Source organism: Panthera leo, chromosome C1 (assembly GCF_018350215.1).
Source record: "Panthera leo isolate Ple1 chromosome C1, P.leo_Ple1_pat1.1, whole genome shotgun sequence".
Taxonomy (NCBI): Eukaryota; Metazoa; Chordata; class Mammalia; order Carnivora; family Felidae; genus Panthera; species Panthera leo.
Window position 1 is genome coordinate 51,550,001 of NC_056686.1, and position 448,793 is coordinate 51,998,793.

Genomic DNA, 448,793 nt, shown 5'->3' on the forward strand with positions numbered 1-448,793 from the left:
CTAGAGGAACTAAAGGGGGGATAGTAAACAAGACTCCACACGGATGCACAGATAAAACCAATTTGACTCCATTTTCTGGAATTCCTTAAACAAGCCCTAGGTTCACAGTCTCTTATATCAAGTTACCTACCTGCCTGATATTTCCATTCAGACATCTCAATCTTAACTGTCCCAAATCAAACTCTTCATTGTCACCCTTGCTAAACTTGCTTTTCTTCCAGTTACTCGCGTGCCAATAAGTGGTACCACCACCTACCCTGTTACCCAAACTAAAAAAATAGGAGTCACCCTGAATTTTCCTTCTTTTCTCACAATTCCCCTCCAATTCAACATGGAATTCTACAGGTTTTCCCCACAACTATTTTCCAAATATATTCTCTCTTTCTCTAATCTAACCCAAGCCGACTTCATTTCTTACGTATTGCTACAAGGAACCTCAGCTTCCATATTTCCAACCTTTCTCCACACAGATTTTTTTAAATGAAATCATCCACACACATAAAATAGCAAAAAAGTAATGAATACCCATATATATCAATCACCCAACTTTTAAAAACATCAACATTTTGTTACATTTGCTTCAGCTCTTTTTCTTTAAGAAATAAAATGTAATTGAAGGACCTATGTACTCATCCCCAGCTCAGAGCTGAGTACTCCTACCACAGAGATAATAGCTGTCTTGAATTTTGTGAATTTAGTGATTTCATTTCCATACATGAAATTTTATTTTAATTAAATGTTTAAATTCATGTATATCAGGGTTGGGTTCAGCTGCATGCAACAGAAAACCCAAGGAACAGTAGTTTCAAGAGAAGTAGGAATTTACTTTTCTCATATGATTGAGAGACTTGGAGTGAGCACTTGAGGCAGTGAAATTGGTTTGGTGTAAGGCTAAATTCTTTGGGATTCTCTTGGTTTTCCCCTAATGGCTGCAATACGGTTGCTTCAGCTTCAACCATTGTGATCCATTTCCAGGCAAGGGAAAGAAGAAAGAGCCAATAACAAAAGAGCACGTCAGCTGAATTTTTTCTCCTTTTAAGAATCTTTCCCGGGTCACCTGGTTGGCTCAGTTGGTTGAGCGTCCGACTTCAGCTCAGGTCATGATCTCACAGTTCGTGGGTTCGAGCCCTGCGTCAGGCTCTGTGCTGACAGATCAGAGCCTGGAGCCTGTTTCAGATTCTGTGTCTCCCTCTCTCTCTGCCCCTCCCCTGTTCATGCTCTGTCTCTGTCTTAAGAATAAATAAACATTAAAAAAATAAAAAAAAAAAGAATCTCTCCCATAAGCCCTACTCAACTTCCCCTTACATCCTATTTTTTAGAACATTGTCACAACCTATTTAGCTGCAAGAGAAACTCAGAAATGTAGTTTTTCACATGGATGCTTTCTCACCACAATAAAAGCAGGGTTCTGCTATTATAAAAGAAGGGGAGACTAAGTATTGAGCAGGCAACTAGCTGTTTTTTCTACAATATATGTCCTTAATGGTATGCTGAGTTGAAGGCCTTTAAATTTTATATAAATAAAATCATACTGTGTTACCTTCTACAATTTGCTTTTTTTGCTCAACATCATATTTTTGAAATTCACCTATATTGATAAAATAACTAATTCATTCATTCCCATTACTCTAGAATATTCTCTTTATGGGGGCATCTGGGTGACTCAGTGAGTTAAGCATCCAACTCTTGATTTCAGCTCAGGTCATGATCTCACAGTTCATAAGATCAAGCCCTGAATCAGGCTCTAGGTTGAATCTCAAGCATGAAGCCTACTTAGGATTCTCTCTCTCCCTATTTATCTGCCTCTCTTCTGCTCTCTTGCTCTTTCTCAAAATAAAGAAATAAACATTTAAAATATTCTCTTCATGAATATACCACAATTTAACCCATTTTCTGTTGATGCAAATTAGGTTAAGTTTTTCAATGCATATTCTCTTATATGTCTCCTTCAGGGTAAACATAAGTCAGATTTCATGTCTTCCTTCTTTAAATTTTTTTTTAATCTTTATTTGTTTTTGAGAGAGAGAGACAGAGTATGAGCAGGGGAGGAGCAGAAGGAGGGAGACACAGAATCCAAAGCAGACTCCAGGACCTGAGCTATCAGCACAGAGCCCAACGTGGGGCTCAAACTCATGAACCGTGAGATCATGACCTGAACCAAAGTCTGACGCTCAACCGACTGGGCCACCCAGGCACCCCTTGGTGTCCTCCTTCTTAAAATCCTCCAGTGGTTTCCCATCACACTGAAATAAAATTTAACCTTCTTTCCATATAACATCCTATATGTGCCAGTCCCCATTTATCTCCCCAATCTCGTCTAGTTGTATTCTCCCTTTTGCTCATTCTGCTCCATACATATTGGCCTCTTTTCAATTCCTAATATGCCAACCACTTTCCTTCCTCAGGGTCAGGGGCTGGTCAAGGTTTTGTAGGGCCTAAAGTTTATTCAATTTAGGTACAATGATATAAAATTAAGTGCAAGGCATTGGAAAGGAGGGAGGGAGGTGAAATGCTCTGATACTTAAGTGTCATTTATCTTTATGGAAAATCCACCTCTGCTCAGGGTCTTTGAAATTCTCTTCTTTCTGCTCAGAATGTTATTGTCCAAGATGTTCTTCCCCAGGCTCCATTTAATTATTCAGGTCTGACAGCTAGTCCTCCAATACCCATTCTCCTCTTCTGCCATAGTAATAGAATTTTTAACTGAGTACATGATTACTCAAGTAAAAGTTACATTTTGTAGTAGTTGTGGCCCTGAGACTATGTTGTGACCAGTGGGATATGAGGAAAATGATGTGCTCAGTTTTTTGGTGATTTCTTTAAAGGGGATACATACTCAGAGAGAGATGTCCTCCTTATTCCCTCTCTCCCTTTCCCACTGGCTAGAGTGTAGACCTAGTGGTTATAGCCAACTTGGACCACATGGATGACACTCAAGAAGAGATGGTAGAGAGCTGCCTCGCTGGCTCAGATGATACAGTGTGTGACTCTTGATCTTGGGGTTGTGGGTTCAAGCCCCATGTTGGGTGTAGAGGTTATTTAAAAATAAAATCTTTAACAACAACAACAACAACAAAAGAGATAGTAGAATAGGAAAACTATAGGCCCCAGACATCTTGGTGAAGCAAAACCACAAAAAAAGTTGGTGAGAAAAAATTAACTATCATGTTTTAACTCTCTGTTACATTTGAGTCTCTATCATATTCAGTTAAATCTATATCCAATACACGGTCTTGGCTCAAATATCATTTCCTCACCAAGCCTTCTCTGACTCCCCATCTAAAGTAGCTCCCCCTTCATATATACCAAGTCATTCTCAATCCCATCAGCCTATCTTATTTACATCATCGAATTTATCACCTGAAAATATAGTATTTGTTTACTGTCTATTTTTCCCCACTAAAAAATTAATTTTATAGAGGCAGGGACCTTATATGCCTTGGTAACTGTTTTGTCTTGTTTTTAATTTTTTTTTTAAGTTTATTTAAGTAATCTCTACACACAACATAAGGCTCAAACTCACAACCCAGGGTCAAGAGCCTCACACTCCTCCGACTGAGTCTGATAGGTGCTCCTGCCTTAGTAACTATTGTATGCCCTATGCTTAGAAGGGTGCCTGGTATATAATAAGTACTCAATTATTAGTTGAATAGATGAAAGAATGAATCAACAAAATATAAAATTAATTAGTTCCCACTAGACTCTGAAGGCAAGGATAACATCTGTTTGCTTATAGTCGCATCACCAGGAACTAACAAACTGACCAATACATTTTTGTAGAATGAATGAATATACTGACAAATAAATGAATAAGAAGGAATGCATTCTTGGGGTGCCTGGCTGGTTCAGTCAGTAGAGCGTGTGACTCTTGATCTCAGGGTCGTGAGTTTAAGCCCCACATTTACTTAAAAAAAATATTCTCTTAAAACAAATAATGAATATATTCTCAAAGTATTATTGTTTCTGAAATAATAATCAATAACAAAAATTTTATCATGAATATAATTTCATTTTTTTAATGTTTCAAAGTCTAACTTCCTAGAGAAATCATTTCTTCATTAGGGAATAAGAAAAATAGCAGTATTCCTCTAGATACTAAACATAAAATGTTAAAAGAAAGAAACTTAACTTTCACAAAAAGTTGACATGATTAATTTAAAATATAGGTACCAATAACATTAGCTGACATTAATTAAAGGCTTACTGGATGCCAGGCACTGTGCTAAATGGTTCTTATCTATTATCTCATTTAATCCTCAAACAATCCTATGAGTACGTTATAAAGGTCAACGATCCCTATTTGAACCACTTGAGGGCCAAATATGTTTTGGCACTCAGGACTTTTCCAAAAATTAATAAAATACATATGCTACATGTAGCACCCCTCGCAGGATCTACGTCAGCATCCCATAGTCAAATACACTAATATTTCTGCAGAGAAATATATGAATATTCACCAATTAGTGGGTACAAAAGGCTATAGGTAGCCACATACCCATTCAAGTTAAATTCTTCCTGAGTTCAGATCAGGTCAGGTTTTCCTGGAAAATGAATTTTAAAAACTTGATTTTTAGAGATTTGGGATTTTAGAATTGCAAACAAAAAATTCTGAGTTTGTATAATCATTCCAGATTTATAGGTGACGAAACTAAAACTAAAGAACTTATCCAAGGCAGGTGTGTGGCTGGCTCAGTCCGTAGAGCATGTGACTTTTGATTTTGAGGTTGTGTAGATATTACTTAAAAATAAAATATTAAAAACAAACAAACAAACAAAAACTTGTCCAAGACCACAGAGATAATAAGGAGCAGTGGACTTGAACCCAGACAATCTGGTTGAAATTTTACCATGCCGAGCCATTTTACCATAGTGCCTGAAGAACTGAAGGCAATCAGTCCGAATACATGGGAGATGTTCCATCTTAGGGGACAACCTGACCTTGCAGAGGATATTTACACCTCAGGGTGTGGGATAAAAAACTAAGCGATCCTAAAAGTATTTTCTCATCCTGAGAGTCCACAATCCTCTGAAAACCCATCTGTCTTATGCTTAGTTCATAGACAACATTTGTACATAGCCTATTGTGGTGTGCATAAAACTGGCATCTGCTTTATTCATTTACTTAACAAGTGTGGTTTGAGCATTCAGCATGTGCTAAGCAGTGTAAAAAGATATGAAGCCTTATTGTATGTAGTCTGTGATCTCATAAAGTCTGTAATCTATTTGAAGAGACAAGACATAAAAACAGAAAGAGTTAAATGGTCATACAAATAGGACTGGTTACAAAGCCTAAATGGAAAAAACCACAGGTGTGAGACAGACAGTATGCACCCCTGGAGGTCAAAGAAAGAGAAATCACTGTGGGCTAATGGAATCAGGGAAGACTTCATGGAAAAGATGAAGCTGGGCCTCAAGGGATGGTAAGGATTTATATGGATATAGAAAAGAGGGGTGGCATTTCAGGTATAGGCTGTGACCCACACATATATATCATCTAGTAAAAGGTTACATTTACAGTCAGCATATGCAAATTATTTTTGGAGACTTTCTTCTTAAATGGATGCTTGCTTAAGAACAAATAGTAGACTCTCTCAAATGTGTCTTTCAGTATACATACATTATAAAGGACTCTCATATAAGCAGTTTTACACACCCTAAGAAAAGTTGCTTTGACCATTTTCAACCAGGTAATATTCCAAGCGCTTCTGCAGTAAAAGAATCAGCCCTAAAATCAATCAGGTACCTAAGAAACAAAAGCTGCCTTTAGGATAGAATATTCAACTGAACTCTCTAGGAGAGACTACCTCCTCCACTATTCAGCAACATATCTTGAAGCACTGGATTGATTTATGTTTCCAGTGTCCTCCAAGATTCCATAACTTTAGGGCATCTACATAAATATGTCCTGTGACAAATACATACTACTGCATAAGTATAATATAACCAGTAACATCATATGCATGTATAAATATGCTGATAGAGCTAATATTTATGTATGAAGAGAAGCGTTACCAAGATTTCACCCTAAATTTAAAAGCAAATTGTCACTTTTCAGTACACCCTCTAAAACAAGCTCTCAAATCTCTGGCATTATTCATTTTTAATAAATTGGTAAAATGACTTTAAGCCTAGAAATTACTTCTTTTTGTCTGCAAAAAAAACACAAAACCCACCTGTATAACTACAGTGGTACATATTTTGAAATTAATATGATGTTGAGTCATACCACTTGGGTACATATTAAAAATGATCAGCAGAACCAAATGGTGACCTTGGTAGTTTCCCTCGGATAATCAGAAGGCTGCTATAATTCTGCTTTCTCTGTTTTAGGAGGGCCAAAATAAGATGTGGTTCCAAAGGAACTCAGTCCATCTCTTGATGAGTTCATGACATTTCAAATCAATCCCTTCATATTTTCCAATCCCCTAACAAAGTGTTGCTGCTATCAGTAACATGCATGGAAGTCATAGCGTCTTCCCTTCCACCTTAAATCTTAGTCTTCATTCTTTTTAAAGCTGGCCTTTTCAGGGGCGCCTGGGTGACTCAGTTGGTTAAGCGTCCGACTTTGGCTCAGGTCATGATCTCTCAGTCTGTGAGTTCGAGCCCTGTGTTGGGCTCTGTGCTGACAGCTCAGAGCCTGGAGCCTGTTTCAGATTCTGTGTCTCCCTCTCTCTGACCCTCCCCTGTTCATGCTCTGTCTCTTTCTGTCTCAAAAATAAATAAACGTTAAAAAAAAAACTAAAGCTGGTCTTTTCCTGTTCTGTCATTCACTCCCTATGACACCCTGAAATGCTTCTTTTGGTCTTTTAAAGTAGCTATTCAATATTCTGATTAATACACCAACAGCAGAGGATAATTATGGGGAAATACATATCTTAATAGTATACATGTAGCGAATGCAAATTGATGCAGCCATGTGGAAAACAGTATGGAGGTTAATAAAAAAGTTAAAAATAGAACCACCCTATAATCCAGCAATTGCACTACTAGATATTTGCCCAAGGAACATAAAAATACTAATTCATAGGGATACATGCACCCCAAAGTTTAGAGTAGCATTACTTACAATAGCCAAATTATGGAAACAGCCAAAGTATCCATCAACTGATGAATGGATAAAGAAGATGTCATATATATACACAATGGAATATTACTCAGCCACAAAAAAAAAAGAGAATGAAATCTTGCCATTTGCAACAACATATATGGCACTAAAGAGTATTGTGTCAAGTGAAATAAGTCAGAGAAAGACAAATACCAAATGATTTTACTCATACATAGAATTTAAGAAACAAAACAAATGAGAAAAGGGAAGAAAAGAAAAAAGAGAGAGAGAGGCAAACCAAGAAAATAGACTCAACTATAGAGAACAAACTGATGGTTACCAGAGGAGAGGGGAGTAGGGGGATGGATGAAACAGGTGATGGGGATTAAAGAGGGCACTTGTTATGATGAGCACTGGGTATTGCACAGAAGTGTTGACTCACTGTATTGTATACCTGAAACTAACATTACACTGTATGTTAACTAATTGGAATTTAAATTAAAACTTTAGGGGGCAGGGTGCCTGGGTGGCTCAGTCGGTTAAGCGTCCGACTTTGGCTCAGGTCATGATCTCATGGTCCGTGGGTTCGAGCCCCGCGTCGGGCTCTGTGCTGACCGCTCAGAGCCTGGAGCCCATTTCAGATTCTGTGTCTCCCTCTCTCTCTGCCCCTCCCCTGTTCATGCTCTGTCTCTCTCTGTCTCAAAAATAAATAAACGTTAAAAAAATAAATAAATAAATAAAACTTTAGGGGGCACCTGGGTGGCTCAGTCAGTTAAGTGTCCGACTTCACCTCAGGTCATGATCTCACGGTTCATGAGTTCAAGTCCCACATCAGGCCATCAGGCTCTGTGCTGACAGAACCTGGAGCCTGCTTGGGATTCTGTGTCTCCCTCTCTCTCTGCCCATCTCGTGCTCACACTCTGTCTCTGTCTCTCTGTCTCTCTGTCTCTCTGTCTCTCTCTCTCAAAAATAAATTAACATTAAAAAAAGAAGAAATTCTTACTTAAAAAAAACTTTAGAAAATAGTATATATATAGAATAACATTTTAAAGATTACTCAATGATTTTTTGTTCTTTGAAGTTGCTTTCTTCTTCTACCATTGAAATGAAATCTTGATTCTAAAGCTTATGTACTCAAGGGAAACTAAAATCCAGAAACAAACTCAAGTTCCCTTTGGAAAAAAAAATTCTCTTAAATCTCTAACAGAAACAGTTATCTGGAAAAGCCTACAAATGTTTTGTTTTGTTCGTATGGTTGTTTGTTTAGTTGGTTTTTGAAGAAGAGAAAAGGTTTTCTTTTAAAAAAGTAGGAGCACGGAGGGCACCTGGGTGACTCAGTTGGTTGGGTGTCTGACTTTGGCTCAGGGCATGGTCTTGGGATTCACGAGTTCAAACCCCACATCGGGCTCACTGCTGTCAGTGCAGAGCCCGCTTCAGATCCTTTTTCTGCCTCTCCCTTGCTTGCATCCTCTCAAAAATAAAACATTAAAAAAATTTTTTTAAGTAGGAGCACGAAATCCTCAAGCAATAAACTCCATATTGAAAGAACAAAACTGGAAAGAAGACATAATGATTAGGAGATATATGTTTGAAAGTTAGGCTGAAGAAAGATCTGAGGATGGAAAGAAGAGCATTGAAATTAGCCACTGATGTGAGTCTCTGAGAAGGGAGATGGCACTCTGGCTTCCCTTGGCTCTGCTCCTCATGAGATGACAATAAAAATCTCAGATAGGTTTGGGACATTCTAAGAATAGAGATCTGTACTTTGCTTCCTGGGTAAAGTCCAGAAAGACAGGAAGAGTCAAAAAGAAAACCCCAGTACCAGAAATACATAGCAACAATTTAGCAGAAATTCAACAAGATGTGGGAAAAAAGAACTTGTGACAGTTCTCCAAGTCTTCGTTGGCCCCAGAAGTGGCTGCAAGAAGGCCAGTTAACCTGAAGAACCAAGAAGATACCATAGGTATGAACTGGACAAGCTGGAAGTCATGATAGGACCACAGACATTGAAACAGATGAAAGAGTGACTAATAACTAACAGAGACAAAAGATGATCATTGACCAGATTCTTCCTTCACCTCACACAAATTTAAACCCTGAAGAACTTAGATGTCATCATAGGGAAAACTGAATCCCTAGATCTGGTTGAATTTACATTTGAAATAATCACTTTATAATTAGTGGCAAAAAGAAACAATTAGGGAAGAACTTCCAAAGGCTGCCACCATGATGTGCACAATGCTACCTACACCATACCCACATAACCTACTCCCCCCCACCCAACTACCATAGACAATGTTTATGATTCTCTCTAAAGTCTAGTTCTCAGGGCACCTGGGTGGCTCAGTTGATTGAGCATCTGACTCTTGATTTTGGCTCAGGTCATGATCCCAGGGTTGTGGGATCGAGCCCTGTGACAGGCTCTGCACTGAGCGTGGAGCCTTTTTGGGATTCTCTCTCTCCCTCTGCCTCTCTCCTCTCTCTCTTCCTCTCTCTCTCTCTCTCTTTCCCTCTCTCTGCCACTTGCTCGCTGTAAAATGAATAATAAAATAAAATCTAGTGCTCTGCGACTGGACCCTATCCTCTCTCATCTATTCAAGAACAATGTTCTAGCAACAGTCCCTTCTTTCACCTGTATCATAAAATTTTCATTCTTTTCCAGGTCATTTCCGTCAGTAAATAAATCTGCTGTACTTACTTTTATCTTTAAAACAAGCCCTCTCTTGATGAATGAAATGTGTGTATTGCAATAAAATATTACCCCATAGATTTTTTTTTTCTACTAACTACAAAGTGGAGAAAATACTTTATAATGGAGAAATCTGGAAGTCACCATTTTAACTATGAGATCAAATTTAGCATCACTATAGTGGACAATTAACATTATCTGCCTCCTGATGAAATATGATGTGAAACACATAAAGTAACTTAAGATATTCTTGCCAACAATGTTTAACCTGAATCCTATTATGCTTCTAGACTTAACTTCGAGTTAACAGGATACATAGATGGGAAAGAAACAAACTAAACTATACCATGAATAATTAGAAAATTCCAGAATATAGGATACTCCATAACAACTGACCTGAACTTTCTTTTCTTTTCATTTTTCTTTTCTTTCCTTTTCTCTTCTTTTCTTTTCCTTTCTTTTTTTGTTTAAAGTAGGGTCCATGCCCAACGTGGGGCTTGAACTCACGACCTTGAGATTAAGAGTCTCATGTTCTACTGACTGAGCCAGCCAGGTACCCCTGACATGAACTTTCAAAACAATAAAATTCACTTTTAAAAAATGTAGGAGGACTTTTCTATTAATCAATACTAAGGAGACATAACAATATGCAACATGTAAACTTTGGCTTCCAGATTTAAAAAATATAAAAGATTATATAAAAGATGTTTTGAGACTACTGGGAGAATGTGAACATTAGATGATGTGGAATGATTATTAATTTTCTCAGGATATGAAAGCTGAAGTATTTATGGGTAAAATGTCATGAAATCTGCAACTTGCTTTTAAATGTTTCAATAAGCTACTTAGAAAGCAAAGATGGAAAGATTAAAAATTGGTGAATCTAGGTGAAGATTATGCAATTGTTCATTGTATGATTCTTTCAAATTCTCTGTAGGTTTGAAATTTTCTAAAGTAAAAAATTCTTTCTAAAAGTCTCTGTTGAGGGGCGCCTAGGTGGTTCAGTTGGTTGAGCGTCCAAATCTTGGTTTTGGCTCAGGTCATGATCTCAAGTTCATGGGATCAAGCCTCATGTGGGGCTCTGTGTTGAGCATGGAGCCTGCTTGGAATTCTCTCTCTCCCTCTCACTTGCTGCCCCCACCCCACATTTGTACTCTCATGCTCTTTCTAAAATAAATACATAAACATTAAAAAATAAAAATAAAAGCCTCTGTTGACAGCATAACTCCTTCAAGATAACTAATTCTCCATTTTTCCATTCCCCTTGGAAATTTCCTTGGAAAGAGTTGTCTATACTCAAAGTTTCCATTTCTTCTCTTTCTATTCCTTCTTGAATTTAGGCTAACTCCTCACCTCTTCAAAACAGATCTTGGCAAGGTCACCAATGACCTCGCCACAGATAAATCCAATGGTCAGTTCTCAGTTCTCATCCTATTCAACCTACCCACAGTGTTTGACAAACTTGATTAGTCCTCTTCTTAAAACATTTTTGTACTTAATTCTAAGACACCATACTCCTTTGATTTTCCTCCTCTGCACTGATGCTCCTTCTAGTCTCCTTTGATAGATGTGTCTCATCTCCCTAATCTCTAATATTATAGTCTCACAAAGTTCAGACCTGAGACCTCTTCTCTGTCTAGACTCCTCCTCCAGATAATGCCACACAATCTCTGGTGTTTAAATACCATCTATATATACTACTTGGACTTCTACCCTGAATTCTTATGTTCTTATACCAAGGTGCCTATTTGACAACTCAGCTTGAATGTCTAATAGGCATTCCATACTTAACACCTAACATTCATACTTAATTAAACTCCTAATAGATCCCTGCCCCAATCACCATGAACATGTTTCTCTCACAAGTCCTTATCTCAGTAAATGGCAACTCTACTCTTCCAGTTGCTCAAGCCAAAACCTTGGACTAACTATTTGACTCATCTCTTTTTCTCCCATTACCAATTCTTCAACAAATCTTGTCAGCTCTATCCTAAAAATAGACCTTGGATTTTACATTACTCACTATCACCACTACTATGACCATAATCCAAGCCTCCACTAATCTGGCTGATCATAGTAGCCTTCTAAATGGTCTGCTTTTGCCTCGTATGTTTTATCCTAGAAAAGGCAGCCAAAGTCAGTCTTTTAAAATATAAGTCAGATCATATTATCCCTCTGCTCAAAACCCTCCAATGGCTTCCTATGTCATTCATGGAAAAATCCACTGTTCCTATTGAAAGAAATTAAATAAAAACTAAATAAATAGAAAGATATTCTGTGTTCATAGCCTTACTATTGTGAGGATGTCAATTCTCCCCAAACTGATCTATAGACTTAACTCAATCCCTATCAAAATTCCAGTTGGTCTTTTTATAGAAATTGGCAAGCTAATCTAAAATCCAAAAGGAAATGAAGGTTCAAGGAATTCAGAATAGTCAAAACAATCTTGAGAAGAAAAGAACAAAGTTGGAGGAATCAAATTTCCTGATTTTAAAACTTACTATAAAGCTACAGTAATCAAGCGAGGGTTGTACTGGCATAAGGATAAATATCTAAACTGATGGAATAGAATTGAGAGTCTAGAAATAAATATATGGTCAATTGACTTTTGGCGAGGATGGCAAAATAATTTAACACAGAAAGAATACTGAGGGTTGATGGGGGGTGGGAGGGAGGAGAGGGTGGGTGATGGGTATTGAGGAGGGCACCTTTTGGGATGAGCACTGGGTGTTGTATGAAAACCAATTTGACAATAAATTTCATATACTGAAGAAAAAACCACAGAAAGAATAGTGTTTTCGATGGTGCTGGGATAACTGGATATCCACATACACAAGAATGAAGTTGGACCCTTAATCTTACACCATGTGCAGAAATGAACTCAAAATGAACCACAGACCTAATTATAAGAACAAAAACTTTTTGAATTTTTTTTAATGTTTTATTTATTTTTGAGACAGAGAGAGACAGAGCATGAACGGGGGAGGGTCAGAGAGAGAGGGAGACACAGAATCTGAAGCAGGCTCCAGGCTCTGAGCTGTCAGCACAGAGCCCAACACAGGGCTCGAACTCACGGACCGTGAGATCATGACCTGAGCCGAAGTCGGACGCTTAACCGACTGAGCCACCCAGGCGCCCCGAATAAAAACTTTTTGAAGAAAAATGAATTTTCATGATTTTGGATTAGGTACTGGTTTCTTAAATATAATGCCAAAAGTGCCAAGTGACAAAAGAAAAAATACATAATTTTAGACTTCATCAGAATTAGTTTTTTAAATTTTTAATTTTTACATTTTAATTCCAGTGTAGTCAACATGCAGTGTTACATTAGCTTCAGGTATACAATACAGTGATTCAACAATTCTACTTTTGTTTCCCTTGCTTCAGGAGACAGATCTCTTGAATGTTGCTACAGCTGATGTCAGAGAAATAATTGCCTTTGTTCTCTTCAAGAATTTTTATACTTTTAGGTCTCACATTTAGATCCTGAATCTATTTTGAGTTTATTTTTGTGTATGGTGTGAGAAAGTGGCCCAGTTTCATCATTCTTTTGCATGTAGCTATCCGGTTTTCCCAACACCATTTGTTGAAGAGACTGTCTTTTTCCCACTGCATATTCTTGCCTCCTTTTTGAAGAGTAATTGACCATATAATCATGAGTTTATTTCTGGTCTCTATTCTGTACCATTGATCTATGTGTCTATTTTTGTGCCAGTACCATACTGTTTTGATTACTATAGCTTCGTAGGATATCTTGAAGTCTGAGATGGTGATACCTTTAGTTTTATTCTTCTTTTTCAAGATTGCTCTGGCTATTTGTGGTCTTTTGTGGTTCCATACAAATTTAAGAGTATTTGTTCTAGTTCTGTGAAAAATGCTGTTGGTATTTTGACAGGGATTGCATTAAGTCTGTGGATTTGGGGTAATACATACCTTAAAAAATATATTTATTTATTTTGAGAAAGAGAGAGCAAGTAAGTACAGAGGGATAGAGAGAGAGAGCGAGAGAGAGAAAATCCCTAGCAGGCTCCAAGCTGTCAGTGCAGAGCCCAATGCAGGGCTTGAACTCACAAATTGTGAGATCATGACCTGAGCTGAAATTAGGAGTCAGATGCTTAACTAACTGAACCACCCAGGCGCCCCATGTCTTTAATTTTTTTTAAAGTTTATTTATTTATTTTGAGACAGTGCGTGCGCATGCATGCACACATACAAGTGGGAGGGAGGGCACAGAAAGAGAGAGACAGAATCTGAAGCAGGCCCCCCACTCTCAGTGCATAGCCCAATGTGAGTCTCAAAACCACAAATCATGGGGCGCCTGGGTGGCTCAGTCGGTTAAGCGTCCGACTTCGGCTCAGGTCATGATCTCACGGTCCGTGAGTTTGAGCCCCGCGTCAGGCTCTGTGCTGATGGCTCAGAGCCTGGAGCCTGTTTCAGATTCTGTGTCTCCCTCTCTCTCTGACCCTCCCCTGTTCATGCTCTGTCTCTCTCTGTCTCAAAAATAAATAAACATTAAAAAAAAAAATTAAAAAAAAACAAAAAAACCACAAATCATGAGATCATGACCTGAGACGAAGTCAAGAGCTGGATGCTCAACTGACTGAGGCACCCAGGCGCCCCTTGTCTTTAACTGTTTTCATTGAAACATAATTGACATACAACATATTAGTTTCAGGTGTACATGATTTGCTATTTACATATATTGCAAAAGGATCAGCACAATAAATCTTGTGGACATGTTACCATATACAGTTACAAAAAAAAATTTCTTGTGATGAGAACTTTTAAGATCTACTCCCTTACCAGCTTGCAAATATACAAAACATAATTATTAACTATAGTCACTGTTTTTATTTCTATCTTCATCACTAAGAAAGACATTGTGTCTCTTGATTTTCCCAGAGTTTAGCATAGTACTTGATACATAGTAGCAATTCAATAAATGTTAAATGAATGAAAGCACATTCATTGGTGATTATCAATAGTTTTAATATATTTTATGATGTTTTAACACTTTTAATAATGAAACATTTAGCTTTAATAAAGTATTTGGAGAATTTCCTAAAATAAGCACATAAATATCCTGTGTATACACTGAAAATCTTTTTTACAAAACTGGTAAAATAAAATGATTTTGTGCTTTATTTATGACTTACCCCACAAGCCAGTTATCAGATGGTCAAAAATTTGCCAAAGAAATTCTGAAGATCACCTCATAAGAAGAGCTGAAAAGAGAGATGTGGTTAATTCATCCTTGAGACTATTCTCATTTTGACATTCAGCGATTTATATATGCAACTCCCATTAATGCTAATGGGAATTGTGCACATAAATTCTCACAAACTGAGATGAGAACACATCCCTAAACGTGCAAACCAGGGATACATGCAGATGCTATAATTCCAAAGACTAAAAAACTAAGCCCATAATTAAAACGTGTGGATCTCTTGGTGGCAGCAGATTGAGTTGCTAGCACACTTACAGGCCAAATTCATCACAATATATCTACAGCCTTCCAACTTCTACCAGTCCCGGAAAGCAGCAGATGCTGGTGAACAGCAGACTACCTTGACCAGGAGAAAGGTCAGTCTGCTCTACAAACATCATCTGGAGAAGGGGAAAAGGCAATGGCAAGGTAGAGAACTGTCTGGGGAAGTTGAAAACTTGCCAAAGATCTTTTTGTCTCCTGTTCCCACTGCCTCAAGTCCTTTCACTTGACAGTTATATCTGCTTAGAAGAGGATTTCTGAGTCTAAAACCTTTGAACAAGAGCCAAATAATCTGTTCTGCAAGAGGCTATTTGAAAAGCTGGTTTACTCACAACATAACCTTTAAATATGCTCTACTGGGGAGTATTTACTCGTAGTTCTGAAAATCCAAACCAACTCTAAGGTGAATACAAATACATGATTTCACGTAATATATGATCATGATCACTAGGTCTTATAGACTCGTTAAAATTTCAACAACTTAATCTTAATACTCCTGTAATAAATTTACTTCCAATTCAACCCCACCAAAAGCATAAGAGTCTATACACACTGAGTATAGCCTAGTGAAAAGCATATTGAACTTGAAATTCAAAGATGATTCAAGTTCCACTTACTGGCACTAAACATGAAATCTCTCCAAGCCACAATTTCTTCTGTTGGAAATGGGAGGCAACAATCCTTGTCCTATCCATTTCTTAAAATATTTATGACACTCAAATTAGAAGTTTAAATGAAAGCATTTGAGAATACAAACACTGGGGTGCCTGGGTGGCTCAGTTGGTTAAGCATCTGTCTCTTGATTTCATTCAGGTCATGATCTCACGGTTCATGAGTTTAAGCCTCACATCGGGCTCTGTGCTGACAGCTCAGAGCATGGAGCCTGCTTCAGATTCTGTGTCTCCCTCTCTCTCTGCCCCTCCCCCCCCATACTCTGTCTCTCTCTCTCAAAAATAAATATTAAAAATTTTTTTAATAATTTTTTAAATTAAATGTTATCCCCTAAAAACTGCAGAAATGGCTTCTTTTACTGAAAAACAATGTAATGCCCGACAGAAAATATCTTTCATAATTCCACTTCCTCTCTCTTCTCCCTGAAGTCCCCAACTCTGGTCCTTACCTCTGGCCATCCACCTACCCAATAACGAATACTTTGTTTTACCTAAGTGACCTAAAACCACGAAGCGTGAAACTCCAACAGTAGGGGAAGAACAATAAATCATATCGGGAGTCATGTGACTTCATTCTAGTCCCAGTTCTGCTAGCAGTACCTACTATGTGCCAAACACTGTGCTAGGAGCTAGAGATACTTCATTGAACAACATTCAGCTTCAACTTCAAGGAAGTCATCCTTGACACATCCTGTCTATCACTGCCCACATTCAAACCAACATTGAATCCTATCATTTTTACAGTGAATCCATCCACTGCCTCCATCTTCCCTGGTCCAAAATGGCATCATTTCATTTTCTCTTGCATAGACTACTACCATAACCTGCTCATTAGACTACCCACATTCTATTCTTGGCACTTGCTGTATGTAAGTTTTCAAACCCAAATCTGGTCCTGACACTCCTCATGCTTAAAACACTCCAATGACTTTTAAATTAAAAAAAAAAAAAAAAAAAAAAAAGAATTTTTTTAAAATGGCCTACAAGAGCCCACATAATCTGGCCCTACCTACTTCTCAGATCTTATCAATCCCTTTCCTCTCTGTGCTTTAGCCACATCACTTTCTTTTAGCTTCTTTGTAAGTGCCACTGTCCTCCCTACAACCACACCCTTAACATGCTGTTCCCTCAGGCTTTTCATGTAGTTAATTCCTACTCGTCTTTACTCAGTCATCACTTCTGAAAGAAAGCCTTCCCTGTCCGCCCTTTCTTGGTTAGTTGGTCAAATCCCCCTTTGTATTTCTCATAGCACCATGAACATCTCCTCTGCACTTAGCACTCATTATTTAGCTCTTTCCTCCAATTAACCATAAGCTCCATAAGAGCAAAGCTTGTGCCTGTTTTTGCCCATCACTATTTTTTCTCAGCACCTATCACAGTACCTTGCACATAGTAGCCGCACATATTTTGGACTAAATTACTACATTAATTATCTCATTTTAGTAACAAAGCAAGTCAGCAGGAAATTATATCTCAGTATATAATGCTTTATTTCAGTATCATCTCAGTATATCTATATATATACTATATATATACTATATGTACTCAGTATATAACTATATCTCTCAGTATATATAACCATATATCTCAGTATATAACTATATCTCAGCATATAATGCATTTGCAATAATGCAAATTCTGAGAGGGCAGGGATTTTTGTCTGTTTTATTCACTGATATATACTCAGGGCCCAGAATAGTGGCTGGCACATAACAGGTACTCCCTAAATTTTTCTTAAATTAATGAATTAAGAGATATACTATGGATAAGCTCAAAGAATGTTGACAGCATATAGCAATTGGCTATATTAGCTTACTACATGTTCTTTAATTTATTTCATTCATTTGATGTCTACCTTATTAGGAAAATTCAGTGAAATCCTAAACACAACCACTTCCTTGCTTAATGACCCAGAGAAGTTACATAATCTCTTTGAGATTCTGTTTCCTCATCCAAAAAATGAAGAAAATACCATGTGTTCTGGCCTCCTCACAGGATTAGTTAAGAATTAAAGGAGATCATGTAAACTATAAAGGGCTACATAAATAAGTAGACCCAAACTAGTATTTTTTGAACACCAACTATATATGATAGACACTAGGCTAGGCATTGTCCTTAAGAAATGATAGGACAGTAAGTCCCTCTGTGCTGGTCGTCATATAAACCCCCCTCATATTTTCTCCTCTCCATTTCTTTCCCATCTCTCTATTATAATCATCAATTATGATTATTCACATGATCTCTTACACTATAAAATACAGGAATGTTGAAACTATGAGGCACAGAAAGAAGTGGCTAAGGCTGGATAAAGCAGAACTTAGACCTTGAACAAAAGATTCAGCAAAATTCTAAATGTTGAGGAGGGACATGTAATGAGGCATTTCACATTATTCCCAGCTAAAGAACTGAGGACAAAACTGGTTGGGTAGGAATACCATTGAATGTTTGGTGTCAAAAATGAGTCAGTTGTCCCTTGTACAACACAGGTTTGAACAGTGTAGGTCCACTTATATGTGGATTTTTCCCTAGTAAATACAGCACAGTACAGTTAATCAACTGATTATATGATCAGTGAGGTATCCAGCAACAGTAGGCTTCCAGTAGTTAAAGTTTTGGAGAGTCAAAAGTTAAACGTGGATTTCCAACAGCATGGGGGGTGGTGCTCCTAAACACTGTGTTGCTCGAGAGTCAACTATATTGAAAGTTGATTGAACAGTATTTTTTTTTCCTGAATTAAATTACCTAGGAGACATTAATTGGTTGGGGAAAAAAAAAAGAGCATGGATATGAGTTGTGGATAGTGGCACTACAGCTTCTGTTTCTTTATTTCACAAAACACTTTCAGGTTGTAATGATGGTGAGCCCAACAGGCTGAGAGCAATCATAACACTTCATGGTGCCCACCCCAAGGAAAGAGAAGTCCTATTCTCACCACTCCCATCACAATCCACAGGCAACTATCCATCATCTTTTCTCCCTCTCTACTAATAATTACTGTCCTCATTGGTATCCAAAGCACAGTCCCCCAGATAGCCTGTTGATACATAGCATTGTATTCAGTGTTTTCCATCCAGCAGTACATCATCTGCTGTGATGCACATATGGAATGTAGTAAGACAAGCCAAGGGGACCAGGCATGACTAAGGATGCTCTGGCTTTCATAATTTTATTCACTAGTTTAAGAGACATATATACCTTTAATTATACAAGCACAGTGAGAGGTTCTCATTCACCTAGTTTATTGACTAATGTCCTAAAAGGAAAGCATGAAAATTCTTCCCTTTGAAAATGTTTTTATTTTTTTTAACGTTTATTAATTTTTTGAGAGACAGAGTGCGAGTGGGGGAGGGGCAGAGAGAGCGGGAGACACAGAATCTTAAGCAGGCTCCAGGCTTTGAGCTCTCAGCACAGAGCCTGAGGTGGGGCTCGAACTCACAAACTGCACGATCATGACCTGAGCTGAAGTGGGACACTTACCGACTGAGCCACCCAGGCGCCCTGGAAAATGTTTTCAAAATGTTATATTCCCTTGACTCTGATAAGAAGAACTCAAGATTTATTTTGAGAGAGACAGCATGGGCAGGGGAGGAACAGAGAGAAATGGGACAGAAGATCCGAAGCGGGCTCTGCCCTGACAGCAGGGAACCCAATGTGGAGCTTGAACACACTAACCATCAGATCATGACCTGAGCTGAAGTCAGATGTTTAACTAAATGAGCCACCCAGGTGCCCCTCAAGATTTAACTTTATGGAACCTCCAAAATCATGGCAATCTTTTTTACCAAAAAACTAGAACTAAGGTAAGGTTTTCACCATATCTCTGAACCTAGTGACTTTCAGAAAGATCTCTGAAAAGAACCTCCCATGGTTTTCACAAAAACGAAGCCTATCTCCTTCTGTATTTGGTGTGTATTTTTCCTAAAATATAGCTTCTCAACTATAATTATATAATATTTGCATTCTGTGAAACTAATGTTATTTAAGAAATGATTGTGCCTTTTGACTCTTTTCCCCTATTTCAAAGAGAGTGAAAAAGTGTAAGTTTTCACTTAAAAAATGAATGTCATAAGAAAGTAATACAGAGCATGGTGACCATGGTTAATAATACTGTATTGCATATTTGGAAGTAGCTAGGATAGTGAATCTTGAAAGTTCTCATCACAAGAAAAAAAATTGTAACTATATATGGTGGATGTTAACTGAACTTATTGTGGTGATCATTTTGCAATATATGCAAACATCAAATCATTACACTGAACACTTGAAACTAATACAATGTCAATTATAGCTCAACAAAAATTTTATTAAATTTCAAAAATAAAGCAGTTGATTGTAAAAGCAATGGGGAAAAAGATTTGCAGAATTTCAGGTTCCTGGAAACAAGGGGGGAGGGTGATAAAGGAATTTATAATGCAGAAGTGTATTTTACTTTGAATGTGAAAATCATCATGAAACAAATCCTAAATAGTGTACAAGACTAGATAAAAATGACTAAGATTTTAGACCCATTGTTTTCAAATGATAAATAAGGCAGAAATTTTTAATAAGTTGGTATTTTTGAAGTACAGAATCAAAATAAACAGTAGCACAGTTCATAACCACCAAAAGAGAATCACAAGAATAAGTTGTCAAATGAACAGCCAGCAACTCAAAACAAACATGCATGTGTTCCCAATGCTGTGTGAATAACCATCTTTCTCTTGCAACTGATATATAGCCAACAGCTGCATGTAATACAAATCATGTTCTCTAATTACTCTACCTCCATATATCCTACTTGTATTGTGCAAACTCTCACTGTAAGAGAAATGCCTATTCATTATACCTGCCAGTCTCTATACAAAATTCAACCAAGAAACCCATCACGCTAAAACTATAGTAACCCTTTGCCCTTTAAGAAACTGGAAATATAACGAATAGATTTAGTGGTACATTAGAATTCTGGCTCTGTCACTTGCTAGCTATGTGACCTTTAAAAATTTATTGAGTCTTCCTGAGTCTTGGTTTTCTCATCTATTCAGTGGGGATAGTAATACCCTCTTTTAGGTATTTATGGAAATTAATTGAGATGCTACTAACCTCTAAGTATAAATGCAAAAAGTTCAATGAATGGTAGCTATTAGACAAGTGATTTCAATGTGAAATGTATCAGAATACCCCATTAATAATGACTTAAGCAATAAAGAGCTTAATTATTTTATATAATTAGAAGTATGGAGGTTGGATGTTCCCGAGTTGAAAGCTGAGAGAAGTATCTCAATACTGTCATCAATAACACAGGCTCTAAACCTGTTCTTCTCAAACTATTCCAAAAAATAAGAGAAAGGAAATGGTCCAAATTCATTCTATGAGGCAGAATAACCCTCATAAGCCATATAAAGCCATACCAAAATCACATAAAGACACTACAAAAAAAAAAGAGAGAGAGAGAGAGAGAGAGAGAGAACTACAGACCAATATCTCTGATGAACATAGATGCAAAACCCTCAACAAAATGTTAGCAAACCAAATCCAAAAATATTTTTTAAAAAAATCATTCACCACAATCAAGTGGGATTTGTTCCTGGGATACATGGGTGGTTCAATATTCGCAAATCAATCAATGCAATACATCACATCAACAAGAGAAAGGATAAAAACCATAAGATCATTTCATTAGGTGTGCAACAAGCAACTGACAAAGTACAACATCCATTCATGATAAAAACCCTCAACAGAGTAGGTTTAACAGGAACATATCTCAACATGATAAAAGCCCTATATGAAAACCCCACAGCTAACATCATACTCAATGGGGAAAAACTGGGAGCTTTTCCCCTTACAATAGGAACAAGACAAGGATGTCCACTCTCATCACTTTTATTCAGTGTAGTACTGGAAGTCCTAGCCACAGCAATCAGACAAGAAAAAAGGGGCACCTGGGTGGCTTAGTCAGTTAAGCATGTGACTCTTGGTTTTGGCTCAGGTCATGATCTCACGGTTTGTGAGTTCAAGCCCTGCAATAAGCTCTGTGCTGACAGTGCAGACCTTGCTTGGGATTCTCTCTCTGCCCCTCCCACTCTCCCGTTCTCTCTCAAAATGAATAAACTTTTTTTTAAAAAGGCATCCAAAATGGTAAGGAAGAAGTAAAACTTCACTATTTGCAGATGACATGATACTATATACAGACAACCCTAAAGACTCTACAAAAAAAAATGACTAGAACTGTCATCTGGAGGGAGGGGCTAATCTTGCCATTAGCAACAACACAGATGGATCTAGAGAGCATAATGCTAAGCAAAATAAGTCAGTCAGAGAAAGACCAATACCATATGATTTCACTCCTATGTGGAATTTAAAAAATAAAATAAAGGAACAAAGAAACAAAAGAGACAAACCAAAAAAAAAAAAAAAAAAAAAGATTCTTAACTATAGAGAATAAACTGATGGTTACCAGAGAGGAGGTGGGTGCAAGGATGGGTGAAATAGGTGAAGGCGATTAAGAGTACACTTATCACAAGGAGCACTGAGTAATGAATAGAATAGTTTAGTCACTATATTGCACATCTGAAACTAATATAACACTGTATGGTAACTACACTGGAATTTTTATTTAAAAAACCCTACAGGCTCTACTTATTTGCTCCTCACTCTCTTTGGTCCTCATGCTTAGTCATATGATAGAAATGTCATGGTTCCAAACATAATATCCTCACACCACTGTTCCAAGCAGAAAAGAAAGGAATGAAAGGCCTTGTCCTCACCAAGCTCTTTTATTTAATCTAAGAAGAAAAACTTTCCCCAAAGCCCTACATCAGGCATTCCCTTACAACTCATTGGTCAAAATGAGTCTCATGGCCATTCCAAGCTGCAAGGCGACCAGAAAGTGAGAATGTGGAAAGAGGGTACAAGATAGGCAATATGCATCCTCTACTACGGTGACACTTCACAATCTCAAACAAGTGGCTTCCTTGGTCAACACATAGGAAACAAGTAGTGGGATTTCTTATATATGAAATGAGATACTTTGAAACTAAAAGTGACCTCCTCTCAAAGCTGATTTTCCAGAACTGGTTCCATAATGCTGCTTGATTACAAGGGAACTGAGAAATATAGCTACCCATGTGCCCAGAAAACAATATTGGTCAATATGGTAATGGTTATTACACCATCCATGCAGCTTTTCGTTTCTCTAAGTTCTACAATATTCTTTTTCAGAATACCTGCCTTTAAAAAAATAGACTTTATTTTTTTTTTAATTTTTTTAATGTTTATTTATTTTTGAGAGAGAGACAGAGCATGAGTGGGGAAGGGACAGAGAGAGAGGGAGACACAGAAACCGAAGCAGGCTCCAGGCTCTGAGGTGTCAGCACAGAGCCCGACATGGGGCTCAAACCCATAAACCGTGAGATCATGACCTGAGCCTAAGTCAGATGTTCAACCAACTGAGCCATCCAGGCACCCCGAAAAAACAAGACTTTATTTTTTAAAGCACTTTTAGGTTCATAGCAAAATTGAGACGAAAATAGATGGAATTTCCATACCCACTGCCCTTCCACACTCACAGTCTCTCCAAAACTATCAACATCCCTGCACCAGAGTAATATGTTTGTTACAATCCATGAACCTATACTGATACATCATGACCACCCAGAATCCATAGTTTACGTTAGGGTCACTTTTGCTGTTGCACATTCTATGTGTCTGGACAAATGTATAAAGGCATACATCCACCATTATAGTATCATACAGAATAGTTTCACTGTCCTACAAGTCCTCTTTGCTCTGCCTATTTATCCCTTCCAATCCACTAACTTCTGGCAACCACTGATTCTTTAAATGTCCCCATAGTTTTGCTTTATCAGAATGTCATATAGTTGTATGATTTTTCAGATTTGTTTCTTTCACTTATTAAAATTTTTTTAACGTTCATTCATTTTTTTAAAATTTTTTTTTAACGTTTATTTATTTTTGAGACAGAGAGAGACAGAGCATGAATGGGGGAGGGTCAGAGAGAGAGGGAGACACAGAATCTGAAACAGGCTCCAGGCTCTGAGCAGTCAGCACAGAGCCCGACGTGGGGCTCGAACTCACATACCGCAAGATCGTGACCTGAGCCGAAGTCGGACGCTTAACCGACTGAGCCACCCAGGCGCCCCATAAAGTTCATTCATTTTTGAGAGACAGAGGCAGACAGAGCATGAGCGGGGAAGGGGCAGAGAGAGGGAGACAGAATCTGAAGCAGGCTCCAGGCTCTGAACTGTCAGCACAGAGCCCAATGTGAGGCTTAAACTCATGAACCGTGAGATCATGACCTGAGCAGAAGTCGGACACTCAACCAACTGAGCTACCCAGGCGCCCTTCTTTCACTTATTAATATACATGTAAGTTTCCTTCATTTTTTTTCTAGCTTGATATCTCATTTATTTTTTTAGCACTGAGTAATACTCCATTAACTAGATGTACCACAGTTTATTTATCTATTCACCTACTGAAAGACATCCTGGTTGCTTCCAGATTTTGGAATTATGAATAAAGCAACAAAAATCCATGTGCAGGATTTTGTGTAAACATAAGTTTTCAACTCCTTTGGGTAAATACCAAGGAGTGAGATATCTGTATCATATGGTAAGAATATGTTTAATTTTGTAAGAAACTGGTAAAGTGACTCTGCCATTTTGCCTACCTATCAGCAATCAAAAATTCTCATTATCATGTCCTTATCAGCGTTTGGTATTGTTAGTGTTTGGGATTTTGGTCATTCTAATTTTTTTTAATGTTTATTTATTTTGAGAGACAGAGAGAGAGAGAGTAGGGGAGGAGCAGAGAGAGAGGGGGACAGAGGACCTGAAGCCTGATGTCAGGCTTGAACTCACGAACCATGAGATTATGACCTGAGCCAAAGTCAGATGCTTAACCAACTGAGCCACCCAGGTGCCCCTGGATTTTGGCCATTTTAGGTGTGTAATGATATCTCATTGTTTCAATTTGCATTTCTCTGATGACATATTACGAGGAGCATCTTTTCATATGCTTATTTGCCAGCTGTATCTCTTCTTTGGTGAGGTATTGTCCACTCATTTTTTTAACTTGGCTGGTCATTTTCTTATTAAGTTTTAAGAACTCTATATTTTAGCAGCTATCCTTTATCAGATATGTTGTTTGAAAATATTTTCTTCCCTTCTATGTCTTATCTTCTCATTCTCTTGACAGTCTCTTTTGCAGACCAGAAGTTTTTAAATTTTAATGAAGTCCAGCTCATCAATTATTTCTTTCATGGATCATGACTCTAGTGTTGTATCTGAACAGCCACCACCATACCCAAAGTCATCTACACTGCATCCTATGTTATCTTCTAGGAGCTTTATAGTTTTGCATTCCATTTAGGTATATGATCCATTTTCAGTTAATTTTTGTGAAAGATGCAAGGTCTGTACCTAGATTCATTTTTTTCTATGTAGATCTCCAATTTTTCCAGTATTACTTGTTGAAAATAAATTGCTCGATTGCATTGCCTTTTCTCTTTTGTCAAAGACCAATTGACATATTTATGTGAATCTATTTCTGGGCTCTCTATTCTGTTTCATTGGTCTATTTCTTTATTTTTCTACCAGTACCACATTGTCCAGATTACTGTAGTTCTAGAGCAAGTCTTGATGTTGGGTAGTATTATTTCTTTGACTTTGTTCACCTTCAATATTGTGTTGGCTATTCTGGGTCTTTTGTCTGTCCATACAAACTGTAAAATCAGTTTGTCAATATCCACAAAATAACTTGCTGGGATTTTTATTGGGATCGCATTGAATCTATAGATTAAATTAGGAAGAACTGACATCTTGACAATGTTGATCGAGTCTTCCTATCCATGAACATGGAATACTGCTCCATTTATTTAGTTCTTCTTTGATTTTTTTAATCAGAGATTTCTTTTAAGAACAATAAATTACATTTTTGTGAAATATTTCAAACATATGGAAAAGTGCACAAAATAATATAACAAACCCATGTACACTGAATATTGTTACTTGGACATATTTATATGAATTATTTTTCTTTTTCTCCATTATTTTTTTTCCTGTTTTGTTTTTACCATCTTAACCATTTTTAAGTTTACAGTTTAGTAATATTAAGCATATCCATGTTATTGTGAAACAAATCTCGAGAGTTTTTTCATCTGGTAAATCTAAAATTCCATTTCATTAAACAGTAACTCCCTTTTTCTTCCTTCTCCCAGCCCCTGATAACACCATTCTATTTTCTGTTTCTATGAATTTGACAACTTCAGATACCTCATATAAGTAGAATCATACAATATTGGTCTTTTTGTGACTGTCTTATTTCTTTTTTTTCTTATTTCTTTTTTTTTTTTAATGTTTATTTATTTATACTGAGAGCAAGAAAGAGAACCTGTACATGCATGCACACGGGAAGGGCAGAGAGAGATAGAGAAGCCCAATCAGGCTCCAAGGTGTCAGTGAAAAGCTGGATGTGGGGCTTGATCTCATGAACCATGAGATCATGACCTAAGCCAAAACCAAGAGTCAGACACTTGATTGAATGAGCCACCTAGGCGCTGCATGACTGGCTTATTTCATTTAACATAGTGTCTTTAAGGCTCATCTATGTTGTAGCATGTGACAGGATTTCCTTCCTCTTCCTCTTTAAAACAGAATAATATTCCATTCTATGTATAGGCCACATTTTGTTTATCCATTCATCCACTGATAGACATTTAGGTTGCATCCCACCTCTTGGCTATTATGAAGATGGGTATACAAATTTCTCTTTGAGACTCTGCTTTCCTACATACCCAGAAATTGCTGGATCACATGGTAGTTCCATTTTGAACTGTTTTTAGGAAATTCCATAGTGTTTTCCATAGTGGCTGCACCATTTTACAATCCCACTAAAAGTGCAAAAGGGTTCCAATTTCTTCTCCATATCCTTGTCAGCACTTACTATTTTCTGCTGTAGTGTGTGTGTGTGTGTGTGTGTGTGTGTGTGTGTGTGTGTTTATAGTAGCCATCCTAATGAGTGTGAAGTAATATCTCATTGTAGTTTTATTTAGTATACAATACTTTTTTCTCAGCTTTATTGAGAAACAATTAACATACATCACCATATAAGTTTAAGGTGTACAACATAATTTGATTTACATATATTATGATATAATTACCACAATAGATTTAGTTAACATCCATCATCTCATATAGATACAATAAAAAGAAAAGAAAAAAATTTCTCCTTATGATGAGAACTGTTAGGATCTACTCTCTTAACAACTTTCTTATATATCATACAGCAGTGTTAAATATAGTCATCATGTTGTACATTACATCCCTAGTGAGCATTTATCCTATAACTGGAAGTTTGTAGCTTTTGGCCACCTTTCTCCAATTCCTTCTCCCACCACACCACCTCTGGTAAACAGAAGACTGATCTCTTTTAACTCAAAAAGACATCTGCACTCTCATGTTCATAGCAGCATTATTTACAATAGTTAAGACATGGGAACAACCTAAATGTCCATTGATGGATGAATGGGTAAAGAGATTACAGGGTGTGTTAGGAGTGTGGGTGTGTGGGTGTGTTTAAGTGGGTGTGTGGGTGTGTGTAAGTGTGTGTGTATAATGAAATATTATTCAGCCATTTAAAAAAAGACATCCTACCATCCTATCATTTGTGACAACATGGGTGGGCCTTCACTTCACTATGCTAAGTGAAATAAGTGAAATAAGTCAGACAGAGAAAAATATTGTGTGATATTATCTGTATGTGGAAACTACTTTTTAAAAAAATATGAAATTCATTGTAGTTTTGATTTGCATTTTTTGATGATTAGTGACAGGGGTTATCTTTTCAAATGCTAGTTGGCCATTAGTATATCTTCTTTGGAGAAATATCTCTTCAAGTCCTTTGCCCATCTTTTAATAAAGTTGTTTGATTTTTGTTGTTGAGTTGCAGAAGTCCTTTATATATTGTGGATATTAATCTCTTATCAGATATGTGATTCGCAAATATTTTATCCCATTCCATGGGTTGTCTTTTTCACTCAAATGTGTCCTTTGATACACAAAAGATTTTAAGTTTGATGTAGTCCCATTTGTTTACATTGGTTTTTGTTGCCTGTGTTCATATCCAAGAAATCATTGCCAAGTACTATGTCATAAAGCTTTTTCCCTATGTTTTTTTTCTAGGAATTTTGTGTTTTCTGTTTAGGTCTTTAATCCATTTTGAATTAATAATTGTATATGGTGTAGGACAAAAGCCCAACTTCATTCTTTTGCATGTGGATATCCAATTTTTCAGACACCATTTGTTGAAAAGACTGCTTTTCCCCATTGAGTGGTCTTACCACTCTGTTGAAGATCATTTGACCATATATGTGAGGATTTCTTTCTGAGCTCCCTATTTAATTCCATTGGTTTATCTGTCTTTATGCCAGTATGGCATTGTTTTGATTGCTGTGGCTTTGTAATATGTTTTGAAATCAGGAAATGTGAGTCCTCCAACTTTGTTCTTCTTTTACAAAATTGTTTTGGCTGTTTGGGGTCCCTTGAGATCCCAAATGAATTTTAGGATGAGTTTTTCTATATCTTCAAAAAAAAAATGCCATTGGTATTTTGATTGAATTGCATTGAATCTGTAGATAGCTTTGGGTGGTACAGACATCTTAAATAAGTCTCCCAATCCATGAACATGGGATGTCTTCCCATTCATTTGTCTTTAATTTCTTTCAGCAATGTTTTATAGCTTTCAGTGTACATACAAGTCTTTCACTTCCTTGGTTAGGTTTGTTCCTAAGTATTTTATTCTTTTTGATCCTCTTGTAAATGGAATTGCTTTTCTTTTTTAAGTTTATTTATTCTGAGAGAGAGAGAGAGAGAGAGAGAGCGAGCTGGGAAGGGACAGGGGGTGGAGTGGGGAGAGTGAGCATGATTGAGAATCCCAAGCAGTCTCTGCATGCAGAGCATGATGCAGGGCTCAAACTCATGAACTGCGAGATCATGACCTGAGCTGAAGTCATACACTTAACCATATGAGCCACCCAAGCACCCACCTTCTTTTATTTTTAAAATCATTTTATAAACATATTTATTTTACAACCTCTTTCAAGTTGCTCCATTATTTTTGGTTCTTAGGTTACTAATTCTGTTGACTGCATCTGCTGTCTCTTCCTCAGGAAGGCATTTTTCTTTTTGTGGTGTGTAATGTTTTTCTATTTCATTTTCAGAGATCCATTCTATAGTAGTCGTTGGTGCCCTGGGTTGTGAAAGTATGAAAGATATATATTTTCAGGTTTGTTTCTATAAACATGTTTCTCACTATGGTATCAATGGCTCTGGACTATTTCTTGGATTATGAATCCTACATCACACAGGTAGAACGAACTTGGATATCACACATATGGATAATACAAACTTGGGATTTCAATTTCTCAGACAGATGGCAGATTTCTTTTCCACATATCTGGACCAGAGAACTTTTCTAGCCTGTGATTATAAGAACTTCTAATTTCTAGGGTCTAAACAGGGGCATCAATTCCAGCTTCACTACCTTATGTAGGCCTATTAGTCAAATCTCTTACTTCCATATAGGCATTCAGAACTCGACCTCTGCTCATAAGTCTTAAAAGCCTACACAGGACAGCCTCCTCCATACATGGGACGCCCTCTCCATACAGGGGACAACCTCCTCCATACATGGGACAACCTCCCCATACACAAGACACCCTCTCCATACACGGGACAACCACTCCATACAGGGGACAACCTCTCCATACGTGGGACAACCCCTCCATACATGGGACAAACTCCTCCATACATGGGACAACCTCTCCATGCAAGCAATGGGATCCGGCCATGCAGCTGGTGCACGTGCACTGAAATCTCACTCACTGCCTTTTCATCTACTCAGAGTCACTTATGTGGCCTGATTTGAATGTTTCAGAGCAGCAACACAGCCCAAAGCATCTTCCCCAATCAGGGGCCTAAAATTCTACCACTGAAGATTAATTCCTGTGGGATAAGCATTGCCCTCTTCTCTTTACATAGACAATATTCTAAGCAGACTTATCTTGGTGACAGTACCTCTGGGAACATTTCCCAGAATGATGCTGGAACACATCTACTCAAATATATTGTCCCCATATGTACTCATTTGTTTGGTAAGATCAATAAATTCACATATCAATGTAAATGACAGAAGGAGTGAGCAGCAGAAAGAAGAGGAGGCATTTTACATATTATCAAGACATGAGCAGTGAAAAGTGTTTTTAACAAAATTAAAATAGTCCTTGTTCCTAATAGGGATATAGATTACATTTCTTGGTTTTTGCCTATATAGCAGCCCTTCCTCTTACATTTTTTGGTTATAGAATCCTTCTTTTCTGGAGTAACCCACTCACAGAGTTTGGATAGGGATGATGCTGGAGGGGTAAAAATGATCCAGGCCTAGCCAACTAGTGTGATCCATTCCACTAGCCTCCATTGGTCCATGAATGGTCTTTTCTGCTGGAGCTAATAAGGAAGATGGGTACTTTTGCTGAGGTTGATAAAGTAGGAAGATTTGAGTCTGTGGTTACCTGCAGCCATTTTTGCTCCCATATGGACAGAACTTGGTGAAGAATTATATATGAGAGACAATCAAGCCAAGAAATGGAAAGAAAATGCAATAGAGGTAACTATGTGTTTACTAAAATCTGTTCCTCTTACCTCTGGTCACAATTAGATTGTATTTCTCTTTCTCCCTTGCAGATAACTATAGCTTTGTGACTGAACTCCGGCCAGTGGCATTGATCCTCCACCATCTCCCCCACCTCCACCCTATCTGTTGGCTAGATTCAGAGTCCCACAGAAGACTCAGATGCCCTAGAAGTAGCAAGCTAGAAGATGAAATGGGCTTAAAGTCCTAAATTACCACACAGAAGGCTACCCACTGAACATGCTCAATAAACTATTATGTGTACAGAAATAAATTTCTATTGTGTCGAGCTATTGAGATTTGGGTGCTGTTTATTTAAAACAGCATTTAGCCTATCCTGATTAGTAAAGAAATACAGAGCCCCAGTGACCTTGTTTGAATCCATAGAGCCACCTAGGCTTGAGGCTAGCTACTCCTCTGGGAAATTGTTTTGCTTAAATTAGTTTGAATTGGGTTTCCATCTCTTGGAATGAAAAGATTCTGACTAACATAGGAGGAAATATGTTTTAAAAAAATCAATAATACCTTAGTGTAAACTGAGTTACAAAATTATTTTTATTTCTAAGAAGAACTAGAACAATATTAAGTCCTAAGCACCTGAGGGTGCTTCAAGTATTTCTTGACTTCTACGGGCCAGAAAAATTTTCCTCTGACTCAGATAATGATTTAAAATAATAGTTACACTGTTAGGATGCCTGGCTGGCTCAGTTGGTAGAACATGCAACTCTTGATCTCAGGGTTGTGAGTTCATATGCCACTTTGGGATAGAGTTTATTTTAAAAAGAAACAGTTACTTTTTTAGGTGACGGGGATTAAGGAGTGCACTTGTTGTGATGAGCACCAGGTGCTGTATGGAAGTGCTGAATCAGTATATTGTGCACCAGAATCTAATATTCACTATAGGTTAACTAACTGGAATTAAAATAAAAACTTTTCTTTTTAAGTTTATTTATTTATTTTTAGAGAGAGAAAGTGAGTGGGGGAGGAGCAGAAAGAGAGAGAGAGAGAGAGAGAGAGAGAGAGAGAGAGAGAAAATCCCAGGCAGATTCTGCACTGTCCGTGCAGAGCCCAATGCAGGGCTCGAACTCACAAACCATGAGATCAAGACCTGGGTTGAAGTTGGATGCTTAACCACTGAGTCACCCAGGATCCCCTAAAATAAAAACTTTTAAAAAATAGTTATGTTGTTAATTGTTGAAATAATATGCAATAGACTTCTTTTCTCCTCAATCATTAGTATATAATATTCCAGTCATAATTTATCATGAGGGCAGATAGGTCAATATGTGAGAATGCAAAGATAAATCAGGCCTCATGAGTTTTGCCTTCAGATCAAAAAGGAGTTAGAAATCATTTGGTCTACTCTTTCATTCTACAGATAAGAACGTTATGGTCCAGAGAGGTGAAAGTATTTCCCCAAGTTCACACAGTAAGCAGATGGCAAAACCAAAGTTAGAACTCAGATATTTAAAAAAGAGAGGAAGGGGCATTTGTACCCCAATGTTTATAGCAGCACTCTCAACAATAGCCAAATTATGGAAAGAGCCTAAATGTCCATCAACTGCTGAATGGATAAAGAAATTGTGGTTTATATACACAATGGAGTGCTACGTGGCAATAAGAAAGAATGAAATATGGCCCTTTGTAGCAACATGGATGGAACTGGAGAGTGTTATGCTAAGTGAAATAAGCCATTCAGAGAAAGACAGATACCATATGTTTTCACTCTTATGTGGATCCTGAGAAACTTAACAGAAACCCATGGGGGAGGGGAAGGAAAAAAAAAAAAAAAGAGGTTAGAGTGGGAGAGAGCCAAAGCATAAGAGACTCTTAAAAACTGAGAACAAACTGAGGGTTGATAGGGGGTGGGAGGGAGTGGAGGGCGGGTGATGGGTATTGAAGAGGGCACCTTTTGGGATGAACACTGGGTGTTGTATGGAAACCAATTTGACAATAAATTTCATATATTGAAAAAAAAGAAAATTTTAAATCTTTAAAAAATAAAATAAAATAAAATAAAAAAGAGAGGAAGCAAATGAAAGTACAGGAGTGAGTGGGCATCACAGATAAAGCAAGGGATGTGAGGTAGGAGGAGGAAATGAGATCTAGGGCACAAATAGAAGAATAAGACTTACACTTAAGGATGAATATCTCTTACATTTAAACTGGAAGAAAAGTGTGGGTGGGAATACAGATTAGCTTTTAGGGGTCTAAGGAAGTTTCATTTACCATAAATATTGTTCACTGATTCATCACATTGTCTCCCTGTTCTCCATTAAGACGGGGACCATGAGTCCCCATGTGATGTAATGGTCTCTTGAAAGGGAGAGGGGAGGCAGGAAGAGAGGGCCACAGGAAAAATCTGAGTTGTAGACAATGAATTTTTCCAAATTCACAGCTTAGCTGAGGCCTACTCCCCAAAACAAAAAGTCCAGGAATTAAAATTAAGCCAAGAAAACTTTAAAACTATTCAAGTGGACAGACTGACCCAGCATATGACAATGGGGTTTATAGAGTAAATGTGACCCTTGGGATGAAATAGGGAGGGTACTATAAACAGAGACAAGTCCTACCAACAGCCAGACAGCTGGTAACAAAGGCCAGGCTGCACAAAGGTCTTTCTGGCTGCCCTTTTACACAGGAGTAAGAAAACCATACATCTCTGTTGGGTATGAGAGTGAGCTGGCTGCAACATCTGTCATTCCATTGATTGCCAGGCTGGCTTCATTAGTTCTGGCTGGCTAGGCTAGGGTATCCTTTCTCCCTTACCTTTCCAAATGCATCTCTTCTCAAGCTGCATGCTCTGTCAAAGAGGGCATGCTTCTCTAGTAGGGTGGATCATTCTTCAGAGAAGAGTATAATTTATTATCAGAGTATTATTATTTATTATCGGAGAATAACCCAACTTCACTCAAGAGCACCTAAATAATCTCTTAGTTCTTTTTTTTTTTTTTTCGCCCTAAAAGGGTTATCTCTAGTGCCAGCAGTACCCAGAGTGACTAAGGCCTCACAGGAAAAGAGGTTCTAGCTCTGGAATGAAAGATTCAATAAGGGGAATCCAAAGACTTTCACTCTTTCATCTAGGATGAAAAGTCTAAAATATTAAGGAGGACATGGTACAAACAAATGCTATGAGGACACTGACACTGTAGGATGTCCTGACCTTTGTGCTTCCTCTGCATATGTGAGGGGGAGGCAGCATGGCATCATGAGCCTTAAAATCATTACATTGTGTCCCAGATCTTCTTGTCTTCATACTTTCCTGACTTCAGTTACCATATACGCACTAATGATTTCCTGTCTACAACTCATTCTAGAACTGTTGACCTTCACACCCATCTGCCTATAAGACTCTTCTACTTTAGTATCCCACAAACTCAAAAATATTTATTTGGCACCTACTAAATGCCAGGTAATGTCCCAATCTGAATTTATTATCTTCACTTTCCTGAAAGGAAAACTGGACAAAACCATCAGGCTTATATCACCATTTCAGTTGAACTAAAGTTGGAAGTATGCATAGAATGTCAGCTACTATCCCAAGCATTTTCACCTATGTATCTCATTTATAAATATATACATGTGCATGTATAATATACAATAAATGTTTCCAAAATAATATAAAATAAATGTTTCCAAAATTTTTAAGTTTCAAAGACATTTCAAAAAGTATTAGGAGGAGTTACATAGGATTACAATTTTTTGTTTTGTTTTGTTTTGTTTTGTTTTGTTTTGGTCAAATAGGAACACTGAAAAATAATATAATTTCATTAAGGATAGACTATATTACATGGAGAAAACTTAAATGCATATTACCAAGAAGCCAATCTGAAAAGAGTACATACTGTATAATCCCAACTATCTGCACATTCTGGAAAAGAAACTATGGACATAGAAAAAAGATCAGTGGTTGTAGGGAGGGGAGAAGAGAAGGGATGAACAGATGGAGGACAGAGGATTTTTAGGGCAGTGAAACTACTCTGTATGATGCTAATTGTGGATATATGTCATTATACATTTGTCCAAACCACAGAATGTAAAGACCTAGAGTAAACTCTAATGTAAACTATGGACTTTGGGTGATAATGATGTATCAGTATAGGTTAATCATTTGTAACAAACATATCACTTTGGTGAGAGATGTTGATAATCTGGCAGGCAACCCATGTTGGGGAGCAGGGAACATACCAGAAATCTTTGTACCTTCCTCTTAATTTTCCTATGAATTTAAAACTGCTGTTAATGAATTTTCTTTAAAAAGAAAGATAAGTTCTATTTAAATATATATATATATATATATATATATATATATATATATATACACACACACACACATATATATGTATATACAGTATGTAAAAGAACATAAACAGTCCTTTTATTCAGTAAATTTAGCTTTATGGGAAATCTGTATTGTCCTTTCTTTTCTCATATTGCTGCTGACAACCAGTAAAAGCCTTGTCACTGACCCCAAATTTGGGAACCACTCATTTGAGTTACTTGCTCAGGGCTCCTGGATTAAGTGATAAGTAGCTATAAGGACTTCCTGGTATTTGCATAAAGAGCTGGTTACATCTCTCTTCTCCAACCATCTACCAGATGCCCTATGTTAGGCAAATTAAATTATGTTACCTTTCCTTAAAAGATGTGAAACAGAGCAGCTCAGGCTTTACCTTAGGGGAGCTTTAGCTCATTCAGTGGGGTTGCTTTATATTAAAAAAGAAAGAATGATCGTCTGTGGCCTTTCCAGAAAAAGATAACTTTTGGAATATTCCTGTTTCTTCAGAGATAGAATAATAATTTATGGAGAAAATATCATTTTGTCATAACTATATCTTGTGAAGCTTATGTTTATTCACAGTATTATCAGAATAAATCAGAAATTAGTGGACCAGGATTTAAAATTTTAGTTTCAAGTAAAGTTTCAGGGTAAACACAGTAATAATTTTCAAACTATAGGCTAATGAAATTTTCCAATTTGTCAGAAACAATAAAAATTAGTTTTATATGTACTTTCTAGTATTGAAAGAAACTGATATTTTTTAAAACTATAACTAAATTTGAACATTAAACACTACCCACTATCTCCTGATTCTGAAAAGTCCTTAAAGAAGTCAAATAATACTGCTTGCTAGACCTAGCCTATCGGACTCTAGGATCATTAACATTAAAAAATATATAATTTAGTATTTGGAGTGACAGGTATATTATGCAATTAATTTTTTGGTAATAAAATACCATTCAGTGAAGAAAGCAAGGCCAAAATCAGCAATCAAGGTGAAATAGAAAGGTAGAAGGAAAACTATAAGTAGCGACATAATTGACATAATTGGCATTGTGATTATTTTGATAATTACATTACATTTTTGGTCAAGTTAAAACACCTTAGAAAAACAATATTAAGTTGAATCAAATGAAATTTTTAAATTTTTTTGTCAAAAAAATGATCAAATATCACAATTTCATATGGTTCAAACTGATATCTCACAATCCTCAGCATATTTTAATCAGGTTTTTGAGAAACATAGTGTTCATTTTTTATGCAGGAAAATTAAGGGGTCCTGTGACTTGCCTGTATGCCAGATATCACAAAGAAATCAATAACAGAACTAGGAATATAACCTAATAGAATAACAGAATTACTAATCACGCTAACTCAATAGCACTCAGTAAGCACCTACCACATGCCAGGCAAAGTTGTGGAAGTGTGTGTATGTGTGTGGGGCAGAGTGGGGTTTGGGGTTTGGGGATGGGGCAGGAACAGGGTCACAGATTTGGACATTTCGAGTTTGCCAAGCAGAGAGTTTGACTAAAGAAAGGCACAGGGATCCCTTTGCCCCTCCCCCCCAAAAAGAAAGAAAGGCAGAGGGAAAGATATAAAACTACTTCTTTTTTTGTTTTTACTTCCATTGTCAAAGTAAAGTATTTGTTTTCTGTTATCAACAGAAACTTGTTAATGAAGATGTGCTAAATTAATCAAGTTAATATATGAATTCCCCAGCAAAGCCAGGCTTAGCCAGTAGTTTCATATGCTAATATCAACAACCAAAGCACTTTCTGTCAAGGATTTCAACTGGATGAAGTTTCCTGAACTGACAATGTGGCAAAATATTAGCTTTAATAATAAATCTGCTAATTCTTCTTCCCTGCTTGTCTTGTTCAACATTACAATTCCATTCTGGCAAATAATAAACCCTCAATAAGTATTTGCTGAATGAACTAATTAGCTGATGTTTGGTCCTTGATAGAAGCATAATAATTCCTGCCAGATAAAATGACATTACCACATTTATTTATTATAACATAAACTTTTTAACAAATAGTCCAAGCCATCAAAATTCATCAATTCTAACATCCTCCCCCTACCAAATAACCCCATTCCTTCTCAATCATAAAATTAAATGCATGTAAAGTATCAAATTAACAAACATTAGCAAATTATTTTAAATATTTAAATATTCTTTTATTGAAACATCCCAATTTTTGTTATACTTTGTATGTATATCTTTTATACCAGAAATATAATCAGATCTACGTGTATACAAAAATTCTGTCTCCTTTTATTGCCTACAATACAGTACTATAAGGCTAATTCATAAAATTGCTGTAAGAATTAATGAATTATACAAGAGAGAAATTTTAGGTACAAGAGCTTATTCTATGTGAAAATATTATTATAACAATTCTACCTCCTCATTCAACTATAATACACAAAAATCATTTTGTAAGGCTACTTCTGTATCAACTTCCAAACAGTCTGATTAAAAACCATTTTAATCTATATTTTAGGCAAAAAAATAAAGTCTAATTTTAACATGTTATCAAATGATTAAAAATAAAAGCACTGTCAATTTAAGTATTTCAACTGCCTGAGTTCTATAGGCCAGATAATAATTTTAAATAATAGTTACATTGTTAATTGTTGAAATAATATGTAATAGTCTTTTTTCTCCTCAATCATTAAAATCTTATATAATATTCCAATAATAATTTATCACTAAGACAGATATTTTTCTAAGTAATGTATCACCAAACCACATTTTGTTTCTGGTGTCATCTGCTGAAATCAATCCATGTTATAAAATGACACATTAGCTAAAAACTTGATAAACTTTGGAATGAAGTTCACTGACATGCTACTAAAAATAGACCCTTTTTAATTTTTTCAACAAATTTAATATGAACATGGTGATAGAAATACATTAGGATAATAGAAATTCACCCTACATTAGTTTTTAATGAATCTTAGATATCACAATTCTTTCATATTCCAAATTTTAATTAGTCTTCAAAAATAATAACTATCTCTTGAGCAGTTATAACATGCACAATACTATGCTAAGCATTTTCTACACATTACTTCACAAAATCCTCACAACTTTATGCAGTACTGTGTATATTAATTAGCGCCCCCACATAGAAATAGAAACTGAGACTCAGGGGTTAAGAAATTTGTTGTGACTATAAGAGCCAGGATTTGAATGCCTCAGATCTACCTCACTACAAAGCCCATATCTTTAACCAACCATCCAGTTTTAAGAAAACAAAGTCCTAAATATAGAGAAATGGAAGTCAACAAAGTTGAAATACAAAGTTAGGCTAGATGTGAAAAAAAGATATTACTAATTGTTAAAGACAGAAGGAATATAAACTACACTAAGAGTCTCAATATATTTACAAAATAAGTGAGACAAACAAATTTCCATTTTTAAGAAATCCATTTCTTTTGGCAATATCTTTAAGATGACTGCAGAGACTAATCCTTCTCAGAGTTTCCTGACGAACATGTTTTTCATTCTAGACTTAAAATTCAATGTCTTTTAATCATCATGTTTTTCACACCTGTGTGGTGGTTTCATTAAACAATGTACATACTTTTTTTTAAGCATTTGTTAATACCAAGTTATCAAATATTCATGAGGAAAAGAGTATACCTTCTTAAGCTTTACACCATCATTTCTCCTCCATGAGAAATTAAGTTATTTTCACATGATCAAAAAAATTCATGACACACAATTAAAAACAAACAAGAGTCACATTTTATAAGGCAGCAATTACATTCATGCGATACCAGTGTAATTGAAAGACAGAAGACATTTCATTCGTTAGTAACACAGAATTTCTTCTAGTGGGTTTCCTAGAGCTCATTAGATATTCCCTGGCTGATTCTCCTAAGTAATTAGATTTTAACAGGATTTTCAACAGATCAGAGCAATCTCTGTGGGTGCCAATAGAAGAGTCCCCCTCTGGCCTTACCAGCAGGGCAGAGCAGATAACATCCAGACTGGGAGTTAATAGGACAATTACTGGCCTCTTTTAAATGAGTTACATTAATGCACTTAAGCTAAATGGTTCTGCATATGATTAAATATTAACATCTGCAAAATATGAAAGCATGATATGCAATCAAGTTGTGTTGTTTTAATTTCCCCAAAGAAAGACTTCCATTGTTTATATAAATGCCTTTAAACACTATGTATCAAACACTTTGAGGATACACTAATAGAAAGATGGAAACCATTCTTCTCACTTAAGAGTCCTAAAATACACTGACTTTTAGGATGTCACTTCTGGGTATGATGGAGTGACTAAAAGAAAAAAAAAGACAAATATATGAAATAGTAGTTTTCAGACACTGGACAACAGGCAGTGCAAGACAATGATCCCTGAGAAAAGGGGAAATAAAAAGAGGATAAAATCAACTCTCTGAGTTGAGAGAGTTGAGAATTTGGGGAGGCCAAGGTGGCTAGAATACACAGGACAAGTACCAGGGAGGAGAGAGTATGAGGGAGGAGAGAGTACCAGGGTACCAAGGAAGAGAGTTCTGAAGATCTGCAGAGGGTACCCTTCAAGTCTCATGCTTAGTGTTCATCAGTATATACATAAGAGAAGACTACTCAAGGCTGAAAAAAGAACCACTGAAAAAGAGCAGGTGGAACTATTTTCAGAGCTCACACAGTGCTGGGGATCTTTCCACAGGCAGAGTTAAAAACAAAACAAAACAAAACACTTTATAATACATAAGGCAACAGATAGAGAACTCAGAAGGATATTGTCTCAGTAGTAGGGGCAAATTAGCTCTAGCTTAAAGTTGCTCTGGTGCCACTTAACAAAATTTAATGGCAAATCTCAAAAGAATCAATTTCCAAGTTATTTGAATGCCCAGAGCAATGCTCAAAAATATTTATAGGAATACAAAAGAATCAAGCACGTAAACAACATGAAATTCACAATGTCTAACACCCAAACTCACTAAGTCATGAAAGGAGCATGGAAGATATAAAAATGGCCAAAATCAAATTTCTAAAGATGAAAAATACATTGGATAGGATTAACATTGCAGACTGAAAAAAAATAGACAATGAGTTGTGGAATAGCGAAATGTGGGACAACTTAAAGCAGCTTAATACATGAGTAGTTGCAGTCCTAGAAGAGAGGAAGAGAAGAGAAAAACTATTTGAAGAAATAACGACCAAAAATTTTCCAATTTTGATGGAAATTATACACCCAAGAAAAAAATGAAGCTATTTCATCAAAAATCAAGTAGCCTAAAATATATTAACTTAAAAAAATTTTTTTTAAATGTTCACTTATTTTTGAGAGGGAGGGTGAGGTGCAGAGAGAGAGGGGTACAGAGGATCCTAAGCAGGCTCTGTGCTGACAGCACCAAGTCTGATGCGGGGCTTGAGCTCATTAACTATGAGATCATGACCTGAGCTGAAGTCCGACGCTCAACCGACCGAGCCACCCAGGCACCCCTAAAATGCACCGACTTTTATTTTTTTTATTTATTTATTTTTTAACGTTTATTTATTTTGAGACAGAGAGAGACAGAGCATGAACGGGGGAGGGTCAGAGAGAGGGAGACACAGAATCTGAAACAGGCTCCAGGCTCTGAGCAGTCAGCACAGAGCCCGATGCGGGGCTCGAACTCACGGACCGCGAGATCATGACCTGAGCCGAAGTCGGACGCTTAACCGACTGAGCCACCCAGGCGCCCCTAAAATGCGCTGACTTTTTTTTTTTTTTTTTTTTTTTTTTTTTATTTTTGGGACAGAGAGAGACAGAGCATGAACGGGGGAGGGACAGAGAAAGAGGGAGACACAGAATCGGAAACAGGCTCCAGGCTCTGAGCCATCAGCCCAGAGCCCGACGCGGGGCTCGAACCCACGGACCGCGAGATCGTGACCTGGCTGAAGTCGGCCGCTCAACCGACTGCGCCACCCAGGCGCCCCATAATGCGCTGACTTTTAAATGCATTGTAGATACAGTGTAAATGTCTCTAGCAGAAACCAAAATATATTGGTCCAGACCTGATCCAAAGTCAGTCACATGCTCGGTTCCTATGATAAGATTTTCTAAGAGTAATTTTCAGTCTGATGCAAATAGTCTGTTTTGCCACTAAGTATCATATTTCAGATGTTTTATAATGAATTATATTCTCTACTTGTTGACTTTATACAGAAATGTTTCCTTCTTTTCCTCAGCTGTCACTAAGGTGCTGGGTCTTTCTGAAGCAGCCATAGGCCACGTGGGGATGAGGCCCTCCCCTTCAACCACTTGGCCAGCACTGCACCTGTCAGCGCCTGTTTAGCACTCCCTTGCACCATGGCCTCAGTCTTGGAGCTCACCTGCATCTACTTGGTCCTCATCCTACAGGACGATGAGGTGATGGTCACAGAGGCTAAGATCAATGCTCCCATTAAAGCAGCAAGTATAAATGTTGAACCTTTCTAGCCAGGCTTATTTGCAAAGGCCCTGCCCAATGTGAACACCAGGAGCCTCATCTGCAATGTAGGGGCTGGTGGACCTGCACCAGCAGGAGGTTCTGCTCCCTCCACCACTGCTGCCCCAGCTGAGAAAGTGGAAGCAATGAAAAAAGAATTAGAGTCATCTGATGATGATATGGGCTTTTGTCTTTTTGACTAAACCTCTTCTGTAACCTTTTCAGTAAAAAGCTGAACTCTTAGGGGCACCTGAGTGACTCAGTCAGTTGAGCAACCAACTCATGATTGTGGCTCAGGTCATGATCCCAGTGTTCTGGAATCGGGCTGAATCGGGCTCACTGCTGAGTTTGAGCCTGGTTGAGTTTCTCTCTTTCTCTCCCTCTGCCCTCTCCCTCTCAAAACAAAACAAAACAAAACAAAACAAAAAACAAAACAAAACAAAAAAAACACCTGAATTCTTAACAAAGTAAAAATAAATACTCCAAAACATTATTATAAAATATCAAATTAGACCCCAGCAAGTACAGAGGCAGGGGCCTGAACCAGACAAATAAGTTCTGGTGAGCACTTCCTCTATCCTTTCATTGGCTTTTATTCACTTGGATAAAATAGGGAACAGGATCAGCAAGAGAATTTTGGTTGAAATGACACTTGAATTTTTTTAAGCTGAACCACAAGCTCCACACCAACTCTCAAACAGCAAAGCTCCGTGCATGTCTGCAGCCCCCAAAATGTGGTAACATTCAGATGGCCTTGAATTTTACCTCCCTGTTTCTATTTGCCCACAAGTTTAGTTTCTAATTCTATTTTCCCTCGTGGAGTTTTCAAATGTCTGAGCCTTGTTTTATGTACATGAAGTATTCCAGAGATTTTAAATTGAAACAGAACTTTTTTCAATCTTAATTACACCTTACGGGCATTTGGAGAACTTGTTATCTAAAAGAATTCTTTGAGTGTATTGATCATTTTCTGAACTTTTTGTCTAAATCTGATTTTTATACATCAAATTTGCTTAACACTAGGTACTCAAAGATCTCAGAAAGATAGAGATAACAAGTCAATCCATTTTAGAAAATGTGTTGAATCAACCTGGCCAAAGAGATCATACTAGTCATACTGAGACCCACACAGAAACCAGCATTTGCAAAGACATCAAAAAAATCAAACAATTGGCCTAAATGAACTATAATGGACTCTAGTTTCCCTTTCCTTACCCCTTTTTTGAGATTTTTCAGTCCTGTTTTACACAATGAACTGGAAATATTTTAGTGGCAAGCATATTTGTGGATGGTCCAGAGGACATTTAAGTATGTTCTACTAAAACAGATCACTGATGGAAGAAAAGACAGGGTAGGGCAGGTGCCTGGGTGGTGTCCGTCTGTCCAACTCTTGATTTTGGCTCAGGTCATGATCTCACTGTTCATGAATTTGAGCCGCACATCCAGCTCCACTCTGACAGTGCAAAGCCTGTGTGAGAGTTCTCTCTCTCCTGTTCTCTCTGCCCCTCCCCTGCTCACTCTCTCTCTCAAAACAAATAAACTTAAAACTTAAAAAAAAAAAGGTAATACATATGAAAGAGGACAAAGGGTAATACTCCCATGGCTAACTGCATGATTTTTGAAACACTAGAAAGCAGAACTAAAATCTATAACGTGAAGTTGCAGGAAGACAAATTACGCCCAACATAACACTATACTTTCTAACTTCCTAAACTTTCTTCTTTTTTTTTTTTTAAGTTTATTTATTTATTTTTGGGAGAGAGAGTGGGGGAGGGACAAAGAGACATAGAGAGAGAATACCAAGCAGTCTCTGCACTGTCAGTGTGGAGCCTGATGCAGGGTTCAAACTCACTCGTGGTTCGATCTTGACTGGAGCCAAAACCAAGAGTTGGACACTTAACCAACTGAGCCACCCAGGCGCCCCTTTCTTAAACTTTCTAAAAATCAAATATCAAGTGTCCCATTGCTCTAAGTGTGCAAATATTCACTGCCCATTTGGCAGGGATTTTGTACACAGAATTCAAGTGTTGTATAGGACATTAAATTACACAACATTTAAAGACCTAATCTTTAAGTCTTTCTAAACATTCAAATCATCTGATTCTACGATCCTAAATGCCTTGGTGTTCATATTAGGAATTTCCTTTGCCCTAAGTTCTCCATAGAATGACTGTAATACCCATCCCTTTCTTGTATGTAGGAAATATTGGACTATAAGGAGACCTAGGGTAGATCTGGTTCGATCACTAATTTGTTGGGTAACTTAAAATAAATTATTTTTTAAAATTCTTTTCTTTTTTTAAGTTTACTTACTTATTTTGAGAGAGAGAGAGAGAGCAGAGGAGGAGCAGACAGAAAGGGAGAGAGTGAATCCCAAGCAGACTCCTCACTGTCAGTACTGAGCCCAATGTGGGGCTCAACCCCACAAACCATGAGATCATGACCTGAGCTGAGACCAACAGCTGGGTGCTCAACAGACTGAGCCACCTAGGCACCCCTACACAAATCATTTTTATTTCTTGGTTTGGGTTTTGTCATCTGCAAGTGTGGCTTGGGGGCTCTAAATACATATCTCAGGAGTTCACTCCACATTATATACTTTACTTCCCCAATTCTCTGACTCTTACCTGTGTATCAGCCAAGCACTTTGCTAGAATAACTAGCCAAAATTCTGTTTCTGGCATTCAGAAAAATGCAAAATCTCTGATATTATAATTCCATGTTGTTGATGTGGGAAATCATACAGTCAAAACTGACTTCTACCTGTTTGCTTCAACCATACCCATTCACAGAGGCCAATCATAAAGAAAGACCTTTGAAGTTTCTCTAGTCATCAGTGACCTTCACACACCAGCTCCAACATTCAACTTGCAGATTGTATTATCAAACAGTTTTACATCCTTTATAAGAATCATATTGCCCCTGCTCCCAAAGCAATTCTGTGCTATAATCCTAAAAAAGAGCAAGTAGATGAGCTCCAAGTTCAAATTAAATTTTTTGGCCATTGCAATATATAAAAATATTAGCTGTACCATTTCATGCTGCTTCTAAAATAAATATAGAGAGGATATTACCAAAAGACATGTTAAATGTAGGGGCACTTGTACCCCAATGTTTATAGCAGCACTCTCAACAATAGCCAAATTATGGAAAGAGCCTAAATGTCCATCAACTGCTGAATGGATAAAGAAATTGTGGTTTATATACACAATGGAGTACTATGTGACAATGAGAAAGAATGAAATATGGCCCTTTGTAGCAACATGGATGGAACTGGAGAGTGTGATGCTAAGTGAAATAAGCCATACAGAGAAAGACAGATACCATATGGTTTCACTCTTATGTGGATCCTGAGAAACTTGACAGAAACCCATGGGGGAGGGGAAGGAAAAAAAAAAAGAGGTTAGAGTGGAAGAGAGCTAAAGCATAAGAGACTCTTAAAAACTGAGAAAAAACTGAGGGTTGATGGGGTGGGTGGGAGGGAGGGGTGGGTGGGTGATGGGTATTGAGGAGGGCACCTTTTGGGATGAGCACTGGGTGTTGTATGGAAACCAATTTGACAATAAACTTCATATATTGAAAAAAAATAAAAATAAATAAAAATAAAAAAATAAAAATAGGAAAAAAAAGACATGTTAAATGAATCCCTCTGAGAAATATGCCAAATACAGGACAGAAAAATGACTAATTCTTTTCTTATAGCAACTCATCAAAATTGACTGTCCAGTCATTTGCATACCCCTAACTCTAAGCTACATTCAGAAGAATCTCATTAAAATGAAAACTCACCTACCAGCTTAATATTCTGTCCAGTGTTGACATTATGATATTCTTTTGCAGTATAGAGATGGGTCTTTATAGATTTCTTCTCTTAATCTTTCATGCATTTGATCCAAAAACTCTACTTCAAAAACAATTAAAATAAAACTGAACTCTTGTTTCCTGCCAGAGGATTGGTTGGTTGTGAAATCTAGTTGCTGAATGTTTGAAGTCATTATGGAAAAATGGCATTTCTTGTTGTGTAATGCCTGCTTCATGCTGTTATCTGCTCCCAAAAGATGTTTTCTTTTCTTTTCTTTCTTTCTTTCTTTCTTTCTTTCTTTCTTTCTTTCTTTCTTTCTTTCTTTCTTTTTAAGTAAGCTCTATACTCAACGTGGGGCTTGAACTCATAAACTCGAGATCAAGAGTTGCCTGCTCCACTGACTGAGCCAGCCAGGCACCCCAAAAGATGTTTCTTAAAGGGGTGAGACCAAAGACTTACCTTTCCTATCTACCATCCAGGAATATGCAGGTAAGAAAAAAAGAACCACGGATGGGTAACAACAAGAAAAGCCTACCCTCAGTAACTATTAGCAGTTTAAACATGTCAATGTATTAACGCCTATGATTTTACTTGATGTACTGTTAACTTTTTAAGGTTACATAAGGCATGAACTCCCATTCATAGGAAGGGAAAATGAAACAGAAATCACTTGCCTGGTCACACAATGAACTTGCTATGGACTGAATTATGCCTCACCCCCCAATTCATATTGAAGCCCTTACCCCCAATGTGACTATATTTGGAGACAAAGACTATAAGAAAATTATTAAAGGTTAAAGTAAGTCATAAGGGTGGGTCCCAGATTTGATAGGATTAATATTCTTATGCAGAGAGTGCTGGCTTACTGTATCTGAGTGCACACAAAGAAGAGGATGTGTGAGCATACAGCAAGATGGCAGCCACCTACAAGCCAGGAAGAGTCCTTTCCAGAAACCAACTATGCTGAAATTCTTAATCTCAGATTTCTAGCCTCCTGATCTACAAAAATTAAATGTCTGTTGTTTAAGCTACTCAGTCTATAGTATTTTGTTATGGCAGTCTAAGCCAAGAGCTAATGATCATGAAACTTCTCCTAGAACCAAAGTCTTTTGACTCTGTCTTGTGTATGTATGTCGGCACAGCAGAGTAGTCAGCATTGAAGTACTAAGAATGATCATTTAAATTCCAAGCAATTTTTCCTGAACTTATAATGTGACTGCTATGTCTTTACCTTCCATCAACTAATAGAAGTACTGGGGTGACTGGGTGGCTCAGTCAGTTAAGCATCCAACTCTTACTTTAGGCTTAGGTCATGATCTCACTGTTCGTGAGTTCAAGCCCCACATCGGGCTCCATGCTATCAGTGCAGAGCCTGCTTGGGATTCTCTCTGTCCCCTCTCCTCCCCCCACCTCTCTGCTTTCCCCCATGTTCTCTCTCTCTCTCAAAATAAACAAATAAACATTTTTTTAAATAATAGAAGTATTGTTGCCATGAAGATACTCCTTACAGGGGAAAAATGGAAGCATCGTCATAAATGTGCAACAAATCCTGTGGATTTCTCTCTAGCAATAAACTTTGAAACTGATTCCCTTTTTGAAAAACTACACTTGTTATTGGGGAGTGATTTTCTTATGCTTCATGTTCCCTTCCTGTGAAGAGAGCTAAGGCCTCTCTCTACCCCCATACATTCAAACCTAACTGGTAAATTTTGTAAAGAATAACTAGACATGCTCCAGTTGGCTCAATTCTTTTTTCTCTTGAGATGAACCTGTCCAGAGAAAGCACAAATTCTTTGTTCTTCCATGTTAAAAATCTTACTTCAGCAGTCCTTCCATGCAAAGAAGTCCAAAACCTAGTAGATAAGCATACCTGAAGTCAGGATATTGTTAGAAAGCCCATTTGGCTCCCACGCTAAGCCAATTTATCCTGTATCAGTAATAAAGGGGGTATTTTGGCTCCAGTGTTTACTCTTTTTTCAAGTTTCTGGAATTACTCAGAAAGAGGAAAAGCAGTGTGTTATTTAATGCAAGTCCTTTCAGAGACCACCAGCATAACTGCAGGACAAACCTTTGTATTCTATTACCCCTACCATTTGAGAGGCCAGGAGAAAACATGTACCTTAATGGAGGTGGAATTATCCTTGCAATGACTGCAGTAAATGTTTGTTGAAGGGGAAAAAAATGGAAAGAGAAGATATACCATATATACCCAGTTTTAATGGAAAGCCTATTTCTGCCATATACATTAGAGAAATTGTTCAAGAACAGTTCATCCATGTGAAAATATTAGCACTGTAATTCTGCCAAGGTCAGTAAGACCTAGTGATTTGCTGAGATATCACCTTCATTTCACCAGGTAAATAAAGGCTCCTTTTTCAGTATGTCCTATCCAAGAAGGTACTCCATAGCAACAGTTAAATTATGAATACAGCACATATGTTCCATACCATATCATTTACAGCACAATTTAGCATAGACATAATGCTTTGTAACAAACTACAATACCATTCACAAAATGCATTTAAATAGCATAATTTAGTTCATTAAATTCAGTCATTTACAGTAAATCAAAATCATCATAGGAATTGAAGAGAGTACACAGTTGTTTGTTTGAATAGTTAAGCTAGGTAAGTCAATTTCTTTTTGAAGGTCAAGGACAGAGTTGTTTCCACTTTCTGTTATAAAAAAGATACAGCTGGTGTCAAAAGATAATTTAATGTCACCTCAAAATGATCAACCCTCTTTTTTTTTTCCCCTGTCTCTCTCTCTCCTGGTTGCATATCATATCACTGCCACTCCTGAAATATATCCAACTCCTCGAAAACATTTTATATACTAGTTAACTAGAATGTGTCTGCAGACTTTACAAAATCTCAAATGTACAGATTTTTTTCAGATTTTTACCAAAATATGTATATTTGGCTCTGAGAAAGGTTCAAACACTAAATCACAGTACAGGCAGTCATCTGTTTATCTGTCTGTTTTTCATACCATATTGTAAGTCCCATGTGAGTAGGAGTCTAGTCAACCATACTTAGATTCCTACAACCTAGCACAGTGTTTGTTGATTGTAAATTCCTTGAAAGCAAGGATTGGTTCTTTGTAAGTTTTATTCCTTCTGGCCCTTACCATAATGCTTTACACATACTTAGTAAATATTTGTTGATTTAAAAATCTTTGGTGGGGGGCGCCTGGGTGGCTCAGCCAGTTAAGTGTCTGACTTCGCCTCAGGTCATGATCTCACAACTCCTAAGTTCAGACCCCACATTGGGCTCTCTGCTGTCAGCACAGAACCCACTTCTAATCCTCTGTCTCCCTCTCTCTCTGCCCCACCCTTGCTTGCTCTATTTTTCCTTCTCTCTCTCTCAAAAATAAATAAACATCAAAAACAAATCTTTTTGGGGGTGCCTGGCTGGCTCAGTAGGTAGAGTATGTGCTCTTGATCTCGGGGTCATGAATTTAAGCCCCACATTGGGCAAAAAGATTACTTAAAAAAATAAATAATAAATAAACACATTTTTGGAGGGGCTTACCTCAAGATATATTTTGTAAACACACAAATTCAGTATATTTTTATTGTCTTAGTAAAGTAGTGCCTAGAATATTAAAGACTAAGAAAAGACAGGCTTCAGAATTTAACACAAATTATTTGACCTGATCTCATTGTTTCACTATCCAGTGCATTCCGAGCAGAACCACACTCCAAATGGACACAATTATGTCTTCACCTTACATAAATCTTTTTCTTAGCCTTTGCCTGAGATGCTTTCACCACAGACTCAGTATGAGGATTTAAGCCCTGATACAACTGCTTTAAAGCCAACACTATCCTAGGCAGCATTTACAGACTCAGCATTTATCCAGACATCCGACAATTTTATGCGTGCTTTACACTAGGCACTGTGTTAAATGCAGAAGATATGGACTCAATACCTGAATTCTGTCCTCAAGCTGCTTAGAATCTAGTCGGGTACCCCATCAACAGTGCAGTGTCTAGGGTAACCACAAAGTACTCAGAGAAAGAGCACGATATCCTGATAATAAGATACCAATTCCCTTTGCTTGGCACCTGCCCATATAAAGAACTGATTTCCATTCTCAGCACATTTTGAGAGCGCCAATGATGCACTGGAGGAAGTCTAAAAGAGAGCTGCCAGGTGGAAGGATTGCCTTCTCACATTTCCTCCCCTCAGGTTACCTCATTCCTTCCTTAAAGAGGAAGGAGAATGGGAAAGACTGTTAGAAGCTCAAGGGGAATTTTTTTTTTTTTTGAGAGTAACTGTTCTTGCAAGTATCTGAGTATTTCTGGGGTGAGTATTGCTGATTTGAGGAACCGCGTCCAAGTCCCTTACATGAACAGCCTGTAATTGTATTAATTCCCTATGTGGAGAGTATTAGTAGCTCCACAGAGCCCAAGCAATAAAAGTACAAACTCCTTAGACTGCATAGAAGATCTCTGTCATCTGGCTTCATTCTTGTCCCTCTTTGTAACAGAGACTGCTAATATCCTCCAATATCCATTTCCCCTCTTCTATTAGTAATAAAAATTTTAGCTGGTAAAAAGGCCACCCAGAAAAAAGACGTTTCCCAGTTTCCCTGCAGCTAGGTGTGGCCATGTGACTGAATTCATGCCAATGACATGCAAGTGGAAATGTCAGGTTTCAACTTCTGGGAACCATAAGAGACAAAGGATGCCTACTTATTTTGCTGATTGGGATATGAATATCATGACTAAAGTTCCATCCTGGACTTTGATGACAAGGGCCACGCCCTAGCGATGGTGTACCAGAAAGTTAGAAGGAACTGGGTCCTTGATGACTTTGTGGAAGAGAGCCAACCTATCAATTCTGGATTGCCTACCTCTAGATTTTTAACTGAAAGGGAAATTATCTTCTATCTTATTTCAGCCACTAAATTCAGCCATTGTTGGCAGACTCTGTTGTTTGCAAATTCACTTTCCCCCAGTTCCTCCCCTAGTGGTCTGATATAAGCCAGGCACTGTGCCAAGTCTCCAAAAACAGTATCTTATTGAATCCTTACAAATTCTCTGTTAGATAGCTACTATTTTACTATTAGCTCCATTTTACAGATGAAGAAACAGACTTAGAAAGATGAATCTACTTGTTAAAAAGAAGTAAAGCCAGGTTTTTGAGCCCAGACAGGTTGTCCCCAGAGGCTATGCTCTTAATCTCTATGCCATATTACCTGCCTTAGACAAAACTGCTTTCCCTATTCCATGTCTTTACTCATATTCTTCCCTTGACACCTAAAATGACTTTCTGCCTTCCTGATGCCCTTTCCTTTCTAAACGCCTCCTTCCAAATGAAGATTCTAATGCAGAGGCACCTGGGTGGCTCAGCTGGTTGAGCATGGACTCTTGACCTCGGCTCAGGTCATGATCTCACGGGTCATGAGCTCAAACCCCAAGTGGGGCTCTATGCTGATAATGTGGAGCCTGCTTGGGATTCTCTCTCTCTCTCTCTCTCTCTCTCTCTCTCTCTCTCTCTCTGTCTCTGTCTCTCTGCCTCTCCCTCACTCTCAGTCTCTCTCAAAATAAATAAATAATTTTTTTAAAAATGATAAAAAAAAAAGAGAGAAATCCCTCCTCAAACGAGTCCATTGTACTTTGATTATGCCTCTACTACATCACTTTGCATATCCTACCCTATTAATCTCATTAGTTGTGTTATGTGCCAGTTTTCCTCCATATATTTTAAGTTCCTGGGGCACCTGAGTGGCTCAGTTGGTTAAGTGTCCAACTTCAGCTCAGGTCATGATCTCACAGTTTGTGAATTCGAGCCTCATATAGGGCCGTCTGCTGTCAACACAAAGCCTGCTTTGGATCCTCTGTCTCCCTCACTCTCTGTCCCTCCCCCATTCATGATCACTTGCTCACTCTCTCTCTCAAAAATAAATAAACATTTAAAAAAACATTAAATTTAAGATACATATATGTTTTTTAAGTTCCTTGAGGATAAGAAACATATTTTATTTTTCCTTTTATTTCCCATAATACCTAACAGTAAAATTCAATAAGTGTTACTTGAATTGCTAAAAAAAATTCTCATTGAAAGATATGAGTTTTTGACTATCTCATAAATGAAAGACAAGTAGTGAGTTGAAGTCCTATATAACTGAAACTCTATAATAAGAGCACTGTCCAAGAGAACTTTCCATAATGATGAAACATTCTCTATCTGTGATGCCCAATACAGTAGCCACTAGCCATATTTGGCTATGAAGCACTTGAAATATGGCTAGTAAACTGAGGAAATAAAATCTTTATTTCATTTAATTTTAATTAATTTAAGTTTAAATAGCCACATGTCAATAATAGCTACCCTATTGGATCCCGCAGCTCTAAAGACTCTGTGTTGAAGCTTTAAAAAAACAGCTCCATCATGCTTTATATAGAACAAGTGCTCAGTAAATTTTTGCCATGGTTCTTTGAATTGAATTTAGGTGAATAACAACCTAAGTCGACATAATGTATGTAGATTTTTAAAAAAAAAAAAAAGACTGAAAAAAGGAGAAACTTCAAGAAATCCAAGGACAACATAGAAAAAGATAAAGCATTGTCAACCAAAAAATACCAAAGATCAGCATTTGCAGCAAAAGACAATCCTCAACTCATTTTGCCCTTGCTCAAGCAGAGTCTGAAAGAGGTATATCAAGATGGGCAATTATATGATGTATAAACCCAGTTTAATAAAGGCTGGGCTGGCATCCATTTACAAACACCTCCAGAGGACACTGAGGTTTCTCATGCTGTCTTTAAAGAAACTGACTGTAAACTTTAAAGAAACTGGTTGGGATGGGTCACACTAAGCTGGAAAGAATAAGTCCACATCACTGTATTTAACAATGATTCATCATAAATTCCTTTTTATATGGTGGGGAAATGACAGAAACGCACCCATTCCTGGTTACACAACTCAGAACAAAAAACTTTCCAGTTACACTCTCAGGACAAGATCTAAATTTTAGGCTTCTTTGGAATTTTTCATTCTTGCTTTTACCTCACTGAGGTAGAGCACTAGAGAATGTAGTTAGAGACCTATGCTGTTAAGTGAGCTCTTCCCAGCCTGGCCATTCTGAGTGTGACCTTTCATCAGGTCCCTGGCATAAGACAGTGTAGTCTCCTGGAGCAAAACCAGAATGTAAGATGAAAAGCCACATGCGGAGGATGACGCAAGGGAAACAATCATGACTCTCATATTGAGAGCCAGAAAGAAATTTGAGGTCTTATGCACACTAGTTCCTAAGCCTGGGTGTTTTACTCAGCATAATAACTCCCTTAACATTTTATTTTATCTTTTTTTTAGGATTTCCAGCCACAGAAGAGTGAGCATATCAGTGATCAAACTTCAGGTATGCCACTCTGCACCACCCAGACAGGGGTCCACATGGTGTGGTCATAGGGTCCCATAATAACTTAAAGGGAAACTTTTACAGTGCCCAGAGCCCCTGATGTCCTACAAACGAAGGAAGAGGATATCCCTAAATTCCTTGCAGCAGGAACCTACTTAGGTGGCACCAACTCTGACTTCCAAATGGAAAGTACGTCTACAAAAGTTAAAGTGATGGCATCTACATCATAAATCTGAAGGGGACCTGGAAGAAGCTTCCACTGATGGCTTGTGCCATTGTTACCATTGAAAACCCAGTTGGTGTCAGTGTCACGTCCTCCAGGAACACCGGCCAGTGGGCTGTCCTGAATTTTGCTGGTGCCACTGTAGCCACTCCTACTGCTGGGTACTTCACTCCCACAACTTTCAATAACCAGATCCAGGCAGACTTCCAAGAACCACATCTTCCGGTGGTTACTGAGCCCAGGGCTGACCACCAGCCTCCCATGGAGGCATCTTATGTTAACCTGCCAACCACTGCTCTGTGTATCACAGACTCTCCTCCATGCTATGTGCACATCGCCATCCTGTGCAACAACAAGGAAGCTCAGTGGGGCTCGTGTGGTACATGATGGTGCGGGAAGTTCTGTGCACCTGTGCCACCATCCCTCATGCACACCCATGGGAGATCATGCCTGATCTATATCTACAGAGATTCTAAAGAGACAGAAAAGAAAGAGCGGGCCACTGCTGAAAAGGCCATGACCAAGGAGGAATTTCAGGGTGAGTGGACATCTCTAGCCCAAGCAAACTGCTTGAGTTTACTGCTATCGAGCTCAGGTTGCAGACTGGCCTGAAGGCACGCAGGTGGCCTCTGTGCCCATCCAGCAGTTCCATACTGCAGACCAGAGCCCATAGTCTGCCACTGAAGACTGGTCTGCAGCTCTCATTCTCAGACCATTGAATGGGTAAGAACAACACTGGGTGGTGTTAAGCAATTCTTCTACAGGCTCCAAAACAGAATGTGGAAATAAGGTGGATAGAAAATAAATATTAGTTTCTTTTTTTTTTTTAATTTTTTTTTTTAACGTTTATTTATTTTTGAGACAGAGAGAGACAAAGCATGAACGGGGGAGGGGCAGAGAGAGAGGGAGACACAGAATCGGAAGCAGGCTCCAGGCTCTGGGCCATCAGCCCAGAGCCCGACGCGGGGCTCGAACTCACGGACCGCGAGATTGTGACCTGAGCTGAAGTTGGACACTCAACCGACTGAGCCACCCAGGCGACCCTAAATATTAGTTTCTTAAAAAAAAAAAAAACAAAACAAAACAAAACAACTTTGGGTGTAAAATGTTTTTACTGTTCAACTCAAGGGCCCATTCAGTTCAACAAATATTTTTTTTTTCTTTTTCAAAGATTTTATTAGAGATCTTTAGAGAGCTCAGCAAATATTTTTTTAGTTCCTACCATGTGATAGCAGCACTAAGTGCTAATAGCACAAAGAGGAACACAATGACATATAATTTTGGGACATTCTTTAACAATGCCTTATGGAGGACAAATATTTTTATTATTTTTTATTTTTTATTTTTTTATTTTTTTAAGGACAAATAATTTTTAAAATCACTGCCATGCTTTATATATGCTATTTCAGTTGCTTCAATAGTCTCTGTGAAATTGGCATTATTTTCCCTTCATTTTCAAATGAAGAGGTTGCAGCTCAAAGTGATTAAATAACCTGCCTGTTTGCACAACTGGTAACTGCCATAATCAGATCCAAATATAGATCTACCTAAATCCAAAATATGTGCCCTTCTCACCAGACTACTCTCTTCCCCCATCCTCTTCCAAACACAACTGAAAGACTATATACTCAGAGAGTAGCCCCCAAATAATATCAAATCTCTTTAGGGCCATAACAGCTCAGTCTCCCACAAGCTGAAGTAACTATTGTTGACAATAACAGTGACTTATTGAATGTGTACTATAACCAAGCACTTACCATACTTTACCTCCAGCATCACAGTTATCTTATAAAGCAGATATTAGTAACATTATCCTTACTTGACAAATAAAAGAAACTGAGGCCCAGAGAAATTAATTGAGTTGGCCAAGGCCATACAATTACTAAAGGAAAGAATTAATGGATCAGAACTAGACCCAGTTAACTTTCCACTAATCATTTTGCCTTGGAAAACAAAGGCTCTGAAAGTACAGTAGTGTCCAGATTTAATACTAGTCCTAATTCTTTCTGGGGAAGGTGAGGATACATTTTTATTTGATTATCTAACAGAATGGGTGGGTTTAGAAGAGGAAACCCATTAAGACATGCCTGCCTGAGAAAGAACAAGCCAACCAGATTCCAAGGTGGAGGATGGACATCTCCATAAGCATCAGGAGAGTATTAAAGTCCTCCAATAAATAAGATATGGGCTATCACTGCTGAGAATAGTGAGAAGCACAGAGATTTGGAGCCAATAAATCTGATTTTGAATCCTGACTCTGTCATTTACTCTCAGTGTGATTTTAAGCAAGTCATTTCAATCTCTTTGGACTTCACTGTTGTTTTTGTATCTGCCAATGTGAATTACTCAACTTGCTAATGTGAAGTACTTTGCAAAAAAGAATTGACAGTTTTAAGAACATAAAATGTACCAGAACCTGAATTAGATTTGGGTGTTGTGATAAAGTATTTGGATGTTGAGAAAGTATTGGGGTGCCTGAGTGGCTCAGTCAGTTAAGTATCAGACTCTTGATTTTGGCTCAGGTCACGATCTCACTGTTTGTGAGATTGAGCCCCGTGTCAGGCTCTGCACTGACAGCACAGAGCCTGCTTGGGATTCTCTGTCTCCTCTCTCTGCTCCTCCCCCACTTGTGCTCTCTGCCTCAAAATAAATAAATAAACTTAAAAAAAAAAACAGACTGAGAAAGCATTACATCTAAAATCCCCTTAACACTAACAAGAACCTTTATAAAGAGGAGGAAGTTGAGGTATGGAAAAGTGAAGTACTTTGACCAAGGTCATATGACCAATAAGTGGTAGAGCTATGACATGAAGCCAGGAGCCTGGCTGGTCTTGAGACTTCACTTTTACTCTCTGTACTGGGATGTTCTAGAAAGCCAGGGAACAGCAGCAGGAGCAGAACTGAAACAGGTAAGGCTGGAAGCTGGCACTCAAATTAAAGCTAAAACACCTGGAGAAAAACAACCAGACTAGATACTCTCCTGGGCACCTATAGGATCAGAATCCAGGGAAACACAGTTGAACCAGAATGGCAGAGCTGAAAGTTAACTTAGATCATGCCTACCCTCTACTTCCCATTGCTTTTTTTGAATGAGGAAAACAGGTCCAGAGAGAAAAGAGTGGTAAGTCTAATGTCACACAAACTCACTTCTAGGGTATAGGCAGTTAAAACAAACAACAACAACAACAGCAACAACAACAACAAAACAGGCTGGGATAGAGAAACAGGTGCCAAAGAGAACATATTTCCTGACAATCGTCATTAAGAAAAAAGTCAAAATGTAGGGCAAATGTCCCCATGCACTTGTGAATGTGTAGAGGTAGATTTTTCTGACTTTCATCTAAACTTGATCTAGAAGGCACCATCTGCCTCCATTTCTCAGCTTTATGCTCCACCACACTTCACTGTTGTTTCAACTTCACTGGTATGCAACAAGAAGGCAATGTACCAGCCAGCAACTCATGCCTACATTCTCCCAGGTTTCAGTCCAGCAAAAGAGTGCCTCCTTCTGGTGCTCCCATATGAGTTTTGGGCATTGGAACAACTTAGGTCATGTTCTTCCTCCTCTAGACAACAATGTTATTAGGAAGAGTAACTATGTGAGGTGAGGATGTGTTAACTAACTTGATTGCCATAATCATTACACAATACATATGTCAATCAAGTCACCACTCTATACCTTTTAGATACATACAATTTCATCAATTATATCTCAATAAAACTGTAAAAAATAAAGGCATTAAAAAAAACAAGTCAGTTATCAGGAAGAACTGATGCTCTTCATTGCCAGAACTGAGTCACCTGGCCTATTCCTAATGGAATCCCATCAACTACGTGGGAAAGAGATAGTTCTCCAAAGACATTTGGGTAGCAGAAATAATGAGCAGCAGAAAAACTAAATACTTATTAAAAGATAAAAATTTTTAAACAAACTGTTAGCAAAACATCAAATAAGGAAACAGACATTTTTATGTATTATTTTGAGTAAGTTGGCAATATCTATTTAAAATTCAAATGCACTTTTTAAAAGTTTATTTATTTGTTTTGAGAGAGAGAGAGAGAGAGAGAGAGCAAGCACAGGGCAGGGGCAGAGGGAGAGGGAGAGAAAGTTCCAAGCAGGCTCCTCGCTGTCAGTGCAGAGCCCAACATGGGGCTCGATCCCACAACCCTGGAATCATGACCTGAGCCGAAATCAAGATTTGGACACTCAACTGACTGAGCCACCCAGGCACCCCAAATGCACTTTCTTTCTGCCCAATTGTACTTCAAGAAATTTATCCTACAGATAAATCTCACCAGCACACAGAGATGTTATTTAAAGGATGATCACTGGGAAACAAAAATAATATAAAAACAGGGAGGAGGACAAAACATAAGAGACTCTTAAACATGGAGAACAAACAGAGGGTTACTGGAGGGGTTGTGGGAGGAGGGATGGGCTAAATGGGTAAGGGGCATTAAGGAATCTACTCCTGAAATCATTGTTGCACTATATGCTAACTAATTTGGATGTAAATTTTTAAAAAATTAATTAAAACTAAAATTAAAAAAAAGATGATCACTGAAGCATTGATTGTAATGGCAAAACACTGTCCATTAACATGAAGTTGTTAACTTTTGATACATTCATAGAGATGAATATTACACAATTATTTTTTAATGAGGTAGATCTATATGTTCTGATATGGAAAGAAGTCTATGATATGTTGTTAAGGGAACAAAGCATATTGTAAGAATACAGGTAAATATGATCCTGCTTGTGTAAATACACAAAAAATATCTGGAAGAATTCTTTTTTATTTTTTACTTTATTTTTTTAAGTTGTTTTTTTTGTTGTTGGTTTTTTTTTTTTTTTTTTTTTTTTTTTTTTTTTTTTTTTTTTTTTTTTTTGAGAAAGATACAGAGAGCAAGCAGGGGAGAGGAGAGAGAGTATTCCAAGCAGGCTCCATGCTCAACACAGAGCCCAACTTGGGGCTGAATTCATGAACCGTGAGATCATGACCTGAGCCAAAATCAAGAGTCCAACGCTTAACTGACTAAGCCACCCAGGAGCCCCTGGAAGAGTATTTTTTTTAATATATGAAATTTATTGTCAAGTTGGTTTCCATACAACACCCAGTGCTCATCCCAAAAGATGCCTTCTTCAGTATCCATCACCCACCCTCCCCTCCCTCCCACCCTCCATCAACCCTCATGGAAGAGTATTTTTTTAATGTGTAACACTGTTTATTGTTGGGAAAGAAGTACAAGGGAGTTAGCAGTGGCAGGAAGAAAACACTTTTGAATTTATATCCTGTGGAATTTTAATTTGTTTTGCCTAGTACTCATGGTTTTCACTACTTTAAAAAGTCAAAAAAAAGTCTAAAAAACACCTGTTTATTTGACTATTAACATGACTGACAATTCACACCATTGGTTCTAAAGAACTAAAACATTCTGTTTATATGTGTTGAAGAGATTTATTAAATTACTGAAAACACGGGGCACCTGAGTGGTTCAGACCTAAGTGTCTGACTTCGGCTCAGGTCACAACCTCATGGTTTGTGAGTTCGAGCCCTGCGTTGGGCTCTGTGTTGACAGCTCAGAGCCTAGAGCCTGTTTCGGATTCTGTGTCTCCTTCTCTCTCTGCCCCTTCCCTGCTCATGATCTGTCTCTTTCTGTCTCAAAAATAAATAAACATTAAAAAATTTTTAAGTTATTGAAAACACATGTAAATGGGATCTCACCATGAAATTCTACATAATTCCAAAATGTAGGCAAATCTTCTTGTTAAGAAGCAATATAATATTTTCATGCTAATCTAGCAAATTATCTGGGCTACTGAGTCAACTTGGTTCATTTATTTACTTTGTTTATCGGTCAGACCAGCCCATCACAGAATTTTGCCACTATAAATTGGCCCCTGGACTAACTCATTCAGGCAGGCAGCAACTCCATCAAATCCAATAATTAATCGGGCAGTCCTCCTCCATATGTCACTATGACTATTCATTAAAGCAATGCATATGGCTCTTACCTACATGTGCTAGCTTTTTGCTTTTATTCATGGTTCAACAAATTTATGAACCTCAGATCCAGTGGAACAAAGAAAAATTAGTATAAAAGATATTATAATTAGTCTGACAATTTAAAATTACAAAAAAGAAAAACTAAAATTGAGAAGAGATGTCATTAACAGCAGAACTCATGACATAGCAAACATCTGTTGATTGCCTTCTATGTGCAAGGAACAAGGCTACACTCTAGAAACATGAAGAAAAACATATGACCTTGTCCATGCCCACAGTATTACTTTTTATTTGAGAAGACAGCATATGTATTGAAAAGAATAAGTAATGTACAAGGTTATCACTGGCAAGTGCCATATATTTCTAATTATCAAGATTCCCTTTTAAGATGTACAAAGCATCTTAGGAGTCATGAATAAGTGAAGTATATCATACTGCATGTAGTATATATAGTATAAGAACTATCATTAAACTTAAAGCATTATTATAAATGGAATGATTGTGTTCCCCCAAAACTCATACGCTGAAATCCTAAACCCCCAATGTGATTGTATTAGGAGGAGGGGCCTTCGAGAGGTAACTGGGTCATGAGAGTAAAGTCCTCATGAGTAGGATTAGCACCCTTAGAAGAATAGACACAAGAACTTGTTCCATCTCTCTGCTCTTTCCTCCATGTCAGGTACAATGAGAAGCTGGCAGTCTGCAACCCAGAAGAGGGCCCTCGCAAGGATTTATGCCAGAACTCTAATCTTGGACTTCCAACCTCCAGACTGTGAGAAATAAATTTCTGTTGTTTACAGGCCACCCTGTCTATGGTACTTTGTTATAGTAGCCCAAAATTACTAAGACAAGTACATAGCATTAAACACACCACTGCATAAAATAAGAAATGAAGATTACCAAATTGAATTGATAATGCTTTGGTAACTTAGATATTCAGAATATAATTTCCATATTATTTCTTTAATAATATGCAAAAGAAGTACAAAACCAAAACACTGACTGAGAGGAGACCCTTAAATTGTCGTTCTGAGTGACATAAGATATGATAATCATAACTAAGATTCACCTAGTATTTACTAGGTGCCAGGTACTTTCTAAGTTATATGTAAGTACGTATTTCACCCTCACAATTCTATGATGCAGGTAATTTATTATTCCTACTTTACAGATGAGAAAACTGAAGTACTGAGAAGTTAAGTAATTTGCCCAAGGTAAGTGTCGGGGACAGACTTCCAAACCATGCGGTCTGTCTCCACAGTCTATGCCTATGTGGTGAATATCTGATATGTATTCTCTAAATTATCACTTTGTTCACATTCTTATTTTTTTTAATGTTTATTTATTTTTTGAGAGACAGAAAGAGAACACAAGCAGGGGAGGAGCAGAGAGAGACAGAGGGACAGAGGATCTAAAGTGGTCTCTGCACTGACACCAGAGAGCCGGATGCGGATCTCATGAACCGCGAGATCATGACCTAAGTCTGAGGCTTAACTGACTGAGCCACCCAGGCATCCCATCACTTTGTTCGCATTTTTAAGGAGAAAATACAAGGCAAAGAATAGTAAAGACATTATTTCTTCTTTTATTGTGGAATCTTGCACTTCCTTGTAGCCTCAAGCCATTCCTTGTACATAACAGACGATCAACAAATAGCTGTCCTACGGATGTTTGAGCTCTAGGCTCAGAGAATAGTATTTGTGACCCATGTTATTCACTTGTCTTCACAATCATATTACTTTTCCCTAGTATTCCCTAGTATTTTATCTAGTATTCCCTAATTGCTCTCTTCCCCAAGTTCCAAGCAAGAAGCAGAGTGTCCCAAGTACAAAGTTACATAATAGAGCAGAGCACTGGTCTGAGAATCAACCCTGACACTTTTTTATTATACAACCTTGGACAAATCACTTCACTCCTCTTGGAAATGAATGTTCATATTTGTCAAATGAGAGAGTTGGATTAGATGACTGATTTTCAAAGTTCAGAAGGAAGGAAGAAGGCAAAGCATATGAACAGGTGTGACCTCTTCAGCTTCAAGGAGAATAGCTCCCCTTAAACCTGTTTTACATATTAAGTATATGAGATTTTGTTTGAATAAAGGAACTCAAGCCTTTACAAAGTTTGAAGACCAATGGATTTGATCAAATTCTTAAGTACTGTCTCATTTCAAGCATTCTATCCCTCTTGACTGCACAGGCATACTCCAATACGTCAGGCTATTTGTCCTGACCTGTTCAAGAGACATTTTAACTGAATCTTAGAATTCTTTCCATCATTACAATTCTGGATCTATCCTTTCAAAAAAAGAAATTGATTTTTTCCCCTCCACTCACATTTATCAGTCCATTTTTTGGAAGCTCTTCTTGCCACATCCTTAAATAAGTAAATAGGATAACTGTGGTAATTGCCTGACCTGCAAAGTGTATAGAACTTCAAGGTTAATGCTCTCGGCGCAAGATTTTTGCTACAAACAGCAGAATTCCTCTAACCCTTTGCTGAGGCATCGGTTCAATAATAAGAGAAAATCATGCCATGTATTGAATTACTCAAAAGAGAATTATCAGAGAATCCCCTGATGGTCTAACTATGGCTAAAATGTACTCCAAAAAGAACTGGTCTTAAAGAACTTCAGGAAAGGCCTTCACCAGAGATATAGGAGAACAGCCAAAACTTAAACAACAACAACCTATATATTCAAGAATTGGTACAATCCTACCCCAAATATTGCACTAATTCCCTATGTTTAATTTTATAATCCTGAACTTGCTTCCACATGAATGAAAAGAAGTTACTGTTAAGCCTATCCATTCTCTGAAATTCCTTTAGTCAGTTTTCATTAAGGACTGTCAAATACATACATCATTTAGGGCTTTTAAATCTAAATTTTATTGGAGATATATTACATATGGTTTAATATTTCAGTTCAGCAATGGCCATCAGCAATAAGCATTACTCCAAGAGTGGGATTAATTAAATATTCTAGCAAACACAGTGATCCAAATAGCAAAGAAAAATCCTGGGCACTGAGCCCAGATTCCCCACCCTCTCTTATGGTGTGTCTCATTTCTCTCTCAGATAAACTAGACAACCAAAAAATCTTCCATCATTATTAGTGAATGTGTAGAGGTGCAATAAAGGATCAAATTCTTCTACCAGGTCGCCTAATAAATTTTTTAAGTAGAAAAAAATTGCACAAAATCAAATTGTTTCATAAAAAGATATTTTTAAAACCAAGAAGAAATAAGTTGTCAGAAATAAAAGGTAACTCTCCTTGGTAATCAGCAGTTTTCCTCTAACCTGACTTTACCACTCCTTCCTCTAATGACAGGCTGGTAGTTAGTGCCTTTCTATAATTATAAGTCTGTGTTTGTTATGTTATGAAGCTTTAAAGTATTTCAATGTTGCATATTTATAGTGAATATGAATCTCAGCTCCACAAAACCAAGATATTCAGAGCAAACTCACAGCCTTGGTCCCACAAAGATTACTAGTTTTACACTCACCGGTTAAAATTGATGATACTCTAACCTTGAATCTTAGCTTTAGGTCTGAATGTCTTGGTTTTTATGATCTTAATCTATTTGAATAGTGAGGAGGTGGGGGAGCTCCAGGCAAAATATTTACAAAGGGTCTTATTCATCAACCATTGATGGTTCTGCTTCTTCCTTCTCTCTTTTAGCTCCCAGCAGCAGCTATTTGGTGACACAATAGGTGTGTCACAATCAAAAATAACCTAGGAATAGGGGCACCTGGGTGGCTTAGTTGGTTGAGCGTCCCACTTTGGCTCAGGGTCATGATCTCATAGTTCATGAGTTCTAGCCCCGTATCAGGATTGCTGCTGTCAGCACATAGCAGACTTCAGATCCTCTGTCCCTCTCTCTCTCTGCTCCTACCCCACCCCCCTGCTCTCTGTCAAAAATAAATAAACATTAGAAAAAATAACCTAGCAAAAACCATTTTCTTCTATCACCAAATCTGCATTTCTGGGACACAATGTACCTTAAATCTTCTGTCAAAGAACCCTCTTGATTCAATGGGGAGATGTTTACTGATAAGTATAACTCTTTGAAGCTAGAGCAACTGACAAAAGGATCAAAAAACAAAAAGCAGTAGTAGCATCATTACATTTATGTAGCCTAAATAGTTTTTAAAGTATGATCAAGTACATTACATAATTTTATCTTTCCAATAAATTTGTAAGGCAGTTATGTTATTAGTATTAAGTCACTTATCTTGTGTGAACTTCAGAGTCCTCATCTTTAAATGGGGATATATTTCACAGGGTTGCTGTGAAGCTAAAACAAAATAACATATGTAACGTACTTGGTACAAAGTACTCAATAAATGGTAGCCTGGATTTTTTTTTTAATTATTATTATCCCTACAAATAGAGAAAACATTGCTTAGAGAAAGTAACCAGCCCAAGGGCATTCAATGGAATTGACTTCATTGAGTACCTGCATAGGGCTGTGAATATAAAAATTCATGAAATCCCATCTCTATCTCTACCTACAAACTCATACTCTCAGTAAGAAAGCAAACAAGTTCTAAACCAAATGTTCTTTTCATTCCGTTCTGGGCACCTGAGTGGCTCAGTCGGTTAAACTTCTGATTTCAGCTCAGGTCATGATCTCATGGTTCGTGAGTTTGAGCCCCACATCTGCTGTCCGTGTACAGCTCACTTTGGATCCTTTATCTCCCTCTCTCTCTCTGCACCTCCCCTGTGCTCTTGCTCTCTCTCAAAAATAAGCGTGTTTTTTTTTTTAATTTTTTTTTTAACGTTTATTTATTTTTGAGACAGAGAGAGACACAGCATGGACGGGGGAGGGGCAGAGAGAGAGGGAGACACAGAATTGGAAGCAAGCTCCAGGCTCTGAGCCATCAGCCCACAGCCCGACGCGGGGCTCGAACTCGCGGACCGCGAGATCGTGACCTGAGCTGAAGTCGGACGCTTAACCGACTGAGCCACCCAGGCGCCCAAAAAATAAGCGTGTTTTAAATTAAAAAAAAAAAAAACAAAAAAAAAAACAAAACAAAAAACCAACAACACAACTTTCTCCTTATGCAGGTTTTTTTGACTGTGGTGAAGAGTAGTCTAACCCAATGTGCCCTCCCTAACGTGACTCCCCTCCATAATCAGGAAATCCTGAATAGTGGGAATTTCCTCCTTTGAATAGAAAACTTTTGCTTTTGTGTAACACTGTACAGTTGACTAAAAACACTTTCACCTATACTAAGTAATTTAATCTAACTAAATAACTTAATTTCCCCCAAGCCCTGTGAAGTATGAATTAGTAAAATCATTTTAGAGTAGAAGAAATTGAGACACAGCTATAGGTGTCAAAATCCAGACTAGAACTAGATCAATAGCCTCATGCTAGTTTAATTACTAGTTTAGAGCTTCCCCACTAAACTCCACTAAATCTATGTTAAAATATTTTTGCACTCTCACCTAGATTTCCTTCTATTTTCTCTGAACCTCTCTCTGTGACACACTCTAATTCTCCTAGGGGTCCAATACCGAAACTTGTATTTGAGGACTTCCCCCAGGCAATATGTTTATTCAATAATCCATGCAACATAATATAATATCACCTTTTCAAGTAAGGCTATGACTTTTACATAGGCTACATCCATAAAGAGAGATGGAGAATGATACTTTGCATTTGTTTAGCAGTCTTTCAAAGTGCTTTCATATATATTATTCAGAGAGGGAGAATGAAATTTGAATTTAAGAGTAGAAAGGATGTTAGAGATTCTCAAATCCAGTGTTTCTTAACCTTCTTTGGGTCACTTGCCAATTTGAGAATCTGACAAAAGCTACAGACCTCATGCTCAGAAAGATGTACAAATGAACATATACATGGGGAAATCTGCAAAATTTCTGCAAAATTTCATGGGGATTCTTGGACTGCCCCGATTAAGAATTGCTCTAATTTACAACTCTCAATTTACAAAGGAGGAAGCTACTATTTTAATCGTGACAGCATTCTTATGAGGAGGCAGAGTAAGGATTATCATTAACATTTTCCAGATCTGGAAACTAAGGTCCAGTAAGGTTTCAAGACTTGCCCAAAGTCTTACAGCTAGTTCACAGAAAGCAGTAGCAGAACCCAGGACTCTGCAGAGTCTAGTTCTTATTCTTCTAGATCACATCACCCTCCCACTGGAACTTCTTCACCAGAAGAAAGCCTCTTTCTATAGCCAACAGTTTATCTGACACTTCATAACACACATAATTCTTGGCCTCCGGTGATAAAGTTCCAAATAAAAAAATTGTTCTCTTCTCAATAGTAACTCATTTCTTAGAGATTTCCAAAAAGTTTTAGTCACTGCTAACACATTAAATATTAGAATCTACAAATTAGAATTGTAAACAACTCTGTGATTTCTACATTGGTGGTTAAATACGAATCTGGTCAACCTCTCCGTTTAGCAGCAAACATACCTGAATGCAGGCAAAGAAGGCAAATATGTTAGCACTCCTTTTGGAAGGGTGCGGGAAAGTAGTATTAGCATGTTAGAATTCTATCTAGCACACAGAATGCTTACTAAATATTTGTTGAATGAATAAATTAATTTACGCATAAATATCATTGAGTTTTTCAATATTTTGTTTCCACTTTCAAAAATTATATATAAACTAAGAATACACTCAAATACAGTACTTTGTGGTTAAGGTCTAAGTTAAACCTTCAACAGTATATTTAATACTAAACTATACATAAAAACAAATATACTTTTTTAAATGTTTACTCGGCTTTGATCAAAACAGTCTCTTTATTAAGATAGTGTTCTGATTAATTTTATTATAATTTATTCATTCATTCTTTCATAACAAAAAACATATGTAAAACATTTATTGGGAAGAAAATATCTCAGATACATATAAAATATTTAGATATGCCAAAGATACTATAACATTTATGATGAATGTTAAATTTTTGCAAGAATATAGTTATTGTTAACATTTAATTTAACTTCACTTAATAGCAGGCTATCTTGCTACTCTCAAGATTTCCATATGTGAAGAGTAGTCTTTATTTGTAAAGCCAAAAGCTTCCAGAATATGTGCTAGGGTGCTGAGCATTTTGGTATTTAAGAAGAATGAAAGAAGCTGTGTTTTAGCTTTGCTTACTTGTGCTAGCTTTAGTAGACTTTGAGTCCGAATTTTAATGTTTCATCAGCATAGTTTTTGTGATAACTGGATAGGTTAAAATTTTTCTACAAAACAAATGCTTAATAAGGCAATAAACCTGTTGAAAGAATAAATTAGCAGGCAGGTTATGCTTTTAGGATATCTATACTACAGAAAAGGTATTGTACCCACTCTACCTAGTGATTAGGTTTATATTGCAATGTGACTCATAAGACTCACTGTACTGAATAAAAATTTAGGCAATTAGTGATCTTATTTCTTAGGAAGAACTGCTTGCTATCGTATATTAACACAGATCTCGCTCAATTAAAATTGCTCACAGTCAGCAAAAATAATTTCTGCACTGTAATGAAATAATGAAATAATTATATGCAAGGGAGGACTTGTGATCTTTTTAATTATTCTATTCTTCATTTTTAAAAGGGCTATTTGAAAACGTACTCTTATAATTGATTGCTATAAATCAGTCAAACGCATTCTAAGGATCATAAATATTCTAACTTTTAAAAGACAAAGAAATGCTAAATATTCAATGGAATACTTCAATATTCAGAAAATTTAATCTGGGGGGAAAGGATAGACTGCTCTTTGGAAAATAAAAAAGTAAATTTGTTGTCCCGTGAAAAATGAAATATCTTGAATGTCAGTAACAGAAATGGAATTAACAAGAGATCTTTTTATTGTTTTTTAAGGTCATTAGGCTGTGAATTCTATAATTATGGAAATTGTCAGTCCAGTTCTGTAAGAATGTTTGCTCCCATCCATAAGGTAGTGGAATGTTCAATCAGTCTCTCTCGTGGGAAAGTTAGGTCATAACTGTAAGTGTACCAGCAAAATTGAATTAAGCAAAGAGATTTCATTAGTATTTATAGCCAGAAGGCATCTGTAAAAGTACAGGGCAAAGAAGTTATGTGGAAGTCAAAGGAGAAAAAAAAAATGGGTTTCCAGTGACAAAGGCGAATCTGAAAGAGATATAAGTGTATAATGAATAAGAGCTATTGAACGCTACTGCAAAGAGGGAGTTGCAAAGATGTCAAATATTGATTTTCTTGTGTATGCCTTTGGACTACATATGTAATTGTTTGGATTTGCTGTCTTCATGGTACAACAATATTTGTTGTCGAAGGTTAAAAAGCATGATGTGAAATAAACTAAAAACTAAGAAACATGTTGGAGAATTATAATAATCCTCCACCCAGTATCTCATTGAAAGGTTTCTATATTTTCTTGCAAAAGCACATTTTTAATGAAGAAAAATGTTCTATAGTTTTCAAACAGAACACAAGATCCTTATTATTAATTATGTTAATTGATAATTATTTGATTGACTTTCAGCATCATTTTAAATTGAACCAAGTTATCTGCTTCCTTATTTTATTGAATGGATATTCTTAAAACATCTATCTAATTTTGAAAGTAGTTAAACCATACTTTATTTATGCAGTATATTACAATTAATCCAGTTAAAGCTAAATTGATAATAAAAATCTCATGTCACCACTTTAAAAGAAATACTTTCTATAGTGTTTTCCTTTTCATTACGGAAACTCCAGAAAGAGAACTTCTGCATTTTAAAGTCTACATAAGCATATATATTTTAATAACAAATTGCAAACTCAAATGAAGAATCGAGTTCATACAGTCACTAGATAAACAAATACTACTTTCTATCATTTTCAGGGGTTATTTTCTGTCTAATTACTCATGTCTGAACAAAGAATTTTAACAATCATAATGCTCTTTTTAAATACAGACAAACTTGTTTCTTTTATCTTATTTTATTATTGTTAGGACCTTGAGTAATATTTACCAATATTACCTTGTTGTCTTTCCTACCTCAGGAAGTTAAAACAGCAAAACTCTCCAGGTGGATTTTATTGCACTTAAAACCACAATGACCACAAACTGAAAAGAAAAAGAAAAAGAAAAAGTATGAGATGTTTTAAGCATTAGAGGCGACAGGGTACAAATAAAGGCACAGTATAATATATGGCAGAAGCCTATCATTTTACCAGTGTAGAAAATATTAGAAAGGAAAAAACCTGCAGAGAAGACAATTTCTGCAGCACAAACAAGTTTCACATTTTATTTTCAATGTCTCACTTTTAACGTTACTAAATATTTAATAGCCAAGTAAAACAGAGTGAGAGCATTTAGTCTAGGTGAAATCCAAAATATTTTTTTCCCAGAGCTTTGGAAGCATGTAGGACGCGAAGGAGGTAATCTGGCAGTAATGGCAGCTTCTCTCCGAGGTAAATACTTGTCAGGAACAAAACATAATTCAGTTTCACTCTTCTTTTCTGTAAAGGTTGCTTGTGGAATATCCATCATAAAGTCATTTCTATTTCTTAAGAGCTATTAGTGCCTGGCCCCTTGGCTTCATTAAGACACTCTTTTTCAATATATTCTTTTATTTTAGACTTCATCCCAGTTTTCAGCTACACAGTGCACATTGCAATTTCCCGGCCACCAAGGGAGCTGTCAGCCACGCCCCCCAATGACTGACATGCAAGGACAAGGTAGCAACGGAGAGGAAGGCGGATTTGTTGGCACTAAGTCCGAAACATTTCTTAAACCCTAGAGGTTAAAAGGGAGTTTGGCCAAGCCTCTGAGCCAGAGTGCTATATCATTTAGCTGACACTAACATTACCATACTTCCCATTAGGAGGGCATCAGTCTCCCGGCCCGTTAATCTCACCCAATGTTCTGGTGGAGCTAAAGAAGCTAGAAGTTTTGAGAGTCCCTGCCACCAGACCTCAATGTTGCCTAAGCAAGCATTAAGAGATTATGGTAATAATAGGTGTGCTTACACCAAATAAAAGGTTTCATTAATCAAGCCATATTGAGATAAACCTGTCACTGGACGAAGGAGACCAGAAATCAAATACTGTGAAAGTTCTGACAGATTGTTAAATAGAAACCCTTTAAAACAGAATTTAATTTACTGTGATATTATAGATATTTATGCATCAATAGGCAAGTGCAGATTGAGTTCAGAGGTCGGCTCTGGTATTTGAAAAATAAAAGCACAGGATGAAACAAAAGGTGACAGTTACCTTTGTCTGAAATTAGGGTTCATTAGACTAAATGGGAAGATTCTAACTGATTCATGTAGGGAACTGAAGCACAGCATGCGATGTGGTGTGCAATATTGGATAACAGGCAAATCCAATTAAGGGATCTCCATTCTGTTAAAGACTTGTCTACAAACTTTAAAAAAAAAAATCCCAAAGCCAGCCATGGAGCAGTCCAGGTGACCCTCTCTCACACCACAGTAGATGAATATTATTTCCTTCCCAGCATTATGGTTAGGAGTGCTAGATTTGGGAGTCAGACAGACCCGAGTTGAAATCACAGCTATGCTACTTACTACTTACTTACTGGTATGACTCTTGCAAATGACCTTCTTTTGGCCTTAATATCCTAATCAGTGAAACAGGTACGTACTACCAGTAACTACCTGATAGGGCTGTTGTGAGGACTGAGATCAGTTCTGCAAAGTACTTAGTACAGTGGCTAGCAGTGCACAACAAACCATAGTTATTAATTCTTCTTTTTCCTTCTCCTTTCTTTCTCTCCCTCTTCACTTCTTCTACTCTCCTTCATTTTATCTTTTGCCCCCCTCATCCCTTCTTCTTTTACCCCATCTATCCCACAGCACCAGCAGCAAGCGCCTCCAGGCACTGTGCAGCCTCTCTGGATCGAAGAGCCCGCTGACTTGTGGTTTGCAGGCAGAGTTCAAAATGAAGATATGAAAGGCCTGTTCATTCATACTGCCTCATTCATGAAACAATGTTGGAAGTTCCTTTGGCTCTCTAATGTCTGAAATTTGCTTGCTCATACTGACAGAAGTTCCAGATTCCACCAAATTGATCCACAGGTGCAATCTTTCCTTTAAAGCCAAATCAGGACTTTGACACAAATTTCTTACTGACTGGTGGCTAAAAATATGTATGACAAATAGCTAAGAAGATTTGTTTAACAAAATTTTTTAAAGAATCCTACACCCTGTATGTTTTCTAAGAATACAGGTTGACATTGTATGTTTCAATCTAATTCATATTTACAACACTTCTCTTTACTGGGTTTTGTTTTGCATTTTAAGGTTTCTTTTTCTTAATGTCTCTATCCTGTTCCATTTAGTCTGGTTGAAAGAAAAAGGAAGTCCTTTAAAAAAAAAAGTTTGAATAATATATCAATGAATAATGGTCTCCGTAGAAAAACAGAGAGCACCTTACCCATATGTGAAAGTTAATGGGCAGGCAGCATACAATCTTGTTACTATACCGCCCAGGTGTCTAGAAAACAGCCAAGACAGATTCAAAATGCTACAAAAAATAGCTGTTCCCCTTTGAGAAAGTCTTTGTCTTCCCTGAACTCCCAAGCTGGGTTAAGTGCACTCCTCCAAATCTACCTGTTCCCTGTGATTCCTGTATCAGAACTCTTCCGCACTATTGCATTATATTCCCCACCACTAACCTATAAGCTATTCATAAGCACAGATATCTTATTTATTTTTGTATCTCCTGACCAGCAGTGGTGTTCTTGACAAATGTTTGCTGAATTGATAATATGTGTGTGTGTATATATATATATATATATATATATATATGAACCATATATATATATTTTTTTTTTTAAATATATATATATATTTAAAATGTATATATATTTAAAAGAACCATAGTTCAGGGTGCCTAGGTGGCTCAGTCAGTTAAGTATCTGACTTGATTTCAGCTCACATCATGCATGATCTCACAGTTCATGAGATTGAGCCCAGAATCATGTTCTGCCCTAACAAGGCTGAGCCTGCTAGGGATTCCCTCTCTCTCTCTCTCTCTCTCTGCCCCTCCTCCACCCATAATAGCTCACTGTCTTTCTCAAAATCAATAAATAAACTTAAAAAAAAATTAGAAAAAAATAGAACCATAGTTCAAAGAGAAGTAGAAAAAAATTTTTTAAAGTATGTTTCAATTTTTAGCTACCACCACTCCCTCCAATATAAATCATTTGACTTTTCTATTCCTGTTACCAGTTTAATAAAATGAAAATACTGATACAGGCCAAGTATAGATACTGCATTTATTTCTAAGGGTCAAACATCTATATTTATTGTTATTATAATTGCTTTTAAATTGAGAATGTTCAACTTTTGTCTTGTGAATTGTATTAGCTATCTACTGCTGTGTAACATATGATCCCTAAAATAAAACAACTTAAAATAGCAAGCATTTATTATTTACACAGTTTGGGGGGTCAGGAATCTGAGTATGACTAAGCTAAGCGGCTCTGGTGCAGGATCTCTCATGCACTCCAACAATCAGCTAGTACTGAAGTTATCTGAAACTTTGACCAGAGTTAGAGGATCCACTCCCAAGATGGCTCACTTACATGGCTATTAGCAGAAAGCTGGTTTTCCTCACCAGCTGTTGAGTAGAAGGTCTCAGTTCCTTGCCATGTGGACCTTTCACAAAGCTATATGAGTGTCCTCATGAGCTGGCACCTGTCTCCCCCAGAGTGAAGGAATGAAGACAGTACAAGGCAGAAGGAAGCCACAATGTCTTCCATGAGGTAACCTCAGAAGTGACATATCATTATTTCTATCATATTCTATTGGTCACACAGACCAATGCTGATACAATGTTGGGAGGGGACTATACAAGGCCGTGATTACCAGTAGGCAAGAGATCATTGGGGGCCATCTTGGAGCCTGGCTACCACACCAATAAAAATTAATATCCATTAATATTAATTAATTATATTAATTATTAATTATATTATATTATATATAATAATATTATATATATTATATTATATATAATATATATATAATATTATATATATAATTATATTATATATAATATAATATATAATATTATATAATTATATTAATTAATAATATTAATAAAAATTAATATCAATGGAGCAGAGAAGAAATGATTCTTAGTTGATTAGGGGGTGGAAAGCCACAGTCAAAATGACTTCCAGAACTGAGATTCAAGTGTACTAAGCCACCTCAAATAACAATTAATTAAGTAGATGAACTTGGAGTTCTGACTCCTTGTTCCTATGGTTTTTATATCCAGAACTCTTCTTTGTATCACTTATTCCCTGAAATGACCAAAAGCAAATTTATCTTCTCCAACTTTACCTATAACTGCAACACTTGGGGTTAGGGAAAAATCATATTTCTCCTAAGCAATAAACAACATCAATAGCCAAGACATAAAATACACCCACATCTATGGATACAGGAGCTAAAAGACACAGACTGAATATTCATAGGGGGCATTTTATTATACTAGTTCTTTTCAGCATCTCAGGTGGTTGTACAGGATCATATGCAACTAGATTCTCTGATTCTCAGCTGAACAGTATGAAAGTCTGAATCCCAGTGGGTTTGACAAATACTTTTCCATTAAATGATAACTCGCCACCAAAAGGTAATTTTCCCTATATCCTACTTCCTATATCCTGCCAGGTGAGAAGAAAAATGGGAATTGAGGGGCACCTGACTGGCTCAGTTGGTAGAGCATGCGACTCTTGATCTTGGTGTTGTATGTCCGAGCTCCATGTTGGGTGTGGAGATTACTTAAAATTAAAATCATTAGAGGCACCTGGGTGGCTGAGTTGGTTAAGCACCCGACTTCTGTTCAGGTCGTGATTTCATGATTCATAAGTTTGAGTACCACATCGGGCTTTCTCCTGTCAGTGCAGAACCTGCCTCGGATCCTCTGTCTCCCTCTCTCTCTCTGCCCCATCAACCCCTCTCTCTCAAAAATAAACATTTAAAATAAAATAAAATAAAATAAAATAAAATAAAATAAAATAAAATAAAATAAATCTTTAAGGGGCACCTGGGTGGCTCAGTCAGTTAAGCATCCGACTCTTGATTTCAGCCCAAGTCATGATCTAACATGATCCATGCACAGCATGGAGCCTACTTAAGATTCTCTCTCTCCCTCTCCCTCTGCCTCTCTCTCTCTCTCTCTCTCAAAAAATCAAATTAAATCTAATCTAATCTAAAAAAAAAAAAAAGAAAAATGGGAATTGAGATATGAGTTCTAGCCCCAGCTCTCATTAATTGACTGTATGATTTCTAACATATCACATTTCTGCTCTTCAACTTAAAATTTTTTTTTAATTTTTTAAACATTTATTTATTTATTGAGAGAGAGAGTGACAGAGTGTGAGCAGAGGAGGGGCAGAGAGAGAGAGAGAGAGACAGAATCCAAAGCAGGCTCCGGGCTCTGAGCTGTCAGCACAAAGCCTGACGCAGGGCTCGAACTCAAGAACTGTGAGATCATGACCTGAGCCGATACCAAGAGTTGAAGTCTTAACCAACTGAGCCACCCAGGTGCCCCTCTACTTTTCAACTTTAAAGAGCCAAAAGGATCAAAAGAACTCCTCTAAGACAATTTTAATCCCATAATTCTAATTCATCTGTGCTTTCAGATAAACCCAGCTTGCTTATCCTTATCTACTGTCATTTGTGACCCTGATTACATTGATTTCTTACTACATTGTGTCAGAAAGCAATAGGACAATGGCCATATCTGAATTTATATTAGGCTTTTGTCTATCACCACCCCTCTTTCCCAAAAATACTGCTGGAAAATACCCTGTAATCATCACTGAGGAAAGTTCAGCAGAAATGAAAATACTCAGCCAGCAAGGTAAAACTATTCTGCGACCAATGGAACCAAATTGGAGATAAATTTAGGTACATAGATATAAAAACCAATTTTTTAAAAATGGTTTTAACAAAAAATGATTGCTTGTAGACAGAGACAGGAAGATGTCTTTCCCCAAAGGATTCACTCTTCACAAAGTTTGGCAGCATGATGAAAGGCAGAGGAGTATGATTCCATGGCAGTAGAGGAAATGATACTCTCATCAGCTGGCAACCAATTTTCCTCAGAGGAGATACAGACACAGCTAAGTCAGGCCAAAAGTTATGAATGTCCCTGAATTCCCACGGGAAAAGACTATAGTGCAAAGAAAGGAGTTTCATCTATTGAGCCTAGACAAGCTTGAACAAAAACGGAAAGCCCTTTAGCAATCTCCTGATAAAGAAAGAAAGAAAAGCAAGAAAATGAGGGAAAGAAATAAAGGTAAGGAAGAGAAAGAGTACAGAAAGAAAACAGTAGGAAAATACAAGAATGAAAGAAAAGAGAAGGAAAAAGTTGTCCAGAACTAGAAACTCATCAAGGAAGCCCGTATTGTCTTGTTCAATAAGGTACCCCTACCACCTACCACAGTGCCTGGTATAAAACAAGTGTTTGGTGTATTAATTTAAAAATGGAGATAAAGAAATAACCAAAAAGTTTTGAAAAAGGCAGGAAATTCATTTACTTCCAGCTGAGTAATTTCAACTGCAGACAAAAATCTCACAACTGAACTATAGATGTGACTGAAGGAGAGGAAGTAGATGGATCATTACAAATCTATTACCCCTCTAGAAAAAAAAGGAACAAAAATACATGTCCTACTGCTACATATCTTATCACTTTTTCAAATTTTCTGCTATATATTAATAATCTGTATCAGTTACACACCTCATAAATATTTTAGGATCATTTTTTTAAAAAGAAAGCCAATAACATTTTTTACATACCAGCTCAAAAAATTGTTGATGTTTCTAAAAAAAGGAAAATAGCCCTTTATTTGAACATAGAAACCACATAGTCATCTATGTCATTTCTTAGAGTTCTACCAATATTTCAGTATTAAAATAAAATTGTCAAGAAAAAGCAGTTACGTAAAAAAACAGCATTTAAAGGATTTCTAGGATTTTAATTCTTCTGAAGAATAAGTTACTTGTTTATAAATTTGGTTGTTCAGGTTAAACAGTGACACAAGATCAAACTGTATTACAGTTCACTCAGCTCGTACAGCTCAGTTCATTCCCCTTCTACAGATTATTTTAGATCTTGGTCTAACACAACTATCCCTTTAGGACCAGTCAGATTGCCATAGTAATTGCTCAGTGACCACAGTTGTTGCAACTTTGACACAGGAATGACCATGGTTCTAGGTCAGCTTTCATTTCACGGAGAAATGAAGACACATTAACAAAAGTGGGACTACACACACACACACACACACACACACACACACACACACAGACTGAATCACAAACACAATGTCTGTTACAAAGAGGAAGCAAAAAGAATGGCAGCACCTTCAATTTCACATAAAAACTCAGATCAAAAATACTATTTTTTACCTCCATCATGCCACTTTTTTGAGAACATAAAAGAGATCACTTCTACACAGCATTTTAATCAGATATGCCTTTGTTTAAATGAATTATATTCCTAAGTGGAAATAATAGAACCAGATAGCCTGCTAATAATCCATGCAATGTTTTTCAAAGTTCATGTCTGCTGGTAAATAAATATTTTAGAACAAGACTGAGAGATTGATTTTTTCTTAATAAAATGAATTTCAAGTTATCTAATTTTATGTACATTATAAAGAATTGAATTGAAATTTATCTGTAAAATGAAAAAAAGGCACATTTCAATTGAATTGGGCATCAAATATCTGTAAATACTGTTCCATGCCCACCCACATTCTAAGCAGAGTAGGATCAAAGTAACATAAGACACTCAAAGATGTAAAATACAAGATAGTAGATACTCAAATGGTAAATTTTGTATATCTTCACATTTTATCAAAAAAGGAGCTAAGTTTTAGATGGGCCAATATTACATTCTAAAAGGAGGCCAAAATATTAATTTTTAAATTCATTTTAGTAATTTTCTTTATGCAGATTTGGATTCTTATCTAGAGCTTGTCAATCAGAATTAATTATTAATTGTTACTGGAGTGGCTGGCTGGCTCAGTCAGTACAGCATGCAAATCTTGATCTGGGGGTAGTGAGTTCAAGCCCCAACACTGAACATAGAGCTTACTTAAAAAAATATTATTATAACTAACATTTATTGAGCACTTACGTATCAGGTACTATGCTAAGTACTTTTATTACATTTTCTCAATTAATCCTAAAAATTGTATGAGGTAAATAAATTACTTTCCTCTATTACTGGCAAGGAAACTGGGACTTTTGACAATACAATGGTCTAAGATAACAAAAACAAACTGCCCACTACAGACCTAGAAATGCTGGAAGAAATAAAATAAACATTATTTTAAACATATGACAGGGGCACCTGGGTGGCTCAGTCGGTTAAGAGTCTGACTTCGGCTCAGGGCATGATCTCACCGTTAGTGAGTTTGAGCCCCGCGTCAGGCTCTGTGTGACAGCTCAGAGCCTGCAGCCTGCTTCGGATTCTGTGTCTCCCTCTCTTTCTTCCCCTCCCATGCTCATGCTCTGTTTCTCTCTGCCTCTCAACAGTAAATAAATGTTTAAAAAAAAAATTTTTTTTAACATATGACAAAGAAAAATAAACAAATAAAAGTATAAGTGAGGAAGAACACGCAACTCTTGATCTCAGGGTTGTGGGTTTGAGCCCCACGCTGGGTGTAGAGATTACGTAAAATAAATAAATAAATAAATCGTTAAAAAACATAAAAATAAATAAAAGTATGACTAAGAAAAAAAGCAGGAAGAAAGGAAATCAGTCAATCCTAAGTGCCAAAAATGAAAAGATCACTGAACCATAAGGTAGAATGGATCCTCAATTGGCTTGAGGAAGAATTGGTCCCAGTAACCTAAAGACTTAAGTTTTAATATTCACATAAAAAACCATAAGGCTTTGGGTGTGTATGAGGAACTAAGAATCCTTGGATAAAGCCAAGACTCCCAAATGTCTACTCTTTCTGAGAAGAGATAAACTAAAAAAGAAACATGTTTACCAGGACAAGATGACAAAGAAACTTATCTGTCTCTTTTGGGATTTAAGTTGGAGGGGGGAAAAAACTTCCCCCAAATTCACAACCTCAAGCCTGTGCCACCCATAAATTTGGGGCTAAAGTGAATATAATACGCATGGTTTAGGAGGCCTCAAATTGAGAAGTTAACACAACAAGCTATGGTTGGTGAACTCTCTGAAACAACTGGTGGAAGCAAAAGCTAAAAAGCCTCAATAAAGATAATTTCACAACAAAACATATGAGGAAACAATCCACAATGATCAAGAGTCTGTGTGTAAGAGCTTTAAATAAAAGAACACTCTGCAAAGCAATACTGAGAAAGGAATGAAGCCATAAAAAGGGGGGGTACTATGATAAAAATAAATTGATTATGGAGAAAAAGATAATATAAAATTTTTAAAAATTCAGCACTTTCAGCAGTAAAATATTAAACTCTTGAGGGGCACCTGAGTGGCTTAGTCAGTTAAGCATCTGACTCTTGATTTCAGCTCAGGTCATGAGCTCACAATCGTGAGATCAAGCCCTTCATCAGGCTCTGTGCAGGGTATGGAGCCTGCTTAAGACTTTCTCTCTTTCTCCCTCTCCCTCTACCTTCCTCTTCCCTCTACCCTGTCCCCAGATCACAAGCTCAAGCATGTACTGTCTCTCTCTCTCTCTGTGTCTCTCTGTGTCTCTGTCTCTGTCTCTGTCTCTCTGTCTTCCCAAAAAGAAAAAAGAAAAAAAAGTTAAACTCTTGAAATTTAAAACTCTGGGTGCCTGGCTGGCTCAGTTGGTAGAGCATATAACTCTTTTCTTTTTTTTAATTTTCTTTTTTAATTTACATCTAAATTAGTTAGCATATAGTACAACAATGATTTCAGGAGTAGATTCCTTAATGCCCCTTACCTATTTAGCCCATCCCCCTCCCACAACCCCTCCAGTAACCCTCTGTTTGTTCTCCATATTTGAGAGTCTCTTATGTTTTGTCCCCGTCCCTGTGTTTATATTATTTTTGCTTCGCTTCCCTTATGTTCATCTGTTTTGTCTCTTAAAGTCCTCATATGAGTGAACTCGTATGATATTTGTCTTTCTCTGACTGACTAATTTCACTTAGCATAATACACTCCAGTTCCATCCACATAGTTGCAAATGGCAAGACTTCATTCTTTTTGATTGCCGAGTAATACTCCACTGCATATATACATCTTCTTTATCCATTCATCCATCGATTGACATTTGGGCTCTTTCCATATTTTGGCTATTGTTGATAGTGCTGCCATAAACATTGGGGTGCATGTGTCCCTTCAAAACAGCACACCTGTATCCCTTGGATAAATACCTAGTAGTGCAATTGCTGAGTCGTAGGGTAGTTCTACTTTTAATTTTTTTTTTTTAATGTTTATTTATTTTTGAGACAGAGAGAGACAGAGCATGAACGGGGGAGGGTCAGAGAGAGGGAGACACAGACTCTGAAACAGGCTCCAGGCTCTGAGCTGTCAACACAGAGCCCGACGCGGGGCTCGAACTCACAGACCGCGAGATCATGACCTGAGCCGAAGTCGGCCGCTTAACCGACTGAGCCACCCAGGCGCCACTTTACTTTTAATTTTTTGAGGAACCTCCATACTGTTTCCCAGAGTGGTGAATATATAACTCTTGACCTTCAGGTCATGAATTCCAGCCCCATGTTGGGTGTAGAAATTATAAAAAAAAAAAAAAATTAAGGGGCACCTGGGTGGCTCAGTCAGTTGAGAATCCAACTCTTGATTTCAGCTCAGGTCATGATTCCAGGGTCATGGAATTGAGCCCTGTGTCAGGCTCCACTCTCAGTTTAAGATTCTCTCTCTCTCGACCCATAAATACAGAGAACAAACTGAGGGTTGATGGGTGGGTGGGGGAAAGGGGAAAGTGGGTGATGGGCATTGAGTAGGGCACTTGTTGGGATAAGCACTGGGTGTTGTATGAAAGCCAATTTGACAATAAATTATATTTAATTTTTTTTAATGTTTACTTATTGAGAGACAGACACAGAGCGTGAGCAGGGGAGGGGTAGAGAGAGGGGGAGACACAGAATCCGAAGCAGGCTGCAGGCTCTGAGCTGTCAGCACAGAGCCCAGCGTGGTACTCGAACTCACCAACCATGAGATCATGACCTGAGCCGAAGTCAGTTGCTTAACCAACTGAGCCACCCTGGCGCCCCAATAAATTATATATTTTTTTTTAATTTTTTTTTTCAACGTTTTTTATTTATTTTTGGGACAGAGAGAGACAGAGCATGAATGGGGGAGGGGCAGAGAGAGAGGGAGACACAGAATCGGAAACAGGCTCCAGGCTCCGAGCCATCGGCCCAGAGCCTGACGCGGGGCTCGAACTCACGGACCGCGAGATCGTGACCTGGCTGAAGTCGGACGCTTAACCGACTGCGCCACCCAGGCGCCCCCCAATAAATTATATTTAAAAAAAAAGATTCTCTCTCTCCCTCTGCCCCTCTCCTCCACTCACACTCTCTCTCTTTCTCTAAAATTAAAAAAAAAAAGTTAAAACTCAAGGAATGGGTTGAATAGAAGATTAAGCACAGCTGGAAAAAAATTAATGAACTGAAACATAGATCTGAGGAATGACACACCAAGAGCCAAAAAAAATGGGAAATTTTAAAGAGAAGTAAAGAGACATGGAGGATAGAATCAAAAACTCCACCTTATCTCTGATAAGAAAAGAATGGGTAGATTAGGGGAAATGCAATATTGAAGAAATAATAGCTACAGAAATTGTATAGCCACTTTGGGAAACAGTTTGGCAGTTCTTCAGAATGTTGAACATAGTTACCGTATGACTCAGTGATATATTCTAAGTATATGTATAAGAGAATTGAAAATACATTTCCACACAAAATATTATACATGGATATTAATAGCAGCATTAGTCATTATAGTCAAAAAGCAGAAAACAACTGAAATGCCTATCAACTGAGAAATGAACAAAATATGGTATATCCATACATAGGAATATTATTTGTCCACAAAAAAGTGAAGTTCTGATACATGTTACAACATGGGTGAACTCTGAGAACATTAAAGTAAAAGAAGTCAAACACAAAATGCTACTTATTTATGTTTAAGGGTATGCCAGAATGAGGAGAAAATCAATCAACCAAAACCAACCTAGAACTAACATAGATGTTAGGATTATTAGATAAGAACATTAAAAGAATTATTACAGGGGTGCCTGGGTGGCTCACTTGGTTAAGCAGCCATCTCTTGATTTCAGCTTAGGTCATGATGTCATAGTTCATGGGATCAAGCCCCATGTTCATTCATATTGAAAGTCTAGAACATGGAAATCTATAGAGACAGAAAGTAATGTAATGCTTTCTTAGGGTTTGTGGATAAGAGACAGGGGACAGGGAGTGATAGCTAAGTAATATGAGGTTTCTTCCTTGAGTGATGAAAATATTCTAAAATTAACTATGGTAATAGTTGCACATAACTGTGAACATACTAAAAACTGTTAAATTGTACACCTTAACTAAGTGAATTGTATTGATGTGAATTATAACTTAATAAAGCTGTTTTTTAAAAATGAAGATGAAATAAAGACTTTTTCAAACATACAAAAGCTGAAAGAATTCATCATCAGAAAACTTGTACTACTAGACCTATTTTTTTATTAATGTTTATTTTTGAGAGAGAGAAAGACAGAGTGCAAGCAGAGAAGGGGCAGAGAGAGAGGAAGAGGGACAGAATCTGAAGCAGACTCCAGGCACTGAGCTGTCAGCACAGAGCTGAATGCAAGGCTCAAACCCATGAACCGTGAGATCAGGACCTGAGCCAAAGTCGGATGCTTAACTGACTGAGCCACCCAGATACCCTTCTATTTTCCTTTATAGAATTTATTTTTTTAAGTAATCTCCCCACCCAACATGGGGCTCAAACCCACAACCCCAAGATCAAGAGCCACATACTCCACTGACAGAGCCAGCCAGGTGCCTAGTGCTCTACAAAAAGTATTAAGGAATGTCTTTTTGGGAGAAGGAAAATGACACCAGATAAAAATATGGGCCTATTCAAAAAAGTAAAGTGCACTAGAAATGGTAACTATGTGAGTAAACACATGAATTTTTGTCTTAATATCATTAAAATGTAAACAAAAATAACAACAGTGTGGTATGGGATGTATATTTTGTAAAAGTAAAATGTATGACAATAACACAAAGGCTGAGAGAAATAGAAATATACTACTATAAGGTGCTTATACCGTATATGTAATACAATATCACTTGAATATGAACTGTGATAAAGATGAATACTATAAATTCTACATCAAACACTAAAATAATAATAAGAGTTATAACTAAAAGGCAAATAAAGCAGATATGATAAAATCATAAAAATATTCAATCCAAAAGAAGGCAGAAAAGGGGAAAAGGGAGAACAAAGAAAGATTACACAAATGACAAATAGCAAATTTAAACCTAATGATTATCAATAATCACATTAAATGTAAATGGAGTAATAACGCCCCAATTAAAAGGCAGAGGTTATCAAATTGGGTAAAGAAGCAAGACCCAACTATATGCTACTTATAAGAAACCCACTATGAATACAAAGGTACACATAGATTAAAAATAGAAGGATGGGAAAAGTTATACTATGCTAATAATATACTATGCTAATAATCAAAAGAAAGCTGGAGGGGTTATATAAATACCAAAGCAAATTTCAGAACAAAGACCATTACCAGGGATAAAGATGGTCATTTCTTAAAAATAAAGGAGTCAATTCATTAGGAGAGCATAACAATCCTAAACACTAATAAACCTAATAACTATAGGTTTAAAACACATAAAGAAAAACCTGACTGAACTGCAAGAAGTAAATACATCCACAATTAGATTCAGAGATTTCAATATTCCTGTATTAAAATTGATAGAATAACTAGACAGAAAGTCAGCAAATATACATAAGAATTTAAAAACACTGTCCATTGGGGAGCCTGGCTGTCTCAGTTGGAAGAGCATGCAACTTGATGTTGAGGTCATGAGTGGTCATGTTGGGTGTAGAGATTACTTAAATAAATAAATAAATACTTAAAAAAAGAAAGCACAATCAATCTGACCTAATTGATATCTATAAAACACTCTAACCAACAATAGCAGAAAACACATTGCTTTCAAGTGTACACAGAACATTTACTATGATAAACCATATTCTGAGCAGTAAAATAAGTCTCAGTATATTGAAAAGTATTCAAGTCACACCAAGTGACAATGGAATTAAATTAGAAATCAGTAACAAAAGGGCATATAGAAAATCCCCAAGTATTAGGGAACTGAACTTCTAAATAACCCATGGGTCAAAGGAGAAATCAAAAGAAAAATTAGGTGGGGCATGTGGGTGGTTCAGTCCGTTAAGCTATCTGACTCTTGGTTTCAGCTCAGATGGTGATCTCATGGTTCATGAGTTCCAGCCCCATATGGGGCTCTGCACTGGTGGTGGGGAGCCTGCTTGGGATTCTCTCTCTCTCCATCTCTCTCTGCCCCTCCTCTGCTCATGCTCACCTCTCTCTCTCTCAAAGTAAATTTAAAAACTTAACAAAAGAGAAATTAGGGGGTATTTTTAACCTATATAAAAATGATAATACAACATATCAAAATTTGTGTGATGCTGCTAAACCCATATTCAGAGGGAAATTTATAGCAGCAAAAACATCTATACTAGAAAAGAAAAAAGATTTCAAAGCAATGACCTCAGCTGTCCAAAGGTAGTGAGTTATCTCAATTGACTGTTCATAGTCAGATGCACATCAAATTCGTTCCACCCTTCCCTCTTCTTACCACTGCACTGACTGGTCTTAAAAAAAAAGAAGAAAAGCATATTAAACCCCAAATAAGTAAAAATGAAGTAATAAAGACCAGAGCAAAAATGAACTACGTGGAAAATATGACAGAAAATTAATGAAACCAAAAGATGGTTTTTGAGAAGATCAGGAAAATTGATAAAATTCTAGCCAAATTGATCAAGAAATTTTAGGAGTATAAAATGAATGAATTAAAAGTGTATATATCAACAGACAAATCTTAGAAATAAATCTCATAATAGAGGGAAGAAAAAGCAAGTTGCAAAAGAATACAGACTATATGATTCTACTAAAGTTCAAAAACATGTAAAATGTGTGTGTGTATGTATGTAATATTCATAACAAAAGTATAAAGAAGAGCAAGGGAAATATGATTTTTAAAATTCAGGGTTATAATTATCTCTGGTAAGAATGGTAAGAAATGGTTCACTGAAGGCTTCAATCGAGTTGGTGACATTATTTTTAAGTTGTGGGTTGGTTAGACAAGTGTTCACTCTATTATTTTTTATACTTATGTGTACATTATACATGTTATTTTGTCCAGATAAAATATTTCATTAATTTTTATTTTTTTAATGTTTACTTATTTTTGAGAGAGAGACAGACAGAGCACAAGTAGGGGAGGGACAGAGAGTGAGGGAGACACAGAATCCTAAGCAGGCTCCAGGCTCTGAGCTGTCAGCACAGAGCCCAATGTGGGGTTCGAGCCCACCAACCATGAGATCATGACCTGAGCTGAAGTCAGACGCTCATCCAACTGAGCCACCCAGGTGCCCCCCATATAACATATTTCATAATAAAAATTTCAATAAAATATATAGGTAACCACTAAAAGGACAGAATCAAATGTATAATTTCCAAAGCAATAGTAAAGGAAAGAAGAAAGGAATACAGAAAACTTAATGAATAGAATACAGGAAAAGATTAAGGCAAGGAGAAGGAACAAAGAAAAGCTTAAGTAACTAGAAAGCGTGAAATGAGGTGACAATAAATAACAACTGAAATTAATATAAATCAACTAAATTTGCCAATTAAAAAATATTCATAGTGAATTAATAAAGCAAAAGTTTGTATGGTATACTATTTACAAGAAAGAAAAACACCTAAAACATAAGAACATGTCATTAAAAAGTTGAAAGTAAATGAATGGAAAAGGTTATTCCATTCAAAGTCTTATCAAAAGAAAGTTGATGTAGACTATTAATATCAATTAAGATAAGCCTTAAGGCAGATATGCATAGGTACAAAGAGAATCTCTACATAATGACAAAAAGAAAAATTCACCAGGAAGCTCTAACAATTCTAATTGTATACACCTAGAACTAAGGCTTCAAAATACAGAAAGCAAAAACACACAGAATGAGTAACTGTCAAATCAACCATTATGATGTGAGATTCTAACTCACTTCTCCCAGCAATGATAGATCAGTATAAGAGATAGATGTATATGAATACAAATGTTTTGAACAACAAAATTTAGATGTCATTTTAGCTAATAACAGAACTCTGAATTCAACTGTTAGAAAATACACTTTTTTCAAGCACACAGGAACATTTAACTAAAACAACAACAGGTATTAGATTACAAAGCAAATTCTAATAAATGTAATCAGTACCTAGCCCAAGTAGCTATTTAATAAATGTTAGTTTTCCTTTCTTCCATATAGCTATTCAAATTAGTACATAGTATGGGCCCAGCATTTTTATATTATCTTCAATAACTATAAATAAACCCCAATTTAAAGAATATATAGCATGCAAATATCTCAGGAGGACTGTATACAAAGTATATACTTCCTTCAAGTATTCTCAGATGTCACCTTTCAGTCCTACCTTGACAACACTATTTAAAATTGCATCAACTGTCCCATTCCCAGCACTCCTGATTGCTTTACCCTGTTTCTCCTTTTTCTTTCTTTTTTTTTTCTTTTTTTTTACCTTGAACATTTATTGCCTTCTAAGGTAATGTATAAAGTTGTTACATCTTTTGTTGCCTTGATAGAAAGTAAGTTCCACTGGGGCACCTGGGTGGCTCAGTGGGTTAAGTGTCCAGCTTCGGCTCAGGTCATGATCTTGCAGTTCATGGGTTCGAGTCCATTGTCAGGCTCCATGCTGACAGCTTGGAGCCTGGAGCCTGCTTTGGATTCTGTGTCTCCCTTCCTCTCTGTCCCTTCCTTGCTGCTGCTGTTTCTCTCTCTGTCTCTCAAAAATGAATAAATGTTAAAAAAAAATTTTTTTAAAAGAAAGTAAGCTCCACTAAAATAAGAATCTTTATCTGTTTCGCTGATTTACCCCCAACACCTAGAACAGTGCCTGACTTATGACAAGTGCCCTACAAAGATTTGTTCAATTATTTATCTCAAAGCATACTACACACTTAAGATCAAGTTTATCATTAACAAGGGTAGATATAAATTCATTTTTCAAAAACTTTTTCTTGATAATTTAAAGTTTTTTGGCCAGGGGCACCTGGGTGGCGCAGTTGGTTAAGCAACAGACTTGATTTCAGCTCAGGTCATGATCTCACAGTTTGTGAGTTCAAGTCCCACGTCCTGCTCCACACTTACAGTGCAGAGCCTGCTTTGGATTCTCTCTCTCCCTCTCTCTCTCTCTCTCCTCCTCCCATCTCTCTCTCTCTCTCTCTCTCTCTGTCAAAATGAATAAACTTTAAAAAAATAAAGTTTTTTGGCCAATTTCTTGTCAGCTCTAATTAGATCATTGTTGCAGTTTTTGTGATGTGCTAGAGAAAAGTTCTAATTAGATCATCATTATTTTTATCTTCTAATGTGACTAAGGAAGACATCTACTAGTAGGAGAGGAATGTGGGCTCTACCATTTTATCATTAGTAAATCTTCAAACTGAAGTTTTCTTTTCAGGAACTTTTTCAAGCTTTTGTTATATGTACAAGTTGTAAGGTTATTTTAATTTATTATATAATATAATCTACAAATTCACTTAACCCAGTAAATCCTAATTGCAATAACCTCACAGAAAGTTGGAAGCAAACAAACAAACAAAAAAACAACAACAAAGGTCCCCATTAACCCTCCGTATTGTACAACTCCTATTCTCTCAGAAAGCTTCATCCACCTTAGTGATACCCTTCTTCCACTTAGGAGACTACAATTTTAAGTAACCAAAGCAAAACAAAGAACAAATTATAATTTTTCTCCTTAATTTGGGAAAAAAAGCAAATCTGTGTACCTTCCCCACACCATATCACAGACTATTATTAGGTTTTTATGCCAGAGTAAAGGTTAATTGCATGAATATCCTGTTTAGTACTGGTAAGGGGGGCGGGTTGCATTCCTGAAATAGGTGTGCAAACTAAATCAGTCTATACGTAGTTGTTTTAGCATAGCCCCTGTGGAGTTGCTTTGTCAGTCAACAATTGTTCTCTTCAAATCCCCTGAAGTCACTACATCCCTTAGGTAACAGCAGTTATCTTCTGCTACCTTTCCTACAACTATCTGTCAATCCTGAAAGATTTTAGTGATGTTTATAAGGCTCTTCATAATGTCAAAAACTCCACCAATCCCCAAAGTCCTCCTGGCTGTTCCTCTTTTTTCTCCACCCTTCACTTGAAGACACCTCAAACTGCCTTAAAATGCATTTTTAACAGCCAGTATGACACTCTTCCTTTGTTACTTCATAACCCAGTACTGTTCATGTGCATGTTTTGTCAGCCATTATGTATTTGCTGGAACACAGGATAAACGGCAGAGACAGACCACTACAGAATACACCCATTGCAAAATGCAACCAACTCAGGACAGTAGGATAAAGAGCTCCCATAATGAGAGCAGATGGCCAGAGTTCAGATATTCTAAGAAGCCAAAAGTGTACAACAGTTCATAGAATGCAAGGATAAAGGGAGAGCAGGATATATACTTAAATTTTGGTAACATGTATTATATTTATCTGGAAAATATTTCAGAGACAGAAATCTAGAAAAGCAGTGTTCTTAAAGATATTCTCTTTCCAGATGAATGTTGTTTTTCTTTTTTTTTAATTAAAAAAAAGTTTCTGTTGTTTTGTTTAATGTTTATTTATTTATTTTGAGAGAGAATACCAAGCAGGCTCTGTGCTGTTAGCACAGAGCCCCACTTGGGGCTTGAATTCACGAATTATGAGATCATGACCTGAGCCAAAATCAAGAGTTGGACACTTAACCAACTGAGCCACCCAGGCACACCTTTTTAAAATTTTTTAAATGTTTATTTATTTTTGAGATAGAGACAGTGCATGAGTGCGCAAGCAGGGCAGAGGCACAGAGAAAGGGAGACAGAGAATCTGAAGCAGGCCCTGTACTCTCAGCACAAAGTCCAACGTGGGGCTTGAACCCATGAACCATGAGATTATGACCTGAGCTGAAGTCTGACACTCAACCGGCTGAGCCACCCAGGCACCCCTGAATGTTGTTTTTCTGAAAGATCATTTTGGAAGATTATATATTTATTTTCAAATGCTCAAAACATTTTTAGAACCCTGTTTGGAAAGGCCTTTGCAGAGTAAAGCACATTCTTTTGGTCATCCCTAAGGATGAGAAATGTCAGCATTTGAAGCTGGCTTTTTTTTTTAGATAATAACCTCCAAAAGTGGGTTATAGAAAAGGGAATAATCAAGCCAGTACTTATTAGGAGTCAAAAGTTAGATGTGAGTGTAAAGTAATTGGACTGGTTGTCTATAACATATCTCATTAATTGTATATTAATACTGCATAATCATTTTGGAGTATTTCATAGAAGAGAACTTGGAAATGATACATAAAACCATGAATAAAGGGTAGAGGAAAAAGAAAAAAAAAAGGACTTAAATGACAATATTCATCATTTACAATGATCAAAAAACCATTACCAATAGCTCTTTATTATCAGCTATTATTGTACCCGTTTTAAGGATCTATTTGACCCAAAATAAGTAAAATTTAATATATGTATATGTACATACTCATTCATACACATATATAGAATAATGAAAGCTTTGTTATTCCTTACAGAAATATATGTAAGTTTTGAAAACATTTATATAATTGATAACGTTAATGTTCTATCTTATAGCTGGCCTACTTAAGTATTTAAGTATAATTCTTCTACTTTCAAATTTATTTTTTAATGTTTATTTATTTTTGAGAGAGAGACAGAGTACGAGTGTGGGAAGGGCAAAGAGAGGGGGGAGGGGGACACAGAATCCAAAGCAGGCTCCAGGCTCCACGCTGTCAGCACAGAGCTGGATGTGGGGCTTGAACCCACAAACTGTGAGATCATTACCTGAGCTTGGACGCTTAACTGACTGAGCCACCCAGGTGTCCCTTAAGTATAATTCTGTTATGTAAAGTCTAGCCCTCTTTTTGGTATGCCATTTCTAAAAAAGTTTATTTTCCCATTCCCATAACACCAGTCCACATTCAACCTGGTTTGATATTGATCAATGTTAAAACTTTGGTATAAAAGACAAAAGAGAAGTATTTTCAATATACCTTTGTTTAAACCTCTCTAAATATTTTACATACTAGAACATAACCCTTAGAAATCCTAGTTTGGGAATAGGGTTTACTTATCAATTGTTATGTAAAAGTCAAGATTCCATTCAAAATACTTTCTTTGAAAAAGATGTCTTAAGTCAGTTAGTAATATATAAAACTAATATATATTTGATGGTATAGCTGTGAATTTATAAGGTTAAAATGATTAAGAGGGGTTTTTTTTAGTTCTCTAGGCAATAGCTTTATTAATTAACTAAAAGTACTAGTTTTTTGTCTTCCCAGTGTTTAAAACCAGAATCTTCAAATTAAGATCAGAAAGAATAATCTTCAGATAGCAATCAGATTATTTTAAATATATTAAGCTTCAGAGAACTGGGACATTGGTGGATGTAGCAAATGCTTCACCACAACGTACTTTACCATGCTTCAAATTAAGATTTTTTTTTCAAGCTATATCATACAGTAAAGGTACTCAGAATAAAATACACCAATATTGCACCTTAGCTTTCTAAGAAACCCTCTTTTCTAAGAAATCTGTCTTTACAACATCCTGAACCTCTTTCCAAATATTTTTTTTATGTTTTAACTATAAATTACATAAGTGCATCCTGAAGTTACTGTGAATGCTACTTTTTAAATTGGGTAGATTTTAGCTTTTCACTTCCAGATTTTAACAAAGGACACCATCACCACCCACCCACCCCGGTCCTCCCCATCCAGTTAATAAGGACAGGCAGTCTTATAAACTGCCTGCTTACACTGCCTTCTGAATTGACCACATTCAACCACAAATTTAAATACCTGTAATCATCTTTTAACGTCCAAATCTTGTTTAAAAAAATAAAGGGAAGGAATTTCCAGTACCTCATGGTTCTATACAAAGCTTTCTGCCTAAAAGAGTTTCAACAACATCATTTTGCATAATAGTGTTTTCTTAATTGTTGTTTTTATTGTTTTATTTATGCAGTGTCTTTCTTTTGAGCTTTTTCATCACAGCTCATAGTCATCTATGCCTGAATAGGTAGGGGATAGGGGATAGAAATATTATTTTCCCCTTTACAAACAAATAGTTTTAGAAACAAGATCACTCATTAAGATAACAAGAGAACAAGACTAGATTCTCTGTCCCCATGCAATGCTCTTTTAAAACTACCTCTCTAATTCTTTAGTTCTCCATATTATTTGTTAATAAATTTAAGCAGCTGAGAAAGTCAAGACAAATAGCCCTGGGTAGAAGTACACATAATTTCTGTACAGAGTACAATGAACTTCAATCCTACGGCATAATACATTCAAACAATTTTAGTCCTGGATGTTTCCCAAGGGTCTGGTGACAATCATATCAAAGTGAGGATCCGCAATGCAGTAAGGACCATGCTAAACACACATGCACTCATTTATACTTGGAATTAATCAGATTTTTTGCCCTTTTCTCTACTTCCTAATGTTTAAATCCTACTTATCCTTTCAAAACCGTGAGCAAATGCTACCTCCTTCAGGAAGTCTCTTAATCCTCCTCCTCTCCTTCCCCTTAATCCCCCAGGGCTGAAAGGAATCTCTTTCTCTTCTGAATTCCCAGGAATATTTTATTGATATCTTTTATCCCATTTAACACATTTTACTTTATAATGTAATATTTTATGTATCTTAACTCTGCTATTAGTCTGCTAGTTCATCAGGATAAGATCCATAGTAGTTAGTAAGACTTCAATACATGCTTTCTAAAAGCCAATTGATATATTACAGGAGTAGACAATATAGGAATAAAAGTAAAATGTTGGGCATTTCCAAATGGGAAATTACCAAAGAAAATATATGCACTCTTGAAAAGGTACTGGAGGGCTAGATAATAGTAAAGGGATACACAGTAGTTACTGTAATACATGCTAATTAATTAGATATTGAAATTTCATTTGATGCAATGAGTTTATCAAGCATTCTAATTAAAAACCTCTCATTGGCAGTGTTATCCAAAGGACTGATCTGAGAATGGCTATTCCTGTGCATATGTAGCAAAATCCAAACTCCTTTCCAAGGCTGACAAGACCTTGTATGATGTGGCCCCAGCCCAACCTCTCCAACCACATTTCTTGTTCCTCTGGTGCACAAAGCTCCTGTCCACCTACCCAAGCTCTTTTTTGCCTCAGAGGTTTTCCCTTGAGCCATTCTGCTACCTGGAACACAGTGTTGTCACCCTCTGTACCACTTAACAACTACCTCCTGCTCTTAGAAAGACTGATTCCCCATCCTCCAAATCTTAGCTTAAAAGATCCATTAGGCAATTCTATCTTAAAAAAATTTTTTTAACGTTTTTATTTATTTTGGGGACAGAGAGAGACAGAGCATGAACAGGGGAGGGGCAGAGAGAGAGGGAGACACAGAATCGGAAGCAGGCTTCAGGCTCTGAACCATCAGCCCAGAGCCCGACGCAGGGCTCGAACTCACGAACTGTGAGATCATGACCTGAGCTAAAGTTGGACGCTTAACCAACTGAGCCACTCAGGTGCCCCATAGGCAATTCTATCTTAAAAAAAGACACCCTAGACTTCCCAGCTATTATTCTGTATTGTAACACTCTACTTCTTCCTTTATCACATTTTGTTGATAAACACTTCTTGTTTGTTTATTTCTTATCTATTACCTGTCTGCTCCATCAGATCCTATGTCTTGAGAGCAGAGACTACACCTACGCAGTTAACACTGTTGACCTAATACCTAGTTTATAGTAGGGTCTCAACTCATTTGTTTAAATGAATGGAGGCTTGGTAGGTTAAGCATCGACTTTGGCTCTGGTCATGATCTCCTGGTTTGTGGGTTCAAGCCCTGCTTCGGGCTCTGTGCTGACAGCTCAGAGCCTGGAGCCTGCTTCAGATTCTGTGTCTCCCTCTCTCTCTGCCCCTCCCCCACTGGTGTTCCGTCTCTCTCTCTCCCTCAAAAATAAACTTTTAAAATTTAATAAGTAAATGAATAATGAAAAAATGACAAATATGAATTTAAAACTGAAGTGTATAAGTTGACTTTAGTGTCTTAATAAGCTTTAACCTCATCTACTATAAACTTAAAACAGTAGACCTGGGTTCAAATTCCAGTTTAACTGCTTATTACCTATGCAGGTTTGAGTAATTTACTTAAGCCCCATAAATCTAAATTTCTTAAAAAAAAAAAAAGGACTAAAAGTAGTATCTACTTGTCAGAAATGTGAGAACTGAATAACAGAGAATTGAATATTTCTCCCTTCCTACCTAGCTATTAAGCATTCATAAATGCTTGATATTATCATGCATATTAGAATTTCTTTTGTCTCCCTTTGGTTATTTGTTCTTTCCTGGCATCATTGGCCTCTCTTAAAGCAACAATTTTACATTAATGAGGTTATTTTTTGTTTTGTTTAGTTTTGTAAACAGCTTTAATAAGGTATAAATGATGTGCATAAACTGCATTGAGGTTATTTTTTGTCTTTCTTTTTTTTTTCTTTTAAAGGAGGCTCCATGCCCAATGTGGGGCTTAAACTTATGACTCTAAGATTAAGAGTCCCTTGCTGTACTGACTGAGCCAGCCAGGTGCCCCGATGTTACTTTTTAGTGTGATCTTGGCCCAAAGGGTCTTCTAGAAAATGTGATAAGGAATGATGACCGGCAAGATTGTGTACAACTGTCCATGCTATGTGAATACAGGTGTGCTCCAATTGGGGAATTCTTTAGGAAATAACTATGTTTAGATTGGGCACCAACTTGTATCAGGCAGTGTTCTAGGGATTAGGGATATATTAGTGAAAAAATGGACAAAAATCTTTGCTTTCCTAGAGTTGATATTCTAGTATTTGCTGTAGAACAGAAGGATTTATGAATTTTAGGAAATTTGTGAATTTTTTCAAAAAGAGATTCATTTAAACAGCCATACACAGTGCTTTAAAAGCAAGGCTATAGACTCATCTTTCACAAGAAGTGAGTACATCTCTAATAAAGGCCTCCTCTACAATAGGTTTAAAGTGTGCCCAGCAGGATCTGATAGTCATACCCTAGTTACAGCTGTTTCATTCCTTTGCAGGTTATTCTGTGAGACACTTCTTAGCTGCAACTTCTCTACTTCTGAAGCTAGTGGTGACAAAAATCAGCTTTCCACCTTCCAAATCTGTTAAGTCCCAGGTCTGAATATAACGTGAGGAAACAAATGCATAGGGAAAAACATGAAAGATGGTATAAAGGAAGGAGGAGAGGTTTCACTTGGCTTCAGAATTTCAGCAAGTCAAAAAGAACGTGCTTGTTCAATTCTGTTATTTCTCTAGAGTCTGGATAGTGTTTTATCAAACTGTTGGTTGCAACTCATTAGTGGGCCATGAAATCAATTTTGTGGGTCGTGACTAGCATTTTTTTTCCCTCCAGAATAGGAAAAAAAAAATCATAGTACAACACACAGTGTGAATCTTGTTCTATGAGATATGTTCCATATATGTATGTGTTTAGTTACATGTATTTATATACTGAATCATGAATTTCTAATCATGAGTCTAAGATATAAATACTATAGAACCTTCCTATGTCCAGGAGGAGTCAGGGGGTGGGTCACTCATAGGTGCAAAAGAGAAAATAAGCTGAGTTTTACAAATCAAATAAAGTTCAACATTAAAACTTCTCCAAAATTGGAATTGGCTTATAGATTTTTATTTTAATCATTTGAGGAGAGTGTAAGGAGGATTATGACCAGATACCTCACTTTTAATTCACAAAATTGATGATCATTTAAAACAAACCTTTTTTTTTTTTTTAATCTCTCTGTAAGACATAAAATGTTGTATTCAGAAATAAAACTAAGGATATGCTGAATTTATCTTTAGGTTCAACTCCTATCTTTAATGTGCTGTAAAGATAAGATTGTAAGATTTAGCAATCCAAGATCCTCTGTCCCCTCCCTGAGAGTGTTGATCCTTTCTTCCTTTGTGAAACAACATGTGAATACCTAGGGCAAGGATTAGCCTTATGGTAGAACAAAAACCACAAAACAAAAAAAATGTTCCTACTAACAGTTGGTAAATTCTGGTTTCCCAACTGCAGGTTTTAATTCTTGGCTGAAAATTATTTGTAGTGCCATATAAATATTATTTGAAATAGGAGCCCTTATATCAGGAAAGTCATTTCTTAGGATATTAATTCACGTCCTTTGAATGTTATTTATTTACATGGCTTTAAAAGCAATTAAGACATTTAGGGAACACATTAAACCACAGATTAATGTGCATTTTTCTCTTGGACTATCTATCATTCAAAGGCTTACCCCTACCCTTTTCCACCCAGGGAGATAAATGTTTCAGAACCAGAGAGGCATATTTCCTTTCTGTCTGTTTCCTTAGAATTCATTTAAACATGCTTATTGAAATTTCCTGTCATGCAATATTTTAGAAAGATTCTCCAAATATATACAGCTTGCAGACTGTAAATACTAAATGACAAGATTGCTACCAAGTTTTCTTCCTTAGGCAAACAGTATCACTGTCAGAATCCCCTGTATAAACAATTCCAGTCGGTATGTAAATTAGATTAACATAATAAAAGAGTAAGTATAGCTGTTTTCCTCTAAGTCTTTTAAATAAATAGGAGTGAATATTCAAAAACTGTGAATGCCCTGGAGGCATCAGGGCCATTTGTCAGTTATCAATACTGATCTATAAGGGGACAAGAGGACTGTCATTCTCCAAACTAAATATCACTTTCTCTAAACAACACCCAAATCAGAGCACAAAGAAAAGATTTTCCTCTCTAAGGCACAGTATTCAAAAAAAAATTGAATTCCTAAGTAGTCCCAACTAGTTACAGACTGATAAGACTACCAGAGACAGAAGATTTCATCATTTTTGATACCAATTTCCTATTCCTAAAAAGGAAAGATACATGGTCAAAACTAAATATGACTCTCTAAACAACTGCAAAATTGGACCACTAAAAGTAAAGTTTTCTAAATTAATACACAAAGATTCATTTCCTTAGGTTTCAGAGAACTCTCTCTAGGTCATGATTTGTTATAAAATATCCTAGAAAAAAAGATAAATATCAGATGTGGTTGGCACCCTTTTAGCATCCTCATATACGGGGGGTGGGTGAGAGGGTCTGGGACTGAAATTTTCCTCTTTTTAGCTACCTAAGTTGTGGCAATCAAGTCTTCAGGGAACCAGCTAACTTAATAGGGTAAAACTAGTTAGAAAAATTACAATCTTGGTCTTGTTTTAAACTTTTAAGGTTTTATCTTGTTTTAAAGAATAATAAACACTTAAATATTAATTATTTTAAAATTACAGTATTGGCTCCCATAAGAACTAGAGGCCTTAATCACAGTTTTCTGTTCATATATCTATATAAGATATATCTACTAGAACTCCACTAGTTTAACAGTGAGAGCTAGCAAATTTTCTTTTACAAGAGTTCCTTTCACTCCTGCATAGTGGTTAAAGCACAGACTCTGGAATCATATAGACTTGAGCTGAATGCTTGTTTGGCTACTTTTTAGCTGTATGACCATGAACAAGTTGTTTAGTCTAATCTATCAACTAAAAAATGGGAATATTAATCAGTATCTACTAGACAGGGCTGTTATGGGTATTGAATAAAACAATGCATACAAATAAATGGTAGCTCAAAGAAGACAGAGAAGTTACCTATACAGGAGGAAGAAAGGGGAAGGAAAAATAGGATGAGGAAAAATGAATGGGCAAGAACAGAAAAAAGAGATAAGGGCACAGGAAAGGGGGGAGGGGAGAGGAAAGTAGAAAGAGGGAGATTCATACTTGTAATAAATTTCTTTGTAAAGTATACCTACTGTACTTGGTAAACACATAAGCACATAACCCTCTTTGTATCACATTATCCACTATTTTTCTCCAGCCTTCACCTGAGCAATCAGCCCAAACAAACAAACAAATAAATAAACAAAACAAACAGGCAGTCATGCTGACTGGGTGTCACTTTAAATTCATGACTACAGAGCACCTGGCTGGCTCAGTAGGAAGAACAAGCAATTCTTGATCTTGGGGTTGTGAGCGTGCACCCCATGTTAGGTGTAGAGATTAATTAAATAAATAAGTATTTAAAAACTTAAAGAAAATTTGCTTTTCTGGCATTGATTAATTCAGTTGCTCAATTACATAATGAAGCATCTAAGTGCTTTCCAGCCTTTTCTTCTGCTAGCCTCAAAGCCAAAAGATGACAACTGCAAGTATGATATGCAGACCTAACAATGTCTATAGCAGAAGAGGAACTCTATCTTCCCTAGAGATATTTGTCACCAAAGAAAACCTTTCCTAGAAACCCTTGAACAACCTTCCCCTTCTTTCTCACTGGACAAAATGGTATCACGTCACCATGTCTTAATCAATCTCTGGCAAGGTGAATGAAATCATCATAGCTAGATTAAATCAATCAAGTTTCACACCCTCTGGAGCTGGAATGGGGTTCATTTTCATCAATATATATGACTGTAAGGATGACAGGAGACACCTGTAGAAGTATATTGGCAGAAGAGAATTCCATTGGCAGAAACATCTCCAGACTGGACAAAAAGGGACATACACACAGAAAAATTAAAAGAGGTGTTTGGACCTTCCAAACTTCCACAAGCAAGAAACAGGCCAAAAAAAAAAAAAAAAAAAAAAAAATTAATCAGCCGCAAACGTGTGCTATCTTTCATGAAAAAGCAAGGGTGATTTGGAGAATGGAAATAACCCAGAAGGTGGAGAGACAAGATCGTGGGGAATTATTCTCAGGCACAGAGACCTAATCAAGGAAATATCACCCTGTGCCTAACTGGATTTCAGAATTGCTATGAACCAGTTACTCTTGTGTGACTCCCCTATTCCCCCTTTTTGAATAAGAGTGTCTTTATAGCAATTATTCTATGCTTATCTTACCATTGTATGTTGGGTGTGTGTGAAGGAAGGTAATTTGTCTCTTTAGTTAGGTCTTCAGATCAAGAAGAACTGTACTCAAGGAGCTGTCTATACCTGAACTTGATTTATATGATGAGATTCTGAACTTTGAGGTGATGCTATAATGAAATGAGACTTTTAGGAACCTTGAGAGTAAGTGAATACATTTTGTATGCAGGAGCAACATGAGTCATAGGGGATCAAAGAGTGGATTGTGGTAGCCAGCCCCCCAAGATGGCCACTGATGATCACTTTCTGGTATTCGTATCCTTATATAGTGCACTCCTACACCGTATTGGGTTGTGCTGTGTGACCAATAGACTCAGCAGAAGTGATAGCATGTGATGAAGCTAAGTTATAAAAGATATTGTGGCTTCTCTCTTGCTTTCTCTCTTGCTCTGAGGAGCTACCTGTTATGTCATAAGGATATTTAAGTACTCCTATGGAGACACCTACATGGCAATGAACTGAGCCCTCCTGTAAGCAGCCATGTGACGGAGTCCTAATCAAATCTTCAGACGAATGTAGCCCCCGTCAACAGCTTGTCTGCAGGTTCATGGGAGATACTGAGCAAGAACCACCAAGGTGGCTTAGTCGATTAAGCATGGGGCACCTGAGTGCCTGATGTCTACATCTGGTTCTGTGCTGACAGTATGAAGCCTGCTTGAGATTCTCTCTCTCCCTCTCTCTCTGCCCCTCCCCTGCTTGCACTCTCTCTCTCTCAAAAATAAATTTAAAAAAAATTAATAAAAACATAAATAAATCTTTTCCTCTAAAAAAAAGTGTTATGGATCCTTTTAAAAGAAAATAACACAAAATGGTTGACACAAATCTTCTCTTCCCATAAAAGAGCAAAATATCAAAGTAATGACTAGACAATAAAGGTCTCTGTTCTTGGTTCATCTTCCATCATTCAAATAATTAATATTAAAAGTATAGAAGCATTTAATCAATATGTCATACTGAAATATTTAACTCAGTTGTGAGTGCCAGTGAGAAAGTTGTTGGGGATGAGGAAGGAATGGAAGGGGCAGGTGAAGAGAAAGATGATATTACAGAACAGTATAATGTAGTGGTTAAGAGCATGGGCTCTGAAGCCACACTGCACAGGTTCAAACACTGGCTAACTAACCTTACTCATTTGTAAAATGGGAATAATTATAGCCCCTCCCTCATGAGATTGTAGTAAAAATTAAATACATGTAAATTGCATATGAAAGCATGTAGCACATAGCAAGTGCTTAATAAATCACTTTCATTATCCTGGGAATGTGGATAGGATGAGAATGTACAGATGTACTCACAAAGATTCAGTCACAGTCTTACTTGGCAGGTTATGCTGTTTCAACTCCCTTCAGAACACTTGAGGAGAGTCCAAAGAGAAGCCCTGATCTAACTGGGAGGCAATTAAAACTATAGTAAGTGGCACCTATGTGTGTTTCAAGCACTTTCCTTTCTTTCTTTCTTTCTTTCCTTCCTTTCTTCCTTCCTTCCTTCCTTCCTTCCTTCCTTCCTTCCTTTCTTTCTTTCTACTTTTCTATCCGTTAGTAGAAAACCTGAAGGGCAGTTTAACTATGTTCCAGGTGTCGAAAATTATGTTTACCATGTATGGGGTGACCAAATAATTTATTATCCAAACTGGGACGACTCTGAGAACAAAACAGGCCCTAGATATACTTATACTTGAAAAGTAGACTTAAACAGTTCCGGACAAGTAGCAATAGTTTGGTCACTGTGACTGGCACAAGTTCATAGAAAGAGGCAATACACATGCTTTAATTAAATCAAACAATGACATTTTGTGACTATGCACAAAATGAAGAAATGATATCTTGATAACTGTCTTGCCAGAATTTGAATAACTAACCTACTTATAGTTAAATAATTCCTATCAGAGATGGCAAAACCCTTATAATAATATCTATATAACAATTACACATAAGAATATATCTCAAAAACACTTGATCTTATTGACTACACTTATCTTCTCAAAAGTCCCTCTTGCTTCCTTTACATGATGGTATTCCTCCCAATTTATGCTCTATTTTCTCACTCTCCTTTATGGGCCCTTTCTCTTTCACTTATCTCTGATATTCCCATGGCCTTTTCCTCATCCCACACATTCCCATTTGCTGAGCTTATGGCTTTCAGATTCTTCTTTTTTTTTAAGAGGGAGAATGCAAGAGTGGGGAGAGGGGCAGAGGGGGAGAGAAAGAGAGGTAAGGAGAGGGAGGGAAGGAGGGAGGGAAGGAGGGAGGGAGGGAGGGAGGGAGGGAGGGAGAGAGAGAGAGAGAGAGAGAGAGAATCTTAATTATGCTGAGCATGGAGCCTGATTCAGGGCTCCATCCCACAACCCTGGGATCATGACCTGATCTGAAATCAAGAGTTGAATGCTCAAGGAACTGAGCCACCCAGGCACCCCAGAGCTTACTCATTGCTTGAACTATTACACTTGAATGCTGATAACTCTCAAATCTTTATTTGTAGTCCTGGCTTCTCTCTTAAGTTCTAGACCTGAGATGTTCAATACTATAGACATTAGCCACATGTGGCTGTGGAGCACTTGCAATGTGGCCACTTCAAACTAGGATGGCTATAAGGATAAAATACACACCATATTTCAAAGACTTAGAAAAAATGAATGGGAAATATCTCAAAAATTTTCATACACATGTTGAAATGACAACACTTTTAGGAATAAAAGTGTTTAGGCAAATAAAATGTATCATTAAAATCAATTGACCTATTTCTGTTTACTTTTTAAAATGTAGTTATTAAACATTTAAAAGGACATGCACGGCTCACATTTGTAGTTCACATTATACATCCATTAGACAGCACTACTCTAAACTCTTATTTCCTACTAAGTATTTCTACTTAGAAATTTTACCAGTGCCTCCAACTCAGTATGTGGAAAACTAAACTCATCTCTTTTCAGTCCGTTCTCCACGCTGATGAGAGTGATATTGCTAAAACACATATCCAGTAATATCACTCCCCTGCTCAAAATTCTACAATAGTCACTTTCAGGATAAAGATAATAATAATCTAAGATTGAGAAATCTCTATCTTCAAGGGCTTACAATGTCTGCCTCTCTTACTCTTACAACTAAACTGAAAATTCCTAGAAAGCTGAGACTATGCCTCTCAATCAAAAAGCAAAGCAAAACAAAACAAAACAAAACAAAACAAAACAGGAAAAGGCATTTCAAAGATATAACTCATTAAAGAAATTTTAAGTATGTGTCAAACCCTGCTCTAAGCGTGTTGGGTTATTTAATCCCTACAATAACCACATAAGGAAGGTATCATTATCCTCATTTTACAGATGAGGAAATATGGTACAGAAAGTCTATGAATGTGCTCAAAGTCACACCGCCTGGTATATAAAGGAGTTCATGGTGTGTCCTGAGAATAGCATATATCCCATGGAGCTAGTGCATTGGGTACAAGTGACACTAGAAGTTAAGCTGGAGCCAGATCATGGCACACCTAAATTACTTTCTTAAAGAGTTGGATTTTCTTCTATAAATAATGAGGTTTTTGATCAGAAAGTGACTGTCATGCTCTAATATTTAAGGAGATAACATGGGTAGTCATGGGGATGACTGAGGAGAAAGGGACTAGAGAATGTTCCTCCATCTGTATTTTCCCAACATTGCCTCCAGACACCCAAATTTCTTATCTGGGAGTTACCATGAACTCCTTCTCTTTTATTAATTAGACACTTACTCCTACCAATTTTACCTCCTACATCCTTCTCCAATTCATCCTCTCTCTCCAGTCCCATTGCCAATAATTTGAGCCACAATTCCATCACTTTTGAGGTAACTGAAGTTGCCTGTTTACTATTTCCAGTTTTACTCCATCTAATTCATTCTTCACGTGCCCTTAAAAGACTGTTCCAACATTTTACTCTGATCATGCCAATCATAAAGTTGAAATCCATCCGTGACTCTTTACCATTTTCAGGCCCTTGAGCACATATTCAGGAATCTTCATGATTTCACCCTTGTCTAGCTCTCTGCTATCAACTCCAGCCACTCCCTGCCTCCTATTTCTGTCATATTAGACTATACACTTCTCCTCACATCTCCTATACCTCTGTGTCTTTGCTCATGCTGTGTTCTCTGCCTAGAACTCTGTTCCTCTCTTCATCCATCTAACAGCAGTTATCATTATTTAAGACAGTTCAAGCATTATTTCCTTTGGGAAACCTTCCTATGTAGTCCTTGTCTTTTCCCGGAAGACTTACGTATGTCTACTCTGCACTCCTATAATATTCTAAGTATTTACAATTCATCACACTACATTTTAGCTATAGATTTCTTGAATAAGTCACCCATCAGAGTGGGGCTGTGTCTTACTGATGCCTTCATTTAATCAGTATTTATTGAGCATGACTCCCCTTCCCCATGTTTAGTGCCACCACCCCCCCCAACTTTCACCTACTCCCCACCCAGGCAATGTTTAGCTGGAGGCCAGGGATACAATAGTGAACAAAGCAGATGAAAATACCTAACCTTGTGGAGTTAATATTATAAAAGTGGAGTCTACCTTATTAACTCCTGTAGTTCCAGTGCCTGGCCCTCGATGAACTAATATGATAAGGTTAGAAAAGGAGATGGGCCTACTAGCCAGTCTTTTCAGTAGTCTCTCCCTGTCAGGCTCTTCCATAAAATCTTTTCCTTTCATCTATGTTCCCATTTAAATCTCTCCCATGTGTTAGTCAAAGCACTTGCATGTCATCTAAAATGGGTCATACTGGACCTAGACCAAATTTCTAAGCAAAGTTCTATTTTTATACTATACCTTCTCCCTTCTTCCTATTCTCATCTGTTTCCTTGTCACACTCTATTCCCCATTTCCCTTGAGACCAAGTACCCAGTGGCCTATCTAGAAGGACACTCAGTCATCTTAGTACTTTGTTTTCCCAAAGTACCCCAGGTTCTAATTTACTTCTCCCTGATTTTTTCCCAATGCCCCCTGAAGTTAGAGCTAGCTGGTCAGTATTATCTTCTGTATTGGAAAGCTTCACATTTTCTCATTTCCCACCCACTGAGCCCTCCCAAATGCTCTGTTTACCTCTACCACAGTACTTATCACCCTGGAATCCTGAATTTAATTCTTTTCCTCCCTAGCCTTTTCCAGAGTTTAGAATTGTTCAAAGTATTAATAAATGAGTAAATGAATATATATGCATTTATTTATACAGTTAACCCTTGAACAATGCTGAGGTTAGGGGCACCGACAATGCAGTCAAAAATTTGGGTATAACTTTTAACTCCCCCAAAACTTAACTACTAATAGTCTAGTGTTGACAGGAAGCCTTGCCAATAACATAAACAGTCAACACATATTTTGTATATTATATGTATTATATACTATACTCTTACAGTAAAGTAAGCTAGAAAAAAAGAAAATGTTATTAAGAAAATCATAAGGAAGAGAAAATGCATTTATAGTACTGTACTGTATGGAAAAAAAAAAACCCTTCTTGGGAGCCTGGCTGGTTCAATTAATAGAGGGAGTGACTCCTGGTCTTGGGGTTGTGAGTTCGAGCCCCCCACACTGGGTGTAGAGATTGCTTAAAAATAAAAATCTTAAAAAACAACACAAAACAAATAAAACCCTGCCTATAAATGGACCTGTGCATTTCAAACCACATTGTTCAAGGGTCAACTGTATATCCCTCCCACTGAATTCAGCTGTATGACTTCCATCCTTCTCCTATACATTGCATGGAGATCTACAAAAAAGAGGCAGCCAGAAATATACGCTTTGGACCAAAGGTTAAGAAAGTTCTTTCTTTAAAAGTATTAGAAGGAAGGGCACTTGGGTGCCTCAGTCCAATGAGCATGATGAGCATGGCACTCTTGATTTCCACTGGGGTCATGATCCCAGAGTCCTGGGATCCCGATATGGCTGGGCTCTGAGTGTACAGCCTGCTTAAGATTCTCTCTCTCTCTCTCTCTCTCTCTCTCTAATAATAATAATAAATAAATACATACATAAAAGTGTCAGAAGGAGAATTTAAGTTTTAAGAGTGTGTTTCCATGTCCCAGCTCTGTATGTGTACCTTTAGTATGTGGCTTTTGCATTGTTTGTAAACTCACTTTGAGCTGAGTGAATTAAGTATGTTAGAATGGCGTTTCTACATGTGATCTAAGTGGGTCCTTTCCCCAGGATGTGACTGAGTCCATGGCATGGTCTTCTTGAGATTCTGTCAAGGGAAGACTGGGCTGGAACCGGAAAGCCAACATGCCAGTCAAACTTAAGTACCCTGTTGAGTTTGTGTTTGGGAGTAGGGAGAAGGGGGGACTTCCGCAGGAATAGAAAATCATAAACCTTCTGAAGGTCAGAGTTGTAAGAGGTCTTCCAGTTCACCTGGATGGATACTCTGGGCCATGCATAAGAAGGAAGTGGACCCGACACCCCCCCCCCCCCCCCCCCGCAGAGCACCCTCCCTGGGGACTGACTCCTTGGCCTACTCCCCTTCCCCCCACCCAAGACTGCACCTCCACGCAGAGTGCATGCAGGCGCGCTAGCGACAGCTCCTAGAACCAGCCCTCCCAAGCTCTCTTCTCCCAGCCAAACTCCAGAGATGTCAAAGATTCTTAAGCAGGGGTTTTCCAATCTGCCCCTGAGGGACCGCCCCTGAGGCGAGGCGGGCCGGCCTAGGCTGCGATGTAGAGAATTCGATGTCCGAGCGACCTCCTCGGAGGAGTGGATCGAGTTAAATATAACCGCGCGAATGGAATGGCGCTAAAAATAAGGCAACAGCTGGCCGGTCCACAGCTCTGTCCCGGGAAGGGCGGGGGCCTGAGTGGTCCTGCTCCCGAAGACCGCTCCGGATCCAGGGACCCGGAGGCAGTGGCGTCCGCGGGCCTGGGCCGGAAGGCCAGCGACGTGGGCGCGAGCTGCTCGTGGGCCCGAGAGGCCTCAACCTGCGAGCGTCCGGGGACTGGACTCAGGGCCGCTCGGTGTCCTGACGGAAAACTTTGCTAAGGAATCAGAGACCCGGGCGAACTTGCCTGGACGTGACAAGGTGCAAAGGCTGGCGCTGAGCTCCTGCCCGCCCCGCCGCCAGAGGGAGCTGAGTACGAGAGGAGGAAGCCGGACGGACCCTCGAGGACGCCAGGCATCGCCCGAGATGGAGGCGCAGGAGCACCTGTGGTGGGCGGCCCCGCGCGCGCACACACACGAGACTCCCGCGGCAAGTGGCGTTCGGCCTTTGCGCTCCGCACTTTCCCACAAGCCCTTTCCGGCGCGCGCCCCTCGGCCCTGCGCGCCAGCCCGCGTCGCCCAACCATCAAGGCAACAATTGAAACGTTTCCAAAACGGGCTATTTATTTGCTCCCAATAAATCGATCGGCAGTGATTAAAAAATCGATGTGGCCTGGGTGGGCGAGTCGTTCGCCAGGAGGGAAAGGTGCTACCGGCCTGCGCCTGAGGGGAGGCCGCAGGCGGGCGCGGGCCTGGGAGAGGCGTGTCCCGCCCGGGCCACACCCGAGGGCTGGTCACCTGGGCGCGCGGGCCCCGGCCGGCCGCGTTCCCTTGGGCGGCGAGGGGCGCGCGCCCGCTGCCTGCTTTCCTCGGGCCCTGTTGCCTTTCTGTCTGGGGCTCAGGGCAGGCCGTGGCCGCCAGCGGCCGCAGCGCCGCTCCGAGGCTTTTGTTGCTCCTCGGCGGGCTGAATGGGGTTTTGTAAAGCGGGACAGATAAAAATGAGCAGCATCATATTGTTTGACAGAATGAACCCGTATGATGAAGTGTCGGCTCCGAAGGGGGTGAAAATGGTGAATTCCTAAAAACCCAGCCCTCGGCTCCTCCGCGAGCTGCCGGTAGCCTGGAGGGACCCAGCGGACAGCCGGGCCCGGCCGCATCGCTCCAAACCGTGTCGGAAAGACACGAGCTTTCAATGCCAAGTCATTTTTAAGCCGCGATATTGCCCAGGACCTTTCTCCTCGTGGATGAAAAGAACAATTTTCGAGAGAAAGGCTCGTTTTGATTAAATCTGACATGCTGCTGATAACTCCATGCTAATGTGAAATAATTAACATAATAGCCATAATTAAAAGCACGCTAACAATGCCATAAATTTATCACACAATTTTACTAGCTTTCTGCCCCTAACTGCTCTCTCATCGTTAATTAAACGTGTTGCCTTTTACAGAATGGATGTTTATACATTTCCAATATAAATAAATTCGAAACCATCCTCTCTCCCCCTCTCTCTCTTTCTCCTCCTTTCCTTTTGGTCTTTCACCATTTATAGGTACTTCTTGGCATGGGCCCTGAGTGGCGGACACCTTGAAAATAAATGAAGTTTTGAGATGGAAATCCAAACAAGAACGTTAAATTAGCTTTTTTTTTTCCCCACCCCAAAGAGATCTGGAGACATACACAAGGTTGGTGGGAAATGAGTTGAAAATCCCACCCACTTGGAAATAGAAATAATCTGGGTGGGTTGGGGACCTGGGTGTCATCTCAGCCCGTCCCACCTTGCCCGGTGGTGGCCATCCAAACAGAGGCTGATAATAGTTTAACATATCTATGAAGATTGTCAAGAAGAAGCCGACTTTGTTTCTTGGGACGTGGGTGGGGGGCGGGAGTGGAGGGAAAGGAGGGGTATTTTCCAAATGGGCTCCACCCACGTTTCCTTCCCTCTGCTATAGAGGGCGGCTGCTCTCGGTGGGGGAGGCACCCCTTACTGCCCAGAAACTGGTCACATCTCCCCGGATTATAAGAAAAAGTGCACCAGCGCACGGGCGTGATGATTCTATCTCACTTCGGACCAACGATTTATTCAAGCCGTTGGCATAGACCCTGACTTAAAGGAGGAGGAAGAGGGCACTTGGGTTCGCTTGGGCCTGGCGAGGGGTAGGTGGGCCATTCCTGCCTCCCGCACACTCTTACCGTGCCTCTCCTCCAGTGTTGACCACTTAGGAACCCAAATTAAGTTGTAATTAACTTCCTCTTCTCCGTCATAAATTGTTCCATCTATTCCTCCCCCACCCCCATTTCACCCCCCAGAACACACTAAATCTCCCCTCCCCGGAGACGTCTCAATTTCCTTCTTATCGATCCAGACTCCACTTTTCTTGTTTCCTGTTGCTAGAACCTCGGTCCCCTCCACCACCGCCACGACCTCGCCCTCGAAGGATCCCGTTCAGGTGGCTTCCCTAGCTGGGTACCACGGACTCTACGGGCCCCAGGAGAAACGCAGGGAGCCTCATTCCCTTCTCCTTTGGCTGAAACGTTTCAAACATTTGAACAGGTGAGACAGCTCGGTGCCATCTTCTTTAAATTCCTCTTGGGAAGTTTGTTTGTTGCGACCCAAGTAGATACTCTCACTCATAATAATTGTGTGTGTGTACTCGTTCTCCTTCTATCTTCCCCAGTAGCCCTCTGCGACCCAGACAATATTAATCCACATTTCTCCTCCCCCACCCCCAAATATTTCTGGTCCCTCTATCATATTTTTCTTTCCGCGACTAATGTGTCACTTTCTCTCTGTAGCTGTCTCGCTTCTTCAGTCTCTCTCTGTCCTGAAGTCTGGCAGTAACTGACGATTTGTGGGCTCTTAGCTGCAAACTGCAATTACTAGGCAAACAGGATTTACTTAGCCCAGAATCTAGTCGGCGAAAGGCAGGTCCCTGCACAGCTATGGGCTCCAGCCCTTCCGCCCCGGCTGCATCCCGCAGCGAGGACTGCGGGAACCTTCCGGCCTCCCACCTGGGCCGCTGCTTTGCCTCCTTCCGGCCCCGGGAGGTTGCGCTGGTGCTACAGTCAGCCCGGAAGGGGGAAACCCGTGGCGGGTTCCCCAGTCCAGGGTGGTCGCGGGAAAATCCGCTGCCTTGGCTGGAAATCGATATTAAGCGGTTGGGCCGGCACAGGCGACGGACGTCGGGGCCGCAGCCAGTAGGTCCTGCATGTCTCATCATTTAGCTAATCGAGTCGAAAAGTTTCTGTAAGGGCCAAACCCGGCATCAGATGGTAACACTGATTGAACAAGAGATTAGCACAATAGATCTCTAACCGAGGGGAAGCGTTGCTTTTCACGCTACGCGCCGTAATTAATGGTATGAATCAATTAATTTGACTTTTATTGTGTCGAATGAAAAAAGCGCAACAAATGGAACTGGCGGCTGGGAGTTGTTCACCCCCCACCCCTTCCTCCAGGGAGGTTCCAATGAGACACCAGGGAATGGACGGATCAGGCCAGGTCTTGGCCGAGGGAGGGTGAGGCAGCGACCAACCGCGCCGAGGAGTCCTGAGAGCCAGCCCTGGCGGACAGCAGAATCGAAATTAGGCTCATTTGGAGGCTACTTTAAGAAGGCTGCCGAGGGCAGCCCCCGGAGCCGCTACACTCCCACTCCCATGCTCACGCGCTCTCTCTCAAACACACACACACACACACACACACACACACACACACACACACACACGGCACGCGTCCACGAGAGCCCAGCTTCTTGGGCTGTAATGGGGCTTGGGGCCGACGCCTGGCATTGAAGCTGGACAACTGAAGCTATGTAAAAGTAATTTCTGAATTTCAGATTTCGGATTTTTCTTTTTTCTTTTTTGTCCTTCCGACCTTCCTTTTGTAATTATTGCGTTGCTCGGACAGTTGCAGCCTGGTGAAGGGGGCAGCCAGCTCGCGCCACTCCCGTCGGTTTCACGGAAGGCTGTCTAGATGGCATTGTAAACGGTTCGCACCTGCGGGGCCACAAAGAGGTGCAGCTGCGGAAATCAACTCAGAGATACATTTTAGGGTCAGGTACAAAGGGGAATCGGGAGGATCATTTAAACACAAAAAAAACTTTGGAGTTCCGCGGCTGTCTCTGGATGGAGTAACTGCCCCCCCCCCCCCCAATCCCCAGTACAAACCAGGAACGTCCTGCGAAATGGAGATCCAATGGACTAGTGTTATAGCCAGGAAATTATCTAATGGAGATGAAAGGCAATCTATGTGTCTCACTGCCTATAATGAAGTAAGTTTACGGATTTTTTTTCTAGGCCAAGGATTGAGAGCGTCGTAGGTGAGAGACACAGACTGAGGGAATCAGAAGCACCACTGTCCACCAGGAATTAAATCGGTTTCCCAGCGTCTTCTGTAAATATTTCACCAACTATTTCCTCTCGGACCGCTCGCTCCCCTTGTGCTCCTTCCTCTGGTGAGGCCAAAATTCTCCTCCCAGGACTTAGCGGACAGACAGGACTTGGGTTTCAAGGAGCCCGCCACAGCCGGCCCGCTCTTGCAGCTCGCTGTGTGGCGGCCTAAAACTTCGGAAGGAGAGGTGGCGCATCGCGGACTCAGCAGGTCAGGAGCACTATCCCGAGGTGCGAGGTCCAAGCGCACGCGCTGGCAATGCCACGCACCGGTGGTGGTTTTGCGAGCCTCCACCCTCAACCCCAGTTAAATCCCCACAGCCTTTCCTACCATCGATTTTCCTTGCCAAGGAAACTCGGCGTGTACCAGCCGCATCCTCGCCTCCTCCACCCGCTCTGCTACCGGTTTCCGCGGGAAGTCAAATCTTGGAGGATTTACCTAAGCCTTAAGAGGAAAGAATCCACGTGAGTTAGCAGCAACTGAGAGCCTAGCCCACCCGCATGCTCGAGGCCGCCCCCCATTCCCAAGAGGCTGGGCCCCGCCGCCCGGTAAAGTCACACCGCCAGCTCCCGGCGTCCTAGTCCGAGCACGGCGCCCAAACTGGAGGCCCGGAATCCTCTACTTCGCTCCACTCGACTTACCCAGGCCGCTGCCAGTCCCGGCTCCTTCCCCAGCGCCTCATTTCCGACTTTTTCACTTGCTAAGTCGTTTAACAACTCCCAGCTGCTAGTTACAGCCTCTTTATTTATAGGTTCGCTGTTATTTTACGTCGTTTTTATTTCTCTCGGCAACTATTCTAATAGATTAATCAATAACTATTTTCTGACCTTCGGGAACCCCAGCTGATGCTGTTGTGGCCGCGCGGGGAAAAAATTTATATATATATATATATATATATATATATATATATATATATATATATATATATATGAAAGCACGCTCACATCTAGCGGGGAAAGCAAAGGCAGGACCCAGGTGGTTTGGCTTTGAGGGGAAAGGGAACGCGTCACCTCAGTAATTGTCTCCGCCGAAAGAGCACCGAGACAGGAGGGGATCTGAAGTCTAATTAGCAACACGGAGCCGGATGCGCAGCCCTTACTCAAGAGCTAAAAAGAATCAAACCCCAAAAACAAAACGGAGGCTACTAACTTTTTCCTTTAAAAAAAAAGGGGGGGGGGATGAGAATCTCGTTCGGTGTTGCCCAGTCCCAGCCTAAGGAGTGTTGGCAAAGTGGGGAAGGGGGAAGGGAGAGGGGGCAGGGAGGGCAGGGCAGCGAGAGCCGCAGGGTCCCGCGGACGCTCCCAGGCCCACGCCCTCACAACCACCCTCCAGCACTCACACCCACAGGCTCCCTCGACCCCTGAGCAAGGCTCCAGCCTAGGCTGGGGTCCAGAGTGGGCCAGGACACCCTCGGAGCCCTCGGGATGCTGGCGCACCGTGCGGCGCTGAGTTGCGCGTCCCTCGTCCCTTTGTTGACAATTCCCTGAACCAACTTGAGTTTGGCCGGCTCCACCGCGGCCCTGACGTCACGCGCGGTCACGTGGCCCCGCCTCCCGCTGGATCTTTAAGTAGAAAGTAATCTATCAGGCCAGTCCTTAAAACGGGACTTTCGACTACGGGGGCTCGGCGTCCCTGACACCCCCCTCCCCCTGTTGCCCCTGTCCGCGCCCTCCCGAGCTGTTGGGCGCCCGGCGTCCCGCGCCCGCCTGCGCCGCTCTTGCTCTCCACGCCCGGGCCAGAGGCCGAGGAAGGCGGGCGAAGTGAGGGGGCGCGGCGTGGAGAAGCCGCCGTGGCCCGGAGCGGCATCGAGCACCTAGTACCGAGAGCCAGGGACAGCAGGAGTTTGAAGAGCGCGGCCGCGGGGGGCGGACGGCAGCGCCCGCGCCGCGCGATGCCGGGCTGCTAAGTGTGAGCCAAGCCGGGAGGGCCCCGAACCACCTACGTCCCCCTCCCCTCTCCCATCTTTCCGGAGCACCCAAGCCCCCTTCCCCTGAGCTCGGCGGCAGCCCCTGACGACTCCCATCGCCCGCCGCTCCTTCCCCGCCGCCGCCACCAACCCCGAGGAGGGATGACCCTCTCCGGCGGCGGCAGCGCCAGCGACATGTCCGGCCAGACGGTGCTGACGGCCGAGGACGTGGACATCGATGTGGTGGGCGAGGGCGACGACGGGCTCGAGGAGAAGGACAGCGACGCGGGCTGCGATAGCCCCGTGGGGCCGCCGGAGCTGCGCCTGGACGAGGCGGACGAGGTGACGCCAGCGGTACCCCACCACGGGCAGCCTCAGCCTCCGCACCAGCAGCCCCTGGCATTGCCCAAAGAGGCGACTGGAACCGGGGCTGGGCCAGGGGGCGAGGCGGGCGCTTCCGAAGCTGACGGCTGCAAGGGCGGCGTTGGCAGCGAGGAGGGCGGCGGGAGCGGCGGCGGGCCCGGCTCGGGCAGCGGTGCGGCGGGAGGCCTGGCCCCCAGCAAGCCCAAGAACAGCCTGGTGAAGCCGCCCTACTCGTACATCGCGCTCATCACTATGGCTATCCTGCAGAGTCCGCAGAAGAAGCTGACCCTGAGCGGCATCTGCGAGTTCATTAGCAACCGCTTCCCTTACTACCGGGAGAAGTTCCCCGCTTGGCAGAACAGTATCCGCCACAACCTCTCGCTCAACGACTGCTTTGTCAAGATCCCCCGCGAGCCGGGCAACCCGGGCAAGGGCAACTACTGGACCCTGGACCCGCAGTCCGAGGACATGTTCGACAACGGCAGCTTCCTGCGGCGCCGGAAACGCTTCAAGCGCCACCAGCAGGAGCACCTGCGCGAGCAGACGGCGCTCATGATGCAGAGCTTCGGCGCTTATAGCCTGGCGGCGGCAGCAGGAGCCGCGGGGCCCTACGGCCGCCCCTACGGCCTGCACCCCGCGGCCGCGGCTGGCGCCTACTCTCACCCGGCTGCTGCGGCGGCAGCGGCCGCGGCCGCGGCGCTCCAGTACCCATACGCGTTGCCGCCAGTGGCACCCGTGCTGCCGCCTGCCGTGCCGCTGCTGCCCTCGGGCGAGCTGGGCCGCAAAGCGGCTGCCTTCGGCTCGCAGCTCGGCCCGGGCCTGCAGCTGCAGCTCAACAGCCTGGGCGCTGCGGCGGCAGCCGCGGGCACGGCGGGCGCTGCGGGCACCACGGCGTCACTGATCAAGTCCGAGCCGAGCGCGCGGCCGTCGTTCAGCATCGAAAACATCATTGGCGGGGGCCCGGCGGCGCCCGGGGGCTCGGCGGCGGGCGCTGGGGGCGCCGGGGTAACTGGGGGCACTGGGGGCGGTGGGGGCGGCAGCGCAGCACAGTCCTTCCTGAGGCCGCCCGGGACCGTGCAGTCCGCGGCGCTCATGGCCACGCACCAGCCGCTGTCGCTGAGCCGGACGACGGCCACCATCGCACCCATCCTGAGCGTGCCGCTCTCTGGACAGTTCCTGCAGCCAGCAGCCTCGGCCGCGGCTGCTGCCGCCGCTGCAGCGCAAGCCAAATGGCCCGCTCAATAGGGACGTGCCGGTGGCTGGGACCGAGGGCCGGGCGGCTGCCCGGGGCGGTGGCTGCACTTCTAGTCTGCGCGCCCCGCCCCGGGCCCGGCCCCCCTGCCCAATCCCGGACTCTGCCTCTCTTCCATTTCCTCCCCCCGACCCCTCAACACCGACCTTCGGCGGCCTCCACCCCCTTGCGCACACCTAGGCTGGCGGAGCAAACTCACACCGCACGCCCGCCGGGAATAGCTTTCTGTACAGGTAAAACCGAAAAACCGAATTTTCCGAAAATGTACCCCGACGGCTCCTGCTCTCAGTACCGTGGGGGTGGGAGGGAAATTCTTTGTACATATTTGTATAAAAATTATTGACTTTCCTTTTGGGGTTCTTATTTTTTTAAGAAAAAAAATTCAGTAGATTTAGAGCTCTGAACTTTCATTTTTTTTGAAGGTTCACTCTCCGCAGTTTTATGTGAGAAGAAAATGTATAGAGACGTTGGGAGATTTTAAATATAAAAAAAATTTTCAAAAGGCGAAAAGTGTCATTCTATTATAAAAGTCTGTTTATATATGAATGAATATATATGGTATTCTAAATGTTATTCCATCGTGTTGTACACAACTTTGTAAATAAATTTTTAAAATGCTTACCCTAGTGTTTTATTTAGAGGTCTGAGGTAAACGACAATATTTTAAAATTGTATTTACATTTTATCTTTCCCAAAAATTTGAGGAGTTTCAAGTAATGACCCTTTCAAACTTAGCTATGCGTAATTTGAGTGTGGGAAAATTTTAATTGGAGAAGGGAAAGAATATGCCTAATTTAAATCGTATTAATATTTTTCTTTTAGTTTTTACATGGAATGTGGGTGAGGATCTTGTTCATAGTAACCCATTAAGTCTGAATGACCAGATATTTCTATAGACAAAAATAAGCTGCCGTTAAAAAAAAAAAAATAACCTAGGTCTAAACAACAGCACAATCTTTTTTTTTTTAATACCAGACTTCTGTCTTCCATAATGAGAGTCCTTGGTTATTTCAATTATTCTTTCAAAAAACATAAATTACAAACATCCCCCCATTTTAGCATTTAAGTCTTAAATTTTTGAAAGTATTTATTTTCATTCCCCTAGTGGAAGTGGTAAATAAACTCCAGTTTTTTGTTTAAATGTATGTTATGGCAGTTTAGTTTTTGCAGTGGAATTGTATTATCTATATTAACCTGATCAATAATACATAGTTGTCCTATTCTTTCATAATATTTTTAAATAATATACCTCTTTTGTATGGCAGTAATAAATCCAGAACATAATTTTGATTTCTGAAGGATTTCTGTGCATGCCTCCTCTCCCTCCAACCCGCAGTGTTCCAAAGGCCAAGGAATAGTGGCCTTAACACCCTTTTAAAAATAGGTGCACATCATTCCTTCCTCCTCCCCCCTTTTTTAAAAGTCTTGTTTTTTTTTTAAATAAACTAAGGCTAGGTTAGTGTGAAATGAGAGATCATAGGGCAGGAATGGGGAGATGTCCTCCTATATTATTTTTAATGTGCATTTCAGCTGTCGTAACCTTAAAAGTACTAAGGTAGAAAGAAAACATCTAGAGCGGGAAGCCGTTTCCCATCACCACCAACATATCCTCAAACGGCATCAATTCTAATTATTTTGTAATTAATTTAGCTGTTACAATTACTTATGCGAAATCGCTTTTTAAAACTGGAACGGGTAGCAGTGCTGTCAGCTCGGCCCTATGCGCGTCCTGCTTGCAAAACACAGCCAGTCCCTGTCGGTGGCGTCCACCTCGCCTCTTCGTCGTGGAGATGTCTCCCGGCTTCAGATCCGAGCCTTATTTCTCTACTATAGGCGTGGGCTACGGAGTCGCTTTGAAAGACGTGTCCTGGAAAATACCGAATCTGTTTTCCTGGTAAACAGTAAACATTATTGTGTCCTGAGTAAACATTCCTCCTGGATCAGGGTCCTAAAATAAAACAAGCTGCCGGGGGTGAGATAGTTTAACCTGATAAACAAGAACCTGATAATCAACTGCGGCCGAAAGAAGCAACAGTAACCTTCACGGAGAAGAGATTATGGACCACACAGTCTCCGGGCGGGTCCCCTCTAATCTCCTTTTACAAGGAAAACTAAACGGATCTAAATTTGTTTGTGTGTTGCAGCTATAAAAGTAACAAGTTGTTTCACAGTTGTGTCTGGCTAATCGGTTTTTACACAAACAGCAAATGGTACATGATTTGTGCAAACACATAGAGGTTATTTCTAATTTTAGCTGACACCCCTGGGAAAAGGGAAAGGCTGGGCTTCTTGAATTCACTTTTAGCCTCAAGAAGCTGCTGATCCAAGGCTTCTAAATGACATTGGATAACAGAGGCCTCATTCCATCCCTGATCCTTTGTTACTTATAAAATTACTCGCTCATATTTCCACGCATAGCAGCAATACCGGCCGAGCCTGAGCCCGCAGCTTGACACTCCGCCACAAGCCGACGCTTGAGATCCGCAGGGCTTTTTCCAGCGATGCATTAGGCGGCAGGGAGAAGAGGAGCAAAGATCCGCCGGAAACTTTCCTTCTAGCTACTTCTCAACCTTGAACTAGAGCCTGGAGATGGACCCCTTCCTTTATTTCTTGGAGAATAGGAAACTCTCAGGTCCAGACCCCAAGCTGGCCCAGCAGCTGTTTAAAGTGCTGGCAGATGTCTGGGAGATAGACCTGGCTGTACCCCTTTGGAAAGCTCTTTTTGGTTTAAGCTTGTTAAACCACGAAGGTTTAGAGCAGAAGGGAAAATGCAAATATATATAATGAACGTAAGCATTTGGTGGGGGGAGGGTTGAAACTCACATTTGGTTTGAACGCTGGCACCAGCGACGAAAGGCACTGAAATCCCCCTTTACATTGAGATTTAAAGGCAACACGACTGATATCCACTTTTTATTCCACTTAGGCAGGTTTATTTGTAATAAAAAAGGAAAAAGGAAGGGGGTTGATTTTTTTATGGGAGAGAATTTTAGCTTTCGGCTAAACGAATTTAAACTGGTTTCCATTCCTCCAGCACTCATTTCCAGAATGTCAATCCAGTTTCGAGGCCTGTAGTCCTTAGAACTTATCCAGAGCAGAGTCCCTGAGTGGAGCCCTCGCACGCAGTCCCTCCGGGAATGGAGGGTGAATCCGGAGGTCCAGGGAAGTATGAACCTAGCTAGAGGAAAATACTTGCACGGGCTAGGATGGGCTCGCGCTGCGATGGCGGATGCGGCCTGTAGGGGGCGACGAGCAGATGGAAAACTTACCCGTTTTGTCTCCCAGAGTCCAACCCCAGCCCTCGGAGGCTTCTCCTTGCCTCGCAGCCTCGGAGCACCCTGACACCCTTGTTCATCTTCCGGGTCTGGGACATCCAGGTAGAATCTCGGAGAAGCTGCTTCTCTCAGCCTGTCTCCTGAAAGGGACAGAGTCCCGAGGGAAGTTTATCTTAAAGATTGGGAAGCAATAAAGTTTAGTGATGAGGAAACATCGACTTGGAAGCAATTAAGAGTTATATTTGAGGTTATTTATTTTACATGGTTTATAGGAAGAGCCTTGGCAGTGAGGAAAACATGAATGGCCAATGGCTGAAGGGAGGGGGGTGTTTAATGTGGGTTCCTTGAAGAACGGTCCAGAAGAAAATGTGATCTGAAAGCCCGTTCCAAAGCCATGTGCCCATTGGACTCCACCTGTGTCTGTGATGGTGGCAAACTGCATCCTGAATTAGTTAATATTCTCCTTTCTGGGGTGGGGAGGGGTTGTAAGAACATTCTCTGGGTGCCCAGGCCCTAATCATGGGGGGGCGGGGGGATAACAGGAAGGAATGGAAATGAGAGAGGCCTTGCAGAGGGGGGTTTCAAGCAGGGATTAGGCATTTTGTGACTGTGACCTTGAACAAGCTGCTTGGTTTCTTTGAGTCTCTCCATTTCCTTACCTCTACCGTGAGAATGAGGAGTCTACCTGATGCGTTGGCTTACAGGATTAGGTGAACTGTTGCCAGTGAAAAATATTTTATAAACTGTAAGGAGCTAGGGAGATGTAAGAAGTTTGCTTGGTATTTTTTAATGGCTTCCGGACAAAGAAACAACTCTGTTCCAAACACCAGCAGTATTTGGCTTGGTTTTGAAAAGCTCGGTTTTTGGTGTGAAAAGTGGGTTTTTCTAAGAAGGGTGGTAGAACCTATTCCAGCTCCTGTCTACCTGGAAGGAAAAGTGGCTGGTGAGAAGGGGCTTTTAAAAGGTGGAGTCTCCTCCTGGTCTTAAGTCCTACCATGCCTTGAGCCTGAGGAGAAGCCCTCATTGCCAGCTCTAGAGGCCTGGCTATTTCTTTCTGGCTGAGCAGTCCACTTTGCTGTTTGCCCCTTTGTTTCCACTCTCTGCAGCAAGTGGAGAAACAGGAGCCCTCTGCTGACAGACGCCCATTAGCGGACGACATGGGCTCCGGGGGGAATTAAAGGTAACCAGATCTTAAACATGTGTGAAAGACCACCATCCCTTTGCTTTGCCCCAACAGTTGGCAGAGTTATACCTAGCGCCAACTTCTCTCTTATCACCACCCCCTCCCCTTGCCTTCTTAGAAATGTACAGGTCATTCTTTGCTTGCCAGGAGCAAGATCAGCCAAGGAGGGCAGTTGCACAGAATAAAATTTGAAAATAAATGCTGCAAAATCAGCCATAAAGTCCTAAGAAAGCATTGTCATCTTATTTTTATTTCCCGAGGGGGTGTCTTACATCAGAATTTCTCAAAATAAGAATTAATCCCCTCCCCCATTTTAATATAAAGCTCGTACTCAAAGACCTTCTTTTCCAGATGACATTGTGCTGATGGGCACAGCTTTGTCCTGTCAGTGGCAAGGTGGGGAGGAGGAGGAAACGCCTTCGTTCCCTGGTCTGAGTCCTCCCGGGCTGAATTTCGGAAGTATCTTCTGAAAAAACAGTCCTACAGAACATCCTCCCCTCTTTTTACATAGGCCCAGAAGGTGCTGTGACTTCTCCAAGGTCACTCAGCAGCCCAAGTGTAAGCTATGGAAACAGAGGAGGAAAAAGTCTTCTCTACCTAGGAAGGATGTTCGACTTGAGGAAAGGAAAAAACTGAACCCTGGGGCAAAGAAGGTTGGGAAGCGCAGAGAAAAGGAAACAAACAAACAAACAAACACCAAACAACAAACACGGAGAAGCGCTGGGCCGAGCGGGATTCGGCTCCAGGAAGACCGAAGTCCTAGACCCTGGGGTGGTTCCGAGGCCTGGCAGGCCGCTCCGCCCCAACTAGCTGGTGCGCCCCTAGCCCAGCACTGGGCGGTTCTGCCTGGACCGAGGGTTAGAGTTCCTTCTTGCCTCGTAATTTGGGAGGGGAAGAAAGAAGGCGGGAACTCCAGGCCCGCACCTCCCTTCACCCCACAGGTCAGCGGCCCATCCACAGCGCTCTGGGGTCGGCAGTCGCCCCCGCCCTTCCACCTTTGCGCAAGCCAGGAGGGCTCGGCCTGTGGGACTCCAGCTCCCCCTGTCTGAAGGGAGGGAAGAAGAGAATTTGAATTAATTAGGGAGAAAACCCATCGGTAGAAGGTGCCTGCTGCAGGGGTGGGGGCAGCGGAGGGCGCGGTGGGGACTCTCCTCCCCGCCCTCCTCCGCGGCGCCCCACTTGCAAGCGCTTAGGAGAGCTCGCGACGCGAAACAAGTCCCGGCCGGGCGGCCTGGAAGCCCCAGCCTGGGATCTCTGGGAAACCAAGAGCAAGTTTACTGCGTTCTAGTTAGGCCACAGCCCTGGCGAGTCTTAAAAGGACGGTCGTGAGGACTCTGGAGACCTGGCTGGGTGGCGGACAGACCCAAGTGTCACCAACCCGGTCCTGTTTGCCTGGCCGTCAATGCGCGGCAAGTTCTCTCGGCCATCCCGGCCCTGGCCTCTCCCTCTTCCGCGGATTCGGGCATTTGGAATGCTCCTTCCTGGGATGGATCTGGCAACGGGGGCTGCAGTGCACGCCTTATTGAAGAGGGGAGCTTTGCTTCTTTTCCTCACTCCATCCTTTCCACTCTCTCCTCTCGACAAATGGTAAGCGCGACTCAGTTTTCTCCAGAGGTCGACAACACATTTTGCCCGTTACCCTGTTCTGTAGGGGGCGTGTATGCCTGGTATCGCAGGGAGCTTTGCTGTCAGTGCCGGAGCAACCCCCAAAGCTTGATGTTGTCTTTGCTCTCAAACTCCAACTGGGAGGCAGCGCCTCCTCCGGGAAGCCCTAGGGAACTTCCTAGCTCAGGTTTGTTGAGCCTCGTTGGAGCCCACTGTGCCAACGAATGAAGCGTTGTCACTGATGCCCTGTGAGTTTCTTACTGTCTAACATTGCTGAGCACAAAAGAGACAACTAAAATTATTTGTCTAGCGAATGACAAGAGTGGACCATGGGGATGACGATGAGGAAGGCTGTTAATTGATCAAATCAAGTCTTTCTCAAGAGTTTGGGGACCGTTTTTCTTCCCATTCCTTTTCTTCAGTCCCCTTCTTTATGATAATGCTTTTATAAGCACCATGTTAACATTTTAAATGAAGGAATTTTAAAAACATTTATTAGAGATCTAAGAGGTATAAGACATGTCACGTTCATAGTGTGATTAGATTTTCTGGAATGTTTTCTCTGCCTTCTCCTACCTGGAATACATACCATCAGAAGTCCCACCTTCCTAATGAGGAAACCCCCTCTACCGTACTTCAGTTTTTAGCCAGCTTCTGCTTCAATTATTCCAGTAGAGGAGGAATCAAACCTTGCCAAACATTAGGGGCATCTTTATTTGTTACACTGTCTTTCTTTTATAGAACCCTTTTGTTTCTTATAGAGGATTGAAGAGTCATTTGCTTAGATTTTAATATTAAAGATGACCTTATAAGATGATCATATTATCATGTGTTGGGTTTCTTTATCTAGAAACAACAAAGAATTCACTGTGGTTTGGCTTTTACATTAAAACTATTGTTTGTGGGAGGAAGTGAGCAAAAGCTAAAGCTTTGAGACAGCATCAGGGTTCTATCTTCAGTATACATGTTTCAGGGCTGTCCAGGGGCCTTGTTCTCAGACCCACTTGGAGAGCCCTAGCTACCACCTCCCCTAGGATTGAATTCAAGCAATACTGGCAGTAAAAGTCTTGTGGGATGGTTGGTTGTTAGAATTTCATGTTCTTTATTTTAACCATAAAAAAGTATTTTTTAATGTTTATTTATTTTTGAGAAAAGGAGAGAGAGTATGGGGGAAAGGGCAGAGATAGAGGGAGAGAGAGAATCCCAAGCAGGATCCAAGCTGTCAGCACACAGATGGACTTGGGGCTCAATCTCACCAAACATGAGATCATGACCTGAGCTGAAGTCCAGTGCTTAACTGAGCCACCCAGGTGCCCCCCTCAAAAGCATTTTTAAAAAGCTAAATCGGGGGCGCCTGGGTGGCTTAGTCGATTAAGCGGCCGACTTTGGCTCAGGTCATGATCTCGCGGTCCGTGGGTTCGAGCCCCGCATCGGGCTCTGTGCTGACAGCTCAGAGCCTGGAGCCTGTTTCAGATTCTGTGTCTCCCTCTCTCTGACCCTCCCCCGTTCATGCTCTGTCTCTCTCTGTCTCAAAAATAAATAAACGTTAAAAAATTTTTTTTTTAAAATTTAAAAAGCTAAATCGTTTAATTTATTTTTCATTACTGTAACCATTGGCATAATAGTCACCTCTTACCTGCAGTCATCCCAACCATATGAAACTAGATGTCTTCTCTGAAAAAATATTCATGTGGATTCTACTGTTTAATATAAACAAAAAAGAAATCACAGATTATTTGGCTATTGCCCTCCAACTAGGATCAAGATAACATGCTTTTTAGCCTTATACACTTAATACAACTTTTTTTTTTTTTTTACAAATTTATATCTAGTTTATGTGGTCTCTGTTGATTTAGTCTTTATAGAGCCCAGTTAGCCTCTTCCTCTGCCATTGTTACAGATTATACCAGTAAGCCATCTCTCAAATTCTACCATCTTGCAAATGTAAATGTTGGTTACAAGAGCAAGGTGGTACCAAGATCAGCACAAATTAATCACAACCACTATGAAACATCTTCTTTATTGATGGTACTTCAACAGTATCACCTTTCCACATACATCAGGAATTATGACTTTATGATAAAGTTGCTCTTGTTGCTGGAGGGAATCGAGTGCAAGTATTAATAGATTGGATTTAAAGACAAGACTAATTCTTAGTCCTAGTCTTGACATTGAACTTGGAAGTATTTGGTGGACTCTGTATTTGCCCACGTAAAGATTACTATTGAAAATTTAGCTGAGAGAGAAGAATTATAGTATTATAACTATCATTTCAGATTTTTAGCCAACAGATCTTTTTGAGTAACTGTTTAAAAATTTAGAGATATTTTTAAAACTTAATTTCACTTTTGTCTTAAGATATCTACTTTTCCAAGACATCTGTCATTCAAACCTCCAGCAGTTTGATGACTCCTTTACTCTGATATTGATAGTGTATATTGTAGTTTAGGGTAGGGGACTGAATCACCCCCTCTCTACCACCATCATCCATGAGGCCCCATGAATAAATTGAAGCTCCCCCCTACAGGATACTGTGAGTGAATCCACCCTCCACTTTGGGAACCATCATTTCATTCTAGTACAGTATATTCAATATACATACTTAATGGGTTACATGTTTTGCTTTTAAATATTCTTACATAATTGAGATGAAGTGTGAGGAAAAACTTCATTAAATTTTGAGAGCTAAAAACTTACTGTGTAAGAGATAGCTATACTGTATTTTCAAAATCGATTCCCTTGCTAAGGAGGGTTTATTATTTGAGGTGCAGAATGATATTCTGGAAGGAGTATGGGCTTTGGATGTGATAGTTGATTCTGGCTCTGCCAATTCCTAAATATAATTTTCATAAGTTATTTAGTCTCTCTGAATCTCAGTTTTCTGATCTATAAAATGGGGATCATACTGTGAAGATTTACTATGACAATGTATTTGGAGTGCTCAAAAATGGTGGTTATTGCTCTTCCCCTAAGTGGCCTGAGATGATCTCTGAAAATGGTTCGCTTTTCACTTGACCCAGAAAACCCTATGAAATCATGCAAATCAAGAGGCTCAAGGGGCGCCTGGGTGGATCAATCAGTTAAGCATCCGACTTTGGCTCAGGTCATGATCTCACAGTTCGTGGGTTTGAGCCCCGCGTCGGGCTCTGTGCTGACAGCTCAGAGCCTGGAGCCTGCTTTGGATTCTATGTCTCCGGCTCCCTTTCTACCCCTCCCCCACCTCTCTCTTTCTCACTCTCAAAAATAAATAAACATTAAAAAAATAATAATAAAAAAAAGAGGTTCAAGTCTTCACATTCACTTTTAGGAACACATGTGAAACTGTCCATGCCATCAAGAGTATGCATATCCAAAAAGCCACCAAGAATCTGGAAGATGTCACTTTTCAGAAGCAATGTATGCCATTCTGTGGCTATAATGGTGGAGTTGGGAGGTGTGCCCAGGCCAAACAGTGGGGCTGGACACAGGCTCAGTGGCCCAAAAAGAGTGCTGAATTTTTACTGCACATGCTTAAAAATGCAGAGAGTAATGATGAACTTCAGGGTTTAGATGTAGATTCTCTCGTCATTGAGCACATCCAGGTGAACAAAGCCCTCAAGATGTGGCGTAGAACTTCTAGGGCTCATGGTAGGATTAACCCACATGGGAGCTCTCCCTGCCACATTGAGATGATCCTTACTGAAAAAGAGCAGATTGTTCCTAAACCAGAAGAGGAGGTTGCACAGAAGAAAAAGATATCCCAGAAGAAACTGAAGAAACAAAAACTTATGGCCCAAGAGTAAATTCTGTATAAAATAAATGCAAATAAAAGTTAAAAAAAATGATGGTTATTATTACTTTACAGTTTTGCTGATTTTATGGTGGTCATATTTTCATGAGGCTACCTTTATTTTTTTCTTTGATATCATACACCAATAGTTGTCACATCTCATATTTAAAAATGAAGTTGCTGATACCACCGTCCCTTCCATCTGTTTGAGCGAGGTATCATTTTTGTGTTCTCACAACTTAACAAATGTGAAACAATTTACTCTGTAGTGCCACTTGGTAAATCACTTTTTCACTTTCAGGGTATTTTTCAGTCTTGTGGATGAGAGGTCTTGACAATAGTCATTAAAGATGTGATAGCACTTTCACAAGAACAAGGACATGTGCCTTATGTCTTTGCTGAGCTCTGGTCTAGGTAGACTAATTTTAACATTTTTCTACATCTGCACTAAGATTTCACTGGGAGAAGTCACTGCCTAGATGGGATCTGATCAGGCAAATGCCTAATTTTGAGCTTGTAAAGATCTCCTCAGTTGTACTATCTGGCTAATGGGAGGATGTGATATCGTATAGTTAAAGGAAGATGTGACAGAAATCAGATTGATTAGGGTTTGCTGCCTCATGATTTTGACTAAATCACTTGAAACCTCAAGTCATGATGATTTAGTTGAGACATATGTCTATTTAGCTTATTCAAATTAAAGCAAACATTACTTAAAAAGTATGAGAAAGGATGAGTGGAAAACCATTTAAATGTGAAGCTGCCATTAATTCTATTCAATGGGCATGGGACACAGGGATATATGTAAGGGTGCCATGAAGTTGCTGTTTCCACAGTTAGTTTCAGTTCCCTTATGTATCTTATAATGTGAGCATCTTGTACAGAAAATGGGATGAGATCTCAGTGTTTAAATATACTGCTCTTTTTGTACAACATGGCCCCTAAATGCAAGCTAGTTATTATATGTAGAATTAAACCAAAGACACATCAGACAATGGAGGAGAAAACTATTAGATTAATGGAGAGACTATATGCTTGTCTATTATAAGGGCAACTTTTAAGGGATTTTGTGACTAATTTTTTATTATATTTGATTTTTTACCTTACATGTTACTTTGTAATCTAACTCCTGCACAAAATGCAATTTCCATTATAATATCTGCCTTACCAGGGTTGTTCTGGGAATCAAATGAGATAATATATGTTAAAGTGCTCTGCAAAATTCACGGTGCTATAAAATATAAAATGTGTCTGTACTCTGGACAAGACTTGGTCAGCCATTTAAGTGTTTTACTCTGTGTTTTCACACAAAAAGTGAATTGTAGCTGTGTACAGAACAACAACACAATAATAATAATAATAATAATAATAATAATAAAGATAGAAGCTAAGAAGATTGATTTAATCGCCTACTTAGAACAAACCAGGAAATGTGTTTAGTGCTTTAAGTGGATTATCTCAACTAGATACTGCTTTGGGAAAAGTTCTTCTACTTAGTTTTCTATACTCCAGGCTCTTCTAAGGGTACCTCAGTTTCCAATATTATATGCACTTTCTGGGAAGCCTCCACATTACTTGTGTGGGTGTGTAGCCAGTATGTTTTCTTCTAATACAGATGAATTTAATAACTAAGAAGTGCTGGGTGAGAAGATACTTATTTCCTACTACTTCCATGGGGAGGAATTTTCATCGGAGGACACATGAACCTGTACCTCTTATTCATTCCTCTCTGAGGGAGGAAGGAGGACTTACCTGATTAATCGGCATTTTTTAATGCAAATTTTATTTATTTATTTATTTATTTATTTATTTATTTATTTATATATATATATTTAGGGAGAGCACAAGTAGGGAAGGAGCAGAGAGAGAGAATCCCAGGCAGGCTCTGAACCACCAGTGTAGAGCCCGATTCACAGCTCAAACTCATGAGCCACGAAATCATGACCTGAGCTGAAGTTGGATGCTTAACTGACGGAGCCACCCAGGCGCCCCTGTTTTTTTTATTTTTGAGAAGGGGGAGGGGCAAAGAGAGGGAGAGAGAGCAAAGGAGACCAAGACCCCAAAGCAGGCTCTGTGCTGTCAGCACAGAGCCCTATGCGGGGCTCAAACTCACGAACTGTGAGATCATGACCTGAGCCAAAATCAAGAGTCTGATGCTTAACTGAGTGAGTCACCTAGGTGCCCCTGATTAGTCAGTTTAGAAGAAGGAAATGAGCATTTGTGGATCAGCCACTCCTGCACAGTTTGGATTTGCCTGTTCTCAGAAAGGATGCATTATGGTTTTCAGCCTCTGTCATGCCATGACCTTAGCAAAACGTGATCTTACTTGTGGTTGAGATCTACAGCTGTTTTGTGCTCCCAATGACTAGGTAGGTAAATCTAACTAATTCAGCCACTATTAGCCAGTTCACTTGGTTGCACATCACTTAATGTAGATTTCGTTAGAAGTAAAAATAACATTTGTTATCTGTGACTCCTGTGTCTACTTCTCAACTGGTTCTAAAAGTAGGTGGGAAAGAGAAAAATTATGAAGCAGTTCTGCTTAAAATCCTAACAAAAGACAGTGTAAGGGAGTGGTTAAGAGCACAGGGATGGAGGGGCGCCTGGGTGGCTCAGTTGGTTAAGCATCCAACTTCGGCTCAGGTCATGATCTCATAGTTTGTGAGTTCGAGCCCCGCGTCGGGCTCTGTGCTGACAGCTCAGAGCCTGGAGCCTGCTTCAGATTCTGTGTCTCCCTTTCTCTGGGCCCCTCCCCTGCTCATGCTCTGTCTCTCTGTCTTAAAAATAAATAAAACATTAAAAAAAATTTAAAAAAAAGAGCACAGGGATGGAAATGAATTTGCCTAATTTCAAATTTGGGCTCCATCACTTTTCAGCTGTGTTATTTTATGCAAGTTATTTAAACTCTCTGTGCCTTAGTTATCTTATCTGTAAAATAGGAATAATAATAGAACCTACTCTCATAGTGAGAGGATTAAATGAATTAATACATGTAAAATGCTTAGAATAGTCCTGAGTGTATCAGCATTCAATAGATGTTAGCTTTTCTTACTATTAAATTAACATTGATAGCCCAAGGATACAATCTAAATATTTGCACATAATTTGCATTCAGTTTCTAACTTCCCTCCTTAAAAAATGTTGATTCATGGGGCATCTGGGTTAAGCACTGGACTCTGGATTTCTGCTCAGGTCATGATCTCATGGTTTGTGAGTTTGAGCCCCATGTCTGACTCTGCACTGATAGCGAGGATCCTGCTTGGGGTTCTCTCTCTCTGGCCCTTACCTGCTCATGCTCACATTCTCCCACTCTTTCAAAATAAATAAATAAACTTAAAAAAAAAAAGTTGATTCCTTGATTATCAGCACTGGGGCCTTCTACTGATTCATTCTCCGTGTTCAGTATGGTATATTTAGTCCTTTTCTTCTCCTTTTCTTTACTTGCCACAATCCATAGAAATGGGACTCACAGTGACATACCTTTTAAATTTCTGTGAGGTCTTCAGACTAATCCACTGTACTTGCTCTTATTTCAGAGCCCCATAGCACTTTGCCTATCCTATACAATTTAGCTCTTAAATGTGTGTTATCATATGGGATGCAAAATAGGACAGATTTTTTTTTTCTTTTAAAGAAAACTACCTCAGTGTCTCTTCTTAAGGTGCAAATATGTTGCAGTAATATTTGGGGAAGTATGTTCAACATTTTATCATGGAGAATTTCAAACATACAGAAAAGTTGAAAGAATTTTTTTTAAAATTTTCTAAATTTTTTTAGTAATCTCTATATCCAACATGGGGCTTGAACACACAACCCTGAGGTCACATGCTCCACCAGTTGAGCCAGCCAAGTGCCCTACAAAGTTAAAAGAATTTTGCAACAAGCACCACTATTCTACTATTCTACCATTAACATTTTAATACACTTGTTCTATCACAGAGTTTCCAGCATTCATCCTTTGATCTGTTCATCATCCCATTTTAGTTTTTTGGTGCCTTTCAAAGTAGAATGTTGCAGCACTATTTTAAAATGCTAACCTTTGGGAGGGAGGGGAGAGTGGGTGATGGGCATTTGAGGAGGGCACCTGTTGGGATGAGCATTGGGTGTTGTATGGAAACCAATTTGACAATAAATTTCATATTAAAAAAATAAAATAAAAAGTAAAATGCTAAACTTTACCACCTACAACTCCTCTATTTCCTATCCGAGGCAGAAGCAGTGTGGCAGAGTGAAGGCTTTGGAGCCTGGCAGCCTGGGCTTGTAATCTAGCTTTGCCACTTACTAGCTATGTGACCCATATAACATTACTGTTACTTAGTGTCTTTGCCTGCAAAAGAGGATAATAGTAGTACCTACCTCATGAGGTTGTGAAAGTGCATGTAAAATGCTTATTAATAGTGCTTGACCAGCAAAACACTTGTAGAGTACTAACTTATGTTGGGCAATTTATACATATTAACATATTTAATTCTCACCAAAACTCTGTGAGATAGTACCATTATTATAAAATATAATGTGTATTAGCTATTATTATTTTTTATAGCAGAAATACATAGAGAAAAAGTCTCTCCTTAGGTTTGTTGTTGTTGTTGTTGTTGTTGTTGTTGTTGTTGTTTTTTAAGATTTTATTTTTAAGGGCACCTGGGTGGCTCAGTTGGTTAAACATCTGACTTCAGCTCAGGTCATGATCTCAGGGTTCCTGAATTCGAATCCCACACCAGGTGAGCTTGAGCCCCACCTCAGGTGAGTTTATGGCCCACTATGGGTAAACATGAGCCCTGCCTTGGGTGAGCCCCGCTTCTCTCTGTCTCTCTCCCCCTCTCTCTCTGCCCTTTCTTCACTTGCACCCTCTCTCTCTCTAAAGAAAAAAAAAAGATTTTATTGTTAAATAGTCTCTACACCCAAGGTGAGGCTCGAAATCACAACCTCAAGATCAAGAGTCAGACATTCTACCCACTTTGCCAGTCAGGTGCCCCTCTGTTTAGTTCTTGCGTTTTAAATATATATATATTATTTATATAAATATTTATATATATAAATATATACACTTAAATAATATATATATTATTTATATAAATATATATATATATAAATATATATAAATAATATATAAATATGTATATTTATATATTATTTAAATATATGTACTTATTGAGAAAGACAGCATGAGTTGGGGGTAGGGGGAAGAGGGAGAGAGAGAGAATATTAAGCAGGCTCCACATTCATCACAGAGCCTGAAGCGGGGCTCGATCATGTGACCCTGGGATTGGGACCTGAGCCAAAATCAAAAGTAGGACACTCAACCAATTGAGCCACCCAGGCACCCCAAGTCCTTAAGTTTTAAAACAGACATTTTGGAGTTCATGGCAAAAATAATGCCATGGGTTCTTCATTGGCCCAGAGCAGGAGTGTAACATCCTCAGCCCTGCATCCCTATGTCTTGCGTGTTTCTGAATTTATATTCTTTTTTAAATTTTTTTATTATTATTTTTTTTTACATTTATTTTTGAGACAGAGAGAGACAGAGCATGAATGGGGGAGGGTCAGAGAGAGAGGGAGACACAGAATCTGAAACAGGCTCCAGGCTCTGAGCAGTCAGCACAGAGCCTGACGCAGGCCTCGAACTCACATACTGCGAGATCGTGACCTGAGCCGAAGTCAGACGCTTAACCGACTGAGCCACCCAGGCGCCCCTGAACTTACATTCTTAACCAGTGGGGCTAGAAGGGGACTCTGCCATCTTCTGGTGGATGTGTGCGAGATCCCTCTGTCCATACCTCCTGGAGGAAGGGCTGTTGCTATCTGGCTGTGTGTGAGTCACATTCGGGTGGGTCCACACCAGGCATAGGTGGGAGCTTGGAACTTTCTGTTGTTTATTCAGTGCCATGGATTTCAAATGGACTTCTTCTTGCCATGAGCATCCAGAGTCCCATGAAGGGTCTGTGAGCAAGAAACACTGGAAGCATCACCCCAGAATTATGGTGAGCCTTATTCCCTGTCACCTCCAAGTGGAAGTTAAGTTTCAGAACAAGCAAAGAGCTCTATTTTTAGAAGAAATGTGTTAAACTCAGAAATGATGAAATCAAAACTTTTATTATTTTTCTTTATTTTTTTAATGTTTTTATTTATTTTTGAAGGAGAGAGAGACAGAGCATGAGCAAGGGAAGCGCAGAGAGAGAGAGGCAGACACAGAATTCGAAGCAGGCTCCAGGCTCTGAGCTGTCAGCACAGAGCCCAATGCAGGACTCGAACTCACAGATCATGACCCGAGCAGAAGTCAGACGCTCAACCAGCTGAGCCACCCAGGCGCCCCAAAACAAAACTTATATTAAAAGGCAAAGATGCTAAGAAAAAAAAATAATGCCATGATAAGGAAGCTTTGTGAAAGAGACTGGGCTCTTTTCCTGTCGAAAGCCTATGTACTCAGGGAAAAAGTTTAGTCACTGACAATTCATTTTGGAACAACAGATAAAAGAGTCTCACCTGACCAAACTATGTAACGTTTCCTAGCCTTGGGGAGAAGAGAGAAGAAACAACTAGGGTGAAGCTTATTAGGATATTTGGAGACCTGTACCAAGCCAGGCTAATTTCTAGAGTTGGGAAAATTATAGCCCTCTGGATATGGATTTGTGGATTTGACAGCAGGGAAGAATTGTGTTTCCTACGAATAAGTTTTGGACTCTTGTGATGCAAGTTTTTACTTATTCATTGATTTTATTATTTTATTTTCTATTTTACTTTGTTTGGTGAGAACATTTAAGATTTACTCTTTCAGCAAGTTTGTAGTATACAATACAGTATTAACTATAATCACCATACTGCAGGTTAGATCCCCAGCATGTATTCATCTTATAACTGGAAGTTTGTACCCTTTACCAACATTTCTCCATTTCCTCCCACTCTCCTCCAGTCTTGGCAATCATTTTACTCTCTGCTTCTATTATTATTTTGAGTTTTTTAGATTCCACATATATACAGAATCATACAATACTTCTCTTTCTATCTCTGGTTCATTTCACTTAGCATAATGTCCTTTAGTATGATACCATGATTTATAATAAGAAATATATGTTTTGGCCTTTTCTTTTTTTATCCCGTCCCTCTCACCATTCCCAACTAGAACATCATCTACTGCCTCAGGAGAAGGAAACCATAAGAAACAAAGTAAGTTGAATTTTTGGCTTTTGAACACTAAAAACCAAAGACATGGCAAAAATAAATAAGTAAGTAAGTAAGTAAATAAATAAATAAATAAAATGCTTGGATGAGTACAGTTATTTCTGGTTCCAGAGAAGATACAAATTTTATGGACTGGAAGAGAGGGATAGTCCCAGACAAACTGGGACAGTTGGTAACCCTAGTTTAGCAGAGAGGTTGTTTTGTTTCCAAGTATACTTGGTACTTACAAAATAAATTGTATTGTTAGGATATATTAAGGACCTCTAATTCATTATTCTAATAAAGGCAAGTGGCAATATTTCAGTGTTCCCATTATACAGAATATAAGTAGGTAGCTGGAATTCTCCAAAGGTTTAGGAAGGATGCTTTCCTCATGCATTACTGACTTGAGTTGGCAATAATGCTCAATTGCTTCCATTTTTTTAAAGTTTATTTATTTATTTTGAGAGAGAGGGAGGGGTGTGGGGGGAGAATCCCAAGTGGGTTCCATGACATCAGCGCAGAGCCTGACACGGGCCTCAAACCCATGAACTGGGAGATCATGACCTGAGCTGGAATCAAAAGTCAGATGCTTAACCAACTGAGCCACCCAGGTGCCCCATGCTTCCATCCTTTTAAAGTTTTAATTTATTTATTCATTTGAGTAATCTCTACACCCAATGTGGGGCTTGAACTCATGACCCTGAGATCAAGAGCTGTATGTTCTTCCAACTGAGCCAGCCGGTGCCCCAAATTGCTTCTATTTTTGTATTAAAATTTTTTTTAAGTTTATTTATTTTGAGAGAGACAGAGATAGTATGAGCAGGGGAGGGGCAGAGAGAGAGGGAGAGAGAATCCTAAGCAACCTCCAAGCTATCAGTGCAGAGCCAGATGTGGGGCTTGATCTCACGAAACTGTGAGATCATGACCTGAGCTGAAGCCAAGAGTCAGATGCTCAAGCAACTGAACCACCCAGGCACCCCTATTTTTTTCATTTTAATTTAAAATAATTATTGTAAGCAGTTTACATGAATAAGCTATATAAATATATATATTATTTTCCAATTTTATTTGTTTTATATAACCCTGTTTATTTGCCACAGGAAATTGGAAATAACTATAATAAGTATAAGCAATATGGAGGTGAGGTTAAGAGCACGGTCTCTAGAGCCAGACCATCTGGGTTCAAATCATAGCCTTGTCTCTTACTAGTTGTGTGATATTGGCCAGGTTCCATTTCTTTATTTACAAAATGGGAATTAAAATAGTATCTATCTATTAAGGTGGTGTGAGGATGAAATGAGTTAATACACATAAGGTGCTTATAATGGTGCATAGTAGGCACTCAAGAATTATTAGGTGATTTGCAAGTTCCTTTGCTGTACTAATGAAAACTTGAGTTTATCCATAGTTCATTATTTTCATAATTGAATATTCAAAAAGAGTTGGGGGGTAGGTTAAAATGTTTTCTCAGGGCACCTGGGTGGCTCAGTTGGTTAAGCGTCCTACTTATGCTCAGGCCATGATTTCGTGGTTTGTAAGTTCAAGCCCCACATCAGGCTCTGTGCTGACAGCTCAGAGCCTGGAGCCTGCTTCGGATTCTCTGTCTCCCCCTCTCTCTGCCCCTCTCATGCTCATGCTCTGTCTTTCTCTGTCTCTCAATAATAAATAAACGTTAAAAAAATTTTTTTTATGTTTTCTGAAATGACACATTGTTTTCCTCTCCCTGCCCCTCCATTCATATGTTGAAGTCCTAACCCACAATGTGACTGTATTTGGACATAGAACCTTTATTTATTTGTTTATTTATTTATTAATACGAAATTTATTGTCAAATTGGTTTCCATACAACACCCAGTGCTTATCCCAACAGGTGCCCTCCTCAATGCCCATCACCCACTTTCCCCTCCCTACCACCCCCCATCAAGCCTCAGTTTATTCTCAGTTTTTAAGAGTCTCTTATGGTTTGCCTCCCTCCCTCTCTTTTTTTTTTCTTTTCTTTTCCCACCCCCATGGTCTTCTGTTGAGTTTCTCAGGGTCCACATAAGAGTGAAAACATATGGTAGCTGTCTTTCTCTGTATGACTTATTTCACTTAGCATAACACTCTCCAGTTCCATCCACGTTGCTACAAAAGGCCATATTTCATTCTTTCTCATAGCCAAGTAATATTCCATCGTATATATAAACCACAACTTCTTTATCTATTCATCAGTTGGTGGACATTTAGGCTCTTTCCATAATTTGGCTATTGTTGAAAGTGCTGCTATAAACATTGGGGTACAAGTGCCCCTATGCATCAGCACTCCTGTATCCCTTGGGTAAATTCCTAGCAGTGCTATTGCTGGGTCATAGGGTAGATCTATTTTTAATTTTTTGAGGAAACTCCACACTGTTTTCCACAGTGGCTGCATCAGTTTGCATTTCCACCAATATTGCAAGAGGGTTCCTGTTTCTCCACATCCTCTCCAGCATCTATATTCTCCTGATTTGTTCATTTTAGCCACTCTGACTGGCATGAGGTGATATCTCAGTGTGGTTTTGATTTGTATTTCCCTGATGAGGAGTGACGTTGAGCATCTTTTCATGTGCCTGTTGGCCATCTGGATGTCTTTGGACATAGAGTCTTTAGGAGATAAAGTTAAATGAGGAGATAAGGTTTGGGCACTAATCAAATAGGACTGGTGACCTTGTAAGAAGAGCAGAGATTCACTCTGTGTCTCCTACACACACACACACACACACACACACACACACACACACACACACACACCTGACAGCAGAGATTCACTCTGTGTCTCCTACAAGCGCGTACACACACACACACACACACACACACACACACACACACACACACCTGAGGAGAGGTTATTTGAGGAGACAGAAGGTAGCCATCTATAAGCCAGGAAGAAAGTTCTCACCAGGAATCTCTCCTGCCAGACCTTGATCTGGGACTTCTAGCCTCCAGTGTTGTGAGAAAACAAATTTATGTCGTTTAAGCTGCCCAGCCCATGATATTTTGTTATAGCAACTCAAGCACGCTAAGACAGATTGTTAATTAATGAGCACGGAAGACTGAGGGAAACCCTTAGAGTTGCATTTATTTGCAAAGACTGGGCAACATCACCTCAGTTTTCTTACCCCAGCCTGCCCTACACAAAGGTGCCTGATGACTGAGCAGAATGATGAAGTAGAAGGAAGACCACTTCATTGGCACAACCCTGCCCCTCAACAACTGAGTGATTTAACCAAGTCTTTTAACCTCTTCATGACTCAGTTTTTTCCTCAGCATAAAACAAAGTGTCAGATATACACATATATAGATAAATATATATTTATATTTTCATATAATTAGGTTGAACTACATGTTTGAATCAATGACACGTTTGAAGCAATGAGATGAAGGGGGAGCAAGAATACGGAGTAGAGACTAAGAACACAGAAGACCAACTTGTTAGAGCCAGAAGCAACTGCCATGAGAATAAGTCCTTAGGTCTTTCCAGAGATGTTGGGAAAGGCACTGGAGGTGAAGCAGAAGTTTGAGTCAATTTTTCTAGGTCTTAATAGGCAAGGAGAACTTGGCTGCCATCTGGGTTATGAAGAGGTTTTAACTAGATGCTCTCTAAATCATCTTCTGGGGTGCCTGGGTGGCTTAGTCAGTTAAGCATCTGACTTTGGTTCAGGTCATGACCTCATGGTTTGTGAGTTCAAGCCCCATATTGGGCTCTCTGCGGTCAGCAAAAGAGCCCCTTTGGATCTTCTGTCCCCTCCCCCCCCCCCAACGCCTCCCCCACTTGTTCTCTCTCTCTCTCTCTCTCAATAAATACATAAATAAACTTTATTTAGTTTTTAAATTTTTTTTAATGTTTATTTATTTTTGAGAGAGACGGAGTGTGAGCAGGGGTGGGAGGGGGGTGGGCAGAGAGAGATGGAGACACAGAATCTAAAGCAGGTTCCAGGCTCTGAGCTGTCAGCACAGAGTCCGATGCGGGGCTTGAACCTACGAACTCTGAGTTGAAGTCAGATGCTCAACCGACTGAGCCACCCAGACACTCCAAAATTAATAAACTTAAAATCAATCAATCAATCCATCAGTCATCTTACAGCTCTTGTGTCCTATAACTTAATGATTGTAGGGGCTGAGGAAAGGAGCAAAGAGGGAAGATGAGGACTCATTTAATGCTAAAAATGAAATAAAATATTAATTGGTTCCCCAATTCCCCTTCATTTCTGCAAATTATAGGAGTCTGTCTTCCTTCTTTTGCATGTATTTCACTACCTGCCCTTAATATTCATTTTAACTTGATTAGAGTGTCTTGTCCTCAGCATTCCCTGGGATAGCCCTGGCCCTGTAGGCCACTAAGGGCAATGCTGTCGCCTCTCACTTCATCTCTCATCCATACTTGCAGGGTGTGTATTAGATTAGGGCTAGACCTCTCAGATCAACCTTAAATTCCAGCTCTGCCACTCACTACCATGAACCTTTGAACAAGTTACTTAAGCACTCTATGCTACATGTCATTTTATGTTTTAATCTGTTAGGTAGGGATAAATAAAACACACACATCACATGGTTGTTGAAAGGATTAAATGAGATAATACTGGCAAACTCCCTTCAAATTTTAAATACTGTGGGAACAGGGACAATATCTTTCTCCTTATCATGCCTAGCATTTAGTAGGTGCTCAGTAAATATTTTTTGAATGAATAAAAATAACTCGGCCTGGTGTCTGGAACATAGTAGGTGCTCAAGAAAAGAACATTATACATATCACCTTCCCTAGTTGTCTTCAGTTGGTTTTGCCTGTCCAGCATCTATTTGCTCATTTTCTAGTAGCAAAGCCTCAGTTTCCCTTTGTGAAAGTTCCCCTCCCTCATTCTCAGTTTTTGTGGTTCTGGTGGGGCTGACCCCATATCTCTGCTCCCCAAGTTGGTATGTGGCCCAGCCCTGGCCCAATTTAGGACAATGAGAGTCAGGCCAGGTCTTTTTCTGGACCTAACGTGAGGGGCTCTCTTTCCATCTAGGTTGCCAAGTTGGTAAAAGGTAAGGCTAAAGCAACTGGAGGCCATCTTGTTCCATTTGGGAATAATCTGCTGAGGAATAAAGCCACGAAGAGCAGACCTGAGGGGTAAAGGGAAACTGATACCTCATGATATTCTTTAGCATCTAGATCCAGCCACAAGTAAGATAGGCACAGGTCTCTGTCTTTGAGGAGCCTGTAATAGGAAAGAAAACAGTATGATTGGAGAGGGTCAGGCTGCCTAGGGTCAGGATACCTAGCGAGAACTTCAGTGAGCAGAAGTAGGTTGGGGGAAGACTTCTGGGTAGGCAGGGACATCTAAGGAGAGATAAGAATGATGAGTATGAGTTAGCCAGGTGAACGGGGTGATATAGGGTTGGTACACATCACAGAGGATAGAAAGGAAAAAGAGTATAAGAAGGGACAACAAACAGTATGGTGCTTTCAGGGAATTCAGTATGACCAAAGCATACAAAACACTTTCTCAAACACAATCTCATTTAATCCAACATGTTAAATCTTTCACAGTGAAAGGAATATACCATTTAGAATGTGCTCAGTTGCAAGGAAACGAACACATGACTAATGGTGATGTAAACAATGAAGACATTGCTGGTACTGCAATTCAATAATGTCATCAAGCATCTGGGCTCTTCCCATCTTTCTGTTTCACCATCCTGAGCTTTGGGTCATCATGCCTATTACTTTTGGTAGAAAGAATAAAGCCCCCTTGAAGATGTCCATATGTGAGTACTTAGAACCTATGAATATATTAAGTTCTATTGCAAAAGGGACTTTGTTGATTTAGTTAGGAATCTTGAGATGGGGAGGGTACCCTGGTTTACCCAGGTGGGACTAATGTAATCACAGATCCTTATAAGAGGGAGGGAGGCAGGAGAGTTAGAGTTAGAGAAAGAAATGTGTTGATGGAAGCAGAGGTCTGAGGAACAGATTTGAAGATACTGTGCTAATCGTCTTGAAGATGGAGGAAGAACTCATGAATCAAGGATGAAGGCTGGCTTTAAGAGCTGGAGAAGTTTTGACCTCCAGAACTGTAATATAATGAATATGGTTTTTAAAAAATGTTCATTTATTTATTTTTTAGAGAGAGAGAGAGAGTGTGTGTGTGCACGCACGCACACACACGCAAGTGGGGAGAGGGCAGAGAGAGAGGGAGACAGAAAATCCCAAGCAGGCTCTGAGCTGTCAGTACAGAGCCTGATCCTGGGCTCAAACTCAGAAACTGTGAGATCATGACCTGAGCTGAAATGAAGAGTTGATGCTTAACTGACTGAGCCACCCAGGTGCCTCATGAATTTGTTTTTAAGCCATTAAGTTTGTGGTAATTAGGCAATAGAAAAATGAATACATCACTCATGGTTGTAAGATGGCTGTCAGAGCTCTAGGTATTACTTTCATATTTAATGCAGGAAGAAAGGGTAGGAGATAAAAGGGCAGAGTATGCTGCATCTATCCCTTTTGTCAGGAAAGGAAAAACTTTCACAAGCACCCTACCTGCTGACTTCCTCTGTACACATCATTGATCAGAACTTGGACACAATGGCCAATTCTAGCTGCAAGGGAGGGTAAGAAGGTATCTCACTTCCAGTCTCATTTGTTTTGTATATGGTTTCAGCATTTACCTGTTTGGTAACTCTCTTGTCAGGAGGGAGGCTTCTCTCAGTGAGAGGCCATGATGAGATTGGTGATCATAGTTAGAGAGCTTGGGTAGACTCCTTGGCATAGCATAGATATCCGGGCAAAGGATATGACAATTATAGCTTTTGGTAAAAGTTCCTAAGCCCGCTTTAGTGTACCAAAGAGGAACACACAGCACTGAGAACAACAAAGAGTGACTTTGGCAGGGAGACAAAAGCTAAACACAAACTAAGCTGCCTTCAGTAGGGATCACCCTATTAGCATTGACTGGACCATAGGATTCCCTTGCTAGTTCTGGCTGTTGGGTAGTTTGTTGGAGTGGACTCTCCACATATGTGAATGGGGGAACACCATTCTTGATCCCTGTGCCCACCTCCTATAGATACATTCACATGCATCTATAGATGTATATATACAAAGATGATCATTGTATCAATCTTTATAAGTAAAAAAGCAGAAACAGTCTAAATGACCATTTGAAGAAACCTGCTTAAAAAATGTATGCTATATCCATATAATGGAATGCTCTACAGGCATTTACATGGCTGATGTAGAGTAAATTATATATTCTATTAAAGGAATCAACCAAGACTCAGAGCAGTGGATAGACTATGCCCCTAGTGTGATGCCTGTTGTCTCTGCAGATGGGGACTGAGGTTTTGAGGGGATGGAAGACATATTTTTGCTTGTTCTGAAAAACAATTTTTTTTTTTTTTACCAGATGTATTATGCCAGTTATCTACTGCTGTATAACAAATCACCTCAAAACATAGTGGCTAAACAGCTATTTTATTTGGTTATAATTCTCAGGGTCAGCAATTAGGGCTGGACTCAGCTGGGCAGTTCTCCTGGTGTTCTCTTGGTCATGTGGTTGCAGCCCTCTGGTGCCTGGACGAGAGCTGGATGATTTAAGATAAACTCACTTACGTGTCTGGCAACTAATTCTGGCTGTCTTCAGAAACATCTGTCTCCATCAGGTTAGCCTCCGCTTCTTGACACAATGCCTCAAAGAGAGCAGGAGCTGAAGCTGCAAGGTTTCTAGAGGCCCAGACTTCCAGAGGAACTCACACAACACTTGCGCTGCATTTCGTTAGTCAAAGGAAGTCACATGGCCAGCCCCGATTGGTGGACTGAAGAAGCAGACTCCACCTCTTACTGGTAGGAGCTGCAAAGAATTTGTGGCTATTTTTAGTTCACCACATTCCCACATTCCGTTTTCAAATAAAAGTTTACTTAAATAATGCTATTTGTAATAAATTCAGAGGATTTTAAGAATTGGGTGACACCTTGGAGATTATGTAATATAAAACCCTCTCATTTTATAGGAGGGAAACAGGTCAGAAAGGTAAAGTGTTTTGGATAAAGTAACTCAGTGATAACATCAAGATTGGAACCAGGTCTTCTGGGTGTGCTCTTAATTCCACAGTAAGATTTCCTTTTGCCAACAAAGCTTATTAGTGATCTTTGATCAAGAGAACTTGACACCTTTGAGGGTGCTTGGGTGGCTCAGTGGGTGGAGTGTCCAACTCTTGGTTTAGGCTCAGGTCATAATCCCAGGGTCATAGGATTGGCCCCCACATTGGGCTCCATGCTGAGTGTGGTGCCTGGTTGAGATTCTCACTCTCTCTCTCTCTCTCTCTCTCTCTCTCTCTTTCTCCCTCTGCCTCTCTCCCCTACTTGTGTATTCTCTTTCTCTCTAAAATAAAAAAAATAAAAAATAAAAAAAAAAGGAGCTTGACAACTTTAGGGGCACCTGTCTGGCTCAGTCGGTGGAGCCTGACTCTTGATCTCAGGGTTGTGAGTTCAAGCTCCACGTTGGGTATGGAGATCACTTAATAGAATTACTTAATAGAATCTTAAACAAAGAAAACAAGAAGAGACAACTTGACAACTTTGTAGCCCTATTGCTCTTATAGTTAAGAATGTTAAAGGTTTTGTCTTATCCAAGTGAAGGAAAAGACTAAAGAAACAATCCAAGCAATTCTGAGAAAAGTAAAATGGGAATTTGAATTATCTAAGTTGTCTAGTCTTAGTGCTTCTTTTTCTTAGTTTTTATTTCTTTTAAGAAACTTAGCCTTGGAGTATCTGTGGAATAAATAGTTTACCAAGTCATAAATACCTTGGTCAAAATTGCTTTATAAAATACTCAAATGGGGCGCCTGGGTGGCGCAGTCGGTTAAGCGTCCGACTTCAGCCAGGTCACGATCTCGCGGTCCGTGAGTTCGAGCCCCGCGTCAGGCTCTGGGCTGATGGCTCGGAGCCTGGAGCCTGTTTCCGATTCTGTGTCTCCCTCTCTCTCTGCCCCTCCCCCGTTCATGCTCTGTCTCTCTCTGTCCCAAAAATAAATAAAAAACGTTGAAAAAAAATAAAAAATAAAATATTCAAATGGATCTAGATGATTTTTTATTTTGGGCTATTTTTAAAATGAAATATACTATTAAGTATATTCCTATTATTTTGTTGGTCCTACTAGGAATTTTGGAGTGCTTAGTCTGCTTAGTCTTTAACAGTTCTGCTTAATCTTTAATTAATATAATATTTATTATTAATTGGTTGGTTAATTAATATTTAAGTTAAGCCAGCAAATGTTTACTGTGACCTCACAAGTCCAAAGTATTGTGCTGAAAATTGTAAAGAGTATAGAAAACAATAAGGCATTCCACTTTCCTAAGAAGCTTAACAGCTAGTTGCAGGCAAAACCTATATATAACAGTACAAGGAGAAATGAATTAAATGCTATGAGGGAGGTACTAGCAAAGTGGAATGAAAGTATAGAAGAACAATTACAGCCATGCCAGCTGGGCTGTCTATCATTATTTGTGGCAGAAAGGAAGAAGAATCAGAAGAGACTTCTTCTATATTAGAAGTATTTAGCAGGATTTCTTCACAGAAAGTTAAAGTTGGGGAATTTAAATGGCTTAAATGCTTAGGATATGTGTCTGGGTTATTGGGAACCCTCAGGACAGATAGTCTTTTTCCTGTAAAGGGGGTCTTTTTGGTACATAAAGTTTTAAATTGAAGAATCCCTTTAATTACCACTATGCATGGATATATGGATTAGTTGGACTCTACCAAACAATTAAAATCAAAGTTCTGTTCTTGCCAAGTAAGCAAAAACACATAAGTAGCCATTCTAACACAATTACCTTTTACACTTACTTCTTTTTGGGTTTGCTAACACAGTACAATAGATTATAAACTCTGATGAAGAGAGAGAGATACAGGGAGATAATTTCTTAATTTATATACCTTTAATTTTTAAATTAAAGATTTTATTTCATATTCATTCATTGACATTTTCTTTTATGTTCAAAAATCACCTAAATAGGGGTGCCTCAGTGGCTCAGTCAGTTAAGTGTCTGACTCTTGATTTCGGCTCAGGTCATGATCTCCTGGTTTAGTGAGTTCGAGCCCCATGTCCACCTCTGCTCTGACAGCATAGATTCTCTCTCTTTCCCTCCCTCCCTGCCCCTCCCCTGCTCATGCTCTCTCTCTCTCTCTCAAAAATAAATGAACATTTAAAAAAATCATCTAAATAAACAGGTGAGCAGTGAGTCAGAGGTTGCCTAAACAACAACAAAATGCTGAAGTTTGTCCATATTGTGAGAATGAATGGTAAAATATCTATTCTGTTCATTAGAATATAAGCCCATAAACCACTCCTTTCAGAGCCTGGAAACCCTGAGAACAAGTTGAGTTGATGTGAGGATGGAGTTTTAACCAGCTATTGTTGCTTTTTTTGGTTTAAACAAGACTTTTAATCCCATTTTATGGGCACCTATGTTATTTTTCAACATCTGGTCACCTTATGATAAGCAGGTGCTAATGAAGCACAGGATATATCATTGGATAAATATGAGCATTGTATTTTTCTTGAGGGACAACACATATTCTTGGGACTTTTATCAAGTTACATTTTACTAGTCCTAAAATATTTAGAGTTATGTACTTAAAAGATACAGAGCATAGGTATTACATCCACAGAAAGTATTTTAGTCAGTGAATGTTCAATGTAGCAGGTAGAGATGAACTTAACACATCTTGTAGACTGAACTGGGAACAGACTCTTCAGCCATAAAATGCACTTAACAGTCTATTTAATAGTGGCGAGGTCCTTGAAAATGCAATATCCATGCTAATCTCGCCTTTTTCTAAATCACAGATGAAAAATAGGTCAGTTAGGTAGAGCCTTCTCTTTCTATTTAAAGTGTGACATTTAATCTATTTAAACAACTACCAAAACTTTATTAATTCAATGTAAGATAAGCGTGCTGAGAAAGTAGAAAACATTATTAAGGACACAAGGTTTTCCAAAATTTGATCTGATGTCTTAGATCTCAGGACCCAATATAGTCTCAACTTGGGGATTTCAATCAAATCAGTAACACCAAGGAAGGACCAGAAAAAAAAGCAACCCAGAATGTAATGAAATTTCACATTTAAAGGAAATGGCTTAAAGAAACTGAGTATTTTACAAAAGAGGCAAAAATTAGAAAAGGAACCTCTAGAAAAACGTTTTTCACTTCCTTGATGCCTTTAGGGGAAATTCATTTGGAAAGAGGAGTATACACAGACAGAAAGCTTCCAGCAGATAACAAACTAAAGAGTCAAATTAGGGCTTAATGTGACTAGGTACCGGCTTTGGTGCATTTCTTTTAAACTACGATGTTCTGCAGAATTCTTCGGAGAGGAAGATGCAGGGTATGTGATAAATTGTAATTGCATTTCACTGGGGTCTATTTTGGAGAATGTTCACACTTTTCTCCTCTAGCCCCTCTCCTTTATTTGAATAGGATTTAGTATTCTCTGGCCCCACCCTCCCAATCAACCCAAATGTATACCTAGGGTAATGCAATAGTTCCAATCGTTCCCAAGAACAATTATAAAGAATAAAAGCTCCTGTATTTGGAGTGTAAACACAATGATACTCGACTACAGTTTTGGGTTGGGGCTTTAGAAAAAACTTTTTTTGTTGTTTTAAATTTTTTCTTGGGTATTGCATTCTCGGGTATTGCAAATTTGGGTGCCATAATTTAAGGGAGAAGATGTTTTCCTCCTCCTAGCTCCCTTCTCCAGATCTTGAAAGAAACCCTGGAGGAGAAAGGGCACCTAGAGGTTATTTCTCCTGCTTAATGGACTACTGTGGATTCAACAACAGTTTAGTTCTGTTCAGTTCAGCTCTTATTCCAGAAAACTAACTCCATCAATTATAGAAAATAACTTTTTATAGAGTTTTTTCCAAACCTGTCTTCACTGCATATCCAGGAAGGATTAGTTTCCTTCACACCATCAAAGCACCTAGGTTCTTTCCTTTATTTTATGAGAATCATTCAGGTGATATGTAGTAGCTACTATTATTGGGCACATGTGGTATCTCATTTAGATTTTTAAATCCATGTTCTCAGGGGCAGAGTGCTGCTATTGACAATATCCGCTATCTCCCTCCTCATTAAAACCAACCCCCAAACCCACTGTAAAACAAAACGGTGATAAAAAAATCACACCTTACATATTTTGTGTCCTGCCCCTCTCCTCAGTGCTCTTTTTTAGTTTGGCAATCTTTTTAAAAAATTGGTGAGTCAAAGCAAAAAAAAATCGAGTAGGAAGAAAAGGCTTTATTTGTGACTTACTCTGTGTCTCTGGTATGACTTTACTATAAATAAAAATTTATTTAAAAATCTGACTTTAAATCTTGATGTATTTATTGTGAAATTTACAAGTTGGAACCTCCTACCATCTTGATTTATTTGATTTTAAAATGGAGTTCTTACCATTTCCCTCGGGGAGACTTTTTGGTTTGAATAGTTCTTACTGGCAGGTTGCCTTCTTTATATTTAGCCCAAATTTTCATTTTCAAAGACCGTTTAGATAAGTACCATGATAGCTCTAGCCAATGGATCTGTGTGTCACATAATAGAGTGTGACAATCCACTCAGTTGTGAAAGACACTGGAGATAAAATAATAAAGTAGCATTTGTGTTATCACATTGGCTTTACAAATCTAGTTAAACACTGACCCAACAGTGTTACTCATTATTGGAAATTATAGATGTTTATAATTCTCCCAAATATGTTGAGTTAAGTTATAGTGTATATCATATATTTAAATTTAAATTCAAAATCCTGGGCTGAGAGAGATGTAGATTTGTGACACTCCTTGGAGATTTGGGGACCATGAACCAACGAATACATTACATTGCCACATTAAAGAACTCTTTTTATCTGTAAAGATGTAAGCACCATTCTCCATTTTAATAACTTTTAAAAACAGGGTTTTAAAATCTTATGATTTTAATGAACTTAGACTTCTGCACCAAACTATATCTGTGGACCTTTAGATTTATATTTCTTCTGTTTTATTTATATCTCAATATAAATATATAAAAATATGAACTCCCTAGAATTGTTCCTAGATTCTGTTACAATAACAATGTTTGAACTATGTGGTTGGAACATGCATTATTTCTTTTATGGTCCATATCAACAAAATTATTTTTATTTGTGTGATTATGTATATACACTTGAAAAATCTGTATTTGTAAGAGAATAATTCCAAGTGGCTTCTGAAATTGACAGTAAAAATAACAATGACTTATATCTCCTGCACTATTTATATAATACTGGTCTACAAACTTCTTAAGTTTGTAGGGCAAGCTATTTATTATTATTTATTATTATATGTATATATGTTATTTATTATTATTAAGGGCAGGCTATTTATTCAGTAAATATTGGTTGAGGGGTGTCTGGCTGGTTCAGTCTGAGCATGTGACTCTTGATCTTGGGGTCATGAGTTCAAGCCCCATGTTGGGGGGGGGTAGTTTATACTTAAAATAAAAAGAAACTTAAAAAAATATATTTGTTGAGTAAATGAGTACATCCATAAGTAATTATAAATTAACTTCATTAGCTTCATTTAAGCAATAAAGACATTTAAATCACTCCATTCACAGTAGATAAGGACGCAGTTTAGGTTGATTTCACTTTGGTTCCATTCAAATATAAGGTAAGTTTCTTGGGTTTTTTTAAGTTTTTTTTTTTTTTAATGTTTATTTATTTTTGAGAGAGAGACAGAGACAGAGTGCAAGCAGGGGAGGAGCAGAGAGAGAGGGAGACACAGAATCCAAAGCAGGCTCCAGGCTCTAAGCTGTGAGCTTGGAGCCTGATGTGGAGCATGATGTGGAGATCATGACCTGAGCCGAGGTCGGACACTTAACTGAGCCCCCCAGGTGCCCCAGGTAGGTTTCTGAAGTCCCAAAAGCTATTAGTCTCATCTATAAGGCTGTTTGGTAGTTTGAAACCAAGGTGATTCATGTGTGTGGTGTGTGTGTGTGTGTGTGTGTGTGTGTGTGTGTGTGTGTGTGTGTAAAAACTATTTGGCTATCCAGTGGAATAATTTGTAGAACAAAGGCAGAATAACTGATTCTTTTTTTTAAATTTTCTTAATGTTTATTCTTGACAGAGAGAGAGAGAGAAAAACAGTGAGTGGGGGAGGGGGAGAGAGAGAGCAACACACAGAATCTGAAAGCAGGCTCCAGGCTCAGAGCTGTCAGCACAGAGCCTGATGTGGGGCTCAAATTCACCAACCCTGAGACCATGACCTGAGCCCAAGTTGGATGCTTGGGCTGAGCCACCCAGGTGCCCCTGATTCTTTTTTTTCATTTACCAGCTTTCAAAATAATAAATGGTTTACTAGCTTCCTTCATTGATGAATTTTTATTTATAGCATTATGAGCTCATGGAGAATGGGACAATTCCACAGATAATTCAAATTTGATGTGTTTCAATTCATTGTACTTATTATGCTTAGTGATGATCAATGTGTCCCATATATGGCTAGCCAGAGTCTCTTCAGTTTGGCTCCTGAGACTTTCTGACATTGACCCTAGTAGTTTTATTTTTAATTTTTTTAAATGTTTATTTATTTTTGACAGAGAGAGAGAGAGAGCGAGCGAGCATGGGGGAGGGGCAAGGAGAGAGGGAGACAGAGGAACACAATCAGGCTCTGCAATGACAGCAGACAGCCCGATGTGGGGCTCGAACTCATGGACCATGAAATCATGACCTGAGCCAAACTGGTTGCTTAACAGACTAAGCCATCCAGGTGCCCCAACCCTAGTAGTTTTTAATAGTTTCCTTGATATCTACTATAACAAAATGTTCCAGATCTATTTTTGTATATTTCTTTTCCAGGCTATTTTTCCAAGAATCCCTCGTTCCTTTTAATAGGGCCATACGTATTTTAAGACAGTCGTTGTGCTAAGGATGCTTATTATTACTGACTTGGTTTTTATGTCCTTTCAGCAAAAAAAGCTAGGTGATATATTTTCTTTTTATTTCCTCCCTCTCTCCCTCTTTTCCTGTCTTCATCCTTTACCCCCTTTCCTTCCCTTCCTTCCTTTCAATAATTCAATGAAATAAATCATGAGTTTATACTGATGCTTAACTTCCATCTTACACCTTTAACTCATTTTTCACATTAAGAATCCTGATATCAAAACACCAGCATGATAAAATTTGAATATCACATAACTCTTCATTTTCTGTATCCCACACATACAGTAGAGGACAACACTAATCTAAACACCAACAACATAATTACTAATAACCATTATTTTATTTTATTTTTATTTATTTTTAAAAAAAATTATTTATTTTTGAGAGAGAGAGAAAGAGAGAGTGAGAGAGCATAGTAGGGGCAGAGAGAGAGGGAGAGAGAGAGAGAATCCCAAGCAGGTTCTGCACAGTCAGTGCAGAGCCTGATGCGAGGCTCGAACTCATGAACTATGAGATCATGACCTGGGTTGAAGTCGGATGCTTAACCAACTGAGCCACCCAGGTGCCCTTATTTTATTTTTTTAAACAGATCTTTTTCCTTAGGGTATACTGCAGTCAGGGGTTTACTATCAAATTACCAAGTTTTAAATTCACTTGGAAGAGTTATTTTCTGTGTAGTTCAGCTACCAACTGGGTACACATTTCAATTTTTTTGTTTCATTTTAATTCTGGTTTTTAGGGATTTCTTTTTTCCACTTAGTTTTGTTCTGTAATTAACTTTCAAAGTTCACAGTCTTAATAAGGATAGTCTTCATGTCAATATTTTGGCATTTTTGTGTGTGCAATCTCTGTACTCCTGAGCTTCTTTTATATAGACCTGAAAAGGAATCAAAATAACTAAGATCCATGTTTATTTTATTATACTTTTTTTAATGTTTATTTATTTTTGAGAGAGTGCGAGCAGGGGAGGAGCAGAGAGAGACACACACACAATCTGGAGCAGGTTCCAGGTTCTGAGCTGTCAGCAAAGAGCCTGATGCAGGGCTTAAACTCATGAACCGTGAAGATCATGACCTGAGCCGAAGTCTGACGTGTAACCAACTGAGCCACCCAGGCGCCCCCATGTTTATTTTTTAAAAACATTTATATATTTATTTTTGAGATCGAGAGAGAGAGAGAGAGAGAGAGAGAGAGGACAAGCTCGAGCAAGGGAGGGGCAGAGAGAGAGGGAGACAAAGAATTCCAAGCAGGCTTCACACCATCATTGCAGAGCCTGACGTGGGGCTCGAACTCACAAACCAGGAGATTATGACCTGAGCTGAAACCAAGAGTCAGATGCTCAACCGACTGAGCTCCCCAGATACCTCTTATGGTTCAGTCATGGTTCTGACATTTATTTGCTGTATCTCTTATAGAAATTATACAATGTCTCAAACCAGCATTTCCAACTGTGTTTCATGGACCACCCTGTAAGATGGGAAGTGGGAGGTGGGGTGGGGTGTGGGGATAGGATTCCATGGTCAAATAAGTCTGAAAATTCCATATTCTCTTGGAGAATCATGATGTACATAACACATAAAAGACTCTGAAAAGACCTGAAGTAAGGAATCCTTTTTAGATTAGTATAACCCACTGTTTTCAAACTTATTTATCTCAGCATCAAGAGACAGTCTTCATACCTTTTTTTTTTTTTTTTTTTTTTTTTTTGACAACACTTATTTCACTGAATGAGAGTTCTATGAAACATACTTTGGGAAATGTTGCTCTCAAGTTTTCTTGTATGTCAGAAAGGGATAATAATACCTGTTCTACCATTCTCTCAGAGTTACTGTATGGATCAAGTGAATTGGATATGAAAGATTTTTAGTATATAAAAGAGGCTACTATTTTGGAGATGGCAGAATAATGGAAAATGACATACAAGGGTCAAATTAGGAAGATGTACAGGCAGGAAAGAGGAACCTATTTCAAAGAGCAGCTATGATCAGGTGAATGATTTTCAGTGGGACTCAGGGAAGCCCTAGACTCAAGACAGAAAAGTGCTTGTATTATTCGTGGGTGGAAGTAATCTAGAAAAGGAACTACCAACTACCACAAAAGAATGATTTATGTGAAGAAGTTTGCCTAGTGCATTGAGTATCGACAGTATAAGGTATGTATCCGTTTATTAGGGCTGCCATACAGAATACCACAGACTGGATGGTTTAAAAGACAAAAATTATTTTCTCACCCTTCTGAGGCCAGAAGTCCAAGATAAAGGTGTCAGGAGGGTTGGTTTTTTTGAGACCTCTTTCTTTGGATGTAGATGGCCATCTTCTCCCTGTGTCTTCACATGGTCTCTCCTGTGTATGGGCACATGTGTGACCAAATTTCCTTTTCTTACAAGGATACCAGTCAGATTGGATTAGGGGTTACCCTGATGACCTCATTCAAAATGCATTTACTGAGCATCTGTTATGTACAGGTACTGGGCTTTTAGAGATGATAGTATCTACTAGAGGCAAAGAGCAGGAGTAGGATGTAGATGCAGTGGGGAGGAAGTTCAGCCATGAAATAGAGGCTTAGATGTCCCTTCTACTGTTTATTCAATGAACATTTTAAGTACCAGCTGTGTGCTTGTTTTTAACTTTACTTAGTTTTTTTATTTAAAAAAATTTTTTTATGTTTATTTCGGAGACAGAGAGACAGAGTATGAGTGGGGGAGGGGCAGAGAGAGAGGGAGACACAGAATCAGAAGCAGGCTCCAGGCTCTGAGCTGTCAGCACAGAGCCCGACGCAGGGCTCAAACTCACAAATCGTGAGATCATGACCTGAGCCAATGTCAGTCGCTCAACCGACTGAGCTACCTAGGTGCCCCTACTTTTTTTTTTTTTGAATTTTTAACATTTCTTTATTTATATTTTGAGAGACAGACCGAGCATGCGTGGGGGAGGGGCAGAGAGACAGGGAGTCACAGAATCCAAAGCAGGTTCCAGGGTCTGAACTGTCAGCACAGAGCCTGACATGGGGCTCAAACCCATAGGCTGTTAGGTCATGACTGAGCTGGAATTGGATGCTTAACCGGCTGAGCCACCCACTCATCCCTATTTTACTTACTTTGAGAGGGAGTGGGAGACAGTGCACAGGAGGGGCAGAGGAAGAGAGAGAGAGAGAGAGAGAGATTAAGAAAGAATCCCAAGCAGGTTCTGCATTGTCAGTGTGGAGCCCAGTGTGGGTCTAGAACTCACTAACCGTGATCATGACCTTAGCCAAAATCAAGAGTCAGACACTTGGGGCTCAGGTCATGATCTCTGGGTTCATGAGTTAGAGCCCCGACATGGGGTTCTGTGCTGACAGCTCAGAGCCTGGAGCCTGCTTCAGATTCTGTGTCTCCCTCGCTCTCTCCCCCTCCCCCACTCATGCTCTGTCTCTGTCTCTCAAAAATAAATAAGCATTAAAAAAAAAAAAAAAAAAGAGTCAAACGCTTAAAGCAACTGAGCCATCCAGGTGCCCGCTGGCTGTGTTTGCTATTAATGCTGTGCCAGAAGCTAGGCAGTAAGGAGAGGCTTATACCAATTTCATCATTTGGAGATGTATATTTCTCACATATTAATATTTCTGCAATCGTGTTTTATAGTCATAACTAGTTTAAATGGTAACCTTATTTCTTAGTTGAACATAAATGGTGCTTCTGGGGCACCTGGGTGACTTAGTCGGTTGAGTGTCAGGCTTTGGCTCAGGTTATGATCTTGTTTGTGAGTTAGACCTCTGCATAGGGCTCGCTGCTGTCAGCTCAGAACTTGCTTCACATCTTCTGTCCCCCTCTCTCTCTGCCCCTCCCCCACTATGCTCTCTTTCTCTCAAAAATAAACAAATTTAAAAAAATGGTGCTTCTTATAATTGATGGAGCCAATTAGATTCAATAAAACATGATTTTTAGTTTGTCAAACATGGTTCTTATCCACAAGATGCTTACTACTTATGATCTTGCAAGGTACTGGATTTCCCCCTATGCTTGTAATGATGTAATATCTTTCATCAGTTTGTCTTTTTCTTCTTGGCCTTAAATATATGTTTACTGAAGTATGGTTGTCTATTTTCCCACTGTACTGTCTTGTCTCTCTCATTCTTCAAATGAGAGACTTTCATATCTCTACCTTCAACCCCAATTGTTTGTCTAGGCTCTGATTCATAACTGGTACCTGAAGATTACTACTTTGTCTGGTTGTCACCTCAAACTCACAATGCAACACCTTTTCCTCCAAGTCAGCTTCTCCCTAGACTTCCCCAGATCTTTCAGATTTTCTAGTAATTCAGACTTGAAACCTTGGGGAGCCATCCTTGATTTTACCCTCTTTGTTTCGCTTCTTCTACATGTCTACTGTGTTATGAGGATCTGTACATTCTTCCTCTTGCATTGATCTCTTTTCCAAGTCCACTATTACCATCTCAGTCCAGGCCCTTGTCTAATCGTGCATAGGCTACTATAATGATTTCTACCTCTTCCTCTGATTCATCTTATCCATTATCACTTTAAACTTTCACTAACACTGTAGTGTACACTTGACTCCCTGCTAAAGGTCATTTAATGGCCCCTTACTGATCATTGAATAAATTCCAAACACCACAGCCTGGTATTCAAGGCTCTCCACAGTTATCCCTTTCCAGCTTCATCACCCACCACCTAAACTAGAGGAAATGTTCTGCACTTTTCAGCTGCTACAACTTTGGCTTGAGCCATTTCCTTTGCCTGGAGTCCTACTCCTATCCTCCAGGCTTTCCTTCAAAGCTCAGCTGACTGTCCAGGGAAAGCATTTCCTGACAGTTTGTAATTTACAGTGAATCCTCTTCTCTGAACTCCTATAGTACTTAATGCATATATTAATAATCTGACATTTTTTAATTTTTTTATTTATTTTTGAGACAGAGAGAGCATGAACGGGGGAGGGGCAGAGAGAGAGGGAGACACAGAATGGGAAGCAGGCTCCAGGCTCTGAGCCGTCAGCCCAGAGCCCGAAGCGGGGCTCGAACCCACGGACCGCGAGATCGTGACCTGAGCGGAAGTCGGACGCTTAACCGACTGAGCCACCCAGGCGCCCCAATAATCTGAAATTTAGCGTGTGCTCCCTTCTATTGCTTTCTATCCTTTTATGCATAAAAATGTCTTGCCAATGAGAAGTCTCTTGAGGGCAGGGACTTGGCCACATTTCTCCATGTTTCTAGTATTGACAGTCTTTTAAATATTGAATAACGTTTTAGAGTTGGAAGTTTACCTGGACCCTCTGACTCATTTCACAGGTGAAGAAAGTAGATCCAGAGAGCTGTGCAGACCGACTGAATAGAAAGCCATAGTTAAATATTTGCTGTTACTTATGGCTTATATAGAATGGCAGGATTCAGCAGTGAGGAATGAGTGCATTCTCTAAACAGAGGAGGGAATGTAGTTATTTTGGGCAAGTTTGGGGATAAGTGATCCAAGCTACCTGATGGGGAAGGTGTAGTGGCTACCTGAGGGCAGCGCTGTTTCTTTGTATAGCCCACAGGCTCTCGAAAATAGGTAGACGTTTAATGTTTCTTACACGGAGTAACCTACCAGCTTAATACATTCTTCATCAGGGGCATGTAGCTTGAAAGTGAAGCAGGTTGGCTTTCTGACTCCTTGAGGGCACAGGCACAGAGAAAGACCCACTGCCCGGTGGTGAGGACTAGCCAAGGGCTCTTCACTCCGTGGAGGGAGCCAAGACGCGCCCCTGACAGGAATCTGTGGACTAAGCAGCCGCTCGGGCCTTGGCCACCAGCCCGGGAAAGAAGAGCAAGGGGCTTTCCACCTGCCCTAAGCCTAACCCGGGCCGGGAGGCCTCTCAGGTTCCGCCATCCGGTGCCCCGCCTCCTAAGCCGGCCACCTCCTCTCCGCGCCTTTTCCCCGCCCCTCCCCTCACGCTCGACGGGCTCGCCCCCGCGCCCGGCGCGCGCGTTCCCGGAGGCGGAAGACCGGAGAGGCGCTCTGCCGTGGGTGCGAGCGCGCAGGCGCCTCCTTGGGATAGCTGCGGGCGCGAATCCTAATGCTCTACGGGCTGCGGGGTAAGAGGCCGGGACCCTAGGGTGTCTGGGCTGCTGGGTCAATGTGGGGAGGGGCGGGGGACTCGCGAAGCGCTGCGATCCGGTCGGCTGCTAGCAGCCCGGATCCCCAGCCTGGCTCCCGGTCCAGCCCCACTCAGAGGGGAGGCTGGCGAGGCCTCCCTACCTCAACCTGCAGTCTCGCTTGGAAGTCGGGTGACTGGACGTGGGGATGGTGGTGGGACCCCTTGATTGCAGCGGCCTCGGCGCCCTTGTTCCTGCGGTCTTGAGGGTCTGGACCGCTGGAGAAAGGGAGGAGAAACGTTAGGACGGTCCCTTTCGCCAGACGTGCTCCTCTGGGATAGGCTCACACTCTAGGTGTTGTGTCCACGTTGGGGGAAGGACCTTTCAGAAAAAAGGAACAAATTCGGCCCTGGGGTGTGAACGACTGAGGTTTTTGCTTGTTTTTGTTTTTGGTCGAAATGTACTCTGAGGAAAGTAGGACGGACACTTCTCTGCCACCTGCGTGAAAACTTCTTGACGTGTGGATGGGTTAAACAGTTAACTGTACTTTGCTTTGCAGAGCCCTTTTTACTGTAAAGGAGAAGAGATCCGTTAAAAGTGTCATAATGTTTTTACGCACAAGGGACTCAGTAAAAGTGGTACCTCCCCTCTTCATACACAGGAAGATCTCCATTCAGCAAATGTTTTATGAGTACTTGCTTTTTGCCAACATTGTTCTAAGTGCAGGGAACAGAGCCAACAGCTAAGAAAAGAGGATCTTTGCTTGCAGGGAGCTTATGTTCTGGTTGTCAAATAAATGTAATTTCCTTTTATGTTTTTTTTTTTACTGGAATGTAACATATGTACTATAAAATACTCTACACCAATCCTAAGTTGTAACTTGCTGATTATGGTAAAGAAAATGCATCTTTTAGCCACCACTCGGATCAAGAAGCAGAACAGTCACAGCTGCTTCTGAGAAGACCTCCCTGGAAGACCTCTCCCAATCACCATCCTCTCTTTTCTCCGTAAAGGTAACCTCTTTAATGATTTCTAATACCATAGATTAACTTTGTTATGAGCCTTTCATAAATGGAACCATATTATATGTACTCTTTAGTATGGAGCTTTTTTTTTTAAGATTTTATTTTTAAGTAATCTGTACACCAAGTGTGGGCTTGAACTCACAATTCCGAGATCAAGAGTCACAAACTCCACCAGCTGAGCCAGCCTGGTGTCCCTAATATCTAGCATTTTTTACCCATTATGTTTGTGAGATTATTCTATGTTGTGTTAAGAATACAATTTCTGATAGTGAAAAGAATTAGGAAGAAAATTAAAGAAGGTAATTGTACAAACAGTAAGAGGTGGAAACTTTAGTAAGGTGGTCAAGGATGAGCTTTCCCAGGGGATGACTTGAGACACAATATGAATGACAAAAGGTTAGCCAGTGAGCTGGGTAAAAGCATTCCACGCAGAGGAGAGGAACAGAGGGTAATAAATGAAACTGACAGGTTTTAGGAAGAGAGGGAAGACCTTGTAGGAAAGTGGGAGGAGATGAAATCTGAGAGGCAGGCAGGGGTCAGATGATAGAGGGTCTTATGTCTGGAGTATTTGCATTTTGTTCTAAGTGTAAAAAGATGTGCGGAAAAGATGTTTTTGATGCCCTTTAGTTTTAGCATGAGCCATTTGTGAAGGATCGGAAGTCCTGTCCATTTTATTCATCAAAGAAACCCCACAAAACTGGGTAACTGTTGGGAATTAGGGGAAACATTAACATGTTTGTTGGGAGACCAAATCTTTTGTATTATCAGGATTTATATTAATTCAGACACATAATATGTTTCCAAAATCGGATTTAGTATACACTTTAGAAATTAGTCATCTATTCTACACTCTAAAAATATTCTTTCAAGTAGTTGTTCAGCTTCTGTTAGAACCTGTTAAAGAGGAACTCCCTTTTTAAGAAGCAAATCATTTCATTTTTGAACAGCTTTAATCTTTAGAAAAGCTTTACTAATACACACACACACACACACACACACACACACACACACACACTTTATTTATTTATTTTTACTTAAACTACTTATGGGCTGCCTGGCTGCCTGGCTCAGTTGGAAGAGCATGTGACTCTTGATTTCAGGGTTGTGAATTCGAGCCTCACATCGGGTGTAGAGATTACTAAAAACAATAAGTAAATTTAAACTAGTTAAATTTTTTACTTTTATTTTTTATTTTTATTTGTTTTTGAAGTTTTTACTTTGAAATCAAAATACCTGTAACACTGATTCTGGGTCCCTACAAAACTGACAGTTATCACCTGTTACTTGTTGTCTCCCTTTTAGTACTCAAGCAGTTGATTTTTGTACACTTGTTTTTTCACATTTAAGTTCAGGGCTTTGAATTTATTTGAATTTATTCCTGTCATGATCTTTGGAGTTAGAGTTAGTCCATCATAGATGTTCACATTTTCTTGGATGTGATTCTTTCATCCATCAGTTGTCCCTTCCACCACTCTGCTCTTGGCAGACTTGATGAGCATCATATTAGTTAAGCATTATATTCTTTTTAAGTTCATTAAGATTATTTAGTGTTATTGGCAGTCTTATTTTTTGTTACTTAAGGTTCCTGGGGCAGTTCTTACATAGGATTTTCTGGAATTGTGGATAATTGACTTAACTTGGTCATACTAGTGATTTAAATTTCCTAGATGCAGTATTAGTTAAGCTATATTTTTATTTATTTATTTTTATTTTTTATTTTTTAAAAATGTTTATGTATTTTTTTGAGAGAGAGAGAGACAGAGGGTGAGCGGGAGAGGAGCAGAGAGAGAGGAAGACACAGAATCCTAAGCAGGCTCCGGACTCTGAGCCTGCAGCACAGAGCCTGATGCGGGGCTTGAACTCACAAACTGAGATCATGACCTGAGCCGAAGTCAGACGCTTAACCGACTGAGCCACCCAGGCGCCCCAATTTTTAAGTTTACTTCTTTATTTTTGAGAGAGAGCAAGCCAGAGAGAGAGAATACGAGTGAGGGAGTGGGCGCAGTGCAAAGAGAGGGAGAGAGAGAATTCCAAGCAGGCTCGTGCTGTCTGCATGGAGCCTGATATGGGATTCGGAACTCACAAACCATGAGATCATGACCTGAGCCAAAATCAAGAGTGGGATGCTTACCCAACTGAGCCACCCAGGCACCCCAGTAAAGCTGTAGTTTTAAATTGAGGAATTAACATTTGTAAAATCAATTTTAAACATGATATCTTGGTAAAGTAAATTGTTGTATTGCAGTTCTGGAATGTATAGTGCAGCGTATTGATAAAAAGGGCTTTTTGTGTTGGTCTAAAAAAGAATTTTGGGGCATCTGAGTGGCTTAGTCAATTAACCATCCGTTTCTTGGTTTTGGCTTGGGTCATGATCTCATGGTTCATGGATTCAAGCCCCACGGTGCGCTCTCAGCTGACAGTGCAGTGCCTGCTTAGGATTCTCTCTTTCCCTCTCTGCCTCTCTCCTACCTCTCAAAATAAATAAATAAACTTAAAATTTTTTTGAATAGTTTATAATGGCCTATAACTTGTGTGAAATGCAGAGTCAACACTGGAAAGTGATTGAATTTTAATTTTTCTGCTTGCTTTGCTTCTGTGATAGAAGTTCTAGTGAACAGTAAAACAATTAAAAATGAATGCAGTAGGAGGGAGGAAAGAGAAAGGAAATTTATATAATCCAAATTTGAATAATATATTTCCATAGCCTTATTTACCGCTTTGAGTCATTCTTCCTGATTGAGCTAGACTTCATTAGTTCTAGGGTTGACTTTGCTATATTTAAATAAGAGAATAACTTTTGTCACTATATTGTATATCTGAAACTGATATAACACTGTATATTAAGTCCACTGGAATTAAAATAAAAAACTTAATAAAAAAATAAATAAAACTAATGTTTTATTACATTCTTAATTCCCCCCCCCCCCCCGTGGGTGGAATGTGCCAATTTTCCCCTAGTTTTTTCAGTTGACTTATTGTATTTTTCTGGTTATATTTAAAGTATATCCTGTGGTTAAAATGGCCCATGATTTTTCAAAGCTTTTTTTACTTTTAAACCATCCAACCCAAGGAGAAAACTGAAGGGGGAAAAAAAAAAACCATGGAAATGGTTAATTGCATTTTACTGCTTTTGTATTTTCTTTTAAGAGTTGGGGTTATTATTTATTCTTGTAAAGGTTCATTCTTTAAGGTAGAAAAATGGTGTGGTTAGTGAATGTATAGTTTGGAAGAAAAGAAGTAAAAATCAAACTACATGAATTACTTTAGTGGAACATTTTCTCAAACTAAGTAGAAAGATAAAATTTCTCTTTCTCTCTGTACCAAAAATAAAACATCCCTAAATTTACTTTTGTAGTCTTATTTTTACCTGTAGATAAACATGCTTTAGATGGAATTAACTCTTCCACTCTCTTGTTTTTCTTCACTCAGAAATATTCCCTCATAAGGACAGATCTTTACCATATCTTTAGATTTATTAAGTCCCATTTAACAGGGAGAGCTACCTTTTGAGGTGTATTTCCCAACTAGAAGACTAGGAAATAAGGAACTTTAAAACTACCCACTTTCCTCCTTGCCCCCACCTCCAATTCTGTGTGTTTCTACTTGGTTTAATGGATTTTTTGTTAGACTATGCACAGCTAAATCTTGGTCTCTCTCTCTTTCTCTCTTTTTTTCTTCTAGGCTACTTCATAGACATAAAGATCAATATTTAACTGGAAAGGAAGCATCACTTAAAATTCTCTCAAACTCCTAATTCCAGGGAATTGATAACATTTCTCTGATGAAGAAAAGAAGTGCTACTGACTGCGTGTTAAAAGTATTCTGGCACTGGTCCTGTTTTTTCCCCTCCCTAGATTTGAAGAAAAATTATGGAGAAATGGCACTTGATGACAATTGTGGTCTTAATAGGACTAACAGTACGGTGGACAGTTTCTCTTAATTCTTATTCAGGTAACACATTTTTACTGTTTAAAAGATGGGTAAATATTCCTTGACTAGTTTCTTCTTCATCTTCATCTTCGTCTTTGTTTGGTAATAGTTTATAGTTACCTGATTGGGACAGAGAAGAATTTGAGGCTTTATTGGTATGGTCAAGAAAATACATTTAAACATTAAATTCTAATATAAAGAATATGTATAAGAGCTTAATAGAAGCATAGGCTTTGTGACATGAGAAAACAAAAATGTATTCTAATGAGGAAGATGACAAGTTGAGAAATGATTACATATTAGGCATCGAAGAGAGAACTGAACTAAGTACATCAGGGTGGGAGTGGAATCAAAGGAAGCTTTTTTTGTTTAGGGTAGAGAAGCCATGTTGCTAGACTGAAGGGAAGAGATCAGTGGAGAATAAGATTGGGAATGATGTGAGAGAAAGAGAGGGAGGAGAATTGCTGGTGTGTGGTCCTGGATAGGGAATAAGCTTTGACTTAACCCTGTGAGTATTTATTTAGCACTGCTCATGTTCCAGGCACTGTGCTAGATGCTAGAAATACAAGGTGAATATCCAGTACTGAAGGGGGTCCGTATTTTAGTAGGTAAGCAGTCATGGTACCATGTGTTAATTATGACTAGAAGTATTTGTGAGGTACAAAGGTTAACAGAGAAGTGCATGATGACGGTGCATTAGTGAAGACTTTTCAGAGAAGACGTTTGAGTTGAAGGTTTGAAAGATGACTTGGAATTTGCTAGGCAAATGCAATGGGGAACATGTGCAAAAACATGGTAGAAAGTAGTCAGTATTGGAGTAGCATCAGAAGAAGGAACAAAAAGGATGGGGAGGGAGTGGCTCGAGATTAAGCTATGCAATTAGGTTGGCAAATTACTTGTATTTTAAAGAAATAGCTTTCATTGTAATGAAAAAGGATTGTAGGAAGCAGGTTGGAGGTAAAGAGACAAATGACACAATCATAATAATAGAAGTATGAGCTACTATTTTTTAAGTATTTACCATATGCTAGACACTGAGCATTTTGTTGTGCTTACCACAACCACTGAAGATAAGTAGTAGTACCTGTGATTTACAAATGGAAAATGTGACAACTGATAAATGACAATGGGGATTCAAATATAGTTGTATTTTATTCCAAAATCAATATATGACACTGCTCTGTGGCTTCTGAGAAAGAAGTCCTGAAGTAAGCCAGTTAAAAAGATGCATAAATGAATTTGAGGAATATTGAAGTAAAATCACTTGGATGCAGCAGTAGACTTGGGTTCAAATCTTAGATCTTCCACCCTCACCTGTTAGTGCCTGATCTTGGGGAAGTTACTTAATCTCCATGAACCTCTTACAAAGGTACCTCTACTATAAAGTGGGAATATTAATATGTATTTTAACAAGATTGTGGGGATTACTTGAGATACTATGCATGAAATGTATTTTCTTTTTTAATAGTGTAGGAATATCATCAGCATATTGATGGTTCACAACTATTATCTTGTTTGATCCTTACATTAGATCATTTAACCCCAGAATGTTTATTGTCTGCTGTGCAGCAAAAATATGTCTTACTGGTGATCAAGTCTTTAGGTCTGACTTTTAGGGTGACAAGAATAATAAATGGTATCTTCCTATGATACTGTGATTTATAAAAAAAAATATATGTTTGGTCTTTGTCCTCCTTCTGGCACAGAGCCCCTAAAAATCCCTTGGAATTTTCTAAGTGAAAGTGAAAAATTGTCTTTTGTTATGGTAATGTTGACTTTTGGACCCACCTAAGGATGGAGGCTGGTTTCCAGGAAAACCAAATCTTGTGATTAGAGGGTTGGAACTTTCAGTCCCACCCTCTGATTTCCAGGGAGGGGAGAGGGGCTTGAATCAGTCACCAATAATAAAGCTTTCATAACCCAAAAGGAGGATGGCGTTTGGAGAGCTTCCAGGTTGATGAGCACATGGAGATTCAGGGGGAACGGAAGCTCAGCACCTTTGCCCACACCTTGCTCTATGCATCTCTTCCATCTGCTGTTTTGAGTTATATCCATTTATAATAAACTGGTAATCTAGTAACTAAATGTTTCTCTGAGTTCTGAGAGATGCTCTAGCAAATTAATTGGACCAAAGGAGGAGGTTGTGGGAGCATCTGATATATAGCCAGTCTGTCAGAAGCTCAAGTAATAGCCTAGACTTGTGATTGGCATCCAGAGTTGGAGGGGCTCGTTGGAACCTCCAGTCTATAGCTAGTGTGTCAGAATCTGGGCTGGTGACTGGCATCAGACGTGGAGGGAGGGGGCAGGCTTACAGTACTGAACCCATAACCTGTGGAATCTGATGCTATCTCTGTAGATAGTGTCAGAATTGAGTTGAATTGTAGGACATGGAGTTGGTGTCTGAGAATTGTTTGTTGGATGTGTGGGGGAACCCCCCCGTAACCCACATTGTAATTGGGTCCCTGAATCACCCTATCACTTCCCTAGAGAAGTTCGCAGTCAAGTGGGCAGGGTGGACTTGAAAATACGTTCTACGTTAAAATAAACGAGGTAGACTGGGAACACAGGAGACTTGTAATTCAGACAAGAAAGGCTTAGAGTATAACATTAAGGATAACAAACATTAAGTTTGTTCTGAAAGCGAGGGAAGGATTTACTAGGCAGAAAAGGAATCCTTTTTTCTTGGTTAGAACCAAAATAGGCAGGTCCTATTTCGTTCAGTTTCTCTGTAAGCTTAACACTCGACCTGAGATTTTGCAAATAAAGTGTAAGAGATGAACCAGAAAACATTTGTGCCAGTTCCTAGAGCAAATTTTATCTTGGTCATGCTTTCTAAGCTTTTTTAGTATTGAGGCAGTTCCCTAGTGGGAGGGTCCCTATTACCCTATATACTTCACAAGTTTTGAATTTTTGTCAGTCCAGAGTGTGTTAAATGATATTTTGTTGTGGTTTTAATTTGAATTTCCTTCATTACTAAAAGATTGAGCATATTTTCATGTTTACTGGCCATTTATATTTCCTTTTCTGGGATACTTGCTGTGCCATTTGTACATTTCTATTAGATTCTTTTTTCTAACATAGTCTGTATTTTTTTGTTTGTTTTGTTTTTTCTCATGAATTCTATATTCTGGAAGCTAACTTTTGTATAACTTGTAAATATCTTTTCCAAGTTTATGGATTATCTTTTCACATCTTAAGGTGTCTTGATGAACAGGATAAAATAATGGAATTAATCTTTTTCCTTTATGATTTGTGCTTTTTGTATCTTTAAGAAACCCTTCCCTACTCCAGTGACAAAGGTATTTTCCTAAAATTTTCTTCTAAAAGTTTTAAGATTTGTCTTTTCTATTTAAGTCCTTATCTCCTGAAAATTGAATTTTGTGTATAACATGTCATCTAGGGATTTATTTTTAATTTTTTTCACATTGATAATTAGTTGTTTTAACCCATTTATTGAGAAGTGTATTCTTCCCCACTAATCTGCATTACCAGCTCTATCTCAGGTTTTTATATATGCATGGGTCTGTTTCTGACTCTTCATTCTGATAAATTGGTCCAGTACCGCAGTGTCTTATTACTATAATTTTACAGTACATCTTGATATGAGTCAAATTCTCCCACCTGATAGTTCCACTTCAGGAGGGTCTTAGCTATTGTGGGCTTTGCTCTTTCATATTGCAGTAGGCAGAATTTCGAAAACGGCCTCCCAAAGATGTCCTGCCCCATTCCCCAGAACTATGAAAATGAGATCCCACTTTTTTTGCTCAGTGTATCTTTTTCTTTCCTTTTTTTTTCCAGTATATCTTTTTCTGCCCTTTTACCCTTCACCTCTAAATCCCTGTGATTTAGACTTGACTAACCAGTTCCCCTCCTTAATTCCACTTTCTCTTGCTAGTTTGCAAGTTGTACTTTTATTTTGTTCTTTCAAGGTGTGGTGTGGAGATTTTCACATATATATTTAACTAAAGAAAGTCTAAAATTAAATTTTTTTTAATGTTTATTTATTTATTTTGAGAGAGATCTAGAGAGTGAGCAGGGGAGGGTCAGAGAGAGAGGGGGACAGAATCTCAAGCAGGCTCCACACCATCAGCATGAAGCTTGATTGGGGGCTTGAACCCATGGACCATGAGATCATAACCTAAGCTGAAATCAAGAGTTGGGCGCTTAACTGACTGAGCCATCCAGGTACCCCAACAAAGTTTAAAATTAATATATTTCTGTCTTCTTTCTGAGCAAGGTAAGGACCACAAAATGCTTTTTTTAAATGCTTTTATTTATTTTTGAGAGAGAGAGAGAGAGATCCCGTGCGGGCACCTGCTAGTGTGGGGGTGGGACAGAGAGAGGGAGAAACAGAATCTGAAGCAGGCTCCAAGGCTCCAAGCTGTAAGCACAGAGCCCGACGCAGGCTCAAACTCATGAACCATGAGATCATGTCCTGAACCACGGTTGGACACTTAACCAAGTGAGCCACTGAGGCACCCCAAGGACCATAAAATGCTTCAACTCTAGTTACAAGTCCACCCCCACCATTAAAATGTTATTATTGCCTAGAATTTTAGACATTAATTACTGTTAGCTTCTGTAACAATTCATATTTATTTATGTTTATCCTCTATGTTTATCATTTTCTGTGCTCACCCTTTTTACAATTGCATCTTCTTTTGAGATAATTTTCTTTCTTTTTGAAGTACATCTTTGGGAGATTTTAAAAATTAAATTTTTTTTTAATGTTTATTTTTTGAGAGGAAGAGAGAGAGAGAGAGAGAGAGCGCAAGTGCATGCATGAGCTGGGGAGGGGCAGAGAGAGAAAGAGACAGAGGATTCGGAACAGGCTCTTCGCTGACAGCAGAGAGCTTGATGCGGGGCCCAAACCCACAAACCATGAGATCATGACCTGAGCTGAACTCAGATGCTTAACCAACTAAGCCACTCAAGTGCCCCAGAGATTTTAGTTTTTAAGCAATCTCTACACTCAGTGTGGGGCTTGAACTCACAACCCTGAAGTCGAGAGTCAGTGCTCCACCAACTGAGCCAGACAGGCATCCCCTAAGAAAATTTCTTTTAACTAGGCTCAATGCCCAGTGTAGGGCTTGAACTCACAACCCTGAGATCGAGTCATATGCTCTACCCATTGAGCTAACCAACCAGGCCCCCTGGGAGGTATTTTTCTTTTCTTTTTTTTAAGTAAGAGCCTGTTGGGTTTTTATCTGAAAATGCCTTTATTTTGCACCCTAACATTTTATTCTGGGTATGGAATTCTGCATTGGCAATTATTTTCTCATAATATTTTGAAAATCTCATTCGGGGCGTCTGGGTGGCCCAGTCGGTTAAGCATCCGACTTCGGCTCAGGTCATGATCTTGCGGTCCGTGAGTTCGAGCCCCGTGTCAGGCTCTGTGCTGACAGCTCAGAGCCTGGAGCCTGTTTCAGATTCTGTGTCTCCCTCTTTCTCTGACCCTCCCCCGTTCATGCTGTCTCTCCCTGTCTCAAAAAAATAAATAAACAAACATTAAAAAAAAAATTAAACAAAAATCTCATTCATTGTCTTTTAGTTTCTATTGCTATGTTCAGATATCAGCTGTCATTTCAGTTGTTATCTTTGTAGGTAATTTGTCTTTTCTGTCACTGAAATTTCACTATGATATATCTAAGTGTGAATATTAAAAACTTTATCCTCAGGATTTTCTGGGATTTCTGACTCTAATAAATGGTAACCTTCTGTTTCTTCTCATTCCATTTTCTCCTTGTAAAACTCTAGTTAGATATATTAGATCTTTGGTTATTTATTTATTTAAATGTTTATTTATTTGAGAGAGAGAATGAGAATGAGCAGGGGAGGGGCAGAGAGAGAGGGAGACACAATCTGAAGCAGGCTCCAGCCTCTGAGCTGTCAGCACAGAACCTGACGTGGGGGTTGAACTCAGACCTTGAGATCATGACCTGGATCAAAGTTGTATGCTTAACCAACTGAGCCACCCAGCCACCCCTGATCTTTGGTCTTTTATTAATTCACCACATATGTGTAGGGCACTTGTGCCAAAGCAGGTAAGATAGCAGAAAATAAAACAGACAACAATCTCTTTGTCTCATCGAGTTTATATTTTCAGTTCTCTCTTCAAATATTGCATCTCCCTCATTTCTGTTTTCCCTGTGCAACTCTTTTTTCTTAATGTTTATTTTTTAAATGTTTATTGATGTATTTTGACAGAGAACACGAGCAGGGGAGGGGCAGAGAGAGAGGGAGAGAGAATCCCAAGCAGGCTCTGTGCTGACAGTCCCCGACGCAGGACTTGATCCCATGAACTGTGAGATCATGACCTGAGCCAAAATCAAGAGTTTGGATGCTTAACTGAGTGACCCAGGCGCCCCACTTGTGCAACTCTTATTAGATATGTTGGATTCCTTCATCCTATCCTCTATGTCTCATAATCTCCTATATTTTTCATATCATGGTTTCACCCTATTGCTTTTTTAATAATCATCAGATCTGTCTTCCTGTTCATTACTTTCCTTTTTAATTGTGTTTAATCTATTTTAACTATCCACTGAGTTTTATAATTTTAATTATTGTTTTATTTCCTAAAGTTCTACTTGTTTCCTTTTCTTTTTAATTAATTAATTAATTTTTTACATTTATTTATTTTTGAGAGACAGGCAGAACACAAGTAGGGGAGGGGCAGAGAGAGAATGAGACACAGAATCCGAAGCAGGTTCCTGGCTCTGAGCTGTCAGCACAGAGCCTGAACCAGGGCTGAAACTCACAAACCATGAGATCATGACCTGAGTCAGACCCTTAACTGACTGAGCCACCCAGGTGGCCCTGTTTGTTTCCTTTTCAAATCATCTTCGTCATTTCTGATTATCTCTTGTTCTTTCAGCATATTCTAGTGTCTTCTTTTATATCTTTAAACATAGTAGCCATACTTATTTTATATTCCCTATCAGAAAATTCTAGTATCTGCAGTCTTATTTCCTGGTTTGTTGTTTTTGTAGATTCTAGCTCATGGTATTTTGTTTCTTTGTGAGTTTAGTGATTTTTTAAAAAAATTATGAGCTCATGTTACCTCGAACTTTTATCTGTGAGAATTCTTTGAGGCCCGGGTTCACTATGTATTTTTCCACAGAGGATTTATGTTGCCTCTTGCTAGGCACTTTGGGCACTATTAACAAAAGTTAAACCAAATTCTCCATCTTAAGGTTTCTTTGGCTCTATACTTGGTGTGAATTCAGGCCTCACACTGGGTGAATGCAGGATAATGTTATTTTCAGGAGACTTTTTTCTTGTACTATAGGAGCCAAGGCAGAGGTAAATACTATCTTCACCATCTCCCACAAAGCATTTTTTTTTAATATCCTTGTAGATGGTTCTCTGACATTGAAGTTTTTACCTGTTCAAGTACTAGGCTTTGCCTCCTTAATTCATTGCTTAGAGCTTCTCAGTAGCCAGTCTATAGGCCATAAAAGATGATTGGATATCCTCAGGACAAATGTTTACTTGTCTGGATCTTATACTTTTTTTGTTGTTTCCGGCCCCTGAGAAATTCTCTTGTTTTGATGTTAATTCAGCCATATCCCACCCTGTATTGGAAGTGTTTTCCTTATCTTCTAAGTCTGCCTGGTTGCTGGAAACTGGTCTCATCTGCATTTTTAAAAGCTCCACAAGCTGCTCTGATCTTTATAAAATGTTGATACAGATGATGGTTAAAGCCACAGGGTTGGGAGTATTTATACTGCAAGAAAAAAACACATTTAACCACTAATCTCCTTCACAGAGAAGGGGAATGATTAAAGGAGGTTGAGAAGAAACCGTGAGGGAGGATTAGAGTCTGGACGCCAGGAAATCAGAGAATTATAAGAAGTAAAGACTGGCCTTCAGTGTCAAGTTCTAGACATGTCAAGTAGGGTGAAAATTAAAAATAGACAAAAGATCTCTAGGAGGCCAATGTGAGCCTTCTTATTGTCAGACTATAATAAATTGAGGGCTAAATGGTAGTTACCAAGTGTACATAATGGATTTTAGGAAGTTTGTGAATGCAAGGAGGAAGCTAGAATGGGGTAAGGAGGTCAGAGGAAAAGCCCAGTTAAAAGTTGTTATGTAAAATATATAGTTTATGTTACCTTTGCTTTCAGCCCATAACTGGCACATTGGACGGTCATCTCCTTTTCTTCCTTCAGCACTATTTTATTCCTGATCATTATTTAGTTTGTAATCCTAATTATAATTTACCTTTAGTCTTCTGATTTTGACAGATATATTATTTTCTTTGAACTTTTCTTGTTGAGGTAAAGTTGAAAAAACTAAGGGTATAGAGTAGAATAATTTAAGAAATCACACTATTTCAGTATTACTGGCATATATAATCAGATGCTTAATGGGAATTGAATAGAGGACATCAAGCATATATAATACTTTTCTATCTTTGTGACTTACATACATTATTTATTCTAACATTTCTCTCCTAAACTCTGACCTTACTCAGTTACTCCCCTTATCTGAAAAACAGGACTCTTGGGGCACCGGGGTGGCTCAGTCGGTTAAGCATCTGACTCTGCTTCAGCTCAGGTCATGATCTCATGGTTTTGTGAGTTCAAGCCCTGCCTCAGGCTCTGTGCTGGCAATGAGGAGCCTGCTTGGGATTTTCTCTCTCTCTCTCTCTCTCTCTCTCTCTCTCTCACTCAATCCCCCCGCCCCGCTCTCCCTCTCTCTCTCTCTGCCCCTCCTCTACTCATGCTGTCTCTGTCTCTCTCAAAAATAAATAAATAAACTTAAAAAAAAAAACACCAGGACTCCTGCTTATTTTAAACTTTGCTTTAATTAATTAATTAAATTTTTAAGTAGGCTCCACTCTCAGAGTGGAGCCCAGTGTGGTGTTCGAACTCACAACCCTGAGATCAAGACCTGAGCTGAGATCAAGAGTTGGACACTTAACTGACTGAGCCACCCAGGTGCCCCTAAACTTCACTCTTAAGTTGTCCCGTAAGAAAGTCAGCATAATAAAATTACTTTTGGATTACTGTATAGGAAAAGTATTGTTATTGTACAGTAGTAGAATATTTGTAGGCTCTTTCTTAGGTGGTTGTATGTTTCTGTCATTTTTTAGATGAGAAGAATAAAATGCTAAGCACTAAGAAAAATTGTGATTTTGAGTTATTAACCCCATCATAAAGAATATAACATTTTTAGCACTCATGTGTGAAGAACTGTTATGTCATAGGAGGCTGGGAGAATTAAAGAATTAAGTATGACATCTGTGATTCTGCTAGGATTTTTTTCTCTCAATTAGAATACTTTTTTATCATAATTTCTTTTTAACATGCTTATTCTCATTTGCATTTCATTTATCTTTTAAGATTGTAATTAGGAAGCACTCAAGTAAGGAAGCTCAGGTTAGCTTGCTTAGTATTAGTCCATTGTTTCTCCTTTGGAAATGCATATATTGTATAGCCAAACTACTTATGTGTATTGTAATTTAAATTTTTCTAGAATGTGTACTTACATATTTACATTATACTCCTTACTTGAGTGCTGCTTATGTAGTTAGTTTTTACAGACCTAGAAATAATGAGTAAAGATTTTTTAAAAAAGATTTTATTTTTATGTAATCTCTATACCCAATGTGGGGCTTGAATTTACCTTGAAATCAAGAGTTGCATGCTCTACTGACTGAGCCAGCCAGGCACCCCAAAATATTGAATAAATCTTGCCTTGTTACTTTTTTTTTTTTTTTTTAACGTTTATTTATTTTTGAGACAGAGACACAGCATGAACGGGGGAGGGTCAGAGAGAGGGAGACACAGAATCGGAAGCAGGCTCCAGGCTCTGAGCTGTCAGCACAGAGCCCGACGCGGGGCTCGAACTCACGGACCGCGAGATCATGACCTGGGCCGAAGTTGGACGCTCAACCGACTGAGCCACCCAGGCGCCCTGCCTTGTTACTTTTAAACAAGCTTTGGGGAGGAAACAAATTCTTTTTATTTATTTATTTATTTTTGTTTAAAGTTTATGTTTTAGTACTCTGCACCCATTGTGGGACTAGAACTTATGACCCTGAGATCAAGTGTTAGCATGCGTCACTGACTGAACCAGCCAGGAGCCTGGGGAGGAAACAAATTCTGATTTTAGTGTGTTTCTTATTTCTTGTAGAGATTCACAGTTCTCTGTACTTGGTCCAAACTGTTACTGATGTTTTTTGAGCAAATAGCAACACTTGAATGAAGGAAAGTTATTTTATTCTAATACCCTTTTCCCCTAAGTTGTATTGGTTATTTAGGAGGAATAGGCCATTGAGAATCTTTTTTTTTTCTTTTTTTTTCCCCCAACATATCAATCATTGTTAAAGTATGATTGTGCTCTATTTAATTGGTTAGCTTCTCTCAACTTCCCCATTGCTATATATAATGTTTCTTGTTACTCACCAAGAACGTATCAAAAGAGGATTTTGTTCTGGAAAATTTTAGCCAAATTCTTTTCTCTTAGAATGTTTAAAATGTAAATGTAAAGGCAGTTAGAATGTATTGTTATCAAAGAAACTACTTTTAAAATTATAACATAATTCTGAATAGTTCAATAATTTATAAAATGAACTTTTAAGTGGTGTTTAAGCCCATTTCCCTGAGAACAAGACAAAACTGAAACTTTGTAGGTACATATTAGTGTGTTTTCTTTATGTAATTCTGATTCTCCTGTAAATGAATTTGTAGAATTAATCACTGTGGAAGGAATCCTTTTTGTCCTTCCCAGGTGAAGCTCCCATAGGTACAGTTGGGTTGTCCTTCTGGGTTGCTTTAAGGGCACTTTAGCAGTTTTAAAAACTTAAGTACTAATTTCATAGCCAGTGTCAGCTGGATTTATTGAAGTAGGTCAGACTCTGGATAGAAACTTGTTTCTCAACCCTAAAGAGAGTCATTATCCATTCTTCTATTTGTTAGAGAATGGTAATAAATTCTTCCACATTGACCACAAGTCTAGAGCAATTTCAGAAAATCTAGATAGTTGGATTTTTTCAGGTATAGAAAATTACCTAAGATCCTCTCTGACTTTTATTATCCCCATGGAGCTAAACAAAAAATAAAGGCAAATAAACAAAAAATAGAAATCAGTTCCAGCCCCCCCTCCCCCCCAAAAGAAGCCATAGACCATGGTTGTATTCTTTAAAATAGAAACAAACAGGGGCGCTTGGGTGGCTCAGTCGGTTAAGCATCTGACTTCAGCTCAGGTCATGAACTTACGGTTTGTGGGTTCTAGCCCTGCATCGGGCTCTGTGCTGACGGCTTGGAGCCTGGAGCCTGCTTTGGATTCTGTGTCTTCCTTGATCTCTGTCCCTCCCCTCCTTATTCTCTTTCTCTCTCTCTCTCTCTCTCTCTTTCTCTCTCTCTCTCTCTCTCCCTCCCTCCCTCCTAAAAATGAATAAATATTAAAAAAGAAATGAAACACATGCATTTCTATCCTGTAAAATAGACATACAAAAGTTGCAATTAATTCATTGGGGATATATTTTTCCTTTTTTAAAAAAAAATACAGGTCAATTTAATTAAGTTTTTTTTTAAGTTTATTTAGGTTGAAAGAGCGAGCGCAAGTGGGTGAGGGGCAGAGAGAGAATCCCAAGCAGGCTGCATTCCCTCGGTGTGGAGCCCAACCCAGGGCTTGAACTCATGAACCATGAGATGATGACCTGAACCAAAATCAAAAGTCTGACACTTAGCACCCAGGTGTCCCGATTAAATACATTTTTAATGAAAGTATGCACTATATGCTTAGCAATATGTTTCCTTTGAACTCTGGAAAATCACATTCTCTTGTGTTCATAGAAACGAAAATTCTTACTTGGGTAGCAGTTAGGAAATTGTATAGTCATGTGACAAAATATGTGATACTGAAAATACATTATAAGAAGTCAATAATCAGTGAACAATGTGTGTGTGTGTGTGTGTGTGTGTGTGTGTGTGTGTGTTTAATTTATTTAGAGAGAGAGAGTGAGTACAGGAGGGGCAGAGAGAGGGAGAGAGACAATCCCAAGCAGGCTCTGTGCTGTCCTCCACGTGGGGCTTGAATTTACAAACCGTGAGATCATGACTTGAGTCGAAACCAAGAGTCAGACGCTTAATATGCTGAGCCACCCAGGTGCTTCAGTGAACAACGTGTTTTTAATTTATAAGGGAAGGTTTCATGGAGGATTCGGAATTTGAGATGGTTCTTGGAAGTTGGATATGAGTTGTTGTAAGGGGTATATAAATAGGGAGTAAGTAGCATGAACAGAGGCTTGGAATTTCAAAGTGTCAGACAATAACTTAAAAATGTTTTGGGCAAGAACCAATAGATGGGCACTGTGTTAAAATAGTTGGCATAATTACTTGGTTTGCCATCACAGATGGCACAGTTGCACATCTGGTTAAGTGGAAAATTGGACTCAAAATTTCAAATCTCTTCAACTTGAAGTCCTTGCTATATCACACAGGTTGTCTCAACATCTATGCTTCAACATCATTTACTGAGAATCTAGTAGGTGCCATTACATCTGAGAATACAAAAATGAACAAGATATGGTACTTTTTTTTGAGAGAGAGACAGGAGTGTGTGTGTGTGTGTGTGTACATATGTCTGTGTACTGTGGGTAATTCCTTGTGACAGTCACTCTTTATATATGCTTTGGAGATGTTAATCTGCTTTTCCCATGATTATCTCAACAGTGGGGTTATCTCCTCGGGTGGAGATGCTAGCCATTTAAGAATATTGGTATAGTATAGCCATTAAATGCACAAAACCCTATTTAACATAGTTTCCAAAGCTGGAGAAAATATGCTTTGGATTTGAGTGAACTTTAGTACGTCATTCTCCAGTGTGAAATTAATTATTCCCGGTGGATTAATGAGTATATTTGATTGTATGTGATTTTCAATTGCAGATTTAAAAACCTATGACTCTAGGTGTCTGGGTTTCTGACAATTTTTTAGTCACCTGCTAGTTAAATAGTGGATGTTCACAATTTTCGAATGGAATTACCTTTATGTCATTTAACATGACTTAAGGTTAATAACCCACTCACACACGTTGCCAACAATATAAAACTGGATTATGGAGCCAGTTTGCCTGGGTTGAAATCCAGACCCTGCTACTTAATACCTGGGTGACCATTGCCTCTCTTTTCACCTGTAAAGTAGGGATACTAATAATACTTCATTGTTGTATCTGGCACATATGAAGTGCTATCAATTGCTAAAGATCTATTATTCCGTATTTGCTATTTTGAAATAAAAAAAGCTGAAACTGATAGTTTTTATGTCACTTATTTGACAGCAAAGCCTGACCTAACTAATGTCTTTTTCTTTTTTTAAAATTTGTTTTAATGTTTATTCATTTCTGAGAGACAGAGAAAGAGTGTGAGCGGGGGAGGGGCAGAAAGAGGGAGACACAGAATCTGAAGCAGCTCCAGGCTCTGAGCTGTCAGCACAGACCCCGGATGAGGGACTGGAACTCATGAATTATGAGATCATGACCTGAGCCGAAGTCAGACGCTTAACCCTCTGAGCCACCCAGGTGCCTCTACTAATGTCTTTATAACATACAGTATGTTTTGGTTCTGTACTGAACCTTGTTATTTGTATTTAGTTTGCAAAAGACCTTTGTAAAGTATAGATACTCATTTTTATTGTTTTATGATACTTAGTGGACAGTCTTGTGAAGTAAAAATAAACTTGGATATTTTAAAATTAGTATTATTAACTAATTAGTGTTAATAATATCTTGTATTTATTGAATGTTTACTGTGTGCCACATCCTTTACTGGGTATTTTATATCATTATCTTACATATTCCAGTAGTTCTGCAGGTAGTTCTTGTTTTTAATGGGTTGAGGTTTAGGGAGGTTAAGTAATTTGTCCAAGATCACTCAGTCACTCTGTGTGCTAACAGTGATAGGATTCAGACCTCATCTCTGCTGTTTTTGGTAATGTCTGTGATTCTTTTCTTTAACCTATACTGCCTCTATAATTTAGAAAATTTTCGGTGCGACTGGGTGGCTCAGTCAGGTGTCCGACTCTTGATCTCAGCTCAGGTCATGATCTCATGGTTTGTGAGTCCAAGCCCCGCATCGGGCTCTGTGCTGACAGCATGGAGCCTGCTTAGGATACCCACTCTCTCTCTATTTCTCTGTTCCTCCTCAACTTATGCTCTCACTCTATCTCAAAATAAATAAGTTAAAAAAAATTTTTTTTAAATTTTTCATGAGGAAATAAAATCATTGGTATATTAAAGTATATTGTTGTCTGGCTGTTTTTACCTTTCATGTTAGGTGCTGGAAAACCCCCTATGTTTGGTGATTATGAAGCTCAGAGACACTGGCAAGAAATTACTTTTAATTTACCCATCAAACAATGGTATGGATAATTTTAACTTGATTTTATTGTTTATCATAGTTAATACAGATTATTTGAAGATACGTAGGAAAATGTATATAAAAGGAATATATATTCAAGGAAAATATGCTATTCCTCTTCAGCATACTCATTTTCCTGTATACTGATACCACTTACTACCTTGTATATCATAGGCTCATATTTAAAGTTTCATACTCCTGAAAGTTACCCATGTACTCAGCAGCTAAAATATGATGAGAACTTTGAGGAAAGAACACTGTATGCTTTAGAAGCTTCTCTGGACATAAACTAAAGAACCATCCTGGGCTAACAATATTTTTTCTGGTGGTTTCACAAACTGTCTTTGTTAGGAATGAATGAGATATGAAAGAGCAGTAGCTTAGCGGTGAGGAGTGTAGGTGCTCAAATTAGACTGCCTGAGTTCAGATCCTTGTCTACTGTCTACTAGCTGTAGCTGTGTGACCTTTGGCAAAATTACTTAACATTTCTGCCACGGTTTTTTCACTTGTAGAGTGGAAATGATAGAATACATATTTCACTGGGTTATTGTGAGTATTGAATAAAACGATACATGTAAAACACTTAGACTAGTGTTTGCAACAAGATGAGCTCTCAGGAAATGTTAGCTGTGGTTATATCTTTACTGAAATTTGTGCCTGTGTCATCTTTATCAAATATATTCCAATAACAATTGATAACATTGCTTATTGATTTATTGGATGCCTAATAGATTATTTTATTAGACTGGCTGTACAAACTGTTTACATTGTTCTGTTGATTGCTTTGATCACTGCTTTTTTTTTTTTTCTTATATACTGATACATTTATTCGAGTCTTTAGAATCCAAATGAACCATTTCATGTGATTTTATGTGAGGAAAGTATATGATACCTTTTTTTCCAGAGCTAAAATACATTTATTATTATTTTTAAATTAAAGTGTAATTGACATACAAAACCTGTTCCAGGTGTACATCATAGTGATTTGATATTTTTATACCTTACTCAGTGATCCCCATGATAAGTCTAATCACTTTCACCATACAAATTTATTACAATATTATTGACTATGTTCCCTGTGCTGTACATTACATCCCCATGACTTATTTTATAACTAGTTTGTACCTTTTAATCCCCTTCACCTATTTTGTCCACCTTCCAACCCCTTCCCACTCTGATAACCAACAGTTTCCTGTCCATATGACTCTGTTTCTGTTTTATTTGCTCATTTGTTTTCTAGATTGCATACATAAGTGAAATCATACAGTATTTGTCTTTCTCTGACTTTTTTCACTTAACAATACTTTCTAGGTCCATCCATGTTGTTGCAAATGGCAAGATTTTGTTCTTTTTTGTGGCTGAGTAATATTCCACTGCATATATTCAGTTGATCCTTGAACAACACAGGTTTGAACAAACTACAGAGGTCTACTTATATGTGGATTAAAAAAAATTTTTTTTTTAATGTTTATTTTTGAGAGAGAGAGCAAGAGAGAGAGAGCATGAGCAGGGAGGGACAGAGAGAGAGAGAGACACAGAATCTGAAGCAGGCTCCAGGCTCTGAGCTGTCAGCCCAGAGCCTGACGCAGGGCTCGAACTCATGGACCATGAGATCGTGACATGAGCTGAAGTCGGATGCTTAACTGACTAAGCCACCCAGGTGCCTCAAGGATTTTTAAAATAAGTATAGTACAGTGCTATAAATATATTTTCTCTTCCTTATGATTTTAATAGCATTTCCTTCTTGCTAGCTTACTTATTGTAAGAATACAGTATGTAATATGTATAATATACAAGATAAATGTTAATCAACTGTTATGTTATTGGTAAGGCTTTCAGTCAGCAGGCTATTGGTAGTTGAGTTTGGGAAATCAGAAGTTATACATGGATTTTCACTATGTTGGGGGTTTGGGGCAACTAACTTCTGCATTATTCAAGATTTATTTGTATATAACATTTTCTTTATCCATTGATCTAGCAATGGATACTTAGGTTATCTTGGCTATTGTAAATAATGCTATAATGAACATAGGGGTACATGTATCTTTTCAAATTGGTGTTTTCATTTTCTTTGGATAAATACCCAGAAGTGGAATTGCTAGATCATATGCTAGTACTATTTCTGATTTTTGAGGAACATTTGTACTGTTTTCCATAGTGGTTGGACCAAGTTACATTCCCAGCAGTTCACGAGTTCCCTTTTCTCTACATCCTCTCCAACACTTGTTTCTTGTCTTTGTGATCTTAGCCAACCAATCTGACTGGTGTGAGGAGATGATACCTTATTGTGGTTTGGATTTGTATTTTTCTGATTATTAGTGATGTTGATTATCTTTTCATGTGACTGTTGGCTGTCTTTATGTCTTTGGAAAAATGGCTATTCAAGAATGTGCTCTGCCCATTTTTTAATTGGGTTGTTTGTTTTTTTATTAAGTTTTGTAAGTTCTTTATGTATTTTGGACATTAACTACTTAGTGGATGTGTGATTTGCAAATACAGTAGGTTGCCTTTTTTTTTTAATTTTATTTTTAAGTAATCTTGCTATACCCAACATGGGGCTCAAACTCCCAACCCCAAGATAAAGAGTTGCACACCCTACCAATTGAGCCAGCCAGGTGCCTGCCTTTTTGTTTTGTTATTTTCCTTCACTGGAAAAGAACTGCTTTTTAGTTTGATGTAATCCCATTTTTTTTTTTTTTTTTTTTTTAGCTTTTGTTGTCCTTGCCTTAAGATACTGTTCCAAAAATATAGTACTCAGACTGATGTCAAAGAACTTATGCTTATGTTTTCTTCTAGTAGTTTTATAGTTTTAGTTCTTTTTTTTTTTTAACGTTTATTTATTTTTGAGACAGAGAGAGACACAGCATGAACGGGGGAGGGTCAGAGAGAGGGAGACACAGAATCCGAAACAGTCTCCAGGCCCTGAGCTGTCAGCACAGAGCCCGACGCAAGGCTCGAATTCACCGACCGTGAGATCGTGACCTGAGCTGAAGTCGGCTGCTTAACCGACTGAGCCACCCAGGCGCCCCAATATAGTTTTAGTTCTTATATTCAAATCTTTAATCCATTCTAAAGTTATCTTTGTGTATGGTATAAGATAGTGGTCCAGTTTCATTCTTTTGCATGTAGCTGTCCAGTTTTCCCAACACCATTTATTGAAGAGACTGTTATTTCCCCATTGTATATTCTTGCCTCTTTTGTCATAGATTAATTGACCATATATTCATAGGTTTATTTTTGGGTTCTCTTCTGTTCCATTGATCTCTGTGTCTGTTTCATGCCAGTACCATACTGTTTTGTTTTTTTTTTTATAAGAATAACATTTTATTGGAAATATATTTTTATTTAAATAGATTTTTATGGGGCGCCTGGGTGGCTCAGTCGGTTAAGCGTCCGACTTCAGCTCAGGTCACGATCTCACCGTCTGTGGGTTCGAGCCCCGCATCGGGCTCTGGGCTGATGGCTCAGAGCCTGGAGCCTGCTTACGATTCTGTGTCTCCCTCTCTCTCTGCCCCTCTCCCGTTCATGCTCTGTCTCTCTCTGTCTCAAAAATAAAAAAAAGTTAAAAAAAAAATTAAATAGATTTTTATTTTACTTCATATACCCTTATATGAATTTGCTTAGCAATTGAATTCAGCACTAATTCTTTTTTTTTTTAATGTTTATTTTTGAGAGAGAGAGAGAGAGACAGAGACAGAGAGAGTATGAGCGTGGGAGGGGCAGAGTATGAGCGTGGGAAGAGACAGACATAGAATCCGAGGCAGGCTCCAGGCTCTGAGCTGTCAGCACAGAGCCTGATTCTTTTTTTTTTTTCTTAAAGTTTATTTATTTTGAGAGAGAACAACTGGAGGAGGGGCGGGGGGGGGGGGGAGAGACAGAATCCCAAGCAGGCTCTGCAATATCAGTGCAGAGCCAATGTGGGGCTCTAACTCACGAACTGTGAGATCATGACCTGAGCTGAGATCAAGGGTTGGATGCTTGACCGACTGAACCACCGACTGAACCAGCCAGGGGCCCTCATACCGTTTTGATTGCTATAGCTTTGATAGTTTGAAATCAGGGAGTGTGATACTTCCAGCCTTGTTCTTTCTCAAGATTGTTTTGGCTTTTGGGGTCTTTGGTGGTTGCATAAATATTTTTGTATTCTTTGTTTTTGGTCACTGCTTATATATAATTCATTTAAGAGAGAGTTTCATACATGAACGTCATATTGAACTTCCTATTAATAGGTTGGCTCTACCCTAGTCAAAGAGCATTTAAAATTGAGATGAGCTAAATATTTGACATTATGCATTGTACTATTTTGAGCATCTTCCATACCTTTATACAGTGATTTTTTTAAAAAGTTTATTTATTTTGAGAGAGAAAGAGAGAGAGAAAGCAGGGGAGGGGCAGAGAGAGAGAGAGAGAGAGAGAGAGAGAGAGAGAAAGAGAATCCCAAGCAGTCTCTGCACTGTCAGCGTGGAGCCCGACGTGGAGCTCCAACTACCGAACTAGTGGGACCATGACTTGAGCCAAAACCAAGAGCCAGCTGCTAAACCAACTGAGCCATCCAGGCGCCCCTCCTCATATAGTGACTTAACCAATGAGTATCACTCTTCCGATTATTAATACATTTTTAATGTGTTTTTCTCTTGCTTGATTGATAGAATAAGGTAATGTTTGTTGAGGGAAACCAGCCCATTGCTTTTGAGTTTTGTAATTCTTTTTTATTCCTTTGTAAAAATTACACAGATAAGACAATTATTGTATTTTTGGCTGTTCTCTTGTTAAGTACTTCTTAACAGATTTTGATATAAAAGTAATTGTGATATTTTGTATTGAAAGATTAAGGTGATAAATTGCAGCTTTTGGCTTTAATGGTAGGTGGTGAAAACATTGATTCCAGGAGTGAGAATATCATCTTTTTTTTTTTTGAGAATATAATCTTAATTCAGTATGGAGAGTAGATTATTCTGATCTATCTCAGTTTTCAGTTTTCTGCACCAATTGTCTCCTACTTTAACCCAGATAATCAGGAGTTGACTGTATGTATACATTTTCATTCTGTTTTCTTTGTTAAAAACCAGACTGTATACCTCAGATATAATTATATGATCCAGTTTTAGCCATGATCTGTGAGCCTTAAATATTATGAAATGGCTAATCTCGGTAGTAAATTTTAATAGTTTTGAAATCTTTATTAAGGAGTGGGTACCATGAGAATCCTGAATGGTAGACTTAGAAACAGAGACATATGGTATAAAGAAACATGATTTATCATTAGTTGATTATGCAATACTTCATGATGTTCATAAGAAATTTAAGAAATATGATTTAGTATAATAAATGTCAGAAATTTTCTCTTTATGAGTGGATAGACAAGAAAACCAAAAATGTACACCTGGAAATTCTAAGAGAAACTGATCTGTTTCAGATTCATGTTTAAATGGTGTGATTTCTTATTTTTTTTACTTCAGTTTTCCAATAGTGAAGTCTTTCTCTTTTTAGAGAGTTAGCTCTAGAGAGTTAGCTATAGGTAACTATAGCTAACTTGTCAAAACTCTTTGCAAGTGAAATAGTCATTTAAAATATATCAGGAGGGGTGCCTGAGTGGTTCAGTGAGTTGTGTCCAACTTTTGATCTTAGCTTAGGTCTTGATCTTAGGGTTGTGAGTTCAAGCTCTGCATTGGGCTCCACTGTGGGTGTGGAGCCTACTTAAAAAAAGAAAAAGATATCAGGATTGGTCATGTTAACTTTAGAAGTGTTAGTTTTAATAATTAAATAATATTAAATTAAAAGAAAACTTTTTATTATTTATTCATTGTGTATTACTGTAATAAAATAGAACTAAATTTGTAATAAACTTTATAATGCACATTCCTTATATGTGGGATCAGGAGCACTTTTGGCATCAAGTAATAGAAAACCTGAGTAATAGTAGCTTAAGCAGTAATCTTTTTATAATTTTTTTCTGATATTTATTTTTGAGATAGAGTGAGAGACAGAGTACAAGTGGGGGAGGCACAGAGAGAGAGGGAGACACAGAGTAAGAAGCAGGCTCCAGGCTCTGAGCTGTCAGAACAGAGCCCGACACAGTGCTCGAATTCACAAACCGTTAGATCCTGACCTGAGCTGAAGTCGGACACTTAACCGACTAAGCCACTCAGGTGCCTCAATAAAATAATTATATTATCTCAAGAAGTAGGTCATTGTAATGCTAGTAAAGTGGCTCAGCAATAGCAATCAGGGACTCAGGCTTTACCCATTCTTCCTCTCTGCTGTTCTTTCTTCTTGGAATTTTAGCTTTTCATCCTGAGTCTGTCCACTCCATAGTCTGTAGATGACTGCTCAGGCTACAAGTGTTGTAACTTTATACAACCATGCTCAAGGCAGGAATAATAGGAATGCCTTCTTATTACCTCTCTTTTTGTCATGGAGCAAAATCTTTCCCAACTTTAAAGCAATCGTTAATAAAAGAAATGCTTGACTCAGTGCAGGTATGGTTTATACCTGGGGCTAACGGAAGAGTCCACTTACCCTGAGCTTGTTTTCTAAACAAAACCACAGTTTTATAAATCAAGAGGATTGGTGGGCATGGCTGTTTATTTCAGCATTGTTTATTTCAGCATTGTTTATAGTAATGAGAAATCTGACACACTCTAAATTTTCTCTTATAGGGGGATGATTAAATAAACTATATTTTCTCTGTTCACATGGTTTTTTCTGGATAGATTGTTAGAAGTGGAATCTCTGAAGTAGACAGTTTTAATGGATACCAACACAAGAATATCTTCTTTCTACACACATTTATCAACACTTAATAACCCCAGACTTTTAAAATTTCCATTTCCTTGAGTACTTGTGACATTTAACATTTTTTAATATATTTGCTGATCAATGTATTTCTTCTAAAAATTGCATATTTATATCTTTTTTCCATGTTTTTGGTGGATTGCAGGTCTTTTTTGTAATAATTTGTATGAATTTATTTATATTATTTTTAATTATTTATATTTTAAATTTATTTATTTATTTTGAGAGTGAGAGACCCTGTGAGCAGGGGAGGGGCAGAGAGAGGGGGAGAGAGAGAATCCTAAGCAGCCTCCATGCTGACAGTGCAGAGCCCAACATGGGGCTCGATCTTACCAATTGTGAGATCGTGATCTGAGCCAAGAGTTGAGCCACCCAGGCACCTCTGTTTATTTACTTTTAAATGTTTATTTATTTATTTTGACAGAGAGAGAGAGTGCAAGTGGGGGAGGGTACAGAGAAGGAGAGAGAGAGAGTCCCAAACAGGCTGCATGCTGTCAACACAGAGCCCAATGTTGGGCTGAATCTCACAAACCATGAGATCATGTCCTGAGCGGATGCTTAACCAATTGAGCCACCCAGGTGCTCTTAATTTGTATGGTTTTAAAATAAAGTTACAGGGGCACCTGGGTGGCTTAGTTGGTTAAGCATCCAACTTCGGCTCAGGTCATGATTTCATGGTTCATGAGTTCGAGCTCCACATCAGGTTCTGTGCTGACAGCTCAGAGCCTGGAGCCTGCTTCGGATTCTGTGTCTCCCTCTCTCTCTGCTCCTCCCCTGGTTGCACTCTCTCTCTCTCTTTTTCTCAAGAATAAGTGTTAAAAATAAATTAAAAATAAAATAAAGTTACAGTAGTCCCTTACTATCCATGGGGCATAAGTTCCAATACCCCCAGTGTATGCCTGAAACTATGGATAGCACCAAACCCTATAGGCTATGTTTTTTCCTATACATGCATACCAACAATAAAGTTTAATTCATAAATTAGTACAGTAAGAGATTAATAATGATAACTAATAATAAAATATAACAACTATAACCATGTACTGTAATAGAAGTTATGGGAATTTGTTTCTCTCAAAATATCTTATTGGACTGTACTCACCTTTCTTCTTGTGATGATGTAAGATAATAAAATGCCTATATCCTGAGATGAAGTGCAGTGAATGACATAGGCATTGTGATGTAGCATTAAGCTACTGTTGACCTTCTGAGGATACATCAGGAGGACAGCCTGCTTCCAGACTGCAGTTAACCACTGGTCACTGCAATCGCAGAAAGTGAAACTGTGGGTAAGGGAGGACTACTGTATATTAATTTTCTATTCTATGTTAACAAATGACCACAAATGGTAATTACTTAAAGACACATTTTTTTTTTCAATTTTTTTAAATCTTTATTTCTTTTTGAGAGAGAGAGAGACAGAGTGAGAGCAGGGGAGGAACAGAGAGAGAGGGAGACTCAGAATCCGAAGCAGGGCACTGTTTGTTTTCCTTTTTTTTTGTTTTTTGTTTTGTTTTTAATTTTTTTTAATGTTTACTTATTTTTGAGGGAATGAGAGACAGAGCATGAGCAGAGGAGGGGCAGAGAGAGAGGGAGACACAGAATCTGAAACAGGCTCCAGGCTCTGAGCTGTCAGCACAGAGCCCGACGCGGGGCTCGAACCCACGAACCATGAGATCATGACCTGAGCTGAAGTCGGTCGCTTAACCGACTGAGCCACCCAGGTGCCCCTTAAAGACACATTTTTTATCACACAGCTTTTTTTTTTTTTTTAGGTCAGAAGTCTGGGCATGGCTTATCTTGATATTCTGCTCAGGGCCTCTAGGAGGCTGCATGCAATCCAGTTGTCATCTGGGGCTCTAGTCTTACTGGAGTTTGAACTGGGGGAGGAACCATTTCCAAGGTACCTCAGGTTGTTGGCAGAATTAATTTCCTTGCATCTGCAAGACTGAGGACTTCAGTTTCTTGTTGGATGCTACCCTCAGCTCCTAGAGTCTACTTGCAGTTTCTTGCCATGTGGCTTCTCCAGTATGGTCACTTATTAAAACACGACAGCTTCCCTCTTCAAAGTCCGTGAAAGGGAGTCTTTCTGGCACACTTACTAGCAAGACAGAATCTTACATATATACAAAACATAAGCACCAGAGTGACATCTGTGACCTTTGTCATGTTCTCTTGGTTACAAGCAAGTCACAGGTCTTGCACACTTAAGGGGATTGTACACATTCAGGGGCATGAACAATAAGAGATGGGATTTATGGGGATGATCTTAAAGTCTGTCTGCTATAACAGTATTCTACGTTTTAATCATTTTTCTTAATGTGTATGTGTGTATAAAATAAACATCTTCCTGTTTTTCTTGTCTTTAGACTTTTCTTAAGGTGTCTTGTCATATAAAAATTTTACATTTTGATGTGCAGAAATTCTTTGAACTATTGTTGAAACTCTTCTGTGAATTTGAAACTATTTCACTTCAAAATATGTTTTTTGGGGGCACCTGGGTGGCTTAGTGGTTAAATGTCCAACTCGTGATTTTGGCTCAGGTCACGATCTCACGGTTTGTGAGATCAAGGCCCACGTCAGTGCAGAGCCTGCTTGATATTCTCTCTCCCTCTCTCTCTCTCTCCCTCCCCAGTTCGAGTGGCCCACATGCCCACTCTCTCTCAAAAATAAATAAACTTAAAAAATATATATGTATTTTTTTAAAAAGTAAAAATACCCATGACTCTGGGTTGTGTATTAGAAAAAAACTGTATCATGGGATGCCTGGGTGGCTCAGTCAGTTAAGCGTCGGACCTTGGCTCAGGTCATGATCTCATGGCTCCTGAGGTTGAGCCCCACGTTGGGCTCTGTGCTGACAGCTCAGAGCCTGAAGCCTGCTTCAGATCTGTCTTGGTCTCTCTCTGCCCCTCCCCTGCTCATGTTCTCTCTCTCTCTCTCTCTCTCTCTCTCTCTCCCCCTCCCTCTCCCTCTCTCTCTCTCTCAAAAGTAAAAAAAAAAAATTAAAAAAATCTAAAAAAAAAAAAAGAAAAATTGTATCTTAAAGTTAATGATAACACTCTTGAATGTAATTTCATAATTCACATGGTAGCCAGATTTTTTCTGACAAAACATTTAACCAAGATTATTTGGGAATTCATTGGCAAAGTACATTTCAACATATAAATAGCATGTGCACAACTTTTCAGATATATCTAAAATATATAAGGCAGAGAATTAACTAGTTGCTTTGTTTCTACTAGATTTTGAAGCTTTACTGGAAACATTTGAAAGCTACTTTTTCCGTAAATTCCGCTCTTAGTTGTCCACTTCCATAAGAATAGGGAACAAGGTGGTTAGCCCTGTCATTCCTTTTTCTCAGGTCCAACCAGTGACTTTACTGTTAGTATCTATCTTTGCATGCTTACACTTTACTGTCATTGCCTCTTTTACTTATCTCCAGAGGATCCCAAGGTTGGAGTAAACAAAAAATAGCTTTTGTTTCATAAGAAGCAGAAAACTAAATGAAATTGTATTGGTCAAAATGGTTTTCCATTGCTAGATACATCCCGTTAGTTTTGTGGCTAATAACACAGTTAGAACTACTATTGTGTATTTGCTGTGTGTCAGGCAGTGATTTAACAGCTTTACATATTTAACCCAATCATTCAACAACTCTGTGAGGGAAGTACAATAAAATTTTATGCCAATGTGCCTGGAAGTGAGGTGAATTTGGAAATAACACAATTGGTGCCTGTCTTCAGAGGGCACCAGAGAAGTGAGTCCTCTGGTCTCCACTATTGGCCTGGCTGAGTTTCTCAGATTTAAGCTGTCAAAAGGAGTTCTAGCTAAGCTGGAAATTCTTGGGTTCACTGCCTCTTGGCTTCAAGTTTCAGCTAGATATAGGACCTAGGATGGTTCACATGGATGTTGCTGCTGGAGCAGACAACTGCCTCCAGCTGGTACATGCTGTAGTACCCTATGCCTAGATCTCTCGGCTGTCTAGTGTGCCTTGATCATTTTATTAGTTCCCATCTCTTCCATATCAACCAACATTTCATGTGACTAACACTAAGTAAAACAGACCTTCTGAAGATGAACAATAGACTATTTAATGGGATTGAATGTTAATTTAAAAGAAAATTGTAATCCCAAAGTAGGAGATTGTAACACTTAAGGAATTTGACCCATTTAAAGTATATAATTAAGAAGTCTGTTTATGTAAACTTAGTTTTCACTTCTTTAGCCATAGTAGTTCTATATAGTGCCTTTCCATTCTGGCAAACTGCAGGAGCCTATTAATTTATGAGTGTTAGACCTAGTTTTCTTCCCCAGTGCACAGAATCTTGCATATAATAGGCTTTCATTATAAGTTGGTTGAATTGTTTTCAAAGTCTTACTAAAAGTATACCTGTTCCATAAGGTATTTCTCTTTCCATAAACCAAATCTTTGTGTATTCTTTGATACTGATTTTTTTGCCTTTCTTTTTTTTTTAATTTTATTTTTTAATTTTAAATATATATTTATTTTGGGAGAGCGCAAGTGGGGAAAGAGCAGAGAGGGGGGACAGAGGATCTGAAGCGGGCTCTGTGCTGACAGGCTGACATCAGCAAGCCCTATGTGGAGCTCCAACTCAAAAACCATGAGATCATGACCTGAGCCAAAGTCGGATGCTCAACCGACTGAACCACCCAAATGCCCTGAGTTTTTAACTTTTGAAAGTAATCTGTACACCCAACATAAAGCTCAAACTCAGAACCCCAAGATCAAGAGGTACATGCTCCACGGAATGAGGCAGCCAGGTGCTCCTGACTTTTTTACTTTTTTTAAATTGTTATTTTGTATTGTTTCTTTGTTTAGGTTATCAGAAGTAAATTGTCTTTTTTGCATGTTATTTTGTTGTATACATGTTAATCATTGACTTAGACGATTAATAGAGTGACAATAAGTTCTGGTTTGCCTGGGACAATCTTGGTTTGCATTTCTTGTTAGGTCTTAATTATTAATAATTTCCTCTTTTACTCAAGAGTAAGCCAAGAGTGTCTTGGTTTAGATAATAAATAACTGTACTCAAAAACTTTTAATTGTGATTTCACAAAATTTAACTGAAAGGGAAAAGACAAAGTTTAGATGAATTTTTTTTACCTTGTATAACATTTTTTCATTTTAATTAAATGAGATGTTAAATTATAAGTCTGTTTCTTGAATATTGATTAATGGAATGTTGCTTTCTTTTTTTTTTTTCTAGGTATTTTAACAGTAGTGATAACAATTTACAATATTGGGGATTGGATTATCCACCTCTTACAGCTTATCATAGTCTTTTATGTGCATATGTGTAAGTTTTTTGTCTTTAATGTAACTCTAAATGTTTGTGCGCTTAACAGGTTTAGTAAGAACTGTGTGATCTGGCTTTGTTGAGTAGAGGACAGATTGTTTGTACCTACTTTTGTATTGTGGTTTGTAAAGCATTATACCTTTGCAGTCAGGTTGTAAGTTAACTATCCAAGTTTGAACATTTCCATAATTTCTTTGGAGGATAGGCTAGAAAGTAATGTAAAAATCTACCTTTGTTTTGAAGCACAGATACTAGTAATTACTCATGGACTACTGACAAATACATCTAATATGGCTAGTTGTGTATGCTTTTTTTTATGGAATGGTCCACAGTGAATGAAAAAGACAGAGGTCCAAATGGTATTCTGACTAACATGTCAAGTTAGAAACTCTAATTACTATAGTGTCTCACTTAGGATTTAAGATCAAGGTTGGAATTCCTTCTCTTTTAAAGAAGTAGAATGGTTTATAGAAGATGATGAAACTTCTGTTTGGTGGAGACTCAGTTTTGCTCTTTTTAAAAAAAATGTTTGTTTATTTTGAGAGATAGCATGAGTGGGGGAGGGGCAGAGAGAAAGGGACAGAAAGAATCTCAAGTAGGCTCTGTGCTGTGTGGGGCTCGGTCTTATGAACCGTGAGATCATGACCTGAGCCGAAATCAAGAGTAAGATATTTGACTGAGCCACCCAGGCACCCCCAGTTTTGCTCTTTAATAGTATCCCATTTCAGACTTGAAGTGTGCTAGCAAAAATTTGAGGAACTTATTCATATTACTTTCCAAGCTCAAATCTTATTTGGTTTTTATTTTTCCTTTATTCATAGTTTGTGAAAATTAGCTTCCTGGATTAAAAATAAGTCCCTAGAGTTTATGATAATCAGATATACTTTGTAGTGCTCAGAGTAACATAATATGGTTGAAAATTTAATTTATCTTTAAAAATTATGTTTACTTTTATGCAATGATTTATAATTAGTAGCTATTGCTGATTGTTATGATAACTGAGAAGATTATAAACTATAAAACATAATCCTTTGGTCAATACTAGCATATTGTCCTTTACAAAGTATGTGTTTAATAAATGAAACATGACACATCAGATTGTTTTTATACTGAAAGAATTGTGAAGGTAGGGATTTTTGTGACATGTTACATGGTTTTGTTGGAAGGTGAGTGAGGTAGACCCTGTGTTACAGCTTAAGTCAGTTTCACAAGATTAAATAAGAGTGAAGCGTAAGAGCAATGGCCACTTCTTGAAATAGATTCATATGTCTTCAGATGTTCTTTGGCTAAAAGAGATGAGTAATACTGTATGTGTATATATGCTTTGATTTTTCAGGGCAAAGTTTATAAATCCAGACTGGATTGCTCTCCATACATCACGTGGATATGAAAGTCAGGCACATAAGCTCTTTATGCGTACCACAGGTAAGAGAGCAAAGGAGTTGATTCTCAAAACAAATTTTGATTTTTAAAAAAATTGTAACAAACTGATAGAAAATTCTATTACTCTTATTGACTTTTAATATTGTGTAACTCTATGTATACATATGTATAATACATGATCAAATGTATATGTAAGGTGAAAAACAAGAGAATAGGAATAATTCCGGGTGCTTTACATTTATTATTATCTCAATTCTTTCAATACCCAAATGAGCTAAATACTGTTACTATCTTTACTTTAATCTAAGGGGGTGGAAGCACAGTTGAGTGATGCGAATAGCTTACCTGAGGTCAGATAGCCATAAATTGAAGTTTTAGTTGTTTACTGCTGCGTTAATATCTTTATTCCAAATTCCTTTCACCTTTTTTTTTTAATGTTTATTTTTGAGAGAGAGAGAGAGAGGAAGAAATAGAGTGAGAAGGGGCAGAGAGAGAGAGAGAGAGAGAGGGAGAGAGAGACAGAGAAAGAGTCCCAAGCAGGCTCTGTGCTGTCAGCGCAGAGCCTGACAAGGGGCTCAAACTCACAAGTCAGGAGATCATGACCTGAGCTGAAATCAAGAGTTGGACTGACGCTTAACCGACTGAGCCACCCAGATGCCCCTCACCTTTTTCTTAAAGTAAACCTTGTGGTTATATCTTATACATTGTATTGCTGTGCATTTTTGCTAAATTAAATAATCCATTCAACAGGTATATATTGAGCATGTATTATGTGCTGTTCTAAGAGATTGAAAGTAATAAGATTAGATTTCTTTAAAAGCTTTACGTGATTTAGACTTTAATGCTCTGTCTTGGCCTTTTCCTTCATTAGTCTGAATTTAGTTGGAGTTTGTTCTCTTCATCATTCATCCAGTCATGAAATCTGAGGCCCAAGAGATAATCTGTCTTGCCTGTCTTTCCCTCTGCCATACCATTTTCCTTTCCCCACAGAGCTTTAATCCTCTCTGAACTGCATACTCACTGGAGGATTATTTAGCTTCTGAACTAATACCTGTATCTGGGAACTCACAACCTTTAGAAACAGTCTGTTGTATTTTCAGAGGGCCCCAGTCACTCAACATTTCCTTTTTATGTTGAACCTCCACTTGTCACTTTAGGTTCTGTTTCCTTAGGCTACATAGAACAAGTCTGATCCTTTGTATACCTAATACCCTACAGACATTTGAGGTCACCTCTTCTCCAGGTTAAATATTTTTAGATACGTTAGCTATTTCTTAGATGGCCAGCTTGTTGAATGTGATTATGGTTTGAGGCCTCTGGTTGTGCTCCTTTGAATATGTTCCATTTTGTCAGTGTCATCTTAAATGTGGCATCTGGAGCTGAAAATAGATTGCATGCTTCTAAAACTGACAGTTTACTGTCATTTACCTTATTCTGGACACTGTAGTTAGCCTGGAACAACAACAACAAAAAATAGTCTCATTGGGTAGCTATGTTGTACTGTTGAAGAACTTAATGTATTTGTATTTCTTTGTTCTAAAAGAACTGAACATTCCAAATTATGAATTGGGTTTTTTTTTAACTGTTTTTTTTCAGTTTCCTCCTTACCTGGGTCTGTCAAGCTCTTTATATGCATTAATTAGCAAAAGTTTATGTAGTTTTATAAATATTAACATTTAAAAAGGATTCTTACATGAATTGCATCATTTGAGGTATACTTCATACCAGAAAATTTGGAATATACAGATGCTGGCAAAAAGTGTTGTTTTCCTTTGCTTTGAGTATCCTTAAGTCTAAGTCAGAGCAAAGAGGGAATCAATTTTGGATACATCTAATTGATTTAATGTGTGAATTTGTTAGAGAAAATTACGAGACTCTTAATTAGAGTTGTAGCACCATAACAATTGAAATTAGGCACAGGTGAAGGGAATGGACAGGGTGAACTGTATAAAGGCTTTGTCCAGAGTGGGTGAGAGCCTCCTGTTAACAGAATTTTCATTCAGGGTTAGAGTGGGGGGAGGATGGCTTTTCATATGTTATTGAAAATCCCAGCAGACCCATGTTTAAAATGATTTGGTTGCTTTTTCAGTGTTAATTGCTGACTTGCTGATTTATATACCAGCAGTAGTTTTATACTGTTGTTGTTTAAAAGAAATCTCAACTAAGAAAAAGGTAAGTTTTAAAGTTAACCTGACATTTCATCTCTGAAATGTTTTATTAGCTTCACTATTAAAGTATAGAGCTTACAGAAGCCATGCTTTGGGGAATAGGCTATTGTAGAACAGTGATTCTTTTGTCAATTAAACTTACCTTAGACTAATAATTGCAGTGTTCAACTGTAGTAATAAGATGCCTGGGATTTAGATGTTATGTACTGCTGGATTACATAGCATACCGAATTTATGGCTTTACTGATAAATCTGAATGGTTTGTGGGAAGGAAGGCATTTTGAAGAGTCGGTGTAAATGGAATACTATGTGGCAATGAGAAAAAATGAAATATGGCCTTTTGTAGCAACGTGGATGGAACTGGAGAGTGTGATGCTAAGTGAAATAAGCCATACAGAGAAGGACAGATACCATATGGTTTCACTCTTATGTGGATCCTGAGAAACGTAACAGAAACCCATGGGGGAGGGGAAGGAAAAAAAAAAAAAAAAAGAGGTTAGAGTGGGAGAGAGCCAAAGCATAAGAGACTCTTAAAAACTGAGAACAAACTGAGGGTTGATGGGGGGTGGGAGGGAGGGCAGGGTGGGTGATGGGTATTGAGGAGGGCACCTTTTGGGATGAGCACTGGGTGTTGTATGGAAACCAATTTGACAGTAAATTTCATATATTAAAAAATAAATTAAAAAAATTAAAAATAAAAAAAAATGAAGAGTCGGTGTATATTGTCTTATTCCCACTTAACAGATATTCCTTCGGGTCATTTTATACAGGTTAATCATTAGATTGACTTCTTTGATTTGTATATCTACACGTGCTTTCTCTGACAAATACCTGTTAGTGATTTTTTTTCCTTATTACTGAAGTATCTTATGTCACCTCCATGAAAACTTCAGTGTTTGGAGAAATATTTTATAAAAATATTTTGTAAAAATTTTGATAAATTACAAGGTGAGAGGGAACATTTGCTGTGTTGAATCAAACAGTAGTCTTACTCTGATTTGAGTAACGTGACTTTTTAAAAAATTTTTTTTAATGTTTATTTATTTTGAGAGAAAGAGAGAAAGTGGAGGAGGGGCAGAGAGGAAAGAGAGAATCCCAAGTAGGCCTGGCACTGTCAGCATAGAGCCTGACGTGGGGCTTGAACCCACGAAACTGTGAGATTGTGACCTGAGCTGAGATCAAGAGTTGGATGCTTAACTGACTGAGCCACCCAGATGCCCCTGAGTAACGTGACTTTCTTATTTCACAATGTTTTTCTTTACAGGTTGCTAATGCATTATGCATATTGCTGTATCCAGGCCTTATTCTTATCGACTATGGACATTTTCAGTATCCTTTACTAATTTAAAAATGAAGTCAGATGCATATTTTGAGATCTAGGCTCAGGGTGTATAATGTTGTCATCCAGTAATGTCTTATTTGCTAGGGTACTTGCTTATTTAAACTGTTTTTCACAATAATATGATAGAATGTTTTCACCAAGCTTTTACTTTAAGAGTAAAGTACGGATTTATTGAAAGTAGAATTGCTTTTCTTATACCCTTTTGGCTTGGGAACAAAATGTTGGTCACTGAAGCTCTTCTGGAGACCTGGAAAAAGAGTGCCAAGTATGCTTATTCTCTTCTAACTCTAAAGAGGTGTAACAGATCTTCTATCTTTTGTAAATGTCATCTGACACTGACAGAAAGGAAATAGTCATCGAGTTTTTCGAGTTTTAAACCAAGATGTTTCTCTAACAGATAGCGGTAACTGGAAGCTTCAGAGAACTAAAACTGAATAATTAAAAGCTATGTGGATTTTATGTCTGTAATTTTTTGATGTGTAAAGTAAGGAACATTCAAACAAATCTTAGAGGAAAGTTGATAAAATTTGGACATGACCGTCCATTTTATCTTCTGATGTATTAACTATTACTGTCTGTCCCCATCTGTCCCACAGCAACATGATCGATTGATAGCTTTTCCTTTTGATGCCAGTCTGTTTTAGTTATAACAAAATTAATATGTGTATTTGTCAAAGGATTTACAAAAGATTAAATCAGAGTTTTTATTCTGTCCACTTTCCTAGTTGCCTTTTTTGTTTTTTTGCATTCTGGGATCATGGCCATCTGATACTCTGATAATATCAGGAACGCTGAAATAAAGAAAAAAAAGAACAACAACAAAAAAAGTTGTTTACAAGATTTTAAGAACTGTATTTACTTTGAAATGTAACACTCTTACAGAAAAGTGCACAAAATGTAAATGTGTGTCTCAGTGCATTGACAAACGATTACCGGGAGTCAAAAAATAGAATGTTGCCAGGATCCAAAATCTGCACTTGTACAGCTCCTAAGTACTTCTCTCTCCTCCTTTCCCAAAGATAGCCACATACCAACTGATAACACTATAGTTTAGTTTTCCCTCTTTTCTGGACTTAATATAAAAGACAACACAACAGGTATTCCTTTGTGTTTGGTGTTTTTGGTTCCACATTTTGTTTGTGACTTTTTTTGTAGTTGTGTGTAGCTGTGGTTTGTTCACTTACGTTGCTCTATGTTCTATTGAAAGAATACACATAATTTTGTTACTCATAGACATTTGGATTGTTTCCAGGTTTTGGCTATGATGATATGTTGCTACGAACAGTCTTATAAATGTCTCTTTGTACACATATAAATATATTTCTTATGAGAGAAATTGCAGAGTTATAGGGTATGTACATGTTTAATTTTAGATATTCCTGAGTGGTTTTTAAGCATGGTGTACCACTTAACATTCTTGTTAGAAATGATGTTAGTGTTCCATATACTCATCTTCATCAGTAGTTGGCCATTTTCGTTTTAAACATTCTGATGAATTTGTATCTCTTCTGTGATTAAAATCAAACTCTTGAAGCTTTTGGGATTATGTAATTTGGTGGGGACACATTTTTTAACTACTATGTATTTTATTTTCCTCATTTATTAAATGGGGATAATAATTACCCTTACTTTGTATGCTTTTTTTTTTTTAAGTTTGTTTGTTTGTTTGTTTGTTTGTTTGTTTAAATAATGCCTACACCCAACATGGAGCTGGAACTCATGACCCTGATCTCATCAGGAGTTGCATGCTCTTCTAACTGAGCCAGACAGGCACTACATTTTGTGTGCTTGTTTTGAGAATTAAATGGATTTTATTATTTATAGCATTTAAAACAGTACCTGGGAGATACTAAGCTCTATATGAGTATTTATTGCTATTATTATCTGTTGTTCTTGCTGCTGCTGTGGCTGCTCTTAACTATTTTTTACTTTTTGGGCTCTGAAATGATTTGTTCAGGCATAGGTATTTGTGACAATTATTTTGAATACTCTGTGTGTCATTTATTTTGAAGACTCATGTTCTTGAGTTCTGGGAAATTCTCGGGTTTGATGATTTTCTCACTTTACTCTTTCTTGAGCTTATTAGACAGATGTTAGAGCTTTCATCTCTGTGTTGAGCATCTCTTTGTCTTTTGTTTTATGGTTTACAAGATTATCTTGACTTTATCTCTAATGCTTCTGTTAAGTGTCATTTGTTTTGTTAATCCTATCTTAAATATGAATTTATTCTTTTTTCTATGATTCCCTGAATTATGTCCATTCTTCTAGGGTGACTTTTTTTCCCCCTTTTCCTTTTGGTTCTTTCTCTTGTCATAGGTTTTTCTTAAATGTGTGTCTCATCCTAGTGTATCTGTGCTTATTTAAGAGTAAGACAGAAAAGAAAGCTGCATGTGAGTTCTCTGTATTTGGCCCACTATTAGGTAAGTGGGCAAGGGGCTGGCCAGTACACTTGGGGGTCCTTAAGTGTCAGAATGTGGAGGTTTGGCACTGTAATGTTAACTTCTACACTAGCTGCCCTAGTGTATTTAGTGTATATAGTTTATGACACTTCTTTGGAGAAATATTCCTTCTGTTCCCTGGGGGTAGGGGATGGGGTAGTGTGGTAAATATTTGGTTGCCAGATAATCTCTACACGAGTAAGATGGGATTTGACTTCTCCATCTAGGCATTTTCACTTAATCCTCCTGTTTTCTTTTCAACATGTTACTCAAGCACCCTAACCTTCATGGTGTTTCCTTAGTGTTCTAAGGGCTTGCAGAGTAGATTGGCTTCGTCGTTGCTTGGGCCTCCTGTATGCATTTTCTAAGCTCTGGTTTCTTCCATCCTATTTTATTTGTTACTGCTTCTGTGTCCTTTCTGTCTTCTAGAAGTGTGTTGAAATCTTTATCTGTTGTAACCCATCTTCCTATTCTTTTTTACAGCTGTGAATATTTACTTTTAAAAATTCCCTATCATTTTAATGGGGTCTTGGGAAGGAGAGGAGGGCAAACATGAGTACGTAGCTACCATTTGAGCTGAAAAATCTAATTGTAATGTTGTTTTGCTATAATAAGGTTATTAGTTTCTGATCAACTTATAGCTTACTATATTGATTCATATTATAGAGGAGGTATAGTGATATCAGTATGTGTGTGTTTTACTTTGGAGCATTGTTTTCTTGTCTAGATTTTGGTATGTTATTATAGTAATAGTGTGAAATAGTCTAGCAGAAACAACGCTACGTGTTAACTACTTAGTGGTCTTTAAACCTGGAACAAATCTGTTGCTCTATTTAGCAGTCTGATTTAATATATTTGAGGCCATTATATACAATTTCAAATTAGTTTATGACTTCAATACTTTAAATTTCTGTTTAGAAATAGCTTTCATTGTATATATTGTTTTAAAATCACATAAGAAATATGTTCTATAAAATGCAAGATCTATTTCTTTTAATTATCGAGATAATTTCCTTGACACAGGAACATATATAATTCTGTGAGTCTTGGCTTTGCTTTGTGGGGTGTTCTTGGAGTATCTTGTGACTGGGACCTGCTAGGCTCGTTGGCATTTTGCTTAGCTATAAATTATAAACAGATGGAACTTTACCACTCTTTGCCATTTTTTTGCTTTTTACTCGGCAAGTGTTTTAAAAAAGGCCTGAAAGGAAAGGGGTGAGTGGCTTTTACACTACAGAATTTTAAAAATTACTTCAGAGAATTTATTTGGCATACTTACCAGGGAGAAGCGGTCTTTCATTTTGCCTTTAGGTGACTTCTTATTAATGTGTTGGCTCTGAGGTGAGTTGGAAGAGAGATTGTCATGTTCTGTATTATTTTAAATCTTCCAAACTAGAGAAATATTTTGATCTATGTAAATTTACTGGAGGTAATGTGGATTGGCTCTTGTTAAGAGTATTGCTATAAGATTTCATCCATTTAGAGCATATTACATTTTATACTTATTAGAAATACATCCCAGTTTTGATAGTTTTTTTCATGGCTGATTGGAAAGGCATCTAAGTTAAATGTTAATTAAGATGGTGATAGTCTTTTTGTTAGAGAGGTGTACATCTTAATGATTGTGAATTGCTTAACTCTGATTTGACTACACTGCCATATTAAACCTTTTTTAGTAGCATAGATTTATTATTGCTGTATATTTGTATTTATCATCTTTAGTGAGACTGAGACTGATTTCTTAGAATTATTAACCTTTCCTTGTCTACTGGTCACCTTTGTTTTTGTTCTAGGTTTGTATTGTTAATTAAGCTAGCTTGTACAGTTGTAGCTTCCTTCATTCTCTGCTGGCTGCCATTCTGTACAGAAAGGGAGCAAACACTGCAAGTTCTAAGAAGACTCTTCCCAGTTGATCGTGGATTATTTGAGGTATGTTTAAAAACTTTCTTCTTAGGGCACCTGGGTGGCTCAGCCGGTTGAGCTCAGTTGGTTGAACCCAACTCTTGACTTCGGCTCAGGTCATGATCTCAAGGTTCATGAGTTCGAACCCTATGTTGGGCTTGGTGCTCTGCAGAGCCTGCTTGGGATTCTCTCTGCCCCTCCTCCTCTCTCTCTCAAAGTAAATAAACATTTAAACAAACAAAACAACTTCTTCCTCATTGGGGCACCTGGGTGGCTCAGTCAGTTGAGTGTCTGACTTCGGCTCAGGTCATGATCTTGTGGTTCGTAAGTTCGAACTCTGCATCAGTCTCTCTGCTGTCAGTGCAGAATCCACTTTGGATCTTCTGTCTCCCTCTCTGCCCCTCTATCACTCTCCCCAATAAATAAACATTAAAAAAAAAAACCCTAAATTTTCTTCTCACTCTTTTCTTGTTACACTACCTGTGCTGTGAGTCCTGGGGATTTCATGTAGAAGACACACAAGGAATGTAACTTCAGCTACACTCCTTCCAGTCATTCCTTGCCAATTATTTAATCCAGTATATAATCTAGCTCAGCTGTCATTTTCTAGTGCATTAAATGAATAGATAATATTTATGCCATCATGAAAGCCATAATTCAATTATACATTTTTATAATGAAATAGGATCCGTAGTGAAAGACAGCATGAGAAGTTGTAGCTACAAAGTTAACAGCTTTGTAATTTTTTGGTTTATATTCTCTTTTTAGTCTTAGGAAATTATTTATTAAACTAATAATCATGTTTGCTTCAGGAAGATCTCATAATTCCTTATATAACCTTCATCCATAGTAATTTTTAATGAGAATCTTTCATTTCATTTCATTTAATGCTAGCTTAATCACTCTTGTTAAACTTTTATTACATGGATAATTTGATGATTTAGATTTAGTAATTAAATTAAACAAACCATTTTTCTGAAACAAAAAGGCCTTTTAATAAAGTTAGAGACAACATATTTAGAGATAATTTGCTTTTGATAAACATTTCTTTTAAAAAGAATTAGAAAAGTATATCTTTCTAATTTTTGAATATATAAATTGCTCTAGATTATCTTTTGGTGGATCTATAGGAGGATGGAACCAGCATTTTGAAAGAGATAAGAAAAGAGTTTGGTGTTGTGATGGAATAGGAATGTGTGACTTGTATGTTGATGGGGATACTGCTGCTGCTGATATTGATAATCACAAATAATCACTATTATTGTCACCACTCTTACTTACTAGGTGCCACATACTTCACATGTGGTTTTATTTGATTCTTACGATAGCTCTGACTGAGGTATCTATTGTATCCACTTTATAGATTAGAAAACTGAGGTCACATGGGGCGCCTGGGTGGCTCAGTTGGCTAAGCATCTGACTTTGGCTCAGGTCATGATCTCGTGGCCCGTCAGTTAAAAGCCCCACGTCAGGCTCTATGCTGACAGCTTGGAGCCTGGAGCCTGTTTCAGATTCTGTGTCTCCCTCTCTCTGTGACCCTCCCCTGCTCATGGTCTGTCTCTGTCTCTCTGTCTCTGTCTCTCTCTCTCAAAAATAAAGATTAGAAAAAATTTTAGAAAACTCAGGTCAGAGATTCATGTAGCTTGTACATGGCAGAGCTGTGGTTTGAATTTTGAAAATTGTGTTCCTAACTTCTTTATATTTCCTCTAACCTTAAAGCCTATTTAAAGAAAAGTTTAATTCTCCATCTAAACTGCTTGGTTATTTGCCTTGTTTCTATTTCAGAAATAGTATTTATCATGATAATTATAAAAATGAGTATCATAATGTTTGATGGGGTTGCTGGTCACCTCCATTCACTTGTCCTCAAAATCTGAAGAGTATTTTCTTTGATCTGACAGAGGGAAGGAGGGTGGTACAGTTGTCAGTGATGGTTACTTTCTTGATGTTATGCTTACACAGCTGTGAGTTAAGCAGCTGTGTAGAGGATGGGTTTCACGAGCAGAGAGCTGTAGTTACAAATTTAATTTTGAAAGTGATCCTACCACAACTGCTAATGTCTTTAAATGCCTTGATTTATTAGCAATTAACTCTTGTCATTGTTAGTTGCTAGTAAGTTATACTTGAGATAATTTCAGGTATGTGATAAAATGGGTCAAAAATGTATGTTCTATAAATTAGGAAAAAAATAAGATTTCCTAGAAAAATTTCCAAAGATGAATAAACTTCAGTATTTAGAGATCGTGTACTGCTGTTTGACAAATAATGAACATTTCTTGGGAATGTCTGGATTATGGTTGGCTAGTGATATAGGTCAGTTTGCATTGCAAAAAATGAAGAATTTTTGTGTGTATGTGTGCGTGTGTGTGTGTGTGTTTTCCATGGAGAGTTTAATCAACTTAGTTATAAAATTGTGAACAAGAGCTTCATGTCTCAAAAGTTTAGAGATTATGGGCTGTACCTCATAGAGTTTAATTAATTTCTTTCAGTTATATCAGAATGTAAAATTTTTTTTTTTAATATTTATTTATTTTTGAGACAGGGAGAGACAGCATGAACGGGGGAGGGTCAGAGAGAGAGGGAGACACAGAATCCGAAACCGTCTCCAGGCTCTGAGCTGTCAGCACAGAGCCTGACACGGGGCTCGAACTCACAGACCGTGAGATCATGACCTGAGCCGAAGTCGGATGCTTAACCAACTGAGCTACCCAGGCACCCCTCAGAATGTAAAATTTAACAAATCTCTTTTCAGGATAAAGTAGCCAATATTTGGTGCAGCTTCAGTATCTTTCTGAAGATCAAGGAAATTTTGCCACACCACTTCCAGATAATAATCAGGTAAGAGATACAAAGTTTGTATATAATGTTATATAAGCTTCTCTCTAAAAGTGTTATGATAATAACTCATTTATCTGACATCATTAGGGAATGAGATGTTTTTCATTAGTGAATTTTCCACATAACATAAACCTATCGCTCTACACAACACAACTTTTATTTGCAATATTTTATGTGATAATCTTTCTGGATTGTTACCTACTTCCCTCCCCCTTAAACAAAGTCTACTAAATAGGATTAAACACTGTCTTGAAGAGTCATGGTTTTCAGTGGTGTATATCAATCTGGGTTCAACCAGAGAAGAATCAGTAGGAGGTGTGTGGGTGCATGTGAATTTATTACAAGGCTTTGGTTTATACAGTTGCGGGGTCTGACTGAAGAGCGTGGAAGTCCACAAGGCAGGCATTCGGGAAGGAGTATCTAAAGGGGAAGGAAAAGCAATTCACATCCAGTTGCTCTTTGGAATCTGAGTTTAGGGAAGCCCCAAGCCCTCTTTTCTTTTTAATTTTTTTAAATTAGCATTAATTTAATCAACATTTTAAATTAACAGTAATTAACATTAATTAACATTAATAAAAATGTTAATTTATTTATTTTTGAAAGAGAGCGCACAAGCAGGGGAGGGGCAGAGAGACAGTGGGAGGCTCCAGGCTCTGAGCTGTCAGTACAGAGCCTAGTGTGGGGCTTGAACCCACGAACCGTGAGATCATGGCCTGAGCTGAAGTCTGTTGTTTAACTGAACCACCAAGTGCCCCCAGGCGTAAGCCCTCTTTTAAAAGTCTTCTAGCGGCACCTGGGTGGCTCAGTTGGTTAAGCATCTGACTCTTGATTTTGGCTCAGTTTGTGATCTCACAGTTGTGAGATCAAGCCCCATGTGTGGAGTCTGCTTGGGATTCTCTCTCTCTCCTTCTCAAAATAAATAAACATTAAAAACACAAGTAAAAGTCTTCCAACTGATTAAGTCAGGCTGCTCAAGAATCTTAATTTTGATTAAGTTAAAAATCAGCTGAATAGGGACTTTGATTACATCTGCAAAATCTCTTCCCAGCAACACCAGGATTAGTGTTTGAATAACTGGGAGAATGTGTATGTGTGCATGCTACAGAATGGGTGCTGCCTCCTTCTGTCCTCTAGTTCTTTTGAGAATATCCTGTGTAGCCCACTGTAGGAGGAAGCATACTAGAGAGAGAATTCAGGGAACTGTGGTTCAGCTAATCCGGGTTAACAATGCCACAAAGCCACCAATGGTGGGAAAATCAATTATTGTATTGTGTTGTAATACTCGTCTTCAGGGCTTGCAAAAACCGTTTGCCATGGTACTTAATGGCTCCAGATGGCTCTACCTTTTGAGTTCCTTTTCCTCCTTGCTCATCAGCCATTAGTAGGAGAGGCTCTAGCAGTGGCCCACTCCCTTTCTAACTTGTTCTTTCTGATTTATCATGGGCTTGAAAATCAGGTAATTAACTTTTGTGAGAAGAGGGCCAGAGAGATTCTCTTGCGAGTAAATGTTATGATTGTTTGTATTATATATTGTCCCTTTTATACCTGGTTGTGTTTTCTTAATTTTGAGTGATAATTGACTTTTAGTTATCTGTTTTTTGATTCTTTTCTATAAATAAGTATTGTAATGTTGTTCTCTGTATTATGTAATCATGTATATATTAAAGTGGGTAAATATTTCAGTGCATGGATTTTATTTAAATGTTATTTGGTTTTAAATTTAAATTTTAATAAATAAAAATAGGAGTGCCTGGGTGGCTTAGTCGGTTGTGTCCAACTTCAGCTCAGGTCATGATCTCGTGGTTGATGAGCTCGAGCCCCGCATCGGGCTCTGTGCTGACAGCTCAGAGCCTGGAGCCTGCTTCTGATTCTGTGTCTCTCTCCCTCTCTGCCCTGCCCCCACTCATGCTCAGTCTCTCTCTGTCTAAAAATAAAATAAACATTAAAAAATTTTTTAATTTTAATAAATAAAATATAACTTTAATTTTAAATCAACCTAAGTTGGTAAGTAATGTGATCCTTATACTAAAAAAATATTTCCTTGTTTTAGATACTGCTACCAAGAAAACAAATGTTTTATTTTTATTCGTTTTTTTAGCTTTTGTTTTACATTTTTGAGCCTGCTTCCTGCATGTGTAAAATTAACACTTCAGCCCTCTTCCAAAGGATTCAGATTTACTCTGGTAAGTTTCTTATTACTTTAAATACTTAATTCTTGCTGCAACTGGTAATTATATTCTTGCTCTGAATGGGACTTACTGGACTGAGAAATAATACATTCATTTATTTGGTGAGCATGTATTGAGTGTCTAACATACTTAGGTGCTAGGCTGAATAATCAGAATCTTTCAGTTTAACTCAACAATTATTTAACTTCTGCTTTGTATTAGTCAGTGAGAGAATACAAAGAAGAAAAGAGTGGTGACAGACATGTTTAAATAATTATACTATAAAGCAGATGGTATTAAGGTCTATTACACATTTAGTGTTGTAATAGTGTGGGAAAGGGAGATACTACTTTGGGGTCAGATTAAGAGAATTTTTTTTAAGTTTATTTATTTATTTTGAGTGAGAGAGAGAGAGAGAGAGAATATCCCAAGCAGGCTCTGTGCTGTCAGCTCAGAGCCCAATACGGGGCTTGCTCTCACAAACTGAGATCATGACTTGAGTCGAAACCAAGAGTTGGATGCTTAACTGACTGAGCCATTCACATGCCCCTGGGGGCAGATTTTAGACAGCTTCTTAGAATAAGTGGGATTGGAGCCAAATTTTGAAAGCTGGGCAAGATTTGAAATAGGAGGAGGTTATATAGCAGAAGAGAATGCAAGGCAGGAGGAAGAGCTTGCAGATACAGAGGCGGGAAAGGATAGGGGATGTTAATAATGGTTATTAAACAATGAAAGGTGTGTGTGTGTGTTGAGGTTAGGAGAGGATATAGTGAGAGATAAGAGTCAAAAAGGATCAAACTGGGTAAGACTTTGAATGTTGGATTCAAAAAGTTGGAGTTTGATTTGTGTGCCAGAGGAGCCAAAAGACATCTTTGAGGAGAGTGGACAGATATCTGTTTTAGGAAGGTGACTTGTGTTAGTTTGAGGATGAATTGGTTATATTTCCTACAACTTAGGATGTCTCTGAATAGGTTCACAATATCCTCCTTGGCTGTATTTCTGTAGTGTTTAAAATTTTGTTCCTTTGTGCCTTGATCAATAAAATGACATTTTATTTATTTACTATTTTTTAAAGTTTATTTATTGATTTTGAGAGAGAGAGAGAGAGAGAGAGGGAGAGAGACAGCATGAGCAGGGGTGGGGCAGAGAGGGAGAGAGAAAGTCCCAAGCAGGTTCTGCACTGTCAGTGCAGAGCCTGTCACTGGACTCAGTCTCACCAACTGAGATCATGACCTGAGCCAAAGTCAGACACTTAACTGACTGAGCTACCCAGGCACCCCTATAAAATGACATTTTAAAAATATCTTTTTAAAATACCAAGAAAATTTAGTTTATGAAAACAAAAGTCTTAGTGGACTTAAAAGGAGACAACAATTTAGAAATTATGGTTTCAGTTTGGGGACTGCCACTTATTTACATTGCATTTTGAAAACAAGCCAGAACATAACGGTAAATACTGCAAAAGTATGTATGAGTACCACAGTGTGAAAAGGATGGTTTCATTTCCTCTTTGCTTTTTTATTACCGTTTCATTGACAGCTTCTCTTGTTTCATTCTGAGAGTGAACTCAGCATTGTAAGTCATCGACAGTTAATATTCTATAGGATTTTTAGAACAGAAGGAATCTGGTTAGTAATGCTCTGATGTCTTCAGTAGGCTTAACTTGAAATATTTGCAGGCTTACATGAGATTATGCTATTTTTCTAAGAACATACTAATAAAGGTAGATTTCACAGATAAGCAAATGAAATTTCAGAACTTAAGTAACCGTAGCAGTGTTAGAGGTAATTACTTTTAGGATTATAAGCCAGGAAAAACATTTTTTCCTGTATTTTCCTAATTTTTTCTTATTTTCCTAATTCCTATTTCCTAATTTTTCTTATTTTCCTATTTCTGTTTGCTATTTTTTTAAGTTTATTTATTTATTTTGAGAGAGAGAGAGAGGGAGGGAGGGAGAAAACATGATTGGGGGAGGGGGAGAGAGACAATCCACTTGGGATTCTGACAGGCTCTGCACTGTCAGCTCAGAGCCTGATGCGGGGCTCAAGCTCACGAACCGTGAGATCATGACCTGAACCTAAATCGGGAGTCGAATGCTTAACCGACTGATCTACCCAGGTGCCGCTGTTTGCTATGTTTTAATACAAGCCACTATGTTTAAAAAACTAAAAAAGATTTATATTAATGACTTCTGTAATTTTATTTGTGTTGATGTTTTGAATTTTTACTGATTACTTCTGAGAACTTTGAAATCATTTCCCATTATAATTATTTTCAAGTGTATTCCTTTCAGTAAAGATTGAATTATTTCTCAACATAAGTCTGTAATTGAGATAATTGATAGTGTGAACACTAATATATCTATAGCAGCAAAGTGATTGTCTTTAATTTATTCAAGTAGTATTTTTCGAATGCCCTCTAATGTGCGAGGAGGTCCTTTTCTAGGTACTGGTGTGTAAGTGAATGACAGGTAACCTCCCTGTTCTCTTAATTGGGGTTTTTCATGCTAGTGGCAGGAAAGGATAAGCAACAAAATCGATCTGTTAACCAGGAAATATCTGGGAGTGATTAGGGTTATTAAGAAAATAGCATTAGGCGAAAAGAGTGCTGATGGATTTGGTTAGATTGAGGTAAGTGACATTTGAGCCTAGAACTGAATGGCCAGAAGGAGCCATTCACAAGATCTGTGCTCTGACTTGATAAAATGTTTTTCTTTAAAGCATGAACACATTGGCATATTTGGCACATAGACAGGTATGAAATGGCTGGTATGAAGTGAGTGAGGGAGGCAGTAAGAAATAGGCTGGAACAGGAAGGCAGGACCCATATAGGAGTTTGGATTTCATTCTTAGTGTTCATGGGAAGCTACCTGAGGACCTTAAATAGGGAAATTTACATGATCTGGTGTGGTGGCTGAGTGCACAGTGGACTGTAGGAGGCAAGAGTGTAGTTACCAATTAGGAGGCTGTGGCAGGAGTCCAAGAGAAAGATGAGTGTGGCTTAGACCACTCCTGTGCCACCATCAGCAGAGGGCAGTGGAAAGAAGTAGGTAGATAATGTATTTAGAAGGTGGTGTAGATAGGATTTGCTCTGGGTTGGATTTGTGTAGATAGATGTCCAATATGCAGATCATAACCTTCTGAAAATAGATCTAAATAATTCTGATTTAAAACCCCAAATAACAAATGATTACTTTATAAAATATTCAATATATTTTATTGAAATGTACATTTTAAAAACACTAAAATAGATTTGTCTTGCTAGTTTTAGATTTTGAACTTCTTGTCCTTCCTTCAGTGCTTTTTAATTAATTTAATTTAATTTAATTTAATTTAATTTAATTTAATTGTTAGAGATTCCAAGGGAGGATGAAGGTATGATTGTTGTGTCTGAAGTATATAGTAGTTTTGTTTATTCATAACTGAGTCTGAATGAACTTGTTTTTGATGGTTAAGTATAGCTATATAATCATTGTTTTTTTAATAAATGTTTTACTAAATTTGAATAAAATTATGCATATTAGTGTTGTGTGGGTATTTTCTTTCTAGATAGAAGCTACATTAAGCTTTAAAATTTTACTTAAAATGACTTTATTTAGATTCATATTTAAACTGCTGTTATGATTGACAAGCTGTTATATCTCATTCTTCCCCCTTTTTCCTTAAAGGTTAGCTGTGCACTATCATTCTTTTTATTTTCTTTCCAAGTACATGAAAAGTCCATTCTCTTGGTATCATTGTAAGTAAAAATGTTTCAAGTATGTGTTTTATTTATTTATTATTATATGTTTATAATATATACATAAACTTGTTACCTAATATAATCACCTAAGTGACAAATGTTATGTAGTTGGATAAAATTATTCATAACATTGTATTTTTCCAGAATGATTTCTTACAATTTTACTTCTTTATAAAATATAATATTTTAAATTGAAAAGGCTTCATAGAATTATTACTGACACACTTATTTCTGTCTGTTTCTTCATATATATTTTTTATATGCTAATAAAAATATGTCTTCTAAAGAGCTTTTCCTCAGATTGGAGGCTGTTTATCATCTTTGCCTTTTTCATTTCATTCATTTCCACATCTATTCAGTAGCTTTGTTCTCTGTTCTTTCAACTCTTGAGGGGCTTTCATATGGTGGCTCCGTTCTGTTTCTTTTGTCAAAATCTTTGTTTAGACACAATTGGCCATTCTTAATCAGACTGCTTTGTTTTAAGAGCATTAAAATTTTTTCCTGGTCATCATAGTTCATCATAGATATTGGGTGACAGTGGAGGTATATTTTCCCAACATTAAAATAGTGTTTACCCAGAACACATTGGAACACTTGAATCCTGCCCTAGATCAATCCTAGCCTGTGACTCTTCCATGCCTTATCCTGTGTTCGCTAGGTTCCTGTGGAAGAGCCATGGACAGAATAACCAATGACAAATGGAAAAAGTATTGCTTTTGTTAGGTGGAGCTTTGGACTAAGATCTCAGTGCAGAGCTTGCTCTGAGCTGGGCTGGCCTATGTGGAAGGCTTCTTTGCTTGAAACAAAACTGTCTCACATCATTGCAGACTAGGAGGACAGTTTAGTTTCATCCTCCAAAGTCTAAACCTGAGTTAGTTCCTACCACTATTAAGTGAGGCTTGGCTGACCCTCCACAAATTCCTGGTGCCAGGTGATGGAACTATGGAAAGGTTTGCTTTCAAATTCCCCAGAATTTCTACCCCATACAAAGGCAGCCCATTCAGTGATCTGTAATCTGACCATACATAGTAGCTCTTGGGCCCTGAATTTCTTTTTTTTTTAACATTTATTTTTGAGAGAGAGGGAGAGAGAGAGAGAGAGAGAGAGAGCGAGCATGAGTGGGGGAGGGGCAGAGAGAGAGGGAGACACAGAGTCCGAAGCAGTCTCAGGCTCTGAGCTGTCAGCACAGAGCCTGATGCGGGGCTCGAACTCACAGACTGTGAGATCATGACCTGAGCTGAAGTCGGACGCTCAACCGACTAAGCCACCCAGGTGCCCCGGGCCCTGAATTGCTTGGAGTTCCTGCTCTACAACTGTACTTATGTCATTTATAACAGTGCATGGCTTTAATATAATTTTGATAAAATATTTTAAAGTTAGCATTGAAAGTTTTTCTTGACCTGGTCCTAGCTAATCTATCGCTAAACAGATATATCATTCAATAAATGTTCAGTGAGTGCCTACTGGTTGTCAGGTACTGTTCTGCACACTTGGTATGTATCCATGAACAAAACAGACAAAAATTCCTACGTTCTTAGCTTTTATTCTCAAGGACAGACACTAATAAATAAAAATAAGAAATTAAACAGTGTGTGAGAAGGTAATAAAGGCCATGAGGGAGAAATAAAACAGGATAAGGGAAGTTGGGAGTATTGGAGGTGGGGTTACAGGAGAAGTACAGGTTGTAATCTCAATACAGATAGGTAGGCCTCATTGAGGAGATATTTGAGAGGACTGGAGATGATGAGGAAATTAGCTGTGTGGATATTTGGGATAATAACATTCTAGATGAAGAGAACAGCCTCTGTGAAGGTCCTAAGATGGGAGTATGCCTGGTATGTTTAGTGAACAACAGAATGGCCAATGTGGCCAGAATGGGGTGGTCAAGGTAGGGGGTAATAGAAGGTGAAGTTAAAGAGGTAACAGAGGTATAAATTCTACAGGACCTTGTAGGCCACATTAGGAACTTTGGCTTTTATTCTAAAGAAAGTGGGGAGCCTTGGAAGGGTGTTGGGGAATAAGCATGATCTGACTTGATGTTTTATTTATTTTTATTTTTAAAATATTTTTTAATGTTTATTTATTTTTGAAAGAGAGACAGAATGAGAGCAGGGGAGGGGCAGAGAGAGAGAGGGAGACACAGAGACTGAGGCAGGCTCCAGGCTCTGAGCTGTCAGCACAGAGCCTGATGTGGGGCTCGAACTCACACATCGCGAGATCTTGACCTGAGCCAAAATCGGATGCTTAACTGACTGAGCCATCCAGGCACCCCTGACTTGATGTTTTAAAAGGATCCACTCTGCTTGTCAAATTATACACATTAAATAAATATGTGCGATTCTTTGTGTATCAATTATACCTCAATGAAGTTTAAAAAAAAAAAAAATAAAAGCATTCTGGCTACAGGTCGAGAATAGATTATATGGAGCAAGAAAACACAGAAACCACTTAGAAGGCTGTTACCATAATCCAGGTGAGAAGTGGTGGTGATTGGGATCAAGGTAGTAATAGTGGAAGAAGTGAGAAGTGGCCATTGTGAATATATAAATAGAGCCAGAAGGGTTTCTGATGATTTGTATGTAGCATGTGAGAGAAAAAGAAAAGTCAAAGGTGTGTCAATGGGTTTTGGCTTGGAACTAGGATAGAATAGTGATTGACTGAAGTCGGGAAGAATGCCATTGAAACAGGATCAGGCTAGGTGTACACCTGGTGAGACCAAGTTCAGTGTTGGACAGATCTTTGGATATCGAAACAGAGATATTGGGTTAGCATTTAGATTTAAGTCTAGGTTGGATATATGAGAGGGGTTTGAGCTAAAGATAGAAATTTAGTAGTTTGTCAGTAGAGAGGACAAAGTCATGAGACTGGATGACATAATCAAAGGAGCGAGTATATATAGAGACAGGAACCAGGGACTGAGTCCTGGGCCACACAGTGTTAAGAGGTCTTAGGAGAAGAGGCAAATAGGAATGGTTAGTGATGTAGGATGAAAAACCACAAGGTTGATATCCTGGAAGCTGACTAAAGAAGATATTTAAGGTCATGGGTCACCTATCTTACACCATTCGCAAAAATTAACTTGAAATGGAGTAGAGACTTAAATGTGGGGTGCCTGGATGGCTCAGTCGGTTGAGCATCTGACTCCTGATTTAGGCTCAGGTCATGATTCCAGGATCATGGGATAGAGCCCTGTGTTGGTCTCCATGCTGAGTGTGGTGTCTGCTTGAGATTTTCTCTCCCTCTGCCCCCTGCCCCCAATAATAAAAAAAGACTTAAATGCAAGACCTGAAACCATAAAACTCCTAAAAGAAAAAGCTCCTTGACATTGGTCTTGGCATGATCTTTTGGATATGACACCAAAAACACAAAGAACAAAAGCAAAAATAAATAAGCGGGATGACATCAAACTAAGAAGCTTCTGTATAACAAAGGAAATGAGTAACAAAATGAAAAGGCAGTCTGTGGAATGGGAGAAAATATTTGCAAACCATATACCTGATCAGGAATTAACACCCAAAATATATAAGGAATTCATACAACTCATTAGTAAAAAAAAAAACAATTTTTTTGAAAATGGTCAAAGGACCTTAATAGATACTTTCCCAAAGAAGATATACAACAGGTACATGAAAAGGTGTTCAACATCATTAATCATCTGGAAAATGCAAATCAAAACCATAATGAGATATCACTTCACACATGTCAGAATGGTTCTTATCAAACAGACAAGAGAGAACAAGTGCTGGTAAGGATGTGGAGGAAAGGGAACTCTACATTCTTGTTGGGAATGTAAATTGGTATAGCCACCATGGAAAACACTGTAGAAGTTCCTCAAAAAATTAAAATATTACTATATATTTTGTATATTTCATATAATTTGAATCATACAATATGTGGCTTTTTGTGCCTGATTTCTTTTATGTAATATTTTCAAGGTTAATCCATGTTGTAGCAGGTATCAATACTCATTTTTATGCCTGAATAATACTGCATCGTATGGATTTACTACATTTTGTTCATCCATGCATCAATTGGTGAACGTTTGAGTTTTCACCTTTTGGTTATTGTGAGTAGTGCCACTATGAACATTCTTGCATATTCGTTTGAACATTTGTTTTTAGTACTCTTTTTTTTTTTCAAGTTTATTTATTTTGGCAGAGAGAGAGAGAGAGAGAGAGAGAGCATGTGCACACAGGAGGGGTGGGGCAGAGAGAGAGGGAGAGAGAATCCCAAGTAAGCTCTTTGTTGTCAGCACAGAGAGCCTGATGCAGGGCTCAGTCCCAGGAACCATGAGATCATGACCTGAGTGGAAATCAAGAGTTGGATGCTTAACTGACTGACCCACCCAGGTGCCCCAGTACTCTTGAGTCTATACCCAGGAGTGAGATTTCTGGGTCATATAGTAATTCTATATTCAACTGACTGAGGAACCATGAAACTTTTCCACAACAGCTATACCATTTTGCATTCCTACCAGTAATGTAATGTATGAGGTTTCCGGTTTCTCTACATCCTTTCCAGCTCTTGTTATTTTCCTTTTTTTCCCCATCCTAATTGTATGAAGTGGTATTTCATTGTGGTTCTGATTTGCATTTCCCTAATAACTGGTGCTTTTGAGCATTTTTTTTAAAGTTTTAAAATCTTTTAAAAGTTTTCTATTTTGATGAAGTTCAATTTATCTATTATTTCTTTTGTTGCTTAGGCTTTGGTGTCAGATCTAACAAACTATTGCCAAATCCAACATAATAAAGAGTTAGTCTCATGTTATTGCTAAGAATTTTATGAATTTAGATCTTATATTTAGATTTTTGATCCATTTTGAATTAATTTTTGTATATGGTATGAGATGGGTTCTTTAGGTGAGTTTTGCTGAAAAGGGGAGAAAAAATAAGAGCAACAGTTGTTAGAGAAAGTAGAGTCAAGTGAGGTTTTTTTTTTTTAATGTTTATTTTTGTGAGAGAGACAGAGTGAGTGGGGGAGGGGCAGAGAGAGGGAGGGAGAGAGAGAATCCCAAGCAGGCGCTGCACTGTCAGCACAAAGCCCAATTCAGGGCTCGAACCCACAAACTGTGAGATCATGACCTGATCTCAAAAGAGTCAGATGCTCAACTGACTGAGCCACTCATGTACCCGTTTGTTTTAAGATAGGAGAAATCATGGTGTGGGAATGGTCAGTAGAGAGGGAACATTGATGATAGAGGAGGGAGGTAGGAGTTGTTGGAGCAAATTCCTTGGAAAGGGTGGTAGGATAGGACCTAGAGCACAAATGGAACTGGCATTGGACAGATGCATGAGTTTTCATTTTAATAAATAGAGGGAATAGGGTAGATAGGTACAGATGCTGGGGAGAGAGTAGATGTGATGGTGGCATCTGTGAAAGTTCTTTTAATTGCTTCAGTTTTCTCAGTGAAGTGGAAGGCAAGGCCATTGGGCAAGAATGTGTCGGAGCTTTGGGGATTATGAGGAGAGAGAAGGTGTGAATTATTCTAAGGAGACACAGAATGTGAACAGACTAGAGAAATAAATAGTAGGTGTTGGACACACTCGAATATCATGATCATATATTTAAAGTGAAAATAGTGTGGGTAAATGGTTTTCTCAAGAGCAGTTCCTCACTATGGTTGGAATAAGTACAAGTGGAGAGTTGGGTCTTTCCAGGTTTATGGTTTTGTCTAGTGAGGATAATGGGCTTGCTCGGGGCTTACGAGTGAATGCAGGGTGGTATTATAATGATTGACCTTAGAATTTAAACTGCTTGGTTAAGAAGGGGGAAAGACTTCAAAGGAGTGAGGCAAAGTGAAAAGGTGGTAGGAATAATGGATTGAAAGTCTTGATGGGATAAAAGATTGTTTGGAGTTTGGAGTGCTGAAAATGTAGGAGATAGTGGTCAGGATGCAGTTGATGGGTTGTGATTATGGAGGGTTTGCAGTCCTGAGTATGACCCTAAGGTGTAGGGATGAAGATGTGATCACCAGAAGAGAGGAGCTCCAGCAAATGAGAAGTCAGGATGTTGGAAGATCACTTATGTCTATGTAAAAATTGCCAGGAATTAAGATGAGTAGGGTTGTAGAGAGTGACAGTAAGGAGTTGAAATGATTGAGTAATGAGGGAAGTGACCTTGTGGTTGGTGGATGGTAACAAAGATGAGGACTAATAGGGATGAAGCCCGATGACATGAGATTCAAAGGTGGAGATTGGTCGGGCGGAGAGAGGGAGAACTGGTGTGGAAGAAGTGATAAAGACCAAGGATGCTATCTCCCTCTGGGTCCATTTGTTTGAAGGCTGTGGAAACAACAAAACAGGCACAGTTGAGAGCGCAGAGGGACAGCATTTTCCTCAGCGGGAGGGAGCCAAGGTTTGTTTTGAACAAGGCGATAAAGGGAAAGATTCAAAGAGGTTGAGGATGCAGAGGATTTTGGTACTTGATTATAAATATTAAGTACCTTGAGGTCAAGGGCTGAGTTATGTTCCTCTTTGTATTCCTTTCAGAGTAGTGCTTATACGTAATAAGTTTTCCACAAATGCTTATATTCAGTAAATGAATATTGAATGAATAAATGGGAGTTTTGACCCAGAAAGAGAAATAATGTTTATTGAGCACCTACTATGTGTATATTTTTAACATAAATACATTCTGATTTAAAAAGCATCAAGCAGTGAAACTGAAAGTTCTAGTATTTTCTTTTAGTGCAGTAGTTTTCAATTGGTTTGTAACCCCACACTTTACATCTCATATGCTAGTTGATATGGGGGAAAGTCATCCTTCTAAAAAGGAGAATGCTCAAAGCTTCTAAAATAAGGAGACCCAAAACAACTATAACAACAAGTATTGTACACAAGTAACGTACCACAATCAGTAGTAAACGTTAGAAACACAGAAATAATCATGTTAAAAAATTAGGTAATACTAGTAAAAGAGTTCTTTCAACTACTTAACAATACAAGTATTATTATTTCCATTTATACATAAGAAAAAAAGGCAAAATTAATCATTTGTTCAAAGTCATACAGTAATAAGTGGCAGAGATGGGACTAAGACTCAGGTCCTCTTCTACTTGAACATTGCCACAGTAGAATCCAGAAGGTAATGAGACCAGGGTGGGTGGTAAGGTCACAGAGTTGGGACCCATAATCCTAAACTCTATAATAAAGTTCCTTTTATTGGCATTATGCTTCCTCTTCCTATACTATTGTTCTTTTCCTGTAGCTTCTTCTTACTTTTTTTTCCCCCTCTTTTCTTTTATTCTACCAATATCAGCTTGTTTCCTCTTGTAAGTTTTATCTCTGTTGTTCTTGCTTCAGTGGCAGAAGATGATCTTGTCTGTTACAACTTTAATTTTTAACTTATATTAGTAATATGTATCATGGAGGATCATACAAAAGAAGTTTGAATACCACTATACTGGAAATTGATTTATTTCCCAAGTAGGATGAAACACGAAAAAACTCTATCTCTGAATGTTTGGATCTGTTTATCAGATCCTTTCTTTAAGCTGCTGTTTGTAGGCTAGAAAAAAAATGTTCCATTAATGGAATATTGAAAGAAGCAGTTTTTCAGTTATTATGAGGAGTAGATACCTTCTCTATGTTTAGACTCACTTAGTTTGGATTGATAGGTATTAAAAAAAATGAATCAGTGATCTATATGGAGACCTTACTGGCTGTTTTTTATTTGTTTGTTTGTTTGTTTGTTTAGCTACCCCGAAGATCAGACAGATAAAATGTATTTATATTTTTCACAAGAATTGAAATTCTGTCAGATTAAAATATTTTTTTTTCTTTATCATTTTAGACCAGTCTGCTTAGTTTTAAGTGAAATTCCTTTTATGTCTACCTGGTTTTTACTTGTGTCAACATTTAGGTGAGTCAAACCAATATTCATATAGTATTTTCAGTATACTTCTTATAAACTCATTTAAAACTTTTTTCAGAGTGATGTGGTTTGAACTGGCAATTCTCTTTTGATGTTTTTTCTGTTTTTCCCTTACAGTATGCTACCTCTTCTACTGAAGGATGAACTCCTAATGCCCTTAGTTGTGACAACGATCGCATTTTTTATAGCTTGTGCAACTTCCTTTTCAATATTTGAAAAGACTTCTGAAGAAGAACTTCAGTTGAAATCCTTTTCCCTTTCTGTTAGGAAATATCTTCCATGTTTTACATTTCTTTCCAGAATTATACAATATTTGGTAAGTTGTTCAGATTTTAAGGAATGGTACTTAGCATGGCACTATTTAAAAAAAAAATGTAATACCTTTTTTCTTTTATAGCTTTTTTGAGATATAACTCACATAAATTCACCCATAAAGTCCACCCATTTAAAGTATGCAATTCACTGGTTTTAAGTATGTACGTAGAGTTGTACAACCATGACCATAACCTAATTTTACACTATATCTCTATCACCCCAAAAAGGAACCCTGTTCCCATTAGCAGCCATTTTCCATTCCACTCTAATCTCCAGCCTTGGACAGCCAGTAATCTACTTTCTCTACCTATATATTTGCCTATCTGGACATTTCATATAAGTGGAATGTATTATTCTGCTAGGGCTGCCATAGCAAAATACCACAGACCAGATGGCTGACGCAACAGAAATTTATTTTCTTACAGTTCTAGAGGTTAGAAGTCCAAAATCAAGGTGCCTCATCAAGGTTTCTGGTGAGGTCTCTCTTTCTGGGTTATAGGCAACCTTGCTGTGTCCTCATGGGGCTGCTTCTTTGTGTGGGTGTGTAGAGACTTTGGTGTTTCTTCCTCTTCTTTTTATTTATTATTTTTTAAAAATTTATTTAAAAAAATGTTTTTTCTCTTCCTCTTCTTATAAGGACACTGGTCCTATCAAATTAGGGTCCCACCCTTATGACCTCATTTAAGCTTCCTAAAGTTTGTGATTCCAAATGTAGTCACATTGGGGTTGGGGCTGCAACATGAATTTTGCCGGGACATAGTTCAGTCCATAACATGGAATCATAGGAAATATAGTCTTTTGTGACTGGCTACTTTCACTTAGCATAACGTTTTTGAGGTTCATCTGTGTTGTAGCATGTATCAGTACTTCATTATTTTTTATTTCCATACTATATTTCATTTTAATAGATACAGCACATTTTGTTTATTCATCAGTTGATGGGCATTAGGTTGATCCCACTTTTTGGCTGTTGTGAATAATGCTGCTCTGAAGGTTTGTGTATAAATTTATCAGCATATTGTTTTCATTTCCCTTGAATGTACCCTTAGGAGTGGTAGTTCTGTGTTTAACATTTTGAGAAACTGTTGGCCAAAGTGCTACATGATTTTACATTCCCACCAGCAATATATGCCGGTTCTAATTTCTCCATATTCATGATGGTACTTGTTACTGTCTTTTTTATTATAGCTGTCCTGGTGGGAGTGAAGTCTCAGTGAGGTTTTGATTTGTATTTTCCTAGTTACTAATTATGTTGAGCATCTTTTTATTTGCTTATTGGCCATTTGTATATCTTCTTTGAAGAAATGCTTATTCAAATACTTTGCCCATTTTTAATTGGGTTGCCTTTTTATTTTTGAGTTGTAAGAGTTCTTTATACATTCTTGATACAGGTCCCTTACTAGATAGGACTTGCAAATATTTTTTTCATAATCTGTAGGTTCCTCCTTCACTTGTTAATGGTATTGTTTCCAGCATGAAAGTTTTTTTTTGATTTTTATGAAGTCCAATATGTCTATTTCTTTGTCTTTTGTTGTTGTTATATATATATATATATTTTTTTTTAAAGTAAGCTCTGTTTCCCTCCTGGGGTTTGAACTCAACGACCCTGGGTTCAAGCGTTGCATGCTCTACTGACTGAGTCAGCCAGATGCCCTGTGCTTTTGATGTCTTATCTAAGAAACCATTGTGTAAAGGTCATGATTTACCCTTATGTTTTCTTTTGAGAGTTTTATTTTCATCTTGAGGGGGCACCTGGCTAGCTCAGTTGGAGGAGTGTGTAACTATTTTCATTTTTATTATTATTTTTTTTTACAAACACAACTTCAGTTTATTCTTTAGTTCAAAACAAAACAAAACAAAACAAATCACTTGACAGGCTTAGCTCTCTAGGAGATCTTTATATGGCAAAGTACAAGTTTAAAAAAAATCCACAAAAGCGTGAAATTTTATCCTATGGCTATTGCAACTGGGTGTATTTAGAGGACCTTTATTTTGTTTAATAGCAATTATATTGAAGTTCAACACAAAATTCACCTTTTTATGGTGTATAATTCAGTGTCTTTTAGTATTATGCACAGAGTTGTGTAATCATTATCACTATCTAGTATTAGGACATTTCATCACTCCAAAAATAAACCCTGTACCCATTAGCAGTTGCTTTCTGCCCCTTCTCCCCAACCCTTGACATACTACTTTTGTGTGTATGGATTTGCCTATTCTGGATATTTCATATAAATGGAATCATATGAAATGTGGTCTTTTGTGACTGGTTCCTTTCACTGGGCATGTTTTCAGGGTTCAACTATGTTGTAGCATGTATCAGTACTTCATTACTTTTTATGGCTAAAAACTATTCAGTTATATGGATACACCACAATTTCTTTATCCATTCATCAGTTGATGGATATGTGGGCTCTTTCTACCTTTTGGTTACTATGAATAATAGCTGTGAACATCCATGTATAGGTTTTTGTGTGGTGATATGTCTTCAGATACCTTGAGGATATTCCTAGAAGTAGAATTGCTAATTATTCTATGTTCAACATTTTGAGAAGCTGTCAGGCTGTCTTCCAAGGTTTGCATACCATTTTACAATCCCATCAGCAGTGTTATAAGGGTTCCAGTATCTCCACATCCTCACTGACACTCGTTACTGTCTTTTTAATCACCCTAATGCATTTTGATTTGCATTTTTCTTTTCTTTTTTTTACATTTACATCCAAATTATTTAGCATATAGTGCAACAGTGATTTCAGGAGTAGATTCCTTAATGCCCCTTACCCATTTAGCCCATCCCCCGTCCCACAACCCCTCCAGTAACCCTCTGTTTGTTCTCCATATTTAAGAGTCTCTTACGCTTTTGTCCCCCTCCCTGTTTTTATATTATTTTTGTTTCCCTTCCCTTATGTTCATCTGTTTTGTCTCTTAAAGTCCTCATATGAGTGAAGTCATATGATATTTGTCTTTCTGTGACTAATTTCGCTTAGCATAATACCCTCCAGTTCCATCCACGTAGTTGCAAATGGCAAGATTTCATTCTTTTTGATTGCCGAGTAATACTCCATTTATATATATATACCACATCTTCTTTATCCATTCACCCATCGATGGACATTTGGGCTCTTTCCATACTTTGGCTATTGTTGATAGTGCTGCTATAAACATTGGGGTGTATGTGTCCCTTCGAAACAGCACACCTGTATCCTTTGGATAATTACCTAGTAGTGCAATTGCTGGGTCATAGGGTAGTTCTATTTTTCATTTTTTGAGGAACCTCCATACTGTTTTCCAGAGTGACTACATCAGCTTGCATTCCCAGAGGAGTAACTCTTGATCTCAGGGTCATGAGTTTGAGCTCCACATTGGGTGTAGAGATTACTTAACAAAAAAATCTTAAAAGAAATGTTTTAATTTTAGGTCACTGATTCTCTTTGAGTTAATTTTCATATATGCTGTGAGGTAGGAGTCCAACTTTATTCAGTTGTTCCAGCACCAATGAATTGTGTTGGTACCTTTGTTGAAAATCAACTGATCCATGGGGCGCCTGGGTGGCTCAGTCAGTTAAGTGGCTGACTTCAGCTTAGGTCATGATCTCGCAGTCTGTGAGTTCAAGCCCCACGTCGGGCTCTGTGCTGACAGCTCAGAGCCTGGAGCCTGCTTCCGATTCTGGGTCTCCCTCTCTCTCTGCCCCTTGCCTGCTTGCTCTCTGTCTCTTTCTCTCAAAAATAATAAACATTTAAAAAGTTTAAAAAAAAAAAAAAAAGAAAATCAACTGATCCTAAATATAAGGATCCTAAAAATCAATTGATCCTAAATCAATCCTATTCCACAGATACATATGTGTATCATTATGCCAGTACTACACTGTCTTCATTACTATAGCTCTGTAGTTAGTTTTAAAATTCAGAACATGAGCCCTCCAACTTTGTTTTTTCTCATGATTGTTTTAGTTATTTTATGTTCCATATCACTTTTTGCATCAGCTTGTCAATTTCTCCAAAAGCCCAGCTGAGATTTTGATAAGGATTACTTTGATTCTGTATATCAATTTGTGGAATATTGCCATCTTAATAAGATTTAGTCTTCCAAATCCATGAACATAGTATACATTCCCATTAATTTAGAAAATCTGTAATTTTCTTCAACAGTGTACGGGTCTTATGTACTTATGTTAAATTTATTTCTAAGTATTCTTTATGATGTTTTTCTAAATGGAATTGTTTTCTTAATTTTGTTTTTATAATGTTCATTACTACTGTATACAGATACACTTGACTTTTAAAAAAAATTTTTTTTAACGTTTATTTATTTTTGAAAGAGAAAGAGTGCAAGCAGGGGGTGGAGGGGGGGCCGGGGGTGAGGGGCAGAGAGAGAGGGAGACACAGAATCCAAAGTAGGCGCCAGGCCCTGAGCTGTCAGTATGGAGCCTGACACGGGACTCGAACCCACAAACTGCAAGATCATGACCTGAGCCAAAATCAAGAGTTGTACACTTTAACCAACTGAGCCACCCAGGCACCCCTGGTGTTCTGTTTTCTATTTCATTGATTTGGTTCTAATTTTCTTCTTTCTCATGCTGCCTTTGGTTTGGTTTACTCCTTATCTAGTTTCTTAAATTTCAAATTCAGGTGATTGATTTAAAAATTTTCTTCCATTTTTATAGAGGCATTCAAACCTGTAAATTTTACTATGTCATATTAAGCCAGCTTTCCATAAATTTTGACATTTGCTTTTCTGTTGAGTTAAAAATACAGTCCATTTCCATTGTGATTTCTTCTTTGGTTCATGAATTACTTAGAAACTTGTTCAGTTTCCAAATATTTGGGGATTTCCCAGATTTCTTCCTGTTTTTGTATTCTCATTTAATTCCAATGTGTTTATGGAGTGCCTGGGTGGCTCGGTCGGTCAAATGACTTTGGCTCAGGTCATGATCTCATGGTTCGTGAGTTCAAGCCCCACATTGGGCTCCATGCTGACAGGTCAGAGCCTAGAGCCTGCTTCAGATTCTGTGTCATCCTATTTCTTTGCCCCTCCCCTGCTCTTACTCTGTCTCTCAAAAATAAGCAAACATTAAAAAATTTTTAAAAATTCCAATGTATTTAGAGAACATACTTGTATTATCTCAGTGTTTTCAAATGTATCAACTATGCTTTATGTTGGTTTTTCCTGTTTTTGAGGGGTATTTTTGCTAGAAATGGAATTGTCTTTTTCTTTCAGCAATTTGAATGTCATCCATCTTACTGCCTTGTGGCCTCAATGTTTTCTGATGAGAAGTCAGCTGTTAATCTTACTAAGGATAGCTTGTGTGCATATTTTTAGATGCTTATTATATGTCCATTTGAATATGAGTCTGGAGTTTAGGGGAGAGAGGTCCAGGCTGGATGAGCTCACAAAAGGTGTGAGTATAGAAGACGACTAAGTACTGAGTCTTGGGATACTACAGTACATAGAGGTAGGGGACATAAGGAGCCATCAGAGTTGTCTGAGAAGGATTAACTGGTGGAGGATTAACAGTAGGAGAGTATGGTGTTATGGAAGTCAAGTGAAGGAAGTGTGTCAGGGAGATGGGAGTAATGTGCTATTTCAGATGCTGTTGAGAGATCAAATAAGGTGATAAGAAATAACCAGTGGAAGTCATTATGGATCTTTGATCAGGGCAGTTTCATTGGAGCAACTGAGGTGAAAGTCTAATTGGTGTGGATTTACTAATGAAATGGGAGGAGAATTGGATGCATTAAGTTATAGGCAACTCCTTTGGGAAACTTTGCTGTAAATAGGAGCAAATGGGGTAATAGCTAGAGTTTGTTTAAAATGGAAGGAATTTTAGTATGTCCCTTAACACTGATTCAGCATCATAGTATCATGATATTTCAACCAGCCCTGTATTTCTTAAGTTTGAAACTTTAAATTTGATTATTTCAATTCAGAAGTTAGATTTCACTTTACACTAAGATTGACTCAGGGGATTTTCCCTTTGGAGGGTATTTGTAGCCATTTACACCTGTCTGAGTCTTTTTTGGTTACTATCCCTAAGCTCTGGAATGAGCACTGCATACTCTATTCAGGTCGTTAAATCCTGCCATTAAAACATCTTTTAGGGTTCCATTTTTGTCCCACCTTCTTCATGAAAGTCACCAGCAATGGTTTCTCACTGCTTGCTTAGAAAACAAAGTAAATGTGGAAATATAGAACATTTACTTAAGCAGCTTCTGTGTCAAGAAAACTGACTGCTACACAATTACAATAAATGCAGTATTTTTACTACTCATTTTGGCCTTTAATAAAATGTGACCTTGTGATTTTAACTAGTTCATGCATTTCCCTAATTAACTTGAAAACTCTTTGAGGCCAGAAGATTACATTTTCTTTCATATGCCCCACCATGATTTACTACAGCATTAGCTCATTGAATGTTGCATGAACATGAAATATTACTATTTGCCATGGAAGTTTTTTATAGATGGGTTCTTAGATTAGCTTAGAACTTTATATTTTATAAGGACTCAGGGCCCTGGAGTGTAGCTTAAATTTAACCCTGACTAGCAGTATTGTCTGTTCCAGGTAACTTTTAAGTACTTGGGCGGTATTAAGTATGACAGGAATTCTCAGGCTTTGGCTACACATGGGAATCACTTGGAAGCCTTTAAATCCTGAGGCCTACCCTAGAAACTGATTTAATTGGTCTGAAGTATGGCCTGGTCATAGAGATTTTTAACCCTCCACTGATGATTCTAACATGCAGCCTAGGAGGAAGAAATCCACCATTAGAAGAGATTGGAGTCCCACCCTTCACCTTCAGTTCTGCTCACTTACAGCTATAAGTAAATGTTACCAGTACATTTAATCTTTTATATTATTCAGTAATTTGTTTTTTCCCTCCTTGTAGTTTCTTATCTCAGTCATCACTATGGTACTTCTGACACTGATAACTGTCACACTGGATCCTCCTCAGAAATTACCGGACTTATTTTCTGTATTGGTTTGTTTTGTATCCTGCTTACATTTCCTGTTCTTCTTAGTCTACTTTAACATTATAATCATGTGGGATTCCAAAAGTGGAAGAAACCAGAAGAAAATCAACTAGGTACATCTGCAAACACGTGAAAATATTAACAGTGCTTAAACGGTTTTTGAACTTTTTGCTGTGTATAAATAAAATTATCATTTTGAGGATCATGGAATTACAGGAAAAAGATGGTGAAAAGTCATTGTTGTCTATACAAAATAAATCTATATGGGATCCAAGCCCAGTGGAGGCTTTTATTTTCTAACTATTGAGTGGCCAAGACATACTGTAGTTTTATAATATTCAGTTATCCAAGTGGGAAAATAAGAGAAAATGCCCTTAATCCCAGTATTTACTCAGGAAATATACAAGTTGTTGTCTTAAAGAAAATCTGCAAATCCAGTGAACTTACTGGGAGAATTTAACCCTTCTTTTTAAAGGAAATTACTAATTTTGGTATTTAAATTTCATTTTCCTTCCTTGGAATACAAGTAATGTGTATTCATTCTTTAGATATCTATCTCAGGGTTTAAATTTGTGACAATCTTTTAAATGACTGTAGGAAGGCAATTTAAACTGCTTGAAGTTTGAACATGCCTCATTACATGGTACAAATTTGAATTTCTTTTTAACAGGCAGAGAGGTTAAACCATGTTATTTTTTCCAAAATGCCGATTTACTTAAATGCAATTTAACAGTGAATTTTCTTGAATTTAAATCTAAGTGGTTTGAGTGATGTCTTTTTAATTACTCATGATCACTAGTTCTAAACTTCCAGGATCATTCTAAGTTAAATGGTCTTATGCAGGATTTCATCCTTCTGATCTTTTTATTGTTGTTGTTGTGATGTGGTTCAGGATAACCACTTCCATAGCATTGATTCATATCATGTTTCATATTGACTTGGCTCTGTTAATAATGTATCATTCTATATTAGGAGAAGCTCATCTTTACTATCATATTCAATTGGTAAAAATGTATCATATCGATGTTATAGTTTCTTATGTAAAGATGTGTTGTCTAGATGTGTTGTCTTTACTCTCTGTGATAAGAATAAAACAATTATTTTCACATCAACATGTGTTTTTAATGAATATATTTCTTTCATAAGATAGCCATTAAAGTATATTGACTGGTGATACATTTTAAAACAATGAACACATACACAAAGAAAATTTGGTTCTAGACATGGACAGCCACAGGCTGATACAAGAAGGTATGTACTTCTAAGTCTGATAAAGGAAGTATATAGATTTAGACAAAGCAAAAATCAGGAAGTATTTCTTTTTCGAAGCAAATGTGCATAAAGACTCAAAGGGCAGGTCAGCACAGAAAAGCAGCCTTGAATCACTGCCGAATCAGCAGGAACACTGCTGTCCATGGTCACCATCTGTAATCACTGTGCCCAAATGTCAGCATCTTGGCTGGCTGGTGTAGTCCTATTTTTTTTATTTTTTATTTTTTGGAATAGCATACATAGGTTTAACACAGGATGTTGATTTAAATCAATGATGAGGAAGTTCTAACTTCTAAATAACTGGAACAGAGAAACATTATTTGAAAAAGTATTATGTAAATATTAATAGAATATGTACATATTCAAAGGATGTTATGGGCAAATTCTTTAAATATACATTTTCTAGATGATTTAACCTAATCATATTGAGTTAACATTGTAGCTGTTATGGAGACTTGTAGCAATTATAAGTCAAGTATGTCTTAACTATCTGTTAGAAACCAATTTAAGAAGAGTCCACTCTGAACTTGGATTAGGTTCCAAAATACCAAAAATGGCACCTGGATGGCTCAGTTGGTTAAGCGTCTGACTTCTCATGGTTCGTGGGTTCAAGCTCTGTGTTGGGCTCTGTGCTGACAGCTCAGAGCCTGGAGCCTGCTTCAGATTCTGTGTCTTCCTCTCTCTGTGCCCCTCCCCTGCTTTGTTTTCTGTCTCAAAAATAAACATTAAAAAATTTAAAAAACAAATGTCCAAATACCAAAAATGTCCAGTGATGAATTAACACAGAAATAGACAATTCTAAAGTATTTCAGTGACAGGATTACTGGGATATCTAAATATAAAGATATTTAGGTAATGCAAAAATATTAAAGATTTCTCACTTCACTAATCTGTCAAAAAAATGAACCCTTCTAAGTTATTTTCAAGTTCATTTTAGAGGGAAGGGCCCTTTCTAAGAAATGCGGTTTTCTCTGTTGCCAATAAACTCAGGTTTGCTTCTTAAAATGAAGAGAACAGGGTGTATGTTCATGTATCAAATATGAAGCATACAGAAGCCATTTTCCTTTGAGGCCTTAAGGAGGGGAGAAAAATCCCAGATGTAGCATTCTGTCCAAATGATAAACCACAACTAAGTGAGTGAAACATTTACAAAAGTCAGGGCAGCCAAAGGAGCCTCTCTGTTCAATAGAAAGAGTAAAAGATGGATAGGATGTAACTAAATAATGGTTGGAGTAACACAGGGGTTTCAAGTCTCAATTGGTCTCTCTTCTGTTATGTTCATTGGAAGATCAGGGCCAAGTGTATCCCCCGCCTTCCTCCATGCCGCACCCCCTCCCCCCCATATAAACATTAGTTTTGTGTGTGGATCTTTCTGCTTTGTCCTTCATGTGGCCTCCAAGGGTGATAAAGCGAGAGTCATCTGATCTACAATGAAGAGGACTGGGAAATGATTCTTAGCAGACCCAGCTGTTCTGAAAGGCAAAAGCTTAGTATATCAAGAGGTCAAACATACAGTAACTGATTTAATAGCATTAACCACATACCTACATAACTTGCATTACATATGAAACCAAACTACTTCTTAACCCTTTAATTCCTGACTAATGTAAGTTTCTTTATATGCTTTGGCTTTACATCCTAAGCTTAGTTTTCAGTGCTAGAACACAAAAAGAATTATTCTTTTTGGTATATTTTCGGTAATATCCTATTACAAGGACTGTATCACAAACTGTTCTTAATATTTAGCAGATTATCTTAAAAGTCTTATTTAAATAGTACCAATAAAGTCATTAGTGAAGGCAATTAGGTTTAATAGTTAATTGGGTTACTATTTAGTATCTATGTCATTTAATAGTTCTTAAAACCCATTTTCATTTTAAGAAGTAAATCTGAAATTTCTCTAAATGGAAAATCAGTTATTTTCAAACAAGTTAAATTTTGTTTCAGATTTTCATACAGTATTTTTATTTCATGATACAGTAGTATCTTCCACAAATTTTATCAAGACTTAGGGCAAGTACCAAGGGAATAGTATTTTTTCCCCTGCAGAAGTGGTCAAAGAAAAATACAGAAGTTTTAAAAAACCGTGTTGTCAAGTTATAACACATCCTGTGATACCCTCTTCCCCTTGTTTCGTGAGAGTACAGATGATTATAATACAAAATAACACCACAGAAAAATAGAAATTTAAAATGATGTTTCAAAATCACTTGGAAGGAATCAAAATGATTCCTGACCCCTAAGAAAGGTCCTTTCAATTCAGTACAGTGTGTAGTTCAGTTTAAGAACAACTTCATATTTTAAAATGTACTGAAAAATGCATTCCACTATTCTATATAAGGAGGTATAAAAATGTTTAAACATTGAAATAGTTTTTCTGCACAAACATAGGAATAACTAGAATATAATAAAGACTCGTCCCCGAGACAGTGGCTATACAATAAACTTCTTGAAAAATTCTATGAATGTAAAAAATCTAATTAATACACATCTGGGGCTTTAAATGGGAAAGTGGTACCTAATTCCACTCACCATTAGATTTAATCTGAGCTTTAAAACATACAGTTTTACCAAAGGTGCCATTTTCATAAATGTTCTAAGTCTATCCACAAATGCTAAAAGTATACAGAAGTGTATGTGATACAGAATTGAAGTCAAGATCTTGTTCTACATGTTGGCTTACATTAAAGGGTCAAGAAGAAATGTATTATTTACATTGAGATTATCTACTGCTGTGTGTAGAAAGTTTAAATTAGCTGCAAGAAATTTTATCTAGACACACACCTGCCTAGTGCTATGATCTGGTATTTACTGGGCAGATTAATTACAAACATTTCTTCTGTTCCTTTAAATATGATCAGGCAGATGCAGAAGAAGTTGGTGTCCATAGTAAGTGCATTTCTTCTAAATGTCTGCAGGATATAAAAGATGATTGTTAAATCAAGAATTAGTTTCCAAATTAACATGCATCTCACACTACTTAAGACACGATTTAAACACCCATTTACCATGTAATTTGGTACCTAGTTTAGATATTGGCAATCTCTCATTTGCTTATTTTTGAATCTTCTAAGCAACATTCACCTTCACAAATAATTGTCAGTATGATTACTCAGACATCACACTCTTCACTTTATGTGAAGATTTATCTGAGGTACTTCTGAGAGATTTCTGAAACTCCTACATGATCTACTTGCTGAAAACACCAAAATCTACATGCCTTTTGTCTGTAAGCCTTAAGGGCCTTTCAGCAGGTGTTTCCTCCAACAGCTGCCCCCCAAAAAAAGAGACTGTATTTACTGACATTCCTATTCAGCGAGTGTCCCTCTGGGGACTCCTAGTGGTGGCAGAAGTTCTTGTCATTTGGCTTAGGACCTTTGTGTGAGAGGACGTCTTTAACAAGAGCAGCTATTGGCAAGTGATGACACATTTCCCATAGGGCATGTGGACCTTTGATTCCTGAAATACCCCATTCATGCTTACACCGGCAGCCATGAAGAAGTAATGCATGGTAGTCCCCTATATTTTCCTATTCATGGGAGTCCACATATATTCTTGTCCTAGAAGAAGGTAGGTTGCCAACTTAACAACCAACTCTTGCCAACTTGCGTCTGGTCTGAATTCCTATAGAAGATTTTAAGCACTCTAGTATTGACTTAATATCCCTGTAGGTTATTGATACATAGTTATCAGAACTAATGACAATACCATTCAGGAAAGGAAGACTATCATTAAATAGTTACTATGGGGGAGGTGCTAGTTAAGCTTATTCTGTACAATCTCACAAGGTAAATCTTATCAGTCCCATTTTATAATTAAGATTTAGGGAAACCAAGTGCCTTACTTAAGGCCACAGAGCTAAGTAGGTAGCAGAGCTGGTGCGGGACGTGTAATCCAAATCCTGTCCTCTGTTATAATGCCAGACCATGCAGAGAAGTTTCATCGATTGATCATGACGGCTAGAAGGGAGCATAGCATGTGTATTATCTCTACACTGCCACACTGGCTCTGGAGATGAATATCTCAGAACACAAATGAAATACAAGTGAGACATAGTGACGCAGTTCATGAGCAGTATTTTGACAGAATTCATCCTTCGTATAACAACTATATTCTCTCTAAAATATATTTTGGATTGTTACTTCCCTAAACAATAATCTTCACTGGTCCACTTCTGCCTAATGAAGAAAGTCTGAACTTATTAAGCCTAGTGATCATAACTGTCAATGAAGTGGTTGAACCTACTGTTCAATCGTTCTGCTTTTCTGCCTTTTTGTTCATGTTGTTCTCTCTGCCTCGTATGTTTATACAGCCCATCAAAATTACCCGTTTTTCAAATTCAAGCTTCTTAGTAAAGTACAAAGTTTCCATTACTAGGGTCTGGAAGGTCCTCTGTCAGACATAATGTAGAGTGAAATAACTAGAATTGATTTTCAAAGAATGAACTCTTAAATAACGACCTAATCACTCCATCCTGAGGTGATGTATGTCTGTTGTATATTCCTATACTATTGCTTATTCTTCATTTGGTTCTTAGGAGGTCTGAAGAGGAAGGAACTGTCAATTATTCTGCTCTCTTTACTCCATGGAAGAGTGACAAACTTGACTGGCCAAAGTCCAGAACATTGGTCCACATTTTGCCAGTAATATTATATGTCACTTTTTTTACACAACACTCTTTCCCATTAGTTTCCCTTTCACTGTCTACTCTCAAGTCCAATGCATCTTTGTGCTTCCTAATTTCATGTTGTAAAGAGACCAGCCCATTTTATCTATCTCATCTGCAATCAAGCATAGGCAGGTCTATTTCAAAGTTCCGGCTTTCTCCTCAGGTTCAAGGTTTAGATTCACAGGGTTCAAGATTTAGACTCAGTGTGGGAGACAGGAGGTTCCATTTCTGCCTTAGGCACAATATATATTAGTTACCCCAAGTTTCTGCCAGAGGATCTGCCACGTTGGAGGTTATCAATTCCTCCAACTAATTAAGTTGATACTTGGATCCTCATTGGACTCCTAGTCCCTTTTTGTACTTGCTATTGGTCGGAATCCTGGAAAGAAGAGGGGAGAGAGGTCTGAATTTGTACTGCTTATTATAGTTTGCTTTATATTATTATCATTTTATGTGTATAATATTAATCTTGTATCTTTAGCTTGACTACTAGGTTTTAAAAGGTTGGCATTATGCAAGTGCTTTGTTTATACTAAGCCATATACTTTTGTTAACCAAATGATTTATCCAATTGTTTCTAGATGAAGTATCCCAATATCTCCTGCAGTATCACCTATTACTATTTAACCCACACCATGCTTCTACCATCCCTTTGCTGGTCTTTGTACATCTGTGACCCATAGGTTGCTGCCTCTCTTACTCACAGTATCTCTTATTCTTTTTTTAAATTTTTTTTTTTCAACGTTTTTTATTTATTTTTGGGACAGAGAGAGACAGAGCATGAACGGGGGAGGGGCAGAGAGAGAGGGAGACACAGAATCGGAAACAGGCTCCAGGCTCCGAGCCATCAGCCCAGAGCCTGACGCGGGGCTCGAACTCAACGGACCACGAGATCGTGACCTGGCTGAAGTCGGACGCTTAACCGACTGCGCCACCCAGGCGCCCCAGTATCTCTTATTCTAACATGATTTTATAAAGGCTTTCTTCGTTAAAGGCTCTGGGAGTGAATCTGTATGGGTTATTTCCCCCAGTAAATAATAGAGGTCAGGAGGAATAATCACTGAAGTGTGAAAGGGCAGGAGCTGATGTGCAGACAGGGAAGCTGGCCACAACGGTATCAGGAGTACTGTGACTGTCAGAGGTTTCTAGGGCACAGGCCAAAATGAGAGAACATGGAAGAGAGACCTGAGGAAGCCTAATGTAAGGCGAGTTATAAGAAGGTTTTGAAATACGGGTAAGTTTTTGACAATGACGGGAAAAACGTATGTCAAGCAAAGGAGACAGGAACAAAGATAAGGGAATGAGAAAGATTCTCTCTGAGGAATGTGCCTGAAGAATGGTGCATAATCTGGACTGAGGCACAAGGACAAGGAAAGCTGTGGTCACATGAGGGAGAGTTCTGAATGTCAGTATAAATTTGATTTTACTGTGAACGTGGTAGAGTGATACCTTCTTAAGCATAATTTGTCCAGTAGCAGAACAGGCTGTAGGGGAAAGGGAGCAAGGGGCAGAGAGGCAGGTTACCATAGGGAGGATAATATGGATGAGAGGTAATGAAGGAATAAACTAGTGCAGGGGTCATGGAAAGGAGAGGTAAACATTTTCGGAAGTGATCTAACCTGGCAGCAGTTGGGTATGGGGCCACAAAAAGGGACAGAAATTTGAGGTTTTGAGTCTTATCACTGGATGAGTGTAATCCCTAGAAAAAACAGAATGAGGAAGAATTTGGGGGGGGGGGAATAATAAAAATCAGCGCACCTGGGGGACAATATATGGCAGCTGAGCTCGTGGGTTTACAGCTCAGGAGGTCACAAATTGATTTGGAAACCATATACAGTACTACACTAAGGTGAGAACTAAAGCCAAGGAATGGGTGAGATCACGAAGAAACTGCCCAAAACACAGTCAAAAGAACCCAGGGAAATGCCTCAAAGGTGAAGTCCAGTTTCATTTCTTTGTCTTTTCCCTCCACTGCTTCCCACTGAAAAGGAAGTTGAGTGGTAGGTCAACTTTCATTCTTTCAAGTCTTTTGAAAGTACTACTCAAGTTAAAGACTCAGAAGAACATGCCTAATGTGTGATGATCTTGGGGCACCTGGGTGGCTCAGCCAGTTAAGTGTCTGACTCTTGATTTTGGCTCAGGTCGTGATTTCATGGTTGGTGGGATTGAGCCCCATGTTGGGCTCTATACTGATAGCATGGAGCCTGCTTGGGATTCTCTCTCTCTCTCTCTCTCTCTCTCTCTCTCCCTCCCTCCCTCCCTCTCCCTTTCCCTCTTCGTCTCTCTCTCTCTCCCCCTCTCTCTCCTTCTCTCTCCCTCTCTCGCTGCCCTTCCCCTGCTCCCAGTCTCTCAAAACAAACATTAAAAAAAGAAAAACATGTGATGATCTTTACTAGAATCCAGCAACACAAAGCTATTCCCAGCACGCCTTAATTACCTGAAGTTCATGGATGAGACTGTCATGTACTAAATGCATATGTTCTCTGCCAGATGTATGACTGTCTTCTAATAGTTTCTGTTGGATTTCCATGAACCAGAAATTGTATAAAATGTTTAGTCCTATGTGTGTATATGTATATATATTATATCCTTCCTGTTTAATGGGATCTAAAACCTTTGACCAATAGAGAAACCTGAAAATCACAGATCACTATTGTGAGTGAGCAAAGCACCGTCTCTAGCACCAGACTACTCAGGTTAGTATCCTGGCTTTGCCTCTTAGGTAATTCTGGGACAAGGTATTTACATTTTTTTAAATGCTGATTTATTTCTGAGAGAGAGAGATAGAGCGTGAGCGGGGGAGGGGCAGAGAGAGAGGGAGACACAATCCGAAGCAGGCTCCAGGCTCTGAGCTGTCAGCACAGAACCCGACATGGGGCTTGAACTCACAAACTGCGAGATCATGACCTGACCTGAAGTCGGACACTTAACCAAATGAGCCACCCAGGTGCCCCAGGACAACCTCTTTGTGCCTCTGTTTCCTCACCTATAAAATAAAGATATAACTATATATCATGTAAGTTGTTGAAAAGGTTAAATGGAATATATATAAAGTCTGGCACATTGACAGTACTCAATTAGTGTTAGCTATTATTATAAACTATTATTTGTAGTGTACAACAGAATAAACATTCTAATGAATGAAATTGACACAATTTTGTGTATAAGATGCTTTGCAAATATTTTTAAAACAGCTAGTTTGTTAGGAAGCTAATACTAATAATTTTAAATACCATTTCCAAAGAAATGGATTGTCAGTATAGAATTCATTTTGCATTAACTTTTTTCCTAAGAGATAGCAGGCAACATCTGGTTAGCTTCTAAGAATCTTAATTAATATTGATGCCACTAAGTCTGAGATAGGCTAGCTCTTCATGCGAGCCTTCAGTTATAGGTACATTAGACACTAATATCACATTATGACTCATACTGCTTCTAGCTAATATGTTATAATAAGCTAGTTATAAATCTATCATTTTTACTTATATTGCTGAATCCATAGGGAACTGTTGTGAAGGAAAGATACAACTAATTAATATATAATTATTTACTTAATTTAGCACATTTCCAAATTCAAAGACTTGTTATATCTTGTTCAGTCACATGTGTCCTACAGAAACTATAACCCACCTGTCAGTATCTAATTAGTTATTTATACTAAAGGTGCTAAATTAAGAGCCCCCTTTACACTCACCTAAAAATATGTGCTAGCTGATCAGCCTAGCTGATGGTGTTCTTTTCAATCAGCCTCTAACTCATACATCTTGTCAGACTGTCCTCTTATTTATAAAATTAGATTATAATTTCAACAACAGCTCCAAAGTTCATGTTCCTATTTTCTTTATAGACAGTACCAAATTTGATAATGTAAATAAAATGTTTCCACATGAACAAATCAATGAAATTTAACAAGGCTAACCTTAATTAGAAAGGTGAAACCCTGGGGTGCCTGGGTGGCTCTGTTGGTTAGGCATCTGACTTCAGCTCAGGTCATGATCTCACAGTTTGTGAGTTTGAGTCCCCTGTCAGGCTCTCTGCCGTCAGTGCAGAGCCGGCTTCAGATCCTCTGTTTCCCACTTTCTGTGCCCCTCCCCTGCTCATGCTCGCTCTCTCTCTCTCTCTCTCTCTCTCAAAATTGAATAAACATTTAAAAAAAAAAAAAAAGAAAAGAAAGGTGAGACCCTACCTCAGTTTAAAATGCCTTTAAGGAATTCATAGCTGTCAAGATGATATAATTCTGTAAGAAAGAAAAGTGTTTTTTTCAAAAAACAGCTTAAAGTAAGTTGTCACAGTATATGATGCAGAATAAATGCTGAATAGAATGAAATTAAAGAGCCTAAACATGAAGTTTTATTTTACATTATAAATAGCTTTGGCGCTATAAATTCTCATTTCAACATCTTACTGATTTGCCTAATTCTGAAACATATATTTAAGAATTTAGGATAGAAAGTGCTGAGTGGGAGAGAGCCAAAGCATAAGAGACTCTTAAAAACTGAGAACAAACTGAGGGCTGATGGGGGGTGGGAGGGAGGGGAGGGTGGGTGATGGGTATTGAGGAGGGCACCTTTTGGGATGAGCACCGGGTGTTGTATGGAAACCAATTGGACAATAAATTTCATATATTGAAAAAAAAAAAAAGAAAGTGCCAAAAAACTTATTATTATTATAATACATGCTTATCCTTTATTATAATTACTTATCTTCTGTGACAGATTCTATAATCCTGAGGGCAGGACCAGGTCTGTCTGGTTCCTTAGTATATCACCAATGCTAGAACAGTGCCTGGCTCACAAGAGGCATTCAAAAAGTATGAAATGGATGAGGCACGTAAGGAGATAGCAATTTCTAAGTATTTGAAAATATTTACTTTCCTTTAAGAAATTCTTAGAATGGCATTTGTTTTTATTCATTCATTGAACATGCACTGTGGATCTTCTATCCAGGTTCTATACGAGGCTCTGAGGCTACAATATAGAGATATGACTTTTGTTTGTTTGCCAAGGAGGAGCCCGGAAGGAGCCCTGTAACCAGACAATTACAATATACTGCGACACTACAACGCTATACATTTATAAACATTCAGACAAGTGTTGTAGAAGCCTAGAAGAGGAAGCAATTTCGTTTTACCTAGGTGAGCTGGGGAGAGTCACAGAGGATGTGACATCTGAGGCTGACCTTAAAGAATGAGCAGGAGTTCGCTAGACAGAGAAGGAAGAAAGAGCAATCTAGGTAGAGAAAGGAGCAGGAAAGGCCTGGAGTTCTGAGAGATTCCAGAGGGCTGAAGCATAAGGTGTGAACAGTATGAATTAAAATGACTTCTTTCCTCCTATATGAGGTCTGAGCTAGAGGAAAAATCACCTAATACTTACTTTTCACAGAAATCTTGCTTTAACTACTTAATTAGTTATATAACACTATAAATATCTACTTTATTATTCTCCATGTGTGTTTAAAATACATAAACCACTTAGAGAATTTATCTAACTCTTTTTTGAGGAGCTTTCCTGACTACTCTAAGAGTTAAAATGGGGGAAAAAATGTTCACCTGTCAGGTGACATAAAACCAATTTCTACTAAATGTGCCAGAATAATTTTTCTCCACCTCAAAAACGGTTAGTCTTCAGTCTGTTCATTACTGTCTTTTTATAGTATTTTTATTTAATAAAACCTATTAAGACTACCATACAAATCTCTTTACTTATGCTTTTATCTTTTAACTGATCAATTTTTATATTGCTGACATCCCTTCTTCACCATTTGCTCATTTAAAAATTCATAGTATGTGAGATATGTCTCTGGAGAAAATGTCTATAAAATTTGTTACAGCTGGCAAATGTGTATGAGTCAGTGATAGCACATGACTAAATGCTTCACAGAAAATAAAATTTGTTTCTGTAGTAAGCAGAACTGTTTAAATGTTATTTATTTTTATGTTTCAAAGAAAATATATTGTGAAGTGCTGCATTGATTTAATACGCAACAATGTCTGTGTACATGCTGTAGAAGGAAAATTTATGAAACCTTTGCACAACTCCTTTAATTGAATTTTCCAAATCTCTCACCACACACAAATAATCAATATCTTCTGCAGAGAAAACCAGTCAGAATTATTACTGTCTTTCGTTTCAATTTTGTTGTCATCAGCACATACGGAGCACCTGGATATTCGTAACGTCTGATACAAGTTATTTATACCTCTTAAGCACATAATTGCTATTAAGTGAGTTCAAATCTATGGTTTAATTTTTTTTTACGGATTATTTAAAATATAAAAGTGATCATACTTCTAGAGAAGTATACAAAAATTTAAATCATGGAAAAAATTATTTAAAAGGCTTTGAAAAGTAATAAATCAGTTTGTTTTTCCTTAAATCCTAGACAAATCTCAAGTAAGCAGTCAAAATGTATCCCCAAAACAGTGATGAACAGTGTAAAATAAGAGCATTAACATTATTAATAGGAAAACTATGAACCATGTACAACATACATGAAAATTGAATCCTGATACAGAGCTGAGGACCACAGTTGTACATTAATGTATATCTGTGTCACCAAAACTAATACCTCCATTTTTTATCTCCAGATAAACCAAGAACGTTAAGACATAGGAAGGAATTTTTGTTGTTTCTTCTAAAGCTCATCATGTCTAAACTTCAGACTCCAGTGCTTTTAAAACTGAAGTATTTGTCTGAAAAAAGATATTGTTTAATGTTAAGGTATGAAAAACTAAAAGGGTAGTAGTCTTCTAGGGAGTGAAATCACTTGGCCGACATGATAAATGCTTTTTCAAGACTGAGTGGAGGAAAGAACAACATAATTTTAAGTTAAAAAATACTTCAGTGGATGGTTGGAATGAAAAGGCAGTATCAAACTACTTTATAGTCTTAGAACAGAAAGAGTTTAAAATTTGTCCTCTAGTCCAAGAATCTGAAAACTTTAAAATCCTATAACCCAGATGAATTTTACAATGTAAGACAGTAAGTTAGCTAAAGAAAACAGAAACATAGTTTGTGCTTTTCTTTTGAAGGCCACAGCTAGAAATTCTGAAATATTTTGTATTACAAACAGTTGAGACAATCAACTTTTTTGAACAATGTAAAGTTCAGATGGTTACATTTCATTTCAAATATGCATACTGCAACCTACACAATTATTCTCAAAACAGATAAAATATGTTTTGGACTAAAGCTAAGTGTCTAGATTTCATATCTTGGCAATGGCTCTACAATTTGCTTACATTCTTTTCAAAAACATTTTGTTTACTGGAAGTACTGGTCATAGACAAACAATGATGGTATTTTCTAATATCTGCAGAAAAAATGAAAATACTAAGTACTATATAATGCCATCTATTGACTTGGGAATATCTGTATTAAGTTGTTTTAAGTAGAGGTTGATTATATAAAGTAAATAAATTTCATGCCTTACCATGTGATGATAATGTGACATTCCATCTGTATCAACTCACTGAATGGTCATGTTTTAAATCTTCAGCATAACAAATTAAGAATAATTATGAAAATTCACATCCAAATCTAACAGAAAAAGGACCTTTCATATCATTATTTTTCTAAGAGTCATAAAGCCAATATTATTTAGGAAAGTGAGGTTAGGCTTACTTCCTAAGTAACTGAAAAAAGAAAGAAAGCTTTCCTTTGTTTAAGAAAATGGTACTTAGCAAGAGAGATCCTCTTTTATTCATATACTCTATCAAAGCATTCCCTGATTTGCAACGTCCAGTTCTTTTCAAAACTATGAAAATCTCAGTGTACCTTTTAATGTTATTGTGTATGTTTTAATTTTCCCTGAATGTTACATAAAGCCTTAAGAATGTGTGTCAGATGTCTATTTATTTAAATCACTAAGCATGTTATTTTTACAATTATACTGCTCTGCCTGTCATAAAGACTGCAACGGATGCCAAACAAGCTATTTTTCCTGACATGGAAAAATAAATAGAACTAAAGGACCAAGCTGAAGGGGCAACAATAGCATAAGTGCTGGAATTTTCCTCATATTGTCTATTTTAACTATCCTAGGAAAATTTTATGAGAATCTGAAGGACATTCTTTTGATAGTAAAACAAGTAATTTTTTTCTTAAAAAATTTTTTTTTTCAATGTTTATTTATTTTTGAGAAACAGAGAGAGACAGAGAGTAAGTGGGGGAGGGGCAGAGAGAGAGGAAGACAGAATCCGAAGCAGGTTCCAGGCTCTGAGCTGTCAGTACAGAGCCTGATGCAGGGCTCAAACCCATGAAATGTGAGATCATGACCTGAGCCAAAGTCAGACGCTTAACCAACTGAGCCACCCAGACGCCCCTGTTCTTATTTTCATTCAGTACCTAATAAAACAAATCCCATACATATTATGGGAGTTGTTTTTATATTATATAATTTCTAATATTATGAATATTCCCAAAACATTTTAAAATTTAAACAATTCTAGATAATAGCATAGTAAAAGAAAGGAGTACATTAGAAATTTCTATAAAAAGCTGAAGGCTTGATCCCTAAATAAGGAATGTATATACAAAGCAAATTAGTTTCACATGCCAAAGCACTAGCAAAGTCCTCGTAAAATGAATGTGTAAATAAAAGGGGTTAAAAATTAACTCAGCAAAAAAGTTATACACAAATATACATATATACATATATATACATATATATGTATATATATGTATATATATGTATATATGCATGTGTTGGTGTGTTATCATCTTTAATCAAAAACAAAATAAAACCACCAAAATAAAAAAAATATATATTACGAACCAGAGAGAGAAAGAAAAACACTCAGTAAAAATACTCAAACTCATATTATAAAAAAAGTAACCTTCAAAAGATTTTTCAGACAACAATACTTTTAAAAAATTAGTTAAAAGGCTAATGAAGATTTGAATAAACTCAGGGAATATAAGAGCTAAAGCAGCTCTTGCCAAGAAACAGAAACAGAAGATGACATATATTGTGATATATATAGATATAAAATATATATCTATATACATAGCTACTACATATTTTATGTATCTAAATTCAGTTTTCATTTACACCACAACAAATATTCAATTCTTATTAGAAATTTTAAAACATGATTTAGTCACAGGATCTCCTTTATACATGAACAAACACTTGGCCCTTAGGGAAGGCCTGGTAAAGGGCAAGTCAGTTTTAATGCCTAAAATACTAGAAAATAGTTTTAAGGCTGGTCATGTATATACACAAAGAATTGGTATATACTAGATAACTGAAAGGAGACAACTTTTTACCACATGTCTTAATAAATGTTCAGGGAGGGAAAAAATACTTTTGGAAATTTTTTTTCCCATTATTAAAATGATTCACTTATTTATTCTACAACTTTCCCTTCCTCATTTCTCAAAACTTGGTGAAAGCCAACTATGTAAAGCCTAATTGTAGTCAGTTCTAGAAAATTACAGATTAAAAAAAAATATTCATACCACTGGCACAGAATATAAAGAAGGGAGATTTCCTCTAGATGGGAAATAATAATCATTACAATTTCCCATTATGATCCTCTAAAATTTCTCATGTTAAAGGAGACTAAAACCACTGAAATCCAGTTACACATTATAATCAAGTTTCACAGTATAGGAGGGAAGAGACCTCAAGTCTTTTCTAAGAGCTGCTTTCATGTTCTTAAATTCTTGCGATCACGGCGGAAGTTAGCTGCTCAACTGAAAGGCTCAGGAAGCCTGCTCAGCTCTCTTCCCACATGAGTTCTGGAGGAGTACTGCCAGGGCGCTTGCCCTGTATTAATTACCCAGGTGGCCTCGGAAGTAAGCAGCAGGGAATCCCAACACTTCCCGCGGCAGTCTCACCACAGACTTGTTAAAGATCCTAAATAATCCTAAATATAGTCTCATATACTAGATTGGCTGAAGTGGTTTCAGTTATGCCTCATATGTTTGCAGGGATTGCAAAATGGCATTGATGTCAGTAATATTAAAATGATCCTTCTTAAGTTGGTCTAAAGGTTTTAATATTTTATAGTCCACGATCATTTTGCTTACTGAGGTATGGATATGCATGTGTTATGGGAAAACCTGCTAATTTCGTTTCCCATACTGTGAAATGCTCAGAGGCATATGGGTTCACAGTAGATCAAACATCATTAATGCTCTGAAAGTTTTCAGAACACTGGTTACCGAGTAACTTTTTATGCAATGTATAATCCTAATTCAACACCAAAAATTGTTATATATTAATGCATTGTTGCCCCTATTTGTCTGTATTCTCAAGAACTTTTAATAAAAAGACCAAATTTAAATCTTAAACTGAAAATTGTATTTCAAAAGATATTTTAAAAGTTTAATCATCAGGGAAGTTATCATAGTCTGCCAAATCCAGTATAAGGTTTTTCAAACGGGATTCATGATTTTTTAGAAGATCACACTAAAAAAGGGCTCATGATGATTGGTTTTAAATGGTGAAATGAGATGAAAGGATCTTTTTTTTATAAATTAAAACACAACTCTTTACCTTTGTTGGGAGGTCCTGAACTCTTCTTTTCAAAGAGTTTTTGTTTTGTTACTTTTGTCACTAAAAAAAAAAAAAAAAAAAAAAAATCCCATGTTAAGAACTAACGTGGAATGCAAATAATTTCTCATCTTAGAATAACTTAATGAAAAAAAATAATTGTAAGTAATACACATAGATTTCAAGTACAAAATGCAATACCTTATTATATCTTCCTTAAATAATGAGCACCAAATTTTTAAAAAGCCTGATATTCATTTGCAAAGGCATATTCTTTCCCTTCATATTCAGCAAGAATCCCTGAAATAACATATCGTGGTAAAAGATATATGGCTTCTGATTTTCTAAATAATATTTTCAATACATGTCCAGTAGTGCCATAGATAAAAAAGTCTATCAGATTTAAATATGGGAAAAACTATTAGGCTTATCTCTAAAATTGAGAATATTAGAATACATATATAAGTTTGCAAATAAGGAATGGAGATGCCATTGAAAACTCATGAATTTTTCTTACTTAGTTCTTTCGTTTTCTGCATTTCTTTTTGTAAGAAGAAACATGACATACGGGAGATACCAATGAGCTTTCCAAGCTCTCTACTGCCCTCCAAAGCCTAAAAGAAAGACATCTTAAATGAGTTAAGTTCTCTAGAAATACAACATTGCTGACAAGTCTAGTAAAAATACAGTTTACTGTTTCTTTCATCTGAAAAACTTGAATTCTGTGGTAGGAAGTTTAACTTTTTTTCTGGTAGGTCAACTACTGCAAGCTTTAAAATGCCTGAATAAAAATAATTTATTAAAAACACTAAACAAGATCCACAAATTTACTTTTAAATGTGAAAAAGCCAGATCTTACTAAAATATTATGGTTAATTAATGTTCATATAAGAAAAGAAATTCCTACATAAAAAGTAACTAGACATATTCCCTGTAAGTTCTTTCCTGGATTGGATTCTCCAATTTAGGGCTTCTTTCCTATCTTCTTTTTTCAAATGGGGTAGGAGATATATGAAAAATTATACATCTCAAAGGAAAAAAAAAAAAAAGCAAACCTGTATACTACTTAAATTTTGCATTATTTCGAGGATTTCTTCTGATGATTTTTCAACTTGAGACAGCAACACCATGAATCTATAAATGAAAAAATATACATATTTAGCAAGATCAGCATTTAAACACAGCACGTCATTTTCACAGCTTTAATTCTTTTTAAGAGATCTTAGGTTCATTTTTCAAATTCTTTTCTTTAAAAAGCGGTAGAAGATGTAAATGTTCCTCCATCATTCTTTCATCCCTTTACAAACACAGTGTATGTGACCAATCACCCTATCTTTGGGATTTTCGCTGAGCAGTGGGAGAGGATGTGAAGATGTGGTTAGTTGGCTTGCTCCCTTCTCAAAGTGAACACTAATACACCATCGAAATCTGTGAGTCAGTGTTACCCAGTAATTTTTGTAATAGAAAAAGAAGTTTTATGGGTTTCATATATTTCAGTGTGAAAAAGATTACAAAGGCACTCTATTAAATTTGGAAACAAAGAAAACTTCACTTGTAATCTTATCTACAGAACCTATCTCTAGTTAGCATGTTACCATACTGGAAAAATTCTCTTAGGTTTTTGTTTTATTTTAAATTTCTATAACTTTATATCATACTTTCTGCCCTTAATATAATATTACATATTTGTTTTTGGCCACATCACCCATATGTTTATAATTTAAAGGCTGCACAATATTGTACCTAGTAAACATACCAAAGATGATTTAACCATTCCCTTGTTCTTGCAGTTTTAGTGTCTTTTCCAATTTTATATAGTCTCATAGCTGCATATGATAATCCATATCAGTGCAGTCTAATAGAAATAAAATGTAAGCCACATATGTAATTTAAAGTTTTCTAGTAGCCACAATAAAAGAAGTAAAAAGAAATAAGTGAACTTAATTTTAATAATATATTTTATTTAACCAATATATCCAAAGTATTATCATTTCAACATGTAATCAATAAAAATTATTCATGAGATATTTTATGCTTTTTTTTTTTCAATATATGAAGTTTACTGTCAAATTGGTTTCCATACAACACCCAGTGCTCATCCCAAAAGGTGCCCTCCTCAATACCCATCACCCACCCTCCCCTACTTCCCACCCCCCATCAACCCTCAGTTTGTTCTCAGTTTTTAACAGTCTCTTATGCTTTGGCTCTCTCCCACTCTAACCTCTTTTTTTTTTTTTTTTTTTCTTCCCCTCCCCCATGGGTTTCTGTTACGTTTCTCAGGATCCACATAAGAGTGAAATCATATGGTATCTGTCTTTTTCTGTATGGCTTATTTCACTTAGCATCACACTCTCCAGTTCCATCCACATTGCTACAAAAGGCCATATTTCATTTTTTCTCATTGCCACGTAGTATTCCATTGTGTATATAAACCACAATTTCTTTATCCATTCATCAGTTGATGGACATTTAGGCTCTTTCCATAATTTGGCTATTGTTGAGAGTGCTGCTATAAACATTGGGGTACAAGTGCCCCTATGCATCAGCACTCCCGTATCCCTTGGGTAAATTCCTAGCAGTGCTATTGCTGGGTCATAGGGTAGGTCTATTTTTAATTTTTTGAGGAACCTCCACACTGTTTTCCAGAGTGGCTGCACCAATTTGCATTCCCACCAACAGTGCAAGAGGGTTCCCGTTTCTCCACATCCTCTCCATTATGCTTTTTTTCAAAATCCGGTATGTACTTTATATTCATAGCACATCTCATTTCAGACTAGTCACATTTTAAATGCTCATTAGCCATGTGTGGCTGGCTAGTGACTACTGTTTCAGAGACCACAAATCTATACTATTGATTTTATGAGAGAAACTAGAAATTCTATTTAAATGCTTTTCAAAATCACATCAGTGTTCTCTATTAACATTTCTGTGCTATTACAAATAAGACAAATATGTTAAATTTTCATACATGATGAATAGGTACAGTATGTTTCAACCAAGTAAAATAGATTAATTAAGTATGCAAACAAGGAATGGAGAGACAGTTATTTATGCAAAAGCTAAAACTTAGGTAAGGAAAATGAGAGAGCATGTGTACGTCAGTAGGGGAGGGGCAGAGAGAGAGGGAGAGAGAATCCAGGCAGAGCCCGACTTGGGGCTCAAACCCATGAACTGTGTGAGATCATGACCTGAGCTGAGATTAAGAGTCAGATGCTCAACTTTAACTGAGCCACCAAGGTGACCCTATTATTATGTACTTTCAATTAAAAGTCACTTGTCTAAGGCCTTGCTTGCTTACCACCTGAACTTCAGTTGGAGAGAGAGTGTCATAAAGGAATTCCAGCCCCTTCCACTGAGCTCTGAGAGTCTGAAGGAGCAAGAGGTTTTAAATGACTCCCATTCAGGGCTGGGAACCTCCAGACTCCCCTACATTATACCAATGATCACCAACTACCTCAGGGGGCTATAGCTGAGGCAAATGCGTTACTTCGCTATGAGAAGCAATCCTAAGGGTTCTTTACCTTGCATTCTTTTCCTGGGAGGACTGAAGTGACGGAGCCTCTCTACACTGTCTTACCATACTTTAAGGAACTGATGATATTCCCTGTTGACCCTCATGGAATTGTGTGGGGGTGGGTTCTGCAGCGTTGCCATCTTGAATGACTCCAAGAAGCTTTGTTCAGATAGAGTAAGATGTGAATGGTGCCCCCAGGAGTTGTGCAATGTAGCATCCCAAAAAGACCTGTTAGCAATTCTCTCTCAAGTTAAGATATTATTGAGGGGCTCAGCTAAGCAAACTGTTATTGACAGCCTTGGAGAGCTGTAGGAACTGAGTATCAAATATCTGGGGAAACTTTTTTAAGATATCCTTCACATGCGTAAGCTGCTTTTGGAGGGAAACTTGTCTTCACTGCAAGACCAAGTAAACTGGTGGACACTATTATTTTATTTTTTTATTCCCATTATTTTATTTTTTTTAATTTAAATTTAATTTAATTTTTAGGTAATGTGGCTAAACTCATATGTGGCTCAAACTCATGACCCTGAGATCGAGAATCACATGCTTCACTGACTGAGCCAGTTAGGTGACTCCCCTCTTTATTTTAATCTCTTTTCCTCTCCTCCTCCTCCTTTTACTTCTTCGTAAATGAAATCAGCTCCTCCCATCTTGATGGCAACCAGTTTCTTCGAATGGGTACGCACGCGCACGCGCACACACACACACACACACACACACACACACACACACACTTCAAATCATCATGTTATACACTTTAAATACATACAATTTTATTTGTTAATTATACTTCAATAAGGCTGGGGATAATTACAAATAGAAAAAAGAAGGTTAATTACTCAGCCCGTTAACCTTCTGCCACACACATGTCCTTCTAATGTGCAATCCTGGATTTCCTACCTATTTGTTTACTTTCTGGACTAAGCTATGAACGCTACGAAAATTTTACAGCAGTATTGATGGTCAATATTATAAGTACATATATGATTTGCTGGGTCCCTGATGCTGCTTAACTCTCCTTTTACTTAATTTAACAAATACTCTTTTTTTTCACAAATCAAAAAAATGCTCAAAATAATGGTCTGATACAGTCTCTACTCTTCAATACCGAAATTAAACTCTTATATTCAGATTTCTGCCTTACTACTCTACCGACACTCTCAAAGGCTACAAATGAACTTTTAATTAATTCCATTACTAAAAACTTATATCAAAGTCACTACCTGTAAGAGACGGTTTTTGTATAAAACCTCAAGAAACCTGCAAGTTATGTGAACGTTAAAGGGACAAAATCCCAAGCACCTGGGTGGCTTAATCGGTTAAACATCTGACTTTGGCTCAGGTTGTGATCTCATGGCTTGTGAGTTCGAGCCCTACGTCAGGCTCTGTGCTGACAGCTCAGAGCCTGGAGCCTGCTTTGGATTCTGTGTCTCCCTCTCTCTCTGCCCTTCCTCTGGTTGCACTCTGCCTCTCTCTAAAAGGAAAGGAAAAAAAAAAAGGGACAAAATCCTCAGGTTTTTCTTTACCCTCCTAATACTTTCTATGTCTTATACAGAAAAAGGTAAATAGGTCACGGAACCTCTATTTATCTAATTAATTCTATTTATCTAAACTGATTATTTTGGATGACAGCTGGACTGTAATAATGAAATATATTGCTAAATTTTTTTGAGCTCTTTCTAAAGTCAAAACACTATACTTGTTACTTTATAAGCTATAAGCTATATTCTAACCTTTAAAATAACTCTCTGTGGTAAATATTATCTCCATTTTACAGATATGGAAACCAAAACACAAATTATTTAATTATTCAGGGTTAAACAACAAGGAACATAGTCAATGTGCATTCTTTGGGATTTTCTTTTTTTTTTTACATATAGTTTTTAAATCTAAATTTTAGTTAACATGCAGTGTAGTACTGGTTTCAGGAGAATTCAGTGATTCATCACTTATATACAACACACAGTGCTCATCACAAGTGCCCTCTTTAGTACCCATCACCCAGTTAGCCCATCCCCCATCTACCTTTCCTCCAGCAACCCTCAGTTTGTTCTATGTATTTAGGAGTCTCTTATGGTTTGCCTCCCTGTTCTTGTCTTATTTTTCCTTCCCTTCCGCTATGTTCATCTGTTTTCTTTCTTAAATTTCACATGAGTGAAATTACACCGTATGTCTTTTTTGATTGACCTATTTTGCTTAGCATAATATATTCTAGCTCCATCCACATCATTGCAAATGGCAAGATTACAGTGTTTTTGATGGCCAAGTGATATTCCATTACACACTCGCACGCGTGTGCACACACACACACACATCTTCTTTATCTATTCTTCAGTCAATGGATATTTGGGCTCTCCCCATAGTTTGGCTATTGTTGATAATGCTGCTGTAAACACTGGGGTGCGTGTTCCTCTTTAAATCTGTATTTTTGTATCCTTTGGGTGAATACCTAATAGTGCAATTGCTGGATTGTAGGGTAGTTCTAGCTTTAGTTTCTTGAGGCACCTCCATATTGCTCTCAAGAGTGGCTGCACCAGTTTGCATTCCCACCAACAGCACAAGAGGGTTCCCCTTTTCTCTCCATCCTCACCAACACTTACTTTTTCCTATGTTGTTAATTTTAGCCATTCTGACAGGTGTGAGGTGGTAATCTCATTATGGTTCTGATTTGTATTTTCCTGATGATAAGTGATGTTGGGCATCTTTTCATGTGTCTGCTAGCCATCTGGATGTCTTCTTTGGAAAAGTGTCTATTCATGTCTTCTGCCCATTTTTTTTTAAGTTTATTTATTTTGAGAGAGAGCATGTGCACGAGTGGGGGAGAGGCAGAGAGAGGGAGAGGGAAAGAATCCCAAGCAGGCTTTGATGCAGGGCTTGAACCCACAAACTGTGTGATCACGACCTGAACCGAAATCGAGTTAGATGCTTAAGCGCCCCTTCTGCCCATTTCTCAACTGGGTTATTTGTTTTTTGGGTGTTAAGTTTGGTAAGTTCTTTATAGATTTTTGATACTAACCCCCTATCTGTTATGTCATTCCCAAATATCTTCTCCTATTCCATAGGCTGCCTTTTAGTTTTGTTGATTGTTTCCTTGCTGTGCAGAGGCTTTTTATCTTGATGAAGTCCCAACAGTTTGCTTTTATTTCCCTTGCCTTTGGGGATGTGTCTGGTAAGAAGTTGCTGTGGCCAACGTCAAAGAGGTTGCTGCCTGTGTCCTCCTCTAGGATTTTGATGGTTTCCTGTCTCACATTTAGGTCTTTCATCCATTTTGAATTTATTTGCACGTATGGTGTAAGAAAGTGGTCTAGTTTCATTCTTCTGCATGTCGCCGTCCAGTTTTCTCAACACCATTTGTTGAAGAGACTGTCTTTTTCCATTGGATATTCTTCCCTGCTTTGTCCAAGATTAGTTGACCATATAGCTGTGGGTCCATTTCTGGATTTTCTATTTTGTTCCATTTATCTACATGTCTATTTTTGTGCCAGGACTGTACTCTCTCGATGACTACAGCTTTGTAATATAGCTTGAAATCTGGAATCGATGCCTCCAGTTTTGTTTTTTCAGGATTGCTTTGGCTATTCAGGGTCTTTTGTGGTTCCATACATTTTGTGGTTGCATAAATTTTAGGACTGTTTGTTCTAGCTCTCTGAAAAATGCTGGTGGTATTTTTTTTTAAGTTTATTTATTTATTTTGAAAGAGAGAGAGACAGACAGAGAGGGAGGGAGGGGAAGGGGCAGAGAGAGAGAGAGAGAGAGAGAGAGAGAGAGAATTCCAAGCAGCTCTGCACGGAGCCTGATGTGGGTCTTGAACCCATGAACCATGAGATCACGACCTGAACCAAAATCAAGAGTCAGACTCTTAACTGACTGAGCCATCCAGGAGCCCCACTGTTGGTATTTTGGTAGGGATTGCATTAAATGTATAATGTGTAGATTGCTTTGGGTAGTACAGACATCTTAACAATGTCTGTTCTTCCTATCTATGAGCACGGAATGTTTTTCCATTTCTTTGTGTCCTCTTCAATTTCTTTCATAAGTGTTGTATAGTTTTCAGAGTATAGATCTTTTACCACTTTACTTAGGTTTATTCCTAGGTACTTTATTGTTGTCTGTAAATAAAGATAGTTTTATTTCTTCCTTTCCAAATGGATGCCTTTGTTTTCTTCCTTTCTTTCTTCATTCCCTCCCTCCTTTTCTTCCTTCCCTCTAATTGCTCTGATTAGAATTGCCAGTAAAATGTTGAACACCAGTGGTGAAAATGGGCATGGCTATCTTGTTACTGATCTTTGGGGAAAATTTTTCATTCTTCCATGTCAAAAATTTTGAACAGCTGAAAAATAAGTCTCTTAATAAATATACAGAATATAGGCATAACTTTATTTTCATTTTTAAGTTTTTGATAAGCATTTTCTTTTTTTTTTTTTAAGTTTATTTTATTGAGAGAGAGGGAAAGAGAATCCCTTAGAGCAGGCTCCAAACTGTCAGCCCAGAGCCCGACACAGGGCTTGAACCCACAAACCATGAAATCATGACTTGAGCCTAAATCAAGAGTCAGATGCTTAACCAACTGAACCATCCAGGCATCCCTCCTTGACAAGCATTTTCAACTAACTCACCCCTAGAGATCCTGATTTAAGGAGAAAGTGATTCATAACTCAGATTCCTGTTGCATGACTGAATACTTAAAACACAGTAAAGAGAAACTCAGACATAGAATTCTGAACAGTGGCTACCTATCATAGTTAATTGTATACATAACATACAAATAGAAAACCCAGTTCTGGCATAATTCATTACAATGATAAAGGTTTTATTTGAATTAGTATGGAATTTTTTAAAATGTTTATTTATTTTGAAAAAGAGAGAGAGAGAGAGACAGCATAAGCAGGGAGGGGCAGAGAGAGAGAGAGAGAGAGAGAGAGAGAAAGAAAGGACAGAGAGAGTCCCAAGCAGGCTCCACGCTCAGTGCAGAGCACAATGTGGAGCTCGAGCCCACAAACCATGAGATCATGACCTGAGCCGAAATCAAGTATTGGACGCTTAACTGACTGAGCCACCTAGGTGCCCTGAATTTTTTTTTTTTTTAATCTAAAAAATTACCTTTATGTCTACAAGAGAATAAACCAGTGGTTAAAAATAAGCTTTATACAATAGGAGGGATTTTTGTGGTGATGGGAATGTCCCGTATCTTGACTGTGGTGGCAGATACTTGAAACTAGATGTGATAAAGTTACATAGAACTAAATACACACACACACACACACACACACACACACACACACACACAGAGTACATGTGAAACTTGAGAAATCTGAATAAAAATCAGTGGATTGTGGCAATGTCAATTTCCTGGTTGTAATACTGTCCTACAGTTTTGCAAGATGTTATCATGTCAGGAAAGGGGGAAAAGGGTACACATGATCTCTATGTTTCACTTCTCACAGTAGCATGTCAATCTACAGGCTGAAAATAAGAAGTTTAATGGAAATAAACCCTACAAAAGGACGGTCACCATTATTGCATTTTCAGAGCAATGACAGTAGGCAGCAGCAAACTGCCAAGAGGAAGAAAAAGCCAATGGCAGTGAATTATATAATATATTTTCCTTTCAGCATATAAAGGATATGGAAGTTCACATAAAATAGTAATGTGTAGGTGTTTGTTTATAAATGAGCTTTATTGACATGTCACTAATGGCTTGTTTTCTGTGGAAAAACATTTAAACCTAGAACATGGAACCATATTTTCCTATTGGAAGAGTTCTTATGTTTTAAACTTGCTAAGTTGATTAACAGGGTGTCATCTGAGGACAAATACATAACTGAAAAACAAAAAGCATACACAAGTATACATGGTATGCCATCTTTGTATGAAATGAGAAATCAGAAAAAAGAAATGAAAGGACTTAATTTTATAAAAATAAACATAGCAAAGGTAAACCAGAAACTAATGAATTTGGTTACCTACAGGGAGTAGGTAGAAAGAATGGGGCAGTGAATGACACTTCTCTGAACATACTTTTTTGTAAAGTTTTGGCTTTTGGAACATATTAATGTTTTACAGAGTTAAAGAGTGAAATTAAATAAAAAAAGATGAGAATATTTAAATTGAGTACAAACAGAAACAGGAGAACCTAACCACTTGAAATGAATAACTAACTCTTCAAACAAACAACTAATCCAAGTAATGTGGAGAAAAAGGAACCTTTGTGTGCTCCTGGTGGGGATGCACACTGGTGCAGCCACTGTAGAAAACAGTGTTTTTGGAAGTTCTTCAAAAAGTTAAAAATAGAACTATCCTAGTATCTGGTAATCGCACCACTGGGTATTTACCCACCCCCGCATAAAAAAACACTAATTCAAAGGGATACATGTACTTTTATGTTTATTATAGCACTATTTACAATAGCCAAATTATGGAAGCAGCCCAAGTGTCCAGTGACTGATGAATGGATAAAGATGTACATACACATATACATACAGTGGAATATTACTCAGCCATAAAAAAGAATGAAATCTTGCCATTTGTAACAACATGGATGGGGCTAGAGAGTATAATGCTAAGTAAAATAAGTTAGTCTGAGAAAGACAGATACTGTATGATTTCACTCATATGTGGAATTTAAGAAACAAAACAAATGAGCAAAGGAAAAAAAGAGAAACCAAGAAACAAACTCTTATCTATAGAGAACAAATTGATGGTTATCAGAGGGGAGGTGGGTGGGGGGATGGGTGAAATAGGTGATAGGGATTAAGAGTACACTTATCATGATGAGCACTGAGTATTGTATAGAATTCTTGAATTGCTATATTGTACACCTGAAACTAATAAAACACTGTATGTTAACTATACTGGAATTAAAATTAAAAAAAACTTAAAGAACTAATCCAAGTAGTTTTGGAACAGTAATTTGACTATATACTGTCAACAGTATTATTAGTTGTCTTATTAAAGACAACAAAAGATTGCAAACAAATCTTGAGTGCTTTGCAGTTTTGTTTTTAGTAGTCCTATGAGTGCATGAATTCTGAAACTATTTTGTGTATGTGATAAGAATGAGCAAATGTGAAAATATATTGCTGCTGTTAGGAACCAAAGATCTAATGTTTGAGAAGAGGTGAGAATATGGAAAGAGGGAAGGCAAGGAAAAAACCTTTATCACTATGAACTCATGAATTTTAAAAAGGCCGACTAATAGAAGGAAGGATGGAGTTAGAAAATCACCACAGTATAATCATCTTAGTAAAAACTAAGTAAGGTAGACTATCTTCCCAGTGTGGGTGGGCATCATTCAATCTGTTGAGGGGCTAAATAGAACAAAAGTGGAGGAAGGGGGGATTGGTGCCCTGCTTGCCTGCCTGAATTGGGACACTGCTCTTTTCCTGCTCTTGAACTAGGATTTATACCATCAGCTCTCCTGATTATCAGGCCTTTGGACTTGAACTAGAATCACACTGCTGGCTTTCTTGGGTCTCAGGCTTGCAGATGGTAGATGGTGAGACTTAGCCTCTATAATTTTATGAGCCAATTCTTCCTAATCAATGTATCTCTATATATGCAAGTATTTATATATATACATATATATATATATACACACACACACATATATATCTCATTATCAATACATTTTAATTAAGAATTATATCTATACCATTTTATTATCTTTAAATATTATATTTTATTAATACTGTATTATTATTATATTCTTACATATATATGTATCTGCTATTGGTTCTGTTTCTCTGGACAACCCTAACCTACACAATTGCCAAAACAAAATATAAAATGCTATGATCATTTAAAATTGATGTACAAAAGTGAAATGTTCAATTTAATTTAAGATTAAAAAAAAACCCAAGTCTTTAGAATGGCTTTACAGGATAATAAAAGAAATTTAAACAAGTGGAATAAATGAAGAACCCATTACTAAAGCTGGTAAATGGCTTTACTGACTAGGATTGAATAATTTTATGAGTGGAAAAAACAATCAGCAAGCCATAGTTTTTATCTAATGAAAAATATCTTGGCTTGTCCTTAAGTTCACTAATTTTAGTATCTAGTCATGGAGTACCATACATAAATAACAGCGATCTTTAGAAATTAAAAATATAGGCAAATTCCTAAGTGAACCATAACAAGGGTTCTTGTTCCTCCCTTGCTACTTGAAAGCCCACCGCTATGAGAGCTGTTGTTAAAAATCTGGATATAAGCAAATTGATGGGTTCAGAAAAATAAGGAAGGGAAGAAAGTATAAAAAGTTAGAGTAGCTTAAGAGGAGCTGATTGGGAGGAAAGCAAAGGTAAGTTTGGCTTCTTATGCGGTATTGCTGTTGTTTCAAAACATTTCCTCCTTCACTGCCTACTTTTACTCCTAAGTTTGTTACACTTTATATAATTATATCAGAAATTCATTTGGTTTCACAGGTATCTGCTTTCAAAATAAGATTATACATGATTCAAAAACTGTTACTTGCCACTTGCTCTCACTGTATGTCCTTTTGGACAATTTGAGATTTTTACATCTATATATCTTGCCAATTTAAAAAGACACTAAATAAGTTAAACAAAAAGAGAATGCTTGTCTCTCAATATCTAGTTGAGATTGATTTCACTGAGGAAATGGGAACTTTGCTTAGGGAAAGGAAGGAGTAGTAATTTACAACAAAAATATTTGTGGGACAGGGTACATGAAAAGATTTGGAGCTGGGGGAACATGGCTAGGAAAAGCAGCTAGTAAAAACAGACTAAAGGGGTACAATAACGTACGAGATGCCAAACAAAGAAAATTTCTTTGAGAAACTCTTCCCTTTGTCCTTGTTGTACTCTAAATGTCATTCAATTTTTGTATATTTTAACCTAGACTAATACTATGGTTCAGCTACATTATGAAAAAATAGACTTCTGGGGTTATAACCACAAATTACAACACTGTTTGTATGGAAAATGCATTCTGAATTCCACTCAAATGATTTAAAAAACATTTTGAAACATACCTTATAACCTTTTTCTAAGTTTGGAAAGGTATGCGAACTTACAGCATAAGACCATAAGCTCCCAAAGGGTAGAAACTTCATCTTCTTCATCTTTACCCATCCATCACATTGTGTGGCACACAGCCCATATAGCGGAAAGGGTAAATGAGCTGAACATATGAACTACTTTGAAAATTTAACCCCCTATTCTGCTTAATTCAATTTTTCCAGCCTCACTGGATAGATGTAAGTATTCTTCCCAGAACATATGTGGAAAGTAGATTTTTGTAGATAATATCTTCATTCAAGGCAACACTGGCTGGCCAATATGAAAACAGTTGGATGCTGGCATATAGGTCCCCTAGGTTCCTCCGGATCCCTTACTCTGCTGGCTTCATTCATTGTGTTCCTAGCTCTTGAGCCAGATCTTTGTTAGGCATTATGTTCCCAGACAATGTATTACTTTTCCACCTATGTAAAATCTGAAAAGGGCATTTTCCTCAGTTTTACCTTAAGCTAGTCTCTTATTCATGGGCTTGGAAACTGGGCTCAATGAGTATTAAAATTAAGATATCAGATACCATGATCACATGAACACTGTAAAATACACCACAAAGTATTTTCTTCTTTGAAAAGAATACTTAGGGATGCCTGGGTGGCTCAGTCAGTTAAGTGTCAGGTCATAATCTCATGGTTTGTGAGTTCCAATCCCACACCAGGCTCTCTGCTGTCAGTGCAGAGCCTGCTTCAGATCCTCTGTCTCCCTCTCTCTCTGCCCCTACCATGCTCGGGCACGCACTTTTGTGCATGCTATCAAAAATAAATAAACATTAAAAAAAGAAAAGAAGAATACTTCAACTCAGATATAAACTTTTTTAATTTCTGCAAATAAGTTATTTCTCTTACATTATTACTTTTACAAATATGACCCTTTTCTTTCAAGACACATGTGTGTGTGGCACAAAAACAGACACTCAGATCAATGGAACAGAATAGAAAACCCAGAAATGGACCCACAAACGTATGGGCAACTAATATTTGACAAAGCAGGAAAGAATATCCAATGGAATAAAGACAGTCTCTTCAGCGAGTGGTGCTGGGAAAACTGGACAGCGACATGCAGAACAATGAACCTGGACCACTTTCTTATACCATACACAAAAGTAAACTCAAAATGAATGAAAGACCTAAATGTAAGACAAGGAAGCCATCAAAATCCTCGAGGAGAAAGCAGGCAAAAACCTCTTTGACCTTGGCTGCAGCAACTGCTTATGCAACATGTCTCCGGGGGCAAGAGAAACAAAAGCAAAATGAACTATTGCGACCTCATCAAAATAAAAAGCTTCTGCATAGCGAAAGAAACAATCAGCAAAACCAAAAGGCAACCGAAAGGGAGAAGATATTTGCAAATGACATATCAGAAAAAGGGTTAGTATCCAAAATCTATAAAGAACTTATCAAACTCAACACCCAAAAAACAAATCATCCAGTGAAGAAACGGGCAAAAGACATGAATAGACACTTCTCCAAAGAAGACATCCAGATGGCCAATTGACACATGAAAAAATGCTCAATATCACTCATCATCAGGGAAATACAAATCAAAACCACAATGAGATACCACCTTACACCTGTCAGAATGGCTAACACGAACAACTCAGGCAACAACAGATGTTGGTGAGGATGCGGAGAAAGAGGATCTCTTTTGCATTGTTGGTGGGAATGCAAGCTGGTGCAGCCACTCTGGAAAACAGTATGGAGGTTCCTCAAAAAATGAAAAATAGAACTACCCTATGACCCAGCAATTGCACTACTAGGCATTTATCCAAGGGATACAGGTGTGCTGTTTCGAAGGGACACATGCACCCCCATGTTTATAGCAGCACTATCAACAATAGCCGAAGTATGGAAAGAGTCCGGATGTCCATTGATGGAAGAATGGATAAGAAGATGTGGTATATATATACAATGGAATATTACTCGGCAATCAAAAGAATAGAATCTTGCCATTTGCAACTACGTGGACAGAACTAGAGGGTATTATGCTAAGCCAAATTAGTCAGAGAAAGACAAATGTCATATGACTTCACTCATATGAGGAATTTAAGATACAAAACAGATGAACATGAGGGAAGGGAAGCAAAAATAATATAAAAACAGGGAGGGGGACAAAACATAAGAGACTTTTAAATATAGAGAACAGAGGGTTACTGGAGGGGTTGTGGGAGGGGGGATGGGCTAAATGGGTAAGGGGCATTAAGGAATCTATTCCTGAAATCATTGTTGCACTATATATGATAACTAATTTGAGTGTAAATTAAAACAAATTAAAAAGACACGTGTATAATTATTTTAAAAACAACAAACTTACTCATCATTGTCTTTTGTTGTAGATTCCTTCCTTTCATTTAAACTGAGGTGATTCATTTTTTTCCTCTTTCCTATATACATACAGTAAAAAGAAGAACATAAAGTTAAGGGAAAATTGTCAAGTTTTAAATAGAATTAGTTCGCCAAAGTTTAAATAGAAGCTAAAGGGGTAGACAAAAGGGAGTAGGAAAAGAAAAAGTATTCTGCAATTTGTTATGGGAAAAAAATCATTATTATGTAACTTTTCAATAGCTATTTTGTTTTTTTATTTTCAAATCTCCACCTCCCCCCCTTTTTAAATTTTAGAAAGAGTGCATGGGGGTGGGAGAGGTGGGGTGAAGGAGGGGCAGAGGGAGAGAGAGAGAGAGAGAGAGAAAGAATCTTAAGCAGGCTCTACACTCAGCACAGAGCCCCATGCGGGGCTCAATCTTATGACCCTTGAATCATGAACTGAGCTGAAATCAAGAGTTGGATGCTCAACCATCTTAAGCACTCAGGTGCCCCCCCCCCAATCTCTCAATTTTTTATTCATGAGGACATTATACAGGAAAAAGAATCTTTACTAGATGAAGGATACTTTCATCAGATAGTTTAATAAAAAACATTATTTTAAAGTTTCTAGTTTATATTATTTCACCCCTATTTTTTGCCTCAAAGTTAACAAGGGGTTGGTGCTATGCTTCTAGCTAGAAAATAGTGAGTTCCTAGTGATATCACAGTAAAATAAATTTGATATTAGGAATCAACGTACCTGATTTTAACTGCATATTGAAAAAATGCATATTGATTTAGTAAATTCTTAGAAAGATCTGTGTGCTGGGTTGAAATGTAAATTTGATTTTACAGTTCTGGTAGAATATGATGTTTGCACTTATTAGTGGTCAATTACTATTATCATAGATAATATTAGTCATAGATAATTGTTTTATAGGCTCCCCATTTAGTTATTTTTTCCTACTGTACTGCATAGTACAGTAATCCATATACTATAAACGTATTTGATGTATAATAATACAATAATTTAATTTAAATACAACAATAATACAAACAATATTTGAGAACATATTAGCAAAAAGATTCTTAACGTCTTACATATACTGGCCTTTAATAAATGTTTGTTGAATGAATAAGGAAGCAAATAAATGAATAATCCAAACTTTTCACTGAAAAACAGTCCAGAGAAATCACTTTTTAAAACGTATAACTGGTAAAAAATAAATAAATAAAATAAAATGTAGAACTGGTGACAACCTCTACGTATTTTTATGCAGTTCCATTTGTTCAACAACTGGCACAAGAACTCTTACTCAACATTCTCATTATTTTCCTAAAAAAATTGTTTGATACAATCTACCATGAAAACCTAGCTCACATTCTCCAACAGAAATATAATGTGAGCCACTTACGTAATTCAAACTCTTCTACTAGTGAAATTCTTTAGAGGAAAAAAATAGTGAAATAAACTTTAATATTTCATTTAACCCAATATACACAACATACTATAATTTTAACACATAATAATATAAGATTATTAATGAGATCATTCATATTCTCTTTTTCACACCGTCTGATATCTGGTGTGTATTTTACACTTACAGCACATCTCGATTCTGATCTACCTTCTAAATGCTCTATACCTAAACATATTGGACAGTACAGCTCTATGTAATACTTCAGGAGGATCCAATACTTCCAGATGAAACTGAGTACACAGAAAACACAAAGGCAATTTCTTTACATTTTCAAATGTAATTTATTAACATATCAGAGTAGTCTGGAACGGACTTTCCAATGCTGGTTTACTCTTTTTTCTTCACTTAATTCTTATTCCATTACTCTTACTTGCTCCTATTACTAGAGGAAAAGCTCATTTTTACTTATACCAAATATACTTATACCAAAGTATACTTACTTTGGTAAGTAAGTTTACTTATACCAAATATACTTATACCAAAGTATATTTTCTATTCTCTGGTATTTATAATTTCACTAAGTTTGTTCAGAAACTGATGAACAATAATTTCCCTCATTATTACTTTGGATCTGCGGCTTCTTTCAAAAAAAATCATGTAACTAAGTTATCTCAAAATAGTCTTTAAAATCCCAAAAAGAAAATCTTGTGATTCAGAAGTTGTGTTAAAGTACTAGTTATCTCTCTTGTTTATTAACTTTTTATTATTTGACTTGTCTATATCCCTAAATTCCAAATAGTAAGAGTTTATTTAACAAAGAATTAACGGGAAAAACAGTAACAATATTTTATTTATGATTTTAGAGAACTTTGAGGAAAAAGCCTATTAAAATCCATCTCTTTTAAAAAAAAAAATCAAGCTAAAAATGTATCTGTTTTGTAGAAAACTACAAATGAAATTCCAGGATACACATTGAACCTTTATCTCAGAGAATCTTTGCCTCAAGGTTAATACTAGTTTCCTGAATTTTGTACTATGCTGTCTGCATTCAATAAAGCTCCAAAATTAAGTTATTGTTCCTTTAACTTGTAATTAATTTTCACATTTTAGCACCATCAGTCAATAAAGTTAGGTGAGAAATAGTAAAAGAATGCTTTATTTGAATTTTCACCAGGTGGTCAATGCCTGTTGAAACATTTTTATTATTGTAAGGGGATTAGATATCTTATCCTATAAAATGCAATCAATAGCATTAATCTCCATCTTCTCATGGAAGGACTTACGCTTCTGATATACTTTCCAACTGTTAAATAGGAGGAGTTTTAATATCTCTAAGAATAACACTTGGACCAGTTACCAGAGACTGTTTAGACTCTAATATATCATTAAGAGTATTTCAGGGGTGCCTGGGTGGCTCAGTTGGTTGAGCGTTTGACTTTGGCTCAGGTCACGATCTCATGGTTCGTGAGTTCGAGTCCTGCTTTGGGCTCTGTGCTGACAGCTCAGAGCCTGGAGCCTGCTTCAGATTCTGTGTCTCCCTCTCTCTCTGCCCCTCCCCCACTAATGCTCTGTCTGTCTCTCTCTCAAAAATAAACACTAAAAAAATTTAAAAAAAAGAGAGTATTCCAGTTATTTAATGATTACTTCCTTGATTTCGTTTCATTCTATTAACAATGAACATATGTTAAAGAGCCACAGATTATAAATGGTCTTTTTCTTGCTAGGTTATACATAACAAACAGTTGTGTATGTGGCTCCCTTTAAAGGAGTTTCACAATACACTGATGAAAAATGTACCATCACTGAATCTGGACTATATTCAAAATTGTATTTAGACTTTCTGGTAAGGCTCAAGGAGCCCTTTCTCTAACCAGAGAAGATAACTTTCAATAGACCACAATGTTTAGAAATACAATCAATGACCTTAATGATAATGGCTAACACTTACACAGTATTTTTAGCACCAGGAGCTGATTTAAATGTTACGTATATAAACTATTCTGCAAAACTGAATTGGTCATTCTTATTCCCATTTTACAGATGAGGAAACAGAGGCACAGAATGACTACATAACTTATCCAAGGCCCTAAAGCTAGTAAGTGGCAGAGTTAGGATCTAAACCCAGTCATCTGGCTACAAAGATTGTTCTCTTAACCAGGATGTTACACTTATTTAAACAGGTTTAGGTTGGTATTATGCTGTTTCCGGATATGTACACTTTATAGTTGACATACATCTTAGGCATCATTTGGTCCCAAACCAAAAGTTATGAGTTGAGGAAAACCTTGACCCAGACAGGTTCAAGTGATTTGTCTAAGGTATTACACACTAGTTAGTAATTTTTTTCTAAAAGAGTTATTGCCAGATCAAGTTAGAGCCTGTAGGCTAAGAGGAAAATGAAATCATGTTATTCTTTTAGTTAACCGCATTATTATTATTAAACAAGAGTGGAGAGTGAGGAACCTCTTTAGAGGATCAATTTATGAAAAATAACAATGCTAATGGTTCCTTTTTTAAAATTCAAAATACTTTTATTGAGTCACATGTATGGAAATATATTGTTAAAATATTTCCTATATTATTGAAAAGAAAGGTATCAATGAGAAAATCAATTGCTTTTTAGCTATTAAAACATTAATATTTGAGAAGCAGAATGGTAAGTTTTTAAAGCTTTCACCCAAATTAGACTCACATTAAGAAGCATTTGGCTCATATATCTCAAACTGCTCATCAGATATTTAAACTGATAATTTATCAGCTCCTTTGAAATACATATTGTCTGTCCCTTCTCCCACTTAAAAAGAAATCAGTCTTGCCAGAGATCTACCATTTGATTAGTCTTTTCAAAGAACCCGCTTTTGATTTTGTTGCTTTTCTTTATTATTATCTTATTTTCTATTTAATAGTTTCTATCTTTTACTATTTCCTTTCTTATATTTTGGGAGGTTCTATTTTTTTCCATCTTTTGGAGTTGAATGCTTGCCTCATGGGTTTTCAATCATTCTTCCTTCTTTTTTTTTAAATTTTTAAAAAATGTTTATTTATTTTTGAGAGTCAGATAGAGACAGAGAATGAGCAGGAAAGAGGCAGAGAGAGAGGGAGACACAGAATCTGAAGCAGGCTACAGGCTTTGAGCTGTCAGCACAGAGTCTGATGCGGGGCTTGAACTCACAAACTGTGAGATCATGACCTGAGCCGAAGTCAGTTGTTTAACTGACTAAGCCACCCAGGCGCCCCAATCATTCTTCCTTTCTAAATATATGCATTTATAAGTATAAAATTTCCACTAAGAACTGTTTTAGTATAATGCAGTATTCAGGTGTAAATTTTTCCTGTAAGTTTTCTGTTTTCATTATCATTCCATTTTAAATATTTTATACCTTCCTTTATGATTTTTCTGAACAATGAATTATTTAGAAGTTTCCAGGTTTCCAAACACGTGGGCTAAAAATTTTTAGAGGGCTGCCTTTTTATTATTGATTCCTAATTGCATGAAATTTTCGTCAGAAAATTTGATAGCAATTTTTAGTATGTTGAGACTTATTTGTGACTCCAAACTGGCTATATATTTTTTTTGGGGGGGGAGGGGGAGGTAGGGGCAGAGAGAGAGAATCATATGCAGGCTCTGTGCTCAGTGTGGGGCTCAACTTGGGGCTCGATTTCACGACCCTGAGATCATGACCCAAGCCAAAATCAAAAGTTGGACACCCAACTGAATAAGCCACCTAGGTGCTCTCAAACTGGCTATATTTTTGTTAAAGTTCTGTCATGCTTTATCATGTGTGAGGTGTGTGTGTTTGACCACAGTTTGTTAGATCATGCTTGCTAGCTGTGTTCAAATTGTTTACATCTGTCCTAAGTTTTTTATCTATTTCATCAGTTTCTTAAACTATTTTTTAAGTTTATTTATTTATTTTGGGAGAGAGAGAGAGAGAGAGAGAGAAAGAGAGAGAGAGAGAGGGAGAATGGGGGGGGCAGAGAGAGAGGGAGAGACAGAATCCCAAGCAGGCTCCACACTCTTGGTGTGGAGCCCATGTGGGGCTCGAATCCAGGAATCATGAGATCATGACCTGAGCTGAAAACAAGAGCCAGACACTTAATTAACTGAGCCACCCAGGTGCCCCTGAAAGAGGTAGTTTAAAATCTACTATGATTTGGGATTTGTGGGTCTCTCCTTATAATCCTGTCCCATTTTGTTATGTTTTGTTTGAGTTTTTGTTTTAGATGTACATAGTTTCAGGATTCTTTTTCTGATAGTGACTCTTCCCTTCTCCCACTATGTAAAGAGTTCAATTATCTTCAATAAAGCTTTTTTGCCTTAAAATCTATTTTGGTCTATATTAATATTCTTATGCCAACTATAACTTTTTTTCAAGCCAATATTTGCTTTGTTTTCTTAAACATCCTATATCTTTTCTTAAAACATAAATAAAGATATTAATAAAAACAGTTAAAATACGTGTTGAAAACTTAAATACATGTCAGGCACTGTTCTAAGTGCTTTTTGTATATGAATTTATTTAATTCTCACAACAATCCTAGGGTAGATATTATTACTTTCCCCATTTTACATGCAAGTAAACAAAAACTCAATTATAAAGTCAATTAACAGATATTCTATCTGCTCCCTAAAAATTACAAGAATCTTAAAGCACTTTAGCTTCTTCCTGCTCCCTCATCAATATTCCATGCTATCACAGTCTATTATTTGTTTTTAACTCCATCTCTCAAATTGTCTTTTGCTTTATGGTCAGTGGAGTTTGTAGTCACATTTTTATAATTAGATTTATAATTAGATTTACCACCAAGTTTGCTAATTTATTTTTTCACCATTGCTCTTTGCAGTCCATTCCTTTACTGGAGGCTCAGTTTGCTTATGTAAGTACACGTTTTAGTAGTCCTTTCATGGAGTACGTGTGAATGGTAAATTCTTTCTGACTTTGTCTGAAAAAAATCTTTATTTCATCCTCAGTTCCTGAATAAAAAAAATCAGCTGTGATTTTTAGTTGGTATCATTCTACTTCCTGTTAGAATCTATTGCTATAGATGAAAAGTCTACTATCAGTCTGTCATTCCCTTGTAGGTTAGATGTCTTTTCTTTGGTGGCCTTTAAAAGTTTCTCTTTGTCTTTGATGTTCTGTAGTTTTACCATGATATGACTAGGTAAGGGTTTGTTTTAATTCATCCTGCTCAAACTAAGCATGCTATTCTAACCTGGAAATTCTCATCTTTCCTTAATTGTGAAATTGAAATTATAAAAAAAACCCTGATGGTCCTTTTATCTTAGAATACTGCCTCAGCCCCATTCTCCCTATTTCCTCCTTGTGGAACTCCTATTTGACATATGTTGGAGCTTCTTATTTTATTCATCATTTCTTTTTATCGTTTTATCATATTCTCCATCTCTTTATCTCTCTGTGCTATTACACTGCTACAGTCTGGCTGATTTCTACAGATCTACTGTCTAATTCACAAGGACTCTCTTTGACCATGCAAATTTGTTGTTTATCCTTCCACTCAATTATTAAATACTAAGTCTGATGCATCCTTCCTCTTCACCGAAAACATAATAGTTTGGAGAAATTTGCTAAGGAGTAGGGGAGGGCAGCAATATAATGATACAGACACATAAACATATACAACAGTGAGAAACATATACAATGATAAGTAAATAAATATACATATCTCAAAAGTATAAACTGGAATCACTCACCCTATTTTTGGCCCACATGTAGAATCTATGCAGAGGGAAGACTTAGAAACAGATCTTTCTTTCTTTTAGAAGTACAAATAGATTTAAATTTAGTATTAAGTCATCTGTTCACATAGTACATAGTTCAAATGTATATAGAAAGTACTTAGAAATACCCAGAGGAAGGGGTGCTTGGGTGGCTCAGCTGGTTAGGCATCTGACTTGATCTTGGCTCAGACCATGCATGATCTCACAGTTTGTGAGTTTGAGCCCCACATTGGGCTCTACGCTGACAGCACAGAGCCTGCTCGGGATTCTGTGTCTCTTTGTTTCTGCCCCTTTCCTGCTTGCACTCTCTCTCTTTCTCTCAAAGTAAATAAACTTAAAAACAAAAAAAGAAAAGAAAAGAAATACGTAAAAGAAGAGTATTTTAGGAGGAAGAGTATTTCAGGTTGAGAGACATGCAAGTGCAATGACCTTGTGGCAGGAAGCAGTTTGACATGATTGATTAATAGCAAGATAGTAAGAGTGGTTAAGGTAGTGTAAACATGGGAAGGGTAGTAGAAAATGAGATAGACGAGGTGGTCAGGTATTAGATGATATATGGCCTTAAAAGTCATGATAAGGTTTTGAATTATATCCTAAGTGTGATGGGAAGTGAATTGCACCTAAAACGCCCTTGAAAATGCTATTTAAATAAAAGAGCTTATTTAAGTTGCACCTTATGTTTTGTATAATATTTAAAAACTGAGAATTGTTAATAGAAGTTATGGGATCATTTGGAACTTAAATTACTTCATAAGAGTCAGACTTTCTTATTTCTAAAATGTGTATAAGATGACATATCAGGATGAGCAATGTAATGATTACAAATGACATAATGTGATATAAGATCCTAGAGAATTCTATTTTGAGACTTTTGTATGTGAGATATATATATCAAAGAATATATAAGACATATATGTACAGTTTAATGAACCAGTATAACCACCATGTAAGTTAAGAAATAGAATATTACCAGCACCCCAGGAACCCTTGCTGTATGACTTTTTAAAAAAGAGCTTACTTAGTACTATAATCTGTGATAATTATCCACTTAAATGTCAACTGGGATCACGTGACCAGTCTTTTTATAGGCAAAAGGAATGTTCCCTTAAGTCCATATTTAATTTCAATATGGAAATCGAGCAGGTATCCACTTAAAATCTATTCACATTTCAGTATGGTGATGTGCCATCTTTAAGGCACTAATTTTTAATTTTAAACAAAAGATATATCAAGTGTATTAAAAACAGATAGAGCTTGAAGAAAATGTATACATCTTCATACATTTTTGTGAAAGCAAACCTAATAGTAATAGCTTTAAGATAAAAAGCATTTGATTAAAGTAAAATAAAAGTCATTCAAAAGTTTAAGATCTTATTATAGGTTTCATTACAACAAATTGGGTAAAATGAGATTTCTTTGTTTCTGTGTGGCTTCTAGTATATTCTTAGCACTCAATAAATGTTAAACAATAAAATATGAATTAGGCTAATCACAGCACATCTAAAATATATTTTATTAAATTTGAGCCTACTTAGAATTTTATATTACAGAAACTTGACATGTTACTAATTCATGACTTTTTGTAATATTAAAAATTAAACCTATGAAATCTAGATTCATATATCTTTAAAAAATATTTTAGCAATAAACTACCAGAGAACAAGAAATATGCATGGCCAAAATTAACAATATTTCAAAATAAACAATTTCATAGTAAAATTAGGCTATCCTCTAGTGGAAAACTACAATTTTTTTGCAAATCCATTTAAAATAGTAAAGGAAAAGAAGGGAATGAAATATAATAAATAAAAGCAAGCTATATAAAGATAAACAAAATGTGAATAAAACTAAACAGACAACATGAATAAAAATAACATTTAGAGGTTTCTCTCTTAAACTGTAGTGCAGCAGTACCTGAATTATATGCCCTTTAATTTATGCACATGATGGATAGCTTGTTAAGGGGTGTATCTGTAACCACTGTAATTGATAGTAGCTGAAGGCAGTCAGACCATAATTTCTGTTTAATGGATGGGACAGTAAGGGAACAAAGTCTGCAGTAGCATTTTAAAATAAGTGCCTAGAAAGTTTACATTTATGTCCAAAGTAGTACCTATATTCTAGCCTTCTTTATGTTGAATTCTTTAAGAAAAATCAGCTGCAGCAAGATCCATATATTATTAAATGAAAATTCTGATTTAGCCAATAAGTAGAAAAATATTACAATAAATGGAAAAGAATGTTCAACTAACCATTTGATGGTTCACTTTTGTGGTCTCGTTCTTTAGAGCTTGCAGGAGAAGCAAATGGGCTCATTTGACAAGTTCCAGTTGTTGGAGAGTAAGTTGTAATACTGTTCTTCCTTGTGATTTTTGAAGAATCAAATGACTAAAAATAAATATTAATTTGAGACAAAAATACATTTAGTTGAGAATGTCTTTTAAACTTGCAAAATTCAAACCAGTATGATTTTCCTTGATCTTTCTTTTCAGATTTTAAATATACTCCATTACTACCTCCAAAGTGAACACTATTTTTTCAAGTTTTGTAGCTATTTCAGGTCTCCACACTAATTAGGGCATCTCAACTTGCTATTTATGAAATTTTAATATTAAAAATTTACTACCATCTGAGATGGTATTTCCAAACAGTTTAGAGATGACTGACTCTCCCAATTATATCCTGACTTTTGCCGTCTGCTGGACCTGAAGTATAATTATGGGGCTAGGCCAGGGAAACTGTCATAAGTTTCTCTTAGGAAAATCCACAAGGAAGTCCTAGGAAGGATAAGTGCTGTCTTAAACCTTCACAAATTTGCTCTGACACAGTGACTTGTCTTAAGGATAACCAAAATAATGTTCAAACAATTGAGTATGGCATTTAAGGGCCTTGAGAATTTGGTCTATCCTATGCAAATCCTCTCTGCAGCTTTCTCCTCTGTGTTCCCATACACCTTGCACATAGCTCTTACTGGCGATAGTAAATTTTATTTATTTTATTTTTGAGAGAGAGAGCACCCATGTGAGTAGGGGGGATGCAGAGAAGGGACAGAGAAGAGGGGAGAGAAGCTTAAGTACGCTGGGACTGGAGCCTGAGGCAGGGCTCAATCTCATGATCAAGAGTTGAGTGCTTGGGGGTGCCTGGGTGGCTCAGTTGGTTAAGCATCCAACTCTTGATTTTGGCTCAGCTCATGATTTCATGGTTCCTGAGGTCAAGTCCCGCATTGGGTTTTGTGCTGACAGCAGAGCCTGCTTGGTATTCTCTCTCTCCCTCTCTCTCTGTCCCTCACGTTCTCCAAATAAACTTAAAAAAAAAAAAAAAATAGCCAGCCTAAAATAATCCTTATATTAAAAACAAAGGGGTTGGGTGTTTAACTTGTTGAGGCCAGTCATACACAGAGTGTTGGGATACTGAGGCTTTTCTTTCCAGGAAGCAGATTTATTTGTGCCAACACAGGCTCAGCAGGCTAAGACCCCCAAAAGGCTGAGCCCTGAGTGCAGCGGAGTGTGTGTGTGTGTGTGTGTGTGTGTTGCCTTTTGTACAATTTTTGCTTCTTTGTCTTCCATATATGATAACACACAGGCCGATTGGGCGGTCCATGTTAGAGTCAAGAGGAATGCTGCGTGTGAGCACAGAGCCAGGCTGTCTTCCCTTGTCTTGAGGTTTTTACCACATTCCTTAGGGAGGGGCTCTACCACAAACTGACTAAGCCACTCAGGTACCCCTGGAGACAGTAAATTTTAATAATTGTTTACATTTCTGTCTGCCCCATTAGAATTTGAGTTCCTGAAAATAAATGTCATTTCTTCATCTTTGTACCCTAGAACTCAAAAATGTGTGGATGAATGAATGATGTAAAAGGAACAGTCCAGTAACGTTGGCTAAGCCACTCTACCTTGAATACATTCATTTGTTCATTTGTTCTCATCTAATGTGAAATGACCCCTGTAGTCTCAGTCACTTAGACTATGCACATTTGGGCCTCAGCTCATTCTGTGATCTAGCTGGAATGCCCTCTTTCTTATCTTCCCCAAGATCTAGTCTTTCTTTTGTTTAGGTCCTCATTTATGATCCACTTCCTCCCGACACCCATTATCACACTATTAACTGCTTGTTCTTCTGAATTCCCTTTAAATTGTTTTCTGTAATGCTTACTCATCACCCAGCACTTACTAACTAATGTGTACAAAGAAAGAGAACGAATTGTTCTCTGAACAAACAGCAGAGAAGAGGTCTTAGCAGTAGCATAGGTGTTACCAAAAACTGAGAGGAAAGGAAAAATCAAGGTGGGCTGCAGTAATCTTACAGGATTCTTGTAAGGAGGAAAGGTGAAGTTTAGATAAGTGAAAATAAAGGTACGAAAAACCTGAAATCTGGAGGTGATACAGATGGCATAGGCTGGATTGGGGGCATAACAAAGTCTGAAAGCTTATGATGTTGCCAACATTGTAGAATTAAACTTTTGTTTGGTAGCTGACCTGAAATAGTTACATAATTCTTCATTGTCAACTGTTCTTTATTTCTAAGACACTATGGCAGAAATAGTGGCTGTATCACCTTTTTCAATAATCTTGGTATTAGTTCCAGTGTCTATAGCATCAGTTTTTGTTTTTGTTTTTTTACACTTAAGGTTTTATATGATAAATACTTTTTTTGTATTGGGGGAACAAAAGGCATTCCATTCTTTATTTTATGTATCCATAGTAGTCACAAATATAACTAATACCTTTTTTAAAAATCAAACTATAATATCAAGTTATGACTCTAAGCAATCTTTTTTGTAAGGTGAAAAGGTTTTAAGTCTCTTTATCAGGTGGTTATTATTACCACTCCACCTTGAGTTTTCACCTGTTTATATGTATTCAGTCATAAACTATGACATTTATCCAATTCTACCCTACCTTTCCAAGAATTTATTGCCCAGAACTATTTCACTGTGTATGTACAAGAAATGAAAGTCACTACCCTAATGTACATTTATGTCTATCTGTTTTCCTATTTTACCAAAAATTATTTTTTCCAATTGCCAAATATCTAAACATTACAACTATAGATCATACATTTCTCCTTGAAAACCATTTTCTAGCTTTCATAAAATAAGTCTTTGTGTGCATACGTGTGTGTGTGTGTGTGTGTGTGTGTGTGTGTGTATTTTTTCCCCTCAGCTTAAAACACTGAGGCTTCTCTTCTGCTTTCTTTTTTTTTTTTGGCCATCTATGTTGGTTAAAAGGAAAAATGTCTGTCTACAATTACTATACAAAGAGGGAAAAATGAAAATCTACTGTCCCCTACTATCCCACTAAATATTCTTCAATAAATAACACATTTTTATATAACTGACTATGGATACACATAAGGGCATAATCTTACCTCTCTAAGATTTTTTTTCCTCTTAAAGTTTTACCAAGGTCCTCTAACTTTAAAACCCTGAAGATGCTTAAAAGTGATCCTAGAGCCCACCTAACCCACACCAAGAACAGTTAAGAAGGTTGGGATTTCAGGGAAGACTGAGCTTCTAAACGAGAAGTTCAGCATTCTTTCCACTCAGCAATAAGGAGGGCTAGCTACCAGATCCTGTAGAAAACAAAGAAAGAAAAAGTGAGAAGCCTAGATTTAGCTAGAGAAGGGAAAGAATTCAGGATGTGAATAAAATTAAGGAAAGAGAAATCAATAAGTCACAATTCTATAATAATTTATAACTGCTTGTAATATTTAGTGAGTCCTTAGAGATATTTCACACCACTATTAAGATAAAAATTCTATGATCAGCCCAAATACCACTGTACTCTTTGTAAAGAGGTCAAACCTTGTATGTTAGCAAAACTAAAATTTGGGCATTGATTTTTCTGTCCAAAAAAAAAAAAAAAAGAATGTTCACTTCATAATTTCAAATATATGACATTCTCCTTCAATATCTTTCACAAATTGTAACTTGCTTTGTCACTTTGTTTAAAGCATAGTCTACCAAAAAGGTGCCTGTATTTCATTGATTTTTACCTATTATAAACCATCTGGAAAGTACTAACTAAGGGTTCTTTTAGGATGAAATATGATGGAAAGGATCTGCTATTATTATTATGAACTACTAGCCTATGCTATCGGTGAAATATTTAAAACCCAGGTACTGTAGGTATGTGGGCAACCAGAAACAAAAGAAAAATTAGGGCAACTACAGGGAGGTAATTCTTTATAACCTTACACTGGTTAATTAGGTCATAGGAATGTCACACCTAAGACATTATTATGCATTACTAGTACTATTATGGAATTTATATTAAAACACTCTAAATACTAGCTCTCTCAGGGACTTTTCACAATTTGGGCCTAGGGTTCCTAGAACAGTCACAGAGATCAACTAACTTCTTATCAGCTGCCACAATTATCATCCTTAATGGTTCTAATAATGTTGGGGTTTTGTTGTTATTTGTAATAGTAGTTATGAAAACCAAAGCATTTGGCACTAACCTCCATGATCTTCCAGGGACAGCAGGGAAAGAATATAACCAATATATTAGATCTGTGGTAATGGAAACATTCTATTTCTTGATTGGATGTCTGACACACAGGGGTATACATTTGTCAAAACTCACTGGATTGTCCACTCAACATCTGTGGATTTCATAATAGTTAAATTTTATTTTGATAAAAAAAAAATTTAATAGGAGGGGCACCTGGGTAGCTCAGTCGGTTAAGCATCTGACTCTCGGTTTTGGCTCAGGTTTGGCTTCGTGGTTGGCTTTGTAGGTTCGAGCCCCATATTGGACTCTGTGCTGGCAGTGCAGAGACTGCTTGGGATTCTCTCTTTCTGCCCCTCCCCCACTCACACTGTCTCTCTCAAAATAAACTCAAAAATATCTTAATAGGAAAAATAAAACATTGGCTAAAAAAGGTGATACACTGGAGTTTCTATTTGTGTTCATTATTGTTCCACAATTTAAAAATGTTAAAATATTAATTAAAAAAATTTTTTTTAACGTTTATTTATTATTGAAAGAGAGAGTCAGAGCGTGAGCAGGGGAGGGGCAGAGGGAGAGGGAGACACAGAATCCAAAGCAGGGTCCAGGCTCCGAGCTGTCAGCACAGAGCCCGACGCGGGGCTCAAACTCACACACTGCGAGATCATGACCTGAGTTGAAGTTGGACGCTTAACCAACTGAGCCACCCAGGTGCCCCTAAAATATTAATTTTAATATTAAAGATAACACTGTTCTGTTATTCTCTTGCACTATAATCCTCAAGAAGATTTTAATGAAATGTTTTCAAGGCTGTTTCCCATCATTCCTTCATAAATCCTCATATTCTTCAGAATATAAAGTGAATTTCATCTCAAATATATTTTTGTCTGTTTATTGAAGTATGATTTACATACATTAAAATGCACAGAGTTTAAGTTTTCAGCTTAATGAGTTCTGATAATTGTATACTCCGATGCAAGTATCATCCAAGATAGACAACATTTCACCATCTCAGATTTCCTTGTACACCTGTCCACTCAATTTCCACTCCCTAGCCCAGAACCACTTTCTCATTCCTATCATCCAGATACTTCTACCTATTCTTGAACTTCATATAAATTAAGTATGTAACTTTTGTCTTTGGTTTCTTTTGTTCAACATGTTTTTAAGATCATATACATTGTTGTATGGGGTTATAGTGTGTTCCTTCTGATTGCTGAATAGTACTCCTTTGTATACCTATCTGTTCTTTCCTTGATATCTTCCTCTCATTACTGAACAGCAGAAGACTGTGCTCCCGTGGGCTTTGGTGACCCCATTACCAGCGTGTGTTTATTCGATGGTTGATTTTGCTGTACTGGGTACTTCCTTTCCTTTCCACTATACTTTTGCTATATGCTGATCCTTTACCATTCCTCTTTCCCCCAAACAAACACAATGAACAAATAAAGACTTATTGGTGCTCAAAAAAAAAAAACAATACTAAAGAACACACAACAATTATTGCCCCCCCCCCCCACACACTTGTCTAACAAGAGAGTTCCAAATATAAGAAGCAACAACCGGCAGAATTGAAAGGAAAAATAGAAAATCCAACTATAGTACCACTTTCAATAACAGATAGACCCACTAGACAGAAAATCAGCAAGAAAACAGAAGCCCTGAACACGACTATATACAAACTCGACCTAGCAGACATCTATAGAACTCTCCATCCAACAACAGTGGAATATACACCCTTCTCAAGTGCACATGTAACATCTGCAAAGACAGAAGATATGTTAGACCATTAAACAAATCTTAGTAAATTTAAAAAGACTGAAATCATGTAAAGAATGTTCTCTGATCACAATGGAATTAAATTAGAAATTCATAACAAGAATATTTGGAAAATACAAAAATATGTGGAAATTAAACAACACACTCCTAAATAACCAATCCAAAGGGAAATTAGAAAACACATTGAGAAGAACAAAAATGAAATACAGTGTATATAAAAACTTACGGGATGCAGGGGCGCCTGAGTGGATCAGTTAAGCGTCCAACTTCAGTTCAAGTCATGATCTCATGATTTGTGTTTGAGGCCTACATCAGGCTCTGCACTGACAGTGCAGAGCCTGCTTGGGATTCATTCTCTCTGTCTCTCTCTCCCCCCCACCCGCCCCTGCTCCCCTCTCTCAAAATAAATAACTTATGTGTCGTTGTTGTTGTTGTTTTAAACCTATGTGAACTTATGGGATGCAGAGAAAGCAGTATTCAGAGTCAGAGGGAAATTTAAACAGGTACACTACAAAAGAAAGAAGCTGGGGTAGTTGGCTGGCTCAGTTGGTAGAGCATGCAACTCTTGAGGTTGTGTGATCTTGAGGTTGTGTGTTTGAGGCCCATGTTAGGCATAGAGATTACTTAAAAAACAGGAAGGAAGGAAGGAAAGAAGGAAGGAAGGAAGGAAGGAAAGAAGGAAAGAAGGAAGGAGGAAAGAGAAACTCTCAAATCAATAACCCAAACTTCTACCTTCAGGAACTAGAAAAAGAGCAAACTAAACCCAAAGGAAGCAGAAGAAAAGAAGTAATAAATATTAATATTAAAAAGAAAACAAGTGAAATAGACAATAAGAAGATAGTGAAGGTCAACGAATCCAAAAGTTGGTTCTTTGAAGAGACAACAAAACTAGCTAGACTGACCAAGAAAGAAAAAAAAAGAAAAAAAGAAGATTAGAATTACTAAAATCAGGAATGAAGGGGAGATATTAAAATCAATCTTGGAGAAATAAAAGGAGTTAAGGGAGTACTATAAACAACTTTATGTCCACAAACTAGAATAGCCTAGATGAAATGGACAAATTCCCAGAAATACACAACTTAGCAAGACTAAATCATAAAGAAATGGAAAATCAGAATACATCAACAGCAAGTTGATGGATCAATTTATTGGAACAATATTCAAAAAGCTTCTAACAAAGAAAAGTCCAGGACCAGAGAGCTTCACTGCTAAATTCTACCAATATTTAAAGAAGAATTGATATCAATTCTTCTCAAACTCTCTCCAAAAATAGGGAACAGTTTATAACTCATCCTATGAGGCCAGAATTACTCTGATATCAGAACCAGGCAAATATATCACAAGAAAAGAAAACTATAGACCAATATCCCTTGTGAATATAGATGCCAAAATCCTCAACATACTGGCAAACTGAAACAAGACGTGAATAAAAAGAATTATACATTATGACCAAGTTGGATTTTGCCTGTGAAAACAAAATTGATTTAAACCAATCAATGTAATACATCATATTAATGGAATAAAGGGGAAAAAACCCACATGATCATCTCAACAACAACAACAAAAAACATTAGAAGACAGATTAATGGCGAATTTTATTATGGGTATATCAGGCTGATAACCCCTGAACCCAATAATCAGATCATTTTGTGCTCCTGAGGGGATGCAAATACGAAGTACATAGATTATTGATGAACTATTCTTATAAAAAATTTGAACCAGAATCTAATCAAGCCTCCAACTTTAACTGCAAGTTTTACAGGAAATATGAAGAATAGAGAAATCATTTGAAGGACACTACAAGAAAAGAATCAACTAACTCCAGAATGTGGAATATGCTTATAAAACACATACGTCAGTTTTTTCAAAATAAATTACTGTACAAAAAAAAAAAAAAAGAAGGTGAAGTTTAACAAGATTTAAAAATACTTAAGATCTATAAGAAACATTACAATGTATAAAACTTGTTTGGATCCTGATTTTTTTTTTTAAGTTCTATTTATTTTAAGAGAGAGAGTGTGTGAGCACACTAGTACGTGTGCAAGCAGGGGAGGGGCAGAGGGAGAGGGAGAGAGAGAATCTCCACGCTCAGCTTGGAGAGGGAGGGAGGGAGAGAAGAAAGTAGATTTGAACCAGATCAGTAAGAATGCAGACTGTGAGCTATAAAATCTCCTACTGCCCTGAAATTCAAAGTTCTTTCTAATTTCAGGAGTCAGCAGAAACCTTGTCTCAGAGAGATAAGACAAGTTTAGGTGCTAGGAATAATGAGACTTAGAAGTGTTCTACCAATCAATAGTAACAGAGTAATCTAGCCTGGGCACCCATGTCTAAATTAACAAACCTCCCCCCAAACTTGCACTGTTATTCCTTCTAGCAGCAAGCCTACTGAGTTGGCCTTGGTAGGAAGTATGTTCCTTCTCTTCCCATCTCTACAATCTATTTATTCCACTCCTTCTCTGAGGTGGCCTGAATGAGACTAGGTATATGACCAGGCGGCCAGTTGTCCCTACAAATTCATCTGAACTGCGATTAGCAGCAGCTTGTAATAAATAATTCATCTTTATTTCTAAAAATCCGTCTAGAAACAGTGCTAGGAGGGCAATATGAGCAGCTCAAATACTGTAGGTAATGATAAACTGGAACCTTCTTTACTCCTCACTAACCCTCAATAATTTGAAAGGTCCAGCAAATAATGGTACTTGCAGTATACATTCTAGATTTTAAAGGAAGGTCACAGGGTATGATTCACACCTCTGTTTTCCCCATTAGGAGACTCATAAGGAAAATGACTTTTGCAGATTTGTCCTAACATCATGGAGCATTAATCTCCATGAAGGGCTGTAGCTGCTTTAGGAACAATGGGATTTGGGAGTTCCGAACATCTCTGAGAGAGGAAACAGCAGTAGATTAGAATGAGTAGGCTCCAGTTTAAGCAACAGGTATATAAGAGTCATCTCCTTTCTGTGGATACCAGTCTTCTTCCTTCAGTATCATACTGGTAAGGCAAAATGACCATAAAGTTACTACTAGTTCCTCTGTAGTTTTATAGCAATTAGGTACTCTTAGAATTACAGGTGTAAGTCTTAAATGTCTGATTTTCCTTTGCATGGGCAAAGGCAGCCTCAGTAGGATCACTGACTTGTGGGTAGATTTGTGGAGCCAGGCTGCTCTAGGGCAAAGTGGAGTGGATGGAAGCATAAATGTAGCTAAAGACAGAATCCTAGCTAGACTTAGCACCAGAGCAAAAGCTGTCCATTCTAACATGCAAACAGAGCTGCAAATGATGAGGCAAGAGTACGAATGCAGAAATTACCAGAAATAGGTCAGAAAATAGAAATGCTGAAGAAAGGCCCAAATTAGATGCCAGGAACCTGCATTTAGCAAGTGGTGGCCATGTGATACCAAGCTAAGTCAAGCTAGCTAAGTCCCTTTGGTTTAAAGGTATAGAATTGGGCCAAACATAACAATGTATTTTTCTAATACAGGATATTAGCTGTGGTGCTGTCTACCTTGACACATCCTAATCTGGAGTAAAAATGGATAGAAAGCCTGCCATGATGACAACTGTACTTCATAAAAAGGATGAATTCCTAAATAGCTATTCTTTGCTATTCAAATAACGTTACCATATCCCAAAGAATGGTTTGGGGACAGGAAAGAACAGTATTTCATTTCAAGCTGGACTACTCGTCTACCAAAATACCATTCTGACCAAAGAAACAGATGCAGAATTACAGTCACAGCTGCATTCTGTACAGAACAAGTTGGATAATGGTACTCTAAATTGCTAATTACACTGCTAATGATTTTTTTAGTGGCATTGCATTATATTGCCACTTTTGTTTAAATTTTTAAAAAAAAGCATCTAGGAAGTTTTTAAAATGGTAAATTGTTAAATATCAGTGAGTATGCCAAAGAGAAATTCCATATAACATCCATTTCTTAAAGTGGCACTCTCATATGGGATTTTGTAGGGGTGCCATTTATTGACTAGCTATTTGTTTCAATTTACTTTCTCATCAATTTACTTGCATTTAAGATTACTGAGGCCATAAGTATCTCAGTATTAGTATTTGTATCTAGCTCTATAGTTGGTATGAAAAGATAATAAACCAACATATGTCATGATATGCTGGCACTGGGAAATGTACTATGACTAGATTTACAAAAAGTAATAGCAACAGTACAATTTTATTTTTATTGTGACAACCATGGTGAAATTTATTACAGTGTTAGTATTTTATTGTTTAATTATGCTAGCATAGCTGAGGGAGGTAATTACATTTTTGATATAAAAATGCTGTTAATGTTTTTATTTCAATTTAGCAGATTATAGAATGCAGATTAAAGCACTGCCATTGTTCCATATTGTTTCTTGAGCATTTAAAAGGCAGAATATCTTTTTCCACAAACAGTAAATTAATTTCTACTGAATTATCTCATCAAGGTTTCTAAATAATTTGCCTCTTAAATGAAAACCCTATTCTGGCCAGGAACTTCAATACACTGGATTTACCAAAAATATTTTATATAGAAAATGGTGTACCAATCCCAATTATGTCACGTTTTTTTGAAAAATTTTCTATTTATTAAGGTAAATTTGCTGTCAAAAAATTAAAAATACATTCTTGTTATGCAATTACAAACTCACAAGTAAATACTTACTTTTGCTTCTAAGAGGTGATCCAATTTCAGTGATCTCTTAACACTGCAAACAGAATATTTAAAGAAATCTTAGATTTACATGCTTTAAGTAGCCAAATATTTAAGAGTAATAAATATAAACAAAGATTCTGAGTTACTTTGCCAACTAAAGCAGAATACCATATGATGAAAGCAAAGCAATTTTCATGGCTATGAAACTGGGTTTTTTAATAGCGTATTTCAATATGGAATTGTAATGAAATATTTAAATGGATTTTTATATATGGTTCTACACACATGTACTATTGTACAATTCAAGCATTAAAGTCATATTATGAAATAATCTTTGTAAAAATTAATCTGTTTGTTTTAAAATACCACTACTGAGAAATTATACATAAGGAGAAAATAATTTATACACCCTTAATGGAGATGTTGAAAGTATATTATTTGCAGAAATAATGTACTAGGTATTAAAATAAAGGTATGAACAAGGTGAAAAAGGTTTTGCCCATTATTCTAGCTTTAAACATGATTCAGTGCTACCAGACTATGACTTAACTGAGGAACAGATGCTCTATGTCTTTATAAGTCCCCAATCCATAAGAAACTATTTTTTGTCTCTCTCACTAAACTGATTCAGGAACATGCCAGGCTCTCTCTGTGCAAAATCTGTTCTGCTAAACTGGATGCCCAGCTGTTGGTGACAATGCTTAGAAAGGAAAGCTGAATATTTATAATACTTTATTTCGTACAGCTGTCTTCTAAAGAGCAGTCATCAACATTTTATTGAATGCAGACTAAATGCTCAAAGGAGAAAAAGGTCAATATAAATTAAAACCAGTTTTCCCAGTGACAAATGCAGCGTTAAAAGTACTTTGAACCCTGAGAAACAGAAATTACGTTATCTAAAATATTAGAGAATTTGAGCATAAAGCAAAAAAAAAAGGATTGTATGATAAAATTTGAATTATAAAAAACAAAAATCTTACATCTTAGAAAATGACTATTCTTTTTTTTTTTTAATTTTTTTTTTTTTAACATTGATTTATTTTTGCGACAGAGAGAGACAGAGCATGAACGGGGCAGGGGCAGAGAGAGAGGGAGACACAGAATCGGAAGCAGGCTCCAGGCTCTGAGCCATCAGCCCAGAGCCCGACGCAGGGCTCGAACTCATGGACCGCGAGATCGTGACCTGAGCTGAAGTCGTACGCTTAACCGACTGAGCCGCCCAGGTGCCCCGAAAATGACTATTCTTAAATAAGTGACTATTGAGGTGTTTTTTTTTTATTGACTTTCAAACAAGTGACAAGAACAAGAAAAAAATAGAAGAGATGGACAATTTACAAACACTATGGAGTAGCAAATATTAAATACAAAAATTTAATCTATCACTTAATTTTGCTATTATACCTACATTAGCTTAGCACATAACATTATTTGAAATTGATTAAATCACTTTTAAAATTTACTTGTATCTTTTAGAATCCACCTGAAATCAATTTAATGTGAATTTTCAATGAAGCAGGAAGAGACTAGAGCTATGAACAAATAAAAATGGCAGATGATCCAAAAAAGTGTGTGTGTGTGTGTGTGTGTGTGTGTGCGTGTGTGTGTGTAGTTTTGGAATATGTAGTACCCTATTCAGGTGTGTGAGATGTTTTAGTATTTTATAAAATTTCAGAAGTAGAGTTCAAAACTTAAAATACACAGAACAGCATTTTTTATCCTTTGTTTTTTTTTTAATTTTTAATTTAAATTTTAGCTAACTATCCTTTGTTTTTAAATACTAAGGTGTAATACTGCTCATTAGAAGGAAACAAACCCGACCCTGATATTAACTTTCAAAATATTATTGCTTTAACGCTGATGATTAATTCTTACAGAAAGTAACTAATGTTTGGATTTAAAAGGTTTCCAGTTTAGTTGCTAGTGTTGATCTAAGAGGCCCAAGGAAATACATAAAAGCAAACAAGAAAAGTTAGACTGTTATTTTCTATAATAACTCTAAAAACATAATTTATTGTGGATGATATGGCTTTCAGATAATTCAGGGATCCAAACCAACACCTGGTAATATTTGCATGAATCATGAAAAGAAGGCTAAGAAATCACTCAGTTCATCCAATAAGGAAGAGGTGGTGTGACATGCCCGCTATCACACAGCTTGAAGGGAAGAAACGCAGATCTCAGGTCCTGTGCATAATAAATCTTTGTTGAATTGAAGGGGAGGAGTTAAAGAGGTAAAGAACAGCAAACCTACCAGAGGATTTTATGACAATCTACCTTTACTATTCTATTAGAATTGGGCCCACTGACAAAATATATTATTAAATTAAGCATGCTTTTACCCTTTTTTTTAACCGCTCTTTTATCCACAACTGTAGCGTAAGCATGAAATTATGTTAGGTGTAAGAGGATGATGTTAATAGCGACATAGAGGAAGAGATGGTTGAAGCATATTATAAAGGAAGAACATACAAAACTTGATTAGATATATGGAAGCAATATTTTCCTAAAGTATTTACTCACTTGCCACCAGTATTCGTTGGCAATTAAAAATGATATATCTCTGGGACTTCTATCAAGTTATAAGCAGCTTTTGTGGTTACTACATTGGTTTAAAAAAATGGACACCCCCCCAAAAGGCAAATGATCAAACAGACATTTCTCCAAGGAAGATATACAACTGGCCAATAAACATGAAAAAATGTTTAACATTCCCAATATTAGGAAAATGCAAATCAGAGCCACAGTGAGATACCATTTCACAACCATTAGGATGTCTACTATCAAAAACCCAGAAAACCCCCCAGAAATTGTTGGCTACGGTATGGAGAACTGGAATGTTTGTGCACTGCTGGCAGGACTGTAAAATGCTGCTGTGGAAAACAGTCTAGCAGTCCCTCAAAAAATTAAATGTAGAATTGCCATATGATTCAGCAATTCCACTTCTGGGTATATAGCCACTGGAATTGAAAGCAGAGACACAAACAGGTATTTGTACACGCATGTTCATAGCAGCATTATTTCCAATAGTCAAAATGTGAAAGCAATGCAAGTGTCCATTAACAGATGAATGAGTAAACAAAATGTACCACAGATATACAATGGAATATTAGGCAGCCTTAAAAAGGAAGAAATTCTGACATATGCTACAATATAGATGAACCTTAAAGACCTTATACTAAGTGAAATAAGTCAATCACAAAAGGACAAATACTATATGATTCCACTCAAATGAGGTGCTTAAAGTAGTCAAATTCATAAACACAGAAAATAGAGCATGGTTGCCAGGGGTTGGGAGGAAGGGTGAATAGGGAGTTACTGTTTTATGGGTATAAAGTTTCAGTTTTGCAAGATGGAAAACGTTTTAGGGATACATGACAGTGATAGTTGCACATGTGAATATACTGAATGCCACCGACCTGTACACTTAATAATTTAAAATAGTAAACTTTACAAAAACAGTAAAAAAATAGTAAATTTTGTTATGTATATTTTACCACAGTTTAAAAATACTTTTTAAAATGGGTACCTATCTACTGTATCCTAGTTTCTTCCCCTGCTTATAACCTCTGCAGGTTACTTTCTACTTTCTTTTTTTTTTTTTTAATTTTTTTTAATGTTTTTTAAATTTATTTTTGAGACAGAGAGAGACAGAGCATGAACAGGGGAGGGGGTCAGCGAGAGGGAGACACAGAATCTGAAACAGGCTCCAGGCTCTGAGCTGTCAGCACAGAGCCCGATGCGGGGCTCGAACTCACGGACCGCGAGATCACGACCTGAGCCGAAGTCGGCCGCTTAACCGACTGAGCCACCCAGGCGCCCCTCTACTTTCAATCTAACCCAAATTTATACCTATGCCCATAATTTAACTACTATGCTCCATTTTTAGGTATACTAAGTTTAGATTCATTGGGATCAAAATCCTGGTTGCTACCAGCATTTTGCTCTTCAGCATTTAAGAAAGATAAATACATTTGACAGGCAATTTCATATGAAGAGAAATAGAAAGTAACTATGTTTGTAGGATCAGTCATATTACTAAGACTATCCTCCCCTATTTTATTTAATTTATCCCATGATAGTATCCTGAATAGGATTATCTGATTCTGTCAGAAAAGAACAAGCAGAGAGTTTCATTATACATTACTAACACTGGTGACAATATTAAAGAAATTACTCTAGAAAATATGAACTTTCATTTGATTTCTAATTAAGAACCAGGAATGACACCTCATAAACACAAAATTACATGCTCTGAGCTTCTCTTTAAAACACTAAATATCATTTTGAGTAGCAGAACTGAGAGATTGTATGTGTGGGGAGAGAGATAAACTTAGTAAAGCAGATAAGACTCAGAGAGCCTTGATGGTATGCCAAATTCCTCCCCTAAGTTTGGGCAAATCACATAATCTCACTAAGCTTCATAAAGTTGATAATAATACTGGCCTGTAAACTAGTAGGAAATTTCTGAATGGAAGATAAAAATATCACTTACTATGCCAGTGCTTCCATTTACTTCTCACTATAATGTGATGATAATATTGCAAGAGCATTTAAAGGATTATTGAGTATGTTTATGAGATGCTTAGAAATCTTTTGATGAAAGGCATTGGCCAAATTCACATCCCATGTGACTCCTTTGGTGTAAATTGATATATGTGAAATGATTTATTTTCTATTCTATATATGAGAATGAGAAAAGAAGGGAGAAGAATCTCCTATATCCTTTTTATATTATTCCTTTCATTCAGGCCTGTGTTCTTTTGTGTTCAACATTCATGGTGGTGATACAATAATTCACTATCACATATGGGTGAGCAGAGGGAAATATTACTCTATTACATGTAGAAATATGGTCACCATGTGAGAGCACCTAAATAAATGATTAATTCTGTATCCTTCATGAATAACGGGTCAAAACCATAACCAGTTATTGGGCAACATATTTGTGTGTGTGTGTGTCAACATCTTCCTTATTAAAAGATTAATAGTGAATTAGCTAAAGAATTCTTACAGAAGTAAAAGGATATATACGGGAATATTGATCCCAGAAGATAAATAGAGATGAGATCGTTATTGAGCTAAATAAAGTGAGAAACGCCATAACTTCATTCTTAAATGAGTATTCTCAGAAATGAACATTAATAAAATATTCATTACTATTTCTGCTTGTGAGAAACTTATATATACATATGTGTGTATTACCACACATACGTACATATAAAGGACATAAGTTTAATCCTTTTAAAATCTATTGAAAGGGGCCAAATAGGTTTACCAGAATTAAATATGGAAAGTGGGTAATCTTTTAATATTTTTGTATGTATTATATGTTACAGCATAAAACTTAATGACACATTGATGTCTACCCTTCCCCTGAGATTCTAGCACAATCATCTCTAAGTTTTCCCTGACACTGTCCACTTTGCATTAAGGACCTTTCTACTCTACAGCACTATAGCAGTTCCTCTCACTAAGCTTATCATGTTGAAATAGTCCATTTCTATGTTTGTCTTTTCTCCCTGTACTAGCACCTCTCTGGTAACTGGTAGGTTAAACATTCTTGTTAAACTATCTTTCTCAAAAATTAAAATTCCTAGCAAACACAATATCTGTTCATATTTGAATCCCCAAAGCCTGACGCAGTGATGGGCACAAAAGAGTTATATAATGATTTAATTCACTGTATTTATTTTGAACTTAAAGCTTCAATCTCAAATATTTAAGTCCTTTAATTGTTTATGATTCTTCAATCCTGTTTAAGGTAGTTAAATACAGGTTCCTAAAAGATGTCATATTGACAGTCTTATCTCTAAGGTAGTCTCTTTTTTTTTTTTTTTTAATGTTTATTTATGTATTTTTTTTTATTTTATTATTATTTTTTATTTTTTTTTATTTTTTAATATATGAAATTTACTGTCAAATTGGTTTCCATACAACACCCAGTGCTCATCCCAAAAGGTTCCCTCCTCAATACCCATCACCCACCCTGCCCTCCCTCCCACCCCTAAGGTAGTCTCTTGTATGGATCTATGTCTTAAGAGTTCTGGAAAAATCTAAACCATAATCTCTTCAAATATTGACTTTCCTTCACTCTTCCTTTATAGACTTCATCTAGAAGTAATTTTAGACTTTCTAGTTCCATTTCCCATATCTCTAAACTCTTATTTCTTAGATTTCTTGCCTGTATAGTGAATTTGGGCAATTTCTTCAGATCTTTCTTTCAGTTGTCTAATTCTTTCTTCAATTGTGTCTAATTTACTGTTTAATCCACCCATTGGTGTGCGTGTGTGTGTTTAAAAACAATTTGATGAGGTTTTTGCGGGTAACTTTTAATTTTTACCTAATTTTAAACAAAAAAAAGTCTAGGAAGAAGAGTTCTTGTTATCCTTTACCCAGACTTGTCACTTATTTACATTTTGTCCTATTTGTTTTAATCATTCTCTCTCTATACATATATATAAACCTTTCTTGACTTATAGTAGGTTATGCCCTGATAAACCCATCTAAGTTGAATGTATCTCAAGTTGAAAATGCAATTAATACACCTAACCTAACAAATATAATAGCTTAGTTCAGCCTAAGCTTACATTAACCTAGAGTTGCCCCCCACCCTCAGGCTTGCTCTCTCTCCAAATAAATAAACTAAAAAAAAAATTTTTTTTTTAATAAATAAAGGGGAAGGTTTTAATAGGTCCCAGAGAGTAGGGGGTGGGAAGGTTCAGAGGAAAAGGGAAGTTTGGCAAAAGGATTACCATGGGGGAACAATAGATGAGGTGGGGATGGTGAAAGAAAAATGGCACCAGAGGTAGAACCTGAGCACAGGACAGCTGCCACATGTTCAGGGTCAAAGAAGATGGGGAAGGCAGAAAAGAGGCTTTAGAAGCCTTTGTTTCTCTCTTTAATTGTTTGTTTGCCTCATTTAGAAACTGTATTTTGCAGAGAGGCAATTTTAGATTCCCAATAACTTTCAGAAGCTTCAAAATACTAATCAAAACAGGTATCCCATTCAGTTTTTATTTATTTTAATTTTAGATATAGAAAGAGCACAGACATGCAAGAGGCGGGGGGGGGGGGGGCGGTCAGGGAAGAGAGAGAACCTTAAACAGGTTCCACACTCAGGTGGATCCCAATGAGGGGCTCAATCCCACAATCCTGGGATCATGACCTGAGCTGAAATCAAGAGTTGGACACTCAACAGACTGAGCCACCCATGCGCCCCCCCCCCCATTCAGTTTTGACAATTTTATTTATTCTTTAAGTGTTTATTTATTTGTTTTTGAAAGAGAAAGAGAGCATGAGCAGCGGGGGGGGGGGGGGGGGGCAGGAAAAGGGGGGGGAGGGAGGGAGGGAGGGAGGGAGGGAGAGAGAGAGAGAGAGAGAGAGAGAGAGAGAGAGAGAATCCTAAGCAGGCTCCATGCTGTCAGCATAGAGCTGACACGGGTCTCAATCCTATGTACTCTGAGATCATGACCTGAGCTGAAATCAACAGTCAGATGGTTAACTGACTGAGCTACCCAGGCACCCCCAGTTTTGACAATTTTAGAGTGATGGCTGTCCAATTCAGTTATGAGAAAAGTAATTTTGGAGAGATAGAAAGTTTCCCATAATGGCCATTGAAGTTCTTAATTACTGTTGTTAAGTCATTCCATTTAGTTAGAAAGGTACTTAAGGAAAGACCACAGTTTGTTGGTTTTTTTTAATTTTTTTTTTAACGTTTATTTATTTTTGAGATAGAGAGAGAGACAGAGCATGAATGGGGGAAGGTCAGAGAGAGAGGGAGACACAGAATCAGAAGCAGGCTCCAGGCTCCAAGCCATCAGCCCAGAGCCCAAAGGACCACAGTTTTTAAACATAAAACCAGCTGGGGTCCTAGAAGTCAGGGCGAAGGGTACTCTCAAATCATTTTGATCACCAGGATCCCATTTCTTAAAAGATTTTTTTTCCCTAGGGCAAAAAAGAAAAATTCCTGAACAGAACAGTTTTCAACTGGAATAGTGTAATTCCAAAATAGTAGCTTTAAATCTAAGTGCAGTAAAGACTACAGTGAAAAGGTAGAGAATATCAGAATAGATTTAAAGTGTACATACACACACACACAATCTTAAGTGTATACACACACACACACACACACACACACACACACACACGTATTCCAACTCATTCAGCCTCACAACATTGATACTACCTAACCTGATACCAAAATATGGTAAAAGAATTGTTAAAAAATTACTGACCAATATATTTCATATTTAGGTCCTTAATCCATTTTCATGAACATGGAATCAAAAATCCTTAGCAAAAGATTAACAAATCCAATTCAGCAACATATGAAAGCAACAAAACATATGTCCAAGAGGGGCTTATACCAAGAATGTAAATTGTTTTGATATTTTAAAATCAATTAATGTTTTCAAAAAGAGAATAAAGGAGGTCATATTAGTAGTTGCACAAAGAATACACCCATTCATGATAAAACAAAAACTCAGCACACTTGGAGTAGAAAGGGAAATATTCCTATGAAAAACCTACATATATTGTACTCAGTACTGAACACTTATTCTAAGATTAGGACTATAAGATAAGATGTGCCCTCCCACCACTTCTATTTAACAAAGCTCTAAAAAAGAAAGGAAATGTGTAAGTGTTGGAAAGGAAAAAGTAAAATTGATAATCTGCCAGTGATGTGTCACGAACATGGAAAATCCTAAGGAATTTATAAAACAGCAATTAGAACTATTTAGCAAAGGTGCAGATCATAAGGTGAATATACAAAAATAAATTACATTTCTATGTTATAGCTAGAAACACCTGGAAGCTGAAGCTTAAATTTTTCCATATACAATCACATTTAAAAACTACATAAAATAAGGGGCGCCTGGGTGGTTCAGTCGGTTAAGTATTCAACTTCGGCTCAGGTCATGATCTCGCGGTTCATGACTTCGAGTCCCATGTCAGCTCTGTGCTGACAGCTTAGGGCCTGGAGCCTGGTTCAGATTCTGTGTCTCCCTCTCTCTCTGCCCCTCTCCCATGCACACTCTGTGTCTATCTCTCTCTCAAAAATAAATAAACATTAAAAAATGATAATTTTTAAAAATAATATAAAAACAGGGAGGGGGACAAAAACATAAGAGGCTCTTAAATATGGAGAACAAACAGGGTTACTGGAGGAGTTGTGGGAGGGGGGATGGGCTAAATGGGTAAGGGGCATCAAGGAATCTGCTTCTGAAATCATTGTTGCACTACATGCTAACTTAGATATAAATTTAAAAAATAAATAAAAATTCTTAAAAAAACTACATAAAATAAGTTTAACAGAAGACACTCAAGATTTCTACAGTGAAGACTACAAAATGTTGCTTAGAGAAAAGAAAGATCTAACTAGGAGCAAGTTTATGGATTTGAAGTCTTGATAACTTTAAAAATGTTAGTTCTCCCGAGTTGATCTTTACATACATTGCATTTCCTGTCAATCCCAGCAAACATTTATTTTCCTATTGGAAAACCAAATTCAAAATCTTTACACAAAGGCAAAGGACTTATAACAGCCAAAATATTCTTGAAAAAGAATAAAGTTGGAGTACATACACTAACTAGACTTACTATAAAGTGGTTCTGAATTCAGTGTGGTTTGGGCATAAGAACAGATAAAATGAAGAGAATAGAAAGTCCAGAAATGGAACCATAAAGGTGCCAAAGCAATTGAATGACGAAAGAGAAATCTTTCCAAATTGTTCTGGAATACCATATGGAAAAATAAACTAAACAACCTTGACTTCTACCTTATACTATATACAAAAATTGATTTGAGATATAACATAGAGATATGTGGAAAAGGCAAAGTTTCTAAAGGAAGCATATGAGAATATTGTTACAACTGGGGTAGATAAAATTTCAGGTAAGAAACAAAAACAATACCCATAAAAGAGAAAAAAATGACAAATTAGACTTTATCTAAATTTTAATCTTCTGCTTATTGAAGGACACCATTAAGAAAATGGATTGTCAAAAGCTGCAGGTATCACAGTTCCAGATTTCAAGTTATATTGCAAAGCTGTAATAATCAAAACAGTGTGGCACTGACACAAAAAAAATAGACACACAGATCAATGGAATAGGATAGAAAGCCCAGAAACAAGTCCATGATTTTATGGTCAATTAATCTTTGACAAAAGAGGCAAGAATATGCAATGGGAAAAAGACAGTGTCTTCAATAAGTGGTGCTGGAGAGCTACATGCAAAAAAAATGAAGCTGGAACACTTTCTTACACCATACATACTGGAAAAAAGACTGTTACAAACTGAAGGGCTCCAGGTGCCTTCACGCCTTTAGCCAGACTTTCCAATGTCCTCCTAATTCTCGGTGGGGCTCCAAGGCTCAATGGGGCTTTTTCCAATCCTCCCTCTTAATCAACTTGGAGAAACCACTCTCCAGATTAGGAATGGATCTCTCTACCCTTATTGATGTTGGAGCTATACTCTCAATGGTTAACTCCACTGCCATGAAACAGCCCCTGCCTCCAGGTACTAAAGCAGTTCAAACAGTGGGGGTCTTTAATAAACCTCAACAGGTTCTTGTCTCTGAACCTATTTCCTTTTGTTTAGGTGCTTTAGAGCTACCGACCCTTTTCTTATTTCCTCTGCCCCTATTCATTTATTGGGCTGAGATTTCTTAGAAAAATATTATGCTGGAATTTCTTTCTCCCAAAAGGGGGAAATAATTCTAAAATTTGTTGGAGTAGTAACCAAAATAGCCAATCAAATTAAATGACCCTTTGACATCTTTAATTTGCTCCATTTCTGATGGCACTATAGCTGAGTCTGGGGACAATGATCACTCATCCCTAGTGGATCAGCTACCATCCTCTTTATGGGCAAAATCTTCAACTGGTGTTGGTAGAATCTACATTGCACCTCCCATCAAGATTCAAACAGATCTCTCAAAACCTTTCCCCAGAATTAATCAATACCCTACAGTCTTCCAAGGCATCAAGTCTGTAAGATTACAAGGTTCAGTGCCTTATTATCCCTTGCACTAGTTCCCTGCAATACTCTTAGTTTACCTGTGAGAAAACCCAATGTCCAAGCATACAGGTTTGTTCAGGACCTCTGAGCAATAAATAACACTGTTATTCCTCAGCACCCTGTTTTTCCTAACCCCCATATGCTGTTCACATCTATTCCCACTGAAAGCAAAGTTTTTACTGTTATTCAGCTTTGCAGTGCATTTTTTTAGTATTCTAGTTGATAAAGATATTTTTGCTTCCACTTGGGAAGAATGGTAATACACCTAGACAGTTATGCTCCAGGGTTACACAGACAGTCATTCTTACTTTTCACAAACCTTAGTTTGCTCAAACCCAGGTTTGATACTTAGGACACCTGATCCTGAAATTAAGGACTACATTTGGATCCAGGAGGTCTTCAGGGCACCCTGAACTTCCCCAAACCTAAAACAAAGCACCAATTATGAGACTTTCTTGGACAGGCTGGTTGCTGTTGAAATTGGACCCCAAACTCTTCTTATGACTCACTCTCTATATGCTTTACTAAAAAATGACAAATTTGATCCTCTTATTTGGAAAGATTGGGAAGACAAGTTTTGGGGACTTTAAAGAAAAGTGTAATAAAGCCCCTGCCTTCAGACATCCTATTATCAACTTCCCTTTTTCCATTTTGTGTATGAGAGTGAAGGGAATACCCTTATTCACCCTAAAACATGGAGACCTTCACCAACTCAAAGGGTATTATAGCTAACAAGTAGACCCTGTAGCACAGGGCTATCTTCCTTGCCTCAGAGCCATTCCTGCCACTGCCTTTTGGTTAAAGCCACTGAAGGAATAGGGATTCCCCTTTAACCATCTTTGTGCCCCATGCACAAGAAGCCCTCCTTAATTTTCATTACACTCAACACTTTTTAGTCATCTCATCTCCTATGAAATCCTCCTGTGACTGCTCTGTATAGAATTTTCTCACTGTAGTAACTTTAATCTTGCTATTCTCCCCTCCTTCACTGACAAGACCCCTCACGATTGCTGAATGCTGACAGATCATCTTCTGACTCCGTGTGACAATTTATAGGAAACTCCCCTAACCAATACAGACTTTTCATGGTTTCCTGATGGTTCTTATTTAAAGGATGAAAATGGTAAGTATGCCGGGTATTGTTATTGCAACTTCCTCAAAGTCACTGAGTTAGCACCTTTACCTCTGGTTACTTTGGCCCGACAGGCTGTTATACACCCTTACTCGAGCTTGTACCTTAGCCAAGGGTAGAACTGCAAATATTTATACCAATAGCCCATATGCCATCAGAGTAGCTAATGACTTTGGAAGGTTATGGAAACAAGGTTGACTTACCTCCAATAGGGATAAAATTAAAAATGGTTCCTATGTCTGAAATTTATTAGATGCCATACTTTTGTTGGCTTCTCTATTAAGGTCCTGGGCATTCTAAACTTGACTCCCTGGAGGCCAAAGGAAGCCACCTTGCTGACATTTCTGCCAAAAATGCTGCTCTCAAGGAAACCAATAGTCAAACCTCTGTCATGGTCCAAAGGGACGTTCTCTTAAATGATAATTTTGAAAAACTGACCAAAGATATCCAACAGTGGGCCCCAGAAAAGGAAAACAATTGGAAATCTAATAATTCTTGGTTTGATAAAAAGAGAAAACTCTGGCCTGGACCAATTAGCAACCTGGCCTTACCAGAAATCCTAAAGTTTCCACTACTTACCACTGTGCACACATGAAATCATTGGTCTACTAATGAAATAGTAGTGTTAATGAACCAATATTGGTGGGGATATACCAATAAGGTCACAAAAAGTGCCTACCCTCACTTGTCTCACCTGTCTAAAACACAATGCAGGGAAACCTGTTTGCATGGCTCTCGAACACTTTAAATTACTTCACAGGCCATTCAATTTTCACAAATGGATTTCATACAGCTTCCCCATCTCATGGCTATAAATATGTTTTAGTCATGGTTTGTATGTTTTCTCACTGGACTAAAATTTTCCTTTGTAGACTGGCCACTGACTCTTCTCTGGCCAAAATTCTGTTAGAAAAAAATTATCCCTACCTGGGGAACCCCTGTTGAACTTCAGAGCGATTAGGGAACCCATTTTATCATTTAGGTACTTCAACAAGTCTGTGTTGTGTGGTCAGTTTTACACCACTTTTATTGTGCATACCATCATCAATCCTCAAGCTTAGTGAGACACACTAATGGCACTATTAAGACTCAACTGGAAAAATTTGTAGAAATCCTTTAAATACCTTGGCCTAAACCACTGCCTTTGTTCCTTCTAAAGTTCAGACTCACTCCCTGGGGAACTCAGAGACTTTCACCCTTTCAGATAGTCACAGAACATCCAATGCACTTGGCTCATGATTCTTTTGATCCACAGTTGACAAAAGGAGATATACTTCAATATCGTAAAGTCTGTTTCTATTAAAACTAACCATGCTTTGGTACAGCAATCTTTTCACAGTGCACTCACTCCCAGGAGATGAGAAACTTAAGCATCACACCTTGCAGCTTGGAGATTTCATCTACTGGAAAAAAACAGCTCCAGAAAGACTCTCTTCAACCTTGCTGGAAAGGACCCCTATCAGAGAGTATTAGCCAACCCTTGAGCTGCCAAACCTGAGGGAATGGACTCTTGGATTCATGTGATACATCTAAAGGAAGCATCAAACCCTGACTGGACTTGCATACCATATGATCAGAAAGATTTCCTGGAATTGAAGTAGACAACATCCGATGTGACAGTTTTCCCAAAATGTCTGGACCAGGCCTGTTAGAAGATTCAGGATTCACAAAAGAAACTCTTTTTCATCGGGACTATTAACTGACTCTGGATTCTTGTCCAAAATTCATGGCTTCTGAATTTTCAACTTGACTGTATTATTAATAACACATTTGGTTCCAACAGTTCTTCTGAGATAATAATACTTTTTAAAGGTCTTTAAAGTTTTGCTGTTTTGCCACCAGCTATTGTTTCACGTTTACACCTGCACTGTATCTCCCCAAATGCATTAGGTTAATTCTTTCATGTGCTCTTGCAGTAATCACCATTCTGCTTTCATAACCACTTTGAGTAGGGACTTTCAGGAGGTATATATGTCTCTGGGTTTGCCTCCATATGGGGAACTCTTCTCCCCTATGTTGGAACAAGTGCCAATAAATATTTCTGGTTGCCTACTTTCAGATCGAGTATCCTGGTTTAGAACCATCACACAATTTGGCATTGTCATTTTGATTCTGTACTTACTGCCTATCAAATCTTTGTGAAAACAATGTACCCAATAAGATTATCTCCAGTGCTTACAATCTTGATAAGTATGGACTACAGACGGTAATTGCCTGAGAATGCTCCCTACTACCCCTCCCTGTCACTCAAATTTGACCTCAATAGGTTTCCAATCTATATAATTCCCCTCCAGAGTGTGACATCACCCAGGAAAGATCTTTCCTGGCACTAAGGGTCAAAAGGCCAGCGAATTAAGAAAACCTCTTTTTAATTTTTTTTAACGTTTATTCATTTTTTGATAGAGAGACAGAGCGTGAATGGGGGAGGGGTGGAGAGAGAGGGAGACACAGAATCCGAAGCAGGCTCCAGGCCCCGAGCTGTCAGCACAGAGCCCGATGCGGAGCTCAGACTCATGGATGGTGAGATCATGACCTGAGCTGAAGTCGGACGCCCAACCAACTGAGCCACCCAGGCGCCCCTTTTTAAAAATTTTTAAACGTTTATTTATTCTTGAGAGAGAGAGACAAAGTGTGAGCAGGGGAGGGGCAGAGAGAGGAGGAGACACAGAATCCAAAAGCAGGCTCAAAGCTCTGAGCTGTCAGCACAGAGCCCGACATGGACCTTGAACCCACGAACTGTGAGATCATGACCTGAGTTGAAGTCAGATGTTTAACCAACTGAGCCACCCAGGCACCCCAAAAAACCTGACTCTTGATCAGCGATGACTTTGGAGAAGGATCTTGACCAAAAGGAAGAAATGTGAAAATTAATAAAGGGAAAGCCCACTAGAGTTGAATACAGAGGACAGAAGGGGAGGCTACAAGGGGTACTCAAACCCTGAACATTGGTTATAGGAAGAACTGTCAACTACAGTGTTACAGCAAATAATCAGCACACAGAAAGAGACAAGTGACATACACTCGGGAGAATCAGAAAAGACTGTTTATTTCGCACTGATGCCAGCCCAATGTAGTCACCTTCAAGGGTTGAGCCCTGAGCCCTGGCACTGGCCTTCTTTTATGCCTGGCTAGCTTCTGGGTACTTGGAAACTTTCTATCAGCTGCACGGGTGGGCAGGAATGCAGGGGGCTCAAGGAAAAACAGGGGGTGGGGGAGGGGCACTATCGATTGTGCTATGTGGGCAGTTGGCTGATGCAAGAGGCAAGCAAGATTACAGAAACCAAAAGCATGCAAGGGGGGGTATCCGGCCACGGACATCTGGCTAGCCTTCTTTATGTGCTCTTGTCGGCTTTCCTTCTCACTCCCCCCTCTTGATTCTTAAGCTGCTGTAGCACTCTTAGAGAAATTCAGTTTGTGGGGGCTGGGGAACCCCTTGCTGCCATGGGAAGAGGGGCAAAGACCGTTCTGGTTCCTTTCTGCTGGACAGGGACATCAAAGGGAGGAACGCGATAGCTAGGGTTCTTCGCCATCCAAAGAAATACCAGAAGAAATTTGTATACTCCACTGGGTCTTATTTCAGTATCTACCTCCAAATCTTCGAAGGGTGCCTGACCAGTGTTGGATTCCCATGGGCTCAGTAGGGCCTTATTTGGTGTTATTTTGAGTGCAGAGGAGGCACCTTGAGAGACTGAGGCACAGAGGGACGGGAGCCAAGCAATTACACAGTATCAGTTCAATAAGGTTTCAAGGGCAGTTTTTCCTACGTGGATGAGCTAGCTCATGCTGTTGGAGACCCACCTGGTGGGCTAGTTGCTCCAGTATATGGACCATTTGGTCTGGAAGTATGCACCATCCTTTTTTGGTCTGGCTTCCTTTTTCCTGTTGTACCCATTTTGTTTCTTGGATTGTGTACCTTGGGGAAGTTGGCAGTTCTAGGACCACCATGATTTTTGAGGGTGTTGTTTGTTCTCCCGCTGTTTGTTTAGCTGCGGCATCTGCCTGTTGGTTATCTTCCGACACTGAGTCTTTTTCTTGTTGGTGTCCTTTGCAGTGGATGACTGCTATCTCCCTTGTTCCCAGGCTGCCCTCAATAGTTTTAGGATTTCTTCCCAATTTTTTCTTTTTCTCCTGCAGTCAAAACTCCTCTTTCCTTGTATAGAGCCCCATGTATATGTAGAGTGGTGAAGGCATAGTGCAAGTCAGTATATACGTTGGCCTGTTTGTCTTTACTGAGTTCTAGTGCTCTCATTAGGGCCCACAGTTCTGCTCTTGGGGCTGACCAACCTTGTGGAAGGGGCTTTGCCTCTATGACCTCAAAATCAGAGATGAAGCTTCTGCTGTCTGTAAACAGGATGAGTTCAGGATTTGTAAGGGACTGTCTGATAGATTGGGTCAGCTAGAATAGACCTCATCAAGTACCTCTAGGCAATCATGCGCTTGGGGCCCTGCCACAGTGGGCAAGAAAGTGGTAGGATTTAGGGTTTTTATGTCTTCTAATTTTACTCATGGGTTTTCACATAGTAGTCCCTGGTATTGTGTCATCCGAGCATGAGTTAACTAACCAGTGTTGCCCCCTGGCATCCATCAGGGTAATTAATAACTGAATGGGGAACTTTAACATTTAGATTTTGCCCCAACCTGAGTTTGTCTGCTTCCTTGATTAAAAGTGTGGTGGCTGCCGGAACCCTAAAACAAGGTGGCCATCCTGCCGCAACTGAGTCAATCTGTTTTGAAAGGTATGCCACTGGTTTCTGCCAAGGTCCAAATTCCTGGATTAGAACCTGCAAGGCCACCCCATTGTTTTTATGGTTGTGAATGCCTTTTCTTGATTAGGGCCCCAGACACTCTGGAAAACAGTGTGGAGGTTCCTCAAAAAATTAAAAATAGACCTACCCTATGACCCAGCAATAGCACTGCTAGGAATTTACCCAAGCGATACAGGAGTACTGATGCATAGGGGCACTTGTACCCCAATGTTTATAGCAGTACTCTCAACAATAGCCAAATTATGGAAAGAGCCTAAACTGATGAATGGATAACTGATGAATGGATAAAGAAATTGTGGTTTATATACACAATGGAGTACTACGTGGCAATGAGAAAGAATGAAATATAGCCCTTTGTAGCAACGTAGATGAAACTGGAGAGTGTGATGCTAAGTGAAATAAGCCATACAGAGAAAGACAGATACCATATGTTTTCACTCTTATGTGGATCCTGAGAAACTTAACAGAAACCCATGGGGGAGGGGAAGAAAAAAAAAAAAAAAAGAGGTTAGAGTGGGAGAGAGCCAAAGCATAAGAGACTCTTAAAAACTGAGAACAAACTGAGGGTTGATGGGGGATGGGAGGGCAGGGAGGGTGGGTGATGGGTATTGAGGAGGGCACCTTTTGGGATGAGCACTGGGTGTTGTATGGAAACCAATTTGACAATAAATTTCATATACTGAAAGAAAAAAAAAAAAAGATTAGGGCCCCAGAAAAGGGATGACCTTTCTTACTCCTTTAAGTTTTTTTATTTACTTTTGAGAGAGACTGAGACAGAGCGTGAGTCGGGGAGGGGCAGAGAGAGAGGGAGACCCAGAAGCTGAAAAGGGCTCCAGGCTCCGAGCTGTCAGCACAGGCCCAGATGCAGGGCTCGAAACCATGGATCGTGAGATCATAACCTGAGTCGAAGTCAGATGCCCAATTGAGCCACCCAGGCGCCCCCCTTCCTTACGCCTTTAATGTCTCGTATAGAGGTCTGGCCAACTCTGAGAAGCCTAGGATCCATATCTGACGGAATCCTTCTGCTCCCAGAAACTGGGAGCGGACCTGCCCGCAGGTAGTGGGAACCAGAATGGCACAGACTTCCTGTTTCCTTTCGGCTCCCAGCATTCGTTTGCCTTGGGTAATTTTGAAGCCCAAATATTTAATTTCTTGTTGGCAAATCTATACCTTTTTCTTTGACACCTGGTATCCTGCCTCTGCTAGTAGCCTGAGAAGGGCCCCAGTTCCCTCCCAGCATTGGGTCCGTGTGGGACTGGCTAGCAGGAGATCATTCACATATTGGAGGAGGACACATCCTGGGTCCTGTCTCAGAAACCTGGCTAAATCAGATGCCAGCGTCCCACTGAATATGGTTGGTGAATTTTTGAATCCTTGTGGCAATCTAGTCCAAGTGAATTGTTCTTTTGCCCCTGTGGTAGGGTTTTCCCATTCAAAAGCAAATAGGGATTGGCTGTTAGGTGCTAGCTGGAGACAGAAGGCGTCCTTTAAATCTAGACATGTGAACCATCCTGCCTTAGAGGGTATGAGTTTTAGTAGAGTGTATGGGTTAGGCAACCCTGAATGCAGGCTGATGACTGCTTCTTTAATGGCTCTTAGATCCTGTACAGGGCGGTAATCATTTGTCTCAGGCTTTTTCACCAGCAGCAAGGGAGTATTCCATGGGGACTGGCATCGTTTTAGAAGTCCCATTTGAGTAGCCTGTCCAAGTGTGTCTGGATCCCCAGACGTGCCTTCCGTGGGACCATTTATTGGCGTATTTTGACAGGTTGGGCCCCAGGGATTAGGTCAATTAATATCAGGGTGGTTTTTTGACCAGTACATTCTTCCCATGGTATCGTCAGGGACAAAGTCATGGGTTGGGCCTTTTCATTTAGGTGCAATTGCATCTGTCCATCCAAAATGAAGGCTATTTTTGCGCCCATCTTGGCTAGGAGGTCTCTACCTAACAATGAAACCAGGAAGTTGGGTAGATACAGGAACTCATGAACTATTTGGTGACCTTCCAGCTGGCATTGTTGGGGACCACAAAATAGCCTCCGGGTTTGCATCCCAGTGGCTCCTATAATGGTGACTTCTCGACCCAATAGAGGTGCCACCTTGTCACCACAGAGTGTTCAGCTCCAGTGTTGATGATGAAGTCTATTGTCTGGTCCCCTACCTTCATTTTGACCATGGGCTCATGGGGGCCCAGTTGGACAGAGCCTGGTCTTTGATAATCAGAGTCTGCTCCTGCCAGTCTGATCTGGTCAGCTGAGGCTGACCAAGCTGGGATGTCCATCTCAGATGTCTAGTTGTCCATCTGGTACCTGAGACTGGAGCTATTTTCTGGTTTCAGTGACAATTTTTCGGCTCTTCTATGTTGAAGAGGGTGAGCAGAAGTTGCTTACAGTTGACTCAGGCAGGGTGGTAAGTCTGGAATATAGATTCTAGGAGATCTATCATTGCCTGTGGCTTCTCAGAGTAGGGCAGCATGTGGTGTCCCCAGTTGAGGAGGTCAGTAGTACAGACCAGTTGGTAGCAGAAAACTGATCCCCCCCTCTTGTAGGGTCCCACTGCAGCCTATTCTCTGGGGACCCCTAGTCTCCTGCAATGGCATCTGCATTGCCGTTGGGGCCTTGGACCTGGAGCTGCAGACCTAAGGTGTCCCTACCAGTTCAGGTATCCCTGGTTGAAGCAGACTGGCTCCTGGCAGAAGCAAGACTGACAGGGGGTGACTGTCAGGCAGGTGAGGTTCCCCTCCCTTGATTGATGGGGCCCTGGGGGCATATGGTGGTAGAAATGGAAGGACTTCTGAATTTTCTTGGAGGATGGGGGGTGGGGTTTTTTTTTCCTGCAAAGTCTTCTTTCAGCCTGCGCCACTAAGACCTTACATTGTCCCTTACTATTAATGCAGAACCGGATCCAAAGAGGTTTGACCTGGGCTATTTCCAGCCATTGGTCAATGAATGGGAATTGATTCGGATGGCCAGGGTCCCCTGTAATTACCTTATAAACAGCTCAGATTGTGGGGACATCTAGGGTGCCCTCAGGGGGCCAGCTTACACTGAACATAGGCCATTCTGATTCACAGAGCGTGCGTAATTTCCCGGGGATGGGGTGGGGTGTCAATTTGACCCCATAGTCACCTGAAAATCCCTTTTTAAAATTCTTAATCATACAATACAGAACAGTTGGTTTTGAGGAATTTTCCCCCATCCTGGTATCCTAAATGGGTCCCTCCCAACGTATGGTGTAGCAGGACAAATACGAGGGAAGAGGTTGTTTCCTTCACCTGGCTGCTCCCCTCACGGGTATTAGATGCCTCTTAACATTGGCAGGTCAGTATAAACACCTGACTTGGATCAGGCCCCTGTGGACCTGATTCTGCCTCCAGTCATTTATGAGGTCTTCACAGAATGGCACGGTAGGACACACTCAGGCTCCGTAGCCAAAACCGTGGATCACGGGCACTCACACATACATTCAAACAGATTGCACACTTCCACCCAGGGCTTCCCTGTTCTATGCGGGGTGATCAAGTTCCCCTTCTGCTTCAGGGGCTGGCCTGAACTCAGTCTGAAGTCCCTGGGGACACTTACCGATCCGACGTCCTGGAACAGGCCTTTTTGTTCCACCTGGAGTCCGTTTGAGCGCAGCGGTGGCTGACTATTGTCGGGCCCAGCGAGGGTCGGGGTCCAGTGAAACCACCTGCGGCTCCCCCTTCCTTTCCATCGCAGGGGCCCGATATGAGTGGCTTCTCCGCTGGCCTTCGACAACGGTGGCTCAAGAGGCCAGTGCGGCTGTCGGCTTCCAGGCCAACACTTGGCACAAGTGACAAGCGACACGCACTTGCACCGGTTCCGGCCTAGGGGAGGCACTTCCAAAAGCTGAGCGCGAGCTCTGGCGCTGGCCTTCTTTTATGACTGGCTAACTTCCGAGTACTTTGAAACTTTCTATCAGCTGCACAGGTGGGTGGGACTGCAGGGGCTCAAGGAAAAAGGTTGGGGCGGGGGGGGGGGGGGGGGGGGCACCACCAGCTGTGCTACGTGGGCAGTTGGCTGATGCAAGGGGCAAGCAAGATTACAGAAGCCAAAAGCATGCAAGGGGGGTTATCCGGCCTCGCACATCTGGCTTTCCTTCTCACAGACCCCAATAGAATAATTTCAACACGAAAAATCATTAATTACAGGTCTTAACAGAGAAAGATGTACACTGCGTCTCCTACATGATACAGACCACTCCTGCAACTAAGCCAACGAGAAACCGTCATCATCACCTTGAACCTGAATTGGTTGTTCACCAGTAGACTTTGGGTCAAAATAACCCCTCCCACCTTCCTCCTCCTCCATAAAAGAACTTCTCTCTTTTGTTGGACTTACCTATGGTTTTGCGTGCAGCGAATTGCAATGCTTTGTTGTTTTAGAATAAACCCATTTTTTGGTAGTAAAATAACAGACTTTTATTTTTAACAACATAATATCTACTCTTCTTACTCATAGAGGGGCCCAAGAAAACAACCATGGGTTGGCTCAGGGTAGATACCTACGGCATTTCGACATTCAGGAGAGCACCACTGCGGGATAAAAGGAACTGAACAACGTCTTCCTAAAGCAGTTTCTCCGGAGGGAAACGCTGGAATCTGAAAAGCGCGGGCCTGCGGGCGCCAGACGCTGTGTCACACACAAGGTGGCCCGCTGGAAACACCCTCCCTCTCTACGAGGGATCCGAGTGTTTGAGGAAAGCGGGGGGTGGGGGGAGTCTAGCTAAGGACCTAGGACCTCATCCAGTCCCTGTCAGTGCAGCAGAGTACCCTCTCTCTCCACTCTGGCCATTCCAGACCCCGACAGATGAGCGGCACAGCCGTTTCTGTCCTCTCCGGATTTACCGCCCTAGATTTCTACCCGGACTGTTTGGGGAGGTGCTCTGGTTCTTATTTCCGGTGGCGGAGAGGTGCCGTTGCCATGGCAATTAAAGTAAAGGCCGAGGTCTGTTGGGCTGCAGTGAGGGGATCGCGGAATCCGTGGAGAGAATTGCCTGCGCTTCCTCGTTTGTGAGCTGGAGTTAGGTAGCGAACAGCTCGCGGTCTCTGTCCCTGCGCCGCGCCCTGCCTCGCTGTCCGGCTTCCTTTTCTGTCACCTTTTATTTCTCTGTCCTACTAACTCTTGGTCCGTGTGTACCTCAAATGTACCCCGATACGCAGTTTTGTCGTCGTGAAATACAAAAACAGAGAGGTTGCCCGCGATCATCTGTGAAATGTATTTCACGGTGTAGGGCCGGCGACTGGGCGGCTCTGTTTTCACTTGGCCCTTTAGAAGCCTTAGGCGCTTGTTAACAGTTTATTTTTCTTGGTATTGTGTGGCGAGTTATTTATGGAGCTGTTTGCTACAGTGTGCTCTCTAGGCCCCTGTGTTGGTCTCGCGCTGGAGTTTTAAATGAGGGAGGTTTCTAAGCCTGAGGGGTGCAGTTATATATTTATCTAAGCTTCCGTTTCGTCTCTCGTCACAGAAAGGGAAAGAATAGAATTCTGGAACATTTGTACTGTGGGATTTCCACGTGAGGGAGTCACCTTATTTGGAAAGAGTATTCGAGGACGAGCCTAAAAAAATACTTAAATTTTAAAATTGCTTGCTGCAAAATGAACATTCATTCTTCCTTTCTTATTGGAACAGTTTTTCACCCCCCACATTTGTGAGGAGATGTGTGCACGCATATGTGTTTAAAACTGATGCTTAATTATAGTGATATCAATTTGCAGTAACCAGACTGTGACACCACATCCCTATGGGGTCCTTCTAAATCTGGTGTAATATGAAAGTGTCAGGCAGGCAGTCTGTGTATTATAAATAGGGTACTTCATCCATGATAAGCGATTATTATCTTTCTTTCCCAAGTGTAAAAGACCTATATAATTCAAGAAGGTGCAAGTGATTTAGGCCTCCTGAGTAAGAATCCAATGAGTCCTGAAGGGGACCCTACCTGTGTCGTCTTATTGTTGAACTTGAAATATTCAATTTATTAGGTTGGAATGTATTTTTAGAAGTCAAAGCTGGGTAAAATAATGTTGGAAGCTGTTAGACCACCAGCACGATTTAGCGCCTCACAGTAACTGTTGTACAAGAAGCCTTCATTCACGTTAATAAAGAAGAAACTGTTATCAGAATTTACTGCCTCTTGTTACTGCTAGCTGGGTGACATCTCTGTCCCTCAATTTCCTTATCTGTAAAAGGGGCAAAAAAATACTTGACCACTGTAATAAGGATAAATTAAGATGTATGATAGTTCTTTAAGCCTTATGAGCAGAGGTGCTATATAACGCCACAACGTTATTATTAGTGATGAATGCAGTAAAATCTCACAATAATGCTATAAATGGGATCTTAAAAATTGAGTTATTCAAAATGTGGGCCTACATTATTGAGATGTTGGTGGAATGACCTCGTTGATCCTGCTGAGGTGAGGGATGCCAACTGCCAATCACATGACATCCAAATTCTCCTTGTTGTGGAGTTCACTCTTTCTACAGTTTATTTAGCACTTATTATGTGGAAGGCACTGTTCTGTATGTTCCCCGTGTATTATTCAGTCCTCATGACAACCCTATGAAGACTTAACTTCAGCTATCTTATTTTGAGAGAATAGATGTGTGCTTTTCCTTTGCTGTATGATACTTATTTTGCATTTATATTACATCTTTGCTTTGGCTTTGTTCTTTTGGCTCCCTCATATACATACATATATTTTTCTTTATATATCATCGTCTTATATATAGTTGATTTCTAAATATACATGTATGTATAGCTCATATATATGTATGTATACATGTTTATTTACATGCGTATAGTTTATATATATGTGTGTGTGTATATACACACACACATATATAAATTGCTGAAGGCTTGTTCTAGTTTAGCATGTGATAATACAAACATATGCATATTATAATATTGGACTTTTCCCTGCATATGAAACCTTTAATGCCTTGATTTCCTCTCCCCCACCCCCACCCAATTTGAGAGGCAAGGTTACATTTGCATTTTAGGGGATTAACACTGACTAAAATTTTAAAATTATTTTCTAATAGAATGGCCATCAGTCCAGGAAGAGATGCAGCTTTCTCCTGTCAGAAGTCAGCACTTTCAGAGAGTCTGCGAACAAAGAAATTTCCACTAACTGAAGAAGAAATATTTTATATGAATTGTAGAGCTGCCTACTTAACTGTTTTTAAAAGCAGCTTAGAAAACATTATTTCTAAAGAACAACTTTACTTGGGTAATTTTTTCTTTAAAATTTAAGTATTTTGCCTTATTTGTTGAAAGGTAATAGATCAGAAAGACAGGAATAAGAATTACATTGCTGAATCATTCCAGTTTCTTAGGGAAGCTTGAACAGTGAAACTACATTACGCTATTGTGTGATTTTATATATTTATGTATTCTAGTAGCTTCCAAATAAAGCATTCAATGTTTATACAGACTAGATTAGTATTTTTTTTAAGTTTTTAAATTTATTTTGAGAGGCAGGGAGAGAATTCCAAGCAGGTTCCAAGCTGTCAGAGCAGAGCCTGACATGGGGCTCAAACTCACGGACCATCAGATCATGACCTGAGTTGAAAACAGGAAACACGAGTTGGATGCTTAACCGACTGAGCCACCCAGGTCTCCCTATATTAGTATTTTTAAGGCTTCCATCAATTACTTGCATATTTATTTATTTATTTATTTATTTATTTATTTATTTATTTTTGAGAGAGTGCATGAGCAGGGGAGGAGCAGAGAGAAGGACCTTCATTTAGGTCCTCATGCAGGCTCCACACTATCAGCACAGAGCCCAGTGTGGGGCTTGATCCCATAAATCCTGAGATCATGACCTGAGCCGAAATCAAGAGCAGAGTACTTAACTGACTGAGCCACCCAGGCACCCCTTAAACATATATTTTTAAAAATTCTTATTTGGTACTTTAAGATTTATAATAATAGAATTTAAAACATTTTGGCATCTGAATCACTAGCCTGAATTTGACCTCTACTGAGGAAAATGTAAAGAATATGTAAAAATGGGTTGAATGATTACAAAAAAGAAATATTAAGAAACAGGTAAAATTTTAAAAGAGAAGTGTGCTGTTTTTATTTTTTGGGGAGGGAGGGAGAGTTGGTCTTTTTTTTGCTTCTTTCCATTATATGTAAAATTTCTCTGGTTGCAAATATCCATCAGACCAATGAATTTTGTCCTTGCCAGATACGTCAAATAATTTGGAATTCTTTACTCTTGAGTAGTAAACAATAGCCGATAACACTGAATACTCCTGTAAGTTTCATCAAGGCTAATAACTTTATGGATAGAGAAACAGAGTTATCTTGCCAACTTTAGAAGAGGTTTCCTTAAATAAAAATTCTGACGTTTTTGCAACAGTGTCTTGGGTTTGTATGCAATAAGATCTCTATTTGAGGAAATCCATATTGGGGAATATGAAAATTGAAAAGATTAAATTTATATATTATTATAAGCTATAATTTTAGGTTTTTTCCTTTATTCTTTTGGATGTCTCTTTGTAATGTTGTAATGATTGAGTTCAGATAATCTAGATTTTTGAAAAGTCGTGTGACCCAGTGATATCTCTTTCTTACTATGTCTTTCATCTATATCTTTCTGTCATTTATGCATATAACATGTGCTATGACATTCCATTTCAAGGTTGGACAGTGCAGTACCATTGCCAGAGCTATAGAGTTCCTTTTTTCCTCAACTTATGAATAATATAGGTATTATAGATTCATGTCACAGCTTAAAGTAAACTCTGGCAAAAGATCGGTATTTTGGTGTTAACCTTTAAACATTTACAGTTACGTGTTCTTATTGCTATCAGACATAGTAATGGGCTCCAACTAATTCTAAACTTAGAAAGTAAATTAGATTAGTAACTACTAAATTATACCTATTTCTTAGATATGAGAATATCTACTTACTGAGTGCATGTTTAGGCATAATTAATTTTATTCTGAGAAAGTTTTTTTTTTGTAATTAATAGTACATCAAAAAACCATTTTGTTATTGAAGATAGCAACAAGTGTGTGCTGACCTGCCCCTTGTGGCAAAGAGTTACACACCTGTTTTCCCAAAGCTGTACAGAAAATAGCATTTTCTCCCTTTCTTTCTTTCTTTCTTTCTTTCTTTCTTTCTTTCTTTCTTTATTTCTTTCTTTCTTTCTTTCTTTCTTTCTCTCAAGTATTCTCTACTCCCACAGTGGGGCTCCAACTTCCTGAGATCAAGAGTTGCATGCTCTACCCACTGAGCCACTCAAGCACCCCAGCATTTTCTTTCACATGGACTTTTGACTTCAAATCACAACTTCATTTAGGTCCTGTTTATAGTCTTACCTTTTAAAGGGTGGACATTGGCTGGGGATGGAATCCTAAAACACATGTACCTTTTTCCTGACTCTTTATAGATGAGTTATAAAATGGTCTGTTTTTATGCTAGGCAAAATACTTGAGAAGTGTGCATGCAAGTAGGGAAGGGGCAGAGAGAGAGAAAGGGAGAGAATCCCAAGGAGGCCCCTCTCTTAGCATGGAGCCTGATGTAAATCTTAATCCTACGGCTGTGAGATTATGAGCTGAGCTGAAATCAAAAGTGGAATGTTCATCCCACTAAGCCAGATAGATGCCTACAGATGCAACTTCTGTTAACTCTACAAGTCACCCTGGATGATGATCTTGTTTCCATTTCTGTCTCAAAGTTTAAATTACCTAGGTATGATTCACTGTCATAATCTGGAGGATGGGAACATTTCTCTTAGTCTGTGGACTTCTAATATGTTATTAACTGTGAATCATAACCACAGGTAGCAATTTTACCCTTCAGGTGTGGACTTCCTAGTTATATTATAAAACTTAGGAACCAAGAAGTTTGAATCTCTGAAAAAAACAAAACCCTGTATTATGCTCATGCACAATGAATGTTCAAAATAAGGGACTCATAAATGTCTATATTTACTGCCCTGATCTGGTTTTTATTTCCTTGCAGATTTTTTTTAGTTAAATTATTTTATATGTATTAGTCCTTTTTCATTAAATTGTAGACCATCCAGATTATCATTTTTTTAATGTTTATTTTTAAGAGAGAGCGTGCAGGCAGGGGAGAGGCAGAGCAAGGGGTACAGAGGATCCAAAGTGGGCTCTGCGCTGACACCAGTGAGCCCGATGTGGGCTCAAATTCACAAACTGCGAGATCATGACCTGAGCTGAAGTTGGACACTCAATCGACTGAGCCACTTAGGGGCCCCCAGATTATCATTTTTTATAGTGCTAAGTGTAATGCAAGATCTTGTGAAATTTCACCTATGATTGTTATAAATATCCAATATAAGGTTTTATAATAGAAGTTGTAGCACGATTCAAGACAGTTATACGTTTTAAAATTCTATTAATTCCTTCTCTAGTGTTTAGGAAACTTACCATGGGTTCATTTTAGATAGTGTTAGGTCTTAATATGCAGAGATTTGTTTATGTGCAAATTACCCATTTGCTGCTTTTAAACTGTACAAAGTACAATTGTTTAAAGCCATTATGTTTTAATGTGCATGGCATATGCAAATACAAAAGCCTTTCTCACATTGTAATTTGTTGCCTTTCATAGATATAAGAGCATACCTTTTAAAACAAGAATGTCTCTAAAATAACCAGTTAAAGGACTGTTTGTAAAAATTCTGGTTAAAAATCAAGTGATTTGACCATTGCGTCTCTATAATGCATACTTCTCTCAAAGTATGTTGACATTCTTGGGGCGCCTGGGTGGCTCACTTGGTTGGGTGACTGACTTCAGCTCAGGTCATGATCTCACGCTTTGTGAGTTCGAGCCCCGTGTCGGGCTCTGTGCTGACAGCTCAGAGCCTGGAGCCTACTTCAGATCCTGTGTCTCCCCCTCTCTCTACCCCTCCCCTGCTCATGCTCTGTGTCTCTCTGTCTCTCAATAGTAAATAAATATTTAAAAAAATTTTTTTAATGTATGCTGACATTCTTGATCTTTAGCAAGGCTATAACTGTAAATAGATACTTTTTGTGTATATATTTGACATTTGTGACTTGATTAATGATTAACAACTAATGTTCTTGAAGCCCTAATGTTTAGTAGTGATGAACATTTTAGATAGATACATGCCTTGTTGACAATAGTTTTCTCAGATTAATGATTTCCTCATTTCATTAAGGTATTTGTTGGGCCAGAAAAAGTAATAATTTATACTTTTTGTGGTTATTCTTATGTCCTCAAAATAAGTGGATGGTTGTCTTTAATCTTTTTTTTTTCCTCCAGGCACTTTTACAAAGTAAATCGATGTTTTCAGTTAGTTAAACTATGTAGGTTGAGAACCAACTGTCAGAATAGGAAAAATGAGTTTAATTCTGGCATTAAATGATAACATATGTATTTTTTTCATTTTTATAAGTCAGGCATACATTGATATCACTAGATTATCAACCCCAAAGGTGTATGTGTACTTGTGTATAATAGTGTAGTGTATAATGATTTTAAAAAATATATACTTAGGTACCAATTCCAAATGTTCCTATAATAACACTTGTTTAATTGGGCAGCTCTACAGCATGCAGGAAGAAATCCATCCCAAAAGACCATTAATAAGTATTGGACTCCTCAAACTGCCAAACTGAATTTTGATGATTTTTGTGTAATTTTAAGGAAGGAAAAACCTACTTCAAAAGCAGAACTACTAAAATCATTTAAGCAATTAGATGTAAACGATGATGGCTGTATTTTGCACACTGATCTTTATAAACTTCTAACAAAGGTAAGATTTGTGAAATAGTTTTGTAATATTTGGCCAAACTATTTGGAATCTAACTTTGGCTACCAAGGCCACATTAAAAATAGCTATTTCATTGGCAGATGAAGTGAATCACATATAGGTTGTTTATAAAGTACTTAAGGATCCTTCTGGATGAAAAGTGCTCTGTAAATAAAACATAAAGTATAAAATTGAACCCATGTTGCAGTCCCCTTGTGTGCCTTTGCAGTTATTTGCTGCTCAGAACTTTTTGTAATTTAGGAATAGGTTCATATGTGATAAATAAAAGAGAAACAAAGTATAAATGGGATTGGGAATCCATTTTGATTATTGGTATCACGGGAGAATTATCATTACTCTAAATTCAGTGGTAGTATTATTACTGGATCTATAATATATATTGTTGAAATTTAGTAAACTGAAATTGATACTCTTACAAAATTTGATAAAATTGTGAAATTTTAATTTAGATGAATTTCATTATTGCTTGACATAATACTCGTTCTGAGGTTTATAATGAAACCATATATTCATGACTTTTGACTTGTAGAAAAGATTAAAATAAATTTTCACTCTCCTCCTGTCCCTCGCATAACAAAGTGATAGTCATGTTGCTTTAAAATAAATCTTGTTTTCTCAGAGAGGTGAGAAGATGACTCGAGAAGAAGTAAATGCTGTAACAAGTTTGGCAGATGTAAATGCTGATGGCAAATTTGATTACATCAAGGTACATAAGTTCATGCTAATGTAAATTTGTGTACTGTGTAGAAGAATTTTTAAAGGGCACATCTTTTTGATATTGGCAATGATGTATTTGATATGTTGTGTACAAAGTATACTTGACATTTAATCTGAAGAGTATTGTAACCTGATGACTACATTAGAAATAAGCAAGGTAAAATACATGCATGTGCTCACACATTACAGATATGCACTCAAACATAGAGACTCTTCTCAGAAATATGCCGTTTCTGGGGTGGAAGAATCATAAAAATTATTTAGAACAAACTCAAGTCTACACGTGTCTTATAAAAAAATAATAAATCACTTCTCTTTGTGTAACATTTTATTTTCACTCAGAGTATGACCTCCTCATTGAATCATGGCTACATTTCACTAGGTCACTTGAGAGTGGTCAATCTGATTCAAGAAAATAAAATGAGTAACCTAGTTCAATAGGAAATATATTCCATCTATCAGTCTATCCCTTGCCTACTAATGTGCATTTGCCTTCTCCCAAATGTATGATTGAAGGTTTTACCCACTGGACTACTTTTTTGTTTCCCGTAGTTTTGTAAATTATATGTGACAACCAATGAGCAATGTCTCAAAACTACTGTAGAAAAACTGGAAGTTGACAGTAAACTGAGACGTCAACAGTTTGGAAACCACATTGAAGAACCTCCTGAAAGGGACCCATCATCAGTACCAAAACCATCGCCTAGAATAATAAGAAAAACTGAGCAGGAAACATTCTCAAAGAAAGGTATTTACTTTTGATACTAAAGATTTCTTGAATAAGAATGAAGGGTCATAATCAGATAAGTTTTTCTGTCTGTCTTAGCTTAACAATGATAAATGAGAATCCAACTTTTTGTTAGCTACTGTTTCTAGACTCTCTCAGATGTAAAAATCTATTGAAGTAAAATTTTATTATGGAACTTGATTTGGCTATGCTCATTATATTTTATTAAAACTAAAATTTCAGAGTAAAGAGTGACTGACATATTGAAATAAAGAATCTTATTAATAGAACCTACATTAGGGACCACTAAAGCCTGATAAATATGAAACTTCTGACTTTATTTCAATAGGAAGGAAAAAAAGAAGGAAATTAATACATATGCCTTTTATGCTACACTATGTTTAGAAACAGACTTCCTATTGATGACTTTTGATAATGTGAGACCAAGTAATTAACTCTTACTTATTACAGGTGATACCAGGAGTTCTTCACTGGCAACAACTAGAAAGTTCAAAACATCTATTTCCTTCACAATTACCATGGGTGCTAATAGTAACAGAAACTCAAAGTTAACCGAGCCAAATTCAATAAAGGTATAGTATTTTTATATTTTTATATTTATATATTTTATATAAATAAAATATATATTTTATATATATATTTTATATATATTTATATTTATAATATATTTATATATATATAATATATATATATAATATATATATAATATAATAATATTATATATATAAATATATAAATATATTTATATTTTATATTTATTTTAGTATTTTTAATTTTATAGTAAATTAATAGGTAAGACGTTTTCTGCAAATATTTGACATTAAGTTTATTAATAACTATTTGGTGTCTACAGAGAACCAATAAAGTTTGTGAAGTAATTCTTTGAGATTTTTCTGTGGATTACAGTATTTCTACCGATAAGCCAGTTTTAATGATTTTAAAGTAAAAATGATGAATAAGAATATTATTAAAAGGTCTTCAATTTGAAAGTGATGTCTTTTCAATTTTTGAACTTGATGAATTGATTATCTGATTATGAACTTTGCATAGCAATTTTTTGGTTTTGTTTAACATGTTTTCCATAGGTATTTCCTATAAATACATCATTCATTCAATATCAATTCCTATGAGAGAAAGACAAGAAAGTCACCTTGCTAAGTCAATATTTGTGGAGTGTTAATATTGATCTTCTTCCTTTGTTTTCCCTTTTTAGACTCAACCTTTACTAGTTTTCTTTCAACAGAAAATAATAGCTACAGAAATATAAAACATTAACTGGAAACTGCTAGGATACATTAAAAATGTGCACCTAGAGACCTCTGTAAAAGGGGGAAAAATGGTTATGACCACATACTATAACTGCTGTTAGAAAACTGAACTGATTGTTCTCAAGGGCTACATTTTTGTTTCAAATAACAACTCTGTATTTGTTATTGAACTCTGAAGTCCCTTATATCTTTAAATTGCTAGAGAGTGACATTTGTTCTATATTAAAATTTTAAAACATTATCTCCAAGGAATTTTGTTCAGACTGTTTAGGAATCTCTACACCCTAAGCAATTTGGTGTGCATGTCCAACATGTTCACACACAATATTTAGTGTTCCAACAATATTATTTTCTACCAATGGTAGCTTTCTCTATTTTGCAACTAAATTAAAAGCTCATAAAATTAACTTAGTTAAATAATTGTGGTTTATCTAATTCAAAAGTGTAAATAATTTTAGCCAGTATATATAGAGAAAAATATTAATATGGATTATACTAAAACCATAATAAGACTTTTTCTCAGTGTCATGCTCCTGTTAATTGGGCCCTTACCAATACAATTTCTTTCTTTCTTTCTTTCTTTCTTTCTTTCTTTCTTTCTTTCTTTCTTTCTTTAATGTTTATTTATTTATTTTGGGAGAGAGAGAGAGACAACTAGTAGGAGAGGGGCAGAGAAAGAGGAAGAGAGAATCCCAAGTAGGCTCTGTGCTGATAGTGATAGATGCAAGGGCTCCAGCTCACAAACTGTGAGATTGTAACCTGAAATCAAGAGTCAGACACATCCGACTGAGCCACCCATGCGCACCACCAATACAATTTCTTTTTTTTTAATGTTTATTTTTGAGAGAGAGATAGAGAGCGAGCAGGGGAGGGAGAGAGAGAGGGAGACACAGAATCTGAAGCAGGCTCCAGGCTCTGAGCTGTCAGCACAGAGCCCGATGCAGGGCTCGAATTCACCGAACTCTGAGATCATGACCAGAGCCAAGTCAGACGTTCAATGAACTGAGCCACCCAGGCACCCCAATACCATTTCTTAATGTAGTTCAACTCAACAAATATTTACTGAAACGGTAATATATACCAGCCATTTTGCTTAGTATAAAATACAGGTGTTGGGTGCCTGGGTGGCTCAGTTGGTTGAGCGCCGACCTCGGCTCAGGTCAGGATCTCGCAGTTGGTGGGTTCAAGACCCACGTCCAGTTCTGTGCTGACAGCTCAGAGCCTGGAGCCTGCTTCAGATTCTGTGTCTTCCTCTCTCTCTGCCCCTCCCCTCCTCATGCTCTGTGTCTCTCTGTCTCTCAAAAATAAATAAATGTTACAAAAAAAATTTTTTTTTAATACAGGTGTTGTATTAAAAAACCACAAAATTTACAGGACCGTTAGCAATATGTCAAGGTAATATAACATCGTATTTCATTTATTCATTCATTTATTCAGCAAGTATTTATTGAGTGGTATTTCTGTGCCAAGCACTGTTTTAGATGCTAATTAAGAGCTTTGGATAGAAACAAGCCTGTGCTTGAATCTTAGTTTTTGTCACATAATAACTGTGTGATCCTTGGTAAGTTAGTCAGCAGCCCTTTTGAGTCTCAGTTTCCTTATCTATAAATTGAGAATAATTATATTTAGTGTGTTCCTAGAAGATTTAAATCATCTCACAGGTATTAAGTGCATAGCATAGTACCAGGAATCTAGTAATCACTTTAATAAATGACAGCGTAATGAATACTATTACAGAACCAATAGATGACTGTAGGAAGTGATGAAAGTATAGTTTAAGAACTTATGCTACTATTGTATGTTGTGTATGAAGACTTCAATTTAGGGAGATTATCTGAAAGGCTGATAGAGATATCCTGATATAAAGTGATGACAGCTAAGCCTAGGGTAGTACCTGAACATAGTAAGAAAGGGACAGATCTAACAGACAATGCCACAATTAATCTATAGGCCACAGTGATTGTGTAACAAAAGACAACTTACATTTTGCACCTAAGACATCAAAAGCAGGGAATGGTGCTGATGACAAGTGGGAATTAGGTAAAAGATACTAGAAGAATTTAATGATTAAAAGAAGATGGCATACTTTCAATTTTAAAATTCTGTGACTTTCATATAAAACTTTATGTGTTTGGAAATACTTCAAGGCCTTCATATTACCTTCATATTATTTGCCTGACTTTTAATATCCTATTTCTGATCTTGATTTTGCCCACTATTGTTTAGTATCTGATATTTCTTAGATGAGCTGAAGTGATTTAAAGAAAAAAAATCTGTGAATTTAAAAAATTCTGTTAGTCAGCAGGATTCAGTTCTTTGTTTGCATTTTACTTTGACTTCTTGAAATAAATTTCATAAATTTAAGTTTACAACAACTCTGAGAAGTACTTGTTATAAATATGGTTATTGTATAATTTGTTTTGAGATTGATAGAATAAGTTACTAGAAGAACAAGTTACTTCAAATACTTTAAATCTATTTTAAACAAGTTTGGGTACCTCAGTTTCATGTGGAGTGGAGAATTATGGAATTGGGATGGAAAAAGATCTTTTCAAAAGTTAGAAAATTGTTGAAATGTATGCATAAGCCAGATTTTAAACTGTAAATTCACACAATTGGTAAAGGACATGAATTACAGGAAGAAAATAAGACCTTTTCTATAGACCACTTTTGGGTACATTATCACTTTTCTTTTTTTAATACTGAATTCTGCTTGCTTAGGTCTTGTAATATGCAAAGAATGTTAGGAATTTTTCTTTGAAAGAGGAATAGCTTCAATTGCTAGTCATGATTACAATTAGAGAAAGCCCAAACCATGAGTTGTAAACTCCAGAGATGTAATACTTCCTGTATCCAGACTCCCAATTAGAATGTGTTTTAAGTATATGTGTGGTATAAAACGCATGTGTTATATAAGATATGAATATGTTGTGTAACATATTTGTTTTGTATATGCCTATGTATATAACAATACAAACATCTTAAAGTAGAAGTTAATTGTCTAAATTTTTGTGAAGGCTCCAAATAGTAATTTTGTTACAAAAGTTTCTCATATTTTCAAAATGATGATCAATTCAACTTGTCAATTAGGTGGCAATCCATATAAATTTTTTCCTTTATAAATCATCTATTTAACTTTTTGTTTTTATATACATTTTATAATTCTTTAATAACAAAACGTTCATTAACTCTTTACCTGTTTGTCTTAATGAAAAGCAAATAGCTTTCTAATAAGTATGTGACATAGGGTATCTTTAAAGAACAACAGTGATGATGATGATGATATATAAGTTCCTCCTCTACATTTATGCTAGATCTTTTTTTTTTTTTAATTTTTTTAATGTTTATTCATTTTTGAGAGAGAGAGACAGAACATGAGCAGTGGAGGGGCAGAGAGAAGGAGACACAGAATCCAAAGCAGGCTCCAGGCTCTAAGCTGTCAGCACAGAGCCCGACACGGGGCTCAAACCCACCAACCGTGAAATCATGACCTGAGCCGAAGTCAGATGCTTAACTGACTGAGCCACCCAGGTGCCCAAGTTTATGCTAGATCTGCTTAATAATTCTACCCCACCTAAAACTTTAATAATAATACAGAATTATATGTCAAAACAAATTATGTTCTCTACAGTGTCCCAAGAAAAATGTAACTTTACTGATACATTCAAGTTTTCTGATAGTAGAATTTTCAACTGAACTATTTTTAATTTGTACTTTTCATTATTTCCTTATACATTGCGAATGAAAATAAGTAAAATTTGTATATGACAAGTGAATTAACAGTTCTTTTTCTTTTTATATGAATTTACCTGAATTGGTAGAATATAGCACCACCTTATGCCCTGTATAAGAATTACAAGCTACTATTTTATTTCTGCTTTATATCGTGAGAAAACTATATCACACACGGAATTTCTTACTCTGTCATTCTGAAATTTTTTTAAAAACTCAACATCCTTCCATTTTTCTCATAATACTCAAACTGTCAACCTTAGTCTATAATCCTTTCAAACGGATTTATTTGAATGAGCCATTTACTTTATCAGTACTTTTTTCTTTTAATTCATAACATTTTAGTCTAGATTCTAGAGAAAAAGCTTTGTGTGATTGAAAGTCTATTTGTTTTAAAAAAAATTAGGTTGAATAAGCACTGTGTTGTTAACAACTCTGGCAGATCTTAAGAATTTGAGTGCTTTCTTTTAAGCAGGAGAGCTACAAATTCTCCTAATAATGTTATTTATTTAGTATTCAAAATAATCTGATTATTACCTTGAAATTTGGTTGATATAAATCATGTGACATTTATCTTCTATTTTGTAATAGCTGTTGTTCCACCATATTCTAGTCTTATTAACCATGTATTGTAGTATCTAGGTTGGCTGTCTTTCCAAGGAAACATAAAAATTCTCTTCCTATACTTTCTCTAAAACTGGAATTTAGGAAAGACTTATGATAATAATGTTAACTCACTCCCCAGCCAAAGGCATCTCCTGTCAACTGTGGCACTGCCTCCAAGAAATATAATAAGCACGTGGAAAAATTCTCTCATCTTTGAGTTTCCCAAATGTTACAAATTATGTTCATTACCAGTGTACCAGGCAAAATGCATTACAGGCATACCTCGTTTTATTGCATGTCACTTTATTGTGCTTCACAGATAATTGCATTTTTGTAAATTGAAGATTTGTGGCAACCCTGTGTCAGGCAAGCCTGTTGTTGCCATTTTTCAACAGCATTTGCTCACGTTGTGTCTCTGTGTCACATTTTGGTAATTCTTGCAGTGTTTTAAACTTTTCATTATTATTATATTTGTTATGGTGATCTGTGATCCATAATTATGACCTGCTAAAAGCTCAAATGATGTTTAGCATTTTTTAGCAATAAAGTATCTTTTAATTAAGGTATGTGCATTGTGTTTTTGAGACATAATAACTATTGCACACTTAGTAGACTACAGTGTAGTATAAACATAACTTTATATGTACTGGGAAACCAAAAAATTTGTTCAACTTGCTTTATTGTGATACTCACTTTATTTCAGTGGTCTGGAACCAAACCTGCAATATCTCTGAGGTATGCCTGTAGTTTTTTATTTGTTTAAACACCTTTTTAAAAATTTATTTATTTGTTGGTTGGTTTGTTTTTAAGAGAGAGAGATGAGAGAGTGTGTGCTTGTGTGAAGAAGGGGCAGAGGGAGAGGGAGAGAGAGAATCTTAAGCAGGCTTCATGCTCGGCACAGAGCCCAATGCGGGGTTTGACCTCACTCCTCCTGGGATCATGACCTGAGCCAAAGTCAAGAGTCAGATGCCCAAGGGGCGCCTGGGTGGTGCAGTTGGTTAAGCATCCGACTTCAGCCAGGTCACGATCTCGCGGTCTGTGAGTTCGAGCCCCGCGTCAGGCTCTGGGCTGATGGCTCGGAGCCTGGAGCCTGTTTCCGATTCTGTGTCTCCCTCTCTCTCTGCCCCTCCCCTGTTCATGCTCTGTCTCTCTCTGTCCCAAAAATAAATTAAAAAAAAAAAAAAAAAAAAAAAACACGTTGAAAAGAGTCAGATGCCCAACTGACTGAGCCATCCAGGTGGCCCTAAACACTTTTATCAGAGGTGGGGGGGGGGGGGGGGGGCTGCTACACGCATGATTAAATACAAATTTAAGAAATTTCCCAGCTACTAAAATGTATATTTTTTTCAATAAGGAACCCAAATAATTATGTTTATCTTAACACTTCAATATATGGATAATTCCAAATGACAATGCTTTCTCATAGTCTATTGTAATGATTTCATAAGCCTGAACTTTTTTTTTTTTTTAACGTTTATTTATTTTTGAGACAGAGAGAGACAGAGCATGAACGGGGGAGGGGCAGAGAGAGAGGGAGACACAGAACCGGAAGCAGGCTCCAGGCTCTGGGCCATCAGCCCAGAGCCCGACGCGGGGCTCGAACTCATGGACCGCGAGATCGTGACCTGAGCTGAAGTCGGATGCTTAACCGACTGAGCCACCCAGGCACCCCAAGCCTGAACTTTCTTTAATTACTAGCTTTTGAAAAAATCATGGCAGATATTTAAATGTGCAAAAGAACAGAATTTTGAATATAGCTGGCAGTTAGGAGAGAAAGTTAGGAGACGTAGGTCCAGCTCTGGCTCTGCAGTCAGCGTAAGTTGTGACAAGCATATCCCTTTATTTTTCATCAATCAAAAGGGAAATCTGGACTGGATTGCTCTTCAGACTTCTTCTACCTTTAGTATTCTATAATTCTAAATGAGTATTTCATTCCATTCCAGATGGGTGACTATAAAAAACATTCATAAAATATTTCAGATGAAGTTCCATTTGATAGTACTATAGTCAAAGTTCATTGAAAGGAAAACATGTTTTCCATTTGATGTCAGAATCTTAGCTCAAACTATCTAAAAGTGTAGCTTGTCTAAATACCATGTGAGTATCTTTCCTTTCTTCTCTGTAGCAATTGTCACCATCCAAGGTCATGTTGATTATATTAAGGCCAGCTGGCTTTGAGGTAATGTCAGCATCTGTTGTTAGTCCTTAATATATTACCATCCAAGGGATTTACAAGGAGGCTAAATGACAATCTGTATATACTCTTACTCATCATTAATTGTTGAACTTGAGCTTTTGGCTCAAGCCCCAGTTTGAACTTCATTGAGTTATAAAAATTTTGAATTTAGTACCCAGAGTATATTTTGTTTTGGAAACATGATTTAATGGTAGAAGTGTTGATCCAAAAGTCTTAGACTCTAGACCTAATATTTCTACAAACTCCTTGAGAAATTCTGATTCTGTATAACCTCTGGGTACCTCAGTTTATCTGTTTATTAAAATGACTAATTTATATCTATCTATCCCTTATTGCCTCATAGAGATGTTGTTGAAATGTCATACATAATGACTCGTTTCTGTCATCAGCAATATCTTTACAAAGATGAATTCTAATAATTTAAGGTCACATTTTAATTTATCAGAATTAAAAATACACATATCTTTTATATCCCAAAGGTATGACAGTGCATGTGATTAGTGACTGAAAGCTTGAGTAATAGTTCAGCAATAATGGTAATTTCTTAAAATTCAGTTTAAGAATAAATCTCCAAAGAAAAGATGAATATAAAAATGGAAAACTAGGGGCGCCTGGGTGGCTCAGTCGGCTAAGTGTCCGACTTCAGCTCAGGTCATGATCTCGCGGTCCGTGAGTTCGAGCCCCACGTCGGGCTCTGTGCTGACCGCTCAGAGCCTGGAGCCTGTTTCAGATTCTGTGTCTCCCTCTCTCTCTGACCCTCCCCCATTCATGCTCTGTCTCTCTCTGTCTCAAAAATAAATAAACGTTAAAAAAAATTAAAAAAAAAAAAAGGAAAACTTACATAAATTGGAAACTAACCAAAATGAAAATAAAAGGAAACAGAAAATACATCAAAACTTACAAAGTGTAGTCAATATCTAAAACAGTCAAAACAATTTATTAAAATATGTAACAAAAATACCAAGTTGATGATAGAGCTACAAAAATAGATGAATAGGCAGTTCCCACAAAAAGAGACAAAAATAATAAACACATGGGAAAAAGTTCAACCTTGCTAATGATCAGAAAAATTAAAATTGATGCAAAAGTTATTACTGTACCATTTAATTATTACATTGTTTTTATTGCCTTAATATAAATCACAAAAATCAATGCAATACTGTATATAGACAAAAATTGTGGAATACTATAATATTATGTACCCACACGTTGCTTAAGAAATCATTCCCTTGGGGTGCCTGTGTGGCTCAGTCAGCTGAGCTTCCGACTTTGGCTCAGGTCATGATCTCACGGTCTTTGAGTTCGAGCCCCGCGTCGGGCTCTGTGCTGACAGCTCAGAGCGTGGAGCCTGCTTCAGATTCTGTGTCTCCCTCTCTCTCTGACCCTCCCCCATTCATGCTCTGTCTCTCTCTGTTTAAAAAATAAATAAAATTAAAAAAAAAAAAGAAAAAGAAAAAGAAATCATTCCCCACCACCACACAGTTTTTCTAATGATAACACTGCTGACCAAGTTATGGTAGTGGAAAAATTATTACATGGTACATTTTTGGTGGTATTGTAAAATTGGTATCACTGTTTTACAAAGCAGCATGGAAACACATGCTGCCTTAAAAATATGCTTACTTTTTTGTATGGAACCAGAAAAGACCCTGAATAGCCAAAGCAATCTTGAAAAAGAAAACCAAAGCAGGAGGCATCACAATCCTGGACTTCAAGCCACACTACAAAGTGGTAATCATAAGACAGTATGGTATTGGCACAAGAACAGACACTCAGATCAATGGAACAGAATAGAAAACCCAGAAATGGACCCACAAACATATGGCCAACTAATCTTTGACAAAGCAGGAAAGAATATCCAATGGAATAAAGACAGTCTCTTCAGCAAGTGGTGCTGGGAAAACTGGACAGCTGCATGCAGAAAAATGAACCTGGACCCTTTCTTACGCGATACACAAAAATAAACTCAAAATGGATGAAAGACCTAAATGTAAGACAGGAAGCCATCAAAATCCTCGAGGAGAAAGCAAGCAATCTTGGCTGCAGCAACTTCTTACTCAACACATCTCTGGAGGCAAGGGAAACAAAAGCAAAAATGAACTACTGGAACCTCAATCAAAATAAAAAGCTGCACAGCGAAGGAAACAATAGCAAAACCAAAAGGCAGCTGATGGAATGGGAAAAGATATTTGCAAACAACATATCAGATAAAGGATTAGTATCCAAAATCTATAGAGAACTTATCAAACTCAACACCCAAAAAACAAATCATCCAGTGAAGAAATGGGCAAAAGACACGAATAGACCTTCTCCAAAGAAGACATCCAGATGGCCAATTGACACATGAAAAAATGCTCAACATCACTCATCATCAGGGAATTACAAATCAAAACCACAATGAGATACCACCTTACACCTGTCAGAATGGCTAACATTAACAACTCAGGTAACAACAGATGTTGGTGAGGAGAAAGAGGATCTCTTTTGCATTGTTGGTGGGAATGCAAGCTGGTGCAGCCACTCTGGAAAACAGTATGGAGGTCCCTCAAAAAACTAAAAAATAAAACTACCCTACGACCCAGCAATTGCACTACTAGGTATTTATCCACGGGATACAGGTATGCTGTTTTGAAGGGACATATGCACCCCAATGTTTATAGCAGCACTATCAACCATAGCCAAAGTATGGAAAGAGCCCAAATGCCCATTGATGGATGAATGGATAAAGAAGATGTGGTATATATGTAAATGGAGTATTACTCAGCAATCAAAAAGAATGAAATCTTGCCATTTGCAACTACGTGGATGGAAGTGGAGGGTATTATGCTAAGCAAAATTAGTCAGTCAGAGAAAGACAAAAATCATATGACTTCACTCATACGAGGACTTTAAGAGACAAAATAGATGAACATAAGGGAAGAGAAACAAAATATAAAAACAGGGAGGGGGACAAAAGCATAAGAAACTCTTAAATATGGAGAACAAACAGAGGGTTACTGGAGGGGTTGTGGGAGGGGGGATGGGCTAAATGGGTAAGGGGCATTAAGGAATCTACTCCTGAAATCATTGTTGCACTATATGCTAACTAATTTGGATGTAAACTAAAAAAAATAAAGTTAATTTAAAAAATATACTTACTTTTGGCCTAGAAGATCTTTTGAAGGATATTATTCATGAAGAGAAAAATATTTAGACAAAGTAGTCTTCATTTTAGTATTATTTATGCTGATGAGAAATTAGAAATGACATAAATATCTAACATTTTAGAAACAAGTAAGTAATGGTATACATACTCAATGGGTAATTATAGAACCAGTTAAATTGAAAAAACTTGAATATTGCTTAGCAAAATGGCTTTTTTTCTTGTGGTAAAATATACATAATATAAATTTTACCATTTTAGCCATTCTTAAGTATATAGTTCTGTTCATTAGATTCATTCATATGGTTTTGCAACCATCACCACTCCATATCCAGAACTTTTTCATCATCCTCAACTAAATCTTTTTTTTTTTTTTAAACTTACTTAAATCCATGTTAGTTAACATACAGTGTAGTATTGGTTTCAGGAGTAGAATTTAGTGATCCATCACTTTACATATTAGACCCAGTGCTCATCCCAACAAGTGCCCTCCTTAATGCCCATCACCATTTAGCACATCTCCTACCCACCTCCCCTCTAGCAACCCTCAGTTTGTTTTCTGTATTTAAGAGTCTGTGTGGTTTGCTTCCCTCTCTGTTTTTATCTTATTTTTCCTTCCTTTCCTCTATGTTCATCTGTTTTGTTTCTTAAATTACACATATGAGTAAAATAATATGATATTTGTCTTTCTTTTGACTGACTTATTTTACTTAGCATAATACACTCTAGTTCCATCCATGTTGTTGCAAATGGCAAGATTTCATTCTTTTTGATTGCTGAGTAATATTCCATTGTATATGTATAGCACATCTTCTTTATCCATTCATCCTTTGATGGACTTTGGGCTCTTTCCATAATTTGGCTATTATCAATAGTGCTGCTATAAACATTGGGGTGCATGTACTCCTTCGAATCAGCATTCTTGTATCCTTTTTATAAATACCTGGTAGTGCAATTGCTGGATTGTAGGATAGTTCTATTTTTAATATTTTGAGGAAACTCCACACTATTTTCCATAGTAACTGCACCAGTGTTCATTCCCACCAACAGTGGAAAAGTGCTCCCTTTTCTCTGCATCCTCGTCAACATCTGTTGTTTGCTTGGCTAATTTTAGCCATTCTGATAGGTGTGAGGTGGTATCTCATTGTGGTTTTGATTTGTATTTCCCTGATGGTGAGTGATACTGAGCATGTTTTCATGTATCTTTTAGCCATCTGGATGTCTTCTTTGGAAAAGTGTCTGTTTATGTCTTTATCCCATTTCTTTACTGGATTATTTGTTTTTTGGGCATTGAGTTTGATAAGTTGTTTATAGATTTTGGATACTAACCCTTTATCTGATATGTCGTTTGCAAATATCTTCTCCCATTTCGTTGGTTGCCTTTTAGTTTTGTTGATTGTTTCCTTTGCAGTGCAGAAGCTTTTAATCTTGATGAGGTCCCAATAGTTCATTTTTGCTTTTAGTTTCCTTGCCTTTGTAGATGTGTTGAGCAAAAAATTGCTGCAGCTGAGGTCAAAGAGGTTGTTGCCTGTTTTCTCCTCTAGGATTTTGATGATTTCCTATCTTACTTTTAGGTCTTTCATCCATTTTGAGTTTATTTTTGTGTATGGTATAAGAAAATGGTCCAGGTTCATTCTTGTGTATGTTGCCATCCAGTTTTCCCAACACTGTTTGCTGAAGAGACTGTCTTTTTTTCATTGGATATTCTTTCCTGTTTTGTCGAAGATTAGTTGGCCATACATTTGTGGGTCCCTTTCCAGGTTCTCTATTCTCTTCCACTGATCCATGTGTCTGTTTTTATGCCAGTACCATAGTGTTTTGATGATTACAGCTTTGTAATACAGCTTGAAATCTGGAATTGTGATGCCTCCTGCTTTGGTTTTCTTTTTCAACATTACTTTGGCTATTCGGGGTCTTTTGTGGTTTCATACAAATTATAGAATTGTTTGTTCTAGCTCTGTGAAGAATGCTGGTGTTATTTTGATAGGGATTGCATTGAATATGTAGATTTCTTTAGGTAGTATAGACATTTTAACAATATTTGTTCTTCCATTCCATGAGCATGGAATGTTTTTCCACTTCTTTGTGTCTTCAGTTTCTTTCATAAGCTTTCTATAGTTTTCAGCATGTGGATCTTTTACCTTCTTGGTTAGGTTATTTTTAGGTATCTTATGGTTTTTGGTGCAATTGTAAATGGGATCGATTCCTTGATTTGCGTTTCTGCTGCTTCATTACTGGTGTATAGAAATGCAACTGATTTCTGTACATTGAGTTTATATCCTGCAACTTGCTGAATTCATGTATCAGTTCTAGCAGTTTTTTCATGGAGTCTTTTGGGTTTTCCACATAGAGTATCATGTCATCTGCAAAGAGTGAAAGTTTGACTTCTTCCTTGCCAAATGTGTGTCTTTTATTTATTTTTCTTTTTTAAAAAATTTATTGTTTATTTATTTTGAGAGAGAGACAGAATGTGAGCAGGGGAGGGGCAGAGACAGAGGGAGACACAGAATCTGAAGCAGACTCCAGGCTCTGAGCTATCAGCACAGAGCCCGATGCGGGGCTTGGACTCACAAGCCATGAGATCATGACCTGAGCCAAAGTTGGATGCTTAACTGACTGAGCCACCCAGCCACCCCCATGCCTTTTATTTTTTGTTGTTGTTGTTGTCTGATTGCTGAGGCTAGGATTTCCAGTACTATGTTGAACAACAGTGGTGAAAGTGGACATCCCTGCTGTGTTCCTGACTTTAGGGGGAAAGCTTTCAGTTTTTCCCCATTGAGGATGGTATTAACTGTGGGTCTTTCATATTTAGCTTTTGTGATGCCCAACTAAATCTCTTTACCCATTAAGCAATGACTCCTCATTTCCTCCTCTTTCCACTCATGGCAAACTCTGTTCTACTTTCTTTCTCTGAATTTAATCTAGGTACTTCATTTAAGTGAAATCATGCAATATTTGTCCTTTTGTGTCTGGCTTATTTCACTTAGCATAATGTCTTCAAGGTTTATATCTGAAGCATCTGTTAGAATATTAGTCCCTTTTAAGCCTGAATAATATTCCATTGTATGCATATTCCACATTTTGTTTACCCATTCATCCACCAATGGACACTTGGATTCTTTCCACCATTTGGCTATTGTGAATAATGCTGCCATGAAGATGGGTGTACAAATATCTGTTTGAGTCTCTGCTCTCACTATATGCCCAGAAATGGAATTGCTGGATCATACAGTAATTCTGTGTTTAATTTTTGGTGGAACTAACAAACTTTTCCATAGTGGCATCACATTTTATATTCCTACCAGCAATGCACAAGGGTTTCAATTTCTCCACATCGTTGTCAGCACTTGTTATTTTATGTGTTTTTGGGGTTTTGTTTTTGTTTTTATTTAATAGCCATCCTAGTGGGTATGAAGTAGTATCTCACTATGGTTCTGATTTGCATTTCCCTAATGATGTGATGTTAAGCATCTTTTCATGTGCTTATTAGCCACTTGTGTATCTTCTTTGGAGAAATGTCTATTCAAGTCTTGGGACCATTTTTTAAAAAAATATTTATTTATTTTGAGATGGACGAGGGGAGAATCCCAAGCAGGCTCCTCGTGGCAGTGCAGAGCCCAATGATTCAGGGCTCGATTTCATGACCCGTGTGAGATCCTGACCTGAGCTGAAATCAAGAGTCAGGCATTTAACTGACTAAGCCACTGAGGTACCCCCTTATGGCCATTTTTAATTTGGGGGGGGGGGAGGGTTTGTTGTTGAGTTGTAAGAGTTTTTAATATATTCTAGATATTAGTTCATTTTCAAATGTATGATTTGCAAATATTTTCTCCCATTCTGTGAGCCTTTTTCACTATGTTGATAGTGTCTTTGATGCACAAATATTTTTAATTTTAATGAAGTCCAGTTTGTCTATATTTTATTTTGTGACCTGTGTTTTTGATGTCATATCCAAGAAATCATTGCCAAATCCATTGTCATGAAGCTTTTCCACTATGTTTCTTTCTTAGAGTTTTGTAGTTTTAGTACTTACATTTAGGTCTTTGATCCATTTTGTGTTAATTTGTGTATGGTATAAGAGAAGAGTTCAAATTAATTATTTTGCACTTGGATATCCAGGTTTCTTAGCTTCATTTGTTGAAAAGATTGTCCTTTTTCCCACTGAATGGTCTTAGCATCCTTATTGAAAATTACTTGACCATATATATGTGAGAGTTTATTTTTGAGCTGTCTGTTCTATTCCATTCATCTATCTATTTGTCTTTTTGCCAATATCACACCATTTTGATTACGGTAGCTTTCTATTGAGTTTTAAGGTCAGGACATGTAATTCCTCCAGTTTTGTTCTTATTTTTTGGTAGCAAAATATTTTGGATGTAACATTACATGGAGAAGACACAACATGGAATAATGTTAATTAGAATGTAAAACATAGGTTTTTATGTAAGGGTGGTATTAGGAATGATTATATAGAAATCAAACTAGGGTGGTAGAATTATGGGGATTTTTTCCGTGTTCTTAAATTTCTAATTTTAAATGTATTTTGGTGCTATAAAATAATATAAAATATGAAAATAATTATCATTTATGTAATAGAAAAATGATGTGTAAATACATGTTAGGATAATGTAGCCTTTAAAAAAAGTGAATGAGAAATCAACCTCAATAGAAATTATGTTTGTTCTCACCTTTTTAGTACCATATTAGACTTTTCTATAATGAATTTATAGTATTTTTTATGTTATTGTTAACAGCTAACGTATACCTTTTTAGTGGTTATCTTAATATTATTAAGGCCTTGAGTTTATTATCTAAGCATTCTTACAGATAATTTTTCAAAATCATCTTTTATAAAGTCATTTCAAAAACTCATACATATGTTTGTAAGTCACTAGGGGTAGAGCAGAAATATGTTTTACATTATAGGTAGGCAAGCCCACTAATGATCAAGTGAAGAAGATTTTTGTACACATTTGTGGCAATGGCACAATTTCTCATATGTTCAATAGAGAATTTTCTACTTTTTCCGTAAGGTGTCATCTTCGAGTTGTATTTAATTCTAGTTAAGAGATCCCACTTAGACCTATTAGTTTGGACCAGAAGGAATTTGGCTAACCAGGAGATAGCAGAAACAATTGTACAGAAAAGTTTTTCGCAAAACTGATGTTTATCAGCATTGTGCTATGGGTGTAAAATTTATTCAGTGTTCTTTTAGTTGCCTGGACTTGAAACTGTTATTTTGGTTGTCACATTCTTTACCTTTTAAATACAAAGTCATCACTTTTCCTTTCAGCATCAGTTTTAGGAGTCCTTACTTAGTCATTTTTGCTATGTTGCAAGCACTAATCCTGCCCTAGTTATTGTAGCAGCATATTTATTTGTTACTTTGTTTCACTGCTTCTCCCATTCTCACAAACTTTATTTTTTCTTATTTCTTCTTTCCATTATGTCTTTTCCTAACTTTTCATTATCTAAATTACACTCATCTTTCAAGATACAGTTTATATTGATGTCTACCTCCCCTCATCGGTCAGATATTAATAGAGTACCAACAATGTGCCAGTTACTATTAGGAACTAGGGTTATTATTTTGCACATATAATTATTTTTTGTTGTAAAAATTTACTACTGTCAATTATAATTGAATTGTGTCCTGACTGGTTTGTTTCTTGGTTGGTTGGTTGGGTTTTGTTTGTTTGTTTGTTTTTGTTGTTGTTGTTGTTTTTATGTCGCAAATTCCTGCAGGTAAGCGGCTTTATTTGAGATTTCCTTTATATCTTCCTTAGGTTTCTCTTTATTACTCTACATGCTGGAAACATTTAATAAATGTTTGAAAAAAATTTTTTTCCTTCATTTCAGGAGTGGCAATGTGTACAGTCAAAAGGTTGCTTTTTTTTAGAAGAAGATGGTGAAATCATTAGTCATCAATATAGGATGCAGATAGCTCAGAGATCCATGGTTTATCTTACAATTAAACCACTAAACCTGAGTCAAGTTGAAGGCAAGTTTAATTTTTTTGTGTATTTTTAAAATATCAAATTATGCCCTCTTTGAAAATAACTTACATATTTGGTACCCTTAGTGAAGAAAATAATCTACCTAACAAACATGGTTACATACAGTTAAAGAAAGAAAGCACTAGTTTATACTTTGTGTTATCATATTTTACAAAGCAAGTATGTTGGTTTTTGTGTATGTTTAAAGCAAGTTTTATTTTAATTCTTTTAAAAACAAGAACAAAGTGTATCCTGGTTTCTTCTTGATATAGAATTAACATTTTGTTTACTAATTAATTTTTAGCTTTTCCATTTGTCCATTTTTAAAATTAATAAGTTTAAGAGAAGTTCTGTAGGAACATAATTTGGGGCAATGTGAACTGCAAATAATTTTGAATATCTCCAAAGTCCTATGTCCTATGACTTAAACAATCGTTATTAATAATCTTTACATTCCTGGTAATATTCCTTTTCTGTATATAAATGCTAGATACAAATTAATTTCTTAGTGTCTAAAATGGTTATTATTGGGGCGCCTGAGTGGCTCAGTCTGTTGAGTGTCCAACTCTTGATCTCGGCTCAGGTGATGATCTCACATAGTTTGTGAGTTCGAGCCCTGCTTTGGGCTCTGCACTGTCAGAATTGTCTCTCCCTCTCTCTCTGCCCCTACCCCACTCGTGCTCTCTCTTTCTCAAAATAAGTAAATAAACTTAAAAAATATTTTAATAAAAAAATAAAATGGTTATTATTTAATTTTTAATTAGTGAAAATGTCTTTAAGGGTGCTTTCCCTAGAAATCTTTTTGTTTGTTTTTAATGTTTATTTTATTTATTTTTGAGACAGAGACACAGAGTGAGCAGGGGAGGGGCAGAGACAGAGGGAGACACAGAATCTGAAGCAGGCTCCAGGCTCTGAGCTGTCAGCACAGAGCCCGACGTGGGGCTTGAACCCACAAACTGTGAGATCATGACCTGAGCCGAAGTCTGACACTCAACCGACCAAGCCGCCTAGGCGCCCCATCCCTAGAAATCTTTTTAATGTTGGTTGTTCTAAGTATCAATTTTTAAAATTATTTTTACATAATAAGAAAATGTTTATTTTATTACTAGAGGATTCTTCCCTGCTCCATTCTTCTTGCCTCCTAAAGTAGAGATTCTAAAAGTTTTAACTGTATATCTTGTGAAATTCTTACAACATTTGGTGGTTGATACTTTTTATTTATTCTGAGAGAGGAGTGTGAGACCGAGGAGGGGAGGGAAGGAGGGAGGGAAGGAGGAAGGGAGAGAGAGAGAGAGAGAGAGAGAGAGAGAGAGAATCCCAAGCAGGCTTTGCACTGTCAGTGTGGAGCCCGACCTGGGGCTCAAACCCATGAACTGCAAGATCATGACCTGAGCTGAAATCAAGAGTTGGATGCTTAACCAGCTGAGCCACCCAGGTGCTCCAATGGTGGTTGGTACTTTTAAATGACAATTACAGTGATCATTTTTTCAGATACAGGTATCAAGATTGGCCTGCATATTCAATGCAGATGTTAATTCTCCATATTCTTAAGAAGATCCTTTATTCACATATTTATCAAATATTCATTGAGGGCCTTATATATCAAATATCATTTTCGGTGCTTAGGATACATCAGAGTACAAAAAAGGCAAAAATCCTTACCCTTATGAACTTACATTCTAGTGAGGGAAACAATAATAAACATAATAAATAGTAAATTTATTTTGTGGTATGTTAGTATGTGATAAGTGCTATGGGAAAAATACAGAGGGATAGGGCATTGTGAATGCTGAGGGAATATGAGTTGCCATTGAAATGGAGTGGTTAGTGTATACTTCATTAAGAAGTTGACATTTGAGCAAAGACTTTGAAAGAGGTATATCAGTTATCAACTGCTACATAACAAATTACCCCAAAACCCACAGTGGCTGGAAACAATTAAACAACTGTTCACTCATAAGCAGGTTTACTGGATAGTTATTTTTGTTTGAGCTGGGCTTTGCTTTTCTCTGTGGGATTTACTTATGCATCTGTGATCAACTGTTGGTTAGCTCATAGCTGGCTTTACTGGTCTTGGCTGGGCTCTGTCCTCTATATGAGGTCTCAGCTGGGACGACTTGAGTCTGCCTCATATAGTCTCTTACGTTCTAGTGAGTTAGCCTGGGCTTGTTCTCTTGGTGTAATAGGGATCTGAAGGAAGGAGCAGAAGCACCTACGGTTTCCTAAGGCTTGGAATCAGAACTGGCACATTACTTCTGTTACATTCTGTTGTTCACAGCAAGTAATAAGGCAAGTCTAGATTTATAAGATAGAGAAATAGACTTGATCTCATGATGGAGGAGCAGATTCACATTGCAATGGGCTGTGGGTACAGAGCAGCCATTTCTGCTGTCTTCCACAGAAGGCAGAGGAGTAAGCTTTGTGGATATAGGGCTGGTGGAGGGGATGAGTGGAGAGTGGTGAAGAGTGCAGGTGGCAGAGCATTCCACATAGAGGGACTTCTCTGTCAGAGGCTCCGAGGTAAGAGTGTGCCTGATGTTAGAAGAATAGCAAGGTGACTAGAATGGCTAGAACAAAGTAGGAGATGGAGGACAGGGAGGAACCAGGACAAAATCAGGTAGAGTTGCTTTTATTTGTTTGTTTTGGCCATAATGAAGACTTGGGCTTTTACTCTGAGAAAAATGCAGAATCTTAGGAGGATTTTTCCCATGGCTGCCCTCACAATTTTCTCCATATCTTTAATTTACAATGATTTTAGTATTGTCTAGGTGATTTTGTTTTTCTTGTTGATGCTGTTATTGTGGGGTTGGTTGGTTTGTAATTATCCTGCTTGGATTTTTGGCTTATTGTCTTTCATTGTTTTTTAGGAAAATTTCCATCTTTATTCTTCAAATATTTCTTCTGCTCTCTCTCTTCTTCCACTTACTTGTATGGTACCTGACATTTTGTCGTCTGTGCTATACCATAGATAAGCCAATGATTGCATCTCATCTCTCCTTAGAAGAGTTTGCCTTTCCTTGGATTTCAGGCTACTTGGTTGCCCTGGGACCTTAGCGCTGATGGGTTCAAGAAAAAATCAGAATTCTCTAGTTCACGTACTTTTTATTGTTAGGGTGGGAGCAATACTATTCCAACTCTCAACTCCATGAGAGAATTTTGAGTAGAAACAGGACATAATCTGACCTATTTTAACAAGAGCAGTCAGGTTGCTATATTGAAAACAGATTGAAGGGTACCCAAGAGAAAGAAGAGTTCTAGGAGGGAACTGATGATACTTTGAACCAGGAATGTAGACACAACACAATGGAGTACTACATGGCAATGAGAAAGAATGAAATGTGGCCCTTTGTAGCAACATGGATGGAACTGGAGAGTGTTATGCTAAGTGAAATAAGCCATACAGAGAAAGACAGATACCGTATGTTTTCACTCTTATGTGGATCCTGAGAAACTTAACAGGAACCTATGGGGGAGGGGAAAGAAAAAAAAAAAGAGAGAGAGGTTAGAGTGGGAGAGAGCCAAAGCATAAGAGACTCTTAAAAACTGAGAACAAACGAGGGCTGATGGGGGGTGGGAGGGAGGGGAGGGTGGGTGATGGGTATTGAGGAGGGCACCTTTTGGGATGAGCACTGGGTGTTGTATGGAAACCAATTTGACAATAAATTTCATATATTAAATAATAATAATAATAATAAAGAAAGTAAAGATCCTGGATATATTTTGAAGGTTAAACCATACAATTTCCTGAAGATTGGTTATGATATGTGAGAGAAGAAAAAAGTTAAAGGTGACTTCAAGCTTTTTGGCATGGCAACTGCAAGGATGAATTACTATAAACTGAGACTGAGATAGAGAAGAATATAGATGGACAGGTTTTTTTAAGGAATTGGGGAAGGTCAGTTTTAGATATAGAAATTCAAATGGAGATGTCCAATAGGTAGTTGATTATAGTTTAACATTCAGAGAAAAGTTTCTAGTTGGAGATACAAATTATGGAGTTGTCGGGGAGCCTGGGTGGCTCAGTCGGTTGAGCATCCAACTTCAGCTCAGGTCATAATCTCGCAGTTTGTGGGTTCGAGCCCTACCTCGGACTCTGTGCTGACAGCTCAGAGCCTGGAGCCTGCTTCAGATTCTGTGTCTCCGTCTCTGTCCCTCCCCTGTTCATGCTGTCTCACTCTGTCTCAAAAATAAATATAAACATTTTTAAAAATTTCAAATTATGGAGTTGTCAGCACATACATAGATGATGTCTAACATCTTTTCCTCCAGTGCCTCTCCACAGGTAAGCTAGGCTCGAATCTCATCACTCCTTGAAAGGGTTTGTTTTTCCTTGGATATCAGGTTACTTGGTTGCCTTGCAACCTCAGCTTTCTGGTCAATTCAAAAAAAGTTATGAGTTTTAGAAAGTGTGAATAGAGAATATTTCTAGCAAGGATACTATATATAGTTACAAATGCTATGGTATTTCTATATAAAAATGGGATGTGCATTTCTAAAAAAAAAATCCATGGGGAAAGAAACCACTAACTTATTTTTTAAATAGGAAAGAGTGAGTAGTAATTGCTTATTTTAAGATGTTTGGGGTTTTTTGTTTGTTTGTTTGTTTTTAGGAAAACCATCCCCTTGGTTATCAATTGATACTGCCTTGTATATTCTTAAGGAAAATGAGAGCCAAGCAAATCTACAACTCATGTGTTTTACTGAACTACGAAATAGAGAAGTATACATATTTATTTCCTAGTGTTTAATTTGAAAATATGACATGAACTCAAGTTTAAGGAATATAATAGATTTTCTATATTTGTTTTTAACTTTTGTATCTTTCCCTCCAATTAGGGTATATACAGTACTTAAGCACTATGAATATTACATGTGTCTTTTTAATTGTGATGTATTTTCTCTTGATTGCTAAGAGCTGAGGATTAGCTTTGTAACTTATATGTTATGTGACATTATACTTCACTTTCTTCTCTAAATGCCCAGATGCCTCACATGTGAACATTTTTTTTTTTGTAATATGCAATTAAAATGATTGATGCCAGTGGATTTTTTTCCCTAAATACAGGCAATTCAAGACTTTGGAAAAGTTGCTTTAGATGTTTGTCTTACTTTATATTGCTACTGCAAAAAAGAAAAACTTCAAGATTGCTATCCTCAGGCTTGACTCATATTATAGGGTTCAAAAATAGATTGATCTGAAGGAATGCTTTTAAATGATTTTATATGTTGCCCATGGGGTTGTTCTGATCTTTTCTAATTATATATTTACTCAGAGGCCAAATATGTGAGGCAGATACATAAATGTGGCTATTTATTTTATGAGGACTACAAAATACATCTGCTACACAACAACAGGAATAATACTATTCAAGGGCTTACTGCAATATCATATTTAATCTTTATACAGGTCCAATGACAGACAAACATTTCCCTGATGGAATGTTATATAAAAGTCTTTATTGTAGGCTTCTGAACAGACAAGAATAGTTATAGGCAAGAAACAAATAAAATGACACAGGTTAATGTTTTGATGAAACTCTTCTTCAGAACTGACTACAAAGTTAGGTTCAAGATAAAGTATTGTCTAAAGCAATAGTTTTTCCCATTTTGTATTGGATAAAATTACTTTCTTATGATACTGCATGTATAAAAATGTTAGTACATAGCAAGCCTGTAGTAAAGTTTGAATGAGTTTCTATTTACCTTTTTACTATATTGGCTTCTGTTTTTTTGTAATATGTCATATTTGCAAAGGATTTTTAGTTTTAGTTTCACAATTATTTTCTTTAAGAAGAGTTTTGTCTGCATGAAAGACTTCCCATTTGCCATCCACAGTGGAAATTCAAGGTTATATGTGGAGATAAGGGAAGTTCATGGATAACATGTATTAGGAAGCAGCAAGAACTGCTTTTCACTTCTGGGTACCAGACTACATCTAGCCATTTTACAAGATTATGGTTTCCCAAGGAGGGATTTGTCAATCTTTAGTCTTCAATGACCCTAGTTTTATTGGGTTGCTTCTTGTAGCAAAATAGAACATGGTATGGTCACTTTAGGATGATTATGGTTCCTCTGACTTGTGAGGGCAGAAATAGGACTGAACCCAGAATTCAGAAAAACAACTTTATTTTGTGTATGAGTCCCCAGGATGACCTAAAATACATCTGTGTTTTGAAAGTTTTTGGACACAAGTCCTGACAGAATCCCCTAGGGCTATTCTGTGCTGAAGGGCCAATAGCTGTTTGCTTAGCTGTTATACATGACAAGAAAATGCTTAGACTTAATATATTTGACAGAGATAACCCCTAGGTTTTATAGATGGCTGTTTGTTTCCATAAAACACCTAGAACATTCATAGAGAGATGTCATTATGCTTTCTTTCATGAAACTACAGAATAAAATGTTTCCTATACAAATGTCCTGTCACTCATTATAAATATACTGTGATGGAAAGGAATTTTGTATAAGGTAGGTTTATCTGGGATTCTGCCATCTTGTTTTATAATCCATATTAATTACATAAATAATAGTAGTATTGCAGTGCTTCTGTCTACATAATTGGATTCTTACAAATACGGCTTACAAATATTCTTACAAATAATGAATTCTTGAAATATATTTTTTACTTTGTGTTCTTGAAATCTGATTTACAAATCATGTATTTATATTTGAATCAAATTATGGAATTGTAAAATTATTTTAAGATCTCTCTCTTTGCTTCCTGTTAAAGATATTTACGTCACAAACATTTTTGAAGATTATTGGGAAAGCTTTAGAAGTTATATAACTTTTTACCTGTTACAGTTTTAGGCATTTATTTTTAAAATATACTAAGAACTACATCTAATGGTCTTGTGCCAGGACTTCCATTAATAACCAGATTTTGAAGCCTGTAAAAGATTGATAGACGCATAATAGAGTTGGTGAAAATGGATAAATTGCTTCTAAAACTTCCCTTTCAGAAGAAAGATGAAAAGTCATTAAAACTCATGTTGGTTGTTGTTTTTTAATTCTTTTGAGAAAAGGTGTTTGGGTGGACTGGTGAACTAGGACCTGGAATTTACTGGTTAATTCCTTCCACAACTGGCTGTAGGCTGAGGAAAGAAATAAAACCAGTAACTGAAGAAGCCCAACTTGTATATAGAGATGAAACAGGGGAATTATTTCTTACAAAGGAATTTAGGTAAGTTTTGTTTATTAAGGTTAGAACTGTAAAATCTAGAACTGTAAAATCTAGTTTATTAAGGTTAGAACTGTAAAATTATAGATCAATAGCCTGTCTTCCATCCTTTCCTTTGGCCAGCTGCCAGACCCACCTGCAGATCCTAATTCAATAATTCAACTCATTCCCTAGGCATCTGAAAGTGATTTTCCATTCATGAGTCTGGGATTGCCACTCATTTCTGAGTTCCACACATTTGGCAAGTCAACTTGAGTCACACATTTACAGATTTCTACCTGATTAGACACTTCCTTAGAAATAGATACTGCCAGTTGCACCATTAACTTAGATAACGGTCAAATATGAAATCTAAATACTCAGGTAGTTCCCTTATACCCTAGATATATACAATAATACCTGGTAGAATAGGAAGAAGAAAGTAGATTGGAGAAAGGAAAAAAGAATGATGGAATAACCATTCATTGAGTGTTGAGATACTGTGGTTGTTTTAGAAGCTTGTTTGTCTCAGACTGACTAAAAAATATATTTGGATATATTAAGTTCAAAAATTGTTTAATGTCTTGATATTACTTCCTCTTGAAAGTTGTCCTCATAGAAACATTCAGTCCAGTTGCCATGCAGACAAATAATTTTCTATTTATGATTTTAGGTCAACTTTATCAGATATATTTGAAGTAATTGATTTGGATGGAAATGGTCTTCTTAGCCTTGAAGAATATAATTTTTTTGAATTGAGAACAAGCGGTGAGAAATGTGATGAAGATGCTTGGGCTGTCTGCCGAGGTAAGCACTTTTCTTCTCCTTAATGCATACGTAAAAAAAATAGCACCCTTTCATTTTTAAGAAGTAAAATGTCAGACTTCTCTATGGAATATTATTATAGCAGTTAGGACAGTGAAAAAGTAGTAGCATTGTTGATAGATCATAAAAATGTAAATATTTATTTTCCTTAAATTTATAGTTGGTATAGTATTCAAGTTAAAAGAAAATATGAATTACTTAAATGTCACTTCATTTTTAGCCTATGTTCTTTGGATCTTAGAATGGAAAAAACTTTGTCTCAGCTCTTGATACTAATGAAATGGAAATGGTCAAGAGCCCCAAACTGTGCCCAGGAGAGGGCAGCAAAGAGCTAATAGGCTAACGTTTGACTAAAAATTAAGCAGTCTCCAGCAAGTTCTTTATATATGTTAAGAATTCTTTAGTTGTTGTTTTTTGTTTTGTTTTGTTTTGTTTTGTATTTGAGTTGAATTATGAAAGCACATCCATGGTGGTATGGAAACCAAAAACATCATGATTGGCAAAGAAAACTATTGAGAAGGAGACAATTTCTGTTGTCTCTTAGGAGGAGTTTGGGAAGATGGTAGGGCTTATGTATTTAAGCCAAGGACTAAAAGATCAAAGGGGAAAACCAAAAGACATAGCCAACTATAGATCACAGAATAAGGCCAAAATGCAGTCAGGAGACAAATTAACTCACATATTGCTGTCACTGGGGTAGAAATGTGTCCTACTTCTTTGATTCTTAAAATGGTCTAAGCTTGGCGAAGTCAGTGAGCCAGGTGGGAGTTTGATAAATCTGTTTATCTAAACAGCAAGTAAGGTAGAAATATTATTAATACAAAGGTTTTCAAAAATATATCTATTTTTAAATGAAAGAGATGCACTATATAAACTTTATATATGGTATACACAGCAACAAGAAATGAATATTGATTTATACTATTAAACTTCAAATAAGAACGTTTGTAATATACAGAATATTATTCTTAGGAAGATATAACGTTAAGAATACAATCTTTTGATCCTTTATTGTGGCACTAAAACATATTCAATAAGAATGAATCATAATAAGACTTTTTTATGGCAAAGTTTTTGATAAATAAAATTTTAGTTTGATAATTTAATTGGTAGAATTGATAGTTAACATTTTTTGAGAATTTACCACATGTCAGTTGGAAGCAGTCTATACAGCAACTCTCTGAGGTATGTACTATTGTTATTCTCAATTTACAAATAAGGAAACAGAATCAAAGAGGGCAAGTCACTTGATCAATGTTATATACCAAGAAAATTTCACAGCTGAGTTTTACACCCAAGCAGTTAGACTCCAGAACCTTGAATAATACCCTGCTACAAAAAAATCCCCAAGAATGGTTGACTTAAAAAATGATTTGAAGGGAGAATGTCCCCTTCACCAACATCAGTAATACTGCAAAGAATCAGGCCTTTTAGGTGCTGAAGTTTTTATTTTTATAGTCATACGTAATATTAATTTTATGCAACTTTCTCTTTGATAATAAGAAAATATTTTATCTACCTGTAAGATCATTTTAATAAACTTTTTTATACTTAAAGGTGCCTTAATTTTTATCATTTTTTATTAATAGATTTTATTTTTAGAGCAGTTTTAGGTTTACAGTAAAGTATGAATAGATTTTCTCCTCCCCTCTACCAATTTCTCCTATTTTCTGACATCTTGCATTAGTATGATACATTTGTTAAAATTGGTGAACCAATGCTGATGCATTTTTATTAACTAAAATCCATAGCTTATATTAGGGTTATATTGTGCTGTACAGTTCTCTGGATTTTGACAAATACATAATGCCATATACCTGCCCTTACAGTATTATACAGAATAATTTCATTGCCCTCAAAATCCCTTGTGCTCTACCTATTCATCTATCTATTCGTCCCTTCAAACCCCTGGCAACCACTGATCTTTTTACTGTCTCTATAGTTTTGCCTCTTCCAGAGTGTTATATTGTTGGATATCTTGCAGTAGATAGTCGTTTCAGACTGGCTTCTTTCACTTAGCAGTGTGTATTTAGATTTCCTCTTTTTGTTGGCTTGATAACTCATTTCTTTTTAGCACTGAATAATAATTCCATTGTATGAAGGTATCAGTTTATTTATTCATTCACCTGTTAAAGGACATTTTGGTTGTTTCCAATTTTTGGTACTTGTGAGCATAGCTACTATAAATACTCATGGGCATATTTTTGTGTGTACGTAGTTTTCAGCTTGTTTCAGTTCATTTAAATTCAATGATCACTGCCGCAGTAAACCTATGTTTAACTTTGAAACAACTGCCACATTGTCTTCCAAAGTGACTACACCCATTTTGTATTCCCACAGGAATAAATGAGGATTCTTAGTGCTCCACATCCTTGTCTGCATTTGGTATTATTAGTCTTCTTAGATTTTAGCCATTCTAATAGGTGTATATCTTGTTTTAATTTGCAATTCCTTCATAACATATGATCTTCTCATATGCTTGTTACCATCTGTATATCTTCTTTGGTGAGGTGTCTGTTCAGCTCGTTTGCCCGCTTTTTGATTGAGGTATTTATTTTCTTACTGTTAAGAGTTCTTTGTATATATTGGATACAAGTCTTATCAGCTGTGTTTTGCAAGTATTTTCTCTCAGTCTGTGGTTTGTCTTTTCATTCTCTTAGTAGTGTCTTTCACAAAGGAAAAATTTTTAATTTTAATGAAGCCCCACTTAACCATTTTTTTCCTTTCATGTGTCATGCTTTTGGTTTGTGTGCTTTTGGTGTTGTATCTAAAAACACATAGCCAAACACAGAGTCACCCAGATTTTCTCCTGTTATCTTCCAGAAGTTTTATAGATTTGTGTTTGGGATCTGCAACCCATTTTAGTTAATTTTTGTAAAAGACATAACATCCTAGTGTACATTTATTTTTTTTGTCTGTGGATGTCCAGTTATTCTAGCACCGTTTATTGATACAATTATCCTTTCTCCTTTCAATTGACTTTGCTCCTTTGTCAAATATCAGTTCAGTATATTTGTATGGGTCCATTTCTGGGTTCTCTGTTCTACTCATTATTTGTCTCATCTTTTGCCACGACCACACCGTCTTGATTACTATAGCTTTAAAGAAAGTCTTAAAGTTGGGTATTCGTGAATTTATAAAAAATTAATGGAGGATTGAGAACTTTAAGTTTTAAAAGTCTGATAGTTTGATAGTCTCTATAGTATAGTATTAGGTATATTTTCCTTGATAGTAATAAAATTTGTATTAATATCAAATATTTTTTTCATCTTTTTTTATTACATGCAAGCTCCATCCTCCAGTTTAGTGGCTACTATTTCTATGATCTAATTTAATCTACATTTACTTTTTTCCTTGCAAAATTCTGTGTCACTTCCTAAACTCTGTAAACTTTTTAAACTATTAATCAGTCAGTTTTAAATGGGTGTCTCTGCTGCTTTTTTCATAATGATGAATACAGAAGAGATATATAAAGAGTGCCCATTTCCTTTGGATATATTACAGTTGGAAGCAAGAAAATAAAATCTTTCTTGTTGGGCAGTTAACAGAGTATAATCCATAATGAATAGCTATTTATTATCCATAATAGACAAATTCAGGAATTACACATGTATAGATACTTTGAGGTGAGTTTAGTTTTGCTTACAATGTTAAAATGGACTTATTAAATTTATTAAATAATAATATTAAAATAGATTTATTTGTCTAGGACATTCATAGAATCCAAAGTGTTCCCCATTATCTAACAGATTTTTAAGGACCAGGGACAATTTGGTTAAAATTAGAGTAATTAGGCATATAGCAGTCCCCTTAAATCTGGCACCATCCACATCTCCCCTTTGAAACACCATTAATTTGGAGGGTATTACATCAAATTCATCCAGGTTCTGCTGGCTTTAAGGGGTAAACATATAGGAAGCATTTTAATTTTTAAAAATATATAAATCAGTATATACTCTAAATAAGCAAGCAGGTTGGGACTTACCCAGAAAAATTACAATTTCCTCTAATTTCAGAATATATTTGCAATTTATAACTTCTGATTTTTTTTGAAAGTTCCAAAAATAAGGCTTCCATTAAATAAGGCTTCCATTAAAATATTTATGAAAAATAATATATAATAGATCTTTTATTAAATGTATGAGTTTTAAAATTATGTAAGAAAGAAACTTTTGGTTACTTTAACAGACAATTTTGATACAAAGAAGAATGAACTAACAAGACAGGGCTTTATGGATCTCAATCTAATGGAAGCCAATGATCGAGAAGGAGATCCTCGTGACCTTTGGGTAACTCTACACTCAATGGGCTACAATAAAGCTCTGGAACTGACAGAGGTAAAGCAATCTGAAAGTTTTGCAGTGGTCCTAATACACATAGTATTTTACTCCACGAACACTTTCCTACCACCTGACTTTTGAATTGGGCACTCAAATCCTTGAACTTTAGTATACGAATGAATTGTGGTTGCACCGGGCATATTTCTGCTAGTTTGTGCAAGTTCCCATTGTTACCTGAAATTTAGTTACTATCAGTATTTAAATAATTCAGGAACAAAGGAGTTTGAGCATATAATATGGGGGGGAAGTTTGGTGGTTAAAAAAAATTATATTTTTTAATTGGTGATGGCTATTTTAGTTGCTGAAGTCTCATTTCTATAGGGAAACTCTTTGTCCTAATAGAATAAGCCTATCTTAGAATAAGGGGGATGTGTCTGTATGAGAATTGGAATTCTGATCTTTTGATAAAGGATACTCCTTGGGTTATTATTTGTAAAATACTTGGGATGGTTCTTGGCTAATGTATAGCACTGTGTATGTGTTAGCTATCATTATTAAGACTTTCAGTAAACTGGAGAAATAGTAAAAATGAGGCCTTACTTCTTAAAGTCTATATTTTGTGTCAGGTTTAAAATAAAGAATTCAAGAGTTTCAGGCCATGCATCACATAACAGTACATTTGTTGTTTATATTCTTAAAAATAATATCTGTCCTAAAAAAAAAAATAATAATAATAATATCTGTCCTTTCTCTAAACAAATCAACTTAGGAGGGTAACACTAGCTTCAACACACTTTAAATTTTGGGTGTATTGAGACTTTGGTTTAATTCCTAGCTTTGACATCATTGAAAATCCCTCATAAACCTCTTTTCTGAGAAGTTCTGAGAATAATTTTTTTTGCCATTTTTATTAATAAGAGGTTAAGAGTTACAATAACTTTTTATATCTTACTTTATTTTTTAATGTTTATTTATTTTTGAGAGAGAGAGTGAGCATGAGCAGGGGAGGTGCACAGAGAGAATCCCAAGCAGGCTCCACACCATCAGTGCAGAGCCTTGTATGGCGCTTGATCTCATAAATCATGAGATCATGACCTGAGTCAAAATCAAAAGTCAGATGCTTAATCAACTGAGCTACCCAGGCACCCCTATGCTTTCACTCAATAAGAGAAATTAGTTAAGAGCAATTTAAGACATTTTTTTTGCATTTACTTATGTCATTGACCTTTGAAACCATAGGCAAGAAGTATTTCTTAGATAAAACTTTTTAAGTTTGTTTATTTTGAGAGAGAGAGAGAACAAGAGAGCATGTTCATGAGTGGGAGAGGAGCAGAGAGAGAGAGAGGGAGAGAGAGAATCCCAAGCAGTTTCCACGCTGTCAATGCAGAGCCCGACATGGGGCTCCATCTCACAAACCTTGAGGTCATGACCTGAACCGAAATCAAGAGTCAGACGTTTAACCGACTAAGCCACCCAGGCATCCCCGAGATGACACTTTTTAAATTTAAAGTTTATTCTTCATTTATTGAATAAGTAATACAGAAATACCATTGAAAATGTAAAAGGTAAACATATATAGTGAAAATGTCAAAGGAATAAGAGATCACTTCTCAATAACAAATAAAAAGACAGAAATGAATTGATTATTTACTACAAAGGAGTATGCTCGTCAGTTATAGTCTGCACGACTATAACTGGAGCAGTTATAGTCTCCACGACTATAAGTGGAGCAGAATGTTCCTCTTATTAGGGGAGGGTTTTGAGGAAGCATGGTTACTCAGGTGAGACTGTTGATTGGTTGGCACTCAGCAGTGTTATTTATTCACACAAGTCCTTGATTGTTTAACTTTCAAAAGTGAGGAGCTGATACTGGTGGGCTCACAAAAATGTGTTTATTGAGATGAGGTTTTCTAGATCTTTTGAACAGGTTTAAAACCAGTTCTGATGACTACTCATTATCATGACAACAGAGGAGTCAGTTGTTTCCTAAGTTTGTGAGAACTTTTTAATTCCCAGCCTTCCCTTTTGATTTTCATTCAGTTAAAGTTGTAGAAGAAACTTTCAAAGATTCACTCAACCATTATTGTTGGTTCTTTTCAAAGAGGTTTCATCTGTGGGGATCTGATTTTCAGTTTTGCATTTATCATGGTTTCATCCTGTTTTTGTCTTTAAGTCATTTGTTGGGACAGTGACTTCTACAGAAGCATTTGAAGACTCTAGACAACATTTAAACTCTGAGGCAAACAGGTATACTAGAAGTATTATAAGAAGGGAGTAGAGAGCACTCCAGAATCATAACCCCAGGTTTTCCAGGCTTGACCAAGAAAAGTCCCAAGGACTCTTTAAATATACTTTGTATATGACCTTTTGTATTAACTCTTTTAATTCATTGTAGGTGATTTCACTTGCAGTGTTAATCCAATTACAAGAAGTATTAGCACCAGTGCAGATTCCTCCCTGGCTGGTCAAAAGAAAATCAAGGCTTTTTTATTATTCATAACTGCTTGAGTTAAATAATTTAAACTGATTTGTCATGCCCCCAACAGTTAGGCTATATTAATTACTATGTAAGCCAACAAGAAGGAACAATTTTTTTGACAACCATCTGGAATGATGTAACTGCTATGAATAGGATCCGTGTCTTCAGCAATCTTTTTCCAGGAAGGGCTTTAATTTTTTGTGGGTACATGTAAGGAAATATAACCTGTTGAGGGTGTTTGGGAATCTTGTCCTTGGAATGGCCTAACAGTTGTACAGAATAATTAACATTGATTCTGAGTTAGCATTAAATAGTCTGATTTCCACATAGTAGCTGCATAAGTAATCGTCCTTAGTGAAACTGTGGGTGTGTTGTTTCTTGGTGTTGTGACAAATAGTATGTGTTGCATTTTGTATTTCTCATACTTCAAGCACATTTCTTTCCTTTAAAGCCTAGACTTAGGCAAATTATTGCTGCTAATAAGGAAAACATGATAGGCCAAGTCAAACATATATAGCCTTAAATCCATAAAGAGTAAAGCTATGAATAAATAAGAGTGTGCAAAGAAGAATGGAACCCATAGAAGAATCTTGTTCCAGTGTCATGAGAGGAAGCTGCTCCTGTAATGTGGTCATATGTTGTACAAAGGTTCGTGGGTTAGCAGTTAATTCTGTGCACTGTCTGCTTCTGGAGATTCTCTGGAGAGTTGCACTTCAGGATCTTTAAAGGATGTACCTTTCCAATTCTGTTAAGGCCCTTTGCACTTTCCCAGAGGTTTGGGAATTATAAAGACAAAAATGTTTTTGAATAAGAAGCAAGCCTTAAAAAAAAAAAAAAAAAAAGAAGAAGAAGAAGAAGAAGAAGAAGCAAGCCTTTACTTAATCTAAATCCATGAATAATTGTTCCAGTTAAATGTGTCCCTTGTCATGGGACCAATAATTTGGAAGGCCCTAGGCGGTCATGATGGTTGTGGCTTTTTAAAAAATGATGTTTTCTTTGTTTGTTGTTTGTTTTGTTTTGTTTTTTAAAGATTTTTATTTTTAGGTAATCTCTACACCCGATATGGAGTTCAAGCTCACAACCCTGATTTCAAGAGATACATACATGCTCTACCAGCTGAGCCAGCCAGGTGCCCTGGTTGTGGCTTTTCAACAGTGAAATATTTTGACCCATCCTGAAAATAAGTGTACTATATTATTAGTACATATCCATAAACCAGAGAGAGTCAACTGTATAAAATCAATTTGGAAATGCTTAAAGAGCCTTTTGGTGTGTAGTCTCAGTTCATGTACCATAATTTTTCCAGGTTAATTTAGTTACAGATAAAACATTGAATAACCACATCCTTCATTTTCTTAGGAAAGTTTTTCCTCAGTGATTGATAGTATAGCCAGTTTATCACTATTGGAATGCATTGTTTCATGGAAGATTTTATCTAGTGTCCAGGTGGCCATTCTGGTTTTGCCATATCTTATCCTCGTGGTTCTTCGGACACAGTGTTTCTTTCAGAATTTGGCAGGCCAGGTTTTGCATATCTACAATGGAATCCCTAAACTTCGCAATGGATTTGTTTTATTTTGTTATTATTTTATATAAGGACTTTAGTCAGAAGAGTCTGTTTGGTATACAGATCTGTTAAAAGTATTTCTATAGTATTTCTAAAGTGTTTCTATAGTACTTCTAAAGTATCTATGATATAGTATATTGGCTTCCATAAAACTTCTTTTATTTGAGTCTCTTCCTTTGTGGCCATTATTTTAGGTATCAAATAATGTATTTATTGTTCCTTTTTTGTTTGTTTTTTAAGTGAGCTCTGCACCAGGGTGGGACTTGAACTCATGACTCCGGGATCAAGAATTGCATGCTCTACTAAGACAAGTGCCCCTTGTTGCTCATTTTTAAAGGGTACTTGATCAGAGAGGGAAAATCCCTCTTTTTTATATAGCATTTTTAAAAAGTCAATTTTTCTAAAAGCATACTAGCTATTAGTTTATACATTTTACTCTCTTATGTCTTAGAGCCACAGTTTAATCATTTGAACATATTTCCTGGTAAGGAGACAGATTTTACAAAAGATACTAGGCAACTTACTGTATTTCAAGTTATTGTTACTGTTATTGTTTTTCATTTCTTTCATTAATATAAGACTCCTCAACAAACAGTATTGAGTCAGAATTTGGTACTGGAGCATCCAAAAATTCTCTTCTTGGCATGGATACTTTTGATTTACAGAATCACGGTGAAGACATTCTCCTCGTTCAGTAAGGGTTACAGCATTTTTGGATTGAAAATGTTACACAAGCAAACGGTAATACAAGAAGGAGAAAATAACAATTCAGAATTAATTGGTATAAAAAATGTTGGATGGTTCCCATTAGTGATAGGGATTTTTATATATGGTAACATTTGATTTAAAGGATTCATGTGAGGGGAGGTGGGGAGAGGTGCATGAAATAGGTGGTGGGGATTAAGGAGGACACTTGTGTGATGAGTACTAGATGATATATGGAATTGTTGAATCATGATATTTTACACCTGAAACTAAAATGACACTGTATGTTAGCTATACTGAAAATAAAATAAAATAAAATAACATAAAATAACATAACATAAAAACATAAAGGATTCATGTATGACCTGAAGTTGTTTTGACTGATTTAGTTAATACTTGTAATTGTTCTGAGACAAGGTGGCTATTTAGTTAAGGTATTAGCTTTAATATGCAGTGATTCTTTGGTGTGTGCTATTTTACTGAGTTAATACACCAAGAGGATGATCTAACATTTTCATATTTGAAAAAAATAAAAGTTTATGATGACCTGGGAAGAATCAGTCTGTAGTGTTGTGAATGTTCTGGTTGGTTTGAATATATATGGAGAGTATTTTGCTGATAGGTATCTGGAAACCTTTGGTACTTTCTTGAATCATGTATAATGAAATTTGATGTCTAGATGAACTATAATTTGATCCCCCCTGTTAAATTAGTAGGTATGGTGTCACAAAGAATCACCAAAGTATCAGTTACAGGTTAGGATTTGGGAAAGGATTTAGGATTGTTGGAAATCTCATTATTTGAATGGTTTTAGTAAACCAAGAAAAATTGATGAGTTCTTTCTGTAGCCTTAAAGTTAGAAAAGGAAATTAAATAACTAATATGACATATATTAGCTTTAAACCAAATGGAGGAGTGGTACTGTGGCTTAAAGGAGATATTACAGATTTGCTTGAGATTATAGTTTTCTTTCCTTTTCTGTGAATATTATCAGTTAATATCCTAGTGAAAAAAAAATCACAATTTCTTGCTTTTTAATTATTCAGTTCACAGTACTAAAATCTTCTAAAAGTATATGAGGACAAGCTAGAGGGTACATCTTTTTAAATCATATGATAGACATATTAATAACAAATAATTTATTTTTAATTCTATCAAAAGGCTAAGACAACGTTTACTTTTTCTTTCATATCAGGCATGCCCATTTGTCATTGATATCTATGCAGACAAATGCAAGCCAAGAATTAAAGCTGTCCATATGGAGGCATGCAGTGGGCAACTCGAGAAGGCCATTTGTAAATCTGTCCTTAACAAAGGCGATGCAAGAGTAATGGATGGTTATGAAAATATAATTGTACATACTTATAAGCGTGACACCTGGATAACATCAGTTATTGAAAACAAGGTATTATTTATGAGGTGGTTCTCCTTAGAACTGCAATGTTTACTAGTATGTTCCATCTTCTTTCTTATTCTATTCTTGCACAGTAATTAATACCACATTATATTAACAAAATTTATAATGGGCAATTATTCGTTCTCAGGTTTTTAATTCAAACTAAGCATGATAATTTTTATGCATTTTTAAAAGTTTGAGATAATTGTTTTTCTCTTAAAATATTACGATAATTAAATATCTGGAGATCTCTGAAGAAAGAGTATAATCTGGGTATAAAGTATTTTATTTAGTTTGTTACTAAAAATCTTCACACCTACAATTTTAAATTTTTTTTTAATGTTTATTTATTTTTGAGACAGAGAGAGACAGAGCATGAACAGGGGAGGGGCAGAGAGAGAGGGAGACACAGAATCTGAAACAGGCTCCAGGCTCTGAGCAGTCAGCACAGAGCCCGACGCGGGGCTCGAACTCACGGACTGCGAGATCATGACCTGAGCTGAAGTCAGACACTTAACCAACCGAGCCATGCAGGCACCCCTACACCTACAATTTTAAATAACAGACATTGAGTTTTAAAGAAATATAAACAAAATAAAGAAAAAAATTAGCCCAACTTTGTTTTACATACCTTACAATTCAGAAATTTTATGGGCTATCATCATTTTATCTCATATATTCCATTGTCTGAGACCTATTTTTATCAAGCCAATTATTGCTAGCTTTGGCTACCATCCCTCCTACTACTGATATTGCAGGTTAAGGGAATACATGCATAAATGCTTAGAGATACCCAGTTTTCTAGAAACGTAAATTTTCATAAAACCTTACTTAAGATGGCTGGATTCTTAGGACTGTTGGCTTATTTCTTTTTAGTTCCTGGGTGAGATTTACGTTATTTTTCTGCCAGCCATAAATTCCTTAAAGTGTTTAAGGTTTGGCTGAGTATTGAGTCGGTGTGAGTCTATATTATGTAACTAACTCTTCTAGTCACAATAGAAGCCTCTGCAAGTGTAATATGGTCTCTGGTTTCAAAGAGTTTATGGGCCAGTTGGGAAGACAAACTCAATACTCTTGAAAGAGATGCGTGAAAATTAAATGTTAAATGACACTGTTTATACGTGTAATAGTTTTACTGTATCTGCATCTCTTGTAGTTGATGTTAGTTTGGACTATCGAAGTTGGGGAAGGACCTGTAATGAGGGGGAAGGGGACTGTGGTGTGGGATTTGGAGACAAACTAGGATTAGAGATGCAGAGACACACACAGCTGTTAGTAGCAGAGAGACAGTGTAAGGAGTAACACGTGAGAGGGTTAATGTGAGATATAGAGGGAAGAGTGAGAATATTCGCTATGCGGAAACAGAGAACTTTACTTAATGGAGTAATATGAAGGTAAATAGCATAAGTAGGATGGGTCCAGATCATATATATTATCTTGAAAATGAGGTAGAGGAGTTGGACCAAAATAGCCAGGGTCCCCAGCTGGAGATTACTGTCTTCAAGTGGATCATAAAGCTTTGGAGGGTGATTCCTAAAAGAAAGGAGTGTGCCTTCCTTTCTGCCCTCTATGTTTTACTAGAATTAAAAGGGTGGACGGGAGTCACTGCCTTATCACAGTTTCTCTGTTCTGCAGCTACCTATCATTTCTTAGCCCTGCATTTCCTTTCTTTCCCTAAAGGAAAATTAAACTTCCCTTCACCAAAATGATGTAATAATATTTTAGAGCTTCCTATTTGCCAGGCACTTTACATTTATTAATGTGTTTACTTTTCACAACAACCCAATGAGTTAAGTACTATCTGCATTTTACACACAAGGAAACTGAAGCATGGGGGCATTCAATAACTTGGAGAATGTCACATGCTGAGTAATAGGGCTGAGAAATGAATTCGGTAGGCTAATGTTATATTGCCCCTTTGTGGTCATTAGGGAGTGCTCGTAGCTTCTTTAGCAGGGGAACACTTTGGCTCCTACATTTCTTTTCATTCATCAGCTTCATACTGCTTTCTCTTGCTTCCTATCTATCCTAAAGGCTGTCTATTATCTGTGACCTATTATCTCAAGTATCACTTCTTCGGTAACGTATTCCTTTCTAGCCCAGACTGAGCTAATGTTTCTGTGTTTCTATAATATCTTCTATGTTTCTACAGAATCCTGCAAACACCTCTTTCACAAGACTTACAAAGTGTTTTGTAATAATCATTTTGTTTGTATTATTAAAGACTAGCAACTTATGAAATTTTTTTATAGTCAGATAATAAAGTGATTATTCACATCAACAACGAACTAAGTAAAAACTGCGTAAACAACAGAGGACTCAACATATTTGCAGTAGAAGTGGCGCCAAAGTCTACAATGGTAATGCATTGTTTTCTAATTAAACCTTTTGTTTTATCAATTAAAAAAACCATTTTTGCTATTAATACTGTGAATAGGTGGAAATATGAAATAAAGTCTAAAATTATTTTAAGTATGATATTACATTATTATCATCCTATATTGCGAGTAAGGAGATTTTGGTTTTAGTCCAGTTCTCACTTTGCTTGAGTGATTATGGGAGATTCAGTTAACCTCTCTGTTCCTGCCCCTTTAAATGTAAAATTAACATAGTACTACCAACTTTAGGTTCTTTAGGAGGTTAATGTAAAGATGAAAATAAAATGATGTACATGAAAGCACTTTGTAACATCATATAGAAATATAAAGTGGTGTTTAGTAAATGGGAATTTGATAATATAAAGTATTTTTATGTACATTATTAAGATTTTCTAACGTAACCTGAAAGAGAAAATGCCTCTAAGTTTTAGATAGCCATCTAAGTCAAGAGCCAGGAACAGTCATAGTTTCTGGTGTTAGCAGAACCATGGGTTTCTAATTTAGCCAGGGGGTCAAAGACATGGACCCTGAAACTGGTCTAGTAAAGGGAAAAAGGAAAAAGCCTTCTATTCCTTTCCTTTCTTCCTCCATTCTGTCCGTGACATCCAAAAACACTTTAGAACCAAATAGAGATTCTACAGAATCCCAATGAAGGGTTTAGAAAATGCTCTATGCTTAGTGAAAAAGGGGTACTTACTCCTCTATCACTCCTCTTTACCCACATTTACACATACCAACTATCAACTATTATATTTTAGTAGAATTTAGACTGGTTCATCCTGTTAGACATCAGATCATAGATTGTAGGTCCCTGCTAAGGACAAATGTTACAGAAGTTTATCTTCACAGGGATATTTTTTACATAGGGTCTAGAAATCTTATCTTGTTTAAAAATTAGTTAAAAATAATAATATGTAAAAGGAAAGTAAAATTTTTCTATTTTTATATGCAGGTTTGTCAACATGTAATGCCTGTGAATGAACGACAAGAATGGATATATTATTGTGTGTATTCCCTTATATCTTAAATATTGCTTTCTATTAGAGACTGTCAGGCTAAGAATTATTTCAGGTTTAGTCTTTATTTGTTGATCAACTAAATGCTGATCAATTTAACTGATGTATATAAACAATAATCTATTTAATTTGTATGTATTTATATTTTATGCCCATGTTATATACTTTATTATTAAAATATAAATAAATATAAAATATAAATAATAATGTTTTTAATATGGGGCTTTCTTATCAATTTATGGGAAATCTGGGCACATTTCACTTACCAATAGTAAATCAAAGTAAAATTATAGGTAAGCTTTTAAAAAGTAATACTCAGTGAATTCTACAAAATCCTGTATACTTTTGGTTTAATCTCACTCATCAAAACAAACAAACAAACAAACAAACAAAAACCCTCAAAGAAAATGTTAATGGGCCAACTGCAGCTAGTGCCCTTGACTCTCACCCTGGATTCTCACTGTTCTGTCCCAGAAGCCTGACAGGTCACAGACTCCTGTCCATGCCACTGTGATCACAGGCATGTGGCTGTGGGAGGACCAGGGGGTGGCCTTGGCCCCTTCTCTTTCCTCCTTCTGCTGCTGCTGCTAGTGACACACAGCCCCTTCAAAACCTGCCTCTCCACCAGCAGCCTCTACCTCCTGTTGCACCTTTCAGCTTTGAGCTGATACTGCCTCCTCCAAACCTCTGTGGGCCTGTAGGTATTCAGACCCCGGAAGCTGTTCCACCATCACCCATACTCGCGGTCATTCAGCAGGCAGGTAAGATCAGAGGAACAGGCCTGGGATTGGACGTTGAATTTACCTCTGAGGGGACTCTTGTCTTAATGCACTGTAGCACAGTAGGTATGACAACTGATGGTAGTGGCTGATGAGTGATTTCACATTTGAACAAATGAGAAAGCTTAATTCTGTAGCAAATCACAGATTCAGGAACAATTTCCCTGAAGACAGGATCTCTAACCTGAACCGTAAACTGATAATCCTCTTAGATGTCAAAGGTCGTGCACATATACTACTGGTGCCCTAAATAAAATGTACATGCAGTTTCTTCAGCTATACAATCTGTTTTTGTATCATCTTGCCAAAAGTTATTTGTAAGATGAGACAGATCAGAATGTAGTATTAATGGCATTAACTCAGAGAACTTGGAGCCTTAGCCATCTAGGAGATGGGGAACCACACTAAGATATTTGTGTTTCAGTCCATGTTTGTGGTAATAGACATTTTGCTGGATTAGGGCACGCATAATATCTTGTGATATCTGTATGGAATTTAAGCTTTCCTCATACAAAAGAATATTGTATTCCTGGACTCCTTAAAGAAGTGGTGGCTGAAGGCATTCAGGTTGTTGCTGAGGAAGATTTTTCCCTTCTGACATTTGTTACCGAACAAAAGGGAGGAAAATTTTTCCCCTCTTCCTTTTGTTCCTAAACCCAAACTTATCCCCACACCCGATGCACAGTAAGCCAATGTCTGAGACACCAGTTTTTAAGTAAAGAAAGCTTTTTTATCAGAAGAGCAGCCCAACAAAAAGGCTGGGGATCATCCGCCAAGCTGCCTTGCTCTCTTGAGCATAGGGACAGCTTATATATATTTGGGAAAGGAAGTGAATATATGAGAGGAGTGTGAGGAGTTTCTTGAAATCACGAAGTGAGGGGCCTCGAAACCGTCTGGAGGTGTGCATTCTTCCAGACAATGAGGTGTCATTTGAGACCTGGTACAATCAGATACGTCATATAATTTCAAGACAAATGTTACTGTCCAGGCCCCATTAGGTTTTTACAATCAGTGGGTAAATAGGGAGTAGGGCAGAAAAGGCAAAGTTAATGACTGATTGTGCATGAGGTTAAAGGATGCATAAAACATAAGTAGGGACCAAAACAGAATGTGGAGCTAAGTTAATAATACAACAAATACAACTATAGTCCTGCTTCTGCTTTCAAAACAGGTCCAGGAATCAAGTGTCAGCCTTGCTTTCTAGATTCCTTGGCTGTTCTAATAATTAAATAGACATAAGGCAGATTAACAGGAGTAAAAGAAGTTTAATTGTGTGCATATGGGAGCCCCACAAAGACATGAGACTCATAGACAGTCAGCCAGTTGAGGTTTATATACCATCCTGAGCAAAAGAGAGAGGATAGGAGTCTGGGCTTCAAAGGGGAGGAAGACGATTCACAGGAAGATGAGAAGAGTGAATGTCTGGTAAAAAAAAACATCTGCCACACTGTGCAGATAAGTCTTTCTGATTTAAAAAATTATCTCTAGTAATAACTTTCTTCCTGGTACAGGCCGACTCTCTAAATTCTTTTAGGCAGTTAAGGGAGAGGTAATAAGCTTTTCCCAAGTCAGTTGGCTCTTAATTGCTTTCAACTCAAAACAACCCACATGTTAAAGTGGCACGTTTTGGGGTGGCATATTCTGCTACCCCTCAATACCTTTGATAAAGATGTTGCTATGAGTCCCATCTTGGTTCCAGCTGTATGTCACTGATGCATGTTGGAAGACTACAAATCTCTAGTTCTAAACTTTTCCCCTGGGAAGGAACTGAGTGTATATAGAAACTGCCTGCTGGCCTTATGCGGGGATATGAAAATACTCTGTGCTAACCCAAAACTTGGGGCATCAGGTGGCTCGCACAAGCGATAGTCAATAATTGCATTTTTTATTTGACCCAAAGCAAAACCCAGTGTTGCCACCATGTTCCATGGAATACCTGAGTTTTACACTGTTGCTCTTGATAATCTGGGTCTACAAAAAGACACACATCTTCTGTCTCTGACCTCACTGAGGCATATATTCCCAGTGAAGATAAGCAAAGATTGAGTTGTGCAGTTGGTGGTTCAGATGCAAATGCACAAGAAATGCATGATCACTCAGAGTTGACATTTTAAAACTTGCCACAATTATGTAATTTACTTAACATTGTATTCAGTTATGTTATCAACGTACTGTAGGTGTCAAACTTGTGACGATACTAATGCAATCTTAAAAGGAAAAAAAAAAAGAAAATGCAAATGCAGAAATAGTCATTTAATTGTATATTTAGTTTTCCAATCAGAAAATATCGTTAAAGCAAGGGCACCTGGGTGGCTCAGTCGGTTGGGCGTCCGACTTCAGCCCAGGTCATGATCTCACCGTTTGTGAGTTCGAGCCCCGCTTCAGGCTCTGTGCTGACAGTTCAGAACTTAGAGCCTGCTTCAGATTCTGTCTCCCTTTCTCTCTGCCCCTCCCCTGCTTGCACTCTGTCTCTCAAAAATAAACATTAAAAAAAGAAAGAAAGAAAATATAGTCAAAGCAAAATTTGGAGAAATTCATTTTTTATATTAAAGCCAAAATCTAATCACAGTGGTAGGAGTACAGTTGATCCTTGAACAACATGGGTTTAAACTGTGTAAGTCCACTTAAATATGCAGATTTTTTTACACTACAGTATTGTAAATGTATTTTCCTTATGATTTTCTTGATAACATTTTCTTTTCTCTCACTAACATTGCTGGCACAAAAACAGACACATAGACCAATGGAATAGAATAGAAACCCCAGAACTAGACCCACAAACGTATGGCCAACTCATCTTTGACAAAGCAGGAAAGAACATCCAATGGAAAAAAGACAGTCTCTTTAACAAATGGTGCTGGGAGAACTGGACAGCAACATGCAGAAGGTTGAAACTAGACCACTTTCTCATACCATTCACAAAAATAATCTCACTAACATTGTAAGAAGAGAGTTATATGATACATATAACATACAAAGTATGTGTTGTTTATGTTATTAGTAAGGCTCTAGTCAGCAGTAGGCCATTAGTAGTTAAGTTTTGGGGAGTTAAAAGTTATACATGAATTTTCGACTGCAGGGGGTCATTACCCCTAACCCATGTTGTTCAAGGGTCTACTGTATTTTGTTCTGACAGCAAATAATTTTTTATGAGTTTACTTACGGATTGCTTTTAATTAAATGTGTTTAAAAATAATAGGACTTAAATCTAAATAGCATTTAATGAAGACTAGTACAGTGCATGAAAAAATATATTAAGTAATTAAGAACTCTATAACCGTAACAGTAACAATACTTTGACAGCTAGTGTCAGCTTTTAAATAGGAATACCAGTATGGCAGTATATTAGTTTTGCACCCAGTACATGCTAGCCCATTGTTAAATGTCATTTGGATTTTTGGCCCTTGATTTAGACACTTGTAAAATAGGTTGTCATTATGTAGCAGTTTGCATTGTTCAGATGATGTGGCTAAAAAGAAATGCAATGTGAAAGCGTTTTACTAAATCCAGTAAACTATATATTCCATTTCACAAAGTACTGAGTTGCAGGAAAGTTTTATCTTCCACCACTGTCTCCACTTAGACATATTAAGCATTTTTTTTTACCCCTTCCCATTACTCACTTGTTATAGTGGAAGAAAAAAAAACTTTTTAGGGTAGTTTTGCACAGATGACCGTATTATTTTTAGAGGTAACCTTGCATGTGATTCCATTTAAAAAGCACAAGGATCCTGCTTACCAAGAAGACCTCTAGATGCTTCAGATCTCTCCTGTGTTCTAAGTCCCATTCCTGCTTGTCTCCTTGGTATTGGCTCCCTTGAATTTTACCTACAAACACTCCCTCAATATTGACTTTTCCCCATTATTATTTAGACTCTTCATCTCATTCCCTATCCCTATCATTTCTGTCTTCCCCTTCTCAGCGAAAGGACTTGAAACAATTGCCCACATTTGCTATGCCCACTTTTTTTTTTTAATGTTTTTTTTTATTTTTGAGAGAGAGAAACAAAGCATGAGCAGGGGAGGGGCAGAGAGAGGGAGACACAGAATCTGAAGCAGGCTCCAGGCTCTCGGCTGTCAGCACAGAGCCTGATGCGGGGCTTGAATTCAGGAACTGTGAGATCCTGACCTGAGCTGAAGTCGGACACTTAACTGACTGAGCCATCCAGGTGCCCCTGCTGTGCCCACTTCCTTGACTTTCATTCTTTCCAGTTAATTCAACTAGTGATTGTTCCCCCAAGGATATCAGTAACTTCCTGTTCACTAAATCTAGTAGATATTTTAAAGTCTTCTCTTTGGCATTCTTCAGATTTTCTTCTCACCTCTGGATTTCTTTTTAGGCTTGTTTTTTTACGCATACTGTAGCCTTTCCCACTTTCCACATTCTCTCTCACCTCAGGCCTTTCTGCCTACAAATAATAATTGTTTCTCTACTCCCTCTTCTTCCTTCAGGTCTCAGTGAATATGTCACTTTTTCTAAGAATCTTTCACTGATTACTCCCTGACCAGGACTGCTTTGGTAGCCCTAAAACCTCATGCTCACTCTTTGTTGTAGTACTCATCATACTGTACAGGAATTACTGTTTATTTTACCCTCACTAGGCTGAAAGCAGGGAGTTAACAATTCCAGCATATACCATGGAACCATAATAGATATGTAATAAATATCTGCTGGACAGTTGAGTAAAGTGGGCAGAAAATTAAACTTAACCTGTGGTATGAATTTTTCCTAATTATTAGGGCTATTTGTAAATTAAAAATAGACACATAGGAAAATGTCTCCTTACTATTAAATTCTGTTTACCAAGATTTTGTTTTTCATGTCATTAACAGATGAAAACAACTACATTTAATATTTTGTTGATATTTCATTAGATATTCTAGTAAACCTGTTTTCTTGTGAAGCCAGCAGTTTTCTTTTAGATCTATTTTTGGTGTAGGTCAAATATGATGCAGAAATTTAATACACCACACTAATCATATTTTGGATACAATCCAGGAAAATGAAAATACATTTCTGATTTTAGCCACCAGAGGGTGAGCATATTATTTATTATTCATATTCTTCATTAGATAGAATGAGAGAGAGACAGACTGACTGATAATATTTCTCAGCACTGGGTTAAGTCCTTTATGACTTCTAAGATTGCTTTGGTGAAATATATGGTATACTAAGGATTTACCTATAAACAGGCATATACACCTATCTTATTAGAGAATATATAAAAATTATTTCTAACTTGTAAAGTGGATACTAAGTCTTCTGCTCTTAAAAAGGTATTGACTCAAAAAAAAGGTATTGACTCACTTCCTCATGAAGTTACAAGTATAAGGACATATTAAGATGGTCTTGCTAGCTTTATCTAGTACAGTAAAGCCTATCTTTGATACTCAGCCTAGCTTGATTTGGTGGTGGGAAAAAAACTTCTTAGTGATTAGAGGAGAAACATGGCAAACATGGAGAAACATGGAAATGATTTAGGGAAAGTAGATAAAATTAATGTGAGAGACAGTTTAGAGGCCAGGACTGGTAACGGTTGCTAAAAGTCTAGGGGGTAAAGGATTTTGGCTGCTTAAAAGTGTCTGTACTTGTTAACTGTGGTTAGTTTTGTCTAAGGAAGATGAAGAACAGGCATTCTCAGTTATTATCAATAATTCACAAGCTGCCTTCATTTGTGATATTTGACCAAAGTCAATTTGTACTTTAAAAATAGGTTCTGGGGGCACCTGGTTGGCTCAGTTGGTAGAGCATGTGACTCTTGATCTCAGCGTTGTGTGTTCAAGCCCATGTTAGGCATGAAGCCAACTTAAAAAAAAAAAAAAGTAAAAAGAGTTTCTCTATTTTTTAAAATAATGACAGTTCTAAAGATACATATTAATGTTAAAAAGAAGACCTACATATTAGAAAGGGGTTAGAGGTATGGTTCCATTCCCCCAAAATGAAGAAAAATATTTTTCAATTTCTTTGAGTCACAATTGACAAATATCCAACATTTCATACATATTCTTAACTTTATTCTTTCCTTTACAATTTAACACAAGATCAACCAACTTAAATTCAAAGCCACCTTAAGTTCAATCATCTGAATGAGGCTAATGTTAACATATAATAGTGCCATCACTATAGAATACCAGCATTGTAAGCTTTCTGGCAACTTTAATATGAATATACAGCATTACTAAAAATCAAATTTTTCTGTGCCTTTTTCTAAACCTCTGTTGCAAAAAATTGGATTTAGCTTTTGAAATAATTGTTTTTTTTTCTTTTTTTTTAATTTTTTTTAACACATTTATTTTTGAGGCAGAGAGAGACAGAGCATAAACAGGGGAGGGGCAGAGAGAGAGGGAGACACAGAATCCGAAGCAGGCTCCAGGCTCTGAGCTGTCAGGACAGAGCCCGCCGCGGGGCTCGAACTCACGGACCGCGAGATCGTGACCTGAGCCGAAGTCAGACGCTTAACCGACGGAGCCACCCAGGCGCCCCTGAAATAATTGTTTTCTTAAAGGGAGTAAAAATTTAGGAGGTGACTAGACTGGAAAATGGTACACAGGGATATCCAATTGGCAAACTTCTATTCCATATTGCATTAGTTATAATAGAGAAGTAGTAGACATGATCTCTGACCTCAGAAAAAGAAAGAGCTGAGAAAATGTGTTACATGTTAGCCTATTAAGGAATAATATTAAGTCTTAAATTAGTAAGCACTGATCATTAAGCATAAACTAGTGAAGAGGGTATGGGAACAGAAAAGGAAAGGAAGGCTTGCCCAAATATTTTTAGGGGCATAAGACTCAGTAGATTGAAGGAATAAAAGACGCGTAGTTTGAAGCTAAGTAGTGCTTTCTTTTTAGTCATGCAGTGCAATGTTTTTAAATTTTTTAATATAAAAACACATTTTTAATAACTATTAAAGGAAATGAGGCATGGACTTTAAAATATAGAGAAGTATTACACTAAGGTATTAGACCAAGTTTGATAGAATAAGTTTGGACAAGTTGAAAAGACCAGTGTGTGTTGGAAGAATCAGGAATGTGCTAGAACTTTAAATGAACTTTGATGGGTTAAGAGAAGATTTCAAAAGGGGTAGGAAGAAATTTCAGGCATTTTCTCATGTTTTTCACTTTTCATAGAGTTTCCTAAATTGTGTCTCTAGTGTTAATATCATAGGCAATAGGTTAATCACATACTCCTTGAGTGCCAAATATGTGTAGAGCACTTCTTTATCAGAAAAAATAGATTATGACAAGCATTATACTCTGTACTTTTAACATACATTTTTAAATGCCTCGTCCTTCATGAAGCCTTTAATCCTTTCTCCAGTCCAGAAGAAACTATTCTACTTCTTGAACTTCTATTTTAAAACTAATACTTTTTTCCTGTGAGACTTTTTTGTTTTGTCTTGTTTTATTCAAGTAAAAATGGTGTAAATAAAGTAGTTCATTCAACTTTTTTTAAAAATGTGTTTATTGTGAGAGAGAAAGAGAGTGCACGTGCATGCAAGTGAGCGGGGGAGGGGCAGAGAGAGAGGGAGAGAGAGAGAATCCCAAGACTCAGGGCTTGAACTCATGAACCATGAGCTCATAATGGTTGAACCATAGTTCATTCAACTTTCAATTCAAATAAGGACTTTCCCCTGAAACACTCATTGTATTTAGGAATGTAGTAAAAGTGCTATTTGGGTTCATTCTCTTCATCGGGCAGTTTATTAATACAATATGTAGCCAAGGGTTGAGATTTAAAGTGAAACTGACATTTTTTTTTTTTAAGTTCCAAGTGTGGGCCAAAGAAGAATACAATCTTCACAGTGTAGCCTGGTGCCTCTATCCTGATTCATGCTAGGGTGTCTTACCCACCATTGCTTTTGTACCATCTGTAAAAAGGAAAAAAAAACCCATCTTGCATTAAAAAATAATTTCAACTTTGTGGACCCCCTAAACAGGTTTAGGCTACCAGGGTTTCATGAGCCACACTTTGAGAACTAGTGAGGTAGAGGCTCACTTTCTTTATCTATGGCTCTCCTTGTGAAAGCAAAGGCCTGGACATTTATTACAGGTGAGGTTCTCTGAGTCTTTGGGTGAATTGCCTTCACAGGCATCATTCTCTTAATAAGGAAAATAAAGATAAATTAGGGAATTTAAGAAACTTAAGTAGTATCTACTGCTTCCTAATACTGGCACAGCCTAGTTAAGATGGATTATAAGACTTGTTAGGGAAATAGCTGGTCAAGATGACACAGCCTTTTAGTGTTACAACTCAACTATTTTTTAATTGAGGTATAACTGATGCAAAACCTATCAGTTTCATTTGTACAGCATAATGATTCAGTATTTGCATTTATTGTAAAATGATCACAATAAGTCTAGTTAACATTTAACACTTCATATTTAAAAAAAAAGCTATACAATAAATTTAACCTTTTTGGGGGGAGGAGAGCAAGGTTGTATGGTTCTATTAATTTAAAAGATTTGTAGATTCATTTCACCACTACCACAATCAGGATACAAAACAGTTGCATCACCAAAAGATTCCATTATACTATTTCTTATCATCACATCCTTCTCCCCTTCCCCTTCCAAACACACACACACACACACACACACACACACACACACACACACACCTAGCCCCTGGCAACCACTGATCTTTCTATTACTATAGTTTCCTCTTTTTGAGAATGTCATGTAAATGGGATCCTGCAGTTTGTAACCTTTTGAGACTGAATTCTTTCACTCAGCCTAATTCCTTTGAGAGTCATCCAAATTGTATGTATTAGTTTGTTCTTAGTATTTCTTTCTTTCTTTTTTTTTTTTTTAAATAACCTCTACACTCAATGTGAGGTGCGAACTCAGGACCCCACGATCAAGAGTTGCATGTTCCACTGACTGAGCCAGCTGGGCACCCCTGAGTAGCATTTCTTTATATGGATGTACCACAATTTGCTTATTCATTTCCTAGGCCGTTTCCAGTTTTGGGCAGTATTAATTGAGCTGCTATAAACATTCATACACGGGTTCTTTTGTGTGAACATAATTTTTCATTTCTCTAGGATAGATAGGAAGAGGTGAGATTGCTGGGTCATATGGTAACTGTATGTTTGGCTTTTTAAGAAACTGCCGATGTGGGGGCGCCTGGATGGCGCAGTCGGTTAAGCGTCCGACTTCAGCCAGGTCACGATCTCGCGGTCCGTGAGTTCGAGCCCCGCGTCAGGCTCTGGGCTGATGGCTCGGAGCCTGGAGCCTGTTTCCGATTCTGTGTCTCCCTCTCTCTCTGCCCCTCCCCCGTTCATGCTCTGTCTCTCTCTGTCCCAAAAATAAATAAAAAACGTTGAAAAAAAAAATTAAAAAAAAAAAAAAAAGAAACTGCCGATGTGTTTTACAGAGTGGCTGTACCATTATGCATTTCCATAAACAATGTATGAGAGTTTCAGTTGCTCTGCATCCTCCTCAGAACTTGATATGGTCAGTATTTTGTATTTTAGACATTCTAAAAAACATGCAGTAGTATCTCATAGTAGTTTTACTTTGCATTTCCTTAAGGGTTTATGATGCTGAGCAACTTTTCATATGCTTAGTTACCATCTGTATATATCCTCTTCAGTGAGACATCTCTTCAAGGCTTTTGGCCATTTAAACGGGGTTTTCTTTTGAGATTTGAAGCTTTTTTTTTTTTTTTTATAAATTCTGGATACATCTTTTGTTGGAGATGTGAATTGCAAAATTTTTCTCTGAGTCTGTAGCTTATCTTTTCATTCACTCTCTTTTGTTTTTAAGTTTATTTATTTTGAGAGACAGAGCCTGTGCATGCAAGCAGGGGAAAGATAGAGTGGGGAGAGAGAATCTCAGGCACTGACAGCGCAGAGCCTGACATGGGACTCAATCTCATGAACTGTGAGATCGTGATCTGAGCTGAAGTCAGACGCTTAACCAACTGAGCCTCCCAGGTGTCCCTCTTTTCATTCTCTTAACTGTATCATATGGAGAGCAAAGCTTTTAATTTTGATGAAGTCCAGCTTATCAGTTTTTTTCTTTATTGGATCATGTGTTTGGTGGCAAGTCTAAGAAGTTGTTGCCTAGCCCTATGTGAAAAAAGTTTCTATTTTATAAATTATATAGTTTTACTTGGTGCATTTATATCTATGATCTAGTTGGAGTTAATTTTTGTATTAGTTATGAAGTTTAGGTTGAGGTTCATTTTTTGTTTTCATATGGAGGTCAGTGGTCCTAGTACCATTTGCTAAAAAAGATTGTTCTTTCTCCTTTTTAAAAACTTTTTTTAAGTTTATTTATTTACTTAGAGAGAGAGAGAGAGAGAGAGAGAGAGAGAGCGCGCGCGCGCGCGCGCACAAGTGGGGGAGGGGCAAAAAGAGAGGCCGGGAGAGAATCCTCAGCAGGCTCCATGCTGTCAGCAAACCATGAGATCATGACCTGAGCCAAAGTCAGATGTTTAAGAGACTAAGATACCCAGGTGCCCCTCTTTCTCCTTTAAATTGCTCTTGTGCATTTGTTGAAAATCAACTAAAGATATAGACTCATATATTTGCGTGGGTATATTTCTGGACTCTATTTTGTCTTACTGATCTATGTGTCTTTCTCTTCACCAATACTACACTGTCTTCATAATGTAGCTTTACATATGGTAAATCTGTAGTCAGGTAATATGATTCCTCCAATCTTCTTGTTCTTTTTCAAAATGGTCTTAACTGTTCTAGTTTCTTTCCCTTTCCAAATGAATTTTTTTTTAAGTTTATTTATCATGAGAGAGGGTAGGGCAGAGAGAGGGAGAAAGAATCCCAAGAAGCTCTATACCACCAGCACAAAGCTCGAGGCTTGAGCTGACAATCCATGAGATTATGACCTGAGCTGATGTTGTACCCTTAACCACTGAGCCACCCAGGTGCCTCCTAAATGAATTTTAGAAGCAGCTGTCTATATCTACAAAAATTCTTGCTGGGATTTTGATCTATATTGTGTTAAATATATTGGTCATTTTGGGGAATTGACATGTTTATTGTGTTGGTTGCAATCCATGAACATGGTATATTTCTCCATTTATTTAGGTTTTCTTTTATTTCGTTTTAAAGAAAATAGTTTTATAGTTTTCGGCTTACAAATCCTGTACATCCTCTATAAGATTTACATCTAAATATTTTATTTTATTTTATTAAAAAAATTTTTTTGATGTTCATTTTTGAGAGAGAAACATAGCATGAGCAGGGAAGGGGCAGAGAGAGAGGGAGATACAGTATCTGAAGCAGGCTCCAGGCTCTGTCAGCACAGAGCCCAACACAGGGCTTGAACTCACAAAACTGTGAAATCATGACCTGAGCTGAAGTCGGGTGCTTAACCGACTGAGCCACCAGGTATCCCTAAATATTTTATTTTTATGAACTATTGTAAATGGCATTATTATTTTTTTAACATTTATTCATTATTGAGAGACAGAGAGAGACAGAGTATGAGCATGGGAGGGGCAGAGAGAGGGGGAGACAGAGCATCCAAAGCAGGCTCCAGGCTCTGAGCTGTCAGCAAAGAGCCCGATGCGGGGCTCAAATGCACAAACTGTGAGATCATGACCTGAGCCGAAGTCGGATGCCTAAACAACTGAACCACCCAGGCGCTCCTAAATGGTATTATTTTTTAAATTTCAGGTTTTAGTTATAAACTACTAGTATATAAAACCATAATTGATTTTTGCATGTTAGTATTGTATCCTGAGACTCTTGCTAAACTCATTTGTTAGTCCTAGGAGTTTTTTCTTTGTAGATTCCTTGGGATTTTCTACATAGAAAAACATGTCATCTGCAAATAGGCACAGTTTCATTTTCTTTCCAATCTATATGCCCCCTCCCCCCTTTTTTTTCTTGTCTTATTTCACTGGCTAAGACTTCCATAATGATGTTGAGTAGAATGTTGAAGGTGGATATCCCTACCTTGCTCCCAATCTTAGGAAGGAAAGCATTCAGTTCTTCACCATTAATATGATGTTAGCTGAAGATGTTTTTGTAGGTGCCCTTTATTAGGTTAGAAAAATTCTCTTCTATTCCTAGACTACTGAAATTAAAAAAAATATATTTAGTTTTGAGTGAGAGAGTGTGGGCATGTGGGGAGGGGGAAGGACAAAGAGAGAGAGACAGAGAATCCCAAGTAGGCTCCACACACTGTCAGTGCAGATCCCAAGTTGGATCTCAAACTCACCATCCATGAGATGGTGAGCCAAAATCAAGAGTCTGACACTTAACTGACTGAGCCACCCTGGAACCCTGAGATTTTTTTTTTTTAATCAGGAATGGATGCTGAATTATGTCAAATATATTTTTTGTGTCATTATATTGTTTTTCTTCTTTAGACTATTAATGTGATGGATTACACTCATTGATTTTCACATATTGAACAGCTTTTCATTGCCAGAATAAACCCCTCTTGGTTGTGATATGCTGTTTTTACAGTATATACTGTGAATTCAATTGGCTAGTACATTGTTCGGCATTTTTGTGACCATGTATGTGAGGAATATTGGTCTCTAGTTTTCTTGACTTGTATTGTCTTTGTCTGGTTTTGGTATCAGGGCAATACTGACTTTATAAATGAGTCAGGATTGATTCTTCCTCTTATTTTCTGGAAGAGACTATGTGGAATTGGTGTTGTTTCTTCTTTTTTTTTTAATTTTATTTTTTATTTTTTAAAATTTACATCCAAATTAGTTAGCATATAGTGCAACAATGGTTTCAGGAGTAGATTCCTTAGTGCTCCTTACCCATTTAGCCCATCCCCCCTCCCACAACCCCTCCAGTAACCCTCTGTTTGTTCTCCATATTTAAGAGTCTCTTATGCTTTTGTCCCCCTCCCTGTTTTTATATTATTTTTGTTTCCCTCCCCTTGTGTTCATCTGTTTTGTCTCTTAAAGTCCTCATATGAGTGAAGTCATATGATATTTGTCTTTCTCTGACTCACTAATTTCACTTAGCATAATACCCTCTACTTCTATCCACGTAGTTGCAAATGGCAAGATTTCATTCTTTTTGATTGCCGAGTAATACTCTATTGTATATATATACCACATCTTCTTTATCCATTCATCCATTGGTGGACATTTGGGCTCTTTCCATACTTTGGCTATTGTTGATAGTGCTGCTATAAACATGTGCTATAAACAGGGGTGCATGTGCTGCTTCGAAAAAGCACACCTGTATCCCGTGGATAAATGCCTAGTAGTGTAATTGCTGGGTCGTAGGATAGTTCTATTTTTAGTTTTTTGAGGAACCTCCATACTGTTTTCCAGAGTGGCTGCACCAGCTTGCATTCCCACCAACAATGCAAAAGAGATCCTCTTTCTCCGCATCCTCACCAACATCTGTTGTTCCCTGAGTTGTTCATGTTAGCCATTCTGACAGGTGTAAGGTGGTATCTCATTGTGGTTTTGATTTGTATTTCCCTCATGATGAGTGAAGTTGAGCATTTTTTCATGTGTCAATTGGCATCTGGATGTCTTCTTTGCAGAAGTGTCTATTCATGTTTTTTGCCAATTTATTCACTGGATGATTTGTTTTTTGGGTGTTGAGTTTGATAAGTTCTTTATAGATTTTGGGTACTAACCCTTTTTCTGATATGTCATTTGCAAATATCTTCTCCCATTCTGTCGGTTGCCCTTTAGTTTTGCTGATTGTTTCCTTTGCTGTGCAGAAGCTTTTCATTTTGATGAGGTCCCAGTAGTTCATTTTTGCTTTTGTTTTGCTTGCCTCCAGAGACGTGTTGAATAAGAAGTTGCTGCAGCCAAGATCAAAGAGATTTTTGTCTGCTTTTTCCTCAAGGATTTTTATGGCTTCCTGTCTTACATTGATGTCTTTCATCCATTTTGAGTTTATTTTTGTGTATGGTGTAAGAAAGTGTTCCAGGTTCATTCTTCTGCATGTCCAGTTTTCCCAGCACCACTTGCTGAAGAGACTGTCTTTATTCCATTGGATATTCTTTCCTGCTTTGTCAAAGATTAGTTGGCCATACATGTGTGGGTCCATTTCTGAGTTCTCTATTCTGTTCCATTGATCTGAGTGTCTGTTCTTGTGCCAGTACCATACTGTCTTGGTGATTACAGCTTTGTAGTATAGCTTGAAGTACGGGGGTGTTGTTTCTTCTTTAAATGTTTGTTTCAATTTGTCTTTGAGACCATCTGGGTGTGGAGATTTTTTGGAAGTTTTTTAAGTGCAGTTTTCATGGGGCCATTGAATTTACCTATTTCATCTGGTGGGGGAGGATTGGTCATGTGTGGGTTTTGAGGAATTTGTCCATTTAATCTAAGTTGTCAAATGTATGTGTAGAGAGTTTTATGAAACATTGTTTATGAAGGCTGTAGCAATAATTCCTTTGTCATTCCTGGTATTAGTAAAATGTATCTTCTCTTTTTTTGTTAGCCTTGCTAGAGGTTAATCAATTTTACTGATCTATTCCAATAACCAATTTTTAGTTTCATTGATTTTTCTCTATTTTTGTTTTCAATTTAATTGATTTCTGCTCTTTATTATTTTCTTCTGTTTGCCTTGGGTTTATTTGCTCTTTTTCTAGTTTGTTAAGGCAGAAGTTTGGATTATTGATATGAATTTTTTTTAATTCTAATACTAGCTTTAAAAATCAATACCTTGGGTTGCCTGGGTGTCTCAGTCAGTTAAGCAACCGACTCTTGGTTTGGGCTCAGGTCATGATCTCACAGTTTGTGAGACTGAGCCCTGCACTTGACTCTGCACTGACAGAATGAGCCTGTTTAGGATTCTCTCTGCCTCTCTCTGTGCCTCTCCTGCTCATGTTTTCTCCCTCTCTCAACATAAATAAATAAACATTAAAAAAAACAATATCTTTGGGGCACCTGGATGGCTCAGTCAGTTAAGTGCCCAACCCTTGATTTCTGCTCATGATTGTGAGATAGAGCCCCGAGTCAGTTCAGTGCTGGGCATGGAGCCTGCTTAAGATTCTTTCTCTCCCTCTCTCTCTGCCCCTCCCCTGGTTGTGCTCTCACTGTCTCTCAAAAAAAAAAAAAAAAAAATCAATTACCTTCTTGTGGTTCATACTTTGTTTCTTATATATTAAAAAAACTTTTTTAATGTTTATTTATTTTTGAGTGACAGAGAGAGAGAGACAGAGCACGAGCAGGGAAGGGCAGAGAAAGAGGGAGACAGAGAATGCAAAGTAGGCTCCAGGCTCTGAGCTGTCAGCACAGAGCCCTATGCAGGGCTTGAACCCATGGACCTTGAGATCTTGACCCAAGCCGAAGTTGGGTGCTTAATGGACTGAGCCACCCAGGTGTCCTTGTTTCTTATATTTTATACGTGTCTGGACTGCTCTGTTTTTAACTCCTTGAGTACAGGGTCTTAGGTGATTAATCTGAGCCTAAGTGTCTTGTACTATGTGTTCAGTGTTTTATAGATGATTTGAATGGTGGGATGTGTGGATAAAAGGAGAGTGAGGGCAATGAATATAAATTATTTCAAGATAGCTTCAGCATTAATAAAAATATATAACAGGGGCTATAACAGTAAGGTAAAAGGAAGGAATAAAAATTCACTCATCAGGAAAAGTTGGTAACACCAGTCGAAGCTAGTTTTGATAGGGACTATTCATAACTTCAGGGTGTTGTACAGAATACTCACTATTGTATTCAATTTTACACAGTGAATGAAACAGAATTCTGTTTCCTAGCCAATTCAAGAAAGAAAAAACCTTTTAACTTATTCAGGTAATTTGAGCAAAATAATTTGGAAATAATTACCTCCATTATTTCTTGATTCCCTGTTTTACTTCTGCTATACCTGATATACTTTCCTCTGTTATTTATTCTTTAGTAGAGACTTAGGATATAGCCTACTTTCTCTTACTCCATCTCTTACTGAACACCTGAAGTCACACTGTAGGCCCCTAGGGAATCAGGCCATGAGTTTGAGCTTCCTGGCTTATCCTCCTCCATAAAATGAAAGCATCTGTATTAGTTTCCTATGGTTGCTGTAACAAATTACCACAAACTTGGTAGCTTGAAACATGAATTTTCCTACAGTTCTGCAGGCTGGAAGTCCAAAATCATGTCACTGAGTTAAAATCAAGGTGTCATCAAGGCTATGCTCTCTTTAGAGGTTCTAGTGCATAGTGCATTTCCTGCTTTTTTCCAGCTTTTGGTGACTGCTGGCATTCCATGGTTTGTGGCTGCATCACTCCAGTCTCTGCTGCTATGGTCCTATTGTCTTTTCTTCTGTAATGAAACCTCCCTCTGTTTCCCTCTTAAAAGAACACTTATGATTGTATTTAGAGCTCACTCAAATAATCCAGGCTAATCTCCTCATCTCAAGATCCTTAATTATGTCTACAAAGTCCTTTTCTTACCCTAATTCACATATTGCAAGGATTAAGACATGGGTATCTCCCAGGGAGCCATTATTTAGCCTACCACAGCATCCTGATTCCTTAATCAAGAACATTGGTGAAATGGGATAACAGAAGACATTCATTATCTCTTAAAAAGTGTCCTTCCTAATCTGTATTTTTAAAAATCTTATCTTTTTGCTATTTTAAATATTAATATTTGCATATAAAGTATTCATAGAAATTAATTCAGGCTGATATCCTTTATAGTAGATTCCAAAAATGAATTCTAAGGAAAAAGCCCAATTTATTATGTATCAATCTTTTTCACATATAGCTTCATGAATAACCATTTGACACTGAAACATGAGCTCCAAAACTATTATTATTTTGGCACAGGAACAAACTTAATTTCAGAATCAGAGACTCCAGACATCCATTAACTTTTATTCAAATAAAAGTTTTAAGCACCTGAATAACTTAATGGATACAAATAGAAAAGGCATTAAATGGCTTCATATTGCTTCCATATGTAAGAACTAGTCATTACAGCAAGTTACAAATACATCAAAATTTAACATAATGAACAAAATCTGCAGCCAGGAAGATTTAGGTTTAACAGATGGAACTAATATGACATTTACAGTATTGCTCAGCATTAACTTGTATGGATTCATATGGAATCATCATTTAGTTATTCATCAGCCCCAAATAATTGAAAATTCTTGTAGGAGATTATCTATCATTTACCTATCCTGTCAGAGGTCTCTTAATTGAGACATCACCTTTCAGGCCTTGTAGAACTCTTGGGTAGGACAGAGATTTGGGCGACCATTCTAGGCCTAAACTAGAGACTATCCTAATACAGATTCCTCAGTACAGATTCTTCAAGCATCACTTGACACCACCAGACAGGAAGTTGAGTGTATACAAGTAATAACTGTATTTTGTTTTTAACAATATAGGTACTTTCTAAGGCTTTATAGTAGATTCCAAAAATGAATTGTAAGGAAAAATACATACATGTTAGTGAATTACTTTTCAAAAATTTTTTTTAAATTTTGATAATCAGTTTCTGTATAAGCCATGTTAATGGCTAATACCTCTAGATTACCCACATCACCACCCTGTTTTGTTTCTTTTTTTTTTTTTCTTTTTTTTTTAAGGGAGGGGAGGAACAGAGAGAGAGAGAGAATCCCAAGCAGGCTTCATGTCCAACGTGGAGCCTGATGTGGGGCTCAATCTCACAACCATCAGATCATGACCTGAGCTGAAATCAAGACTCAGACGCTTAACCGACTGAGCCACCCAGGTGCCCCTCCAGTGTTTTCATTATAAATTCCATACATGTCTTTTTCATTATCAATTGCATATGCACACCATTTGTTATTTGTTGCATTCAGCAGAGATTGATATCCTATGATAAACACATTTCTTGAAATCATTATAGTTGGAATGCAAATGATGATTTGTGAAGGGTGAAGTTAAGCTGTCTTCAATGAACACTGTATTTGGAAATGGTATTGATTGACCAAGTCTTGTACATTTATCTAGCCAGAACTTAACCTACCTCCCATTTATACATATTTGTATATGTAGACAGAGAAATCATTAAAACTTTTCACAGAATTGCAAACTTTTTTTTTTTATTTAAACCTAGATCAAACCTAACAAAATTCTGGATAACTTGACCTCTAGGAAGGCTCCTAACTGGCATATTAATAACTTGCTGAAGTAGATCTTCCTTGCCTTTGAATGTAACCTAGTAGATTTGAGCTCAGGATTATGGAAAGCTGGATAGCTTATGGAAGAAACACATCTAAATCTTCCTGCTGGGTTGATGTTCCTAAAGAAATTCTCTTTCAAAGGTAGAAAAGCCTAACTTTTCACCTTTTTTTCCACACTGCAGTTACTGGCCTTTAAATGTTGGGAGTTTCTGAGCTCGGTGTCAGACTCTTTTTTTTTTTTTTTTTTTTCCTGCACTCTGTATTCTCTCCCTAGTGATCTCATTCATTTTCAAGTTTTCAAATACTATCTATATGCTAATGGATTATAAATTCATATCGCTCTGCCAAGTCTCTTTTCTAAGTTCTAAATCTCTGTATCTAACACTTTTTTCTGTACCTCCTTTTGGATGCATGACAGAAGCCTCAAACTTTACATGTCGCAAACAACTCAGAATCATATTGTACCACCTCCAGCCCCACACTTCCTATAATAGGAGTGGTATCTCCTAGCAATTTGAGACTGGAACTATTCTAAGAAGTGTGGGGTTGGAGGGTGGTACAGTATGATCCTGAGTTTGGGACATGTAAAGTTTGAGCTACAATGCTAAATGAGTTACTTACATCACCTGATTATTATTTAATGTTTGGACTGGAGCCTGGGTACTTTCAAAAGTGTCTCAGGTGATTGTATTGTGTATCCGTGATTGAGAACTACAGACATACAAAACACCATTAATTCTTGCAGAAACTCTTTAAGGTAGGTTTTCTGTTCATTTTATAGTAAAGAAATGGATGCTCACAGATACTAATTAACTTTCCCCATGTCACACATCTCATAAGCGGGGGCAGGGAGAAGCTGTGGCTTTTCTACAAATGACACATTTTCTGAGCAGAGGAGACAATCACTCTCACCAAATCAAGGGGAATGCTAAACCAAAAGGAAAGAATCAATATTCCTACTTAACAATCAAGGGTCTTTTGTTCACTCTGTATCCTCCATGAACTCTTTCTGGCCACCTCAGTTCTTCTTGGTCTCTTCACCCAATTTTTATTACACAAATAACTGACTTATTTTGATGATGAACTATGCTATACTCAGCCTTACCTTATATTTGTACCTGTATTAAGGCCTCCCTGTACATTTCCTAGTTATGAAATCTGGTGACTTAGCAGGCGAACCAGGTTAAGAGCCCTGGTTTTGCAGCAACACCCACCTGAGTTGGCCTCCTGCATATAGTTATCTCCATGGCCGTGACAAGCCATTTAATTTTTTAAATCTCGTTTTGTAAGCATAAAATAGGGAAAAATAAAACTTGTACTTTAGCAAGGATTAGAAACATTCTATTCAATAAACTTTAGTTCTTAGTAAAGACACCCTAACCAATGGGAAGTAAAGGGTTTGGTCCATCAGTAAATACATGGAAAGTAGTAGGTGGAATACGACTTTTGGAACCGACTGACTCCTTTTTCTGACACAAACTAATATTTGGACAGGGAATATAAAAAAATAAGGAGTCATGAAATCTACCTAAGGCTGCCACTTCTATCTCTCAGAACAGGTTTCCAGAAAGCTATTTACATGAGATACTCTGGCCAAACCACAGGAAATTATTATACTCTGCAATTTTCCCACCCTGTCTCCAACACTTGCCCTCTGACCAAGTCCCTACCCCACGTTCTGCCCTTCCCCGTAGGGAAGGAGTTGCGGATTTCATTTTATAGTGGATTGGCTGACGGGGTGGGGTGGGAAGGGGAAATCAGAGAGGCTCCACCCATTTCACTGGAGGCCTGGAGGTGGGCGCTCTCCTTTTCTCTACCCGCCCCCCTGTACCTGCAAAGTGGGGCTGGCCACGGAGGGAGGGCCCTGTCCCCTGTCCCTTTAAGGAGGAGGGCCGAGCGCAGGCGAGAGAGCTGGCGTTGCCCCTAGCCCGTCCGCGCCCTCACCCCAGAGCAGCTGCAGCCACAGCTCCGGCCTCCCCGCGGTTAGCAGAGTCCGCTCCGGCCCCAAGAAGCGAGTCGCCACCATGGTGAAGATTGTGACGGTGAAGACCCAGGCGTACCCGGACCAGAAGCCGGGCACGAGCGGGCTGCGGAAGCGGGTGAAGGTGTTTCAGAGCAGCGCCAACTACGCGGAGAATTTCATCCAGAGTATCATCTCCACGGTGGAGCCGGCGCAGCGGCAGGAGGCCACCCTCGTGGTGGGCGGGGACGGCAGGTTCTACATGAAGGAGGCCATCCAGCTCATCGTGCGCATCGCCGCCGCCAACGGGGTAAGGGACGCGCCGGCTCCTCCGCGGCGTGCGCCCGGAGCGGGGCCGTGCGCGACGTGCCGCTGGAGTCGGCCGCCCGCCCCCTGCCGCGCTCGGGCCCCGCCACTTCCGCGTGCCGCCCTAGTCTCCACCCAACTTCTTTGCTCTGGCTTTTCCTGGCCCGGAGGCCCCGCGGAGGTCGCAGGGTGCTGAAGGGTGGCCTCGGGGCTCCGCGGAGCTGCTTTGTCGACTCTCCGGGGACGGGCGAGCAGGGCTTGACCTTGGGAGGCCCGACCCTCTGCCTCTTGCCCCGCCCTTCTCTCGCCTCCTCCCTTCCCCACCCCTCCGGCTGAGGCCTCTGACATTTACATTAACCTTTCCTGTGGCTAAAGATACAGTTACAACTCTGAGTGCAGTCGCCTTCACCCGGAAAGGTTAGACGGCCTCTGCCTTGCTCAGAACCCCCTCCCATCCCTCCCAGTTGCTTGCTATTCTGGTCTGAGACTGGCGCTTCCCACTGGCTGGGAGCCCGACGCCGTGGGGCATGGTTGGCGGGAGCGCCCGCCCAGCTGGTGCGTGAGACCCGCAGGGCTGAGAAGAGGTTGCCAAGTCTTGCTCTCTCTCCACATCCTAGTTTGCGTTGGGACTGAGCTCCCGCCCTTCCACGGCCTGGTTGCTGGGACGCAGGCTTTTGAAAACGCTAGTCTTTGCCAGATGGTGCTTCTAGATCTGTTCTTCGAGGAGTTGGAGCTGAATTTTCATGAGAACAGAAACTGCATACCCAAGGGTGCTCTTATGCAAGCCTTCGTGGCTGGCCAGGAAATTAATGCAACCCCTTGGCTGGCCCCTCGCCGCATCCTCCCCACCAGCTAAGGAACGTTAACAGACTTCAGGGGCAGGTCCACTCGGATAGGTGAAACTCTGAAAGATTTTTCAGTAAACTTCATGAATGAAAAGGTGGATTTATAAAACAGGCAACTTGGAGCTGATTATTCATTCACTTTTATAAAACATCTTCTAACGAGTTTCTCTTTCTGTATTTAAAATAAGATTTGACTTATACCTAGCTTTTCTGGAACTCATTTCTTTTAGTGATATTTTTATTCATTTTAGTAATACTTTATCTTTAACATGTAAGTGTCATTTTGCCACGCACCACGAAAAGCACTAAATGTGCAGTATCTCATTTATGCTGCAGCCTTATGAGGTCGATGCTATTATGGGCATCTTCAAGTTGCCAGTGAGAAAACTGAAGCCTGGGCAGGTTAAAGAGGAACTATAAAAGCAGCACCCAGAATCTAATATAGACCTACCAATTACAACTTCTGTGAAGGAAGGGACCCTTAAATCTATAAGGAACTATTTTTCCCTAGTCTGTAAAATCTACACTGGGCCCCAATCTACATCTCCCTCCCTGAGTCAGGCATTTATAAGCATCAAGGAGAGAAGGTCCTCTGAATAGAATATGCTCTTGAGTTTTCAGACAACCACAAATTCCCTTAAGATCAAAAACAGATGTTACCCAGTAGATCCCTTCATTTCCTTATCACCTGTGTTGAATATGTATTTCATTCATTCATTCATTCAAAAAGACTGAACCTATGCCATATACAGAAAATGTGTGGAATAAAAAGACAATTCAGACACAAGACTCATACTTAAGGAGCTTACATCATAGTGGGAATTTTTGAGGAAAGTTGTCCATTTGGGAGTAGTGTAGGATGGGAAAGAAAAATTTAGGCTGAGACCAAAAAAAAAAAAAAAAAAAATATATATATATATATATATATATATATATATGTATGTTTTTAAAACCTTATCCCCTTTTAGCTACTGCTTTCTTGCTTTTCCCCTTTTTGGCCAATTGCCACCACTGATTTTTCATCCATTCACTTACCACCTCCCTGCAGTCTGGCTCCTTCTTCCTTCACCACTTGCCAAGGTTACTAATGACTTTCTCGTTGCTAAATCCATTGAATACTTTTTTTGAGGCCTTATTTGGCCTTCTTATTGCCTCTGGCATTGCTGGTTTTGCACTTTTTAAAAAAAAATAATTTTTTATTAAGTTTATTTTTTTTGAGAGAGAGAGAGAATATGCATGAGTTGGGGAGGTGCAGAGAGAAGGGGGGAGAGAGAGAATCCCAAGCAGGCTCCGCACTGTCAGCACAGAGCCTGACGTGGGGCTTGAACTCACAAACTGTGAGATCACGACCTGACCCGAAATCAGGAGCCGGATTCTCAACCGACTGCACCACCTAGGCATCCCTGGTTTTGCACCTTTAAAGTCCTCATTCCCTTGCCTTGATCACTCTCCTGATTCTACTCATGCTTTTTGAGAGTTCCTTCATGACCTGCTTGCGCTGTGTACACCCTAGCTATTTCCTAAGTTTTTGTCCTCAGCTGCTGCTCTCTGATTTTATTCTCTCTGTCTCTGTCTCTGTCTCTCTCCTCACCAGGGATGTAAATATAGTCCTCCTGTCTTCTGGTGTGATTCAATTCAGATAACATCTTCAGAAAACTGTCCCCAACAACCTCTGTCTGCCGCTTTCATTCCCCCCCCCCCATTTAAGTGCTCCTTTCTTATAGATACTTCTAGAATAGATTAATGAAATCCCAGTGAAATTATCTTCACATGTGAGACTCCCCTCTAGAGAGTAAACTTCTTTAAGATGGAGTCTGCTTTTATCTGTATCTGCAGTATCTAGGATAGTGCAGATTTCAGTGAGTCCTGGTTTCAGTTGCCCTGAATTGTGAACAGTATGCAATATACTTCAAGTTAAGTGTATTCCAGCCCTTAAAGCCAGTGTATAGTTGGTGAGCAATAAATTTATTCTCTTCAAACATTTATTATGTGCTTACTTTGTATCAGACATTGTGCTGAGTACTTGGGATAGAAAATATTCCTGTCCTCAGCAAAAACAGTATAGAAGGGGAGGTAGACAAGAATAAACCGAGCACAGTGCATTAGGCATTACGATGGAGGTGTGTGCCAGGTACTGAAGGGGGAACAGCATGGAGGGCGGTACGGGTGTGCCGTCCTTTCTGAAAGTTCGTGTTAGGCCACTTCACTTGGATGAAAGACCTACCTTAATTACCTGCTTTTGCAAACGGCAAACCCAAAGCAATCTGAAGAGGACTTTTGCTCTTATGAAGAAAGGTGGAAACTGAAAGTAGAGGTCAGCATATGGTGTGCAGGGGGTCATTCGAGAGGTAGCAGGGACCCACCCCCAGCAGCAAGAGTGGCTCCACCAAGCGCTTTCCCCTACACTCAGCGTCTGCCGCTATAGCTTTGAACTGTGTGAGCGTCTCTGCTTTATCTTGATTTATTCTGTGTGTCCGTTAGCAAGATGTGCCCTAAGGTATCAGAAAACACTAAGAGGTTTATTTCTGGAGTCTGAGAACACTGAAAGTGGTAGCTGAATTGAGGCTTAAAGGTGGAATTCCTAAGGTGGGTTTGTCAGGGGAAGAATACTAGACAGAAAAGAATAAAAATATAGGAGTTGGACACTGCTGGGCAAGTTAATTAACTTCTGATCCCCTTCCCCCCACTTTTCTGTAAAGGTTGGAAGCAATGAGACATACCCATAGAGGTTCTTGTGAGGATTAAATGAAATGAGTTTAAAAGTACCTGTAGTGTTGGGGCACCTGGGTGGCTCAGTCGGTTGAGCATCCGGTTTTTGGTTCAGGTCATGATCTCGTGGTTCGTGAGTTCCAGCCCTGCATCAGCTCACTGCTGTCAGCACACAGCCCGCTTCTGATTGCCTGTCCCCCTCTCTCTCTGCCACTCCCCTACTCACATTTGCTCTCTCAAAAATAAATAAAACATTTTTAAAAAATTAAAGAAAAAAAGTACTTGTAATCTCTTGTCACCTGGAAGCTGATTGGCACTTTGGGGAAACCTTACGATGGGCCTGGAACAGGACTTTGTGTTTTCAGTGTTCTGTTGATCTGGGGACACTAAGCTAATCAGGCCCAACCTGATGCAGATATTAACATCTCTTCCCCACCTTTCATAAATACTATCATTGTCCCCCACCTTCCTCTACCCTCAGTGGCCCCAACCAATATAGAGGGACTCCATGTTAGTCAGAAGCCAGGTGCATGCAAGTGGCAAAGACCTAACTCAGATTAGCACGGTGAGAAAGGAATTTATGGGCCTCTAACTGAGACGTCTTAAGAGATACCAGAGCAGACAACTTAGTTCAAACCACTCCTGGTCTCTAAAAATTGCTCTTGGGCCCAATGGTCTGCATGTGACCAGTATTAAGAATTGGGGAGAGTTCAAACTCCCAAGTAAATGAATGTTTGGATATTTTGTAAATTTTTTTTAATGTTTTATTTTTGAGAGAGAGAGAGAGAGACAGAATGCAAGCAGGGAAGGGGCAGAGAGAGAGGGAGACGCAGAATCCAAAGCAGGCTCCAGGCTCTGAGCTGTCAGCACAGAGCCCGACATGGGGCTTGAACTCACCTACCATGAGATCAGGATCTGAGCTGAAGTCAGATGCTTAACCGACTGAGCCACCCAGGCGCCCCAGAATGTTTGGATATTTTGAACGATAGTTCATCATTATCTCCAGCAAAAAAAAAAAAAAAAAAATGCCTGCGTGGGAACTTGTGAGTAAGCTGGTTTTCTTTCATCAACCCACAGGGGTTCTTGTGTGTTGAATTCCTTTATTTAGTCTCCAGACTCCTTACTAGAATATATCTTTTTAAAAAATAGATAAAACAAAGCATACAGGATTACAAAGGAATTATTGTATTGAAATTCAATTATGAAAATATTAATCAAATTTGTGATGCAGCAAGATCTGTATGCTTCCTTACTGACACATTAAATAACAAGATTTAGTGGGAAGTCTAATACTGTCTTACTTTAGAGTGGTGATAAGTGATATTTTGATACATCTGCAATCTCAGTAATTTTAGATAAGTATAATATGATATGAAAATATCTGTGATTTCTATTGATGATAAAGTCCCTGGTAGTATTTGTAATGGTAATAATAATAATAATACTTGTTTGTTGCCTATATTCATAATTCAAGGAAATGCTAAATTTCATTTAGAGGTTAATGAAAATAAAGCTTTTGTTTGTTTTGCCATTCAGATTCAAGGACACCATTGAATTCTACCCAGGGATTTCTTCTAAGGATCCTGAGTTAAGAACCCCTGCACTAAATAAATGATCCTTTTTATTTTTAATGTTTATTTTTGATAGAGAGCATGAGAGGGGAAGGGGCAGAGAGAGAGAGGGAGAGACAGAATCCAAAGCAGGCTCCAGGTTCTGAGCTGTCAGCACAGAGCCCGATGCGGGGCTCAAACTCACGAACCGTGAGATCATGACCTGAGCCGAAGTCAGATGCTTAACTGACTGAGCCACCCAGGCGCCCCACGAATGATCTCTTTTTAGGGTCAGGTACTGCTTGCACCAAAATGGGCATCAAATACATGACACAGAGATTAAGGGTCTCAGGTTCTCAGATCAAACCAGTGGGGCTTTGAGAACTTTGTCTTAACTGGAGGAACTCCACTATCTCCCATTTGGGATGAATCACCCTTTCCCGAACTTTCATGAGGCCAGCTGTAAGCACGGGTGAAGGGACATGTTTCTAGATATAGTTCTGAGAAGGAAATGAAAGAATACTCGGGAGGAAGGGGGATGTTTTGGGACTCTGAGGTAACTAGTGTTAGGTAGAGGCACCTTGCTACCTTTCCTTAAAATCTGATGTCCTAGGGCAAGGAAGACTTGGCAGAGAACCATCTTTGGGTCAATGTTTAATATGCTATGACTCCCATTAAAAAAAAAAAAAAGTCCTTTAATTATGATGGCTTATGAATGATTGTTCTCCCCCTGTTCACACTTTGTTTATTTGAATTGGTATTAAATACCAGGATAAATGAGATACTGTCCTTTTCCATCCAGGAGTGGGGGAAATAAGACACAAGAAATACATATATGTGCAAAGAACAGAATTAGAAAAAGTGCTGAGTGCAGGTAAGGGAGAGAACATTCTGGACTGGGGAAAGAAATGGTGGAACTTGAATTGTGTCTTGAAGAGTGGATAGTGTGCGAACAGAAGAGGGGGGGTGCATAGCCGAAAGAGCTAGCTAAGTAGAGGAACGGACAGGACTGTTTTATAGAGCCAGGCACTTAGCCCTTACACAGCCTTTGTTATGAAAAATATTTTAAGCAATTTGTTCAGGAGCCTCTCTTTCCTGGCTTCACTGATCTAAGTCAGACTCTTTTCCCCTCTCACTCTGTGTTACACTGCACACTCCCACTGCTACTCAGAGTTGCACATTTGAGAAGGAGAGCCATCATAATTCAGCACATGCACTACACAGCATTGTGCCCTGTGGCTTTCTGCTTGGCTCATATTTGAAGTCTCTGTTAGAGTTCCCTATCAAGGCCTGGTGTCCCATCATCGCTCAGTTTTGGAGGCTCTGGAAGATGACATTTAACGGTGCCTTCCAAAGTGAATTTGATGTACACCAGTGGCCTGTATTTTAACTCAAATAATGTGTACAATTACATAGGTTCAACTTGTAACAGAAACTCAAACAGCAGTGGATGAAACAAAATGGAAGTTTCTCTCTCGTGGAATAGTCTAGGTCTAAGCACACCAGGACTAGTATGGTAGAGCCATGGGACCCAACTTCCTTCAATCATATGGCTCTGCCATCTTGAAGGTGTTGCCTTTGCCCACCTGGTTACAGGTGGCCCCCACACCCTTATCCACATTTCAGCCAGTGGGCACAGGAAAAAGGTGGAGCAAAGTGTTTTGTTTTGGTTTTTTCCTTCCCTTTAAACAATCTGGAAATTGCACACCTCACTCCTGCTCACAATCCATTGATTAGATTTTCCAGACAGGCCACACTTACCTGCAAGAAGGGCAAAAAGATGCAGACTTTATACTGGGAGGCATGTGGCCAGCTAAAAAGGGGTGGTTCTGTTATCTTAAGAAAGGAAGTTGCAAGTAGAAATCTCTGCCATGGGCCACTTCTTTGGGCATGCAGACAGCCATGCCCACTGTTCTTCCCGCCCATGAAGCACATCACTCTTCCTTGGGGGCGTCACCTCTAATTCCTTCCAATAAATATATAGACTGATGTAGTTATAGAAATAGAGCAATCACCAGCCATGGTATTCACACTTTGCTGCTGGCTGGGAGTGCAGACTCCTTGGTCTGACAATGGAGTAGGTCCACAGGGAGCCCTGATTCTGCACTCCGGGAGGGATTTTCTTCCTTCCTTCCTTCCTTCCTTCCTTCCTTCCTTCCTTCCTTCCTTCCTTTTGTTCTTTCTTTCTTTCTTTCTTTCTTTCTTTCTTTCTTTCGGTTTATTTATTTATTTATTTTGAGAGAGAGAGAGAGAATGAACGAGCGGGGAGGGATAGAGAGAGAGAGAGGGAGAATCCCAAGCAGGCTCTGAACTGTCAGCGTGAAGCCCAATGAGGGGCTTGAACTCATGAACTGTGAGATCATGGCCTGAGCCAAAGTCAAGGGTTGGACGTCTAACCACTGAGTCACCCAGGCGCCCACAGGAGGGACCCTCTTATTCTTTGTCCTCCATGCTCATTTAGCCCTAGACACTAGGCTGTAGGTTCTGAGAGTTTGGGATCTGCACAGCTTTTGCATCCTGCTTTCTGCTGATAAAAGTTGGGGGGTGTAGGAAGGCAGGAGTTGCTTTTGCAGACCAAGTTAGTGTGGTTTGTTTCACTATATAATTACTTCAAAAGTTTATTAGGCTTCTTCTGGCCTCTTCTGATCAGTTCCATGTACTGATAACCACAGTGAAAATTCTCATGTAGATAGAGTTTTAAGCCTGAAAACTTTGGCTTTTATTTTCTGGCCTCTGTGCTCTGTTCCTCCTCTGATGTTTCCATCATGATAGCCGCCTTGAGACAGGAAAAGCTAGGCTAAATAAGAAGGCGGTATCTTTAATTCAATCTTTGCTGGTGGGCCAGTTTTCATTGTCCAGCAGGGAATCCTGGGAAAGAGTTGAGTCCACAGCCCTTTCCTCTACACCTACTGCTTCATGTATAAGCTGCCTTAGCTGGGGAACATAGGTAGTGGTCATTTCAACTCTGTAAGGCTACAAATACTAGACTTGGACAACACAGTTTGCAGACCATAGTTAAAGAAAACATCCTTAGCAGAGCTATAACCTCCATTTTTGCCTGTGGACTAGCTAGTCTTTGCCTGAGCTCCTCTCTGTTGTGGCAAGAAGCAGCCAACAAATGCTCCTGTTCTGAATTCTCTCACCTGTTTGCCTGGGTTTGGTTGACCAGTGGTCTGCCTTCCAAGGTAGCAGTGATAATAGTTTTGCCATGGCATAAAAGGTATGCTGATGCTGCATATTTTAAATTCTGTTTTGGTACAGAATATCAGATTTTATCACTAGTTAGCATATAGATTTGTCTGTGAAAACAAGTTACTTAAACAAAATAAAAGATCATAGTAATAGAATCCTTTCTGTAATAGACTGGGTGTGGACAGTCCTGGGCTGTTGTGGGTGGCTCTGTTGTGTAAAGGGTCCTCTATTTCTTTTCTTTTGTTCCGCAGCCTCCCCTAGTGAATTGCCCTTATCTGCATGATCCAAGATGGCTTCCTACCACCATATGGTCATTCCGGGCAAGAGGAAGGGGAGGAAGTGGGAGGAAGGCACACTTTTTCTTCTTTTTCTTTTTAATTGTTAATGTTTATTTATTTTTGAGAGAGAGACAGAGCATGAGCGGGGGAGGGTCAGAGAGAGAGGGAGACACAGAATCCAAAGCAGGCTCCAGGCTCTGAACTGTCAGCACAGAGCCCAATGCAGGGCTTGAACCCATGAACTGTGAGGTCATGACCTGAGCTGAAGTCGGATGATTAACCGACTGAGCCACCCAGGTGCCCCAGGAAGGCACACTTTTCAAAGAGACTGCACATCTTCAATTTTATTCATGTCTTCTGCACCAAAACTTGGTCTAAGCCCTCTAACAGCAAGGGGGGCTGGGAAATACCCATGTTATTCTGGGTACTATGTGTGAGGCTAACCATTGGGGGTGTCAAGCAAAATGAAAGGGATAATTGATATTGGGGGACACTCAATAGTCCTCACTGTCCTAAACATGCTTTCCAAATCTGGTGAAAACCATGCAGTCATTTTCAAGTGATAGAGATATAGAAGAAGACAGAAACTTAATTTTATATAGAGAACTAGATTTTTGGAAGAGAAGCTATCATTTATTCCAACCGCCATATTAGAAAGGAATCAAGGCACAAACATTCCTATTGTGAAGGACTTTTTATTTTTATTTATTTATTTATTCATTTATTTATTTATTTATTTTTAACGTTTATTTTATTTTTGAGACAGGGAAAGACAGCATGAACAGGGGAGGGTCAGAGAGAGAGGGAGACACAGAATCCGAAACAGGCTCCAGGCTCTGAGCTGTCAGCACAGCTGACCGACGCGGGGCTCGACCTCGCAGACCACGAGATCATGACCTGAGCTGAAGTCAGATGCTTAACCGACTGAGCCACCCAGGCGCCCCATGTGAAGGACTTTTTAAATAAACTACCTTATTGAAATATGATTCACATATCACACAATTCACCCATTTAAAGTGTACAATTCAATATCTTTTTTTTTGAGAGAGAGAAAGCATGAGCAAGGGAGGGGCAGAGAGAGAGAGAAAGAGAGAGAGAGAGAACATGAGCAAGGAAGGGGCAGAGAGAGAGAAGGAGAGAGAATCCCAAGCACACTGCCAGTGCAGAGCCCAATGCAAGGCTCCATATCACAACCGTGAGATCATGACCTGAGCCGAAATCAAGATTTGGATGCTCAACTGACTGAGCTACCTAGGCACCCAAAGTGTACAATTCAATGTCTTTTTTAAATTTTTATTTATTTATTTATTTTTAGCATTTATTCATTTTTGAGAGACAGAGTGCGAGTGGGGGTGGGGGGAGAAGTAGAGAGAGACGGAGACACAGAATCCGAAGTAGGCTCTAGGCTCTGACTGTTAGCACAGAGCCCGATGTAGGGCTTGAACTCACTGACTGCCAGATCATGACCTGAGCTGAAGTTGGACGCTTAACCGACTGAGCCACCCAGGTGCCCCAATGTCTTTTAATGTGTTTACAGAGTTATGCAACTATCACCATAATCTAATTTTAGACTATTTCCATGACCCTAAATGAAGCCCCTTGTGTTAGTAATCAGTCCCTCTTATTTCCCTATGTTTTTGGCCCTGACCAACCACTAGAAGTTTGGGTGGGTGGATTTTACACAGTCTAGTTTGGGTTGCTAGGCAGAAGAAGTTACATTTAGCAAGTGAAGCTCCAGGAACACAAGAAGCAAAGTCAAAGGATTTGTGTCAAGAATGGTGGAATTAGTGTCTCATGCTTCTGTGTGTGCTGTCCTGAGCACTGGAGACACAGAGTTGAAGAAGTCCCCTTTCTCAAAGAGCCTTTGATTGAATGGGGGAGGACTGATACAAAAAAAAAGATAATCCTCCATGGATTTTTCTCAGCAGACTCCCTGTCCAAAGCAGACCAGGCTGTCAGTAAAAAGGAGGAGAAATTTCTCCAGGAGAATAGCTTCTTCATTTTCATGAGTGTAAGCAATCAGATTTCTTTTTTTGCAAACATATTTGAACTTATATATCCAAATTAGTATTGTACCCTGCCAAATCACCACTCTGGGAACCGTACACTTATTCCAGTGATGCGTCTAGTGCTCAAAGCATTTTGAAACTCCTCTATGGGAATTATTTTTCAGCCAGTCGGTTTATGGGTCACCTAGGAAAACCAGTCACATTATTTTATAGTCATGCCTCATTTTTCACCTAAAGCGATGTAACAAGATTTGATCACCCACTTTATTCATTAGACATGGCTCCAACCAATTTTTGTCTCTTTTCAAAGTTCAAATCTACTCTCAGAGGATTAAATTTGTTATGACTGAAGACTTTCAAAGGAAGTGCCACAGACTGTTAAGAGAGTTGCTGAGAGAGTTCCAGAAATGTTAGTGCAATGTGAGCACTGTTTGAATAAATATGTTGCTTCCCAAGATGATTGTTTTGAAGGAGATAACATTAATTTAAATGAAAATACTCTGGCATAACTGTTAAAAATGAGTTCCCATATTTTGTGCTGTTCAAGCACGCTGCCCTGTGGAGAGGGTCTTAGAAGATAGTTCATGCTGAGGAAGATTCTGGCATTCTGCTTTCCTTCGGCAGATGCCTGCGGTGGCCTAGGGATATGGTTCTCTTCCATTCTGGTAGGCATCTAAACATACTTTGGTCAGGCATTTAGAAATTGTGCACAATGAGAAGGTTTGTTAAAACACAAGTAGACCGAATGGCCCTGACCTAGGATGAGAGTCCTGTCAGCTCTAAGCCACAGAAACTAGAGACCTAGATGTTAAGATTGTGCCTGCCTGACTCCAAGAGGTCATCTCATGGTTGCAAAGAGGCCAGAAAATGGAGCTGAGATGGCTTGACTGGGTGGGGATGGGGAAGGATCTTTTGCTTTAGTAATGAAACTATTATGTTACACTGCCTCATGGGGATGTTGAGGAATGCATTCTGTGAGCAGAATGAAATGAAGTATGTTTAAAAATGAAGTAAAAGGGAAATGAGTGTAGGAGACCCAAATGGAAATGGGAGTGAGGTTGGCACCTGTTACAAAAGCCAAACCTCCTCTCTGAGCTGGGCCACACGGTTGGCCATAGTCAAATCTGTTAGAAAAACATGATCACACAGCTCGCCATAGCCAGTTCCCCCATGTGTAGATTTGGTATAAAAAGAGTAATAATAATATCTGCCTGGAAACATTTATGTGAGGATGAAGCATAATTTGTGAAGCGCTTACATAGTGCCTGACATTGTCTTTGCTAAACAGAAGACTTGGGTGATTCTAATGATTGTTATGATTATCCCAAACGCTGGGCCCATTTGGGCGCAGAGGGGAGGTCTTCTGTGTCTGCCACCATACCCACCACATAGATGTCTTATTCGCTGTCTATCCATACACTATCCCTTGAGTTTGATCTGTGAGGCAGAGGTTCACAGTGGCTGTGACTCTCCGTCACAGGCTCCACAGACTCATTGATTTGGGGCCTTTACCTTTTTGGAGTCCTGAGCCAGCAGTGGGTAGTTGAAGATGGTGATCGTAGGGTAGACCTGTGGAATAGTTATCTGGCCCAGGCTAATGTCATGCTGCTGATGAGGTGCTGCAAGAAATGTATGCTGGCATTGCTGTGTGCTGCCTACATATGCCGGACTGTATGGATTTGTTCATTCAACAAACATTGTTGAGCCGTCTCTAGGTGTAGGCACTGTGTGAGATGGTTGGGCGTACAAAGGTGAATAAGACAGAGTCTTTATTCTCAGGATACTCATGCAAGTAGAGCAACATCCATAGGTAACAAAAGTATGGTGCAAATGCTAGTATGTTGGTTTCCTGTGGCTGCTGACAGTTGACTATAAACTGGGGGGCTGAAAGCAACAGAAATTTATTTTTTTCCTAATTCTGGAGACCATAAGTGTGAACTCAAGGTGTTGGCTGGTCTTTGCTTCCTCTGAAGGCCCCAGGGGAGAATCCTTCCTTGCCTCTTGCAGCTCTTGGTGGTTCCACGTGTTCTATGCTCATGGCTGCATGAGCCTTCACGTGGCCTTCTCTGTGTCTGTCTTCTCTTCTGTCTCTTTTAAGGGTACTTGTTACTGGATTTAGGGCCAACTCAGATGATCTATGATGATTTCATATCGAGATCTTTAATTAATATGCAAAGACCCTTTTATTAAACAAGTTTGCATTCACAGGTTCTGGGTGGACATATCTTTGCAGGGAGAGGGTGGAAGTAGTTACCATTCAACCTGCGTCAGCTGGAGGAGAGAAGTTTGGGGAATCATGAGAGCACAGAGGAGAGCAACCAGCCCCACCTGGAGGGGGACGGGGAGAACCAGGCTGTCTTCTCCCCAATGAGGTGATTTTTGGGGCAAGTATGGAACCATGAGGGAGGCCTTATCTGAGAGTAAAGTAAGGGCAGAGGCAGAGAGCAGTCACTGGTTTAGTGGATGTGGCTAATTTGTTGTCCTAGTTTAAAAAGTATACTACTGGGACGCCTGGGTGGCTCAGTCGGTTAAGCGTCCGACTTCAGCTCAGGTCACGATCTCGCGGTCCGTGAGTTCGAGCCCCACGTCGGGCTCTGGGCTGATGGCTCAGAGCCTGGAGCCTGCTTCCGATTCTGTGTCTCCCTCTCTCTCTGGCCCTCCCTCGTTCATGCTCTGTCTCTCTCTGTCTCAAAAATAAATAAACATTAAAAAAAAATTAAGAAAATAAAAATAAAATAAAAAGTATACTACTGGTAATAGTTGTTGAGAAGATTCCAGAGCTCCATAATCCAAAGTGCTTTGTAGACTTCTGACCTAATGCCAGATGGGAGACAGGCCATGTGGTGGCTCCCAGAATCTTACCAAACAACTTTAGTGCATAGTAGTGGGTTGGAATTGAAAATTTGGGTTCAGATCTCCGTTGTACAACTTACTGTACAATATCATGTAGTCTGCCTAACTGCTGTAAAGCTCAGTTTTCTCATTCGTGAAATGGGATTCATTCTAATATCTGTCCTATCGGAGAGTTTTATAAGAATTAAATTAAGTAACAGGCACACAAAGGTTTTGGGAATGGTTAAGATGTGAGCCAAATGTATGTTATTATGGTTGTTTTGAAATTCCACTGTTATTTCAGGAAAGTCACCCCCCTGGACTAATGTAAGCTTCCTGCCAAAACAAATCTCAACATGCAATGTTATCTAGCATCTCTCAAAGTCCAAAACCTAGATGTGCTAAAGGATAACCAGAGAGTAAAGATCTCATGCCATTCTGAGGATCTTAGTGGGATATCAAAATGACCTCTTGTACATTAGAATTTTGTGGCAGTATAGCTTTTCATGTCAGATAGATTGAATTTGATTCTTGGATGTTATTTATTAGCAGTTTAATCTTGGGCAAACTGCTTGAACTTTTTTTTTTTTTTGCTCACGTATAAAATTAAAATAATATGTCATAGAGGTGTGTTTAGGAAATAATAAGATATACATAGGAAGTCACGTAGCATAAAGCCTCACACCATACTCATGATAAGCACGTTGCTAGTGGGGATTCTGATCAGAAATACAGATACTTTACACTTTTCTTTGTTAATGGTCCCCAGCCAGCTCCCACCTTTCAGTTTTATTTCTTAGCTTTATCGATGACCTATCAAGATGCTCCACACCCGCTGGCCAATAAATTTCAGAACTGAAATGTCTTTTCTTACAGAGAATGTTTCAAGCCCAGGGCATGGGGTGGGGGATCTGTTCTACATAACTTTAGGCTTTTAGAAATATGTTATCAGCTTGATACTTAGTTGTCTCATCTCAAAAGAACACAGAAGCCAGCCCAAATAACACAAATAGCCCAAATAACCCAAGTAACCCCAAATAAGTAAAACTGTCCCTGAGTAGCTTAAGTGCTAGGCTCAGTGTTCGGTGTTTGCACCAGGTCTGTTACCCATGAGGGTTTAGCGTCGCAGTTCTAGTAAGTGGTTGGGTCTGCTTGCTCAAGCAGCCTCTTTTGAATATTTGAGGGGTTGCGTTCTGTCCCTCAGACACTTGCTGAACATTTTGTCGTTGCTCAGTATCCTGCTGTGCATTTGGGACATGCACAGGTGCATTGAGACAGTCTCTGGCACCCCGCAGAGCTCATCGTCCAGTGGGCATTACCATACAGTGTGACAAGTGCCTCCTCAGGGTGTCATTGGGAGCCCTTGGGAGAGGGGCGCAGAGAGGTGGTCAGAGGAAGCCTCCAAGGGGAGATGTATTCGAGCCAAGTCTTGAAGGATGATGAAAAGGAAGCCAGGAAAAAGTGAAGGCATTCTGCATGGAGGGATTATGGGCAAAACAAGGAGGCCATTGTGAGAAGTAAGCCCCCAGGCTTAGACTTTAAAATAGAAGTCTTTGTGACTCCTGTACTGCAGAAAGGGAGGAGGGTGGCAAGGTGGCCAGTGGTGAATTAAGGACCACATGGATCCTTAACCCCTGATGCTTTCTTTTACACGCTGGCCAACCTAAGATACAGTCTAAGAATTATCTTGTGAGTCTGGTAGGAAGGGAGAATCATGGAGACTTAGGTTGGCAAACCTAAAAAGCTATTTGTTTATTTATTTATTTTAATTTTTTTAAACGTTTATTCATTTTTATTTTTTTTTTTTTAAATTTTTTTTTTCAACGTTTTTTTATTTATTTGTGGGACAGAGAGAGACAGAGCATGAACGGGGGAGGGACAGAGAGAGAGGGAGACACAGAATCGGAAACAGGCTCCAGGCTCTGAGCCATCAGCCCAGAGCCTGACGCGGGGCTCGAACTCACGGACCGTGAGATCGTGACCTGGCTGAAGTCGGACGCTTAACCGACTGCGCCACCCAGGCGCCCCAACGTTTATTCATTTTTAGATAGAGACAGAGTATGAGTGGGGGAGGGGCAGAGAGAGAGGGCGACACAGAATCCGAAGCAGGCTCCAGGCTCTGAACTAACAGCACAGAGCCCAACGTGGGGCTTGAACTCACAGACTGTGAGATCATGACCTGAGCTGAAGTTGGACGCTTAACCGACTGAGCCACCCAGGTGTCCCTAAAAAGGTGTTTATGAGGAGGACTGGGCCACAGTATTTGTCCAGTAACACGTCAGAGCTCTGTTTGCTGACTGTCTTTAACCACCAGAATATAAGGCATACAGCAGTCTGTATGTGACCCAGTGTTTTCATCAGGGCAAGTCTTTTAACTTGGGTTGGTTGATCTAAATCCATATCATAGAATGTATGATGCACAGTTCACTCAGTTAAATCACACATTTACAGACAACAAAAATTTACCAAAGAAATTAGACCTGTACTGTAGCTACACTGTTTCCTATAGATTTCACCCTGATATTAGTGAAGGGGTGGGGTGGGCCATGACCCTCTTTTTCTCTTGTTAGGTTTAGTCTCTGTCTCTCTCTTACCACTTTACTAGTCTACACTGAAGTTTGCTTCCAGGAATGAGCACCTCTCTGTCTTTCTGCCTGTAATTATACGGGGCTCCTCTTGGAAGAAGCCCAAACATTGGGCCTCAACCACCCAGGCTAACCAGCTCTACTTCCTTCACTATTGCAGTTTCTAGCTCTGTTCCTAATTGTTATTGCACAAGTCTGTGTGCTGTAGAAATTACCTAAGATGCCAGTACGCTGGCAGAGTGTGCTCTGTTGTGGATGCCTTGTGGTTTGGGAAGTTGTCTGATGCTGGGAGTAATTTTATAGTTGAGGTTGGTCTTAGGACAGGAGACCGTGTACTGGGTGACTGACTGCCCGGAAAAGCTCACCTCTGTCCTCAGAAACTCTAGTCAGAGAGGTCACAGGATGCTCTTCCTTCGACAGTTCAGCCAGCAAATATTTAAGTTGCTGTCTGCTCCACTTTATTCCAGGTACCAAAGTTACAAAATGTGCTGTCCTTTTCCTCACCACTGAGCAGGGGAGCAGGCTTATTTGTATATTCCCAGCCATGGTACATACCGTGTTATTTAGTGGTGAGAACCAAACACTTTGGGGCAGTGTGGGGAGAGGTCTCTCCAAGGGCCTCTGGCTCAGACCAGCCACTCTGATGCAGAGGGATCAGCTGTCCCTGGACCTGGGCTTGCCTTTTTTTGTTTGTTTTTAATTATATTTATTTGTATTTTAAAAAATTTATATTAGTTTCCTCGGGCTGCTGTAACAAAATACCACAAATGGTGTGACTTCAAACAGCAGAAATTTGTTTTCTCACAGTTCTGAAGGCTTACAAGTCCAAAATCAAGGCATCACAAGGCCATGCTCCTCCCAAGAATCCTCTCCTGCCTCTTCCACCTTCTGGTGGTAGCCACAGTCACTGGTACAACCCAGCTCGTCTCTGCCTCTGTCTTCACGTAGCTTTCTTCCCCCTGTGTCTCTGTCCCCAAATCTCCCTCTTATAAAGATACCAGTCACTGGATTTAGGGCCTACTCTAATCCAGTATGACCTTGTTTTAATGTGATCACATCTTCAAAGACCGTTTTTTTTTTTCAAATAAGGTCACATTCACAGGCATCTGGGGTTAGGATTTCAACGTAGCTTTTTTTTTTTTGGTGGAGTTTTCAACCTACAACCTACAACCTGTGCTCTGTCTACCAAGTGCAAGTGGGTTGTGCAGTCCACTAAAGCTCATATACTTTGCAGTTGGGCAGTATCCCTTTGACAGTCACCTGGGATCTATTTCCTTTTCATTTTCTGCAAGTTCAAATGTGCTTGGTTACCCAAAGGAAACAAACAGCTGAAGCGTCAGCTTTGGCATTAAAGCTGGCATTGAAACCTGCCTTCCCAATTTATTAGTTGCAAGATGTGGAGTAAGTCATTTCACTTCTCCAAGCCTCAGTTTCCTCATCTGTAAAAGGGAAACAGTGAGATTCCCTGCATCGCAAGGTTGTTATTGAGCCTGCATGAGAACCTACATGTAGTGCTCTGCACTGTGCTATAAGCTCTTTGTACGTTCTCAATTAATCTTTTCAACAACTTTTTTTTTTTAGTTTATTTATTTTGAGAGAGAGAGAGAGAGCGCTCACGAGCAGGGGAGGGGCAGAGAGAGAGAGTAAAGACAGAGAGTTCCAAGCAAGCTCCGCACTGTTAGCACAGAGCCAGACTCGGGACTCGAACTCATGAACAGGGAGATCATGACCTGAGATGAAACCAAGAGTCAGATGCCTAACTGACTGAGCCATCCAGTCACCCCAATCTTTTCAATAACTCTTTTTTATTATTTTTTTATTTTTTTTATTTTTATTTTTTTTTTTAAATTTTTTTTAACGTTTATTTATTTTTGAGACAGAGAGAGACAGAGCATGAACGGGGGAGGGTCAGAGAGAGGGAGACACAGAATCTGAAACAGGCTCCAGGCTCTGAGCTGTCAGCACAGAGCCCGATGCGGGGCTCGAACTCACGGACCGCGAGATCATGACCTGAGCCGAAGTCGGACGCTTAACCGACCGAGCCACCCAGGCGCCCCTCAATAACTCTTTTTTAAAAAAAATTTTTTTAGTGTTTTATTATTATTATTATTATTTTTTAACGTTTATTTTTGAGAGACAGAGAGAGACAGAGCACAAGTTGGCGGAGGGGCAGAGAGAGAAGGAGATACAGAATCCAAAGCAGGCTCCAGGCTCTGAGCCATCAGCACAGACCCCGACACGGGGCTCGAACCCACAAACCATGAGATCAGGACCTGAGCCAAAGTTGGACGCTTAACTGACTGAGCCACCCAGGCGCCCCATTATTATTTATTTTTAAGAGAGTGATAGGCAGAGTGTGAGTGGGGGAGGGGCAGAGAGAGAGGGAGACACAAAATCCGAAACAGAGTCCAGGCTCTGAGCTGGCATCACAGAGCCATCACGGGGCTCAAACCCACGAACTGCTAGATCATGACCTGAGCCAAAGTCTGACGCTCAACTGACTGAGCCACCCAGGTGCCCCCTTTTCAACAACTCTTAAGAGCCTGGTATTTATATCCCTGTTTCACAGTTGAGGAAATAGAGGATAAGTGATATGCCCAAGATCACTAACATACTTAAAATTATCAAGAGTTGGGATTCAAACCCAGATTTCCACTATGCCATATTCCTCAAGGTAGACATTTAAAAAAAAACTTTTATTTATTTTTGAGAGAGAGAGAGAGAGAGCAGGGGAGGGGCAGAGAGAGCAGGAGACAGAGGATTCAAAGCAGGCTCTGTGCTGACAGCAGAGAGCCCAATGCAGGGCTAGAACCCTGAACGATGAGATCATGATCTGAGCCAAAGTTGGACACTTAACTGACTGAGCCACTTAACTGACTGACTAAAATTTTTTTTTTAACGTTTATTTATTTTTGAGACAGAGAGAGACAGAGTATGAACAGGGGAGGAGCAGAGAGAGAGGGAGACACAGAATCTGAAACAGGCTCCAGGCTCTGAGCTGTCAGCACAGAGCCCGACACGGGGCTTGAACTCACGGACCGTGAGATCATGACCTGAGCTGAAGTCGGACGCCCAACCAACCAAGCCACCCAGCCTCCCCTAGACATTTTTAATAGAGTTATCTACAGCTGTAGTCTGAGGGTTCCCAAACTTTTTTATGTTGCAGTCCAACTTTTTATTTCTCTGAAGCCTGTTTGCACTTAAGCCATAAGGGCAGGAGAGAGTACCTTGCTGCCCACTTGAGATGCTGTTCATCCCAGGAATTCCTATAAATGTTCAGAGGGGAGAAAATACCTATAGTTCTTTAGATCGCTGTTTACAAAGCTATTATTTATTGAGTACTTACCATTTACATGGCGACATATTACAGTGAGAGGCAGCACAGCATGATGGTTGAGTGTGGGCTCTAGAGCCAGATTGTCTGGGTTTAAGACCCATCTCCACAATTTCCCAGCTGTTTGGCCTTGGGCAGATGATAAATCTGTGTCATCTGTGTCCATGTCCGTAAGATACGGGCTGAGAATGACAGCCTTGATCTTACAGTGTTGTTGTGAACATCTCATGAGTTAATGCTTGTAAAGCACTTGGAACACTGCCCAGCACACCGACCTACTGTGATTATTTCCTATATACAACAACCTTTAAAGCAGGTGTCATTGTCTCTATTTTACAAATAAGAAAACTGAGCCCAGAAAGACCATACACAGCCAGAATGTGGCAAAGGCAGGATTCACACCCAGGCCTGTCTGACTCCAAAGCCCTAGAGCAGGGGCTATAAATTCCCCTTCCATCACCTTTTCCCTGGCCCCTTATACATATTCACTACCCAGACCCCACTATAGCATTAATTTTTTCCTGCCTGGTCTCCCTTGCTCTAGAGATCAGAGGCTGTATTAGAAGGATGTGATCAGCCCTTATCAATAGGTCTTTCTATTTTTGGTAGTTTAGATAGCATTTATTGAGTGGCTACTGTATTGCCAGGCAATTGTGGTAAACGCTTTACATGCCTTTTCTCACATACTTGGAGAACCTTTAAAGGAAGTTTTACTATCCTCATTTTACAGAAACTTAGGCTCACAAAGATTCCACAGAAAAATTCATCCACTTTTTGTGGTCATCTCCATTTACTTCCTTTACAGCTGGACATCCTCGTTTCGCCAGGTCATGTAATTGGAAAAAACCTTAATGAGACCGAGAACAACCTCACCATACCCTTCTTAAAAGTCCAGAAATCCCACCACGTTTTAGTTATTTCATAGAGGGCCAACCACTGTCTGCCACAAAACTCCAGGGCGCATGATTCCCATTATATTTGAAGAGAATGGGGTCCCCTAGACTTGTGCGATGCCGCTGGGCCAGCTAGTGCGCCCCCTTGTGAGGTCATGAGAAATCTTGCATGTTTTTCCATTTTCCACCACAAGAGGGAAACACACAACCATGAATGAATTTGAACATAAAGCAGTTCTTTAGATTGACTTTTTAAATTGATTAATTTTTAATTTTTTTTTAAACCAAGGGGTTTTCATAAATAGTTTCTGGTAATATCCAGAATATGGAAAGATACTCTTTTAGCTCCAAATGAATACTCTTAAGGGAGTTAAATGAAAATTTTCTTGAGGGTGTTCCAAAAAGGAAATAAAAGATACATATAAAAATTTTATATGAGCCATATAAATGGCCTCTTTTATAGGTCAAAATGGTTGAATACTGGTAATTTCTAATAAAACAGGAGCCCTCTTTACAGTGCAGTATATAGTAAGTAATATGTAGGAAGCCCTGTGCAACTTCAAAGGTTGTTTTTAGGTTTAATCATATGAATTAAGGATGGCATTTGTGGAGGTAGGGAATGCCTTTCTTATATTCTCTTTCTCCTTCAGGAGCTCATAAATCCCTCTTGAGCTCCCAGATTAGCACTTATGACTCCATTTTTTAATTTTAATTTTTTAATTTTTAATTTTTAAAAATGTTTATTTTGAGAGAGAGAGAGAGACAGAGAGAGGGGGGGCATGAGTGGGGGAGGGGCAGAGAGAGAAGGGGACAGAGGATCTGAAATGGCCACACGGATAACAGTGAGGCCAATGTGAGGCTCAAGCTCATGAATGGTGAGATCATGACCTGAGCCGAAGTTGGATGCTCAACCGACCAAGCCACGCAGGTGCCCCATCTTACTCCCTTTTTTTAAAAAAAACAATCTGTTGATTTATCTATCTCTCTCTTTAGACCAAAAGTTTCTTAATGACTGGAGTCTGTCCTCCCGTGGTGCACAATGTTTGATAAAATGAATGGAGCAAGTCAGTTTTATAGTAGATATTGGATACGTGGGTGAATAAACAGATGGATGACAGATGCTAAAAGATGCGTACGCTCTGATGCAGTGGTTTTGTTCGTTTTTGATGTCAAAATATGCTTCAGGAGTCTTTTTGAACCTGAGATTCTGTACAGCTTTGAGCCGCATGGCCCTTGGAATTCTTCAGACCTTGTACCTTCTTTATAGTTTAATGTAACTTCTCCATTTCTTTAAAGGACATTTCCTAACTCTGTTAAAACACTATACCCATTGATAGGTATGGAACACTGCTACATAGTTTCAGATGGGTTTGGGGCAGTAAAAAAAGCTAACCCTTATGTAGGGCTTACTACAGCCATGCTAAGTTCTTTACATTTATTAAGTCATTGTATCTTTATGCAAAAACCCTGCAGTGTATACTAGTTTTTCTTTATTTTTTAAACTCTCTTTAAAGGATGAATTGTTTAAATTTTTTTTAATGTTTATTTATTTTTGAGAGAGAAACAGCGTGAGAGAGAGAGGGGCAGAGAGAGAGGGAAACACAGAATCTGAAGCAGGCTCCAAGCTCTGAGCTGTCAGCACAGAGCCCTATGCAGGGCTTGAACTCATAGACTGCAAGATCATGACCCAAACTGAAGTTGGATGCTTAATTGACTGAGCCACCCAAGTGCCCCAAGGATACATTGTTTAAATTGATGTATAATTCCCAGGTTTTGGCACACACACACACACACACAAATTGATGTATAGTTGACCTGTAATATCATATTGCTTGTAGGTGTACAAGGTAATGATTTGATATTTGTATATATTGCAAAATGATCACAGTAAGTCTAAGTAAGTACTATTTACAGTCCCTATTTTAAATATGAGAAGGTGGGGCACCAAGAACTTAGGTATTTTGCCCAACGTTCACCCAAATAGTAAATGATATTCTGTCTCCTTACTGTTGACTGAGGTTGCTCAAAGGGAGAAAGAGAGGGGGGCACCTGGGTGGCTCAGTCAGTTAAGCATCCGACTTCGGCTCAGGTCATGATCTCACGGTTCGTGGGTTTGAGCCCCGCCTCGGGCTCTCTGCTAACAGCTCAGAGCCTGGAGTGCTTCAGATTCTGTGGCTCCCTCTCTCTCTTCCCTTCCCCTGCTTGCACTGTGTCTCTCTCTTTCAAAAATACACTTGATCTTAGCCAAAAGGCCGAGAAGCGATTCTCTCTTTCAAAAATAAATAAACATGAAAAATTTTTTTTTGAAAAATGAAAGGGAGAAGGAGAAGGACTTTGCTCTCCTCCTCTTCTTGCCTGGATGGGCCAGCCGGTGGAGCCTGCCTCAGAGCTGCCAGATGGGAGCCAGGCACCACTGAGGCCCACTCAACAGAGTGAAGAGCGGCAGGTAGTAGCACGTGTTAGGAAGCGAGGCCGACTGCAGTGAGTTGCCAAGAGGATGGCTCCCTAAGGTTAGAGAGGGGCCTCCTAAAAGCTGGGGGTGGAGTGGACAGTTGGGTGTCACAGGAGCCTGAGGCAGGAGGAAGCCCTGCAGCCACTCTCTGCCTACCCTCTCTGTTTATCTCGGCACATCTGCTTTGTTTTTTCTCCTCCGCTGACTCGGTTGTCAGTGTGAGGTGGTGGGTTTGTGTGTGTGTGTGTGCATGTGATCTTAGTTATAAACTCATTTGCTCAAACTCCTATGAACATTTCAAATTTGTAAATCAAATGCATTTATTGACTTTTAACGTTCTTTGTCACGGGGCACCTGGGTGGCTCAGTCGGTTAGGTGCCTGACCCTTGATTTCACCTCAAGTCATGGTCTCGTGAACCGTGAGATTGAGCGCCGTGCCGTGTCTGTCTGACAGCTCAGAACCTGCTTGGGATTCTCTCTCTCCCTCTCTCTCTGCCCGTCCCCCGCCTGTGCTTTCTCTCTTTCAAAATAAATAAACTTTAAAAAATAAAATAAATTAAAATTCCTTATTTAACGAGCAAAGCTTGGAAGTATTCAAACGGAAGTCTTGTACAGGAAGCCAGCTGAGGAACAGCAGGATCCTCAGAGCCACCACAGCTGAGGAAGGAATCCTTTTTTGTGACCTTGGCTAATCTTCCAGTCTCTCCTCTAAGCTATTTGACGTGCCACTGGAAGCCAGCCAACTTTCCAGAAACATATCAGTTTAGATTCCTTTCGCTTAAAAATTTCCATAGCTTCCGGCAGCTACAAAATAAACTTTAGTGTGGTTCATGAGACTTTGTAATCTTGCCCCAACTATTTCTGCAGTCTCACCCCATTCCTATTTTAGTATATGTGCTGCCGAAGCGAGCACAATCTCACCCCATTCCTGCAACCTCTCAAGAGCCATAGGGCTGTGCGTGCACCTCTGGGACAGGGCCATGGCTCCCACACTGTGATGGCTTCTCCCTGACATGAACTTGTTAAGAACAAAGGCCCATGCACTTTTTTTTCTCTCCTCCTCCACCTCCCAAATATGAAAAAAAAAGTTCATATCTTTACATCGTTTTCTAGTTCACAAAGACTTTCATAGACATTTGGTGGGGTCGTTATCACAAAAACCTTGCGAGGCAGGTATTATTATCCCATTTTAGAGATGGGGAGGTTGAGGATGGGAAGGGTGAAGGGGTTAACAGTCACTGATAATCTACTAGATGCCAGACACAGCACAAAGTGTTTTCACATATGTAACCTGATTCAGTTCTCAGGACAACCCTGAAAGCTGTCCCCATTTTACAGGCTCAGTTCAGTTAAGGCACTTGCTCAAGATTGAATTTCTCCTGCAGTTTAAAGTCAAAGATTTGAGCCCTGGTTGTATCTGGCTCCTAAACCTGTGGTCTTTGCATCGTCCTGCACTGCCTTGCCTGGGGCCGGCATTTACTACATGCTTTCTTACTGTTGGTGGGAGAAATGAATGAGTGTTTCCCATCACTTGGGTCACACACCCCAACCACTCAGGCAGGCACCTGCAGCTGTCCCAAGTGCAGGGCTTCAGGCTGGGGGTGTGATGATCCCTGCTGCTTTTAGCCCAATTAGTAGCATTCTTTCTCGTGCTTACACCTAGAGACAGCCTCCGCTACTGTGGACAGCCCATCCCCCACGTCCACTACTGTGGCATCAGCTAAAGAAGAGCTCTTGGTGTGAAGAGGTGAACCTGTTCAGGGGCTGGGTCCAGCCCTCGCAGGAAGCCTGGGACATAGTAGTTAGCTACCCAATAAGTACTTAACTGATGGAAAGAAAGAGAGATCGAAGAAAGGATTGGCAAGTCAGTCTACAGTCTCTGTTGTGTTCTGCTAGGAAGGTGCCTGCAGATGAGAATGGGGGCTGGAGTCTTTGTGAGCCTGGGAGCGAAGGGGTTCATAACTCTGCCGTCGTGAAATTGATTGGACCCAAGACCAGTACGAAAGTTCCTTGTCTGAAGGGAGTAATCCTTAAGTCCCCCATATGGTTTAAATGTAATTTGTGTCATTGTGAAGGGAGTACTGGCGATGCAGGCGAATTCATTAGGCCAAATTGGGTTCGCTATGCTCGACAGTAACGTTTCCGAAGATGAAGTTCAACCTTTGCTGGAGAGCTAAAACAAATGAGTTTCTTAATAGCTGCCCCACTTAGTCTGAGCGTCGTAGGAAGCTTCATGTTCTTAATGCCCCTTCTTTTTTTACCACACTTCACAGTCCATCTAGCATTGCTGCCTCTGGTAATATTTTTATATGGGATTGAGTTCTACAGTGTCCATAAAATTACGGCTCTGGCCCATTTTTAGAATAGAAGCTTTTCTAGGGCAAGGGCTATGTCTTTTTGCTTTAGTTTTGCATATTGACAAACACTGTGCCAGGCATATGTAGTTGCTGACAACATTATTCTCTGTTCTGGGATATAGAACTCTTTCCTCTGGGGGCTTAGCTTCAGCGTACACTTAAATTGCTGGGTATTCATTGACGTGTACAAGAGCCGTGAGAGAGGGAATCTTCCCCGGTCCATGCCTCGCTGGAAGGCTGGCTCATACACAGGAAGGTAAAAAGGTCCATGTGCCCACATAGATATTTCCATGCAAGAGGGATATAGTGGGTTCACCTAGTGACCGGATTCCACAGGTTCAGCATATATGATCCCCTGGTGCTCAGTCACTTCTGTTTCCTCTGGTGTTAAATATATATTTTTTTAAACATGAAGATGATCTACAGGGGAGGTAGATTTAAAAATCCCGAAATGACATCAACCCTAAGGTGGCGTATCTAGTATGTGGAAGGTTCAGACTGGAAGAACTCCAGCATTACTGGTTTGCAATATTTCTTTCTTTCTTTTTTTTTTTTTTAATTTTTTTTAACGTTTATTTATTTTTGAGACAGAGAGAGACAGAGCATGAACGGGGGAGGGTCAGAGAGAGGGAGACACAGAATCCAAAACAGGCTCCAGGCTCTGAGCTGTCAGCACAGAGCCCGACGCGGGGCTCGAACTCACGGACCGCGAGGTCATGACCTGAGCCGAAGTCGGCTGGCCACCTAACTGACTGAGCCACCCAGGCGCCCCGCAATATTTCTTTCTAAACTACCTTGTAAAAGTTTTTTACTTTTAAGAATCAGAATAGTGACATTTGGAATACTTTCTGTATCAGTTAGTTTTTAGATGGTTAGCAACCAGTGCTAGGTTCAAGAGCAGGTTTGATTCTGGAAAAGTGCGGCTTTTATGACACTTTACAGTGTAAAAAAAACATTTTTAGAAACACGTTGTGGTTCCTATGAGAAAACACCTCACTGGTAAGCTGAGGTGTTCTAGCATGTGACGTGGCCATAGTCTTCAAGAAAAAAAAAAAAGTGATTCCTATCCTTTGAAGCAAGATCTGTTGGATCTCATGCTGTGAACAAACCCACTTTTATGCTTGTAATTTTTGCATTGAACATCTATTTTGAATTTGCATAATTATGCCTTGATTCTTCATAACTTCTCATTTTATGAAATTGATTTGCATGAACCAGAAACTGTAAATAAAATCAATGCATGGGGAAAAAAAACCCAGAAGAGTGATACTTTCTTGGTTCCAGCTTCAGAAAGAGCTGCACTGAGAGAGTGGCAGACCACCAGCAGAGAACATGCTGGAATATATGGGCAGAGAAGCTTCAGCTGGGGATGTCGGAGCACCCTTGTGACCAAATGCCCCTAAGTCTACCCTGGGATTTCTTGTTAAGAAAACTACCAATTATGTGGTTGGTTGCTCTATTATTCCCAATGAAAAGATTATTGGGTTGCTATTTCATAAATCTTGATTTGTTATTAAATATGTCAAGACACATATGCTGGTATAGTTTGCAAACCTACCTAAAACCAGAAAACTTAGCACCAAACTTTAAAAAAAAAATGAATTAAGCATGCATTTATTTTAAGTTGAAATACAGTAGGTATGTAAACTACTGTTCATACAGCAAGCTTGCCTCATAAATTAATTTCTAGAGAATTTTATTTTTAAAAACTAAGACCCCAAAATAAACTGTAACAAGTGTCTGTTGGCTGACTGGTCTTCAACTAAATAGACATGGTCTTGTGAATTTTTTAATGTTATGTCTCGAGGTCTTCCCTGCACGTGGGCCAGTCCCATTTGTCACGTGAAGGAGACCAGGCTTCCTTGCCAGTGGGCTCCAGCTCCTGGGCCTGTTCATTCTGCTGGCCCTGCACAGAGCAGCCCCTGAACCACAGGGACGTTCTTGCCTTAGGACAGTCTGCTGCTCCCAGTCTTGTTGGCTTTTGGACCTGGCTTGACAAATTAGCAGAAAAATACTCAAATTTTTTTTTTAATGTTTATTTTTATTTATTTTTTTGAGAGGCAGAGAGACAGAGTGTGAGTGGGGGAGGGACAGAGAGAGAGGGAGACACAGAATCCGAAGCAGGCTCCAGGCTCTGAGCTGTCAGCACAGAGCCCGACGTGGGGCTCGAACTCATGAACTGTGAGATCATGACCTGAGCCGAAGTCAGATGCCCAACTAACTGAGCCACCCAGGTACCCCACGGATTTTGTTTATCAAGGGGTTATTCATGTTTCACTTGAAAACCTGGACTGTAATGCATGTCAGACTCTCCAAACGTGGTGTAACTGGTGCTGGTTGACTTTTCAAACATCCTTAGCAAGTTCACCAAAACCTTGACAGTGGAGCTCCTTAATTGTCAGCCTCTGCTGAACCAGGTAAAGAACGTGTATGCATTTAAGTAGATTATTAATAAAATCTTAAGGATCAGATGGGGGTTGGATAATAACTTTATTCAGATAGAATGTTTTCAAACATCTTAGGTTCTTCAAATGCGAAGAAAGGACTTAACCTGCTTCACTAAAAATGTGTTCTTAAAAGCCATGTCTGTGTAAAACTGAGAAAATGAGGACACAAAATGTAATCTTATGTTCATATTATTTTTCCAGATAATAACCTGATCAAACCTCGTGCACTCAGAAAAGTATACGTTTTTTCCCCCTCCCTGTTTTGCCCACATTTTCAAGGATTTGGTGCATCTCCATCCCCACATTTCCATAAGGTCAAAGGAATGACCAAGCTGTTGACCATTCAGGGCATATTTGTAGGTATCTTTTTTTCTTGATAGAAGAGCTGAATACTGTTTTGTTAAATCCTTGGTGGGCAATGAATAAATCTGTTTTTCTTCCAATTGGAATTGCATGCAAGACGTAAAAAATTGCTTGGGTATCAAAATGATGTGATGTAAGGAAACCAGAGGTAACCGAGATCCCTCACTTCCATTTTAAGATTGACCTTTAACTTGCTACATGGCATCGAACAACTGTAGCAGCAGATGGCCTTCTCAGTGGTGAGTGCCCAGAGAGACTCTGCTTCAAGGGCTGTAAGGAGCCACACCAGGGTGTCCTGTTCAACAACGAGCCTGCTTCTTGGGACTGGACTTGCTCCATTGCTGCCTGGGCTCTGAGAGTGGAGTCTGGCAGCCATCTGGTGTTTGTGACTGACGTCTGCCACAAGCAGTATCCTTTGGAGCTACCTAATGGGGAAATGAAGCAAAAATAATTGAAGGGTATTTGACGTGGTTATGTGGGCAGAAGTGTCCTCACCAAAACAGCTTGGAAGTTGTGCTTTGTGTGTGGGTGTGGGTGGGTGTGTGGCCCTTAACTTTTCTCAAGGGGTGACGACAGCAAGGAATTAACCCAGCTTCCTCATCCAGGCACGACCTGTATTTACTTACTCAGATGACACTGTTGCAGCTTCAGGTTCAGACAGACTATTTTGAGGACCCCTGACTGCTTTCTGGACACCCTCTTTGAGCCAAGTGGTGAAAATGAAAGATGAGTGATTTTGATGAATGGATTTCTGGAAAATACAGAAAAATGGAAGAAGGTCCTCTCCCTCTGTTGACTTTTGCTACTGCTCCCTACTATGACCAGAAACCAGGAACTAGTGGATTACGGAAGAAAACCTATTGTTTTGAGGCGAAGCCATGTTATCTGGAGAATTTCATCCAGAGTCTATTTTTTTCCATAGACCTTAAAGATCGCCAGGGATCCTCACTGGTAGTTGGTGGAGATGGGAGGTATTTTAATAAATCGGCGATAGAAACAATAGTGCAGATGGCGGCCGCTAATGGGGTTGGTATATGATAAGTATTGTTATGTTTCTGGCTCTCCACATATGTTTCTTTCTTCATTTTGCAGAAATATACAAGAGTACACAGATTTGTATGTTATATACACTTCAGTTCTACTAACATCCAGTTAGTGTTTCATTGTGACTTCAGAGAATGTGTTTCGTAATATTACTCCTGAAATTACATTAGTCACATTGGGATATGGGAATGTAAGTTCGGCTCTTTGTTGTACTCTGTGCCTCTTGCTTGAAAAAATACCTGTTGCCCTTTAGACATTTAAAGCACACCCCCAGCCTTAAGCTGTCTTATCTACATTCTAACTAGTCCCAAGGGGTACCCTATCCTATGTAAGAAAGCTCCACTGAGTAGTAGAGAGAGGAGGATTTTGTTTTCTTTCAATGGCTTCCTTGTTGAAGTTCAGTCACTTGTCAAACAGGAAAACAAAAGCCAGGGCATGCTGTTGTTTGTGGATCCTGGTAGTCATGCAGAAATGCCAGGAGGGGATTGGAAAATGTTAGGTATAAGCCTACCAAGAGGACCTGTTACAGGGGAACCTGCTTATAATGACCTTGGACACAAAGAAGCCCTGTGTGCAGTGAATTTGTGCAGCAGGGTAGAGTTAATAACTCCTGTAAGACTATAATATAAGGAGGCTCTGCTAACAGCTCTGCATTGTGAAAAACTGCCTTGCCTGAATTAACCAAATCAGAAGGAATCTTGTGCCAGAAAGCATTGATCTTGATAATCTAACAATTTGCACAGTCCCACTGATTTGCTGTAAGGTGGGCATCAGGACATTGCTGTTTTTGCTCTGCAGATTCCTCTGTGGGACCAAAAATATATTTTTAGTGTTTTAGGTTATACTTAGCAATAATTTGGAGCACACAGCCCCTCAGAACTCATAAATTTTAAAAATCTGTTGTATTTCCTTTCTGGGAGTGATTCTGGTTCTGAGAACATAAAAATTTAGCATGGCAACCAAATATGTTAGGCATTCATCATCAGTCTATTTCAATAATACGCCGAGCAGGTATGATTGCAAAACCCAAATTAAAAACAAAAACACACCACCAAATGAAATTTAAAAATGATTGTAGTTATAATGCAAAGTTTCCTTCATACCCACTTTCAGAATCTGAATGCCTCTCATGTAAAAATTGCTGACAAAGCACTCAAATATGAAATTATTATGAAGCATACACATTTTTAAGATAAAATGTGACATGCTGTAAATTTCACCTTTGAGGAGAGCTGCGGAGGGAATGGTATTAAGATGCTTTTAATCTTTAGAGAAAGAATGAAAGGAACATTATTTCTCCGCATATATCTAGATTGTTGAGTGGATCTGGTACACTGTCCCCTTTGCTGTGATATATTCGGCTTCATTTCATTTTTGTGTGGAGCTGAAGGATGTGGAAGAGGTGGTAGGAATGTGTAATTCAGGCAGACCCTATAGACTTGCTCAGATTTATGATCTGAAGGTTTGCTAAATAATGCATTTAAGTGATAATAATTGACTAAATATGGCAACTGCCTATTTGTTAGAGCTGTGGCAGCCCAAGCAATATTTTCAAATCTTCTCAAGGGCATTCTTTATTTAAAATAGTATTGCATTTAAAGCACTCATGCAACTGAACTGGATTACTTAAAACATGAGTGGACCAGTAAAGCACTTTGATCTGATAAAACCTATCAAATCCTAGATAGTTCGATTTCTTCTTTTTCTAACATATCCTCATTTCTGACTATTTTAATGTCCCTTTGATTGTGGACAGAGCGTCAAGGAGGAAATGTAAAGGAAAGATAATGTATTGCCACAGATTTTGGTAGGAGTCAGTGTGCCTTCCTCACCTCTGTCGATACCCACTCCCCTCTTGGGGTGATCCTCGGAAGACTTTTCAGCCTTGTGAGCTAAAATGGAAATCATATCATTTTTTTTCTCTTTATTACACTTTCATTTTGTGCATTTATGGATTGTAAAATATAATTCGCCTTTGTTAGAAGTTTCCTTTTGTTTTTATTTACATAGAGCTGTCTGCATTTACAAGAGAGTTGTTTTTTTTTTTTTTCATGATGTTTCTGGGGGCTAAGAAGTATAGGAAATTTTAATGTATAAAATAAGACATTGGTGGGGCCCCATTTACAATACTGATATCTCATTTGGCTTCCAGAGCTTTAAACTTAGAGATATGTTTAGAAATAAGAATATGTGTATATGACTAGCAGGGCAAAGAAAATAGAACTTGTTTTTGTTTTTGTTTTTGTTTTGTGAAACATAGGAAAACACCAGGCCCTATTTTAATTGCAAGGAAAATTAAGTTTGCTCCTGTTATGTTTGACTATCAAATGCTGGGCAAACAGCGAGGTATCCAGCCTGGCAGTGTGAGTTCTGTTATTCAGGGAGAGAGTAGCAAGAAGGGGAAGGAAGGGCAGGAAAAGCTGTTTGATGGGGGACTTTCAGTACCGGGTAGACGGAGTGATCTCTAAGTTGGTAGACACTGGGAGCCAGGGAAGATTTTTTCTGTTTTTAAAATTTTTTATTTTTTGTGGTAAAGTATACATAACACGGAATTTAGTGTATCAACCATTTTTAAGTGCACACTTCAGTGGTATTAATTACACTCACAATATTCTCCAACCGTCACCATTATCCTTTTCCAGAACTTTTTTCTCATCCCATCTGAAACACTATACCCACTAAACAATAACTTCCCATTTCCCCTTCCTCAGCCCCTGGCAACCTCTGTTCTACTTTCTGCCTATGAGTTTGCCTCGTCTAAGTACCTCATGTAAATCGAATCATCCAATACTTGTCTTTATGTGTCTGGCCTATTTTACTTAGTATATAGTGTTTTCAAGGTTCATCCATATTGTGGCATGTATCAGAATTTCATTCCTTTTTCAGGCTGAATAATATTCCATTATATGTATATACCATATTTTGTATATGTATATACCATCATTTGTTGATGGGCCTTTGGCTATTGTGATTAATTCTGCAATGAACATGGGTGTGCAAGTTGTCTGTTTCAGTCCTTGCTTTCTTTTGTGTCAATAGCTAGAATTGGAATTTCTGGATTGTATTGTACAGGGAAGGTTTTTGAGTAGAGGCAGGACATAGTAAGAACTATGGTTTAAAACAGATGAACTAGGTGGTCCTGAGTTGGAAGGATGGATTCAGCCAGAGCAGAGTAAGGGAGGTACAGGTGGGAGAGAGAAAGGGGGGATTGAGTCAGGAGCTGTTGCAATGCTCTAGACATTGTTAAAGGAAGGTGGGTAATATCTCCTCAGTATCAGGTTGAGGATTAATATTCCTGAGGGTGATTCATAGGAGAGGGTCTTCTCTGGAAGGAGAGACTTTGACCAGCTGTACCTCTTCTTGGGCTCAAGAGAAAGAAGGTACTGCAGACCTCCTTTCTGTCTCTTGACTTTCCTACTCTTACCCCTGGTATTATCCCCTCAGTCTTGGACCATTACTGACCGCAGATCTTACCATACAGAATGGTAGAATAAGGGGTGGCCTGGGTGGTACAGCTTAAGATTCATTTATCAGTCTCCCTTTCCACACAAAATACATATAAACCCCTAGTAAAAGTCAGTATGCTTGATGCGCAAGTACAATTTCCAGATAACTCCACCAGCCACTCTGACTGATTAAATTGCCTTTCTTAATTAAGGCCCTCCTGTTAAAATTACACAACTACTCAACCATAAACACTCACTTTATCAGAACCACACCTGGAAAGTGCTACAAGGGTGACTTGTTACTCTTCTCTCTGTATGGAGGCAGGTGCTTCTCCCAGCTATGGCCACTAATTTGCCATGTGACCTTGTCCTGTCGTCTATCCCAGTGCCTCCCATACCACCTTTCCATAAGCACTTGTTATGATTGCTTTTGGATGGATGGAAGAATCGACAAATGGGCAGCATCATAACTCTGGACCTCAGCTTCTTCATCTACACAACAGTACTAGGGAACATATATGGGAATTAATTGAAAATGCCATGGGTTTTTAGAAAGCATTCTGCGCCCAGTGATAATCATTAATATTGATTTCACACCATCTGCTGGTCCCTCTAGTCTATGGAGGAGACTAGTTATAGCACCTACCCCACTTCCTGAGGGAGGCAGGGCATAACAAATGTATTAGTGTAACAAAAACTGTTCTGAGATGGACAAATGAGAGCCAGGCTACTTCCTGGGAGGTGGTTGACAGGGGAAGGGTTGGTGATAAGGCAATCAAGTTTTCAGTAACTTATAGTGTGGCAAAGGTAACAGTCCCAGACAAACTTTACCAGGGATTCCAGGTATCATCAGACACATCTTCCACCATAAGTCATTTCTTCAAGCATGTTTATTTAGGTGGGGCCAAAAGAAATAACAAATGGAAAATTCAAAAACATTCCTGTCTCTTCTCTCAGAAGGGAGAATGGAAGGAGGGCACAGACTCCTCATTTTATAAATCTATTTATGTAGTGGTTGCATTTTCTCCAAGTATGTTCAAGGAACTGATAGAACTTCTTCCTTCTTTCCCAACGTGGGTCATGTTGAAACAAATATAAATTACATTTTAGTGAAGGAAGATTTAGGAGCCATGCTGATAGCATCTGTGAGAGATAAGGGAAGGCAAGTTAAGAATGCAGTGAAGTGCCACCTGTAGCCCTTCCCTGTGGGTGGTTCTGGCCGGTTTACTCAGTAATAACCCCCAGCACCTTCTGCCTTAGGGCCAGCAGGCAATCCACATACACCCTCACATAGGTAGGTGTATCCTGCTTTGGGGAGACCACCATATCAAAATCAAGTCTTGACAGGAAAGATAAATTTATGAGACGGATTTTGTAAAACTCTTCAATGTAAAGCTTGCCCTTTTTACTTAAATTTTTTTTTTTTTTTTTTTTTTTTTTAGTTTACAAAAAGGGCTTCTCTTTGGGTAGGATTTCTTTAACTAGCTAAATTTATATCCTCCCCCAGTGTGGTTTGAAAGTATGATTGAACTGGATAAAAATGTGGGTTTTCTAACAATGTTTCAGGGAAAATTATGAACCTGGTCTGGAAAGACTGTGTTTCAAATACTCTGTGTTTTCTTGCCAGAGCCTTATAGCTCCCCCAGACCATATACTATTTTAAAACTATAAAGTCCCCAAAAACTATCTGAAGGGATGGCCTTGTTCAGCAATGCTGATTCTACTTCAATAATAATGTTATTCAACACTGGTATTCTACTTTGTAATAAAATAATAGTAATCCAAGCTGTGGATGTTCATTAAAGAACATCTTTTCTGGTTCACTTCTTTGTTCCTCTGCCTATTCTGTTGTTTCTGTGCAGTAGTTCTGGGTTTATTGGTGTTAAAGAGTGTGTCTGGATTTCTTCTCTTAGATTGGTCGCTTGGTTATTGGGCAGAATGGGATCCTCTCTACCCCTGCTGTATCCTGCATCATTAGAAAGATCAAAGCCATTGGTGGGATCATTCTGACAGCCAGCCACAACCCGGGAGGGCCCAATGGAGATTTTGGAATCAAATTTAATATTTCCAATGGAGGTGAGTTTGCTGTCATTTTGAAGGATAGTCCATTTATGTTCATTAGGATAAACCAATAACCAAGGCCTTGGAAGGCCAGCGTTCTGGTTCTGATCCTTAACAAGGGGGTTCTTTGTTTCATTTTGGTGAAAGTGGAATGCTTCTCATCCTGTCGTCCCTGAATATGAGAAACCATGCACAAATCATCATTAACATGGTATTTTTCTTTTAGACAATTTTGATACTTTGCTGTCTAAATGATGAAATGGCAAATGTGTGAGTGAAGAGGAGTTGACGAGCTCTGTGTTCTTTGTATTTTCACGTCAGTCCCACAAGATGACCCCATGGTTCGCTGTTTGATTTCCAGGTCCTGCTCCAGAAGCAATAACTGATAAAATCTTCCAAATCAGCAAGACAATTGAAGAATATGCAATTTGCCCTGACCTGAAAATAGACCTTGGAGTTCTGGGAAAGCAGCAGTTTGACCTGGAAAACAAGTTCAAACCATTCACAGGCATGTTGACTTTCCTTCCCTCTTGCCCCCCTTATTTCCACCTTGAGCAGTTGGACTTTCAAAGTTTTAATAAAGTAGATCTTCAGTTTTGGAAAGACTGGTCACTAAGCTTTGCATGCATTGTTTAGCAGGTCTGGAATGGGGTCTAGGAGCCTAGAGACCTGGGCTCTCTGGGCCCTACCAGGAATCAGCCGTGTGACTTTGGGTGCAGCATTTCCAACTTTCTAGGCCTTGCCTTCCATACCTATTAAATGAATAGCCTTGACTAGAAGACCTGTAAGATTACATTCATAGCTAACTTTTATTGAGCTTTTGTTACATGCCAAACTCTCAACAAGCATTATCCCACTTTATTCTTAGAGAGCCCTGTGAAGGCAGCACTATCTGTATTCAGTTTTTCCATATGAGGAAACAAAAGTTGAGAAGAGCTTACATCTCAGGCTCAAGGTCCTATAGTGAGTGAGTGGCAAACCAGATTCAGACTCAGGTGTGAAGGATTCCAAAGCCTGGGCTTTGATTCTTCATTTTTCCTGCCTTAATATTCAGTGAAATCAAAGTAAGCCATTCAGGGGGCTAAATTGAAACTCCCTGCATAGGCAGCAGGGGTAGAATGCCAAGGTATTAATAATTGTTGGAGTAAAGGTTTATAACATTGTTCATATCAACACAACAAGGGTGAGGTGGTTAGTAATGCAACTTACGTTTTGACTGTTCCAACGTGTACTCTCTCCTCTGGATTGCCATTTTATGGCAAACATTTCTTTGTTTGAACCTACCCATCGAGAACTGGCAGTCGCGTCCTAACAAAGATAAAGCAGTGCCTTGGAACATCTTGAAGACATTCTTAGGGCTTGGAAAACACCAGTAGGAAATTTCTTAAACTCTTAATGTTTTGAAAATGTTCAGATGTGCCCTGACATCCAACGAGGGCAGCAAGACTAAGTTCTTATATTTGTCTTACTCCTTTAGCAGTGCGTGTGAAAAGTGGTTTGTTAAAAAAATTTTTTTCTGCTTTTTACCATTAATAAGTCTTATGGCAGTGGGCCTAGAAAAAGGAAAGAAAAGTGGGCCTTACATTTTCTGTTATTTATGACACCAAAATACACTTCTCATGGTGATGGGCAAAGAGTCAATGTGGCAGCATAGCTGAGCTTCTAGCCAGGCAAACCCCTGTCCGAATCTCTTGTGTGCCCCATCCCAGCTGTGTGGGCAAGTTACTCAGCCTTTCAGAGTTTAAGCTTTCTCATCTTTTTGTCTATAAAATAGAACTAATAACATTTACCTCTCAGGAAAATGGTTGGTACTAAGAGATCATGTGACAGCCCGGGCACATTGGAACACATTCCTCGATAATTGTCCTTTTAAAATAGCTATTGTGGGTTTACAGCAGTAGAATCATTTCAGAGGATACTATTTCTTCGTGTGTTTGGCTCCCCCATCTTTTAATGTTGCTTGTTCTCACAGTGGAAATTGTGGACTCTGTGGAAGGTTATGCTACAATGCTGAGAAACATCTTTGATTTCAACGCACTGAAGGAACTGCTTTCTGGTCCAAACCGACTAAAGATTCGTATAGATGCCATGCATGGAGGTAAGGAGCCAGTTTTCTTCCCTTCCCTTCTCTCAAAGATATGGAGCTGCTTTTTACCTTGCATATCGTGATGCTTTAACAAGCCTTTTCTCAAGACTGTTTCACGGTTTTTATTGATTTTCTTTAATGTTTATTTATTCTTGAGAGAGAGAGAGAGAGAGGCAGAGTGTGAGCAAGGGAGGGGCAGAGAGAGGGAGACACAGAATCCAAAGCAGGCTTCAGGCTGTGAGCTGTCAGCACAGGGCTTGACGCAGGGCTCGAACTCATGAACTGTGAGATCATGACCTGAACTGAAGTTGGACACTTAACCAACTGAGCCGCCCCTGTTTCATGGTTTTTAAATAGTGATTTTGCAACCATTTCAGAGCATTATTCACATAGATGAAAATCTAACTGTACACAGCAAAAATAGGAGAGACATTCCTCATGGTAAGGTAGTGCGAAGGTCAGAGTTTCCACATTAAGTATCAGGCCTTGAATAACATGCAACTGTTTTTGTGGACTCTTCCTTCCCCTCAGAAGATACCTTACATTCTTCCTGCACACCCCCATCTATTCCAAGGGGGAGGTATCATTTGCTAGATGAAGTAAACACGCTTGTGAGTCCCATACCACTCAGCTGCCCCCACATGTACCTTTTCTTAGAAGAGCAGAGCCTACAAGAGCAAGCTGAGGATTAAATTCCAGAACAACAGTTGGGTATCTCTCCCTCTTCTTCCTCTCTGGGTGCATGGCCAGGTCAGCAGAGATAGCAGCCATCATTGTGAATCAGAACCATGAAACTTTCTCACATGTTGGAATATGGGAATTCCAAGCACTTAGGTTGTTTATTTGTTTTGTAATAAATTTAGAATTTTAGAATCTTTGAGTGGGAAGGATTTTCCCTAGTGGGGAAAACTTTCTGTCTGTGATTGAACCCTCTCAATGATGTTGTTCAGGGCCTCCTGTTACCCTGTAAAACCACAGAAAGCCTTCTTCTGTGGCAGTCAGTTGAGCATCCAACTCTTGATTCCTGCTCAGATCGCAAGATCAAGCCCGGCATTGGGCTTTGTGCTGGACATGGAGCCTGCCTAAGATTCTCTTTCCCTTTCCCCCCGCCCCTCCCCCACTCACTCTCCTTCCCCCTTTCTCTGTAAAACAAAAACAAAAAACCTTCTTTCAGTGGGCTGAAATCTTCTATCCCTGGAACTTTACTGTTGAGTCCTAGCTTGCCTCTGGAGTCTCACAGAATGGGTCTACTTCCTTATTTAGACAAAAGCTATTCTGTCTTTTCAAAGTATTCAACAAGTATGTATTGAGTACCTACTACATGTGTGCATAGTGGGGTGGTGGGCTGGGACTCAGCAGAAGACTTCCTTCAAAGAGCTTGCAATGCCTGGGGAGATGAGGTGGGTCAAAAACTACCGCCAGGCCAACAAAATGAGGGTTAGATAAAATTTCAAGTATTCTCTTTGGGGTGTGGAAGAAGGCATAACTTGACTAGCCGTATCAAGAAAGGTTTCCTGGAAGAAGTTGGCAACCAACTCTTTCATGAAAGAAGGATCTAGGGTAGTCATTTCCAGCTGAGGCAATGGCTGTAGCAAAGACATGAAGGCTTAAAAGATGTTATGTTAGAAAAATGGGGAGAATGGCTTAAGAATAGGCTTTATATGTTAACTAACTGAAGCTTGAATAAAAACTTGAAATAAAAAATAAATAAATAAAAAGAAAGGGCTTGTGGTGGTAGATGGGGTAGGAAAAGCTGGTCATGAAGTATACTTCATTCTCCTGGCCATTCAGGTATTCCTTTAACGCCTCAGTTTCTATATCCTTCACCTCCCTGGCTGCCTTGACCTTTTTCTGTGGTGTGTCCATAATATCCTTAACATGTGGCCCCAATCACTGGAGAAGCATATTCTCCACTGTTCTGACCTCTGTGGCTTCTATGGGTGTCAGTACCTTCCTTGGTGAAAACACATTCTTAGCATATTAGAGATGAAGTTTCTTGGTAGTTGTATAAAATGTCACCATAAAAGTATGTGACCGTTTTTTTCCTGTGGTTGGTAGTTCTGTTTTTCTTTCTTCTTCGTTTTTTTTAATGTTTTATTTATTTTTGAGACAGAGAGAGATACAGCATGAGTGGGGGAGAGGCAGAGAGAGAGACACACACACACACACACACACACACACACACAGAATCTGAAACAGGCTCCAGGCTTTGAGGTGTCAGCACAGAGCCCGATGCAGGGCTCGAACTCGGGAACAACGAGATCATGACCTAGGCTGAAATCGGACGCTTAACCAACTGAGCCACCCAGGCACCCCTCTTTTTGTTGTTGTTGTTGTTGTTATTGTTTTGGTTTGTTTGTGTTTTTAACCAGTTTGTCCTATAGCTGGATACAGTTGAGAGATTAGGGCTCTGAATCCCAGCTCCCACTCCTACTAGATATGTAAGTTTGGGCAAATGGCTTCATCTCAGACCAGTTTTCTTATCTATAAAGTAGAGGTGATAATCATAATGCAAACATTTATAACCTACGTGCCAGGTACTGTTCTCAGGGCTTCATATTTATTAACTCATTGAATCCTCACATCAACCCTGTTAGGTAGCTACTGTTATTATCCTCATTTTGCAGATAGAGTAGATGGAGACACACAGAGATTAAATAACTTTACCAAAGTTGTACAGTCAGTGATTAACTGAGCTGGGAGTTGAATCCACGCACTCTGATTCCAGAGTCCAAGCTCTTAAGCACTAAGCTCTACCACATTGTGAGCTTTTTTTTGTTTTTGAAAGAGTGAGAAAATGGTTGCAAAGGGTTATAGTAGGGCCTTCATAGAAGTTAACTCCCCTCCCTTGCCCCATTCTCCTTCATCAACTAGCCCCACCTTTTCCAACCGAATCTCTCATTATTTCTTTTTGCAAAACCTTCTACCCTAGTGAGTCTTACCGTTCCACTGGCCCCTGAATATAGTTTTCATGTTCTCATTGTCCATGCCATTCTCCTTAGAACACCTCCACCTCCTCCCCCAGTCTTCTAATACTTTAATAAGTTCTATTTTCTGATTCTTCATTTCACATTTTACGTAGTCGTGGGACCGTATGTGAAGAAGATCCTCTGCGAAGAACTCGGTGCCCCTGCGAACTCAGCAGTTAACTGTGTTCCTCTGGAAGACTTTGGAGGCCACCACCCTGACCCCAACCTCACTTACGCTGCTGACCTGGTGGAGACCATGAAGACAGGAGAGCACGACTTTGGGGCTGCTTTTGATGGAGATGGGGTGGGTACAAGTGCATTGAAGTGAACTCTGGTATAGGCCAGTACCCTTTGTTCCTACAAAGGAGGAAGAAGCAGGCTGCTTCTGTCAGGTCTTGTGGGCTCGGTGAATGAGTGATAGTCGAGGAGTCCTTATTGCACCATAGGGTCAGGGCTAAATTGTTAGAAGACCCTCTTGAACATAAATGAGTCCTTGAAATGTAACCCATGTGCTTAATTTTAGACATTCAGATTTTCTAAGAGTGGCAGGGTGATCAGGGCTCAGTTACGATGGAATGGTGCTTCATGAGCTTGTCTGGTTCTAGAAACCCATCCTAGGTTTATTCAATCCCTGGAAAGCATTTTGGTCTTATAATATATCCATTTGTTCATTCTCATTGGTTGAATGATAAAACTATAATGAGAGAATAAATCTTTTATTCCTCCTCTACAATTAATACTTTTACTAAGCAGGCTGTTTTATTTACATTGGTGAATACATAGCAGACAGAGGATAGATGTAATTTAAGTGGTTTTGTATTCTTGGTGTCTCAGAGAGAGGCACTACATGTATTTCCTTAGCTGAAAAAATATTTTTACTGCTCTTGTCCTTTAAATTCAGCTAGAATCCATTACTTCCTAAAAATCAAATTTCTCCATATCAAAATTTTGAAAAATGAAAAGGATCCCTGAAGAGACTATTTTGCAATGCATCTTTCTGCAGCAGTGTGTGATGAGAGTTTTTTCCTCCATATGCTGAGTTACTTGAGTATTTCCTGCATACCAGGCATCAAGGAAGTAGTGAAGGTGGCAGCATGTTTTGCTGGGTCCTGTATCCAATGGCGGGACCGTGATTTAGGTGCCCTTTCCTGAAGAAGTCTGCTTTGTTCCTCAAAAGATGTCTGGTAGACCCACCAAACTATGTGAATAGCCAACATTTTCTCTCTTGTTTCAATCTCTTCTCTCCTCTGGGAGAGAGGTGATGGATTCCAGAGTTTGGAAGAGGTCTGGGAGGTTAAAGTCAGCTGGCCTCTGGAGGGAGAACAGAGTTTTTGTTCAGAAGGAGTTTGTGCATACACTTAATTGAAAACAGTTTTAGTTTTCTGGCATGGGGATGCCTTTGGTGCAGTGGCACTGTATAGATCAGTTAGAAACAAAGTCCAGTGTTTAGAACCCAGTAGGAATAAAGGTATCAGTTTTAAGTTTTATAAATTAGAGTTTTATTACCCTTTCCCATTCCCTCCCTCCCCATGTAAGATTGCTTTTCCAGCAGTTTGATTAAAAGCTCTTCCTTTGAATCCCCCTTCTCTCAAAGGATCGAAACATGATTCTGGGCAAGCATGGGTTCTTTGTCAACCCGTCAGACTCCGTGGCTGTCATTGCTGCCAACATCTTCAGCATTCCGTATTTCCAGCAAACTGGGGTCCGAGGCTTTGCCCGCAGCATGCCCACCAGTGGGGCCCTGGACCGGTAGGTCTCTCCAGTCCCTTGGCCCTCACCAGGCTCTTCTGTGTCTGGAACTGTCTTCCTTCCCTTGCAGCCTGGGCATCTGATGCATAGTATGTGCTAAATGTTTGTTTTATTAAATTTTTTTAAGTTGAAGTATAATTAATATGCAATGTTTTGTTAGTTTCGGGTGGGCAACACATTGATAGAACAGTTTTGTATATTACTCAATGCTCACCGCAATAACTGTCATCCCCATCTGTCACCATGCAGTGTTATTATAGTAGTACTGACTATAGTCCCTATGCTGTACTTTTCATCTCTGTGACTTGTACCTCTTAATCCCCTTTACCTCTTTGACCATCCCCCCACCACCCTCCCCTATGGGAACCGCCAATTTGTTCTCTCTATTTAAGAGTCTCTTTGTTTTGTTTTTATATTCCAGATATAAGTGTTTGTTTTATGAAGGAATGGGTGGGCTTTTTCTGGATTAGATATCCCCCTCTCTGTGCTTCCTTACTACACTGCACTTCTTCCATTCCAGCACTTACCACCCTGTTCTGATAGCTTGTTTGCTTGACTGTCTGCCCTGCTAGACTGTAAACTTCTACAGAGAAAAGACTGTCTTATTCTCTGTCCTAAACTTTGCCTGTCCATAGTATGCCTGGCACATAGTAGACCACACACGCCCCCATACAGACACCTTTTTAGGAAATGAACCACTGAATGTTAATGAAGAAATGCACAGATGGCAGCCCTGTTGTACCAAAGACATCGTTCTAGAGAATCATCACTGCCCTTTAGCAGGTGTGCACACAGTTAGAGTGAGAGAGCAATCTGAAATAAGATCAGTGTGTAAAGAAACATTCCCCATCCATCCCTGGCTGGATGCCCATCCATGCACAAACACAACAAATGTTCATTTATCCCAAATCCAAATAGATAGAAAGCTCAAATAGTTAAAGAAAATTAAAGAAAATTCAGTTTTCATGAGAAAGAAAGGACCCAGTGACAATAAACACTTGATATCTCTGATTTGCTTATTTGTTTATCTATTTATTACATATCCCCTCATTTACAAAGGCTTTAAGGTGGCTTGCGAGATCACATCTAAGACAATTGAAAAATATAAGAAATAATAAATGAGGACTAGGAAGAATGTTAATTAGAACATGTTAGATGCCCAGCAAATGTTTGCAGAATGAATGGGTAAGGAATGAGTGACTGAATAAAAGGTCAAGGTCAGAGAAGAAAGCAGAATGGATACATCTAGGTTCTTACAGTAATAACTAGTATTTATTGAACATTGCCTTGTGTGAGACACTAAGTATTTTATGTTTGAAGTCATTTAATTCTCAGAACAACCTCACGAGGTCAATTTTATCTATAGCCCTGCTTTACAGATGGGAAAACAAAAGGACAAAGAAATTAAGTAACTTGCTCAAAGTCACCCAGCTAGTAAATGGCTGAGTGAGGATTTGAACCCAGAACCGTGGCTCCTAATTGGCCCAGCTGGGCCATGTAGTAGTTTCCCAGTGTGTGTGTGTGTGTGTGTGTGTGTGTGTGTGTGTGTGTGTGTGTGTGTATGTGTGCATGCACGCATGTGTGTGTGTTACAGAATTAGTGCTGACTTCCCTTCAGCTAAGAAGAAGGTAATGACTAATATTCATAGAGTGATTTCTAGTCTACACAGAGACAAAGCAATCCTTACCCTAAAGAAGAGGGACCTGAAGGTCAGAGAGGTTAGCTGTCTTGTCGAGGACCCCACAGCTAAGTCAGAGCTAGAATTAGAGGCTGGTGCTTCTGCCTCCACATCCTGCATCTGAAGTTGTGAGCTGATCTCGGCCAGGCTGTTGTAATTAGACCTAGCAGATCCTGAAATCACGTCTGTGTCATCCAAGAGCAGCTTAATTCTAATTTTTGGAAAAAATCGATAATACACATAGAACCACAATGGAAATATCTCATTACCCAGGTAAAGGTTTATTGTACTTTCACTTTCAAAATTATGGATTTAATTTTCCTCAGATGTTAGAATCTAAACATGACATTACTTTGCTAATAATAAGGCAAGCATTCTGGAAGGCAGAACTTATTAAAACAGTGAATTAAATGTAGATTAGTCTTCCTTTTCAGAGGGAAAGGGATCTTTTAAAAAGAGATCACTTAAAGGTTTTAAATAGTCTACAGATATATAGGAGTAAAAGATGTGTTAGAGGCGAGAGAGGACCAAGGAACAGTGTGGGGAAGTCACTACAAATGGGAGACCTACTGCACCCTGTCCTTTCTGGGCCTCTGGTGAAATGAAAGGAGCATTGACGGGACACCTGAATAGCAGGCCATTGGTCATCCTGGCTGTGTGACCTTGGGCTGGTCACATAACATCCTAGACCCTGTTTCCTTTTCTGTAAAATGGTGACCCCCTAAACGCAATATTCTATGATTCTGTGATTATAAGTGCATCAAAACGTCATTCTTTTGTTCTTTATGGAATGCGTATAGATGCAGTCTCTAACCAAAACATTAAATAGCCTAAAAAAATAGGCTTGCACATTTCGCTACTGTTGCTTCTTCTAAAATATTAAACTTAGTGACCTGAATTAATTCTTTCTCCTTCCTCTTTTACTCCCTCCTCTGATTCCACATATAATAGTCCATTGTGCACAAGTTTTCTCCTACGATTTTCCACCAATCTTAGAATTATGTGTACCTCTGAGCAATGCTAAATGGGACCCTTGATTACAATAACGGTTGCTATTTTCCATCCCTCACGTAGCTAAGCTAACAGTCCTGCTGTGATGTAACTTTGATTTCATGCCTTTGAAGGGTGGCTAATGCTACAAAGATCGCTTTGTATGAGACCCCAACTGGCTGGAAGTTTTTTGGGAATTTGATGGATGCGAGCAAACTGTCCCTTTGTGGGGAGGAGAGCTTTGGGACCGGTAAGTGCGTGGCCCTGCGCTACCATTTTCTTTCCTGTAAACATTACTTGCAGGGAAAGCACAGACTTGCTAAGGCAGGACTGAAATAGCAACGGTAGCTGATGTGTCCTAAATCAAGATGCAATTTATTTATAACAACCCTGGTGAAGTGTACACATTGGAAAAGCAGTGAGCATGCTTAGCTGAGGAGGGCTAATTTTACTTTCAGAGGATCACATCCACCGTGACAGGAAGTTTGGGGGCCTCCCCGGCAGCATGGTCACTGAGTCTGTAGAGATTAAACAGAGTGATAAACATGTGTTTCTTCCCTCCGTGGTCAAGGAAACTTTTATAAATGTTTTCATTTCTGGGAAGAAATATGGTGCAGCGAGTCAGTTTTTCGTCTTTCTGTAAGAGGAGGTGTCAGCATGGCATTAAATCTTTCTCTTTAATGGGCCCGAGTTTTCTATAGCAACAAGTTATGATTTATTAAGGTTAAATGAGAGGAGATCATTAGGGTGGAACTAAGTTGCTAGGTGATCAAGAAATTAAAAATATGTCCTTGTCCATGAAGATGTCTGCATAAATTGTAGTATGTTGGAAAAGGGGAGTGTGGTAGGCTGGGGGATGTTTCAAAACCCTTAGACCCCACTTTTTGTGCTCTCCCTCCTCCTCTTTGTCTGTCCAAATATTATCCTGAAGTCCCACTTACATGACCTTCTCTACTACCTCATCCAACCTACATCAATTTCTCACCTTTCTAAACACCATTCAGGCCTATGGCCCTTTTCCAAGTGTTGGTCTCCAGTCAGGTTACAAGGTACTTCACTGGCTGCATTTCTTCTCCTCTCTGTCTCTTTATGCAACATTATGAAGCAAAAGGACTAATCTTCTTGGTCCTTCAGTACCAAAACAAAGCAAAGATCAAAATCTGGCATTCTATAAGCCTTCCAATTGAGTTGCAATTCATACTGGGTTAAAGAGAATAAATTGCTGATTTTATTTCTTTTCCTACAAGTCCTGGGGTAAGTAGATAGAATGAGCTGGTAAATTTGAAACACCTATTTACAAAGTTCTAAGAAATTTAATATCCTTGAGGGAGTGGTAATGCTCCTTGGTAATGAATTGACTTGATAGAATTGGAGGGTATTAAGAAAGATGGATGAGTCTTGGGGTTGAACAGCCGTCCACAGAGAAGACTTGATGGTTTACTATGTTCTACATCTTTGGTCAGAGAAATCAAGGCCACTGGCCTAGGTTTTTCCTACTTCATAAATATGGACGATGCCACATTACTCCATGGGATACCAGATGAATGCCCATGAACCTGTGAGGTGGTCTTATTCTGTGAAATTCCCACCCAGTGTTATCAAGTGCAGGCTTGCTTTCAGCCATTCTTCTTTATGGTTGAAGGTGTCTTTGAAGGCAGGGACCACGTCTTAACCTTTGGTTTCCTAACATCCTGTACCTATACCAGTGCTGAGCATTGTGAAAGTGAGAAAAGTTTAGAACAAGGGTTTCCAGGGTGTTGGGCTATGTGGAAGGTTACTAATTTCATGAGAGGGCTCTGAGTTCAACAGAGATTGGAAAACTTGGAATGCAGCTCTGTCTTGGATATTCATAATGATATTAACATTTGAAGATTCCAAAACATTCTACTATAAGGAATCCTGTTTGTACAGTTTTACCTAAACATAGTTAGCTGCATCTCTCTCTCCCTCTCTCTCTCTGTCTCTCTCTCTGTGGTATATCCAGTAACATCTTGCCCCACAGACCCATGTGGGAAGAACTGGGCAAGGTAGGTCTGAGCCCTGGACCCACGTAGGAGTCCCTGATATAGAGTGGCTGGGAACAAACCTGGAGACAGCATAGCACAAGTGGCTTTTCTCATGTGACAGGGCTGCATGTACTGGAAGGCAGCTTGCTCGTCCTTTCCTCTCCAAGTCACCCATCCTCAGTTCCCCTGGTCGTTCCTCACTTCACATTGTTTACATACCCAGCACCAGCTTCTAGATGCTTCCAAGTTCACGAGCGCCTCTCTTACATCATGTCCAGAACTGAGCCCAAATCCATGTGTGACCTAACTGACAAATAAAGATTAGAGTAGGATGATTATTTCTAGAGAACTGGGCCCTGGCCTTTTTTTTGGGAAACAACTTTCATTTATATTAGCTTTCAGGTCATTTCATAATACTATTTAGCTCATATAATGTAGATAATTAAACCTCTTTAAGTTTTTACTCAGGAGAATTTGTCAAGAAAATTCGTCTTTCATGTTACCTTTGAGGGATTGATTTCTTTGAACACATTAGACTGTAAATGATTTCTTGCTAAAGCTTGTTTGTTTATTTATTTATTAACCCATTCAAATGCTAAGGGCCAACTGTGATTTTATCTTCTCTTTGATATCTTTTTTTTGCAAAGAGAGAATGCATCATGAAAATAATCCACAAACTCTCTTTCTCTTTGAAATAAAGAAAATTGTAATGTTTCTGAGATAAACTTTTAAAAACCAACCTGCATAGTTATGGGTCTCCACTGCTGTGAATGAGTGGCAGCTGAAGTTATTTAACTGAACTTCTGGTCTCCTTGTTTATAAAGGAGTTAATTTCCACCTGCTAGTCCCTCTCTGGTGAATGCTTCCAGCAGTTTCTTTACAGAGTTTCTCAGGGTGGACATTAGTGATTATACAAGCTTTGCAGTGTTTAAATTCTGTAGCTTCATTGAGTACAGGGTCATTTATTTTTGTTTTTCCAGGCGAGAGCAGAGGCAATTTCTTAGGAAAGCCTCCCTAACCTTCCATTGTGGGTCACAACCCCTTCTTATTGGCTCTCATGGCACTACACATTTCTCTCCTTTGTTGCACGTATTGCGGCTGTAATCTTTAAAAATATTTACAATTACTTGATTAATATCTAGGCTCCACTAGACTGTAAGTTCCATGAAGACAGGAATTACATGTGTCTTATTGTCCATCATATCCCCAGAGCCTCCTATAAAGGCTAGCATGGAATAGGCACTCAGCAAACACTTGTTGAATAAATGAGTGACTGAGCACATAATTCACTTGGCATCCTCCATTTAGACAAACAGAATCCTGGAGGTGGACATGAAAAGACTTCAAAAGCCATCCGATGTGATTTCCTATCTGTTGGAATCATAACTGGCAGTCGGTTCTCTTCTGCTTAAACACCCACCTCAGTGGGGAATCTTCACCTTACCTCTTGAAGCAGTCTGTCGCTCTTGTGGGAACTTAACACCATTCCCACTCCATAGCCCAGAGTCGGGGACCCAAGGTCTTTGTGAGAACAGATGAGCTCTTATAAAAGAAAAGAGGTTTGCTTGCAAAGAGGCACGAAGGAGTTCAGAAGAACTGGCTCACCAAATAAAACAAGCCACCAGCATTTCAGAGCACAAGCCATAATATTACTAATGTTACCAAGCATATATTAGCCTGTCCATGGTGGAGAAACAGCAGCTGTCTCACACGATTATCATAGCCGCAGAGGCTAGAACACTTCCTCAGTCATCAGCACACAAATGCCTGGGATAAAGGGACTCAGAAATGGCCACCAGCGGAAGACAGCATCAACCTATTGTTTTTGGTTGATCTCATGATGCAAAGTTGTTTTTCCTCCTAACTGAGGATGATGATATGCACGTTTATACACAATGGCAGAGGGCAGAGTGGTCAGTTCTGTCCCACCTTGAATTTGTTCGGAAACTGGGAAGGAAATAGAGAGTGAAATCACCAAATAGAATAGAATGTCACTGCTTTTGAAACTCTTCTTCAGGAAAATGGGGGGCTTGGGAAACAGGGATAGGAAACCAGCTGAGGATGAACCTGGTATCATAAGGAAATATGCCAGTAAATTATGATCTGGCCAGGTCTAGAGATCAGAAATATTTTTTTCCTCTTTCATCTTTAAAAGGTTCTAGCAATGATGCATCCTATGGGAGTGATAACTAGAAGTACAACATTGTACTTTGCTTTGCAAATTTCTTTTAATTTTAATTTCTTATGAAGAGTTTTTCATGTTTGTGCTTCTTTTCATCAGCTCATTCCTCAGATGTTTATTGATCTTTGTGAACCAGATACTGAGTTAGGCTAAAGGGTCACAATGCCGAGCATGACCTTGTACAGGGCTCTGAAAAGTCTGCATTTGGGAAAGGAAGTCAGACTCTGGCCACGTACTTACCAGTGTGCAGAGTGATTAGAGGTGAAGTACAGGGTGCCCTGGGAGCTTTTAGTCAGGGCACCAACCTGTGGTAAAGGAGATCTGATTTTCTGTCTGGTTCTCTGCATATTCTAATTTGCATAGCTCTGGAGTACATTTTCCTGTAGGTGAAGTCCCCATGGGAAGGTTAGAACATCCTGTCTCTGGAGATTTGCCAGATCAAGTACCTACTAAAACTAGGCTGATGCCCTAATTATAAGTAACTCAGTTACACTATTACCTGCATGTCTATTTCCCTCACCTGTATGTCTGTGCTTATTTGTGAGGGCAGGTAACATGTCTTATGCATCTTGGTATTTTCCTTGGACTTGGAACATGATAGGCACTGATTCATATTCGTTGAGCATAAAATGGAGTTTGGGTTAAGACACAGTTCCTGCCTGTCAGGCACTTACTATATTCCCCCAAAGGAAATAGTTCCAGGGACAGTCACAAGGCAGAAGAGGGTTACTTGCTAAATGGAAAGTCTGTGGGCTGCTGGAGGAGAGCCCCCAAAGGCTCAAGCAATCTGGAAGTGGCTTCCTGAGCCGCTTAGCAGCCCTTTCAGAGTAAATTCATTTGTGCCATAAAAAAGACAAGATGGAGCAGGTCTGCTGAACCTCCCATCCAGTCAACGGGGGTCTGAGCATTCTTTGGGCAAACCCTTCCTGAGAACTGGCTATGGACCAGGCACCAGCTAGGGATACAACTCATAGTCCAGGTAGGGTAAGAACAGACAAGGTATGATAGACTAGAGGTGAGCATGAAGGGCAACAAGAAGGGCATCCTGGTTTGGGGGGAAGTTGAAAGTCATTGCAGGCGATGTTAGCCAAGCTGAAGGTATGTTTGGAGTGGAAATTTTCAGGCAGAGAAAATAGCGTGTTTAGGAGACCAAAGGGGAGATAAAGATGGGCAGAGAGAGATAAAGAGAGACATGAGACAGATGCATGTGTTTTCAGACAACTCCACGTAGCTCTTTTTTATTTGCCGCTTCCCCGTCCTCAGACCCGTCACCAGCCAGAAGCAGGAGGAGCCCAGCACTCCTGAGATGCCTATACTGGTAGATGGAACCTAATCCCTAAACTGTTAGCTTTTGGCTCCCTCGGCAAGGGTTGACATTTTTCTTGGCCGAAACCCGGAGTCCGCTCTGACTGAGCTGAATTTATACTTATCACAAGGTGCTGATTAGGCCGAAGTTAAGTGACAGGTGTTTGAAGATGCTGAAGGGGCAGAATTCCCATGCACTCAGTTGGTCTCTGAGCTGGACCAAATACAAAGAGACCCACCACTGCTTTTGTGTCAGCGAGGGCTAGTGGTGCTTGCCGGTGGTGTTTCCCTTGTCTCACAATTGTGGGAGCTTGACTTCATTTACTTTTTTAAAAATGAAACAAATGATACCAGTAACTCACATTCATAATCGGAAAATTAGATAAGGAAGAAGAGAAAAACTCTGTGATCCCATTGCCCAGAGAAAAAAGCATATTGGGTTCTATTCCATTTTCTTCACCAGTATGTAGTTAAGAGACATTTTTGAAAGCTTAGTAAGGTAGTGGAAAGCATTCATTTTCCCCAAAAGTTTTTTACTTTTCCCTTATCCATGATGGTATTTTGCATTTATTTACATAGTATTCAACAGTTCATAGACCAGTGCTACTTTCTGTCACACTAAAGTCTTACAATTGTGTGAGAAAGGTGACATTATCCCCATTGTACAAAGAAACTGAGGCTCAGAAATGTTATGTGACTTGTTCAAATTCAAACAGCTAATAAGTAACAGTGTTTCAGATTCTGATTTTGTGACTCTTAAATATAAAGCATTTTCCATTGAAATATAACCTCCATGACTGCAAAAGCAACAGCTTTAGAAACACACACACCTGCATACCCACCCACACATCATTGTCTTTTTTTTTCACTAGGAGCTTGACATCATTCATTAGAACCCTAAAGAAAATGAATGTGCCCAGATTTTCTGAGCATTAGAGTTACTTAGAGTTATGTAGTTAAAAAAAAATTTTTTTTAACATGTATTTATTTTTGAGAGACAGAGAGACAGATTGCCAGAGGGGGAGGGGCAGAGACGGAGAGGGAGACATAGAATCTGAATCAGGCTCCAGGCTCTGAGCTGTCAGCACAGAGTTCGATGTGGGGCTCGAATCCATGAACTGTGAGATTATGACCTGAGCTGAAGTCGGACACTTAACTGACTGAGCCACCCAGGCACCCCATAGAGTTACCTAGAGTTTTGATTAGATAAATGTGATTAATGAGAGTAGTCAGAATTTCCAGAAAGACCAGGGAGCGTGCAAATGGAATACAATAATTGTGTATATTATCAAAGGCAGGTATTTTGTTCATAATATTAGGTATGTCATTTAGTTATCTCCAAATAACTAAAGAGTTGGGTAAGATTTTTAGATTTTATTTTATTTTATTTACTTAGAACAGGAAAAGCACAAAGGAACCCTATGCTTTTAGGCTAGCCTAAATAAATAACTAAATAAATAAGGAAAAGAAAAGGAAGGAAGAAAAATACCCCCTGGAAGCACAGACAAATAATTGCAAAGCTGTATACTTTTGTCACGAATTCTAAATGTATAGGGGAAGCTGCCAAAATCTTGCTGCTCAGGGTGAGCAATTACCATAACATCATTTGCAAATGCTGTGAGGGCCAGAGAGCTAATTTCTGTTCCTTGAAATAGCAATACAGGCGAATAAAAGTCCATAGATAATAAAATTAGGTAAACGAAAAATTTGTTACATAAAGCGCTAAAAGTATTGCCTAGTATCTCTGGTTTTGTCAGCATCCAGCTTCTGAGAACTATTGTTTCTAAAAGTGGTTATCTTATTGAAGAGAAGATCTTTTGGGAAAAAAAAAAAGTTGTGTGTTTTTATGATCCAAAAGGAGAAAGAGAAAGTATTGGAGTAGATTAATTAATTAACTCATTCATGCACTCCTTCACAGTTATTTACCTATTCCATGTGCTGTGCTAGTCACCAGACTTAGTTTTAAGGATAAATAAGAGATGTCTCTAGGATATACAGGAAAAGTGGGGTGAAAGGCTCATAAATAGATTAGCAAGGAGTATGTCCCACAGCAGAGGTTTTGAGCAGGTCGCTATAATAGGAGAAGAAAGAGAAAGTAGCTCATAACTGCCTAGGGAAGCTGGGAACTAGTCCCAGAGAGGAGAGGACATTTGAGTTGAGTCTAAAAGGATGAAAAGGGGCAGGATATTCATGCCTACTACATAGTTAGCATTGTGAGATACTCTGACTTTTTAAGAAGAATAAGCCTCAGTGGGAAATCAAGGACAGACAGGCACATAAAGAATTCAAGGCATGATAATATGCAAAGCACCATCAGAGAGGGATTGTATTGAGTCCTATTCAGAAGTCAGAAAGTAGCACTTAATATCTATGAGTGGTGTTTTGTTTTGTTTTGGTTTGTTTTGTTTTAGAATAAGGAAGTTAAAGGCTAAAAAGGAGACTTGTGTCCCGCATCGGGCTCTTGGAAAGGGTCTCCAGAACACATACAGAGGAAGCAACTTGTTGGTTTCAGAAGATTTTAGCAAGTACCTCAGAAGGGGACAGATGTGCCACAGTTGATTTAACCAAATCTCTGTTGGTTAAAGAAAGATGTCCTAGATTGGAGTTGTTGGATCCAAAGTAGGTCCATTTTTAAGGCTTTGATACTTTTTGCCAAATTGCTCTCCAGAAGATTGTACCTTTCCCTGTAGCAGCATGCTGGAATCCCATTTCCCTTAAACGTCTCCTGATACTAGGTATTCTCATTTTGAAATCTGTGGCATTTGCCAAGCAAGCAGCAGTTTCTCATTGTGGTTTTAACTTTAATTTATTTTTTAAAAAAATTAATGCTAGCTTCTTATGTGATTGGGTACCTGTATTTATTCTTTGGTGAATTGTTTATTTATATCCTTGGTCTGTATTTCTATTGAGGTTTTACTTTTTTCTTGTTAATATATAATTTTTTTTCTATATTGAATGTATTAAACATCTATTTTATATTGCAAATGTGTTTTTTTTTTTAAGTTTGCCAATGGCCTTTTGCTTTTATCTATAGTGATTTTGCTGATAGAAATGGCAACTTTAAAAACTGTATGTATGTATGTATTTTCAGAGAGAGAGAGAGGGAGGGAGCATGCATGCGTGCACACACGAGCTGGGGAAGGGCAGAGAGAGAGGGAGAGAGAGAATCCCAAGGAGGCTCTGGGCTGTCAGTGCAAAACCCTGTGTGAGGCTTGATCTCACAAACTGTGAGATAAAGACTTGAGCCAAAATCAAGAGTCAGACACTTAACTGACAGCCACCCAGGTGCCCCTGAAATGGTAATTTTTTTTAGTAGACTGTAGATTTTTTTTCCTTTATGAATTCTGAATTTACCTGTATTTGCTATCCCTAAGACTTTAAAATATATTATATATATTTTATATTATTTACATTATATATTTATATCTATATCTCTATGTATCTTTATATATATATATATATATATATATATATATGTATGTATATATGTATCTTCTAGGATTTAAAGGTTTTCAAGTTTTTTTGAGAGAGAACATGAGTAGGGGAGAGGGGCAGAGGGAGGGAGAGAATCTTAAGCAGGCTCCATGCTTAAGTGTAGAACCTCAATGCGGGCTCAATCCCATGACTCTGGGATCATGACCTGAGCTGAAACCAAGAGTTGGACGCTTAACTGACCTAGCCCCCCCAAGCACCCCTAAAGCTTTTCAAATTTTGTATTTGAATATCTAATCCATTTGGAAATATTTTTGGTATAGTGTTTTATAGGGGAAAAAACTGAATTTTTCCCCAACTGTTTAGTTACCTAAATATTATTTAAAAAGTAATCCATTCTTTTCCTACAGACTTGAAGTGATACCTTTATCATATATTCAAGTCGCATATGTGTATGGGTCTCTTTCTAAATACTTTCTTTTGTTCCATTAAGCTACCAGACTTTTAATTATTGAATATCTATAATGGCCATGTTCTTCCATTATTTGTTTAAGATTTTTTTTTCTGCTCACATTCATACTTTATAAATGATACATCAAATTCTACCAACTATTCCGCTGACATATTTATTGGCATTTGCTGTAAATATCCAAATTACTTTGGGAAGCATCATCTTCTTTTCAATATTATGTTACTTTGTTCAGTATGTATTCAAGTTCCTCAGTAAAGTTGTGTGACTGTTTTGGTTCGGTCTACATGTTTATTATTGAGTTCGTTCCCAAATGTTTTAGAGAAATCACGTTTCTCACAGCTGTTTGCTGTCCTCCCACCAGGTTCTGACCACATCCGTGAGAAAGATGGACTCTGGGCTGTCCTTGCTTGGCTCTCCATTCTAGCCACCCGCAAACAGAGTGTGGAGGACATTCTTAAAGATCACTGGCAAAAGTATGGCCGGAATTTCTTCACCAGGTAAGTCACAGCCTGGCTGGAGTACAGAGGTAGGGTGGGGAAGTGGGTGGAGAGAATTCTCATGTGTACAAATTTTTTCCTGTCTCAAGTGATAATAAAACCCTAGTTCATCCAGCCTCTGCAAATTGAAGGACTTTAAAATAATTCAGTCAGGGTCCAAAGAAATTATATCTTTTATGTTAGCCATAAAGAATGAGACTTAAAAAATTTAATTAACATATTCAAAAGAATGTTTTCTAAGCCTTTTAAATGTACCTGCAGGTATGGGGTGCCTGGGTGGCTCAGACAGTTGAGCGTCTGACTCTTGATTTTGGCTCAGGTCATGATCCCAGTGTTATAGGATCGAGGCCTGTGTCAGGCTGTGTGCTGAGTGTGGAGCCTGCTTAAGTTTCTCTTTCTCCCCCTCTGCCTCTCTCCCCTACTCATGCATGCTCTCTCTCTCGCTAAAGAGTTTTTAAAAATTTTTAAAAATTAAAAAAAATTTTAAATGTACCTGCAGGTAGACATGATAATTGCATTGAATTTGAATTCAGAAGAACGGATTAGAATTTTATTTCTGCCCCTTAGTGCAATGGGAAGTCACTTAGCCTCTCTCTAACAGAAAACTGTACTCATTTCTTTCGTTTGTAGAAATGGAAATAACAGTCTGCCATTGAGTAGGTTAAATGAAATAGGAGTCAGAAAGTGTTTTATAAACTCTGGGGCACTCAAAGTATGGAAACTTTATTTTTCTGAAATTATGGAAACAATTATGCCTAGTCTAAATCAACTTTTCTGACTCATTAAAATAGGTCCCCAAAGGTTGCATACCTGTCAATACTTCTTTCATTGATTCAATAAATATTGACTGTGTACCTACTTTCCTCCAGGCACTGGGGATTCAGCAGTGAACAAAATACTTTGAATACTTAGTAATTCCTCTTTGCCATGCACACTTCTGTTTTTAAAAAGCATTAATTTTTTTTTTTTTTTTGAGTAGTGCTTTTCACTAATTCCAATTTGCCTTCCCCTGGTAAGTGTAAAAATCTAACAAAATTTTTCCTAGAATTTCTCGTATTTCCTACATAGGAAATACGAGAAAAAGGAGAGTAGATGAATTGTTTATGTAAGAAATGCAAAGATGTAGTTTCTTTGGACCTCAGTTGCCTTTTCTATAAAATAGGTGAGTTAAATTGGAGAATTTAAAAAATATGTCATGGATTGAATAGTCCACGATCTCTGGATAGTCAGTAAGAATTTAACCTTAAGCAATTCAGCGTCCTTAATCAGAATCCCTTTATCAACTTTGGAGAAGTTCATTGCTGTCTTCCTAAAGTTATTTGTTTGAGGAAGGTATAAGCAATAGCTGTCACGTGGTTTTGGAACAGTACCTGGAAACCAAGGCAAGAATCTCTACTTTCTAACAACCAGAAAAACGTGGTAATTCAGAATGGCAGTCATGAACTCTCTAGAGCCTAGAGTGTCATGTAGACAGGACCATCTCTGTTTTTGCTCTTCATGGTATCACCAAACACCTCACTTGTAGTGACACTGTCAATACGCTTTGAGTTTTTTTTTAATGTTTATTTATTTTTGAGAAAGACAGAGTATGAGCAGGGGAAGGGCAGAGAAAAAGGCAGACACAGAATCCAAAGCAGGCTCCAGGCTCTGAGCTGTCAGCACAGAGCCCGATGCAGGGCTCGAACCTATGAACTGCAAGATCATGACTTGAGCCAAAGTTGGACACTTAATGGCCTGAGCCACCCGGGTGCCCCTGTAAATATGCTTTGAATAAATAAATGGATGAGTTAACAAGTGAATAGTAGCCAGAGTGGAATAAGATTAGGAGGGTTTGTTTGGAGAAGGAAGGGGTCACTCTTGAACCAGTTAAAAGTCTCCATCTAAAAACCATTTTAACATATTTTTATCAATGTCAAATAATTGCTATATAAGTATTTCAAATAAAGTCCCTAGAACCTACATTTATGGTTAATTAAGACTCCACTGTACCCTCATTTATTTAACAAAAGTGCCAGGTGCCTCAGCTGCATTGTTTCGTATCAGCCTCAAAGCAGTTCTTGATAAGGCAACTGAGATTCTCAGGGATGAAGCAACTTGCCCATAGCTGTACAGTTAGTAACCGATAGGGGCTAGATTCATCGCATGCTCTATGGCCAAAGCCCAGATTCTTTCCATTATACCCCTCTGTGCCTAGGATTTATAGAACACTTCCCCCAAACGCCCAAAGGTCACAGATGTAAAGCACAAACACCTGGCTGTAATTTCTTGCTGTTTATCATTTTAACTAGGGGAAAGAGCTGACTTCAAGATTAAGGAGACTCTTGTCCTTGATTCATAGAATCTGGAGCCAGAACAGGTTGGCCTTAATTCCCCAGTATTTCTCATGTCTCAGAGGTGTCATCTTACACATATCATATTTGTTTCACTATCACAAATAAATATAGACTCTGCTGTCTTGAGCCTCTAAAAAATAACTCTCTCAAGAGGGTGTGTGCTACTAGGTCAAGAAAATCCACCTGTAAGAGTCTTTAACCTCATAAGAAAGAAGTCCAGAACAATTCTTGGAGTAATGGAGTAATAGTAACAGTTATAGAATTTCTTTTGTGATTTTTTTTTTTTTTTTTTTTTTTTTGCTTTGACCCTTTTGTGTCCACACCAGGCCTCCTCTGTGGGGATGAAGCCAAAACACTTTGGACCAGAATCCACCTTCACTGAAAGGACAGAGGTGTTTCAGATGTAAAGAGTTAGGGTTTGACTCCTTCCATCTGGTCAGTGAAAACTTGGCCTTACTTTAGGAAGCTCCTGTGGAGACTGGAACTCTCCTTGGCCAAAATCTCAGCAGCCTCAGGCAGGTCCCAGACTGGGAGCTGGCCCAGCATTTATCCCAAAGAAGCTCTAGGAGTTTGGAAGGGAAGTGCCTGAGTCATATGCTCCTTGATGCAGAGTTCTCTAGAGATAACATTGCATTTAATTCTACCTCCTCAGGATGTGCTGATTAAATGTTAGATAGAATCTCTCAAAAGCCTTTCTTTGAAGCTTCTGAGAGCTTATTCTGTACAAAAGCCAAGATGGGAGTCTTCTGCTTATTCAGAAGCTCCTAACCCTTTCCTGAAATCCTGCAAAGCCTTCCTTTCATCCCCGACCTGCTCCCTCCCCAGAGACGAACAAGGTCAGCCTTTTGCCAGCTTCTTCTGAAGTTAGGTGGTTTTGGGGGGACAGCCAAACAAATGATGAAGAAAGTGGTAATCTACTTAGTGTGATCTGAAGTCAGTCTGGGGCCCCGCCTTTGTGACTTCTTGCAGGTATGACTATGAGGAGGTGGAAGCTGAGGGTGCCAACAAAATGATGAAGGACTTGGAGGCCCTGATATCCGATCGCTCCTTCGTGGGGAAACAGTTCCCAGTGGGTGATAAAGTTTACACTGTGGAGAAAATTGACAACTTTGAATACAGTGATCCAGTGGATGGAAGCATTTCAAGGAATCAGGTAGGAGCAGATTTATGTGAATTGGGGGAGAGGCCTCAGAGCCTCATCTATGAAATCTCACGAGAAAAAGGAAAAAAGCCCCTCGATCATTTCTCCTTTGCCTCCTTGTTTTCCTGGGGTTGACAGTTCTCTGCTGGGTCACACACAACATGCAAACATATTCGTAGGGAAATGGGTTTTGCCCTGGTTCTATGCGCTTCCCTATGCCCTCCTCCTGGGATTCTTAGCCTCAGCTCCAGAGGGATTTTTACAGCCTCCAGAATCCCACGTAAGGCATTGTGTTGAAGGCGTGTGCAGAAAGAAGCTCTAGAATCTAAAGGTGAAAAGGTGAACAACTGTCTTAGGTATCAATCCCTTTTTCTCTCAAGAGATGATAGCACAATGCCAGCCGCAAGAGTGTCGTTATCATAGACGTTCCTATGGTATGTTCTAGTTTCTAAAAAAAGAAGAAAAAAAAATGACGAGGCATTCCAGACTTAGAAATGTTAACTATTACTACCCATAGCATGTGACACGCAGCCAACCCTAACACAGCAGTGCTCATCGAGATAATCACAGTTGAGAGCCTGGGCTGTGTCTGGATGGAGACAGAGCTGTTAGGGTTTCCCTCAGTGGGTGCCAGGGACCCAAGGCTGCAGGCTAGGTCAGCCCTTCTCAAGGCTTCTCACAAACACTTAGGGCCTGGGGTCCTGTTTCCTCTGGTTCTACTATTGTCACAGGATGGACTTCCCACTAATAATTGAGAAGCAGAGATAATAAAGGAGGTGAACATTCTGTTACAGCTCCCCAGTTTGCTTTTTCCTGACAGACCCAGATGTTTGGCCTGGTCCTTGTCAAGGCATCTGACAGCTTTGAAGGAGATGCACTGCAGGATTGATTTAGTGCCTTTCTGGAGAGCAGATAGTGGATGGGTGGATGGAGCATGGTCACAGTGGCCCTCAGCGCCAGGAGTCTCCCATCCTCAAAATATGAGCACAGTGGGCTTTCTTCCCTATGCCTTTTCAGCCCCTGTGAGAACTCTGGGTCCAGTATGGGAGAATGACAGGCTCACAAAGACTAGAGAGTTCTCAGATAGCTGTCTTGCCAAACCTTCCTACCTCTCGCCACAGAGGATCTACCCGAGTCTTCAACCTCAGGTCCCCTGAAGCAAGAAGATTGTTGAGGACGAGAGACACTGCCAGGGTGGGGAAAGAGGGCAGCAGGGGGTCAGGGACTTGGCTCTGGCATGGCGCCAACATGGACCGGGCTTTGAGTCCTCAGTCATGGGTGGGGAGATTGATCACAGGATCCTGCTCGATAGGTTGGGAGGAGCCGGCTTCTGCCATCTGGGCCTCCTGTTCTCTCTTTGAGATTCTCCATCAGTATTTTGCAAAGAGTTCTTCCTCTCATCTGTCTGGAATCTCATCTGCTCTGGTTTCAGCCCATTCTGTCCATGTTTTCCTCCTGATCTGGGGATCAGATTTCTGCATCTCGTGGCTTATTTGTTTACTTATTTATCAGGCTTCAAACTGGAATGGTTAGTCCATAAATTACAGGGAAGTGGGGAGAGGTGGGGAGGGCAGGCCTGTGTCATCCAGCATCCCTGCGCCCCGGGTCAGATCTCCCACTGACCCTGGGAATGCTTCTACCCCCCACCCCTGATGAGCTCAGCCCCCTTTGGCTGGATGCAGTGACAGGCTGACCAAGGCAGACTCACGGGGCTTAGCTGCTGCCATTTATCAAGAATCTAATTCTCCAATTGATCACGAATGGGTGAAATTAGATCTCCAAAATGAACCCCTTGTAATTTGCCAGCCTTCAGTTTCCCTTCCAGCATGTGGGGAAGACATCTCTGCTTTTCTTCTCCAGGGCTTGCGGCTCATTTTTGCAGATGGTTCTCGCATCATCTTTCGACTGAGTGGCACTGGGAGTGCAGGGGCCACCGTTCGACTATATATCGACAGCTATGAGAAGGACATTGCCAAGATCTACCAGGACCCCCAGGTAATGCCCAAGCCTTGTGCCCAGGCTACTTCTTTCTGTTGGAGGGAATGATAGAGGTTGCGCTGAGTCTGTGTCATCACAACCCATTTCTCAAATGACCAAACACGTGTGCTCACTTTTCTCCATGTCTCCTTCAGTACATCCTAACAGCAGTCCTAGCTAACAGTTACATCAGTACTTTCTATTTGCCATGCTCTGTTCTAAACCCATTACCCAACTGGATTGATTCATTTAAGTCTCAAATGAGGTAGACGCTATTATTACCCCTACTACAGATAAAGAAACAGGCAGAGAAAGGTTAAGTGGCAGTTAATAGGGTTACATGCCCAGTAAGCAGCAGATTCAGGACAACTAATCTTCAAATCAGCCCCTCCTCCAATGTTCTGATCTGTCACTGGTCATTTGCCACTTTGCTTGGTCTCATTGCCTGTTCTGGCAGAGCACACGCTAGGTGGTGGGGCGGACAGTTTCATGACCCAGAAATAAAGGTCTTTATGGAAGAACCTGCAGACTTGCAGCCTGGTGGTTTGGGCTCCCAGCCCTACCTGAAGAGTCTCCAGAAGTATGTCAGAGTGAGGAGGGACTCTGGGGCCAGGGGTGGGGCAGAGAACTTGGAGGACAGCCACCTAAGGGGAGGAGCCAAGCGGGGGGTGGGGGGCACTGGCACACAGGGGACTTTCACCTCATTTGTTCCTCATGCACTGGTCTTGACAAATGCTCCCCCAACCAGAGTTCCATAGCCAAAATTTTTAGGAAGTGCTGTGGTACATTAAGCCCTTCCTTACATAATACACAGTGTGCCTTAAGGGCTCTGAGAAAGCTTATGGTGAAAACACCTGTTTAAGTGGCATCTCACCATGCTTATTTTTCCACAAAGCCTTTTTTCCTCTGACACCTAATTAAAATCCTAGGAAGCTCATTTGGAAAACCTTGGCATAGCGGTTTTGAGCATAAGTTTTGGAGTTAGAAAGATCTTGTTTTAAATTCAGTTCTTGCCGCCTGAGTAGCTGTGTGTCTGTGGGCAAGTTATTTCAGTGCTCTGAGCTTTGGTTTCCTGGTAGAATCCTACCTGCCTCATAGGGTCATTATAGTGATTTAAGGAGGTGAGGGATGCAAAATTATAAATACTGTGCCTGGCACATAGGATCAGCTTTTGAGAAACCGTGGCTCTGATAGTTGTTGTTATTACAAAAGGAGGGAGGTGAGAAGATGCTTCACTTTTATATTTTTTACAGTGGCCAGACTCCAGTTTCAATCACTGCCAGATCTCTGTTGTGGTATAGGTATCCCTAAAACTTAACAGAGGCAATGGTGTCTGTATTGTAGACCCACAGAATGACAGAGCAAAAGGAAAGGAAGAAGGAAATTGTTTTCTTTGTCTTAATACCTGACACATGGTCGGTACAAAGAATGAATGAAAGATCAGTTTCTTTGAACCATAGTCTTCAGGGGGTAGGAGGGAAGTGGGAGGGAGGTGGGAGGCTCTGAAGGGTATAAGGTGCTCACAATACCTAGGTGTACCACTGTTCCAGCCAGGAGATGCCTTCCTTAATCTGGAGCTGCTGGGCATCAACCTCAACACTTTCTGGGACTGTGGGAGCCCCAGGGGGAATGGCAAGTAGTGTGGTCAGCATGTGAAGTTGCTTCTGTTGCCTTCACCCAGGAATAATGAGTTGGTGGAAATTAAGATTAGGGAAAGCAACAGTAGGCAGTAGGAAATGAACTACTGTTGGCTCTGCCCTTGAGTCATTTGATGAAATCGCTTCATCTTTTTGGATATCAGTTTCCTCATCTGTAAAATGGGCAGTTTAGCTAGATAAATATATTTTTTAATTTAAAAAATATTGAATAATATTTATATTTATAAATAATATTTATAAGATATTTATATTATTCTGTAACAGTAAAATTCTCTTCTCCCTCTGCCACCCCCCCCCCCCCACAAGTGAGAGGTAGATGGGAGGGTAGTGTTGTTGCATTTTGAAAAGATCTCTTTGGGTACAGTGTAGGAAACAAATTAGAGGATGCAGAAATGGAAGCAGAAGCACCATTGTTCCAGGTAAGAAAGAGAACATTGATTTAGAAAGATCTGTGGCCCTGGGAGAGGTGGAGAGAAATGGCGGCCATTGAAAGATACTTAGAAGGTAAAAGTCACATAGGCTTCCTGATAGATTGGAGAAGGGGAATGTGGGAGAAGAAGGGGTCAAGAGTAACTCTTAGCTGTTCATTGGCTTTATTTGATGGACTGTGGTGTTAAGTCATTGAGATAGGGATGCTGGAAGCAGGTTTTAGGGGAAAGACACATCTTTGTGCTTAGACTTGCAGAGTCTTTGGGATGTGGGAGTAGGGAGTAGGCCATCAGACTTGTGGGTCTTGGAGGTAATCTGAGGGCTGGAGCTAGGGATCTGTGTCTAGAGAAAGTAATGGAAAAGTTTCTCCTTGTGTCTCCCTCAGGTCATGTTGGCTCCCCTTATTTCCATTGCTCTGAAGGTGTCCAAACTCCAAGAAAGGACGGGACGCACTGCACCCACTGTTATCACCTAAGAAGACAGGCCAGATGCGGTACGTCCCTCCACCCCGGACCCTCCAAGTCATCTGATTGAAGAGCACGGACAGAAGCAAAGCGTATTCACCCAGGCTTTTTAGGATTCGTTTTTTCCACTAACCAGTTGTTGATGAATGGCACATTAGTGCGACACTGCCATTTGTGGGAAAGAGGAAAAGAGGACCCAGGGGCTTATGCTAATGCCACCTCCTTTTTGTGCCCTTAGGCCCTGCTGCTGTGTGGGTATTTGTCTCCCTAGCACCAGCTTCTGTTGACTACAATGTGAGATGGAGGTTGAGCATCAGCTAGTGAGGCCATTTCTCATCCTTAGGATGTACCAACGACAGGACACTGCAGCTTTTGTTCTCTTCCGTGAATTCTTTCCCCATTAACTGTTTACATGTGATCCAGCAAAATGCAATTTCTGGTGCCTTCTCTCCAGTCAGTTCTTTCCTCAGAGTGAGACGTACTTGTCTACAGATTTCTGCCGTGGTTTGCAACATAGTCCCAGTCACACAAATATTTTGGGATATTAAAGCAAAATAAGCTACTCTTTCTTGATGTCTTTTTTTTTCTTAACAGCAAAATGCTCTTTCAATTTCAGAAAGAAAATAGATTTCTTTTTAAAAATTTGTTTAAAGTTTTTTTTTTTAATGTTTGTTTATTTTTGAGAGAGGGACAGAATGCCAACGGGGGAGGGGCAGAGACAGAGGGAGACACAGAATCTGAAGCAGGCTCCAGGCTCTGAGCTGTCAGCACAGAGCCCGAGGCAGGTCTCAAACTCACAAGCTGCGAGATCATGACCTGAGCCAAAGTCGGACGCTCAACTGACTGAGCCACCCAGGTGCCCCAATAGATTTCTTTTTTAAAGGAAGGTGTTGTATTTTGTTTTGATGTCCTAGCTAGAAAACAAAATATTCTGTGTGCTATATTTGAAATCCTTGAAATGCTCGAAAACTGGAATTTCAGATCTTAGCAGGGTCAACTGAGCCCCGGATCCATCGGAAGTGGGTAAAATAAACTTGACATGGTTAATTTGGATGAAGGAAAGCAAAATTTTCAGGAGATCTTGAATTTTTTTTTTTAACGTTTTATTTATTTTTGAGACAGGGAGAGACAGAGCATAAAGAGGGGAACGTCAGAGAGAGGGAGACACAAAATCCGAAACAGGCTCCAGGCTCTGAGCTGTCAGCACAGAGCCTGATTTGAGGCTTGAACTCACGGACCGAGAGATCACGACCTGAGGTGAAGTCGGCCACTCAACCAACTGAGCCACCCAGGCTCCCCTTCAGGAGATCTTAAATAGCAAAGCACTGCCGTGTGCTTTATGGTGTTGAGATGCCGTAATGCCTATTGAGGGGCTAGAAGTAGAGCTCTCAGAATACGTCAGTAGGATTACTGGCATTTGGCTGGATATTTTAAGCCCACTGGCATCTTCCTCATCTTAAAACACATATATTTAATCCATAAGTAAAATGTGATAGTTAAAAGCATAGGCTTGGGAGCCAGCAGACCTGAGTTTGAATCCCACTGGAGACTTTGAGTCACTTTTGAATATCATTCTCTGTATCTTTAAAATTAGGATGAAGGGGCGCCTGGCTGGCTCAGTTGGTAGAGTTGCGACTTTTGATCTCAGTGTGGTGAGTTTAAGCTGTACATTGGGCGTCGAACCTACTTAAAAAAATTATTAAAAAAAAAATTGTTGAGGGGCGCCTGGGTGGCGCAGTCGGTTAAGTGTCCAACTTCAGCCAGGTCACGATCTCGCGGTCCGTGAGTTCGAGCCCCGCGTCAGGCTCTGGGCTGATGGCTCGGAGCCTGGAGCCTGTTTCCGATTCTGTGTCTCCCTCTCTCTCTGCCCCTCCCCCGTTCATGCTCTGTCTCTCTCTGTCCCAAAAATAAATAAAAAACGTTGAAAAAAAAAAATTAAAAAAAAAAATTGTTGAGATGAAAGTAGTTCCAACTTTATAGGGTCATTGAGAACATTCAGTGAGTGGACCTGGGAAAAGCAGTGGGCACTTTATCTAGTTCATGGTAAGTTGTCCAGCAAGTGGGAACTGGGATTACGCTTATACTATTGTTTCTAGATTATCAAGTATCAGAAAAACAAAAGTCGTAACACTAATACTTGTGATGCATTTATGCTTTGCAGGGCATTTCCACAAAGTCACCTTACCATACAGACTATTCCAGAGAGGCAGCCCAGCTCTGCACCCCTCCCTGACCCAGAGTGGACTCCCCCTGTTCCAGGTGACAGGGTCTCCATCTGGGGTGAGATTTCCAGTGTTGCCATTTAGCAACAGGGTCTAGTCCAGCAGATGGAACTGAGCTTTCACCCAGATGTGAGGAAGAGGAGTATTTGTCGAACAAATGCCAGCCATTATTCTGAGTGTTTTGTGTATATTTTTTTACATGCTGCCAATCACTCTATGAGGTAGATGCTCTGGATATCCCCATTTTACAGATGAAGTCTAGTTACTTGCCCAATGTCCACTGCTGGATGGCAGTGACATGCCCCCAATCCGTGAAGCTCAGCCCTGCCTGGTTTGCCAGTGTTTTGTATTGCCCCTTCTATTGACTCACTGCTTCTAACAGGTGAAAGAAAGGTTTTTTGCACTTGCACAAATGCCCCTGTATTTTATTTATTAAAGGGTCATACCGTGAGCGTTCAGAGCCAGAAAGTTCGTTTTGCCATTGTTGTCTTCGCCCTCCCTTTGGCCCTGGGATCTTGATACTTGGGTATATTAGTCAGCCAGGAGATATGTATTGACCCACATTGAGTGTGAGATGCCATGGGAAGGGAGGAATGTGTGACACACAGTTGCTACGCTCCAGCTGCCTGTGAGACTAGCAAAGGGAATGAAGTCAGCACAAGTAGAAGACTGAACAGGATAAATGCCTTACGAGTTGTGTAGGCAATACCTGATGTTAGACTCCAGATTTTCTGAGCACCTGTTCAGTTTCAGATGTTGGGCTACAAGCTTTCCAGTAACCCTGCAAGCAAGATGTTATTATTCCGGTTCTAGAATTCAGATAACTGAAGCAGAACAGAAGCTCAAGTCATTTGCCCCTGGTTTCCAGCTACATGTGATGGAAGTGGAATTTTGACCGGGAATCTCATTTACTTTCCATGACCTTTTTTCTGCCTCTCCATCTGTTGAATCAGCTGCAGACACTCCCAGGTCTGGGCCCCTAGAATGGCTTTATAAATTTCCTCCTCATCCCTGATCATAATTCAGCTGTTTTCCCTGACCCCACGTGGCTACGGGTTTGGGAGTTAAAAGCTCAGGGGAAGAAGAAGGAGGTGACTGGAGCCATGGAGCAGTGGGGGTGAGCATGGGTGAGGGCCACCTTTCCTCCCTCTGTGGCTTCCAGAGAGACACCCCAACACATGTGCCCACCAGGAATGCTGGGGGATGGGACCCTGAGAGGCTGGCCAGCGGCCTGCTGCCAAGCTTCCCCGCCTGCCAGGATTGATGTGGTCTGTGAGTCAGGCCTTTTTTCTCTGGGGTGTGGTGAGGATTACAGTGAGAAAATTGGGTTGGAACTGTTTGGGGCTGAACTCTGAAATTTCACTTTCCCCCTCCCTCTTGACATTTCTGCTTTCACTTTGGAGAAGCAGATTTCAGGTCAGGGATGTTCCCCAGGTCCAGAAAATGGCCAGGCATACAGGGGATGGGCCTTGCCTCAGAGAATGAAAACAAAGGCTAAGCTCACTGTGTTTCGGGGGAGGCCAGGCCTTGGGGCCTTGGTCCTTCTGCTTCCTCTGCCTCGGAGTTCATCCATGCTGCATTCTTCTGCGTTTCTTGTTCATCTACTGGACAAATATTGGCCTTACTGTGTAAGAATCCTTTAGAAAACATATTACAAAGTGTAGGAGACATACCCCTCATGTTTTCATGTTCTGAACTCCCAGCAAGAGTAATGATGTGAGTAATGTCAACCGTTATGCTTGGAGTCACTGCGTCTCGCCTGAATTACAGTGGAGATTCCCTCATGGCCTCTGGCCTTCATTCTTGCCCCTTCTGATCCATTCCCCTCGCCATCAGCTAAGTGCTCTTTCAAATGTAAAGTCCAAGTGCCTGTGTGTGTCACCAATAAGGCCAGGCGTCCTGCCTGTGGCCTACCCCACCAACTCCTTGTCCTCTGCTCTCGGCCTTATGGCTGGTACTTCAGCCGTATAGAACCACCCGTGGTTCTCTGGAAGTCCTGTGCTCTGATGGCTCCATGTCTCTGTAGCTGCTCTTCGGTCTGCCTGCATCCCTTTTCCCCTCCATCCCACTCTCCACGATATCCCCCCAACTCCTGCTTGTTCCTTAGATACTGTCTTCTCCAAGAACCTTTCCCTGAGCCTCCAAAGTCTGGTTTGAGCACTTTTTCAGGTATTCCTGTAGAACCCTCCTCACAGCACTTACCATGCCCTATATTAATAGCCTGTTTACTTCCCATTTCTCCCACTGCCCTGCAAGCTCCTGGGGACTGGCTTTTCGTCAGTATTAACCCAGGATCTTGCCCTATGCCCACCACATAGTAAAAGTTCAGTGAACAGTTTCTGGAAAGAGTGAATGGAATCTAGTCGCGTGGCAGAATGCGACTTTTGCTGTGACCCCCCCCTGTGTCCACCCAGCCCATGGAGTACGAGTAGCTTCATTTTGCAGGTGACAAGTTAGTTGACCAACTTTCACAGCTTGTGAATGTTCTTCTAACCAAGAAATCTTTCATAATAAAGCATTAGAGGTTGAAAGGGAGACAGCACCCAGGCCAGAGGGTCAGGGTGGCTACTGGCAGCAGATGGGAGATACACGTGTCATGGTCACTTTGAGTAAAACTTAATTTGAATGTTAAAAAGTATTTTATCTCTCCTTGCTACAAACGTTAATTGGGGGTATAGTTGGGGAAGAGTTCTACCAAATTAGCCTGAATATAGAAAGGAGTTATTTTTCTTCAAGGAGTAGAGTCAACAAAGGCAGCCCCAGGCCCTGAAGACCGCCTCTGAGCAGATTCACGGAAAGAAAGCCATGACAGGCAAGGTGGGTACACCAGCTCCGGGCCTCACACCATTGGCACACACAGCATGTACCTGGGGAAGAGTGAGAGGCTCTTCTTGGTTCCTATTATGAGAGCAAGACACATTCTTACGGTTTGGCATGTCATTACACAAAAGGAGTGAGGTCACTGCCAGCAAGACTGTGTCTCATGTCTGTCTGCTTGTCCTGGGGACCTTTTGAGGGCTTTGGTTTGGTTTTTCACCACATGTAGACTCTACCTAGATCTATTAAGCTGGATTTGTGGGTGTGGGCTAATAACTATTTTCCAAAAAGCATGTCTTCTGTGATTCAGAGGGCTGCTGTCCAGCCGACAGAAAAGCCAGTTAAGAGTAGCGATCTGTTTGCTTTTCACGACAGTGTTATTTTGTAAAAGTTCTGTCTCCGTTCCTTTCTGACTTCATTTTTCGTACTGTGATTAAAAGGGCTATTATTATCCCAGATAAAGAGATGGAAACTCTGGGAGCTTACAGGGCCTTACAGAGTCTCACAAACACGACGAGGGAGAAGGCAGACTGCCATGTCCATCCTTTGGGTGTTTGGGATTCTTTTTCCAGTTTACCATTGTTGTATAACAAAGCATCCCAAAATCTAGTGGCGGTAAACTTTTGCACAATCTTACTATGCTCGTGGATTCTGTGGGTCAGGAAATCAGGGCACTGTGGAAAAAGCTTGTCTGATCTGCAGTGTCTGGACCCTCACTGAGAAGACTGGAACAGCTGGGGAATAACTCACATGCCCAGGGGATGGCATCATCTGGAGGCTCCCAGACACTGGGAACTATTGACTGCTTCTCCGGCTCATGACTTCTTTAACCGTGAGTTTCTCACAGCACGGCGCTAGCTTCTAAAAGGGAGCTTCCCAAGAGCAAGTGTACTGAGAAAGTCAGGCAGAAGCTATATTTTCCTTTCCCACCTGGCTGTGGAAGACATGTAGCATCACTTCTGCTATATCCTACTGGTTGTGACCAACTCGGGCCAGCCCAGATTCAAGGGCAGGGGAGTTACATCCTACCTATTCTTGCGGGGGGTGGGGGTGGCAAGGTCATTTACAGCAGAACATGTGCAACAGGAGCTCTTGTAGGCATCTTTGGAAAATACAATCTGTCACAATTTTCAGATTTTCTTCCAGTGAATATACCATTCTGAGTCATGTGAGTATGAAAATGAGTTTAATTTAGAAATTATTGTCACCAGGAGCATCCATCACTTACCTGAGTATAGACAGGTGTTACCATCTCACATTCTGATACCCATGGAAGACATGACAAATTGATTGCAGCACCGTTCCTACTAAACTCAGGGCTCCAGATACCATCTCACGTTCCCATACCCATGACAGACATGGCAAATTGATTGCAGCACTGATTCTACTAAGCTCAGGGCTCCAGATACCATCTCATGTTCCTATACCCCTGACAGACATGACAAATTGATTGCAGCACCATTCCTACTAAGCTCAGGGCTCCAGATACCATCTCACGTTCCCATACCCATGACAGACATGACAAATTGATTGCAGCACTGATTCTACTAAGCTCAGGGCTCCAGAAAACTCAACACAATACACTAGACAAGAAATAGTCAGAAACCACAATTGCACTGTGTGTTAACTAAAGTTTAAATTTAAAGGGGGAAAATTACTGAAAAATATTAATCACTTCAGTGGGGATATGAATGAAAACTTATTTGCTACTTGGGAATCTTCTTACTTTCTTACCTTTACAATGTTTAACAAACACTTCACCTAGGGTGTGGAAGCCTACAGAACAGCCGGTCTGTAAATTGATGAAAAATATGTTCACAATATGGAGAAAATTAGTGATTACTGTTAAATGAGATAAATCACAATTGATTTCAGAAACAGCCTAAACCATACTAATAAAATAATTTTAGTGGTATTTTTAAACTAAGAAGTGGACTAGAAGTTGATTTCACTATCTTAAGGTCATGGTCCCAGCTTTTTTCTGCATTTTGACTCTTCCCATCTGCCACTTTGCTGCCTTGGCTGTAACAGTCCCCCATATGTGACTTCATGAATTCTAAAGTTTGTATAGCACTTTTCCAAACACTTCAACTCACTGTCTCATTTAATCTTCACAGCTGTGCTGTGTAACAGATTTGCAGTGAACACGACATTTAGCAATCAGATTCTTTGTCCCAAATCATACAGATTACTACTACAAATAACGTATATTGATCACCTTTTAGGTACCAGATATCTTTAATCACTTTATATACACCTTGTCATTTAATCCTTATCCCTACCTGAAAGATGGGAATTATTAGCTCCGTCTTACAAATGAGCAAATGGAGACTGTATGAGATTAAGTAATTTGCCTGAGTTTGAAATTAGCAAGTGGTAGAACTGAGATTTGAACCTGAGTTGATCAGACTATAAAGTCCAGGTAAAACCTAGAGCTAGAACCAAGGCCTTGGTTATTTCCATTGAAAAATAAATTTATTTTTTCAGATTATTATTTTTTTTTAATGATGGTTTGGGCAAGATAAACTGATAATAAAATTTTATTACACTTTGATAATAATGTTTTCTACTGATCGTTGGTAGTGGTAGAGACACATATATGCACAACTTATAGCTGGGAAGAGGTCAATGCCCAAGTTCAGGGGTCCTAAGTGTCCTCAGTAGATCACCCCTTGCGATGTGGTTGATTTATGGAAGAAAGACTCGGGAGCTTGCCACATCTCCACATCTCCCTGAATCAGTCTGGTACTGGTTATTCTGTGGGGAAAGTGCTTGGCATCGTAAGAACAGCTCCTCTCAGAACCCCTGAATTCAGGTTTATGTTCCTGTCTGTATGCTCAAGGCAGATTTTCTTTTCTATCATTTAGCAATTTCCAGAGAAAAAAGGATTACCTTCAAAATGACTCTTTGGTGGTGGGGGTGGGGGGAATGGGTGGGAAGAGGACCTCTGACAACAGTGACCAGGGATTCCCGCTCCTGGGTCCAGTATGACTCTGAACCAGAGTGGCCCATGGTGAGTATTTGTGGAATAATGATTCTCACCACCCTCACTCCTGTCCTGCAGTGAAAGAATGTCCTGACTTCCATAGCAAGGGGACAATGTTCAGCCCAGCTAGCTCCTCCCCAGCCTCCCTTTCCAGGTTTATCTCCAATTACAATCCATTTCTTCATCCTCCCATCTTCATAGTTTCCCAAATATCTCATATTTTTCCACATTGGCCCGACTTTGCACACGCTGTTACATCTGTTGGAAAATTTTTCCTTATTGTACCCCAGTGTGGTCTGCTGTGCCCCATTCCTCTTCTAAGAGAAACCAGCTTCTGATGGGGGAGAGGGTACGACCACACTTTGTACCATGAGCCACCATCACATTTCCTGGCCACAGCTGATTAGACCAGGGGTGAGCACCTGACTCAAGGGCAGCCAATCCTCGAGTCAGCAACCTATCACATGACCTGTGGCTTGGTTCAAAAGGATGAGCTAGAGTAATCAGGATTTCTATTGAGAATTTGAGGTAAGAAAAGAACAAATTTGTTTTATCTGCCTAGCCAGGAGTAAGTCTCTTCTGGGTGACCACAATACTTCATACCTCCTTACAGTAATGTCTCAGCGAGAAAAATGGTGTCTTGCATTGTATTCCCAAAGTCTGGTTCAATGCCTGGTGCATGGAAGAGACTCGGTAAATATGTAGTGAGTCCATAAACTCAAGCAAGAAAAATTCACATTTCTTTATTACCTCAGTGCAATTTAAATCTGGCTCTGACCCTTATTTCAGTAGGCTGCCAGGATTTTTTTTTTAATTGCACACTTTTCATGTAATTTTTATTCCCTTTTTCTACATGAAAAAGCAGAGGTGCAGAGAGTTTAGGTAATTTGCTTGAGGTCACAGTTGTAATAAGTGACACATCTCAGCTAAAACATAGTAAGTCAAGTCCTTGCTTTTCATCACTACCTCTCAGATTTCATCTCCATCATTGTGATGCACCGATGAATGAATAAAATGCTCTGTGGACCTAAGACTCCTTGCCACCATCAGTTGGTCCCTCTCTTTCTCATGTTTCTTCAGCACTTATTTCATTCATATTTAATCTATCCACACCTTTTGCAGAGAACTTCCTGCGGTGTAATAATTAGAGCTAACAATGGGTACTTGCCTTATGCTACCTTCTGTCCCAGGGAATATAAGAGAAAAATTGACTAAATATGGTTGAAAATTTCATATTTTGAAATACTAATTCAAGGTGCTGTTAGTTCAAGAAGGCATTATTTTTTAAAGCCCAGATGCTTTCCTCCTTTTGAAAAATTTAACTTCAGAGTAAAATTTTCCAGATCATCAGGTCAAGCCTTTGCTTGCTTTTCTTTGGAAGTTAGAGCTTAAGTTATGGAGTGGTATAGGTTTCAAAGCTCTGGATATTTCCCATTAGATCACGTTAAGTGCGATGTGACATACCTAAGCAATATGTTTATAAAAGTTTTTTTTTTTTCTTTAAATGGATCTTACTCTTGTCATTCTCTGCTTGGCGATTTGGAAGTTTTTTGTAATACGGCACATTAAAATCACACTGGTAAAGAGTCTTCTGGTCCCAAATGGTGATGTAAGAAGACCCTGGGGGGACAGGAAAAAAACCATGGTTTAAAATGGCAACTAGAATATAAAGGTACCATCCTTAGAACCCAAAAGCCAAGGAGCTGCTAGAACTCTCTCTTGGTCAGAGGGGCTGGCAAGTGCCATGGTTTACATTCCCTTTGACCTTGATAGATGGGAGTAGGGACTGGGCACAATTGCCAGCCTGCTTCCTCAGGATACCTCTTTAGTGTATAGCTCTAGACATCTTGCCAAAGTGACACAGCTGCAAAGAACACTGAACATTCCAGACCAACACCATTTCAGCTCCAGACAGCTTTCTAGGGTGTCTCTGGAGTGGAGTGCTCCAGGTTAATGCTTGCTTCAACTCCAGCTGCCTCACCAGGGCACCCCCTGTGTAGAGTACCCTAGGAACCCCCAGCCATTCCTGGCTCGGTTCCAGCGGTCCTGTTAGGTGCCCCCTGCATGGAACCCCCTGGGGTATCTCACTGCACTTACTTAAGCTTCAGCTCTCCTGCCAAGACACTCTTTCTACTGAAAGCCCTGAGACCACTTCAGGCCCACCCCCACTAAAGCCCCAGCTATCCCACCAGGGCAGCCCCACATGGAGTGTCGTAGAACTCCCAGCCCACTCCAGCCACAGCTCCAGCCACCAGGCTTACACAGTCTACACTGGGGGTGACCATACACAAGACCATTCATTCAAGGTTATGAGAAGTAGCAGTTCTGCCTAATTCATAGAAACAAACACAGAAAGTCAAGCAAAATGAGGAGACAGAGGAATATTTTCCAAAGAACAAGACAAAACCTCAGAAAAGAAAAAGAACTGGATGAAACTGAGATAAGCAATATACCTGATGAAGAGTTTAAAGTAATGATCATAAAGATACTCATTGGGCTGGAGAGAGGAGTGGAAGAACCCAATGAGAACTTCAACAAAGAGAAAATATAAAAAAACATCAATCAGAGTTAAAGAATACAATAACTGAAATGAGAAGTACACTAGAGGGAATCAGTAGTAGATTATGGATACAGAAGCATGGATCAGTGATGTGGAAGACAGGGTTGGTGGAAAGTACACAAGCTGAGCAGCAAACGAATAAAGGAATTTTTAAAAATGAGGATGGGTCAGGGATCTCTTGGACAATGTTGAGCAAACAAACATTCATATTATAGGGGTCCCAGAAGGAGAAGAGAAAGAGAAAGGGGCAGAAAACATATTTGAAGACATAATAGCTGAAAACTTCCCTAAGCTGGGAAAGCAAACAGACATCCAGATGAACCCATGGAGGCTCACACCGCGACACCCAATAATTAAAGTGTCAAAGGTTAAAGATAAAGAGAATTTTAAAAGCAGAATGAGAGAAGTGAACAGTTATGTACAAGGGAACCCCCATGAGATTATCAGCTGATGTCTCAGCAGAAACTTTGCAGGCCAGAAGGGAGTAGCATGATATATTCAACCAAGAATACTCCACCTGGCCAGGCTATCTTTCAGATTTGAAGGAGAGCAGAAGTTTCCAGACAAAAGTTAAAGGAGTTCATCATCACTAGCCTGGCCTTACATGAAATGTAAAGGGACTTCTTTAAATGGGAAATGAAAGGCCATAATTAGAAGTAAGAAAATTATCAATTAAAAGATGTAAAATATGACAATATATACATAAAATGTGGAGGAGGGTAATAAAAAAAGTTCTTTTAGAATGTGTTCACACTTAAGTGGCCATCAGCTTAATATAGATGTAAGCTGTATGCTTAGGATGTTATATAAACCTCATGGTCACTATTAGCCCCAAGCTTATAACAGATACACAGTAAGTAAAGAGAATGAAAGCCAAACATAATACTAGAAAGTCATCAGTCATAAGGAAGAGAGCAAGAGAAGAAGAAAGGAACAGAGAAGAACTACAAAAACAACTGGAAAACAATGAACACAATGGCAATAAGTACATACCTGTTAATAATTGCTTTAAATGTAAATGGTCTAAATGCTCCTAAGAGACACAGGGTGGCAGAATGGATAAAAACCCAAGATCCATTTACATGCTGCCTGTAGGAGACTCACTTCAGATGTAAAGAAACATACAGACTAGAAGAGAGAGGATGGGGAGAGATCTCCCATTCCAGGGGAAGTAATAAAATTGCACCGATATAGTCAGCATGGTGAGTGAGTTATTTTCCTCAGTGTTCCATTAGATGATTATTATTATCCCCTTTTTACTGATGAGGAAACCGAGGCCCAGAGAGGTTGTATAACTTGTCCAAGGTCCAGTAGCTTTAAGCGGCAGGCAGTCAGACTCTAGAGTGTTGTTTTTAAAAATTGAGTTATAACTCACATTCCATGAAATTCACTCTTTCAGAGTGTATAATTCATTGGTTTCCAGTGTGTTCATAAGGTTGTGCAGAGGGTGAACTGTTACCATTGTCCAATTGTAGAACACCTTCTTTCCCTCTAAAACAACCTGGTAACTACTGGCAGTCTCACTCCATTCCCTCCAGCCCCTAGCAACCACAAATCTACTTTCTGTTTCAATGGATTTGCCTGATCTCAGAATTTCATATAAATAGAATTGTATGATATGTGGCCTTTTGTGTTCTTAGAGCTCTTAACCCAAAGCAAATGCCCCTAGACCACAAGATCCTCCAGTGTGAAGGCTATTTTGTTCATTTATGTCGCTATGGTGCTCTGAATCCACTTTGCTTTTAAATGAATGATTGAATGCACAAATGAATTATGAAATAAATATATGTAAATGCTAAAAAAAACTCAGAGTCTGATGTTTGCCAAGTTCCCACTATGGGCCTGGCACAATGCTAAGTGCTTTGCAAAGATGACCTCACTTCACTCTTACAAACATCCTCATGAGGCAAGTACTGTACTATGCCCATTTTACATATGGGAAACATAAGGAGGTTAAATAACTTGCTTCAAGTCCTAGATACTGGATGGCGGAGCCAGACTTTGAACTCTTGTTGCTGGTATTTGAGTCTGCATTCCTAAATTGTATGCAAAAGAGAATCCTTTAGAGAGAGGGTCTAACCTCCTCTGTCTGCAGCAAGAAAATGAAGGTCTCGAATGCATTTGCGGCTACTTATGGAGCCTATGCTATGTGCCCAGTCACTGCACTACATTGGAAGCCATATACTACTCAAGAACAAAGGTAAAACAAACAATGGCAATTCCCTGCAACAGGCAGGGGGTCAGATGTATGTGTGCAGTGAGGGCTGAAGGAATGGAGTGCCCAAGGCATCTATATAAGGTGCATAGCCCAGGGCCTGAACCAACCTTTCTGCCCTCTGCTGTTAGCAAAGCACATCTCCATGTGTGAGCTCATGGAGCTCATTGTCACCACCCTCAACACTCTCAACATGCCTGGGATGGGTGCCTCGACATGGTTATTTTCCTGGCCTTTTGGAGCCCAGGTAGAGAATCCTGACCTGGCAATGGCTGTGAAGGCTTGGCCTTTGGCTCTCAGGAAAACAGGCAGGCGGCCCTTTGTTCCCCACTGCAGGGCAGGGTGGAGCCGCCAACCAACTCCCTTAGTGTTTCTGGCCTGCTCTGTGGCTTTTCTCTTCTCACAAAGACTGGTGTGTTGGACCTGTTTTTCTAAGTCAGATAGTTATTTGGTTTCCACCTCAGAAGTCAGTGCCAGCATTCCGTATAGCAGGCCTCACTGCCACAGGCTGTGGTGTAAGAAGAAAGTGGGTTCCCAGAGCACGGTCAGAGATTACACTCCTCAATTCAGGTGGGTAGAGTCAGGAGTGGCTTCTCACACCCACTGTCTAACATTTGCCAGACTCGGGCTTGGCCAGGAATAGGCCTCTGGTGCCAGGAGAAGCCCAGGCTCCACCGGGCCACACCACCTCCATGAGATGTCACAAACTGGGATGAAGACCATCCTAGAGCATGCCCCTGATTGTCATGTCTTTCTCCCTTGTTCCCTCTGTAATGGTCCAGCGTGTAGGGCAGGGCAAAATGACTGGGGCATCACGCATGCGGGGTCACACCAGGATGTAGCATCCTAACGGCAGGCTAGGTCTAAGAGGCAGAGAAAAATTGCCCCCTGGGGACAGCCGGAGGCTTCCTAACTAATAGAACTATGTTCCATAGCTATGTTGAGAGGGAGGTAGCTGTTCCCAGCTCGAGAACTGATGTAAATATCAGGGCTATAGCTGGCTCCGTTCAGGCCATGGTAGAAAGAGGAATCTTGAGGTCAGAAACTAGGAAGGTCAGAAACAGGTTGGGAAGGGGTCAGGAATGCCCTAATGGCCTGCAGCCGGTTGAAGATCATGGGGGAAAGGGACGGCTAAAAACCTCAGCATGGGATTGTGAGCATATGCTCAGTGGGATTTCCCTCTGGGTGCATCCTGGATTGAGGGTCCCCAGAGAAGCTCTGTGTTTGTTTCTCCCAGGTACCACAAGGGTGTGACAAGTCTGGAGACTTTTCTAAAGTTGAAGACTCTAGAACCATGCAAATGGAATGAATTTCAACCCCAAACCCATGAGAAAACTCATATTTATAAAGTCTCAAAGGGGATGGCTTTTTCCATCCACAGACCAGGCTAAGACACAAATGCTACTATCTCTCTGCGGCAATGGGTGCATTTTTTATCCTGGTCCATTATTTTATCATGTCCAGCTTTATATGTGGTATGGGTATAGGGGGAAGAAGGTTCTCAGATCTAATACCCATCCATGCAGGCCCAAGACTTTCTCCTTTCACCACATGACTGTTAAAATATAAGTCTCTTGGTTACCTAAGATTGGAAGAACTTTCCTGGGGAGCTGTTGCTTCAGCTACTCACTTAACCCTGTTTTTCAGCTTCCTCTTTGTCTTTACCCCATGAGGATTCTCATACTTTCTGGCAAGTTCTGTTGTGCATTTAAAATGATCTCTGCTATTGTTTGTTGAGCTTTTCTAGATAACTTCTAGGTAGTTGGGAAGTGTTTCAGTTTGCCTAGAATCTGAAGTCCTTTCTGCTTCCACTCTTGTCCCTTCCATTTTAGCCTTACAATAGCCAGTGTGGTCTTTCAAACAAACAAACAAACAAACAAACAAACAACAAACAAAAACAACGTTATCTTGTTTTTCACTTGTATACAGCCCTTCAGTGGTTTCTTATAGTTTTCTGCCAATTATGATATTGTTTTGTCAGTGTTTTGATATATCCCACCGTTTTTCCCATTTCTCTTCTGCAATCAAGCACCACTTTCCCAAGGGAGAAACTCCTCCTATATTCCATATGGCCCTGGGGAGGTCAGGCATGGTGGCCTCCCTTTTCCTTTCTTCACCTCCCACCCCCATTCTAGCTACAGTGGAAGGAATACAGCCCATGTTAAGCCAATCATTGTGACACATCCCCATGAACATAGTGATTGGTCTAATGGGTAGCCATGTGACCTAAGCTGGGCGAATCAGAGTCTTGCCCTGATTTTATTTTCCAAATGGAGATAGAGGAGTAACTTTCATTTTCTTTTGGACCATTAGGTTGTGAAGATGTAGGCCTGGTGAGTATCAGTTACTATTTTCCTACAGGATTGACAGAATTTGTCAGTGCAGAAGAAAATTAGGCCTACTTAATAAGAAATGCAGAAACAAACAGAGACAATTAGTTGAAAAGAAAGTCTTTTTTTTTAAATTTATTTATTTTTTGAGAAAGAGAGAGAGACAGAGTGCAAGTAGGGGAGGGGCAGAGAGAAAGGGAGACACAGAATCCGAAGCAGGCTCCAGGCTCTGGGCTGTCAGCATACAGCCCAATGCAGGGCTCCAACTCATGGACTACGAGATCATGACCTGACTTGAAGTTAAATGCTTAACTGACTGAGCCCCCCAGGTTCCCCGAAAATAAAGTCTTAATGATACTATTTGAGCTCCTGGATTCAGTCCTACCTGATGCTTTAACTCCAGACTTCCCAACTTAACGAACCAATAAATTGCCTTTTCACTTAAATTAGTTTGCATTAGGTCTTTGTCATATGTTAACAAAGAGACTTGACCAACATGGGGCCAAACCTTTTACAAGGCATTCTAAGACCCTGTGTGATCTGGTCACTGCCTATTTCTCCTCACATACACTTTTTCTCTATCTTGATGGCCCATCAATATAGAACTTTCAGTTTTTCAAATGTTCCAGGCTCCTTCCTGTCTGAGGGCCTTCACACATGTTGTTTTCCTAGATCATTTTGCTTCTCATATTTCTATACATCCTTCAGGTGTCTGCATATAGATCATGTCCTTAGGGAAGGATTTCCTGACTGACTGACTAGACCAGAGTCCTTGTCTCCCCTTCAGCATTAAGTACTCCTGCTCACCCTGTGCTCTTCCTTCTAAACTCATCACAGTAATAATGAACACATTCCTTGTTTACAACAAGATTGTTCCTTATTTATAGTTCATCTTCTTTGTTGGAATATAAGCTTCATGAAGTTATGGACCATTTGTCTTGATCATTTTTGTGTATTCAGTGCCCAGCACAGTGTTTGGCATAAAATAGGTGCTCAGTAAATATTTGCCAAGTGAGAGGAACCTGGGTGGTTCAGTAGGTTAAAGGTCCGACTCTTGATTTCAGCTCAGGTCAAGATCTCATGGTTCGTGAGATCGAGCCCCATGTCGGGCCCTGTGCTGTTTGATGGCACAGAGCCTGCTTGGGATTCTCTTTTGCTCTCTCTGCCCCTCCCCCACTCCTGCTCCATCTCTCTCTCAAAATAAAAAACATTAAAAAATATATTTGCCAAAGGAAAAAAATGAACAGTTCAGTGTTTGACTTGAAAGCCTATGCTTTCAGTCTCTGTGGGCTTTGGTAACTAACGAAAAAAGGGGGGTCCTGACTCATAATGGGACTATAAAAGGCTCCTTGGGGGAAGATTGATTTAATCAGGTATTTTGAGCCAGATTTCTACCTGGCCAGGCCAGAGTGGGCCTTGCTCCCAGGAGATGGCAGTGTTGTACAGTCTGTGGCTCATCAAGCCTCTAAAGTCGCTTCTCCGAGGCATGGGAGCTACCTTGCTGGACATTGACCCTCCTGTCCTGGAAGCCAAAGTCCATGGCCCTTTGAAAGGGCTGTTGTTGACAGCAGCTCTGCAGCACAGCTTTGTTTCAGAGACTGGCAGTGCCCCGGTCTGAGATAAACAAGCTCCTGATGGACAGATGGATCGATCTGGGATGCTGCTCTGTTCAGGAGCTCCACCTTCCCCAGGGTGTCAGCCTTTGTGCCCTACATCTCCTCGGAGAGAAGGCTCAGGACACTGTGTCTGTGCCTCCTGAGGCTGTGGGACAGCGACCTTACAGTTTCTCTCAAATCCAAAGGCTGCTACTGAGGGTGCAAAATAGCCCAGCGACCAGCATGGACCCACAGGTGGACAGTCCTCGGTTCAAATTCATATCGCTTACTGGGTAGCCCAGAATAAACACCTCAGCTTCTCTCAATAGAGGGTAGTGATGTCTACTTCTCAGACTTGTGCAGAGTGGTGGAGCCAACAGAATCCAGACCACCTGGCACCCTGCCTGGAGCATGGTAGGTGCTTAGGAAACATCAGTTCCCTTCCCCCTCCCACTCCCCACCCACTGCCATCATTGTGGGACCACATGCACCTGGGGGAAGTGTGAGAACACCTCAACAGTTTTTCACTGGCAGACTAAAATAAACAACCTTCTTCACTTTCCCCAAGCACTTTCCTATCCCCAGTGTGACTGTAAAGTCAGATTAAAAAGTGCCCATAGTCATTGGAACACACCCCAGTCAGATAATCCACATCACCAGTCCCGTCCACGTGAGCCTTGCTGCTGCTGCTCCCGCTGTGGGGAACCAGGTCTCTCAGGAATCCTGAGATCCACCCGGGCCCAGAGGCCTTGGCTCCTTTTCAGTTCATTTCTTTCTTTTGTGGTGGAGCATCTGGGCCGTAGTGTTGGAAGTGTTTGGCCCTGGTGCTGGGGCCCTTATCTCTGTGCTGTGTGAGCCCCATTCCTGCCGTGTCAGAACCCATTAGAGGCCACTCTGCTGAGGCTTTTGAAGGAGTAATCGGTTTGTAGAGGGAAGGGGCTGTGCCAAGCCAGGCCAGATGGAGTAAGTAATGAAGGCCCCAGATTAATCTCACTTGTCTCTTTTTTCCAATATGAAGGCTCAACCCAAGAGCTTGGCAGTCTCAAGACAAATTATACTTGTCAGCTTCAAAGCACAAGTTCCCTTCCAAGTCAGAATGTTTGTGCTTTCTCTTTCCCTCTCGCCATCTCCTTCCCCCTCTCTCTTGAAATAAAAAAAAAAAAAAAAAACTGGAGTAAAAAAATGGGGTGCATGTGAAATGTGGTGACATTTTTGCATCATTCTAATACTAAGAGCTTCCACTGGGCATTTGCTATGTACTAGGCAACATATGGAGTCCTCAACATGCATTTATTTCTCACCCTAACCTCACAAAACAGGAATATGCCAGAACTCCCATTTTACAGATTGGGAAACCAAGGTTCAGAGAGGATGACTGACTCAAAGTCGTACTGTTAGTAAATGTGGAGCAAGGATTAAAACGCAGGTCTGTATCACTCCAGCCACCACACTGTACACATTCTCCAGTCTTCAGAGTGTTAACCTCTCTGACTTAAGTCTCTGCCTGAAGGAAGAGTCTGGCTCTGAAGCCACGAACACAGTCTCCTGTTCATTCCTGTTGTTAAAGATTCCCCCCTGGCGTCTTGAGCCAAAAGCAAGGGGTAAGGAATGTGTTCCCAGAGAAGCATTTCCAGGGATATACTTTATAACATCCTAGTCTTTGAGATATATGGGGACAAAGATGCTGTGGTTAAATAAATTTGGGAACCACTGCATATAATTGATCCCCACTGGCAGCACCAGGCATGTAGGCAGGCAAGAAGTCCTGAAAATGGGAACTTGATGAACTTTTCTTTACCCACTGTTTCCCCAAATTATTGGATCTAGTTATGTTTTTCAAGGCACACCTACAAACATCCGTGGAACTGAGTCCTCAGAAACCAATCTGCCCCAGAGCCCTGCTACTTAAATGCTCAGACCAGCACAGCAGCATCATCTGGGAGCTCATTAGAAACGCAGACTCTTTGCCCCAGTCCCACTGGATCCCCAGGTGATCTTGGAAGCTCTAGGTTGGAGTATAGCCAAGCTGAGGTCAGTAGACCAGGAAGCTCACTAAGTAGGCTGGCCTCATTCAGCCACCCAATTTTTTAGTGATGTCAACACAAGTGTTGTTCATTTGGAAAGCTGAACCAAAAAGATCAGTTTCTCCCTTGTCCAAATAGCTGTAGCCCCACAACTGAACATAAACATGACATGGAGGAAGAATCCCATATTTAATGAGGGCCCTGGCCCACCTCTAAGTTTCTGGTAATTCCTCATTAGGAAGAGTTAGTTCTTTGAGGATCATTTTCTCCTTCGGTATACACATGCTGCCTCAGAACCAAGTTCCTATTGTTTTGGTTAAAAATTTCCAGACGTTTGAGCTGAGCCAGATCTGGCAACCCCATCCTCTGCCACACGCATAGTCCATAGCCCCTGAGGGAGAGATATGTGCTCCAGTGACCCACCATCCGTTCATCTTCCATCTCTGTCAGGCCAGGGACACTCGCCACAGAGGGGCACTTGACTTAAGGGCACAGCCAACCTCTCCACTGTCCAGCAAACTGATGTGCCCTGGGGCAAAATGTGAACCACAAAGAGCAGTGAAAAAAGCCATGGCTGTCTAAGCTAGAAGATTCTAATACAGACAGGAATGGGAGAGACATGGATGGGCTAAGTGTAAGCCTGTGCTGTGAGGGAGCAGGAATTGTGAGCAGACAGGGATGGCGGAGACAAGACACAGCAGAAGACCACAATGACAGTGAGCCATCAGAGCAACTGTGCAGAGCTGCGGTATGCTTTGGGCCGAGCACTGGGCAATGAGTCATACCGTGTATTATTTCCTGGGGCTGCTGTAACAAATCGCCATGAACCTGTGGTTTAAAACCACGGAAATGTATTCTCTCAATAGTCGGGGAGGGCAGAAATCTGAAATCAAGGTGTCTGTGGGGCCGCACTCCCTCTAGAGGCTCCAGGGAAGAAACCTTCCTCACCTTGCCGGTTTCTGAGGCCTGCCATCTCTCCTTGGCTTGTGGCCACATCACTCCAGTCTCTGTGGTCACAATGCCTTCTCCTCTGTGTCAAATACCCTTCTTGTGATTGCATTTAGGGCTCACTTGTATAATCCAGAATAATCTCTCCATCTCAAGATCTTTAATCTAGTTATATCTGCATAGCTGAGGCAGCCATTGCTGTTTCCATGCTTTGCTACAGCAACCCCACAAAACTAATGTATATAGAGTATGGGGGAGTGCCCAGGGCTCTCTGTCTTACACTCTCTTTTTTTTTTTTTTTTAAGTGTATTCATTTTTGAAAGACAGAGAGAAACAGAGCACGAGCAGGGGATGGGCGGAGAGAGAGGCAGACACAGAATCTGAAGCAGGCTCCAGGCTCTGAGCTTTCAGCACAGAGCCCGAAATGGGGTTCGAAATCACACACTGGGAGACTATGACCTGAGCCTAAGTTGGACACTTAACTGACTGAGCCACTCAGGCACCCCTCTGTCTTAGACTCTTCCTCTTCTCTAAGTGGTATTGTCCACTTCCTTGGCTTCAAACTGTCTGTAAACCAGTGAATTCCAAATTCACATCTCCTGCCCAAGCCTCTACCCGGAACTATAAGTTTCTATATCCCACTGTCCATTTGTCATTTACTTGAGTGTTTCTTAGGCATTTCATATTATGTGGTACAGACCGAAATCTTGATCCTTTATACTATGGTGACCCAATTATTTCTTCCCTGGTATGATGGTTAATTTTATGTGTCAACTTGACTAGGCCACTGGGTGCCCAGATATTTGGTCCTGACATTACGTCTGGGTGTGTCTATAAGGGTGTTTCTGGAGGAGACAAACATTTTAATCAGTCAACTGAATAAAGCAGATTGTCCTCTCCAGTGTGGGTGGGCCTCATTCAGTCTGGAGTCTGGGTAAGGCACCTGGGTGGCTCAGTCAGTTGAGCATCTGATTTTGGCTTAGGTTGTGATCTCATGGTTTGTGGGTTCGAGCCTCACATCAGGCTTGCTGCTGTCATTGTAGAGCCCACTTCACATCCTCTGTCCCCCTCCCTCTCTGCCCATCCCCTGCTGACTCTCTCTCTCTCTCTCTCTCTAAACAAAAATAAATAAAACATTTAAAAATGTCTGGGTAAGAAAGAATTCCTTCTCTTTTGACTTGTTGCAACCCTGAAAGCAAGATGCTATCACCCACCCAGTCCAGCTGTACTGGACTCATCTGTGAGAATGTGGCTAGAATTCTTATTCTTGCTGCTCCTGCCCAAACTGGCATGGTCAGATCCAGAAATACGGTTTCAGTGTGTGCCACTGGTGTTTCCATTAGGACGAGAGAGATACTATTTTTTTTTAATGTTTATTTATTTTTGAGAGAGAGAGAGAGAGAGAGAGAGAGAGAGAGGGCATGAACGGAGGAGGGGCACAGAGAGAAGGAGACACAGAATCTGAGGCAGGCTCCAGGCTCTGAGCTGTCAGTACAGAGCCTGATGCAGGGCTTCAACCTGAGATCATGACCTGAGCTGAAGTCTGATGCTAAACCAACTGAGCCACCCAGGTGCCCCAAGAAAGATACCAATTTTATCAGGTTAGACTAAGTGATCTTCTTTGAATGGATCATCTAAGACATTGACCTGATACAAGAAACAATGTTAGCTCCCCATACACTAAGCAACAAAAAACAAAACAAAAAAAATAGAAATAGTTTATTTGTTATAGATATGTCCTTTGTAAAGTTTAGTGATATTTTCTTCAAAATATGTGGCTTATTTTCCCTCATTTATAGAAAAGTATTCATCCTGGAAAAAAAGAGAGAATTCTTTCTGCTTGACTATCTTCCAAAAGAGACATCAGTCTTCTCTTGCCTTTGGACTTGGACTCAGACTGGAACCACACCATCAGCTCTCCGGGGTCTCCAGCTTGCCAGCTGCAGATATTGGACTTCTCAGTCTCCATAATCGTGTGAGCCAATTCCTTATAGTAATTTGTGCCCTCTCTCTCTCTCTCTCTCTCTCTCTCTCTGGTTATTTCAGTCTATCTATCATCTCATCTCTGTCTGTGTCTATCTATATAGACACGTATCTATATCTTCTCTGGAGAACCCAAACTAGTACACTTGGTTCTTCCCATCTCACTAAATAATCCCCAGGCCTCCATATGCCCAGGCCAAAAATCTAGGCATTATCCTTCAGTTTTTCCTATCTGATGGATCTAAGAGTGCTATCACCTTGGCCTCAGAAACATATCCTAAACTCTCCACTTTTCTCTTCTCTATGGGCACCTCCACAACCCAAGGCCCCATCCCCCATCCAGATTACAACAATGGCTTCCATATAACAGAGCTGCTGCTTCTGCCTCAGCTCGCTTCTTCACAAGGCAGCCAAAGTGAACTCTTAAAGACAAAGTCACCACACGTTACTCCCCTGTTTAAACCCTCCAAAGGCTTCACAACATATTGAGAATAAACTCCAAACATCTAGCCCTACCCACTAAACCTCACATGGTCTCTTCCTGACTGCCCCTTCAACTTCCCACACTGACCTCTCTTTTTTTTTTTTTTTCTGATGAGATTTTATTTTTAAACTAATTTTTAAATTTATTTTTTATTTATTTATTATTATTTTTTTCAATATATGAAATTTATTGTCAAATTGGTTTCCATACAACAGCCAGTGCTCATCCCAAAAGGTGCCCTCCTCAATACCCATCACCCACCCTCGCCTCCCTCCCACCCCCCCATCAACCCTCAGTTTGTTCTCAGTTTTTAAGAGTCTCTTATGCTTTGGCTCTCTCCCATTCTAACCTCTTTTTTTTCCCCCCTTCCCCTCCCCCATGGGTTTCTGTTAAGTTTCTCAGGATCCACATAAGAGTGAAAACATATGGTATCTGTCTTTCTCTGTATGGCTTATTTCACTTAGCCTAACACTCTCCAGTTCCATCCACGTTGCTACAAAAGGCCATATTTCATTCTTTCTCATTGCCACGTAGTACTCCACTGTGTATATAAACCACAATTTCTTTATCCGTTCATCAGTTCCTGGACATTTGGGCTCTTTCCATAATTTGGTTATTGTTGAGTGTGCTGCTATAAACATTGGAGTACAAGCGCCCCTATGCATCAGTACTCCTGTATCCCTTGCCACCCTGACCTCTCTTGATTCCTCACACATCTAACTTCTTTTTGAACTAAGTCTTTGCACTAGCTCTTTCCTCTTTCCAGAATCCCCTCCCTCCCTGGCCCCCTTGCCACTATTCTCTTGAGACAAATGTTGCCTCCTCAGAGAAGCTTTCCCTGACTAATCATTCTGAAGTAGCTAGTCATATCCCATTACCATCTTGCAATTGTCAGCATGAAGAGTACTTGTTACTAGCAAATAATTTTACTGTGTTTTTGTTTATTCATTTCTTTCTTTATCCCCTTCCCTTCACCAGAGTATAAACTTCATGAAGAAGAGACAAATCTGTCTTGTTCACCACTCTATATCCATTTCCTAAAACAATACTGGGACCATGGTGGGCATGGGACAAACATTTATTAAATGACTGATTCATGGCTTTGAGATGTATGTTCGTGCCTCTTTGGAATATGTGGATAGGTCAGCCTGGTTAAAACAAATATTCGGTTAGACAAACAATGGCTCCTGGAAATAGTTGGTATGTGTAGAAACACTTCCAGTGCCCCATGCCACATCTCCTTAGTTTGCTTCTGATTCAGCTGCTGCTATGGTGGGCAGTTCTGTGGTGGGCAAAGCTGAGTTTTTCTTAGGGCTTTTGTGAAGAACAGGAAGGGAAAGGGAAAGGAAGCAAAGGAAAGAAAAGGAAGGGAAAAGAAAGGGGAGAAGAGAGGAAAAAGAAAAAGGTACAGGCAGAACCCAAAAGAGCTAGGAAGGTCATGCTTCTGGGGCAAATTTCAACACAGGGAGTGGGAATTGATGGATAAGAGGCCTTTGATCTTCTGGGGGCGCCTGGCTGGCTCTGTGGGTAGAGCATGTGATTCTCAATCTCAGGGTTGTAAATTCAAGCCCCATGTTGGGTGTAGGATATTAGTTAAAATTTTGAAAAATATATAAAATAAAATTAAAGGGGCACCTGGGTGGCTCAGTTGGTTGAGTGTCCGACTTCAGCTCAGGTCATGATCTCACATTCCATGAGTTCGAGCCCTGCGTCGGGCTCTGTGCTGACAGCTCAGAGCCTGGAGCCCGCTTCAGATTCTGTGTCTGCCCCTTTCTCTGCCCCTCCCCTGCTCATGCTCTGTCTCTCTCTATCTCAAAAAATAAATAAAAACATTAAAATAAAATTTAAAAAGTCCTTCAATCTTCTAGTGGGACTATCCTGAGGTGTATTCTCTAAACTTCCTCAGGGAGTCCCCAGCAGAAGTTTCTGCCCATAGCAGAAAGTAGCTCACACCCTCCATTAGCGTTACCTCCTCCTCTGTCTTCCTCCCCACTTCTCTCACTGCCTCCTGCTCTCTTTCTCACCTCCCAAATAAACTTCCTGCATCAGACTCCTTGCCCTGGGCTCTCTTTCAGGGGTTCCCAAATTAAGTTAGTGCTTCACAGTTCTTGTGTGCATGAATGGTTCAATGCAACTAAAGAAGGGTTCCCCATCACAGTCTTGAAAAATATTATTAAAAGGTATTCTCAATTGCCTGCATAGCCTATAGGTTTATATATTTTTGTTACGCTTCTCCCTTTTGTGAAAAAAAAAAATAAGTACTGATTTGTATGGAAAATATCCATTTATAAAAGGTTAACAGATTGGCATACTTAATTTTCCAAGGTGCAGTCTCTCTCATGGAACTCATTTGATTGTTAGACTCTAATTATTCCAGTCTGTGTGACCTTGACCAAAACACTTTACTTTTGTCTCCCCATATGTAAAATGAATGGGCTAGATAGCTACTTTCTGAGGTAATATTTCAGTTCTAAGGCTCTGTAGGTCTATATCCAAACTAGATAATATTTGCTGAGGGCAAACACAGTCCCACTTAGAGGCAGGGCACACCTCCTACAGCCAGAGGCAGAGGCGCCACAAGGCTAATGGAGCTTAAACTTCAGACTCCCTCACTTGCACTGGCTCCCCCCACCCCCTGCCCCAGGCCCTGGAAAGAACCCTTACCATGTGTTGATGGGATCATGTGCTTTTTTAAAATGTGTAATAGTTATATACTTTCTTCTTGTTTTTCTTGAAGAAGATCTCCCTGATTTATAAGCTTCAAGCTGTACAACCCTAAATCTGTCCATGGCCACATCCTGTACTTTGGGTAATTCTATTGTGGCTCCACACTGGGACCACCCTCTGGCTGCCATGGCCTGTTGGGCTGTGTAGAGTGATATGATTCTTTCCCACTCATAAGCCATGGATTTGTCATGAAAGTAAATAATGGGTGACTTCCCATTTCAAAATGGCTGTACCTTAGAAGTCTCTGAATGTGAAGTCCCTGCTCTGCTGAATTGTCTTTTGGATTTTAGAAGCTGAATGGCCTACAGTTTTGTTTTCTGGCCTGTCGTGTGTTTGTTTAGAAGCCTTAATTAGCATACTGTAAACTACTTCTGCCTCCCTGAAAATGGTTTCAACAAATGATAGGCTTTGCTTATTAGGTAGGCCTCTGGCCACAAAAAGTTCCCAGGTTAATCAGATTCACAGTATGTATTTATTTTTAAAATTTATTTATCATTTATTAAATGCCAGGTGCTATGTTAAGAGCCTTATATGCATTGGTTCATTTATCCCTCAAAGAATACTATAAGGTATCTTCCTCATTAAACAGAGGAAGAAACCAAGGGTCAGAGAGATTAAGAAAATTGCTCAAAGTCATAAAGCTAGCAAATAGTGAAATATAAATTCAAATCAAAGTCTTTAATCTTAACTACCGCACCACCTTAACTCTAAAGGCAGTCGGAACCCTCCGGGGAATATGTCCACAGACTCTTTGAAGTGACACATTTGAGGGGCGACATTGGTTTTCAAGTTGAGATATTGATAATGCCCACCCACCTACTCATCCACTCCCCCCTCCCTCTATCCATCCACTACTCACCCATCTGTCTGTCCATCTATCTACCCATTCATCTGTCCAGCCAGCCAGCTAGCCATCTATCCATCCATCTTACAGTCCTCCATGTACCAGGCCCTCTTCTAGGTGCTAATGTCTCATGACACATTGCCTCTTTTATTGTTTTTCACTCGGAACGACTTCCCCTTCCTCTCCGCCCATCCAAATCCTACCCAGCTCTCACATTCAGTTCAAGTCCCTCATCTTCCTTGAAGTCTTCTCTCACTACAAATCCAAATGAGCTCGGTGCAACTCTGGATTGGATGTAACATTAAAGAACACAAGACTTGGGATTCAACAGACATGGGCTTAAATCCCAGATCTGCCGCTTCCATAACTATGTGAAAAAATTGTTCCCTCTGAGTCTCTGGCTCCCTCATTTGTAAATTGGAAATAATAACAATAACGAGAATAGTGATAATGATAATATCTACCTCATAAGGTGGTTGGAAGATTAAATGAGAAACTGAATGTAAGTTACATAGCAGGTGGTACATGCTTAATACAAATGATTTCCTCTCCTCTCCCATTGCCCCTTCCTCTCTAAAAAATTGGACAAAAAGTCTGTACTACACCTGACTCAGATTCAGGCTGTTAATGAATAGTTTAATGTGTTTAAATCAGTCATTTCCCTGGTAAGAAGCCTATTAATTCCTCAAATATATAGAGCACATCTTACACTCCTCCCCCCTGCATGGGGTTTCAATACAGTGCTAAGGGCATAGTGAACACTCCATAGTTGTCAGATCTAATTCAAGTCAATCTTTCTCCCACTTTTCTCAGTTGTCAAGAAGAAAGAAGCCAGAAATCTGCTCAGAAGTTTCTTGAGACCCCTGCCTCAGGCCAGGGCTCCCACATGCATGCTTGTTTCGAATCCCCGTGTTCATGTCCTGGGGTTCTTGCCGTCATTGTGGCCCTTGCCAGATTGTTTTGACAGCGGTAAAGCTCCCACCCAGCATCTAAGGAAGAGTTAGGGGTGGGGTGGAGAGAAAGGCAGATGCTGAAGCCATGTCCTACGTCTGATTGATGTGCAGGACTTACCTTGACCTCTGGCCCTGGAGATCCAGAGCTCCTGCTGATCAGACTCTCTTAATGCCAGAGCTAAGGACACCAAAGGAAAGCAGAGAACCACAAGGGCAGATGGAGTTGAATCAAGGAGTAGGCCAGGCAGTGGCCAGTCAGGATGCTGATCTTCACAAGGGACTAAATTAGCAAAATGTAAGTTGCTTCTGCTTCTACTAAGAGAGATGACATCACCAGGAATGAAAAATGCTCCTTGCTCTCCCCTGCCAATTACTGTTGAGTTTTTGTGAAACTCATAATCTAATGAGGTTCTGAAAACCATAGAATTGTTAGTGCTGTTTATTGGGAACTTATGACTTATTTTTTTATCTAAATTTAAAAATCCTTTATGGGGCACCTTGGTGGTTCAGTCTGTTACGCATCTGACTTCAGCTCAGGTCATGATCTCCCAGCCTGTGGGTTCAAGCCCCATGTCGGGGTCTGTGCTGACAGCTCAGAGCTTGGGGCCTGCTTCGGATTCTGTGTCTCCCTCTCTCTCTCTACCCCTTCCCCACTCACTCTCTGTCTCTCTCTCTCTCAAAAATAAACATTAAAACATTTTTTAAAAAATCCTTTAAAGTCCCTCTTTAAGAAGTCCACTTCAGGAAGTCAGCAAAGAAAACTGAAGAGAGAATCACAAATTCTGAAAGGGGGGACAGAATTTTGTCAAATTTCCCTGAACATTGATTCTGCTTCAGTCCTAGTAATTGAGTTATTTCTGTAAATAGTATTTATTCATAGGAAATCCATAATTTTTCATAATATTTATCCATAGGAAATTGCAACCCCTATTTAATAACTGGGAATAAAACCAGAGAATAATAATCTGAAAGGCATAATAAGTGTTTGCTGCCTGAGCGGGCGAGGGTGTGAGTTTCGTGCAGTTTGTCTTGATTGGCTTTTTCCCAGAGGCCATCTTCAACACCAGGAAAATGTAGACAGTTTATTGAGGAGGTGATCCCAGCACCAGTAGGGGAGTGGGGAGGCTGGACAGGAAAAGGAAGGAAGCAAATGAAGAATGCATTTTCAATCACCTCACCATCGTGGGAAGCTAGAGCCTGACTCCAATGAGGAACACTGGGAGCTAACGTAGAATACCTGGCTTAGATTCATCCTGCTCTAGGAGCCTAGTAGCTGAGTATTTATACACCATCTCCCACAAATCATTGGTACAGGGCTTCCCCAGGGGGTGTTGATTCCAGGATGTGTCTGTCTTGCCTTGAATATAGGCAGAGCAAATTCCCTCTGTTAAAAAAAAAAAATTAAAAAACCCTAAAGCATGGGTGTCTGTTGGATCAGCTCACTCTGAAATGGGAAGGCCTGAGGGAATATAAGCAGGTACCAACAGCATCTGCTACCTTGCAGTATTGCCAGCCCCAGCACAGTGACTGGCCACAGCTGGCACTCAGTATTTTTCCACCAGCTGAATGAATCCACAACTGCATCTGTTTTGGAAAGGCCACAGTGAAGGCTGACGATGTAACCCATGGGTGCAATGTGAAATGGCAGGGTACCCGGGTGTGGTAATTCTTCATGTTCCAGGCTTTTGGATACAACTTTGCCTGGGGGTCTTGGGACTCCATTGTGTTGGAAATAAAGAAAAGACTTGGAAATTCTTAAAGCATCTGAAGCTGGAGAGGCAAAAAGATACTCAGGGAGGTCTACAACACTTTGCACAGATCTCCAGGAAATCCCGCCAGACTGATGTTGTGTTTGCATCCTTGTTCCAGAATTACAAGTTGTCCCTGTCCAGTCCCCAAGCCATTTGATGTGGGAGGCAATATTTTATCAAATTGGAATTGGATGTCAGGAGAGGCAAGGGGATTGAGAGAGAAGATGTCAAAGCTCTCAAGAAAGCTTCCAATCCACCATAGTGACGTACTGTGGCAGTTGAGCTCAATGGTTAGCTAACCGTGTCTGGATTCTAAATGTAGTTTTATCACCTCCTGGCTGTTGGCCTTGGACATTTGTTAAACTCTCAGCCTTAGTTCTCATGCACACACGGAGCTAATTCCCACCTCGTGGTTATGTGAGAACGAAATGAGAGAATGTATGTAAGTGACTTTCCACTGTTGCATGAATATATGGCTGAATATATGTCTGGTGTCTTTCTCTCCTAGGGACCCTGGCTGTTGGGGTGTCCTCAGTATCCTGAGGAACTGGCAGAATGACTGGCACAGAGCAGGTGCATGAGAAATAATGTTGAATTAAAATAATCATTTGCTTTCACCCTATGTCAATTAACTCATCACCTTATCCCTTTCTATCCAAGAATTGTCAGAGTTTACTTCCAATGTCCTGAGTGTGTGAAACATGAATTGAAAAAATTCTGCCAGAACTCAGGCTGGGGACATATTTCCTGGTCTTACCAGCACTGTGGTAAGCACTTTCTATGGATAATTTTATTTAATCCTAAGAACAGGGTATTAGATTGAACCATGTAGAACTGTCATTTCTTTAGGTCAAAATGGTTAAATACCAAAATTTCATATGTTTCTACTTTATACATGGGTTAGGTCTTATTGATTGTTATTCTCATTATATAGATGAGAAATCTGAGGCTTGAGAGGGCAAGTCACTTAATCATGATCTCAGATTGGTGTTTCTCAAGTTGTGTTGTGTGTATGAATCATTGGGGGCCTGGTTACAGGCAGCTTCTGATTCAGTAGGTTTGGAGAGGGGTGGATTCCACATTTCTACAAGTTTCCAGGTGGCTCCTGTTGGTCTGTGGACCACACACTTTTGAGTAGTAAGGGCTAGTTGATAGTTGACTTGAGTTTCCCTGCCCCTAAAAGACCCCTAGAACTGAGATGGGGATCGAGTTAGGAGACTACCAAACAAACATCTTCTACTACATTAATTTTTTATAAAGGGACTTTCCTTGCATCCAACTTTATTGAGTACTTACTATGCCTTGAGCATGTGCTATACACCCATTTGCTGATCAGAGGACTTCCCTTCCCCCTTCCTTCCTTCCTTCCTTCCTTCCTTCCTTCCTTCCTTCCTTTTTCTCTCTTTTTCTATTTCTTTCTCCCTTTTGATTTCTCTTTTCCCTTTGATTACTATTGTATTAGTTAAAATTTTTTTCAGATGCTAGTAACAGAAACTGACTCTTGTTTCATTGAGTCAAAAGAGAAATTGATTGGAAGACTATATGGGCTCACAGATTTCTCAGGAAGTCTGGAGGACCATGCTTGGAAGAGAGGCTAGAAGCCAGACAGCTCCAGAAGGCCAAGAAGCCAGAACCCTAACCCCCGCTATTTATCAAGAGCTGGGACTCTTTCACTGCCTCCTGATGCAGACATGGCCATGGTGGCCAAAGATACCCCTCTGCTCCCCACAAGAGCTGCTACTACAAAAGGATTTTAATGACCATTCCTTTTGCACCATCCCTTCAGGAGTCCAAATCAAGGGCAAGAATGATAAATTGGCTGATATTGGGCTATATACTAGGACCATGGCTGCCAGGGGACCAGGGGAAGGCAGGGCACTGTCCCTCACAGGCTACTCCAGCAGGCAGTCCCCTAATAGACAGGGGCTGATGCTGGACACCAGACCTGCAAATGTCCACCACAGCTATGCAGGGCTAGTGTCCTCTTCCTTCTGGAAAAGAGAAAATGCCTCGGCTGCCGTGCAATTACTGAAAGCCTCAAGGAAAAAAGTGAGAAGTACAGCCTGTGACCCTGAGAGTCTAATGACCACAATTTGAGTAACACCAAGCTTTTGATTCTGCTCAACTACAGGAGAAAGGGAAACAGGAAAAACACAGTTTTACCCTAATTTTAGAACCTGCTGATGAAAATTCTGAAGCACTTGTTGATAACTAAATGATTCTGTAAACCAAATGTGGTTCTATGTAGTTCACACAGAACTGAGAGGCTTAGAAAATGCTCAGGGCGCCTGGGTGGCTCAGTTGGTTAAGTGTCAGACTCTTGATTTTAGCTCAGGTCATGATCTCATGGTTTGTGAGATAGAGTCCCAGGCCTGGCTCTGCACTGGCAGTGTGGAGCCTGCTTGGGATTTTGATTCCCGCCCCCCCCCTTCCTGCCCCTCTCCTGCTCTCTCTCTCTCTCTCAAAAATAAATAAACTTAAAAAAATATTTTTAAAAATTCCCTTCCTTCTTCCCCTCTCTCCCTGCCCAACTTCCCTCCCTTCTTTTCTGCACTGCCAGTGAGGAGCCTGCTTGGGATTCTCTCTCTCCCTTGCTCTCTCTGTCCCTCCCCTGGACTCTCTCTCTCAAAAATAAATAAACTTAAACAAAGTCTTTAAAAAATGCCCTTCCTTTTTCCCTCTCTCCCACGTTCTTCCCTCCCTCATCCTTCCCTCCCTTCTTTTTGTGCTTTCATTTGGTTATGCATACACGTGTGTAACAAAATTTTATTGAATACTTTCTATGGCTCAGGTCCTGTGCTAGGTGCAGAGGAAACAAAGATGAACAAAATGGAATTCTTCAGAAGGAGCTCTGAGCAATGAGAATATAGGATATGATCACAATAAACTGAAAGTAGGAGTTATTGTACAGTTAGTGCTGGAGGGCTCTGAGAATGGGGGAAAACTTTAGGTGAAGCACGTTTGCCTCTGATTGGCAGATTTACTATCAAAACCAAAATGCTCTTAGCTGCAAAGGCATCCGGACTCCAGGCAAGAAGCTCCAAGCCCTAACCTTACAGAGCAAGTCACCCTCCATTTGTCACCAGTAGGGGGCGACAAACACGATGGATTAAGCCTTGTCCTGGAGAAGGAACCCTACAGGAAACATCTAACCTCATGGAGAAGCTGGAAAAACAAAGTCTGGCAATAAAATATATATACATTTTTTTTTCTCGTAGAAAGCTGTTTCAAAACTTTACAGTCTGTTCTCAGGGAGTAGGTCTTTATGTTAGTGAGGAAGGAAATTCACATAAAGAAATCAGGTCCAGTGTGAAAGCAGTGGGATTTAGGCTATAATAACGAATCTAGGGGACCAAAAACCTAATAAAAACCTAATATATTCCTCAGTGTTAAGATATAATCTGTCCTTATGTACCAATTGATTAACGATATTTATTTTTTAAAAAATGTTTTTAAAGTTTATTTGTTTTTTGAGAGAGAAAGAGAGAGAGAGTGACAGAGCATGAGTGGCGGAGGGGCAGAGAAGGGGGAGACACAGAATCTGAAGCAGGCTCTAGGCTCTAAGCTGTCAGCACAGAGCCCGATGTGGGGCTCGAACTCTTGAACTATGAGATCATGACACTAAGTCAGACGCTTAACCGAGGGAGCCACCCAGGGGCCCCTGATCAGCAATATTTAGAGAGCAACTACTTGGTGGTGTTCTAGCAACTATGGTGTGGCATTCAAAGAAGGCAATCCACCTTCAAAGGAAATAGAAATTTTAAGATTTTTGCAAACTGAGCACATCACAATAAGCTGAACGTTTTTGTTCTGGGATCTACTTTATAGGGTATGGAAAGTAAATGGGATATGCAACCATTGTTTCTGCAGTATAGCTTTGGGGTGCTGCCTTCCACAAACCTCTCCATACTCAAGAAGGTGCGAGATTTATTTCCATCGCTGAGTTGTCTCATTAGTCGATCAATTGACCAATAGGGCATAAGCTCCCATGTGTTGGTGACAATTTGTTGGGGGTCCTGAGGGATAATGAGATCTCCAAGGCATATTCTCT

At 38.8% G+C, this 448,793-nt stretch overlaps 7 protein-coding genes, 1 long non-coding RNA gene and 2 pseudogenes across 20 annotated transcripts; 9 read left to right on the forward strand and 1 right to left on the reverse strand.

Moving 5' to 3' along the window:
* Nucleotides 1-41,183: 41,183 nt before the first annotated feature.
* On the forward strand, nt 41,184-41,504 carry LOC122227134 (60S acidic ribosomal protein P1-like). Its single transcript, XM_042951404.1, has 2 exons — nt 41,184-41,258; nt 41,331-41,504. Exons 1-2 carry the CDS (start codon nt 41,184-41,186, stop codon nt 41,502-41,504), a joined length of 249 nt encoding a protein of 82 aa, XP_042807338.1.
* Nucleotides 41,505-49,880: 8,376 nt separating this feature from the next.
* LOC122225893 lies at nt 49,881-53,486 on the forward strand (annotated as a pseudogene).
* A 53,105-nt stretch (nt 53,487-106,591) lies between these two features.
* LOC122227372 lies at nt 106,592-107,802 on the forward strand. Its single transcript, XR_006205993.1, has 2 exons — nt 106,592-106,719; nt 106,959-107,802. It is a non-coding gene; the product is annotated as an uncharacterized LOC122227372 (long non-coding RNA).
* A 1,318-nt stretch (nt 107,803-109,120) lies between these two features.
* FOXD3 (forkhead box D3) lies at nt 109,121-110,579 on the forward strand. Its single transcript, XM_042952933.1, has one exon. It carries the CDS (start codon nt 109,121-109,123, stop codon nt 110,564-110,566), a length of 1,446 nt encoding a protein of 481 aa, XP_042808867.1. The 3' UTR covers nt 110,567-110,579.
* A 9,052-nt stretch (nt 110,580-119,631) lies between these two features.
* LOC122227339 (60S ribosomal protein L17-like) lies at nt 119,632-120,418 on the forward strand. Its single transcript, XM_042951751.1, has 2 exons — nt 119,632-119,695; nt 119,925-120,418. Exons 1-2 carry the CDS (start codon nt 119,632-119,634, stop codon nt 120,416-120,418), a joined length of 558 nt encoding a protein of 185 aa, XP_042807685.1.
* Nucleotides 120,419-148,487: 28,069 nt separating this feature from the next.
* On the forward strand, nt 148,488-214,268 carry ALG6 (ALG6 alpha-1,3-glucosyltransferase). Of its 9 annotated transcripts, none has more exons than XM_042951992.1 (16): nt 148,488-148,579; nt 149,453-149,592; nt 153,286-153,555; nt 167,822-167,906; nt 179,929-180,018; nt 181,355-181,443; nt 183,491-183,573; nt 184,834-184,898; nt 188,379-188,564; nt 189,143-189,278; nt 192,004-192,089; nt 194,140-194,272; nt 197,925-197,995; nt 205,790-205,858; nt 205,988-206,186; nt 213,072-214,268. In XM_042951992.1, exons 3-16 carry the CDS (start codon nt 153,474-153,476, stop codon nt 213,267-213,269), a joined length of 1,572 nt encoding a protein of 523 aa, XP_042807926.1. In that variant the 5' UTR covers nt 148,488-148,579; nt 149,453-149,592; nt 153,286-153,473; the 3' UTR covers nt 213,270-214,268. The 9 variants fall into 9 exon arrangements, with proteins under 9 accessions (XP_042807926.1, XP_042807928.1, XP_042807925.1 ...); XM_042951994.1 differs by having other exon boundaries at nt 149,478-149,592; XM_042951991.1 differs by having other exon boundaries at nt 149,494-149,592.
* Nucleotides 214,269-217,212: 2,944 nt separating this feature from the next.
* Nucleotides 217,213-285,669, reverse strand: LOC122225894 (integrin subunit beta 3 binding protein). Its single transcript, XM_042948609.1, has 12 exons — nt 285,625-285,669; nt 284,999-285,264; nt 264,507-264,549; nt 259,746-259,823; nt 258,073-258,081; nt 253,860-253,995; nt 244,457-244,526; nt 230,653-230,731; nt 230,115-230,211; nt 229,601-229,660; nt 223,284-223,334; nt 217,213-217,340 (listed from the first exon to the last, which is right to left on the reverse strand). Exons 1-11 carry the CDS (start codon nt 285,667-285,669, stop codon nt 223,285-223,287), a joined length of 933 nt encoding a protein of 310 aa, XP_042804543.1. The 3' UTR covers nt 217,213-217,340; nt 223,284.
* A 276-nt stretch (nt 285,670-285,945) lies between these two features.
* Nucleotides 285,946-333,471, forward strand: EFCAB7 (EF-hand calcium binding domain 7). 3 transcript variants are annotated; one of them, XM_042951985.1, is made up of 14 exons: nt 285,946-286,464; nt 288,481-288,668; nt 292,988-293,199; nt 293,837-293,923; nt 294,487-294,682; nt 295,133-295,254; nt 311,487-311,628; nt 316,234-316,343; nt 318,649-318,806; nt 319,456-319,589; nt 323,796-323,944; nt 329,834-330,043; nt 332,287-332,394; nt 333,365-333,471. In XM_042951985.1, the coding sequence occupies exons 2-14, from the start codon at nt 288,482-288,484 to the stop codon at nt 333,437-333,439; spliced, it is 1,890 nt and encodes a 629-aa protein (XP_042807919.1). In that variant the 5' UTR covers nt 285,946-286,464; nt 288,481; the 3' UTR covers nt 333,440-333,471. The 3 variants fall into 3 exon arrangements, with proteins under 3 accessions (XP_042807919.1, XP_042807920.1, XP_042807921.1); XM_042951986.1 differs by having other exon boundaries at nt 329,834-329,954; nt 332,291-332,394; XM_042951987.1 differs by lacking the exon at nt 333,365-333,471 and having other exon boundaries at nt 332,291-332,387.
* Nucleotides 333,472-333,950: 479 nt separating this feature from the next.
* LOC122225895 lies at nt 333,951-334,805 on the forward strand (annotated as a pseudogene).
* An 18,849-nt stretch (nt 334,806-353,654) lies between these two features.
* Nucleotides 353,655-416,865, forward strand: PGM1 (phosphoglucomutase 1). 3 transcript variants are annotated; one of them, XM_042951989.1, is made up of 12 exons: nt 353,655-354,542; nt 388,788-388,950; nt 389,297-389,443; nt 390,908-391,033; nt 394,104-394,294; nt 395,585-395,739; nt 398,542-398,657; nt 408,166-408,301; nt 411,604-411,787; nt 413,636-413,770; nt 416,225-416,332; nt 416,542-416,865. In XM_042951989.1, exons 1-11 carry the CDS (start codon nt 354,297-354,299, stop codon nt 416,312-416,314), a joined length of 1,689 nt encoding a protein of 562 aa, XP_042807923.1. In that variant the 5' UTR covers nt 353,655-354,296; the 3' UTR covers nt 416,315-416,332; nt 416,542-416,865. The 3 variants fall into 3 exon arrangements, with proteins under 3 accessions (XP_042807923.1, XP_042807922.1, XP_042807924.1); XM_042951988.1 differs by having other exon boundaries at nt 353,656-354,542; nt 416,225-416,865; XM_042951990.1 differs by lacking the exon at nt 353,655-354,542 and adding an exon at nt 383,096-383,410 and having other exon boundaries at nt 416,225-416,865.
* The last annotated feature ends 31,928 nt before the right edge of the window (nt 416,866-448,793 follow it).

Coding starts and splice junctions, on each gene's coding strand:
- PGM1 (XM_042951990.1), top strand. CDS start 383,111: ATGAGTGATTTTGATGAATGGATTTCTGGAAAATACAGAAAAATGGAA. Junction 383,411..388,787: donor AGATGGCGGCCGCTAATGGG/GTTGGTATATGA, acceptor TTCTTCTCTTAG/ATTGGTCGCTTGGTTATTGG. Junction 394,295..395,584: donor CTGCTTTTGATGGAGATGGG/GTGGGTACAAGT, acceptor CTTCTCTCAAAG/GATCGAAACATGATTCTGGG.
- ALG6 (XM_042951992.1), top strand. CDS start 153,474: ATGGAGAAATGGCACTTGATGACAATTGTGGTCTTAATAGGACTAACA. Junction 189,279..192,003: donor TTGATCGTGGATTATTTGAG/GTATGTTTAAAA, acceptor ATCTCTTTTCAG/GATAAAGTAGCCAATATTTG. Junction 194,273..197,924: donor AAGGATTCAGATTTACTCTG/GTAAGTTTCTTA, acceptor TTTTCCTTAAAG/GTTAGCTGTGCACTATCATT.
- LOC122225894 (XM_042948609.1), bottom strand. CDS start 285,669: ATGACGGTTTCTCGTTGGCTTAGTTGCAGGAGTGGTCTGTATCAT. Junction 230,732..244,456: donor ACAACAAAAGACAATGATGA/GTAAGTTTGTTG, acceptor TTTCATTTATAG/ATTCATGGTGTTGCTGTCTC. Junction 223,335..229,600: donor TTCAGGACCTCCCAACAAAG/GTAAAGAGTTGT, acceptor TCTTTCTTACAG/AATTATATCATCTTGACAGC.
- LOC122227134 (XM_042951404.1), top strand. CDS start 41,184: ATGGCCTCAGTCTTGGAGCTCACCTGCATCTACTTGGTCCTCATCCTA. Junction 41,259..41,330: donor ATGAGGTGATGGTCACAGAG/GCTAAGATCAAT, acceptor TTATTTGCAAAG/GCCCTGCCCAATGTGAACAC.
- EFCAB7 (XM_042951985.1), top strand. CDS start 288,482: ATGGCCATCAGTCCAGGAAGAGATGCAGCTTTCTCCTGTCAGAAGTCA. Junction 295,255..311,486: donor CCGAGCCAAATTCAATAAAG/GTATAGTATTTT, acceptor CCTTCATTTCAG/GAGTGGCAATGTGTACAGTC. Junction 319,590..323,795: donor TGCTTGGGCTGTCTGCCGAG/GTAAGCACTTTT, acceptor TTACTTTAACAG/ACAATTTTGATACAAAGAAG.
- LOC122227339 (XM_042951751.1), top strand. CDS start 119,632: ATGGTTCGCTTTTCACTTGACCCAGAAAACCCTATGAAATCATGCAAA. Junction 119,696..119,924: donor CAAATCAAGAGGCTCAAGGG/GCGCCTGGGTGG, acceptor AAGAGGTTCAAG/TCTTCACATTCACTTTTAGG.
- FOXD3 (XM_042952933.1), top strand. CDS start 109,121: ATGACCCTCTCCGGCGGCGGCAGCGCCAGCGACATGTCCGGCCAGACG.